The sequence below is a fragment of the Melopsittacus undulatus genome, chromosome 6 (assembly GCF_012275295.1).
Source record: "Melopsittacus undulatus isolate bMelUnd1 chromosome 6, bMelUnd1.mat.Z, whole genome shotgun sequence".
Taxonomy (NCBI): Eukaryota; Metazoa; Chordata; class Aves; order Psittaciformes; family Psittaculidae; genus Melopsittacus; species Melopsittacus undulatus.
The window spans coordinates 12919673-13461256 of NC_047532.1; the positions used below are offsets into that span (position 1 = coordinate 12919673).

Here is a 541584-nt window from a genome sequence, read left to right on the forward strand (position 1 = left end):
CTTTTGATTTGCAGATGCTTGAGTTTTTTCTGCTTTCCAGAGAACCCTCATAAAGGTTCAGGAACCAACAGAACTAAGGGAATAATTCCCAGCAAATAACTTCCTGGCTGAATTTAGCATCTTTATTTGTGTAAAACAGCCCTCCACATTGTGTATGGTTTGCATTAATTTATTGTTAAATTAGTTGTAAGTATGAATTCCCCTCCAGCTGCCATCCTATTTTTATGAAGAGAATATAAACTCCAGTCGGGAAAGAGCTGATTTTTAGAATTAGTTTATGTGTGACTGAAGAAATATGTATTGGTTTTATTCCCTGCTTGGATGACTACAGGATTGCCACTGCTATAACTGTGTCCTAACATAATATTGCCCAATGTAAATGCCAGTTTTTAAGTTTATTTTTCTTAATTCACAGTTAAGCTATGAAAGTTTGATCTTGGAGAGGGGACACGAGGCAGGAAAAGGACATCTTCTGTGTTTTCCTGTAGAGAAATCATATGGAGGAATATGCTGTAAGGGAGAAATAGTGCAATTACTATTAATGGGTTTTACTTGACTTTTGCTTTGGGAAGCAGTATTTTCTGCAGGTGACTACTACATATATCTACTAAATTATCCTTTCAGTGGATGAAGGGGGTGGGCATGTATATTTGCGTATATTATGTCTTTTATGTATATGGTGGATGTAAATCCAGACTAATGCTGGCACCAGAATATTGATGTAAAGATTAGAGTTAAGTGTATGTGGTGGATGCTACAGTGATGCAATGCATTTCATTGGGAAGTATCTCAGAAATCCCTTTTAACTTACTGTATTTGTCAGGAAGTCATAAAGAAAACATTAAGCATTTGTCTCTGATAGAAGTGGAAGGGATGTTGTACCAATGCTCCCTTCTTCCACCCCAGGAGTAAAGGGGAAATAGCTAGAAAGGAGCTGCTTGGCTGCAGGGAGTCTGGGGCACTGGGAGCAGCAGGAACACAGGGCACTGCCATCTACTCACTGTCAGTCCTGATGAAAGAGTCTCCTGCTTTTGATTGCTGGTTATAGGATATTCCTTGTAACCGGGGTCAAAAGGAAACCTCCAGAAAGAAAAGAAAAGACTTCTTTGTAGTCTACCTAAGGATTCAAATCACTCTGCACTTGAAGGATATCAAGTCATGCTACCTGGTTTACTTCCAAACAGTGCCACTAGTCATACAGGAGCTACCTCACTTCAGCCTGCTAAAATGGTGTAATGACACCAGTATGTTCCCATCCATGAGATCCATGGATGAGAAGTGCTGAAGTAAAAGAATTACAGCATAAAATTCAGAACATCTACCTATCGCCATGAGACTCGTGGCATTCCTGGGCATGTGTGTCGGTACTTCTGTGTCACTAAATCAGAGATCAGAGGTTTCTTTTTCAGGTGCCATCAGCAGATACATGTCCTAGCTGAGAAAGCCAGGAGTTTCCTGAAGTCATAAAAAAGAAGGAAAAGTATCCCCAAGCTGGGGGGAAGGATGATGGCAAGACAAATTGAATGTCTCTTTCTGGCAGAGGCGGAAGTCTGCTAGACGTTTGCATTGATCCTCGCCTGGAAGTTTTGAAGGTTCAGGGAGACCTGAAGTACACCAGTGAAGGTGGGTTTTGTTTCCTTATGGGAATCTTGGGTTGAGTAGGCACCACATTCTCAAATATGCCTGACTGCAAAAGGAAGCAGTGCAGCTCAGATGTGAGGGCTATTTAATTGCTGTCTCTAGAGGCTTTCACATTGCATCACAGGTGGTATTTGGTTTCCAAGACCATAAGGATGGGACTTGTGTAAAGAACTGGTAATTTGCTCTGCTTTGGGTACAAAAGCCAAAGTCTCCACATGCAGGGAAGCCTCCATAATCATGATGTGAAGGCAGAAGTAGCTTCTGCTTAGGGTTTCATTACAGTATGGAACTTTTTGGGTAACAATTAAACGAACCTCTGAGATGAGCTGAATAACAGTGAACCTAAACAAAGTTCATGCTGCGTGCTGCCTGCTTCCCTGTTGTCATCAAGCAATGTTTACTGTAACTGCTGGGGAGTGTGGCAGGGAAATCTCCTCATTTCCATTTCAAACTCTGCTTGCTCCAAGACGAGTATAATCAGTCCCTCCCTGCAGTTGTGCACTGCAGCATCTCTGCTCCTGCTCCCTCTCCCGGGGCTTGCTCCTTCGCTTGCTCAGCTGTTCATGGCACTCTGCTCCCCAGCTGATTCAGAGGCACAGGAGCTCAGGTGGCTCTCCAGCCCTCTCTCATTCAGAGGCGCTTACATGGCTTTTTTGCTCAGACATCTGTGTTTAAGGAATGGAAATTCATGTCACTTGCATCTAGATCTTTTCCAGGGATGTTTTGCAAGCTCTTCCTGATTTTGTGTCTCTTTGGATAGGATTGCAGATAAGCAGCTGTATGTTTGATGCTCCTTATTGTAATCATAAATCATGATAGTACAGTTTGTGTTGGAAGAGGACTTAAAGCTCATCCAGTTCCAACCCTCTGCCATGGGCAGGGACACCTTCCACTAGAGCAGCTGCTCCAACCCCTGTGTCCAGCCTGGCCTTGAACACTGCCAGGGATGGGGCAGCCACAGCTTCTCTGGGCACCCTGTGCCAGCGCCTCAGCACCCTTGCAGGGAAGAACTTTCCCCTTGCTCTATCACTACATGCCCTTGTAAAAAGTCCCATTCAACCTGGCCTCTTGGTACAAACACTCTCCTGATGCAAGCTGAGAGCCTTCCCAAAGCTCAGGGAGTTAATCATGCCAACAGCAAACTTTTGAACCCAACTGATCATCCTGTTGGGATGATCTTATCTGTCTTTAGCAAGCGTTTTTGCTAAAAGCAGGAAGGAATCTACACTGGAGTTGGAAGCTGAACCCTTATCTCTCAGATCCTGCTTTGTACCCTACTTAAGAACAAAACTATCATGGAGTCAGAGACACTGTAATTGAACAGCAGAAAAACAGGGCTTGAGATTTGCCATATATTTTGGCCAAGAGTTGTATTCCTCACACAGATGTTGTGAGGTTGGAGCAGGTTGGGCTGACAGACTGAAAGTTCAGTGCTGTTTTGTAGGCATGGTTCTTCTCTCCATCTTCACCCAAACCCCAGAAAAGAAACAGAACGGGAGAAACTCAACATAAGGAGGGCAACTGGGGGACACCTCCATCACATAATCAATAGGATATTTGACAGCTTTATTTGTCTTTTATCACCCATGAGTTAAGGATAACGAAATGTCTGAGACAGCCATTGTCAAAGGGCTCAAGGTTTGCATGCAAGAAGCCTATAAGCAGGAAGAGCTATTGCTCTTGTAATAAATATGTGACATGGGAGAGCTGGTAAGAGATTGGGGCCAGGAAAAATGGTTTAGTCAAATGTGTTGGGTCACAGTGACCAAAGGTTAACACCCTGTCACACGTCCCTGGCCACTGAACTCAGCCACTATTAACACCCCCAGCAAGGCTCCCTCCCTCCCTCCCCTGCGAGGTGCAATATCCACAGATGCTTTAATGATCTTACAGATGAGGGAAAATGCAAAGCAGCTTAAGTCTCATTCTGTAGCTATTACAAGCTTGATCTCCTAGAATTAGACAGAAACTCCAATCACTGTCTCACTGCTATGGTTTTGCAAGTTAACACATGAATTTCTTTCTCACCAGGGATTAATTTTGCTGTTTGGTGACATCCCATTGGAAGAGTGGATCCAAAGAGCAAGCAGATACCTATAACACAGACAGTGATTCTCCTTCCTGAAGGCTGCCCAGCAGGCCAGTTGCCTATCGACAGAGCTGGGTTAGGTCAGAGCTTCCGAGAGAGACACTTAACATCAAACTGTGAACAAAAAGGGAAGTTTGATCTACCGTGGCTATAAGCTGTCACTCAAAAGTATTTCTGCCTTCAAAGTCCGTGTTCAAGCAGCAACAGCAGACATCTATGTTCTTTCTCCCTGCACGGGGGAGGCAGCAGCAAGGAAGGAAACCTCCTGTGGGAGAGCCAGGCAGAACTGGCCAAAGAAAAGAAATCAGCATGGGAAGGAAACGCGGTGCCACATCCCACTGGGCCCAGAACGCCTCTTAGTGTCCACACTTGATCTGGGAGACCCATCTCTGCTGCCCAAAGGCACCGCTGGAGAGGGATGCTGCTGCCCAGGTTGGGCAGCGGTTCGGGTGTCCTATTCCTCCGAGGCAGCTTTCGACTGCAGCCCCCCCGCCAGGAGGCCAGGTGCGATGGGCAGCCCGGCCCCTCTACCTGTGCGCTGCAATGACTTCGGCGACTTCCTCGCAGATTACCTGCCGGCGCTGGGGCAGAAGGAGGAGACAGCAGCCAGGGCAGCAGATGATGGTGAGAGTGGGCATAGGAGAGGTGTCGCTGGGTGTCGGGAGGGTTTACGGGGGGTGCGGGCTGGCAGACAGCGATTTGGAAGCCGCGGCCCCGCACTCACCCCCCAACAACAAGCCCCGAGCCCCGACTGAGGAGGCCGGGCCGATGCTGCTGGGCGAGAGGGGAGGGGGGGTCCTCGCCGTGCGCCGCCTCCTGCCCCCGGGCCTGGCCGGGCTGTGCCGGGCGGGGAGGGGGGCTCCGAGCCGCGCCCCGCTATTAGGGGGAATGCGGTAGCAGCGCGGTGGCTGCAGGGGATCGGCGCTACCGCCGCCGCCGAGGGGCTGCTGCTGCGCGGGGAGCGCCGGGGATCCGCGTCCAGCAGCGGGAGCGAGGGGACGTGAAGGAAGGGAAAGCGAAGGAAGGAAGGAAGGAAGGAGGGGGCTTGCAGCCCTCCGCACCAAGCCAGGAGGATGAGCGGGGCGCTGCGGGGAGCGGCGCCGGCTGCAGGTAGGAGCGAGCCGCGGGGATGCGCGGTTTAGGGGGCTGCGCCCATTCCCTTCCGCCCCTCACTTGCGCAGGTGGCGGGGGTGGGGTGGCCGCTGCCTCCGCGTCCGCGCACCCCAGTGCGGAGGGAAAGGCGAGGACTTGAGCGCAAAGTTTTGTCTGCCGGGAGGGAGGCGCTGGCGGGCGGGCGGCAGCGAGCGAGGCGGGGGGAGACGGGACCCAGCCGGGCTGGTGCCTCCGCGGCTGGCGGCCGGGACGTGCGTGCGAGCGGCGGGATGCGAGCGGCAGCTCCGCTCGGGGAACCCGGAGCTCTGCGGCGTGTGGAATAATTGAACACTTCCAGAGCCAACTTGGAGCGGTGGGGAGCGAACGGGAGGCACCGGCTTCTTCCCCGGGTTTGTGTTTGTGTGTGTGTGACTTGAGCGGGGATTTCTCCATGCACTGTGCGCAGCCGGGAAGGAGCAACTTGAAGCGGCTCTGTCCCCGCTCGGCTTCAGATTTGCAACGCGAGTAAATATTTGGTTGCCTTTCAGGCTTTTTCTCAACGCCTGCTTCTAGTGTAGGTGATGAATGGGTGAGCTTAGTGGGCAATTAGGCATAACCTTGTAGGAGAATAATTAGGCGAGGATAAATGGGGTTTGACTGGTGATGTGGTACAGCACGCACCCAGTAGCCGTTTCCTAGTGTGTGCAAATTCAGTGTGCTTTGGATTGTGAATGAAAATCAAAGTGTGATGACAGATATGTTGTTACTTCTGTTGGAAGAATATCGTTTTCTTTGCTGGTGAAATATATGGCAGCTTTAAAGTGAAATGGTGGGGGTAGGATACAGAGAGGGGCTGCTTTTTCTGGTTCTGGTCAGCCACAGAGTGTTTTTCCTCCCGTTTAAATATGGTCTTTCTAGTGCTGCTGGTTGCTTTGAGCGTTTGGTTTTGCAGAGCAGAATAGCTTTCGGTGCCCTGGGAGCCTCAGGAGAAGAGGTGCACTGCTGTCTGTTGAGGATAGTCCTTTTAACTGATCTGTTTAAATAATGCTATTATTAAATGAGTGCAAATTGAAGCAAATGTATTTTTCATTGCCCACAAGTTGTGTTTCTGAGCTCAATCGCTTTTTATGCCCAGAGAGGCTTTTGCACTGCAGTATTACAATACAGCCATATTAAAAAGGTCCTTGGAGCAAATAACCCTCTATGGCTGCAGCTACGCTTTCAGTAGACTTCAATAGTTCTATGGGAAATAATCATGTTGGATTTAAAGAATCTGAGCTGATTTGTCTGTGCTTTTTAAATTGTGGTGTTAAACTGCCTGTAGGTATGCAGGAGTGGTAAATCTAAACCCAAAATCTAAGTAAAAAGAGCCCCAAACCTAAAGCTTTTATTTGAATAGAATTCTTTTTCTCCTTTTTGCAACAGGTTCTTCTGTTCTTCTTTTTCTTCTTTTTCTTTCCCCTTCTTCTTTCTTGAATTCTCAGTGAGGGCTGCTGCTTGGATATATTTCCTTAACCAGGTAGAGTGCAGTGGTACATGATACCACCATTCTCTTCTATGCTTGGGTTACTCTGCCTGTAATGCTGCAAGGTATGAAGGCAAGGAGAACTAGAGATGAAAGGGAAAAAGATGCCTGAGGTTGGTGGTGTTGGCAAATGGAGTGATGAAGGCTTATTCTGAGGAACCCCAGCACATTTCAGATGGTGGTTTCTATGGGATGGAATGCTGAAGTCACAGTGTAGGTCAGCACGTTTCCTCCTGTGATCTTGCACCAGATTCTCCAGTGGGTACTTGGGAGATGTGAAAAGCAGCAGTGGAACTAAGCTGCTTACCTTCTAATGTCAATATTTAGTGCTAAACTTTCAGCTTTGAGTGGAAGGCAAGCAGGTTGCATACTTCCCTCTAACTGCAGCTCTTCATGACTGGTTTTTGTTTGCTCTAGTAAACAAACACATATCTCTTGAATTAAATGTATAAACTGCTTGAAGCAGAGAGGGGCCAAGAGGATGACTCTGTTTTAAGTAACAAGATATTAATGTATCATGACACTGGCTGAAGTACAGCTTTGATCTGATCGTTCTAGCAGTGCTCTGAGCAAACCCACTGTGTCCAGCACCCTCCTTCTGGATCATAGGAGTGCTTGGGGTGACTTGTGGGGTGACACCTGCTTGACTGACAGATGCTTATTGCAGAGTGTCACCTGGTGCTCTCTCACTTTGCCTCTGTAATGATCTCCTCCAGAAAGCTGCCAGAGAATGAACTTGTTTACAGGCAGGTTTTGGAAGGGTTCCTTGGGTTGCAGAGAGGAGGGCAAGGAAATCCTTCCATTTTTAGTTCTCTCTAATCCCAAGCTTCTGTTCCTGTAGTCATGCTAATTCTGTATTGATTGTAGTAGCAGTGACTACTGCGTTTCAGAGCACACTAATGCCAATGTTTCCACTCCAGATAGAGTAGTCTTGGGATGCAAATGGGAAGGAAGGAGGGGCTGAGATCTTATTCTAGTGAAGCCACTTCACTTGTACACTTTTGAGATTAAATTTCAGTGGAAGGATTTAAGCTTTCAACCCTGTGTTTACTGTAGAAATGCCAAGTAATCTTGAGCACTACTTACCTTAAGGATGCCAACTTCAGTGTTCTGTTCAAGCCTGTTTCTCCACTGAAGTGAAACTATGGGAACAGGTGAGTATATGGTTGAGGATGGGTATCATTTCCAGTGTTGATGTCAGCTACTGTGTGCAAGAGGAGCTGAGCTGGAGTCAAAACTGGTACCCAGAATGGCAGAAAATTGGAGTCAGTCACTTCTGATAAGCTTTCTCCCTACTAAATTTGTATGTGTGCTGCAGATCAGAAACATAGTCTGTGTTTCTTTAACCATCTGAGTCTGACATAAAATTCCTTTGCAGATCCATCTGTGCTCACTGGATGAACCCAAGGCATGCTTGTGCCTGACACAAACCTGCTACAAACCTATAATATCACCATGTACTTTCATCCCTTAGTACTAGGATTTGCCACTGAAAGTAGGATGCTATTGGAGGTCCCACATCACCCCTTCCACACCTGGTACAGAGAAGAAAGCATGAAGTTGCAATGAACCCAGCCTGGAGCTGGCAAATACAATGCTTTCACAGTGACACCTATTCAGTGTCTACAAGGGGGAAGGGAGGAGGGTTGTGATCCTCATGAGGAAATGCCAAAATGAGTATATTCGGTGTTCCCCATTCATCTGACTACAGTTGTGCTCTAGGATTTTTAAGGATGTCCTTCTGCTATCAGAGCTCTAAAGAGTGAAGTAGGTGACACGATTGGGGTTTTACACTTCACCAGGGATGCAGAAGCAGGCTGGAAATGAAAACAAGCAGTTCTCTGCTGCTATGAGCTCTTGGAGGAGGGAATGAAAAGTATTCTTTTGAGTAACCTGGATAGCAGATGGAAATGACCCTATATATGGTGTCTATAAAACAGCTTGTTGGATAAAATGGTCCCATTATGGGAAGTGCAGAGGGCAAAAAACCTCTTGACAATCGTTTTGGGATTGTTCTACAAGAAAATCAAAGGCTTGTCAGTTTTTGCTTTTATGCACATAAATCACCTTTGCTCCTCCTGTTTGTAAAATGCATTGGGTCAGGACTTTTTGGTTTGCCTCCATGGTATTGTGAGTACTTACAGTTGAGTACACATTACAGACATCAGGAGATTCATATTTCACAGCACTTTCCATTTTTCCTCCCTATGCCAGGTTAAAGAACTTCCAACTTTCCTTTAAAATAGCATGAAGATTGTGCAAGCCAGTTAGAAGTGAGGAGAATATGTTCTGATATTCCTCTCTCCTATCCACAGATTGATGATTCAACAGCCAACTTTGATTCTTGCAACATTTAAACATGAGTGACTTAGTGGAAAAATACTGTGTGAATATTTACTCCTGTTTTAATGTAGCAGAGTTCTATTGAAGTCAAAGCAACTGCATCTGGCTCCTTAAACTCAGGACAAGGCCCAACAAAGGATGTTTCTAACTGGCAGAAGTCTGCGTTTGGTACCTCTACCCTTCCTTGCAGGGCTATATTTTAGGAATAAAGAATCTTATAACATCAGTGGGATTTCTCATTTGAGAAGTTAAATGCTCTGCAGTGAGAGGTGAGGGTTTTACTCCAGCTCCCAAAGCATTTTCCTTGATTAATGTATACAGAATGTATGTTGGGATTGCACAACACTGATAATTCACACACCTCTGGAGTGGAATACAGCAGCCATTCTGGGCTGGAAGCATTATGCAGGAGGGGTTTAGGGAAGAGGAATGAAGAAAAACTAATCCAATTGAAACTGTAAGGGGAATTTAGGAAGCAGAATGCAATTATCTGAGTTGGATATTGGCCAGGACATGTTAGTTAACATTTTTACTCTTGCAAGAATTGTCATGGGATCTTTAATGATGATGAATGGTCAGGGCTCTCTTTTACATCTCATTTGAAAGCCTGAGCTTTCACTTCGTCATGAGGATGAAGTGAATGCTTTACCTTCCTTTAGGATATGGTGCTTTGGTCAATGTGCTTTCCTCCCTGCAGGCTCAAGTCTCTTCGGGCACTCCTCCCTTGCAACTCCATGTGCCCAGGGCTTTTCTTCACCTTGAGTTGCTAAGCTGAAAGGAAATCCAGACCCTCAGCATTACTTGATATTTCCTTTCTACTTCCTTTTTGTGGAGTGGTAGCTAAAGATGCTCTTGCACCATTCCTCCTCCCTTCCCTGGAATTTTGTTGTGTTAGTAGTCATGTCTTTGCATGCATGTTATTACTTGCAGGTTCTTCTTAAACTCTGTCAACCTTAGGTAATGTGGCTGAGTATTATATGACATGGTCCACCGTGGTGACTCAAGGTGATCTTTACATCAGGTTGCGTCAATGAATAGAAGACATTGCAATGGCACATTTCAAAGTCTAACAAATCCCAGTTCCAGTTTAGATTAGCTATGGTCTTTGTTTGGAGAAGTCCCCATACAGTCTGAGTTGGCCATTTCTCTCCTCTTCCCTAAGCTGTAGCATGATGGTTCTCTCCCCTGTTTTAGGACTGTGGGTTGAAGAATTGTCTGTCAAGAATAAGCAGATGATACAGAAACTGGTGTTTCAGGAGAAAGGAGCTGATGTGTAAAACATTTTCTCCTCTATAATAATGATTTTAGCTATCTGAACTTGATCTTCTATGTAAGAAGCTGTCCACTTATGCATATGTGTTAATATCAGTGCTTTGTGGTATCTAAGCTATAAAAGCAGTAGGATTGCAATATGCTTCTCAGAGGGAGAAGAGGCTTCATGTTCTTTTGGAGGTTTTGGGATGGTGCGTTTGTGATTCAGTCGAAATACAGTTCTGCGAACTTGAAGGATTGCTCTGCATCTACCGAGGTACCTTTTAGTGTGTTCATCAAAGGGCTTGAAGTCTGTCTGAGAGGTCATGAAGCAGTGGCTGCTGCTGAGAGCTGAGATATGATGCAGGCATATTAACATCCATGCATCCGTGTTATTAGAAGTATATGAAGAGCAGTGTAATAGTAGATAGCTCTTTATTTTTCTTTTCTACTAGAAGTCCTGTCTTGAGATTTTGTTTTCCTGCAAGCTGAAACATAAGCAGGCTAGGCTTCTAGGCTACCCATGTTACTAATATTCATGTGCAACACAGATAATCAAAAGCTAACAGGGTTAATACTCTCCTTATAGCAGAGATTTTTGCTATTTATGTCAAAATTTCCACCAAACCCTCATGGTAACATCAATGTCAATAATTAAAAATGCTGATTTGGAATCACTCAAAATTTACATAATGTATGAAGTGATACATTTTTGCATCCAAGGATTTCCTTTCTACATTTTCCTGTCTTTGTGGATGCTTTAGATTGTTTTGTAGCCCATGGAAGGATGGGTAAAGCAAATATCTACATCTATGTGTCTTGAATTTCTGCTTAAAAGGAAGAGCTGACCACTCCACTCTGTGTTACCCAGGCTTACGGTGCAGCTGGGGAGTCTCATTATTCTGTTCCTGTCTGTTGGAGTTGCCTTAACATACAGGTGGGCCTTAATTATGCGGATCTCCTCTCAGGATGTGAATCAAAATCCCAGCTCTGAGCTTTTTAAGATGTTCAGAGTATGTGGAATGTAATGTTAAGGAGCAAAATGAATCTTCATTGTCATGCAGAAGCATTGGAGGAAACCACTCTTCCTTATCTTGGTAAAATAACAACGTCTTTGGTTCAAAGCTTCTTAGATGACTGTGTAAGCCCAGATTTTGTTCATCATAAATAAAATGTATGGGCCTAGGGACTTCACATGTAAATAAAGTGCCCATTCCATCTGCCTCTGTGTGGCTTGACCCACAAAATAACAACAAATGCTTCCACTGCTTGGAAGGATTTGATGAATATATTATGTTGGCCAGGTGTAAAGCTGTGATCTGTGACATTTCATGCCTCATGTGGGCATTATGCGGTCATGCGGCACAGTGGGCTGCGTTAATAGAGTCTTTGGGGATGAAGCGAGAGAGAATATGGACAGAAGCTGTTGTTAGGCAAAATAAATTACAGAGTAGCTCATCCTGTGTGAGAAGGATTGTGAGTGATGGAGTTGCAAGCATCATCTTCACCGTGATGGTGCTGTTTGGATTGTGACCTACTTTGATAATGTTCTATCACTTTTAATATTTCTTTATTCATTACATTTTGTACACACTCAGGTGGTTTACTGCAAGCTGGGTGGAAATAACAGTGAAGGTCAAGTGCTCTTTGGGCACATAACTTCTTACTGAAAATATTAACTTGTTGTCATTACTGTTTTCCAATGTGAAATCTTATTCATCTGGCAAATGAAGATATGATGTCAGGCTTGTGTTAAAGTGTGTCATTACTGTCACTAGGCCAAAGTCCCTCCAGTCATAAGTCTGAGATGTACATGATCACTGAGTAAGTCTCCCTTTAAACTGATCTTTTTTCCCCTACACTGTTAAGCTGGTAGAGGCCCTTATCAGAAACGTCTTTCAGATTAGGACTGGCTTATATAGATTTAATGTTTAAATGCCTTCAGTTAGCTAAAGCTAAACTGAAAATTGCGACTTCACAATTGAAATAACCGTGCCTCCACATGGGTTTTCAGCCTTTCAAATGAGCTTAAATTCATGCTTCAAATTATATTGGTTCAGTATTTTCCATGGGGAAAAGGCTTTGTGGCTTGGTGCACAGGAGGACTGTTTAGAGTTGGAGTCAAGCCTTAGTTAGGATTGAGAGTCTGTTCTTTGTTGGTAATGGTGGTGTCACTTCAGTTAAATCACAAGTTGTCTATAGCAGTTATCCATACAAATGACTTCCCAACAGTTGTTAGTGGACAAGGAAGTGTAAATTGCATGTGAGTTTGGAAGAACATGTCCTGAGATCAGGATGAGTGGCCTCTCAAGTCATAATCCCACTTTGGTACAGTGTGTGTTTTACTATGAACAGACATACTGTTAATAGTAAAAAAAAAAAGAAAGATTTTCAGCATCCCTGCTGTCTTTACAAATTATAACAGTCGTGTTGGATACTAATGCATCATTTCCTTCACATTATTGAAGTAGAATAGTTTTATGTAAGGGTCAGCTGTGCTTAGTGTCTGAAATGTTCCAGTTTTTATTATGCATAGTTGAGGTTCCTCTTAGAAATCAAGTATAGAAAGAAAGAAGCAGGGTTGCAGTGAGTATTCACTGTTTTGGCTGTTGCAACAGGTTAGGGTTGAAATGTTACCATCTTTCTTGTTGTATGATCAAAATCCTAGTCTTCTGGTTTGATGTGGTGGACCTAAAGGTTTCCCTGATCCAAAGCCAGAGAGATTGCAAAGATATGGGTGTCTGGTTTCCTCCAAGCTATGTAATTTGAATTCTGTATAGTCCAGTATCTGAAGGGGGCCTACAGGGATGCTGGAGAGGGACTGTTCATTAGGGACTGTAGTGATAGGACAAGGGGTAACGGGTTGAAACTTAAACAGCAGAGGTTTAGATTGGATATAAGGAAGAAATTCTTTACTGTTAGGATGGTGAGGGACTGGAATGGGTTGCCCAGGGAGGTAGTGAATGCTCCATCCCTGGCAGTGTTCAAGACCAGGTTGGACGAAGCCTTGGGTGATATGGTTTAGTGTGAGGTGTCCCTGCCCATGGCAGGGGGTTGGAACTGGATGATCTTAAGGTCCTTTTTAACCCTAACTATTCTGTGATTCTATGTCTTGTAAGTATCATATGGAAGAAAACTGGAGTTTTGCCTATTTTCTGAGTGCAGTTGAGCTACCCTGGACAAAGCTTCTGTGTCCTTCCAGTTTAAAAGAGGTGGCAGAACAGGACAAGGTCAGCCCAGAAAAGAGACTTGTAAAAACCATATGGAGAACTGAATAAGGAATTGTCTTTTCTGATATATTAAGTGAAGCATGTTACATGGAATGAGGAAGCAGCAGACACAGAACAAGTCTGCACAAGCTGGTGTTAACCAGGCAAGCTCACTGCCTTGGGATGTTGAGGGGGCTAAAAGCTTGCACAGACCAATCTTCTGTAAAAGTTTGGGGTAGAACTGAGGAGTAATGCATGGAGTGATGCGGCTTCTGGTGTGGAAATGCCAGGTTCCCGAATGTCTGGAGGCTGGGAATGTGTTCTGGTGAATTATTGCAATATGTGTCTGCTCTTGGTGACTGCCAAAGAGTCAAGGTTACTGCATACAGGGCCAGCTGGCTCATTGCTCCCAGCCAGAAGGGCTTTCTTAGGTGAAGAACTTAGCCAAAAGCCAGTGTTGGATAGCAAACCATCTCCTCTCCCTTGCTGTCATCTCTTTCTCTTGATTTAAAGGTGTTTGAGCTGGACTAGAGTATGGAAGATGGAACAAGTTATTTCTAGAAGACAGGCATCAGTGTTGGAGGAAAGGTGTTAAGTTCTGGCAAGGCACTCAGTGTTGCAAAGGTGTAGAAAATAGAAGTAATTCCTTGTGCAGGTGGTATATTTTGCTGTAGTTTGAACCAATGGCTTTGGTTTAAAGTCTGTTATTTCACTTAGAATCACAGAATGGTTTGGGTTGAAAGGGACCTTAAAGCTTATCCAGTTCCAACCCCCTAGAGATGTAATTTGTATATATTCATATCCATCTCTATGTGGCTATGCAGCTGTATGAAGCTTGTACAGGGATCCAGCAGAATTTCAAATGTATATATAGGAGAAAAATAAAAAGAATAAGTAATTGTTGTCCTGGTATAAAGTGTTGAAATGGGAACTTGGAAAGGGAATGTGCTTCCTGAAAGGAGAGCAGGGCCAGATGAGGCTTCCTTGAGGAAGAGGCATGCTGTGTATCAGTGTGAAGGCCAAGAGAACAGCCTCAAGGAGAGGTCAGTCCTACTCTCCCAACCTGTTTTCCTACAGGCCATGGTTGTGTTAGTGGCTGCTTGTCTATTCTGAGCATCAGAAGCTGAAATGAGATGATTCATGAACAGCTTTGTCAGCCAACCATTCCAGCTCCTGACTTAGTGTTTAAAACATCACCTTTTCTGTTTAAAAATCTTGCAAATTTAAACAATCTGTGCTTTTCTTTTTGAGTTTTGAAACCATTCGATTGCATTTAGGTCATGTTTAAAGCTTTGTTCCAAGCTCATGGGGTGGAAACTCCGATTCATTTTTATTGGAAGTGGAAAATCTTGTGTAATTGCTTGACTTTAGGAATTAGGCCTTAAGAATAAATATCATGAGACTTGTGATAAAATCTTAAGCACTGTATAAGCCACTGAAGAGCTGTCAAATTGTAATTAGGTTTGATCATTATCAGCCTGAGCCAGATTTACACAGGTTACCATGAAAAGGCACACGGACCACTACCAATTCCTTGAGCAACTCAGTCCTCAGATAGAACCATTCCCTGCTAATGGGGATATAGATTGACCAGGCATTTCTTTTATTTCCTTTGCATGTTTCTCTTTCCTGTTTACTTTCTACAAGCTCAGGTTATCTAACTCCAAGTCACAGGAGACCAGGCATTCTTCCCATATCTATATGGGATGATTTAGGCTGAATATCATTATTGGTCCTGGAGGTTATGGTTTGCTCAGTTCATTCTGAATCTGAGTAATCTCAATTCTAATGGCTTTCTTACTTTGAAATAAGCTCTGTTGTTCCCCCTGTGGAAATGCTTATCTGTCCCTGTAAAATTCTGTATGCGTGTTTTGAAGAAATAAATTGATAATCATGTAGGAAGAGTGTCACCTTGTGCAGGGTTCTAGGGTCAATGCCTTTGTTAGTGGGAGGACCTGGAGCAGAGTTTGTCTATAATTTAACTTATTACAGACTCTATTGCCTTCAGATTATCACTTCAGGTGCAAAACACGGTGGAGTTTACACAAGGCAACATTTAAAAAGCCAAGTTCAACTACTGTAATTGTGCAGTGGCGTAGCTTGGAATTGTATAGTGAAAGAGCCATACAAAAAGGCTCCTCTTAAATTATTAATGAAATTAAAGTATTTTGCAATTGGCTGGAGGTATTTGGCTGACAACTTTTCTTCCAGTATGTCAAAACTGAGATTTCACCATTGAAATAATGCTGTATGTCACCCCTGCTAAGGAATTTCGTGGTGACAAGGGGATCATATAGCCCCTATTTCAGAGGTACAAATTTGGGGGTGGAATAGTACTTTTTACCTGTCAGCAGACACCAACAGATAGGAACAGAGACTGGAGCAGTTGTGCTTTTTGAAGCAGAGTGGTGTGCCCATTGAAGGTAGATAATTCATTCTTTTGATACGTATCCTGATTTAGTTTTCCCACTTTATGGAAGCAGCTGTAAGAGCACATGCGCACTGACATGCACTCCAGCCTTCCAAAGAGTTTCCCAGGAGCAGTTTATAAAGCAGCCGGTATATTTGCGAGTGAGATTTCTCTTCCTACTTCTACCTATTAGTGGCAAACATCATATTTTACCTTGCAAATGTTAGATTCTGGCTCTCTAGCTCTGTTCACCTTTGCTTCCCCTGCAGCTCCCACATCTGATTGGGCTCTCGGCTCCGCAGTTGCCTGGCTAACTTGCTTTCTGCCTCATTTACTCCCCAATGGCCGCTGAACGACGTTCCCTGAATTCAGGACCAGCTCAGCTTGGTGACTGGCTGCTCAGAATGCTGCAGCAGCAGTGCGTTTAGTGACTTCTCTTTTAAGATGTATAGCCATATATCTTTTGAATTGTAAAGCTAAATTTCATTACCTTCACCAGAAGGAAGGAATGAACACCGGGGAAATAAGACCCTACTGAGGCTACTGTAAGAAAGTCTAGCTAAAGGATTTGGCATAGTGGAGCTTGTGCCAAGTATGGGTGAGGACTGGTACACTCACTGTGTGCTTTACTGAAGCTAAAGGAGAAATTCATGGTTACCTGGTACATCCTGAACATGTGTTACAAATACCAAAGCAAGCCACATGTCAAGCCACTTGTGGTGCTTAGTATGTGAAGTGTATGCCAAAGTTTTGGAGAGGTTTAACATTTCTTTTCACTGAGCTCAAGACCTCCTTAACATAAACCTGAGGCAACATGCAGCCGCCGTCTTTGAGTACTGAGCTTTTGTCGGCATGATGCTTGCAGTGACACTGAACACAAGTAGGGATAGGAGCTCTAAGTGTTCCCCATCAGTTGTTTCTCTCTATGCAATACTGTGTAGTCAGTGCTTGGTGGCTCAGCAGTGAGTATTGGACTGATTCCATTCTCACAGGTACACCTACATCTTTGTGGACCCTCATTAATGACCCCTCATTAATCGGGTTATCGCTGACTTGAAGCCTGTGGGGAGATGAACAAGCCTGTGAGAGTGGGGTTTTTCAGTTTCCTTTATTAAGGTTCTGCTCAGAGTTAGGCCTTTTTCAAGGGAGTCTTGTATGGGCAGGTTGTGGTGGTTATTGTCCATGTTTTTGTTAGTAACATCTTTCTTCCATCATATTTAAAACCCTTTTTAAAACCCTGGATGGGTGTATCCTGACTCCTGAAGTTCAAGGAGAGCACTGTGATTGCCTACCTTGGATACTGTCTTAGCAAACAATCCCTTTCATGTATGTGTCTCACTTATTGATTTTTATCAATTTTCCCACCTAACTAAAAGTTCTGTCTGGTTTCAGAATCCTGGCTTCTGCAGTGTTGCAAATAGCTGGTATTTTTGCCTTAGAGGTCCTATAAATACCATGCTAACAGCAAAGAAACAATACATAAACTCAAGTATGCCCCATCCCTGGCAGTGTTCAAGGCCAGACTGGAGCAAGCTGCTCAAGTGGAAGGTGTCCTTGCCCATGGCAGGGGGGTTGGAACTGGATGAACTTTAAGATCCCTTCCAACCCAAACCATTCTGTGATTCTATGAAGTAATTTTGACTTAATTCCTTGGCTAATCGGGCCAACTAATAAAGGAAAATTGGGACTGCGATATGGCATTCATGTGCTTTGCTGTATTCTGTGGACATCTGCTTTATAATTTTCATGTTGGTAATCTTATAGCTGGTGTATTTTAGAGCTCGGCATTGAAGCCAGATAGTTGCTTGTGCACGTTTTGGAGGAAGGGGGAGACAACAGAAGTGGTCTGAGACCTCAGTTTTTGGTATCTTTCTTTTGGAAGAGGCAGAATTTGAGATGAACTTGGCACTGCTCCGTAGCAGAGAAGCTTGCAGTGATGCTGCAGTTTTGTTGGTGCCACTGCAGGCACAAAAGGCTAAAACAAATCAAAATGAACTGAGAGGAGCAGATGGGGCAAGTGAGAAGTTGGGAAATCATTCAAAGTGTTAGACACAGAACGATTTCAATTTCCCTGAGACACGTGGGTGCTGTGGCACAACACAGCTCCCTTTGACACTCAACACATGTGGGACAGGTTTGGAAGAAAACTGGCATCAGGTGTTCTGTTTCCAAATCTTCCTGCCTGGGGGAAAGTGTTTGCATTTGGCAAGGAGAGCTGTAAGGGGGTGGGGTGGGGAAAACAAGCTTAGCAGGAATCCTTGCAGGTGTTTTGTTGACCACTCTGAGCATCATATGTCTGTACGGGGCATGGGTGAAGTGACTCCTCCTGAGGCAAAAAGGGAGTTTTTTGGGATATCACAAGGCAGTGGGAGTCAAAGTCAGGTAGAGATACCTTATTTCTTCTGAAGACATTGTCTTGATTTTAATGCCCACCCCAAAGGGCACCATTTTATTGTAGGATGGGAGTACCCAAAAGAGAAAATTCCTCACTTTGATATTCATATTGAAAGCTTCTGTGTCTTCATGTGTGCAGCAGCCAAGCAGTGACCCTCAGAGATGGGGCAGAACGTCTCTTTCCTCTGAGTCTTTTCAGCTCCTAGTGATCGTTTTGCCATGTGCTAGCAGTGGATGTTTCTGGGTGTCACCTAACTAGAAGCCCAGGTAAGCCTGTCCCTATGGCCTAAGCTTAATGTTTCCCTTGCTTACACTGTTTAGGAAAGCTGCAGTACTACAATGTGTAGACAGTTGGTAGGCTGGGTTGGAGTGCCTGCTCTGGTGGAAGGTGTCCCTTCCCGTGGTAGGGGGTTGGAACTGGATGAGCTTTAAGGTCCTTTCTGACCCTCAAAATCCTATGAAACTTGTAATTTTGAGGGTGGAAAGGTGTGAACTCACATGCTCTGATAGCATCAGCTAAGCTGTACTTCATCAGTAATGAAGCCACATCAGTTCCTCAGAATGTGTAACCTCTATTCCTCTGTAACACCATTCTTCTGTTTAGGAGTCCCCTTTAAGGGGTTTGGCTTCTCTTAAAAGGAGGGAAATGAGATATAAAGAATTCTGTTGCTGGTAATTGCAGCTTAAACAGGATTTTGCAGTATTTATTGTTTATAACTGCATAAATAGACTGTATATAATTCATGCTTTAAGTGCTGTGGGGCATAGAAAAGTTGGGTGTAGGAAAAACGTGTAAGATAAGGCATAGTTCCAGCAGAACGAAAAGGAACTTAAAAAGCACTTGGATTCTTTCCATCCACTCCACAAAGAAGAAAACTGGTTTGCAGGAAATATAGGTCATGGCTCTGTTCTGGCATCTTGATGTTACAGTTTTGTAAGTACAGTATATTGCTAGCAGCACTATTTGGGACTCCCATTAGAGCTGTTCTTTGCTGTCAGACTTAAAGGCCATTTAATATCCTTTATCTGATCAACTGCACTCACACAGACAAAGACAATTTAGAAGGTGGTGAGAGTTTGGTGTGTGGGGTTTTATTATTGTTTTAATTAAGTTATTGAAAACTACTTTGGAGACTCTTGCATCCAGAAGTCAGTAACTTCAATAAAGACCCAAGGATGCGCCATGAATGGGGCAGTGAAACCAAGTTCTTCTCCCCTCTCTGTGGTAAAACACAGAAGAAAATTAAACTTTGTGTTGCTGTGCCGCAGGGTTTTACAGGAACAAGCTTAAAGCCTTGGCTTTTTGAACATGACATTCACCTTTGATTATGAGGTTGATCTAATTTCTTTGTGTCATAAAGATATTAAAGGCAGCTGTGTTCTGTGAGCCAGGTTGTCTGTATTCTCTGTTTGTGTCCAGCACCAATACAGGGTCAGTGGTGTTTGCAGGAACATGAGAATAAGGCTGATGATATCTGTGTGGGGAAGGAAGGCAACACGGCTCCATCTTTGTTATACCATGGCACTGGAGTGTAGAGAAAGCAAGTGATTTCTCTGTGGAGTTCTATACAGCTGACTACTGTGAACAGCATAGAGGCCAAGATGAAAACAGAAAAGTGGACAGGAAATGGGGGTGAGGAACTGGAGCCACACTGTGATTTCTACTTGTTTGCCTTTGAGGTATGATGCAGCGGCATTAGTACAGTGATGTAGCTCATCTCCTCAGCCCACTGTAACAGTGCTTGCTCTCTTCTCTTTGTCTTCTGGTGAATCAGAAATAATAATAGCTTTCTGCTTTGAAGAAAAATTGAGATCATCATATAATGGTTTGGGTTGGAAGGGACCTTAAAAATCATCTAATTGCAACCCCCCTGCCATATTTCAAATTGGTTTGGGGTGTTCTTTATATTCTCCAGCATCATAATGTTCGGCCCACCTTGCAGGTAGGGATGCAGGCAGCCTTCTTGTACTCATCCCACAGTACAGCTATAGTTCTAGCAATTATGTGCTATGTATAAATGCACCTGACTTGCTAAAGCTGCTTCATAGTCACACGTCAGACGAGACTGGAGGTTAACAAATTCATGAAGTCAAGTGAAATCAAGGTCAGCCTTGCCTTTCGCTCACCTTACCTATGACTCTGTGTGGCTCATGCAGTTTCTTGCAGGTTCAGGACTCTGCACCAAGTAGGGCTGCAGTGAATCGAACCACTTTTCTTTCACGTGAAGTTCTAGCAAGTTACTGCTGCTCAATCTGGACATTTCCAGGTGTGACAAAGATATAAGAATGCAACTAGAGATTTTTATTGCTGCCCCAATGTATTTCCAATGTGTTGTTATTATTTTGGAGTTCATTAGGAACAAACAAAGCCAGTAGAAGGCATACTGCTTGTAATGGAATGCAGCACAGCATGGCTCGCGTTCTGCGGGCTGATGAACTGGCTGAGCTTGGGAATAAGCTGGATCCCAACAGTTTCCTCTGCAGCTTGCCTGAAGTCTTCCTAAACTCCTGAGGACTTTCATTCATTATCTGCTGGCACACTTGGATAAGAAACAGGCTTTTTTTCTGAACAGACAATCAGGAAATCTTCCTGTGGTGATGAGTAGGTTTTTTTCTTTTGGGTTGATCTAAGTATCAAACCAGTGTTATTGTATCTTGATTTCTTGGTTTCTTATCATTTAAAGCAGGATTTGGAGGAATCGTACTTTGCATCCTGAACAAGGTGGTTGTGTGCAAACACATGTGAGGTTTCAGAGTTTTTAATAAAAAAAATACTCTGTGTATTAGTATTGCCTCACTGTCCTTGCTCAAGTGGGAATGTGGGGAACATTGAAGTTCTTGAACATGTTACTGGGTCACCAATGATTTTGATTGGTTGCTGTTTGAGTCATTCTGACTTGGCTGGCATCTAGAAGACCAAGTTAGAAGCCTAAATTCCTTAGAAGGACAGATGTGGAATGACAGAGTTTTCTGGGAAAAACACTGCATAGGATGCATAATGAAGATGTGTTGAAGGTACCTTTTGGTGGTTGCTTCCAAGCAAGTGTGATTAAAATCCCATGTTCTGATAAATACCCCTTCTTTGAAGGTTTTTCAGCTTTACAGGGTTTTAGACTATATTCTTTTTCATATCTTTTAAAAACCCCAAGCTAATCCCTTTTAAAGATGTGCTTGTTTTTATCATGTTTTATATGAACATGTAAAAATGAGCAAGCAGAAAGCCCTGGCAATTGTGTGTCTCTGATTGAAATGCATAGATGCCTATACATAAATTATTATTGCATGCAGTTGTATGAGCAAATAGAAGATCTGAGTTTAGGACCCCTTGAAAATAATCTATTTCTGTTAGACATGCATATCATTTAGATATATGTGTGTCTATGCAGTGTATAATTTTTCACTGGCTCTTTCAGAAGTAATTTTGGGAGGTGAAATGCGCAGTGTGAATATGGTACTTCAAATTGTAGGATGCTTCCAGGAGGAAATATATGATTAGTCTGCAAGTAATCTCTTCAAAGGCCCTATTACAATCCTGAACTCTCAGATGGCTTGGGTAGTCTTTGCTAGTGCTTTAGAGGGACAGAGAATGTTAAAACCATTTACATGTATTGTCACAAAGTGATTTTATGTGGTTGATCCTGCCTGACATGGTGCTTCACAACACGATGGAAAACGCATAAATGTTTTCTGCAATTTGATGCTCAAAAAGCACTTAAAAGCACTCATTTCCTTAAGAATTATTTTCTCTCTTTATATCCAATTCATATATTATGGTCAAGTGCTCATTTTTATGGTATTTACAAGAAATTGGTTGAGCCAGCTTGCTCATAACACCCCTCCCTTTCCCTCCACCTCTGCCCAGCATCAGGGAACAAAGAGAGCTGAGATTCTGAGCCATGCTCACATTTGATTTAATGATGCATTTTCCAGTAGTAAATTTTGGAGAGGCTGGGCTGTTCGTGGTCAGAGATTCCAAGGTTATGTCCATTATATTAACAACAAGACTGATGGTTAATAAGTTTTTCTGCTGTCTAATACTGGCGATGAAGCTCCTAGTGTTGTGTTTGTGAGCTATGTGTGTCCATCTGTCCTCGCCTCTCTGCTCGATCCACAGATCTCTTCATTCCATCTTCTCATTCCCTTAGTGGTAAAGCATCCCATCTCATTTGCATGGACTGGGAGTTTGTCAAAGGCAGTCTGCTCTAGGCACTGAACTCTTGGAAGAAGCTCAGATTAATGGGGAAATCCCCCTAACCAATTCATCAAACTGGATTGTCTGTTTGGGCTAAATCACAGGAGATGGGGTTGTCTCTCAGAGCATTAGGTACAGAGGCTTAAGTCAGCTTTGTGGAGAAGTATGCTGTTGGATCCTGAGGCTTTAGGTTTAATTGCAGCTGTCCTGGGTAGAATGAAACCCGTGCAGGGGTTGTACTGAAATCTGAGGGCTGCTGTTGGAGCAGTTGTGGTGTGGTAGATTCATGTTCCATCTATTTCCCCAAGTCTAGGTGAAGCATGGTGGGAGCAGTTTATACACCTTTGTTAACTCTCCTTTGCAGCTGAGGCCAAAGTCACTGCAGCTTGCTCAGCTTGGACTGCGTCACGAGTGTTCCACAGTGATGCTCAGGTGGCTGTCTTGGGGGAGCTTGTGATCTGGGATTTACCATCTGCGAATGATGCTGGAATGCTGTTCTGCTGGGTACACAGCAAGCAGCTGTTGCAAGCAAACGCATCTTTTGACCAAGGCTTGTGACCACAGCTTTTTGGCTTACCAGGATTCCTGACTTATGTTTTCTTTGCTTCAAGCTCATATTATGATGCTGTAAACATATACTGAGCTACCCTGCCCTGATCACAGAATCATAGAATGGTTAGCATTGGAAGGGACCTTAAAGTCATCAATCCCCATGCTGAGGCTGATGTGGGATGCAGTGACCTTTTCAGGATGCCCTGGTCTCCCCTGGAGATGCCTCTCTGCCACCAGAGATCAGTTGTAGATAGTTCATGGCTGGTGTTTTTGGCAAGGTTATATCTTATTACTTGTCAAATTTACCTCTGGTTAGACTTTCTGTTCCAAGGAGGAATAGCTGCAGTAGCTGCAGTGCTTGTTGGTTTTGGTGTGTTTCTAACATAGAGCAAGATGCCTGCAGCTCAGAGTAGGCAGCTTTAAAATGAGTATTTATGAATTTAAAATGACAAACACTGTTTTGTTTGGGTGTTTTGGGTTTTGTTTGGTTTTGATGTGTTGGTTTTCTTCCCCCCAAATAAGCCCTATAAGGAGTTGATCCTTCAAGTCACCCATGAAAAAGACAGTTGTGGTGAGAGAGGCTGTTTTATGGGATTCATTTTGGAAGCTATTCAGGGAAATTACTGTGGGCTTTTTGAGTAAATTAGTGCGAGCGTGGAAGGACCACAAAAAGGCTTTTTTTCCCTTAAGATTTGTAGGATCTTATGAAGGGAAGGAAAAAAAAACCCAACCCTTGGTAATTAAGGATTTTTTTATAATGAAGTCAAATTCCTCAAGCTCTGGTTTTGAACGTGGGTTTGTAGCTGATTCTGCCACACAAGTTCTATTTTAAGTTGGGGCCTTTAGATGGGAAAGGAAATTACTAAATCACTGCTTTAAGTGTGTGTATATATGTGGGCGTGTGTGTGTATCCCCTTTGCAAGATGTTAAAGAGTTTGGGTTTAAGATGTTGTTAAAGAAAGGAAAATGTGTGAAATGCTCAAGGCAACACATGGGAACCTCAGGAGTTCAGCTCCTGACGAATAGAATGAGCTGAGTTCACCTGAAGTGCTCATCCTGGGGAAGAAACAGGGAATCAAATCTCTGGGTCTTTCCCAAGGACTTTTCAGTCATGTAGAGAGGGACATTTCTTGTTTGAATTAGGTTAATGTTTTACTGCTGAGACAGCTCGGATTCAGGGCATGAGGGACTGTGGAAACTCTCACTGTATCTCTTCTGTTCAGCAGAATTATGTCTTTGACTCTTAATAACATACGTTATGATGGGAAAAAGTCAGATTGTTGGAATAACTCAATCTGATTCTTGTAAATGTATGATGCATGCGAAGGTGAGATGCAGTGAGGGGAGCAGGAGAAGAGCAAGCGCAGCTCTGGAGGATCCCAGGATTATCCTATGAAACTTCACACTAAATGGCAACTTGGAAATATGCCTCATTCTGTACATGGGCCTAATTGATTTATATGCCACTTGGTCTGTATGCTTGCTTGTATTGAAGCTGCTCGTTGGATTCCCTCTGTCTCTTGATTCTAGAATGTCAGAGTAAGTGAAACTTCAAAATGGAAAATGTGGCAGCTTGCTAGTGATGTGGACCGTATTTCCCAGGCAGCAGTATCCCTATGGAAGCTCACAGAAAAGCTTTGATCCATAGTCCCACTCCTGAGTTCAGAAAGTCTCAGGTCTGGCTGTGCTGTTGTCTGGTTTGGTCTTAAAGGCAGGATGCTGAAATGGAAAAGCAACAATTTCATTTACACATGGTTTGAAACCACATCTGGCTAAAGCTGCTGCCCAAATATTCCTTTGAGCATACCAAAAACCTTGAGATCAGCCAACAGTGAACTATTCAAGTAATTTGAATGCTTTCACATCAAAAGATAGATACTGTGCATAGGCATTTTTCATAATCTGAGATATAGTAAACCTGAGACCATCTTATTGTACATACTTTTGAAATCCCTAATTGCTGATTAACTTCATCAGGCTGCATTGACAGCTCAACTGAGATAATATAGGGAGGAAAAAAGCATGTGTGAGCACTGGGAATTTCTGGGGCTGGGAAACCTCTTCTGTTTCCAGTGACATTTCAGAGCTATGTTTGCAGATACTGCTCTGTCTGCCTGTGATGCTCAGTGAATCCTGTGCAGCCTGCCATGGAGGGAGGGCAGCAGCCTCACTGTGTCTTTTATCCTCATATCTCAGATCTCTTCAGCCTTTCTGGTGCATTGGGACACAACAGTGTGCATCAGAAGGGTCCATGTTGGGTGTAAGCAGGTTATGTGGTGGTCTGCACAGGCACTGTCTGGCTTCACCATCTTCATCAGGTGTACTTTATGTGCTCTTAGTGCTGGTATCACCTTGCTATCTGGGTTAGATAATAAGGAAAGTCAGGGGACCAACTCTGGTACTTAGTGCATCTTTCTCTTTGGTGTGACAACACCTGTGTTGTCTTAAGTTTCACAAACTCAGTACTTGAATCCATGCCTATTTCTCAATGACACAAATGTCTACATGTGTGTGGTTTCTTCTCCTCATTTTTATCCCCAAAGTTACTGTTTCTGAGTGAGGATAGCACATAAGCCTATTGAAAATAACAAAAACAAGTCCCAACCCCAAACAAAAAAGCTCCCACCTTGAATCACAGAATTTCTCAAAATAATTAAGTGTGGTAGTTACTGTTTTGGATGCATTTCACCTGCTCAGGGATACCGCAGTCAGCACCATATGGTAGCCTTTTTTTCCCTGTTTAATAGACTTACAGCAGCAATTTGTTTCACCTGTGAGCCAGCACCACGGCGTGCATTGCTTAACAGAAACAAGCTAAGACTGGGAGCTTTCCATTTGAAGTTTTCAAGGAGCATTTAGCTGAGCTCCAGAGCCTGCTCCCTGCCTCTGTCCTATTTGCATTGTTGCTCTTTGCTGTGTAAAAGTGAAGGACAAAAGGGTTTGATTCTTTCTCTGACCAGAGACCCCTCAATACTTCAGTCTTACCATTTGCAAATAACATGTTAATATTTACCTGCCTTCTAGATTTATTGCCAAGCTCTTTTCCATGGCTATATGTCACTCTGGGATCGTGGAAAGAAAATGATTGCAGATCTGGAAAATACTATTTTACTTGATGGGTAGACTGAAACTGCAGGTTGAGTTATGGCTATGTCTGTGCTTTAAAACAGGGCCCAGTGCTGCATCCCTGATCAACTTCTGAAACGCGGATTCGTGTTACAGCAGAACGATGCTGTCCCCGAGGGCCTTGTCCCTAGCAGTGCTGTGATGATGTGTCAGTACTACTTTGAACTAATATATTGATGTGGGTGGTTTGGTTTTGTTTGGTGTTTGTACTCTGATTTTGAATAGCTGGCTGCACAGTGCCCCATAAGCTGATATACTTAATGCAAAACCCACAGTTAGTTCAGGATCCCCTTATCTTAAACCTTTCTTTGTTTGTGACTGTCAGACCAACTATCAATTTTTGTCTATTCTTAAGCTTCCTTAAAACCTGGACAAGGCTACTAGAGTCGTGCAGTACCATAATAGCCTGGAATGACATCTCCAGAGTGGAACGATGACCTGGTAGCATAGCAAGTTAACCTGCAATGCATGAGACTCATGTTTAATTCCCCTTCCATTATTGACTCTATATAACTCCAAGTAGATTGCTTACGTTAGGGAGGCAATGGGATTCCCTGCCTTGAAGGGCTGTAAGAATACACATGCACACCACAGTGGGTCTCAGATGTTGTGATACTGGAGGTTGTATAAGTAGAAAGCCCATTTCAGACCCTGTCACCTCCCCAGGCAAAAGTCGATTAGGGTCATGCTGAGTCCTCATTCAGATGCAAGAGCTGTGGTCCTGGTGTCTTGCATCCTTCCTCCCTGTCCCCTAATTGATCCTGGGATCTTGCAATTTGTGATGGCCATCTAATTCTGGATCAATATCTGGGGTACTTTCGTTATATCAGTGTTGATAACCCCATTCTGCAAATTGTTCACTTGGTGATAACCACTTCCTCTGCTTAATTAGGAATATCTGCTTAAAAATAAGATATGTATCTGGGTGAAATGCAGGTTACAAATGGTTGCAATTAAACCTCATGTAGCAGATTTCCTACACCTTGTTCTGTTGTTTTTCCTTTCTTTAAAGGACAAGAACACAGCATTTCTGGAGGCTACAGGTGTTCTCTTTAGAGCTCAAGATCATCTAAAGAGAGATGAGTGTGAACTGTCACACATCCAGCCTTGCTCCTCTTGCATCCTTTTGTTCTTTAACTGGAATAAAATGTACTTTTAATTTCTTTAGGAAGAATAGGAAGCTCGGGGTGATTTTGTGCTCTTTCTTTTACAAGGAACCAACTTATTTCTAATCAGATGTGACTTTTTCCATGGGTGATTAAAAAGTTATTAAAGCAGTACCCAGTGGTGCTGCAGCTAACACTGTCAGTGTTTCCTTTAGACTTGTTTTAGACAAGGCTGGACTTGGGACTGGAATATAAATTGTCAGCTTTACAGCTCATCAAACTTTCTTGGAACAAATTGAACTCTGACTAGAACAAGGAACCCAATTTGTCATCAGCTGTGATTTTACTCAACTTTGGAAGCCAAGAGATGCAACAGTTGCCTTAATCTTTCCTCACTTGTCGCTAAAGGTAGTTATGTGCACATCAGTGCCTTGGGAGAGGGCAATGCCCCACTGCATCCCTGCGGGTAGACCAGGCAGCAGCAGGAGGGAGCATCCTCCATAACATGGGGTTTCTAATCCCAAATGCAAAGTTCTCTTTCATTATGCACCAAGAGTACATGTGCTGCACAAGAGAGGTTTTAATAGGAGTGGGATAGAATGAAATATGCCTTGGTGGTCTTTAATGTGATGTGGAGAAAGTTGAGCATCGGGAAGGTAGTGCTGTGCCCAAGAGCTTTTTATTCTTCAGTCTTTTAACTTCATGCATCCTTGCTACTTGCTAGTGCTCAGGTAGTGTTCAAATTAGTTTACTTTGCAAATGTAAATGAACTTGCTAATGTTCTCATCTTAGTAATTCTGTACAGAAGTACTGATTAAGAATGTCACCTAGTGATTTTAATCTGTAAGGAGGAAGTAGTTCTAGAAAAAGTAGAGGTATTTCTTCCTCAGCACACCACCGTCACAGCAAAAATGGTCCTGGTCATGTTCCTTGCCTGAAAGGTGTGTGTTTAGCTGGGTTTGGAAATACATGGGAATATGCATTCCCTTTCTGAAGCACTAATGAATTCCCATCTTCTTAACCAATACCAGGCTTGAAGTGGAAATTTCTGGTTTAAGGGCAATCAGGAGAGATGGCTCTGCCCCTACTTGGGAGTAAAACCCTATTAAAGTATTTGCTTTTTAAAATGATAGGTTGCAGTTCCATGTTCTTCCCTATTGGAAAACAAGGATCCTAAATTTGTTGCTGTGGATCTAATGAGTGGCAAGGGTAGAAGCAGGGCCACCCTACAGTTACTGGATGGTTGCCTCATGCCAGCCTTCATTGTGGAGCTTCTCCATGCCTTCTCCATGGCACCTGAAAGCCTTGGCTCCATGGGAAGTGTTGCAGGCTCACTGACCTGGTGTCATTTGTCCAGAACCTCTTGTTAACAGAAATATTCTGCTTAGCTCTTGCTGGAGCTAAGATCATATCACAGAATCCCAGGCTGGTTTGGGTTGGAAGGGACCTTAAAGCTCCTCCAGCTCCAACCCCTGCCACGGGCAGGGACCCCTTCCACTGGAGCAGCTTGCTCCAAGCCCTGTGTCCAACCTGGCCTTGAGCACTGCCAAGGATGGGGCAGCCACAGCTTCTCTGGGCACCCTGTGCCAGCGCCTCAGCACCCTCACAGGGAAGAGCTTCTGCCTAAGGTCTAACCTAAATCTCTGCTGATTTAAATCTAGTGATATTTGCAGTAGAAAGGCTCTTGTGTGTTTCTTCAGCTTGCAGGTCCCAGAGTCAGTATTTGTTTAGCAAATGCTGATATTCTAATTTGTTTTGCATTGCAAAATCCTTCAGTAATCCAAAAATTGCTCCCCAGACTACAAATAAAGGACAGAATTTTATCCAGTGGGAGAACACCATTTTCATGTGTCCTGGTTTTTTAGTATGCAGGAGGAAGTGTCTCCTGCAGTAGGAGATGCTTTAGGAAGTGGTTGTGTGCTTGGGGACTGCCTTACTGCATTGATTTCTGCAACTCAAAGAGATGCCAGTGAGTAGAGAGAACAAGGGACTTGTGGTGCAAGTGGATACTTCTCTTTTGCTTGCTGGATTAAATGGATGCAGTGCATCAATTAGCACACACCTGAGGCACTTTATGTACTTAAAGGAGTGGCAAGGTCAAAATATCACCTTATGATTAAGAAGAAGGATGAGTTGTGTATTGACCTTAGAGTAGAACTATAAAATATTATGTTATTCTTAAAATTCTTTGAGGAGAAACAAACTGAAGGATGCAAACATCCAGAGCATCAAGCTCTTAGACAAGAAAGTGAAACAAAGCTAAAGGGGGTGTGAAAAACCCTCCAAACATTTAATTTCTCACTGAATTTGGTGTCTTCCGTTCAAAAAAGGATGTTTGAGGAAGAGGAACTGGGTAACATGCTAACACTAATATTAGATGTGCTCTTTCATATATGAAACTATCTCATAATTGTGACAAATTACTTGAAGCATTAAGAACATCCCAGAAATAGCGGTGTGTAAAAGACCTGGAGAGGTAACTTAGCATGTTGCCAAGCTCTTAGGTGAGATCAAGTGTACCTGTCTCATGTCCGGAAGCTGACAGACTGTCTAACCTCTTTTTTAAACCTTGGATATTGATTTCTCATCTTCCCCAGACAGCCTGTTCTGGGTCTTCACCACTCTTACTGCTAACAAGACTTTCATTTTTCTAATGCCTTATTCTTTGTACCGCTTGTCCTCCTGTCAGTGGTAAGGAGAAGGGCTGATGAATGTTCTGTTACTGCCTTGTTGGACATTCTTGGATGATGCTTAACACCTCCTTAACTTAATCTCAGCTTGGCTTTGCTTTCAAGAAAAAATGACTTTTCCCTATGTTTTTAAGGAGTGGCACTTGAAATGGGATATCTATTGAGATAACCATTGTGTCTCTATGCAATAGGAAAAGAAGAATAAGCTCCTTCACCTTAGCATCTCGTGCTCCTGTCAAGCTTCTCTGACATGTCTGGTTTTCTAATAACACCATATTTCGTACTTGTGTTCAGTGTAACTTGCTGGAGTACAGATACTTGCCCTTTTAGCACCCACAGTTTCACCACATGCATGTTAGAAGAAAGAAATGAATAGGAAGTGCTGCTCTGGATCAGGCTTTAGCTTTCGGATATTACATCCTAGTCTCCAACTTATTGTTAATGATGTGTTCTTCCCCTGCTGATTTTGCTCACATTTCTTAGCTCAGTGTCACCTTCAGTTGTTTAAATGTTCTTGCTGTTTAGTCCTGTAAGAGCAATGGCATCTTTGAGATTCCTGCTGATGGTGGCTATTTCAGAGATCATTTATCAGACAAGAGTTGGCGACTTCAGGCCTTGAGCCACTCTCTTTGCAGAGCTTTTATGTGAGCCTCTGCGAACATCCAACCCTCATGTAATGAAAATTAGAAACAATTCCTAGATTTAGGGCTACTTGTCATTGCTGTTGCAAAATTTGTATATGTTGAGTTAAAATGTTAGAGCTCAGAGCCTGTTTCCTGAATGCTGAGAGTGATTTAGAGCTTTAGAACCCTCTGAAATGGAAAAAGATTTGACAATGTCATTATTAGAATATTCTATCAGAACTGTATCTTGTTGTCTATATATTGATCACTGTTTGGAACTCGTAATACTCCATAATCCTCCAGGGAAGAGGACCAAACCCAGCTGTTATAAGATCCATTCTTCCTTGATGAAAGCAACCAGGATTGTGAGGCAGCTCTGGTGGTTTCCAGGAAGAACTTATTAGGACATAACAAATAATATAAAGATGAATATATTTGCAATAGGTAGTTTTGTATAGATGTAGTTATATATAGTGTGTGTATATGCAGTTATAAATAGTGTATAATATAGTCATAAAGAGCTGTGAGATTCTTGGGTCTTACAGTATTATTGTTACTAAATGCTTTCAAACTCAAAGTGCCATTAATGCGTTTCACTGAAGCTGTTATTATTTCTGAGTTAATTTTACACCCAAACTGAAATCAGGAGAGCCCTTTAGGAAATATTTGGAGGGATTGCTCTGTTATTTAAAATTACCTCCTCCCCCATGTGCTGAGACGTGAGTAGCTGAAAGGCCTTCATGTGAGAAGAAACTATGGGGGGGGGGAAATCTAAGCATTTTTGCAGGAAATGCTTTCATTCTCTTATATGAGTGCTTACAGGGATGTTTTCATCAATGTACTCTGTGATAATTATTCACATACCACTTTGAAAATACATAGTGGGTACCATATAATGCACATTGCTGTTAGTTACCGCTGTATTTGAGAGAATTGACGTTGTCTGGCATTTAATAATCCTCCTCTGGCCTTTTTGAGTGAGGTCCAGTGCTTCTCCTTAAGTCAGGTCCCTGTCTTGTGGAGGTCCCGGGGATCCCCTGTCTTTTTTTAGTCACTGTTCTATCTGGTCTCTTTTTTCCCTTCATTTTTTTCCCCTCTTGCTTCTTTTGGATGCTGTTTGAACATCCTGATCCCCTTTTTTCTCTTTTCCTGTGCCGCTTTCAGCATTCCCAATCTCCTTTTCACCTTCCCTTTGCTCTGCTCTCACGCAGCAGTGTTTCCTACCCCATGAAGCAAAATTTCTTTCCTTTTGTACTTTACTTTAATTCTTTTCCCTGTGCTGGGCTGTGTCTGACCATTTCCCTTTGTTGTTCACTCTCTTACAGTCTCACCCACATCAGTGTTGTCCCTGGGCTTCCCTGCACCCATGTCAGCCCATTTCCAGCTCCAGTACTTCCAGTTGATATTGCTCTTCCCCCTTCCCTCCTGTTTCCCTTTCAGTGCTCTGCTTGCCTGCTATGTCTGATTAGCTGGCTCCAGGGTGTGCATTAAATGTCAGTATAATTTTTTCTTTCTTCCAGTCTTAAAGGAGCGCCATGAAATGGAATTTGAACACCAAAAAAATTCACTTTTGCTGGGAAGGGTTTAACCTGCGGTGTCCAAATAGGCACAAAATCCCCTCAGGGTTTGCTCCCGTTTCTAATGGCAGTTGCTGGAATCCATCCTGATCAAGTCTTGCATTGTCTTAAAAGACTGGAAATGGTTGCTGTAAGTGAACTAATGTCACTGAGTGTAGTCTCCTTTTGTTCTCACATCTTGAGTCTATTTGCTACTTATAGTGTGTCAGACACTTGCTGGTGGTTGAAGTTTCTCTCCTCTCAGGGTATGATGCTGGCCTCAATAGGAGTGATAATGAGGGAATAGTTGTGGGTGCTACTGCTTAATTTTTATGTGATTAATACGGTATTTTTTAATAAAGAGAGAACAAATCAGAATCAGGTTTTTCTGAGAGCTTCTTGGGGGTTATTAAAGAAAATAGTAAATTGATGGCAGTGGAGAGCAGCCAGTAGGTGTGTCTGACCAACTGTGACCAAGAAAATAGGATGAGCAAGACAGTGAAACAGGCTCTGTGCTACAAATCAATCCACCGATGACAGGCAGGACCAGCCTTGTAGGGGGTCAGGCCGCAGTGGTTTTGTTCTGGACACTTGGAAAAGGGTTGGGAAAGATGAACAACTCGGCAGTCAGAGGGATTTTGTTGGCAGCCAGAGGGATTTTGTTTACATCCAGATGAACTCTTAGCAGTTAAACAGTGGCGGTAGGGGCAGAGATGGGCTGGTTAGGCAGGCTGCCTTCTAGCCAGGGGATGTGCTGAGCATCATGACTTGCAGAAGAGCCCTGCTGTGCCACTGCTATCTTTTTTCTGAGCAAGGGCTGGTATTCAGGACCTACTTTGCAAATCTGGTGGTAGGGATCATAGAATCCTAGAATAGTTAGGGTTGGAAAGGACCTTAAGATCATCCAGTTCCAACCCCCTGCCATGGGCAGGGACACCTTACACTAAACTATGTCACCACACTGCCAGGGATGGAGCATTTACCACTTCTCTGGGCAACCCATTCCAGTTGGGTAAACAGTAAAGAATTTATTCCTTATATCCAACCTAAACTTCCCCTGTTTAAGTTTTAACCCATTACCCCTGGGCTTTTGGCAGCCCCATTGCACAAGGGAATCGTAGAAGAGCTAACTGTGCATGTAAGGGCTTTGCTGGGTGGGGACCAGGAGACACTTCCATGGCCAGGCACGAGTGGTGTGTGCTTCTGCTCAAAACTGGATTTTGATCTGCTTTAAATTTAGGGACAAAGTGCTCTTATGGCATCATTGACCCATCTCTCCCAATTTAAAACTCTTCTGTATTGCTTTCAACTGTTCACAGTTTATATTAAGATAAGGATCATTGTTTGATTTGTAGAGAGATTTAAAGTAGCCTAAGGGTAAGCAGCTGGCTTGACAAGGGCAGTTACTTGTACCATGAAAAAGATGTTGCTGCAATATATATAGCAAACAAAACCCAATTCAGAAGGAAAGAAATGACATTTGGGAGTTCAGTCCTGCCTCACCGTGCTGTCATTCACGGTAGTGTTTTCTGTCAAGTGACATCCACAGTCTGCACAGCCCTATTCCTGTAAATGGGATGCTCTGTCCACGATGCAGGTGGAGCTGCAGTGACCAGAGGTAACCATGCTGTAAGGACTGGCATTTATGTGCTTGACATACATCAGCAGATGGAAATAGAGCTGCCTGATGATAAATTTATACGTGATTAGAACTGGTATTGGGCCACGCAGGGTGTTCTTCCCTGTGGATTTGCTAATAACATGGTGGAGGGAAAGGCAGAGACTTGTGATAATTAATCTGTTTGATTCCCAAAGATTAAAAGGAAATAATAAGTTCATGTTTCACGACCTGCTCCTTTTGCTTTCTCCATCCGTTGAATAGAGACTCTGTCAGAACAGCTAATCCTTGGTGAGTGGAAGGATGAAGAAAAACCCCTTTTTAAGAAGGAAAGAGGGAAGTTATTTTTGCATTGCACGTTTTGCTTGCTTTTAGCCCCATGCTCATGGGAACATATTGATGAAAATGTAATAAAAAATAAATTAGAAATTGATATCAAAGTTAAAATTCCTCTGCTGCTTACTTGAAAAGTAAACATCATTCATAAGCCAAAATGCATCTTTTAAATAGAAAAGCTAAATTGGAGTGAAATTGTGTGAAAGATTTTAGCTACATCTATTAGTGGCTTTTTACTCTGGTGCATCTGGTGAAGATCTTCAGAAATCTCACTTCTCTGCATGTTTTTTAACAGGGTGCTTCTTGTGGGTCATGTTTTTGGCTGATTTCAAGACCTAAACACACTGAGGAGCCATTGAATTGGGATCTCAAGGCCTGTTTACGTATGAGACCTTGAGAAAGACACTTGAGCATAAGTTTCATGTGTTGACATTTTAAACCTATCATAGCTGGAGATCTATGGGGAAATAATTTGAAAAGCAAATATGTTTCCATCAGACCAAATTTGATTCTTCTCCCCTTTTCCCATAGATACCTTCCCTAACATTAGCAATTACCCAGCCTCAGCTGGATAATCCTCTCTCCTTCCTTACTTCCAAACCAAAGGAGAGACTGGAGTGGCTGGCAGGAAACAAGCACATTTGCCTTCAATAAGCAGCTTATGCCTAACAAGAAAAGAAAACTTTTGCTTATTCTAAATGTCAGTGGGCAAAAGAAGTGCCCTGGGAGAACATGGGCTGTGTTTTCTTCATCACCTGAACACCTCCCAGATGACCAGTCTGGTTCTGTAGGACTTGGTGTCTAGCCAGCCAGAAGGTAGTGCTGAATGGCACCAGGACTGTGAACAATGATGATCTGTTAGTAGACGTTACAGTTATTTACAGCTTTAAAAACCATTACTGCACGAAGGCAGGTTTTCAGTCAGACTGTTGAGATAAACTGAGAAGCCAGTGGTGGAGAGGAGCAGGTGGGTGCCTGGGTCAGCAATGCAGGAGATGTTCTCCTATTTTTGTTCATATTGGCTGATAACCTTGAGTTTCGAGTCCCACCCTCCCCCCTTTTCTTTGTTAAGCATTTTACAGCTGCTCTATTCCTCTTGACTTCTGATTTTGCACAGCTACCGCTGCTGATGGTGATGTGCAGGAAACATGCCTTCGTGCTGAGTAGCTCAATTCTGGCATCTTGCCATTTTAGGCTTTCTGCTAAGCTCCCTGCATGAGAAAAGCGAGTCACCGTCAAATCGGAGTACTTGTTGGCCCTCTGGTTTTTGTACCCTCTAAATCCTATAGCCTGTTATTTGTCTTGCTGTCCACCTTTGCTGTGGAACAGGATGTTGCTCTACTTATTCTATATAAATATTGGAAGAGAACAAAGCCTCCCCCCACTGAGAGTCCAGGAACAGGAGGGATGTTTGATGTATTTACATGGACATATGTAAACAAATGGTCAAAATGAATCACTCTGAGGAGGGGTCATCTCAGCATGCTCACCGTTCCAGCGTGCCCCTTCACAAGGGCTTTTGTAAGGCATTGCAGGGAAAGACATGAAAAAGAGAAGGTGATTTTGTAGAAGTGTGTGGAAACTCAGAGTCCGGATCAGGGGTAGATGGAATCTGAAGGTTGCTGTTTGAAGGTGTAATGTGTAAGGAGTATTTATTGACCAAAGATAGGATCAGTTCTCAGTGGAATGATTGAGAAATGAGAGGTAAGGTGGAAAAAAAGATGTAGTAAAACGTTTTTTGCTTGAAGATACATCACATTGACAAGTCAGAGATTGAGGGCTTTGGAAGGGTTTTGGGGGTTCCTCCATTCAGCACTTGCCAATATGTGATGCAGTTTGTAGTACTGACATTTCTCTCACTTCAACTGCTCATTTGTCTGTTCATTTACCTTGGGCTTTATGGATTAGCATGCAAATCATAGCACAGACCGGTATTTATCTTTCTTTACTGTTTGGCTTATCTATTTTCCTGAACACTCACTTCTTTCTGTGTTGTTAAGGTCAGTGGTTCTCAGTTGCACCTATCCATCTCATCGTAACTCTGGGCAGGCCGACATGAAGCTATTTGTTTAACCATTTCGGTATCTCTGTCACCCTCTTGCTGTTGATTGAGTCTGCTGAGGAGACACACATCTCTACGGCCACACTTGATTTGTTGCAGGTCATTTCTCCTCCTGCATTCAATTCTCCCTTGTCATCAGTCAACTGCTTCATCCTAGCACTGCTCTCTTCCTTCAGCTTGTGTGTCGACCTCCACTGTTGCCAGCCACACCAGATGGAAGCAAAGTTGTGTGCCCATTGTGCCACTGATCACATCCAGGCCCAGGATGGTGTGTGCCAGCTGGCTTCAGGGATATCATTTTGTGCGTCCTCCACTTGCCATTGGTTTGGAGGATAATTTGGCATGTTGAGTTTGGTCAGGAAAATGATCTGTGCATCTGTGGCATGCCATCTGCTTTGTGTGCAGTCAATGGTGTGGGGAGTGGAATAGTTGCACCTGACCCTCTTCTACCATGTCCCTGTTGAGACCTTCTCTGCTTTAGGCTTACATACACGTATCTGCCTGGCTGTGTCAGTAAACCACTCTGTCCTAGTGTGTGTTTCCAGGAGAGCATCTAGTTGCCTTTTCAATTACACATTCTCCCCTTTGTTTTTCCAGTATCCTTTGAGGTAATGGCTAGGAGCTTTGCCTTGTGCTCTTCTGGCCTCACACCGTTCTACTGTAATAACTTGCAGTTGGCATGGGTTTATCTGCTCTGGTTTCCAATCGCAGTGTCAGTAGATGCAAATTTCATTAGGGTGTGTTGTGTGTGTGCAGCCTTGGATCCTCCTGTATGTTCTTGCCCACCCTAGTAACAAGTGCTGGCAATGAAGCCTGCTGTTGCTGGTGCCTCTCCTGCACGTGGTGTTACCTGTAGTGGGTGAAGACAGACTGATGCTGTGTTTGAAAATGCATTCCTACACATCTCTCTGTCTTCTTGGCTCAGGCTGTGCTACTTCCTTGGGAACAAAGCCAGAATGTAGCCCTAATGTTGTGATATGCAACCATCAGCTTGAAAATGCTAAATGAATTAAATGTAGTCTCACCCAAAATGGAAGTGTCTGATGCGTGCAGGTGTTGGTGTACACTGAGCGGGAACCTGGAGTGCATCAGTGCGATGGTTATAGCACCTTTTCTCCCATCAGGATCAAGAGGCTATCATTATGAGTGACTGGGTTATCTACTCATAGTGTTTGCAGTACTGTTTGCTGACATGTGGTAAATGCTGATTTTAATTTCTCTGTACCTCACTTCACAAAATGGAGCTGGAAATAATTCATTACTTTGTATTTGCTGCTGCACAGAAATGTACTGATACTTCCAGATTTGAGGTTCCAACTTCTCCAATGCGAAATTTGGTGCTTCTGTCTCAGCAATTTCTTGCCCATCAACGTGTTTAAGTCATCCTGCATTTGAATGGTGAAGTAATGTATAATTAATGTTACTATTGTTTCCAGTTGTTAGGAAAACCAGCCTGAACCAAAATCACCTGACTGTTCTCCAACAACAGGAATTAGATGAGAGATGTTCCTAAACAATCAGACTAAATTACATGTGTACTTCTGCAGACTTCAAATGAATGACATTGAATCCTTAAAACTGGGACCGTTAAGTTAAGCACAGGCTTTGATACCATTAATGAAGAAAATGATGTTTTGACATTCATCCCTTCATAAATTCTGACACTTCCAATTGTCCTCAAGTAACAAAACACCGTTGTCATCTGCAGTGATGTACTCTTTGACAGTTTTGCCTGAGCTATGTAAGGCTGGATGCTTTATGTTGGGAAAGGACAAGCATTTCTTGTTTGTGCTTGTATTTCCCTTTCTGTAGTGGTTGCAGGTTCTGCTGTTTAAGCCCTCAGCTGTGCTTCAAGGTCTTGTGCAGTGACGGTCGTGTGGGTCAATAAAGCTTGAGCTGAGCCTCCAGACCTGAGCGATGCTTTGTGCAGTGACTTAGCATATTGATGTACGACTGCTTCCTTTTCTAGCCTCAAAAAGGGCTTTAATGCTGCTTTTTCTTGTGTTGGTATTGCCTTTTGTTCCCATTACATGGAGAACAATCCAGTCTGAGAAAGATAAATTCCACTATTTGTCTTGTCAGTCTGAGATGGAGTTTTCCGTTCCGCTGGCCAGGCAGAGGAGCAGCAGTGCTCGTTCCAAGTGCATGTGAAGGGCTCTGCACAGGGACCCCTCACATTCTCAATGGGGAATTAACATTCCCACACAGCAACCTGCAAGCCTACCACAGACTTGGCTTACTCTCTTCCTCTCTACTGATGGGGCTTGTTGGTGCTGACTTGGGATGTAAAACCACTCAGCAACCCTTCTTGGTAAGCCATCAATTATTAACATTAAATACTCGTTCTGTGTGCTCACACTGCTGAAGAATTCATTATGTTGCCTTTTGGTTGACCTGGCAAAGCTGCTCAGCACTATTCCTCCCAGTGCAAAGCCCTAGATTCAACTTTGCTCCTGGGACCACGTACTCCAGCTCTGGCCGACTTTCCACAGGAGGGAGAGACCAGAACATAGCTGAGAATTAATTTCTGGAGGTAGTTAGTGAAAGGTTTATAAAATACTTTGCTTTCTGAGAAGGGCAAATAGCAGTGATCACTCTAAACGTAGCAGAAATCTAGTTTGTGTTCCTTGCTGACCTTTACTGCGGCATTTAAATGCATGGTGGAGGCATCCTCTAGCTATACAGCTATGTTGTTGGTGACCCATTTCCCCAGCAGCTAATGGCTAAGACTGAATACATATTACTACCATTATAATTGTTAAATCTTACCTTGCTGCACTGGGAATTCTGTGAATACTGTGAGGGTGCCCCAGAGCACTTTGCTAATCAAACATGAATTAAAACTAACCCGACTGACTGCTGTAAAAATAGTGGTACACTTCCCAGGTAGATTTACAGTCCCATGGACTAAGAGAGCTTTGTGACCCTCTCTTAAAATATGTGGTTGCAATTCCATTATTATAGAGGATTAAAATGAGATGCAATAAGGCCTTTAACATGCAACCATGAAGCAAATGAAAGTTGGCTGCTCCTAGTTTAAGAGTGGGAGCTCTACCTTTGGTAGAGAGGTAGGCATTAGCCAGATTTACATCTAGCTTTCTATGCAGAAGAAGTGATTTGTAATCTTGGTATTGCATTTCCTGCTTCAGTTAATAGCTGGTTTTTGAATGCTGTATACTGCAGGTTTGGTGCCAAAAAAGGCCATTACAGGTTTTACTGAGATACATTCCAGAATAACCAAAGAAACAACATTAAACCTGTATTTTTCTCTTCACCTTTAAGAACATCAGCCAAAACCACACAGTTCTGAGCAAAGACTAAAGGAAGGTACCCCACATTGTACCAAGAAGGCGCATTGCTTGCTGTCGATTGCCATTTCCCTCGCGCTGTACTCAGTGTGGCATCCTATAGCACAATGTAAACAAAATTATAATCTTATCAAGCAGGCTGCTCCTACAGTGATGACAGCTACTTACATTGCCAGAAGCAGGGCCAGGGAAACAGAGACCATTTTAAAGCAGCTGACAAATGTTTGTAGCAGTGTGGGCTGAAAGAAAATGATCATAAGGCTTTCATTACATGCTATTCAGATGGATCAATGCAGGAAGTCTTCAGCAGACTTCAAGGTCTGCAGCTTGGATGGGGTCTGTATCCTGAACATGGTGATGGCTTGTGTGTTCAGATGAGGTTGGGAAGGCTGGGTGAAAGCGCTGTAGGTCTAATTCTTCTTGGGTGTTAAGTTTCGTTTGGAACATTCTGTTAATGGGATGGAGTCACTGTGCTTAATCCAAAGGTGACTGGACTGTTTTGGGCTGACTAAAGACTCAGGAAGACTGTACTCATCTGTTTTGCTAAGTAAGATATGTCCTAGTAAGATATGTCCTTAACTCATGTGCTGAACTGGTTCTCAAAATACTGCTTTAGTATGCAGTCGTGGTGTTACGATTATAGCTTCTGGTTGTGCTCACTGCAGAAAGCTTTGCCTTACCAGGTCTCTGCACAGTGCATGCTTAAAATTTTGCTCATTTAAGAGCTGGTTTTGGAATAATCATAGAATCACAGGATGGTTTGGGTTGGAAAGGACCTTAAAATCATCTGTTTCCAACCACTGCCATGGGCAGGGATGCCCCACATGAGACCATGTCACCCAAAGCTCTGCCCAACCTGGCCTTGAACAGTGCCAGGAATGGAGCGGCCACAGCTTCTCTGGACACCCTGTGCCAGTGCCTCAGCACCCTCATAGTGAATAATTTCTTCCCAGTATCTAATCTAAATCTCCCCTCTCTCAGGTTAAAGCCATCCCCCCCCCTTGTCCTGTCCCTAGATGTCCTTGTTGAACAACTCTCTCTAGATTTCCTGTAGGCCCCTTTATGTATTTTCCTAGGACCTAAGATGTTGAGTATATCCCAAAACTTAGTGTCCCAGTAAAAACTTGCTGCCTTGTTCCATATTCATTATGTTTTCAGTTGACCAGTACATCTTGAAAACCCTGGAGATACGGAGTGAAATACTGCTCTGCAGATGGCAACATCAGTTTTAGCTTGAGCTCAGGAGAACTTCTCCATCACGTGCTTGCTGTTAAATATATTGCATAAAAGGTCATGGTTCCAATGCATTTTGTCCTTAACAGAAAGGAAGTATATTTGAAGTTGGCTATATACCTGTCTCTCTAGCTTGTAAAATGTTGTAGCTCCTATATATTTTCAGTTATTCATGAAATGTATTGCATATATAATTAAAGCATTAATAAAAATAACAGCAGGAAGAGTTCATCAGCAATTCAAATACAAATATTTGTGAAAATCTGTCTTCTCCAACATGTTCCTTTTCCCCTCGGACTGTTTTTTTAGTTTGGGTTAAAAATATCATAAGCAACATTGCTCATCCATCCATTCTCACCACCCACTATCTCTGTAGGAGAGTAAATTCATTTAGCTATTGAATTAATTTACCATAGATTGTGCAAGCTCATTATTGTCATGCACTTTAGGAGACATCACATACATATTCAGCACAGTAAAGGCTCCTGTTTGGCTTTGTATGTCCATTCACACTTCAGCCTGGGGAGTTCACCCAGAGCTTTGGAGGGGATCTGACCCTCCCCACTGCAGCTTGGCACTCTGCAAAGGGCTTGGGCATCTTTGTAATGGTAATGTCCTGCAAGCAGAGGACTAAAGCTTGAAGTGATTGTTTTGTTTCCTGTTTTTCCCTCCTGAAAGGTGCCTTTGACTGTTCTTTGAAGTGTGAAACTGAACCATGGCTGCCTTTAGAATTAGGCAGCACAGGAGGGCTGGATTTGGTTAGGGAAGGAAGCCAGGAGATCCTGCCTGCCATTTACCATGATTTTGGTGGAACTTTAGTACTCACCTTTTACCATCAGCTTCAAAAGTATGTAGATTCATCTCTATGAGAACCTTAAAAACCTTCCAGCATGTGCCTGCTTTCTGAGCTCAAAATATATCTTTCTTTTAAAGAAGTGCTGTCAAATGAGTTAGACTTTCCTAATTCTGGGTTATTAAACTTTCTCAGGGTAGAATCCAAATTGTACTTTGCTTCTTATTACTATGTTCTATTATATCTCTATAGCACATGCTATATTCCTAAGCAGAACATGCAGTGTGCAGCACTGGGATGTTGGTTTGAGTAAGGAGCACAGGATCCAGCCAACAAATATGTCGGCCGCATTGAGGTTCAATGTGTTGGGTGGAAATAGGTTCTATTTCTAATAGATGGATTAAAAAAGGGAAAAGGCAAAAGAAAAGGAGAAAAATGGAGTCTGTTCACTGCCTTAATTAAAAAGTCCCCTGTATTTGAGGTGCTTTTTCAGCTCTGTTTTCTATCGGTAGGTGAGTCCATGGCCCTGCAGAGAAAGGAATCGCTTTCTAAAGAGATTTGTCCATGACCTCACTGCAGTTTCTCTGCATTTCTTGACTGATTTAGCATTTCACTAAGTTGTATCTTTGGAATACTCAGCGGTGAGGAGGATCTTTGTTTTGAGAATAAAGAGGCTTTAAAACCCCTGGCTCCTGCAGGATGCTGAGATCTAGTGCTAGGAAAACCCTCCTTTGGGTTATTTTGTCTCATGTTTGTCATTGTGAAGGAGCATTGGATATACAGCTGGATTCTTCACCCTCTTGTCTTTCAGTCCCAAACAACCCAGATCATATTGAAAGACTTTTCAATGAATCCCATGCTTTTATTTTTGAAAAAGCCACTGTTTACTTCCAGCACAGGCGACCTTGCATCTCCCTGCAGGCTAACCAGCCTGCCTCTGTGGAACCAGCACCGAGAAGCTGATTTAGCGCCTCTGTGAGGAAAGCAGTTCTGCTTGGTGTTATTCTGTCTGTCGATTGACATTAATCCCATAATTGAAGCATCCAGTTTTAGGATTAAGCTGATATTTATCAGCACAAGCCTGCTAAAAAGGCGCAGATTTGTGGTAAATGGTGATTTAGACCAACCCTGCCAACGCACATCAAACTTTGCTGTATCTCTTCCGTCTTCACATCCCTGGAAACTCACGATGTGAGCTGCTTCCCAGGTTGGTTGAAAGCTGCTCCAGTCAGCTCCGTGGCATGGAAACATATTAGGCTGAGCAGGCATAGACCCAAAGCGTGAAAGAAAATAGCCTCTGAAATTTATAATCAAATAAATGCCACCAACCAGAAATTCAATTTGTAATAGCAACAAAATCCATTTTGGGAACAGAGACGACAGAAGCTTTTTCTATCAGAAAATGTTGCTATTGTGTAAAGTCGAAATTCCCTGAGGAGAAGCTTGGTCTGAAGATGCTGATGGTCTGAGTGCTGCAAGAGCAGTGCCTTTACCTTCGGGTTCATGTGTGAGTTCAATCTGTGAATAAGACCTGCCGGCACCAGGCACTTCCTGGGTGGCAGCAGTCCAGCGGGGAGGCAGCTGCTACTCTGAACTGCAGCAAAAGCAAAGTAAGTTGACATCATTTTATCAGAAGCTCCCTGGATTTATATCCTTGAACTCTGCTGTTTCATGTGGCAACAGGGGATGTGAACCTGCTTATCTCCAACAGAGCGTTTTCTCCCATTCCTTACTAATCTCTTTAATTTGGTGCGTTATGCTTCGGTACTTTTCAAATGTGCTGCCTTTATATTTTCATATAACTGATTTTCTCCTTTGTTTTAATTTCATTTTCGTTGTTTTCTGATTCTTCACAGTATTTCCTTCCTGGCTTCAAAAGGGAGCTAAGTAAGTAGAGTGAATTATCTCTCAAAATGGAAAAGAAATGTTAGCCGAGTATGTGTTGCTTCTTTTTAGCTCTTCTGAATATAGGCCATTATTTTGTAGTACTGCAAGAACTTGAATGCTTCAAAAACATATGAAGTGAATGAAGCTATAAAAAAATCCTTTAAAAAATGAAGTCACAAACACGCTTTGCATGAGTTTAATATTGTTATGTTTCTATTAGAGATGGTTTCCAGAACCCCTGTACTGAACAGCAGGATTTGTGCAGCAAAAGGAGTGCCATCCATTAAAAACTGCCTCAAGTTTGGTTTTGGGGGTGTTTTATTTGTGTCCGCATTGTTTTATCTACGTTTTGCAGGCAAAGCCTAGGACTGCTGTAGGTTAAAGAACTGGAAGGGAAGAGAAAGTAAATAACCCTTTTCTTTTTGATTTATTATGCTCATTTCACAGCTGTTTCGGTACAATCTGTTTTGCTGTTTTCTTAGGTAGTCACTTGGAAAAACAAATCTGGAAATTAGGCAAATATGATTATAAAATGACACACAACTGAGAAGCCGAAAGTCTGAGGAGCAGGTGAAGTGCCTGAAACGACTTACTTCCCACTTAATTTTTGGCTAATTGCTTAGTCTGACTCGCTGAGCAAATGTCATGTCTTGTAATTGAATTTTGACTGAGGATGTCTGTCTCTTTTAATTTCATTTTTGTTTTTTTAAATGTATTTAATGTTTCTGTTCAAGTATATGGTTTGATGCATTTGCTCTGAACAGCGCAACCGGCTCTTCCTGCTGATTTCCATGGTGTTCAAAGCACTGGGCTTGTTCAAGGCCCATCATAAAAGTATCTGAGGACAGGTTATAGGGTGGCTGATAATGAACTGCTGACCCTAAGCTGCTGTTTGGGGTAGAGTATGGTCATGTCACAGCCTTGATGTCTCTCTATGTTGGGAGCTGGCTTCATTCTGAGTATATTTCTGCAGCTGTTTGAGTACTTGCTGTTCATCAGACATAATCATAGGAAGAAGTTTTGCAAAAAGGTTCCTGAAATCATCTCTAATTGAATGGAATAGGAATAGATGTCAGAAGAAAGCAATGGAAGGGAAATGCTATCAGGTATATTATCTTACCTATAGGAAACGGCTGTGTTTGCCAGGCTGTTGGACATTAGTTTAGGAAAGCAGGTGCTGTTAAAAAGCCTCATTTCCTTCTGCTCAGCTCTTCTGAATGCACTCCATGGCTTCCCAAACCTGAGCAAGGTGGAGTCCTGACCTCAGAGACAACTTTGTGGAGATAAAAGTAACATTAAAGTCTCAATGCGAAGCAAATATTGACTGATTTTACCAGCGATCCTTACATTTCTGAATCTTCCCTTCAAAACATTTGATGTCAGCAGGAGGTTCTCTGGTAGCAATAGGCAATTTTAACCCCTTTTAGCTTTTCAAAGCTCCAGTAAATCACTTCTGCATTCTGTGTCTCTCCTGAAATACAAGTGAACAGGAAAGTTAGACTCACATATAGCTAATGAGGTGTGTTGTGGTGATTCTCATTGCTTATGCCTTGAAACAAGGAATTAATAGATGAAAGATAACAACCCCAGCTATACCAGAGGCCGTCAGGAGGTGAGGAATAGGTGATTCACATAATTCCTGTCTCAGATTTATGTTTTTACATGAATAATATTTAATGGTGGGGGAGGAGGAGAAATAGAGGCAAAGTTGAACAGAAATCCCCAAAGATGCTTCTACTTCCAGCAATGAATAAGCAAGAAAATATGAAATATAAACTAGAATGTCCATGGTTTTCTAGACAGAAACTTTTCTTGGAAGAAAAGGAAAAATACATATTTTGTCTGGTTTTCATGTCTTGCTTTTTTCCATGTCAGAAACAAATATGGCTTAGAGGTGCAGCAACATGCAGTTTCAAGGCTTTCAGGGATGAGTAGAGGTTGTGCAGGTGTGGACCAAACGTGAGCTGATGGGAGGTGGGTCACCGAAAGGGATGTGTGTTGGTGCAGCTAACCTGCATAATCTGCTGCCCATGTGAGAAACCTCTCCCTTCCCTGACCCCATCATTAAGAAGGAGGTTTCCTCTTGTATCAGAGTGTTGTAAAGATGAGCGTGCTTCGTGCCTGGCTGTTTGTGTCTGTAGTCCCTGTGTAGACAGCATGACATTTCATAGAGTCCCATTGCCTGTTACTCTTGGGCAGCCTCGTAGTTAAGCCTCAAATTCCATGGCAGGCACCACAGAAATCATCAATGCCCTTATCCCCCCTGCATGATGTGCCTCCTTTTCCATAGTTCTGGTGATAGCTGTGTCCTTAGCTACCCACTGAATACAGCCAGCCCATTAGGGACAAGTAGGCATTATTTGTTGGGCAGAGGACTGCTGACCTGAAGCTAGAACTGTGCTTTCAATGGGTCAGATACACAGTCTTGTTTCTGCATAAAGGAATGTGGTGCTCCTAAGCAGTTATGAAGATGCTGTGAGAAACTGGCCATGGACCAAAGGCCTTGCTAGGAGTCTACAGACCAGCAGTACTGCCTGAGCACTGAGCAGTGAAATCCCTGCTCACATGATGATTGGGAAGTTAGGAAACTGGGGTAGCTTCACTGGGCAATTTCCAGAAGGGCCTCCATTCTGAGATAGGAACTGACTTTCTCCCTTTGCCATAGGTATGATATTGCAGCCACTACTGTACTTCATGAAGATTTACTGAGTAATAAAATATTTGAGAAGCTGTGAAATTGAAGTCACCAAGTCATTCTGATAGGCAGTTGCTAGACTTACTGTTTGGGATGTGTTTCATACTTGAGAAATGAAATGCCTGTGTTAGAAAAGGCTAAGTCAAAGCACTGAAATTTGTTAAACTCCAATATATAATTGTTGTTACCTAGTGGTATGGAGTTTGGGTTGGTCTTTTGGGTTTTAAATTAGCTGTCTTCCAAACCCAAATGTATCTAAAGAGGTATAGTAAGTTTCTGGAGTCTCAGAGATTCCCTGTTGCCAACCTGTTGTCTCTGCACTTAGACAGTGGATGTCTGAGGGGATGTGGAGTACAAGCTGCTTATTCTATTTCGTGGCATCTCTCAAAGAGATAAAACCTGTTTTCATTCCAGAATTCAATAAAAACAAAATCATTTTAGTGCAAATTGAATTGTTACCATGTCTGTTGCTGAATCATGTGAAATGGGTGCGACTGGCAGAGGCACTGCTGGATTTCCACTGGAATTTTTCATCCTGTCTCATGTTGACTGATGCTCTGCTATCTCCCAGACCTAAGCCCTCGCCACCAGCCTACAGTTTCTGTTAGAAAACATCTGCTTCATTCTCCTGCACGGAAACACATCTACAGAACTGTTAAAACATTTTGGCTGTCGTGCAATGGGAACTTGGACAGAAATCCATTTAATTGAACGTGCTCTCATCAGCTGCCAGAGCCATTTGGGATCATCTAACCAGGATGCAGACACCTAACCTGGCTGCACAGAGAATAAGCCCAGGTATGGGATGATATGTCTGCCCAAAGCATACGTGTTCCTCCTCATCCCCCTTATCAAAATTGCTATCACCTAGTGAAAATGAAACTTTCCTGAAAAAAATATTGATAGGAACTATTTTAATCCTAAAATCCAGCATTTTTTTCCCTGTTTTCTAAATAAATATTTATTTTTTCTTATTAATTTCCCCCCTTTTTTTTTCATTCTGCCTATTGGCTCTATTTTTTTATTACCTTTATGTTTTTCAAGTCCTACCTCTGAAGAAGCCAGGAGATGATGGTAGAGAGACAGTAGCAAAAGAGCTCAGTAACAGCTGAGAGTGGGGGGAATAAATGTAATCAGCTGTTTGTTTTTTCCAGTTTGGTTGGAAAAGCACAGAAGGAAAAATCCATGAACTTTTCCAAATTAAGAAAGCATATTTTATCCAAAGGGTTTTCATGAAGTATTTTGCTTTGCTTTCCTGCTGTATGTGTCTCTCAGTGTTGATAAACATGATCTAATCAGTCCCTAAGGGCCCAAGGACTGTTGAATTGAACCTGAACTTGTTTCCTGGGGAAGCAGAGGTGGAGAGCTCAGTCTCTGGGCCAGGGCTGCATTTCTGCTCTTAGAGATTTCAGGAGCATGCTAATAGGATTAGGTACTATAAAGCTGATTTGCATTCAGAATTCATATTGGAGGGGGGAGTGTGTTGTAGACCAGTATTTCTTGTAGAGATTCAGCTATTGCATTACCACTTCCTGCTGTGAGGTTCCTATTCCATCCCTTTGCATTATTGCTGTTCCATCTCCCTCTCTTCACATAGCTCCTTGGCTTCATCCAGAAGATCTCCTTGAAATGGGCACTCTTGGCCACACAGATACCCTTATGTCGGGGTGGTTTTACATGTGGCTATGACAGGGCTGCAATGACTGTGGGGGGAAGAACTGGTGTGGTTGTGTAAGCAGCACATGCTTTGGTTTAGTCTTAGCTGATGTTTTTGCACTGTTGGGTAAGTAGGTAGCCAAAGGCTGGGAAGCTTTGTCTGTTGAGTGGTGGGAAGTCGGGCCAGTATGTTTCTTAAAATGAGCAGTGTCTTTGCTCTGCTGCTCTCCCCTCTGCAGTCTTTATTCATACTGCAAAATTCTCCAGCACTGGAACCAGAAATATGAAATTACCAATTCAACATATGTTCGGTTAAAAATAGAGCAAAACCCACATTCCTCCTAAGCTAAATTTCACTTAAGTCTGTTAATTCCTGTTTACAGTGTTCAGCCCTGTGAACCTCCCAGCAGTGCCCATCAGCTGGGGAAGCATGAACAGAGCAGGTGCATGTGGTGTTTCTCCAATGCTTCCCAGGCTCCAGCTGTTTTCAGCTCAGGGACTTTGTGCCAGGAGTGATTTCTATGTAGACAGCAAGCATGAACAGATTTTTCTTCTGTGAACTTAATCTTCTCTACCCTTAAGCCAGTGTAGGCCTGTGCCGTCCACAGCTTCTCTTGTTAGGTACAAAAATCACTTGGGTGTGTTTGTTTTGGGCATGGTTCCAGTTTGGTTTTGAGCGTCCTTGTGTCAGTATTGGAAAAGTCCACGAGTAAGCAGTCCTCATCCCTGCTATCCATGCTGTGTGTTTCCTTTTTCCCTAATGACTCTTAACATTTGCTCTGCCGTCTTTTTTCCTTTGATGGTTGGTAGCACTGGGCTGACATTTCCATGGGGCTGTCCACTGTAAATCCAGGATTTCACTCCTGTGTAGTCAGAGGTTGGCTCAGAGTCCATCATTTCATATGTGAAGTCAGGATTGTTTTTCCCACATGCATATTTGACATTTATCTCTATTGAATTTCATCTGCCATCTCATATGTCATCTCATTTCATAAGGTCCTTCTGTAGTTCCTCAGTCAGCCTTTGTTCTCATTACCCAGAATAAATTGATATCAGCAAACTTCCTCCCCCTGCTTTCCAAGAGGACACTGGGGAGCAGAGAGCCTTAATTTGACCAGCAGAGGTGACAGGCTTTCAGTCCTGCAGGCCTGTGCATCTCCCTTGGTTAACTGGTACTCAGTAGTATGCTGTTGGAGTCGGTATGCTGTGAAATGAATGTATGTGTCCTGTTTGTTCCCCTATTCTTATTTACATGTAACCAGAACAAGCAATGGGGAAAGGCTTCTAATAGTTTTCACCTCACAGGGTGTTTGTGAGCATTGTGTTTGCAAGGGTTAGGAGTTGTGGACATCCAGGGTAATCAGGACAGTTGTAGCGCTTCTCTTTCTCTTGACGAGGAAACCAGCAGCTGATGGGAATCCTCCCAAGTACAAAATCTCTTGCAAGTGCTTTTGACAACCTGCTCTAATGAGCTTGAATATTTCTGCTATCTGATAGAGTAGCATGTGTGAGAGCAGAGCAAACAGGTTGTGGGGGCGTGTTTAGAAGAGTGCTAATGTGAGATCTGTGGTATTTGGGACTTTACCACCTTAGAGATCTCTACCCTGACCCAGTCCCTGTTCCACTACAGGCACAGAATTCTCTGGGACAGATTCCTTGTTAAATCCAAACCTGAAGTTGTGCGTGTTGATGTTTGTCTTCTACATGCGCAAATCCAAGTCCCTGGGTTGGTGAGAAGGAGAGAAAAGGGAGACATGAGGCTGAGAGCAGGGGTCACATAACAATTTTCCTCAACTGGTCACTATTTGATTTCTGTGGATAGCATGAAAGGCACCAGAAAAGGAAAGATTCAGAGGTACCCCCTCTGATGATTACGATGTAGATAACCTAGAAGAAATCTACCATCAGTGTATTTGTGCTGCGCTTCAACGTGGGCTCAGTTGAAGTTGTAGCAGAAAGGTGAAGACCAAATTGGATTTGATCAGGTACATGAATATACAGGCAGGAATGGGAACATGGTCCTGTGAAGCTCCTTTGCATTTCTGTCTTTTGCAACAGTAGCTTTTATTTCAGCTCACATAAAGAGATAGTGGGTTTTGGCAGTATTTCAGGTGCATCTTCAGATAGGAATGAACTGTTCTTGAACCGAATCTCCAAAGGATTTGGCACAAGGGTGCTTTCCCACACTATGAAATGCAGATTTTTGTTCAGTATTTATAATTGAATGGATATTAATGAATGCTTCAAGAAAACCAGGATCTCTGCTTTTTCTTGTTATTTGTCTGCTTAATGCTTATGCAGATTAGTACATATTGTACTAGCAAACCCTACCTGGTGTCTCTCTCACTGTTGAGGTGGGGAGAGGGAAGACTCAGCTCTTATGTAGCCATGGCAAAACATTTACTGATCAAGTGTATCAGTTTCAGTACTTAATGTCTGACAATGATGCAGAAGTGGAGGGAAATAATCCCTTTCTTTTTACTCATAACCTTTTCTGGCAGTCTGCTGCCAATACCACAGTGTGTAAAGGTGCTCTGTAGGTGTCATTAAGTGGAGATAAGTATCATTAAATACTTATTCTTTCTGGTATTGTCTTTCCCACTTAATATAAAAGACCAACTAGTTCCTCTGTGTGCTTGTCAGGAACTGATTTAAATTGCTTCAATTCCAAAGGCAGATTTCAAGTACATGGCCAGCTGAGACTTCTGACTGTTCATGTATCAGATTCTTCCACTAGAGCAGGGTGCTCCAAGCCCTTGTGTCCAACCTGGCCGTGAACACTGCCAGGGAAGGGGCAGCCACAGCTTCTCTGGGCACCCTGTGCCAGCGCCTCAGCACTCTCACAGGGAAGAGCTTCTGCCTAAGAGCTCATCTCAATCCCCCTTCTCTCAGGTTAAAGCCATTCCCCTTGGCCTGTCCCTACAGGCCCTTGCCCAAAGCCCCTCTCCAGATTTCTTGTTGTCCCCTTTAGGCACTGGAGCTGCTCTCAAGTCTCCCCTTCAGGAGCCTTCTCTTCTCCAGGCTGTACAATGAAGTAAGAAAGAAACTAACCATGACCTTTTGGGGATGAAATGTGCAGTGTCTTGTGTAGACAGATGCAGTGCTTGCCTGGATATCAGTGTTGAATTTCACCTGAAATCTGGAGTCATGTCAGTGAAGTAGCTGGCATCACAGGACAGCTGGATGCTTGTGACCTTTTTCAGCTTTGTTGAGTTCATAGATTTATTGCTCTGTTATATTGTGTAAGGGTGATTTTTATACACCACTTGTCAAATTGCACGTCCTTATAACAGATTAGCCCTTCAGAAAGTGTGCCCCAAGTTTTCCCCTCGACTTTCCACATTGCACTGAGTAATGACTCTCTATTAATGAAAAATTGAATTTGTTTCCTTTGCTGTCATGTTTGAAGCACAGGTGTATTTTGTCTTCCCTAAGACTAGTTACATTTTAATGCATATATTCAAAATTCAAGTCCAATCTGAAATGACCTGTATCAGCTATGATACAGTCAGTGAAAAGCATCAAAACATGATGCATTGAGCATATTTTATAGTCCTAGGATAACAGCATCCTCAAATTGATTTTGTGCAATACATATATACAATATCTGATTTTGGTGAGAGGGTCTGTAGAGGCAGATATTCTCTGTGAGTATATTTTGGCAATGGTAATGTAGACATTGCTTTAATTTTGGATACAGAAAGCACATTGGTGGTTATTTAAGCTGTGATTAGGAAAACACATCTGAAAGGTTCTGGGTAATTTAATAGTTAGTTTTTAGAGCTGAATGAAGTGAAGATTTATTGTTACAAACCAGAGTGGCATGGTAGGGTTCAAGGCATTTCACTGAGTCTAGCAGATCTTATCAATGGGCAAGTAAATGTTTTATTAATCTCTTTATGCAGTTAGATTGTCAGACATGTAAAAGCATCTTTCTACAATTACCTGTGTCTGAGTTATGTGCCTCAGAAGGTGGTGCACGTATCCATGTTGGCTGCTATTTAGGTCTGAAGTGAGAGACAAAATCACATGCACAAAGTGGGTAATTAGAAGCTGCCTATTTGCTTCTGAATATCTAATCAGACTCATAACTCCTGCTTCAAATGAATGTAAATGCTTATTCTGGGCAGAAGTAAAGAAATAAATATCCCATCAAAACCATTCCAATATTTCCCTCAGCACCTCAGGATCAGAAGACAGAGCTTTGTAGCTAAAATGAGTCCCTCAATGGCTTCCTGAGTAGAAAGGGGGTATGAAAGGATCTCAAAGTAAAAGTTAGAAAGAAAATGGCATGCATCACACCTTATTGACATGCTGATTTCAGAAGTGATGTTGGAAAATAACTTAAGACACTTGTGAACTTGAGGGTGTATTGTGAACCTTTGGAAACCTCGTAATGTATTTATAATGTATTAACAGAGATTTGATAGAGAATTTTAAAACTTTAGAAAACCAAGAAAATGAGAACTCAAGAATTCAGCTCTTCACTATGAGGCGCTGACACAGGGTGCTCAGAGAAGCTGTGGCTGCCCCATCCCTGGCAGTGTTCAAGGCCAGGTTGGACACAGGGGCTTGGAGCAAGGTGCTCCAGTGGAAGGTGTCCCTGCCCGTGGCAGGGGTTGGAACTGGATGAACTTTAAGGTCCCTTCCAACCCAAACCACTCTAGGATTGTTAAATCTTGAATATGAGGCCCCAATGGATATATCTTCTCTGAGCCATTAATGAGAAATCAACTGGCCAGTAAACAACTGACTTGGATCTTTCTCCCCTGTGTCCATGGCTCATCCTTTATCTGGTTTCTGAGTAGCAGAACCTCTTGCCATTGGAAATCCAATTACACTTAAACAAAGATTCACCTCAGTGCCTCATGGAAAGCTTTGACAAATGTTTTGCTTAAAGACAGTTCTGCCCCCATCTGTCTATGTAAAGAGCTGAAATTTAATGAAGGTTTTAATGCTGTGTCCCACCATCCTGAAACAGGGTATTAGCTAATCTGGACATTAGTGTTGGTCTAGACTAGTCGCCTTTACAGCTACAAGGGAAATGTAGGTCATATTCTTGCTGCCTGTTTCCCCATGAGATTGGCTTAGAAAGTTGACTTCATTAAATTGAAATGTTTTTTCTTTCCCTTTAGTTTTCTAGTGTAGTTTCTCATTGTGTCATTTGAGCCCCTGAGAATTCAGCATTTTGTTTTCATTCTGTGCACCCCTCTTTCAAAACCCAGCAGGGAGAAAATCACTTTGACTAAAGCTGAGATCCTCACATTCAAAGCTGAGATTCTCCATCTTTTCAAAGTATGGGATTGTATAAAGTAACAAATAGTGTGAGAATTGGTTTAAGAAACCACGAGGGCTGATCTGGAGACAAATGATAATGAGCAGTGGGAAAAGACAGTGCGTACAAATTCAGTAATGGATAGCAAATGTCAAGAGTTCAACATTCAATTTTATTTCTCTGTTTCTATGAGCTAGTTTTCTATTATATATGTCATGGGGAGTGTGTGTGTGTGTTGTTAAAGGAATAGATGAAAAGGTGAGTAGAGAAAAGAGGTAAAGGGTCAGGATAGTCAGAGAAATTTGGGATGAAGAGGACTGGGATGAAGCCAGGGAAGTGAATACCAATAACACAGGGGATCAGATTGTCAGACTTCTTGGGATACTTCCCCAGATTCATGTTTGTCAGCTCCCTCAGTAACTGAGAAAGCTGAGACTTGTTTCAGCACCAGGAATATTGCTTCAGCACATAGCAGAGGTAGATCCAAAATGATCTTCCTCACACGAAGGCACTTTCTCAGCACATTCCTTCACAACCAGAAGGGAACTGTAGCTTTATGTCCGTGCAGCTTCTCCTTCTCTCTTTGGGGAGCTGGCTGTGAATTTTTGGGGGTGAGATCTGGTTGTGAAGACTGGGGCTCAAGAACAGTAAAACTTTCACCATATTGCAGCGAAGATAAATGTTGTTTCAGTTGAGAAGAGTGTCAGAAAAGCAAAGATGTTCCCTCTAAGCTGTAGGCTCCACCAGTGAAAAGAATGACGTTTATACCCAGATTCCAACTGGGCCATTTTCTATGGTTGGGTTTAGGAGCTGTCTTTGCAGCTTGCACATTTCCAACTGGATGTGAGACTGTCAAGTACTCCACTTGTGCTGCAGGTACACTGTTTTCTCTACTGACTTTGTGATTCAGTTTTGTGCTTTTTCTGTCCCCCTCTCATCTTTGTTTTCATTAATGACTGTCAACATGCCCATGTATTGCTGTAAAACATGCCCTTGATCAACTTGACTGAAGAGGATGGAGGGGATACAGTCATGATGGGCAGAGCTCCTGCTGTACAGTTTGACCTGTAAAACCCAGGCTGGTGTTTAGGATCAAAACCAGTCTCTGACAAGATTGCTCTTCAACAGCTCCTCTTGGCCACCTCTCTTTAGCCACATGCTCTCTGTTTGGCAACTCTGGAAGTGCTGCTGTGTTGTGCTACATCTAGGATTAAAATTGTGTCATGTAATCATAGAATCCCAGACTGGTTTGGGTGGGAAGAGATCTTAAAGCAGGCCCACGGGCAGGGACACCTTCCAGTGGAGCAGCTTGCTCCCAGCCCCTGTGTCCAACCTGGCCTTGAACACTGCCAGGGATGGGGCAGCCACAGCTTCTCTGGGCACCCTGTGCCGGTGCCCCACACCCTCACAGGGATTTTTTTCTTTTCCCTAATATGTAATCTGAATCTTCCCTTATCCTCTCTCCTGACCTATATGGACCGAAAATGAGCTGCAGCTTGTTTGAGGAGGATGGAAGCAATGTGCCCTGCCAAAGTGAATGCATGCATTTCACAGGGATTATTTAGTCCAGAGTTCATATACAAAGACCTAAAAGAGGAGAGCTCCTTCCTCAGGTGTGCAACTAGTCCGGTTATACATGATGGATTCACTGACTGGCAGGGAGGCACTGCCTCAGGTTAACACCCCTGTACGACTGTACAATGGCTTCGAGACTATTCCCAGGTACATCTGTAAAGAGCATTTATGTTCTGAAATGTAAAGACTCTTCAGTATTACATCTTGGTGCCTCATGTTTATTCTTGCTCCCTCAATGCCTTCCTCATCAAATGCAGTACATTTACAGGTTCAGAATGAGATTTTTCTTAACTGCCAGCATTGCAACAGCAACCTGCTGTCCAAGAAATCAAGCTGTGTGCTGTCTGCTTCATCAATCATTACCAGCCAGCACTGATGGGAAGGATTCAGGATGGTAACTTAGCTGGGAATTAGGCAGCAAACACAAAGGAACGGGTAGAGTGTTACCTTGTGCTGGCAGCAGCCATTCAGCCTCTGCAGGGCAGGGAGAGGAATTTATGCCTGTTTAAGAAGGTCTTTTTAAGAATGGCTTTCTCCAGGGGTTAATTTCCCCCATTTGGGGGCTTTACTGTCTTGAAAATTAGCTCTATCTTTCTGCATGTGATAACAACAGCAACATTTGGTTATGTGTTTATTTTTGGGAGAGTAGCGTTTTGGAATTGGCAGCTTTGGCATCGCTTCCCAGCACTGCTGTTGGGGCAGCATTGCGTCTTCTTCTCACCAACAGCCTCATGGGCAACTTAAACAGACCAGCATGTGCCATCATGTCTGCTTTCCCCTCTGCTGTAGCCATACGTGCAGATAGTCTCTAATTACCACATACATTCCTTCTATATGTTGCAATGTTACACAGCCGTTATGAGACATCCAACAATTTGGAGCCATCCTATATGGACGGCATCTTGGTGTGTTAAAGACTTTTCCAAGCTAACAGTGGTTGTTTTGTAGTCAGTGTGACATGGTGTCGTGCTTTCTCACAGTTGAGACGTGCTCTATGTGTGTCTCTCACACAACACACTTGCAGAAAAGAGCTGCTGTCCCCTTACACATTCTGTTTTCTTTCACACATGACTTGCTGAAAGAGGAAGAGGTGAAAATGCATCATCATCATCTTGGTAGCTCAGAAACATTTCCATAGTCGTAGGTTTTGCAGACTTCATTAAAGTTCCTGTTTTGAGAATCAGGACTGACTACAGCCTTAGAGAGCTGAGAAGTCAGAGCAGCCTTTCAGGATGGAGAACTGGAACCATCACCCAGAATCAGTAGTTGATGCATTAGTATCTGATATCATAGAATCCCACACTGGTTTGGGTTGGAAGGGACTTTAAAGCTTATGCAGTTATAACCCCCTGCCATGTGCAGGGACACCCCTCACCTGAGAAGGTTTGCATTTGGTTAACTTAAAATTGAATAGTCTTTCCATCAGCCTTCTCTCTCTTTCTCAGCAGTTGACAGTGTCACTGACCTGGACACAGGATGAAACCCTTGAGGATAACTGGAGGCCACGAGGCCATTCCAACATTTGCCAGGAGACTTGAGAGTGCAAACCCTCAGCACCAAGACCTCTTTCTGTCTGTGCTGAGCACAAACCCTTGGTCCATGTTGTGCATGCAGACCGAAAGTGAAGAGTATGAGGTGTGGAATGATGGATTACAGCACTTCTGGATATCCTAGAACTAGATGATCTTGAGGTTCTTTCCAACCCTAACTATTCTATGATTCTAAAACTGAGGGTAAACCTCAAAAAGTATTTCAAGGAAAAGCCATCAAAACAGCCAGTTTATTCCCACTTTTTTTTTGTGCAAAAGCAAAACCTGTGGAAATAAAATCTGCAGTAATTTTGCAAGATTGTTTCCTTCTCTTAAGTGGAAATGAATTAAGTCACACTGTGAGCAGTATCGTGGCCACTGCATCATCATGGAGCAGCAGCAAATAGAAATTACTCCTGTAGCAATAATGTGTTTGTGTCTTTTTAGCACCAAATAAATTTTTGATAGTTATCACTGATGTATTTTGTTAATAATTGACTTGGATGCTCAATAATGCAATGTATAATTTAGGAATCCAATTTATTGACAAAACCAGAAGGAAACCACTGTCTTAAATAGACCCAGAAATCAGTGTAATACACTTCATGGGGAGGCATCGTAACTTCACAGCAGGCAAAATACAATAAGCACTAATGGAACCTTTTAAAATAAGAATTAAGCACAAAACCTCCCGGCCTGTCCCAGGTGGAGCATGAGATGGTGTGGAGGTGTTGATTCATCTTTGGTTCTCATCTATCTGTCCACCCAGCAAAGATCTGTTTTCTTGACCGTATTTTCACCCTTCATCTTTCACTCCAGCTGCCTTCATTTTCCTTTCTAAAATGTCTTTCTTTGTATGTACTCCTCACAGTATCTTTGAAACCCCTTCATCATGGCAGGGTTTCCTTCAATTCTGTTCATCTTCTCTTCAGCAACCGAGTCTGTTTAGTGAGTTTATTAATTACCATGTTAGGTTCATTGAAGTGGGCACCTCATTTGAAGAAACCTCCTGGGGACTTCAGCAAATATACACATACTCATTAGACTCAATGTTTTCCACTTCTATATCAGCATTTTGATAATAAGCCCTTTATAATATTAAGGAACATGGTGCAAGTTAGAGTTTAGTTGAGACTAGTTGTTTTGTTTGGGTTTGTTTTCTCCTGGGCATCAATACAGTTATCAGCTTGACAGCTACGAGTCATTAAATAGCCAGAGAAAGTCTTTCTTACATGATTTCTGCACTGAGTGTAAAGAAATCTATATCTTTTGTCTTGCTGGTTCCTGCTGTTCGTTATATGACACTTGGTTTGGATGCTGACAAGTCAAAATATGAAGGGCCATGCAATTAAATGTTGCTCTGAATTTCCTCGCTTTGCAGTAAGGGCATGATAGTGTCTGACTTGGTTTAGCACTGGTGGCTGTGCAGTTTAACCCAACTTCCACAGAAGATTGACAATTCAAATAAAACTATGAATTGGGAACCTATCACTTGCTTTAAAGTTCAAAAGAATGACATGATGATAAGGTATGGTGATGTGTTGGCTCTGGTGTATTCGAGGAGGGCTGAAAGCGAGGTGGATGGATTTTGCATATCCTGATACAATGACAGGTCAGTTAAAACCCTGGAAGCATTGGTAACTCAGGTAAAATGCCACCAATGTGTCTAGGGCTGTGCCCATTTTATAGGCTGCAAAACCAGAGAAGACAGCTTAAAAACCAGCCAGGTAACTGGAGCCTGTTGGTACCCTCCTCTTCTCTGGCAAGAGGAGATGTGACACCTCTATGGAGTTTCTCTGGGGGCACTTAAGGCTTAGTTTATTTCTTGTGTAACATGGTAGTTTAGTGAGATTCCTGCTTGCTGCCTAGTTAGTTCCACTAATTTATTTGGAACAGAACTTCCTCCCTTTCTGTTGAGTAACGTGAGTGTGGTTTCTGTGAGCACTTCTAATCCCTACTTTAGCTGCTGCCTGGCTTGCTGGATGCTGCACTCTCCTCACTCAGGCCTATGTTTTGAATAACTATTAGCTTGATAAGCACTTTACCCTTAGCGATGCCCAAAGGCCCTTTTGGAGCAATTGCAATAGACTTTGTGTAGACAGAAGATGTTAGTTACCTCTATACTTTTAAAAGCAGTGTACTCTTAGGGGGCTTCGTTGGGAGCTGTCAGAGGAGCATAGGGGTGCCCTGGGCTCAATCCCCTTTGAGTTGGCTGTGGCCAGACACATCCATTACCACCACTGCTAGTGGTTGTCACTTGAGCAGAGTTATGGGAAAAGAAGGTCAAGTTTGGGGTGGATGGGAGCACACCACCACACAGGTCCTGTGACAAGGTGATGCCTTCACCTCCTCCTGTTCTTCTGTGCTTTTAGTGACTGCATCAATCACTGAGAGCAGTGTGGTTTAGCCACTGTTGATCTCTTGTTTTTCTTCTTGCAGTGTGACCACTAACTACACATAACAAATACACGTATCTGCATTTCCCTGTGTCCGTATACCCCAGGTGGCTCCAGGTTTCTGATGGGAGCAGTGCCCAGAGCAACCTGAGGATCAGGCAGACCAATTTGCTCTTTGCCTGTGCCTTCAGATAACTTCAGTGTCTTTACCTGCACTGCATTAAGCAATATAGATGAGTCTATAGATACTTCCGACAATTTAATTCAATCACTTTATTTCTCATATGTTGCTAATTAACTTGTGCCTGATATAATTTAATCTATTTATTGGCCTTAATTCAATGAGGCTATTCAGTGAGATAGATCAGAGATTTTTTTGTGTACTTTAACTTTCTTCTGCTTCCCATCCTGCTGCCTGCTGACCTGTTCCCTCTTCCCTACATAGCCCTTTCCAACCTTGCTTACTGTCTGCTTATTTACTACCTTTAAAAATGATGCCATCATTTCAAGAATGTATGCACATTGTAATTAAAACTCTTTGGCTTGAGAGCAATTTGTATAGAAGCAGGCTTGGTACTGAATCTACCTGAGCAAGTGCTGCTTCTTTGTTCTTTTCTGTGGCTGGCTGGCCATAACCTTTGGGATTTTGGTGGAGCAGAACACAAGAGAAGGGATTGCACAGGTACAAGGTATTTGTTGTGCAGTGTGTGCACCAGCACTGCTGCCTGTATCAAGATGCCTGTGTGCTTGTGACTGAAATTAGGGCTCAGCACCAATGGGTCAGGAAGCAGAAGTGCCAGACCTAATCATACGTATGGTGTGGACTTAAGCTTTGTCCAGTATTTCCTTTGCTTGAATATCTTTACTCTGCTCTGGTAAGACCCCTCCTGCAGTCCTGCATTCACCTCAGGGGGAGCTGTTGGAACAAGTGTAGAGGAGGCCATGGAGATGCTGCGAGGGCTGGAGCACCTCTGCTCTGGAGCCAGGCTGAGAGAGCTGGGTTGGGGCAGCCTGGACAAGAGAAGGCTCCTGAAGGGGAGATCTTAGAGCAGCTCCAGTGCCTAAAGTGGCTGCAGGAAACCGGAAGAGGGGCTTGGGACAAGGGCCTGTAGGGACAGGCCAAGGGAAACAGCTTTAACCTGCCAGAACAGGGGATACTGAGATGAGCTCCTAGGCAGAAGCTCTTCCCTGTGAGGGTGCTGAGGCGCTGGCACAGGGTTCCCAGAGAAGCTGTGGCTGCCCCATCCCTGGCAGTGTTCAAGGCCAGGTTGGACACAGGGGCTTGGAGCAACCTGCTCCAGTGGAAGGGGTCCCTGCCCATGGCAGGGGTTGGAACTGGATGAGTTTTAATCTCCCTTCCAACCCAAACCATTCTGTAACACTATGATCTTCCTTTGTTTTGCCATCACTGTGTGTGTGGCTCAGAGCACAGAGAGTCCATAAACACTTTACCAGCTTGCACTTCCACCATTCTACATAAGCATTCACCACCAGTCACCTGCGCTTTGTCAGTATGGATGTATTGGCTCGGATAACCAAGTGGGTTCTATTTAATCATTGCAACTTCTCCTGAAAGTTTCCCAACAGGATATTATGCACATTGAAACTGTTTTCTAGTGAAGATGGTCTTTTTGTTCGGTGTCTTTCCTGTTGGCAGAGGAGATGTTTCCCACTTCCTTTGGCTGGGGTGCTGGAGGGAGCTGCAGGCTGCTCTGCGAGAGCATGGTATGAAAACAGACGTGAGGTAATCAGCCTGGCACAACACCGTGCCATTATTTATGAAGCCAGCCCTTTTCTAACTTTTCCTTTGTTTATGCAGTGTAATTTCAATGTCATAAATACTAAAAGGTTTACTGCTGAGAGATGAGAACTTCCCTCATTAATCTCTGCAATTAAACTTCTTCTTGTGCCCATGGTGGGTTTTCCTTTTAACTGCCTTTTAGGATGGAGTCCAGGATTTTAAGAGTTTTCCCTGAATGAATTTTTTAATGAGGTCGAAGAGGTTTTGAGGGAATTCTGAATTCTGTTTCATTTGCTGTTGTCTTTGCAGGTTTAGGCTTTATTTTGCAGCAAAATCCTTGAGTCCCTGAGTGACTTCAAACAAATCCTTTTGCCTTTCTGTGCGTTACTTTCACCATCTCTCTAACAGGATAAAGCTGGTTACTGCCTTCAAAGTGTCCAGCGCTATATGTGATCTACCCTGGAGCTCACTACTCTCACTGGAACAGCTCAGCTGCTCCCTTTCTTTCTGGCACAATCTCTGCAGCCTTTGGGCTTGTCCAGGAAACCTGTCACGCAATGACAGATCTTTTAAGGAAAAGGAATCCTGACTGAGTTTTTTTCTGCAAAGAACGGGGAAAGCCATTGCCTGATAATCCCGATCCTGTGTGATAGTTCCATCAGCTGCAGGACAGGTGGTGCTTTTGTTCCATTGCCAGAGCTTTATTAATTGGGGTTGTTTCACATTAGAACCAGTGTATGCTGGGGAGAAGTACATACACCAAGGAGTTTCAGGCTTTCCTAGAAAAAGCAGGGTTTTCTGCTGAAGTGCTGACACTTTAATTCCTTATTGAATTGAAATATCTTCACTTTGGTACTTTCTGTGTTTCAGTAGAGTGGATGTGATGTTAGAATCAGAGAATCACAGAGTCATAGAATAGTTAGGGTTGGAAAGGACCTTAAGATCATCTAATTCCAACCCTCCTGCCATGGGCAGGGAGATCTCACAGTAAAGCATGCTACGCAAGGCTTTGTCCAACCTGCCCAACACTGCCAGGGATAGAGCATTCACAGCCTCCCTGGGCAACCCATTCCAGTGTTTCATCACCCATGACTATCAAGCTGTCTGAGCAAGACCAGAGAGGCTGTGGCTGCCCCATCCCTGGCAATGCTCAAGGCCAGGTTGGATGGGGCTTGGAGCAAGCTGCTCTAGTGGAAGGTGCCCCTGCCCATGGCAGGAAGGTTGGAACTGGATGAGCTTTAAGGCTCCTTCCAGCCCAAACCAGTCTGGGATTCTCATGCAGAGGATAATCCCTGGGTGCTCCCGGCTGTAGAGCCCTCCAAGCTTCTGCTTCTCTGGTGGTTCTAATTTGAGGGGAGGGCAGGGTGCAGTCTTGCACCCATAATCACTAATGGCTGTTGCTGTGGGCAGCTCTTAGGCAGGGATGGGCTAACAGAGAAGGGGAAAGAAGGAGATATTTGAGTGACACTTCCAGAGCTCTCTCCAGACCAGACTTCTTTGTTCTTTATCTACAGATGTGCTGACATTAGGATTTTGGGTAGGGAAAAAAAATAGGAAGCTATCTTTGGACGCTTAAATTAACTGAATTTTCTCATTCAATCTCAAGATTTGTGGGTAAATTTTATCAGGAACAGGAATATACAGAAATCTGTGGTCATTGTATTGCTTTAATTGTTTGAAGCTGTAAGTATGATGTTGCAGTAGTGGGAGTAGGTGGCGTGCATCAACCTACTCTCATTTCAAACAGCTGTTTAATGAGAGCTTCTTGTAAGATCCCCTGTTAAGAATAGGCCATAATGAGTATGATGAAACCACCTCATCCTTGAAAACAAATTTCTTTTCATGGCTTAATTAAAAGTGCTCCTAATACTTGTGTGAGCATACATGATAACTTAGGAATGCCTCTGTTTTAATTTATATCAAGCAGTCTCAATTAAGAAGCAAAATAGATAATATGTTGCTTTAATATTATACAGTAAAAACTGTTCTTATTCCTGAACTCCTGTTATCTTTCAGTCAAATACAGTGAACATAACAGTTCAACAGCTTTCCCCAAGAGACAAGAATGACAGCCAGTTCCTTGAATGCTTTCAGTTGTGTCTTAGTATGATGGGAAAAATAGTTGAGACTAGAGCAAGTGACTGAGATGAGCATGATTTGTTGTTGAAATTTTGTGGGGATACATCCTTTAGAGGTAACTGAGCCTTGTGAACTGTTTAAGCCCACGTTTTCTAGGAACAGACAGACTAAAGTTGTCTATGCAACGAGTAACAGTGCAATTTACCCAAATTGCAGCACTGGCTATACAGGCTGCAGGATGGGTTTGTGTTAGTGAACCTTGGTGAGAACAAGGAGCTGTCCCTGCTGTCCCAGGGTGTAGGAGAATGCTTTCGGCTGCTCCACATCACTAGTAATCCCTGTACCCCTTCTTCTTTGTTTGTGTTGTTTGCCACAGTGAAATATCATGCTGTGTTGTTTCTAGGAAAGGTTCTAGGGAAGATGCTAATTAAAGAGAGAAATGTTGATTTGAGAGAAAATTGCCAAAATGAATATTGTAAAAGAACTGTTTCTTTATGTTTGTCTGCAATTGCTCTTCCACTGAGAGAAGCATGGAGTCTCTCGTGCAGGTACTTCCCAGCCTATGTTACATGAGGCGGTGAGTAGTGAAGAGCACATCTTTTCCACAGTGTCCTTTGTAGGGTTCTCTCTTGACATACTGAAAAATGCATGAAGAAGTGCACCAAAATGGGTTAAAGCCATCCTTCTTTATAAAAAAGAGGAGTGAAGACTTGAGGGAGGGTTGCTCTCTCGAGTGAAGAAGTTTATAGGTCTTTGGGAAATGCCCTGTGTCTTTGGCCTGGCTTTGGGCTTTGACTTGTCTTTTGGAGGATCATGGCCAGTGCCCATAGCTGTGGTGAACTAAGGGGAGGAGCTGGTAGAATGTCACGCTCTCTCTGAGTATTCAGTGGTGTTACAGAGCATATGAATGAGGAATGACCTGTAGCTTCCTGTGTGGATGAAGTCCTGCAACAAAGGCATTACCCTGATCCTCTTTCCCTTACGTGCAGCATATTGAATTCCTAACAGCATCCTAGAATGGTTTGGGTTGGAAGGGAACTTAAAGCTCATCCGGTTCCAACCCCTGCCATGGGCAGGGACACCTTCCACTGGAGCAGCTTGCTCCAAGTCCCTGTGTCCAACCTAGCCTTGAACACTGCCAGGGATGGGGCAGCCACAGCTTCTCTGGGCACCCTGTGCCAGCGCCTCAGCACCCTCCCAGGGAAGAGCTTCTGCCTAAGAGCTCAGCTCAGTCTCCCCTCGGGCAGGTTCAAGCCATTCCCCTTGGCCTGTTCCTACAGGCCCTTGTCCCAAGCTCCTCTCCAGGTTTCCTGCAGCCCCTTTAGGCACTGGAGCTGCTCTCAGGTCTCCCCTTCAGGAGACTTCTTTTCTCCAGGCTGAATGAGTGCAGCTCTCAGGCTGTTTAAGACGCATGCTGGAGTTTGGACAATGTATTCTGGTGTATTACTTAGATTGTTTTCACACTGTCAGATTTTCTGTACTTAGGCAATACATACTGTACCTGTGTGCCAATGGAGACTGTGTAGTTCACTGCATGAAGCCATGAGAGATTCAAATCTAGTAGTTAAACAGTGACTTGTTCCATATCACAAACCCCTGACCTCTTGACACTACAACAGGTATTAGTAGCAAATGGATAATTTTATAAAAAGTAATGACTAAGAAGGCTTTGTTTTCAGGTTGATTCCTGGTATGTCTTCCAGGCTCACCCCTTCCTTGCCAATCCTTTGCTCTACACTCAGTTTAGGACCCTGCTAAAACCCGATCTTCTTCTTTCTTTCAGTTCCACCAATACTACAGACTTATTTTCATCTGCTCCTATTTTTCCTTGCAAACCTGTCAATCACACTGAACAGTTTAGGTGGGATTTGTGCTTCTCAAGCTCTCCCTCACACACAGCTGCCTCCCTGACTTTTCTTGGTATGCTGTTGCGGAGAAATCTGTCGAGTTCAGAGTTTTTAGCAGAAGCACTGGTAGCATTGTTTGCAGGTTTTGTGAATTAATCATTGGTGGAGCCTTGGCTTGTTCTTAGTCTGTTGTTTCCTCTAAGAAGAAGTATAGTTGACGTAGTGAGTGATGTTCATAACTCTCTTCCTCCTTTGCCAAAATGCTCCTTGTGAGAGGCTAAGAGAATGCAAATGTCAGGCATGGTACCCAGGAGGACAATCTACCAGTCAATGCTGAAATGATTTGAACTCATGAACTCTTGTTAAAACTGGTAATTGCTTTTTTAAAAACACTTAATGGAAATTGCCACTTTTAAGTAATCCATAAAACTGTGATGACACCAGCTTTAATCAGGTGTCATGAGAACATGAACATTATAAGCTACCCAGCTTGATAACTTTGACAGTGGAAATCCATCATGACAGCCTGGTGTTTACAGTCCTGGATCTCTCTGAAAGAGAAGAATCATTTATTTGTTTTACTTATGAGAAAACCCTTCTCTAAAATGCACCTTTATGTGGAATATAGCTTATTGAAGAAAATGACCCCAGTAAGCTCGGCAGTCTGGAGGGTAAGGTTGTGCTGCCTGGTTTTCAATATGTCCTAGTGGAATATGCTAATTATGACCTTAATGCAGACTCAACATAACCATGAGAGCTGAATGAAAGCCACTGTGCTGTGCTTCTGCGGGTGTGTTTGATTGATTCCATAGTGCAAAAGCAGGCCCTGGTGCTGGGCAGTGAACTGCTGTGTATTAGAGAATTATCAGCTAATAGAAATACTCAGGACCAGATTTTAAAAATGTATCAGATGCTTAAAGGTTATATATTTTTAAAAAAATCAAATGAATTAACTATAAATACCAATGAAAGCTTAGGTCATAGAATCCTAGAATGGTTTGGGTTGGAAGGGAACTTAAAACTCATCCAGTTCCAACGCCTGCCATGGGCAGGGACACCTTCCACTGGAGCAGCTTACTCCAAGCCCCTGTGTCCAACCTGGCCTTGAACACTGCCAGGGATGGGGCAGCCACAGCTTCTCTGGGCACCCTGTGCCAGCGCCTCAGCACCCTCACAGGGAAGAGTTTCTGCCTAAGAGCTCATCTCAGTCTCCCCTGTTCTGGCAGGTTAAAGCCATTCCCCTTGTCCTGTTCCTACAGGTCCTTGTCCAAAGTCCCCCTCCAGGTTTGTTGCTGATCTCTTTAGGCCCTGGAAGCTTCCCTAAGGTCTCCCTGGAATCTTCTCCAGGCTGAGCAATCACAGCTCTCTCATCCTGTCTGTATAGGATCATAGCATTCAATTAGATACTTCTTTATATTTATGAAGATATTTATGAAGATACTGTGTGATGTCTATTTGCCTCTTCAAGCTGTCTACAGGAGTTGGTAGAGAATGATGCAGGTGGAAATAACCGCACTTCTTATTTGGCTTGTTTATCAGTGCATGACCCACCAGGAAAGATCTTTGGAAAGAAGAAAAGATGGGAGCAAGCATTAGATGAAAGTGTTTGCATGGGAGAGCACCATTTAGGTCCTGTGTATCGAAATCAAATTCAGACACTTGACAACTGCATCCTGCAGCCTGCTCAGAGGCTGATGGCAGTGTGTGAGCTGGCCTCACTCCAGTTCCCTGTGCAAGGCTGTTCCTCTCTTCACAGTGTCTAAAAAAGGTGTCATTAATTTATCAGCAGTCTCAGAAGAGGGCCTAAAAACAGAAATGGCCTGATGAAGTGACATACTTTCTAACCCTTTGCAATGGGGCCTTTTAGGTCATAGCAGCTTAGTAGGGCACCTAGTAGAACACTGGAAACCTGTTCTTTTGCTCTTTTTGTTGTTTTGTTCCATCTACTTTCACCTTTCCTACACAAATCTTACTCACATAGTTTATTATGCACTTAAAAGATATGCCTGTAGTCACTATCAACTTGTTTTCTCTCTTGACACAAAGATCAGTTGAATGGAGCTGTGGTAGCAGCAGTATTGCCAGAATAGGATGGTTTAAGTAGGTTTCTGGTGGCAAACATTGATATTAAAATGCTAGAAATAAGCAAACCCAGTGTTCCCACCTTAGTGCCATGCAGAGCTTCTGTAGTACTATGATGTTGTTTCTTTGTTTAATACTTCCTAAAGTTTTATGCTTCCTCTTACCACCAAGTCTTACCTCTGAGTTATCTGAGGAAACTTCAGGATATAACCTTCAATTCCAGTGATCTCCCTGCAGGACTTGACAGAAACTGTTCCACTTCTTTTGGGGTAAAGTTCATTTTTATTAAACCCATTTAGTTTACTGACAGTGCTAATCTTGAGCAGAGCTTTGGAGGCATACGAAGGTGCAGATGGACCATCTTTCTGATGTTTTGCCTTTTACTGAGGAGGTGAAAGAGGGTTTATATTGCTGATGTAGCAGAATATTCCATGGGCTGTCAGAGAGAGGTGAGTGCCAGTGTCCTGGAATGAAGTAGGCTTAGAGATGATGTGAGTTACCAGTTAGTGTTGGTTTGTACCTTTGCTGCCAATACCCTGAACTTCCCCAGAGCTGCTCTGCAGCATCTCCTTGCATCTTTGAAGTTGGGAAAGCACATAAATAAAAGTATATATGAAGTAATAGGTCTTTATTACACATATCAGATATTTTAAAGACTATTTACCAGAGATCCTGATGGTTTCTACCATTATTGTTACTTTTTAAAACAGAAACCCTAAATAGAGCCGACAGATTACCAGAAGAGCTAAGAGTGATTTAAAGCACAGCATTTTCAGTGAAACTTGAAAATCACTTCTTTTTTTGAGGCAGCTGTTTTAAATTATATGTTCTCCAAAGGGAAATTCTGTCTCTTCCAGGCAGGGCAATAAATAAAGGTGAAAGAACCACCACGAAAACATCACTGAATTATTAATTTGCAAGAAAAACTGACTCAGAAGGAAAAAAACCTCTTCAGATAGTATTGGAATGTAAGCCACTCATTATTCACCAAACACACAGAGATCTGCACAAATAAGTAATGCGGCTGGGCCACAAACCTGAGATCAGTGAAAGACTTGGGCCAGATTTTGAAGACTGTATGTTCTTTTAAATGAGTAGTGATTTTTTTAAACTAGACGGTGTCTAGCTCAAGGGATACCTTCATTATAATTCAGATGTGTTATGAATTCAACAGTTATAAGATGTAGTGACGGATATGCTTTAGTTTTGATAGAAGCAGGAAAAAGTTTCTATTGCAATGCTTAGCCTGAGGGTTTAAGATCGCAATCAGGAACAGAACACAAGCCTTATGAGTTCCAGTCCCCGTTTCTACACCCTCATATCCTTCAACTTTGGGTATCTCAAAAAATTAAAAGTACACAGAAAGAAGGTAAAATACTAGCAGTGTATCATTTACTATATCCTAACAGTTCAATCATCAGTGCTGGAAAGTCAATATTATATTAACTTCAAAATAGTTTCTACTTATGTTCTCCAAGATGATGGAAATTCGGCAGTCCTAGTTTTCTAGCTGTGCATTTGGCTGCTTATGAAACGTCATATAAAAATGATGTTTTGGTAAGAAATCATTAGCTCTGCTCTCCCCAAGGCAGCAGTTATATGTTACATCAGGTTTGGTTTCAGAACAGAGTTTACTACAAAGTATGTCATATAAATTAAAATTGTATTGATGTAAGGTAGTCGGATAAGAAACAGTGCTTGATGATTCCTATTGGAAACTGTGCATATTTCTCAAGCTGAATACCAGCAATAACATCTGAATGTCTGTCAACAGATGACTTCCCAGAAGGTGTTTGTTTTGCGTCCTGACTGCAGTGGAGGTTCATTACCTGACATACAGATTATTCCATCTGTATTCTTCCTGTTGCTGTCTCATCAGCAGCTATAGAGGGTTTTAACACCTGCATTAACAAAGGCCTATGTCCACCATTTATAGAAGATAAAAGGGAATGTGAGCTTTTATAAACTAAGCGTATTTTACAGGATGGTAATAGATGAAGCTGCAGTACATATATATACGTGGTGGCTTCGTTTTAACACTGTCTGGTTTAGTGTGTGCTGATGTATGGGATTCCCAATCTGCATTTCTGAAGGCTGCTGTCTTGCTCATACCTGATTCCAGTATTTGTACAGTTCACAGGAATACTTGAAGGGCTTATTTGCTCTATGTTCATCTGGGATGGAGTGAGTGTACCATGTAAAATAATATGTCAGCTCATAAACTGCATGTACAGCAGTGAGATGTGAGCTCGTTTCACTTTTATCACAGAACCTTGAATCAAACTTGTTCTGCTGCCAAGTCCCTGAACACCTCCTTACAATGTGTCTGGAATTCACTTTTCTGGAGTTGTTATGTTTTGGTGTATACTTGTGTGTTTTTTAGACTCATGCAGGAGACCTCAGAGCAGTTCCAGTGCCTGAAGCGGCCGTCAAGAAACCTGGAGGGTGGCTTTGACAAGAGTCTGTAAGGACAGGCCAAGGGGAATGGCTTGAACCTGCCAGAACAGGGGAGACTGAGATGAGCTCTTAGGCAGAAGCTCTTCCCTGTGAGGGTGCTGAGGCGCTGGCTCAGGGTGCCCAGAGAAGCTGTGGCTGCCCCATCCCTGGCAGTGTTCAAGGCCAGGTTGGACACAGGGGCTTGGAGCAAGCTGCTCCAGTGGAAGGTGTCCCTGCCTGTGGCTGGGGTTGGAACTGGGTGAGCTTTAATGTCCCTTCCAACACAAACCATTCTGTGATTCTATGATGACTGATTTCTTCACACGTGAGAGCTGGGAGGGATAAAGCTGGCTCTGCTATGAGGTGTTGGCGTTTTGGTTCATTCCTAGGGAGCTCAGGACAGGACCACCAACATGAGCAAAATCATAGAAACATAGAATGGTGATCTCTGTGTCACGGGAAGTGCTGAACTTTTCTGGCTTCCTCTGCCTAGTCTCCTGGTTGCTGCTGTGTGGCACATTGATCTTTGTGCACTTTCTTGGCAGCGTGGAAGCCTCAGTCTTCCTCTGCACCACATAAAGTGGCATGATGTGTCCTGCTGACCAGACACCGAGCAGCAGCAGGTTGTAGTGGGATGTTGTAGCTCAGGGTGCAGAGGAGGAATGATGCCAACAGCATTCCCTATTTTCCTGCTCAGCTGCTGAGCTTTCAAGGCAAAAGGATGGCTTCTTCCAGCCTCTGTTCCAGGTAACTGGTTTTAAAGAGTGTAATACTCACAGTGCTCCTTTGTGCATGAAGAGGTGGTTTCTCAGGAAGGTATGTTGAAGAGGTTTAGGAAGTTTAGAAACTTGACTTACCCACAGTGGGCTTAGTGGGATATGTAATTCCTTTTACTGTTACTGTTCACAAAATGACTGCTTTAAGTCACAGCATTTTCTTAAGCCTCTGAAAGCTGTCTGTTAATCACGTTATCTTGCTGGTAACAGCCACATTGTTGGACAGCTCTGTTGCTGCAAACTGGGTTTTTTCCCATCTTCTCTCAGCATCTCTTCAATAGCTGGTCTGCTGTGACGAGGAGGAGTTTGGACTCTCCCATGCCTCTTGTTTCCTTGGCAGAGTGATACCTATCTACTCATAGGTTGCTCCTTTGCGAGACGGTATGAATCATGCTTTGAAACGAGCTGCTGTGTTGTCTCATGTGCTCTAGAGCAGCTAACTTGTTATTTTAGTGCTCTTCATGTTCTTATGACAGCTTGTCAGAGAAGTTTTGCCTTATTTTCTATTCCTTTCATAGTTGTTGACTAATTACTAGCCAAACAGACAGCATTTGTTTCTGTTAACAAACTGGTAGTAAATTAAGAGTTGGATGGCAACCGAAAGCTCTGGAACTAAATAATGAACTTTGGGTATGGTCAGATGAAGACGTGACTTGGAGTGCTGGCTGGGTACATCCAAAGTAGGACCTAAGTGGAGCATTTCCCATCACAGTGAAGGGTTTTATATCCTGGACTGTCTCCAAACAACCATGATTAGTTTTGAAATGCCATTTTAACAGTTCATGATGAACAGTTTAAGCTGTCATGCTCTAGAATGAGGGGGAATTGGACTGAGGAGGAATTTTGGACCTGACTCTTGTCTCCTTTATTTGTTTAAATGAGAAGCAACGAGTGAAGCAGACTGTTGCTTGTGTTGAACCAACATCCCTGCAGAAGGGGTTCAGAACTGAAGCCCAGCAGTAGAGGTGGTGCCTGCTGAACATGAATGGTTGTCAAACAGTGCTTTTAAGCTCCATGTAACTTTCTGGGTGACAGATGAGCTGTGTATTTTGTGTGTTTATTTGTACCATGCTATGAACAGGAGGGCTGTACTCAACCAAGGGACCTATTTGTCCCACATTGTTAAACAGTCGTGCTTGTGTGTCATCTGGAGAGCAACTAGTGCCCTATCTTGTTCAGCCAGTGATTAATTGCACAGAGCAATAGGTGAGACATAGCCATTTTTCATACCTAAAGCAGTTTGAGATGGGAAAACACGTGGCACTTTGTGACTCCCCACCAAAGCCACGATGAAGAGCAGACCTTCTTGCTGGCAGGTTTCCTGAACCACCTCACTTCATGCGAGGAGACTCTATCACCTTCCCACAGTGGGACCAGATGTCCCAACACAGACTGTGATATTGCAAAGGGGAAAAGAAATCAGGTAAAAAGCTCTGAGAACTAATCTCTGTTTTGTCGAACAGTTGGAGAGCTCCTGGCTGTGGTGTCTCAAACCTGACATTACCCCAAAGTCACTGATTTTACATTCCATTTGGCGGTGGAAAAGCTTCCAAAGCATTCAAATGCTGCTTTCCTTCATCAGCTCCATTGGGAGGCAGGATATTTCAGAGTAAGGGATTATGGTGTTTTGGTCAGGCCTGGGAATGATTAGAGATTTTTGCTACAAAATGTCCTTTTTTTTATGGGTCTCCTTGTCTTGCTTCCTCCTGGCTGTGTGTGCACAGCGTTGGCATGTGCCTGCTTCTAGTTTGATGGAGCCAAGCCATCTTTGGGAGCCTTATTTAGAGTCAGCCCCTTGCTATATAATTCTCATTAATGTTAAAAAGAAAATTAGTTGGGAATTTCATCTCTATACTTCGAGCTGATTATCCATCCCAGACTGCTGCCTTGGTGACAAGCTTAGGCCCTGCAGCCTTAATGCGTGTGTGTGTATCAAACACAGCTCTCCCACAAGGTAGCAAGGAAAATGTATGTTTCCTATGCATTATTTATGGAATGGAAAATGCATTCTCTTAAAAATTATTGTGGACTGTGCACTTCTTTGCAATGCAGCTGGAAACATGGGGATCGCTGACATTTGGAAGGACCTGGGATGGGCACTTGCATAGCCTTGTGCTTTATGCAGCCTGTTGTAATTCACAGTGAGGGTCTCTGAAGCCCTTTTAGGAGCTTAAGGAAAACAATGAAGAGAATTAATGGGTTTTTTTATTGGAGTTTGAGTTTCAGTGAGGGAAGCTTACTGAAAATATAGACATAAAATATATATAATATTAAAATATAGCTGGGCAGAAATACGGGTATGGCATAGCAATTCTGGGAAAGGGGTTTGTTCTTACAAGGAAAGATGTCATATGTTTTTCTTAGTCTTTTTCATACTTAGATGTACAAATTGCTCTTGCAGATGTGATGGTTTACCATGCACTGTGTATTCTTCACGTTCACTAGCCTTTGTTCAGAGGTGACAGTTTGCCCTTAAAACTGTGTTGTCCCCATGTAGTAGCTGTACAGAGGCGGGATGCTGCGCACACAGGACTTCTCTTGTTTCTTTTTCATAACAGTGTCCACCCTCACCTTTGTACACATCAAAAAGCCCAAATCAGGTGGACCTTTTTTAAATGTAGATGAAATTGTTGCTCATCAGGGCAGCCTGTTATTTTCTGTGGCTGTACACAGCAGTACACATGGGCAGCCATCGGTATCTCCCTCGCCGCTCTCCACTGTGCCAAGTCAGGTGAATTATGATGCCTTATGGTGCTCTCTGCAGTGAGGAGCTATTAGTGCTTTGACTCTGCTGTCTTCTTGATTAGCCTGAATATGTTGAGAGCCAAGCTTTAGACTGCGCAATGTATGATTAAGCTCAACCAAAGACAGATTTATATTTGTACTAGCAAATTTAGGGCTTGTTCCCATGCCTCTTGTAGCTATCAGGAGGAGTTTCAGGTATTGGTCTACAGGCAAATATATTTGCTCATTAATGATATGCATCATCTATAAGGCAGGAGAATGAATTGGATAAATTGCTGGCAGTCTCCAGCCAGCATTTCCATGTGGTTTTAAAACTCTTATTTTACCCTAGGTATTTTATCCCTGCCTCCTAAGATACATGCCTGGAGTGTGCTGTGGATAGCCTACATGCAGGTAATGTACACAGCAGGTTTATTATTTCCAGGTAACAAAGAGGAATGCATCAGCACATTGGAGACATTAAAATGTATGTTTTCTCTGTGGCCTTTATTTGGGTTTGCAGGAGTTCCAGTGCTCTATAAGAAATAGCTGGGTTTTTCTCCTACTTTCTTGCAGGGTCCAAAGAGATAGGAGGAATTCGCTGCATATGTGTTTTGAAGATGCCATATTTGAGTTAATCACAGTTTTTCACTAGTTTCTCACACACACCCAAACACGGAGCTAGGTAAGCTGTTTAGCTACGCTTCATTCCTCCACTGGGGTCTGAAAGAGGTTAATGTCCCTGTGTCCATGCTTAGAAGCTGAAATCAGTCATAGGTGTGCTTTCCAAAGGCAACTGCTCTGTCTGGGTTTGGTTTGGTTGCCAGGACTCTCTAAGCTTGCACAAATGATTTAGATGTGACAGGTTTAGTTGTTTATTTTCTTTTCCCATTTATTATATATAAATGTCCTAGCTGGTAAGTAGCTGGTAGGCTTTCTGGCTGCAGTTAGCACTGAGGTAAGGGGATTGAAAAATGTTTCCAGGAGAAACATTTTGGATGGGTAATGGTGACTGTTCGCCATAGAAATCTGACTCTGAGACTGTCTTTTTGAGTAAAGGAACAGATACACCATGTGACTTTGTCTTACGAAGTCCACTTGAGTATCTTATACAATCAAATACTTGCAAACGTGTCACAGACTGGGAAGTACTTGCAGAAAGTATTTAATGGTTAATATCAGGTAATATTCAGTGTCTGCTGTGGTAAAGCCAAGACATTAATGAAATGTTCACAGGCAATTTCATAGAATCCCAGCCTGGTTTGGGTAGAAGGGACCTTAAAGCTCACCCAGTTCCAACCCCTGCCATGGGCAGGGACCCCTTCCACTAGAGCAGCTTGCTCCAAGCCCCTGTGTCCAACCTGGCCTTGAACACTGCCAGGGATGGGGCAGCCACAGCTTCTCTGGGCACCCTGTGCCAGCACCTCAGCACCCTCCCAGGGAACAGCTTCTGCCTAAGAGCTCATCTCAGTCTCCCCTGTTCTGGCAGGTTAAAGCCATTCCCCTTGGCCTGTCCCAAGCCCCTCTCCAGGTTTCCTGCAGCTCCTTTAGGCACTGGAGCTGCTGTAAGATCTCCCCTTCAGGAGCCTTCTCTTGTCCAGGCTGCCCCAGCCCAGCTCTCTCAGCCTGGCTCCAGAGCAGAGCTGCTCCAGCCCTTGCAGCATCTCCATGGCCTCCTCTACACTTGCTCCAACAGCTCCACGTCCCTCTTGTGCTGCTGCCCCAGAGCTGGATCAGGGCTGCAGGGGGGTCTCTGCAGAGTGAAGCAGAGGGGGAGAATCTCCTCTCTCGATCTGCTGTCCAGTTTTCAACTGATGTACATTAGCTATTCCTTACCCATCACTTGGCTTTAACTACATGTGGAGGCAGGTATGGGATAGTGTTTCCCTTTTATTTTCACATTCCCTAGGTCTAATGGACTCTGGCATGCACACCTTTACAGTTGCATTCTCTCTCATGTAGGGTACCACTATACCTTCCAAAAGTGGTGTGGGGTCAGTCTTTAGTCCCCCGAGCAATGGTAGCTCTGAGCATCTCACCTGGCTCTCACATCCCCCCTCTCGTAGCACCGTTTGTTTCAGGACATCTGCTCCCCTGTGGGAAGGTGACAGCAGGTGACAACAGGAGCTCAGTTAATGATTCTAAGTACATTTGGGCAATCTGCCAGTCGGAGCGCTCAGCCCTTCTTCTTCCTTTAACTTGTCAGAAATTCCAAGTAAAAATATTGCAGTGAAGAAGCTCATCTGGAAGAACAGCATGTTAATTATGAAAGGCAGGTTCTTGGCTATCAGTAGCTGTCCTGCACACAGTAACTTTGAGGTTTCTATTTTTACGTTGAAGTCTGGAGTTAGTTGCTGTAGTTCTGGTGGGTTGTTACCACTACAGCCACCCTGTAATGACGAGCAAAGTATTTGTGGAGGCTGTCGGCTAGAATCACAGTTTTGTCCTTATTCTTTGTCCGTATTAGATAAAGTTTCACCCCATCAGGTCGAAGTTTCCTATGTTATTAGTTTTGTGTCCATGTGTCTAGTAGATTTTATGAGTAATTAAAAGTGCCAGCGGCTAGAAACAAGGCATCCCTGTCGTGAGATTGATGCTTTATAATAGCACAGTTGACAGCATCTTAGAAATAAGGCCAACTTTATATGCTAAGATGCATTAACAATACACAAATTAATTGAAAAGAATTCAGGAGGTTTAAAATTCAAGTTCTTTGTATAAATGATCATGGTAACATTAGATCTGCATTTGCTGAGTGAGAGTCTAGTGTTACCTAGGTCTCAGTGTGTACAGGATGGGCCACAGCACTGCGGCATCATCTCTTTCTGCAGAAGTTTTAATGTTCTGAAATTAAGCTTGCAAATAGAAACTGTGATGGGGGGTGTGGGGGTGTGTAAGGGTGTGTGTGCCTGATGCTGTTTAGTCTTCATTTTTACTTTGATCACTTTACTTACGAAGTTTAGCCATGCCAAGTGCAAGGTCATACACCTGGGTCGGAGCAATCCCAGGCACAGCTACACGTTGGGCAAAGAAGAGATTGAGAGCAGCCCTGAGGAGAAGGACTTGGGGATGTTGGTTGATGAGAAAATGAACATGAGCCAGCTTCAGTGTGTGCTTACAGCCCAGAAAGCAACCATATCCTGGGCTGCATCAAAAGGAGCGTGACCAGCAGGTCGAAGGAGGTGATCCTGCCCCTTTACTCTGCTCTTGTGAGACCTCACTTGGAGCATTGTGTGCAGTTCTGGTGTCCTCAACATAAAAAGGACATGGAACTGTTGGAACAAGTCCAGAGGAGGCCACGAGGATGATCAGGGGACTGGAGCACCTCCTGTATGAAGACAGGCTGAGAAAGTTGGGGCTGTTCAGCTTGGAGAAGAGAAGGCTGCATGGAGACCTCCTAGCAGCCTTCTAGTATCTGAAGGGGGCCTACAGGGATGCTGGGGAGGGACTCTTCATTAGGGACTGTAGTGACAGGACAAGGGGTAACGGGTTGAAACTTAAACGGGGGAAGTTTAGATTGGATATAAGGAAGAAATTCTTTACTGTTAGGGTGGTGAGGCACTGGAATGGGTTGCCCAGGGAGGTTGTGAATGCTCCATCCCTGGCAGTGTTCAAGGCCAGGCTGGATGAAGCCTTGGGTGATATGGTTTAGTGTGAGGTGTCCCTGCCCATGGCAGGGGGGTTGGAGCTTGGTGATCTTAAGGTCCTTTCCAACCCAAACCATTCTGTGGTTCTGTGATTCTGCTGTATCTTTTTAAGCCTCATCCTCAAGTCAATCAGCATAATAAGAAAACCTCTTTCCCCCCAAGCGAACCCTTTCCCAAGTGCTGCATGTGGAGGGGTTTACCCTGAAAGAGGGAGAGAGACCCTGCAACAACCCCCAAAAATATAGTTGTCTACTCTCAATTATACTTGAAAAGAGCTCGGGGATTCCAGTGATGGATGACAGTATACAAATCTCAAGTAGCTTTGTTTGGTGTGTTTTGTGATATGATATAGGAGAGATAATTCTTACCCAGTGTCTTTTAAAGGAAATCCTGAGGGCGAATCAATTACCTTTCTTTTCTGAATCAATAGAGATGGGATGTATTGCAGTTACTTTATGCTTTAGCAAGTGCTCAAGCACAAAGGATGGCTGTTGATGATAACCATTGCGAAGAACGCTGTGCCATTTTCCCCTCTTTCTTCTTTTAAGGACACTACAATCCCCTCAGTTCACACACTTCATCATTCTTTGTCACAATCTTTTCTCAACAAAGATTTAAGAGCAGGAGGGGGAAGCAAGCTCTCAGAATGCACGAAGTGTGCACTGAAACATTGCTTGTAGTCCTAATGACAGCACTTCCATTCCTGAGACTCCAAACCCTCAACACTTGTGAATTTTGCCTCAAGAGCATTCAGATTTAGGAGATGGAGTAAGGGGAAATGGGTTATGAGCTGACGCTGTGGTGCTAGCTAAGGTTAAATCAAGTAGTTGAGGCTCAGCCAAGGAAAAAAAGATGGATTTCCTGTATGTTTATAAAGCAAATACTTTTATGCTTTTTGAAGATGCTTCTATGTATCCCACTGAGTATGCTTCTGTTCAAAGGAAGGTAAAATACTGCTATAGTAACACCTGGTAATTTAAAACCATGTCTGATAACTTAGTGCCTTTATAACCTTCATCATTATACTGAGTATTAATATATGCGTATAATATGATTTAGCAAGAGTCAATTGTAAGAGCTTCCTCAGTGCAACCTGTATGAAGCATGGCCTATGGTTTAAGTTCTCATAAAAGGTATTTTAGGACAATTGAGATAGCACTTTGTTTTTTTCCCATTTGGATCTCTCCAGATCCAAATATATCTGAGAGGTCTGTATAGGTCACTCTAGTTATCTGTATTGTCAGACTGCTACCTACAGAATATGGGGACACGGGAAATTAGATGAAAATGGGAGGCTTCTTAAGGTCCTGCCTTTCTTGCGTGATACTGAGGTCCCGGGAGGACTGAGACGATCTGAGGCAACAGAGAACCACATTTGGCTTTTCAGTCTGGTTCCTTGATCAGGATCTGCTTTTCTTTTCAGAGGCTGATAGGGAACTAGGACACTAAAAAGACACTGAGGGGTCTGTTCACACAGCAGCTCTGTTGGCTGCTGTTTCTCAGGAGGAAGGCTGTGTCTTCATAAAGAAATGAATTTGCTTGTAAGAAAAGGTTCTGCTCTGTTGCAGACATTTCTTTGCATTTCTGGTTTGCATAACAACAAATTGAAAAGGAAGAGAGGTAAAAAAGAACATCTAAAAGCGCCTTTTTCAATGAAAAAGACAGAAAATGACACAGATAGAGAGGGACAGGTTAGAAATACAGACAGGAGACCTTGACATGGCTTCACCTTTGTTTCTGTAGAAGCAGTAGTTAGTATTGTACCACCTAAAAACTCAGCAGAAGCTATTGGTCCACACTATGGAAACAAAGGAGTTACAGAGGACACAGTGCAAAAGAGATCTTAAAATTGCTGAAGTGCTGCTTGGAAGGGAGGTCTGGAGGTTTTGAGTCTAACCTCCTGCTTGAAGTGGGGTAATTGCACACAGTAACCAGGTCATAGAATCATAGAATAGTTAGGATTGGAAAGGACCTCAAGATCATCTAGTTCCAACCCCCCTGCCATGGGCAGGGACACTTCACACTAAGCCATATCTCCCAAGGCTTCATGCAACCTCGTCTTGAACACTGCCAGGGATGGAGCATTCACTACCTCCCTGGGCAACCGATTCCAGTACCTCACCACCCTCACAGTAAAGAATTTCTTCCTTATATCCAGTCTAAACCTCTGCTGTTTAAGTTTCAACCCATTACCCCTTGTCCTATAACTACAGTCCCTAATGAAGAGTACCTCCCCAGCATCCCTGTAGGCCCCCTTCAGATACTGGAAGGCTGCTATGAGGTCTCCATGCAGCCTTCTCTTCTCCAGGCTGAACAGCCCCAACTTTCTCAGCCTGTCTTCATATGGGAGGTGCTCCAGCCCCTGATCATCCTCGTGGCCTCCTCTGCACTTGTTCTAACAGTACCATGTCCTTTTTATGTTGAGGACACCAGAAGTGCACACAATGCTCCAAGTGAGGTCTCACAAGAGCAGAGTAGAGGGGCAGGATCACCTCCTTTGACCTGCTGGTCACGCTCCTTTTGATGCAGCCCAGGATACGGTTGCTTTCTGGGCTGTAAGTGCACACTGAAGCCGGCTCATGTTCATTTTCTCGTTGACTAACACCCCCAAGTCCTTCTCCTCAGGGCTGCTCTGAATCTCTTCCCTGCCCAACGTGTAGCTGTGCCTGGGATTGCTCCAACCTGGGTGTAGGACCTTGCACTTGGCATGGTTAAACTTCATGAGGTTGGCATCAGCCCACCTCACAAGTGTGTCAAGGTCCCTCTGAATGGCATTCCTTCCCTCTAGCGTATCAACAGAACCACACAGCTTGGTGTCATCGGCAAACTTGCTGAGGGCACACTCAATCCCACTGTCCATGTCAGTGACAAAGATATTAAACAAGACCGGTCCCAACACCGATCCCTGAGGGACACCACTCGTTACTGATCTCCAGCTGGACACTGAACCGTTGACCACAACTCTTTGAGTGCGACCATCCAGCCAGTTCTTTATCCACCGAGTGGTCCACCTATCAAATTGATGACACTCCAATTTAGAGACAAGGATGTCATGTGGGACAGTGTTGAACGCTTTGCACAAGTCCAGGTAGATGACGTCAACTGCTCCACCCCTGTCCATCACTTTTGTAGCCCCATCATAGAAGGCCACCAAATTGGTCAGGCAGGATTTTCCCCTAGTGAAGCCATGCTGGCTGTCACCAAGCACCTTGTTGTTTTTCATGTGCCCTAGCATGCCTTCCAAAAGAATCTGCTCCCAGATTTTGCCAGGCACAGAGGTGACACTGACTGGTCTGTAATTCCCTGGGTCATCCGTTTTCCCCTTCTTGAAAATGGGGGTTATATTTCCCTTTTTCCAGTCGTCAGGAACTTCACCTGTCTGCCATGATTTTTCAAATATGATGGCCAGTGGCTTTGCAACTTCATTCGCCAGCTCCTTCAGGACCCACGGATGGATTTCATCAGGTCCCATGGACTTGTGTACATTCAGGTTCTTAAGATGGTCTCGAACCAGATCCTCATGTACAGTGGGCCCAAGGTCTAGGTTTTCACAGTTCCTGCGTCTGCCTTCCAAGACTCAGGTGCTGCGGTCGGAACCTTTGCCAGTCAAGACCGAGGCAAAGAAGCCATTCAGAACCTCAGCCTTCTCCAAGTCCTGTGTAGCCAGTTCTCCCGAAAGCTTCCGGAGGGGGCCTACATTGTCCTTAGTCTGTTTTTTAGCCGCTACATACCTATAAAATCCCTTCCTATTATCTTTAACATCCCTTGCCAAGTTTAGCTCCAATTGGGCCTTAGCTTTCCTAACTTGGTCCCTAACTATCCTGACAACATCCCTGTATTCATCCCAGGCCACCTGTCCTTGCTTCCACCTTTTATAAGCCTCTTTTTCCTGTGAATTTTTCTCAGCAGCTCCTTATCCATCCAAGGAGGTCTCCTAGCCCTCCTGCTGCACTTCCTTCTAGTTGGGATGCAACACTTCTGAGCTTGTAGCAGGTGATACTTGAATGTTAACCAAGAGTCTTGGGCCCCCTTACCCTCTAGGGCTATATCCCATGGAACCTTGCTAAGCAGGTTCCCAAAGAGTCGAAAGTCTGCTCTCTTGAAGTCCAGGGCAGTGAGCTTACTGCACGCTCTTCTCACTGTCTTGAGGACCTCAAATTCAACCATCTTGTGATCACTGCATCCAAGACTTCCCTGGAGAGTCATATTTCCAATGAGCCCTTCCCTGTTGGTGAGCATGAGGTCAAGCAGGGCACCTCTCCTCGTCAGCTCCTTTATTGCTTGCAGAAGGAAGTTGTCTTCCACACAATTGAGAAACCTCCTGGATTGCTTGTGCCGGGCTGTACCGTCGCCCCAACAGATGTCAGGGTGGTTGAAGTCCCCCATGGGAACAAGGGCCTGTGAGCGTGAGGCTTTTCCTATTTGTCTATAGAGTTCTTCATCCACAGGTTCCTCTTGATCAGGCGGTCTGTAACATATCCCCACAGTAATGTGTCCCATCACCGATTTCCCCTTTACCCTGACCCACAAACTTTCTGTTAACTGATCACCTGTCCCCAGACAGAGTTCCATACTCTCCAGCCTATCCCTAACATAAAGGGCAACTCCCCCTCCCCTCCTACCAGGCCTGTCTTTTCTAAAAAGCCTGTAACCTTCCATTCCAACACTCCAGTCAAAGGAGCCATCCCACCATGTTTCGGTGATGCCTATTATATCATAGCCCCGTAGATGTGCCCACATATCTAATTCCTCTTGTTTATTCCCCATGCTACGGGCATTTGTATAGAGGCATCTGATCCGAGCTCCAAATGAAGCCGGCTCATTGGCTGGAGTGGCTAGAATATTACTACATTGCTCAGAGTATTTATTATAGGTGCTGGCAACTGACTGGGTGTGTTGGGATGGATTGATGCTCCCCTCCCCCAGCACAACTAGTTTAAAGCATCCTTGACAAGTCTGGCAAGCCTCCCAGCAAAGCCACTCTTCCCTTTCTTTATCAGAGCAGTTCCACCAGCCCCCAGTAGGCCTGGCCTACAAATGTGGACCCCATGTCCAAGACACCCAAACCCTTGACTATGACACCACCCTTTTAACCATTTATTAACCTGTCCAATCCTCCTTCCCTGGAAGGTCCTCCCCTGTGTCTTGGAGAATTGTCGAAAAGACTATCTGAGCTCCAGAACCCCTGACCACCTCTCCCAGAGCTCTGTAGTCCTTCTTTATACTCCTCAGGCTACTACTATCTATATCCTTAGCACCCACATGTATCATTAGAAGCGGGTAATAGTCCGTGGGACTTACTAGAGCAGGCAGCCTCTCCACAACATCCCTGATCCATGCCCCAGGTAGGCAACACACCTCCCTTGCGACCGGGTCAGGCCGACAGATGAGCACTTCTGTCCCTTTCAAGGCAGAGTCTCCTACTACTACAACCTGCCGCTTTTTCCTGGTGGCACCTGTAGAGATCTTCTGTACCAGTGCACCAGCCGACTGTTTCTGATGCAAGTGTATTTCCTCATCAGCCCCTTGCATCTGTGATGTGGTCAAGGCAAGTATCAAAATCCTCTGAGGACAGAGGGGAGACTGAGATGAGCTCTTAGGCAGAAGCTCTTCCCTGTGAGGGTGCTGAGGCGCTGGCACAGGGTTCCCAGAGAAGCTGTGGCTGCCCCATCCCTGGCAGTGTTCAAGGCCAGGTTGGACACAGGGGCTTGGAGCAAGCTGCTCCAGTGGAAGGTGTCCCTGCTTGTGGCAGGGGTTGGAACTGGGTGAGCTTTAAGGTCCCTTCCAACACAAACCAGTCTGGGATTTTATGACAGAGATTTTACAACCTCTCTTACAGCATGTGTCCATGTTGCTTTCCCAAATAACCACTCTGAACCTTCCCACCAGGGTTTATGGCTGTGGCACCTGTGTTGTATTGTGTGCCAACACCAGTGAGAATTTGTCTGTTTGTGTTAATTTTACAGTAGCTGAACCTCTAGACCCACTCTTGGTTTCCAGATGTACAATTTCAGCTCCCTCCTGCTCTCCAGGCAGATGTGTTTTGTAGCTGGCTGATCCATCTTGATGGCAGTTCCATGGACCTTTGACAGCTTCTAGGTTCATGAGGCTTCTGTTGACTCCATCTTCAAGTTCATTATCCCTCCTCTGAACTGAAGCTCCTTTCTTTTTGTTGACCCCTCCCCTTAGTTTAGTACCATACACATTTGCTGAGGATGCATGTCCAATAATCACTTATATGCTGAGAGATCTTTAATGAGTGAGACATTACAAATGCTCAAGCTTGCAATTTTAAATAGATTCGAGAAATGCCAATGAAGTTTTGTCTGAGAGCCAGAGGGGTAATATTCCCTCTGTGCAGAGACCCTTTTTCTGCCTTGGAATATAGCATTCATCTACAGGTAGTTCGATAACAGAAATAGCTTAACAAATTAGGTGGAATTCAGGGGAGAAAGATGATTGTGTCTGAAATTTTCTGGATGAATAACAAAATAGTTTTGATATATTTCATTTTGATTGAAGACCAATCAGCTTAAAAGGGGTAACTAGGATTAGAAATGTTTCAAGGATATTTAAGGTATAGGAAGAGCTTTTTATACAAGTTACGTGCCTGTTAACTACCAGCAGGTAGTTAAATGAACCCTGTCTCTAAAGCTGGGTCCTAGAACTGCTGGGGTACTCTGGGACTCTGCCTCCATGCCCTTTCAGAGGAGGTGGAAAGAGCTCTGCATCTCTTCCAAGGTATTTCTCCTTTCTCTTTTGCTGGGAGGGACCTCTTTAGAGAGGAGATCCTGCCAGCTTTCTTTTATGTTGCTTTCCACTGAGTTCTTCCCCTTGGGTTCTCCTTGCATTCTTAGAGGAGAGAGAAGCAGCTTTTGTACCTTCAGGGTGTAAAATCTGGCTCTGTTGGAGTGACTTAAATGTGATCCGAATTCCGCTGTTAGAGCCTGCTTAGGAAAACCAGCCGATTTAATCTGAAGCATTGCACGTTCTGATGATCATACATAAAAGCACATTAACCCCGGTGCCACATCCAGAAGTATTTCTGAGTGGAAATGAACAAAATTTTATAGAGGAATATTATTTGCGAGGCCTCCTCAGTGAGAGGAAATATATCAGGTGATGAAGAGAAATAAGAATTACAGCTTGAACCTACCAAAACCCTCTTTTTGACACTGTCTCTTTAATTAGAAAAAATGAGCCTAACCAAGATGTATATCACCATTGATTTTTATAATAAGCTTTTAAAGCAAACATACATGGTGTCACCGTGCTGGTTTATAACATACACTGCTAACCATTTATCCTGTCGTATAACAGTTCACCAGCAGACGTATTTTACTCTTTTTTTCTGTGTAATAAAACAGATAAAATCAATACCTATTATATGGCATACCTTCAAGGTTAAAAAGTGCTAAATCTTGATGCTAACATCTTTCCTTGTATGCATTCATTTAGGAGTAATATTGAATATAAATTCAATACAAATACATTTGCTAGCTCTATGCTTAGAAGTAGATCCTAAGTATCACAAACGATTCGGACATTGGAAACTAGCATCAAACTAGCAGTTTATTTACATAGTTTATTTACATAGATTGATAAACTTTGAAGGAAATCTAACTGTGCGAAACAGAAAGCTGGTAGATGTGGCTGGAAGAAAGGGTACTGTGCTTTCATGTATTTGGATGTAGTTTTTGATCCAACAGAAACTCATCTGGCCTGACAATCGCATGCCAATTAAATGGCTTGATAAGGTCAATACAAAAATGAAGTCATCTTCCTTGGCTCTGTTGCTGGCAGTCATTTTACAACAATTACAGAGTACAGTTAATTTAATGATGGGAAGCATCAAAACCCAGCAAGTGCAAATGGAAGTGTCAAATCCATCAGAAGACTTGTCTTCCCTAGGTTATGGCTAAGTTACTTCAGTGCCTTAGTGGGAAGCAATATGATAATGCTGCAGCCTATTACTGTGCACTTTGCCAGTGCTTCAAGGCAACATCAAGAAAAGAAACTCCACGACTTATCTCTGCTTATTATGAGTTAGTTCAACATCTAATGTGATTGCAGGAGTAGTAAATGGAGAAGGACACATTATGTCTCCTTTTTATTCAGCAACTGAAGCTTTTGGGTTTCTGCTGCAATGAGGAGTTGGTGGCAGGTGTGAAGCCAAGTACACTTGTTGGTGATGCAACACGCACAGCATGTGCTTAATATGTATTTTCTTTTGTGTTAAAGAAGAAATCTTTTCTATTCATTACTGCTTTTTCACCACTCAGCAATTAATTGTGTGTTGAGATACTTATGAATATGCAATTACTGTTTCATGCCTGTGAGGAGTCTTCTCCTGTATGCATGGGAAACAGTTGCATGGAGTTAGCTAAGCAATAGCTGAAACTCCTTGTTTATAATAACATTCTTAACATGCAAAATGCAGATGATGCTAAAAATGCTAATGAATGGATTCATATTTATAGGACAGAACTCTGTCCTTGGGTTATAGCTGCTGGTGGGCAGGAGGTTTACCTGGGTGCCATTCCAGTGAGGAGCATCACCCCTCATGCTGTGATGCTTATGGGGAATGAGATAAACTTTCAGTGCTGAAGACAAAAAGAAGCAGCCAACACTGAATGCCTCTTATCCTAAGACTCCTAAGAGTCTTCCGTTCTTGTTTGCACCTGGATAATATGCAGTATAAAACCATTAATGTGGGGATTTTTTCCACTTGGCTTTAAAGCCTCTCTCAGCAACTTCAAGTAGCAGCTTACGCCTGGAAACATCCTTCAGCCTACATTCAGTAACAGCATGGAAAGTTCTTTAATGGACTCACTTGCATGATTTCTTGTTAAAACTTAACTTTCCTCCCAGCTTGACTTGCAGAATGCCCTAGGGCAGGATACCCGTGTTTTCCAAAGTACTTGTCAGCTGAAACACATCTTCCAAGATGCGTTGGACTTTTGTTGGTTGGCCAAATTTGCCGACGTTGCAGATTTTCCCAATTTCTTGGGCACTGCAGAAGGATTCTCTATTGTGGCAGATGAGAAAATCCCTTTGGGAAGGACTTCCCTGATAAAACCTAAGACATCTCCACTAGCACTGTATAAACCTATATTTTGACCAAGTTTGCAACTTGAACAGATTCTGGTGGGTTTTTGGCAAAAAACTTAAGCCTGAAAACCAAGTGACTCCGGCCCAAATGGCTTTTATATTTCTGCTTCAAAGTAAGTCTAAAGTCAAAAGGAATCAGAATGGAAATGAAACTTAGAGCTCCCTTGAGGAGGTGCTCCTGCTAACAGAAATGTCAGGTTTTCAGTTGGGATGTTTTCTTGGAGACAGTCAAGGCCCTGCTGGATGTGGTTCTAAGCAACCTCATCTGGTTGAAGATGTCCCTGCTCATTGCAGGGGGATTGAACTGGATGACCTTTGAAGGTCCCTTCCAACCCAAACTGTGCTGTAATTCTATCTCCACGCCAGTTATCAAATCATCACTGATTCCTGGTTTTCTTCAAAGTATTCATGTGGCATGGACTGTGCCTTTTTCTAGTAACAGAACTGGAGGGAAGAGTTCTGTGGGCTACTTAACACTTGGACTGTTGGCTTTGCTTCTTGAGGGCAGCAGCTATTTAGCGAACCAAATAACGCATCCCAGGCACCTTCTTCTTTGTATGTTAGACATTTACTGGCCTTTATTTTTAGACAAATATTTGCCAGATAAAACTTAGCTTTACTTGGCCTTGGTTTTAAACATCTTGAGTTAATTCAGCTATTTCAGTTTTCTTCTTGCAAAAATCGCAGTGGTTGCTAATAATTAAATGTAATGTATAAAGAAATACATGGGTTTGGGGCTTTTTTAATAATTGGGTGAGGAAATAAAATGCCAGCAGATAGATTAATGTCTTACACGCTAAGTGTAAGTTGGAGAGACGTTTCCCTGGCAAGCACTAAGCTTCTGGATACAGAGGATTATAAGGGAAATGCTCACACAACCTTAGCAGCATTACAAACAGCATTGCCACAATGAACAGAACAGCCTCATTGCAGCGATCTAAAGCCACTGCTGTTTTCTTTAAGGCAAACATTGTTTTTATGCCCTACAGATAAATCCCATTTTAAGCTTTGATCAAAGCAAATACGCTCACTTTGAGGCTTTGGGCAGATGTAAATTGCTTTGTTATACACATGCATTTGCATACATTTGCAAGGAGACAGGGTCTATGGGTAATGGTGTCTTTTATTTTTGACAGAGCACTGAAATTCAAGTAAGCCGTGGGTTTTTTTGCCATTGAGAAGGCAAAAGTTGCTCAGCAAAGGAAATAAATAGCACAAATGAATCAATGTAGAGGTACACAGAAAGCACTATCATTGCCAGAGCCATGAGAAGAGGCCATGCAGGGCCCCAAACATTGACTTGTTTTGGTTTATTTATTATGGTGAACAAATGTAAATGAAATGGTTCCTAGAGAGAGACCCATTTAGTTGGCATTTCTCCTGTTTGGCCACTTCTGGAATGGCTCTGCCAATGGTGTACTGAATGTGCAGGTTGCCAAAATGTTGGGTATCTGCCTTTGTTACAGACTTGCTTTTGTTTTCTTATATATTTCTCTACTTAGCTTCCTGAATTAAATGGATTAACTTCCTCTCTCTCCCAATAATGCTGTTAACAGTAATAACAACCATAATGTGTGAACATCTGGCATTTTAGTACACAGTAAGCTTTTAGAAATACCAGTTATGAATCTATTGAAATCTCTCTCTATAGTGATTTTCCCAGCTTTCCGTGGCTTAGACAAGGAATTCTTCTTTCCCCTCTGGTTTGTTAATTCTTTAGATGCCAGGGTTAGATAATTAAATACCCCTTTGTAATTACCGTGGTGCCTGTGGGTTTGAGACCTCTAGCTCATTAGGCAGTGTGCTGTCCTCCTAAGATATTTGAGGGGAATACTTTCATACTCATCAAAGATCTCTGTGGTGAATTAAGGTCACAGCTGTCTCTTTGACAGACTGAAGGCTAAGGTTTTATTTGGTTGTATTAGCTACTGCTAGGGCAGCTCATATCAGAAAGAGCTTTCTGAATCCAAATATTGAACAGCCAGTTCTTCAAAACTCCTGTTGCTGACCTTATAAATTAGCAGGGACTTCGAACAGAGAGACTTTGAGGGGCTGCCTGCACATTCATACACACTAAGGTGAAGATTTGCCTTATAGCATCTTTTATTTCTACCCTCTTGCTGCTCTTGACCATTTTCCCAAGCTTTTTGTTACGGCTGAAGACAGAATTGGAGCAAACTTCCAATTATTCCCCCTTGTAATTGTGAGAAGGTGCTAGCTGTCAGCTGCAGGTGAGAAGTAGGAAACTCACTCTGGGGCTTCCCTTCACCCTATAATGTGTGCCAGAGATTTCTACTGACTTTTTGTTATCTCTTTAGATGTCTTTCTGCACCTATCTTCACATTGTTCCAGCAGTTCTTATCCATGTGATGAGGCTGGGCTTGCTAGTGAGGATTTGGACTACAATGTGTGAACTCCTGGTTCAGTAAAACTTTGTATGATTTGGTGTCTCTTCACTAGAATGGGAATGAAAATGCTTCCCTGTTATAGAAGGATCGTAATGAGTCTGGATACTGAAATTGTGATTGATACGGCATTGCTTGCTTGATGGAAAACAAGTAAATGGAGCAAGTGAACTCTAACATGAAAACCTTAGGATACACTGAGAAGGAGAAATGGGAAATGGAAACCAGGAAGTAAACCTGGTTTTAACCTGGACAATAGCTGGAAAGGACAAAAAAAGATGGGGATGAAACAGGTTAATTGCATGTTCTCATCCTTACCTGTGGTTGATTCTTTCCTCTGCAATGCCTGGAAAGAATCCGGAAGGTAGATTGGAAGGTGAGCAGGTCTGGGGCATCGAGAGAGAAACCTGGTTTGAAGCTTGTTTAAAATCCCTGTGGAGGCACCGTTCATGTTTGTGTGAGGCAGAAGCCAGCTTATGAACAGCAGAATGCGCTCAGAAGGGAGCTCCAAGATGTTTTTTTCCCCACTGGAAAATTAATAGGGAGTAGCAGGCTGCTCTTCTTCTGGCTCGAGGCAAGTGATGGGAGGAAGGGCATCACAAAGCCTGCCATCACAAGCCTACCAGCACGTAGGGGGAGAAGGGTGTCACCATGGATCTGCCAGACGGAGCATGTTAAAGGGCAGCCTGCTGAGCGGAGAGGGCAACAAGCTTGAAAAGCCAAGCACATCGATGAGTGCACCATCTCCCCTAGGAAAAAATGAAGCTGCAGACAGTGTTTACAATTGAAACACACTGATTTGTAGAGGCAGAGTTGAGGGTGCAGGTAGAACTTTGATTTATTGGGTTGTATGAGTAAACAACCACACTTTATGGTGGCTTGAACCAAAATGCCAGCTCCCCAGCTGCATGAATCCATGCTTGGAGCCTGGCTGGTTGAGCTGACAGCAAAATTCCCATTGACTAATATGAAGGTGAGATTGGAGTTGTTCTATTGCAGGAGAGATGTCCTACGGGGCAGAGCACTCCAACACCCAGGAAGGAGGGCTACAGGGTTTGAGAAATACCTGAAGAGTAAAGGAAATGCCACTGGGCAAAACTAGATCCAACTATAAATCTCATGAAGAGTGTTATAGTCTCTTCATCTTTCTGTTTCTCCATGGATTGTGTGCTTTACCACCCGTGGCTCCAATAACAGGCATCAAATTTAAAGAAAGGCGGCACTTTGTTACCAATATTTCAAGTGTGTTGTGCCTCACATGGTCATGCCTGATGCTGGGCATGATCTGCATGGGAACCGCTGTTTCCAAGGATTTTAACTACAGGTATGAGGGCTTTTGCTGACATGGAAGTTGAAAGCCATAAATAACACTCTAATTTACAATGTTTTCAGTTCATAGTGCTCTAGTGCATGGAGCTATGAAGCAAGTTTTCATAAATCTTCTCTTTTTTATCTCATCTGATGGTTTCTTTTTAGATCTTTTCCTGCCAGCAATTTTCCACTTTGCCAGCCAAATGAATACCTATAGGCAGAACGTCCACGGCAGCTGAAAGGTTAATGGAAGGCAAATGTAGTGGCATCAAAGTAAGTTTTATGAAGTGAAGCTTTGATTTTCTCCATTATTGGCTCTTTTGTAGGAACAAACTTCAATTCTATATAAAGCACACGAGCACAGACTACTCATGAAAAGCAAGAAAGCATGAGAGTATAACAAAGAATATTAATATGATGTTTTTCTGTAGTTCCTTCCAGCTGAAGGTCACAAGGAATTCATTACATTTCAAACATCTCTACTCTTACATGCGTGTTAAATATTACCAGTTTCTTAGTATAAGTAAATAAGAGACTGAAGCAGAGAGTTGCATATTTAAAGATGAGAATAAATGTCTAAGGCAGACGAAGGAGGGGCTGCTGGATATTTTAGTTCCCAGTTTTGGTCCTTCTCTAAGTGCTAATTTTTCCCTTAGAAGGCTGTTTCTGTGCAGATCGTGGGCATGGCTCTCTGTCAGCATTACACTGATAAATAATAATCATCCAACAGCTTCATGCTTGCACCTGACATACCAAATGTATTTGAGAAAACTTCTACTGCTGGCAAATACCGATCCCACTTCTGCATGCCAATTACGGGATAACTACCTTTGTGAAGAAGAGAAAAGCCTATTGTTTTAAGGGGCGTTCAGCAAATTATGCACCTGAAAGAGGTCACTTCCCATTACACGTGAACATTTTCAGTTCCCTTTAAAAAACCCTCACATAAAAAAGAAGAAAAGATCCTATAATTTTCTAAATTGCAAAAAGAATTCTTCTCTTGCTCACGTTCGTTCCAGCCAGGGTTGCTGCTGTGTTATTAGTGTTGCAGGAACTGAAGGCTGTGAAGTGTAGAGGCAGGTTTCAATTTGGGGTGAAGCTTGAACGGTAATGGCATCGTTTCTTCTTCATGTAGTGGGAGGGTTCGTCTTGGACACCTATATATATTATTATATGGTATAATGTGAAAAGAGAAAATTGTTATTGGCACATATGGTATTAACAAAAATTGCAAGCAATGTTTTCCATGAACTTTTGGAGTTAACAATAGATAATATATCCATTTTCAACTCTGATATAGTATTGGATATTACTTTTACACTGTTTTGGAGGAAAAAAAACCAAGTTTCTTCTATATCCAGTGACAGCCTGTGTTATCTAACTGATGTGGTTCCCTGTAAATGCAGGTTTTGCAATGATATATTGGTCCTTTTTGGGTGAGATTCCTTTCACCCTCTGTGTTATTGCAAATTCCACTGCAGATTGGATATATAACTTGGCATATATGGGATTTATAGTCACAGCTTGTCCTATGTGGAAATACACTGTGTCAATATAGGCATACATATAGCTTATCCCATGCTAGGGATGTTTTTCCACTTTAACTACACCAGCACCATTAAAGAATGGTGATGTAGGCAGGAAAAAAAAAGGGGGAGCAATAAAAACCCCTGGGAGACAGACCCATCAGGATTCCAAATCCCACTGAAAACCAGGAAAGCTTTAGCACAGGAGTTATTTATATCCTTTTGTAAATGTTATCCACTTTTCTTGGGTGCAAAGCACAGATTCCCAGAGGAAGGCTGGCTAAACACAGTGAGTCTGGAGGAGGAGGAAGGGAAGAAGATAATAAGGCCACTGGGGAAGGACGCAAGGCAATGGAAATTGTCACAGACGTAGCAGAGTGGTGGGTAAAGAGGCATGAAAAAGGAGGTGAGGAGGGTAAGCACTGAGGAAGGGGGAGAAGAAATGAGAGGGTTTAGGGGGAAGTAAGAACAGTCCTGTGCTTGGGAATGCTGGCTGGGAAGGAGAAGCCTGGCTGCCCTTTGCCCACAATGAGTAACAACCTCAGTTGTTCTGCTCACACAGTTGTATTTCACATCATCTTAAACTGCGTGATTTTAAGTTGCTAAATGGTCTTCAGTTGCTAAAGATGTCTCGTCCACCAGTTAACAATGTGGCATAGTTTTCATTGCGAATGGAAGCCAGGCTGGGAAGGGCTGGTCTGTTGTACAGTTCAGGTCATGGTACATGCTGGGTTAGGGCACCCCTGATGTGCTGGGCCCTGGGGATCAGAGCTTTATCAGCCAGGGCTGTGCAGGGCTGGCACTGCTCTACCTACATTCCAGTAGTGTTTTCATGTGGAGGAAAGTGGAATATGGGAGAAGACAAAATGAAGGTATATAAAAGGCATTTGTAAGGCTTTTGACAAGATACATATACATTGGCAAAAAATGCCTCTTAGTCTGTTATTTTATTTAAAAATATACTTTATATATATGTTTTATAAATCCTTGGTAGCACAGAATGCAACCAGGGATTTTATTCTTGCATGAAACCCCTCCACCACTGTTGAATTTCATTTTACTGTAACTGATGAATCAGTTGAAGGCTGCACAGAATTCCATGGTCAAAATGGAAATGAGTTGGAGAAAACAGAGTGTAATTAAGAATTCTGCAATTTTACGTATCAGTTCCCTTATGATAATTGGTCTGCAAGATGAAATATTTAAAAACACAATCAAACTCTGTATACATGAGGATATGTTTGTCTATCTGTGTGTTAGCACTGTGCGATGTATTAGTTGCTTGCAACTAATTAGTTGCTAGCTACTCACAGCATCTGTATTTCACATCCCATGGGACTCTAAGGAATGTGACCTTATTTTAATGCTTTTCTGTGCTTTGAGAATCCCTCCTTTGTATCTGCTACCAGGACGTGGTTTGTTGCTTTAATAACAATAATGCTTAGCACTCTTTTTAGATGTAGATCCCAAGGACATCTACAAAACTAGACAAATGTTATCTCTGTTATAAAATCATATCTCTAAAGCTGGCTACTTAAAAACAGATTACAAAAAAAAGGGATTACAATAAGTTGTGCTGGAAGTGCCACAGATGGGACTGTGACCTGGGTCCCATCTCTACAGCTCCAGTGGCTTCCCTCCACTCCTTTTACTCCTCCAGTGGCTTCTCCAGGTGCCACCTATGGGGGTATCTGCCCCATGGTCAACAGGCTGCTTGAATATGGGAGAAAAGACAAGGGGAAAGGAACTACTTGGAATACATCCATTTGCATGCAGTGGTGACTTGAGACACAGATTGGTGTCTGTCCAGGCAAGGAGAAAGAGGAGAAATTGGCTCTACTTCTAAAGGAATGACATGTATTTCTGTATCTATCATTGTATAACAATCAGATATTGGGGTTGTGCTCTACTTTCCCTAAATCACTCCTGTCTACAAGGCTGAGGAGAAGTTTGAGCTCGCTGAAATAGATTTATTTCCACCATAAAGAATCATGGTGATGTTCTTGAAGGCCAGTGAAGTTTGATTAAAGGGATTCATTAGCCTTTGTCTGGAATTTACTGTTATGCTTGGTGCATACTTCTTAAGTAACTCTGAATTTTGCCAGCTCAGTACTTAGCTTGTATTTTTATGAGAATGTTGTTTGTGTTTAGTGGATGATGCAAGACTTTTCTTTTGATACCCAGCGCTAGAGCCACATTAAAATTGGAGCTTGTTCAGTGGCTATTTTCTCTTTAGAAGGCCATATTCTATAGGATGCAACACTCTGGGATCTTGCCATTTGTGTTCATTACAGATGTCATGGCACTTCTGGCAGGAACTAGGTGGCTGGACTTCATGTTCTGGCTTCTCCTCCAGTTTGCACTGGCCAGAATCCAGTATGAGTAATTATATTCTGCATGCCTTATTTCCCCCAGTAATTTCAATTAGAGCTAGTATTGTCCTTCGTGCCTGATCCTAAAACGTTGTGTGGTGTTGCTGTGTGATTAAACTGGTGTGACATTCCATCCCAGAGGTAGGTAAAATGGTCTTGGCTTCGCACTTTGTAAAACATTTCCTTGGGATAAGTGGGCAAAATAAGCATAAAGATCATAACTGCTTATCTAAGAAATATTGATGGCAAGGTTTGCTGCTTGCTTGTTACTCTCTCTTTTTTTATACTAAAGCAAGGAGTGTTTGAACTCAAGACATGATGAAGAAAGGATAATCAGGCTTGTTGCTCAAGGTGTTTTAGAGGGTTTAAACCAAATTAAGATAATGTACCTTAATTGCATTTGCATAATGGACATAGTTGAAATCAGGTCTTTTATTTTAATGCCTGTGACTTCCTCAGGAAGGTAGGCGAGTGCCAACTTTCTACCTGTGCAAAGGGAAAATGGGAGCTAAATCTGGATGGAATTCAGTATGTGAGCAGAGTTCAAATGAAGATGTAGTTGTGCTTAGCGCACAGGGAGGCAGCCATCCTTATTCAAAGTGGTCACATGTTCACATTTGGGATTTACCAAGTCCTTGATCTCTGAGATACTGAATGAGCTCATTCCGTCTGACTGCACACTCAAATCAAGCCTGAATTGCAGAAGATAAGACCTGCTGTGGTGTGCATACATGGGTTTTTTTTCCACCCCACTATTCACCTGGTCCCAAGATGTCACACCTATGCTGGATTAAAAAAAGCTTTGATGACTAAGAAGCATAAATAATATTACAACAGACTCCTGGAGTCAGAGGAGTCACTGAACAAGGGCAAATGACATGTATGTTAGTTCCCGAGCGGGGAGCTAACCCTGGGGAACTGAAAGTACGTACAAGTTACCTTCATGTGCTGTCCCATATCAGCAGAATGAGCATGCTGCTTTTTAAGCCTCCAAACCCAACTCATTCCTGGAAGTAATGTAGATCCTCAGGGAAAAAAAACCAATCTGCCTTGCTCCAGAAATTGTCCTTGGTATCAGATGTCAGTAGCTCTCCCTCAAGCAATCTCAGCAAGGATGAGACAATCGACAGCCATGCATGAGCATAGTAAAATGCCATTTAAAACACTGTTAACTAAATGAAAAATTGTGGATGCTGGGCGATATTTTAGAGGAAAAGGTGGCCTTCCATCAGGCTGATAACACAATGGTTCCCTTGAACCGGTGGCTTTTGGAGTTAGCAAGAACCTTTCAGAGCAGTGTTTTGGGTGAGCTGTTTCTTCTACTGCTTTTATAATTTCCAAACCCTTTTTAAAATGCTCCTGAGCTGCAGTTTCTCAGGTTTAAATAATTCAGGACTGAAACCAGTGGTGCTTACTAGGGGAAGGCTCTTAACTGAAGTAAGATTTTTGCTTGAGCAGGTCTGACTTTGAAATAAAACCTACGATGCCACTTGGTAAGAAACAAGCGTTCTTTAAAATACCACAAACCAGATGAGATCCTAGTAGTAACTAACAAACGTCCTTCCAACAAGGGCAAAGTCACAATAGCTCAGGTAGCACTCGGATGTGTCTGTTCTTCAAACACTGAGCGTGCTTTGAAGATGAGCAGAAGGCACAAATGTGCTTGTTTTCATAGATTGCACTTGCTCGCAGAAAGGTGGTTCCTTGTGCAATAGTATTTAGGGTTTTCTATTCAGAGGGGCAGTAGCTTAGCAGAATTCAGCCAGCTGTCCTTGTAATCTCCTATAGTTCTCCATGGTAAGCAAATTATCTGATGGATGGAGCCTCTTTCCTGTTTGGGGAATATTGTCAGCAGGCTGACTTTATTTTCTGTTGCAGTGATTGCTGTATGAAATGTGTTGGCCATAGTCGATGAGAATCCTTTATCTGGCATCACCTGCTGTGCCCTTGCTCTGTGCTGGGGTGGAGTTAGGGTAACTCCAGACATGGAGACCTCTATTCTTGTCTGTGGGCTGTAACTTCTGGTTTGGTTTCAGATAGAGGGTCTTCTCTTTAGGCATTCCACTACTCACCTGGTGTTCACAGAGGGTCAGTGGTTCTCTAGTGCCATGATACTCTGTCCACCAAGACTTAAGGGGTGAAACCCAGGAGCTCTAAGTTGGAAGCCATATGAATGACTTGTTTTAGTGTTTCAAAATAAGGGCTGATACAAAGAATTCCCTTTTGACAAAATCTCAGCTGCACTCTCAGAATGCAGATGCTGGATGATAGCATGGATAAACTGAACAGAAGTTCATTATCACAGTGATATATTCTTAATTGAGCATAGTTAATATGTGTTCCCCAAATGTGGTATATACTAGGGGCTACTGTTCCTGCAGAAGAGAACTGTGCTTGGGCCAGTGGTGTTGTTTCCAAACATTCATGTGTATATCCATATGAGATTTAAATTCCATTTCACTTAAATTTGCAACTTTTACATCCTGTCTTTATTTATTTGAAGAGGTGCAAAAGCATTTTGGATAAGGGAGGTTTTGGTTTTGGTCCTCCTTTGGGATTTTGGTCTATTTTTGGAGTATAGTCTTTAGCAAATCACACTGAGTTCTGCAGTTGCACTAGATGTGGCCAAAGCTTGTTACCCCATGAAGGATTAACATAAAGCATTATCTGTTCCAATGGACAGTTGTGACAACTCTATTTTCAGAAGTGACTTATGCACAGGGCATGCTGTGATTTGCTGCTTGGTAAATAATCTGCAGTATTGATTCTTAAAATGTCTGCATGTTTCTTAAAGAAAACAACATTGTAGTTGAGACTACAGCTGCAAAATGCAAGTTTTCTTCTTGGGTAATTCTGTAGATGCTGAAGATGCTCAGCAAATGGAAAATAATATATGATAGTGAAACTATTTCAGAAAGCATCTTTAAGCATCTTTAAAAAGACCCACATTGCTGCATTATTCTTTCAGCTGATAACTATTTCTGGTATATATCTCATTTGCCTGGTTTATGCCATCTGTTTCCTTTCCAAGTTTAGTATAATTATATTAGGTACCCATCAGACTTTGAAAGTTTTAAACACTGCCTTGGCAGTGTGTGAAGAAAGTTGAAGTCATTGTTGTCTTTTGGCTTTGAATTCCACAGCTTCGAAGTACAGTTATGTCAAAATAGCTGCTTAAAGAAGAACCACAACTACCACCTTGCGAAGTAAATTGTGTTAATAATGGTATAGATAATAATCTAACTCCTGTATGCTGCAGATGTGAATTGTCAGAGGAAAAAGGAGATAAAGCAGTATAGCATCAATAGGACTAGATCTTAGGTGATTTTATTTTATGCATAATTTGCATAGTAATGAAAGAAAATTATACTCTTAGACTTTGTTGTAAGCTCGTATGAATCACCTTCAAAATAATTTATAGTACATGTATGGAAAGAAAAGCTGTATAATTTAACTGATGTTTCAGCTTGGCCATGTCAGCCTGACCTTCAATCACTGTCAATTGTTCCATTCAAACCAATCAATGAGAGCATTATTAGTAACAGTAAGTGATCGCTTATGACAGATCAGTGTGATATGATTAAATTGTCAGTGCTAAATACACACGACTGCAGCTGTAGGTGCAAGAAAGTGGCCCAAAGGCAGGAATACTTAATCTGTTTTGTAGACTTAGGCCTGTATTTTCAGAAGCAAATGTCTGGAAAGGATAGTAAACTGAACAGCAGAGATAGAAGACGGCTTGTTGAAAACCTGCATGTGAAACTGAATGACAGTGAGAACAGCAATAGCAACCTGTGCTCAGTCACAGTGATGTGTTTAATTAATACTCCAGATTAACTTTGGGTCTGCTTCATGCCATGAATTGCAAGTTCCCACTGCTGTAATGCAGGTACTTTCACAGAGTAACTTGTTTATCTTGAATCTGACTCTTTGGCCAGACTCTTTTTGGTGGTGCCAGGCAATAGGATAAGAGACTACAGGCATAAACTAAACCACAGGAACTTCCACCTGAACACAAGGAAGAACTTCTTTACTTTGAGGCTGACTGAGCACTGGAATAGGTTGCCCAGAGAGGTTGCGGGGTCTCCTTGCCTAGACATACTCAGGAGCTGTTTGAACATAGCCCTGAGCAATGTGCTTCATTCACCTGACCTTGCTTGAGAAGGGAAGTTGGACTAAACGACCTCCAGTGGTCCCTTCCAACCTCATCCATTCTGCGATCCTGTGAATCTGTACTCAAGCTCTGAGCAATCTACAGATAGAAACCTCTCAAAACTGCCTCCTATCCTGGAAGAAGGACAGGGCCGTTGCTGAGCTACAAGGAGGATGTGCTGCTGTGCAATGCAAGCTCTTACTGAAAGCTTTGGCCAGGGTCTGTTTCCCAGATAGCTTCTCTGGATAGTCACCAGCCTGAATCCAGCTGGAAAATGGGACTGGAAACGATCCAGCTTGACAGGTGTGTTTGTGGTGCACAGTGCTAAATGAAGTCTTTGTATTTTTTCTGGCTTCTAGCAGGTGACAGCAGCCATAATTCTGACTTCCTTTCTTTCTCCTAAGTCTTTCATCTCAGGACCAAGGGGCTGCAGCTCTTCCAGTCTGCAGATAGCATGCTGTTTTTTCTGGGCCATGTCTGTTTTGTTCACCATTGTCAGTGTCAAATCCAGTTTCCCTTTGTCTTTTCTGCTTAGCTACTACCAAGAGATTTTGTTATCTCCTCTCCCTGCTGGTCCATCAGGTCTTCTGCTTACTGTGAAAGCCCAAGCCATTTGAATGTTAACAGGCTGCTCCAAGCAACCATCAGAAAAAGGGATATTTTTTAACTGCTCACAAAGGCAGACCACTTTTAGCAAGTGCTGTGTGGTGCTTCCATGCTCCTTAGCTGGGAAAGGGTTGCCAAGAAGAGGAGCCAGTGGATCCAGAGGAGAGGTCAAAGGAGAGGAAAGAGACAGGAGAGCGCTTGGCATCGCTTTACGAGCATATGTACATTACAGAGTGGAAAAGAAGGGAAACAGTTGTATGGAGAAGGGAAAAGGATGAAAATAGATGGAAATTTCATTTTAAACCTTCTCTGGTGTTTTGATTGAGCTGGTGTAGGCAGGTCTGGATACAGTTGAGGATCTATTTTTGTTCACCACTTGTGAACAAATACTATTTCTGGTCTTTGTCTTGATCAGGATGCGTGCCAACCCTCCTGCTGCTCAGCTTCTCACACTCTGCTGAGCTATGGAGTACTGCTGATCTCTGGTAAGGGTTAGGGGTTATACTGATCCCTTTTACACTTGTGGGATGAAGTGCTAGCCACCTCAATTGCTGTTTTGTCTATTAAGAGCTGAAATACCAGTAATCCCCTTCCTAAAGCATAGTAGTATGCAGTGCTGTGATAGCAGAAGCATGTTGTGCAAGGGACATGGTTTAGTGTTGGACTTGGTACTCCTGGGGTAATAGTTTGGCTTAATGATCTTGAAGGTCTTTTCCAACCTAGCTGATTCTATGATTCTATGAAATACAAGAAGTACACCACTGATGATCTGGGATTGTGTTTTGGGGACAACCAGAAGAAACAGTGACAATGAAACCCAAGGGCTATAGTGGAAAAAAGGGCCAAGAGAAAATATTGTGAGTTACATACTGGCTGGCAGAGGAACAGTCAGATGGTGTCTTTTGTTTCACTACTTCTATGCCCATAGAAATAGGGCTTGTAAATAATTAGGATGTGTTAAGGGGACTTTGGAGTCCCTTATGAGAATATCCTTCTTGTTGGAATTACATCTGAGGTGGTTTGATTCAAAAGAGATAACATCACTCTTTGGAGATAGTAAATGACAAATGCAAGCTCCTCACATTACCTAATTTCTCCCAGCAGTGCCTCATTCCTCGTTCTCCAAGGACTGATGTACTTCCATGAATGTGCTTTCCCATAGTGCCATGGATCCATCCTGAGTTCCTGGGCTCTGATTCAAATCTTCTGATTGTGCTTTTCCAGCCTTAGAAAACAGACCCCCCAGTTACACCTCAATCAGCCTTTCTTCCAGTACTGTAGGTACCTAACAGAGATGTCCATCTTTGGACAGTATGAGCTTTCTTTTCATGTTAAACTTGCTATTAAACTCCATCTCACTTGGCTAGCTCCAGGTCTGGTAGAAACTGTTGTCACTCCCACACTTTCTCTGTGTTTACCCAGGGCTTTGAGAGCTGTAAGGAGGAGTTAGAGGGTTCATTGTTATTTGTGATTATTAGGGAAAAGGAAAGCCAACATAAGCATTCGCCGTGTTACAAACTGCAGTTTTTATCAAAGAGATGACCTGCGTATGTTACATACATTCAAGTGAATCTTTGCAGTAAATTTTGCCACAGAGAGGAATACAACTAGATTAGAGATGGTTTTGCACACCAGATCAGATGAAGCCAAGAATTTATATACCAAGGCTCAATATTAACGTGATAGTTAAAGCACTGGTTGCTTTATTGAATATATTCAAACAGTTTAAAATCAGCCCCAAGCTCCCAAATATCGTGCACAGAATGTACATGTGGGTTATACACAGGCCTTTCACTGCAAGCAGGAAGCAGCAGCTTATGTTGAATAAACTCAATAACCAGTGATGAGCTTCTCATGGCTACAGCAAGGAGGGAATGCAATGTATGATACTGGTGTCAAGCCAGAGAGGTGATGCAGTCCAGTGTGTGCAGGGCTGCTCCGGGTGCTCAGGAGATCTGAGATCTGGCCCTGGTGATGCCATTGATTTGCAGTGTTGTTGGATACATCTTGGCTTCTTGCTGACTCTGCTTTCCTGCCTACAAGGAATAACCAGTGTAAAGAGCTTGGAAGTCCTTACTGACTGTAAGGGTTAATTACTGCATAATAGTTTAAGTGACTTAGAATCCCGGACTGGTTTGGGTTGGAAAGCACCTTAAAGCTCGTCCAGTTCCAACCCCTGCCACAGGCAGGGACACCTTCCACTGCAGCAGGTTGCTCCAAGCCCCTGTGTCCAACCTGGCCTTGAACACTGCCAGGGATGGGGCAGCCACAGCTTCTCTGGGCACCCTGTGCCAGCGCCTCAGCACCCTCACAGGGAAGAGCCTCTGCCTAAGAGCTCAGCTCAGTCTCCCCTGTTCTGGCAGGTTCAAGCCATTCTCCTTGTCCTGTCCCTACAGGCCCGTGTCCAAAGCCCCTCTCCAGCTTTCCTGGAGCCTCTTTAGGCACTGGAGCTGCTCTCAGGCCTCCCCTTCAGGAGCCTTCTCTTGTCCAGGCTGCCCCAGCCCATCTCTCCAGCCTGGCTCCAGAGCAGAGCTGCTCCAGCCCTTGGAGCATCTCTGTGGCCTCTGGACTGTCTCAAACAGCTCCACATCCCTCTTGTGTTGTTGGCCCAGAGCTGGATGCAGGACTTGCAGAAGGGGTCTCTCCAGAGCAGAGAGTAGAGGGGGAGAATCCCCTTCCAGCTAATAGATACCCAGGTAAGAATTTGAAACAGTATGGCAGTTCAATTTACTGATAAAAGAAAAAACTTGAGTTTTTCAGTGTCAATAGCAGACCATGGCTTAAACCAGGACTGGCAGCTGCCACATGATTTCTCTGTGTTGTAAAACTACCAAGAGTTCAAAGCCTGAAATATCAGTTTAGGAGACAATTTTTTTTTCCTTTAAAACCCTTTTCAAATGTAGAATATATTAACTAGTAAAATCAAGTTTTAATCTTCGTTTACCTTTCCCTCCTCTACATGTGACTCCCATCCCTATCATGTGTATGTGATTGAGAGTAGTTTGCCTGCAGGTGTTATTTAAGGGTCTCTCCCCAGCACAGTTGTTTTGTCCAAAGCCAGAGCTAACCTTTGCTCTCATGGTTCATGCACTCCCACTGTTATCTCTGCTTTTTTACAAGTGCTGCTTCCTGCCATTACCTTTCCTTTTACAACTTGAAACAAAACAAAACAACCTCCCCTTCCCAAAGCCCCAGGTTTCCTCAGCAGGTATCCTTTTTCTATTCCCTTTTCTTTGCCATGTTTCACTCCAATTACACGGTGAAGGTAGTTTCCCTTTGAAGTTTCCTTGCTGCTTGGCTCTGTATTGACTGTCCCCCATCGTTGTGTATCATCAGCTGATCTGACAAGATCACAGCTGGTTTCTCCACTGTAGTCACTGCTGATTAGAAAATAAAAGGGGTCTTATTGAACCATCCCCCTCCTATTTACCTGCTCCTACAGCCCAATTTCTCAGCATTCCTTTTGGAGGGGGTCTCATCCACAGTTTGTATTTTTAACAGGCTTTGGTTACTTCATCCCAAGAATGAGTGGGGGAAGAAACATCCATTCAGCACACTTTAGTATTGCAGCCCAATGTTACGTGCACACACACATGCACATTCATGTGTCCCAGATTGGGTAGGGCAAGATAATTTCCCCTTAATTTGACAGTTCTTGTAGGACACATACCCCATGTTCATCCTTCACTGTGCTGTTAACATAGACCTGGAGGTCCTGAAGAAGTAGATGATGCGGCTGTCAGGTATGGAGCTAGAGTGAGCAAAGCACTCTGGAGTTAGACAGGTGAATATGCTCCTTAAATTCCCTTTGGGAATAATCACACTAATTACAGCTCTGTAGGATCTTTGAGGAACGTGCTTTGTCGTAGTGGAGGTGCCTGCTTGAACCTTCCTCTGCTTGGCAGATAACCTGTGGCATGGGCAATAGCAGTGCCTTAATTTCTAGAAAGGTTCCCTGAGGGTGAGGGAATTTGTTCATTTTCTGTATTGGTTGAGGTTGAGTTATTTGGCTGAAAGTGTCCATAAGGGGGCCAGTCTACTGCTTACTTGGGATGCAAACACTCATCTGCAGGGAGCTAGAATAAGACCCTCCAAACTCTGGGTGTCCTTATGGTACAGCTCTTAGCAGGAAATGCATCCTCGCCTTGCTTGAGTTACATTGACTGAGACTCACCTGTGTGAAAAGCTCTCTAAGTGATTTTTTAAAGCCACTGGCCTCCTGTAAGATGTAGTCCTTACTGTGTAGCTACTTTGTGGTTTGAATTAATATTATGATTATGCAATGCTTCTATAGTGTCTGTTGCAGTGGCAACCAGGTGCTTTAATTACCGAGATTAAAACACAAATCAAGGACAATACAGAGTCGTTAGGATGATAATTACCAGATTATTATGTATGTAGAGCACTGGACATTCGAGCCACTGAGGTTAATGTACAGGCATGAGCTACTTGGTCTCTTCCAGGTACCTGTGGCTGGTTGGGACAGGAAGGGAGAGCGTGGTGGAGGTTTTCTCACTGTCACTTTCCTGAAGTGTTTGAGCTGTTGGAAGAACTGACACTTTCAGATCATGAGCTGTTTGGTGTGTTGAAGCAGTTTCATGTGTCTAGTGAAAAATTGGGAATATTTTCATCTGTCTCTATACACATTTCTGATTTGGGAATGGGGAGGATTGCTTGAAATAATTAATCTGGCTTTAAAATCACAATATTTATGCTTGCAGATCCAGGCCAGAAAGCTTTCATAAAGCTTAAGAGTATTCGCCAGTGCCAAAACAGTGTGAAAATCACAGAATCATAAAATAGTTGGGGTTGGAAAGAACTTTAAGATCATCCAGTTCTAGCCCCCCTGCCATGGGCAGGGAAACCTCACACTAAACCATATCACCTAAGGTTCTGTCCAACCTGGCCTTGAACACTGCCAGGGGTGGAGCATTCACAGCTTCCTTGGGCAACCCATTCCAGTGCCTCACCACCCTCACAGTAAAGAATTTCTTCCTTATATCCAATCTAAACTTCCCTTGTTTAAGTTTTAACCCATTACCCCTTGTCCTATCACTGCAGTCCCTAATGAAGAGTCCCTCCCCAGCATCCTTATAGCCCCCCTTCAGATACTGGAAGGCTGCTATGAGGTCTCCACGCAGCCTTCTCTTCTCCAGGCTGAACAGCCCCAACTTTCTCAGCCTGTCTTCATAAAAAAAAAAAAATCTTTGTCTTCAGTTATTTTTATTTTACAAAGCAATATCCAGAGGTTAACAATCTCTGTATATTGTTCTTGTCAGCTTGTAAATACCTTTTCCATTGAAACATGAGTGTATGTGTTCTTTCCACTAGTTTTTCTGCCTGCTTGCTTGTGTGTTCACTTATTCTTTAAATAGAAGGAGCAGAATATGATCTCCTCTTAATTCTTGGCCCAGAGGCCTGTAACAAATCTGTCGTTAGCTGGCAGTTCATAGCTGTCAGTATGTTCATGCAGTGGTCACTGGGAAATGTAAATGCTGCTCCTTTGAATGCAAAGGACCCTGATACTTTGGTCACACACTCCCTGGTTTTGCCACCGTGCATCCTCCTGCATCGTTGCCAAATCCCACTTGTCTCGTGCTGTCACTCTGGCAGGGAACTGAGAGTCATAATCATCTTAGAAACATGGCAGGTTAAACTCAGAAAGGGAAACTAAAAAAGGTCTCTCCAGAAGGATTTCTGACTTGAAAAATCTCCAAGTCATCTACTGTCGGCATTGATAGACACGGGGGGATTGTCACCTGTGGTGCAGGAAAGGAAAACATTTCTGTTTTGGAATGATACTCCACCGTATTCTTCCTTAACTAGGCAGAAATAAGGAGCTACCAGCAGGAGCTAACTATAAACCTACAAAGAGTGACAAATAAACCAAAGAGAAGCGATAGAGTATATGTGGTTGTTCACTGCTCAACTCCCTGGAGAGCTGTAGAGATGCTGTGTGTGAAGGTGGGAACAGCATTCCCTTTCCTGTCACCCTCTCTTGATCTAAAGTAATAGTCCCTCCTAAATGCACTCTTGATTCTAAGCTCCAATGAAGCACAGGAAGTGCTTCCCAACCTTATTCCCTACCTCTGCACGTTTGCTGTATGTGGATGAAGGAAGACAGATCTCTAATTGTTGTCTTGATGTTTGTCCCCAGGGATCCTATTAGGGAAACAAGCTGTGTCCCATGTGGAATTTTCCCTGTGTATTTTCAGGAGTGGGATTTTATTGCAAGTGAAGGAAGACTTCAAGGGACACAACTGAGTTTTGACACTGTGGTCTATGCAGGGGAGTGGGTACCTGCCTACTTAGAGCACGTGAAACAAGAGCTCTTCATTTTGTATGGGTTATTTCATTTCTGAGTGGTCTAAATTAGAGCAGGATACGTTCGTGGAGTGGTGCCTGAGTTAAAATAATAAATAACTGAAAGAAGAGCTTGCAAGGGCCAAGGGAAAACCCATGCTTGCATATTATTTTTCATATAAGATGGTATTGCTAAGCCTATGAGGTAAAAGGTAACTTGACTGTATGGCAGAACCTAGAATGGAACATGGTAGAAGCATGGTAGCAAGCATCATTTTCTTCCCTTGTCTCTTCGTTGATGGGGACCTGAAAAAGGTAGAGAAAGAGATAGCTGAGGGTTTTCCAGAATGTTGTGTCCTTCAAGCTTGTGGCTTGGGATCGTGCTAATGATCGAGTTACCTCTTGTCACCCGAGCAGAAATCTCTTTGTGCAAGCTTTTAGCCTGCAGCAAACCCAAAATAATTCAGCCTAGTTTCAATTTGCAGTGAAAAATGTTCGGTGTAACTCTCAGTATCAGTACACGGGCAGTTCCTGGTTTCTGTGTGTGCAGGTGATGCAGGCTTTGCTCATTTTCAGTGATGAGTGAACTACCAGTTTTTCGAGTCTCATAGTCCATGACAATGGGATGAAGAAGGTTGTGTGGTTTCATTTTGAAAGGGAGATGGTCTTGAATCAGACTGTGTTAAGGAAAGAGGGATGTGCTAGAACAGGCTGTTGACTGTGGTGAGGCTTCTTAGTGAATTGATCATCTGCAGGAATGTCCTTGTAACTAGGCTGTGGGAAGGCCCTGGAACAATAAATAGCACTCAAAACAAGGCTGATGTTCAGAGTGAGGATTCAGCAAATGTGCTCTTGAAGTAATTACATACACCGCCTTCCAAAACAATGTCCCAAAATCATAGAATCATCATAGAATCCCAGGCTGGTTTGGGTTGGAAAGGACCTTAAAGCTCATCCAGTTCCAACCCCTGCCATGGGCAGGGACACCTTCCACTGGAGCAGCTTGCTCCAAGCCCCTGTGTCCAACCTGGCCTTGAACACTGCCAGGGATGGGGCAGCCACAGCTTCTCTGGGCACCCTGTGCCAGCGCCTCAGCACCCTCACAGGGAACAGCTTCTTCCTAATACATCATCTCAATCTACCCTCTATTCCTTAGATGATTTTTCAGCACCATACTGCCTTCTGTGTCAGCTGCATTGAACTATTCGCATCCCAGCATCTTTGGCTCTGGGACTTCCGGACTACACCAGTGTTTTCTGTTTGCTGAGGGGACATTCAAAAGCTGGTAATAAACAACTCCCATGGGACTGTTCCTTAGCTTGCCTAGGCAATGTCTTAGTTTCTAAGTGTGATGGATCACTAATCATACTAGAGGCATTAAACCAATTAATGATAGAAAAACCAATAAAATGTTGTGTTCCCCTGAACTTAATAGAGGCTTTGTCAAATACTTCAGTGGCGCTGGGATTTCATCCGTATTATTTAAGCATTTAAAACATCCGAATTGCAGTTTAAAATTGTGTTAGTTAAATGTTTAACTAATGCAGATATTTGAGATCAGCAGGTGTATGAGTGTACATTCACACACAGTGTTCCACTGGCTGTGTATGTTAATGCATATAGTTACACAACATGTTTATTATGTGTGTATCCACATCTGCCTATGATAGGTCATTTGCGTGGTTGGTTGATGCTGGCTGGACACCAGGGTTCCATCAAAGCCGCTCTGTCACTGCCATCCTCAGCTGGACAGGGGAGGGAAGATACAATGAAAGCCTCATGGGTTGAGATAGGCACAGGGAGATGACTCACAATTACCATCATGGGCAAAACAGGCTGAACTTGTGGAAACTGCTTTAGTTATTACCAGTGAAATCAGAGAAGGGTAATGAGAAAATAAAACCAAATCTTAAAACATCTTTCCTCTTACTACTTTTTTCTTCCTGGGTTTAACTTTGCTTCTAGTTTCTCTGCCTTGTCTCCTCCAGTGGTGCAGGGGAATGGGGAATGAGGATTGTGGTAAGTTCATTCTACATTGTCTCTTCAGCTCCTTCCTCCTCAGGGGAAGATTCCTCACAGTCTTTCCCTACTGCATTGTGGGGTCCTTCCCATGGGAGAGTCCTCCACTAACTTCTCCAATGTGAGTCCTTCCCATGCTACCAAAACCTTGCTACCAAACCCACTACACTTTATTACCACTCCAGACATACTTCTCAGACACCATCCTATGATTCTATGATCAGACAGCTTAATTCAGAGCAATAGCAGTAGCTTCTTTTCATTAACAGTCTTGTTAATTTAGGAAGCAGTAGTCATTACAATACAGTATGAAAACAACAGTGATGTATCTCAAGTGTTAGAGAAGTTCTTGGTGCTTTTGGATCCCTGAGTCAGCCTTAACCTGTCCATACCCCTGTGCCACTGGATCATTCTTCTTGGATTACAGCTGGATCATTCTTCCTTTAAAGACAGTATCAAGAAGGAACCCCTCCTGCATTCCCATGAGCTGCTTGAATGCCTCTTCATGCTACCTTTCTCTTATATCGTGGCATACATAAGATCAACCAACCCTGAACCATAACTGCTGTCAAGACTCTTTTTGTGTTGAGAATGCCCAGACTGGCATTTGCTACTAAGGTTTGACTCCAGAAAATCCATTTTGCCACTACTGAAGTTGAGTGCCCACATCCACTGTCTGTGTATAGGGAGAAGAATGGTAGACCTTGTAGTCCAGATGTACATCCTGCTTCAGCTGACATCTGGGATCCAACAGGCATGGCATACACCTCTATTTCATTCAGATCCCCCAGCCCTTTAAGAGTGTGAGTCCTAATTTGGCCAAAAGTATGTCATTTCGTCAGTGTTTTGGGGGTTTGAATCTAGGACAAGAGTATCAGCAGAGAGCAGCAGGTACAGATATTCAGCCTGTATATCTTATCAGATATTCAAGAATGCAGTAAGAAATGTCAGAGAGAGCTTTCTATGAAATATTTAATTAACAGCAACAGCTACAGAAATGAAAAACAACATCCAGGCAATTACAGTGTTCAATAAAGCTGCTCTCAGAGGATGGAGCAGCCATGGATTAGTGACTGACTGGCATTTAAATACGTTATCAACCAGTTAGGGAGACCAGAGTAAATTTGCTCCCCTGGGGATCAAGCTCGTAGAAGTATTATAACTATATTATTGTTTCTCAGGGCAATCAATTGAATTATATGGTGCAGTAGTCTGGGATGTTTGGCTGTTACTCCAGCAGCTGGTTACATGATTTGTTCCACTGGACATTAATGAAATGTCCCAGGTGAGGGGGACTTGTGTCACTTTGCAAATAGCATTTCCTTGTTTAAAATCGACAGTGTATACATTCTACTTCTGGATTTTAAATGCAGAGTGTGCTGGAAACTCTGTAATTTATAAAAGAGATGGAATATGCTACTCTTTGGACGTTGAAATAGAGTGCTATGAAGAATTTATGTTATATGCACCTTCAGGGCCAAATATGTGCTGAGAAGGCATAATTAGTCTACCACTTGTAATGCCTTCTTTTCTTGTGATGATGCAAAAGTATGGATAGTTTCAGTGACTGGGGGTTTTTGCTGTTATGGATTTTACATTAAAAAAAATTGGAAGCCCTAGAATAAATAACTGTGCTTTTAGTATGATGAATGAGATAAAATTACGTGAACTGCAACCATACTTCATTGCAAGCTAATGTATTCCCTTTACACCTACATACAATCTGGATGATGCAGACCCCCCTATTTCCTGATGGAGCTGTAGAGGAAAAGCATGCTTCAATGTACATGTGTAGCTGAACTTCTAATTGCATCTGGTGGTTGAGTCCATTGCTTCTATCTGTCTTTTGGTAGAGAACAGGGATGCCGAAGAACTTGTAAGGAGTTTGCAATTTGTGAAGTTGGGCCTAATAAATAGGGTTTATATTGATTTACATTTGATGCTGACCAATTTGGCAAGCAAATTAAAATGAATCAGCCTCCCTTCAATAAATAACTGGTCCAAACCCCACAGTGTATGAGCAGAATGATTCAGTAAGGGTTCTATGTTCCTTTGATATCATTCATTCTGTCTTTATAGCAGCAAGGTTGCTGAGAACAGCCTGTTGAGCCAAGATTGTAACAGACTCTTCTTCATAAGGAGACTCAGAGCAGCAGGCAACAGCTTGTTAGTTTTTCTTCCATTGCATTTATATGGATTCATTTTCCCCCACAGCCCCTTTCTTCTCAGTTTCTCATCCAAAGATGAGAGTAACCTCTGCTCTGAGGACACTAGGAGCCAATATAATGGTCTAAGACAGAGCAGCTGCCAAAGGGACACTACTGTGAATGATTTCTTTCACTCTAAGTGCATGTTATTGATAGTTGGAAATGAGGAAGAGCCCTTGATAACCCAGCCTGTTGAAAACCCAGGTATCTAGATGTCCCCTGGAATACCTAACAACTTTCCATTAATGGCATGCTTAACTTTAGCAGAAAAGACTGTCATTGAAACACATAGGAGGCTAAATGCCTTCAATACAGTTAAAAACTGTTTCTCTAAAGGCTGTGAACCGCAACACAATATAGTCAACAAAATCAAACGTCAGTATGAACACATTTGTGCTCATGGACAGTCAGAAAGACAATCACAGACAAGCATGTCATGCTTAGTGAAGCCCACCTTGAATGATAATGTATAAATCAACAAGTGTCCCAGATGCAATGCTGGTTACATCCAGAGCAGGTAGAATAAGCGGGATGGACTGATCTATGGAATCACTGAATCACAGACTGGTTTGGGTTGGAAGGGACCTTAAAGCCTTCTAATGTTGGGGGCCCCGGACCTGGATTTAGATTCCATCTGGCAGGAGAGGAAGTAAAACAGGGCCCTGTTTCTCATTGCTGATCAGTATGTTGTAAAGAAGAGAGGGGTACACCACACACCCTGCACAGTCACAATGAAAAGGGGCAGCGTGGACCTACTCTGGTGTCTTACAAAGACAGCCTGGAGAAAATTTGTCAAAGTACAACCAGTTTTCACTGGGGAAATGATGAAGTGCCCCTCTAAAGTTAAATGTTAAGGATCAAGTTGCTTGAAGCTCATGTGGATTTCCCCATTACCCCTGTACCACAGGGAGCTGAGGGAAGCAGAACAAGAAAAAGACATTCTGAGTAACAGAAGCCTGTAGTTAATTAATGCTCAGAAAGTGGTTTGAAGATGAAAAGCATTACTGCTAAGTGTTATTAATAGTGGAGTAACCCTGCTGTTAATTATAAATAACAATAATGCAACAGAGCATACTACATGCAAAGATCTCCAAATCCTTTTGAAATATGAATCTCACTGATTTATTCTGATACTCCAAATGGGAAGAATGATGCATGGAGGCAAATAACAGGTTGAATAAGGCATTAAATACAGACACAGAGGAGACCAAGACTGTAGTCCAGGTCTTAGACTTGCATTTTACAGGTTTAACTCCTGCAGACTATTCCCTGGCTGTGCAAACACTGCAGCTGAGCCCAACCTCTGACTTTTCTTGAGTTACATGTGTTTGGTTGTGCCGAGTATTACAGATGGACTGAGACCATGTGTACCTGTACCTCTGGTTTCTCTTCTCTAATGTTGGGAAGTGCAAAGAATCTTTTCAAGGAGTCTAAAGCTGTATAAAATAGAATCCTACAGTGGTTTGGGTTGGAAGGGACCTTAAAGCTCATCCAGCTTCAAGTCTGCCACAGGCAGGGACACCCTCCACTGGAGCAGGTTGCTTCAAGCCCCTGTGTCCAACCTGGCCTTGAACCCTGCCAGGGATGGGACAGCCACAGCTTCTCTGGGCACCCTGTGCCAGCGCCTCAGCACCCTCACAGGGAACAGCTTCTGCCTAATATCTAATCTGAATTTCCCCTCTTTCATCTTAAAGCCATTTCTCCTTGTCCTGTTACTACATGTCCTTGTAAATGGACAAAACACACAAGTTCTGGTACAGTAATTCCCCTGAAAATGTTCAGTCTTGCTGTACATGTAAGAATAAAACCATTCAGTGTTGCTCCTCCTTGCCACTGCTTTATTTTCAGCATGGAGTGGTGGTGTCTCAAACAGAGCTTTCCTATCCCAAAGCTGGTACTTATTCCTAGAATTCTCAAAACTGAAGTCTGCAGAATAAATTACTCAATCAGGGCTGAGCAAACAGTGACTGAATTTCTATCAGAGATGCTAATCACACCTCAGGACCCTCTTAGTTTCAGGGAGTGACTGTGAAAGTAACATAAAAGAATCAGCTCCTGCTGTAAAAAGACCCTCTCATGCAGGTCTTACACTCTCTCCCTGTTTCTTGTGGCTATTAAGCACTTGCTGCTGTATTAGTTTGGTTCTGAGTTTCATCAGACCCTTTTTAAATGAGGATTTTTAGTTCTTAAGATAATCTTTTTCCTCGGAAGGAGGGTTCATTTGTATGCTGTTATTGTCATTAACAGTGTAATCTTCAGTCTTAATGTTAGTGTGTCTGTTTTGTGCTTCCTTAGGGTAGCTCTGAAGTACTTCTTCACTAACCCATGAGTGCCTCTGTTTTTGCATCTTACTGAGGACTATTGTGTATTGTGATCATCTGCTAATAGAGGAGATTAGCTGAATCACAGCAGTCTCCCAAGCAAGAGATATGACACTTCTTTTTCCCCCCTTTTACTTCTTCAGTTGATGTTATAAGCTTGTCTTTTTATACTGGGAATAATCACTTTGTGTTGTTCTTTTATTATTGCCATTTCTGCTCCAAGACTTCAAACTGCAGAGTCCTAAAGCGCTTCCTTATTTTATCTTCATGGCCATTCAGTGTGTTTAATGGGCTTACAAGCAATCAAGACTTCCATCTTCCCTGAATGGAGCTTTAGTGGGAGTCAATCTGCTCGCACAACTGGGATCACAGGTGGATGCAACCTTTCAAGCGGTGGTTCTTGTACTCCAGACCAAATCTGCCCAGATGTTATTTTGAGAGCAGTCAGAATTATTAACGTGTAGTTCAGCAAAATGTTGACAGAATACAAAGCATAAAACACCTTGTGCTGAAATTCCAAACCCAATTAAATGGGCTAATTCACCTACTGCTTAATTGGCTGGAAGCCATATGAGTAATTACACCGCTGACATCTTCCAAAATGATATTCTAAATTGTTACCTTTATTTGCATCACAATGAAATAACCGCATCTCCATTCAGCACAGCTCAACTCCTCTTTCAGCAACAGCCTCACCAGCAGCTTTACGTTTCACAGGGTTGCCTTCGTGAAAACATCAGTTGGCAAGGTAGCAAAGCAAGGCCGCGGGGACACGGGGCAGGAAAATGCAAAGTTGGTCTGTTTATTCTTGAACATATGTAGCTTGTTACTGTACTACGTGGTGGCTTTTATTGTAGCACGCAGTGGAAGACTCCTTTAGTTTCTTTTCTTTCCTCCCCCCCAACCTGTTATTGTCCACTACAATGTATGAATGTAGCAAGGCGATGCTATATTGGTTGTGCTCACAAACGGCAATATCATATCACGCTCCAGAGATGCAGTGTTTCTATTTGCTGTCATAAATTTATTTCGAGTTTTCTTTCCTTCATAAAATAACCCCCTACTTCTTTATACAAATAATGTCATTCCAAGGAAAATGTATGCAGAACCACTTTACAGAAAACCTCTATAAGCACTGTTTGGTCTTGCAGTGTAGATCTACTCTCTAATTGCTTTGAATTTACTTTATTGCAAGGCTGGGATTGCTTTGAAGTGATTATGAAAGAATAAGCAGGCTTCTGCAAAGGGAATTTAGGAAAGAAAAAGCTTTTAAGAAATCCTATTTTGAAGTTCCAGTTCCAGAGGGTCCCCGCTTACTGAAATGCAATGCCAATGCATTCCCTTCTTGTCGCTCTCTTTAACAGTGCACTCTTCTTCATTAAGAAGTCTTACACTGGCATGAAAATTGTTTCTTGAGATTATTTTCCAGCCATGTCATTTTGTTGTAGGGGGCCGCAATATTCCTGTATTTATTGGCTTTTTGAAAGTCCTTTATATGCATTCAGGAATATTTTCATCCATCTCACAAGAGATTTACCCAATTCTAACCCTGTTCCAAAACACAATAGATGTGCAATGGGTTTGCTGGCTGCATGATATCTTCTTTCTGAAGTACATGAGTTGGGTACAGAGTTCATCCGGGTGTCTATTTGACCAAAATAAATTGAATTCTGAAAATAAGGATTTAGATGGAGCAGGCTAATGTTATTTAAAAGCATAAATGCTGTGTGCTGGGCTGCATCCCCAGAGCGTGAGAACCAGTTCAAGCTACCCCTCTACTCTCTCTGCTCTGGAGAGACAACCCCCTGCAGTCCTGTGTCCAGCTCTGGGGCAGCAGCACAAGAGTGATGTGGAGCTGTTGTAGCAAGTGTAGAGGAGGCCATGGAGATGCTGCGAGGGCTGGAGCAGCTCTGCTCTGGAGCCAGGCTGAGAGAGCTGGGCTGGGGCAGCCTGGACAAGAGAAGGCTCCTGAAGGGGAGACCTGAGAGCAGCTCCAGTGCCTAAAGGGGCTGCAGGAAAGCTGGAGTGGGGCTTGGGACAAGGGCCTGTAGGGACAGGCCAAGGGGAATGTCTTTAACCTGCCAGAACACGGGAGACTGAGATGATCTCTTAGGCAGAAGCTCTTCCCTGTGAGGGTGCTGAGGCGCTGGCACAGGGTGCCCAGAGAAGCTGTGGCTGCCCCATCCCTGGCAGTGTTCAAGGCCAGGTTGGACACAGGGGCTTGGAGCAAGCTGCTCCAGTGGAAGGTGTCCCTGATTGTGGCAGGGGCTGGAACTGGGTGAGCTTTAAAGTCCCGTCCAGCACAAACTATTCTAGGATTCTTTGCTAATAATAAAAACAGGAAGTGAAGGTTTGGACTCAAGTTGTTTGTATTCATGAGCAAACAGGAGACCCAGGTAAATGCTCCTGTGATAACTTTTCACGAAAGAAAAGGGCTGGATTGCATTTTTCAATCTATAATTGAGATTTCTGTAAAAACCCAAAAGCACATCCAGCTGTCTTTCTGTCTGTTAGAGGATGATGAAGGAGGAACAGAAATCAAACCCATCTTGCTTTCTTCAGGAAACAGCGTGACTCCCACATAGCTGTTTGTCTTCATTTATGAATTCTTCATTTATCAACGAACTCAGATTTTTCCATCCATGTGTAGAAGACTTGGGTTTCTGCTGCAAAGCTAACAGCATCTGTGCTTAATTAAACATTAATAGTAACAAATGGCTACCTATCAGGTTTTTATCCCCTTGTCAATCTGTGCGGTATCTGAACAACTTCTGGAAAGCAGATTTCTCTCCCTGCTTCTCTTAGGGTGCTGTTATCAGCATGGTCAGGGTTGTCCCTTTCAGGTGGGGTGTTGGACACTTGAAAAGAAGTCACAGAAGCATAGAATGGCCTGATTTGGAAGGGACCTTAAGGTCATCCAGTTCCAACCCCCTGCCACAGGCAGGGCCACCTTCCACTAGACCAGGTTGCTCCAAGAGCTGACCAGCCTGGCCTTGGACAGTGCCAGGGATGTCACCCACGTTAATTTACAGGAATGTGGCAAAATAGAGGAATAAAGGTGAGCCCATGGTGTCATAATGCCTCATGTGGGGTTCGTGCTGAGGAAGGTGTGCTCAGGGATGCATGTGAATACAGGTGATTTGAAACTGATTTGGTTCTTCTGTGTGGCAGTGGCTCCAAATTATCAATGTTCAGCTTTATATCCTTTATTTTTAATTTAAATTGTCTTTTAGATGGTTGTTTGGGAAACATGTATCAGGAAAAAAATGGGTTTACTAGCGTGAAAATGAGCAGGCATCACTGAGAGTCCCACAGCAGATAAATAAAGAGAATGAAGCTGCTGGCATAGAAGGAAGTGGACATTTTTGTAGTACATTGATTAGGCATTGTATTTATGTTATGTCGTATTTGCTCTTGTAAAGCACGTTCCAATTCGGACAGGCTATGGAGAAGTTTAAATACATTGCATGTGGTTCATAAGCTGCACCACAGTCCCACTTTGGTGGGTGAAATTCAGCTTCTCCATCTCCGTTTGGGCTGTCCCTTCCTGGGAGAGCTCTCCTTGACTGGTTCCCTATTGTTTTTTAGCATCCACAAAGACCAGGCAACTTTTCGCCTTCTCCTTTACAGTCCATCTCCCTAGAAGTCAATCAGATGGTCTCCCCTACAACTCACTTCAAACACTTGCTAACTTCAAAAAGAGCAGTTCAAAGAACTCTAGTTTATTTGCTGGTTTTGCAGCAGTTAGAGCCGAAATAATTAGCTAATACCTTTTAAATATGTGTTTTAAAGATTATGGCTTAAATCCCCAAACTGTGTCATCACTTGGAAACATGTCTCCTTAAAATTGCAGAGGAAGCAGAAATTATAGAAGAGCTCCAGATGGTCCAGCAGTTTGCTGTTTATTTACAGTAAAGCAGATCCTTCCCCTCAGCCTTTTATCTCAGGAGTAAATACAGTTGGTTAGGAAAAGGTGAGGGGCTTTCTGTGAGTTATCTGTGTCCCTTTACTAACCTGAAAGTGATAAAGCCACCATGGCTGATTCTTGTGCCCTAAAACCAGATGGGAAAGTCCAATGAACACTGAGCTCTTGCCTGCACAGGCGGTGTTGTCCAGCACAGTTGGCAACATCTGTGTCACATCACCTCCAGCCAAGGGAAGAGCTGTTGGTAAGAAACCAACAGTGCTGAATCCTTTATTATTATCCTTTTTTTTGCCCTTGACTGTTTATTTGGAGGCTCTTGACAAGTGTTTTATTATTTTGTGATCGGTGGCTTTGAAGGTGGAAGTACAAAAGAGATTTGACTGAAATATTGGGGGTATTTGCCACTCTCACATCTCTAGCACGGCTCAGCTCTGCTTCCTAATCGTTCCCAAATAGTCAGAGTTCTCACTGATCACAGATGTTGCCCTGAATCAGAAGAAAGCCCTGTTGTCCATCTATGCAGAGATCTATAGAGAACATCTTTTTGGGTCTCTCGGTGGCTTTTTTTGTCAACTTTGTTTTTCTTGTATGCTTGTTCATGCTCCAGCTGGGCCTTCTGTGCCTTGTGCAGAGAAGCAAACCCTGCCAGCACATTACATTATTTATAAGGCAGAGATGCTATCAGATCTCACCCAGGTTGGAAGAGACTCTGCTTTCAAATAATTATAGGATTTACATTTATGTAGTGCCTCTCAGGGAGACCTTGAAGTGCTGTGTCGAGTGTCAATATGGAGCCAGGGTTGTTAGTTTGCTGCTGAATAGAAATAAATCAGTTGGGTGGGATAGGAGAACAAATACCTCATCAGTGGCCAGCGGCCAGAGGTTGTGAGAAGAGTATAGGTGGAAGATACAGCTATCTTCCAACAGCAGCAAGCATCTTTCAACAAGTGCAAGGCCCTGCATCTGGTTCAGGGCAATCTCAAGCACCACAGACATGGTGGAGACTGTATTGAGAGCAGCCCTGAGGAGAAGGACTTAGAGGTGTTGGTTGACAAGGGGAGACAGCTTTAAGCTAACAGAGGGGAGACTGAGCTGAGCTCTTAGGCAGAAGCTCTTCCCTGTGAGGGTGCTGAGGTGCTGGCACAGGGTGCCCAGAGGAGCTGTGGCTGCCCCATCCCTGGCAGTGTTCAAGGCCAGGTTGGACACAGGGGCTTGGAGCAAGCTGCTCTAGTGGAAGGGGTCCCTGGTTGGGGCTGGATGAGCTTTAAGGTCCCTTCCAACCCAAACCAGTCTGTGACTCTATGATTCTATGATCTAAATTGGAATTTAAGTAAGAAAGCAGAGCTGAAGCAATCTGTTGAAAGAGCTCTGGGCTCATACATGACCAGTGTGGACATAGTCGTACAGGTTTTTGTCATCCAAAGTAGTTATTCACGGCTGTGTAGTTCTCTATGTGAAGCAAACTGGGACTTTTAAATCCATTCTAAAAGGCAGGGGTGAGCAGTCACCTGGTTTTGACAAAAAGGAGAGTTTGACATAGTGTGGGGTGAATGCAAGGGTGCACCTGCGAATTAATCACAGCTGCTCACATCTGGGCTGTTTCACATTGTGTGTATGTATGTAATATTCCAGTTTTAGCCACAACTTGGCATGTTTCTGGTTTCTCAGCAGGGACAGGCACAGTCTGCAGTTTCCTCCGAAGTTCATTTGATCCGGATGTTTGTAACATATGCCTATCTCTAGGAATGTGTTTGTTGGAAGCAGGATGTTCTGGAAGGCTGCAAAAGATTCATATTTTAAGCATAAAGACCAGCAAAGAGCTTAATTTTAGTACATTTGCAAGTGGAAAAAGAGCTGTGTTTGTTCTTGCCTCGGCATAATGCAGTCCATGAGTTAAGCAGTTTGGAAAAGTGTGTTAGGACAGGTTGGATGGGGCTTGGAGCAGCCTGCTCTAGTGGAATGTGTCTCTGCCTGTGGTAGGGGTTGGAATTGGATGAACTTTAAGGTCCCTTCCAGCACAAACCAGTCTGGGATTCTGGGATTCTATGATTAACTTACATTAACTTTTTCTTTAGGAAATCAATTCTATACAGGAAGCTTTAAAAGAAAAAATGGGGTAAATGCCCGGGAATGCCTGGAGTGGGATGTCAAGGCAAGAGGTGTTACGACCCAAGGTCTGCTTTGGGATAAACTGGATTCCTGCTGTAAAGGCTGTTTCACTACTCTGCTCCTGTTCTGAAGTTCTCATGGGAATACTTGAGCAGGGATGTCTTCATCTGATGGGATCAAAATACATTTGGTTACCACCTTCTGAAGACTTGTGTTACGGCTGATAGAAAAGGTCTCAATTTAAGATCATGCGATCATAAGACTGTTTGTGTTTGATGCAGCACAAACCAATATGAGGGACAAATTGAGGAGGTAGCAGCAGCCGGGAGCTTCAGACTGAGGAGATGCAGTTTTGAAAGCTGGCTAAATGAGCTACGATGGGTTTTTGTTGGTAATTTCTGGTCAGATTTATAACTGGTGGCTTTTGAAAGCATACAGCACTCCCCGACTCTGGAAATTAATATTGTACTGATGGACCTGCTTGAGCAAACATAATAAAACCCGTGCTCTCTGTCACGGCAGGCTGAAAAAGCAGATGGCAGTCGGAAGCTGAGCAGCATACAGAAGTTTGAAATTTGAAATTAAATCAATTTGAAGCTTTGTTTGTGCCTGAGGCAATCTTTCCCCTCAGATGAAGGAGAGTGGCTAGCTGAGCTCTTTTACATGGGCTCTGGTTTTGCAAAGGCTGCTGGAAGAGTTGAAATCCTCAGTGAGCCACACCATTGTATTCCTATGGGCTAACAGTGGAGCAGGAATAGGGAATTCAGGTTAATCCCAAGCAGCAAGCCTTTCCAAAACTGTAAACTCCAGTAATGAGATGGGTACGGAAGAGGGGCTTCTGCTTTTACACAGCGTGCCATAAATATTCCAATTATGTCATATGTTTTCTGTCCTCTGAAGAGATGTAAAAAAATAACTGAAGAAAGAAAGCATCCTGAAGCAGCCGTCCACACCGTGTTGTTGTGCTGCAGGAAATCAACTCGCATCTTGATTTAAACATCATGGACTGTCCTGACTTCCTTGTAAGCTCACAGGAGATCACGGAGTAAAGCAGGGAAGTTGCTCCCTGGGCAAAGTTTTGGTCTGTGTATCTAAGAGTTCATTAGTAAGATGGGATAGGCTGGACCCTGAGGTCTTTATTTCTACTTACTCAAGACTCTCCCAGGTTTTAATGAGAGCTTTACCTGAATAACAACTACTTTTTATCCGGCCGGTGAGATTGCTGTCTCCTGCAGAATCGTGAATCTTTTTCTGCTGTCTCTTCCCTTTTTGATAATTGGGCCTTCTTTGTAGTTACCCAGCTTTGTGTAGGGAACCCTTGGAGCAGGTTCAGGGTTTGTATTTCTTGGCCACTGGTGGCTTACACCAGTTCAGTGGTGAAAAGTTGTGTTATTTGTGCTGGTTTTGGGGTGGTTTTTTGGCCTCTCCTTTTTGGAAATCACCCTTTTACGCCACAGCTGCACTCAGCTGTTACCTTGAGCTCTGTAAATCTGCCACTGATAGTTTGTGTGGTGCCTGCACAGATTATCAGTGCAAAAATCAGTCGCAGAGATTTTGTTAGTCACTGAACTCTCAGACCTCTCAGAGGTGCTGGATGTGCAGCTGCATTTGAGAGGATTCATGCATGCACAGAAGGGAAATGCTCATTTTAGCAAAGCATAAGAGTCAGGAGACATTAAAAGAAAATCAGTTTAATGACTTTTACGCTTGCAGAAAGAACAAAATCCTATCAGGGTTCTCAGAAGATGGCTGAATTCTCAGCCAGCCTTTTAAATAAACGAGTCAGCCTGTTCCTTTCTCCTTCGTTAGGGATGCTGGTTTGCTGCTCATCCATTTGGTCAGGGTGAGTGGTTTGTGCTGCAATAAGCATTCACCTGGAATCCACTGTCAGTATAAACTACAACTTTATCTGGCAAAGTAGGTGCTGGAGTCACTAGAAATGAAACAAACTCAACGATATTGAAATGCCAGCTGTAATTACTGCCATTTTCCTGAAGGGATGTGTAAAGGAGAAGAATGTGATACCCAAACCTACTGCTCTACCACGTCTTGTGTGACAGGCCAGAGTGTAAAATCAGTGTGGCTGTGGGATGAAGAGAAGTAGGGGCTGTGCAAAGGAAGGACCACAAATGGTTCCCCTGTCAAGCACCCAGGTCAAACGAGTTGCTGCTTTGCTTGTTGATGACAGGAGCCTGTGGTATTGGTTCAGCTGCAGGGAGAGGAGTTGTGAGCTTCTGCTCCTGGCACTGTGCTCATGCTTGTGAGTGGGTTATTTTGGAACCCTGGGTGGACTTGGTGGCCTTGTGCTGTGCTGGTTTCTAGGAGGCTGCAGCAGGACCACTGCAGTGACCTTCAGAGCTGTGCACAGTGGGTGATTCCCAGCACTCATACACAGTTGCCTTCTCTGGTGTTGTCTTTAGTGGCATGCTGATTGACACTGGAAGGCTTGTTACAGATGATAGGTCACCACTGCTATTAACATTTTTCTAGGGCTAAACCACTCATTCTTCTTTTTGATATGCAATTTGTTTTGCATCTGTCATGTTTGAGTGCGTGATACTAAGAGCAGTGGACCTATTGCTCAGTGTCACTGGGTTGGAACTAGATGATCTTAAGGTCTTTTCCAGCCGTAATCATTCTATGATTCTGTGTTGGAATCTGGGACCAAAGGATCAGTTCTTTTGGAAAGTTCTTCCATTGCAGCTTTTTGTCCAATTCCAACATATTTCTTTTTCTAGTCCTATATGATATTTAAAAATCTTCTGGCTTGGAAACAGTGAAAGGAAGAGGCTGGACAAGATGGTCCTGATGTTTCTGGTTTGGACATCCAGATTCGGGTTTGGACTAGGAGGCATGTTCTGAGCTATTTGGATTTGCTCTTTTTGCATGGAGTGTTGTAAGTCTAAAGCCTGAAGCAGATTTGTGGGATCTAGAGTTCAAATATTCACTCAAAACTGTGTGTAAAGTAAGACTTCTGGAGCCAGTGCTCAGTGTCTGCTTTCCAGCATGTGCTGAGAAGATTATAAGGAGATACAAGGCGTATCCTCACAGGTACCAATTCCCAATACACAGACATGGAGTTTCTTTGGTTTCTCTTCTCATCTCTCCTTTTCTCAATAGGCAACCACCACCAGGTCCCAGTCCATGTGGGAGGCCAATGGTGTGGTCTAGCAGAGCAGGACATGGGTATCAGTAGTGTGTGCTGAAGATCTGTGCCGTTTAATGGTGGCTCCAACTTCTCCAAAGGCTGTTACACACAGCTTGTGTTTAGGTCTATCTACAGATCTTTGTTTTAAGTATATCTTGAATCTGAAGAATCAGAAATTAGCTCTGACATTCTGGTGTTAGGTTGCTGCTGCTACCGATGATGAATTTTTGGGGCTAATGCAGCATCAGGTGCAGGCCTCTCTGCAATGCTGTCTTACAGGTAGAAACACACTTATAAATGTAGCAACCTAACTGCATAAATCTTCAGATGTGTTTGCATCTGGCTACCCTTGGCTATGCATATTTAATTACCTTCAGATAATTGAAAAGCATACATCAATACACTGTAATATGAATAAATAGGACAAGGGTTTGGGAAGCTTCAAACGCCTCTATTGTGTCTTGATGGCTGCACGTGCTGTGTGCTTTCATGTCTGCGTGTGCCAAGCAAGTTCTGCATGCCCATGTAATGATGTATGAAGATTCCCATGTAACAACTCCCCTGCCCCCCAAAATGGTAGCAATTTCTTCTTTCTTTTGTGTGTCAGGAATATGTGATTTTGTTGTCAGCACGTTTTTTGTAATGAAAAGCAAATGGTATCCAATATGTCTTGGAGAAAACGTGCAGACAACAGCAAAATTATATGTTGTTAAAAAAAAAGATATCTAACTTGTTTGCTGTCAATACAGCTATTAATGACAGAGTAAAAGGAGAATGCACCTAGTGTTCACTGCATGTGTGTAGTGATATGTAGGGATTGGAATATATATGTATGTATTAAAGAAACTATACCATCGGATATGAAGTTGCAAATACTGGATGCACATCTGCAACACTTCACAGAGAGAAGAGTGTGTGTGGACTTTGTGAATAAGGACTTGGTGCTGTAAAATGTGTGCAAATTGAAAATCCCTGGCTGGTCTGTTCAAAGAGAAGACACAGCCATCTCCCTGAAATTACCACCCTGCAATTTGCTGTGATTTTAAGTTCAGACATGGAGAGTAATTTTCTAACTCACAAATCTGAGCAAGCCAAAAGCCAAACAAAAAAACCCGGTGTATTTGTGTGTGTGTGTGTAGAAAGAGCCTTAGAATCATAGAATCATAGAATAGTTAGGGTTGGAAAGGACCTTAAGATCGTCCAGTTCCAACCCCCCTGCCATGGGCAGGGGCACCTCACACTAAACCATGGCACCCAAGGGGCTCTGTCCAACCTGGCCTTGAACACTGCCAGGGATGGAGCATTCACAACCTCCCTGGGCAACCCATTCCAGTGCCTCACCACCCTTACAGTAAAGAACTTCTTCCTTATATCCAATCTAAACTTCCCCTGTCTAAGTTTGAGCCTGTTACTCCTTGTCCTGTCACTATAGTCCGGGATGAAGACTCATTCTCCAGCATCCTTGTAGGCCCCCTTCAGATACTGGAAGGCTGCTATTGCCTTCCTTGTTTTTTTGCAGTCTCCCGTTAACTTCGTCCAAGCAAAGAGCTGCTACACAGAATTCTTCCTCCAACGGGAGCTGATTTTAAGTTCCCAAGTTATTCAGTGTAACTTGGGAAATGGATTTTTATCAAAAGCTCCCTCATTCTAAGACAGATTATGAATGAGTTTCCATTCCTATTGCCAATAGAATTGATTGTTCTTGCTTTGAGATCAGTGAGGAGACATCTGGGCTAAAATCTCACTGTTTCTGAAACACACAGCAGAGCTCCCATTGTCAGATTCTCCCCAAATACAAACCCTTCCTGCTTGCATCCAGTATAAATATACTACACAAAGGTCCAGTCATGCTAAGCCTTGTTCATGAAGTGAGTATTTGCAAGAAGTGAATAAAAAGGGGAATGAATACTTAAAAGAAAGCTCACGGGCCTTGATTTGAGTGAGTGTCCAATAAATATTTGATGCCAATATTTGTCCTGATATTGATGCGATTCTTAAAGAGCTTTTCCTCTGTGATCTTTTCTTGACTAGCCTTTCTTCTTCCCTCTCCCCATCTGTTGGACAGCTTCTCTCTGGTCCAGGTATGAAAATGTGCTTTTCAAAAGTGGAACTTCCCTTAAGAATGATGATAGCTTTCAAAATTAATAATTAAGAATCTGTAGGCTTTTCATATGTTTTTAATAAAAAGCTATTATACATCTGCCCCCCACAACCTTATTTATATGCTAATACTTCTCAGGATAGCCAAACTCTCCGCCTTTCACACACATCTACATGTTCTTTGGGGTTGTATTTTATTCTTTGTTCATAAAAACGTGGGGGTATGAAGATTTCTCTCCTCCTCCCAGCTGGAAGCCCAACGTATCACCCCTATGACAAACTCAGCATAGGTAGGTCCTGTCCAGCTTGGCTGCACGTTCACTTGGATTTGATATCTGGTGCTTTGTAACCTCTGTTTCTGACTGTGCTTACTTAGAGCAAGGCCCTGCAGCCCTTCCAGGATGCTCCAGGCACTTTGAACAACCCCCAGAGTGGGGGGGATGTCTGCAGCAAGCAATTAAAAACTGCCTAAGACTCTATTTGAAAGTAATTTTATGAATCTAATTTTCAAGCATAACATTCAGCCTAGGACAGCCACAGAGTCTGGCTGCTGCTACTGCTGCTTAACACTGTTGTAACCCATTAACTTCAGTAACAGCGCCTTCATTTACACGTTCGTAGTGCGCACCAGACTGCCTGGAAGCTGCAGCCACTGGATGATGCTTGGCTGCTCTTTGCAGCTAGAATAAACCATATAAACAGTGCTGAAAATATGAGCACAAAGAAGGCTACCATCAGTGAGGGACAACCTTCCCCACTTCAGCTTCTATGAACTAACGTTTTGTACCTTTATTTCTGCTGAGATTTTACATGCAGTGTTATGTTTGGTAGCAAAACGCAGGAAGTGAACACTTGTCGTAGTTCTTATTTTTTTGCTGCTGTAGAAAAATAGTGAGGGGGGAACCACTGAGATGTAGCTTTGGCTCTGCTATAGCAAGTATTGGCCTCATAGCTTCCATTCAGCTGACATGAGATGCAGACCCACAGAATCCCAGACTGATTTGGGTTGGAAGGGACCTTAAAGCTCACCCAGTTCCAACCCCTGCCACAGGCAGGGAAACCTTCCCCTAGAGCAGCTTGCTCCAAGCCCCTGTGTCCAACCTGGCCTTGAGCACTGCCAGGGATGGGACAGCCACAGCTTCTCTGGGCACCCTGTGCCAGTGCCTCAGCACCCTCCCAGGGAAGAGCTTGTGCCTAAGAGCTCATCTCAATCTCCCCTCTGGCAAGTTAAAGTTATTCTCTCTCAACCTGTCCCTATAGGCCCTTGTTCAAAGCCCCTCTCCAGCTTTCTTGTACCCACCCCTAGTTAGCAACATGCAAGAGGGAACTTGGATCCAGAGTATTTCTTGAAGTTCTTTTTTATTCTCATTCATTTAAATAATGTTTTGTCATCCAAGGCTGGCTGTGGCACAGATTTCTGGGGAAGTCAAGGCTTTTTGGTGAGAGCAGCTCACATGAAACATTGAAGTGTTTAATGTTTTAGCAAGACGCTGTTACAGTTGGTGGCCTTCCCAGTCAGAAATGACAGTAACGAGGGAACTGGTCTTAAGGATGCGTGCCATTGCCTGGTGAATTGAATGATATCCGTGCACATCCTCATTTGAAATGTACAAATGCAAAAATGTGAAAATTAATTCAGAATATCTTTGTGATCATTTCTGAATAATTAAAAACTCCCTCACAAGGCCCTTTCATTTCTCCATTCAACCACTCTGACCACTTTATTTTTCCATGCTAAATTGTATAGCGACCTTAATCTGTGATACTGAAAGAGTAGACTTTTAAATCAAAATAAGCGTAAGGGGGGGAAAAAAGGGAGCATATTAATTGCTCCTTCTTCCTACACAGTTTTTTTCCCCTTCTCTTTCCTTCAGGCATTCCTTGCATAAAAATATCCATTCACCAACTGTTCACCAACTGTTCCTCTGCTCATTGCCCTACCTTAGATTTCTTTTTAAGACACCAGTGAATATTTGCTCTTCAGCCTCACTCTCTTTGCAGTGTTCTTCAGGTTTTTAAAGGTAGCAGTTTGAGGATGGACCAAACAGCAGCGGTGAGTGAATGGAAGGGGTTTTGGTGTTATTAAGCTTACACTTTTATGAAGCTGTTACTAGAAACATCACATGGATTAACAGAACTGCCGGCAGCATATTCCACACCTCAGCATCTCACAGTGGTTTAATTCCTCTTGTTTCTACCCTTCTACTTTTGGCACTTTCCAGCTGTATCCTTCATCATCCTAAGATCAAGTGGTGCCTTTCCAGTCTTGGGATTTAGTTTTAGGAGGGGAGGCATGGGCAAGACAGGAGGAGAGAGGATGGTACTTCAGCACTACTGTAGTGCCACATTCACCTCTAGGTTTTGAATGGTGCTTCTTTTGTCAATGGTGAATGGACAGAATGGGCTTCCCATGGGGCTTTGAACATAGCAGGGTCTCTGGGCAACACAGGGATATGACTGCAACAGCAGCAGTGGTCACTGCAGGCAGCACATCCTCTTCATCTGCTGGAGGCAGGAGTGGGACAGGACACAGTGACCAGGAGCAGAAGGACCCTCTACAGAGACCTGTAGAGATTTTGGTGAGACCAAACACCAAATCCCATCCCATGAGTCATTCTTTATATCCTGGTTTTTCTGTAGCTATCTTCATTGCTTTCCCCTCTAGAAACAGAGCAGCAGATTGAAAAATTAGACTGTATCTGTAACCATTAAAGGAGATGTTCGGCCTATAACAATGAACTCCTGCAACTACCTATTAAATTATGCACAAACACACCAATTCCTTGAAGACTGTGGGCAAGTGTAATAAATGTCTCCTGTTACCAGCCAGGGGGGTGGACTCTGCATTTCCTTCCCTTGTTTCCAGGTGGCCTTCTCCTGGAAGGCAGCTGAGATGAGCAAGGCATTTGGGAGGCAGCATTAGTTATTTTTTTCCTGAGCTTTCTATTGAATTTCTAGGGAAAAACAGTTACCAAAACTGAAATACACTGTACACAAGCCTGTTTCTTTTTCCTAGGAACAGAGCTGGAGTCCTAGCCTTAGGAATTGTGAAGCCATGTGAGGTGTTAGAGCTGTGCTTGAAAAGGAGGATAGGAGCAGATGCTGAACTGCTTGCTGCAGTCATTCCTTTTTTTCCCTGCCCTTTCATTTTTGGGGGCTCCATTATCATTTAGATACCTGTGACAGCTTGTCTTCTAATAATAATATAGGCACAGGAATTGAGCGAGACCTAAGGTCCATCTATTCCAGTGTCTTGTCTCTGACAATATTCATTACAGTCTTTTGAGGGGGAAAGTGTAAGAGCTGTGCAGGAGGGAGATATGGAATAATGTGATTCCCTGCATGGTCTCCCTTGGATCTATAATACTTAGAGACCGACCTAACCTCTGAGGCACAGGGGTTTATATCCCATCAGGGTTTTTTGCTGTCATTAATTATGACAGCACTGGACATAAGAGGGGACGTGTGTGTTGTTTCTGGGGATTTTCTCATCTTTCCATCACTTCAGACATCTGATCCTGCATCTTTTTGGTCTGAATGAAGCAGGATGTGCTCCTTACAAACAATTGAATTTACAGGGGCAGGAAGAAGCATTGCAAAAGGACTAATGTGGCCTCTCCTCTTTATTCTGTATGTCTGCTTATATTTAATGCAGTTTTTGTGATGAAGCCCAGCACTTGCAGAGCAAATGTTCAACATTTTGTTGTGTCTTTTAGCTCTGTGGATTAGCTTGGCCAGTTGCAATATACTTCCTTATCTTTCTAACATAGGGGCTTTTGTAGAGCCCCTCAAAGGATCATTAATGTGCTCCACACAGATTATTTTTTGTGCAGAATGAAATCCATTGCACCTCGACTTTTTCAGCCATTGTTTTTAAAGCCTCGATAGACTGGTAATTTTGGAAAGCTCTTAAAAGAATAGGTGGGATTTGCTCACGAATCAGCTGCGCTTTGATCTGGCTGTTGGCTTCCTCGGGGTGCTCTAAAAGGTGGTAAGATTTCCCTACATTTTATTTCCCCCAGCATCCCACTTTTACGAGTGACACATAGGTGTGTAAGAACCACCTGGTTTTCTTATGCTTCGATTTCTCTTCTAGTGTTTTCTTCCACCTTTTGTTGTATCTGTGTTGAGGTGTTGGATGCACCCCATTATTGAGCTGTGTTCTCTCATAATGATTTACTACAGTCACTTAAGTTCTTCATGCTTAAAGTGTAAGTGGCAAGTGTAGACTCTGTAATGAAATACAGCAAATGTCTCTGTGGTATTTGAGGTGCTTCAATTTGGAGAACAGAACAGACGGGGTATGGGATTTTGGTTTTATTTATTGTATTGCTCTTTGTGCTTGTTCCACGATTCTGGTAACAATATACTGTATTGTGCCACTTTGATTTAGAAGAAGCTTTACTTCAGGAGTGTAATTACCCTTTCTTTACCATTAGTTCATTCTCAGCACATGGGGAACTGTTCCTGTATTTCTTCCTTTGTCCTTGCTGGTACTTTCTTATGTGACATTCTCTCCACTCGTATGATCTCTGACCCTACTGATACACAAGTTGCTTCTGAGTCAAACTACAGATGAACCCTGTTCAGAGCAGCTGAAAAAAATGCTCTTTGCTCCAGGAACTGTTTGATGCCGTATTCCCTAGGGAAAGATGTTTGTTTCCCAAAGCAAGGAAAAAACCTTGCTGTGAACAAAAGAGATAAAATATTAAGCGTGGGTTTACCACTGACAAAGAATAAAAGGAATTTAAGACTGGACATGAATGACTTCAGCAGAGCAGAGATGATTTTTCAGGTTGAGTGTGCACTCTGCAATTCAAAACACACTTCAGGATTCAGATGGGAGGGGGGGTTATTCATCTTTTCAAAAAGCATCAAATGTTGGGATTTTTTTAACCAAAAAACATGCTTAACTGTAGATTTTCTAAGGCTGTTGTTGGCTTCTAATGGTGACTCAGTTTGTCCTTTATCAGAATAGCAACACATGGCTAAACTAACAGAAACTCCTTCGACTCTTATGCACATGGTTAGCCTGCTAGCGTTTGTGTTGAATTGCAGAGAGGTGATAAGGATGCAGCAGCCGTTTCATCCAGGTTTCCATTATGGAGCTGGATTTCAGCAACATCCCTCCTCGCCTGCACTATTCCCTTGTAACCTAAAATTAAAGCCCCATGTGTTTCAACTCTGGCTGGCTGGATTGAAGCTGGCAAGGAGTATCCTTTCAGATAACCTCAGCAAAACCAAGCATGTTCTTTAGAGATATAAAGCCTCAGCATTGATTCTTAAATTATTACTTTTTGCATCTTATTTAATGCTTCTGTACCCCTTCTGCAGCCCATCCAGTTACTGAGTTATATCACGTACGAATCACAAACCGATGATGGGTCCTGCCATTCCAATGGCATCTTCCAGGTCTAGATGCAGACACAGTGCGAACATCCCCCCAGGGAACGTAAGATGCTCCTGATTCATCAGGAAGCTCCGGGATGCCATCTGCAGTTCCCAACACTCCTTGCCCTTTCAGGGCAGCCACACTTCCAGCGTGGGAAGCTAATTGTATCTGTCTCAAACTTTTCTTTCCAAAGTCAGTAATTCATTACTGTGGCCCACAGTGTTCAGCATTTTGGCTGAGAGCTGTTGTGAGAAGTTAGTGACGGACTTTATTCAGTACTTGTTTGAAAAGTAAGAAAGTTCTGTGCCAAATGGGGAGAGGATTTCAGTGCAGATACGTGACAGGATGCATGAGGGCCTAATGCAAATATGGATTATGCGTTCTTTGGCTGTTGACATTGCCTTGAAATTGTGATTCTTCCTGATTTTTTCCTTGTTTTTAGAGGCTGTTGTTGATGTGAAATTCACTTGATGAAATTTGACTGCAGCTTGCCTGTTTTGAAAGTTTTATTATGAGCCAACACTGCCTGCATGTGCAGAGTGCCTATCGGGTTATCTGCCATCATCTGCATTCTGGCCAGTCTTGAGAGAGAAGTATTAGGTCCCCACATCAACTTATTTACAGTGATAGAACATCATTTTAGCTACTTCATGGGTGTGCTCATAATTCCCTCGCAGTTCTGTTTATATTCACTTTCATTAATACAGCACAAAACCTGATAATCATCTCGGGGTCCTTTTTGTCATCTTAATGAAAAACTATAACAGTGATACACTTCCAGTGCAAGGTGATTTGGCTGCAGTAGGGTAAGCAATTACTATTGCATTAACATATCCACGTTACATTAATGACGGAGTGCCAGGCTTGCTATCAGGAGGCTGTGGTTTACTTTTGTCTTGCTTGCAGAAAGGGATCATTATTGTTCCATGAATAATAGAAATCAGAAAAGAAAAAGAACCTATTAGGGTATTTTATCTATCTTCCTGCCAATATAAAAATCCTTTTTTTCAGTGCATATTCTACAGTTGTGTTCTTTTTCCTGACAAACTGTCTGCATTAAAATTCCTGAATAACCCTCTGTGGGAAATGTGATCTGAGCGCTGTTAGGATCAGTGGCAGGACTCCCACTGATTTCAGCAGCAGTTGAATCAGGGCTGTAAAAACTTGAACACGTCTTGGTAGGCAGCTTCTTCCAAGCAGGGTTTTAATCTATAAATCCGTAGGAGACATCCAGGGTCTTTCTGTTCATGTACTCGGCTACAGAACATTTGCAGGACTGCAGTAGTTGCTTGGAGTTAGGCAGCTAGAAGGCAGATGGAATGCAAGTGATTCCACCCACGTTGCCTATTGATAATTCATTATTCTTTCACCTTCACAAAGTATTTTCATATCTGTTCTGGTAAAAAAGGCACCAGATCTTTCTCTTAAAATGATTTTCTGCATGGTTTACAGCTTTAGTCCACAGCTGCTGGTTTATTTTTTCAGTTTCAAAGACAAGGCATCGTGAGGAGAAGAGGATCTGAAACACAGACAACCTTCTGGTGCTCCTCTGTCGGCAGCATCCAGTGGTTGTGGACAAGTATTGTCATTTCTGAGCCATCTAGGGGAAAATTCTCTGCAAGCAGAATGATTCCTATTGTTCATCCATGTAACCTTTGGGGGAAAATGTGTTTTTTGTCATTAGTTTTGCTCTTTGAACCCACAGATTTCACTTGTTGATGTGGGGCCTGTTTATGCAGCTTTGCCGATGCCCTCATGAAATGCTTCTGTTTTGGTCTCCTCTCTATTTTGCATCCTCTGCTGAGCGAGACCTGGACCACGCTTCAGTTTCCTAATGTGCAAAGTCCAGTGCACACCCATTTTCAGAGCATTTCCTGCTTTTGAGGGTGAGTCTTTTTCACTTTTGAAGGTGAAATCCCACATATAACTTCATTCTGCCCCTGTTTTACATTTTTAGATTACCATAGTCTATGTACTTGTCAAGTCAGGACACAGAAGTTGTACAGAAAGGGGCAATTTTCAGATTGCTCAGTGAAGGCTGAAATGAATAATAGTGTTTTACTCTGTTTACTCTGTTAACTTCAGGAGACAGCACTGGGCTGTCCATCCTGCATGGAACAAGCTACCCATGAATGCTAAAGTATGCAAGAGCTGCAGCAGATGTCTGTGATTTAGAGATTTGAATAACTCTTATACTTGCCAAGAGCTCTTATGTACAGGGATTATCCACCCTCTTGGCAAAAATAAGGTTTATAAAATGTGGAATATAAGGAAGAGCAAGTAACCCTGAGCAGTGCTAAAGCTTCTGAGAGAGGGGACAGACAGTGAATGGTTTCTTTGGTTGACTCTCCAACCTTCTCTTACTAGGTCTGTGCTTGCTTCCAAGACTTCTCCAAGTCAGGCATCACAGCCTGACTGCAAATCAGCCTGGGGGAAGCCTTTACTTTTGTCTTGCATTTGGAAATCATTCCATAGGTTGAGGGATTTCTGGCTTTACCATCCCAGGTGGCAGTTTTACCCCCCACAATGTGAACGGTTGGCATGGGGTGTGCTTATGTGGGTAGTCATTTTTTTGCTAAGGCCATAAATAATTGATGGATGCACAAAGAGAATCTTTACTCTGTCAGATATAAAATATCACAGGCTATAATATTGCTATTAGGCTTTTTGGCTGAGATCAAGTGGAGTGTCAGCTTTGGTTTATGTATCTTCCAAAGCAGCCTTGCAACACATTCCGAGGTTGTGAAAACATGGCCTTGTGTTGGTTTTTTACTTTGCTCTTTTCAGTGATTTTATCAGAAAACGTACTTATTTAAGTGAATAGAGGAGTTTATCCTTCATATGCTAATAGATTGACATTTACAAACAAGAAACATATATGTCAGTAACCAGATCAGTAACTGTAAAATAATTTCTATTTATCTCATCTACTAATATCACTCAAAGAAGGCCTCAGGCTTCCAGACAGCAATAACATAAATACCAATTTAAGAGGTCTAGTCAATAAAGTGCACTGCACACACACTCCAAATGTAATTAGTTACTCTGTTCTGTTCCCACTGCGTTACCTATGGATTATGCCTATGGATTAGACCTTCTAGAAATGTTCCTCTCCTGCTGTTTTCCCCTCACTATAAATCAGGGAGGTCAGGAGATAGCTCCCAGCTTTGGGTGGGAATCATAAAACTGTAGAATCATGGAAGAGTTTCGGTTGGAAAGGACCTTAAGATCATCCAGTTCCAACCCCCCTCCCATGGGCAGGGACACCTCACAATAAACCATGTCACCCAAGGCTTCATCCAACCTGGCCTTGAACACTGCCAGGGATGGAGCATTCGCAGCCTCCCTGGGCAACCCATTCCAGTGCCTCACCACCCTAACAGTAGAGAACTTCTTCCTTATAGCCAATCTAAACCTCCCCTGTTTAAGTTTTAACCTGTTACCCCTTGTCCTTTCACTACAGTCCCTAATGAATAGTCCCTCCCCAGCATCCCTGTAGGCCCCCTTCAGATACTGGAAAGCTGCTATGATGTCTCCATGCAGCCTTCTCTTCTCCAGGCTGAACAGCCCCAACTTTCTCAGCTTGTCTTCATACGGGAGGTGCTCCAGTCCCCTGATCATCCTCGTGGCCTCCTCTGCACTTGTTCCAACAGTTCCGTGTCCCTTTAATGTTGAGGACATCAGAACTACACACAGTGCTCCAAGTGAGGTCTCACAAGAGCCTCATTTGCCTACAGAAGTACCTTTTTCAGGCAGTGCCACCCCACTATAGGGATGTTCCCCTTGGGAAAACTGGTTTTAGTGCATGTTAGTACTTACCTGAGGACTCAGGAGAGGGATCTGGGTATCCTATTAGGATCACAGACAAAAATTGGAGTCATAGCAAGATTAATTTAGAACTCGTTACTCCATTTAAAATATGCAGGAACCAGTTTCTAATTATGTTTCTTGCATGTCAGAGCTCCAGGTTTTCCACTGTCAGACAGAGCATGAGGCAGCGGGAGGCTGCCCATCTCTCTTTGTAGTTTGCTGCTGGGGAATGTTAACCTCCTCCTTCTCCAGCACTTTCAAACTTGAGGCTAATTATCAACAGGGGTCCATGTTGCATTGCTTTCCAAAGCAGATTTCAAGGCCAGGAAATCTTAACATAGGAAGTAGCTGAACCTTAAAGGGAGGGGGGGGAGAGAGAGATGAAAAGAATCTGTAGCAGAAGTTTGATTTAGCAGAAATAGGTCTTTCAAGTTTTGTTTGCTTACCTTAGCAGACACATAGGAGCAAATAATACACAGTGGACTGCAAAAACAATGAGCTGGAAAACAATGTGCCATTGAGGGGAGAGAACAGTTAGAATGGGAATGAAAATGTCTCCCTTTTCTGAGCTTGTGTACTGTGCTACGCTTGTAGTATACTTATATATATATATATATGTTGAATCTCTGGCACCAGAAAACTGTAAACCCTGTGCTGGTGCGCTAGCCCAAATCTATATTAGAACATAAATATATTGTGAAATCGGTTGAATTTGCCACGATTTAACTTCAGAGATATCTAGGGAAAGGTGTTATAATGTCTGGATATCTCGATTCAGAGGTTTTGGAAAAAGTGGTCATGATTTTCGTTTGCAATCATATTTCTATTGAGAATAGTTGGTCACCATCAGGTTGAATTTGAATAGAAGAAAAGGACTTAGAAGGTATGATTTATTTGACCATAGATGAGAAGAATGGGTAGGTAACAGCACATCTGCTTGTCCAGGGTGCTCTGAGCAGCCCAAGCTAAAGCTCTGTACCCAGCATAACAGTGCCCATTACGAAATTAGATATAGAAATTATACATGAAATCATCTGCTGTGCTGCTTGCTCATTCTGCCTGCTATCAAACCCTGAGCTTTGTGCATCCGCTCTTTCAATGCCTGAAGACTTACACTTGATTTCTTTTAGGCTGGTTGTTCAAGCAAGTGGCTGTGTAACTGAGCAATTAATCCTGGCATTACTGCAATGTCTCTGCTTGCTTGCTTCCGTTTTCCCTCCATGGCACCCTAAATATTAGGATAGTTTACAGGCTGCTTTACAAAACAGTGTGAGAGACTAAGATGGTAATTTTTTAATTGGTATGAAGCACCTCATGATTCTGCATAAGGAGAAGATGCTTGGTAGGGGATGGGATAGTTCCAGATGGTGGAAATAGCTTCCAAAGAGTTGTAAAATAATAGGGAAATGTTGGACTTCTACAGGGAACGATTTCTGATCCAGACCAACGCTCCAGCGATAACTCTACAATGGATGATTAATATGTTTCCATCCTCTGCTGTTCTTTACACATTCCTTCTGTGAAGTGTTTGTACCCCCAAATCCAGGAGGCTTGTGCATGGCTGGCTCGCTCTACCTAAAGCTACATGAAGGCTCCACGAGGTCTCTTCTATGTGTAGATATTTTTCCCTTTAAGGGCAGCTTTTCCCCTGTACGACCTTCCCAGAGATCCTTTCATTCCCAGTAGGTTTTAAAAAGTTAATCAGTGCTTTGTACTGCTCTTAGTGGTAGAAAGTGCTACAACGCAGGCTATTTGTTTCTAAATCTACACTTGATGCAAGAAGCAGCAAGCAATATATCTCCTTATATACACAAGCACACACTCTTGCACCTCCTTTGGCTGACCTGGTTATTCCTGTGTTCCCATTAGCCTGCTGGGCTGTTCAGTTTAACCAGCTGCATGCACTAAATAATAGAAACATTTAATGTTTTGCCGCTTGAATGGTCCCCAACAACAGTTTGGAACGATGTCGTCCCAGCGGATTGCGAGGAGGGAGCGACTGGATGACAGCCCTGCTTCCTTCCAGCCATTTGCAGGGCTTTGGCTCTGCCGTGACTGCAGTGAGGTGGAAGTGAGGAACATGTGCTATTTTCTGAACACCCTGGGTGCAAACAGGAGCAGGGGATGTGTGTGTGCCTGCGTGTTTACACTTCATGCAAATTCAGATGTTCCTATAGCAGCACAAAGCTCTTGCTGCTGCTGCTGGAGGAGCTCTCAGAAGTTGTTTTCCTCTGTTGTTAAATTGGATTTCAATGTTTTACTGTGTCACAGAATGTGTTCCCTGCCTTCCTGCTGGGGAAGACCTTCCCGTGCAGGCTTGCTGGCTGCAGGCATCCCAGGGTGAAAGCAGGGCTGCAAATCAGCCCTCTATCTCCTGACAGGTTTTATGGAGAGAGTGCAGGACACAGTCCCTCCATCCCCTCTCCCTCCTTCCCCTCTCCTTGGACAATGCACTTTCTTTGCAAATGGAGATGCTTTCCCTTGATTTATCTCTTGAGCCTCAAGGCCCCCATGGTCAAGTTCTTAAAACCCCGGAAATATCTAACCAGAGCACTTGGCAAAGTGCATACCCTGCTCCTGCCAGCAGGACCAGTGTGGTGGGAGGTTGGCAGTGGGCTGGTGCCTGGGCTGGGTTCTTCCTGTGGTCAGCACAGGGAGCTGAATCCTGAAGATGAATGGAGTTGGTTCAGCCACTATGAATGTGCTCCATTTAATGCATCCATCAGCCCTTCTCTGACAGAGCCAGCCTCTTGGAAGCCAGTTTGGGATAACTTAGGTGTGCTGAAGGGCCCTCTGTAATCTGCTGGCAACCTGCTGAGACCCTGTAACATGGGGAAGTGCCTGGAAAGGGGTTAGCAACCCTGCATAGGGATGGTGGCCTTGACTTGTCCCCAGAAAGGCTTGGAGCTGCCACTGTCAGTGGGATGGGTTGTACAGTGCCACGGATGTGGAGAAGCTGCAGGAGGCAGAACAGTGAAAGAGCACTTCCTGCAGAGAGGCAAGGAGTCAGGATGCTCCCAAATAACTCTTGGTACGGCATGCTGCCACCGAATGAAGCTAACTGCTGAACGGTGTCAGCTGAGACTGACGGATGAAATACCCCACCTCAGCTGGGGCTCCCTCCAAATGAAGTGTTTTCTTCTCTTTGTCCAGACAGGAAATTGGAAAATGTCAGCTTTGTTTTCTGATGAAAATTCATTGTCTGCCAGCTTTCCTGAAAGCCATTCCCATGCAGCCCCAGCCTGCACCAACTGGAGTCCTGAAATACAGCTAGTGGCAAAGAGAAGTGGGAAAAATATAGGTTGCTCTCTTCTTTTAGGTGCTATTACTCTTCCTCCCCCCCTCCCCCCGTGGGTGCCTTATTTGAGTGTGGCAGCTTCTATTGATAAAGAATGCTGTTTCTCCCAAAAGAAAAGGAATTTATTATTTTTGCTACATGGGGAACCTGTCACCTGACAAGTATTTCCCTTTCCCAACCTCTGTACTCCTTTTATGTACATAAATATAGTGCTTGTGCCCTTCCAAATGCCCTGACTTTTCTAAGAAGCCCAATGTCGTATACATCGAATTGGCCCATGCATTTTTAATGCAGCCTTATTGACTGGATTTGGGAAACGTAAGGATAAAACAAATTGCTGTACTATGAAGGAAAAAGCCATTTGGCCAAGTGCATCTGCTCACCTTTGATTTATTCCAGCAACTTTCTCTTATTTTTTCAGCTTATTCCCTCCCCTTAGAAATAATCTATTAGTCTTCTAGTGTTTTGGCATTTGCATCTGCAGTCTCCTCAGCCTATTCCATATTCACATTCCTTTGATATATACATGTGAAATAATGACCCAGAGCTGAAATACTAGCTAAACCTGGTTTCCAATGTAATCCCTGTGGTATTTAGTTTTATTTTCTTAGGCATCTAAAATGATGGCTTGTGTGATTGGTATCTAAATGTAGAATAGTGTATCTTCGAGGAGTTAAACATCTGTGATTCTATGATTGTGCTCGAGCTGGGAGTGTGAATTCTAGCCGAACAAAGCCCCTCCAGATAAATGAGCTGTGTGCTGTTTGCTCAGTGCACTGTGGATAACCTGAGCCTTGCAAATGCTGCCTTGGATAAATACTGCAGAAGGAAAGGAGAAATCCACATTTCAACACTTTGGCTGCCTCCTGAAGCCGTCCAGGGTGTTCCCTGCAGCCACAGCTTTGGGTGTGCAACCTTTTATGTGGGATGTGCTGGGGGACAAGGAAAGCTTGAAAAGGGTTTTGTGTGGGTGTGTGGTTTGGGAAGAGGACTTGCTCTTTCCCCAAATAAGCCTTCAAGCAGGACATTCATTAGGATGTGATACATTCCTGAGAGGAGCAGTGTGAAGGTTCCGTTCAGAGGGGCTTCTGGATGAGCTTAAACTTCTGGGATGTATTTTGAGGTACAGATGGTTGCTTTAGCTTTCCATGCATCACTGTTATGTAGTGCACAGCCAGTTCACATCTTCCAGAAGCAAAAGTATCACAGGACCAGAGGGTCCCAGGTTGGAAGGGACCTCAAGCATCATCTGGTCCAACCTTTCTTGGCAAAGCACGGTTGAACCTGTATGTCCCAACACGCTATTTGGCTGAATCTTTAAAGTGTCTGGATTGGGGGAGTCCGTCACTTGGGGAGGTTATTCCAATGGCTAATTGTTCTCATTGGGAAAAATTTTCCTCTTGTGTCCAGTCAGAATCTCTCCATGAGTAAAGACCCCTGTCTTTTCCATGTGACTCCTTTTAAAAAGGGACTCTCCATCTTCTTTGTAGCCACCCTTTCAATACTGAAACATGTACTGGAACAAAGATGAGATGAGAAGGAAGAGAGAGGGGAATGATGTTATACAGATCAAAGTGCACTGACAGCGGTTGGATCCTGGTCTCTTCAATCCCATCCCAATGCACTGTCCCTGGACCAAACAAAACCTCCTTCGTGTGTTTCCTCTGTAAAATACTGTCTTGTGCTTTTCTGTGTTGTGCCGCTGCTACGAGTGTGAGGCTTGCACTCCATGTACAGATATCAATTAGTATCAGCAGCATCATAAAGAGTGATCTACAGAGCCACGTCAGCCCTCCTCCCGCTGCAAGCTTTTATGCTGGTTGTTAAAATCCACTAACAGCATTGCTGCAACTTCACAAGATATTGGTGCTTTTTAGTCTAATGGCAGTGACATGGCTTGTTTACAGCTGCCTTCAGGAGCAAACATCAGTGCTGGGGGATTTGAAAATCTGAGCATCGTGAGGATGGTGCAGACATGGGGACTTGGAGCAAGGCCTCAACAGGAGCAGTACTGCAGCCCAGGGCATGACTGTCAGGGAAAGCAACTTAAAACTGGTTGTACAGGCAGGGTACATCATGCTTTTGCTGTTTACTAGTGTGGGAAAGGATAGCTTTTGAGGGGAAAAAGATGATAAATTCAGTGGAATGTAAATCTTTGTTCACGAGGATGTGTTTTTCCTAAAGCATCATTTAACCAAATGGGCTGCGAGGTTCTGTCGTGGTTTAAACCAAATCCTCACAGTACTCTCACTCACTCCCCCCCTTGCTCCCCCAACTCCCAGAGAGTTAGGAAGGAGAATCCAAAGAATGTAGCCCCCACGGGTTGAGATAAGAACGGTTTAATTGCTAAGGCACAACACAAATCACTACTGCCATTACTATTACAAATAATAATGATAAAGCCAATAACAAGCAAAAAGAATACAACACGCCACCAGCCACTGACCCATAACTCACTCCACCCTGCCCGACCGAGCACTGCGTGCTCCCTCCTCCATTTCCCTCCAGAGCTCCATCCTTCTTGCTCTCTCCCCCCGTTGCATCCTGTGCATGATGTGCTATGGTATGGAATACCTCTTTGGCTAGCTTGGGTCAGGTGTCCTGTCTCGCCTTCCTCCCGGCCTCCCCTCCTCCCTGGCAGAGCACATGCTCAGAAAAAGCCTTGAACAAAAACACCCTCAAAACATACTTACTATCAGCAACTGTTCCCAGCCCAGAAGTCAAAACACAGCACTGCACCAGCTACAAGAAGGAGAAAAATGACTGCTACGGCTGAACCCATGACAGGTTCCCTTTGTCTCAGGTGATACTTGAGCCATCCTGAGTTTAAGTGATGGATGTATAAATCTGTGACATGTCCTTAAAGAAACATATTGTGCCTGTGTTCAGTGTTGACCCAAAGCCAAAAGAGAGAAAGGTTTTTACAGATTTTTATGTCCAGTAACTTCAGGGAATAATGCTCCTTAAAATATTTCTTTTAATAAGCTTAAGTGGAGAAAATTGAAGAACATCATTCATACTTTGATGTCCTGAAGTATGAAATCTGAGTAGCTTACTAGCAACTAAATTCTATCCCTCGACCATGGAAAGAGGCAAGATTTAGGAACATCTTCAGATCAAATAAAATAGGGTCAGCTTTGTGATGTAGTGGCTCTGCAATTCGTTGGCATATGGGAGTCACGAGTTCAAGCTCTGAGCTCAGTATTTCTGTTACAAGCTGACATCCCACAGAGGGCTATGGGGCCACTATTTTACACACAATCCTTGAGGAAGGCTCCGAAGCAGCTGCATGGGGAGGCCAGTGGTTAGAAAACTTCCCTAGGTGATGAAACGCCTCAGTTTGAACCCGTTAAGCTACAGATTTCTCAATGATTTTGACTAAGTTACCTCTGTAAAACAGAAATAAAAGGCACTTTTATGTCTCAGGAAGGTGTTTTGAGCATTAAAGAGACACCAGAGCAGAGTTTAAAAGGTGTTTTGATGCTTGAAGATTCAGTTAAGCAATTTGCGAAATCACTCAGGTGCTTTGCTGAGTGTTCCCTAAGCTGCTCAGCCACTATTGACTGATACATCCAGATAAATAAACCTGGAGAGATTTTCACTTCATGACGTGATTTTTAGAGGTGGCTTTAAAGACTCTTCCTCTGCCATAGGAAATAATTTGGGAAATAGCTGTAAAATATGGTTAGACCCCTATTGCAGTATACTGACAGGCTGAGAAAACTGGGGCTGTTCAGCCTGGGGAAGAGAAGGCTGCGTGGAGACCTCAGAGCAGCTTCCAGTATCTGAAGGGGGCCTACGGGAGTGCTGGAGAAGGACCCTTCATCAGGGACTGTAGTGATAGGACAAGGGGTGATGGGTTAAAACTTAAACAGGGAAAGTTCAGGTTAGATTTAAGGAAGGAGTTCTTTACTGTAAGGGTGGTGAGGTACTGGAATGGGTTGCCCAAGGAAGTTGTGAATGCTCCATCCCTGGCAGTGTTTGAGACCAGCCTGGACAAGGCTTTGAGCAGCCTGGTCTAGTGTGAGGTGTCCCTGCCCATGGCATGGGGGTTGGAACTGAATGATCTTAAGGTCCTTTCCAACCCAAACCATTCTGTGATTCCATGATTCATTAGTATTCTTTATGCAAATCCATGTGGAAAAGTTGCTCTGAAGATACTTGTTTAGGAATCTTGCTTACCTCCAAGCTTGCTGCAGACTGCAGGAAATTGGACATACAAAATCTCTGGCCTGACCTCTGAATAACCCTAATACTGAAATATTCAGTTTGTTGTACACAGTCTGCTTTAATTCATATTAGAAGCAAAACTGTGTACCCCAGAGCAAAGAACCTGGCCAGGTGTGAAGGGCTGCAGCTGATGTGTGTCAGCACCTCTGTGGCTGAACTCCAGAAGTCTGTGATTCCATGTGAACTTCAGCATCTTCTTTCTGAAATCAGCTCATCAAGGAGTTGGCTGTGAAGCATTTGAGCTTATGTATGTTTGTATGTGTTTAACAGGAAGCGTTTTAAGAGTCAGGCAGAACTGAGATGGTAGCGAGGATGCTCTGAGCCTTATGGATGTGTATGATTTGGCCACAGCTTTATGATGATACTACTAGTAATATATGTACTACCTTATGCTGAGAAAATGTATTCATCGTTTACCAGCGTGAATATGTTAACATTCATGGTGCATTATGTTTGCCTTCAGCTCCTTCAGGAGGGTGTAAAGGAGCCTTGGTTTGGTAACTGTGTTTAGATAGACTTTGAATACCTTGCTGGTTATTAACTCTGGGCAATTATTTAGCCTTTATTTATACCTGAGTTCCACACAGTCTTGCTTCTCCTCCTCCAAAATATGTGGAGGAGGACAGTATAGCTGTTTTCTTAGGGAGGAAGGAGGTGCATTCACCCCTTAACTGAGTGCTTCACCTGCCCAAGACACTACTGTAGGAGTATGGGTGGCCAAATTCCACGTACAAATTATGAAGAGGAATAGATCCCCCCAGGAATTCAGTGTATGGATCATTGCTCTTTCTGCTTCAAATGAGGACAACTGAGCTCACAGCTTTCAGGCCTCATTCGGGTACATAAACCCAGGCCACAGATGGGAAGGAATGATTGTTTTTTGACTTTGGATCAGAAGGTCCTCCTGTGCTTCCTCAATGGACATTACTGGGGAGGCTGTAGCAGTAGCAGCATCATACATCAGACTTTCCTGCAGCCTATAAAGGCATTTCCAGCTTCCCTGCATGCATTTTTATATACTTTAAAAAGCCCATGTACCTGTGTTTTTATTGCTGCAGGGTTTTGCTGTTAGAGCAATGCTTTACTTGTGCTTTTATGCATCATCCATTACATCTGCTTTTGAAGGAGCTCTATGAAGAGACAAACCTACAGAGATGTGAGTAGAACACAGCATTGAATCTCTCCTCCCGAGTGAGAACCTAGGCAGTGGACCATCCCTCTCCTTCCTTGGACATGTATTATGTTAATGTTTGTCTTTAATTATGAAAACAGATGCAGACAAGATAAGTGACTTCTTTGATTCCCATCTGAAGCTGGATAAGGACTTGCTGGCCTGTTCAGTAACCCGTAGCCATCCCTCTGCAGAGGCTATAGACTACAGGAATATTAATGTGTCCTCTTTTCTTTATGGTTTTAATTATTGTGTGCACTGGGTATGATGATAAGTGGATATCTTTGTGTTAAGCAGCTAATTAATGTTTGGAACTTTGTCTTTTGTTTATTGTCGACTTTTGCATGAAGCTGTTCTCAGCTGTAATAGAGTTCATGAAATACGTGCTGTAGATTCAGAACGTTAGAGACAAAAAGATGAGGGGCTACTAAGGGCCATCAGTGTGCATTGACTTCTTCTGGTCCTACATACATCAAAAGAATGCAGTGAAACCCATTGCTGGAGGACTGATTGCAGCTAAAGTACCTGGTTAATCTCCCACATGCAGGATGTCTTGTGAGCCAGGAAGGCTATCAAGATACAGTTTTAATTAACACTCGCTTTTTAGATAATGTGCATCGTTTATTTTGGCAAAAGTTCATTGAATATGAAATTTCCATAATTAAGATACTTAAACCTGCAATGTTTTGTTTTCTGCAGGATTTTTCCAAAATGGCATCAATTATGCAACGTTTATTACCCAGTAAATAACTACTATAAGGAAGAACAGTTCCTCCCCCTGCTTTTATTCATTTGCTTTTAACCTTCTGGTTTTGGTGCCTTGTTAGGCAGCATCTACTTATCACAAATGTTTGAGCAATCATAGAATCATAGAATAGTTGGGGTTGGAAAGGACCTTAAGATCATCCAGTTCCAACCCCCCTGCCATGGGCAGGGACACCTCACACTAAACCATATAACCCAAGGCTCTGTCCAACCTGGCCTTGAACACTGCCAGGGATGGAGCATTCACAGCTTCCCTGGGCAAACCCATTCCAGTGCCTCACCACCTTTACAGTAAAGAATTTCTTCCTTATATCCAATCTAAACCTCTGCTGTTTAAGTTTCAACCCGTTACCCCTTGTCCTATCACTACAGTCCCTAATGAAGAGTCCCTCCCCAGCATCCCTGTAGGCCCCCTTCAGATACTGGAAGGCTGCTATGATGTCTCCATGCAGCCTTCTCTTCTCCAGGCTGAACAGCCCCGACTTTCTCAATCACAGAATAAAAACAGAAGAGAGAAGGTAGAAATGTAAGTACCTATTTGTAAAATAATTCAATATAAAGCTTCTATTAATTTGTTTTAATATGCACATCTGAATGAACTCATCATTGCATCATCTGAACACCCCACGAAACTATGTAATCAGTGAGTCATCACACGTAACATATTTCTCTTCTGTCCTTCAGAAGCAGCCAAGCTCTTAAAATGATGTTTTACATATTTAGAGGTATAAACTGCTCCTTCCAGAGAAATTCTCAGCATCCTGTTGTAAGGAGAATAGGTGTGAGAGACCTTCCTTGGTGTAGATGGTGAGCCGAAAGAATTCCTGATTCTTGGATATTCCTCTTCTATTTTAATTCTGTTAAAAAGGATTTGCTGCAAAAGAACTTGGTTCTGCTTTAATTTTTTTCTGTCATGGATTCTTAGGATGAGGTTGTAAAGCTCTAAAACCAAACAGAAATGGTTGGTGAACAGTGAGATCTCGTATCTTAGCTCTAAAATGTCACCAGATTTTCACAAGAAACAATGCTGTTAAACAATGTCACATTACAAGGGAGAAAGCTGCTTCCAGTTGGTTGTGTTGGGAGGGGTTAGGAGAGAAGGATAAAATCACTCTTCAGAGTGATTGCTGGAAAAAATGAGATTCTTCAATGCACTCAATGTTAATGGTAGAGAAGGAAACATGCAAATCTGCTGTAGCACTGGGAGTTTATTATTTATGGAGGGGCATCTGGATGAGCACAGGAGGAGTGGGAAATTGAAGAACAAATTAAGGGTAAAAGGTTATTTGTGTTCTGGTTAAATCCTCTTTCATTTGGATATTGTCAGGAACTCAGGTTTTAGCTATGAAATAGCCCATGCTGAGAAACCACCAGGAACCCCGTGCAGGAGGTCTGAGGGTCCAGCCTCCTCCCTGTGTGTGTGTTGATGTAAGGGTTTTACAGACCAGGAGGAGAACAACTCGCTCCTAAGAATACAGATTTTCCTAAACTGCCCAAGTTATTTCTCTGTTGGCCAAAGATAACTGTGAGGAGAGTTGAAATCACGGCACATGAACTCTATGGGAGTGATAGCTTAAATCCAAGCCTCTGCTTCCCCTTGGCTGTGAAATAGCTCTAGCTGATGGTCCATGGAAGGAATTTGTTGGCATCCAGTGTCTGCACCCAAAATTTAGTGTGGGTACGACCTTTTATTCCCAGTATAGCCCATACATTTAGCTGTGAGTTGGGTAAATGTGGTCAGTCCAACAGTACCCATCAGAGCTTTAGCTTCTGCCAAAATACCTGGGGGCCATGGACCAGCTAATGGCTTGGGGGAATGTCTGTGTGGGACCTTGGTTCTCACCCCCTGAGCTGGGCTGAGCTGCAGTTGAGAGTAATCCCTGAGTAATCACAAGTTCTCTCAGCAGAGGTGCTGGCTGGAGGAATGATGCAGATTGCACCTGTGGTACCTAAGTGAGCATAAATGCTCATTAGCATCAGCCCTTGTTGAGGGGAGAATGGTGCCTGTTGGATTTGGAGGGGTGTAGCTCGCCCTTTCTAAGCAATAAATGTATGTTGGTTAAACTGCCTGTATTAGAGTGTTTGTACAATCAAAAACTCTCTGCAAATTTGCGTGATGTTAGCATGTCATCACAGCCATGGGCAACTCAGACAGGTATTCTAGATACTGAAGCAATACTGAGAAGCTGAAGTTGCATCCTTTGAGCAAGGAGGGAAGGAGAGGGAGAACAGGCCTTACCAATGGACACAAAGCACTTGAGGGAACAGGCAGAAGAGAAGCTGCAAGTTTATTCAGACAGATGCCAGAGTCTGCATGAGGGTCCATGAATGGAAAACTAAACTGCCCTCCAGAAGCATATGGGAATCGTTTCTCTACTGTCAGGATGACAGCTAACAGTACTGTAACCAGACAGAGAATGCACATGGCTTTAAATGAACATCCTCAGAAAATAATGTAATCTCTTCACAGCTTCCCTATCCCTAAAGTATGTGCTATTCATTAGCTGTTGTGGGTACATAACTGTCCTTTCAGTCTGAGGCCTTTTCTTCATCCATTTTCTTCCTTGTACAATAGAGAAGATGTGAAATTGCAGGCTGGTTTAATCCAAACAAAAATTGCTACTAAGAATAGGTTATATAGGTTTATATGCTGCTTGGGAAAGCTGTCAGGACAAATTCTTGGTGCCTTGCTCAGGTACTTCTGTAATTCTGCTTTACCCATAGATTCAAATTCTCACTATTTCTAATCTGTATTAAACATGTTTATGTTTAATTCCATTTCAGGCTCTTAACTAGTTTGCTGGGGGGTTCCACATTGTATGAAAGGGCTGGGCGTGCTGCACACTGCATCCCATTTATCCATCTAAAAGTAGGTGGACCAGGCATACAAGAATCCGAGGAAGGAGAAGGCGGGTCAGTTATAAGCTAATGGGTTAATAATGACCACGGACTGTGCTGTGTCTCTATCAAGTTCAGTGCCTTTGTAGATGCACCTGGGAATTGTTCAAGACGGGTTTTCTCAACCACAAACACATTCACACAATAGCGACGAAAATGAATACCAGAGATAAAAGCAGAGGTATATTAGCTTCACAAAGAGCTGCAATACAAAGGTTTCGGGAAGCCATATTTTGAAGAATGAAGAAAGTTTTAGGAGGTAAAGTGGGATGGCAGGAAGGGATAGATGGAACAATCGGTGATTACTATGCCTTAAAGAGGGACTTTTCAGAGACTGGGGCTAAAATTGCATTAAAACAGCCAGAGCAGTGAATACAGAGGAATGCAGAGCTGAGTTAAATGTGAAAGGACAAAGATAAGCTGGAGTCAGAGTCAGCAAAAAGAAGAAAAAGAAGCTCCCTTGGAAATAATCTATAAAGGAGAAGGAAGTTCAAGGAGGAGAGCAGGCCTACAATAAATTAAGAGAAGGGTCCATTGAAATAGTAATTCCAATGGCTAAGGCACTGAAATAATTTTGAAGCATTTCTGGAACAAAGAGAAAGATTAGTTTTTGGCTTCAGGGATTTAAGTTATTTGGTTTTGATGAGGCAATGTTTTACGCCATAGTTGTGAAGGGGTATTATGTATGTTCATCCAAGAATAAACTAGGAAGTCTAGAGGCAACAAATGTGGATGGAAGTGAAGGGTGAGGAGGAGCATGGCAAGCAGCTCAAAGATACTGTGGAGTTACAGAGCCCAAGGAGTTAAACTGGTGACTGCAGGGAGCAGCAGTGGAAGAGCTGATGGGCTTGTCCAACATTTAGAGGTGCAATGTTACGAGCTATTATCCAATTAGCACCTTTGAGGCAGTAGGCAGGGCAAGCCAATGGGATGTCTGTTTGTCAGAAGTAATCCAGAGAGTCTAGGGAGGTGCTAAAAGTGTGACAATATGTCTAAATTGGCACTAAGTGAGATTGTCAGCTGAAGGGTAAGAGAAAACACCCTTGGGTTGGGTACTTGGCCAGCAGGACACCAGCTTACAGCAGCCCTATGCCCTGGACTGACTTCTCTTGCTCTTTTTATTCCTTGTTTTCATGAATGTAAAAAGAAATCCTTTCCTCCCATTTGAAACAAACCTTTAAAGACAAACACACTTATATTGGTCTTCTGAAGAGGAATAAACTTCACCTGCAGGGTTTGAATTAGCAGTCCCTCTGCAAAAAAAATGGGCAAATTATAGTAAAGTGGAGCTGATAAAATCAGAGGAATCCTGGGTTACCTGATGAAAAGCTAATAGAGTATCAGTTTGAAAACAGTATGTTAAAGTATCTTCTATCATCAGCAGAATAAAGGGAGCTAAAATCCACTGGTGTTAGAAGGGTAATGAAACTAAGTGCAATAACGAATACAAGTTTAGGAAGTAAATCCAACTAAGAATGTGTACTGTGGCTTAAAGCAGGAACACCGCCTCTTTTAGCAGCAGGCTAATGCAATTAATGTCATAAATGTGGATTTTTCCAAAGCATTTAATATCACATTTCAAGAAATCTATTTGACAAATTAGTTTAGTGAGCCTTGGGATGTGAAGCATGGCCAAGAGACGGTGCAGCCGAAGCGGAATGATGGATAGCCAAGGATTGCAGTCAGGAGAGGTTCCTAATGGGGTTTTCTGGGAAAGGTGTTAGGTCCAGTTTTATTTAACCTCTTCATTAATGAGCTGGGAGAGGGAGTAAGTGTGCAAATTAATGATCTCTATTTGAGGAGATTTTAAGATAAAAAAGAGGAGAGAAATAAGGAATGTGGGCCAAAAGATAACAAAATGCCTTTACCTTGAAAATAGGAATGCAGGTGTGTATATATCTTAGGAGAGCTACTTAGAAACACACAGCTGGCACTGGAATAACAGACTAAGAGGGCAAGAGAAGGAACCAGATTAGACTTAGAGTTTGCAATGAAGTGTGCCAGTATGAAAAACAGATAGACATTTGGGGTGTATTTGGCAGCATTTCACCATACTGCAGAGGATGTGACAGTATGAATCATGTCTCTTAGGACATGGGATAGTCAGATGGGAGAAAGTATTAAAATAGACCCTGTGAAAAATAATCTGATATTGGCAGGTGGATGGTTGAAATGATACACTGTTTTTTTTACCTGTACTCTGTGTTTCTCTAAAGTCATGAAACAACTAGTTTTAGCCTGGATTTGTTATGCCATAAAGCTACATGGAATGGAAACAGGGAGATAAATCACACAGGGATGAAGAGGAAGACGTGCAAAGCCTGATGCTTAGCACAGGCGGTTTCCAGCTCTTATGACTGAATCTTCCTCCTTGCAAAGTTTATTCCTATGTGAGCTGCACTTTTTGTGGTGCTTCCCAGCTGATGAACACTGGGATGTGACATCTGAAGGATTCAGGAATAAGGAAATATAATAAACAGGGAAAAAGAACACTTAAATTGAAGAAAAACTAGTGATCAAAGACAGGCTAACAGTATTTGGGGGTTGTATCAATCGGGTTGCAAAACCTCTTTGTATGATTGCAAAGGGTGCAGGATTTTCTGTGGAACAGGTGCCTCATTAAATTAGGCTTATGTTCGGGAAGGCTTGAGAAGGAATGTTTTTGGAAGGGGCAGAGATAAATGGAAATAACAGTTCTGGGCAATTGTTAGTTCAGAGAGAGCATCAAAGCCCCCCAAATGTTATTTTTAGTTGCAGATGGCTAGTGAGAGAGAACCGAGCAAGCTCCTCTTGTTCTCTGCAGAGGGGCTAGGTACTAATGAACGCACGGGTATTGCAGGATGGAGAAGCAACAGCTCCAGCTCACAGTGCTTTGAACTTCCCCAGCTCTTTTCATCAGCAGGTTGCGAGTATTTATCCAGGTACTTCATTAAGTGGAATGATCTGGTGAGCAGCGGGAGAGCTTGCAGTTCAGGTGTAATCTTTGATAAGAAACATGAACAAGCCAACAAAAGTAAATCCCACTGTAGGTCTTTTAACCACAGGGGTGAAGTCTAACAAATTGAACCTGGCTTTTTCCTGGAATGACATATAATTGTTCATAGAGAGTTGTTGTAATTTAAGGTTACCCATATTTTCCTTCAGGACAAGTTTATCAGATCTATATATAAGCTATGACTGGTTGGACTTGATGATCTTGAAGGTCTTTTCCTGATTCTGTGATTCTGTCCTTACTGGTTTTCATCAGATGCATGAACTTTAGACCTGGCTTTGAGAAAGCATTTATTATTTCCATGAATTTGGTGAGCAAGATGGCAATGCCCCATCACTGGCAGTGTTCAAGGCCAGGTTGGACACAGGGGCTTGGAGCAAGCTGCTCTTGTGGAAGGTGCCCCTGCTCATGGCAGGGGGTTGGAACTGGATGAGCTTTAATGTCCCTTCCAACCCAGCCATTCTGTGTTTCTTTGAATATAGGTCTGCTTTGGTCCATAACTGCTGGTGAATTGTTTGCTCTTCATCATTTTTGATATGCAGATAGCTCCTTAAGACTCCCGGTATCGTTCCTGTTCCCTCCATGGGAGCTCTTCCTGAATTCGAGCAGCTTTTTAGAGGAAGGATGTGTAGCATGCAGTAATTTCCAGGCTATTTGAGGCATTTCTTGCTGACCCAAGCTTGACATGTACAAAGGTTTTATTTGTTTTTCCTCTGTGCAAGCCTCTACCATGTCTTAGGCATTTCCCCATAAAAAGGAAAGCATTGAACTCATGTAGTCATAAGAGAAGTTTGCGCAGGTGGAAGGTAGAGCTGATGATGGTTAGGGCTGGTCCCACACTCTTGTAGGAACTCCTGTCTCCATTCTGCTGCTGCCACTTTTTTCTGGGAGACATCAGCCATGGCACTGCTGCATCTTCAGACACATCTTCACCAAGCTCCTCTGTGACCTGCACCATGGCCTGTCCCTAAGGAAACAGCATCAATAACAGGGTGCATTCTGATAGGACCTTTCTCGTCAGCTGTCTACCATCATGGTTCTATTTTCTCTCTTCTCTTACAGAGCAGAAAAAGTCCTTTCAAAATGTAATGGAAGGGAACTGTGATGGCAGTAGTGAAAGATATCATTTTGGAATACCTCTTTGGAAGAGGACAGTGTAAAGTCATGGGAGGATGTACGATATTTGCTTTGTCTGCATTATTTTTATGGCTGCTATGGGGAAATTTGCAAAAAACATGCTGTTTCCCAGTGTAAGGGAGAGTGCTGAGATGCATTTTCTCTATCTCCTGTTTGATCTTCTTTCTTTTCAAGTCCAACCTGCATTCACTTATCATAATCTAGTATCGTGTACTCATTCACATACGCTGGTTTTGTCCTGCCTTTTATATACTTGCAACCCTCTGTATAGGCATCATTAATGTATGAATGCAGAATCAGCCCTTATATGATGCATCATGATTAGGTTCAAATGCACTGTGTGTGATAAACCTGCTGTATCCAGGAGATGCATTAGAGAATTCTTTCTTGCACATGAATCACCTACCTGATCAACTGATGGAAAATATTTTTCCTGTTAAAGAACAGGAATGAAACAGTGCTTTTTTTCCATAAATAATACTCTGGTTTGTTCATGCATTCTGCTGAGCAGGAAAGCAAAGGAAATATTTATGTGTGATAGTAATAGTTAATTCTTTTAAAGGAGCTATAAACCCATATGCACCAGGTCACATAGCAAGCCTCAAATGACATAAAATCAGAAGAATCAATCTTTTATGGACTGGATATTCCATAAAAGTCAGGGGGTTTGTGCATCCTCCAGAGCATCCCATCTGGTCTGCTGATAGATGGGCGGCTGTCCTGTTGTAGCAGGGCAACTCCTGTCTCCTCAATGTGTCATTGCCTTACTATACACTTGCATTTCTGCTTGGTAAAGGTCATAAAGTGTTTCAGTTTGTATGGTCTAGTGCATCTGCTGTTCAGCTGAGTCCACTCTGTGTGGGGGACAAGACATGGCTCTTTTGTCCAAGCCAGCATCACACAGGCAAGTCCAAACTATCCACTGCTGAGTTACCCAGAGACCTACGTGTGATTTGCCTGTTTGTGATAGGAAATCACAGATACCCTGGCCCAGGGATCTGCACTCCTTTTGCAGTTGGATGCGCTCGCTATTACTAAGCTGGAGATTGTGTGGAATCAATTGGGAGGGAAAAAAAAAATCAATGCCTGTTTTTTTCAGGATGAAAAGGCAAGATAGCCACACAATTAAGCACTGGAACACATTTTCCACCCTCTTCCTGTCATGTTCTCCTGATTCTGTGTCTTGGCTGTTCATCAGAAATAATTAAACTCTCTCCCATGGGCAACAATTACTTGCTTAAAATATTTGAGTAAAAAGAATGCGTTTATAATTACCTACCCTTTTTGAAGGTGAAAATGGAGATTATCTTTTGATGAAATAACTGGATGTGGGGAGACTGCTGGAGCATCACACCCTATGGCCGTGAGTGGTGTTCACCATCAGACGTGGTGCACTCCATGGTGTGTCTCCAGCCCTCTGGGACATGTTAGCTTTAAAGAACCAGTGGAAAGGTTTTGATTTCAGAGGTAGGCCTAAGTCTAAGCCCCTGCTTAGTGAGAGATGCTTATTCTGGCAAATCTGCATAGGGACTCTACATTCTTAAGCAGCAGGAATGAAGCAGGAAACACATCCAATTTGTACCTATCAAATATCACCCTTTATTTAGTCATACCATGTCTTCCCTTTTCATGCTAAGAGTTGTCTTTGTTCCTTTTGACTCTTATTCCTGAGGGATTGTGAGCTTTGAAAGTGTTTCACGTCTCCGAGCAGCCTCTTTTTCCCCCTCAGATTTGTTTACTGATCCATCCTTGGTGATACCTTTTAGTGAATGTGATAGGAAGGTTATTAAAAATAAAATATTCATCAGGAAATCAGCCATAAACATGTGGGCTGGTTAAAATTCAATTCCTAATTCTTTCAACCTTGACATCATTCCACTTTTTGCTTAATATCTCTGTGTACAAGTTTCTGAGCTAATTTATTTTATCAACTTATGCTTATTTCAGTTGTTCCTACGACTCGCTCTTGTCTGCTTAATAGCATCAAATAAGGTGACAATGGTAAAAATGACAATGACAAATGGAGGATTGTGACAGATTGGCTGAATTTGAATGTCTCTTACTGAGAAAAATGTTTCAGGAGTGCCATTAATTGCTTTCACAGCAGTGAGTTATGTTTTGTGCATCTTGTCTGTCACTCGGTGCCTGTTCCTGCTCTTCCCGTGGGGAGCGGGGCTGACTTCTTTCTTTTAATTACCTGGGACAATCATGCAGGGAAGTCAGGGCAGGGAGTGTGGGAGGAAGATACAGAGGGAAAAGATGATCCTGGGCAGAGGTGGAGCGGGGTTTAGCTTGATTATGAAATGCAAGGCGGGATGGCAGATTGGTATAAACCAGCCATCCCTGGGAAGCAGCATGGCAGTGAGAGAGGTGCCAGCCTGGGAGACATTCAAGGCCAGCCCGGATGTGGTTCTGGGTGACCTGATCTAGTTGAAGATGTCCCAGCTCATTACAGCCTGGTTGGACAAGATGAGCTTTGAAGGTCCTTTACAACCCAAACCATTCTATGAGTCTATGATGGTGGTGAGTGGCTGTCACCTGATCACACCATTTCCACTGCACAGTTCCTTTAGAGGCTGTCAGTAATGCTCATGCTAGTGGGTTTGTTCTTAATTTTCTAGAAAGATGGCTCAGTTCTCTTCCTTCATCCCGCTTCTCTCTTCTCAGTTTCCTTCTCTTTTTTCCCATCAGGATTCCTGCTGCGGCTCCAGGTCTTCATGATGATGTGGTTGCTCACTGAGACCTCCAATCTTGTCACAGGGAGAACTACGATTTCCCCCTCCAACACTCTGTTCTCTGTTTCAGCTCTGGGTTCAGGTGTGTTACCTGCCAGGAAGGGTAGACTCTTCTTCCATCTGCTCTCCAAGATGCAGTTGGGCTGAGGATCCATACAAAACTCATGGCTCTCACCCCACACCTGGGAAGCTTGTATGGGGCTGGAAGAACCATCCCTGTTGCCAGTACCAGCAGATGGACTGAATTTCAGCCCAGCTTTAAGGAGTTTATTACAGTTACTTCCACTCCAATTTCAGGTGGTTTATGCATGGATTTTAGATTTTGGTTTCTGTTTTCAGGTTTTGTTTTTTCTTAATTAGAAAAAAATAGGCTTCAATTCTTTTGACATCTTGCTTTGCAAATCAGTGACAGCAGCCAACAGTTGCCTGTCAGCTCACAGTATGTGTGATAATTGTACAGGTCGGGTAGGAACCTGCATCATCAGAGAGCCACCAGCATTCAGCATAGAGTCACAGAATGGTTTGAGTTGGAAGCGACCTTAAAGCTCATCCAGTTCCAATCCCCTTCTATGGGCAGGAACACCTTCACTAGCCCAGGTTGCTCCAAGCCCCTGTCAGTCTGGCCTTGAACACTGCCAGGATGGGGAAGCACGTCCTCAAAGTCTATTTGCTGCTGGCACACCAAGGGCAAGGACATGCAACAGCTCAGGGGGGTAAACCAGGGCTTGAGCAGTACCTGTTGGAGAGTGTCACTGCTGCCATGGACACCCAGCAAAGCTGTGCCTCTGATGGTTGTTCTGGGGAGTCCCCATGGTCTTCACTGCTAGACGTGGGGAGATAAAAAGCCACCACTGAAATCATCAGCCTGACAACACTGAGAGGAATGATCTAGGCATTTAATTTGAAGTTTCATTTTCAGAGCGATTCAGACCACTTCCTCGGGGTGACCAATGCAGTTTGGAGCCTCAGGAACATTTTTAATCTTGGTAATGCTTATTTTATTAAAAAAGAAATAAGAGATGACCCTGGAGGGGCTGGAGTTACACACAGGGTGTTCATTTCGGAGCCTCTCCTGAAGCGCTCTTCTTCAGAAACAGGAATTTACCCATTTGGTTTCTGACCCATGCATGTCCCTTAGCCTCCTGCCAGGGTTTGATGTGCCTAGGAATAAGAAAATAATGATTCCTTTTTATTGCATGCAGGTTTTCTCTGCCTTCTTTTTCCTTCAAATCTCCAGGTTAAATAATCAGGAGGTATCAAAGGGCAGGGTTTGAAATACATGCACTCAATTGCTCAGCCATCTGTCTTAGTTGGAATCATGATTATGCTGTAGAGCAGAGATTGATTTTTCTTCCTTGACCGCATTGTCTTTTGCAAGTGGAGAAGATGCTCACCAAGCCTCCGTAAACTCTTGCTCTCACCTTCAGTAGAGGTGAGCATTTTTAAGTGCCACAGGTACTTGAAAGCTCTGTTGGGTCATAAAAATCCATGCAGAGGCCTAAGGAGGCAAGGCTTGGAGTAAAAAGGTCTTTCTTTGCTAAGTCTACCTCTCCTTCTGTCCTTTCCTCCAAAAGGTCAAAGCTGATGATTTCCCATATGGTTGCCACAATGGGAAATACCATGTGGAGAATCCCAGTTTGTTTACTACTACTTTGTATGTCAATATGAGGGAAAAACATAAATAGTTTTCCTTGCAGGCTGGTGCCTAGGGAATAGAAATCAGGGAGCAATTTGCTAGTCTTAGTGTGTTTGTGCATGTGCATTTCTGCGTGATGGCAAATGTTAAATCAGCCTTGGAGTCAGTCACCCACCATAAATTTTCCCCTATCCTAATATACACAGAAATGTATTTGTATCCCAGTAGAGGATGGATTTGTATTAGCTTTAACCAGGTACTGTCTCTGTTTTGCTCATGATCTGCAAAAGGAAAGAGAACAGCTAGGAAGGGTGTATTATGAAATTTGATAGACAATGAGTGATTGAAATGTGAGGCTAGTAATGTATTTGCTTTTCCACTTACCTGTAATAGAAGCACGGGGAAAGCCAAGATTTTCTTGTTGCTTTTTACTTAAATGGGGGCATTTTTCATTTATCTTTTCTTGCTGTAGAAAATTGGCTTTTCCTCCATTAAAATATAAATGTATATTTCTCCTTCTTGGGTGCTTTCTTCTGAAACGGGTTTAAAACCTAAGTTTAGGGATGTTCAGCTAACATTCTGTTTTCTGATTTGTGTGTACTCTTTTTGCCTATCAAAACTGGTTTTGTTGCCAGTTGGGGGCAGATTCTACATCAGTCACTGGTGAAATCCATAGGAATTAGATGTTTTAACTGATTTGAATGAGGAGAGTTGAATGAGCAGCATCTGGATCTTGCAAAATGTATGGACAGGGGATGTTTGTTAAAAAGTGTGAAACCACTTTTTCTAGCTGAGGACAGAACCAGGGCTTGCCTTCTCATGCAGAAGAAGGTTGTCTTTGTTTCCGAGATCAAAGTGTGATCCTGTAGTTGAGCCTGTAAAATGCCCAGTGCCTCCCCCTCCTTCCCTGGATCCTGTAATGCATTGATTCATCAAAATCAATCGCACTTTCATGAATTAGTCATTCGGTTCCTCGCTGCATCTGGACAAATTATGTACTTCTTCCTGCGTGCCCCTCTCTGGGCTCTGGGCTCTGAAGTAAATGATGGGGACTAGCTTCTTAATAGGCCAGGCTGCTTCTGAGCTGGAGCTGGCTGACAGCAAATAAACAGTTATTTTGTGGGATTTTGTTTGATCACCTGCAAGAATTGCCCCAACCATCTGTGATGAAGGGACTCGTCGCCTTCCAGTAGCCACGGCAGGGAGAGGAGTTTTCAAAGGTATATAAAGCATTGTTGCCATTGAAGGATGGGTTAAACACTGCATTATCTTCAGCAGCTTTATCCCACTGGAAAGCACAAAGATGTGCCTGCCTGTGTGGCAGGTTGGCCAGTCTGGGAGCCACAGCCCTGCAAGGTGAAGCACAAACCCTCCTGCCCCTTGCATGCTTCTGGCTAAAGAGAATATGAAGCACAGTTGATGATAAGCTGTCCCTTAGAGACTGGCTTACCACCTGTGCCCACTGATACTGTTTATGACCTGTGCCCTGTGCTGGGAGAGGGTTCAAAAGCAGCAGCATACATCAGGAGTGCAGGATGTGCTCCATGGAGCATCCCATGGGGGTGACACAGCCTGGTTGGAGTGGGGTGGGAGTTTGAGGCAGGACTTCTGCAACCCCCTCCCCTTTCTTCCTAAAACCCTTGCTTATAGTGCCATGAACCCAAAAAAATCCAACCATTTTCTGGACTGGGAAAATGGGATGTCACTGTGAGGATCCTCCACTGGAGGAGTGGTTCTTGGGCACAAACTGAGTTCTGCTTGTGAAGCCCAGTGCTTGTGTCTGAGCAGGACATACCTGCAGCTACAGCTAACTCATCTCGCCAATGAGCACAGTGTGGGCTGTGGGCTTCCTTCCTGACTCCTGTTGTTTCATGCTTTGAAGCATGAAATGTAATCATCATTACCTTATTGCTCTCTTATCTCCCTTGGGTGCTGTGCCCTCTATCCTGTCTGCTTGGCACTGAAATCATTGCTTACAAAAATCCTCTTTGCTCTTCAAAAACTAGCTGCAGCATTTGACTTGCTGGCCTTCTGTGATGGGAAATGCTTCAGGCCGGCTGTGTGAACAAGTATTTCCTTTTATTCCTTCCAAATTTACTGGCAATTACCCACTGACCCCTTTGCTCTTGTGTTATGGGATGGTCTGAAGAGAGGGATTGATCCACCTTCAGTGTGCTGCCCTGCAGAGTTAACGGTATTTTATTTTCCTGTATTATGGCAGAGAGAGAGATCCTTTTTCATTACAAGTCTGATCAATTCCTAAGTTTTTCAGGGCATTCAAGTTGCTGAACTCTACAGATAGTAAAGAATAAGGTAAAAAGGCATAGAGCTGTTCTTTAAATGAATGGTTGAAGAAGATGAAGAAAAAATCAGTGGTTGTTCATTTATGTGTATTACTTTGTGCCTAAATATATTAGGATCAAAATTGTCCAGCGAAGGAAATGCAGGCCTCTGCTGTCTCTGCTGCATAAGATCTTCAGGCAACATTTATGGAGTTTGAAAATAATGTTTCTGGTATTAAATGGCAGAAATATTCTGTTTTCTGCATCAGCAGATATGAGGATTAAAGGATTTGACCATATTAAACAATTTTGCACAGCTTTGGCTCCCAGGGCTTGCAGGCTGCGTTATCAGAGTTCATCTCACGGCATTTCCAGACCTGATTTAAAAAGAGAATATGTTCCTGCTTTGCAAGTTGTCGCTCCCTAATTTAGGCCATCTTTGACAGAATTAAAAGCCCAAAGATAGAGAGAGATTATATTTCTTCTCTTGCAAATGGGATGGCTTCCTAAGGCTCCCCCCTACCTCAATTAGCCAGTTGAAATGATGGAGATAATTGAATTGTGTTGTTTCTTCCTACTCCCCCGAGCTCTGCTTATGCTGGACTATCACATTGCTATGGAAACTTGAAAGCGATAGTAGCTGATCTTTGTTTGGGTGAACAAGAAGGGTTCCTCTGCCATTTGTCATCATAATCAAACTGGACCTAGAATCTAACACTCTGCCCTGTGGTCTTTCTGAGGCAAGTATCTCCCACTCTATTGTTCTTCAATTTTAACATCTGAATTTAGAACCATGGAAAAGTTTGCTGTTATTTAAACTCTGCAGCCTCGAGAGTACCAGAATAAGTACAGGTACCAGAATAAGTGAGATGCCTTTGAAGTGACTGGGTGCAAAATAAATCCTGAGCATCATCCAGGTTTGTATCAGACCAAGGAAGTGAGTCGCTGCTCTGCTCCAAAGGCAGATGTTCCTGCTTTCATCTGCCAAGAACAGGATGGGGCAGGTATGTGTTTAGCTCAGTTAACCAAGTAGATTTGCTTAAAATTGCACTGAAGACAACTGCAGGAAGCTGGCCTGGTTTGTAACCTTAGTTAAAAGCCATCCCACCTGCCTTAGTGCTATTCCAGCACTGCTTTTTGCAGCGTCCAGTACCCTGCTGTGAAAGCACCCACCTGCGTGTGCTCTTGAACAGTCATTGCTTCAGCATCATCTGTGTGGATGTTTGACTTTCTTTACAGGCTTTCCAGCTCTCTGTGCCGTGTTGGGTTCATGTATCAGGCCCACCACTGTAATACATCATCACCCACTGATATTGCATGTGTGTACTGTTATTCTTATGATCCAAAGAGCAAGTTTTTATGTGTCCCCGTTTTCACTTAATGTTCCGTTTATCTGAGAACTATCTAATAGACTCCTGAAGGCTTTAGAGACTGATTTGATTTTAGAATTATTTGTTTGCATTGAAAAATCATTACATTTTAGGTGATAAAGTATATAGATACCCATTAAGCTACGTTAGGGTAAACCCACCAACTCCATTTTAACTCATCTTTCCTCATCTTCTGGTTTCTTTTTCCCTTTTCTTTTCAGTTTTTAGTGAACTATAGCATCTCCTGCAGCATTAAAATTCTCTGCCAGTGCTGCGTGTCACAAACCATCTTTCACAAAGCTCCTTTACCTTTATCAAAGAAAACTCTTAGAACTTTGAAAGTCCTGCATGCAGATATCTGCAGACATTGACTCTTGCTGCCTGCGCAGGATTAATCAAGGCTGTCACACATCTAGCCGTGAAACCTTTAATATGTTTAAAAGGTTTGAAGCCGCTACCTTTATCACATGCATCAGGGAGAATAAACTGTTAAACTGCTGTATCAGGAGAAAATAGTTTTAATTGTTGCAAAGTAAGGCAGAGATGAGCCCCACATGCTAGGGAAAAAAATGCCTCTAGATATTAGGTTGAGATGCTGCTCTTTGAATCTTTGGCAGGTATTTGATCTTACATACACATGAGCACAAATTGCACTGTATTGGGTGGAATTTGCACACGGAGGCTGCTGAAAACATTAATCAGTTCCTCTAAATAGGCAATAAAAAGAGTAGGGTGCCCTTTCCTCTGCTGGTAAATACCTCATTTCTGAAGAAATCCCATTGTTGACTTTGTCACTACACGACATTCATTTTGACGTGCAGCTCCTGATATTGTGCACGTAACATCAGAACTTGTCTCGTATTTGTAGCAGCCTATGTCCAACACAAGTACAATGCAAAAGGTTGCACTTTTATTTTAATACTTCTCTGGAGCAGCCACCTTTTAAGCCTAATGTTGGAAATTTCCAATGAGATTTCAACCTAGAGGTGGAAAAACCCAGTCAGAATTGTTGTGTTGCATCTGAGTAATCAGAAACCAACAGAGGTGATGGTTTCTCAAACCTAATTTGAAATTCTTGAGTCTGCAGAACCAAATTGGAAATGCCATTGAGACAGATGTTGCTTTTCCCTTAATTCTGCACTTCAGCTTTTAGCTTTGCAGGAAATCTGAACAAAAGAGAAGTGGTGGGGAAGAAAAGAAAGGTAATGGCTCCTTTTCGTCTTTGAAACAGGCTTGAGTATGGAGAAAGTTTGGATAAATTTACTTTTCCTTGTATATATTCCTCACCTAAGCATATATGTGTATGTAGATGCTTAGAAATGTGTAACACATAGTAAGATACAAGTAAAATACTGGTTATACACAACCATTGATTATCTGTCCAGAGGATAACCGAGCTGAAATCACATATGGATCTGAATGGCCCTTATTGTACACACTGATCCCTGCCTAAACATGCAGAATAAGATGGGTTTTGTTCTGTTCAGCTTAAGATATTTGGGAAGGCACAGGCAGCATCTAACTAAGGAAGAGTGAGTGCTGGGGATGTACCTGCTTTTTCCAAATCTCCAGGAGGAATATATTGGTGTAAATGGCAAAGGGTGTGCACTAATACTGAGCAACAGACTGTACTTCGATGTCCTTTTTATGAAACTGCAGTGATTTTCAATGTGTGGTGAGTTGCAAGGGGGCAGATCCTAAGAAGTGTCCAGCATCTGCTGGGAGCTGCTGAGCAGTATAATTCCTTATGGCTATTGTCAGAGCTGAGGATGTTATGCACCGTGTAAGCTGAGCACCTACCCGATTATGCATGGCTGCGATGCTCACTTCTCCATCCTCCCATATGCTGTTCAAACAAAGCACTGTGGTGCAAAAAGGTGTTCAAATAATGATGGCAATTACATGATTAATTAGGCATGGAAATGCAGTTGCTTAAACGTTTTCAACAGTTGGTGCTTAATAGCAAAGAAACCATTGTGCAAGTAAATAACCCCCCAGAAATGATCAGGTGGATCTGGGGGCAGGTATGTCCATTTAAGGATGGAATTGCTGAGTCAGTGTATTTAGTTGCCTAATTGTGTGCCCAAAGTTGTTTGATGCACTTAGAGCCCAAGTATGATTAATGATGATTTATTGTAAAGCACCCTTACTGTAAATGCTTTCCTTATCATTTCCTAAAAATCAAATGGCTGAGGGAAAGGTAAGGATCTGATTTAATATATATGGATAGAATTAGAATTTCTTCTTGCATTTTTACTAGCTTAAAATAGATATTATCAGCATATAAACTCATAGGTGGAGATGGACCTAATTCACTCCAGTTCAGTCAGTCGCACTAATATTGATAGTTCAAACATTTTTCTCAGTTCACACAGGAAAGGAGAGAAAGAAGATGTTTTTTGCAGGTAGCATAGAAGTGTGAACAGTGTGACTTCTTCTGTGCTGTGTCTTCTCCCCCATGGCTCCTTAGCCTGAATGGTGCTGTGTATTTGAGAAGTTAAGCTGAGCACTATCTGCTTTCTAGGTGCATAGATTGATGTTGGGTTCTGGCAACATAAACTGTTACTGAGTTTGCATTTCTTCAGGCATAAGCCTGTGGTGTGATAACAACTTTGCTTCTCCTGGAGCTGCTGTTTTGCTGGTACAAGGAGGAAAATGTGACAGCACAGGGAAGAGGCAGCTAGCAGGGCTGGCACTGCTTTTGGTTGTGTCTTCCTCATGTTTTAAAGCTTCTGTGCATCTGTAGAAGCTCTAGCCAAGTGAGGTTCAAAAGCTCTCAGAAGGCAGCCTTGTAAAGCCTTCTGATCCTCCCATGGTGTTGGTTTTCAAGCCTGTTCTAGGAGATTGGGTTCTAGAAGGCAGGAGAGGAGAAGCAATTGTGATGCGTTTATCCCTGGTCAGCTGGGGCCCTTGCAGTTCACACAAGCTGGCCATTGGACTTGCTTCCATGGAGAATGTCACAGGGATCTCAAAACCAGGTAAGGACCTAAACTGAGCTTGTTAGCGTCTTATTTCACTATCCAAAATTAAAGTTTCAGGTGAGATGAGCTGTGGGAGTCGGGTGTGTGGCAGCCGGGAAAACAAGGGCTGTTGGACGGGGCTTGGAGCAAGCTGCTCTAGTGGAAGGGGTCCCTGCCCGTGGCAGGGGGTTGGAACTGGATGAGCTTTAGGGTTAGGGTTAGGGTCCTTTCCAACCCAAACCAGGCTGGGATTCTGATTCTCCCAAAGCAACAGCACAGCTGTGCTCTTAGTGGTGCTTCCCTGCTCTGAAGCTGGTGCCCAAGCACATCCATGTAGTAACTGCATTACAGACTCCTGCTACTCATGTTCCTTCTTTATAGTGTTTCCTTTTTCTGTGATGGGCAAATCTCATTTCTTGGGCATTTCAGAGAGGTGTGAGAGCCAAATGAGGGAAGAAAATTCATCATTGATTTCTTCAGGTTTCCCAATAATCTTTGCTCTGTTACCTCTTTCCTTCCTATTTTTTTTACTTAACACAGCACAGATCTGTCATTGCTCCTTTTTCATCTTATTATTTTCAGGCTTTGGTTTCCTGCCTTGCTTTTCTTGATGGGCTCAATGCTGCTTCCCCTGATCTTCTGTTCAGCTTTGTTTTCACTGACATGCACAGATCTTATATTCATTCTGGCATTCAGATCTTTCCTCATTTCCTTTCTATCTTTTAACAGTCTTCTCTCATCTCTTCAAATATGACTTCCAAGCTGTCTGGTGGCTTCTTCTCCTTGCTACTGCATAGTACAAGGAAAAATAATATGTACTGCATGGCAGGTCCAGTGGGGAAAAACGGAGCAGATTTATGTACAAGAGATTGCTTTTCTGGTTTTCAGATAGTTTTTTACATTAAGATTGGTTTAATTGCTTGAAAATATACCTAACCAAGGAAGTACTTTGATCATCTGAAAAATACAATTCTATTCCATGAATATAGGTTAAAATATATCATATATAGGTTATTTACTGCCTATTATTCTTATATTCTAATTTAATTTGCTATCTCTTATTCCTACCAATTTTTTCTCAATGTTATGTTTAAAGCACATTCCATGGTAACCTGGAAAATAACCTAGGTCCTAATTTTCCATCCTGTAATATTTGGAGAAGCAGATAGAGAACCTCAATGATTTCAGCATGGCTTCATGTGGAAATATGTGTGTAGCAAGACTTGTGCTTTAATCACCACTAGAATCCAAATCAGTTTGAAACAATGAGAATTAATTGTCTCCCTTAATCTTTGCCTAAGTTCCACGAGGACAAGCTGTGATGACTCTTTCCTTTTGGCACAGTTAGGGTTCTGCTGCAGAGCACTGCACCTAACTATTCTATGATTCTATGTGGACTGTAGGCTGACCATATCAGTAATAATGCTTCCCATCTTTGAAGCACTTTACAGACATTAACTAATGAATTGTCACAGAAATCGTATAACATAGACAGGTGTCTTGGTCCTCATTATAGAGATGGAGAAACGAAGGTAACAAAGATAAATCACTTGTCCTGGGCCCCAGAGCAAGGATATGTAATGGAGGAATTTCTGGCCAAACGTGGGGAAGGCTGAGATTTCCCTTTCCTTGATGGCTGTATCTCATAGAAAAAGTGGCCAAAGGTTGGTAAATGCCATCCCTTCCCCCCCTTCTTTCCCTGCCTTTGGCAAGTTTTATTGCCTCTTGCTCTCACAGATGTTTCTAAAAGGTGTGTGTAAAATAAGTTGAGGGGAGGGTGTAAAGGTCAAAAATGGCATCTTGGAGAATGGTATTTTTTGCATTTCCCAGTCTGATGAGTCATTCATTGCTATGACATATCGTGTCTGCTTTTGTTAGTCACGTCATATTAGACTCAGTGAGCGAGAATGATCCTGCCTATTCCAGGCTGGCTGATTTCCTGAAAAACCTTAAATTGAGAGTGACACTGAAGTGCAAAAGAGTAATCTGAGGGAATGCAGTTAGTTTGCTTCAGATCTTATTTCTCCTCTGCGTTGGACTGACATGAATGTTTTTCTTCATAACCTGCAGTTCACAAGCAGCTGACTTCTCTGAGATTATGCACTTTACAGAAGTGACACTATTTTATTGAATTAGGTAAACAATTTGTCACTGCTGAAACTTGGAGTTGGTAATTTATTACAAATTACATCATTATTTTACAATAGAGGACAAGTGAATCAGATGAAATGCACCTAGCTAATTCTGAATTTCAGGGTAATCGATGAAGCCTTTGTTAGATTAAAATATGATAGATTATCTAAAGCCATTTAGCTGGGCTTTGGCTGATACTTAACTATTTCTGTAACAACCTGATTCTTAATTTCAAAACCAAGCACATGTTCCCATTAGTACTTCCAGTGAGTGTGTGTCATCATTTTGTGATGACCAGGTCTATGGAGAACGTGCTTTATTCTGTGCTATTCATCACAGGGTCATGCTTTGTGCTGTGATATTGAGAGTTTCCAGCAGAACAAGAAGTCGTGACAGTTATGTCTCCAAGGGAAGAACCCAGAACAAAGAAACTCCTGGGGTTTTATACCCTTACATTCTGTGCATCTAACCATCGCACACTGTTCATGTGCTTTGATGTGCCTCTTGGTCCAATGGTGAATTTTGGTCTAGGGTCTCCTCATCCACTATTTGGTTCTTTCGTTGTCTTGAGGTGGCCATAAGTTTCTTCTTATCTCTCTGGTTTCTTGCTCCTTACAAACAGATGCAATTCTTCTCCAGTTTTACTGGTCTCAAAGCCTTCATTGACATAACTAAGCACAGGCTGTAATTTAAGTTCAGCCTTATCTAAGTGGGAGTTAGCTGCTTGCAGCCTAAGGCTCCAGCAATTTCACCTTTTCATGCTAAGCAAATACTCATGCCAAGAAAAAGCATCCGGTCCAAAGAACTCAGTTAAAGGTATTCAGCTGACTAAACTTAATTCACAACATCCAACATTACAAAAGTATTAGCATCAATGTGATTGTAAACTTATACCTGTGACCAAAACCTTGACTTTGCTGTAATCGCCTCTTATTCCTGCTGTTTACCTGCTTTCCACCCATGAGATCTCTTTTGCTAAAACAGTGGAATGTTTTAGAGTCATCGTGTGCTTATACATGCTGATAGTACCTAGGCCTGCTTGAAGTGAAGCCCACTGTGTTGCTTTTCATTTACTGAAAGCTGCATTTTAAAGTTTTAAATTAGAAACTTAAGATGTGAGTGAGATAGGGACTCATTTTTTCCAACCACAGGAAAAAAAGAGGAATTTTGAAGATTTAGCAGGTGATCAAAAACCTGAAGCACGGAATATTTTAATTAACTGAAAAGGAAAATAAAAGTTTAGAGAGAAAGAAGTCAACTGGGTGACAGCTTTCCTTTCAAGCTGTTGTAATAATAATTCCTGTGTATGTCGAAATGAAGAGCACATTGAAATCAGAGATAATGATTTTTTATAAAGTCAGTATTAGGTGATTGTTATTATTTCCAAAACGAGTTGATACGTGAATTGAAAACTATTTTTCCTTCCAAAGTGATGTTTTAACAAATCTCTTATTTTCTAATTTCAAAAGAATTGCAAGGTGAATTTCCCAAGATGCCTTTTTCCCCTGGGGCTTTTGCATTTTTGCCATGTGTATTCCTGAGTCAGTATAGCCTTACCTTCTGTTAGGAGGGAAAGCCATGCTGGCCAGTAGTTGAAGGCAGTTTGTACAATCTAAAGCAAGCTTCTAAGTGTAGGGAAGACAAGCACAACTCTAAATAAGCGTGAAAACGTTCAGTCTGTTTCTGAGGCTGTGGGTTCTGCTGACTTCCTAAAGGGAAGGCCCTCTTTTTCATAGGGAGGTTTTTCCTCCCTCCCTTTAACCTGTTGGCAGTAGGAGTTGCATTTCTTTCTGTCAGAACATTCCCTCTTGGCAGTGGATGTGCTTGGGATACTTATGTGATTAATGACCCTTGTTAAGGGCCTGTTACCAGGGGAGAGTTCAATTCATCTCACTTCACTGGAGCATTATATACCATGTATTGTCATTGGTGAAGATATGGTCTTCTGCAGTTACAGTAGGTAAATTCAGTCTATCAGCATAGGGGTGATGAGTCCTCCTTTGGCTTTGTCCAAATGATAGGGTTGTGAAACCCTCAACTATGTTGTCTGAGAAATAACCCACCTTGACATTGTTCTGCTGATGTACATGGTTTTTGGTGGAGAAGCAGGAATATCGTCACTTTGTGTTTAGGATTTTGAGGTACAAGATGAAGGTTCAGGCAGTTGTTGTGGAAGATTGAGGGAGACAAAGAAGAAAAGGTGTAAGCCAGTCCTTACATCTCAAATTTCCCTTCTGTACCTTGGCATCTTGGTGAGGTTATGGTTTTCCATGTGTGCTGTCTGCCTACAGTGAACAGCAGCATTTCAGCTGCTTTTTTCTGTGGGAGAAACATGGACTTCCCTGACTACTAAAAGTTATTCCCTGAGCACTTTATTTAATATTGCCATGGTCACAACTGTAGGAAATGCACTGAATAGGGAAAGAAAACAAAGTTGACTGTGAAGTCCCCAATGCCTGCTGATGGAAGGGCAGCTCTGTTCTGGGAATGAGGTCCTGCTCCTACCACCTTTAGTGCCAGGCATTGCAGGGCTTTGCAGTGCCTTTTATTTAACCAGCGAGTGTAGAAGGGAAGTGGAAATGTGTAAGCCGTTCATGTCCCATGGATGGATGCAGATCACTTCTCTCTTCCTGACTGGTCCAGGTATCCACAAAATGAGGAAGGAAGTTGCAAAGTCTGGTTGCTTTTGGCAGACACATGGCATGGTGAGCGGCCTGTGGGCTGCTGCTCCTTAGTCCCATGCCCATACATTGCTGCTTCTGCTCACAGGGGAGCAGAGGGAAGCTCCTATGTGTGTTCTAGGATAGGCAGAAGATGGGATGATATCTCTTCCAAGGTAACTTTTCCAGCAGTTGTACAGTTCTGCTGCAGTCCAGGTGCAGAATTCTCAACTTTCTGAACCAGAGCATAGATGTAACAAGAACTCACATGCAGCTCCTCTTTCTGCAGAGCTTACAGCATCACTGGGCTCTTCGAGGGAGTTACTGGCTTAGTGAGTGGTTTGTGCATCAGGTTAGCAAATAATGAGATGCATTTGTCAAGACAGCTAATGGGTTGCCTGGTTTCTTGATGGCATTGCTTGTCACATGATAGACATGAGTGACATCCTTCTGTCACAGTGCATCCCAGCCCTGGTCACTTTCAGGTTTCTGCCCCTTGTAGTTCAGCTAGCATCATGAGCTCCAGCTCAGGAAAAACGATCTGTGAACTGTTCTAGTTGAGATATTGCCTAAAGTTGCTTTGGAAAATGGTTGTTAGTTACCTCTGTCACTTCCATGCTTCTCAAAATGGTGTTTCCTGTCCAATTTCTCACTTTGTCAGACAGCAGTAATTAAGGTTTAGCATGCAGAATTTAAGCCAGAAAGGACTTGCTGTGCAAAAGATGTATTTGGGCACTAGGGAGTAAACTTGGCAGCATTTAGTTGTAAATATTTTATCACTTTATCTGTGAGATTATGACCATGATGCACAATGGGAGTTGGAGATGTAACCGAAGATGAAAATGTGGCTGGCTGCTGAGGGTGTTCATGTGCTGAAATACACTGGTAGCTCTATTGGGGCCTATATTCACCAAACCCCAAAACCTGGAAAAATTAAGGGAAAGTTGTAATCATTCATAAGTTCAGGTAAGAAACTTCTCACCAGAAAGACCCAACACTGGACCTAGCATGGCTTTTGCCTGTCTCTCCCTTTTTCAAGTCCTAGGTCTTCAAGTAAGAAGAGATGCCTTTAGTCTACCAAATGCAGGGAGGAGGAATCACTGGGATTGCAGTGGCTTTGGCACATTGTATTGAAGCCTGAGGATGAGTAGATGGCAGCCAACCCTACATCCCTTGCATGATCTGTGAGCAGTTTATTCTGTGTGTGTGTTGTCAGGAGCAGATCCAAGGGAACAGTGATTAAGAAATAACTCTCTAAAAGTCATTTTTCAAGGAGCAGACGCAGAAATTGTTCTCCAGACCTGGGCTCACACAAGGCATCAGTGCTTTTGGTTGTTTCTATGAAGTGCTTGGTGTGTCTTAGAGCACCAGAGAGGAATCATTGCTTGCCAAAGCCTGTGCTGTGTTTGGGGTGCAAATTCTCTGCTTGGTAACTCCAATGTTATTTAAAGAGCTGTGTAAAAGCGAAGGATTATGTATATGGATTTCAGCATGCTTGTACTGGGAGCTTTAGTTCGGATAAGTCTCTAATTAAAGCCAAAGGATGAAAGCACTCCTTCAGTAAGATATTACACTGTTAATTCTCTTACTTGTTCAGCTGCATGAGAGGAATGATAGATTGGGCTACGAGATAGTTTATACTTATGGCATATGGGTTGTTTGTTTTTTGCAGCCGAGCAGAGTGACAGCTCTGGGCTTGCCACTGTGCTGAGTATTATAGATTGCATTTACATTTCCTCCATCATTCCCTATTTGCATGGACATTTTAGTGCCTCTGGACCTTTGCACAATTATCTCTCAGGGTTATTAATCAAGTCCCAAAACATTAACACATCCAATCAAGTTAATTGAAAGAGATGAGTTTTATTAAAAAGAAAACCTAGCAAGGCCTGTAGCCTATATAATAAAGTTGTTTTGTAGAATCTCTGCATCTGAATGCAGAAGAAAAATGTCTTATGTGTGATACAACCCAACTAGAGCAAACCCAGCTGTTGGGTGCTGTATTTGGCCTAACCTGTGGCTTTACAGGAAACAGCAAGGAACGCCTTGAATAGTTTAATTTCCCCCTCATTTAAAGCGTAAGTTCTGTGTACAGTACAAAGCTATGTGCTACTGTCCACAGGACATGTTTTTAGCAGTTTTCAGGATTGTCACTTTTAATTTGTACAGTTTGTGTAACTTCAACGTGAATGCTTGGTTGCAGTACCTGCATTAATGAGAGATAGCATCTATCTCAGAGAGTCAGGGAAAGCCAGTCAATGTATTCACCATAGATTTGCTAGTTGAAATGTAGGTAATACAACTATATCTCCGTTTCAGTTTTGATTCAGAGCATTAGTGTGGCTCTGAAGCCAGTCCTCTCCTTGTCCCCACTGACTGTGTGCTGATTCAATTGACAGCTCTGTTTTGCTGTGCACAAACTGCCCCAGGCAATGCATCCCAATCTCTAATGGAGATAAAGAATGTGAAACAGTGCTAAGTCCTGAACCACAGGCATGGTGGGCATGTTTGGTTGAGGGGAGCACATTAAATCTACTCCCCAGTGAATGCTTGAAATACAATGTAGATGTAGAAGCCTTAGTACCAGATTGAATCTGATGATTTACTTCTGGTGTGCAAAATTACTTGCTAATGTGGATATAGCAGTGAGACTAGAATGAAGAAACTGTTTGTAATCAGTGGCTGTGGATGTAGCAACTCAACCGTTGTCCCCTGAAGTTTCCCAGCGCATCTACAATTGTATACTGGGCTGAACTGGTGAATCATGTACTCATCATGTGATGCACCTGTGTATGTCATTTCCATTCTTGAAGTCTTACCAAAGATAAAATCAGAGCACCACAGACTGGTTTGGGTTGAAAAGGACCTTAAAGCTCATTTAGTCCTCATGTGTTAATGTCCTGCTGCAGTAATTTGACTATCCAACAGTGTGGAGGAATATTACATCCAGAGGTCTTTTTTCTCATTTTGACCACTTGTTTCTGACCATTCCTTTACCTTTTAAACCACAAAAATCTAAATTTTAGACCCAAATGAGATGGAACTGTACCTTAAAAAGAAAAAGAGAAAGCCCCAAACCTTTATTAACGTTACCTTGATGTTGCTGTGTCAGCATCAGCGTGATTAACCCGCCATACAAATGTGGGTTCTATAAAATGAACTTGCTCCAAGGCGGCTTTGATTTGCATGCTCAACACTTTCCAAGTGTTGCATTCATAAATCAGTAGTTTTTTGTGTGTGTCTGTTCTGGGTAAGTGTTTTTCCTTCACTCCCCCCCTCAGTCCTGCAGCCCAACATGTATATCATGGCCATAGGAGACCTGCCCAGCATGTAGATTTAGAGAGACTGATTTATTTCGTAGGAGTAAGGAAAGACCTATTGCCCAAGCTTCCTCAAATAAATACACAAATTATTAATAGCTTGTGGAAAACATAATAAAGGAAAAAAAAAACCTAAAGGATAAAGTGACCTGCCGATGCATTAGGAGGAAATGCAGTATTACAGAAGGTACATGGTTCTGCCCATTGCAGCGTGCTTTATGAACGTCTGAGTTCTTATATGCAGAGCTACAAGGAGAATACATCTAAATTTCTTCTTATTTGAAACTTTGCATGTGTTGCAGAGAAGCTGAGCTTTCTGAGTTTTCAAACAAACATAGAAACTTAGAATAGTTAGGGTTGGAAAAGACCTTGAGATCATCTAGTTCCAACCCCCTGCAATGGGCAGAAACAACTCAAAGTCTTTCAGTTCCAGATGATAGTGTTTTCTAGGGAGTGGATGCTGTAACTCTTAGCAAACAGTCCTAGCTGTCTATGGTGGGGAGTATGGCTGCATCTGCCCAAACGTTATCAATACCGAGTTCGTTTGAACTGCATAAGGTTAACTGATGTGCTGTGGAATGGGATTTCATTCTTATCACATTGCAGTGTCCTCATTTGATGATACTGATTTATAGATTTTCAATTCCTGCAGATAAGCTTTCCAAGCAGGGTGGTGGCATTTTAAGACATGGAAGAGGTTACTTTTGAAGAGGTGGAGGGCTGATCTGAAGCAACAGTGTGTTTTCCTATATGTTATCTGTAAGAACATAGCACCCATAAGAACAGGCAGTATCTTCTGACTCATTTCTACTTGAAACTTAACATGAGTAAGATCTAAAGACTTAATCCTTATTTTCTTTTACCAAAGAAACTCGGTTTTGTGACTGTTTTATCCCTACCTTCTTTACATTCAGCCATCTAGAGACAACCCACGATAATACAGTCTGCAAATGTAACAACAAGAGTGTGGGAATACTGTAAAACACTGCTGACCTGAAAACCTGTTAAGAACTATAGACTGCTTTTTGACTTGCTTTTATCTTCTGAAGTCACCTCATGAAGGATTTCTCTGTGTGACAGTAACCTGGGCTCAAATTTCTCCTTGAAGATGGTTAGGTGGAGCATAACTATGTTTGATTTGAGCAGGTATGTAGAACGAAGGTGAAAGAACAACAAAGAAGCTAGGAAGGATTTAAGTTGTTCTGAAATTAGCAAAATTAGGCTGGGATACACCAAAGTTACAGCAGTCTTTTTCATTGGGTACTATGGTTTTGTATCATATTAAAAATAATAATAAAACAGGCTTAATGTTATGTTATGAACCCAAACTGGTGCTTAGTTCAAGTACTTTCATCTCAAAGGATCTGGAAAGCAGTATTTTGTGGGGTCCATGTCCTGCACAGACAGACCCAAGACTTCAAAGGTGGCTTTAAATTTGATAAATCTGACTTGGGATCTTCCCTCTAGCACTTGAACTGCCTAAAGGATAGATGGTGAGCTTTGGGAATCGCTTGGCATTTGATTCTGAGCCATGAGTCTAATTTTCTTCTGGCTCTTCTGAATGGGAGGTTACAGGAAATAAATCACGTGATACACAACTGATGGAGTAGTTGATGGTATTTTAATATATGGAATTTGTTTTCAGCTGTAAAAGTGGATTATGTGTAATGCAGAGTTAAACCAGTTCTGTCTGAATTCCCTCTGCAGCTGACAAGGTGTGTAATTAGAAACTGGCTACGGCCAACTAGAACTGGCTGATGCTGTGTGGTTGGCCTGTGAAAATGACATTAAGGGAGGATGGGTATTAGATCTAATGTCAACTGATTAGAGCAAGGGTGGCTAAGTGCAGTGTTTGCCAGAGTAAATCAGGAAAAGGTTAAGGAAGGAAAACAAGGCAAGAGATAAGAGGCTTGAAAGCCATGCTGTTCCTCACTTAGATCCTCAGAGATAATCCCAGGGAGTCCATCAAGATGAACGTGATGCATGGCACAGAGCTGCAGATCCCACGAGGGACCAGGCATGGAAACTGGGAGAAAAATGCCTGCAAATACAACTTTTCAGGCAGCAGATAGGGGAAGGATAATACTAATACTAACTCTAATTTCAAATGACTTCTTATATATTTATTGAATTACTTATTCTTTCATTTATAGCATTGTTTCAGAGCAGAAAGGAGAAATTAGATAAGGGGGCCTAATTGAATAAGCAGAATATGCCTCTTTATTTGTATTTCACAGAAGTTTTTCTTAGCCTTTGCTGCTTTTGCTACCTTAATTTCTCACGATGAATGTTGCACCACAGGATCTGCAACTTTGCATATCACTACAGAGAGGACTACATGGGTAATAGCCAAGTAGTGTCAATGTTTATTATACCAAAGATAGATTTGCTTTGTTTTGTGTTGAGTTTTGTTTCTTCTAATATTACTGTCTTGTCTCCAGGCAAGAAACCAGTTCTCCCTTTGCCTTAGACACATGTGGAATAACCTCATGTCTTGCTGGCAGGGGATTTAAAACAGCCACTATAATTTACATGATAATTGTGTCATATTCTTTACTTCCTGTACAAGTTCCTCCTCGTTTGAGCTTGTTTGGTCTTTTAACAAATAGCACACTTACCTTTGACTCTGCAGGGAGCTCTTGGCAATCTTGAGTCTGGAATATAATGGGAAAATGGCTCACCTGATGATTTCAAGGGGATTACAGATTTAGGGAAAATAATCTGGTGGATGGGAAAGAGAGGAGAATTCCACCAGGAGCAGCAGAAATATTGATCCCTGTCATTATCGGCTTGTCTGTCTTTCAGCACATCTTATTTTTGCAGTACTGCAGCGGGTAAGAGGGAAAGATACACTTGCAACACCAGGTATCTTCTCCGTGCTCAGCAGGCTGCAGGCAGTTCTTACATCCCAAGTCCAGCTTGCTCTGTGGTTTATGGCCCTGAATGATATTTTTTCCAAGTTCAGGCCTGAAAATGTGCTGCAGGAATAACAACTGTTCCATGTTTATACTGTATGTTTGTACCTTACTGTGAGGGTGCTGAAGCGCTGGCACAGGGTGCCCAGAGAAGCGGTGGCTGCCCCATCCCTGGCAGTGTTCAAGGCCAGGTTGGACACAGGGGCTTGGAGCAACCTGCTCTAGTGGAAGGTGTCCCTGTCCGTGGTGGAGGTTGGAACTGGGTGAGCTTTAAAGCCCCCTCCAGCACAAACCATTCTGTGATTCCAAGAGAAACACAGACTTCCTAAGAGCTGCAGTGCTTGTCCCAGTGGCAGAGGAGATAGATCATTCTGGCCTTAGCACAGCTTCACTCTTCACCATTCTGCTTGTCCTGTTTGAAATACAAATGATAGAAATTGGTATATTAGCAGGAGACCTCAGGATGTAATTGTATGTTGACTGAAATGTTTCTGATGGATGGACCTGGGGAGATGACATCTCTTATTTATGGAGAAGGGAGCACAGGTAATTGATAGATTTGACAAGAGCACAGTGGCAAAACAAAATAACACTAAGGCAGAATGAGAATGTATTTCCTAATGGCCTCCCTTGCAGCTGTATACACTGATTTAATCTCTCCAAAGCACTCTGTTGTTTATGAGGCCTGTGGGTACAATTTTATGCCTGACTGAAGAGGTTGCTAATAGCTGCCATATTTGTGTTTAAGGACCTGCAAAGGATTAAACTAAGTATTTTAAAGCAATGAGCCATAATAAAGTAATAATATATTGAAAATAATAAACAGCTTTTTATTCAATAATTGGCTGAGAAACTGGTGAACTTTAAATGACAAAACTACTAATTATAAGAGCAATTGCTAATCATATATTCATTGGGGAATGCAAATTAAAACCATGGCACAAAGGCTCTGTATGTGCCAGAGGCAACAAGTACCGGAGCAGGACGATGGGATCCTTTAAAAAGAAGCACAAAACCCACAGAAAACCCTTAAGGGAAAACAAAATATTCCTGTAGGAGCAAGTTGTGGTGATTACACACACATGGGTTGCTTTGCTGAATAGAAATGTTGTCTGAGGGAAGAAGTGTCTGTTGTTCTCAGTGGCCGTGTGTGATGTCCCATGTCGGGATGTTCTGTGTCTTGATCACAGTGAAATCCTCTCCAACCCACAAGAAGCACTGGAGTACTGGAGGTCTCCTTTCCCTGTTTCTTTAAGAGTGATATTCTTCCATCTCAACTTAGTCTCTTCTCTAAGAACTCCAGTTCATGTGGTTCCCATCCTTCAAAGCACAGCATCATGATCAGGGTTTCCTCTCTTCTTGAATATCCTTTTTAATAGAGCAGGGCTCGTAGAAATTATCTGAATAGAGGATTAGAGGAGGAGATTCCTGACAGCCTCAGTGATGAGTTGTTTTGTGCTTTTCTCACCAAAATATGTTTCATCAGAGTTTACCAGGGTTCTAGACTGCATAGAGTCACTGTCTCCTTTCTGCCTTAGTATGGGGCAAGATTACAGATTAGAAGGCACTGCAGGAAATCACTTTATAGACAGAGAATTTCTGGATAGGAACATCTGTTATTATTACTGAATCAAGTGTAGCTCCGTGCTGATGGAAGTACACACATGGAAAGGTGCAGAAGCTGTAAGAGAAGCAGTCCCAGCAGAGACTGCTAAAGGATACAGAATGTCCCAGAGTTGAGACAACCGAGTCATGGACTACCTGCAGTACAGCTGATAGAATAAATATTTCACACAGCCCATCAATAAAATAAACTTATTCAGAACCTACCCCTCAGTACTGAGGTGTAGTTTGAGTTTTGCAGGTTTGGAAATGACTTTGAAGTCATGAAGATGCTGAGGGCAAGCCATTATCAGCATCTGCATGTTCAAGGGCAGAAGCCTTTCTCAGGCTACTTCTAAGCCAAAACTCGTCACCTCTGTGTCTGTGCCACTTGCCCATCTCCAGCTTGATAATAGATAGTGCCTATTATTGTTTCTAATTCTGTGTTCTGCATGAAATAAGTTTCCTGGACCAAAGTAAACTATGTGGGAAAACTCTGCTGCTTGCTAAAGCTGTGTATGGTCATTTCCATGTAGTCACAGCAATTGCAGTGGTTGCATGGCTTTGATGCAGGAGGTGTTACTATGATTCTGTGTGGTGTTAAAAGGAGACAAAACAAACTCCTGCTGCTATTTCTCATTGATGGCTGTGTTGGTTCTGTTGCACCTGAATTCCTGCTGGATTCTCTGTGGGACTTGCACAGTTGGAGGTGTACGTGTCTGACAGGATGATAAATGTGGAGGCATATCTGGATCTGAGTCTCTGCTAGTAATACTTGTCCCTGGCTTCCAGCAGAAGCTGTATACATGGCTGCACAGGCATATTTCCATTTCTTGATGAATATATAAAATATATATGCCTATTAATTTGCTCTTAGAAGCCTTCAGGTTTCTATTAATGACTTGTGTCCCTCAAGGACCTTGCAATACCAAGTTCATATAGAGATGCCAGTGGAATATCTATGGGGCAAGCAGTACATCACATGGATAATGCCTTCCAGGAAATCATATAGAGGGGTAGTAACAGTCCAAATGTCTTTGCTGGTCACTGGATCAGCAGTGGCTCCTCCTGTGCAACCCCAGGTGCAGCTTCGCTTGGTTCAGCAGCCAAGGAAGACAGATCTACCTTCAGTGACAGGACCAACCAGCTTTCGGCGTTATGAACTGAGTGTTGAGATCCCTTGAAAAACAGGTTAGGTACTTGGATACTTGCGTATAAATTTTAGGTCCTTACCTTAAATATCCACTTTAGAAATCCTTCAGAGGAAAAAACATTTCCAGGCAAGACATAGTTGGAAATGATAACTTTTATTCTGCTTCCTACAGATTCTATGTTGATTTTGGCTTCTTATTTCCTTGGCATCACCAGGCTGGGTTACATATGATGTTGTAGCTAAAAAGGCAGTTACCAGTTGAACAGCATTTGTACAGGTTTGGTGGAAACCCCATCTATTTTAGATGTCACTGCTGAATGTTGGACAACCTTCTAGAAAACAGGGAGTCAGAAGTCAGCCTTGATGCTGGAGTTACCAGATGAGCTCATGGCACCAGTTAATGCAAGAGATTATGAGATGATGATGGAAATCTCTATGGAAGATGCTTCCAGTGTGGCCTCCATGGACAACAGCAGGAGTATGCAGTGTGATGGCTGCTGGATTATCCTGGTCCTTGTTGGAGAGAGGAAGCTGCTGAGTTGCAGAGAGTTAATTTTTCAGTGACCACAGGATAAACCACATTTCTATTTTGGTTTTGAATGCTACAATTTAGCCCTCAGAAAACCTTACAAAGCTCCTTAGTGCAGATCCACTACACTGAATTGCTTGAGCAGAATTTTCAGAGCAAGAAAACCAAGTGAAACAAAAAATCTATGAATGCTGTAACTTGTCACAAGGCAATTTATGGACACAGAAGGGGCTGAAGTTGGTGAATAAATTATTATCACTGAGATTATTCAGCCCTGTTTAAATTATGGAAGATGTTACCGGGTTGTTGTCCCCAGTCATCCTGCATTCTTTATATGCTGTGTTCTTCTGAGCCACTCAGAGATGCCTCACATCAAACTGAGCTGTTGATTGTATCAACATTTTTCAGTCTTTCCACAAAAGCATCCTTTTCCTCCAGCTTGTGAGAAGGGCCTGACACAAAGAGACATATTATGAAGATATCAGCACAGGTTTTAGTGACCTTGGCTAGGCTGGGCCTTCCAAATCTGCTGGAGGAACAGGTCTTCGAGTAGGGGAAAGCTCCTCTGGGTGCTGGGTTGGGGCTGAGGAGCGATTCCCTCTAAGGGTACAACAATTGACACTAATGGGTCTTGCCTCGCATCGCTGTCGAGTGTTGGTGTCAGTCCTTCAAGCTCACCTTCTGGCACAGAACCACCCCACAGCCTGCACATGTGTAAGAACACCATGAGTGCAGTCAGGGAGATGTATCTGAGGTGCCCTTGGTCATAATGTTCAGTTGTGGAAGGAGATGGGTCAGGACAGGATCTATGGATGTGCATCTCTTTCTGCACAGTAACAAGTCTTGCTCTCCAAGAAACAAATGTTGGTTGGTGTATGCAATCAACTGAATAGTGAAGTTTCTTTGGGATCCCAGCTAGTTGAAGATGTTCAAGAGGACTCACCAAGTTCCAAAGAAGGAACAAACCTAACTCCCTGACCACCAAAGGAATTGCAGCTCAGGGCATTATTTGTTGGCTGAAGTGATAGCAGTGAGTGGTTTGGGGTAGGATCAGGTGATACCACTCACACCTCATTTGCAAGCCAAGCTACTGAGCCATGTGTGTGCAATAACCACCCGATGTGCTGACTCATGGTGAGGGCTAGAAACCAGCCTTGTTCTATGGGGTCATGGCTGCTGCAAGACCTCAGTCCCACCTGGGCAGCCTCAGTGCTTCAGGAGGAGCTCAGCTGGGAGCAATGAGCTCCCCTTGCTCTGATTGCGACCAGTTTGCTTTGGGATGATTCAGGTAGAGGGAAAAAACTGAGTTGTGGTTGTGAAATAGTTGGAGTGATAATAGGCTTTTTTTTATCCTTTCTGACTAAATCAGTTAACAGTTTGGATGCTGAGAGTGGGAGCAGCCTCACAATGTGAAGAGGTACTTTTTTGTTTTCTCTTTAATTATGTACTTTCTTGAGGTATGATGATAGAGACGTGCATATGTGCTCTAGAGCAAGGGTAGGTATTGTAATTATGTTGATCTAGGTGAATTGTGGATGTGTTTGCATAGAGACTTGTATGATGACTTGTTTGACAAATGTATTTATGGAAGCAGCAGTTCAGCTACTTTCTGGATTTTAAGAGTTGTATCACTGACATTTAACTGTGTTCCTCACCCCTTTGCTTATAGCCAGGACTGGCAGTGAGTCAGAGATTACTTCTTTGTGCTCTAATGCATAAAAGTGTAGAGATGCACTTAGCTATGGTGGTGGTGAGAGCTGAGAATTGAAGTTCAAAGCCCTAAAAGTAGGGGTTAAAGTTGCTTTATCTCTTTGGAGTCTGTACAGCACTGCTTTCTTTCCATGTTCCAGATCATTCCCCGTGTTTTGTGTGTTTTTGGTCTCACATAATGTGTTTCCTAAGGAGAACATTTGTTCACTGGTTCTTGGGGATTGGTGTGGGGAGTTTCTCTCTGGAGCATTGTTTCTTTGCTGCTGCTTTTGCTTTGCCTTACCTCCCTATGGTGGTTCCCTGTTGTTAAGAAAGCGGGTATGGATGTCACGAAACTGTTTCTCTGCTCCTCCGCTGTGCTGTTAAATTTTGCCATGGTTGTTTTAGTGATACCTTAACAAATTTACAGACAAAGGCAGTGGGAGTGTCACTGTCACAGCAAAGATGTGTTTAATAATCACTTGTAGATGGTACAAAAGCAAATCCAGTGACAGCCCTGGCAATTCCCACCTTCGTTATTGCTGACAGACGGCACAAGGATAAGAACAAGCTGGTTTACATCCACTGACACTAATATACAACCAGTGGTGATGTCCCAAAGGAAATGTCACCAATTAGCATGAAAGCTGCTGCAGTTATCAACTGAGACAAGATTTGGCTATGGAAAGTACAAGGTTTTAAGATGAATCTATGATTCCTTGTCCCAAGTGCTTTCCTGTCCAAGCACATGTGGAGATTTGTAAGACAGCTCAAGTGAACTTCTTGGTAGGCTCCTGTGGTCTGATGAAGCCATTTACTCCATGTCTGTCTTGCTTCCAGTGCTGGTAGCCTCTGGGAATGAGGTATCATGGTGTTATAGTGAAAATAAATAGGCTTGTGTATGTGTATGTATATGTGTGTATATGTAAATATGGCAAAAAATACTGGGATTGCATGGGGAAAGTCTTTAAAAACAAAGATGGAAATGCGTGATGGAGACATGGAGAATAGCAGGGGAAGGATTTGGGTTCCTTCATTTTGCATAAACTGCTCAATCCTCTGTGTTTAATTTGAAACTGGGCAGGAAAAAATGAGAGGAAACTACCACACCATCTGTAACAACTGCCATGACAATTTATGCTGCATTAAAAACCTTTCCCTGAAGCTGTGCTTTAATAAGATTCCTAGTCAGAAGTCAAACTCTGCTTGGTAATTCATTCTAAACTCTCAGAATGCATTTATTAGTGTGGAAACGGCAGAAGTGAAGTGACCACTTTTGAAGTCCATATGCAAAATTAGCCAAATCTAGTGTCATTCTGAGTTAAAACCGAATGAAGGGGAGTGCTGTAACATGCAGTGAGTGCTATCTTCCGCGTTAGCAGGAGGCTGAATGAGCATTGTTTAAAATAACATTTTATGAGGTTTCCTTAAAGTGGATACTCAATGTGATAGATTATGGTTTTTATCTCAGATAAAGTAACTGAAATGAGAAATGTTCCATTATAAAGGAATTTTTTGGAAGAGGGGGATACGCTTTATCATGTTATAGCTTTTGTGTCATATTAAATGCTACTTACGTGCTTTATTGAAATCCAAACCTCTTGCTTGGAGTTTCTTTTCGAACCATACAAAAGCTTATGGTTCCCAGCCTCTTACACAATGAATATATTAATGAGCTTCTGCATATTTTATTGCTCTGTATTATTCTAAAAGCCATTAATCTGTTTTTTCTTGATTATCAGTTATGGAAAAAACATTATAGTTTTCCCCTCAGTTTCACTGCTGCTAAGCAATTTCAGGACTTTAAGAACTAATTTCTTTAGCTGCTTGTTGGAGTCATTAAACTTGATACTTTTCCTTCTCTTTTTCCTGTTGAAGATTGTATCCAGCCAAAGACCCAGTGCGTTTTTATCTGAATACAGGAGGACAAATTCTGCTTTGGGGTACTTGCTTGTTCTTTCATTCAAGTACATTAGACTTGTGTATGAATCTCAGGCCCTAATTATGTTTCTAATAATAGAAGCTTCTTGCTATAAATACATAACTCATTGAAATGATTCCTGTATGTTTAGCAGACGTGACTTCTGCATATTCATTAACCTTCCAGTTCTCCACTTGAGATATGGAAATGTTTGATGATTAGTGGAGGGCCTGCTCAGAGGACACAAGGAGAAGGAGTATTTGTCATCTGTCTCAAGGGAGTAAAGCCAAGCTAACATTATGGGAGCAAGTGGCAGTGGCGTCAAGCTGTTCCTGTGTCCTGTGTCATGGACTGGTATGGGGTGGAGCAGACCCTGCTGTAACTTCATGCTGAAGACTTTTAAAACTGGGGCCACCTCTTAGAGTCCAATGTGGTGCTGTTTTGACTCTACAGTAGTGCTTCTTGATTAATCTTTTGTTTTCCTTTGACCTGGTGTATTTGCTGAAGGGAGGAGGGAAACAGAAAATCAGGTTAGAATAGAAATTTATATCTCTTTGCTGTAAGTCGTAGGAAGTCCTAATGGAAGGTGTCCCTGTCCATGGCAGGGGTCTGGGACTAGGTCATCCTTCAGGTCCCTTCCAACCCAAACCATTCTAGGAGTCTATGAGTCTGTGTTTAAGTTACCTGGTTTCTAATTAGCTTTTGGGAAAACTTCAAGTTACACAGAGATCTGTGTGGTTCATAGGCATGTGGTAAGTAGCTTTGTGCATGTATTGCAGCCTACTCTTAGTCCCAAGAACATGATTTTGATAAGGATCCCTGCTTGCACTAGTCCTTGTGAGTGGTAAAAATACATTATGTACTGTATTTGTAGAATAGAATCATAGAATAGCTAGGGTTGGAAAGGACCTTAAGATCATCCAGTTCCAACCCCCCTGCCATGGGCAGGGACATCTCACACTAAGCTATGTCATCCAAGGCTTCTTCCAACCTAGCCTTGAACACTGCCAGGGATGCAGCATTCACAACCTTCCTGGGCAACCCATTCCAGTGCCTCACCACCCTTGCAGTAAAGAATTTCTTCCTTATATCCAATCTAAACCTCTGCTGTTTAAGTTTTAACCCATTACCCCTTGTCCTATCACTACAGTCCCTAATGAATAGTCCCTCACCTCTGTCCCTGTAGGCCCCCTTCGGATACTGGAAGGCTGCTCTGAGGTCTCCACGCAGCCTTCTCTTCTCCAGGCTGAACAGCCCCAACTTTCTCAGCCTGTCTTCATACGGCAGCTGCTCCAGTCCCCTCATCATCCTTGTAGCCCTTCTTTGGACTTAATATTACTTATCTGTGTTTTCTTAATGGCTTTAGTTACTATCAAAACTAAAACTATTTTAGTTACTACCAAATCAAAGCTATTTACTCTTCACTTATGTATTTTATTTGAAGTCCCAAAGAAGACATGAGTGAGACCTTTCTTACACAGCAAAATGGATGACCAAGCCCATCATTTCCACGCTGCAGAAGGAAATGTGTTGACCACAGACCACTTAGTTCCACAGACCAGGTTAAAACAGGATTTAAGGGATGCACTGATCCTGTGATGTCCCAGCTCCGAGGGGGCCATGTCACCCATGGGGAGCAACCATATTTCCACTGTGATCATAGGGCTTAATGATGGAGGTGTGAACAAATCACATGCATATTATATGGCAAACAAACTCTCATTTTACCTTGGCAATTATTGATTTATATTCCCAGAGTGACAGAAAGCATTTTTATGTGTACATCCAGCAACAAGTTGTTGCCATGGCAACATGAGCGTTGGGTACCTTTCTCATCCCACCCTCATCCCAAAGTGAAACCCAGTAGGTTCTGAGACCCTTTACAGGTTATTGCAGTCATAAATAATGTAAGTGTTACTTCTTGTCTCCTTCCTGGGGCTGGTGGAATAATTCATGTTCCAGGGAAGTAAAGCATGAATCTACTGCACCTTCAGCCATGAGCTGGGCCAAGTCCAACATTCCCTACAAAAAAGAGCTGGAGAAGTTTCATTTTTGCTCTTTGACTCTTTGCCTTCTTCTCTCTTGCTTTAAGGGGGCAAAACAACCTCCACCAAAATCCAACTTGCTCTTAATGCTTCCTTCAATTGCATACTGCTAAATAACTTTTAAAGTCTGCAGCCTGTTTGTACTACACATGAAGCCAGTAGCAGAGTTTGCAACATCAAGCTCTTGTCTGTGAAGGGTACCTGGCCAGGGCACCTGTAACATCTCTTCTGTTTGCTGGGTGCAACTTCAAATGCTTTAGAGCCTTGCCAGGTGATTGTCCTTGCTTCATGGGGAATCTCTCCAAAGCCAGACAGGAGGCTCCTGTCTTTAATGCTGATTTCCAGGTGTTGGTCTCACAGCAGCTGTGGTTTATGCTGTGACTGAGAGCAGGTTGCTTTTTCTGAATATACAGACTACAGCTGCAGAGAACCCATACCCCAGCTCTGGAGCTTGGTGTGCTGCGTGCTGACCTGCTGCCACCTCTGTTGCTGCAAGAATGTATGATTGGACTTCAAAATGATGCTTAAGTGCATAGAGTCACAGAATGGTTTGGGTTGGAAGGGACCTTAAGGCTCATGCAGTTCCAACCCCTGCCAGGGGCAGGGACACCTTCCACTGGAGCAGCTTGCTCCAAGCCCCTGTGTCCAACCTGGCCTTGAACACTGCCAGGGATGGGGCAGCCACAGCTTCTCTGGGCACCCTGTGCCAGTTCCACTTTGTCTTATCACTGGATTCTTCTGATCATGCTAAAATACTCATTTTCCTGGGCAAAGGCAGGGATAGCTAAATGGCATACCTGAAGAACAAGCTCTTGCAGTAGCACCTCTAAACTCAATTATGTGAACTTCTCCAACTGGCACTGGGATGCATGTGGTTTCTCTTTAGATCCTCACAACTAAGGTTTACTACCAGAGATGCTTTCTGCCTAAAAGAAGTGGTGCTGTGTCCCCAGAACCTGTTTTCTCCTGCTGTTCTGCCAGTTGCTGGTTGCTCAGGCAGGTTTGTGGGGTCTCTGTCCTTGGAGTTACTCCAAACCCAGCTAGATCCACCCTAAGCAACCTACTTTGTGGGACCTAGCCCTGAGCAGGGAGGATCTCCAACATCGCTGCCAACCTCAGCAGTGCGAGGAAATAGACCCAAACCACTGGTGCCAGCACTGTGTGGGTTGGCTTAAGGTGAATACTCGCAGCTTACACAGCTGGAGCAGCCTGCTGCCATCCTGGGGTGCCCCATAAAGGCTGCTCTACCCCCTGCCTGCCTTGCTGGAATGGGACAAACAAGAATCATGACTACTCCATCAGTGTGTCAAAGCCCTCAAGAAAATACCCATGTTGCTGCACCTCCTTGTAGTGTTGACTGATTGGAATTACTTACCATTAGTGGATGAACAGGTACTTAAAAAATCTGTTCTTCTTTATTTCCCTCCTCCCCGTCTTGTAAGGTTTAAATATAATTAAAAGGAGATTGACTGAAAATCAAGTTTGGTTTATCTGTGGGTGACCCAGCAAACCACATCTTTTTAATTTCATGCATCAATGAGACGATACGTCATGCTTTGTACAGTGCGACAGCTTGCTACATTGCATAACTCCGCATGCTGATGCAGCCAGGCATGCAAAATTACCCTGATCCTCAGACTCTGGGAACTCATGGCAATGAGCAGCTTCCTCTGCAGCTCGCATTGTTCAACAAGCCCTGTTTTTCCCCATCTTCCCTCTTATTCCATACAAAGGATGAGAATGGAGTGTTTTGACAGATGTGATTGGGTAATGGTTATAAAATGTGAATAACTCCAGAGCGGACTGGGGTTGGACCAACACAGTTGCCCTGTCAGGAGCTGCTCAAAATCATGGGTATCTCTTTAGCTGTTAGCTTAGCTTGGGAATGACATTGCCTTATTGTGCTTCCTGCATGGACTATGCCTTTCTTTTAGCAGTGATATGAGTGTATAGCTCCCACATCTCCTTGCCATTGCATTTACCACCTTGTAGGACTGTTCTTGTAATGCAGAGAGGTTGTGAATTCAACAAACCTCATGAATTTGCCATTCTGCATTTCCCCATCACATAGCCCCATAAGCACCTGCCAGCCATCTGGTTTCTTTTGGAGTGACATGGAGATGAATGTTGCTGCACTTCTCTTCTGCATGGCTCTTGAGTTACCTCATCTGCTTCCATCCCAGGGAAAGGAATAGGAATATTGCTCAGCAGGCACAGGGCTGCTCTGTGGGACCCTCTTCAGTCACCTCTGAAAGCCACCAGCAGCATGTGCTTGGTCTTGCTGTGTCCCAAGGGGTGTATAACTATGAACTGCAGGGAGAATAAAAGGCTGATGCTGGGCATGGATGGATATCTCTGGAGTCAAAGGCCACACATAAGCATCCAGTGCTTTGCTTGGGACAAAATTTTTGTGTCATATCTGACATCTGTCAGAGGCTCCTTGTGTGTAATGGGGCTTCTTCAGGCATCTCTCACATGGCTGCAACAGTGGGAAGCCCTGAGAACTACTCCTGATGACCACACTTGAAAGTATTGTCAATGGGGAGGGTTATCTGTGTGACCTTTCCTGTCTGCTTGTGTTCATGAATTACCACAGCACCTGGGAGTAGCTCAGGGAAGTCCCTGGCCACAGAAGCACGTGCTTATCTGAACAGTGACAATCAAACCAAAATGGTGCTTAGTGGCCTATTAAGAATCAAGCTTGCTGTTAGGATTATTGCAATGACTGGGATAGGTTTTGGTAACAGTGACAATGACATAGCTATTTAGCTGCAGATCAGAGTAGCCAGAATGTGGGTTTGGATGTTTCTGGGTGATGACTAAATATTGCTGTTCTGCTTAGAAGTCCCTTTGGAGCAGGAGCTGCTGTCTGCTTGTGTGGTACCCAGTGTGATGGAGTTGAGCTCTTCCAGCTTTATTTTCATGAATGCTAAAAGAAGGGAAGATGAACTGCCTGAAACCTATTTCTCACCTTAATCCCTGTATCAGCAAATGGGCTTGAGCAAAATAACCGGAATTAGCATATCTCAGAGAGGTAGGAGAGCACCATGACAGTTTGGAGTCCTTAGATATTGTTCTTGCTTGAGTTGCTTTGCATTTCCTCAAAGCGTACAGTGCCCCTCTGGCACAATATACATCCACACTGCATCACGAAGTGCTGAAACTTCACATCTTAATTCTGTGTGAGCGGTTTTCTCTTGAGGCTCTGGTGCCTGTGTGGAGAAGGAGCCCGAGAGCAGCATGGAGAAGGTTACACATTATGCAGAGAGATGTTGATGGTGTATTAAAACATATCCTCACTGATGTCATTTTTGTTTGGTACAATCGTATTTGAAGTACAACCACTTTGAGGTTCAGTGAAGAAAAGCCTGTTTATTTGGAGCTGGTGGAGATACTTGGATGGAGTTTAACTGGGGTATAGGTCTCTGGGATAAATTACTCCACTTGTATTTTCTTTTCCTTTTAATCTGGAATGCACGTAAGCCACACAGCAATATTATCATCACTTTGCACTTTCCTTAGGAAGTATCTTAATATTGTATAATCCTCTTTGCTGCAGAATGGGGACTGAACTAAGATGGAATTATATTTTAATGTAATTCCTCGTGAAACAAAAGGGGACCGTGTTCAGAAGCTGGCTAGATATATGGCACATAGGAACTAGACAAGCTGTGTAACATCATGACCGGTTTCTATGGCAACTAAAATGTCAGCTATCCTTTTGGCTGATTCTATTAATCTGTGGTAGAAGCACTGATACTGACATATTCGGAATTTATTTAAACAAGAAGGTGAAAAGATAACCTCAGCGCAGCTTACAAACAAGGGTGAAGTTAAGCCACTAACATAATGCTATCTGACGTGTATATAACAGTGTAACAGGCAAGTAAGACATATCCAAGGCAGCCACTCGGAATTTTGTCAGGAAACTGATTAAGCCATTTACTGACAGAAGTTACCCATTATTGTTTGGTTTTGGACAAAATTCCATGTTGCCTGCAGCGTTGCCTTGCCCAAAAATGCTGCCCTGTATTCACCTGTGTACAATGGAATCAGTGGCCAGGTTAGCAGTAAAACCACCAAGCAGGGTGTAATATGGGCCCCTGGGACATCCTGAGCTAGCTGTTTTGGGGGTCTTTCCCACCTCCCCCAGAAGCTGTTGGCTTCTCTCTTATTGTGGCTGCCTCATGGAGAAAGCTGTAGTACTCAGTGATTAAAATGCATGGACTGGCCACTGGAAAATGGGAAAAGCAGTTGCAAGGAAACAAACTACATTCTCTGTTTCCTCTATGTGGGTCAAATATTTTCCTAGGGATACTTAGAAATGATTGTGCTATGCTATTTCCCTTTGGTACTTTATCCTTTATTCTCTTGCTATTGAAATAGCTAAATGTTTCCCTACTTCTCAATGTACCATGACAATACAAACTGTACGGTGATGTTGGAGCACAAAATAACTATGGATGCAGATACTTGTCATTATGATAAAACAACATCTTTTCATCTTTATCTTGGAATTACAGGCTCCTCAGGAAGATGCCAGTGTCTTGTTATGGAAAATGAATTTTCAGGAGTAGAAAGATATCTTTTAACTTATTCTTGAATTCTTCCTGTTTGCCAGAGGCATGGAGAAAAATTAGCTTCTTCCCCAATTCTTTTGCTGGTTTTATTAAAATTCATAGTACAAAAAGTGCCATATAAAAGTGCTTAGTGTGTGACTGAGGGAAAGAAGAGCTGGGAAATGCAGAGCTGAATTTATTAGAAGGTTATTAGCTGGCTGCTGTCTGGATTTTGTTTTGTTATTTAAAGAAAAAGAGTAAGCCCTCAATATCTTTGTCCATTTCTTTTGAGGTTTGCAATGTACTGAAGAGGATTCAATGCAGTATTGATGTATTTCTGATGTTAGAAGAAGCCGAATTGTCACAATTGTAACCACACTATAGCTCCTGGAAACAGCCTTCATATGAGCTGTTGCACAGCTGTTTGTTGCTGAACAAAATCGGGTTCCTACAACCTGCAGCACTGCCTCATGCATCCCTGTGACTGCTGGCTTTGTTAGGCAGGTGCTGGCGCAGAATTGCACAAATGCAGTCTATTTTGAGCTTTTCTGAAGCTAAAAGGAGTGGTGAATAATATTTGGTGTACAGCAAAGCTGATTTCTCCTGGTTTCTAATTAGAGCAGCAGTTACATGAAAGACGAGTTTCTTATCAACCTGCATATTTAATATCTTCAGTTCATCAAGTTCTGCCTCTAACTTCCATGGGAGTTTGCCAGTGTTTTAAACGGCTTCTCCTATCTTTGTTACGTAGTACCAGAGAAATGTAGGATGTCACTTGATATTAAAGAAAGTAAGCAGATGTCACCAAGACTGAACTTGAGAGCTTAAAATAGCATTGTTCTGTCCCTGTCTAGGGAAAGTGAGGATGGAGTGCTTCCTGAAAAACTCCAGTCCTTCCTAAATCCCATTGCAGTTTGACCTCATCAAGAGCTTTTTCCAAAGATGATAGTGATGATTTTTCATTTCTTTTCTTTCTGTAGGATACTTAAACTATAGATGGGAAGGTTTCTCTGGTCCTGGTAGTAGTGAGAGTGCCTTGGGTTTCTTTCTGTTTTGGCATGCTTCTGTTGGAGGTGCTTTCTTTTGTACCTCCCCATGAAAGACCCATCTGAACTCAGGGCTCCCACAGGCTTTGCAGTGTCCAACCCCCGGGAACCTCACTAGTCTAGATCGTGGGAATGTTGTGTTTATCCTGAAAAATAAAAACAAGCTTAAAACCTTTTCCTTGACCAAAACAAAGGAAGCCTGTTCTTTATCCTGCATTGTTACAGCAAACCCAGGCTTTCTTCTGCAAAGAAGATGAAATCCCCTAAGAGGGGAGGAGGTGAGGGAGTGGAAGTGCTTCTAATTGTTTTTATTCCTAAGCAGGGCTGACATACCGTATGTAACAAAGATTACCAACTCTTAATTCGGGTGGAAAGTCATGCCAGAGACTATTGTGAGAAGAATGCAGTCTTTCCTTCTGAAGCCACTGACTTGGAAAACTTGCACACACAAGAAGGTTGACCTTTTGAGGAGTCACAGACATTAACTTTTGATTAAGTGCTGTATTTAATTTCACTGAGCTTCTAACCCAAGGGCAGGCTCTAGCTTAGTGTACTTTGAAGTCAAATGCCTGGCTGGTCCTATCATGATCAAAACATGCTTTGAGCCCTAGGTATTAGCAAGGGAAATACTTCCGGTGCAAAAGCAGCTAGATCTTGATTTAAGCCCTTCTTGTATGATTTCGAAGGTGTTATTTGGGATACCTCCTTCAGTGTTTTAAAAATAAGGACCCTCATTTGTTCGATGACCCAAATTCTTAGCTGGCAGAAAAGAGTGAATCTGTTTTAGTTGCCTGAGTTGCCATCCCTGTATGCCAAGTTTGCACTGGCTTTTTGTTAGCGCACTTGGATTTCCTTGTCAGCCTTGCCTTCTGCCCTTCAAAGACACAAACACTGATTTTAGTGATTTTTTTAATGCATATTTATACACATGTAGGGTGTATATATAAAATATTATTTATAATATGTGTATTATGTATATATACTAAAGCATATTTTAGGTGCCGGGCATTGTGTTTAAAGTCCAGGCATTCCTTGTCAATAACATGGCAGCGCTTGCCAGATACGTGTCTAGTGAAGCAGATGTTGCTAGAGAAACTCTGCTATAAAGCCTGCCAAAGGACTAGAAATCATGTTGCTGGGTCTTGGCAGCTTTGATGTGTGTCAGAAGCAGGGCTTCCAGTCTGTGTCTGCCTCTTCATAAGCACAAGGACCAATGTTTTCAGGGTCACATCAGAGCAGGCTAGGCCAGAAGTGAAAGGTGGTCTGAGCTGGTGTGGGCTAGCAGGGTGCTGGCCTGATGTTCGTCAGCAAGCTTCATAGCTGATTAAGTGCCCTATTTGATAGTTCTAAAAATGGATGGACACATGACTTAGTGTGTAATTTCATCTCTAAAGGATACAACTGGGATCACTTAAGTTGAAAGGCCTTCTTATGCTGATAACTAATGTTGGTCCTTCATCTGCTTTAAAATCGTGGCAAAATAGTACAATCTTCTAGAAAGGTGACACGGGACGAACTGCATGTTCTCTATTCTTTGTACCTCACAGCTTTTTCTTCCCTTTCCCAAATCTACCTGCCTTAAAAAATCAACTTGAAGGAAGTTTTTGGTATGTCAGGCTAGAGACCTTTACCCACTGGGACTCTCCTTCGATTGCTGTTGTCCTAAGCTCATGGTGAGAGTGTATACAAGGACTTGGGTTATTGTAGTATAAGAAGCTAATGCTTGTTGGTAGAGTTGCCCTTGTGTAGGCTCTCAGACCAGCTCTGTTCTATAGGGAGAAATGTATTTGCTTGAGGGGTTTGTACAAGTTTTTGGCTTAACCTGGGAGGCACAGCTGTGAAGGGATGGATGTGCATGGTTGCTTCACATGGCTCGGCCAACAAGGAGTTGAATTGCAGTTACATGATGGCTTGCAGCAGTCTGCTGCTTCCTTGGAGGAAGAAAATCTGTTTATTTCTTGTTGCCAGGAAGGTCTGATCAGCCTTTGGGTATAACACAGGGAAACCCATTAGATTCCGAGCTGCTACATGTTTGCTCCAAAATACACTCCCCATCGAATTTCCTTCTGCCAAAGAAAAGCAAGTCAGCCAGGAGCAGGTATGGTTTCACTGGTACATGAGGGGAATCATTTAACAATTGCAAAAGCTACCTTACCTGTCAAAGTCCCCTTTGGCAGTCAGCATATTCCTGGGATGGATAAATGACTGCAGGGTTTTATTCCCTTTGGGCTGTGTCGTGGCAGGAGATTCACCACAGTCAATGTGTGAATTGAAGACTTACTTTTGTGTGATATTTAAAGGAAACAGAGAAGTGAGGGGATACTGCTTTTTGTTGGGCTGGACTTGTGCTGAATTCACACTGGAGATGTCCTGTATTAAGTCTGACAGGATTAGAGCTGTTGGAGATGTGGTGAAGTCAGTGCAGACGTGCTGATTCACTCTTCTCTATGTGTAGCATTAGCGCCGATCCTTGTTACCAGACTCTAACCATCTAAGACAACACAAGCCTGTGATGCTGAACGTTTTTAGGCAATTGCTGTGTTTGTCAAAACTGTCTGTAGCTTTTCTTCTCCAGTGCAATATGGTAAGTAATGAGCTATTGGAGTAATGTCTGTTTGAAGCATCCGTAGCCATATGGTAATGTGGGAGGCGAGGATAAAACAGGGATCAGTCACAAGTGTTTACTTTGAAACACAGATAAAAAGGCAAGTTTTGAGCTGCAGCTCAGTGACGTGTTGGATCAGGTACTGGAAACAGTAGGTTTTAATTACTTTTTGTGTTTAGTGAACTTTCAAATCCCAAGCACTTAAATCCCTTAGGTATTAGTCCTCCTGATTGCTCTTTTCAAATCTGCACCGTGAAACAACAGGATGAACCGATGTTGTCTTTGAGTGAAGCCACAACCAACTAATCCACAGATTTATTAAATCTTATTTTGAGCATCAGTATGAGCTCTGTGTTGTTGAAATTGGGAAAACCTTGCTTAGGGAGGTTGATGAAGCTGCCTGGCTGCACTTGCAAGATAACTTCAGAGGGTTTGGGGTTGTTTTAAAACCTGTTCAAGACCCCTGGCAAGTGCTTGGCTGAATAGTTTAATAGTGAGGAACTTGGGCTCCTTCCTGGGGTGAGCCACAGCTGTAGGAAGCAGAGTCCTCTGGGGAAGTAGATGGGCTGTTTTGGTAACTGAAGTGTGTTTGGAAGTGACAATTCATATAAATATCCCTCTAGAGATGAATCCTCATTTGGGGTCAGGGAAGCTGCACTGATTATTTTTCCTTCGCTGAGCTTTACACCTGTGCTCTTGGCTCCTTTCTTCCTCCTGGAGCAGGAGCCCCAGACCTCAGCTGCCTGCTCCATCCTGGGGTTCCCATGTTGGAAATCTTTGGGGAATGAGGGAAAAGAAGCCTTTGTGCACCCATCAGTGAGGTGTTTGGAATCAAGTGGTATTAAGAAAACTTTTTGGTTCAACAAAAGAAAATGTCCCGTGGCCCACATGCATGTCATGCTTAAAGTATGTCTGCAGATTAATTAGATCAATGATCCTACTGGGGAAGAAGAAGGTGAATATGTAGGTGAAGAGAGAAATTTACTGCATCAATATGTTCCTGCAGTTTCTTCCAGGAATATGTAACTTCCTGCTGATCACCTAAAGGATGCTTATTTGTTGTTAATAGGAAGTTTTGTGAAGTGGTTTGATCAGTCTGGAGAAAAGAATAAGGCTCCAGGAAGATCTTAGAGCAGCTTCCAATGCCTAAAGGGGTCAACAAGAAGTCTGGAAAGGGGCATTTTACAAGGAAATGTAGGCATAGGACAAGGGAGAATGGCTTTAAACTGAGAGAGGGGAGATTGAAATTAGACATGAGGAAGAAGCTCTTCCCTGTGAGGGTGCTGAGGCGCTGGCACAGGGTGCCCAGAGAAGCTGTGGCTGCCCCATCCCTGGCAGTGTTCAAGGACAGGTTGGACACAGGGGCTTGGAGCAAGCTGCTCCAGTGGAAGGTGTCTCTGCCCGTGGCAGGGGTTGGAACTGGATAAGCTTTAAGGTCCCTTCCAACACAAGCCATGCTGGGATTTTCTTTGCAAAGTACAAACAGAACAGGGAAGGGGGAAATCACAAGTCTCAAACTTTTCTAATACCATAGAGATATGTATGTGTTTTCTAATACCATATGGGCTTTTGGCTAAAGAGCGCTCTGTATGCTAATTCAATGTTGTCTTATATTGATATAATCTTGGAGTTATGTCTGGTCAGCATTAATGATAAGTGACAAAGATGCATTTCAGAAACTCTGTTTCATCAGATGGGAATTATATCCTGTAAATGGCAGCCCAGATCATAATATTTCATCCCTGTGTTGATTTATCCCAGTCTCAGACTATTTATATCAGTTTGCAACTGGAAAACTTCATCTAGTCTGTGATCTTCTAATTGAACACATACAATACAGGCATTATACACAGTATAATGTATATGTATATAAAAGATGGAGGCTTCATGAACATATATAAATGGATTCTAAAATTGGTTTTGAGATGAAATTGCTTCATAAAGGAAGCATATTGTATATATGCCTATATGTACAACATGTACATATGTTTTCATAAACCTTATAACCATGTTTAATGTGTGTGCTTTAAACTTCTAGAACCATATTGCCTAGAGAAGTGTGCTCATAATTGTTCGCAAGATAAGTGTTCATAATTGCTGTGATTTTTGAGCACAATTATTGTAAGTAGCTGTGCATCAAAATGAACATTTAGAAGAGAAATGGGCTTTTTCTGTGCAAGAATCATCTTTTACTTACACACACACACATATCTATTTTATTTACACATGCAAATATATGTGTGTGTCTATATATATGTAGATGTGTGTGTATATATACATGTGTGTATATGTATATATGTGTGTATATATATATAATCTCAGGAAAGTGGCTTTTTCAGTACTCAGGTAACGTCCCTAGAATTAAACAGGAGCAAACACAGCATCTACCCATCAGTTTTGGTGCTACACGCAAATCTCTTCACAGCTATTTACACTTGGAATGTTTCATTTGCCAACTCCAATGTGGCATTTGCAAATGCAGATTAGTTACGAGAGCACTGTTGGCTGCTGCTTCCTCCTTTCAGATGTGGCTGGGACTGGACATTTCCTGCCCAGACTTGCAGGCAGCAAACATATGGTGTGGTGGAGAGTTTATGGAATAACTTGCTGGGAGTACTTCAAGTGTTCCAGAAATCTTCCAGGCAAAAATGCACCAGTTTGAACATAACTTTGGCATTTTGGATGAATGCTAAGATATTCTTTTGCTCACTTGTATTGTTATGTTTCACAATGACAGTGCAGACAGATAGATTGCGGGTTAAATTAACAGGTATAAATCTCTGCCTTTATTGGCTGTTTGCTTGAAATGCAAACACTTTCAGGGGTCTGCATTACAAGAAAATTCACTTTACCTTAACAAGTGAATTCCACAGCATCCGTAACTAGCAACAGTGGAGTTGTCTCTCTGAGATTTACAATTTCTCACTTCACACTGTACAGCACTTCTGTTTTACCAAACGTATTCAGTGCCTGCCATCACTTGAGAACTGTCTAATTGTGCCTTGTACTTCTGAACTGTGTCAAGTGTTCTGAGCATCAGTTTTTCATACAGTTTAGCTTTTCATAGCCCATAGCACATGAATGTAGAACAGCGGTTTTTTAGTTTTGTATTTACTCCAAGGGTGTGTTTTTCCATAAACACCCTGGTACACGGGGTCAGAATTAAGCTGATGTAAGTCACTGCAGCAAAAGGAGTTTGATTTCAATTGCCTGGCAGTACGTATTTATTTATACCAGCTAATCTCGATGAGGATCTGCCTGAATGTGATATTTAATACCCTGAAATGTGATGCAGATTAATGCATGATAGAATAACTCACCATTGGAACAGGGTGCCCAGAGAAGCTGTGGCTGCCCCATCCCTGGCAGTGTTTAAGGCCAGGTTGGAAGGGCCTTGGAGCACCCTGCTCTAGTGGAACGTGTCCCTGCCTATGGCAGGGGTTGGAACCGGATGAGTTTTAAGATCCCTTCCAACCCAAGCCGTCACATGATTTTTGTTCTTCATGTGGCTGACACTTGTATGTTTAGGTCCTTCACATGGTTCATCTCAGTGCTGCAGGTTAAGTTCTTGTGGTTAGATGATGTTGCCTTAGGGTGGTTGCTGACATCAGGTTTGTTGGCTCACCTGTGATGAGGCCTGCCTGCAGAACTGATGGCAGGCTGCCTGGCTGAGGAGCTAAGTAACTGTTCCTGGAGGATGGTGAGGCTCAGAAAGTGCCTGGGTGAGCACATATGGATGGAAACACAACCTGAGGTTTCTCTCCCTTCTTCTTTCTCATCTTATTTGATGGTGGTGAAGAATAGGCACCCAGTTCATTTTGGAATTAATCACAGTAAATTGGTGCCTGTGCCTTTCAAACAGTCCAGTTTCCCACTATGACTGTCCAGCCACATGGACTGAGGGGTGGCAGAGTGGTGGAGTTTAGGCTTTGCTATTTGCAGATCAGAAAGGAAAAACATGGTTATAGTTTGAGAAGTGCTTTTGGCACCATGTCCATTGCTCCAGAGGTCCTGGGCACTCCTGCTCTCTTGGCAGCTGCAACACCCAGATGCCAAACTAAACAACAACGTATGTATTTTCTGGTGGCTGCCTCATTCACATGATTTTCATGTGATCTGACTACTTGTCTCATAATGCCGCTGGAGCTGGTCCAGGATCATGCCTCTGGTAGCAGTTCTCTGGCTGACTGTTGGCTTGTTTGATCAGCCCACAGTTGGTTCCTATTAAATAGTTTCAGATAAATACATAGCATGAGGCAAAAATTAACTTCAGGTGGCTTAAAGGTTGTTTCTCAGGTTGAAGTCAAGAGCCACCTTGTCCTTTTCACTGGGTAACTTATGACCATAGCTCAGGTGAGCTGACTGAGAGTGTTGCCTTTATAACTAGAGGATGTTGTGTGGAAGGGGGACTTTTCTCATTTCAGATCAGAAATAGTCTCTGTTGCAGAAGGACTTTCACCTTCCTTTTCCCAAGCGTCCCTTCCTACCAGTTTAAAAAGGGTCGAGCTACTTGCCCGCAGCAAAAGACGTTTTCAGTACCTGTGTTTAGCTACCACAGTAAAAGCCAGTTCTGGGTCACCATTACTTTTTTACCATAGCTTTTCAAAGCTCAAAAGAGTGATGGAGTCCTGAGCATTTTCCCTTGCCAAACTTGGCACCACACTGTTGTTGGGAGTCTTGTTTCTAAGCTCCTCACCCTTTTCTTGTACTGTCAGGGAAATGATGCTGCCCAGCTCCAGGCTGTGGTACCTGCCCAGGTTCTTCCCACCGTGCATCTTGCCATGCTCCAGGTCCCTCTGTGGCCCTAGCTCTAGACCAACTAAAGTATTGATATTTCTAAATTAGGCCCTTCTAGTCCCAAAAGAAAACATCATCAGACTTTGCATTTCTTTTTCAGTGTTTGCATCCCAAGCTAAGCAGGGAGGGAAATCAGGACCTATTCAGTGCTGTAAATACAGCAGATTATTATCCTAATGTGTTATCCAGCAGTAACAAGCTAAATAATTCAGCATGCTTTTAGGCCTCTGTTCAAACTGATGAGCTAAAATAAAAACTGTTGATTAAGGTAAGTGCATACCTTAGTGTAGATGGATATTACTGTTTTGTTTGGTTCAGCTTTTTCCAAATAGAGGAGGTCTCTAAATATACAACTGTTCTCCTAAAGCTTCTCATAGACTTCATTCCTTTGCCTCTTACTGACTGTCTGGTGTGATCACTTTAAACCCACATTGCAAAACCAGGTTTTTCCATCACAAGCTTGCGCATTCATGAGGGGTTTTATTTTAAATCCTACCTCCCTGCTGGAGATCAAGCATCACATAAAGAAAACCTGGCTGCAGGACTATGATAAAGCAGGATCATCAGCTCCCTTTGTTTTCTTTTAAGTATTTAATAATTGAGAATGAAATGTTTTTGTTTTACGTTGCCTCTTCTGTACCCCCTGTGAAAGATCCCAGGGTTTCTAGAAAATTGATTATTATCACACTTGCATATTGCGTCTGTATTTAACAGGCTCATTCTCCCCATGTGGAGAACTTGTCAAAGGGGAGATAGCTTTATGAGGGGGTCATATATATTTGGTCACTTCTTCTGTACTTGTGTGATAAATGTGTGCTTTCCTGGCATGGAGAACCTCCAGAGCCATGAAGGTGGGTGTGCTGCCTTTATGCTGCCCTGCTGTAGAACGTTCGTGGAGCCTTAGTGGAGAAATGGAACCCTTTCCTGTGATTTTGGATAGCTTCAGCATAAATAGCTAACATCCTGGGATGATCCCATTAGAAAACCGATTTGTAGGGATAAAACTGAATTTATTGACCTCTATTTTTACTATTCAGACAAGTTACTCTGTGTAATAGAGGTGTTTGCTTCCTGTGCACCAAGATACTTATTCCAAGAAGTTTTGAGTGGGTAAAATCCAGATGTAGTTGTCATTTCATTTTGTATATGGAAATCCCTGCTTATAGCAAGAGGTAATGATTTGATCTGTGTATGCACCAGCCATACCTTTCCACAGCCAACCCCTTACATTTTCAAAGTAAAGCTTATGTATAGAGGAAAATGAAACCCCGTGATTTTGAATGGTCCTTTAGCCAAGGCAGTGAATCCATGGAGGAGGATGACACATAGGCAAAGGTAGCTGGTGGTCTGCTTAAAGCACTGAGGTGAAGAATGCAATAAATGCTTCTTTAGGAAGCTTATTTTTCCGTAATTTCTGATACGTGGATGGAACAACTTTCTTCCTACTGCAACGAGCTGTCATTGCTTCTATAATTAGCCTAATGTTAACAATGTGATAGGAGTTCACCTTAATTTCAAAGGCAAAGTTGTGTTATAGAGATCCCAGAAAATCGATACAAGAATCTTTAGTCTTGGTATCAAGTATTTAGACATTCCGAATAAACTTTTATGGTGTTTGCCTAAATTAGAAAGCAAGTAATTCAACATATATATTGAAATGTTAGGAAACCCCCACACATGGTCACTTAAATCTTTTTATATAGATATAAATGTTTGAAGTATAAAATGGTCAGATTTTGATCTGAGTTTTCATTGTGGAGGCTCTATCTAGGGAGATATTTCTGACTTGCACCATGTCAATCATGTTCAGAAGCTGACTGACTTTTCCTTCTCTGTCAGCACAGATACAGAGAAGCTGTTACAAAATGATCCCTTTAATCCTGTGCCATTTTTTATGTGCTGATTAGAATCGGGGTAATTTCAACCTGTGTTGAAGGAGTTAATCTTCCTGATGGAGATGTGAAAAGTAGGAGCCACTTTAAATCTCAATACCGCAGGCTGCCTTAGGGATCACACTGTGCTAAAACCCAAGATAAAAAGGCCTGACAAAGATTATTGACGGTTTACCTTTTAATGAGCAGCTTGGATTGATTTTTATTTCCCTCTGGGGCTGCTTGCTTTGCCCTGTTTCCACCCATGATGTCATGATTAACAAAAACAACAACAACAACAAAATTAAGGCTTCATATCTGAATAATTGCAGAAGAAATAAAGAGGAGCTGTGGCATTAAAGGGAAACCTGTGCCAAATCCCACTGAACCTCCTAGGAAAAGCCAGAGCACTTTGTCAATGTGTTGGTGCTTCTCTCATTCGAGGAAATGAGCCTTCTACCAAACACCACCTCGTTTCTTCATTTATGATATATACTATAAATAAGAGATCACTCTTCAAATCAACAGAAAAACAAGTCGAAAGAGAAAATGGCTTCAAATGTATTTAATGCTACTGTGAAGCAATGATTTTAAGTTCTTATGCCGAGCCCCCATCCCTCTAAATCCAATGCTGAACAAACCGCCTCTGGCTCCGTTCCCCTAATTTTGTGCAAATCCTTCAGCTTCAAAAGAGGGCAGCTCTGCTGCCACAAAGCTATCTGCCCAAAAGCTCTTAAGCTCTGACATCACCTATTCTGTTTGTGTCCTTGCGTGTAGACCTTGCCAGAAAATAGAGATTCCTCTTTGACATGGAAGAAAAATTCCCATTCTGCATCAAGATGAAACAGTATTTAATAAGAAAACCCCATGGAAAAACCACACAAAACCCCAACAATAAAACAAATACACAGAAAGGAAAAGGCTGGGTTTTTTTTCCCAGGCATGGCTTTCCAAAACAAAAACCCTGTTTTCGAAGAACAGGATGGAGCAGAGCCTTCCAGGCAGGCAGATGGGAAGCCGGCGGCACAGAATGATGTGCAAAGTGGAAACTTTCCCATGGATATATCCCATTTTTCTGAGGGCAGGAGGGGGACATACCCTCTGTGTTGGGTTAGGAGATGGCTGCAACCTTCCGGGCAGGGTTGGACATCTTGTTTGTGATCCATAAGTGGCTTTTGGAGCCAGATGGATTGAAGTGTGAAGAGTGACAATGCATGCATGTGTGTGGCCACTTGGAGGCTTTAGGAGCTGGGAAAATGCAAATCCAAGCCAGTTGGGGAGAACTGAAGGAGCCCATTGATCCATAGATGTTCCTCGGAGTTATGCTGGGGGGAGGTGTAATTGGAATTGTGGTGCTTAAGAGTACTTGAAGACTGGTACTTGTGTGAGTCTGTACAGACGTAGATGCTGTAGAGCATCATTCCTTTATGCACTTGGGGTACTGCAGGAGAGGTGCTGTTGGGTGGAGGATGGAGAGGGGAAGCAAGTATGGAAAGGAAACTGCCAGTTAAATCACTTGAACTATCACTAAATTCCTCTTCTCAAAGTGTTTGTTTTTTTGTTGTATGTCTGTTTTCTTTCAAAGGAGAGTCTGTTGAATGAGTGTGGGCTATTTTCAGCCGTGTTTAATTTCGGTTCTTTAAAACACATTCTTACCTATCAAATTGGCAGGCTCGAGGAACAGTTATCCTGCTGCAACTTCAAATCACCGCTTCAGAAATTGATCTGGGTTTAGGTATGTCTTTGCGTGTCCGTGCTTATTAGCTTCATGTTGTGATTAACTTAATGGGCTATGGAATTTTACATGGACCCTATGCAAATGCAACTGAAAAACCAATTATTGAAAAGTGAAAAATGAACTCTGGGAGACAGTCATTAGACTATTAGAATCCCCAGTTCCTTTGGAAGCTGTATTTGGGTAATACGTGGTTTTAATGCTGAATTCCAGCCCCGGAAAAAGCAATTGGCAGTTACAGTCTTTCAAACAGCATGAAAACATTTTGACAGGCCTGCTTGCATGGGCTACTGAGACCCACTGGGCTCTACGAGTTGGAAAATTAGTCACAGCTTCAGTAAAACGTTGTAGTCCACTTAGTACCCTATTTTCAAGGTCCTTACATGTACAAGCATCTGTGAATTTAGCTTGAGTGGCTGGTGAGTGTAATCCTTATTAGCTGGGCTGAATCCAGCAGCAGAGATGCTTCCCTGGCTGTTTCCTTGCAGGACTATCTTCCAGTGAATGTTTCATGTGGATAGGTGGTGATGAATAGCCTCTTCTAAAGACCTGAGTAGGTAATTTTTGTGCCAAAGACCACAAGACAGGCTGTGGCAGCATCTATTGAGACAGCAAGTACATTAATATTGTTGTGTTATGGGGTTGTGGCCTGGATGGCATGGTTAATGTTAACTGGAAGATGATGCTGATGATTTTCCCCTGGTTTGTAATAGCTCTGTTCTTAAAAAATATGTTTCTATTAATCTGCTAAAACTGCTGCAGGTGGCTGTTGTTCAGCTTTGTGGCATTTAGAAGCCTGTGGCCCCCAGCTTTGGTTTAAGAACTCTTCAAAATGAAGCTGTTGAGGAGCATGGTTTGCATATTGAGCTTCAGTGGACGCGTTTGATGTCCCAAGCTTACAGCATCTTGCTGCTCTCCCAAAGAGCACAAACACTAGCATTTGGTGAGCTGTGCTCTAAGACTGGAGCTCATGCAGGTGTTTGTAGGGAATGGAGCTCAATGTGAAGTAAAAAAAAAACTGATACAAGCCCTCTGGGGGGTTGGGGGAGAATATTGCCAGTCCTAGAATGTGCATGGACCAGTGCTGTTGTACCGTCTTTCTAAGCAGTGAGCTGTAACTAGTATTGGGCATGCTGAGACACACCTGTGGACCCTTTACTCTCCCTTATCTTTCGTTCCCATCACGAGTTTTGTCTGCTTTTTGCCTCCTGCAATTTCTACCTTCCCTCCACAACAGGTTTTGTGCATGCAGATGCCTCCTCATGGGCAAGCTCCTTGTCCTTGGTGTGATGGAGGTGTGTTGTATCACACCCTGCATCTCATGCTTCGTATCAGCAGGCTCTGGTTGCAGGACTGGGTACTGTCAGTGTATGCCATGGGCCACGAGTATCTGTTTAATGCACACTCATTTGCTGCTTTGTGCTCTGGGGAGCGCAGGGCCTGATTTGGTTCTTTGTTCAGCTCACTTCATCTGCTGTAAAACACTGTCATAACAGGGTGACAGGCTGGAAGACCTTGTGTAGGAATGAGTCACCCCGGGCTCCACGGGGAGTTGTGCAAACAGATTAGGGGCAGCATCTGACCTTTCATTTTCGATAGTGCCTAGACACAATTGGATGAGGAGGTGAGAGGGTATCCAAAGAATAGTGGCTGTAATTTAATCAGTTGGCATTTAGATGCGCGGTGATGAGTGTCCGTAAGTGCTTTGGATGGATGAATATAAGGTACAACTAGAAGGAAAAGAATTAAGGATGTGTAAATTCTATAGACTAAAGTTTGGGAGATCATATTAAAGAGCAGATGAACAGGAGTGGAATATGATGCTTTATGTCCAGTACTTTTTTCTGTTCTGTCTTATGTGTTGATAACACTTTGAACATGTTATGTGTCTATTGGCTTAAAGCCATTTAAAATACCTTCTATCCAAATGCAGAAGGAAGCATAAGAATAATCAAAATACAGAAAAAAACTGTGTGAAGAATAAAACACAATGATAAGAAAGATTATGGAGCAAAAAGAAGGAATAAATATCATGCAGAAAGCAGATGTGGACAGCGATGGGAAGGTGCAAAAGACAGATGTAAATAATGAGGCATTTGTCAAATCCTAAATGTAAAATGTCAGGGCTTCAAGAACCTGTAAAGGTTATTTACTAACTAAGGCTAGAGAGAAATACTGTTTGACTACATTGATGCAGCACAGACATGTGCATGTATTCTTTGCTGAATGGGACTGGTTTGATTACTCAGTGCCTAAATGAAAACTAATAATTCTTTGTCTCTCTGTTGCCAGGGAAATGGGAGATAAATGCCATAAGAAATTGATGTATATTTCTGAGCTTTTAAAACAAAGCAGGAATGAAGGGAGGGGGGAAATCACACCAGAAATTACAGTCCTCAGGTACCTATATATATATTGGAAAACTTGAGAGAGAATTTGAACAGAGAAGACTTGGGATTGAGAAAAAACTGTAGAATTGCGTTGCTTTAGGTGTGGGAAGGCATTGATGAATCTTTCAAAGACCCTTAGGGAATACATTTGTAAACAGGATCTAGAAAAATCTGTGTTTAAATCTGACTTTGGAATGGGAGAGGCAAAGAAACTCTGTAAGAGCCTAAGTAAAATATAACATGGAAAACTCTTTTAAATCAGGAGAACTAGTATTCGTTCAGAATTGCATCATCACATGTAGTTTCTAATGAACTCTTTTCAGGAACTTGTGTCAATAGCTAAAAGAGAGTATAAATATATTAGGAGTTGGGTAAAGCTGTCTTAGCCCACACAGCATTTGAAGGCTCATCTTCTGGTAGCTGAGAAGGGCAGGTGTCTTTAGCTCCTACCTCAGAAGCTAGGATTTCACTAGAAGACCTGAAACAATTTTGGGTTATCAGTATAGAAACAACAGAAGGAATTGGAAGTGCTTCATATGCTAATAACTTGGAAAGGGGAATTTGCAGCAGGATAAGGAAAAATATCTACAGTGATACAGAACTGGGAAACAAAGAGTTAGAGGAGGCAAGCAACCTATAATACTTCTGAATACATCACATAGATTAAGAGCATTGGCAGATAAGCAGGCTGCACAATTTATGGTAAAGCAAGATAAGCCTGTGGACAGACAAAGCATGAAATAGGAAAAGATGCAGCAATAGAACTTCCGTGGCTGTACACCAACAAGATGGGAAAAGGAGAGATGACAAAGGTAGTAGGTGCATGATGTTGCCTTCATCACAAATGTTATCATCGCTGCAGTACAGCAAGCAATATATTAAAGCACATGTAGCAGAATGGCATTTAAATCAGATGAAATAATCTGACACCAAACCAAAGGACCAGTGTCTACCTCTGAATCGCATGGCTGTGGCTTTGCTTTTGTCTCCCTCAGCTCTAGGCTGCAGTGCATGGCAGAGGGTAGCCATGTTTTTAATCTGAACCCTTGATGCATTTATATGTACTGCCCTCACATTTCTGTATACTGTGGTGTTAGATGTTCTATTGAGCACATTCATTAAAATTAACCAATTCATTGTAATGGCTTTTGGTTACATGCACACAATTGCCGTAGTCTTGCAAAGGGAGAGAGTATGAAGAAGAAATGTTGTAATTACACTCAAGACTTCTAGTATGAGATTTCTATACTTGTTAAATGTAAATTCATCCCCCAGATAGTTTCTTTCAACTATTTGTCCTCTGAGAACCTATTGGCTGTTGCTATTTCTGTGTGTGGAGTAGGCTGGCTGTTTATAAAGAGCCGTGTAGATAAATCAATAACATTTGCAAATCCAATGAACTAGGATGCGCTGCAGGTTGCTATGACTGAGCTGCTCTGTAGCATAAGTACAATTCACTTGACTCACAGTCTGTTCCCAGGTGTAAAAGTGTGACTTTTTTTTGCCAGTCTTCACAGTGATATATTCCTTCCTCTTGGATGAAGCAGCTGCACCTTATGGCACAACTCCAAGCTACACTAGGGCAAATTCCCTTCTTCACTCTTCTCACCTCTGTCCTCTGATGACAGATGACAAAGAATGCTGGGCATGCTGTGAAGGTGGTAGGTGGATTGTCCTTTGCCACACAGCTGTGTGGCTTGTGGCTTACTTGCCATGTGCCTTGGATACTGAAAACCCAGTTCCTTTTGTAGATCAGTGATGGGAAGGAGCTGCAATCATCTCTGTATCCTGCCTGCCTGTCTTGCCAGCTTGAAGACAGGTTGCTCTTGGATGTATCTTTCGAGGGGGCTGTCCTAATTTCTCATGTGCTGTTGTGCTTTTCTAGGTATTATGATATAGTTGTGCCGTGAGCAGCTATACATCTTTGGACTAAAATCAGTTCAATTTGAAGCAATTGGACTGAATTATCAGACCTGTAAATCTTTAGTCAGCAGTCCTCTACAATGTCTGACACTGAATTAGTGGGAAAAGGCTGCTGCATCCACACAGATCAGTTGAGCAGAGACCTATCTTGGACAGGCTGCTTTCAAATCTCAATCTGCTAGTTGTGGGATGTTTGAGTCACCGGCTATTATATTATACTGAGCATGAAGAGCAGCTCCTTCCTAAGTACTTTATACATGCAATACAGCACATCTAAAATAACCCAAGAAGAATGTGGTCCGTAGCTTCACTTAGTCACAATGTAAAGACAGCTCCTAATGTTACCACAAGGTAGATGATATCAAGGTTATTAATGTTATTAAGGCATTGGATGTCCAGTACCTTAAGGAGGCTTGCAAGTAATCTGGAGAGGGTCTTATTACAGGGGTGTGTAGGTCAAGGGGGAATGAATTTAAGCTGAGGGAAGATAGATTTAGATTAGGCAGAAGCTCTTCCCTGTGAGGGTGCTGACGCGCTGGCACAGGGTGCCCAGAGAAGCTGTGGCTGCCCCATCCCTGGCAGTGTTCAAGGCCAGGTTGGACAGAGGGGCTTGGAGCAAGCTGCTCCAGTGGAAGGTGTCCCTGCCCATGGCAGGGGGTTGGAGCTGGATGAGCTTTAGGGTCCCTTTCAATCCATTCTGTGATTCTGTGTTTAGCAGGTTAGAGCAGCAGTGGCTGTGTGTGTTGAGCTGGTTGTATTTATAACAGCAAGGGAGATAAGTCTTTATTCACCAGGAGATCAATGAATAATTCCAAGCTGAAGAGTTTGGAGCTGATCCAGCCTAGAATGTCTCCAATGTTTATGGTGTTTAGCTCCAGGATTTTCCAATTTAAGCATTTTTTGTAGTCCAAGTAGGGTTATGAAGTGCTGAAGCAAACTCTCCGAATACTTACCTTGCCCTAAAAGGAATAATCTGTGCAATAACATGAAAAGGTTTTAATCTGTGCACTTTGAATAGTGGTTTGATAGTCTCTGAAGATGTCCCATTTAATTTGGATCTAATTCCACCTTCATTGCTCCATGGATGTACTTGAGGTGCTCTGTGGTGTTTAATTTGGGTTCTTTTGAATGCCAGATGCAGAGAATTAGAGTAATTATAGTATGTAACTCGGCTTTTAAAGGCTGTTTTCTTTTTAGAGAGTATAAAGAGTATATAAATTGTTCTAAGCGTTTTAGTGGGTATTGATGTCCTGGAAGATTATCCAGCTGGAAACAGAATGCAAGTTCTTTGTGTTTCTCTACCCAAAGATCACATCACGGTTTCTGGCTGCTTTCTTAAGGGGAAAAAACAAAACACAACAAACAAATAAAAAACAAAAAACCCCAACCCTCCCTTGGGGGGGGGGGGGGGGATGGGGATGGGGATGTTGGTGGAAAATGACTTATATTTGCACATGTGGTGCTCTTAAAGGGGGGGGGGGGGGAAGCACAGATAAAGGCTGGGCAGAGCCTGAATAGAACAGCCCTGAGGAGAAGCTTAGGGGTCTGTTGGTTAACAAGAAGTTCCCCATGAGCTGGCTTCAGTATGTACTTAGCCCAGAACCACCCCCATGTCCTGGGCTGCATCCCCAGAGCATCAGCAGCAGCTGAGGAGACCCCTCCTGCAGCCCTGATCTAGCTCTGGGGCAGCAGCACAAGAGGGACGTGGAGCTGCTGGAGCGAGGCCAGAGGAGGCCATGGAGATGCTGCGAGGGCTGGAGCAGCTCTGCTCTGGAGCCAGGCTGAGAGAGCTGGGCTGGGGCAGCCTGGACAAGAGAAGGCTCCTGAAGGGGAGACCTGAGAGCAGCTCCAGTGCCTAAAGGGGCTGCAGGAAAGCTGGAGAGGGGCTTGGGACAAGGGCCTGTAGGGACAGGACAAGGGGGAATGGCTTTAAACAGAAAGGGGTAGATTTAGATTAGATATTAGGAAGAAATGGAAGAGGTCGCCCAGAGAAGCACTGTGTGGAGCTCACTAGATGAGCTTTAAGGTCCCTTCAAAGCCAGTCTGTGATTCTGTTAAAAATACACCTTGTTGGAAATAATCCTGTAGTACCACCCTGTACTTCAGGGTCTAGGAAACCTGGTCATGGATTCCCAGCCTGCTGGGATGAACACTTCTTTTCATGCTAACATAACTCATTACCCGTTTTCAAGTCGATATTTTATGCCACCTTGTCAGAGCTGTTACTCATGGGGAGGAGACTGCCATATGCATTTTCCAAGCAACATTTTATTGCTCTTCTGAAAACTAACCTTTGTGCCCTCGAAGTCTCAGTAAATATGGTTTTCCTTTGTGCTAGTGCCTATTGTGGAATCATACCCCACTGTTTCTATGTGCTTGCTCTTAGTCTCTCTTTGTTCTGGACTTTTTTCTGTGTTACTGCAGCACCTGGCACAAATACACAGGAAAACAAAGCTTTTGCTCTTGAATTCATCCAGGAAAAGCTAAGAAAAAGAAACCCAAATTATCCAGGTCTATCAGGGTTAACTCTTCAGCTATTCTGCAAGTCGACTGAGATTCGGAGTCTGGAGCATCAACTACGGTCTTACTTCATTGTTAAGATGTGCTGAAGTTGGGTTTTACTTTAAGTACAATAGTATATGTAAATGTACCCACATATAAAACTAACTGTGCCTTCTCAGTGCAGTCATGACTTTAGTACAAAATGAAGGCTTTAGTACAAAATTACCAGTAATTGCATGCAATCCTGCAGTCATTTCTGGTGCCTGTGTTTTTGGCAGTTGGGTTTTGGGCATGCAGAACATGTTTGCACCCACTTGCCACCCAGCAAGGAGCAGCTGCCATCCAAGTTTTCATACCACCAAAGAACTGACTCTTAGGAGCAGTCCTAAGTTTCCATTACATTTAATCAGCTGTCCCAGCAGGCAACTAACCCATAAGGAATATACTGCTAAACCTAAGTCAAATTTCCTGTGAATATGTGAATCTGACACTCGGGTATGGCCTGTTTCAGTGCACCATCATTCACTTGGGCAAAGCGTTGTCCTGGAGCTGCCTCACACGATGAACAAGCTGGGATGAGATGCACCATCTCTGATGGAGGCTTTTGAGACGGTGGCTGCAGTGGGAATTGGGTCTGACAGCTTAATATTTCAGTTGTGACTGGCCATACTTGCAGTAATTAGGACGTAATTATTTTTTTAACCTGGTTAGAGTCCCCAGCATATGGTACAGTAGCAGAAGAAATTATTTTGGGTAACAGTCCTTAAATGTTTTTTGGTAATCAAATGATTAGGCCTTTCCCAAGGGAAACAGAACTTCCCATAAAAGCACTGTACCAGCAAGTCTTCATTACTGCTCTTCCACCCAAAGACAAGCCATACCTTCTTCCATCTTTCGTTTGGCTGTGAATCTGGACATTATATTCACTGCTGGCAATGCTTGCTGTCACCTGGTGGAGAGGACAGCACAGCAGGATCTCTTCCCTTGCTGGGTGAAGGCCTGATGTGCTGAGAGAATTATTTTAGGCTTGACTTACTTATTCTAATCATTAATAATTATTATTTATTTTATTATTATAATATTATTGTGATCTTAATATTACTATTTCCCCCCTTAGAAAGTGGTTACACTTATGTTCATCATCAGTGCAAGAGGATTTGTGGAGTGTCAGCAAGGTTTTATAAAGTCCAATTGAATAAATAGTGATCAATTTCTCAAATGTGCATATTTATAGTAAAATGTACAATTACTGAACATTAGAGACTTGAAGCATCATATCCATGAAGGTCTATATGTTGTTCTGGTTATCCTTGTGTCCAGGGCTCTGTGCACTGCAATGCGCAGGCCTTGTTTTCTCTTTCTGCAGAATTCCAATTTGGGCATCCCACAAGGAGTCTGTAGTCTCCGTCTGTATGTCCTTAAGGCAGGTTACACATATGCTGCTTCCTCATTAGCATGTGAAACTGTGCCAAGGAGAGTGAGTGCGTGCCTGAGATCTGGAGTTGTGCATGGTGGCTGATTGCTCATTCTCTCTCTTCTGCATGGAATAATTTCTATAGCAGCTCTGATGTGGACAGCAGAGTTTGATGCACAAACTATCCAGCAGGTTTATGTCCTGTTGATAGCTGAAGGGGCTGTTTTGTTCAGAAGCGGAAGGCATCTGATCTCAGGTGAAAGAACAAAGTCCAGTGATGCCAAATAATATCTTTGTCAACATTTACAGATTTATGGGGCTGTGAATGTATTGCCTCAGCCCTGCAAGAGCCTTTGTAGAGGAAAACAAATCTAGCATGAGTGGTCTTCAGACCAACCTTATTTTCCCTCCGTGCTGGAACATGATTCCCAGTGTTTTCAATGTAAAAGGAATGCTTTGAAAGTGAGATCTCTGACCTCACTCTGTAATGCGGTGATTCTGCGAAACAATGTTTTGCTGAAAGCTTTTACTTTTAAAGGAGAAAAAGGGCAAACAGGGATACGCCATGAAGTCAAAGCTAAGAAAGTGCTCCTCTTCAATGTTTGGAAAGGAATTTAGGGCCCAAAATTAGGTGTTGATGTCTTAGTGTAGGGATTGCTGATGCCTTGTTATATGCAAAACCACCTCCGTTCTGGTTCAGGTTCTCCATTGTCCCATCTGGTAGTGTTTGCAGTCCTGACCCCTCTCCTGGCTCTCTATTTACATTTATTGCTTGAAAGGTGGAGTCAGTTTCACTTCTTTCCCTGCTAATGTGTGGCTGGAAGAGGTAGAGATGGAACAGGAGGAGCCCCAGCGGGAGCTGCCATGCTCAATGGGGAATGATGGCATGAATCCTCTTGTGGCTTGAGTTCCCTGCTTTTCCCATTCTTAATGTGGTGGGCACATGGTGAAGGCTGCAGGCTCTTCCACTTGAAGGTGTGCTGGTTATGCCCTTAGCCTGCAGTGTGAATGAGGGGGAAAAACTGCAGACCATGAGGAAGTAAGCTGAGAGCTTTTCCAGGAGTTAGGAAGTCATGGAGACAAGTCAGCTATCCAAGTTGCTTTGATTTTCCTAATGCCTGAAAATGGTAAAGGATTTGTCTCTGCTAATAATTGACCTCGGGTTTGAATTTCATTCAGGCAAGGATCTTTGAGGGTATAGCACTCATAGTAAAACTGCTTGGTTTCTGACAGGCAAAATGGAAGAGCTGGGAGCATCAGGGTGAGAAAACCTCAACATGACTTTCTCCATCTTTTAGTTGATGCTGTTTTTCTTGGAAGCTTTCTCATGAACACACATTCTTGTTTTGAATTCATTCTGTGGAAATACAAAACGATAAATTGGATGTAGCAATAAGAAGTCATCTTTTCCTCTGAACTGATTTGTTTATCATGGGATGTGCTGTTGTTACAGAAAATTACTCTAAGTGCCTATTGATTTCACACAGTTGTATGCAAGGACTTATTCCAGAAGAGCCTGGTTTCCTCTTGGCTTCTGGGCATGGCAGCAGGGACAGAAGGTGTGTGTGGTACCCCACCAATGCAGTGCAGTGCTCCAGGGGAGCTGGATACAAATTCAACTTGCTGCTTGATACCAGTTCAAATCTTGAGCCGAGTGAGTTGGAAGATCAGTTGTTGGAGACTGTTTTAGGGTATATTTTTTTCCTCGTGTTTAGCAATTTCCTGATCATCTCATTCATTAGTTAAGGGGGGGAGGAGAGGACCTTCACTAGGCAATGTAAACTGAAACAGGGTCAGAACATAATTTGCTGGTATTTGTAGCTTATCTACCAGTATATTGATGGATGGGGCATAGCTGGACTGCAGAAAATTTCCTTTAGCCTTTCTCTTGTGTTAAGTAGCTTGGTTATGGGGGGGAGGGGAGGGAAGGGACTTGGTAGTGTCCATGTGGGGGGAAAAAGCCCTGCTGCAGGGCTGCCCAAAGCCTTGGGTGCGGGAGTGATTTTTGACTGCCTGCTGACAATAGTCTGTCAAAGCAGAGGATGCTTCACATGGCAGCAGCAAATGCTGAGTGGCATTTTCTGAAGTAAAGATGTCAAAAAACTTGTACATTCTTTGCTAGGAAAGTGCCTAATAGTGAACTACTTTAACTCCTTCTCCTCTGCTGTGTAATTTGGTTATGTTTCATCCTGCTTTAGCCCATGGGAAGATGAACATTGCGGGTGGGATGGATGTGGAGTTAGAGCTGGCTGTAAGCATGAGCAAGGCCAGCAATTGTGCTGGGTATAGGATTGCCAAGAGCAGTAAAGTAACCATGACCGCTGCCTTGCTGGAGCTTGGGGAGCCAAAGTAAATGGATGAAGGGGAGTAGACGCCCTTTGTCCTTTTGTCAGAGCTGGCCCATCCCTAAGGCTGTTCTCTTTTCAGAGGGCAACGAATCTTGCTCTTGCCAATGGTCCTAAGAAAACGTGAGCCTCTTGCAAACTGGAAGCAAGACCCATTTAAAATGGGGAGGGTAGCTGAAATCATTGCCACAATGTACCACAGTGTGTAGCGTTTTCCATCAGTGACTACTTTCAAGTCCGGTGTCCTGTCTGGTGCAGATCAGGTGAAGTGTTCCAGTAGTTCCTTCAGGCTTCATTGCCTACAAAAATGCAAATGTGACAAAGGAAGTATTTGCTAGAGGTAGTGGGGTTGGTTATTTAAAAACAGGTTACATGACCCATATGAGACTGTGTAAGATGTCCATATGCCACAAGAGGTGCTAATGGGAATGGTACACTTTCCCTTATAAATCAATACCCATACGAGTGGAAGCACAATGGTCCACTGGCACTCTTCACTAGGGCCAGCAGCCACTGCTACCTTTGCAGTGCAGGTAGTTAAGTGTACAGTCACCAAGGCTGCACCTTTCTTTATTTGAATCTGAATGTTTCCTGGTCATCTTTGTTTCTGTCAAGGAAATAAAGCTACAGCTCACCCCTGTGCAGATGGTTGCCACCTCCTGTCTGCCCATCAGGCCCTCAGGGCATTTTGGTGGGCATCAAGTTAGTGCTGTGCAAAGCCATTGCAAGAGCAACCCTGATTCAGATTATTAATATCTCTCAAACAACAACAAGAAAAGAGACTCTTCCATCATTCACAGCTCCCGAAATATCACTAATTAGTGTCTGAGGAATACAGACTGTGTGGGAAGTTAGGCATTCACTAGGCTGTTCATCTGGGAGCCGTCTGAGGAACAGCTCTTCCACGCTGGACATCTGCAGGATTAAAACAAGAGAGAAAGAAAAAGACACAGTTCATTAACCACCAACAACATTGCCTGTAAAGCAACTGGGGAAGTTAATCACTGCCACTAAATCTTACTCTGTTTACCATCAATTAATATTTAGTCTCCCAAATTCGGAACTCTTTTGTTCGCATGCCTCATGTCATGTAGTGTTGCCGTAAATCTGGGAATTGGGACTGGCGGTGGTTTGCATCAGCATGCCCCATGGGCCGTGATGCTCTCTGCAAAAGCCGTCAGGATGCAGGTCTATTAAAGAGATAATAGTACAGATTTGAAAGCTTCAGCTGATTAATTAAATGCAAACACAAGGTTGTACTCGCAGGCCCTTTCAAAGAACTCTGAGTCCTTTTCTTAAGTCAGTTCAACCTTGACCCCAGTAAGCACTTGTAGAAAAGATTAAAGGTGAGCAATAAAGACAGAAAATGGATTTGCATTGTTTTTAAACTTGGTTTTATATATTCTGGAGAGAAGATCTTTTCTACCCCACATGTACACCTCCTTACTCCCTTATGAATACATGGAAACCAGCATTTTTTGTGCCCTGATGATGTGGGGTGTTAGGGCAGCACATCAGAAGAAAGTGGATGGGAGAAACTTTCTGCCTGGCTTGTGCAGCACACAAGCAGGAAGCAAGTGTGACACAAACTGCATTTCTGCTGTGCTGCTCTGAAGGAAGCAAACTGTTGGAGACCCAGCAGTGCAATTACTGACTTTCTGCTTTTGCTATTGGCATGTGCATCACAGCCCATCCAGGCTGGGTTGTCCATGCCAGAAGTCCTGTATGCCTCGTATCACATCTACTGCATGTGTGCACCTGGTCATTTCTTGAGCATCCCATCTGGTGTGTGGGACTGGTGTCTGATGAGCTGTGTGCTGCAGATCTGCTGTATGCTGAACAAAGATTGATGTAGGATGCAGTGGACCTGCTGCATCTCTGCTGTGCGGCTGCTCTACGCATGGTCCCAAGAAATCACTGTCTGGAGAAGTCAGTCACCACTAAAAATAGTAGTCTGCTCTCTGAATGGGTGAGGCTGTGAGGTCTGGGCATCCTTCACCCATGAAAATGGATGGCTGCCTCCCTGAAAGCTGTACATTTTGCAGGAGCATTGAGGATAGTGTGTTCTATGAAATGCTTCTGCTCTGCTGAGCTCCTAGTGGGACAAGGTGCTGGAGCCATGGGCTGTGCCCGAGTCATGGGAAACCAGCAGTGCTGGGACTTCCATCTGTCTGGGAAACCGTTTCCATCCTGTTTAGGTGGAATTGAATTTTGGAAAATGCTTAATTAAAATTGCTTGAATCTCTTTTCAGAGCACCTCTGCTGCAGGAAATGTTAATGTACTTGGGGATTCCTAAGATACAGTTTCAGTGGTTTTGTTGTCCTGTTTAGTTCTGGTTGTGCTTTCTATTTTAAAGGGCTGAGCTTTATGTTTTGCATTCACTGAAAAGCATGACAACTTTTGAAGTATGTGACAACATAGCTTGAGAAAAATAATGTGATGGACATCCCAGATTTACCTCTTCAGTTATGTTTCTGATGCTTTTAAAACAACTGAGCTTTGATCCCTTCTGACTTGGACCTTGTGAATTGCAGATTACTATTATTTTTTGATCAGAACAGAGGTGTTCATTTTCAGGCCATATAGTTGTTTTTCTAGCAGCTATTTCTTGATCTGTAGCTATTGTAACCCCTTAGACTGTTAATTGGGTGTTGCCAGCAAATATACAGAATTATAGTGTTACCAGTCATTGTTCTACATTACAAAGGCGAGTTCATCCAAGTGTCCAATTCTTTTCTCAGTAAGTTTGTCCCTGCAGATTTCTCTTTAAAGTTAATGTTTGTCCTTGACAGTGCGTGTACAACAGAAGTGGAAGAAAGGACCAGATGTAGTGTTATGGAGCTTCTTTGTTCTTCCCTTCATGATAAAGCATAAAAATCCTACGTAGTTTAACAAAACTCTTGTATCTGGTCCTAATTGCTGTAAGTAAAGCACATGTGATCTAAATGTTAATCAGATTTCTGCATTTAATGAGGGAAAAAGCAGCTATTATATGAGAAATGTTCAGGAGCAGGAGCTGTTCGTGTTCCAATCAGGTGATTGTGTATTTGAATAGTATTTCCATTTAAATAGCTTTATCGCCCCGCTGATTCCTAAGCACTGAGTCAAAACAAAAACTAACAGCTAAATTGATATTATTACTAAGGAGGAATGAATAATAGGCAGTAATTCCATACCTGCTGGGAGTCGTCAATGTGTTCATGGTCTGTGTAGGTGTAAGGGTTTGCACCAACTCTGGGAAACTGTTATATTTACAGAGGAGCATCGGGGGGATGTAATTCTGTCCTACTGAGTTCATGTTATGTTTCCATTAAATTCTTCCTCTGCTCATTTTGCTACTGATTCTCATGAAAATGCTTGGTCATGCAGTGGGCTCCCTTCCTAATTCCCAGTGTTTGGAGAAGCCAAGGTTTTCAAGTAGGCACATTGAAATTGGTAGAGGTCCTGCAGGACACATGCTCATTTCCCCAAATCACGTTCATGGTTAGAGCGTTTCCCAGGACATCACTGTGGCTCTATTGCTCTGGCCACCCATATCTCCTAATGCTCCTGAAAGGATTATTTTATAATCTTATCCTCTGAATGCAACAGCTGTAAGCCCAGATAAATTGCATTCCTCTAGGGAAAGTGAGCTGGGACTCATTTTAACTGCATCCCAGTGGAATTACATCATCTATAATGTTAAATGGTATTTGGCTGACGGTGATTGCGGTTGATTCAATGGAAGAGCACCTTAGGATCTACTGGCCTCTCTCGGTTTATATAAACCAGGCTAGTATATACTCCTGCTGAAACCAAGCCACCAGCTCTGATCTATTTGCTGTGGGTCTGCCCTTCAAATAATGGCCTTTGGGAAATTGTTGGGAGAAAACACATTCTATTTTAGATGTGGCTATTCTTCTAGCCCTTACAGCTGTCATACTAGGTTGGATACAGATACAATTAGACCTTATGAATGTTCAGAAACTCTGGTTCTTTCAGGCTATGCTTCACAGCTTCACAGATGGTAAAAGCCAGATGAGGTTATCTTGTGATCATTGAGTCCTGCCTCCTACATAGCCTGGGCCAAAGGATGTCGCTCAGCAGCCCTTTATCAGGCTCACGCTTTGTGCTTGAACTGGAGTGCTTCTTTCAGGAATAAACTCAGGTTTCTGTGCAGTGATGGTAAATCCAGCCTGCCCTGCTTAACAAAAATAGAAATATGAGAGAAAACCTGCTTTTTCTCCCAGATAGGCACCCTACTGTGACAGTGGATCAGGAAAATATTGGAAGAGGACCTATATTGTTGTGATTCAGAGAATATGAACTTTGGTCCCTGTGCAGAGACCAATCATTGCTTGCTTTTAATTGCTGAGGTATTTAATAGGATATTCCATCACAGCTGCTTAAGAATTTACACACACTTTAATACATCTACTCTTCCCACTCCCTTGGGAACTGCTAAATAGAGTACTCGTATTTGTATGTATGTGCAGAGGGCTTGAACTTTTAAGAGGATGGTTATGTAAAAGCAGAGGGTGACTGGAACAGAAACATCAAGAACAGAAAGTACTGCACAAAGATGGTCATTGTACTGTACTTCAGGTAGTTGATTAATAATGGGTAAAAAAAATACCTATTTCTTTAGGCTGTTTCAGTTCTTTAGTGTAAGGTTAACTTCTTTTTTCAACACTTCTGTTTGGCTTCTAGTCAAAAGTCATAAAAAAACCCAAGAAAAAGTGATTGTTATTGATTCTTAATATAACAGTGCTAATATCAAGCTTTGGAGGTGGGGACCACACTGATTTAGAAGGATGCAGCAATTTCTGTAGGAAATATGTGCAATAAGGGAAAGGTGGTATACGTAGGTCTAATAGAATCCCAGTTCACAAATAGGAAGATGATGCTCCAAGAGGCTAAGGGCTTTGTGTGTGGTAAAAAAGGTTCTCAAATACTTTAAGTCCTGACACAGTGTTTTCAACCACAATTTCTGTCTTCCTTCCCACTGTATGTACAATTATAGCAATTGTATGACATATAACAGGCTGCCTGTGAATGTTGGTACCTCACAGAGAAGGCTGTATTCTGGAAGATGTGATTGAAGGATGATGATGAGATCATCAAAGATGAGCAGAGCACAGTCAGGAACTAATCATAAATACATAATTGGTTGAATGAGAAGTGTTGTGATAGTACAAATATGCATGTGTTGAGCTGGCTTTGCTACTGAGTATTGGAATTGTATGCTTGCCTTGGTAGAGAGATGCATTTGGTTTCAGCATTCCAACTTAACACCTAGAAATCAAATCTTGCACACAGCCTCTCTCAACATAGAATCATAGAATAGTTTGGGTTGGAAATGACCTTAAGACCAACCAGTTCCAATTCCCTGCCATGGGTGGCAACACCAACATCTTAGATGGAAAATACTTCCTGGCATCTATGAAAGCCACATTTCTCCAGCAATTAAGATTGAAAACACTTACTAGAAACTAAATCAGTGGTGAAGTCTGGAAGAGATCTCACTGTGGGTTTGCAACCTGGGGTAGATGCTTTATTTTCCCATAGCTAACGATTGCATTAGTAAAGAAAGAAATGGATTGTGTGACCATACTGGGGCAATGGAATAAAATGATTGTCAAAAGGACCTCATCCTGCCAAGATCCTTTGCACCAGATGAGCATCTTCTAGGAAGGAGTAAGTAAAGTAGTTGCATGACAACTCTGCAAAATTCCCCAGCCTAAGGGCTTTTTTGCGGATGTAGCTCAGCTTATCTATGGTCGTACTAGAAGGTTCCCCTTCAGTGTCAGGCTTGGGGGAAGAAAAACAACACAGATTGAGTCAATAGTGCTGAATTGCATTTAGCTTTATGTTGAAATGACACTTTTTGCATAGTTTTAATGAGAGACAGCCCTGGGCCAGATACTTCAGCCTGGGATGCTTCTTGCTTTTCTGCCTTGGTTTGTTTTCTGTCGGTCTGAGGCTGTTTTCATCCCTGTCACAGGAGAGTGCCATCCTGTAGTGCATTAAGCAGCAGGACTAGCATCCATCATGCAGTGTTTATTCTGTCATCTCTCCCCAGGAAGTGTGAGCAATGGAGTGTTTTATTTTAATAGCATTTTTGTTTGGCTGGTTTTGTTATTGTGGAAGTCTTTTCTGAGGCACGAGTTTCTTCGGTTTTAATGCATCAGTTGCTGTGTACTGAAGTTAAAGCAGGGAAAACCAAGGCTTGTATCCTGCATTTGGGGTGGGTGGGTGTGAATTTTCTCCGAAGCTTTGTAGTTGTTTCCACAGCCTTATGCTTGCCTTCAAGAACATCTGCCTTATGCCTGGGTGAGCTTTAGCTCGTCGTACAGAAAGAGTTCCCAAAGGATGGCCCGTGGGGACATGCAATCTGCAGAGCTGTTCTGTGTAGCTCAACAGAAAGACTATTTCAGTAAGATACTGAGTCATAAATAAATTCTGGTAGGCAGACACCAGCCTAGCATTTTGCCTTCGTCCTGGGCTTCAGGGTAGTCTTTTTAATACTTTGGGCCAAGATCATGGACTACAGCGACAGACAGGGACAGAGCTGTCAAAAGATGACAAACCCGTTAATATCTTTAGTCTGGTCATCATTTCAATTTGGTGTCCTAAAAAGTACAGAACTAGAAGAAAGCTTTTCCTACAGATGGTAATGTCAGAGCCCATGGTCACAGGAGACCAAGAACTGCATCTTGCATCAGGAACAGCCATTGGATGCTTTGACCACTGCAGGGGGGAATACTTGAATGCAAGGTGTTTCTCTATGGTGGTGCATGCTCCAAAGCTTGATCTGGATCCAGTCTCCGTATCCTGTTTCTTCATCTACAAAATTGTTTATTTTTGTTTATACCACTATTGAAGCATAAACCTTCCCTTGCTATGAAGCCAGGTCAAAGGAAACGGCTTCACAAATCATCCAAAGTGTTGTGGGACTGAAATGAGACAACTGGAGAAGTATTGGGGCACAAAAAGGAGGGGAAGGGCATAGGACTGAAGGAAAAGAGCAGGAAGAGCTAAGCACATTCTGTTCAGCTCTTCAGAAGGCTGGCAATGGTGGAAAACCTTAGGAATACATCACTTCAAGGTTTATACTCCTCATCCTGAAAATGAATGTGTCTGGGGTTTATCATATTAAGCAGTAAAGTTCATTGCAGATGGGTATGAAGTAGAGAGGAGGAATTCATGGGGGAGAACATGAAAAGTGAATTATTCAATAAACTATCTGTTAGCATGATACGTGATAAGGAAATGACTAGACCCTTTCTTACTATTAATAAAAACAAGCTTCAAGGGTGAAATAAGAAAAACAAATTTGAACATGCGAGAATAAAAGAAATAAGTTGAAGTTTCCTTGCTGTTTGTAGGGTGTCTTGAAGATGATGAACGCAGTAATAATGCTAAGATTACGGTTGGGCAGAGTGAACTCTTAGTGCCACACAAAACCTCTAGCCAACCCAAAGGACTGGGTCAGTAGAAATTAAATCAGCACAGAGCCCCAGATAATATCCGATTGTGGGTTTATGTCTGGATGGATGGTTTCTTTCTTGTTTCCTCATTATGACTGATTGCAGTCACTGCAGAAATCAATAGTCTGGGCATGCCTGGGAACTGAACAGTATTAGACAGAAAGGCAGCATCACACAAGAGCTTTTTGGAGGCTTTACAAATCCTGGTACCAATCCTCTGAGGTGCACAGTACATGAGGTTAAAAGGGACTAAATATGGGAGATACAGAGCTCTCTGGTCAACCAGTCTAGCAAAATATTTCTTTGTATACTCTCACATGTTTTGTCATGGTGCTGGAATTCCTCACTGGAATTCATCCCTATCCCTGGCAGTGTTCAAGGCTAGGCTGGATGGGCACTGGAGCAAGCTGCTCTAGTGGAAGGTGTCCTTACATGTGGCAGGGGATTGGAACTGGATGAGTTTTAAGGTCTCTTCCAAGGCAAACCATTCTGTGTTTCATATGGAGCATGTACCAGTCCAGTGACGGGAAGCACTTCTTGGAGCATCTGCATTAGAGAGAGCAATCCAAAGTTTGCTGAAAAGTTATTTTCGGTGTTGTAGTAAAGAGAAAGAACCAGTTATGATTTCTATTGGGTGAAAAAAAGGCAGCTAAAAGCTTTGAATCTGGTCCTGTAAGAGCAATAACTGAAATTAAATGATAAAATTTTGCTGTAACTTTCCAGTAAACTTTAAAAATAACTGTTTGGGTTTTTTTTTAATTATTTCAAAAGTTGAATTTTGTTTGCTTCATGCTCTGTTTTATTTTACTATCTTGGAATTTTGTGGTGTTTGTGAACAGCAGCAATAATGTCATATTCCTGTGAAATTAGTAAGTAAAATCCACTCTAGATCAGGTGACACCATATGTTAGGGGATCAGTAGCCTATGCCTTAATGGACTTTTAAATCAGGCTTTCAGTTTGTAGTTTGTGGATCTGCATATCCCTGGGTTTTAGAGGCAGGGTTCATGCAGAAGCTAGGCTGGGTTTAGTGGGTTTGATTTCTACAGAATCTTGCCTGATACTAGTGTGTTGTGTTAAAACATATGTGTATACCACTGAAACTCCTACTGATGCTGAATTTTATAGCAAGTACATTAAATGAATGGGAATATAGGGATCTGATGGTGAAAAAACACTCCAAAGTAGTAATTTTTCTGCTGAGGTCCTGAGACCCTGGAGAGGTTTGTGTCCAGCTTCATTACATTTCAATATTCAGCAACTTTTGGGGTATGCTTTGTGTGTGCCTTAGGCTGAGGATAAGCAGAAGCTTAATATGTTCCAAATGATTTTCCACCCTTTTTTGTATTATTTATTATTTCTTGTGCTTTAAGTTATTCATAAGATTAAGTGGGTAAACAACATCCCAACTACTTATTGCTACACAGTCCAGTAAGCATAATGATGCCAGTTTTAAATGCTGAACAATGCTGATTAGAGCTGTTATGCTAATACTCATTTGTTTGCTTTACCACTTTGCTCACATACTTCACAAATTAGGGTATTATCCTTTTTCCCCCCCCCCTCTCTTACTGTTTTTATCATCAAATGAAGGTAATTTACCATTTTTCTATTTGAATTGTAAAGCTAATTGAACTTAATGGCTTTAGAAAAATCAATAATTTCCTACCGTTATTGATAAAATGAAGCACGTGCAAGAGATTATCCAATAAAGACACAAACTACTTCAGTGAGGAATTCAACTCCACATTGAACTATTTAAATTCTCTACATGGACAATTAAGGGAAAATCCTTCTATGCTGGGAAGCACTAATTTCAGTACGTTGAAGTTATGACACAAACGGTGCGAGTCACAGAGGAGCGTGCTACTCTGTTTGAAAGCCATCCAGTTATACCTGGGAAATACATTTCAGCTTCACTCCTGCCTTCCTTTGCAGATCATATCTCCCATGGTTTTCAAGCTGTGTCCCCTCACATGCCACTAACTGAAGTTAATATCTTTCTTGGAGGACAGTCATGAACCTCTGATGGGTTTGTGCTTGTCCTATACAGCTGAAGTATAACCCCATGAGTAAGCCCTCATGTACACTTTATGTGTGGTCTGTAAGAAATACTGCATTGTTTCTTATGTTATGGTTTGAATTGGTAAAGTGGGAAAGGCTCATGTCCCCAACCTGCTGTCCTGGTGTTGTAAGAGAAGCAGCTCAAGTTCTTTAAAGGGGATGCAGTCTAAGAAATGAATACGGATCTTTACCAGCAGCCATGCTTTTGTGATTTAATGGACTTTTTCATGGCTGGCTTCAGAAAGTAATAAAAATTCCCTATTGAAATGAGTTGGGGGGTCAGAAATCCTCCCAGATGGAGCCTCCTGCACTGCTCTGCCATGAAAAGGGAGAGATAGAAGTGGAAAAGGTTGAGCTATCTTTTGATACCTCAAGTTGAGATACCCAAGTTAAAAATACAGATTTATTTGGCAACTGCTGTTACCTTGCACCCTGGTTCTGGCAGAGGTTTAATGGCTCCTAGGGATTAGGTGAGAAACCCCAAACAAAACACTTCTAAACCTTTAAATCTGGATCAAAACCATTAAATCCCTAAATGCCATAGGAGACATTAAGGACCATAATTTGGGGATCAGTGTAGTAAAAAGGGAACGGCAAATATGAAATTAATGACATTTAAATTACTGTTTCATTAGAAAACAATTTTGCTGCAGTATTTTAGGGAATTTAGGATACCCAGAGATCAATAGCAATTCCCTTTATTTAAGGCTTTTGTGATGTTTGCTGTGTGATTTTTTTTTGGGGGGGGGAATGAGTTGTGATTTGTGAAAGCATTTTTTGTGAAATATGAGTGGAATTAAATGAATCTTTAATTGCACTCTAAACCTGCATTAGTTTGGCACTTGAAACTTCTGCATTAATTCGTTTGATGAATGGATGTTGAGAATACAGGATGGACAATTTCTACTGGATTTGCAAAATCAGCCTGGAGTACCGTATGTCAGGGGGTGAAGAAGAGAAGGGGACATAATGGCCTGCTTTAGCTCAAAAAATAAAGGATAAAAAGTAATGTTAAAGGATAAAACTTGAACTTCTCACCCCAAAGTCTGGTAGAGGTGCCTTGGTGATGATTTATGGTTTAGTGTGAGGTGTCCCTGTCCATGGCAGAGGGGTTGGAACTAGATGATCTTGAGGTCCTTTCCAATCCTAGCTATTCTATGATTCTATGATTCCTGAACACCAATCAGGATGTCTGTTACCTTAATTTCATTCCGCATGCCAGGATGGTCCTCCCATGGGGTGCTGGAGTCTGCCATCAGCATCCCAGTATAGTCAGGTCTAGACTGTAGTGGAAATAATCTCCATGAAGTAATCCAATTAAAACCCTCTAGAGGCACTAGGGGATGACAGCCCAGTGTAAACACTTTACTTTAGGAGGCACTGACTCTTGTTGCAAATATCTGGAAGTTTCCAAGGAGAAGGAATACTTTCTGGAAATTGCCAGTCCACAAAGCTGCATTTACAGGAGGAAATGGTTAAATGAGCTGTTGACAGTGGGCAATAACAGCCTGAATGCTGTGTGCAGCCAACCTTTGTTATCTGATATTTTTATCTCCATGGTCTAAAGAGAAGGAGAGTGAGTGCCTGTACTTGGAGGGTTTTCTCAGGTCACAATTGAGATACTTGTCCTCCAGTGCTCCTCATAACATTTTCAGGATGACACTTACAGGCATGAAAACAAAGTGACAAAGAATGGTAGGAACAAACCAGTTCTTTTTTAACACTATAAATATTGTGGCTATTACCTTCCCAGCATCCTCTCAGCTAATGGCCTGAAACAGGACCAATATTTGATTTCTACTTGCTGTATTTACTTTATAAATAGATACTTCATGGGTTTCATTCTTTACCGAGATTGAATTAGTGGGTTAAATAGACAGAAATATTTCTTACCGTGGCATACTGATCTCTTAGCATCTTGCACTGACCTGATAACAGGCTAGCAGGAGAGTAAACTTAATTATTTTTTAAGCTAGAGGCTGACAATAGAGGACACTGAATATTTCTGAAACCCAGATCTTCTTTTCTGCCATTAAAAAGATGGGGAAATCTGAAAGGAGTGTCAATTCCAGGCCTATATCACTGATTATTGGAAGGCTTTCGGAGAGTGGCTTATCACCTCCCTGGCTTATTTACTTGCTAAACCAAAGCCTTATGTTTCAAAAGCTCCAGCTCCGCAGCCCTAGCACGGTAGCCACCTCTTAGCGAGGATGAATCCAGTATGGTGGTGCTGGCAAGCAGGACATCACCAAGGCTTTTTGGTACAATTTGCACTTCAAAACCCACCCAATTCCCCCACCCCCCCCCCCTCTCCCCCACCTTCTCTATTTCATTATAAACAATAACTGCATAAAATGAGCTTGGAAAGGTGTCTGAGGTGGCTTTACCTCCCTTGTTTTCCTCTTTGAACTGGACTTCCTCATGAGTAAAGGTGACGAAGAAGCTGAATGGTGAGGGTCTATTTGAGAGGATGCTCAATGCATCCCTGTGAGCCCAGGCATGATTTCTGCAGCTGCTTAGGCACAAGGTTAATATCTGATTTCAGATGGACTTTAATACTGTTCACACCGAGGTTAGCAGTCTGCAGAAGCAAGGAATACCCTTTCATTTACCCAGCATTCACCAGCTGGCAGGGCACCCAAATCCTTCTGTCCCTGGGGAGCTTTTGTAAAGGATTCCCATTTCCCTGCACATCCTTTGCTGCTGCTCCCCAGCCACAGAGCTGGCTCTTCCTGCCTGTCATCCCACACCCCCCTGCTTCAATGTGCATATTCATCTTGATTCTGATACATCCTACAGATGCCACATGCAAATGTACCAAGTGATTCAAATCGGTTCTCTCTGTTTGTAAATGTACTATTCTGTGACTGCTCAGGGGCACTTCTAACATATGTTCCTTGAGATCTGACATTACTCAGAATTCCAAGCAAGGAGGATATTTGCAGCAGAGGCACGCATGGGCCTGTTGTGCTGCCTTGCCTCTCCCCCTGCCCCACAGCACGCACCCGGGGCCTGCCTTGTGTGAGAACGGGTTCGCATCTTTAACTGAAAGGTTTCTCTTTCTGGATGTGTGTGTAGAGGGGGGGATACAAGGAGCAGAATGCAAATTCTCTGTGAATTGAGCAGAAAAGCCCAATGCTTGTCCCAGAATTTTAGTTACAGTAAAGTCTATTATTCAAGAGGTTTGTGTGAAAATAGCATTACTTATCATCTTGCCTTAAGTTGTCTCTGTAGAGACCTGCTCTCTGTGGGCTGGTGATCCTGGAGGGAGAGCTTGGCTGCTGCTCTCAGCCCCAGGCTGATGGATAAGGGGGCTGGGGAGCAGGGAGGCGTAAGAGAACCTTTTGCTGCCCTTTCCCAAATGTTTTCATAACCTCCACATATTCCTTATGATCATAGTTGAGACTTCTCAGTCCCTTCTCTCTTCTTGGGCAGTGGTACCTGAAGGTCATTTAATAGCTCTAGTTAAAGTTATAGGTCTTTAAGCATGGATGGGTGGAAGTAGTTGAAACTCCTGCTGCTCTCACTTGGCCATCTTACTGGTCTGTGAGAGGTTCCTCCTCTGGGATGAGCCATCCCTGAAATACCTTGAGACTGATGCTGAGCACCGTGGTGTGTTTCCAAATCAGCCTTAATAGGCCTAACTGCAAACTGGGAGAGATGTAGAGCAGGCTGATGTGCTGCTTGGCCACCTCACTGCAGGAATGGCACCCCATGAAGACAGCCATCAGTCTGGGTTGAACCCACTTGCATTTGCAAGCCCATGTGGCTTGGTTTCTTTGGATGAGGAAGCTGAGATTGCTGGAGAGATGCTGCACTGCCCGTTGGGCTCCCTTAAGTGTGAGGTTTGCATGTGGCAGCTTGAAATCACATCCAGCGAGAAGCTGTGGTGGTCATGATGCTGCTGGGTTGGAGTGGCATTCCCTGGGCTCCTGAAACACCCAGCCCTGTTCCACGAGTGCCTGGCTGTGCTGCAAGCCTTGAGGCACATGTTTTAACCCTAGTTCCTTCCACTGAAGGGGGATAAGTACTTTTACAGTTAGTGTGTTACAATAGTTAAAGTTCACATTATCCTTCTTGAAGCTCAGATGATTCTCTGTTGTCAGCACTTCAAAACCCACCCCCCCAATCTTCTCTTAGCTGCTTCTGGTTCATTTAATGATATAACAGTGAGAAAGGGAGATACTCCTTTTAATGCTGATGTGCGAGGTTTAGAATTAGATGTCTCTGCTGGTTGCTGGGTATTTTCTGCTACTGCCAACCCCATGAACTCTTTAAGCATATGCTAATGAGCTCAACTTGCTCCCATTCCTTCTGTATAATCCATGAAGTAAGAAAAGTCAATCTCAATCTCACTGCCTAATGGCTTCTATATGTTGTAGTTAGCACAAAAACTGTGAAGTGATGAAGATCAAGAGTTAACTGCATGAATTAAGCAGAGTCCCTCAGACCACACTCCATTAGAAGAGCAAACCGTCTCTAGGGAGACAAAACAAGATTTCTCTTTTATATATATACATTATGAGAGTTGCCCACTGATCCTCCAGGCATTTTGAAACATTACTGGCACCCCAGTGATGTGGACAGAATATAATTTATCAATATCACTACAACTTCCTACCTGAGATGTTGCTGGAATACAGATGTGCCACATCATAATAAGGCTTGAAGCAGTATGTATGTTACACGTAGCATTGCTTTCTATCATGCACCTGACTTCTCAGCCCTGATAGAAGTCTAAAAGCTTTACTAATAGGAATTGCATTTATTTTAGCAGTCTGAGCCGCTTTTTCTTTTTCACGTTGCTTTTGAATGGCTTTCTGGCTTGGCCAGCACCTGTGTGTGTGGTTTGCTCTGAAAACTGAGGGGCAGTTACTCAGCAAAGCTCCTGTGATGGATTAATGCAACAGAATCACAGTGGTAAAACCTTGTGCAATGGCAGCAGGCTAGTGAGGTTCAGTCACGGGACCCACAGCTCTTCCAAGCAGTTATCTTTTCATCTGCAGCAGTTGAAGGAGAAAGCAGTCACTGTAAAAGGCTGCCTCCACTCCAGCACTGTGATGCTATTCTTAACAGTGTTGTGATTGATTATGGCATCTTATACAGTTAATTGTGGTCAGCTTCTTACCTGAAGTTTCTCATGAGGATATGGGCCAGTCTTCTCTGCCAGGTTGGACGGAATCATCTGATCTCAGCTTTTAAAGCTATTGATAGTTCATTTCTCTGCATTTAGCTCCTGTGATCCTCCTGCTCCTCCTCTTGCTTAAAGCATTTCTTCCATAGCACCTTCCTCCTCAGCACCCCCTGCTAGGACACTTCCTGTAGCTCTTGCCTCCCAGAGCCTCCCTGTCCCTGCTTGGGAATGCAGGAAGTATCTTTTACCATACGTTTTGTATGTTGTTGAACGTAGGCATGCACCTTAACTAGCATCTCTGGATGCTGCTCTAGCCCCAACAGTAACATCTTGAGCAGCAGTGATCACTGTGTAGGGTGCCGGAGCAGTTGGCCTCAGCATTTGTCATCTTCCAGTTTCATGGAAGAGAGGAAACCCTGCTATGAGCATGTAAAGACTGTGCCTTATGGCATGGGGTTGTACAGATCTTATGGGCTCCTTGTTAATGTCCCTCAGTAGATATTGCATGACCTTTCAAGAAAGGGTCTACCAAAACCTGTGCTCTTTAACAGGGTTTGATACCAGTACCAGAAGCTCTGCTGACTACTTTGGAACTCAAAAGAATAAAAGTACAGAGAGTGTTAACACCAGAGAATGTTTATTTTTTCAGTGAAATCAATGTATATGGGATAGTTGTGTCACAGTGATAGGGGCACACACGTTTCTTTCTCTCGCCCTTTCAGTTCCCCAGAAACATTCTCAGGGGGCCTCCAACCTTCCATGAACACGTTAGGACGTTTTCAATCTCCTAATAAATGAGTTAATAGAAATCTCTTACTCTATAGTGAGGATCTCACTTGATGTTGTTTGTCTTCCATTACATACCTGAACGTGAGAGGAGTTCTGCAGGAGTTGGGTATGGATGTTTATGGTGGCATGTGCTGCACTGCTTGTCATTGCTTTCAAAACAGGAAAAACAATGGTCTGTCTTCACGTGCTGTTTTTGTCAGTAATTCCTTTAGCCGCAGGATCTAAATGCAATTATGAAATGGGGATAAAGAAACAGGAAGAGCTAAATCCAGTATGTGTACTTCTTCTGCCAGGTGTAGCAGCCATAAGTCCATAGATTTCAGCGTGAACTTTGTAAAGGTGCTGTCTGTAGTAGGATGAGATGTTGAGGCTTGGAGTACAGCATGAGGCTGTACAGTGTTTACAGCTATTTTCTTCTCTCTCTGGGTGCCAGTAGCTGCCTTTTAGTGAAAACAGCTGGAAGAGCACTCCAGTAATCCTTTTAGAGCTTTTGGGATCTGTGTTTAAGCATTCTTTTTGCTGCTTCTCACTTGAAGACAATTCCTCATGGTAGGATCAGTGTGATCCTCCCGCACTAGCATGCTATGTGTATAAAGCTATCACCCTAGGAGGCAAGTGTCCAGATCCCCATTGCCTTGAAGATGGTCACATAGGAAGGTGATTAGTGGTACTTCACTTCTGATGCTTACTCACACTGTAACACCATGAATGGATTTGTTCTATAAAGATCCAGCCTTTGGTTTAGTTTCGTTATATTGCCACACCTCTGGGTTTTGCTCTGATATTTATTGTTCACGTTCTTCTTTCCCCCATCATGTTTTGGTTTGATGCAAGCATCTTAATGGAAAAGCAATTGCTTAGGGAAATATAATGCCTATCAACTGTCTGATCACGGCTATCTGTTTATGGAATTAAACTGAGACTCTTTCAGTGAAAAGGCTCTACGAAGAAAATTTGCTTCATAAAATTCATCTTGCATATCATGACTCTCTTTGTCCATAGCACTGTTCTTTGCCTGTAATTTTCTGAATAATAACAGTTAGCACTTGCATCTGCAAATCAATACACAGCCTTTAGCTTCCGACTGTAGTGAAAGTTGTGTTATTGTATTAAACAATAACCATTACCTTTCATGCCTCAAACTGATCGTTGTGTTCTGTATTTCTGTCCAATTTGATGGCAGCCACCTCCTGAAGCTTTAACAAAAGGCAGAAATTCCCCTGGTGCTTCTGGCAACAACACGTTAGTCTTCACAGAGGCGGAAGATTACTTGCTGATTCCATTATGTAAACCACAGTATATAATGGTTTGTTAATCCTTTGAAACTGCATAGCTAGAAATACTATTTCAACACTCTATTTTGGTTCAATTAAAAAAAACAACCCCAAAACAACAAATATGATGAATTCCCCAGAGTGTCTTATAACCACTGGGGTTTATAAGATGATCACTCTCAGGAAACCTATCACTGTGGGAGCTGGACTGTGTGCTGAACTACTTCCTTTTGAAGATATTAATTTTCCTTCCGTCGATTTGATGTGATATGCTCGCAGTCAGGCCAGGCAAGAGTAATAGTGGTGATGAAGACAGCTTGTGTTTTATTGTGCTCTAAAATAATTCCATTAAGATCTAGTCTCTTTCCTGAGATGAATTCCTGTTTTCTTTGCAGCATTTGTGATCTCTCAGCTGCCAGCTTCAGCCGCAGCCCTGTCCTGATGGAGAGCTGCAGGCTGTTTTCATGGAATCATAGAAGAAAATCCCAGAATGGTTTGGGTTGGAAGGGACCGTAAAGCTCATCCAGTTCCAACCCCTGCCACAAGCAGGGACACTTTCCACGAGAGCAGGGTGCTCCAAGCCCCTGTGTCCAACCTGGCCTTGAACACTGCCAGGGATGGGGCAGCCACAGCTTCTCTGGGCACCCTGTGCCAGCGCCTCAGCACCCTCACAGGGAAGAGCTTCTGCCTAAGAGCTCATCTCAGTCTCCCCTCTCTCAGTTTAAAGCAATTTCCCCTTGTCCTGTCACTACATGCCCTGTTAAAAAGCCCCTCTCCAGGTTTCTTGTAGCTCCTTTAGGCACTGGAGCTGCTCTAAGGTCTTCCCTTCAGGAGCCTTCTCTTCTTCCTCCAGGCTGCCCCAGCCCAGCTCTCTCAGCCTGGCTCCAGAGCAGAGCTGCTCCAGCCCTCACAGCATCTCTGTAGTCTCCTCTACACTTGCTCCAACAGCTCTACATCCCTTCTTGCTTTGGGCCCCTTTATAGGCACTATTAAAGTCAGGCTTAGCACTCTCCTTTGGTCGCACCTCAGCCTTGCTTGCAAAAAATGCAGTGCTGTGTAACACCATGCTCTGAAGTGGGATTAGGACTTGGAAAACAGAATGTGAGAAAAGGTTTGGCCACATCTTTACTTTGGAGCAAACTTCACCCTGCTAAGCTCAGGGCCGCATAGCTCGTACCCATATTAGTAGGTAGTTGTTTCCCTGCAGAGCTCACAGACTAATAGGCAAGGTGGAGGCTATGAGAGGGAGCGTGATACTCTGTCTTCAGCAAATGGGGAAAAGAGGCACAAAGGGATTAAGCCCAAGGTCATAGAGGAAGTCTGTGGCAGGAACAGGAATTGCATTCAGCTCTCCGGGGTCTTTGTCCAGTGCCTTAATCACAAAACCCGCCTTTGCCTCTGTGCTTTTCTATTATTTAATCAGCTGGGGAAAAAAATGCAAATTGATTTAATTAAAGGAGAGTGCAAATTTCTGATTTCAGCCTGGATTCATTCTATGGTTATGGAAATTTTGAAGGATGGAGAATAAACATCTGTAATTTCTTTTCCCGACAGATGTGTTTTCATTTACACAGCTGTGCAGAAATGGTATTTATGCATTTAGTGACGTGTAATTTTAGCCTAGAAACAGAGCTGATGTTGGACTCCTCAGAGGTGGCATTTTCTAGCTTGAAGGATAACCTCCTTTCTGGCAAAAAATCGGTCATGTTTCTTCCCACAGACATGGTTTCTTCCTTTAAAGTGTCTCTCAAAATCATTTTATACTCGATGAAGCAAATCCTCCAAAGGCTTCATTATTCTGATGGTAGCATCATCTGATTGAATATTTCCATCATAATGTCCTTTGGAGGATTTCAGCAGTTTCCACTCGGGATTTTGGATGCTTGAATTCATGTGTGTTCCCGAGGTTTTGAGGAACTGGTGTAGGAGATTCAGATAATTTCAGATGTGCGGAGTTCATTGGGGAGGTAGATGTTAATGTTTACTCTGGCTGTTGTTTAGAATACATTAGATTGCATCTTTCCAACATGGAAAATACAAATGCAGCTTCCTGAGGTCCTGCTCAGCAAAGCTTTTAAACATGTGCTTATTTTCAAACACATGAGTGTTTGAGCATGTTGTTGCCACACTTAATTAGTAAATCACAGAGGTTAATGCAATTAAGTGTCACTTGTCTGATTCCACTGCTCAGGACATCATCAAGAAAGCCCACTCTTTCTGACCTCAGAGCAGCCTTCCAGTATCTGAAGGGGGGTTATAGGGATGCTGGGGATGGACTATTCCTTAGGGATTATAGTGATAGGACAAGGGGTAATGGGTTAAAACTTAAACAGGGGAAGTTTAGATTGGAACTAAGGAAGAAATTCTTTCCTGTTAGGGTGGTGAGGCACTGATTCGAATGGGTTGCCCAGGGAGGTAGTGAATGCTCCATCCCTGGCAGTGTTCAAGGCCAGGTTGAATGAAGCCTTGGGTGATATGGTTTAGTGTGAGGTGTCCCTGCCCATGGCAGGGGGTTGGAAGTGGATGATCTTAAGGTCCTTTCCGACCCCAACTATTCTATGATGCCAGGAAAGCAGTTACTATTTGTGGTGCATGCTGCCTGAGATGCTCCTCATGGGTGATCTACACCACACTCCTCGTATTTTGGTTTCATTTCCCTTGTATTGCCATGTCATTCAGAAGCTGTGGTCCCGCAGTGATGCAGGCGCTTGGGCTAGGCTTCATTTCTATGCACAGCAGCTGCCTTGTGAGGCTGAATAGGGCTGTGCGGGTGCTTTATGGTTGGTGTTTTGCAAGTGTTGGTGAGATCAGGGGGGCTAAACAGCTTTTCTGCCTTCATCCTTGATGTTTCTTCCTCATTCAGTGAATGAATGGCTTTAGATGATTCTACAGAAATTCTCTGTGTGTGTTTGGATAGTCTGGTTCCTATAAAGATGCCAGTTTTAGGGCTTTTTAAAGGGCTATGACAGCTTTTAGTATCTCACTGCCTCCTTTTCCCCCTTGTATTCCCTGGAGAACGTCTGACAGATTTTGGCATCTGCCTTTGAAGGAGGAGCTCCTCAGGCTTACGTTGCCACCTCTGAATTACCGTGTGGCTAAGGACTACTTGTTAAGATTGTTCTGCTTATTTCAGGCTCACATTAGGTTTTATGAACTTTAATGAACAGTAAGTAATAAATTTGCTGAAGAAATTGGGTTAGCCTGTGATTAACATTCAGAGTGATGCAGATGAGTGTACCAATGATGGGAACATGTGCTCACATCACGATGAAATGCAGATGAGAGGCCCTGGAGCAAGCCCAAGGATGTGGGCCAGCGCAGTTTCATCTCTGTCAGCTTTAATCTGATCTAAAGTGCGAATGCTACCGGCCTGCAGAAAGGATCTCAAACCCTGGGAAAGACCTAAATGCAACTTTTTGTTTTCTGTTAGGGGCTATTAAAACGTTTCTTTACAATCAAAGCTCCACAATGTAAAAGCTCAAGACACTATCTTAAAAACAATATTTCCAGCAGTAGGGAAGAGAGGGGGAGGGATGGTTGGAAGATGCTTCTTGATTTGGTTTAGCTTTTGTAACACGCTGCTTTACTGAGCAGTCATTTTAGTCAATTGAAACCCAGCTGAGCCTCGTCTTATGACAGTGCATTTGTACGGAACAGAGGAAAAAAAAGCCGCCACAACCACCACCACCCCCCTTTTAAATGAAGTGCAAAGTAATGCTGGAAAAGGAAAGAATAAATCAATTTTAAGTGGTAATCTATGAAGTTGGACAGAAAATGATGAGAAATGAAGCAACTGGTCATAGGAAATTGACCTTGAAAATGGTGTTTATCTTGCGGACACAGTGGCAGAGCCCTGCTGCTGCTGCTCCAGGCCGGTGGTTGAGGGGGGAATTTAAATCAGAGTTTCTTTGCTTCGAGTCTCAGTTGGGTTTTGGGGGAGTTTCTTTAAAGACTGTGTTCTTTGGCAGTTATGCCAGTGGTGCTGCTTGACAGCATCTGGCAGACAGGATTCATTCCTTCATGGCACTCTCTTACTTTAGTCTGTTGTATGAAAGGCTGTGTGTGTTTGAGAGTGGTAATAGCCCAGGGTCCGAAGAATAGCCATGGCAGTGTCATAGATACAAGTGCTAGGAGAAGAGATGCTGTTTTTACCTGACTTCTAATTTCCATACAAATAAACACATTAAAGCGAGTAAAAGGACAAATGAGTAATACATGTCACCTCTGCTATTTTAAACTGTAACACCTACTTACACCAGAAGGATGGTTATTGCTGTATTACATATATATCTTCATTTGCAATAAAGGTACAGAAGGCAGTGGGAGGTGGGGTATATTCACTGAAATTCCTGTAGCAGAAAACAGTTGTGTCTTCCCAGGGCAGATGGTCAGATTAACTTCATATTAACTAAATGCTTTTTGGTTCAATTGATGATGCTCTTGTTCTGCCTTTTTAGCATCAGCTGTGTCCGTAAGTTCACCTTACTGAAACATTAGAAATCTTTGTGTCAATTCTAAACTGAACCATGTAAGTGAGCTATCTGGTTTGCTCAGCTGGTTAATACAATCACTGACTTCCTTTGCCAGTGCAGATTCTCTTTTAGCATAAGTCAGATAGCAAACACAGGCAGGATGGTCACTGGGGCTGCCCAGGTCTAAGTGAGAGCCTGTCGAAGCCCTCGAGTGCCTGATGTTGTGGCTGGTGACTTGTCATGTGCTTTGACTTATACCTGAGTTTCTAAGAAGCCTGTGGAATTGCTGATGTTGGCCATTAAAAGATGTGGTCTGGGCAATATCTACAAGTAGCAGTTGTTTCTGCTTGCATGGCCAGCATTCCCCTAGCTCTGTGTATATAAGGGCTTATTTTCCCACATAGAACTTATGCGGGGTTTGGAGATGCTCCAGCTCAGAGCTGACAGCACTTATGTTGGCTGCAAGCATCTCCTGATCCATTTTGGTACACATGTGTCTAACAAGATAGTATCTGGGATGAGCATCTAAAGGAGGTGAAGGGAAACAAAGGGAGAGAAGTGAGAAGCGGGGATGTGATGGTGCTCACCAGCCAGGGTGCCCCACTTGCAGCAGATCTCCATGGAAAACTCATACTGATCAAACACCGGTGACATTTGTGTTGGTTGTGTTATTACAGAGCCGGTGCTCTGATGGAAAACTAACAAATAATAAATCTAAGCAATGTTTTCAGACTGTGCAAAAATTGGGAATTTTGAAGCAAACCTTCTCCAGATACTTAAAATTCAGCAAGGTTTTTTTTGTCCTGGGTCTTGAGATGTTAATAACTTTGACTAATTGTCAACACCACCAATTACTATGACTGATACCTTATCATTTCCCACAATGAGCAATGCTAATTAAAATTGATTGTGCTGCTGTTCTGGCACAGCAGCAAGTTTCCTTTTCGTTTTTTGTTTAAACATGAGCTTATTGTGCCGATTTGGTGAATTAAATAAGGAAAGCTCATTATTCTGCTGTTTATTTTTGAGCGGGGGTTTTTCCGCCACATTGGAAGCCTGTCCAAGTGTCAAAGAAATAGAAGAGCTTGAATTGAGTTTTATTTCTGGAGTACCAAAACACACACCTAATAATAATACTTAGAACTTTCATAGTACAGTGCTTTTTTACATGATCACATTTCTGTACGAACATAACTACTCCTATTATCCCTGTAAGGTGGGTAAACACTATTACTTCTGTTTCCCAGATATTGAAGCTGACACACAGGAGCTTTGATTCTCTTAATAGCAGTGCACTTCAAGCTATTCACTTCGATTAGATCAGAGATCTCTGGCTTGCAGCAGTGTGAGCTGGTTGAGTTACGATTTGCAGCATTGGCTTGCTTCAATTCTATACAAACTTGGCTTTTTATTTCTCATTTTCTTTGAAAGCATGATCAATTATTTCTCCCAAAGGTAGGATCCAGATTTCCCTGCTGCTGGCTTGCCCTGTGCTGGCTCCTGCCAGGAAATGTTGATTCCACACATCAGGGCACAGCCATGCAGGAGGGCTGGAGCTGTGCAGCCTCATGTCCTCCTTTTTTGCAGTCTTTGCTTCATCAGCAGAAGCTTCTCCTGTCAGGAAGAGCTGTTCTTTATCAGGAAGAAGCTGCTTGTGGGGAGGAGAGGCTGCTAGATTATAGTGTGGGACAGTGCTCTGAAACTCACTAGTTTGTGTGTATACATATATATATGTATATATGTATGTATGTGTATATATATACGTGCTGTGCAGTACTGCAATCTGAACTCGACTGTGGTTTTATGTGAACATTTACATGGGAAATGTTTATGGGATAGGTTATCAATGGAAGATGTACCTGTTTTCTTAGCTATTCTGTGGTTATCCTCTTCTTAAGTGGCTGATTGCAGTTAATAGCACGAGTCTATGACTTTACCCTGTTGGAGATTGATTTCATCTGAACAACAGATTCCTTCCATGATCAATGTGAGTTAATATGTAATGGATATAAATGCATTGAATTGCCTGAGATACTCCTTACTTCCTCCTGCTTAGTCTATAAAATAAGCCTACTACTTCATGGTAGTGATTATAAGTAAAAGTCTTATATGTTGCACTTTGTCATAAACAAGATGTGCCTTAGGTCTTGAGAGAAAGGGAACACATGTTTGCCTGTGTGGTATCTTGGATGAGCAGTTATAGAGGAGTATGTCAATCAGAAAATGGGTTTACATTTATTAGGAAAAACCTTTTAAATGTCTGCCACTTGAAAGCAAGATAGAAATATTTATAATACAGAAACACTCACAGCAAAAATCATATCTGAAAAGTAAATATTTCACTCCTGAGCACCACTTCTCAATTATTTACAACTACATGAGTTTCCTTTGAGCATTGATTTCTTCTGATCCTGATAGGAGCTAGGAGCAACCTTATGAATCTGTAGAGTTCTTTGTGCCATAGTGTAAATGGTTCTTGCTGCTAAAAAGAGGATGTCCTGCCCTCTTGGGTTGGCTGTGCTGCTCCCCCAGCAGTGTTCACAGGGGCCTAGTTTGAGTAAAAATGTAGCTGAAAAGTAACATAACAAGCAATGATAAAAAGAAATGGCTTTGGCAGTCACCAGCTGCTGGCTGTGGAGTTTCTGTATGGTTTTGTGAAAGCCAAGGTGGCACAAGGCAGCAGGTTCTTGGAGCAAGCCCACTTTCCCCACAGCAGCATTGGGTGATGCTCAGTTGAGCTGACCCCACAAGCAAGCCTTTGTGCTGTCTCTCTAATGGTGCTCTCCTGAGCATTTCACCTAGGTTAATTTGTTGGGAAAGTGCTGGAGATGGTGCTGGGGAAGTGCAAAGTGTTCTGACTGGACGTCAGCGCTCTTCTTTTACAGTAAAAGAGCTCTGGTACATGTTCAGCAGACACGCACTAATGGCACCATTATCAAGGAGTTAGCGTGTTGCCATTAGCACATGAAGCTGTGAAATAACATGCCAAGTGTGTCTTCTTGAAGCACATTGGACCTAATTCTCCTCTCATCTGTACTGATGCCTCTCCATGGAATACACTGAAGTAGCTCATGATTTACACTGTAGAAAATCAGAGAGGAATCATGGATGACTGACTTGCTCAGTGTAACAAGCTGTACATGGAGGCAGAAGTTTTTGCCTTCTCCTCTATTTCCCAATGTCCCCTGGAGTTTTGTCGTGAAAAGTCAGTTATGAAAATCAAGGAGGGGGGGTGTGGGAGGAAATGTCATTTGGGTTGTGATTTGCTGTTAATTAAACTTTAGCGTGACACATCCTATATGTCAGGGGATTCCTGATTCTCATCTCAGTGGCCTGGTAGAACAGAGGAGCATCTCCATCGAGATCAATGCTCATTATTATTTTCCTCATTATCATCATGATTCTCATCAGTGTTTGTTCTACAACACTGGCTGTGGAACAGAAGTGTAGGCAGAGATGACCCTTGCCTGTTCTTTCATTTTTAACAGGTGAGAGACACAAAAAGGCTGAGGAGGGGAAAATGACAGTGAACTCATGGCAGAGAATTAGATCCAACTACTTGAAAGTCAAAATCAGCCTTTCTTTCCACTGCAAATGACATGATGAGATAATCAGTTTTCATTATTTTCATCAGAGTAGTAGCAGTTGCACACAGGTTGAAACCCACAGTGCACAAGATGGTGATGGATGTTATCAGACAGGTTTTAGCTGCATGAAGCTCACGCATCTGTGCAGGAGAGGGACTCAGTAGTAGATGGGAATGAAGTCTGCCCAAATAACAGACAAGGCAGATGGGGAAAGTGGTCGAATTTGGTAAATGTTCCCTAGAGAGAGATGCCCTGGCCTGGAAGGTAAGGTCCGCAGCCTCGACCTGGTCACTTCTGGTACACTAAATAGGATTTGAGAACTGTTCTTTCTCCTCAGTTGCAAGAGTATGACTGGAGGGAAAATGCTCATTTTACAGTCTTAGGCCTGAACCATGGCTTTAGAATGGCACTATAGGTGACAGGGAGCCCAGTCTTCCCTAGCAGTAGCAGTGGGTTGACATCAGGATGGGGTGGCTTGGCCTTGGAGAAGAGCCAGTAGAAGGAAGGTTTAACTCTTGCTCAGTGCCTTCATGTACGCTGACATGTACTGGTGGGAGATGTCAAACACAGCAAACATTTGAAGGTCTGACCACCTTGTTTTGCTTATTGACTTCTTGCAAAACCATTGAAAAGGACCACAGGAAAAAGAGGTGTCCTTTGACTTAGGGACCTGGACCTTTCTGCTTGAAATGTTTAATGTCCTTTGGATGATCTGGAACAGAGAGGACTCTTGCCAACTTGACAGCTTATTTCAACTGATCCGAGATGTAGGAGGAGGTGTGTGATTTCTGTGACTCATGTTCTGGCAAGCTACTGATGATCCCACCACCATCCCGTCAGTGCTGGTAGTTTCTCTTTCTGCTGATAGAAACTCATCTGAGGTCAGGAAGTGGATGGAGGTGTTAAGGCTTTCACATGGAACTGGTAGGATACAAACAATTTGAAGTTGTAGACTGCACCACAGGAAAGGTGCAGCTCTCCCTTTGGGGAAAAGCACAGCTCAGAATATAACAACTATTGAAAGCTTTGGGGTTCAGGAGCAGATCAAAACCAGTCAGAATCTGCCTTGCTCCCAGCCTGATGAAAGGGGTGTTAATCCTGCTGCTCATAAAGAATTTAAGATTATAAATGTGTGAGCCACAGCCTGGAAGATTAGAAGAGCACTTAAATAAATGATAGAGGCTGGATTGACAGAAAGGCTGTCATGCTGGAGTCAACTTTTCTCTCTTCCACACTAGCCATAACTTAAAGTTATGGAGAAGCACTGTTCTGATAGAGCTTATCGGGATGCTGCCTATGGCCGATGTCAAGTGGTCCCTGTCATGCTGTCTGCAGGTCCTGTACAATGCACTTATCACTCTGTGGGATGCTGGTTTAACAGCAAGCTCCTCTGAATAAACTCTTGGAAAGAAAGGCATTCCTGCCAGGGAATGGACAAGTGTGGTGGGTTGACCTTAGCTAGCTGCTCAAAGGTCCATCCAGCTGCTCTCGCTCCTCCTCCTTAACAGGATGGAGGGAGAAAATGTGATGGAGGAGCTCATAGGTTGATAAAGACATCACTTACCAGTTACTCTTATGGGGGAAAACTAATTCATGGCCACTTAAAAATCAAGTAGGATGGTGAGAAACAAAGACAAAAACTTAAAACATCTCCTCCCCACTTCTTCCCAGGCGGAACTCCACCCTTCATTCCCAACTCCTTTACCTCCTCCTACCCCAGCAGCATAGGGTGGGTGGAAATGGGGGGTTGTGGTTATTCTGTAACAGCCTCTCTCTGACACTTCTTCCTCCTTACACATTTTCCCTGTGCTAATGTGCACCCATCCATCAGGATAAACCTTCTCCAGTGTGGGGCCTTCAGTATGGGTATCTGTTCTGGACTGATCCTCTCCTTGAGCTGCAGGGAAATACCTGCTCCAGTATGTTGCAGGAAATTTGTCCCCATGGCTGGAGGCACCAGAGTTCCCCTGTCCAGCAGGAAGCAGCTTCTGCTTGCAGTGCACTTGTGGCTGGCAGTGTTGGGGACCCATGCATGGAGACCCCAAATCGGTTGTTTATGCATCCACAGGGTAAAGAGGTGATTTGATGTGTTTTCCTGGCCATTCCAACAGACCAGCTGTGCCTTCTGCCTGTTGTAGCTTTGGCCTTCCCTTCTGGGAGCAGCATTAAGTTGCAAGTGTTTCATTAGGTAATCTCTTATTTTGGTTTAAATGCTCACACAAAGGTTTAGCTGTATTTCAGAATATTATGAAATCATATCATAGAATCACAGAATGGTTTGGATGGGAAGGGGGCTTCTAACATCTTAGATAAAAGCCTTGGTTTATAAAGCAAAGGACAATGCTGATTTATTGCAGGAAACAAACAGAATACTGGGGTTTTATCTTCTGAAAAAGATTTCATTGCAAGGTATAGAATTAATGTATCACTCAGAAAACCAAACTAAACCCACCAAATTTATTCCTCCCCTTCCTCTCCAAGTGTTGAGGATCTGCTCAGGTTCACCCTCATGCTCATTTTTGCTGTGTTAGTGGCACTCACCACTTTGAACCCTGCACATGCTTTCAAGGTTCCTCCAGGAACCTGGTTTGAGGAGATGCTCTGGTTGAACCAAAGTGTTTTGTGGGTCAGACTCTGGAGGTGAACTCATGTCAGAATCAATGTTCGCTGTGGGTAAGAAGGGGTTTGGGACTGTTATGGACCCACAAAGGGTGGCAAGCTGCTCCCTCTCATGTGAGCATTATAACTTGGTGTGTTTGCGTAGCACATGGGTTAATGGGCTGTGGCTCAACCTTGCTGGAAATTGCTTGTGACCATAGCACTGCAGTGATGTTTGACCTCTCCTGGCCCTGAACCAGAGCAGTGTCCCCTTTGGGCAAGATCCCTGCTGCTCTTTGCAGCAAGCTACAACTCTAAACCTTTTTATGCACTTCAAATGGCTGCTGGGGAGAGGAGCACAGAATAATTCCCTCTTATGAAAACCCTTTTTACAGGGAGAGGTATATTTTAGCATTATGGATTTTCCTGACGTATTCTGTTGAAAGGCAGCGTGGTTGCCAGTGTGCATCTGTGTGTGCTAAGCAGCTGCTGGCGCACAGAGCTGGGTGTTGGGTTTGTGTATGGTAATTTGCCCCTCCAGAGCACGGCACAGCTAATGAGCACAGTCCCTCCAGTCATAGGAAGCACACAGACACTCAGCAGAACAGATCGCAAACATCCTCTGCTGATCAGACTCATGGAAAAGCTGTATTTGATGCATGTTGCGTGGTTTTCATTATTAATTCTGAATCCATACAATTAGGGATCAAAAATTAATATGTTTTCATCCATTAAGTCTAATGAGAAAGTAATACCCAAGGAAAATATTGATTCCTACCTCAATTTCCCACTGTTATAAAATAGGGATTTTCATTGTTTCATTGGTTTGTCAATGCACTGCATGTCCTGGAGTTGGCAGTACATCTTGTATGAACATCAGCGCTGCTATCCTGTTCCCTTCCCTTCCTTCCACCAAGACTTAGGGCTTTTTTTCTTTCCCTTCCTGTGGGTGTTGTGGGATGCGTCTGCTCCATGGATAGAAAGGATAAAATGCCTTCTTGTGACACCAGAAAGAAAATGATCCAGGGAGTTACAGACCACTGAGTCTTTCATTTGTACCTGGTAAACTGGTTCTAATGATAAGCAAAAAAGAGAACATTTGGAGATGCTGATAAAATCAGGCTTATCCAGTAGAAAGGTACTGAGGTGTATGGCTGGAAGTGATAGGAAAAGCCTAGGTTTGATGACCCAGCAGGTCACTTACAGTCTTTCACTCTTAATCTCTCAGAAGTCTTTGAACTTGTCAATAAGAAATGAAGAGAGAGGAACTGGCTTATCTCATTTATTTATGATATTGAAAGCTCTTTAGCAAGGTATCTCATAGAAAGCAGTCAGACAAGGTAGGTGTGTGACAGGGAGAAATATAGTCATGACTCAAAACCTGAAGCTGAAGATTAGGTATAACCAGGCAGCTTTCACTGTTGCAGAGGGTTAAACCAGGGGTTCCTTCAGTGTTCCTAAGTCCTCCAGGAGGTCTTTGATCTGGGATGGAGATGGGGTGGAAGAGTAGCTAGTTTTGTGGATAGCAAAAAGCTGCTGAGGTCATTCAAGTCCAGGGAAAGCAGTGAGGAAATTGGACAAACCTAAATGAGCCAGTAAACACAATGACATAACACATTCAGTGTTAACCCATGGCTTTACCCCACCCTGTATTTGCTATGGTCAAACCACAAATAAACCAGTGTTCAGTTCTGCAGGCCATGCAGGAGAACATCCTCGTGGGGCTGCTGATGGGGGACCTTTCTATGGTAACCTCCCCAGGAGGGTCTGCATTTCAGGAGGATCTGTGCCAGTGACTCCAGACTCTGATTAATGATGCTTTTTCAGAAGTACAGAAGGCTCAGAGAAACACATACACAGTATTATCGAAAACCCCAGCAATGGTACTCAGCATCAGAGTACTCCTGTTAGTGAAAGAACCCAAATTAAGAGGCTTCACATACCAGTATGAACAATTTCCCAAATCACTACTGGTATTTCAGTTAGATTTTCTCCCTTCTTTAGACCTTGCATCTTGTTTCTTTTAAATAACTGTGTCTCTTTGCCCTAAACAGAAATCTTGAATCAGAGTTAGAAACAGATGATTCCTTTGCTTTGCCTGCTGCTCTGTTATACCTGGGTGTGTTCCTTGCACCACTGATTTAGATCGCTGTACCTTTGAATTGATGGAGCCTCCTGCTTTCCCTTCCTTCTCTTCCCTTCTCATCTGCCTGCCTTTCCCCACTGCTGTTCAAGCTGGAGAAGAGCCACTACATGTCCCTTTTAAAGCCAGGGACTGAAGTCCTGAATGTTGCTAATTAGCAGCAAGAGACTTTTAATGAATTGCAACGTTGCGTTGTTATGATTCGGGAAACAAAAGCTGAATAAGAACTGTAACGCTTAACTATGGAATTGCACTTTTTTTCTCTCTAATACAGGCTAAGCTGCCTCACAGCAATCTTTTTAAATGTAATGATTGAGACTATTATAGGAAATACTATACAAAGCAACATATTTTTTTTGCAGCCTAAATAATAAGTAGGGCAAGGTTTTAAATGAGGCTAGAGTAATGAATGCTGTACAATCATTTTGATGATAAATTTCCCCGGAGGATAAAGTGGAAGAACAGAAGCAGGCTGTATTTAATCATGCAAAGTTAAAGGAATGCAGACCAACAAATATTTATAGAGATGTACAGCATTTCTAACCTTTTCTGAGCTTATTCTTGCCCCTTTTCACCTGAGAAACATGGCAGAAATTGGTGTGTAATAATTATGAGGAGGAACTGATCACATAGGGTCAAGTGTTTCTTTTGATGCAGTGCACAGAAATTCCTGCTTCCTTGCAGGCTAGAGGACTCGAACAATAAGACATTTGTTTTTCACAGCTATTTCATTCATCAGTGAGTCTGAAAAGCTTGCTTTGAGCAGATAGATGACATACTCTGCAGCTGCTCTTCACCTGGTAATGACCCAAGGAGATGTGTCCCTGCCATAAGAGCAGAGCACTGTGCAGAGATACTAATTCTGCTCCCAAAAGCAACATCTTAGAATCCCAGATTGGTTTGTGTTGGAAGAGACCTTAAAGTTCACCCAGTTCCAACCCCTGCCATGGGCAGGGACACTTTCCGCTAGAGCAGGTTGCTCCAAGCCCCTGTGTCCAACCTGGCCTTGAACACTGCTGGGTTCACGTACTGAGCAGGCTCACAGTCTTTGCCCTGTGCTCCATCACCAGGTGTAGACCTGCTCTTCTGATGCCTGTACCAAAGGCCATCATCCTCAAAGGTGATGCTTCTCAGCTCTGGTTTAATCCAGTCTTTGCTGTTTGTCTTGACGAGGCAAGCACAACTTCAGAAACTAACAGACAGTAAAAAAGTCACTTCTAACATTTGGCTTAGCATGTTCCTGGTGGTTTTGCACAGATGCACATGTTTGTGATTGCATTAGGCAATCATTCCATACAGCATAGGGTTTGGCTGCTTTGTGGTTTTTGGTTTTTAATAACTGTTCAAAGTAGGGTATTTCAGCACACTTTAGCTCAAGTTATACCAGTATTCACTCCACAGAGGCAAAACCTTGAAGATTTCTGTTCTGCTCATCAATACTTAAAGTGTATATTGATTTCCAATTTAGGTGTTAACTTTTTAGCTCTTAGAAATGCTCTTGATATCAATTTTCACCTTGCGTGATGTTCATTATGAACGCTACGATTGCGAGCGAGCAAGAATCTCATCTGGCGAGACGATTAGTTCGAGTGACTTCAAGATTGCAACGTGCAAAGATTTACTTGTCTTGTATAAGCATCATGGTAGCATGAAATATCAGCTTTTAAGGCAATGACCTGAGAAATGCTTTTATTCTAGCCTGGCACAGACTTCCTCTACTGTTTCTCAGTCTGTGTAGCCCGTCCCTGAAATGATATAATGAAGTAATTAATAGCACTGTTTATTACATTCATGTTGTTTTCGCATAATAACTCATAGAAAATGAGCCTGAGGTCCACAGCTCACGTTGCTGGGTGGCTGGACTTTATTTAAGCAATAAGACACACATGACAAGCAGTGCATTCCCATGCCATTATGCCTCCTGTAGTGTTAGGAGGCACAAGGTCAAAAGGCTCAGTGGCTTTAACTACCTGAGAAGTGCCATGTAATCCCCTGCAAATGGGCTGTCTACAATGGGTTATTGCTGTATCAGAATAATTTCTTCTTAAAGGCAGCCCCATGAATTACCTCTGTAATTGGCACAGGTGTGACATCATTGTCTGCCAATCAGAAATCCCCTTTGTCTTGGATTTTAACACCTTTGTTTCAAGTTCAGGTCATCTGAACAAATGCATTTTGTTAATGGTGTTCTATCCTTTTTGTGCTCTGAGCCCCATCTGCTTGGTTTTAGTAAGGAAAGCCCTGTTTGTGCTTTCCTTGCCCTGCAGTAGCTTTTGTATCGTCATCAGGCACTGAATAGTGACCACAAAGTCTTGGTAGAGCTGGTGACACACAGGCCATGGCCTGACTTGTAGTGCCTAGAATGTTATTTAGACTCAGGAACTCAAGGAAGTAAGGGGAGGGTGGACAGCAAGGTAAGCACTTCAGGATGCAGGAGCCATGGCTGGGATTTCAAAATCGATGTGTAGCCATCAAATGCTTTCAGCTTAGCTGTGTCTCTTCCTTTTTATTGGCAAACATAACCCCCAAATGATAAAATCATCCTGATTTACAGTTATTGTTGATAAAATCAGTACACATAGGTCACAGCTTTACTAGCCTGAGCAAATGAGGAACAGGCCACAAGAAGTGTACTATTTATTTAGTGATAATGAAAGGACTGTAGACAGTTGGTGTGATTTTGGAAGGGGTATATGAGGGGCCCCAGATGGGGGGATTCCCTGTTTTTTCTCCCCACTTTTAAGCCCCAGCAGAAGACAAGTTAAAGGCACGGCGCCTGGGAAGCTCCCTGAAGTTCCTTGGCTTGTTTCACTGTCTTCCAGCCAGCAGTGATTCCTTTGGCAGGGGAGAAAAAAGCCTGCACTGAATCCTGTGGTCAGTTCCAGAGATTGTTGTTCCTTTGGGAAAATGGGAACAGATGCCAGAGGCCATAAATCACCTGCATCTCCTGTCTGGCAGCAGGTGGGATGAGAGCATCTGGGCAGGGGAAGGTGTGAAAACCACTGGTTGAGGGATGCTCTGAAAGTTGCTCCTTAGGTTTTGGGGACAAAGTGAGAGGAATCATCATCCTGTTAGAGGGCAAAAACTTAACAAATAGTTTTAAAGGCTTACAATAAATCTGTCTTCATAACCTTCCTGCAGTGCTTTTTTTCCTTAGATATGTTATAGAGGTAATGATACCTCCACCGTGAACTCAATTAACCTTACGCAGCCTTCCGTATGACAGGGAATCCTAAATCTTCTTCTTTATGAGTATGTGCAAGATTTGAAGCTGCTCTGAACTTTGCATTCATAAATGACATTTCCTAATTAGTGCCCATTTGTTTGTTTTTTTACAGTGAGAAAGATATGGTGGCTGTGAGTGGGATCTAGCGCTCATGGTTGAGAAGAGCTTTTCACAAAGGAGTGAGGTACCTTTATAACTTTATTATTATTACTGTTGTTATTATCATTATTATTGTTGTTGTTGCAAATCTGTTGCTGTGTGTGCCTTTCGGGGTTTCCATTGTCCAGTGATGTTATAAGCTGGTATTAAGGAATTTCTTTGTTTCTCTGTGTTGTTTTGTATGAATGGGCATCCATTGCCTGTAAGAACTGTGTCTCTCCTCTGTGTGAGACCTGCTGTGTTTTGAGTTTCCTATGGAAGTGCTATGGCAAAAAGGACAGGAAGAAAAACCTGTGTACTACAACTCAGTTTCCTTACTTATCCTCCCTCTGCTCTGTGATACATCCTAGTAGGTGCATATTGACTCAGTAGTGTTCAATCCTGCCTTGCTTCTGAGACCTTTGCATGAATACAGGCTGTACAGAGCAAAATGTTTCATCTGGGAGGGAGGATGTCAGCAATAAATGAGAAAACAAGAGAAATGGATGATCTGCTATAATGCATACCCTATAATGTAATCATTGTTGTTTGATAAGAGACACTCTTGCAACTCTCAGTGCCCTGCTAGGTATGTCTGGATTTATTATTCAGAAAGGCACAATCAAATCTCTTCATTCAGTTGACAAATGGGAGCTATTCAATTCAGTATCTGCCTCTTATTTATAGCGTAGAGTGAGGTGATTTATATGCTAGCTCCACATCTTCCAAAACAGTTTTAATTAGCAGCACTGGCTATTAGAATGAGAGTTCTGCAGCTTCCCTGTCATACACATCCCCTTCAAACTGAATAGAAATCTTGCTCTTTGCCAGGCAATGCTTCTCTATTTATCTCTTTTGGTAATGGTAGCAAGCACCTAAGCTACTAAAGCAAGTGCTTTATTAGCTCAGAGGATGCATTTATGTTTCCAGCTCCAAGGGGGAAAACGGGGGAGGTTGAAGAAGGTAATGCCATTTATTGCTGTGCCTTGGGGAAACAGGGCAATCCTTGGGGCATTAGCACTAACATCACACAGGAGTTTGCCGATGTCTTAAGTGGCTTTGGTTTTGAGACCAAAGTAAGTGTCAAATATACCAAGTCCAGCTGCTCAGGCTGCATGTATGGATGTTCCTGGATCCTGCTCTGCTTAGAGAAGGATGGGTTGGAATGCTCATCTCAGCATGTCCTGTGGTCAGAGCACTCACATGATTTTTCCTTTGTGCATTGTCTGATGGTGTAAGTAAGCATTTCCCCCAGCTGTTCCCTGATCAGGAGAGCTGCTCTGGCTTGTGGTCTAATTGGTACCCCTGAGGTACAGACCAGCGCACGGCACGGCACAGAGGCGAATTCAGTAAAGGCACTAGTTTGAGTCCCTATTATTTAAACGCATCTGGTAGGAATGTGATTCCTTTGAGACCTCTGCCTATCTGTCAAACCTGAGATCAGCCAACAGGTTCAAAAGTTATTTGGGGAAGCAGTGACTGACAGTACAATTGCATGTCTCTTGTTTTTTTCCTGAGAAACCAGGCACAAAAAGCGCAGGAAACATAAAGAGTTATTTTTGCGCTTTATGCAGCGTGTGTAGCATGCAGAATGGTCTGTTGTTATGCTTCCACTGATCATTTTTTGACATGAGCAATGCAGTCATTCTGTCTTCACATCAAGGAAGCCTTTGTACTACTTGTCACCAGCGCGCAGTGTCTCTGTATATGTGTAAACTCGATGTTTGCTGCATCCCCTCATCAATGCTGCTGCTGCCTGTGGGTGCTGCTAAATCTTTGGGTGTTTTACAGCAGTGTGCTGTCAGTGGCATTTATTGCGGAGAGCAAGAAAACCTTAGAAAATCTTAAATTTGGGGTGGATAATAACGTGAAAATGAGCACTGGACCTGGTCGCAGATGCTCAGTGTCTCTATGTGTCCTTCCCCTAGAGGAAGGATGGAAGCCACAACTGAGAGAGAGGAGGCTGAGTGAAGTTCATTGCTATACTTTTGTAGTTCAACACTGTACATTTGTAGTGCTTAGGAGGGCTGATGGGAAAATGAAGCAATAGGAGATGAGGACACAAGAAATCCTGCTACAAGCAAGCCTGCAATGAATGTGGTCAGAAGGAAGGGTAAGTGGGGTGGAAAATAGTAGGGAATGGAAATGTTTCCTGCAATTTGCAGCTGGGTTCAGCCTGGAGGAGATAAGGTTCTGGGGAGACCTTAGAGCAGCTTCCAGTGCCTAAAGGGGCTACAGAAAACCTGGAGAGGGGCTTTGGACAAGGGCCTGTAGGAACAGGCCAAGGGGAATGGCTTTAACCTGCCCGAGGGGAGACTGAGATGAGTTCTTAGGCAGAAGCTCTTCCCTGTGAGGGTGCTGAGGCGCTGGCACAGGGTGCCCAGAGAAGCTGTGGCTGCCCCATCCCTGGCAGTGTTCAAGGCCAGGTTGGACACAGGGTCTTGGAGCAAGCTGCTCCAGTGGAAGATGTCCCTGCCTGTGGCAGGGGTTGGAACTGGATGAGCTTTAAGATCCCTTCCAACCCAAACCATTCTAGGTTTCTGTGGTAGTCTGATGGGTTCTGCAGCCAGGACAGCCACACAGCCACATGTAATTCACAAATTAATTCACTGAGAAGTCACAGTTCTCCCTGGCTGAACACAAGTTAGATTTTGATTTTTTTTTTCATCTACAGATGTTCTGGTTGGGTATTTTTATTTCCTTTTCTGAGCATATTGATAAAGCACATTGCTTAAAGATGCTTACAAATTATTAACATACTTGGTCTTGTCTTCGATCCAAGTGAACAGTATTCGATAAGCTGTCTTTGGATATTACACTAAGTGCTTTTCTGCTGCAATTCTAATAGAGTGTAGAGCTGAATTTGATAATGTTACGTATTAGTGATTAGAGAGCGTAGGGCTGAATTTGATAATGTTACCTATTAGTGATTAGAGAGCGTAGGGCTGAATTTGATAGTGTTACCTATTAGTGATTAGAGAGTGTAGGGCTGAATTTGATAGTGTTACCTATTAGTGATTAGAGAGTGTAGGGCTGAATTTGATAGTGTTATCTATTAGTGATTAGAGAGTGTAGGGCTGAATTTGATAGTGTTACCTATTAGTGATTAGAAAGTGAAGGGCTTTCAGTGTGTCTGTACAGCACAGTTGGCTTTGATTGATAGATTAGGCTTTGTGCATCTCATAATTTTTAAATTTGCCTTAAAGGAATGAGATTTCCTATTAGAATTCCTCTTTTCCCCCACATTTTGAAAACATTTTGAAAGCATGAATTGGGAAGGAAAAGAAAGAAGAGAGAGAGCACTTTTGTTCATAAACACTTAAATTGCGCATTAGTCAGTGGTACAGGCTGAACTCTGCCAGAGGAAGGTACTTTTAAATGAACAAAATATTAACATTGTAATTATTGAGCATGGATAATAGTTATGAATTATGGATCAGGCAGGTTAGCAAAGTCACAGCTGCCTAATAGAGAAAGGTATGATGGGAACGTGGGGGAATATGATTGAGGATTCCCTCTTAATGTTTGCATGTACTCCTCTTAATAAGGAACGGTGCTGCTTCTTCTGCCTGTACCAGAGAGCTGTGAAAGCCCACCGAGGACTAGAGCATCCCTGCCTGAGGAGCACCATCTCTATGGGAGGATTATGGAGCTTTTTGGTGTGCTGGCTCAGCTGGGAAGCCTGAGGTGCTGAGCTGTATTTGGCACTGTCACCATTTGTCACCATTGAAAAGTCCTGGTGTGCTCCAAGACACAGCACTTCCAATGGGAATCACTGCTGCTTTTAAACCTTGTCTTCCCTGAGGCAGCTATGGAGGGTGGCAGTGAAGCTGGGCTGGTTTCAGGCGCATGGCTCTAACTTTGCTGATGACCCCCTATCCCATCTTGAGAAAATAGCTTCCCATCACTGCCTCTGAGTTCCCCTGTCTGTAAGGTGAAGGTAGCATCATGTCATACATACCTCTGCAAAGGGTTTTGACATCTCTGAAGGAAAAGCGCAACTTCGAAGCATGTGGAGAATATCCTACTGCCAAGTGAATCCAACAGGCAAAGGATCCCACAGTGATCCAACATCCAGGCAGTGCTCTCTACTAGGATATGTATTTTTTACTCTATGACTGGGAGTTGCTGTGGCAAGAAGTCCTGCCCTGTCCCTTTCCATTTTATCCTGCCCTGTCCCTCTCCATTTTATAAGGGCAACTTGCTGGTGGTGTTAACCCGCATCTACTCTTCCATCAGTTATTCAGTTTGTATGTGGGCAGTTTCTTGCCTTTTCCTCAGCCACATCTATTCTCTGCAGGCAAAACCTGGTTTGCTTTTACTTCATTTTTCAGAGGTGGGCTGTAATGTGTTCGAAATGTTTGCAATCAACTGTTGAGATTCAGTGACCTTTGTTAATCAGGAAGGGTTTGGTTTGTGTTTGAGGTCTGCAGGCAGAATTAATCATATGTAAACTGTTTGCTTTAAAAAGTCTCTTACTGAATTTGGGATTTCCCAGGTAGCCATCAAAAGGTCAGAGGCTGGAGGCAGGAGCTGTGAGCAGCTGGGAACAGGGGAGCTGGAGTGCACCATAGGAGGACAGACTGTCTCAGAGCAGTTTTTACACGAGTAGAGAGGGACCTGTGGTAGCACATGGCTTTGGGGAGAGCCCAATGTGCTTGAGAGACTGGCCTCAAGCCAGAAATTTAGAGTACCTAAAGGAGCAATATACAAACAAGCAGCATGCTGTGGTACCGTGCTCATATTTGCTTGCATATTGTGCTGTTTCAAAAGCAGGGTTTTGTGCTTTCAACAGGGTCTTCCTTGGCCCTACAAGACCCTAAAGTCTTGACCCTGTTGACTCCGTTAGTGTCATCTGTCTGTGAAAGCAGTGTGTCCCTCCAAGTGTCCACCTAAACCTTCCTAGCACTGTGGTGCTGTAGCAAGGACCATCCAGACCCCTGTCTGGGTGAGAGCACAGGAGCTGTGCTGAAGAGGGAACTCCTGAGTCTCTGCAGGGAGCAGAAAAGGCACTGCTGGCCTGTACGTGTTACTTGATGTACTGGGGAAGAGGAGCTTAGAGGCTGTTTGTCTTTGCAATTGTAAAACCGGGTGAACTGTGTCAAGTTGCCATCAGCATCCTGTAGTATTAAAGGTGTAGAAGCAGAGGAAAGGTAGGGACTTTCTTGGTTATCCAGGTGTATGTTCTATATCTTTGTGTCACACTTTGGAAGTGGGTTTCCCAAGGAATCTCTTCCCAAGAAGCTCCCTGGGATGAAGCAGAGCTCTTGATCATGTTGAGTAGTTCATGGTCAGAGCGGTGGAAGGTGGCTCCAAAGCTTCCAGTGCAGAGCCCCAGAGAGGAGAGAGGTTTTCCCCTGCAGTTGTGCTTTATGTCATTGCTAAATACATTCAGTGAGGTTTAGCTTGGGGGATTTCACAGTATAGCAAACCCCTGTGGGATTCTTCTCTACCAGCCTCTATAGCAACGATTATGGGGACTTTCTAGCTCTGGGTTAAACCCATGGAGGAAAAGGGGTTAATGAAGGAAAGAGCAGTTGTCAAAAGAGAGGAACAGTAAACATCATTGATATTCTAAAGGTTGCAGTGTCTTGGTGTATAGGGTCAGTACTAAGGAAGACTTTTCTCTAAATTTTGCAGAACTCTGCATGTTTAAACCCAACTCTTAATGTTGTTTTAATGTGTTTTGCTGTATTCAGTAGTGAGTTTTCACCTGCGAGCCTTTGGCATGCTGCTTCTCAGTGAAGACGATATTTGGGAGATGTCTCACAAATCAGTTGCAGTGCAGTGATGTCTGATTTCCTATGGTGCAGCTCTGTTGTTTACCCTATTGAGCCTCTTCAGATGATGCAGAAGACCCTGTTCTCAAGCTTGTTTTCATCAAGGGATGCATTCAGGGCCTGATTTGTCCTAGGCTTCAGAGGGACTTGCTCCAAGATGGCTCAGAGCCCTAGGGTTTCTTGGGACTCATCCTGTGTCAGTGAAACATGGGAATTGCTCTTTCTCCTGATGATTAAGGAACAGAACTTTCTCTCTAAAGAGTTCATTCCTTGAGAGCATTAATAGAAAAGTTATGGGGCTAGGAATATTTCCATCCAATCCAGAACACACAGAAAGCCGGGATATGAATGATTTAAAGACTGTGGGAAAGCATAAAGATGTTGAGGTGAATTTACTACTTTGTTCAGTGCCACAGATTGTGTGAGAGCTCTTCAGCATGAATTAAAGAAGGGTTCCAGTCATGAGATATTACAGTTTAATTCAGACATTAGCACAGTCAGGGAGAAGACAGTAATGTAATTGCACAACCAAATAGGATTTCCCATACTGGATCGCACCTATGATGTATTTGGTCCTGTTTCTATATGGACAGTGCTATGCATGTCAGAACAAATGATGTGATATGGAATAATAGGCAGCTGTGGAAGGATTTACCTGGAGCCAAGCTCTGGTACTGATGGTTGGCTCATATCCCAAGCCTAACCATGAGAGCTCATTGTCATTGTTAAAAAGCCTTGTTGGCTGTGAGTGAGGATGTTCTCCTGACCTTCAACAGCCTCAATGCGTTAATGAACCACCTACATCTGCACCGTGTTCATATGAAATAGCAGGGAGCTCTGCCAGGACAGCATGTTTAAAACCCATGTTTTTTAAAGGCAGTTTTAAATGTGATGTTTGTCAGAGTCATCCCTTGCCAGGTTTTTGTACTGAGAAGCTGGTATATTAGGCAGCCTGTTTTATCTTCATTAAACCACTCACCCCTTGGGTATACCAAGTATACCACCCCCCTGTCACTTCTTATTCATCCCTTCCCCAAACTGAAGAAGGTACCAGTTTTCCTTGCCTCCAAACACATTTGCAGATGGTACCGAAGCTATTTATCTGTGTTTTCTTTTTGAGGTCAGGTGTGCCAGTGTTTCAGTTCAGGTTGGATACACTTCCTGGCTTGATATTTTAAGTGTCATTCCTAGTTCTAGTCTCCCATGATCTTTGCTTTGACATTCTGACCACTTCTGTTTACAGACCTGTGACTTCCCTGGAACTTTTGTTCCTCCTAGGAAACATGGAGGAAATAAGAGGTTGTTGAGGAGCATCACTGTGCCTGTGCCACTTCCGTGCCAGATTTGTTTTAGCCTTCTGGAGGCTTTCCCCCCTCCTGATTTTTCTTTTCCAGTTTAAGGATTTCCAGCAATGGCTCTGAAGTGATCCCAGTGCTCTGTCTCTTCCCATTTTTCGGCTGAGAAAGCTCTGCACTGTGTGTTACAGAGGCCATCAAAACGGGGTCTACTGCACATCAGTGGTCCACCGGGTATTTGCTGCTCTCTTCAGAAGCAGCATTCCCGGAGCCATGCCGTGAGGAGCTCAGTGAACAGATGGGCCAGGAAAGTACCTTGCTCTCAGTGGGTCTGGAGAATGAACTCATTATCCAGCCAGTGGTCTGTCACACGAGGCTCATTTACCAGTGGCTGGTGTAAAAAACAGCCCCTAGAAAGTGGTGCCTTGCAGGGTGTGAGTGCTGCCGTGCCAGCCATGTCGGTGTCATTCAGTGAGCAAGCTTGTTTTGGTATGAGGAATAGGGGGAAGCCTGCAGAGGCAGAGAGTTTACAAATAGGCATCAAAAAGCTCTATAAAAGATGTCAGAAAGTCCAGTTTTGGGGAATCAAAAAATGTCGCATGCAGAGGAGCCACATTTCAAGGCTATTTCTGCAACTCGGACACACACAAAGGTCCCATTTCCTTAGGTGGTATGTCCTGCTAAGTAATCCCTAAAAAAGCCATAAACTGTTAACAAGACATGCTAAAACAGCACTGTGCGCAAAGAAGCAAAAAGGACCAAAAGGTCTCAGGTTATGCTAGGCTGGATAGGTAACTGGAGAGCTTTCCATCTTCCTGCCAACTGGGAGACACCTCAGTGTCCCACACACTTCGTCCTCTGGCTTTAGCAGCCAAGGAGCATCCATGGGGGTGCTGAGCCCAAATCACCTAAGGAATTAACATCTTCCTCCTCATTTCTTGCCTGATCATCAGTGGGGAGCACTCCTTGCTAGAAGCACACTGCAGGTTTGAAAAGCCAGGAGAGATGAAGCTCTGGGATTTAGCCAAAGGAATTGAAAGTTTGGGGCTTTGGCTCAATTGTTGTAATGGGTTGAGCATTGCAGGAGTCCCCAGTAGCTCCTGCTTCAGTTGCTGTTAAAGATAGGGAAATGTTTAGCACTGGTTTACTCAGAGGAATATATAAAATGTCAGAGTTGGCAGTGGTCTTACAAAGGGAAAGTGCAGGGTGGGAATGCTTTTGTTTATTCATAGTAAAATCCATTAGGAATATGGGGAAATTGTTGTCTCAGGGCTCCTCTGTGGGTTTTTAAGTGCATGGTTGTTAGCATATTAATAGTTTTAAGCTCCCTCCTTTGATAGTATGTTTGGGAAATCTGGCTGCAAATCATTTGGCTGCCTGTATAATCCCAGGTTTTATAGAATCATGGAATAGTTTGGGTTGGAAGGGACTTTAAGATCATCCAGTTCCAGCCCCCTGCCACAGGCAGGGATGCCTTCTACTAGAGCAGGTTGCTCCCAGCCCCATCCAACCTGGCCTTGAACACTGCCAGGGATGGAGCATTCACAACTTCCTTGGGCAACCTGTGCCAGTGCCTTAGTAAAGAATTCCTTGTTATAGCCAACATAATCTCCCCCTTACATGCCTATGCAGGCAAAGTATACAGTATCCACTACCGTCATGTGGAGTGGGGTCCTGCACCCGCATGGGAGAGTCTCAGCAAGTAAGCACGTATCTGATTAATGGTAAGTTCTGCAGTGCAGGGAGGATACTTTAGCTTTGAATTAAGCAAAATTTGATATTTTAAAATGCATAAAGATGCAAACCAATATGTCCCCACAGGCTATTGCTGGGTTTTTAAATTATCCTTTAAAAACCCTAGTACCTGACACAGCTGGCACCGTAATGGTGCATAACCTTTACCATAGGTGAAGAGGCTGGAGGCAGACAGATGTTCCAGCATTGCTGGCTGCGGATTCTGCCTTCCGTGCCCGCACGTCGTGCCCAGATGGTCCTTTGTAGTAACACGGCAGCCGCTACCTCTGAATGCCCCATCCCACCTGTTGACACTCGCAGTATGTCTCAAAAGAATAGCCGAGCTGCTGGGGAGGGGAAGACAAAAAGATAGAGCAGCACTTCTGGCTGTGAAACAAGGCAAGTGGTGTTGTAGCACGAAGCAAAGGAGCCAACAATTACAGATCTCTTGAAAGCAGGAAGCTCTATATAAATAATAGGTTCTGGTAATTCAGCAGATTGTGGCATGTATGGAAATACAGGGCATTTTTTTTAATGAAAGGGAGCTTCTGTCCTGAGAAAAATCAGTTGATGCTGAACTGGATTTCATTTTCCCTCCTGCATTCTTAGCTTTATACAGAGAATAAATAAGGGCAGAGAAGAACAAATTGACTCTGAAAACCCCTCTTACCAGCCTGGTTTCAGTCCTGCCAATGCCTCCTATAGAAATGACCCCCCTATCCACACAGAGTAGTTGAAGCCCCTTTGCAGAGGCAGCCATGGAGTTTTATTAAAGCAGTTTCACAGTGGTTTTCAGCAGACTGCACCCGCACTGCCTCCCAAGGGGCCATCCAACACCTTGCTGGCTGCGACAGGATATTTCTCTTCTGTGCTCCATCTCTCCCCCTTGTTGTCACAGACTGCTGCCCGATCCCTTCCAGCACTGGCACAGGTCAGGTTGGCCTCAGCCGTTCATCTGGGAGGTGGAAATAAACCCAGAATGAGCTCAGAACTCAGTGTCATTCACATCACCCTGTTCTGCAGCTGAGAGTCATGCCTTCAAAAGTAAGTTGTAATAGAATCCTAGAACGGTTTGTGTTGGAAGGAAGCTTAAAGCTCATCCAGTTCCAAGCCCTGCCACAGGCAGGGATACCTTCCACTAGAGCAGGTTTCTCTAAGCCCTGTCCAGCCTGGCTTTGAACACTTCTAGGGATGGGGCACCCACAGCTTCTCTGCTTTCCTTATAGTCTGTGGGGAACCTGCCATGCTGGACATGAGTTGGTGCAAGTTGGCTTGGTGTTGCTAACCCCACAAGTACAATGACTCCCAGCAGTAAGGAAATAATAGTTATTGTTTTCTAACAAACTATAACAGGCAGTTATGAAATTGAGTCCTGCCTCAAGCTGACGTTTGAGGTGGTTTGTTTTGTGCTGTTTCAGAGCAGAAGAGCAGTACAGCAGGGAGTTTGTTAGCTGATGCACCACGCAGGCCTTTGCAGCTGTTTAAGGAATAGGACTGTATCATGCAAAATATTTTGCAGGCAGGCACTTTGCAAACCCCAGAAAGTGTTTTACAGACTCTTCTGCAGAGGAAGTTGCCATTCAGCAGCATGGTTTATTTATTTTGTTTGGTTTACTTGGGTTATTAAACATGTTTTATTTATAGGGTGTGCTTTCTAGACAACCATCTGCATACATGTTCTTATATAAAACACAGGGGACTCTGCATTTGCACATGGTGGGTTGCCATTTGTGTTGGGTACCCACAGCTGGCTCTGGGATTTGTAGGAATGGGTGGAACCTGGGTGTGGAAGTATTCAGCAGTCACCTGAAGAGAAGAGCCAATGTCTGTGTGTGTGTGTTTGTGTGTCTCACTCCATACTCCATCCATGGCTGCAAGGTCTCTGCTGGTCCCTTGTTCCACCACGCAGCTCCTCACGTGATGAAGTCCTTTCACAGCTCCAAGTGTGAATTTGTGTGTGTGTGAATTTTTACACCATCTGTTCCCTTTCCTGCAGCACGGAGTGAGATTTTTGTCTCCTTCGCTTGCTTCCAAACAGGTATGTGTGATACTGATGTCTGCGACGACATAGTACAGATTGCACAGATTTCTTTTCCACTAGAACATATCAACACATGGGCACAGGTGTATCAGTGTTATGCAGGTAGAAATGTATTATGGTATTAAACACCATTCTGCCTTTATCACCTCCTGTCATCCTCTTAATTAAATCGAAATTCCTAAGATGTATTCAATTTAGGTCTTGATTTTTCCCCTACTGCGAAACCCAAGTAGAAGGAATTACGTGCATAATGGTGTGGCCAGCTGGCAGAGCTGTACAGAAATCCAGTTTCTGTGTTTCTGGGTAGGTTTTTTTCCTAATCTACGGAGCAGTCGGTGGGCAAGGAAACCCTGCTTGTAAGAGCAATTTCACATGATTATTAATGCTCTGAAAGCTGAAATCAGATATTGCTAATCTCTGCCGCTTACCGGGCTTTGACACTGAGCCATCGCAAGGAAGGAGAAATAGTTTAAGTTATACTGATTGGAATGGGTTTTGAGAAAACTATGATTATCCACTAGAACAAAAGTCTCCAATTGGTGTCAGAATGAATTTAAAACTCCAGCTCTCCATCTAAACCCTTGGCCATGCAGGACTGCTCATTTTGTACACCAGTTGATTTCTGTGTGGCTTCTGCTGAAAGCTGCCTCTGGGGCAAAGGGTTTCATCTCTTTGGCCCTGTGTGATATTCCAGGGAAGAAAGGCTTACATCTGGACTGTGGTCTTTGTGAAAATGTCACGAAATGCTGCTCTTATCACCCACAGGGTGAAGTACTGATGTGCTTTCAAGGATAGTCGGCTCTTTGGCAAAGCCACTCTTTCTCAGGTAATGTTGGCATTGGAGGCTGCTGTTCCTCTTGGCTAAACTGGGAAAGCCTTAAGGACTTGGGAGTTAAATGCATCAACACCTTGCAAGCTGTGTTTTAAATTTCATGTCTTCCAGTTTTCGTTGCCTTCTCAGTCATTGCAGCTCAAGAACAGAAGACCAAGTAATATTTTGTACAATCATTGATCAAATCGGGATGAGATCCTGAAAGTAATGTATAAAGGGGGAAAAAGTTCACATGCATGGATAGAAACCTTTCAAATGACAAAAGTTTTGTAGCTGAGGCTATTGGAAGTTATTAAGATGAGCTTTAGATTTTGTATGGCAGCATAATGCAGTTTCCACATCTTGGCATTTCAAATAATTTTAATTAAGCGATGGATTTACAATTGGTTCCACAAGTAATACAGTTTGCTCAGATTGCGCACAGTTTCTGTAGTTTTGATTTTGCTGCTGTATTCATTTAGCTCAGCAAATTTATAGAACTAATTAAAACAGAAGTACTTTTTTGACTCAGATTGTAAAGGAAAACCAAGGATCTTGTGTAAAATGATTCTTGCAGGGAAAAGAAGACCAATTGCAACTCTATAGGTATTTTGCAAGTAAGTTTTTCTAACTAAAAGCAATTATTTTTATAGCAGATTCTTGGCACGGTTTTACTTGTTTTCATGTTTTGAGATGCCAAAAGAGTGAGAGATTAGGATCTGATTCAGCAACGTGCTCGAACATGTCTAATGTTATCCATGTAATTAGTCTTTATTGAATTCCTTGGGTTTCTTGTTGGCTGGATAACCACTTCAGGTACCAGTGCATATCATGCTGCTCCCTAGTTGTTGTTATGTCTCATGTCACTGAGAGTGAAAAGAAGCTGCAGCTTATTGGGCTATCAGCATCCCAAGGTAGCATCCACCAGGATTTTTCCTTACCTTTGTAGTCTTCCTGTCCCCACGTTAGTGCTGACAGCTGAGCTTCGTTGTGATACGGAGAGTAGAGAACATGTAACGTTGTTTGAACTCGTTTGATGGCATGCCATTGCAGGTTTAAACACCAATTACCACATTTCAAGTGACAAATCTGGAGGGGAAAAAAAGATGATCATTTAATAAATTTATTATGAAGGCAAATGACTTGTACATAAATCAAACTGCTTCATTAAGGGAGAAAGTCAGCTAAATAGAGAGGTGACAAAGGTTAACTCTGCAGTCGTGACACCAACTCTGGTGTCATTTCTCCTGAGCTCTTGCAATGAGCCAGCACTGCAGCAGTGCCTGGCGCTGTCATCCCTGAATCCTCTGCCAGCAGTGGTATTTCTGGTGCCACCTTTTGCAATGTTAAAAGCAGTCTACATGCTAGGAGATACTAATAATCCTAATTTTGATGGATGTGGAATTAAAGCCTTTGGTACTCTTTTTGCCAACAGTATGCTGGGCTCTATCAAAAGGAGTGTGGCCACAAGGTCACTGATTCTGCCCATCTGCTGTCCTGATCCAGCTCTGGGGCAACAACACAAGAAGAATGTGGAGCTGTTGGAGACAGTCCAGAGGAGGCCATGGAGCTGCTGCGAGGGCTGGAGCAGCCCTGCTCTGGAGCCAGGCTGAGAGAGCTGGGCTAAGGCAGCCTGGACAAGAAAAGGCTCCTGAAGGGGAGACCTGAAAGCAGCTCCAGTGCCTAAAGGGGCTGCAAGAAAGCTGGAGAGGGGCTTGGGACAAGGGCCTGTAGGGACAGGACAAGGGGAATGGCTTTAACCTGCCCGAGGGGAGACTGAGCTGAGCTCTTGGGCAGAAGCTTTTCCCTGTGAGGGTGCTGAGGCGCTGGCACAGGGTGTCCAGAGAAGCTGTGGCTGCCCCATCCCTGGCAGTGTTCAAGGGCAGGTTGGACACAGGGGCTTGGAGCAAGCTGCTCCAGTGGAAGGTGTCCCTGCCTGTGGCAGGGGTTGGAACTGGGTGAGCTTTAAGATCCTTTCCAACCCAAACCAGTCTGCGTTTCTGTGGGGTTTTATTCCTGTGTGGGTCTCATGCAAGCTACAACATTCCCAGCACCTCCATAGTGTGTATTGCTGCATGCTTTGCAAGAACCCTCCTGGGGCAGGATCCTGGTCTCTTTTTCATATCTCTTGTATTAATAATGTATCTCAGCTGATGTCCTTGCAGTACTGCAGGCTTGTGCCCTTATCTGAACTGCTCTGCCATGCCACTCCTGTGTTTTTTCCTGCTCCTAGAGTGATCTTTGCTCACTGTACCCATGAGCCAGCTGTGTCTGTTGCAGAGCAGTTGATGCAAAAGGCATTTTGCAGCATCCCATCTCCTGTGTCTAGACACCTGTGGGTCAACCCACACATACCAGGGTGACACTGCAGGGCTGTTCCCAAGGAGAACAATGCATCTTCTGGCCAATTTCACAATATCTGAAACCTCTTTGTGTCATACACAAAGTTAACATACACAAAGAGGTTGTGGGGTGCTCTTGGAGACGGCTGAGCCATCTCAATTATTGTCACCTTGTTTGCAAATGCCGTGTTAATCTTTCATGTTCTGTGCTTTGGGAGTTTGTGAGCAGTGATTGCAATGATGGGGTGTATCAGCTGTAATAACAGAAAAATGTGAGGGAAGGTTTTGGCCACACAACAACAAAATGGGATAATTTTTCAGTGCCTTTTGGAGCTTTTAGAATGGTTGAAGACATGAGGAAGGTTTTAAATAACCCTGATAAAGAATTTATGCATCCTGTTGACCCCATATAGTTTTCTCCTCAATGCTCTGCTCACATGAGCAGCCTGACTCTCTCTTAATTTACTTATACCTTGAGCAGAAACAGGGCAGGCAGAGAAAGGCAGCATGAACACCAACCCACCATATGTTGTTTTTAATGATTGAGTATAGTGTTTGTGCACTCCCAACATATTCCTTAGGCCAGGGGACTGTGGTACTGCAGCTGCTGTGCTTTTATTTCTCTATGTATTCTCCCCTCCCCTGCTAAAATCTGCATCCGGGAAGCTGGGGATGCTGTTGCTGTGATACGCCTTTGGAAGATGGCTCTTCCACAAGGATGCAGTTGCTGCCACCAAATCCCCCCGGAGTTACACAGCCCAGTATCAATGCCAAGCATGAGGAGCACAGTGACAGTCTGGGAATTTCAGGTTTTTCCAAGCCTCTGGTATTAAACACTTCTGTTCTCATTTGTATGTTAGATTCCATTGCATTTTCTAGGTTTGGGGTTAGTCCCAGTGCACTGCTGCTTTTGCACATGGTTATATTGCAAGATAGCATGTAAGATAAAACAGGAAGAGACAGTGGAGCCGTGTCATCGCACTATTAGTTCATATTTCTATAAAGCAGCAGGAATTCAGAATATAGCTCTTTTAATGTCTCATTCAAGCAGGCAGTAACACTGAAATGTATTTTATTTGATGCCCAAGAGACACACTAGCGTTTATAGTGACAATAGAAATCTACTTGTATTCCAAACTCTTCAGGAGAAACACTGATAGCTTTATTCAAAATAATGGCATTCAGAATTGCTGGTTCACATTCCCAGAGCATCTATCCTGGAGGAAAGTCAGCGCCATCATTCTAGTTGTATTCCAATAATTAAATAATGTAGAAGTGAGGCATATGAGTCTTCTGGTCCGTACTGCAGGGAGGGGATAATCCATGAATACAGGGAGAGGAAATGTGTCAGGATGGCCCCAGTTCTGCTGTGTCCCTCTGCTTCCTTCTCTTCTTCTTCCATTTTTTTGGGGAAAAGCTGTCACCCACTACAAGTCCCTGAATTTTGTGAGTTATGCTGGCAGGGATGCTTAATAACAAGCAATAAGGAGAAGTGCACATTGAGTACATGTTATTAATCTGCCAGACAGTGTTTATTTGGGGGGTTTGGGTTGGTTTTCATTGATGCAGTGGCAGATTACCCAGCTGTAGTGAAGCCTTAGGTGTAGGTAACCTTGTGGTGAGTCTTGGCCTTTTCATATTGCTAAGGGTTAAAGGGAGGCTCGTTTCATTTTTATGGAAGAGCTCTGAGGTCTCTGTATAAACTCCATGAGAGGGAGCAAGATTCTGCTATTACATTAAATACAAGTTTATTTTAATACCTTGAAATAAACTGGAAGTCTGTGTTACACTGGCACAAGGCCGAAATTACCCTCATATTCTGAAAGCGGCACTGGTACCACGCAGGAAATAGTCTATTTGGAGATCATTGTGCTGATATGTTTCTCTGCTGTATCTTTTGGGGGCAGGGGAAAACAAGCTCTCAGTGGCTGAGCTCATTTTCTCCTGCTGCTGCTTTCTTCATTGAAGTCCTCATCATCCTCCATTTGTGACATCAGAGTGGCTGGCTAGCGCGATAATGATGATTTCACAAGCTTGAAGATTATGACCTTCAAATGAGGAAGGCACAGCAGGGGAGGCCCCATTCCCAAGCAACAGCCATCAGATATTTGTGAAATATTTGCTAAAATGTCCTTGCAGTTATAAAAAAAATGAGGGAAAAAGAGGGCAGGAGGGAAACATCCAAAAAATATTATCAGCAGAATGAGTTGCCAGCCAGGGTTTTTTATTCCCTGAGTTTTCCATTTGGTGCCCGTGATTCTCTAACCTGTCTCATTTAGCCTTAATGAACACGAGACTCTTTTTTAGCATGCCATATGTGCTGTGGTCCTTAGGAAAGGCAAAAAAAAAATGCATCCAAATAACTTATTTCTGTTATGTTCTGACTCTACCCAATCATGATTTACATTTTGCACAGTTTGATGCCCATCTGCAATGTCTTTACTATCAGAAAAGGTAATAAGAAAGGGAGGAAAAAAGACACAGGAACATGTTGAATGACTGACACAAGAAAACCTGGTTCGATGAAAATAAATTGTCCCTGTGTCAATAAGCAACTCAGAAAATGGGTTGAAATCCTCTCTTCTGTGGTGGGGCCAGCTCCTGTATCAGCAATCAGAAGAGCCCCAATGCTCTGTGTATCTCTAGGGAGTCTCTTGCTCTGTAAAGGGTGGGCAAATGGTCCCCCTATTGATAGGGAGGCTGAGGGGCAGCCATGAGTTTTGAAAATGAGCATCATCTTGGCATGGAGTTGAGAAGGAAGTTCTCTATACAGAGGAGTTCAGTTGGATCTTTATTTGCAGTTATGGGACAAACTATATGAAGACAGGCTGAGAAAGCTGGGGCTGTTCAGCCTGGAAACGAGAAGGCTGTGTGGAGACCTCAGAGCAGCCTTCCAGTATCTGAAGGGGGGCTGTAGGGATGCTGGGGAGGGACTATTCATTAGGGACTGTAGTGATAGGACAAGGGGTAATGGGTTAAAACTTAAACAGGGAAGTTTAGATTGGATATAAGGAGGAAGCTCTTTACTGTAAGAGTAATGAGGCACTGGAATGGACTGCCCAGGAAAGCTGGGAATGCTCTATCCCTGGCAGTGTTCAAGGCCAGGTTGGACAGAGCCTTGGGTGATATGATTTAGTGTGAGGTGTCCCTGCTCATGGCAGGGGGGTTGGAACTGGATGATTTTAAGGTCCTTTCCAACCCGAACTATTCTAGGATTCAGTGATTTAACAACCACAGCCTCTCCCCTGTCCATAGCTCCTTGCAGACGTGTTGTTCTGAAGAGGTTAAAGGCCTTGAAAGTACATCTCTTCCTCTTTCAATCTTCCTTAAAAACACTGGAATCATATATTTTTACTTTGGAGCTTGGCAGGAGGAGGAGAAGGAAAAGAAGGAAACACCAAAGCAAGGTCCCAGGAGCCCATTTCCACCGTGTGAGTTTCTGCCTGATGGAGTTTAAGGCAGCACTGATAGACTGTGGACTTCTCTGCACCATCAGGTTCTGCAGAGCCCTACATGGGATCTTGTTCTAAATGACTGCAACAAATGATGACAATTAATTACATTTAGAAAACAATCAACGTTTTCCAAACAAAGCTCCAACCGTAACAATCCACATTAGTCACATCAAGCCATTAGAGAGCCCTGATACAGCCAGGCCAGAGGTCTGGCATCTCTGCCGCCCCAGCTTGGCTTCCCTGTGACCTGTATGCTATGCAGGGTGTTGCACACAGGAGCAGGGGCTCTGGTAGTGTCACATATTTCTTCCTAATCACCTCAAAGGTCTATTTTGTCCTTTGTAGCCTGAGTCAGGAAATGTCATGTATCCCCTTGCCTGAAATGGGACCGCTTCAGAAATGTTTCATTTAGATAACAGGAGCTGACGGGAGCTATTACAGCCTGATGTGACCTGCAGTTACTTCATCCTGGATTTCGCAAACCCTGAGTTGAAAAATCGGTTGTGCTATTGGCTGCAGAGGCGCATTTTCCATCTTTTGTGGAAAGCCAGCCATGGCTTTATGACTTACAAACTGCTTAAATTTAGCAGGTGATTTAAATGACCAAAAATGCAGCATTTCTTACCTATATAAGGACAGAAAGGAAATTTCTGGTCTTAATATTAACTCCCAGGGTTCTGTTTGGATGTGAGGAGTGTTGGGAGGCAAAGGAATGTGCTGAAGGGGAGCCTGAGGGACAATGCAGTGGGTGATGCATAGTTTGGCACATCATAGGATCCCACACTGGTTTGGGTTGGAAGGGATCTTAAAGCTCATCCAGTTCCAACCCCCACCACAGGCAGGGACCCCTTCCACTGGAGCAGCTTGCTCCAAGCCCCTGTGTCCAACCTGCCCTTGAACAGTGCCAGGGATGGGGCAGCCACAGCTTCTCTGGGCACCCTGTGCCAGCGCCTCAACACCCTCCCAGGGAAGAGCTTCCGCCTAAGGGCTCATCTCAGTCTCCCCTTGGGCAGGTTAAAGCCATTCCCCTTGTCGTGTCCATACAGGCCCTTGTCCCAAGCCCCTCTCCAGCTTTCCTGCAGCCCCTTTAGGCACTGGAGCTGCTCTCAGGTCTCCCCTTCAGGAGCCTTCTCTTGTCCAGGCTGCCCCAGCCCAGCTCTCTCAGCCTGGCTCCAGAGCAGAGCTGCTCCAGCCCTCACAGCCTCTCCGTGGCCCTCCTATGACATGATGTGAGCTCAGCTCTTCTATCAGGGTAAAGAGCAAAGGTTTCTTCTCAGTACTGGGTATAAAAGTCAGGATTTCTCTATAGGTCAAAATCCCCTCCATGCAGCCAAAATCATGTTTAATTCTGCTTTTGCTCCCCTCATGCTCAAAGAGGGATGTTGGTACGTAACTCTTCAACTTAGGAGATACTCGCGATATAGATGATTTACTGAGGATATTTGGGAGCAATGATGGCTGATGTAACTGCAGACTTGGCCATCTGAATGCTGAAATACCTCCACCATTGTCCTGAGGCTGCTTAGAGAAGCAGGGAAAGCAAGCTGTCTCCATGACCTAGCTGTGGCCAATTTACAGAGTACAAACCCAATCCAATTCCTCCCATCCCATTTGAATCCACAGCAAACTGCTTGTGATCAAGAAACAGACTAATAACTATTCGTATAAAATATTTAGTGACTAATTTCACATTACAGATGCTTTGGGGAACGCTCTGAGCTGCTTGCAGACAATTGAAAAATTAAAAAGCAAGAAGGGAAATTATTGTATATATTATTCACTGCACATGATCTGACCTGCTTTAGGAACCACAGTGTTAAACCACAAGACAGGACCCTGCGGAGCATCTGGAGTGGCTTTACCCACTAGTAGAGAATAAAGGAGCAGCCTTACCATGCCAGATACCACAGGAATGAGTACATATGAATAGTAAAACAGAATTCATTGCAAGTTATAGCTTGAGAACATTGTGGTTTGAGTGAGAAGCAAGTGTAGAACTGAACCATTGACCTCCCTGAGCGTTCCTCCTGTGGTTGGCACTACTTAGAGCAATAGAGTATAATTTTTATTCTAGTTAATAAAACCCTTCAGTTCACTTTTTCCATTTCACTTTTGCTAAACCTACATCTGTGGCAATGAACTGGATAAACCCAGCAGCATAAATAAGTACAGACAAATACATGGAGGAGTTCAATTATCATTTTCCCCTACTGGAACTGCCTTTTAACAGCTACATCTCCTGACTGACAGCTTATTAATACTAATTACATTAGATATATGCAACATAACTAATGCACTGGTACTTTCAATTATCTTCCCTTGTCTTCATTCCTACCCTTGCTCTCCCATCTTCCTTTTTCATGCCCTGTAACTGCTACCTTGGGCTGCAGCTCAGAGCAGATGGATCTGTCCGCCCATGAACAAAAGCTTTTAATTTCTAACATGGGTAGGAAATGTCTCAAAGTTGGGTGTGTGTTTGCAGGCTGTGTCAGTTCTCACTGCAGTGGGCTCGCAACTAGCTCTTGGAAGTGGTAGGAAATGCTTTGGATGTAGGGGGAACTTCCTATGAAAATCTTGTGAATGTCCTGTGAAGGTCTTAAGAATTTCCTGTGGAGGTTCTATGAAGTTCCTGTGCATTTCCTGTGCAGATCCCACTCTGTCAAAGCTTCCAGCATGGTTTAGATGAGTTTTCCCAGAGTGTGATGTGAACCCTGTGCTAAGCCTGGTGAATCTGCATGGTGGGTTAACTCTGGCTGGACACCAAGTGCCCATCAAAGGTGTTCTGACACTGCCATTCTCAGCTGGACAGGGAAGAGAAAGTACAATGAAAGGCTCATGGGTCAAGATAAGGACAGGGAGATCACTCTGGGCAAAAGAGATTCAACTTGGGGAAATTAGTTTAATTTATGACTAACAAAATCAGGGTAAGATAACGAGAAATAAACCCAAATCTTAAAACTACTTTCTCTTTGCCCCTTCCTTTTTCCCAGGCTTAACTTTACTCCCAAATTCTCTGTCTCCTTCCCCTCAGTGGCACAAGAGATAGGGAAATGGGGGTTACGGTCAGTTCATCCCACATTGTTTCTGCTGTTCCTTGCTCCTCAAGGGAGGACTCCTCACACTCTTCCCTGCTCCAGCATGAGTCCTTCCCATAGGCTGCAGCTCTTCACAAGCTGCTCCAGCCTGGTTCCATTCCATGGTGTGCAGCCTTCAGGAGCAGGCTGCTCCAGCTGAAGATCCCCATGGGGTCGCAGCTGCTGCCAACAAACCGGCTCCAGGCATTGGCTCTATTGGATGCAGGAAAAGCTTCTAGCAGCTTCTCATAGAGGCCACTGCTGTACCTCCCGCCCTGGATACCAAAACCTTGCCATGCAAACCCAGTATGTTCTGCAGTAGATGTTTTGGTGAGCTGAGATGGGGGCAGCACTGATTGGCCCCCTCCTGATGATGAACCCTGTAGAAAGACGGCACCCTGACCTGTTTCTGATAGAAAGACACAGTCCCTCCCCCTGGTCTTTGTTTGGGCTAGTGTCCTCAGTATTGCCTTGGCCTTGGTTTTGTCTTGGCTCTTTTCCCCCCTCCCCATATCTAATGAACTGTCAATCACTTATGCAAATCAAAGCAGAAGAGACATTCAAAAGTTATTTATGGCTCCTGAAAGCATTAGGATATCAATCATAACCAGCTTTTACAGCTCCCCCTATTCAAGTGTCATTTAGACCTCTAACTTTTTCCATTCTATTGCTGTAATAGTTTAAGTAAGAAGACAAATATGTTTTGATTTTTTCATATAACCTTGCTGATTGCTAAAACATCTCTGGCAGCTGACATGGAAATCAGGGAGGTTTTGATTAGGCTTTTCTGATATGTAAATGTTTGTAAATGAAATGTATTATTATGTTTTTAAAGTTCTATTTAAAAAGCAGGCAATAGTATCCCATAGCAATTACACTTTAAAGAAAGAGCCTGGGATGAATGTTTGTGGGAGTAACGTGTATTTAAAGGAACTCTATGGGTAAACACTGATTGCTCTATGCAGAAAATCAGTGGAGAGATCCTTTGGTATTCACTAAGGGGTTGCTGGGCTCTTACACAATCAGTGTGGCTTGGCTATAACATTTCATAATTGCTAAAGGTTACACTGGAGCCGTGGTCTGACACAAAGTGGGATGGTTGTCCAGTAAAGGAATTGATAAAAGTGGACTACCACCATGAACTGCAAGTGATTTCCTATACCAGGTCCTAACACAGCGATGTTTGGGCTTCCTCCTTGCACCATTGATGACAAGTGGTGAGGATGTCTCTGTACAGCAGGTTTTGTGCCTGGTGTCTTTGAGATGTCCTGAATGATGCTGGAAGGCAACCTAGGGATAAATCAGATCACCACATCCATTGAGATTTATTTTAGTAGTATTTTTCTATGGAGCATAGTAGTAATTTTGTGTCTGGTGCCCATAAGAAAGAAACCCTGGGGTTATGGGGAGCTTGAGATGATGCAGGTGGTGGGACTCACCTGTGTGTGGTCCCACTACAGCACCTTAGGGCTTTGAGCAGTCCCATGGGGAGTGCTGCTCAGGTGCTTCATGTTTGCAGGATTTCTCAGCAGGAACAAGTTTAGCTCATGACAAATCCAACTTCTCTGCAGAAAAGGCAAATCGTTTGTGCTCACTGGTGTTTAAATCAAGCATTTGGATCCTTAGGCACAGAGAGAGTGGCAGTGTTTTCTTGTGGGACTGCTCCATCTCTCTTAAGCTTTTAAACTGAACTTGATGTATAGGCACAGGTTTCTCCAGGAGGTGAGGTGCTGTTAAACTCAACAGGAGTTGTGCCACAAAGAAGATGGGTTTTGAACTGGATGCTAATTAAAGCTGGATCTTTTCTAGTCACTGTGGTTTGAGCCCATTAAGGTTTTTGAGTGGTTTCCAGAGTGTGAACACCAGACTAAAAAGAGGAATATAGTTCAGTATTGGGGTCCTTGTTAGCTCTCTCTTCAGTTTCAGCCTCAAAGAGCCAACCTAATGTTTTCAAACAGCAAGTTTGCTCTTGTGGAGCATCTGCCATCTTCTGCAAATCACACAGCTTTGGATGAAAGGACAAACGAAAAGGCAGGATGGAGGAGGTTGAATCCAAACCTCCCATGAGATGGGGATGTGGGGCAGGAGGTTCTTGCTGCTGCTCCATCTGCAGCCTCGGATCTCTCATTTGTATCCTGCCCTGCTGGCATTTCTGTTCAGTCTGATGGAGTTCAAGGCTCTGTTAATTCACCTGTTTTCTTTCATCTTCCCAAGGAAATTAACAGCTATTTTAGCAGTATCATGCTAAATCTGTAACATTGATTCTGAAAAGGAAAAAGAGCTCAAAAGATTACCTAGGTGTCCAGCTGTGATAATATTACCTGCCTTGTAAAATGCCGTAGGTGACTTTGAAGATGTAAAGCAAATTGAGGATTACATTAACTTCCTTCTGATTTACTAAAATCATTAATTCAGTATCACCAACCATCAAATAGTGCAGGGCTGTTATTTTTCTGAGTGTAAATGCATAACTGTTTTTGATACACATGCAAAGTACTGCCTTCAAATGAATAAACCTGTTTTGATTATATCTGTAGTAGAGGTTGGTGCGTCTTTCTTGGTTTTTACTGGTGTTTTCTTTGTAATACAAGATTATAGTAGCCTGCCTAAATGCATTCAGCCTAAATAGTCAGAAGAATGAGTATTGCATAGCAATATGATCTTGTAATATAATCTTGCCTTGGAGATTTCCACTTATTTTTTCAATCTCTGCTTCACTGTATGGCAGAGCTGTGTTGCATGTATGAGGACAGGCTGAGAAAGTTGGGGCTGTTCAGCCTGGAGAAGAGAAGGCTGCGTGGAGACCTCATAGCAGCTTCCAGTATCTGAAGGGGGCATATGAGGATGCTGGTGAGGGACTATTCATCAGGGACTGTAGTGATGGGACAAGGGGTAACGGGTTCAAACTTAAACAGGAGAAGTTTAGATTGGCTATAAGGAAGAAGTTCTTTACTGTGAGGGTGGTGAGGCACTGGAATGGGTTGCCCAGGGAAGCTGTGACTGCTCTATCCCTGGCAGTGTTCAAGGCCAGGTTGGATACAGGGGCTTGGAGCAAGCTTCTCTAGTGGAAGGTGTCCCTGCCTGTGGCAGGGGGTTGGAACTGGATGAGCTTTAAGGTCCCTTCCAACCCAAACCAGTCTGGGGTTCTGAGGTTCTATGAAACCTAATTCTCCCTTTTCCCACATAGGTATTTCTAGTGGTTTATCTGTTCTGGCAGGAAGGGACTCACTGATTCAATCTGCACTATTTTAAGGGATATTATTACAGAATCAAAGAGTCCCAAGGGTTGGAAGGGACCTCAAAACATCATCTAGTCCAAACCCCTGCAAGAGCAGGGAAACTTAGAGTACATCACACAGGAACTTGTCCAGGCGGGCCTTGAATATCTCCAATGTAGGAGACTCCACAACCCCCATGGGCAACCAGTTCCAGTGCTCTGTCACTCTCACAGTAAAGAAGTTCTTCCTGATGTTAACGTGGAACCTCCTATGCTCCAGCCTACACCCATTGCCCCTTGTCCTCACACTGGATATCACTGAAAAAAACCTAGCTCCATCATCCTGACACCCACCCTTTACATATTTGTAAACACTGATGAGGTCACCCCTCAGTCTCCTCTTCTCCAAGCTAAAGAGACCCAGCTCCCTCAGCCTCTCCTCATAAGGGAGGTGTTCCACTCCCTTAATCATCTTTGTGGCTCTACGCTGGACTCTTTTGTGCTTGAGTGGTTTCAGGAGTTTTGTTTGTGCTGCTTCAGGGCTGTCTGGCTGACTCTTCCCAGAAGGCTGTGTTCACAGGGGCTGTGGGAAGAGTCGCAGCACTTGTTATCAGGAGACATTGCAATTGCAGTGATTTAGAAGAGTTGACTCACAGCTCCGATTCACAAAGCTGGAATGGATGACACAAAACTGTATTTAAATCATTTTCAGGTCTCGTGTTCAGGCTGGAGCATGTCATTTCACTGGTGGAGATGTGGGCTTACTATTTATTTGTTGCTCCTTAATCTCCATGCACTACAGCAGGGAATAGAAAGGAAAGGTAGGAATGGCTGGTAGCAGCTATTATCCACAACAGTGTAATGATGGTTTCGGAGATGGTGAGCCTTACCAGTTAGGGAGGCTCACACCACAAACTTGACATCTCTACTAACAGTGAGGCAGAAAGGGGAATGAAATATTTCCCAGCAGGTTCAAGAAATACTATTATCTGTTGGGACAGAACCCTAAAGTGTCTTAGCCCCAGGATTAATACAGAGCCTTACTTTCAAGTTCAGGTTCCCTGTTTAGCCAGGCTTGGCTAATCCATGTTTCTAGGGCAAGATATAGGACGCCATGGCGAATGATATAGTTACCTCCCTGCCCTACTCTCCTGGGTTCAGCAGTAGCAGTCATTTTTCTCCTTCTTGGTAGCTGGTGCAGTGCTGTGTTTTTGACTTTCAGTCTGGGAACAGAGCTGATAACACCGATGTTTTTAGTTGTTGCTAAGTAATGTATTACTCTGACCAAGGACTTCGTGAGCCTCATGTTCTGCCAGGGAGGAGGGGAGGCCAGGAGAGAGACAGGACACCCAACCCAAGCTAGCTAAAGAGGTATTCCATACCACAACACGTCATGCCCAGTATGTATCAGAGAGTTACCTGGAAGGGCTAGTGCTCTGGGGGGTTGGACGAGGTATTGGTCAGTGCTCGGGCAGGTGGGGTGGGATGAGTTATCAGTTGGTGAGTGGTGAGGTGTCGTATTCTCTTCATTCGTTATTTCCCTTATTATTATTGGTGGTAGCATTAGTGATTTGTGTTATACCTTAGTTATTAAACTGTTCTTATCTCAGCCCATGGGAGCTACATTCTTTTTATTCTCCTCCCCAGCTCTCTGGGAGTTGGAGGAGGAAGGGGGGGGGAGTGAGTGAACGAGCTGCGTGGCTGGGTTTAAACCACCATACCTGCTCTCCTGCCTGTGCTCTGTTGGTGATGCTTCCAGCAGAATGAGATCATTGTTCAAATTTCATTGCTTCTTCCATTGATCAGGAACAGTTTGAAATTGTGAGAGCGCTGTCGCATTTCTGTTCATCACTAACTACCTGAGCTATTAATTTCCTAAGAATACATTGCTCTTTAGTGTGCAGAGAGTAAAAACTTGTCGATTACATCTACTGGTCCTACCCAGTGCCCATGATGATCAATGGAGAGATTTTCCTGGATTTCAGTGAGTTTCTAGGGATTCCCTGAGATGCCTGTTTGGAGGTGCTAAGGGTTGCAAGGAAAGGAGGAACATTAAAGCCTCTCATACCACTGTGATTTTAAAAACAACCCTAACCTCAGCTAATATTGCCAGGCCTGGCTTAGGTCTTCAGCTGTCTTGAAGGTATCTTCTGACTTTGTTTTCCTTAAAAGGTATTTATTGGTAAATTTAATTCAAAACTACCTTTTCAACTAGGAAAGGAAATAAACCTGTCACCAAAATGCTTTAAACTGAGGTATGATGATCTTGAGGTACTTCCCAACCCTAACTATTCTGATTCTGTGATGTGTATAGGGAGTTTGGACCCTTGTTGAGACCAGCAATGTACATTCTTCCTCTGACAGTGACTATCATTCCTATAGCAGGAGGAAGAGGGAGGAAGCATCCACATTTTTATGCTCCTTGCAGTTTGTTGTAACACGTTAGGATGTGCCCACCTTCAACATCTGCAGTCTCACAGAAAACCTCTGCTAACAGTCCCTACTAAGTGTCCTGCAGCAGGATGTCAGCTGGAAAACTCACGAGCTATAAGCTTTTGCAGTAGCAGAGCTCTGATAATGAACTTAACAAATAATTAACTGCAGTACCTCTTTGTTTAATAGAAGTACAGTGGTTTGTGAACTTGCTATGCACGATTAGGAGCTCATTAGCAAACAGAATTCAAGGGTAACAAACACCTGAAGGAGTTATTTTTAGGAGTATTTAATGAAATCCCAAAATTAGAGGAAGAAGAGTGAAGAAATGTAAATTTCCTTCCCAGAGATGCTACAAACCTCCTGCGGGACTTGGACAAGGCCTGATCTGGATGTCAGGTCTGAAGGTCACCCTATTTGCCAGGGCTTGCATTCTCTTCCAAAGTTTAGGCCTTTCCATGTCATTAGCAATGGACTGTATTCACATTTTATTTTGGCCAGCTGGTAAGATCTGTATTGGTTTTCTATAGTGTTTAATTTGATGGTTGTAGAAGAAAGAGTTCATTCCTTTTGCCATTGTAAGGGACTGTGTCTTAGGAACGGGTCTCTTTACTTTGTTTTTGATCTTTATTTTCTGGTCTCATTGAGGAAATAGTCATACTAACAAAGGTGGCAAGAAGCATTGGCTGGGCTGCTCCCAAACCAACAGGAGATAGATGCCATGAATCCATGTATTCCATCAAAAAGTTTCTAGGAAATATTTGCTATTATTTAAATGCTTCTGTGGAGATGCCATTTTCCGTGGTTAACTCTGCCTTGTCTCCAGAAATCCATCTCTCCATAATGGATAAAGCAATAAGATAAAGAGAGACAGTTTTACCCTTGTCCTGAGGAAAACCTTTTAGAAAATTATAATGGGCTTCTAACAAATAAAAAAGGTGATTATCATTGGGGAGAATTAATCTTTGACTTGATTGAGGATACCTATGCCAAATTACAAGCTATGATATCCATCTGCTTTCTGTTACCCAGCAATATATATTTATTGTGACAGTTTGGAAAAGGAGTAAGAAAACGTATGAGCAACTGTTTTGGTTCATTAGCCCTTTATTGGTGATGTTAGAGGTGTGCAAAAATAGACAATCCTTTGGCTAAAATGGGTGCAATCATCGCTTTTACAAGGCAGTGTAATGCATTCCCAAGGACAAGCTACAAATAAGCTGCTTTATGTTACTTGATCATGAGATCATTCTTTTGGTTGATACTGCTGTGATTGAGCCAATAGCTTCAGGAAGTAGAAGATGTTGGGGTACATCCAGAGCCCTCTGGATAGCAGCTGCTTAGGACACCAGACACTCATCCCATTGTCAGGTGGATAAACCAGCCCCATCTGTCCTACAGCTCCTTTGCCACCACAGCTCCAGAGGGCTGCTGGCAGGCCCAATGTGGGTAGCCAGAGTCTCAGAGCCAACCTGTGAGACCCAGGGCAGGCAAGGGAAGCGCTTCCCTGCTTGTATCCCCAGATACTTGCAGTTTAGTCCCTTGGCTCTGTTGTCACCATCACAAACCCTTCGCTTGTGGCAGGTTTCTATGGAGGAAAATCCATCTGGGTTGTCGCTTTCTTTTCTCACAAGTATTTATCTTTAATCCACTCTAGGGGGCTATTCCATGGGTACAACCACAAATGCTGTGGATTTATTTGCAGTTAAGGATCTCTGAGCCAGGATGTTAAAGCCTTCTCAACCAGCTCCCTTGTCATATGGGAGAACCTTTGGAAATGCACTTTAGGTTTATGACACTGGCTTGGCTTAATTCAATTTATGGTTCACTTAACTGATTATTCAAAATACCAGATGTGACAGATAATGGATTGAGCTGAAATATTACCTCACAGGCATGTTCCACATAGAAAATAAGCTCTCCATATGTGAAGGTACTGAATGTCCTCCATTTCTATCCAAGAGCAATCAGTTTGGTTTGGAAAGGGTGGTAAGGATGAGTGGGAGACAGTCTCTCATTTCTTCTGTAGTCTTTGTAGGAGGTGTTGTGGGAGCCTGACCAAAGCTCTGTTGCATGAGATAAAATGTGAACATCTGAGCAGGCCAGCAGCAAAGGATTTATCATGTGTAAATCATTTGTTGTTAAGTATTTACTGATGTCAGGCTAAGTAATTCTGCAAGCAACTGTAATAAGTACAGTGAAGGCAGATGATAAAACAGTGGCAGAAGTGGGGACATCCCACATTTTTAGGAGTGCTTCTCTTCTGGTGGCTGGATGATCTTTCTGAAGTGAGGGTTGGGACACAACGTGTTGGTAAAAGCATGTGTAGGTCACTAATATTTTCTGACTTTGTGTTCATCGGTGCACTGAAACCTGGAGCTGGCGTAAGGCACAGATGCTTCATGAGCTAGTTCTTGGAGGTGGCTTTAGCCTTCAGGTAGGAATGAGAGAGCTGCAGTAGCCTCCTGTGGCCTCCCTACTGCACTTATTCTTTGGAGCAAAGTGATATGTTTTGGTCAAAATGTAGGTTATATCATCCCACATGATTAATTCTAGAAGTGCATCTAGTTCAGCAGGCAAGAGACCTTACTTCTTTTGGAGAAGCAAGCATTGGAGACTGATAGAATCCCAGACTGGTTTGGGTCAGAAGGGACCTTAAAGCTCATCCAGTTCCAGCACCTTCCACTAGAGCAGCTTGCTCCAAACCCCTGTGTCCAACCTGGCCTTGAACACTGCCAGGGATGGGGCAGCCACAGCTTCTCTGGGCACCCTGTGCCAGTGCCTCAGCACCCTCATAGATTTTTTCCATCATCAATGATTTTTCCACAATCAATGCTTTTGAAGTTTATAGTCTAAGGTTCCTTCATGTCAGGGCAGGACCTATCTATGGTGCTCTTCTAGACCTTTACTATTAAAGAAAGATTAAAAATTAAACTTTCAGTAATGCAGAAACCTGAACTTCGAACTCCCCTGTGCCAGTGGAATGTTAATCTCATCTCAGCACTGCCCGATAAAGTCAATCTGTCTTCCTTTCCTAGTTAATTTTTAATCATTTCTATGGATTGAAGAGCTGTAGTAAGTGAGACTAAGAGAAAACTGCGCTACCACAGCCCTTAGATCCCAATATGGAATGGGGAACAACATGAATTAAGCTTCTATTGTTTATATTCTGTATTATCCCCCTGTGTTTATTTATCCAAGCCTTGGTATGTAGGCTTGCTCTCTGAACTGATGTTCAAGGGCAATAGCACACACAAAGAGCTGCTTGTGTGTACAAGTTCACAGTACGCTGTCAAGCTGTTAATGGGAACAGTATTTCCTAAGTCAACAGCAAATGTGTTTAGCAATGCTTGTTGAGGAAGAAGATTAATGTGATCAAACCCCAACCCCACGTAGTGCTTATGTGGGGGTGATTCAGGAGGCTTCCTGGGGTACTTCTCTCAAACTTTAGAAAAATACTTTAAATTACCATTTAAAACATTCTTAAGATAGTTTGATTTGTCTGTTGTTGGTTTTTGCAAGATTTCTGTCATTCAGCATCAACACCTACAAAGCATGTGAGGATGTAAAGATTAATGCCCTGTGTCAGGGCACTTAGCATACTGAATTTTACCATCATTGTAAAGGGAAGGAACTTAGTGATTTTAAAGCATGTCTTCGTTACATGGACAAATCACAGTGCTGAAGTAATGGCAAGCCCAGGTCAGGGCCATCTGAGCCAAAACCACTCTAGAGCTTCCTGCATTTGCTCTGCCACTGTCTTACTGCTAGTAGAGAATAGGGCAACTCTTTTGGTGCCATTAATTCTTTCTGTGGGTCCAGGCAGCTCCCATGAAGAGATCAGCCAAGACTGGCAACACCTAAAGGTTTGCGTGGCTGCTAGTGGAAGGGTGTTGATATGGCCACAGGACTTTAGTGGAGAAAAGTGGGAGTTTGAGGGTCCCCAAGTGGCTGCAGAAGGGAAATTGTCTTCCCTGTTCCCTTAAACATAGACTTTGCAGAAGCATTTGTGTGCTACCTTGCACTGAAGTCTCAGGGGTCAGACAACTAAAGAGCGTTCGAACCCTAACCCCAATGAATTAACTGTAGAACAAAGCTGGATCAGAAGTATATAGGAAAGATGATGCAAGATGCTGCAGATGTAGTATAGAGAATGGATGTGTGCACTCATTTAGGCAAATGTAACCTGGAATAACTTTGAATTCCCATTTTTATTTTCCCAAGATGAGGCATATGGAACAAATTTGTTTGCACCTCCTGTATGAAGACAGGCTGAGAAAGTTGGGGCTGTTCAGCCTGGAGAAGAGAAGGCTGCATGGAGACCTCATAGCAGCCTTCCAGTATCTGAAGGGGGCCTATAAAGATGCTGGGGAGGGACTATTCATAAGGGACAGTAGTGACAGGACAAGGGGTAATGGGTTAAGACTTAAACAGGGGAAGTTCAGCTTGGCTATAAGGAAGAAGTTCTTTACCATGAGGGTGGTGAGGCACTGGAATGGATTGCCCAGGGAAGTTGTGAATGCTCCATCCCTGGCTGTGTTCATGGCATGGGGGTTGGAACTGAATGATCTTAAGCTCCTTTCCAACCCTAACTGTTCTGTGTTGGCTCAGATCTGACCCCCCCATGCCTGTCTGCCCAGTGCCCTTGAAGGAAACAAATTCTTTCTGCCAGTGTTGGAGATGACAGCTCTGTGTAAATAATAAGCAGAAATGCAAATCAACATAAGTACATTTTTTTAGTACTCCATGCCTGGAGCTGTGCTAAACTTAGCAGCTATGAATAAAAAGCATCAGCATTCCCTCCTTGAAAGGACAGAGAGCCTCCTGGCATCGAGGATGTCTCTGGTACATTTGTTATCTCAGTGTAGCCAACCCCAAACATTTACTAATGTGAACAGGCCCTCAAAAGTTATTGATATTAATAAATGTGGAATGTTTTCATTTGTGAGCCTTGAAGGTGTACTTTAGCTGAACATCTTTAAGCTTTGCTTTGCAACTGAAAGCCTGGGAAATTACTCCTGGTTAATGACAGCGCGGTTCTCATGTAATCACCTTATTTCAGGAGCAAGACTTTTAAATACACTCAAAGAGAGTCATGATAAAAGAGCAGGAACTGGCAGTGTTGAAATATGATCCTCTAGCATTAAGCCATTCGTTCTTCATTAGGTTTTATTTGCAATATCGACAGCTAATCTCCCTCTGTTATATGTGTGTGACTTCCAATGATTGGCATAGCAGAGTGCATCTATGTAGCAGAAGACATCATTTGGTCCTCCCCATGGAAGATTTACAAACCACCCATGATTTTTTATCAGCATTAAGGTGTAGAAGACATGGGCAAAAGTCAGTAATTCCAGACTTGACCTCAGTTTCCCTTGGTTTAAAGGTAATGAGAGATTTATGGGATCAGTCTCTGGATGCAGTCCGGTGGCCTGGGAATCAAAGTGGTGGATGGTGGAACAACTGGGTCTGTCTTTCAGCACCATCCAGTTCTTAAAAATAAATAAATAAATAGAGAGATAAATAGGTTTTAGTTTCAGCAAGGTGACATTTGATGATGTTCACTAATTTAAGGGAGACTGATTTATGCATGTTTAATCTTCACTAATGATGACTCGAGGGCAAGAAATGAAAACAAGTTCAGTTAATAATATGTGTATATATTATTAACACCTTTACTGATGAAGATGCTTCTCTTCCTGGTAGACAAATGTACAAGCAATTTGTGGAAGATCCAAAGGACTCGAAGCTGTCAGATCTTCTTTACCTTACCAAACTACAGAGAGCAGGAATATTTGGGTAGTAAAAACTCTCAGCTGATCAAGTGTCATTCAAAACTTGTGTGAAAACTCTAAGTAGGTACAATAATCAGCCCAATCCCATATGTTTTGGGATGATGTATAAGGATGAAATGATGGTGTTGCTGTGATAATTATACCCTGATTGTGACTGACTTCTCTTCCTGCCATACAGATACTAAGAAGGATGCAATCCTTGAATTCAGTCTGTGTGCTGACACACAAAACTTATTGCGAATATTAATGTGCTTGGTCTAATCATTCTGCTATGTTCTGTGTAATTTACTTGGTCAGGGAGTTGGAATTCCCTCCTAGCTGTTACAGATTCAAGCATTTATGCAAAATCCTCCAGTCTTGAGATTTACATTGGATTATCTACAAATATTTGAATACATTAGTGAAGTCCTTTAAATGCATTCCCTTTATTTACATACAGAACAAATAACAAGCAACTTGAATGACAGCACTGTAATTCCATCAAGGAGCTCTGTGTCCTGAGAAACCACAGAAATAAAGCACTGGGAGGCCTGTGTGTTTGGTGGGGTTTTGCCATGGAAATGCAGCTCTATAACCTGGCTTTCATTAATTTTTCATAGTTAAAGAGAAATCCACAATTTCATATGTTATGGAGCTGATGTGTTTGAAAGAGGGAAGAGCCAGAGAAGGGTGGGGGTAGCACCCTCTCTCATTTGCTTCTACCACAATCCAGGAAAAAAATCCCAGTTATTTCCTTGGCATCACCATGTCCATCAGTGTAACAGCAGATCAGAGTGAACACTGAATTCATGTTGTCAATGGGGCAAGGAAGGGTTTTACTGCAATTGATGGTGGGGGTTTGAAGAGCTCCTTTCACCTGGGCTAAGAACAGGTTATCCTGTATCCATGGCTGTTATAGAAACTTATGCTGTTTGCATTGATTTATGAGGCTGCTGCACTTGTGCTCAATTGCAGATTATCGCAGTACATCGGCGCGGGTGGATTGATGTGAAAAGACCAAGCCTGGGCTTGGTTTCTGTTCCTAATCTTCCTCTTGGAAGGAAGGAAGAATGAAATCAAATCCAAAGACTTGCAGGCTTACCTCTGTAGTAAGAGAGATGGGTTCCTGCTGATCCCAGAGGTAAAGCCTGAACAGTTTCCATGGAATAGTCAATTATCTGTTTCATTGCACAAGCCAATATCTTTTCTCAAAAAGATGTATTAGAGTGTTTAACCATTCAAGTGATCCATCTGGCTGAGCATTCTGAGATGCTCTTTAACTTGATTTAGCAGGCCCAGAAGCCGTGTCCTTGATAGCTCTGGGACTGGATGGGGACTGTCCATGCATCTGCTTTGTAGTCGCAGGAGCTCATGACCTTCAGCTCCTAGCAGGAACAGGGCTCATGCCATCGCACTTGGCAATCCGGACAGGTTTATTGCACATTAGCATGAGGCTGCAGTGTAATGGTGGGATTTAAAAATTGCCATTGCAGATGAGGGCCGAGAGGCCACCAGATGCTTCCAAGGAAAAGGCAAGAAAGCCCCCAGGCAGCAGATCCCTGATAAGACACCGTCTTTTCCTCAGCGGAGTCTGCACCTAAATCCTGATGGAGTCTGGCTAAAGCCCTGAGGCATGAGATTGCATATCCCTTTTAAATCTCCTCTATTTCTAAAATACACATTACAGCTCCAGTAGTCCCATTACCTCCATTTCCATCAGGTATCACCTTCACTGCAGATAAAGTGTGGCTCGGTTCAGTTACTGGGTAAGTCACTTTCTGTGTTCTTGTCCCATTGTGTCAATCTGCATCCATGGAGGGCTGGGCACAGCTACAGGATACCCCTGGGAGAAGGTGACTGAGATCCCCTTAAAACAGGGAATTGGGATTGCAGCTTATCTGGGTCAGGTATTGTTGGCAATTGCTGCTGAGCACATGACGAAATGCAGTCCCAGTACTTTGGATTACAAAGAGGAGAGCAAAACACATCCCAAGAAGGTGCTGACACTGTATGTAGGGCCAGAGGGATGCTCCAGGTTGAGGGTGGGCCCCCAGCTCAGTGCTGACTGCAGGGTACTGGGAACTACTGTAGCATTGGAGCAGCTAGGAAGAGGTTAGATGTAATGTTTACATCCTCAAAGTGCCTTTCAAGGCAGAAGCATTTACTGTAACACAAGTAAATTAAATCAATGGTGTAATGTTTTAATTACTAAAAACTTCAGGCGAAATCCTACATCTTTTCTTCTGGGCTATCATCCAGCTGCACAGCATATATTCTTTAAAGATAAATTATTAAATGAATTAAGCTTTGCTTCCCACTTGCTGCTTTTTGAAACTGAAAATTGCCACTTGGCAGTGATTTAATCTCCTTCCCCCCCTTTATTTTTAAGCATGGATTGCAACAAATTTCACTAGGATTCTATGAATGCATTTTGGAGCAAGTGGAGTTATATATTTACTAGAATCCAAACCAGATTGTCTACTCAAAAACTGTTCATTAAATGAACTGTCTGCAAGTGTGATTTACAGTGCAACGTGGTCATGCGAATGTCTGTGTGTATTTAATAACTGCACAGTAATAGCTTATTGGCAGGAGTGGTAATTCGATTTTGGAGTTTTATCTTATTTTGGAATTTCTGGACACTGAGATCCTGCTGTCTGATGCACTTTTCCATTGCTTAATCTCCTGAGATTTGTGTATAGAACAACAGCTTTGCTCCTTACTGAAGACCCGGTGCCCTGCTGTATGGTTCTTATTGCTAACCCCGAAGCGCAGCTATTCGCATACACCCAGTCAAATTTATGGGCTGAGTATCAAAATACAAACTGGAGTAATAGACCAAAACATTGACATTTAATAAGAGCTCTAGTCTTGGAGAAGAGAAAATCTTCCAGTATTGCAGAAGTACAAAAATTGTCAAGGCTCATTTTCTGCATAATCTGGTGTGTTCTGTAGTTAACTTTCTGAGCTTTTCTATCGATCGAAAGACAAAAGTCTCCTTTTTAATGCACTTAAGGAACTAAATCAGTAATTCTGATTCCATGCAGACACTTGTAAGTGCTCTCTCCTTCTTATGGCTTGCAAGTTTGGCAGGTTAGCACCTGAATCAACCCAAATTATACTTTACTTGTATTTACACTGATAAGTAGTTTTAGAACCAAGTGTTGACATTTTTTCCTTTGGAGAAATATCCAGTGTCTGTACATTGCAGCTGCACTTCCCAGGGAGCTTATGAGTCTGAAGGGCTTTCCCATGCCTAAAGAGAGCAGCCTTGAGGCCGCTCTGCAGAGCACAATGAGGGCACAACACTTGGGATGGCCAGGAGGACACCAGGCTTGTGGTGGCAGGGCTCCTTAAGGAGAAGGAGATGTTTTCCGTGGCCCCAGGGATGCTGTGCCCACGTTGTCTGACATAGTACAGGGTAGGGAGGCTGTATGAAGTAAGCCATTACTGTCTGATAGGGAATTGTTATTAGTTTGCCTTTTCTTTAATCATCTGCCTTTGCCATAGCTGTGGGGAATGACATCTCCCATCCTGCCTTCCCTGCCTTTCTTTCCTTTCTTGGAAGAAATGCACTGCACAAGTGAACAAAATATTTTGAGTACCCATAATCAAATATAATTCCACCTTCTGAAGCAGTCAGCAATGTAAAGCCTTCATAAAGGGTTCCAGGGGCCCAAATAATAGCAAACCCACCCTTTACATGACAACACAGACATCAGCTGTCATTTCATCACATCCATAATGCTGGTTCTTTAATTCACTCGTCATTATTTCAGTGCCTACTGGAACACTATTGTCCCCATAAATGCAAGTCTGAATCAGCTAATTATTCATCTAGGACTGGAATGGAAATCCTTGTGTTAAGGCTAGCTTTGCCCCTGAAATCACATTATTAAAGATTCGAATTGTTATAAATCATATATGACTTGGTTTTTTTAAGTGTTGGAGCCATTTCGTTGTCAAATATGGGTGGGCAGTGCAGGTCTGATGCAAAAAAATAGGTAATTCCTGAACTTATAACTAGCTTGATCGTCCAGAGGGAGGGTCAAAAAGCAGCTACTAATGGGAAAGCAAGATGATGCAGGAAGTTAACATAGAGAAGGCTCATTTATGGGGAATTATGGGTGGGAAAGAAGATTTTACAGTGTAGAGGTTTCCTCTACCCTACAACAGTGACAACAAAACCTAAAGGCCCATTTTAAGCCCAGAAATGTTTGTTAGAAGAGGCAAGGTGTTTTTCAGAGTCAATATAATTCATAATCATCACTTAGATGCATGGTTTTCTTTCTGCCTCTCAAAAGGAGCTTTATTAACCCTTGTATGTAGTTTCAGAGACAGTGATGTTTACCTTCCATTCTCTTGATAGAGTGTTTAGGTTCAATGTGAGGTACCATATACCATTAATGTGAATGTGATGTTGATTGCTTCCTGTGTTTTCTTTTGGTAACTGAGAAATAAGGCAAGAAAGGGAAGAAAATACAACTGGTGAGATGGGAGCAAAATCAGCTTGTGTGTAGGACTGCAAGAAGGGCAGGAGGCACTGATGGCTTGGGTGGAATTTGGTGACCTTGCTGTAACTGTTCAAAGATTTAAAAGGTCTCCTTTGAATTTTGTGTGGGTTTTTAGTTAAAAGAGCTGGTAACGAGAGCCAAAAAGGTTGGTGAGTCTTAAGCTGCTCTCTGTGCTCCCAGAGTTTTATCAGTCTTAGCTTCTTTCCTTTATGTGTGTGTAGGTTTGTATCTTATCTCCGTATAATAATGGTATCTAGCAGGCTAGATAACTATTGGGCGCCTATAAAGGTGTTATCTGTATGCTCACGAGTTTTCTATCAGGTAAAGAGAATGCAAACAGCAGAAGCTTTGCAGAATCATGTGCGTTAGGGGAAGGAGCACCCAAGACAGTGGTCAAAATCCTCCAGTGCCCCCACAGTGGCAGTGAACCCTGATGCACAGAGTGTGCAATCCTAGCAATGCATGCAATGTTCTGTTGATGCCTTCTGCCATCAAATCAGAATGCTTCTGTTACCCAGCTCCTGAGAGGACAGAGCCGTGTTTCAGAGTTCAAAATGGGAAGTACAAGTAAAAATCCAGAAATCTTGTTTCCTAAGTACCAGGAGAAGCACTGAGTTGCTTTGCATTTGTAGGCTGTGGGTTAATGCAGGCATGGCATAGCAGACGATATCAGTATTGCAAGTAGCAAACACTGGCAATAAGTACTGTCCTGGTACCACTTCCCCTTTCCTCCTTCTTCCTTCCCCCTTTCTCTTTTCCCCTTATTTCCCTTTCCCCTTCCTTCTCTTTTCAAAGCCACATGCATCAGAAAACATCTGGTAAAAGCAGCACCAGCTGCTCTTTGGGCTTAGAGAGGACCAGCTGCCTGCAGGAAAAGGTGTGCTGTGGAGGGGACCGGGTGGCACCGAGAGCTCCACTCTGCCTTGTCAACATGAGTTTTGGCATGCAAGGAGGAGGGGAAGGCCATCTGCAGGAGGCTTAATCATACTAGTGTATGCTCAGCCATGTTGGCTGTTTTATCTTGCCATTGCACTCCGTTCTGTGTCATCCAGTCCTTCAGGAATTGCTGAAATCATTCATTTGGTCCTCATCTTTGGGCTTTGTACTGACTTTGCTAACACTGCTGCAAAGCCTGGACCTGCTTCTGCATACATTGAGCATACTAGGTACCGATCCCAGTTAATATTCAATATTTGAGAGAGTGCCTCTGAATCTCTCCTGCAGCCATCCATCCTGCGGTTGTTCACCATTGATCATCATGAACAGCACTTCCGTGTTCTTGTGGGATACAGGCACAGACTGATCACAAAATGAAACAAACAAACAAACCAACCCCAACAAAAATACGAAGAAAGAAAAGCAGAGCAAAATAAACACAAACCTGACTTTTTTTTTTGCTCTTGTGCTACTGATAAATGTGCTCTCTACTCATCCCTAAAAGGCTGTTGTACATACTGATGCTGTTGGTGCTGTGCCATAACAAAACCCAAATCACTCCTCCCCACTTCTCCATATCTCATCTGTTTAGGCCTCTCAAATGTTCTTATCTTAATGGAATTTTGCCTTACAATTCAGAAATAGTACCAGGGGCTCTTGCATATCCCAGGCAGTGCTTTAGTATGCATATTATACCACTGCATTGTCATATGTTACTATAAATAGCTCCCACAAAGAGTCCATATTTCTGCAGAGATTTGCCTGTCAGCTCTTAACAATGGTAGTCATTCACAATGGGAAAATACAATACCAGCTCCATCAACCTTTGACAGACTAATAGGGGTTATTTGACTTTCAATTTTTCATTATCGGGTTTGGCAGCCACCATCGTTATGTTGAGAAATACAAACTGATCTACACTCCAACACGAGGAGAATGCTCTGGATTCTCTTTCACTGGGTACATGAGTGCCTGCGATACCGTGGTATGTGGCCACTGATCATATCGGATGTAAAACCAGCTTGTCATGTACCAGAAGTTCAGAGATCCCAGTATTGGCCTTTTTGATCAATGGAGTAGAGAGGAATGATCTTTTTTGCAGCAAACCCCCCAAACCTGAGTCTGACAGAAGGATGATGTGAGTTATATCCCTCTGTCCTGAGGCATATAACCCACCCATTCAGGACCATAGCACTGAATGGGGCTTTTCACTGTCCTTTTAGCTATTGCAGCACCTTGGTACGTTCCCTATACTCACACTGTCACCATGTGCTGCATGCTTGTGTAGAAATAGCTTTTTTGGGAAGTGACATTGTCACAAGGCAGCTGTTCGGGGCTGTGCAAAAGGTGAATCACTCGATAAACGTTTCAAATATAGCTCAGCTTTGCCACTGGCAAAAAATTACACATGAGAATTGGAAGCGCAAAGGCTTTGACTGTGTGATGTGAAAAGGAGCCTTTATACACTAGGATAACTGTCCTGGTATCAAAACTGGCAGTAATAAAGGACAATGATCTACTTGAGGTCACTGCTTTTACCACAAAGTAATTAGTCAAGACCAGTTTTATAGGCCCTTTACAGGACCCAAACTGGCTATTTAGAAGGAGAAATAAAACATTAACCTTTTTCCTGGAGAAGATGTAGTCTGTGTGGCACACATTTCAGTAAGGACCCCTGCGAGCACAGGTCAGCATCGCGGGTTCCCAGGCCCTGTCTAACAGTTGCTTCTCAAAACTGAGTCAGAGTTTGGAAGAGGAAATGTATCATAAATATGAGGTGTTTTGCAGGTTTCTGTCATACAGAGGAAAGGGGTTAAACTGGAAGCAAACAACACACATAGCTGCCCCTGCAGCAGTCATGTAGTCTGATGTGCTTTGGTGATACCCAGGGAATGGGTGCTTAGCGGCTTTTGAATCTTCAACTTGGAAACTTGCCTGCAAGGGTTCCCCAACCTTCTGCTGAGTATTCACTGTTGAGAAAGATCTAGAAATGGATTTTCAAGTAGTCAGTGTTTCTCTAATTACTTAAGAATAAGTACCAGTAATGAACCTCCCTGTAACTCAGCAATGCTGAGACGGGGCTGCCCCAAGGACCTCGATCCATTATCCAAACCTAAATCCTAGTGGCTTTATATTTAAGGGCCGTCCAATATGTTTAAATATAAATGACTGCATGACTCTCTTAGTTCAGAACATAGTCTAGCACTAGCTTACCTTATAAATTACTAAGGTTTCCAATAAACATCACAAATTGCAGGAAAACATGTTTTAATGAAAACCACAGTCTAAGGTATTCAAGAACCATCCTCCTCTACAGACAACAGTGGGGAAGCTTAGTCCCAAAGCTTAGAAATGGATAATTTCTTTGTTTCCTCCTGACTCTGGCACAGCAGCTGTGGGGATTAATTGAACTCATGAAATCTATTGATTTTCTGTAGCTGTTATTAAAAAGGAAAAAAAAGCACTTTTGCACCCCATGAAAGGTATGACTATCACTAAATCGCATGCAATAAACCAACAAGGCTCCAGTCTGTTGAGAAACCCAGAGTCACATTAGTCTCGTAATGTTATTTCAGAGCACTGAGACTTTTATTATGTTCCTGAGACTTTTGAGATAGTCCTGCTGTGCCATCAGCATCATCTCAAGGAAGAAATCTTCATGATCCCCACATCTCTTTTGTGGATCAGCAAAGGAGAATGCTGATTTGCTGGAGAAGCCGCACAGGCTTGCCAAAAGGAGATTCTCACTTCTGTGACTAAAACCTGTTCAGCATCAAGGCTTGTACATTCTGCATGATCAGGTGTTTGAGGAATAAATGTGACACTCACGTTCTTTATCTCCATGTAAACTCCCATGAGTACATCAGGAAAATGAATTTCATTTTAGATGTGAAGTATTCCACTTGAAATAAGACATTAAGAGTTTTATTGCTGACCTCCTTGCTGATGGCTCAGTAAAAGGAAGGCTGCTCTCACCAAAGCAGCTCAGCAAAGTCCTCTCCACTGAGGCCTCAGATGGTTTCCAAGAGCTGCGTGTGCCTACAGCATTGAATCACAGAATCACAGAGTCCCAAGGGTTGGAAGGGACCTCGAAAGATCATCTAGTCCAACCCCCCTGCAAGAGCAGGGTAACCTAGAGTACACCACACAGGAACTTGTCCAGGCAGGCCTTGAATATCTCCAACGTAGGAGACTCCACAACCCCCCGGGCAACCTGTGCCAGTGCTCTGTCACTCTCACAGTAAAGAAGTTCTTCCTGATGTTAACGTGGAACCTCCTATGCTCCAGTTTACACCCATTGCCCCTTGTCCTCTCACTGGATATCACTGAAAAAGCCTAGCTCCATCATCCTGACATCCACCCTTTACATATTTGTAAACACTGATGAGGTCACCCCTCAGTCTCCTCTTCTCCAAGCTAAAGAGACCCAGCTCCCTCAGCCTCTCCTCATAAGGGAGATGTTCCACTCCCTTAATCATCTTTGTGGCTCTGCACTGGACTCTTTCAAGCAATTCCCTGTCCTTCTTGAACTGGGGGGCCCAGAACTGGACGCAATATTCCAGATGTGGCCTCACCAAGGCAGAGTAGAGGGGGAGGAGAACCTCTCTTGCCCTACTAACCACACCCTTTCTAATGTATCCTAGGATGCCATTGGCCTTCTTGGCCACAAGGGCTGGCTCATGGTCATCCTCCCATCCACCAGGACCCCCAGGTCCCTTTCCCCTTCACTCCTTTCCAGCAGGTCAACCCCCAACCTGTACTGGTACATGGGGTTGTTCTTCCCCAGATTCAAGACTCTACACTTGCCCTTGTTGAGTTTCATCAAGTTTCTCTCTGCTCAACTCATCAGCCTGTCCAGGGCTCATCCTCTACTAAAGAATGAAATCAAATCTTGGGGCAAGTTCTTCCTTATCCCTTCAGCTGGTAGATCTATAGCACTGCAAATAGACTGGTACACAAGAGTTAGTTTGTATTTGTATATAGTTACATTCATATAAAAACTAGGTTATATTTTAAGACTAGACCAAAATCCAAAGACAGCAATGTATTTTTTATCTCAGGTTATCTATCTTATTATATTTTGCTTATCTATATAGTCATCTTAAGCACTATGTGATGGTGGCGATGGCAGCAGTCACTATGTTGCTTTAAGGCTCTCTTAGTTATTTCAGTGATGAGGTTATGGATTGTGTCATCTCCATTAAACAAATGTAGTTAAATAATTTCCATACCCTGTTCTCTATAAACTGGCAATTTATGGAGTCCCTTATTAGTTATGTGCATGATGATATGTTAGGAGCAAATTCCTTTCTGTCTTCTGTATTCACTGAAGGGATTTTAGAGCATAACTGTTAGATTTGATTTCCCAGATCACCACATGCCTGCTATTTCTTGTTGTCTCTCTTTTGGGAGAGTTGTTTGCTAAGTCATTGTTAAATAACTAACCAATGAATGGAAAGTGCTTTGCAAAGGAAAATGTACAAAATACTTCAGTGGTGGTCGCAACATGATTAACACTTTAAAAGCTAATTGTACAACACATAGAATCATAGAATAGTTAGGGCTGGAAAGGACCTTAAGATCATCTAGTTCCAATCCCTCTGCCATGGGCAGGGACACCTCACACTAAACCATGCCACCCAAGGCTCTGTCCAACCTGGTCTTGAACACTGCCAGGGATGGAGCATTCACAACTTCCCTGGGCAACCCATTCCAGTTCTGTTTCTAGTATTCTTAAGATCTAAGTACAGGCATGTAACTCATGATACATAGTGAGAAGCATGTGTGTATGCAAAGAAGAACAAATAAACTTTGCTTATGTTTTAGTACTCCTGATGGAACTTCTTTCTCCTTCAAAGGAAACACCAGTCTTTTATGACCAGAGTAACTGGAGTCTAGTTTTAAATATTCCATCTTCAAGCTATTTAAGCATATGGAGCCTTTCCTATGTTTCACTCCACTGTTGGCAGCGGTGCCTTTGGTTTCAGAAATTGCCCCTTTTCAAGCCTGGTAGGTCATGTCATAGTTGAGAAACATGACAATGATGTGCAATTGTCTTGATTAGATGGATACCAGAGAGTCAAAGGCTTAATGAGGTGCTCTGGTGCATAATCATCATCAGTAATGGTACTTGCTTAGACTGCATTATTCAGCTAGGATATATCATGTCCTGCACTCCCAAGCTTCCAGTGAAAATATTTAAAAACCATCCTTATTTTACATAAGAATCTTTCTTCCACACAGTACCAATGAGAGCTGCTTTTGGAAGCTGTGGGCTGAATGTTGGAGCTGGTTTATTTTGCTGCAGCAAAATGGTGCTTAACTGAGCCTGCATGAAGCTTGAATAGGCTCAGACTTGGGGCCGAGGGACAGCAGGGAGGAGGGCCAGGAAAAGCTTTTCCAGGAAAAGGAATGTTGTCCATATCATGTCACTGATGAGGAAAAATGGATGTAGACAAGGGGAAGTCCTGCATTGCCATGGCATGGGGACTGAGAGAAGCTTATGTCAACAACAGAATTGTCTTTTGATGTCAGGACTTGATGAACCCTTTGTGCTGGCTCCTTGTAGCTTTGCTCCTTTGAGGTCCTGTATTCTAAAAATGGTTTCTAATGACACAGCCCTTTAATTAGATTCCTTGCTGTGACTGTCCTGTGGGGGAGAATCAGTCATGCTGTTGTCCCTGTCCCTTTATAGCAGTCTGGTCAGATGGTGGCTCCAGAAGACAGTGTCCAACTTTTCCTTTGCAATAGTGAGTTGGTTACAGAAAACACTGGGGCCAGCTCAGGTTTAATTACCATTAAATTAAGGCAGCAGTTGTAGCTTTAATTGCATATTCTAAAGGAAAGGAGAGTGGATGTTAAACTTAATGACCTGAAGGAAACACTTAAGGCCTTAAGTATAGGACAGGGACTGATCTAGAGACTGGTGGTTCATAAAGCCAGAAAGGACCAGTGTAATAGTCTCTTCTGACCTCCTGAAGGCTACCTAGAATTAATCCAGCAGAGCTTGGGTGTATCTGTCAGAAAACATCCACTTGTGAAATACAGGGTTACAATGTTGATGAATGCAGCTTAACTCTCAATAAATCATTTCCAGTTGATATTTATTTCACTATTAAAAGCCAGCATCTCATTTCAAGTCAGAACTTGCCTTGCTTAATTTCCAGCCACTGGATTGTATTATAGCTCTGTTTATTTCATAGAGGCTTCAATTACTGAACTTCAGTGTCCCGTGTAGGTATTCATAAGCTGTGATCAACTTGTGCCCTCTCTTTTCTTCTGATAAACTAAATAGATCAAGTTTCTTACTTTTTGCTCTTACTTTCTGGTCCTTTAATCATTCTTGTGGCTGTTTCATGCAAGACCCATCATGGGAACAGCACCGCTACATTACTGTTGTGGTTGTACCAATTGACATTAACAGTGTGATACAATCTTTCTATTCCTGTGTGGCTTTATTCTGCTAACATGATCACAGAACGCTTTACCTCCTTGTTACAACAGCAATGCCTGGTCATGATTTCCAAGTTTTTTCTGCTTTTTAGCCCCTGGCTTCCCAAAATAGACTTCTTCATCCTATAAAAGTGCTCTATGTTCTTTGTTTATCCTAGTTCCTAATTGGGCTTTAGGACTCATTCAGTAGCTGTACTGCGGAGCACATAATGTTTGCTTGTGTTGATCTTATCAGGTTGCTTTGAATCGATACCTTCTCCACTTCATTATTTACTATTCTCCTAATCTTTGTCAGTCATTTGACATTTTTATCAAATCACGTTTTCGTATTTTCTTCCAGCTTGTTGATAAAAGTGTTGTATAGCTGAGGGTCAATTACTCAGGGTCCTCGCAGGATCTCATTAGAAACACCCACCACTCTGTGATTCCTGTGTGGAGTGACTGAAACACAGTGAAATCAAATGAATTGATTAGTGAAGTAGTGCAGGAAACAGTAACAATTAGGAAACTGCTACAATAGAAAGTGCCGTGGTGGTAGAATTCAATGATAAACCATTTGGTGGCATCATTTAAAAGAGTTTTCACTATCTCAATAGAGTAAATATTTTGTTATACAGTTGTTCTGGAGTGGGACTTTTCAGGGCAAAATTTATATTGGAAGAAGCTTCTGTATCTATATGGCTGTGCTGTTTAAAAGGTCATGCTTCTTTCCAGTTCCGTTTCTTTTTGTCCTGTTTTTTCCTTCAGGAGCCAACATAGCACCATACTAGCAATATCAGGGTTACATAAATAGCCAGTGCATTCCAATGCACCCTCTTTTTCTGTAGTAGTTTGCATTGTTATCTAAGTGTAGTGGGCAAGGGCAGTGAGTTGCCTTGCTAAAAAGTGAGGTTTATGAGTGTTACTTTGAACAGCAGCAGGATAGGAATTGCAGGGGAAGGTCAGCACATGCTGTTGGATGGTTATTGAGTTTGGGATGGCATTTAGGGTAACATTAAGGCACTCTGTCTTCAAGCATTAATGTAGAAATAAGAGACTTCCCTTTTATCTTTTGAGGAACCGAAGAAACAGGGTCAAAGCAGAGAGTCTTCCTTCCTTCATCCTTGCATCCCTGGCCAATGCCACCATATTCCTTCTTCCATAGCCTGTCTATGCTCCCACCCTTGTTCAGCAGTCAGCACAGCTGATGAGCAGGGTCTTGTCAACCTTATTGCATTTGCATCAGAAACGTTGCCTATTTTAGTCATGTAGATGATGGGATGTGATTTTTCACGCTCTGTAATATCAAGCCAAACCTTACGAAGAAAGCTTTGTTGCCTCAAGACTAATGAGGTTGTAAAACTCTATCCATAAAATCAGAATAATGGTATTCCCTAGCATCACAAGACTGCTGTGAGTACGTATATATATTCTGCACTCACGGCCTGATGTTGAGTGCTACACAGAGAACAAAACTGTATCTGTAGTGTTACAAGGTTACTGTTAAAATCCCAAGGTTTCCCATCTGCATCTTTCTATGCAAATGGAGAGGAATATTGATATGGTTCATTTTATACAGTGAGTAATATAACATTAATTATTGCTGAAATCTTTATTTGTTTTTCCATTGGTTATCTGCTATGGTTTCTTTTGTATGTGCTCATTTGTTTAATTAAATTACATTTGGTCTTTTCAGAGTCCTTTCTGTCCCTACTTGTTGTGGACATTTATTAATAGTGTCATTTGGTTGATAATCTGTTAATTTTCATCTCATTTGAATTTGATTATCTTTATCTATTTACACTTCAGAGCCTTTCTCCTGAATTCAGAAGGATCTGCTTGCTCTTCCCTCTGTTAACACAAGGCAAGTAGTCATGTGTACTCTGTGTAGGTGCTTTAATGGCACTAATTAATCAAACAGCAGTGTGACAGAGGAAAGAAAACATTACATATGAATGCAGCCAATTCATATACACAGGACCATGACTGACCTGTACCGGTAGTCTGAAGGGGCAGTCTGTGCTCTGGCATTACCCAGCAAGGAAAATCAGAGTACTGCAGGAGAAAGGCATGTAAGATTGCTGACAAGCAATGAGCAGCTCTTCCTTGGAACCCATCCTTTTTGCTTTAGGTCAGGTTAGGTTTTAAAGCACTAATCTCTAGTGCTTTAGGTTTCTGAAATCCTGTGATAGCACAGTGTAAGTACTTAGAAAACCCAGTCACTTTTGGACATGTTCGGTGTACCATGTCAATGTTTAGATGAGTTTTGTCAGCTCTCAGGTGTCTTGTCTCTTTCTCAGGGCATCAGGTCTCGATCTCTCACCTTGCTCTGCTTTCAAGCTTCTGGTGCTTGTAGTTCATAGAGAAAAACTTTCAAAATGTGAACTTGAAATACTGAAAAACCCCTCTGCAGAACAGGAATTAAGTACAAGTATAACCACTTCAATGCACTGAGTTTTAATGCTGTGATCTTACATCACTCTAAGGGAAGGTTGGAGGGAGCCAACCAGATGGGAGGTAAGCAAGATGCCCACTTGCAGGCTTACAAGGCTCACTTGTGAGGACACTTGGCTTTTGAGCTGGACTGTGAGTAGGAGAGGAGGCTTCTCATGGGCTCTTTCTGCAACTGGTGCATGCTTCCAGGAGTAACTATACATTTGTGAGGCTGTGGAAATGGAGCAGAAGATGTTGGTGTGTAGTTTATCTGGAGTTTGCTTGAGGGTAGGCTATGGTAGGCAGGATCTCCTGCACAAGATGGAGAAGATCCTCTAGGCAGAATCTGGGGTTTTGATACCCTGAGTGCTTCAGCCACCAAGGGACCCAGAGGGGAGCAAGGAACACTTTTTTAGGTGGTTTTGAACAAGTGCAGTCACCTCTTCTTGCTTATCTGTTTTCAATAGAAATGGCCTGGGCAGTAGACTCAGGGCAGGGCACGTTGAATGGGCAGAGCCTTTTGTACAGGAGAGAGACTGGACACAAGGCACACGCTTCTCTGCTGGTTGCATTGTGTGTTTTTTTGCCCTAGTGATTTCAGTTATGTTAACATTCACTGTTAGTTCCCCTTGATCTGTATTGGAAAGTGACATATCTCATTCTTAGCTCTGGATTCATCTGTAGGGTTTAGCAGTTTAAGTACCTTAAAGCCCAATGTATTGTCCAATTAATAAAAGTGTCTCTTTACACTGCACCTGCAAAAAGAGCGAGGAGAAATCACATCTTTCCTGTCTATTCAAGAGATAACATGTAATTAATAAGAAATGCTGTTGCCAATTGTCTCCTTTCACAATGGAAGCACGGGGCAAGGATCACACATAGTCACCTTTCCTCATTTTATCTAACAAGGGTGAAATTCTACTGTCAGGCATATTTTCCAGTTTAAGTCGTGATGCACAGCAGATTGTTATGCATGACTATAAAGGTTAATACATTTCTCACCGCTTCATTTTTTTGTGGCTGGTAGAAGTCAGGGATTAAATGCAGTCCTGGTGGGTGGTGAGGTGCAAGGCTGCATGGGGCTGCATCTCACCCTGAATCTCTGTGTTGGGGGTATGTCACTTGTGTCAGCTAAATGGTAGAGGGAGTATCTGTGGCACAACTTCTCTACCAGTTTAGGAGCTCAGAACCCATGAGTCTGTGGGTTAAAACACTGAGCCTGGCTCATGGGCCTGAGCCAGAGAGACTGGGGCTTGCTGCTGCCACAGAAGCGGGAGATTAAGAGCTCATGTAAAAGTCATTCAAGTGAATTTGGTTTGCTAAATGTAGGACGAGGCTATTTGGTCACTTTGTTCCACCATTAATTCGGATTTCACATAGACAGTAGATGTGTTGAATAATACAATGTCTGTTTGGGTTATCTTGAGCACATTGTAGTGCCTTAGGCAAGGCCATGTTAGTCTTCTAAAATTAGTATGAAATGAAATCTGATAGCAAAATGGATGAATTAAGATTTGCGAGTGCTCTATTAGCTGGCTTCTCCTTGAGTGGTGTAATCCATATCGATGTTGGCTTTCATCACACAGATCAAAAGCTTTTAGAGTTTTCATGTTTGCTTTTATTCAACAGTCTATCTGCATTCAGTGCTTTGCAGGCCCTGGGACTACCTTTTTGCTCAAGAGGAGACAGTGTGTGGTAGGAAATGCTTAACATAGTGATGATCAGAGGCTGAGACTGGAAATATCGTTGATGTTAACTGGTGAGGCTGGGAAAGGAAAACAGTAAGAAAAAATATTGTGGTCTTTGTATACTGTTACCTATTTCAGAGACACTCGAGAGCTTTGGGCTCCTTTTAACTTCCTGGAGTTGTGATAATGTTAATTGAGCATCTCAGAGGGTGATTGATAAGTTTCTGGACTATAACATGTTAAATTGCTTATCTTTGCTAAACACAGAGATCCATAATGCTAATAAGGGATAGACTACGCCTGGTATTCTTTTTCCACAAAGTTCCCAGTGTGGACAAGTGGCTTTTGAAGTACTGATGAGAAGACTGGCTCAGCTCAGTGCTGTTAGATTGTTTATCTCAAGGGAACTGTCAATGAGACAGGCATTTTCCATTATTGCTTTCCTAGTGTTAGATTTGATTTGTTCTCTTACTTGGTTCTTGCTACAGAGAGTAATCATGCCCTCATTTACTTCCCATTTTTTTGGGGTTTCATGACCATTTGGAAAGAATCATAGAATCATAGAATAGTTAGGATTGGAAAGGATCTCAAGATCGTCTAGTTCCAACCCCCCTGCCATGGGCAGGGACACCTCACACTAAACCATGCCACCCAAGGCTTCATGCAACCTGGTCTTGAACACCGCCAGGGATGGAGCATTCACTACCTCCCTGGGCAGCCCATTCCAGTACCTCACCACCCTAACAGTAAAGAACTTCTTCCTTATATCCAGTCTAAACCCCTGTTGTTTAAGTTTCAACCCATTACCCTTGTTCTATCACTACAGTCCCTAAAGAATAGTCCCTTCCCAGCATCCCTGTAGGCCCCCTTCAGATACTGAGGTCTCCACGCAGCCTTCTCTTCTCCAGGCTGAACAGCCCCAACTTTCTCAGCCTGTCTTCATATGGGAGGTTCTCCAGCCCCTGATCATCCTTGTGGCCTCCTCTGGACTTGTTCTAACAGTACCATGTCCTTTCTATGTTGAGGACACCAGAACTGCACACAATACTCCAAGTGAGGTCTCACAAGAGCAGAGTAGAGGGGCAGGATCACCTCTTTCGACCTGCTGGTCATGCTCCTCTTGATGCAGCCCAGGATACGGTTGGCTTTCTGTGCTGTGAGTGCACACTGCTGGCTCATGTTCATTTTCTCATTGACTAATACCCCCAAGTCCTTCTCCGCAAGACTACAATGAATTTCCTTTTTGCCCAACACTCCGAATGATGTATTCAGCTTCAGACTGGCACAACGCTGCTAAAAGGTTGGAGTCATTTAAACTGCTTTTTTATCTGTGTCTTCTTTCTGTCTCCCTTTTTCTCTTCAGGTTACTTAAAACATCAGCAAGAAAAATAGTACTGCACCAGTAATTACTGGAAATGAAAGTTCTATTTGAATAATTATATGCATCGTACTAAGCATTAATTTTCAAGGCCTGTGTAAAACAAATCCATTGTAGGTGGAAAAATGAGGGGACAAAGAGAGACAGTGGCAGAAGTTGGGGTACAGCTGGGTCCAAAGACTGGCTTCTCTGGTTCAACAACTGAGCTGGAAATGCACTTGGAGGGAAAATTGTGGGAATGAAATGGAATCTGTGTTGGAATAAAATGTACTACTCAGTATATCAGGAAAAAACCATACCACTAACAAGTCAAACCACCCGTATTTATGGTTAATACTGACAAGCAGGAAGCTGCTATTAGAATAATTTGAATGACCTCAGTGGAATAAGGTCACTCTTCCCTTGACACTTGATTCTTTGTAATTGTGTGTTACATTTGATTTCTGGATTATAATTCCTTATCCCTACATTCTTAAAATTATCCTCCCTTATCATTTTATGTCTTCATTAGTTCAAATCAATTGCTGTCGCTTTAATTCTGTTCTGTACTGACATAGCATTTTCTTGCTGAGACATATTTTCACCTGAACCATGGGTTCTTGAAAGATCTGCGTGTCTGAGATTCCACCTAATTAGGACCGTGAGTGCTGCTGAAATTGCTAAAATACAAATTCACAAGCATGGATGTCCTAAATGCATTTCACACAGCCTTTAGGATGGGACTTACTGGTTCTGAAGGGCACCGGATGGAAAGAGTAAGGTTGAAGGCAAATCATGAAATGATAACATCATTAACAAAGGAAGCCTGTTAACTGATAGGTTGGAGAAGGAGTAGCTATTTTGGTTCATTTATCCTTATAGATTTATTGGCAAATGCAATCTAATCATTGCTTGCAGTGCAGTTCCAAAGGGGGGGAGAAAAAAAAAAGGCAGCTTTTTTCAACTTCATTTTAGTGGGTTAGACTGGTGCAAACCTGTGTGATAGCGTTTTACGTGAGAGGACTTAGATGTAACAAGTCTCCCTTCTATCGAACTAGAAAGGACATGCACTGTTATTTTTGACACAGAGGGGAAGTAATCAAAGATTTAGGTCTTTTGTTTTCATTAACAAGACCTGGAAGATAAAAAATAGCTACCAGCATATTCATTTTGATTTGCTTCAAGAGTAAGTGAGGCATAGCTATTCATTCTTCTTCATTTTCTTTAAAAGATGAAATCAAGAATAGTGCTGTCCTCCCAGAGTGTGCTCCAGTTTGTTGCGGTGCGAGCATTTTCTCTGTCAGCTTAAAGTGTCCATACAGAGCACTTCGTCTCTCTCTGTCTTCCTTTTATTTATATGAATGGTTTTGCAGCAGAAATAAGTGCTTAAGTGCTAACTTTTCCCCAGCCCCCTGAAAATAAGATGAACTGCATGTCAGTGTATACAGACAATGGATGGAAAACAAACAGAATTTGTTTCAGAGGTGTTTTCATTTACACATTGCAGAGCTTGTGAGAAAGGAAGTGCCTTTGAAAATGCTGTAGACACACTGGCTTTTGTACTTTAAATGAAGACTGAAATTCTTTGCTTTCCAGAAGCGCCATTTGAAAGGGTGAAACTTAACAATTATACATTGAACCCTCTACAGGAGAGTGTTTTATAAAGAGATCCTGATTTTCATCTTAGAGGTGGAGAAACAGAGAGACAGGCAGAGATATTTGCAGGGCAACATACCAGAGGGCAGCAGCAAATCCAGGAGCATAACCTGAGTCACAGGCAGAGAGCATAACTCTCCTGAGTCACAAATGAGAGATGGTTGAATTCTTTATACAGCAGAGCCTGGACTATAATGTAGGAATTTATTCAGGGACTGCTGGGACACATATTGCAATATGATAATCATTTGAATGGACAATTGCCTTGCAGGCTGTCATTGAACGATCTGGAAGTAGAGTTTGTCTGCTCAGCAAAGAAACTGTAAATGAACTCTTCTTTTTTAATTCCTTCTGTTTTGAAGACCTTTTTAACAGGAGAAATCATCCTTATGATGTCAGCAGGGAAAGATTAACCCAGTACACTCTTTCTGAAGGTGAAAAACATTGAAAATTGCCTTAAGAAAATGACATATTATGTCCTGCTAAAAAGCCATTAATGCCTAAGGCGTCGGGCATTGAAATTTCAGATATATTGGACAGGTTTTTTTCCCTGACATTTCAAGGAATGCGTGCATGCTAATTATTTTCTTACTCAGACTGGCTTTTGTAGGTTAGGTCCAGTATGACTTCATTGTGGGAGAATTAAGCATTGCAGAAACATACCACTTTTTTCTTTCTGCAGGATATCCTGGCCAAATTGTCCTGAACGGAGAATTCAGTAGCTTACAAGTCATGTAATTAGAGGATTAAAATCTAAGTGTTAAAGGAATTCAGAGACTCGGGTAACAGCTGGAATGAGCAGGTTTTCTTTGCAGTGTTTGTAGGAGGTTGTCAGAATTAGGACCCATCTTACTAAAGCAAGGTGTAAATCCTGGAGCCAAGGATTTTCCTTTCTGCATGTTAATGGAGAGGACTTCTTTGATTTAAATCTTGGGCATGTGACTGTTGCAGGGGAAGAAAGTTTCTAATAGATCCAAGGTATATTTTATATACTGCTTTGTGATTCATATCAGCAGTATAGCTTGCACTCAGAAGCAAATCGGATTCACTCTATTAAAAGACTAACCAGAATAGACCATTTTGGGTTTGGAAAAGCTAGGCTGCCTAGTAGCAGTTTTAAATCTAGTATCCATGGGAAAGAGTGGGAGACACCTTGGAATAAATGTATTTCAAATATCTGCCACTGATGCTATTTTCTGATAAGCTGTCCTTCATGCTAGGAAATGGTAGAAGATTGGCAGCCCTTTGCTTTCTCTCAGACTGAAACAAATAGCACCAAGATGGGGGTTGCTGCATTTGAAACATATTTGACAACAGAGTTGATGAAGAATGTTTTTAGTTCTGTGCCCTGGCACTATGAAAAACATGCTTTCCTGTGAGAGGAGAAAAAGCTTTTTGATAACTAGTAGCATGTAGGAATGAAGGATCAAATCTGCTGTTCTTTGGACTGGATTTACCAGGTCACATCTTCACTGACCCTATTGACTCTAGAGCAAGAAAATATAACCAGCTGCTAGTGGTTCACTTCCACTGCTTTAAAATCTCCTGCTTTCAGCTGAGATGCATTGACTGATTGTGTGTGTCCTAGTCCTCCGCAAAGCCAAAGGAAACCATACAACTTAACCCGCCACTGGACCAAAGTCTGTTTTACTACATGTTGTGGTAGACGAGGAGCAGGGGTACCGCCGCCTCTGACTGCTTCTTCTGGAGGAGGAAGTAACTTAAACTGCTCTAACTGTAGCTCCTGCCTTCTGGCACTTCTCTGTCTAGACCCATAATTGTTGTGGACATGTTTCTAGTCTTCAAACCCTTCTGTGCATGATGTACTGTAAAAGAAGACGTGCAAGGATAACAATCTACATGCGTACATAGCCAGATTCTTCCCCTAATTGTGTTAGTACAACCCATCTACTAAGTGCAATAACTGCAGGGAGAGCTCTGCCACAGCACATTTTGATATTGACTGCTGATTAGCCCACAATACATATTTCACTTTCCCACCAATAGCACCTTAACCTCACTTAAAACGAATAATGACAAAACAGCCCAATTATCTGTTCCCAGAGAAAAACTGCATTACCGAGGGGGAACCAAAATTACCTTTTCTGTTCAAACAGCCTGGCTCTCGATTACATTTGCATTAAAAAGGGGTCTCAGATTAGGTTGTCCTTGTGTTAGGCACTGTATGAACACGTAACAAGAAATAGGTCCTGGCCCAAAGAGGTTACAGTGTAAATTAGACAGAAATGGAGAGAAAGGCAGTGTTTTTTTTTTTACTTTTCCTAAGGGGAAATGAGGCACAGAATGTGTTACGTAGCAGAAGTGCGTAGAGTTAACTGTGAGCGAGCTAGAAAAGTCCACACACACGTATTATACTGCCAAAAGGTGAGGCACATGGTGAGCTGCTTACTTTACTCTGGAATTGGGACTCTGGGGCACTCAAGTGATGTGCAGGTATAAGGACTCATTTGAAGCTTGCTTGAGTGTTATGTGGAGGCATTAAGAACATTAAAGCAGGCTGTGGAACTTGTAGTGTTCTGTCTCTGCCTTCCTTACTGGGAATCGCAGAGCCCCAGAACCTTGGTTGGGAGTATCCCTGTAGCACTGTCCCTGCTGCCAGGTAGGGCTACCCAAGGAGTGCTGATTCCTGAGGAAACCAGCAAATGAGCTGTTGGGAAACAAGAGCATTGAAGGTTAAAACATCTTAGTGTCAATAAATCAATATTCTGCCCTGAAAATCTGTTTTGTCAGAAATTTGCTGATGAACACTGCTAAAAGCCAAGCTCTGTCTTTGTTCATCAAGGGAAGTTCCTAAAGGGGAAGGAAGTGAGATGAAGGTAGGAAGAAGCCAAGGGTGGCTTTGGCCTCCCAGCTGTGTCCTGCTCCCCCTGCTAGGGGTTCTCTGAGTGCCTCTGTGTCACACAGTGGGCCCCAGTGCAAAGCAGAGCTGCCTTCATCTCCTGTTCCTCCCCTCTGCACCCCTGGTTTGGCTTTCACTGAACAGCCCCAGCTTTCTCAGCCTGTCTTCATATGGGAGGTGCTCCAGCCCCTGATCATCCTCATGGCCTCCTCTGGACTTGTTCCAACAGTTCCATGTCCTTTTTATGTTGAGGACACCAGAACTGCACATAATGCTCCAAGTGAGGTCTCACGAGAGCAGAGTAGAGAGGCAGGATCACCTCCTTCGACCTGCTGGTCACGCTCCTTTTGATGCAGCCCAGGATACGGTTGGCTTTCTGTGCTGTGAGTGCACACTGAAGCCGGCTCATGTTCATTTTCTCATTGACCAACACCCCCAAGTCCTTCTCCGCAGGACTACCATGAATTTCCTTTTTGCCCAACCTGTAGCTGTGCCTGGGATTGCTCCCACCCAGGTGTAGGACCTTGCACTTGTCATGGTTAAACTTCATGAAGTTGGCATCAGCCCACCTCACAAGTGTGTCAAGGTCCCTCTGAATGGCATTCCTTCCCCCCAGCGTATCAACTGAACCACACAGCTTGGTGTCATCAGCAAACTTGCTAAGGCACCCTCAATCCCACTGTCCATGTCACAAAGATGTTGAACAAGACCAGTCCCAACACCGATCCCTGAGGGACACCACTCGTTACTGATCTCCAACCAGACATTGAACCGTTGACCACAACTCTTTGCATGTGGCCATCCAGCCAGTTCTTTATCCACCGAGTGGTCCACCTATCAAATTGATGCCACTCCAATTTAGAGACAAGGATGTCATGTGGGACAGTGTTGAACGCTTTGCACAAGTCCAGGTAGATGACGTCAACTGCTCCACCCCTGTCCATCACTTCTGTAGCCCCGTCATAGAAGGCCACCAAATTGGTCAGGCAGGATTTTCCCCTAGTAAAGCCATGCTGGCTGTCACCAAGCACCTTGTTGTTTTTCATGTGCCCTAGCGTGCCTTCCAAGAGAATCTGCTCGAAATTTTGCCAGGCACAGAGATGAGACTGACTGGTCTGTAATTCCCCAATTCTTTCTTTTCTCTCCCTCCTCCCCACCCCCCCACCCCCCCCACCCCCCCCCCTTCTTTTTTCTCCGCTTTTCTCCCTTTTCTAGGTTCTGGCTGAATTTCCATGCCTCACATTGCCTTTGTATTGCTGGGAGGATAATACAGCCCTGAAGTAATCATTCATTTCAACACCTCCATATCTTTGCCTGTAGTTCGAGGTCATTTTTCTGACCTGCAAGAATGAATTCAGTCTTCAATGAATCTCACTCTTTTTTACTTAAAATATAGTTGTTGGCACTGTTTTTGCTTTTTGACCATCTTCTTTCCCTTGGAAAATCCACTGGTAGAATCCTGACTTCTCTTAATTTATTGCAAACAGGCCAACAGCTCATCTGACATGTCTGGTAAAAGACCTTTTACAACTGCTACAGGAAGAACTGCCCTTAAACAAGAGTTCTGTAGAGTCTGGAGCACAGCCAAATGGGGAAACAAGGTTGTTATTGGCATGATTTTAATCACGATAGACAATTAGCAAAGCTTAATTGTATTGAGAAGGAAAATCAGAGCAAGTGGCAGTAATGAATTTTCCTAGTAAATCTCTTGTGCTTCAAAATAAAACTAGCTGACCTACAAATACAATGAAATTAGAAGGGGGGTTGCCCATACAGCTTAGCTCTGTGAGTGTGGCTTCTTCTACAAGTCCCTTCTTAAATATCTTTCCCTGATGCAGTAATAATCCTAGGAGCAGTATTGCATTTTAGCCATTTAGATGACATCCAGTGTCAATAAGCGGTGAGAGGAGGCTTTTTTCTACTCGTGTAGCTGAACTTAGTAGGTTAATAGGCTTAGAGAAGCAAGGTTTTTAAAATACTGCCTTTAGCTAAAATGATATAATTTAGAACTTTGGAATTGGGTTATTCTTTTAATATTATGAAAGTCGTGAATATTTTCAGAGGAATTTGTAGCTAAAATAAAACTACTGGATGGAGTGATATCAGCTTTAGAAGGCTTCAGAGACGATTCCTCATGTTGTGTTAGTCCCCTATAGGTGTGGTATTCGGTGAAGAGTGAAAGCATCTCTTAAATCAAGAGTGCTGTTTAAATTGTTAAGCTTTTTAGTAATATTGGAGCTTATAAAACACAAAAGCTTCTAGTGAAAGCAAAGCAGCTCCTGTGAGCAGTTTTATGTTCAAGGTCTTTAAATGAAAGCTGTACCCTATGGAGGTGAGAGCAGTTCTTTCTCTTACTTGTTTTAAAGCCCAGGAGACCCAAATGCACCTCACTGGCCAAAAAGCAGCCAGGTATGTCCTGTCAGTGGTGCTATGAGCATGAATTGACCTTAAGAAAGTCCTGCCTGCTCACCTAGATTTGCATGATGGCAGATGATTGAGCACAGAGTTTGTCTCTGCTTGTTGTGCTGTGGTGTGAATGCTGGAGACTTCTGGTCCAGGGGTTTATTTGAGCCCTGGGTAGCCTGAATGCATCTCATGTAAGAACCCATCTGTTCCATGGGTGGCAGTGCTGGCTTGAAGTTGTAAGCTGTGTTAATGTGCTCCACTTGCACAAGCAAGGATTGCTAGTTTGCAAATATATACATATGTGCAGAGCTGCGATTCCTGTGGTATTAATGGAACAAGGGAAATTTGCATGTATGCCCCAACCTCCCTCTTCTGCTCTCTCATTTGAGACTCGCATTTCTCCTGAATGAAAGATGTCTGTCACTGCCATGCTCCTTTGCACTGCTCTGCATGCTCCTCTGCTCTTTGCAACACAGCCAGATGGATAGGAGAGGGGTGTGCTGTTCCCTGCTGACCTCCAGCATGAATATGCCTGTGTCAGGATCACACTTCCCTGTGTTTTGGGAATTGTCTTTGTGTTAATGTCCCCATGGAGGGTACCAAGTGCTTGACTTGGTTGAAACCAGAGAAGAAGCAGGAGAAATATGTTTGCATTTTTCTGGCAGTCATGAGGATGTGTTGGGTCGCTTTATGGCTTCATATCGGCTTTTCTGCTAAACTCAGATATGGGTCTCCATGGCAAGTCACCTGCAATAAGATCAGCACAAATTCAGACTGAACTCAGACATTCAAATCCAAGAAATGGAGCTTCAGTGTGGAACTCTTCTCAATTTGGCGTAGTCTCACCTCCAGACTACGTAAGCAGATGGGAGTGAAGGTCTGCTCATGCTGCCCTTCCTAACAGAGATCCTAATTTTGACTGGTAACTCATATTTCCTCAAACAGAGGAGAAAAATCTGAGGGAGTGTCTTTTTCCAAACCATTTCCAAGAGCCAGTTAACTCACTGGAATAATTTCTACCTATTCTTGTTAGATACTCCAGTGCCTAAACACAAGGATACAGAGCAGGATTCTTGGTTTTTGTAGAAAGGCTGCCGTGTGAATAGTGACAAACAAGTTCTTGCCTGTGGAAAAATCTTTTACAACTGAAAGAAAAATGGTTTAGCATTTCAAATAGCTAATGCTCTGAGATCAAGTGAAGTTCTTTGCTTTAGGAAGTGGAATGAATCTGTTTGACGGGATATTTTATTAATCGGGTTTAAGTTTCAGCAGTTTAGTTTTACATTTCCATTAATATTGTAGTATCATAGGAATTTGAGATAATATTATTGGGATTATCACATGCAAGTCACTAATAGCAGAGAAGATGTAAAAATTCATTGCCCTCATTGAATTTTAGAGTGGAGTTAAGTCAACCTAGTTATGTGTGATTTGTGTGTAGTACTACAGGAAGCTTCAATAGCTCAAAGCCTTTCATCTGCATTTTGTTGTGTTACTGAGCCAGCAGGATTTCAGTTGTGACAGCAGTCGGACTGCCTCTGCTTAGTTTTGTACCACAGTAAATCCAGTGGGGATCCAAAATGGACTGGGAGCTAATTTGTCATACACAGGGTGTTAGAGATATTTTCCTTCTGTAGTTAAGAACATAGAGAAAATGAACAAAGTCTCATTTTTATTATTTGCTCAAGGCAAAACCATGCAATTAGAAGAGGGATAGGTTGAAATGCAGAAAGGGACAGCTTGAGTTGCTGGTTTTTTGCAGTTCTGCTTTAAGGTTGGAAGTTCCAGAACCAGAATTAATGTCGGAATGAAAGGAAAGGGAAATAGGTATACAGGTTTGTACATCATCCTTAACTGGACTCTTAGAGCTTCACCGACTCCTGTGAAGCTATGCCAGTATTTCACCAGCTAAACAATTACACATCGGGGTGTTCTAAAAGCACACAGATATCTGGGGTAGCACCTAATAAAGTCATCGTCTGCTCTGGTTGCTCAATTTTGTCCCTCTGAATTAAGTTATTATATAGCACCAATTGTCCTTCTTTCTATTACATTTCCCTACTTAAAAAAGCTGGATTATCTATTTGCAGAGAAAACATTCAGTCCCTGGGGCAGTGTGTGCCCTCGTCCTGCCATGGTGCAGTTGATGAAGTGGATTTTTCATCTATAGCTCCAATGATACAAGCAATTGAAAGCAAGAACTTGATATATCCTGTCTTTCAGCTGAAAATGGTTAAAGGGGAAGAAAATATTTGTTTTTTTTGTAGTAAGAAGTACCTTACTTCTTTGTGAAGTAAAGAACGTGAAGAAAAATACTTATGACCTTTTCTTTGTAGATTCTAACCCTTTGTGCTTTGGACTACACATTTAAGAGCTAGTCGCTGATTTTGAATGCCTAAATCAACCTTTTTACTAGCTTCTGCTCTGCAAAACAGGATAACACATTCTCTTCTACAGAGGATAATAAACACTTGTAGAAAGCTTGTATTTCATAATGCTGAGTGCCTGGAACAGTCTATAAAGAAATGAGCAATCTCGCTCTTCAGAGACAGTCTTGAATGGTGTGTAGTAAATACAGGGTGGGATTAGAGTGGCCAGGCAGATGAAGTACTCTTATATAGCTGCTTGCTGCATGAACAGCCCTCATAGACTCCCATCTATAACCAGCCTGCAACTAAGAAATGAAAAGCTGAATGAAGCAGTGGGATAGAACAGGGCTGAATTGGAATTGTGTGGGAGAGACATTCCCAAAGGTCTCAGTTCTAATGCAGAGTGAGAGCTGCAGCTCTGAGTCTGGCTTGAACCTGTATTTCCTTCCGTCTTCTGGCTTCTCTCTTGTCAAGATGCTAGTTTAGGTGTTTGTGTGAGTTTTCTCTTCTTAGTTGCTGTGTGGAAGACCAAAGGGCAAGGGAATGCATGCAGAATTGTTTGCTAACCTGGTTGTGTGGAAATGCACATTGGAGGGGAAAAAAACTCTACTACTTACATATGTTTAAATTAGCCCTGGTTCCTGTAATAGAACCAAATGGAAGAATGAAGTGATCAAATGTGGAGCCGTGCCAGTGGACCGTCACAGATATCACCTCTGATGATGGGGAAGAGATTGACATTTGTGCAGCAACATAGCTTCTGCCAGAATTGCATAGTTAAAGCAAAGACGGCATAAGTGTTTCTAAAATTTATAATAGTAAATTCTGTGCATAGCATTACTCCATTCTACATTGAGATGTCTTTCAATAAACTTTTCATCTGGGGGCAGAAGGCAGACTTTGCCTCATATCTATAGTAGTTAAGGAAATTAATGCAAAAGCATCCTTGCACTTAAAGGACGATCAATGGTGGGTGAAAGCAATGGAACATGTGTTCTTTTATTCTATTTTTTGTCAGTGGCTAGTAACTCTAATAGAGATAGAAGAACCTTACTGTGAAATACTGTACCTGGAAGTGCCAGACTCCTGTCAGCTCATGTTTAACACCTCAGGTTTTAAGAAACAAAAGAACCATAGCGAACCTAAAAACAGTAGCAAACCCGTATTATCTTACTATGCTTTAATGTTTAACAAGGGCTGGGGAAAAGGGGTCCATGGGTTAATTATGCATTGCACAAAAATGGGATTTCCCTTTAACAGTTTTTTTTTTCCTTTTCCTGAATTCCACAGCCTTTATTAAAGAAATGGCTATATGCCTGCATTGTGCCATTCATTTCCTGCCCTCTCGTTTCCCTTCTGAACTAAACAGGCTCAGTAATACAAGCTCAGCATTTTGAGCGTGCTCTTTGTGCCACTAACTACATAAAACAAGTGCATGTTGTCCCAGCAGTCACAGGGCAGAGTTGCCACTAAGTATTCTCATCCTCTGCAGGCCATTTTGGTCAGACCTCATGGGTTGTGTCAGTGCCTGCCTGGGTGTCCAGCCATGGTGTCCTCTGCATGGTATAAATGTGCCTTATGGATGCGTTTCCCCATTGGGCTGCCAAAATAAACGTGAGTTAAGGGAGTGTAACGGTGGATGGTGTGGGCATCACTCGCATGGGTCACAGCTTCTGGCATGATGTGACTGCCAGGTCAGTCTTGCAAGCTTTAAAACAGGACAACTTATTTTTAGCATATCCCCAGCCTGACTTATCAGTGAAGCACTTTGAGGTAACGACTTCAGCACATTTGATGTTTGTTCCTTTTGAAAGATGTCATTTTAAGATATTCTGGAAGTTTCAGAACTGCCCCGCGGGAGGTCTGTTCCATGCCAAAATGTCATTTCAGATTCTAAACTACACGTTCCCTCATACTTTCACTTTATAAATGTTTCACAGCACCTGCATTTTTTATCATTGCACTTTTATGTGACCTACGAGTTACTTGTAGCCAACCTACAAGTCCTGTTGAAGGGAAGTAATATATTTCTTTAAATTGGCTTTAAAAAGTTAAAGCCACCACGCAATTCTTTCTTCCTTGCGCATAGATATCTGTATTAATATTTCAGCCAACGCAACGTTTATAGTGTCACTCATGATGGCTTGGCTTCGCGGGCATAGATTTTGGGAAAGTCTTTAACCACGCTTACATCAATCAGGATGAACAAGAGCGAGTGGGGTAAGCAAATCTGGTTTGAAAAGGGTGGTTTAGGCAGTCAGGGAGTGTTCAACCAGGACTGTCATCTGCTAAGTAATCTCGAGGTACCCATGCGCTGGTCTGCCCGCATGTAAGGTTGGATCTGCTGCTACCCATGCACCTTGTCACCAGCAGATTTGACCCTCACCCGTCCATACCGACAAGTGAGAGCAAGCCTGTGCAGTGGATGTTTTAGATGAGGTGCAGCTTGTGCAGAGCTGCCCCCACCGTTTACACCTGAGGTTTAACTGCCAGGCCTAGTGAGCTAGGATGATGACAGCAAAGTCCACAGGTCGTAGGTTTTATACGAGTGTCCTTCTCTTAGATGGGAGACATACAAGGCTGGACGAGCTCCATCAGCCCAGGTTTGAAGAGAGGAGTTTTCCTTCTCCTACGTTCTGAGCAAGACCATCATTTCCTGAGTCAATCTCCAATGACCGCTATCGCGAGCCCACCAAGGCGCCGGCAGTGCTGCAGTATCACTATGTCTAGGCAGGATTCTGACTTAGAGACGTTGGTCATAAGCCCGCAGATGGGAGCCTCGCACCAGTGGCTCCTCAGCCACACGTATGCACCAGGGGTCTGAAGCTGCATTCCTCTTGTGCTGAGCAGGATTACTATTGCACCAACACATCATCAGGAGGGTAAAACTAACCTGTCTCATGGCGGTCTAAACCCAGCTCTCTGATTGCTTTGTCACTTACCCGGTGAGGGGGGAAGCGAGCCCTGAGGGGGGCTCTCGCTTCTGGCACCAAGCACCCGGTGCACCCTGGGCATGACCCGCTGCAGGGACAGCGGCAGGTGGGCAGTTTGACTGGGGTGGTGCCACCTTTTCATGCATAACAGAGCGGTCCTGATGTGAGCTCAGGGAGGACGCAAACCTCCCGCAGAGCAGAAGGGAGAAAGCTCTCTTGATCCTGGTTTTCAGTATGAATACAGACCGTGAAAGCGGGGCCTCACGATCCTTCTGGCTTTTTGGGTTGTAAGCAGGAGGTGTCAGAAGAGTTACCACAGGAATAACTGGCTTGTGGTGGCCAAGTGTTCATAGCAACGTCGCTTTTTGATCCTTCGATGTCGGCTCTTCCTATTGTTGTGAAGCAGAATTCACCAAGCGTTGGATTGTTCACCCACTAATAGGGAACGTGAGTGTAACTCATAGGTTTGTGTTAAAATGAAAACAAACGTGTCCCAGAAAGTATGTGCTTAGCTTCATTTCTAATGGTTGTTAGAATCAGGCCTTATTTCTTCAGTTGCAGATCAATCTCGTGATGTTTTCTGCAAGTCATCAGGCTTCATTCTCAGGCTGTAATTCTGTGTGAAATCTTGCCTGATCACTTTGCTGGCAATGCTGCTACTCCGTGAGCACAGCTAACAGAAAGAGTAACCTGAGATAATACTTGCATTGTTATCCAGAGTACAGTGAGCACCACTGACGCATTAATGGTGTTTTCCTTCAACAGGCCATCATTAAATAGATGATCTTAAGGTCCTTTCCAAGCCTAACCATTCTATGGTTCTGTGATTAAGAGGAAGGGCAGCAAATACTTGAACCATTCCTACAAATGCTGGTAGGGAGGTAAGCATCAAGTGCAGGTATACAGCTCTAAAAATGGAAATGTTTATTAATAATAACACAAGAAAAGATTCATAGCATGTGGAATGACCAAGAATCGGAATCTCTTTTCCATTTGCATCCCTCCAAAGGCCCATAAAATGGTAAAAGCATCCTGATAGAAGCTGGATGGACATGGAACTGGGAGCAGGGGTTTTAACCTGTTCTCTGAAGGGGGACTCAGCCATGGGGTTTGTTCTGATGCTTTTGATCTCTTCTGTTTAAAGCCCTTCCACTTTGTAAGAATAAATATTCATTACGCCAAAGGGGAGGGGAATGAGAGACTGAATATTAGGACTTGAATTAGAGAGGGCATGAACCTAAACCTGGGTTTCTTTTCTCTCAGTCTCTTTCATGGATTTTGATCAGAAAATTCATCCTGGATCTATGAAATCCTTGCAGGAACTGTTTCAGGCAAACATATTTCTCCACAGCCTCCCATGTGTTTTTAATGCACCAAGTTGTGCTGGTGCACAGTTAAAAACTAGTAGGGAGAGCAGGCTTGAGGGAAATTTGCTCCTTTGTGTGTCAGTCACATGAAGATCATAAGGATATAAAACTGCTCAGTTTTCAGTGGGGGTATCTGTACACTGCAGCTGGAAAGTTAAACCTGCTCCTTCTGCCTGTTTGGGCTTTGCATTTTGGAGGGTTTTTTTTCCTCCAGGAGTCACTTTTCTAGGATTTCATGATCCCCAGAGCCCTGTATTGTATTCTCCCTTTGTACCGCGTTGTGCATAAGGTGGTGTAATAAGATCTGATAGTTATATCTTTTTTTATAGCTACAAAGTCATGAACTCCAGGGTAGTATTTCCACCTCACAGCAAGCTTCAATAGAGCAGCGGTAATTCTGCTGGCAGCCTTGGGCTGCTGTGTTAGGAGGAACACCAGATGCCCCCGACAGTGCTGATATACGCTCTACAGTTGATGTTATTTTAAAGGACACAAGACAGAGAAAACCTCTGAGAATAAGCGGTTGCTTCTGTGTTCTCCTCACAGAGCCAATACCAAGTATCAGATGTCACAGCAAACCTTTTCAGGCTAAAATTGCTCAGAGGTGTCCTAAGCAGTAGACAACTTAAACCATAGAACCATAGGATGGGTTTGGGCTGGGAGAGATCTTAAAACCTCAACCCTCTGCCACGGGCAGGGATGCCTTCCACTAGAGCAGGTTGCTCCAAGCCCCTGTGTCCAACCTGGCCTTGAGCACTGCCAGGAATGGGGCAGCCACAGCTTCTCTGGGCACCCTGTGCCAGCACCTCAGCACCATCACAGGGAAGAGCTTCTGCCTAAGAGCTCATCTCAATCTCCCTGCTGGCAGGTTAAAGCCATTCCCCCTTGTCCTGTCGCTACTTGCCCTTGTAAAAATCAAATCTAAATCCTGGGAGATATTTCTTTCACATTTACCTGTGAGTAGGAAGAGACTCTGGTCTCAGAGTTAAATAGGTCTTGTGGAAAGCATGTTATTTTTATGCTGAATAGTTTATTTTTGTAATGCTAATGGAAGCTGAAATCCTACAATGCCACCCCTCCTTCCATTTCCTTTAGTTGCTGGCTGATGAAGATGTGTGACCCTTCCCACCACACCCTGCACTTCCATTTCCCTGCCTCTGCTCTCATAAAGATGTTTCAATAGCCAGGCATACCAGTGGATTTCCAGCAGTGGAGAAGGTTAATGAGCAATTGGCACTGATGGCCCTTTCCCAGGCCTGTGAAGTACAGATTCCCATGGAGATCAGGGACACCTCCTCAGTCATCCTCCCTGGGGATGTGAGGAGTCACTGGTTAAATTGATATGGCTTTGTCTGCAGGTATTGCTCCTTCCCTAATCCTCTGGTTTCTGGACCAAGCTGACAAGTGCTGTAGGATGAGAAGGGATTAATTGCAAAACCTGGTCACCCTAGAGCTCTGGTTAGAGCAAACTTTTTAACTAAATCAAGGAAATCAAGAGATATGTTTGTCAATACCTTGAATTAGGCTCCCAGACAGTAATGACAGTGGTACACCAGAAAGGTATAATACTAACAGCTAGCAAGACCCTATGTAAGCTTGTAGCAAGAACACTGCCTGGGAAATGATAAAACTGTCTTGATGATGTTTCTTCACCAAGGACAGGTCTGGAATACACAAGGGCTTGTTCCAAAGTCAATAACCAATTTTGTTCAAGTTTAAAAAATGGCTTTTTAGACAGTGAACAAATTTTGCGTTAAACAAGCACTGGGGTAAATAACAAGTTCCTGTTTCTGTTGCAAGGTTCATTTAAGTTTGCATTCAGTTTGAAATTAAAACATTGAGTTAATATCCAGTCACAATGTACCGTTACCAGAAACTGCCTTTATTGGTTTTACTTTCAGATTGTGTTTGTAGGGAACCTGTGAAAGGGGAGGTTTGGGAAACCTCAGGGGGAATTTCCCATTCCTACAGATCCACTTCTGGCCGTATTTGTTCCAACCTCCTATGGTAATTTTGTTTGGGATTTTTTTGCACTCTTCATAATGAAGTCTGTGTAAATCTAAAGCAAACCCCAAACAACTTAGAAGCCCATTAATGGTGTAAATCAAGAACATGGCCAGAATAAATCAAAAGCTGGTTTTGGTGTGCTTGGTTTTTAAAACAGTGATAAATTTGCTGTGCACAGACCTGCCTGTTCAGGAGCTGTGGTTAGAAGAGTTTGTGTTGTTTGCTCTCCTCCCAAGCTGTGGAGAGACCTGTGTTGCAGCCTTGCTCGACTCCATCTGTCCCTTCGGCACTCTATCCCCTTTTCAGCTTTCACACATATGTGCCCTCCTCATCATGCTTTTCTCTGCCAGACTTCCATACCCCATCTCCTTTTGTTCTCATCTCATTAGGTTACCTAATAACACTCTTCTTCATTCAGAAATCACAAATTAGAATAATAAACTTGTTGCTATCTAAATAAGCATTCCAGGCTCCCTTCCAGCCAAATACTGCATCAGCTATTTAGAGAATAGGCTCCTCAGGGCATAAGTCATAGAATCGCAGACAGGTTTGGGTTGAAGAAACCTTAAAGCTCATCCAGCTCCAACCCCTGCCAGGGGCAGGGACCCCTTCCACTGGAGCAGCTTGCTCCAAGCCCCTGTGTCCAACCTGGCCTTGAACACTGCCAGGGACGGGGCAGCCACAGCTTCTCTGGGCACCCTGTGCCAGCACCTCAGCACCCTCACAGGGAAGAGCTTCTGCCTAAGAGCTCATCTCAGTCTCCCCTGTTCTGGCAGGTTAAAGCCATTCACCTTTGTCGGTCACTACAGGCCCTTGTCAAAAGCTCCTCTCCGGTTTTCTTCCAGGCCTCTTTAGGTACCGGTGCTTTTGGTAGGTTAGGTCCTCCTAACCTGTTTTTATTCAATATTTAATAGGACAAGCTCATAGCATGCCTTTAGCTCTTGAAGCCACAACCTCTGTACTTTTTCATAGCATGTGGGTTGTATGTTCAAGAATCCTGAATGCAAGCATTTAGAAAGTGCATGCTGAGGTGAAACCTCTGCCTTGGATTTTATGGCCATTTTTGAATATGTAAATTATGTGAAGACTTTCTTTCTAAATATTTATGCCTTTAAGGAGATACAGGGCATCTAAAATGATGATTAATAATGATGATTAATATGTACAAAATTACTTAACTCCAGCACTATAGATCAGGTTTGACATAGAGTCTGCATTCATTAAAAGAAAGTAAATAATGATTGTAAATGTCCTATAAAGAAATCCTTTTTCCCTCGACCTTTTAATGGAGACATAAGTTAGTAATCCCAGTTAAAATGTAAATGTATTTAGCGAGCTGTTATTCAGAAATCTTGATAGCTCTTAACATTTTTGGAAGTCTTTTAAATGCATTCCATTCTTTGTGAACCATAACATCTCTTGTCCTGAGGAGAAACCTTAAAAGACAATGGCGATCGCATGCTCTGTAAAGATTCAGAGGGAAAGGCTGAGCAAAGAATGGCGTGAATGTCCTTCCTTGCCACTGCAGCAAGTAATACACATTGTATTTTCTAAACAGGGCAAAAAAGTCTGACAGGCTTTGCTAAAATAAGTAAATTAAAAGGTAGCACAAAAGTATCTAAGAAGTCTGGTTTTAATTATGTTGCTGGGATAAAGGAATATGAACAAGAAAACAGTTTGATCAGATTGGGCAAATTCTTGCACAGTTGATTTTGTCGTCAGGTGATCCAATGGGAACTCATTTTCCTGCAGTGTAAGTTATGTTTATTGTACATTATCCCCATGCTCTATCATGTACCTCATATATTCTGCTTTATGGGACAAAACAGATAACAGTTTAAGGCTGAGTGGTAGCTGACTGTATATATTCCTAGCTAGTTAAAGTGCTGGTTGTCGTTGGGCATCTTTCATGTGAAAGGCAATTTCAAGGGGATGAGATTCTATCTAACAGAAGTACCTCAAGTACATTTTTATACTTGCTTACACGCAGTATTTATTTCATAGCTATCTATGCAGAAGATAGATGGGAAAGATACAATTACTGAAAATCCCTCAACCTGCTATTGTCATGTGATTCTTTTTGGCTCAAAGAAAGGTTTGAAATGATCACTTCTTCTACAAAAATGATAAAAATTATCTTTTTTTTAAAATAAAAGCAGTTTTTTCCTATTATTCAATTTCATGTTGCTGGAGAGGATTTCACAGTGGGTGTGTAAATGCTTATATTTGATACCCCAGAAGCAGTGAGTCAATTACCAATTTTTGCTAAATCAATTCCAGCACAGAGATAATAGTAGATTTTGGTTACTTTATGGCTTCTAAGTTAAAAAGAATTCATCAAAAGTCAAAAACATAAAGGGGAAACCTTTGTGACTTTTCTGTACATATTTAATTGGATGTTGAGAAACCAACAGAATAAAAAGAGAATAAAATACAGAATAAAAAGAGAAAATTGGCTGAAAGAAATAATCCTTAACCCATGTCTACAGTGACGTAGAAGATGGGACGTTGTGATGTTATGAGAATTATGCTATTTACTCTGTTATACTGATAGAAAATTGATCGTATTTAGTTCTCTGTTTAAAATTATCTCCCTCCTGGCAGTTGATATATGTAATATCCTTCCTTTTCTAATTTTTTATTCTTTATATAAAGGGATGAAAATGGGGCAATGTCTATTCCAGTTCAACTGTCTTGAGACACTTCTGTATGGATTTTGTGTGCCTTCCAGAATAATAATTGTTTAAAACTGTCAACCAAATCTGGAAGGGCAAGATACGTTATAATTATTAACTGCATGGTCCTTTTAAGTTTCTCAGTGTGCTTTACCAGCACTAACTCATCAAAGCTTATAGTGTGTATAGTATAGATTGGAAATACTGCGATTCACAGCAGAATGATAAGAGAGAGAAGACAGTACAAGAGAGAGCTATAAGGATTTTTAGGTACTTAATGCATACTGATTTAGATAACATTAAACACTATTTAAAGTTAGGCTTTACTGTATTTTCCCAGGGTCCTTTGTAGAGTGAGGAATACAGCCTACATTTCCTGTAGGGACTTTGGTTATAATTTCCTATGGTCCCTTTGTGCAATGGAAGGAAAAATTACTGCAGCAAGAACACAACTAGGATGCTCTGGCCTGCAAGCTGGTTTTCAAAACCAAGGCTGCTTGAACAATAACCAAATATATATATAAAAGAGTCAATTAACTGAAAACATGAAATTCTCCTCTGTCTCAATGCTGCAGATATGCTTTCCTCCTAAGCTTATTCTACAACCCAGTGCTACTCTGCATTCTGTAATTGTACTGATCCATAGCAGACTGGGTTTTTTTCCAGCTGACCTTTGCTTTTCAGTGACATTTGCAAAATGTGACTAAATTAAACCAGACTAAATAGATGTTAACAGCAAACCCCTTTTTTGCTTCTATTAAAAAATAGATCTATTTTTCTGAAACTGCAGAATGTGAGAGAAATACAGAAGTTCAGATATTTTCTACTACTACACCACATCCAACTGCAATGAAAGGCATTGACCACTTGTTTATTTTTATGTGCTGATTTACACAAATCTATCTGAAGTAATGAGAAGCCCAGCTGGTGCAAATCGTTACCAAATGCCTTTCATAGCCACCTTTAGCTGGAGAACATTTGTTCTGTGGTAACTGAGAACAAACTGTTTTAAATCGCACTGGAGTCTCTCAGAAGTATTAGACACAAGTTTATCAACTGTTTTGAAAGGGAAAAAAATCAGTTTACATGCTTCTTTGCTGCCAGATGTGTGTTCTGACAGGTTGTGGTACAACAAATCCCAGTGTCTCAGCACAGTGCCTCAGCTTTTGGGTGGAAGGGACATTTCCTTGCTGGGTAAAGCAACCTTGGCAGCAGAAGCTGCTCAACAACTTATTTATTAGTATCTGTACTCCTCCCCTGCTGTTATATTAATATAATGAATTGTTCACAGGTGCTTCAAATGAGGTTTAGATGATCGCTGGGAGCTTTGTTACTCAAACAAGCCAAATTGAAAGGAGCAGATGCAACAGTCCCCTAGCAAAAGTACAAAGTATGACTTAATGAAGGTCATTCTGCACATTTTGGCCTTGGTGACCCTAAGAACAATCAGACTGTCATTATTTTACTGTTTCTAGACAGAAAGGCGATTGCTTCTTGCCCACTTCCCTTGATTTTTTTTTAGTTGTCTTTATTACATCATTGGGAGCTTTTAATTGCATTTAATCCTACTCCTTTTTAACTAAAATGAGATATCTCCCACATGATTGTAGTTAAACTGTGCTCCAAGTCATGTTTGAATTTTAGTGCTCTTTTGTATGGCGATGGTTAAATTACAATGAGCATTCAAACACTAGGCCAGGTAAATAGATATTAAAATGGACACTCTCAGCTGGATACACAGACTAGACACAGTAAAGGAGTTAGAGGTCATGCCAGATGTATGGCCTGAACATATCCTACAGCTTGTGTTTTGATGCTCTTTGCTTGTTTTGTGGCAAATCCAGGGAAACTAACACATTGCCATTATCCCAGACAGTCCTGTGTACAAAGGGAGCTTTCTAAATGTTGGTTTACCAGTGTACAAGGTCTTCAAAGGCCATGCGTGATGTGGAAGAGCTGCAGTCCCTGGAAGATGAAGTCTGTGTCATAGATGCATTGTTCTGAAGTGAAGGTGTCAGACTAGCAATTGGCAGACACCCGGGTACTCCCTCCTGGCTTTGCCATGGATTTCACTGGGATTTTGGAGAAAAGCTCACATGTGCCCTATGTCTCCTTTTCTTATTATGGAAACAGGGATGAGGATGTTTTCTTCCTAGCCTTTTAGCTGTGTTTTAGTATATGAATTTTTGAGATAAGGCTTTTCTCTTACTTTAGGTCTTACACTGTTCATCATAAAGGGATTCTGGTCTCAGCTGAAGCCTCTAGGGGCTATAATAATTGCAATAATAATTACAATAAATGTGAAGGCTATTGTACCCAAAGAGACACTTAATCCCCTCCTCCCCCCAAGTAGAAGAGAGAAGAGGCTCTTTTCCTTCCCATTTTTTAGATGTTTAAAGGGAATGCACTAAGGTCACAATGTGCATCAAAAGCCTATCTTTGCATCGCTCGGCTGTCCACTTGGCAAGCTCTCTAACATGTGTATTTTGGTAGTTCAGTGACAGATATCACCAAGGAGAAGGACAGCATTTTAACCTTGAGTACACATTGCAGGGGAAAATTACACAGGGACAGAAAACCCTTGTACAACTCCTGTGCAATGAGCTGAAAAAAAAGGATTTTCATTGGGCTTTTCATCTAGAGGGGGTTTTGGAAGGAGCTGCCAAATGCTGCTGTTTAGTAGGATGGGGGTTGCAGCATGTTCATACTGGCTGCAAATGGTCAGTGATGGAATTACCAACAGGATAACTTTCCTGCCAGCAAATAATACCAATGAGAGTGAAATTATGCTGTAAATGTGAGCACAATATTCTTTGTTCGTCCCAGAAGAGGCATCAGTTTTGTTCTTTCTCCAGTAGTGTACATCCTTCTTTGCTCCAAGAGATAGTGTATTCAAGATTAGATATGAACTGACTCTTGGGTGGCTTTTAGTGTAAAAGATGTGTATTTGGATGTTTTTCTGGTTTGTGCCTTCCTAGATTTTGTTTATGGAAGTTTACACTAGGCTCCTGGGGTAGGTGTCTCTTTCATGCTTATTGGGCTCTATGGCAGAGTCCACAGAGTGGAGCACAGAGGTAATTGTTGAATTCAACCATGAAAACTGCTATTACTTGGTTTCTCTGTGACATCTGTTATATCCTGTTGTGCATGTGATGAGAGGTAGATTTTGTTTCATTTTGAAATCTGTTGGTGAGCTTGAATAGTATCTAAAATAGTTGATGGCTCATCAAAACGCATACAAAATCCATGCTTCCTGAGCTCAATGGAAAATCATCTTCTGAAGGTGTAGCAAATTAGTGTTCTATAGAGAAAGGGATTCAGTTTCAAGACGGTGTTAGAGGCAAAGCAGAGAGTAGGTGTGTCAAACACTGAAACCCCCCATGGGTTAGAAAAAGCTGTTAGTAGCTGTTAGTAGGAAAACTGGGAAGGTGGATTTATGGCTACCTGGATACAAATGTTAGCAACTTCTAGTTTCATTTCCTGGTACTGTTTAATTTCAGTAGATTTTCCCATGAACTCTGCTTTCTGTAGTCCAAGTCATGGTCAGTGCCTTCACAGATTAGGTACCAGGCACAAATATGACAGTGATATGTAGGACTGGAGCATATGTTAATAGAGATCTGAAGTTAACATAAGGGCATGAGGCTGAGGAAGTTGCATTTTTCCGTTTTCTCATCCAGCATGAGTCCTTGCGTGTTCCTGGTCATACTCTTATAGCATGACTTTTACAGCGCTCTTTCTTCCTCAACAGGCCAGATGGATCTAGTCTTGCTTATCACCCACTCCTGAGCTGTATCATTTGTTGACATTTGTCAGCCCCAATTTATGTTTCAACAGAAGGTAACTATTCAGCTATAGATGTTTTGTAAACCATTGTCTATTTAATCAAATTTGGATTTTATTCCTTGCTGAAGACCATGTCTGTGATGTATTTGAAATCCAGAGTGAGCATGCTTTCATGTTCAAACAGCATGGATTTTTCCCTACTCTGAAAGCAGACAAACATCTTGGTGTTCTCGTTTTTGTTATGTTTATGTTGAGAAAACAAACTTCATTTTAAATGGAGATACGCAGATGTTGATGAGAAATGAAGGAATCAGAAAGGAATGGGTTATTCAGCTTATCAATCACTTGGATTTCTTTTTGTTCTGTATGTAACCCTGATTCCATGCAACTTCCTCTCTGAATACTGATGCTTCTGGGTTTGTCAGGTTTGATAGAGGTTTGTGTACAAGTTCAGTCTTCAATTCACAATACATGTGAAAATAAGCCTTCCAAAAGTTGCAATAGCGCATGCTTAGCATCCAGAACTGGAACTTGGTCCTCCTATAGGATTGAAGGGGTGCCACTGTATTCTCTGATTCGTTGAGTGTTGTCCTGATTTGGAGAAATACCACCTTAGCCAGAGGAACCACATATCTGAAAACCTGTCATCTCTTCTACATGTATGCTGCAGAGTCTCAGACTGAGGGGGGTTGGAACTGGATGATCTTAAGGTCCTTTCCAACCCTAACTATTCTATGATTCTATGACAACCTTCAGTCTTTCAAATATCCTTTTTGCTAACAAGCTTTGAAATTATCCTGTTTTTTTGGCAGTGGATGAGGATCCCAAAACCGGTTCTGTTTGTCTTGATTCTGTCTTAATTTGTTGTGAAATGTGAATAAGAAAGCCAGGAATGAAAAGTGACATAGACATTTAGGAACCTAAACTGTAGCACTGAGTAGTTTTCTCATATAGATAAATAGTATGTATTTGAGATGTTTTGTTAAATCTCTGTGTTTTGTCTCAGGCTAATGTTATAATCTCTTCCAATTGAAGGTTTGTCTTTTTAGATAATCAGCAAAACCCCTTAAGAAACAAAGCCCTGATCTAGCTGACATCTATAAATTTATTTCAAAATAAGAATACTTCAAACATCCTTCATTTAAATTGTAATTTGAAGATTTATATTGTTGCATTGAGTTGCTATGGTGGCACTTGCAATTTAAATTTCTGCCTGGAAAGCTTAAAAAGAAAAAAAATATGAATACCAAACGTCCTAAAGTAATGATTTGTCATGTTTTGAAATGTACTCCAGAAATACCAGCTTAGGCAAATATGTTTGAATGAACTCTGGTATGCTGCCTAGAGCTGAGGTTTCTAGGCTTGTGTGTCTAAACCTTCACTGTGCAGAGTGTGGGGGGATTGGGAGCCTCAGGGTACTGCCTTCTTGCTGGACAAAGAGAAAACTGACATCCCAAGAGCTGGTCTTACCTGTATGTTAACTTCATGGTGTTTTGAAGAGGTCCTGGAAGTACAGCGATCTTGGATTTGAACTGCAAGTGTTTGTCCTGTCAGTTTTTTAGTGTTGAGCCATATACATGAGGTCTTGAGTTCATAAGCATGTGAAACAACCTTAAATAATGCATCAGTCCTTAGACACAGTGTACTCCACAGCCTGAAGGGTGGATGAGCTTTGGGGTTGGTCCCGTCATTGTCCGTTCCACTTCCATCGTGAAAAAGCAGTGGTAAAACAGTCAGTAATCAGCAGCTTTTGAAGCAGGATTACATCTAGGTTTGGAAATGCTGATGTGGGTTCTGAAATGGCAGAAAGAAACATCTATGCTTTGGTACACATGATTTAGACTGAGAGGCTGACCACTCAGAAACATAGCAAGAGGATGAAAGGAGAGGTCAGGAATGTAGGCAGTGAAGGCAAAGACACGTACGAGTTACTGTTTAAACACTAGCTTTAAAAATGTATTATTATTAAAAGGAAAATTATTAACCCCTACACCTGGGTCAGAGCAGTCCCAAGCACAGCTACAGGTTGGGCAAAGATGAGATTCAGAACAGCCCTGTGGTGAAGGACTTGGGGGTGTTGGTTGATAGCAAAATGAACATGAGCCGGCTTCAGTGTGCGCTTACAGCCCAGAAAGCAAACCATACCCTGGGCTGCATCAAAAGGAGCGTGACCAGCAGGTCGAAGGAGGTGATCCTGCCCCTCTACTCTGCTCTTGTGAGACCTCACTTGGAGTATTGTGTGCAGTTCTGCTGTCCTCAACATAAAAAGGACATGGAACTGTTGGAACAAGTCCAGAGGAGGCCACGAGGATGATCAGGGGCTGGAGCACCTCCCATATGAAGACAGGCTGAGAAAGTTGGAGCTGTTCAGCCTGGAGAAGAGAAGGCTGCGTGGAGACCTCATAGCAGCCTTCCAGTATCTGAAGGGGGCCTACAGGGATGCTGGTGAGGGACTCTTCATTAGGGACTGTAGTGACAGGACAAGGGGTAAAGAGTTCAAACTTAAACGGGGAAAGTTTAGATTGTATATAAGGAAGAAATTCTTTACTGTGAGGGTGGTAAGGCACTGGAATGGGTTGCCCAGGGAAGCTGTGAATGCTCCATCCCTGGCAGTGTTCAAGGCCAGGCTGGATGGAGCCTTGGGTGACATGGTGTAGTGTGAGGTGTCCCTGCCCATGGCAGTGGGGTTGGAACTGGATGATTTTAAGGTCCTTTCCAACCCCAACCATTCTATGATTCTATGAAAAATTGATTTCATACTATAAAGGAAAGTTTTAGGAAGCAGTGGGCTCAACTAACTTGAAAATGGTCTGAGTTTCAGAGGCAAATGTTCAGAATCTTTCTTAGTGCCTAACAGAAATAACACATTATATGTTACTTGAAAATGCCTTGTTCAGCTAGTGCTCGTAATACCATGCTGAGGGCATTTTTCAGGATGAGTCTGAGGTTAAGAAAAACACCTACTGAGTAACTAGTGCCACTTACTTCAACACTTGAGTTTTCCTCAGAGGCCTTCCATCCAATTACTGACCAGATCCACTGATATTTAACTTATCAGATCTGACAAGAGCTGAACCCAAGGTAGAATGACTGCTTAAAGATTTATTTCTGTCAATGACACATTTAAAACTCTCTGGTCTGTCTAAATATTTAAAGGAAAATATAAAGAGGAAAATGTAATGTGACATAAGAGGAAATGAAAAACAACCTTACTTGTTGAGGATGTTCACTCCACACAATTGCTGTCTTCTGAATACCTGTTATTTGGGTAGAAATTGAGGAGAATGCAGTCCTAACTATCATGTTTGTCTATCTGTTTTTATCAAAAATGACTTTTACAATGGCAAGTGGATCTTTTGCTGTCAGAATTGCAGAATACGGCAACAGGCAAGGTCTTTAGAAACCCCTGAGTATGAAGTTTTGGATTGTAAAGCTAACATCTGAAAACAAAGAAATAATGGTGATAAATATATGCTTAGAAAAAAGAAGTTGCACTCTTGTCCAGGTCAGTGTTGACTGCTTGTTAAAGCAAACTACATCTTGCGAACAAGCTGCAGTGAGCTTTCTTCTTCAGAAGTAGAGAGTTTAAAATTTCCAAACCCCCTTTTACTCTCTAACTCATAATAAAGCCAAATTTCAGAATTGTCTATAAAGCAGATTTTCTGTATTTTCCATAGTAAATACACATTTTCCATAGCAGATAGCCTTTGCTGTCAATTTACGTGTGTTTAAGCTTTCCAAAGTCATACAGAACATGTGGGCTTTCAGGATGTAAGGGACATTGACAATTTTCTTCATCCATGAACTTTTCCTAGAAAGCAGCCTATCCAATTAGGTGTCTGTGTGGATCATCAGTGATGTCTGGGAGGCTGTGAGAGAGCAACAGAACTTGGAATGTGTGCATATATATATACATCATGCTTTTAGCAACAGTTCTCTGTTGGAACCTGACGCTTATGTTTGCCAAAGCAAACCCACTCTAAATTAGTTTGCAGTTAATTGGCTGTGAAGGGAAATGCACCTTGCCAAAAAGGATTTGAACTATGAAGTTGGGATTTGTGAGGAAGTTGGTTGCTGCACTTAAGGATCACAGACTTTCATGGGAAATAATGTGGTTCATAATCTCCAGTGCTTTGGCAAATTTCACTATTTGGCAAGATCGGCACCTATTTGCTACAATCTACTTGAGGAGATTGATTTTAGAGGAATAGTCTTAGAGTGTATGTTGGTGCTGTTCATTTGCAGTTGAGGAAAGGGTTTGCATCAGGGTTAGTTCAGTAATGTTTTGAATACGTGATGGAGAATTACAGGAGCTAGCAGATACCACAATAAGATCTTGTTTCTGTTTTTTCTCCTGGAACTCAATATAGAATGAATGGTCACATGGTCCTTTCCAACCCTAACTATTCTATGATTCTATGACAAGGGGTAACGGGTTGAAACTTAAACAGCAGAGGTTTAGATTGGATATAAGGAAGAAATTCTTTACTGTTAGGGTGGTGAGGTACTGGAATGGGTTGGCCATGGAGGTTGTGAATGCTCCATCCCTGGCAATGTTCAAGGCCAGGCTGGAGAGAGCCTTTGGTGACATGGTTCAGTGTGAGGTGTCCCTGCCCATGGCAGAGGGATTGGAACTGGATGATCTTAAGGTCCTTTCCAGCTCTAACTATTCTATGATTCTATGTTTAACAGTGGTCAGTGTTTATGTACATCCTTGCTTGTGTCTGTGGTCTTTCCAAATATTAGTGGAGAAAGCCTTTTGTAGGCTTATGAAATAGGTGTGGTAAATATGGACATAAAAAAGTACAGATTGACTTATCCAGGGTCACACAACTAGTCAGTGATGGATTTGAACCAAGCTTCTGAATCCTTTTTGCATGTGTAATCATGCAATCTTTGTTGAGATGCATGGAAGGAAGAGTTCCTTTGGAGACCAAGCCATAATACAGTGGAAACTCCATCATTAGAAACCAGTGATGAGTCTCTGGAACTTTCTAAGACTTAATTTCATGTTTAGTATTTCCATGTGTTGGCTTTTAATAGACATCAGTGACTTTGCAGGGTAACACGTTTCACCAGATCGCACTGTGCGGTCAAGAATCATCATTACCTCTTCCTGACGTGTCACTGGCAGCAGATAGAGTGGCCTCTCATTTTCCATGAAGGATCACCACAATTTTTCTACACAGATCTTTTTGACGGTTAAAAGTAGCGTTCAGCAACGTACTTTATTCAGTCACCTATTAGCTGAGTAGGTATCTTTAAGAAAATATCCCTAATATCTTTAGTGGAATGAGAGAGCTAGCTTTCTTTCCATTTGAGAAAACCGAAGATGAATACTAAATCATGATTAATTCTTCTGCTGAATGGCCAGGGAGCTAACAGTGTGGCTACAATGGTAAGAGAGGGGCTACCATAGCTACTGACAATGCAGCAGGTATTATTTTCAGTCAGTGCCTAATTGCCTTAGAGGAACTTATTAAACTGAAATCACTATTGTGTGAGGAACTATTCCCACAGAGTATCTCCAGAGTGATCAAGACGATCCTGCTGTGGGCTACAATATAGATCAGTAAATGTGAAGAGTGGTTCTGTGAGGAAGCTGTCATTTTTAGAGCTCACTTGGCAAGGGATGGGTCTGCACATTGTTCTGTATTTTAGTAAGCCGTTAATAGCAGAAATAACGGCTGATTCTCTTTTCAAATATTTGAATGCTCTTGATCACACTTGAATCAAGTAAAGTCTAACAAACATCTTTCACTTCTAGATTCTTTGAAAGCACCACCTAAAGCTCCTTCTCAAACATCTTTCAGAATTTCTCTGTAATATTGTTTGTTAGCTCCATATAATCAGCACAGCTTGTGATACATGAATTAGTTTAATGAAAATAAGACCTGTTTTCCATCCCAGAGAACGTCCTGTTCTCATTAATACTAATGGATGTTACACGCGTGCACTGACAATAACCTTACAGGGTTTATGGCCTAGTGATTTACCACTGACACAGAGTGGTACCAGCTCTGCAGCATACATGCTGTCTTAGCATTTCACGTGAGAAACACATAGGCTTTTAGCTGGAAAAAAACAAGGGGATTAAATAAAACTTTCTTCTCCTTGGGTAATAGAACACTAAAATTTTGCACCACCAGAGCAGATTTTAGGAAGGGAAGCTCAGGAGATCCAACTTTCATCAAATAGCATTCATTTGGGTCTGCTCTGAAAGGAAATTAGCTCCATTCTTAGGTTGTATGCCTAACTTGGGTTAGCTGGTGCTGATTAACTGAGAAGCTTGTTGAGTATCCTTTTCCTAGGGAGACAGAAAACTTGACAGTGAATTATCAGTGAATTCACTGTCAATAATTATTCTGCAAATTATCTATTTCCAGATAAACGTTTTTGCTCGGTGGGATACTTATTACAGTGGTTTATTACCCACTGCAGTTCCTATTGTAAATCGGGTAGTATAACAAATTACTTGAAATCCACATGTGCAGGTATTAGTAGTCGATAATTTAATGTTATTTTGAGGCAATTCTTTAAACAATTTATGCAGCACTCTTGGTTGTAACATTGAATTCACCCCTATCTCAGCTAATGTGTACTGGAACACTTAAATAGCTGATGATCTTTATTAGCCCAAATCTAAACAAGAACTAAAAAGATGATACTACTTCCCCTTGATTTATTTTCAGAGGTGACTGTTCAACACATTGGTAAAACAGTTGAGAGAACTACTTTTTGGGGTTCCTATCCTCAGCTCCTCCAGCTGGTCACTGTTAGTGGAAATGACATCTTTGGGCTACAGTTCTTAATGTATAATTCTAAGGATTATCACTTAATCTGTAATGCTGTAGTACCATCAAAGAGGAGAATATAGCAATGATGAATTTAAGTAAGCTTTACAGATAAAGACAAAAGAAGTCTATGCCAGCCATCCAACCAAATATCTTGCTCCTTTGCTTCTTGGTCACAGTTTTCACTAAAGAGGACGAACTGTGACCATGTATATGTTCTCATGTGAGAATTCGTGTTGCAGTTATGACCTAAAAACAGATTACATTAAACCAGAGCAGATTGCTTATGGCAACTCCTGCATAATGAAGGAACACAATGAAGAGCTGCAGTTCATATTTCTCTTCAGGTCTGTTCTGTTTTCATAGTTTTGTTTAAAAAAGTAGAAAATTGCATAGTATAACTACAAAGTTCATTTGCATTCATATTACAGGCTGTGAGCTAGAACAGTCTTTTATATTTAACAAATATTGTTGGCAAATAAGTGTGGCTTGCACCAATAAATTTTGGAGATGGAATGGAGTTTACACTTAAAGTTCCTTTTCTCTTAGTCAACACTAGCACCCTTCAGGTAAACTGCAGGACATCAGTTGTGGCCACCATCATGGCAAATGCAACTTCATTTTCAAGGGTAATCAGCAAGGGAGTAGAGCAGTTCACTTACTGTTTCCCCAGCAAAACATGCCTGTGGGGAACTGAGGATCACCAACATCTTACTGGATGTAATATTTCTAGACAAGCATAGCCACATGTCATCTTGAGGATGCTGTGTGTTATTTCCTAGTAGAAAGGTGACTTCCGTTACTATAATTTTTCCTTAAGTTCTTTGTCTTCCTGAGATAGTGCAATTTTCACCAGTAGCAATTAAATTTATTACTAGAACTTATTTTTCACCTTCATTAAAATAAGTGGGTTCAATTGATAATCCTCCCTTTCATTTCTCTAATAACGGGACTGAAGAAAACAGGTCTATAGTAAAAGTCTCCATTCCAGCAACTACTTATATAAATGCGGTATGACTTTCAGAGCGCATTTTTGTTACATCGTAAACGTTATTAGATGACTTTATCTTTTGTGCTTAATACATAATGTGCTATGGAAAGAATAATTGAGGTAGATGAAACTGAAAATATTTGAGAATGTTATCAGATCTCTGAACATGCTTCCAATCAATCTGTTTGCTCAGCCTTTCTCTCTGCTCTTGGATGGGCGCTCCCTGCCCTGTTAAGACTGTTGCCACTTTGGTTCAGATCTCCTGCCTGTCAGTTGGAGGTAAAATAACCTGTCTTTCTACCTTGTGAACGTCTTGGTGATCACTCCTCGTCTATCATCCCGAAGGGGGCACATCAGCAGTTAGATATTTGCATGCCCAGCATAACATCTCACTCATCATTTATGATCAGATTGGATACTCTGCACTGGTCTGAGCCCTTTTCCCTGTCAGCTGAAGGAGATGCTGCCACTCAGACCCAGGAGGCGAATCAGATCTGTCTGGAAGCTGCAAAAAGCTTTTCTTTAGTAATTTACCTCAGTTAGCCAGAGCAGAGCTGCTTTTATGCCTTGATTGGAGATAATACTAGTGAAATAGCAGTAACCTCGCCAGTGTACTTTTCTTCTGTATGTAAATCCCTTCAGGAAGTGCATGACAGCCTCTGTTTTCTATGGGTCTCCGTTTGTAAAGAAGCTGTTATCACAGAATAAGTTTAATGGGTCGTGAATTTTGTGTTGAAAGGAGAGTCTCTCCATGACTTCTGATCTGCTTGCAGTAGACCTATTGGCTCGGCAGCAAGTGCATTAGGCTAAATATGCTTCCTCCATTGACTCTGGAGGTAACAGCCCTAAATGCCTCATTAAATTTTCATGGGTGACTGAGAGAAGCCATGAGAAAAACACCGCGCCGGTAGCGCTGTGACGGCGGGGGGGCTCGAACCGGGGCCGTGTGGGGAAGGGCCGGGCAGGGGTGAGGGAGACCAGCGTTGGCGGCACCATGGCCGGGTTTCACGGGTGGGCAGGGGCCGGCGGCCGCCCTCCCTCACTGACCGACCGCCCGCTCTTCGCCCCTCGCCGCAGGGAAACCCCTTCCACCGGCACCGCCACACTGCCGCTGCCTCGGGGCACCGGAGGCGGGTGCCAGGCAGGAGGGGAGCGGGCGAGTCGTGTGTCCCCCTCCGCCCCGCCCGGAGCGGGGAGAGCCCAGCCAGCCCCCCCTTTCTCATCCCCTTCTTCCTGCCCACCCGCACCAACGGCACCCAGACCCCCAGCCCTGGGAGAGGAGGAGGAGGAGGAGGACGAGGAGGAGGAGACCGACCCCTCATCAGCAGCTTTCCTCCTCCACACACCTCCCTTTTTCCCCTCCCTCTGGCCTCAGCGCCGCACTGGCGGGGGCCGGAGAGGGCAGGCGACGCGGGAAGGCGGCTCTCCCAGCATGGATGAGCCATGTGTATCCTAAGGAATAACAGCAGCTGCTGCGCGCACGATGGGGAGCAGAGGAATGCGAGAAGGAGAGGGCTCGCTGGGGCAGGTGAGGGCGCAGGCTTCATTCTCCCGTCGGTGGCCGGGGTCGGGGGGGTGTTGCAGGGCGGGCGGCTGCGCCCCGGGGTGCTCCTTTCAGTGCGAGGGAACCCGCAGCAGGCATGGGAAGGCATCTGTTCTCCGGAGGAAGTTTGGGTTGCCCGTCCTCCCCCCGTTACCTCCGCTTCTCACCCGTCACCCGGAGGGGGAGAACGGGCTGAATTCAGCGAGTCGCCAGAACTTGCCGGTGTGGAGGGGAGCGGGGTGCGCGGCTTTCCGCGGGGCACCGGCGGCTTCTCGCAGCCCCTCTCAGCCCGAGCGCTCCATCCCCTGGAGTCAAAAGAGCTGAGAGGGACCCACAGCCGCGATGGGCAGCGGGATTCCCACCGCTGGGACCCCCTGGCTGTGAGAGCCGAGCAGTGCCGGGGGTCCGGGGCTGCTCCGCGGGCTGGGCGTGCAGCCGCTCCGCTTTCAGAGAGGTTCCAGCCGCTGCCCAAGCGCCGCTTGCACCTTCGGCCGCGGTGCGGGGGAAGGCGGCCCCGCCGCCGTGCAGGGAGGCAGCCCGGCCCCCGGGGCAGGGACGGGGCCCGCCGGCTGCTCGGCTGCGCCGTCGCTGCCTTCCCCGGGAAGGTGCAGCAGGAACGGGAGACGCCGCGCAGAGGAGCGGCGGGGAAATGGCGCCTGGAGCGGAGGGGCCGCGGGGCGAGGGGGAGGTCTGGGGGCCGAGCCTGCCCTCCCGAGCCGGGAGCTCCTCGGTGATCGGCCCCAGCCCCTCCGCGGGAACCCCCAGGGCTTTCCCTTCGCAGCAGTGTGCGTTGGAGGGACTGGGTGTAAAGCGAAGAGTTGTGTTCCGGGGTGCTGTGCGTTCGCATAGCTCGCCTTTACTTCGGGAAAGAACCCCACAAACAAAACCCAATGTTGAGCTGAATGGTTTGGGTGCTTTTTGTGTTTGTGCACGGCCACCGCGTCACTAGGAGCAGCTTAACAGAGACCCTTGCATTGGTTAAAGTTGAAAATGCATCGCTCCTCGGCTGCCGGCCGTGGGAAGATGCGCACGGGACCGCTGCCAGCCTGGAACAGGGCAGTGTGACAGATTCCACCGGGATGGAAACTCTCCAGGAGCCAAGGCTACCTCTGCCTTCTGGATTTTGCAGGGTGTTTCACACCGTGGCAGTTCATATTCCTGACCGGCACATTTGAAATGCCTCTATGAATGGTAAAGTAGCAAGGTGGGAACTTGGTCCGCTGTTCATCTGAACAGTAAATAACAAAGCTTGTTTCTGGTTTTGACAGTCGTGGAGATTGCAGATGAATGAAAACTTTTTAATTTCCCTCTGGACTTCTGTTTTATTGTACATTTCAAACCGGATAAGTTGATTTTTAGGTCTTTCCCCAAAGTACTTTTAAAAGCAAACTCCTTGGAACTCTCTGCCATTTGTCTAAATTCTGAATGCATGTCTGAAGCATTTAATCATGTTTATTGTTTTCAACCACTCAAACGGAATAAAAATTACTTATCGTTGATGAAGCTTATCTCGCAAGCTGTTTCACAGTATGTTTCCGTTGCAAGACACAGGGCTGTGTTAAGCTACTGATGACTGTATTGTTTATTGTTCTTTCATTCTCCACCCTAATCCCCCCATAACGCCAGAATCAATCTGTTCCTTAATACTGTACTCAGAAATAATGGAAGAACAAGTTTTCACTGGTTAGTTTGGTATTTCCACTCATATCTGAGATTTATATCCTTTATATTTGCTCTTAAGCTGTTTTTCATTGAGTGTGCTGAAGGCAGCTGATGTATTAAAAAAAGAATTAAGGCACAGAGCTAAAAGGCACTTTTCAAACTCTTGAAATGAAACTATAGATGGAATTAGTGCTGGATTCATGGCTGTTGTTTATTTATTTAGCCAGATATGTAACACCTTCCTAAAATGTAATATTCCTGTTCCTTTGTTATTACCACTTTGTTTCATTACACATTTAAAACACACTATTTACATCTGTCTGAAAGTTCAGATTTATTGTTTGGTGTGTTTTTATACAGATGCTGATCTCAGACCGTGCTTCATAGATGGTTTTGCTGTACTTTTAACAGTGTCTTGGCACAGTGATGGAGGACACCATCATGTTTTCTTGTAGTATTACCTTTGGGACTTCAGTGACTGCACACATCAGTGGTTTCATCTTAGGAGGATTGAAATTGATTTTCTTTTTTCTTGGGTTGGTTGGGTTTTTTTTTAGCTCAGCTGGGGAATGACCCTGTGTATGTCCTTTGACCTATGGCCTCCTGTGATGAAGTGACACCAATAGCGGAGGATGTAGACTTGAAGTAGGTGCTACTAAGGCTTCAGAAGTAGAGGTACCAGAACAAACATGTTGACCTAGTGGTCAGCCTGCTTGGTTCTTTGGGCAAGGCACAGTTTGCCAAATACACTTTGGAAGACCCCTGCATAGATGTATAAACAGCCCAAGCTGCCCAGTTAAACATTGGCTAGATGGGAGAACCTCTATTTTTGCAGTTGTGTTTACATTTAAAATTGATAGCAAATACTCGTAAAGAGGACCAAGATTTTCTAGACTTTATAGTTCAAATTAACTTTCCCAGTCAATATTTAGTCAATGTCTCGATGGTGAAAGTTAACTGTCCAAGTCAATGTTTAGTCAAGGTAATGACTTGGGTTTTATAAACACTGCCCAAGAATTCTTGCAAAATTCATCAGAGTTGCTGGATCACAATATGTTTACTCAGCCAATTACTTAGGAATAAAAGTACCTTATTACTTGGTCTCTCATATGCCCAGTACTATTTGGTACTATTTCAGCAGTGCTTGCCTTCAACCCTACTTTGATTTTATCCTAACAGTCCTGTATTTAAAGCATATATCTACCTGGTGGATTTGTGATATAAAATAAGTCAGAATAAGTGCTATCCTGTTCCTGTGGATAGGAAGGTGAGGTGCAAAGATACCAGGTGCTGGCTTCCAATAGGAAGTGTAAAACCTTGCAACATGTAGTGCAGCAGGAGTGTTTATGTATGTAGTCCCAAGGAAGTCTTTGGGGGGTATGTGCTGGGCACCCAGCTCCTCCTACAGTGTGCAGGAAGAGGAGGACACTTCTGATAAAGTAATCATTAGATAAAGTATGAAAACAGTTTTGATGTCTGGGGCAAAAAAAAAATGATGAAATTGAGTGTTTTGATATTGGTACTTAGAGTGCAAGATTGAAGCATCTGGGAAAGAGTTGGAAATATTTATTGCACTTCTTCCTTTCTTGGGATTGAACCAGGATCTTCATTCTTCCAGGTTGTCACTTAAGTCTGTTAGATGCTAAAATCACAGTCTGGACTTCAATTGTGCCAGCATTTTGGGGTTTTTTTCTTACTTTCTTTTTTTCATTTTAATTATAATTGTACCACTTGTAAATGCATTCCTTGGCATTACATGGGTATTAGAGTAGATACTCATTAGGATTTTACTAATCTGAACCTCAAGTGCTGTTCTGCAAATTTGCCAGCCTTTGTAAGGGGGTGCTTGACTTTATCTGCTGCACTGTTTTATTAGGAGTATTTTGATACAGTAGAATGAAAAGCGTATATTCTCAACCAAGTAATTAATCAGATTTAAACATTTTAATTTTCATACTTTGACGTGTCGCATAAAGAGCCTGCGACTGTATTTTGCCTTCAACGCTGGTTTTTGCCCAGTCTAGCTACAGTAAAATTGCATTTTATGGTTGTGGTTTAAGAATTTAGGCCATGAATCAGTGTTGCATTTCTGTTTAAAGACAGCAGAATTGTCACAACTTAGAAGTGAGCCAACCCAACACTGTGAGTTACAGAAAGCTACCATGTTACTGTGCGGAACCTCATCTGGGTATCTAATGTTACACAGCCCTCTAACAGATGTTCAGGTGTTACAGTGATGAGCAGTGTTCACTGGCTTTAACTGTGCGATCTTTCCGTTCTTCTTTTTGTTGCTAAAGCAATTGAAAGCTCCTTTCAAACACTGTAAGAACTTGTGTGAAAGAGGTTTCAGTGAAAAGCCCTTCACAGTTATCTTTATTTTCGGTGTTTAAGTCACACACGCACTTCCTCTGTCACAACCTGCCAGCATGAGCCTTGCTGGTTACAGTGGGGTCTGCACAACCTATTTTCAGTGGTGGATCTTTTTCAAGATGTGTGCCACTTTGCAGAATGAGATCAGAGAGAGCCATCAGCTTCTGTTTCTTAATCAGTATATTGCTTCTTGAGGAGTTAGAGTGAATCTCATACCCTGGAATGACCAGTTGTCCATCTGTGGACAGCCATAGGCTGTCATGTCCCCAGATGTGGGGAAGCATCTATCCAAGACCTCAGCTGTGTGTCCTAACCGAATCCATCCACAGTCGAGCAACAGGACTGCTGAAGGGCTAACTTGTCACATCTTGCTCTGACTCAGTCCTCCTCTTAGATACATGAAGCACTTGATACGGTCTTACAGCCCTTGGAGGTGTGATGCTTGACTTTAGCTGCTTATAGAATCAGAACAGATGATAACTGTGTGCAAGCTTTTAAAAATACAGTGTTCCTGAGCAGGAGAGGCCTGCCAGCGAGCAGACTCAGGTCAGTTTCTAGCCTGTAATCCTTTGCACTCTCTATGGATAGTGCTTCTCCTGTCATTCCATTACTGTTGGTTTAATGAGAGTGAACAAATTGTTATTTTTCTTAAAGATATAGACAATGTAAAAATAAATAAATAATAAAAATAGGTAGTTTAATATCTAAGTACACAAACCACTGTTTTTTCTGTATTGAATTTTCTCTATATCTATGTATATGTTATATATATGCAAAGATTTATTAGCTGCTGCTCTTATCATAAAAATTTCTCAGGTCTACATATATTGTGAAGCAGTTACACTGAGAGGTTTCCCCCCCCCCCCCAAATAGTGATTACTCTTGTGGGTAAAAGAACATCAGTTTCTTGAGAGTCTTTGCAATTCCCCAAGCCTGAAGGCAAATGAATGGAAATTTAGTGGACCACCTAGTTCTTGACACAGAATTCTCTGAAGAGGAGTCTGACCTAATTTATATTGTATTGAATCAAATAATCCTATCATGCATGTGTGCTTGCCATTTTGTTTCCTTTTAGCAGGCATATTGCTGTCTTGCGAAAACTTCGGATTTAGATGTCCCTGTGGTTTTAGGAGGTGCTTTTCCTCAGTGAGTCGTTACTGGAAAATTACATTTAGGGGACATTTGTGAAAAGGCAGCTAATCAAGACATAATACTAAGGCTGATAGAATTATTCATACCTGAATGTGAGTGTATCATTGTTTGATACTGAGGGTAATCAAGAGTCCTCTAGTACAAAGTCCTGCCATTATTACTAAAGATGGAGCTGGAATCTCTCCAAAATGTTATTTGTAGCAGAAAGCAGTATAAATATCTTCATCAGCAGCGTGATAGGGATATTGGTGGGTGTGCCTTGCTGTGGATGATTGCTGCATTTCATCTTCACAGGGCTGATGATGATAAGTGGTACTGAATGTATTTGTTGGGGTCGGCATGCCTTGAAGCTAATTGGGAGTTGATTAATATCCAGGCTTCTTAAAGCAATTTGTGGTGTGCAAATCCCCTTTTTTGGTGCTATTCTCTACATATCAGGACTCATCAGTCTATCCGTGTTAGTTCCCAAGATACACTCTGAAGCCTGTCAGTTGGTTCATGTTTTGGAAAAGAACTTTTTAAACCTGCACAGTTTTCTTCTTGGAAAGTTTAGGACAGTTGTGGTGCTGCAGAAATTGAAGATCATAGCAATTGCAACCTGACAATACTTTGCTTTTAGAGTGAATAGGTACCCTAGCTCTTACACTTATTCAGTGTCAGGGAGGTTTTGCTTAATCTCTTTTGACAAGACTTGCTTTTTCACTTAAAAGTGTATCTTTTTTAAAATGCAGTGTCTAAAACCTTTTGGCTTGCCAGTTCCAGATTGTTTTCCCCTCCAGTTTCATTTTAGGAGAGCTGAGCTTAAACACCTCTTTAGACCTGGTGAGTGATCAGCGAGTTAATAGGTTTGACAGTCACTGGGTACCAGGTGACTCTTCTTGTTTTAGCTCTGTGCAAATAAGGAAGGTTTTACTCCTTTTCTAGCTCTGGAACAAATTGTATGAGTTTGCACTTTCCTTGGACTGCGCGTGGTCAGCACGAGAGGTGGAACAGAATAATGCACTTTAGAGTCTTCTTAGCCCATGTAAACGATACTCGAAACCAAAAGAGGTTCTTTAATGGATGCTTTCCTAATTCCCACAGTGCCACACTGGTACAGGTTTTTTCTTCTGGCTGGCTAAGATTCACAATATACTTAACTGGGAAGAAAATCCACAACCTAGTGATGATCAATTATGAAAATGTTAAAGCAATTTTTAATAAATAGAAAACTACTCATCCTGAACAATAATGTGTATTAAGAATATAGGTTGGTGTAACTGCTGTTGGTTAAAAGTTGACTCACTAATGCACAGCATTCTTAAACATATGGCTGCCTTAGTTGTATGTACCAAAAATAATTTCATCAATCGATTGAAATATTTAAATGAGATTATTGACATTTGTAGCTTCACATTTAGAATTTGGAAATGCAAAGGTTTTAAGTATGCCCATTTGAAAATGAAGAACTTTAATTACTTGGTAATCCAATTAATGTCATACACACTTCTTGGTTTTTCTTTCACATAACTCTTTTCTAACCTACTGACAGATTGGTTACTTAAAGAATAGTACGCATCAGATTGGTTGTTTCTCACCCTTTTTAATGTTTCTCACTTCTTTTTAATGCTTGAAGTAATGGAGGGGGAATATGTGGATGATCTCTGTACATCATAGAAGAAAGTTGCATTTCTGTTCTAGTTACTGGAGATGCAGCTTTTAATAGACTATGTTAAAATGGCAAAGAAAGAAAGCACTTATTTGAGACACCTGAATAAATCAAGTAGTTCCTGAGACCAAGCCAGAATCATAGAACCACAGAGTACTTAGGGTTGGAAAGGACCTTAAGATCATCCAGTTCCAACCCCCCTGCCATGGGCAGGGACATCTCACACTAAACCATTTCACCCAAGGCTTCATCCAACCTGGCCTCGAACACTGCCAGGGGTGGAGAATTCACCACCTCCCTGGGCAACCCATTCCAGTACCTCAGCACCCTAACAGGAAACAATTTCTTCCTTATATCCAGTCTAAACCTCTGCTGTTAAAGTTTGAACCCGTTACACCTTGTCCTATCACTACAGTCCCTAATGAAGAGTCCCTCACGAGCATCTCTACAGCCCTCCTTCAGATACTGGAAGGCTGCTATGAGGACTCCACACAACCTTGCTTCTCCAGGCTGAATGAAGAGATCCAAGCCAGAAGGATTCAGTGCTCATGCAGAAGCAAGACAGTGTGTTAGTAATCTGACAGCATTTCTAGGACCTGTCAGTCTCTGCCTGGTGAGTGGCCATAACAGTTCAGTTGGCATGTACTTTTTTCCAGATTAACATGTAGTAGGTCACGTGGGTTGTGTCCTTTTCAGGTTCATACCTTTCCTTTAATTCTCTCTCACAGTAATCTGTCAGGATTGATGGGAGGAAAGAAAAGCTTTCTCTGTGTTTAGGATGGTGAGTATTGTAACAGGTAGTCAGCATCTATGAAGAATTTCAGTTTTACCCTCTTTGTTTCATTGTATAGCCTTTACTAATCATATAAGTTTTAACATATATTCTGCTTGTGGCTGTGGTGGTGTAGGAGATTCTGCTTCCTTGATCTTTACTAGTTCTTTAAGTTAATGGTAATGGGCTGCTAGTGCACTGATAGCTTGGACTTCAGCATATTGCTGCAACAGAGAATTCAAGGCTGGAATTTCCAGCCACCTACATGATTAAACCAAGCATAAAGGTAATTAAGTAAAAAGCAAAATACTTTTAAACTTTAATGCAGTCCAGCAGATAATCAGGCAATTGCAGTGCTATTTAGTTCATCAACAGTGAGTGTGGTGAATATTTTATTAATCTTTAAATTTTCCTTTTCATTCCTTTATGTAGCAAAATACCCAGCTAGTTTTATTGTTACTGCCTTTTATGTCAGTCTTCTTCAAGCTCTGAGGCATATTAGCAAATTCAAACCTTTTAATGGCAAGATTAGATGACCTCTTAGGTGTTCATGTCTTGACTGTAGCAGCTGTACCACTAATATCAAGGGCCTTCCCAGTAGATGGATATTTTTTCCCCTCCTTTTTCAACATAATAAAGAATTTTCTTCCTAAAATGTGCATACATTTTTAAATTTGGCCAATGTACCACAGTAGCATCATCTGAAAATGTTAATGCCCCTGTTCATTGTTTTAGAACACCTGGTATTTGACTGCGACAATGACACCCTCCCCCCCCCCCCCTTTTTAATTACACTATAATTAATACAAAACAAATCAACAGGAAGTGCTGCTTTGCACAGCATGTTGGCAGTTTGCTCAAGTTTAAAACCAGTAAAAAAACATCAGTGAGTTTAATAAAGATTATTTTATGGTGGGTTTCTTTTGTTCTGAAGTAATTAAATCTCACGTTATGGCTTCAGGACAGTTTTCCACCCACCATCCCCGTGTGATGGTTTTCATGTATTCAGACCCATTTTTCGTCCTTTTGTAAACAAGAGAAATAAAATCTTTGAGAAGTCCTAAAGAGGATAACAAATTGAATTGACCACTTACTGTTCCTGGCACTCAGATTGTATGATCCTTCGCTCCCTAGTGCTGGAGCGAGCTATTCAAAAGCACTGTGTGAGAGTTACAGCTGATGAAATTTGGGAAAGTTCTTTCCAATGGGAAGAACTACCCTGATTTACATCAAATGAGGGCTTGTCCGCTGTTGCTATGTTACGTTTGTAGGAAATGCTAATTGATTTTGGTGCATACAGATCCTCAGAGAAAAGTAAGAATTGTTATTGAGTGAATCCCACTGTGCCAAGCTTTGGTTTCTGGATCTTAGTGCAGGATGATCCTGGAGAGGACATTAAATCCTCTTTATGCTGTGAAAAAACACTGGAAAAATAACTCTGCCACAGCTCCAAAACAGGTCTGAGACTTCAGCACTCCCAGTTTTGGGCTTGACAAAGAACAGTGAGTGGTTTTCATAATGGAGCTCTGTTCGCAGCTTCAGTTTTTGTGGCAGGACTGTTGATCCAACAGGTTACTCGCTTGTGTTTATTCCTTTTGAATGAAGCCTTTCTCATGTTTCCTTCTTGCATAATTTATTCTGTTGGGTTCTTGGATAAGGTGAAGAGATGGCAGAGAGAGGACTCTCTATGGGATGATTCTATCACTCAGTGTTCTTTGTAGAAGAAGCCTAGTTCATTAACTTCTACAAGATGTCCAGTCCTGACAGCTGAAATTTAGCCGAGAAGAATCCTATTCTCAGTCACTGAACTCTAGTTGCCTTGCTTTTTCCAGACAGCAGAAATCCAGGGGAGTGGATTATGTGTATCAAATGTCAAAATACTACTCAAGCCTGTGTAGGGAACTAACTCTTCCTTATTGCAAAGAGCATCTTTAGTTCAAAGAACAGATTGTGGATGACCTGAAACATTGTGGGTGGCTGATTCTATTAATCAGTATTTTTAGATGGAACTTTTTGGTGGAGATGGGAAGAAGTGTACAGTTCAGAGAAGGAAAATAGTACAGGTAAATGTCATTTGTTTTGTGGATCTGGTAACACAAGAATAAATCATCTTGAGGAACATGGTATTGATTTTCTTCTTTGTGTCTGGGAGTGTGTACATAATTTGCACATTTACAATAAGTAAAGAAGCTATAATATTGTCCTGATTTTGGCTGAATAGAGTTAATTTCTTTCTAGTAGCTGGTTCAGTGCTGTGGTTTGGGTTTAGTCTGAGAACAATGCTGATAACACACCAATGTTTCAGTTGTTGCTCAGTAATGCTTACCCTAAGTCAGGGGGTTTTCAGCGTCTCATGCTCTGCTAGTGAGGGGGGACACAGGAGCAGAAACAGGACATATGGCCCCAACTAGCCAAAGGGATATTCCATCCCATAGAACGTCATGCCCAGTATATAAACTGGGGGGAGCTGGCTGGGAGCAGCAGATCACTGCTTGGGGTCAGGCTTGGCATCGGTTTGTGTGTGGTGAACAATTACATTGGACATCACTTGTCTGCCTTGTGTTTTATTCCTCTTTCACTCTCTTTCCTATTATTATTGTTATTGATGGGGGGGGCAGGAAGAGGAGTGAGTGAGTGATTGAGTGGCTGTGTGGTACTTAGTTGCTGCCTGGAGTTAAACCATGACAAGTATCAATTTGAGTGTCTGTAATGGAATGACTCTGAGTTTTGTTTTTCTCATTGTGATAGACTATGTTGTATTATCATTGCTTCACAGTGACTTTTAAGTTTACTTATTTATTAAAGAGGAGTACTCTTATGTTGAATAATAGTGTCTGTATTTAATTTTCATATGTGGACATATATTGTCATGAGAGAGACTAACTCTGGATTTTTCCAAGACTGTCTAGGGTCTGATTTGTTAGGAGAAAGAGGCATCAAGGAACCACCAGGAATTGTGCTGGTTTCTAAGCAATTGGGGTATGTATGGTTACTTCTCCAAAAATCAGTCTGGAGATCAGTGTAAGGTTACTGTTCTGTATGCGGACAATCTGGAACCAGGAATTCTGAGAATTCCTTCACATTTTGGATATGATTATTGCAGGTGTAAGGTAAAAAGAGCAGCTTAAAGTTATAATCATCAAGAAGAGAAGTAGTTCGTAATAGCTCTCATGTTTTCACATTAATAAAATGGGAAGAAACTTCAGCCTAGAGTTACAGAAGAGTGTTAACAGAGGTTTCGGTCATTGCTGATATGCTTCTGTTGGACTGCATCCTTAACCTTGTAGTATCACTGCATGAGTTAAGATGCAGACGTGATGATATAGTATATATTAATCTTGTTAAGTCCTTATGGGAGTCCTAATTGTTCCAGCAATTGCTTCCTGTAAGAAGTTGGCTACATTGGATGCATTAAGGAGAGCACAGTGCTAAATAGAATGAATTGTCTGTTCAGATGTACTTTAGCTTGTCCTTGCAGAAAGTGGAGAAAATCTTGTCTGCCTGTATAGGGGATGATGTCTGGAGGAACAGCTCCAATGCTTGACAGTTAATAATAGCACTTTCAGGAGAAGCTTTTAGCAGAAGACAAGCAGATAGGTTACAGAGCAGTATGGAGAACAATGTATTTTTTGTTCCATTTCCAGTATATTGAGATCAAATAGCTAATTATAATAGGAGACCAATTTATAAGGATGATGCAAGTAGAAGAATAAAGTTCTTCTAAGTATTAATCTGTTGCGTATATTCTTTATTGTTGTAATAGCAGCTTGAGAACTAGACATGGGAGACTGAAATACCTTGCAACTCGTAGTAGAATTCACAAAGTGCTTTTTTAAATACCAAATTCCTTTTAGATTAAAAATTCTAGTATAACATTTTGATGAGATGCTTGTAATAACTTGTAATGATTCTTAATGCATCTCTGCAGTGATATGAAAGCAAAACGGATAAATCACAGTGCAGCACCTCAGTATGTCAGCATTGCTGGGGAAAGAGCTTGGAGCTAAAGGAGTTATGGTCATTCATTCTGGGGAGCAAATACTGTGTAAATCACTGCTTCAGAAGGGAGAGGGTCTAACTTACCTGTGGAGCATTGAATTAAGCACAGGAGAGCTGAGTGCTTGTGAGCATAGGAGCCTGGTTGGGGTATGTGCCTGTTTTGCCTGGATGAGTCAAGGATGTTTGTTCTCTCCTCTTCTTTAAAGACTATTTTAAAGCTTCAGAAAGTGATCTTAATGTATGTTACATGTGTAATATATACAATACATAAAAGCTTTTCTATTAAAGTAGGAATCACAGAATATGTTTTACAGGTTCATAACAATATACTGTATTTATGAAGAGGAATGCTTGACTTTTGGCCCCCAGAAATCAGTCTTATTGACCCTTGCCCCTTCAGTCTCGCATGCCAAAGGTTACCATTTTAAACTTAAAGCAGCCTGTTACATTTGGCTGTTACAGCCTTAGAAGCTGTGTTACAGTGTACCAAATAATACTTCAAAAATGCAGTGTAAAAAACGGCTTAGGAAGGAGTCACTTTACAGAAAACAAACAGTTGCTGCTGTAGGTATAATGTGTTATTACCTAAATCCTCCCTTTCTAGTTGCTGAAACAGTGTAATGGTCTGTTAATAAGCTGTAGTGGGATACCTTTCAGTTTTGTGTTTTCAAAGGTTTTATCTGCTGGCCCAGTTCTTCAGGAGCATGTGTATGTGTAGATGAATATGTTATGTATTCTTTTTCTGAAGAGCCCAGTCTTTCTGTAGTTTGTAGGCTTATATATTTCTAGCATTCACATACCTGACATAAGCATGAATCCCTTCTTGTGCTGATTTTGATTGCTCACCGATGCTTTTAAGACACTAATATGTTGCTGCCCTGTGTTAATAATTCTTCTACAGGTTGTATCTTGCTTATTTTGAAGAAGTGGATTTCACATGCTCATAAAGATTTGTAAAATAGTCCACTGTAAACCTTTGCAATGATTGTAGGTCAGGCATATGACATTGCAATATGCATTAATAAACATATGCATTGTCAAGGAGACTTCAGCCTCTTTCATATTTGTGGAAGTGTTTCTGTGTGTTTCTTCTTTTCGTTTTGTTCTTGCATGATTTTCTGGCACCTGTTGATGTTTGAAAGATTTGTCACATTTCCGTACAAAGATTTGGGTAGAAAACAGCTTTTCTGACATTAACTCATGTCAGCGGTTAACTTTTCTGGTGTTGATCAGAGATGCTCTTCCTGCCAGTAGGTATTTTCATATATTATTGTTAATTCCGTTGTGTATAGGAATGTGTTATGGTTAACATAAAAAATGTCACTTGCCCTTGGTTTTATGCAATAGTAAAACAGACATTCTCATGCTCTAGTTTAATGCTGTTGTTGTGTAGCTGTAAATCTTACAGACAGGGATTCGGTTTTTCCTTGTACCCAAGTGGGCAGTGAAGAAGCTTCTGCATTTCCTTCTGACTTCATTGCTTTCATGTGTCTTGCATGTAGGTAGAAAATGTAACACTACTTTCTGAAATGGCCATCATAGCTCTCTAATAGACATTTAGATCTTTTTTTTCCTCTTGTGGCAGAGTTCAAATGTTACATATTAGCAATAATGCTTAAATTGATGAAGTGTAAAACCAGTGAAATGGGTTACAGGGAAAGGAAATGAAAATATTATGAACCATATGCCCTAATTTATGTCATCATAGGAAATTTGTCTAATGAAATTAAGTATTTGAAATAATTCAGCTTGCAATATTCAACAGGAGACACAGCAGTAATGGTTGGGTGAACTTGCTTTTAATACAGTAAGTAAAATACAAGTCCTGTTTCGATCTGGGGGGAAAATAGAATCACACTGTGTTGAGATCCATGATCCAAGATCAGATTTTTTTGTCCTGCCTATGGACAGGGTTACACCGCTGGGTTTAATGGAATAGCTGTGGCAGCAGCTTGTGCTGTGATTTTTGTGACCCTAAATAGAGGCAAATGAGATGCATTTTCTTCATGTTAGTTCTTAAACCCAGTTTCCTGGAGTTAGCTCTCCTTTCATCCTTGCTCCTTATCTGAATGCAGCACCTCTCTTACAGACCTCCATCCACTCTAATCTTTCTACTCAGTGAAGCTGAGTTTACCTCTTGACTCCCAGACTAAAATCCCAAGTCCTCCATTATTAAACAGCAGTTACAAATTCTTCTTTTGTGATGCTGGTAATACAAGACTTCACATCAAAATCTATTCCTCTGTTCTCTGGTCTGATATTTGTACCTTCTGCATTCAAATTCCGCAGCTTGCTGGGTGCTATAGTGGAAAGAGAAACCTCTTGCTCTCAGTTCCACTGTTTTGTGTAATTTCAGTTCAGAGCAGTAACTACAGGGAGAAGCCCATTTTCCAGGGATGTTTATAGGAATGTGCATGCACATTTTAGTTCCTTCCAGAGGCTGCAGGAGGTGTGATAGTGTAAAGGAAAGTGTACTCCTTTCATGTAAAGGAGTTATCCCTGGACAAGTGTAAAATCTGATGTTTTTTATTTTAGGCAATTTTGGTTTTGGGGGTTGTGATTTTGTATTGGTTTAGTTTATTTGTTTTGGGTTTTTTTTGTTGGTTCTGTTGGGGTTTGGGGGGGGGTTCTTTTAGGATTAGCAAGAAAAACAGATCAATAAAGACTGAATCTTATTCCCAGTTTTCAAACTCAGAATGCCTTTCAAATATAAGTTCATAATAATTATTTAACATGATCAAAACACAAGGCTTTCCTACAGTCTAAATCTTGGAAGTGATTCAACTCATTCCTCTTCTCTCATGTCCTGGAAATCACCCTGAAGCAGGTGTAGGAGTGTAAAATGGTAGCCTGAAGAGATAAAGATCTGGCAAAGTTGCAAGCAATTGAGACTCTTAACAGTGGGAAATGCCAGGCAACTTTAATCATAGGTTCCTGCTTTAGCTCAGAGTAGGGAAAATGTAAATAGGTAACTTATTTTAAGGGATTATTTAGCAAAGTTACTGTTCATAGCAGCATCATACATAAATCATTCATCCTTTTCAGTGAAACATGTGACCTGGAGAGCAAAGATTTAAGAGACCATTGGAAGAGTGTATTGTGTACACTGTGTGTCTGCTCATCTGACTGAAACAACCATGGGAACACCTCCTGCCTTCTCTCAGCACATGTGATACTGAGTACTTTGAGAGCAAGCCTTACAGCTGATGACTCCTGTGAGGTGTAGAGTGCAGAAGTCCTCGATACCAAGAGTCCTATTGACTCCTGTTAACTGCAGAGAGCAGAACTTAAACTGCACTGATGTTTGGGCTTGTTGAGATTTCAGGTGTAAGGAAATGAAACCAGCTTGATGAATTCTTACACTTGGGAAGTGATTGAGAGCTTCTGCAGGAGGAGCGATGCAGTACATGCAGTCACAGCATTGGGGCAGATTCAGATGCCTTGCTGCTTTTATTTGTTTCAGTTGTGATGCTACCAAACTAGCTTGTGGTGATTCAGCGGTGACTTATTTCACAGCAATTGGTATGTCATTAACAAGACTATGGCAGATGTATCTTCTACCACATAATACCAGTATTGACTTTTGACTTCAGTTTTCAGGAGCATATAAAAGTATCTCCAACTCTCTCATCTGTATTCAGGGAAAATCATGATGGCTATACATTTCTGCATGTATAATGGCTATACATTTTTGAAGCATTTTGCTTAGGTGAATGAGTTTAGGATGGGGTGTTGGAATTTGGGGATAGGGAAGATATGTGTATAAGATATAGTCCTCTTGGAGAGGAGTAATATTATCCAAGAGAATTCAAGATAGGCAAATGCTAAGCCAGTAAGTGGAAATGGCATCCTTCAAAAACATATGAAATGCAAGGACTGTGATAGAAGTGGTGTTCACTTTAAGGTATCTGAGTTACAAAGAAAGCTTGTAGTTAATGGAATTATATCCGCTTCTTTTAATATCTCAGGTTATTCTTTATCTCCTACAGAACATTGCAGAATTTGTTTCCCTGGAGGTGCCTGAAGTAAGGCTAGAAAAATCCTACCTCATCTTTAATAATCCCTCACATGCATGGTAATACTCCAGAATTGTCCTATTATTGTATAGTTTACACTTAAATCGTTTCATCTTTTTGCTCCCACCTTCAAAAAATCCTTTAGAATTATTGGGAGCCAATGACTGCATACTTGAAATACCTTTGCCTTGTTTCCTTTAGACTCACCTGCTTAGGCTGATTTCTTGTGGTGTTGGCTTCTTTCAGAGAGTAAGGCTGTGAAAAATACATTTCTTCCATTATAGTTAATAGAGTCAGGAAGTAATTTGCAGATCGGGAAACAATGGATCTCTCATAATAAAAGCACTGCCTAGGTAACTTAGAAGGAAGGTAACTTGTATTGTTAAGCTTGCACATTTTACTCTTCTTTGTAGGCCATATATTGCTCTCCTGTGCTTTCCACCATTAAACAGTAATGTTATTGCATTAGTGTAAAAGCACTGCTACTTTGACTGGCTTTCCAAAACACACACAGACTCAAATAATGTGTTTCACTGAATTATGAAGGACTGTGTTATTTGTTTATAACTGCTCACTTAGTTATTGCTCTCAGTGCTCTGTGTTACAATTTAATCACTGCTCTGCATCTCTTGAGCTCATGCAGGCTGGTGCGAGGCACTGCAGGGACAAAGCAGAATGACTGGCAGCTAAGTGTTTCAATCAGTCAAGATACTGATTTATTTCTTTGAGGAGGAGTGTAAAGGAAATGAGAATGGCTGTTTTTCGTAACTGATGCACTGAATAGTCATCAGTTAAACTGTGGAGGTCATACATATGAGTTGAAATCTTGAGGAAGGAAAAAACCCCACTAGAATCTGTCTTGTCATCCACACTGCATAGTGACTCTGTGAAGCCTGGGATGTTGGGGCTGTTCAGCCTGGAGAAGAGAAGGCTGCGTGGAGACCTCATAGCAGCCTTCCAGTATCTGAAGGGGGGCTGTAGAGATGCTCATGAGGGACTCTTTATTAGGGACTGTAGTGACAGGACAAGGGGTAATGGGTTCAAACTTTAAGAGAAGAGGTTTAGACTGGATATAAGGAAGAAATTGTTTACTGTTAGGGTGCTGAGGCACTGGAATGGGTTGCCCAGGGAGGTGGTGAATTCTCCACCCCTGGCAGTGTTCAAGACCAGGTTGGATGAAGCCTTGGGTGACATGGCTTAGTGTGAGGTGTCCCTGCCCATGGCAGGGGGGTTGGAACTGGATGATCTTAAGGTCCTTTCCAACCCTAACTATTCTATGATTCTATGTTCAGCATGTCCTGAAAAGGTAGCATGAAGGATGAGTCTGAAATCCTTTCGCTTGCAGGGTTTTCATTGCAAAAGAAGCCAGATGAAGAATTACAATGCTGGATGTTAGAAATTCTTTGTTGTCTGCCTAGTTAGTTACATGTATAACTGTGAAGTTTTTAACTGTATTCAGGATGTTGATATTGCAGATTGCTGAAAATAGAACAGCAGTCAGCTAACAAATTAATTGGAATAGGGCAGGTGATATGAATATCTATGAAAATGGATCCTTTTTGGAGTAAAAATTATAACTTGACAAGAGAAAAAATAGGAGTAAAAACATTGGTGGAATATTATATCTCTGCTTTTAAAGTATTCACAGCTGTAGCTGAGATTGGAACAGATACATTGAAGTTTTCATTGCCCAATTTGATGCCGTAAAAATCATGTAATTTTACATTTCTTCCCCACAAAGCTGAGCTTTGTCCATTCAGTAATATTTTTTCTTACCTTGAAGTGCTGCTTTATAATCTAAACAACAAGAAAGAAAAAATCCTTTTTAGATTGCCAAAACAATAAATATTCTATAGAAGATTTGACAGCATTTCTAAGATACAGAAAAGCTGTTTGTACAATGTAGAAAGTTCAACCAAAGTTCTTTTGCGAATGTTTTATCATCACTTCTTTTGCCCAATTCTGTCTTCCATCTGAACTTGTACAGATACAAAATCCAGAGGAAGCAAGCAGATAATTTTGCATGAAATTAGGTCTTTTAAGACTTTAAACCTCCAGAGCCCACTGAAAATCCATGCTCAACAATCATTGCTTTTATAGCAAGAAAGATACCTTACCTATCAAGAAATTGCTTTAATGGAGTATTCCCTAGAAAGCCCTCTATAACCTACCCTACATTTCATGTTCTGTTTCTGACCTAAATCCTGAGGTTTTCAAGTGGTTTCATAAAATGTATGCACAGAAATTTGATGAAAATGTGGCTCTACATAAAAAAACAGAGCTACTTGAAGGGAAGCTTTCAGTGCTGATAACAGAGAAATGCTTTGCTGTCTCATTGAAAACTGCATGGCTGAAGGTGCAGCTACAGAAGTAGAAAATATGACTTGTCTCTTGATCAGAGCAGAAATTTCAGGCTTTCTGCTAAATGCACTCTGGGGAAGTGAAGGTATCTGTGGTATGAAATGATAAAACCAGCCCTTACTATTGCAGTGGCTGGATGGCAAAGGAGAAGCCCCACTTTTTAATGGCACTGATTTCTCCTTTCTGTGTGTTACATGTGCTACATTCAGATGAATTGGTATTTCTTTTGATGACACCCATAAGACACACATTTTGAGAGCTATTTTGTCTCTTTCATAGGGAATGTGCAAGATACTGTGATAGATGTACGATCATGGTAGTTTTGGAAGATGGAGAAAGTGTGCTGTGGGCAGGAAACAGCTACCTCAGCTTTTCTTTTCCCTCCTGCCTCTTTTCTGAGCTAACAGTCCATTCCATCTGAATACAGATCTATTCTTAATGTGTTGGACTACATTATTTAGCCCACTACTGCAAGCTAAATTGTTACCCCTGGAGATAAAATTGCTAAGTTGATTTAACAGGGCTTTGTTAATCTAGAATTTCATTTGTACCTTCTCTTGGATCTGTCTATTGTAGGTTCTTTGTGTTTAGTAAGTATGATTTTGACAAAAAGACACAAATATACGCTAATAGCATCTATTTAGCTAGCTCCTCAGTGCCTGGGAGAAAGCTGTCAAGGAGACTTGTCTTATAAGAATCAGTTAAAACTTGCTATTAAGTCCTGTAGTGCTTCTGTTTGCACCACATCGATCCTTTAGAAGTGAGACAGTGAAGAAGCAGATGCCTATTATGCTCCTTGGCTGTGAGTAATTACTGAGAAATACAGAAAAGAATACCTAAGTGTTCTAGTCCTAATCTCTTTAGTGGCTGCAATTCTTACTCCTGTATGTTTTGAATACAATTTGCTAGAACTGCCAGTTAAATACACAACTGGCTAAAAAGATCTGCAGTGGTTACAAATACTGTGAGGTCTGCTTGCTGAGAGAGAGATCAAATAGGCCCCTGGAAAAATATGGATAAGGATTACATGAAAGAGTGAATATTCAAGTCTGGAATGTGTTTTTCCTACAGTATCTATTTCCATTTTCTGTGAAATGACTCGCAATACTTAGGTTATTTCACATTTTGTTATAATCTCTTGGATGGAGGTCAGATTTGAGATTTACAGTCTGAAAACATGTTGAAATGATTCTCGATGATGTCTGGAATATTTGCAAGGTTTTAGCAGCTGATATAGTGCAGATGAGTGTGTAACACAAATAATGGCATTTATTATCTATATTGCCATCCAATTCCTCAGAGCTGTGGAGGTGCACTGGGACCCTCCTTCCCTTTGGTTTTCCCCAGTGGTATTACGCACTGTATAAAACAGGAAAAAAAAGAAATCTCAAATTACATTTTACAATGCTTGATAGTAGAGACAGTAGCAATTTTCTGAAACACCAGAATGATGGGTGTCTGTTTATCAACTTGTCAGTAGTGTCAGTACTTTGATATCGACATCTTCTATCCCTTTCTTTCTCTTTCATTAAATCACACCATAAAAAGATGTATTCAAGGTGATATTTTAACAACAAAGAATTGGCTTTGGAGCACTGTGTGGCACTGCTTTAAGAGGGCAGCCTGGAACCACCCTCCCTGAAGATGCTTGTTTGGCAGGAAAGTATGGTGATGTAGGTAGAGAGGGTCAGAAATGGGATGAGTATGAGTTATTAGTGGTTTAAAAGTATTACATGTGCTAAAAATGATAATCCTGGTATTCATTCTCCTACATCAAGGAGACATGATGAAAGAGGCCACTAAAATGGTTTTTGCAGTGACGTTTTGGATAGAATATGAATGGAGCAAAACTGAGATTTACAGACAAGAATCTGTAGTGATTGACTTGTGAGACAATAACTCACAAGCAGTCTGTGCAGCTTTTAAACTAGCTTGTGGAGCAAGATGTTCATTATACTGTTCTGAACCTGGTCACTCAGTACTGTCTTTAAAGGGAGGAAAGGGGGGGCAGTTTTCACAAATGCTATAACCTCATAGCTTTCCTACCTGCTTCAAGCACCACATACAGCAGACTTTGCCAGGTTGAATTTTGCGTAATGCCTGATCTGCTTGCATGTAAGCTCTGGCTGATGAGCAAAATAACCATCCCACTTGACTTGAGTAAGACTTGCCACAGGCCCTAAGTTTTTCTGTGGCAGGTTTTCATAGGATCAGGCTTCTGTTTGTTGCATTTATTTGTGTTTTTCTTAACGGAAAAAGAACAAGTTCTGTATTACCTGTAACGTGTTGAGTGTCAAAGGCTTTTTGTTTGCAAACAGTTTCCTAGTTCGTACTCATTTCCGCATAAACATCTATTCTTCCCCAAATTATTATGTCTCCTCAGAGTAGTCTTCAGCTAAAGAGAGGACAGATTTACATCATTAGCAGTATAGTGTCTCAAAGCTGTGATTTATGATAAGGAAAATATGATTGTTGTGTTGTAAACCCAAAGGTGTTCTTGCTCATATTGCCACATTTGGCCATGATTTACGTATTTCTATCCTCTTAATTTCAAAGGATTTTTTTCTAGTCAGGAGTTAAATGAACCCATTCAGTGTTTATATTTATGCAAACGATCATTGTGTCATTAGGATTGCAACATAAAAATAGAAGTGACAGATATTTTACATACCTTTGAGCATTAAAAGTGATTACAATTGCTTACATAAAAGGAGTTGCTTTATTAATTAATTAACTCGGAGAAAAAATGCTAGTGACCCTCTGAAGGAATATCAATAACTGAAACATTAATTATGCAAATAAGAACTGTCTTTACTGTTCATTATTCATCATTTAACATGAAAATTGCCTTTTGAAATAATGCTTCATTCATATATTTCAATAAATGTCTAATCTGCCTGGGCCGTCGCTTGGGTCTACATTGTGAGACAAAGACTCTGCAATGACATTGACACGCACAGACCCCTTGCTCCCTTGCGGCACTTGGTTCAAGTCTCCATACCCAGTTCCTAATGCTGGGCAGGTATTTTTTGGAAGGATTGCTTTCTGAGGCAGCATTTCTTCGTGAATGAGTTCTTGTGCAATCAGTGTTCAGAGAGATAGGGTTGGTGTATTTCATAGGTGGGGAGGAAGGGGAGGAAAGAAGCAGCCAAATGTTTGAAGAGCTTTTGTGGCTTTCTCATGGTTTCAGAGGGAGGCTATAGCAAGCAGAGCTATAGAACCAGCCCAGCCCCAAGGCCTGTTTGAGGCTGCTGAGTTGTGGGATTGACTTTTTCTTTGGTGAGTCAGTAGAGATAGTAGCAAGGCAAACAGTGTAAGGAAAACCAAGTTAGACTGCGTGTTTGATTACTCTGAGCTTATGCACTCAATCATCTTGCCTGGTCCCTTTTACATTTTGAAAGCGTGACTCTATGCAGCCTGTCAAGTGCTGCAGGTGATTTCATAAGGGTTAGGAGAATACTTCCCTTGTGAAGAGCTCTGCCTTTTTATTTTCTGAAGTGTCAGAGTGTGTTATCAAATTCTGATGAAGGATTCCTGGTGGGTTTTATTCCTTTTCATATCCCTAAAGACAACAGTCGAAGGCTTCCCGGTTACTTGCTCAGGTGTCCATATTGTATATATAAGTATACCTGCAAGGTATATAAGTATACCTGCAAGAGGAGAGAGAGGAGAAGCAGAAAGAAAGGCTGTGCTGCAAATAATCTTGCTTCAGCTTTGAATATGCAGGCAAAAAGTAGTAGCCACGCAGTACCAGAAAATGTTTTACTCTCCACTCTCTGAAGACTACCTGCTTGTAAGCGTAAGATTTCCTTCTTTAATACCCTAGAACTTGCTATGCCAATAGTGAAAGGGCTGATGAAGAAATATGTTCCCCCCCTTCCCTTGTAGTGTGATGAATTGTGGAAGTCCTGATTGAAAATTCTAATCACAGCCTTGCAGTCCTTCAGATCACAACCCTTGACAGTTGATTCACTCCTTTTCATGCCTGCTGCCTCTGACTGCTTCTGGTGCCTCTTATGCATGAGTCTATCATTAGCACACAAAGCATGATGGATTGGTTGGGGTACCTCTATCCTTAGAACCTGGGAAATGCTTCTTTTTCAGAATCAAAGAACCTGTGTGTGACATCGTCATGAATGAGAGAAGAAAGTAATACAGTATTGGATGTGCCTGTTTGCTGCCACTGTTTAGAGAGAAAATGATGCATTATGGGGAATGTAAGTATATGGTCTGTTTGTTTGGGGTTTTCACTTCTTGTGAGCGAACGATGCAGAAAATCCTGGGTCTTAAATAATACATAAGCTGACTCTGAGTTGCAGTAGTTTTTGGAAATCAGAACTGCAAGCACTTATGAAATCCTGCTTAAAGACCAGTCTGTTCATGAAATCTGTGAATTCTCAGTGTGATCTGGTGACCAAAATGATTAGGAATAATTGGGTTTGCTGCTGACTGTGGATTATCTCCTATAGACCCTTTCAACAGGAAACTTTTGCAAATGTTTGCATCTTGCAAATGCTTTTATTCATCTGTGTGACTTGGCATTTAATGTTTCAGTGAACAAGGCAGTTAAGTTTTGGCTCCAGTGAAAGATTGATAGGAGCAATTTTCGAATGTGGTATCAAAACAAAGTGAAAATATGTCATGTTCAAATACAGAGCTCCGATGCGTCATGCGGTCTTGTAATAAATGAAACAGCGCTGCAGACCTGACAGATTTGCAAGAAAATGTTTTTAAATTTATGATGATTAATTTTCAAGATAAACTGCAATAAAAAAAGGGGTTAGTAGATGCTTAAAGGAGGTGAGGGGAAGCAGCTTTCTGAAATGAAAACAAGCAGGTAATGATAAGGCTGCCTTCGCTTTTATATCATGCTCTCTAAAATTTGTGCAGTGAGTAAATTGATATTCTGGCTGCTGCACCTGGCAATAATAGCCACTCATGCAAGCGTAACATCTTGGGGAAACTCCACTTCTTGGATTTGTACTGTTGCTTTGTACAGGTCGTCTCAGAAATAGGAGCAACACAAAGAAGAGCTGAGTACTTGCTACCAGGCCTGGTGATTGTGCTTGAACCATCAAAATAAACCAGCACTGAACGTAGTGGGAAAACAGAAATAGCACTGTAGTTCCTTGAGAGAAAACCAAACTTTTTCTGAAACTCAGTATATTCATTCATCTTCAGCATTTACCTCTTAAAGATTGACTTTGTTTTGCATTAAAGCAATTAAATAGGCTCTAATTAGGCTGATAGACTGACAAAGTTGGGGCTGTTCAGCCTGGAGAAGAGAAGGCTGCATGGAGACCTCAGAGCAGCCTTCCAGTATCTGAAGGGGGGCTATATTGATGCTGGGGAGGGACTATTCATTAGGGACTGTAGTGACAGGACAAGGGGTAACGGGTTCAAACTTTAACAGCAGAGGTTTAGACTGGATATAAGGAAGAAGTTCTCTACTATTAGGGTGGTGAGGCACTGGAATGGGTTGCCCAGGGAGGTTGTGAATGCTCTATCCCTGACAGTGTTTAAGGCCAGGTTGGATGAAGCCTTGGGTGAAATGGTTTAGTGTGAGGTGCCCCTGCCCATGGCAGGGGCATTGGAACGGGATGATTTTAAGGTCCTTTCCAACCCTAATGATTCTATAATCCTATAATCAATGCAAAGAATACAGTTTGGTAAGAGAGAAACTGATTTATTTAAGCATTGCTAGGTAGTATTGGGCTAAAAGCTTGCTTTGATGCCATTCATAATTTGTAAGAATTTAGCCATATGTGCCAAGTGCTTAAGTCTTCTTTGTATTGATTCAGGTTTGTTTCTAATGGTAGGGTGTCTTGCTTCACTTCTGCCCATTTCATTGTGGTTGCACAGCTGCCTTGGTAATCAACAGGTGCAGAATAGCTTTATACAGCCATTAGTACTTCGTAGCTGCTGGCAAACATGACTTAATAAAGGGAATGAAGAAACTGCACACTGGGACAGATCCTGGATCCAGTATAAACTGGTACAGCTCCGCTGCCCTGGGGTAGCTGTTTTGAAGTTTGTTCCATGTGGTTATATATAAGAAACTACATTAAACTGAGTGATGATTTGCACTGTAGCTCTTTCTTTAGTAGCATTTAGCTTAACCAATACTTGCTTTTTGACTTTAAGATTGTCTTAATTAGATACAGGCTTTTATATATACACATACAGACCATCTAGTCTATATATAAAGTGACATATTGAAGCAGTGACATTATTTTGCTTGTTATTTAAGCATGTGTTCAGTAGTTTTCCCCCCCTGTAAGGTCTCTGTGCTGCATCTAATGTCCCTCATGTAGTATCAGTTCCTGCCAAATGCAAAAAGGTTAAATAGTGTCATTCCCTATCAGTTATCCTTCACTTCTCCTTTACTTCAAGTAACTGTGTTGTGTTATGGCGAAAACTGATGTAACTTTTGTTCATGTCAGTTTCTTTGCTCTTTTCTTTCTTAGGTCTATATGCACTGAATTGATACTGATTCAGATGTTCATTTTAAAAGTAGGCTCTTAGATATATACTTATGCATCTAATTAATTGAAACTACTACTGGTGGTTCAAGCTGTGGTAGGACCTGATTATGCTCAGTGTTTCTTTATGTTGGGTGTCTTTTTAACAGCTGAGGCTGCATTCCATGAGCAGCTCAGTGCTGTTCAAAGGGCAAGGCTTACTCATCTCCTGCATATACACTGTTGCTTGTTGGGTCTCTCTTGTTTAACAGCTGAGAAGACATTTCTGTTCAAAGATATGAGGAACTTTTGGAGAGGGGGTATTAGGAAGGAAGTGGGATGCGTTGTGACAGAAGTGTGACAAAGAAAGGAATAAGCCTTTGCAGTGTGTTTGGACAGGGCCCTAGCTTTGTCTCAGAGAGGTTGAAAGTGAGCTTTCATGTTGGAGATGGAGGAAATAAAAGAGTTTCAGAAAGGATATGAGCTGCACTTTTTTTTTTTCAGAACAGGAATTGAACAGGAAAAACATAAATTGGAAACATCAATGTAATGTTATTGTGAAACAGCCAGAATGCATTTAAAAGGGGATGCTATGGTTTTTGTCAGCACTGTAGATATTTACACGGGAATGTTTTATGTTGCTAAGAAGTTATGTAGGAGACCCCAATAGTTGTTTGCCAGCTGTTAATTTCAGCATCTCATATCCTACCTTCCTCATCTTCAGCAGTGCTTCTTCTCTGTTAAAGAAAGACACCTGGTGGTCCTAGAGTTTTCCTTGACATCCTTGGGGCGGTGAGTGTGTAGCTCAAAGGCAGTCTTCATCTGTAGACTATAAATCCACTTGGCAGGTAGTAGAAAAGAAAAATTCTAGAAGCCATTTTGGCTGTAAATAATTTTGAGCTGGGGTTACTGTCTGAAGATAGTTCTGAATGCGCTTGTCCATTATATTGTATACTGTATATCACAGAATCACAGAGTCCCAAGGGTTGGAAGGGACCTCAAAAGATCTTCTAGTCCAACACCCCTGCAAGAGCAGGGTAACCTAGAGTACATCACACAGGAACTTGTCCAGGTGGGCCTTGAATATCTCCAACGTAGGATATCCATTATATTGTATATATTGTATATCTCTGCAGAGTCACGTTACCAACAAGGTCCCTATCTTACTGTGTACAGATAGAAGAAAAAACCCAAGGATTCAAATATAAAAGTAGTATCATCAGCAGGTGAAAAAAAAGAAAATACCAAACCAGAGTGCAAGTATATAGCACATGGTGCTTGCTGCCTTTAGTGCACTTCAGAATGGCTTTCAGATGCAAGCAAGTTGCTTTGATCCTCAGTCCTTGATATCAAGGATTGTTTTTTTCTTCACCTCCAGCTAATGCAACTATCTGTGATGGAGGAAAAAAAAACCAACCCTGGTCTTAGCAGATGTTTGCAGCTCTGTGTTTTATCAGTAATCATAGAAGGGAAATGCATGTGTTTGTGCTTGTCTAGACTGCATGCCACTTCAGATGGAATCAATATTTTTAGGGGGAGTATGTTTGATCTGCATGGAGGTATTTTCATGTGTTCAGTAGAGATCAGCATTAATTAGTTTCTCAGAATTAGAATCCAAATGTACTTCAAAAGTTGAAATATACTAGGTGAGGCTTTCAAAGGGCCACAGGAAATTTAGCCATGCTGCTTCTATCATTTACATACTTTGAATGTGAGAATCTTGATATATAAAATGTGTCAGATTGTGTTCTGTGCAGCACTTAACTGGATATTAGCCCATACCTTTACTGCTTACTGTTTGTAAAGTGTTCTACAGTCATCCTACATGGGCTTGTCTGCACTGAAGCTGTTTTTCCATTCCCAGTGAATGCTTTGTTCCTGCTCTGGAATTGCCAGTAATCCATTGACAATTCACATTCACTATAACATGAATTTTTCACAATCTTAGTTTGTTTTAGAAATGAGAGCACTCTGGAAGACTGATTGCTTACACTGTGGCATTTACACTGGGACAGAATGCAAAGTTTCTGAAGCATAAATATTCACAAACATATGATGTCTCATGTGAATGTGTTGTTTAGTGATTCTGATGTCTGTTAGTGCCTGACAGGAAGTGACCAGAAAAGTGTGTTGTTTACTTGCAGTAACAATTGGATTGTATCTCTTTTGCAGTTTCTGACAAGTTTAGTCTCAAATAACCTGTAGTTGTTTACTATCTGAGCTGATAAAGGTTTTGGAAGTTAATTCAGGGAACGTCCGAATTGTACTTACCACCGAAGGAGAAGGTACACGCGTTGTGAGCTGGATTATATTTAATGGTGTAAAACATCATGATTGTTTATCTTAAGGATTTGAACTGTTTGTAGTTACATACAAAATCTAATGGTCTAAAGGCATTAACAAGCTCATCAAATTTGAATATCACTAGTTTGTAGGTCTTGTGTGTGGTCTTCTAGAGATCCTGTGTGTGAAGGTTATCCTCTTGCCTCTGACTGCCTGCTGAAAGGCAGAGATGCATTTGTGTTGGGTCTCATGGACTTGTCTGGAGGTTTGCATAATACTGGAATTGGCTTGAAGAAAGTTGCAAGAATTTCTTAAAATATCCCATAAATGTGTTTAACTAAATAGTGTGGATTCTGTTTTAAAACGTTAACAAATGCAGATTTTGTGATGTCATTTGCTTCCACAGCAAATCTACTGTGAAAGAGGCTTTTTATTTACAAAATAAGGTGATATTTAACAGCACTGTTGTGCAAGTATGTAACTTCTTAACACAAACCAGAAAACACTTGTAAAGCTAGGCTGATATTTGAGATTGGTATTCTGAATCCTATCAAGAAGTACCTAAGTTATATCCATCCACCTCAGTGACTAACACGATGACATTTACAGATAGGCCTTTGACTTTATAGTTTGTCAAATGTGACCTGTGTATCTCAGGCTGTATCAAATCAAATATGAATTCTAAAGCTGGAATCCATCTGTGCATGCAGAGTTATTTTCTTAGGTTTCACTATAAATGATTTTTATACATTAAGGCAGTTCCATTCCCATCTGTGATGTGAGTTACCACTACTATACTGCTGTAACTATCAGTAGTTAGTGTTGTAACTACTGTTACGATACAGTTCTTACATTATTAGGATTATCAGAGTATAAGAAATAATTTGAATTATAATGGTTATGAGTTTTGAACCTCATGAGAAACTTCTAAAGATGATGGAAGGACACCCATTGAAGCTAGTTGACTTTGATCTCACTGTATGTTATTTCTTCTGATGCTTAAGGCTGTAGTTATGCAATCTGGTATGCATGAACCACATTGTAAAAATAGGGATTTGTCAGTATTCTGATATACCCTTTGACAGGATGAGCTAAATTCTTAGTGGAGACTTCAGTTTCCCTCTTAAATTGGTGAAATATTTTTCTACTGAAGACTGAGTGCGGAGTGTTTCATGAGGTTTTGTATGTATTGAACTCTGCTATTTGTCAATGGAGCAGCTCATGCACACCCTTTGTATTTGCTCAAAGGGAAATATGGGTACTTCAAAGGTCTGCTGAAGAGACTTGGAGATGTTCAGGAAGTTGAGCATGTGGATTCAGTCTTTGTCCCTAGTGGTAATTGCTGGCAAAATGAAAAGTGCCAGGAAAGCTGAATTTCCATCCTGCTCTGCCATTGTTTGGTAGGGGTTACTGAATCATTTTTGCAACAGGCAATGCAATATTTTAGCTTCCTTTTCAACTTGTATCTTGGCAATGAAAGCAGATCAGTCAAAAGAGATATTGTTGGATTACATGTGAAGTCAAGATTTATACTTCCCCAAGGAAAATACAGATTTCTGTATAGCCCATGTTACAGTCCAACAGCAGACTTAATTAAAGATTAAAAATGTGATCTGTAATAAGAGAAAAATGTATTGATATGTTAATCTTTTAAGCAATAACCAGTGTGGCTTGTCTTAAACGGTCTAGACTTCCATTTTAACATCTAGTGACAAAGTGAAAAGGCTGTACAAACGTATGGTACTTTAATTAATGGGGGCAATATTAAGCTTTGAAAGTTCTCTGGAGCTTTTGTCTCTGTTGGAGCATTGTGTGTGCTGTGAATCTTCCCTAATAGTTAAAGCAAATGAACTAAAATAGCCTTTGGGCTATTTTGTTGCACCGTGGTGTTAGAGAAAAAATTAATCCTGTGCCATTTTGCATTTGCTGTCTGGGAATCAAAGTGTGAAAGCTAATTTAAAAACTTTCACACTTGGCTTGAATGAGGACTGCCCGTGCTTGGAGAATGGTAAATTGAACACAATTAGCTCAAAGTGGGCTAGCTTAGATGCACCCATCAGCCTCAAAGTGCCCAGGCTTAATGACTGCTCTGATAAACTAACCTAGAGGTTGCAGAAAAGAATTTAAAGGCACTAAAACCTTACCCTGAATAGAATAGATCTTTGAAACTGATGTAGCTTGTACAAGGAAGGGTGAGGAGCTCTGTTGACAGGGAGGTGGTTAGGCAGAGCACAGTGCTGCAGCTGGGAGAAGGGAAAGGAACAACTGCTGAACCTGGTTGTAAATGTTAAAGACATAATTATAATCAAATTTTGTAATTATTGTAAGTATAATACGTTGTAATAGCAATAAATTACTATTTGTGGTTTCTGAAGCAGTTGGGTGTCATAGGTATTTACAGAAGAGGCAGCTGGTACAGCTGTGGAAGAATGAAGTCCTGGAATGTGTCAGGGAATGATGGCTGAATGAGTGCTAGTGTTTTAATTTGGAGACATAATGTGGTTTCGAACTTAGTCTCTCAATGGTATCTGTTTATCAAGTGTTGCATCAACATATAATGGGGACACGAGGTCCAAACTTAATTGATAAAGTGAAATTCCATGCTTGGTGTGAGAGTTCAGAGGAGCTGTCAGACTGGATGTGAGCAGATCTGTCAGACTGCAGATGCTCTAGAGCTAAGGATTTTAGGAAGACGACTGAAGAAGCGAAGGATGATGAGCAGCTGAAGTTGTGCGAAGAGTTATCTGCAGTGACATAAGCTGCTACTCTTTAAGTATAAAGCTGCTTCTCTTTGAAGATGGGATGCTGTTAATGGCAGTAGGCAGTGGCTTTTGGGGTAGCATTTTTCTATGACAACATATCAGAAGATGTGTTTGGAACTCATCCAAAACCTTCCCCTTCTTTCCCCCCTTACTCTCCCTTTTTGGAGAAGAGTTTTATCTTCAGGTGCTGAGTGAGGTCTCAGCTCAAGGAGGACTGTACTAAGCAACCACTGATTTTCCTAGTGGAGAGAGACCCTGATGGTAAATTGAATAGAAGTGAGTCTGCAAATTAGCATTTTACATGTCATCCAGTCTTATGTGAGCAACACAAATCGTGCAGACAACAGTGTTTTCAGTTAATGAACCCAGCCATAAGCACTATTCACATTTAACATATTTACTGGGGGTAGCATCCAGTCAAAACTTTTTGCATGAATTAATTCTTTTTGCATGAATACTGTGTGCATGAGTGCATCCATTTGTGTGTGGATTTGTATATGTGTGTACACTATTAGCGTATGCAGTGTTAAAGCATATATAGTAATACAGAAAGAACCTCTGAAGAAGTTTCATTATGCATGTAAATATATTCAGCAGAAGACTTAAAATAACTCTTTAATGGGGAAAAAAAAGGGGGGAAATTATGCCATTTGACATGAGGAATCTATTTTGAACTATAGTTTATGCACAGTCTGTTTTCTGCCTTTCCTTTCTGGAAATTGTTGCCTGAAATATTCTGGTAGTGTGCAAAGGCTTTGCTTTCAGTTTAATTTTAAATGTAATTTGCCTGAATGCTGTCAGGATAGACAGTAAAATTGGAACTTCGTAATATTTGGTGCTCAATTTCTATGGAAATAGAGTTCAGGATACAACTTTGGATTCTTAAGTAAAATAAGATGGAATCAGACATGTTAATGATTATTTTAAAATGTTTTCAAGCCTATGTAAATGTATTTTCTGCCATGATTTGGTTGGTTATATGGGCAGCTTGGGGGAGGGTTTGTAAAAGTCATAGATCATAGAATCATAGAATGGTTTGTTTTGGAAGGGACCTTAAATATTGATCTAAAGACATGAATGAGCTTTCTCTATCTGTTAATCCAACTGTTCTTTAATGGATAAAAATAGAGTCGAATTACTTCACATAAAAAACCCCAGGGCATTATTTACAGAGTTTCAAGCAGAATGACTCAATATTCTGAACATTCTCATGTTTAGGTCTTGAGTAGAGTGACAGAGGGTTACTTTGCAGCTAAAAGGCTAAGCATTCTCCCCTGTGTTTGCTTATAGACTAGTGATATCGTTTGTTCTTCAGTTAGACTTCAGTCCTGATAGGAATACTAAGTCTTGCTTAAAACTAAAGTAAAGGTTTTTATTAATATGAAGTGTTTTCTTTGAGAAGGTTTTCAACCTGTTAATGTGTTTGTGACCAATATAACTTCAAGTGCAGCCAACTTGGAGAATATATTTGTGAAGGTTGCTGTGGATCTGTCTCAGTTACTCTCCTTATGATGTTCCAGTCTGTTCAGCTCTGATGAGGAGCTGTTTCTGGTCATGTGGTGTGGACTCCAGTGCAGTTCCTGCAGGTGGACCCAGCCAGCAGAACTGATAAGACTGCTTCTGCTCTTACCAGAGCTATAGCATTACAGTAAAGCATAAATCACAATGAGACATCTGTACTGTGAGTCTCAAGGCATGTGTTCCTTTCAGATTCATCAATCTGGAGAAAACAAAACCCGATGCAGAACACAGACGCATATCCTTGTCTTTTTGAACCATAAGCTGGATTGCAGGTATTCTGAACTTACTCTCATGACCACTCTGTCTTCATCTTGGGCAGTTACAAGACTTTGACTAACATCCTTATGGAAAACTAAGCTGGCAAACAGTCATGCCTTCTTCAACAGGGCTGCTTCTCAATAGATCCTGGTGTTGAATGTGCAAAGCAATAGAACTTTATTCCCACTTGATGGGTTTGGTCAGGTCAGCCCTATTGATTGACTTACCAGAGCAGGACCCTGCTGTCCTGCTTTCTCATCTGTTCTGTGCACGAAACCATCTAGTGCAGGAGTAACCGTGGTGCTTTGTTGTGCTTTTGAGGTGGTGGTAGGTAAAGTACCATCAGTCTTTAGTGATGTATAACTTGTGGAGACAAACTGAGAAGATGGGAGAGAAGCCTTCTCTTGGCTGATGTCATGTTTTCTAAGGAAAGTCTTTGGCTCAAAGATGGGCTACTCTGTGTGGTTGGTTGGTTTGGTTTATTTAATAAAGCAGTGCATTGCTTATGATAATAGAAGCCTTTTTTGAGCTTCCGGGTCTCAAGACTGTATTTCGTCTTTCCAAGCAGTTTTGCTTACTGCTTTGACACAAAAAGACATGAAAATCACAACTGGACCTCCTGGTTTGCCTTCCTATCCTGCTGTGCTGAAGTCTTGTTTGAAAGATAGTCCCTTCTGCAACATATTGCTAAAGTAACTTTTGCAGAAGTGGGTGCTGAAAGAGTGCAGCTTGCAAGCTGAATTCAAGAAGGCACCACAATATGGTTGTGGTACACCTGTGTTGCCTCTTTTTCCTGGATGCTATTACACACATGCATAAAAATGTAAATCACTGTTACAGAGCCAAGCACATCAGTAAAGAAATGCTAAATTTAACATCCTCCAGATGGAAGAGAACTGAATGTGGAGTTGTGGATGCAGTCACGTAGTAGCTTTCCTTTCCACACAAAGTCTTAGTACAAAAGAATGGATCTGTGCTGGAGGATCAAAATCAGGGTTGCATGAAGTCAGTGTTGGTAGGAAACTTTGCTGCTTAGTGAGCAAAGGAGGAGGAGGAAGGGGCGATCGCATACCTCAGGGCAGCAGGACTTAAGCCTTGGAGATTGAACTGTATTTATCATTGCTTTTGTGATGTGGCATGCAAGACATCAGCTCCAGTAGACACACATTGCTTTGGTAAAGTTATAAGAAGCTAAAAAGAGAATTAATACTGGAAAATATCAAGCAACTTTAACCACATCATATTGCCAAACGTCATTATAATTAAGCCAAAATATGTTGTGAGTATCCAAAATAGCAAAATCTCTATACAAATGACCTAAAAGACTAAAAAAATTATTAATTTTCACTCAGAATTTATTATCATGTTTTGGGCTACTGTAATATGCATTTCTTTGAATGGATTACCTGAGTTAATGAATTAAATAGCATTCCTTGCAGCTACCATCTAGCCACATGTAGCTCCTGTGTACTTATGAACTGGAAGTGTGAAGTGTTGTCTGTGCCTATGGTTGGAAGGAGATCCAGAAAATGCTTTTAAGTGTGGTTTTAGACAATGAACCAAAGTTTTCTTCACTGATCTAATACCATGTCAATAGTCTTACAGGGTTTTTTCCTTTTTATTTTTAATTGACTTTATTGCTAGGCCCTGTTCTGTGATTATTATTGATGGAATAATCAGGAATCTGCCCTTCTTGCTGTGTGTTTGGAAAATGAATACTGAAGAGATCCATGTTTTTCAAACACCCCCCCTCACACACCTCTTTGCTCTTATTAAAGTAAAGAATATGATGTATATTGGGCTGTTTAAAAATCTAAGTAGGAGGAAGAATTCACTGCAGATGATGCTGTGGAAAGGCTTTGCAAGAGAAGGGCAATCAAGTAGGGATAATTAGAGTTACTATTTAAATATGCAGAAAATGAAAAGCTTATCTGGAAAAGCAGAGTGAAGTTATAACAGCGTAAGACTAATGTAAGAATGATTTGCAAGCAATAAAATCACATCTCCCTGACTTTGTAAGTACAAAATAATAAGCAGTATTTAATAATGGAGACTGTAATAGTCTGGGTTATAAACCCAGTGGTATGTGATTTTAGCATTAGATCTTACCTGAAGGAGATAGATTGGTTTAACACTGATAGAGCTGAGCTATGTGAGGATTACAGGTATTTGGAATGTATGTGCAGTGAGGGACGAGAGTAATTGCTCAAGATAATCTCCTTGCAGTTAACTCAGAATAATGATATGAAGTTGGCAGAATGGCAATTCTTGGATTTTACTTCTTCCTCCAAATCAGTCTGAGTGTATGAACGCCTCTGAAGGAAGCAGATGTGACTCTTACTGCTGGCGTCATTTAAGAAGGCTTGATGAAGAACAGAAGAATGTGCTGTTCAGAACAAATCCTCCTTGGCAGAGAAGTGGATAGGATGGTCTTCAAGTTCTTAATAATGTCTGGTATTTGTAACTCTGTCATTATTTTCATTAATTAACTGGAGTGGGTAATGCAAACATCACACTTGTTCCACAACTAATATTATTGCTGCTTGCTATTTAGTCTGTGGAACTGAAAAAACCCCAAATAATCCAGAATGTTCAAGTGACACATAGGCAATAACATCACTGAACACATATTTACCCAAATGGCTTTAATTGGGTATCATCTACTGTCTCACCATATTGTATGGAGAGCCTGTATGATTTCACAATCTGGGCAGAGCCAAACTCTGCCTAATGGTGGGCATCGAGAGGAAGCTTATGGGGAGCTGCTAGAAATGCTGTCATTCAGGAGCTGGTGTCTTCCCTGGGGCTTAGCTACAGAGCATGTGGCTGCCAGAGGTACCCTGCTCAAAGGAGAAGCAGAGCCAAGGGTCTGACTACTTGCAGTCCTTCGAGTTCCTATTGCACTTTCACAAGGATGCTTAACCCAAGGGTCCTGGCTACCTTCCAAGTAGAATAATTAAGTTCTGCATTCCTAAATTCCCTCTTGCTTTAATTGGATTAGGAATTCTTCACCTAGTGGCTTTAAACTCGGCTGGCTGAACAACTACTTTAAATTGATAGCAGAGTCTTTATTCCAGATTAGGTTATGTTATCCCTGATTATACTGTACATTGTTTTAAGTGTACTGGGTGTTTCAGGAGTGTGCAAAGTAGATCAACATTTTACTTATATTGTTAATTGATTTTCTTTGCTGAAGCACACTCATTTGATGGTTATTCCTGATTACTCTTAACTTACAGGCCTTGTTAAGACTGTCAAATCATAGAACAGTTTAGGTTGGAAGGAACCTTAAAGCTCATCCAATTCATGGGCAGGGACCCCTTCCACTGGAGCAGCTTGCTCCAAGCCCCTGTGTCCAACCTGGCCTTGAGCACTGCCAGGGATGGGGCAGCCACAGCTTCTCTGGGCACCCTGTGCCAGCGCCTCAGCACCCTCACAGGGAAGAATTTTTCCTAATATCTCATCTAAATCTACCTTCTAATCAAAGAGAGCTTATAAAAATATTTTAGATCTTCTCTGCATCTAGGAAGCCTTCTGTCTGCTTGTGTGTGTGGCTTTAATCTCGTTTGTGTAGTCAGTGAAATCTAGGGCACCACTGAAGTTTAGTCTTCACCATGCATTCAAATGTTCACCTGATCATTGAGATTGCTTTGTACTTTGCAAAAACAAGCTTGTAAACAAGGGAATCTGTGCTACATCCCTACTGAAATATGGCTTCCTTTCTAGTGTGCCAGTAACTTCTGTTTGGGTACTGGAGCCTAAATAATTGATTTTTCAGCGTGTGTTGCACGGCATTTTAAAACCCAGGCTTCATTGTCAGTGAGTTCTGGGATTCTGCAGACATTTTAATTGATGAATGGGGTTATCCAAAAGACATATAAAGTAATGAGAGTGAGTACATGGTTTACATCTTAGAAGTTCATTTTTTGGACAGCACAAATCTGTGCTATGGGTAAAATTCAGATTAGCTCACTTAACGGTTCACCTGGCTCTAATGACACCTAAATTTGGAACTTGCAAGCATCACTGGCCTATAATCGGAATATGTTTTGCCCTGCATAAAATGGAATTATATTAGTCAATTCGCATTAGCCAAGTCTGAATTCTGTGTCTGGTTGGATTTAGTTGCACTGTGCTGATGACAGCTCTGTTTGGCTTTTTGTTTGACCTGGATATGTGCATCTTTCTTAGTGCTGTCAATCTTCTCTTATGTTGCTCAGTGTACTCCTGTTACTGAAAATCCAAGATCTGTAGCCCTTTATTAAATTATAGTGTACATTTCGTGTACCTGTAACATTTACCTTTGGGCATTAGGTCTTTTTTCCCTCAAAAATAACTTAGTACAGGATTTTGTGGGAGTTTCTTACTCTAACATCTCTGAAAGCTCTTGAAATAAAAAGGAGGGGGGACACACGATGCCACCTTTGTGGGAAAGTCTTGAAAAAGAAAGAAAAGTAGTAATTTAGAACACATCTGCTTTTTCAGTTATTTAAATAAGGAACATATTTCTTGTAAGTAATTACACAGAAGTCCTAAAAAGCAGGATTTCACCTGTGTTATGGGCTATAAATGCACTTTCTATACCATTCTATCCCCTTTCTCTGCACTGATTGTAAAGGACTGCTCTAAACGGACATAAAGCCTTTTTACTGTGGACTTGATGTTGTTGGTATGCAAAGAGGGAGGGTAAAAGCAGCATCCTGTCTTTCATCCTTCTGGATGAGGATTAATCATGATCACAGCTGCAGAATAATGCAGATCTTAGCTGCTAGGCTTGGAGAGGGGGAAGGGCCAGGGCATCGGGAGAGGGGAGGACATGGGCTGTCTTCCACATGCCCCCTTTACCCTCGGGGGCAGCACGTTTAACAGAGGAGTTGCAAGAAGCGGACTCTCAGAGATTGTTTTCCTTCCATTGACTTAGCAGACCCCCTTGTATTTCAGTTTATGCCTGCTGTCTGCCAGAAGCATTCCTTGACTCCATGTGCACTGTCTCTTATGATGGGATACAGCATAGCACTGTCTCCACTATGTGACAGCAGTTCATCTTAAATAAAAGCACAGATTTGCTGCTGCCCCAGATTACCTTTTTTTTCCTCCCACTAATTAATTTGTCATGCATCATATGCTTTTTCCTTTAATCATAAGGAATGCATTCAATTTACCGGTAAGACACACAGAGTTTTTTGCATGGCATACTTGTTTCCTTGATGATGCATTAAGCAATGGATGCTGAAATGCTGCTGGCTCAAAGGTATACAGATTTAGACCAGTGACTTTTACTCTGTCTCTGCAGACAGCCCTTAAATGCCTTGCAGGTCAGCTGTTTTTTGAAATGGATAAAAGTGTGCTCATTCCTTCAAGGTAAATCAGAAGGATTATGACATCTAGGAAGAAGAAACCGCCGGACAGCTCATGAGCAATATAACTAGGACTGACCCAGTAGCATCTCTAAAGCTTCCAATAAAATTGCCTGAGGAGTCTGCCAAGAAGCCAGATGCTGCTGCTGGAAAAATACCTTCTGTAGCTTGGCATTTGTCCTGTAATTGCTTCCAAGAGAGAATAAGCCGTAGCATGACAGTGGAAGGTGAATGGGTCCTCACTGCATGCTACTTGGGTGATTTTAAGAAATGTTTAGAGAATAAGCATGGTTTTGGGATGCAATACCACTCGTGCAGGTCTGTATACTTGTGTAACTACTTCAGAGCTCTCTATCTGAATGCTCAAGAGCACCTTTAGGCATCTTTCCTGACATTTTAACCCTGCAGTGTCTTGATATTTGCTATAAGTAATTCCTTTTACAGGGTCCCTAACCTGTTCAGTTAGACTTTGATTTTGTATGTGCGTGATATGGTCATGTAGATGTCTCCAGCTGCATGATTATAGCGGAGTGGAGACTGGTGTGTTTCCGTGTATGGGTGTTTCTCTGTATGGAATTATGATACAGAAAATAACACCTGGCCCACGTAGTTTCAAGGGTTGGATTTTTCCCCTTTTGTGTATTTTCCAGCTGTGGGAAAAGTGCCATCTTTTATTATTTAGAAACACTGCTGAACCTTAACACACCAACAGAAGATGCACAGAGCCTGACTTCTTGTGGGAGGTGCTTCTTCTGTTATAAAGTGGTTAACATTCTTACTGATACAAAGCAGAGGCAGTCTGTAGCATAATCAGATACAAGGCACTGCATTCACAAATAAGATGAGAACAGATAAGTGAATTCAAGAAAATTATGTATGGTTTGAAATCTCTCCAATAAAATCTAGCAGCCATTCCCAAATACTTCTGTTTGGTACTGTTCAGAAGTCTGCCTGCTGTTCCTCTTCGCAGTCATGTGGAATTACCTTCATGACTGGCATTGCTGGTCTGAAGACTGGAGAGTTAAAATGAAACTGTCAAAAGTATTTCTGTAGCTAAAAGTCATTTATTAGTTTAAAATAGTGATATTTGTCAGCTGCAGAACAACAGTGTAAAAATCACTTTTGCTTGAGTGTGTAAATTCATCCTTACAGTCTCAGAAAGCTTTTTGCTTTTTCCCCTTTGCTCTGCTAGACCAGGAACTTTGGTAAAAGTCTGGTGGTTGGGTTTAATGCAATAAATCAAAAGTCCGTTTACAGCAAGGTGAAGTCCTCTGATTAGTTTTCCTAATGGTTAACTGTCAAGGCACAAGGGCTGAGTGTTGAAAAATAGCAGTGAATCAAGATCCTGGCAGAGGGGGTTGTTGTTGACATTAGGAAAGTTTGCTTTGCTTTGCCAGAATGTCAGGAAGCATTGGGAAAATTGAAGGGCAGGATGTACAGGTGAGCTCCTGTGGCTGAGCAAATCTCAAAGAGACCTGGAAAAGTTGGTGCAAAATTCACATCCATTAAGAAGGCCAGTGTAAAGCATCACCTCAAGCTTGACTTCAGATTAGGAAGTACAGCTTAAGGTGGGTCTTGTGTAGATTTTCTTCTGTATTGTATTTAAATTGAATGAGAGGGTAACTCCCAGTTCAGTCTCACTTGCAGTATTAAGGAAGTCATCTTGAATTAAAAGGAGAAAAGAGCTGAACTGAGATATTTCTATAGAGGACAGGAAATGAGTCAGTTGCCTTCAACTTATGTGCCACTTAAAAACATGCTGAGCTGTCCGGGATGCGAGATATTTATTTCTGTAACCTTTTCTTCCAATTAGAAGGCACAAATCCTGGTTGTGAGGAATTTGCATTTAAATATAAAACGTGGTGTCACTGACATTGCATTTACCTTCTCCCTGGTGATGCTCCTGACTGCATACTTCTCCCTTTCCTTCAGTGTGATGATTGCACCACTGCGCTTTAGTAATCATTTAACAGCTCTAATTACAGAATACTGTGATCCCAACTGTGTACTTTGTCCTTTTTCCCTTCTTAGTCTTCACTCTGTTTCTTTGGTGGCAAGAGGATCACAAAAGAGCTCTTCTGCTTTGCAGATATAAATTCCAAAGACCCCGCTTTGGTAACGTACAGATTTGCATTTTCTTGTTGCTTTACAGTTAATGACATTGAATTTCAGACGTATAGGGGTTGGTTGGTCTGGTGTTGTTTACATCAGTCACGCCGGCATAACTTCACTGACACTAATGCAGATACACCAGCATAAAATTGGTGTAACTCCAACTCCATTAAAATCAATGGAGTTACGCCAATATAAGTCAAATGTAGTGCTATTGATTTTGTGCTGGTGTGGCTTTATTGACTTTAATGGAGGTAAGGCACTTTTCTACCAGTGGGGCTTAGATCACAGGCAGGCTGTGCCTGGGCAGTATTTGTAGCACTTTGTGAGTTTTGTTTCTTGTTTGTTCTTGCAAAGCATTATCAGAAATTCTTTTTCTGCTTCAGGGTTGGCAGCATAGTAATCTGGGTATAGTAAAGTCTTGGTGTAACACAATTCATATAGGAAAAGCATTTAGGTAATTCAGTTTCACTGTGAGCACTGGGAATTTCTAGTCCAATCTGAACAACTTACTATGTTATCTGGTAACATAGCAGCCTCTCAGTATTGGAGGAATGATGTGAAGTTCCATTCAGTGGCAGTGCTGTTTTTTTAATACAGTGCCCTGCAGAAGCTTACAAATATCACTTTCATTTGAGTTTTGCATGTTGGAGCAGACAAATACGCTTAAAGGAACAATGTGTGTTGTATTTATTCCCCCAGCACACAGGGGGTTTGTTCTCGTTTTCAGCTCCTTGGGCTGGAGTTGCATCCCTGCTGCACAGGGATGTTGCATGATGATGCTCCAACATACATACCTGGCTGAAAGAAGAGGTAGGTGTTGACAAAACCAGTGGAAGGGATATTGAATGTTATTTCATAGAGTTGAAGTAGGAAATGGTCCAGTAGGAAATCAGACTAACTGGAGGGACGACAGCAGCACTGGAATTCTGCAGCACTGGCTCTAGTCAGCAACAGAGCAGAGCAGTGAGTTCTGGGTTCTCAGGACTGGGGGGGTGTTGTGTTTTTGGGGTTTTTTGTGGGTTTTTGGTTTTTTTTTACTTTTATTTATATTTTTTTATGCTGAGATAGTATGAAGTTTTTAAGGAGATGAATTTCAGGGTAAAGGCATTGAAAGAAAGCCCTTGGTCTTTAGTGACTGGCTCTAATCTAGGAGTTCTTCTTAAAGGCGTTTGAATACCCTCCCTCAGAGAAATTATGAACTGACATAATTTTTTTACCTTTCCTTTTACAAGGGTATGTAGTGATAGGACAAGGGGGAGTGGCTTTAAACCAAACAGGGAGAGATTTAGTTTAGATACTAGGAAGTGCTTCCCTGTGAGGGTGCTGAGGCGCTGGCACAGGGTGCCCAGAGAAGCTGTGGCTGCCCCATCCCTGGCAGTGTTCAAGGCCAGGTTGGACACAGGGGCTTGGAGCAAGCTGCTCCAGTGGAAGGTGTCCCTGCCTGTGGCAGGGGTTGGAGCTGGAGGAGCTTTAAGGTCCCTTCCAACCCAACCTATCCTGTGATTCTATGTCCATCTAGTTTTTCCTGAATGCAAAATGCCATACTTCTGAATATTTCAAAAAGTCTGTTAAAGCAAGGTCGATGTCTGCTGTTTTGCCTTTGTTCCCAAAGTTCTGTCCTTTAGAATGTAAAATAGGAACTGTAACATTAATACAAAATATAGCAATTCCCCATTAAAAATATTGATGAAATCAATTAATTCCTGTGAAAAGCATCTTTTTAATCCAGTCAGCATTTTTGACGAGTAGGAAATTCAAAGCGCTTCTGGTGAATAATTGGTGAGGTGGAGTGTGTAGTATTCACAACTGTATGGAGTGATGTCCAGGAGGAATTGTAGTAATTATTCCTCCTGTCATTGTAATACTAATAAACATCTTACTTTGGAAATATTTTATAGGTCAATTTTTTGCCAAGATGCTCTTGTAGTGGTAAATCAGCTTCAGTGATGCTATTTACGCCATGTGAGGAACTGAGTAGAATGCCTGTAACATGCCCTAGAGATAGAATAATGAAGCATATTGTAAACCACAATAAATTTAATAAAACATGTTGTTTGCCTTAGTTACTTGTAGGGTTTTTTTTTTTTAAAGAGCTTATTATTTTCAGGAGATATGGAAAGTATTTTATAAATATTGTACAGAAAAAGAAATTCAATGTTATGGTGTAAGTGCAAAGTAGTTTTCTGGTGTCAGAAGAATTAAAAAGGGTTAATTGGGAAGTACCATTCTCCTGTCTCATTACAGACTTAGCACAAACAGCATAATAAAGCACATAAATCTCCTTCCTTAATATATAGAAAATCAGGGGTGGAAGGGAGGACTTGTTCATTTTAGCCCAAACAAAACAGAGTATGGAATATGGAGGCAGTCGCAAGTCTTTGTAAGCTGCTTAGCTGAGGGAGGGGGCAGAAGTAGGGTGTTGGATCTCAGAGGGGTGTTTGTTATTTGCAGAGGGGAATTTCAGGAGTTTTCCAGGCCACTTGGCTGCTGAGGGAATGAATTGTTGTGTGGGATCTCAGTCTGTGCACATGAACAGTAAGCTTCCTTTCACCATTACAGGCTACAGAGACACCAGTGAAGAAATCGTAGGAAAAAGCAATGATTGAGATGTGGTGCTCTAAGAGAGATTCTCTTGACTTTGTCACTAGAAGCAGTTTATTATGCTGTTCTGTGGGCAAATGACAAAACTAGAGAAGAGGGACTGGGCACATGCAGCAGGCTTAACAGAGGTTATTTTCTTTTGCAGGCCAGACAGAGTTTGAATGCATGAGTTGGCTTAGATTTTGCTGCTAACCACATTGTTACAGAATTTGCTTTAATGAAGTATATACACAGACAGCTTCCCCTGTTTGCTTTTCTTTTCATCCTCCTTTTCCCTTCTGTGTCAATATCTTAAGTGCTCTTTTTTTACCTCATTTTCCTTGTTTTCTGGTTCTTACTTACAGGCTTTATTAACTGAAATACATAAGTGGCTTTTGGAGCAGTCCCTTGGGTTTGGGTTTGGAATTAGTGTAGTTCCTTATGTAAAAGATGAATACTCTGATACCAAGTAGGATGTGCACAAGAGCTGACCCTTAGGGAAATGAGCTGATGAGTACAAAATAGGGTGCGCAGTTTTAGAGGGTTTCATGGCCTTCTCTCTCTGAAGGGTATAAGGGCACTGGTGGCAGTGTGCACTGAGTTTGCACTGTCTGTCTTTGTGCGGTCCCATCAAAGTTCTCTGGGTTAGATGAGAAGTTGATGAGTAACGTTTTTCTCCCTGGCTAGAAGTCCTTCATGCTTCAACTGTTTTCCATTCTTCAGGATCACAGCCCTTTTAAAATAGTTTTGTCACATTTTGCCCTTTTAATATACTTGGATTTTAACACTTGCAAAATCACAGGCATCAGCTTTCCCTTACAGATTATACTGGGGTTTTTTATATTTATAATTACCATTATACTGGGTGCTTTGGAGGAAATGAATTGCAAGACGTGGGAGGTATAAAAGCAAGAGCTAAGGATAACAGCATAGGTTTTGTTTTGTCAAGCCAGCATTTGGGAGGTACCATCCTCTTGTCAAATCCCACTTTGGGACTGTGGAGAACTTAAATTCCTAGGGAATGCCAGGGTTTAGTTACAAATCCTTTCTAAGACTGCTTTTCCTTTAGAGAAGCAGATGGAAATTGGTTTCAGGGGGAGGGAACTTCTTAAGTTTTGAAACCCTGAAGAAAATTAATAAATTCATGTATTTTAAACCCAGAGGGGAATTATTACAATTGGGTCTGACCTCCTTCATAACCTGGTCCAAGGGAAGTCGCCTGATAACCCCTTCATGAGCTTGCTCAAGTGTGATTGAAAAGACAAATGATTTGACAGAAGTTGTTGTTTTATAGATGCAGGGGGGGAGGCGGATGGAGCATGTGAGTAATTTCCCTGCACATCAAAGGTCCAACCTGTGTTAATCCCAGCTGTAAAGTGAATTTACAGAAATACTTCTTCACCAAGGCTTTAGGTTTTCTGGCAGTGTAGGAGTAATGCAGAATGCAGGCTTAAGGCTTCTCTTGGAATTAAAAGCTGGTTAATTCCCAAATGCGCTGATTGTGTGTTCCTGCTGTAGTCATTTAATAAGGGGGCAGAAGATGTCAGTATTTTGTTAAAACGAAGAGCTCTGAATCCTCTTTAGGAAAAGCTGAGGCATGCACATAACATTGTGGCTGGAACAGTAATAAGGCACACAAGAAGATCTTTCAAAAGGATATGTGTAAGATGATGGATTCTTTTTTAAATGCAGCTAGCAAAATTCTGCCTTTAGAGCTGGGAGAGAAACGTGGCAGAGCTGATCAAAGAAAACAGCATCTCATTGATAAAACACATGCTGCAGTACTTCCCACAGTTGGAAGGCGATAGTAGTTAACAACGGTGACCTAGATTGGAGGAGACAATAAAAGCTGTTGCGGTGATGAGCAGATTGACTGCCATCCTCATCTGGGTAATAAACGGCTGAAATATGGATGGCATAGGAAAGTTTACTAATGTAGCTTGCAGAAAGACCTGTGCTTTTGGAGGAATCGTCTCTGTAACAGATTCAATTTGAACTATAGCTTGCATCTGACAGATGTTTATGTGCTCCTTTACAAAGCTACCTATTACTTTATTCAAGGAGCTGTGAGCCTTCGGAAGTATGACCTGATTAAGTTTTAAAGTAAATCAATATGTGAACCTGTCCAAAACCAGACATGCATTTCGTTGATAAATATTACTCAGTGGGATAGCCTCGAGGGGATACAGCTTTTCTGGAGAGTTTTAAGTGAGATAGTGGTCATATGTTGTTGTTTAAAGTACTCAGCGCCATTCAGATGCTACTGTTTCAGCTACCCTGTTGAAAGTAGCTGTCAATAGGAGATTACATTCTTGATGCTTTGTATGTACAATTCTGAGACATTAAGACTTGCTTAACTCTTGACCCTGTGGGTATTTTGTGTTTAGTTTTTCTTTGTTTTGGTTTTAAAAATGGACATATTATAAACGTATTCCTTTTGTTAGGTGGTTCATGTTAGTGCTTCCTGTAAAGTTCTGCAGTTTAGCTTTAGGTTAATATAAATCCAAATTCTAGAAGAATACACTGTCAATCCAGCTGTGACTCGAGGATGCTTTAAGTAAGTTCCACTGAGCTGTAAAGACCAATGCATCCCTACTGTGCTGTGAAACTAAATATTATTAAATCGGGTTGTGTGCAGGGGGAGGGTAAGGGAATGGGGGTTGCAGGGGACATCTGTTCTCTGCAGCGCTTTCCTCCTGCTTGATGGGGGGATTTCAAGCATAAGTGAAGAGCAGCTCCATCAGCAGTGGGGTGAGGTGGTTCCCTCACAGCACAGTGAGCATGTGGATCCTTGCCTAGGCGTGATGGTCACTGCGTATCATGTTCCACCCTGACCATGCTTGGGGGAGAGACATCTCCCCGTCTGTGGACCTGGCCTAAGAGTGCTTCAGATCCTGAAAGCTTGTCTTGGGGCTGTTACCTTATTTTTTTATCTCTTTGATCAACCTTCATTTGCTTTCTCCTTTTCTACTGTTTTCTTGACTAATAATGATAATGAAAATGCTTTGAGTTCATTCATGTGTTCCAAAAACGTGTATTTAGAAAGCACTGTTCAGTTTGTAAATTGCCTTATTTTCCCCACTTTTTTCCATCATGGCACTTACTCAGATACCGTATAGGAGGAACAGGGAATTCTGTATCTTAAATTCAGTTCAGCAGAGTTAGAAAAGCTATCTTTGAATATTCTATAATACACATACAAATTGGAAAAGCTTATTAAAGAAAGCCCCTGACACACTTCAGCAATATTAAATCACTTCTGACGCTGCATGGCAGTGTAATGTTACTGAAGCATTTTAAAGTGTTAAAAGAGCCTGAATTGGAAAAGTAGTAGTGGCTTCACAGTGATTTAAATTGTCAGAATTATTTCAATGTTTTCAGTTTATTACTTTCTTAAATGACAAAGAAGGGGCATTAGTAAATAACTATAACTGTAGTTAATCTCTGCCAGCTAACCAGCTGATAGGCTGGGTAAATATCAATATCAAGTAGTTATTTAATAACTGGGCAGCTGTTCAGACAGGCCAGATGGACTTCACTGTAATTGTGCTAATAATGAGAGCTTTTTCACAAAGAGAAAGGACAATAAGAAGATGCATTTAGTTGAGGGAACATCATGACAAATGGCTTTGGGACAGTGTGGTCCTCTGCCCTCAACAGACTGGCTGAAGTAGGTGGCTCATCCTTCAAAGCAAGAAGGACCAGCAGTAAGAATGGGAGTCATGATTTATTCTTTGGTTGGTTGGTTGTTCTTTGTGTATTCTTTGCCTCCGCAGCCCATGTATCCCTAGTCCTCACACTGCTCCAGCACATTTATACGGTGACTATTTTGGGTTCACAGTATATTATCTATCCCCCAACAAAAACACCTCACATAAAGCTGTAGTTTGCTCCCTAAATGTTATCTCTTTTTTGCCTCCTATCCTATTCGTGTTATGTAGGCTTAATTAACTGTATTTTCAGAGTCCTTTGCAAGAAAAATTACTAGATGGGTGTTAAGAATTACAGCTTTGTTTATATGGAGGCAGATTTCTTTATCCTGAAATCATTATCATAAGCAAGAGGAGTAGCAAAGTGCGATGCTCTCATTATGAGTAATGCATACATTTTTTATTTGTCTTTGTTCAAGTAAGACAGTGAAAGCATTAAAAGAGCATTCGAGGAGTAAAAATCTGAACTTAGCATCTGGCAATATGTTTTTTTTTCCTTGGAAATGTTGCGTTTAAGAGTTGAGTCTTTGCAGAGTTGTTTGCTTTTGATGACATTTCCAGCCACTTCCTGGATTGTAGTCTTTGTCCTCCAGCTGCTGGTCCAGAAATACAGGACTTCTCTATGCCATGCTGTGTCTGTAGCCTGTGAAGACAGCTTGAATATGCCAAAACATCTCAAGCAGGGCTAGATGACTGTGTTTAAGCATCTAAAATTGTTGGCCGTTGACTCTGTAGTCAGAAGACTTCATAGGTTTCTTCCTCAGTAAGCTTGCAATGGTTTGCTTTGGTTTTTGTTATGTTTGAATCTCAGAAAATGATTGTTACTTTTTGTTTCCTTCTTTAACAGCACTTGAAAGGAGTGAATGAGATGAACTGTTTGGGTTATAGTATCTGAAAGGCTAAATCATTCTCTTGGAGAGACTTTCTAAATGAGCCTGACCGAGATCCTGGATCTGTGTGAAGAGGACTAAGGATATAGGATGTCAACTGAGACAGAACTTCAAGTGGCTGTTAAAACCAGCACAAAGAAAGACTCCAAAAAGAAAGGTAGTGACTTATTTCTCTTTATTGGTATTTATTTTGTACTTTATTTGAGCTCCTGTATCAGTCACCTTTTATGCATCTGTGATTCTTCTGTTATCTGAGTGCTCAGTGAAAGCAAACTTTGTTAAGCCCAGTGGAAGTCTGGTATGGGAACACGAGATTTGATTCTCTTGACATTAAAAATACATCATATTGAAATACATTTAAAATGTAAGAAAAAACTTGTTACAATTCATTATCTTTTTACTTTTTTGTTTATAATTCTTTCACAAATGGAAAATACCATTTTAAAAATTACTTTTGGTGGAAGAGAGCATATTTTTTCTCTGTTGGTTTGTTTCTACTTTGTTTTGAGTTAACCGGAGCTTAAATGCACTTTGTGTTACTGGAGGTTGAATCTTACTGACGCTTTGTGTAGTTACAGAGAACTAGTGGCAATCTATAGAGAATAATTGTAATCTGGTAAAGGAAATGGGGAGAAAAACTAAAGGAGAAGCTGTGAATAAATGCATGGTTGGATACATTCATATTTCTGTTTACAGTTCTGTAACCCTAACCCTAACCCAATTCTTTGGACTGATCAGCATGAGAAATGAGATGCTATGAATTTGGCACTTATAAATAGGAGTACTGAGAGAGATTTTAGTAAGGAATTTTGTCCTGAGATTTTTATTCATATCTTTGTTGCTTATGGTTTTAATTACTGACAAACCTAGGGGCAAAATCCTTGACTTCCAGGGGTAATCCATGTTATTCTGTGTAGCCCTCTTTGATTTTTGTTTTTAAACCTATACAGATAATGAAATTGAGGTTGAAAGCAATTTTAATATGAATTGCTCAAGGAAATAAACCAAAAGAGAAAGTCATACTTAATAGCTTTAATACATGAGGTGTCAACATCTGAACTTCCATGTTTCAGCTTTTCAGTTTGTCATCCTGTTTCTTTTTATGGATGTATAATTTAGCCAATTACTTCTGAGTATTTGTCATGTTTTCTTAAGAGAAAAAAAGAACCCCAATTCATCTTTGCTAATGTATGTTTGTGTTACAAATTTTACTCATCTTAGATAACTTGTTCTACTTCTGGACAGCTATACCTTTTACAGCAGCGATCCAACCAACCAGTAATGAAGGGCCTTTTGTTGGCTATAGCTTCTGTATCAGGAATATATATATATTTGAGTTTTTAAAGGGAGACACAGCAATTAAAGAAATTTAAGTGTTTGTTGGGGAAGATGGTTTAGAATCATGCCTACTCTAGGCCTGGACTATCTTAAATGATTCATCTAAGATAAAAAAGCTGTAGTTTGTAAGGGCACAAATAGGGGCACTTTGATGTAAATGAGCATGTGATCTGAGAGAGATGTTCAAGGCAAATAAGGAAGGTGAAGATGGTTTGGTTGTATGATCATTCAGTATTTAGGGGCAGGCAGGAAATTGGAAAATGCCAGTTCTTTGCTATACAGATAACATCTTTTTGATGTGTGTCTCCTATGTTATTTCTTCTGCTGGAGGGTGAAACTTTTGAAGACAGCAAACAACTGTTTTAGGAACTCGGTGTTTATGTTAATAAAATATTCAGCATCCAACTTGTGAAAGCATTTTCATAAATCATAAGAACTGAAGGCTTCTCTGCACAAAATCTGATCCCCCAAATGGAAATTCTGAGAATTACCTTGACTGCTGAGCAGGAGTATAAAATATGTTCTATGGCAACAATCATTGCTCCCTGCAGCATGTACAAGTATCTGAAGAACTGGAAGGGACAGTCTATAGCAGTAGCACATCTACAGGATTAATCTTCTTCTGTACTGTATGTGCAATTCAGCGTGCATCTTATTGCCATCTGAGGGCCTTGGGGTACCGTGAATGCTTCATACAGACAAGGTATACAATTCAGACAGTGTTTGCTATTCAAACCCCACATAATGGAAGTCAAAAGGAGCTTGGTGTTCTCATTTACTTGTCATTGATTGTATGTATTTGCCTCTATTTCCACAAATGAGCCCTCCTCTGTGTAGTGTGAGTGATGGACATGTGAAAAACAGGGAATTCTTTCTCTTCCTTTTTTGCCCAAGTTCATTAACTGTGAGCAGTGACAGGAAACAAGCACTAACATGAGGTTTCTAATGTTATTAATCAATGAGTTTGATTATGCAATGGATCTGAGTATTCCCAAGAAATTAGTCTTTGCTTTATAAACAGAAAGTTCAGCTCCAGTGTATTTCCAGTGAATCAGGATTTGCTATACTTCTGCAAAAGCCATGCAGTGCCATGCAGCCATTTCTATCCAGAGCAGAGAGGGGCCTTTTCTGCTGTATTATCTACCTACCATCCTGGTAGTTCTAGGGCAGCAACACAAGAGGGATATAGAGCTGTTAGAGCAAGTCTAGAGGAGGCCACGAAGATGCTCCAAGGGCTGGAGCAACTCTTATCTGGAGCCAGGCTGAGAGAGCTGGGCTGGGTCAGCCTGGACAAGAGAAGGCTCCTGAAGGGGAGACCTGAGAGCAGCTCCAATGCCTAAAGAGGCTCCAGGAAAGCTGGAGAGGAGCTTGGGACAAGGGCCTGTAGGGACAGGACAAGGGGAATGGCTTTAACCTTCCAGTGGGGAGTCTGAGATTGGATATTAGGAAAAAATTCTTCCCTGGGAGGGTGCTGAGGCGCTGGCACAGGGTGCCCAGAGAAGCTGTGGCTGCCCCATCCCTGGCAGTGTTCAAGGCCAGGTTGGACACAGGGGCTTGGAGTAAGGTGCTCCAGTGGAAGAGGTCCCTGCCTGTGGCAAGGAGGTTGGAACTGGATGAGCTTTAAAGTCGCTTCCAACACAAACTGTCCTGTGATTCTATGATTCTCCTGCCATCCACAGTTCACAGCACTGTGCTGAGAAAGAGCATCAAGTTTGATAGTAACTTCTCAATGGGATGTTTGACTCACAGATGTATCCCACGCTGAAGATCTGGGGTGGCTGAAAGGGGACAAGGATTATTGTGGAGTTAAAGCATAGAGGAAAGCGTTCTTTCATGGTCTCAGCCTATGTCTTCTGTATAGTGTCAGCTGACTTTTAAGTGCACTTTCTACATAAGGTTATAGTAAGGTAGTGTGTTTTATTTGAAGTGTTGAAGTAATACAAAGCTCGATTCCTAAGGTTAGGATATGTGTTTAAAGTTCTTTTACTGTTTCTTATAACAGCTTTTAGGCTCTGTTGCATAGATTATGGATTTTAGGCCGACAGGGAAATAGTTTGGTAGCTGCTGCAGAGGGGACAAATGACATTATGATCCCACAGTTACCGCTTTTAGTGCATATTTCTTTTATGTGTTGGGAACACTTAACCCCTTTCTGTAGTCATATGAAAAGCAATTCTCTTACAGGGGATTATTAAAGCATTTCTCTCATTAGTCAGGGTGTTTTTATATCCATAAGCTTTCTAGTTATCATCAACTCTTCAGTCTCTCTCCATTGTTATCCCAGTTGGTTTGTAAGACAGTATTCTGTTCCAACATTCGTCGATTATTACTATAGTTAGGACAAGAACTTGCAAAATCGTCTCAGAATCTGCAATTTAAGTAGAATCCCAACTGTGAATCCCTAATGTGCTATAGGTAAGTTCAATATGAATATGATAATGCCAAATTGCAACTTTGTACGTTAACATTATCACCCTGGATAATCTTAAAAATAGGCCATTAAAAAATAAGGTACTAATTTTGCCTTTTAGTCAGTCAGGATTGATTTGATGGATCCAGAATTTGATGGTCTCTAGAAGTACTGCTTGGACATGCTCCCAGGAGAGGGTACAAGTTGCAAACAAAGATGAGACCCTCGCTTCCTCTCCAGATTCTCACTTTTTGCTCCATGTACTATGAAGATACCAACTGAGCACCCATGTTTCACCCTGACCACCACAGCCCTTTTCTGCAATTTATTGTATTTTATGAGCTTACAGTGCACTAGATGCTATTTAGAGGAGATTATATTTCTACCATCCAGCTCCAGCCTTAATCTTCTTGCCACTCTTGGCTGATACCTGTTAGTAACAGGCTTGTAATTACCTTATTCGAAAACTTGCTGAAACTTTAAAAGACATCCTGAAGAGGTTTCATGTTGCTGTCTGAAAGGAAATGATGCATAAACCTCAGGAGATTCAGAAAGCTCTATTCTAGGACATTTTTAGGTCATTTTTTTGGTGAGTTTGCAAAAAATCATGAGTTCTTTAAGAAGCATATAGAGAATTAATGATTCAAATAATGCTCTTAAATGCTGATTTTATTTCATTTATGTCAGCCAGTTCATTGAGTGGTGAATTAAAATTATGTGTTTGTACCTTTCAGGATGGGAAGTTGAGTTTTTTATTGGCCAAAGTTGTTAGCAGCTTAACCCATGTTTGTCTTGTAATACGTGGGGGGAAAAGCCACTTTATAGATCTGTACGGATTATTGAATCAAATTGAAAACATTTACTTGAGCCTATTGGAATTAAAATTGATTTAGAAACTTCTTTAGGGGTAAATACGTTGCATTGATGCCAGATCCACATCTATAACTGCCTTGGAAAATCCCTTCTTGCAAAATTAACTAAACCAAGTAACCAGCAATGGGAGGTCAGTAGAGGGCTGGGTACCAAACCTGGATGCAGATCTACATCACCTTAGAGGAAGCCGGGAGACTTGGTAGGGATTTGATTTCTTCCTCTTGCACTTAAATTCTGTAATTATTCTGTTTGAAGCTTTCAGTGTTTTTGGTCCATCCTCTCTCATTATACCCCCTATAGTCAGACTTTTGAGTCAATTTCCCAAATGACAGGGACTTTTAAAAAATGGAACTGAGATACAAAGAGGAGCTCAGGCATGTTGACAATCAGCATAAACAATCTTTGATGCTAAGGATCCCCAGGGGTGAAATTCCCTTACTTGATAGTTTTCCACTGCATTGCCTGAAAACAGATATCACAGTAGGCAGGCCGCCAAGCCCAGGATTGCTGTAACTAGCTGGTAGGAGTGTGAAATTTAGAGAGGGTTTGATGTGCTGTGTCTCTACCTGTGCTGTTGTCTTCTCATAGCCATGAGTTGAGCCCTTTGTTTTGACCGAATGAACATACAAGTTCTGAAGCTGTGCTTGAGGATGGAAAGTGAGGGCAGACACTGCTCAGGAGGCTGTTTAATACCAGGAGGAATCATACTGCTTGCACCAGCAGAGCATGGTAGTGCTTTCTTGGTGGTACAAGATTGAGTTTGATCCTCTCGGGATAAGAACGGCCAAAAGCTTAAGTGTCCCATTTTAACTGTCTTCACTACTAATTAAAAGAAGTGCAGTGGCTTCAGGGACTATTCACATATATCAGATCAGGCCTCTGGCAGAGTCACATCTATTTCCTGGGTCTTTTAAACTCTAATGAGAGACTGGAGTCTGTCTAACTATCTAAAGAAAAACCTTTGCGTCCCCAGAAGCAAAACTCTAGTTATACTAAGATCAAACAGGAGGTACCTAGTTAGTTTAAAAGCCTTTGGGGATAAGTAGCCTTTAAACAAGGTTCTTTTGTGTCATTTTCAGTTTTCATCATAGGTGCCTAATGCTACCTGAGTCTTGGTTTGGGCTTCTCAGACCTCATTTGAATCTGATCTTTGGGCTAATCATTGCTAAATTTGAGAGTGGCACGGAGGTTTCTGCTTGATGTGAAAGTTACAGTTCTGCTGATACGTGGAAATTTTGATGCAGTTTTTGTAGGTTCATTTCCAGATTGGAATTTCAGCTGAAATTAGTAAATGCTGTGCACAACGGCAGTAGATTTTGTTCATTATTAGTAGTATTATGTACCTTTTTTAACATTACCATCAGCTAACAACAATTAAAGCATCATCACTGTAATGAGGCATTTCAAGTTCTCAGCTTGGTAGAGGTTCATTTATTTTCCTGATTCCATAGCAAAGACTCATGGAATCCAGCACATTTCAAACATGACCTGAAGAGTAATGAATGAGGGACACAATCGGGAGCTTATTTCATTGACGGGGAGTGGATTTGCTTTGTTTCCTTGTAGTGGTTATGAGCTTTTCAATAATTTATAGATCAAGTAACAGCAACATTAATTGATACACTAATTGTGTCCACACGCCTGCCTTTAACAAATCTCTTTTGTGAAGTGGTTGCTGACAATATTAATTGCACTTCTTTAGAGTCTTGGTGTAAGTTATGAATTCATTCGCAAGTTGAAAGAGGGTGGGAAAATCATTAATTTTGACGTTGTATGGCTATAATTAACAAGAGTTATCCAATAACCTATCATAAATTAGAGAGCTCATGAATTCTACTTTACTGCATTCAACCAAGGCAGCGGGAAGGAGGGGGCATGGTTGTGTTAATTGAAGGATTCTTTGGGGGTGATGGATTTTGTCTCTTCTTGCAGTTGAAACATTAACTGTTGTTTTTAATTGAGGGGTCTGCCTAAGTTACGATTGGAGCTCTTGTTACTTTGCTGCTCCTCAGTAGAGGAATCACTAATCTGTTGGGTGGGAAGAATAACATTTCCTGAGAGTTTCTGTTATGTTATAATTTCTCAATATTTTAACAGTCGTCAAAGCATTTCAGGTGAAACTAGTAATTACAAGCTAAATGCAATGCATGTTCCACAGAGGATTTGACTCGTGTAACAGTCATTAAGTACAGGTGGGTGTTACTGTGCTCCAAGGCTGGCTGTACGCTAGGAAATGTGTTGGTTAATGGTGGGTGAGGATCACCTGTGCATCCAGTTCAGCACTTGCTGGCTTCATCAGCTTACACTATTAAACTGTATCTGATTCAATATGGAGAAAGTGAGGGGCTGGAGCCGGTAAGGAGGGAGAGCTTCCAAACAGGCAAATAGATTAATTTTCAGAGAAATTTCAATCTCCACTTGCAGTCATTGAAAAGACTCCCAGCAAAATTTGTATTAGAACCTTTGTGAATGAAAAAGTTTGTTTAGAGAGTTCAGGGAAAAAGACTCTGTCATGTAATGAGTGTAACTGAGCAAGAGTGAGTGACCCCATTCATCCAGATTAGTAGCTAAAATGCCCCTAGAGGCTTGGATTAGTAGAAGTTTCCTAACGTGGCTCACATAGAAATGTTCTACAGGGACAAGTATGTTGAGGATAATGGGTTTATATCATTCTTCATCCAAAGGTATTTGCTTGCCTAAAAATATCAATGAATGAAATTTCTGCCAGTGCATTGCATTCCACGTGCTTGAACGTTTATACTTTTATGAAACATTCTGCCTTTTCCATTGACATTACTATTCTGTGATTCTATGATTATGGTAAATTCTGAAGTAATAATAAAATACATCTGTGTTACTCACTGTAACTTACACATTAGAGGTATCAGCTGCATTGATAAATGCTAACATTTTGCTGAAGAGAAATCAGAGACAAGTAGATCTGGGATATTCCGGCAATCTTGGAAGCACTAAACGGTTCACCAATTTTCCCTGGAATAAACAGGTGACAGTGAGCATTAATGTCCACATTATTGCAGTGTATACTTTTTCATATTACTAGGGAAAATTCCTCAAAGCTTGTATAGTCTTTACATAACTTATGGAAAGCAGTGAGCTTTCATGACCTGTGTACATAAGGGGTGAATGTAAATTGATTTCAAAGGCGGCTAAATCTTTGCATCAAAAGCTAGTGCTGATCTCTCAGTTACCTTCTGGAGGTTACACCACAAAGCAGAGCAGAGCTTGATATGTAATCTGAAGGTTCTGTTTCTCATTTTATCTTCTAACCAGTATGTCTTTCCCTTTCAATGATGCTATCACAGTAATTTCATTAGTCAGCTTGTGCGTTGCTCCACATTCTTTCCTTCACACCTTAAAAGAAACATAGAATCATAGAATACTTAGGGTTGGAAAGGACCTTAAGATCATCCAGTTCCAACCCCCCTGCCATGGGCAGGGACACCTCACACTAAACCCTATCACCCAAGGCTTCATCCAACCTGGCCTTAAACACTGCCAGGGATGGAGCATTCACAACCTCCCTGGGCAACCCATTCCAGTACCTCACCACCATAACAGGAAAGAACTTCTTCCCTGTATCTAACCTGAACTTCAACTGTTTAAGTTTGAACCCGTTACCCCTTGTCCTATCACTAGTCTCTAACGTGCAGGGTTTGGTTTGATATATAAGCAGCCAAACCCAGAAGTGTTTAGCTAAACACCATGGTAAATTAGTGATAAAAACTTTAGTTGAAAAGTAACTGTGTCCTTGATCTTTAACATCATTGACCTTTTGAACACTGATCACTTACTATTAAGAAAAACTTGCCCACAAAATTGATAGCCTTTTGGAATATACTGTGGCTGAATTTGTAAGCCCTTCATGCCTTATGGCATCTTCCCCATGCCGTGGCAACTTCCTCTTTAAGAGCTCAAAGAATATATGGTGAATTTGGCCAAGTAATAGGCTCAGTTTCCCTGTGATAAATATGTCAGCCAAACAATCACTGTGCTCCTTGGGATTAAAGAAGAGATGTGGCTCTGATCTTTGTAGGTGATTTGCTTTAGCTAATGAATCAATATTGATATAATTTGCCATCCAGAATAAAGGTAATATAGTATGTAATACATTTTGGTTGTCTGATGACACAGTGGATGAGTGTGTTTAACAGTTTAACATTCCTCTTGAAAATTAATTCCTCTTAGAGATAAACATGTCCTCAGAAATAATTACATGTTATTTGTATTTTTAACTAAACATTGTTTTATATAATAGCTGGTGTTGGTGTAAAGACAGGAAAAATGCATTTCTCTGCTTTTACAGTTGGTTGGTTTTGCAGATGTGACAATATATTTAGTTTAACTAAAGAATGTGTTTGTGTGGGCCTTTTGTATGAAAACAAAGGGCTGAATAAAAAGCAAAATAACTTTTTCAGGTTTTTAAGCTATTCATAATGAAATCATGATGTGTAACATGCACTTAACTGATTTATTTTCATCTCTGCAATTCTTTCAGTGTGTATTTTCAATGCAAGTACCAGATGACCAGATCTTGATGTATATCTGTACATTCTGAGCGGGCATAGTGAATATGAAAAAGAATCATGGTCCCTTGCAATGTGAGCAGCTTTTGATTTTGCAGAAAAGGAGAAATTAGAGAACCTTTTGGTACCTTTGCTCTCCCATGAATATGCCCCAAAAGATGTGTGTGAAGTCCTGCATGAAGTAGGTTTTGGGTACAAAGGAAGTTGTGTATCTCAGGAGGGTGACAGTGGAGGAAGCTGTGACAGAGCTGGGCAGTGAATGTGGAGACATTGCCAAGGGTCTGACTGGCTTCTGTAAGTGGGTTCTGGCCCCTGTGAAACTGTGGGAAGCCTGCAAGTGTAGCCTCTCTGAATAGAAACTGTACATGAATCCAAGCTGTGAGGAACAAAAACCTTACTGCTGCTTAGTGTCTTTCCTTCTGCGAGTAACAATAGTGAGGCCAAAGCTAACATTCTAGCATTGAACTAACCTGAGATTTGGAGAAAGCCATCTTTCAGCCTGTTGCTGTCTGTATACCCATGTATGGAGGCACTCCTGACATCTTACAAGCCACACACTTCTACTTTGCCCTTCCCTAACAGCTCATGCTTCTCCCCCACAACCTCCTTCCATAGGGGAGGATCAGTGGAGTTGACATACTTCTGATTTAAGTGTTGTGTTTACCCTGCTCTTGTTGCCCTGCTGAAACAACAAACAATAGAGGTTATCGCTTATTTGCAAGCAGGTGAGTTTACACACTTTATTTACTATAGAACTGTTGGCTTTTCCCACTTCCTTTTATTCATGCCGTTGTGCAGCACAGGAGGGCAGTTGCCAACACAATATCCATTATTATTCTGACAAGAACAGAGTAGCTTTCACTTCCATTTCCTGGAGACAGCATTATTCATTGCTGCAAAACAGCGATAAAACCAGGAGAAATAAGGCAAATTATCATTTGGTTGCCAAGCTGTGAAACCAACCTTCCTTGCTCCAAGTAGATCAAGTTTGAAGTGGAGGTGCAAGCAACGTATGGTCTCTATGGGCTTTGTGTCTGCTTTCTGATGCTTGCATTAGGGAATAAACCAAGCTGTTACTCCATCAACATGTGTGGAACCAAAGATGTTAACATGATCATGTTTCCAGGACCTTCCCTTAGAGGTAGTTAATTCTGGTGGGCTACAAGACCCAGGGGATTAATTTTCTCCCAGCCTGACAGAAGGCTGTTGTGGTTTGGTGTATCCAGATCCAGGCAGGAGCAATGCTGAGCATGTATTCCCCATAGGTTTGTGTGCACACACTTCAAACACTGATACATGTCACCTCACACAGAGGAGAGTATTTATCAGCACCCAGATAATCAGAAACAGCATCTACACACACATGAACAACAGAGATGGTGCAGTCTTCCTCTGGCTGATCAAGTATGGAATTTGCTAGTGAACACACACACACACTCACAGACATCCAGTTTGCCCTTGGGCGTCCCTTCCACCATCATTCTCCTCTGTTTTTTGGCACCTGAACCTATGGCCCCTCAGGATTTCACCTTGTTGCTTCAGTGCCTGGCACTCAGAGCTCTCCTCCAACGTGTCAGCCAGTCTGACTTGGAAGTTCCCTAGTGCTCCTATGCAGGCTCAGAATGGAGAGCTTGCCTACAGTGAAGTCCTGACCTAGGAACACAGAGTGAGATCAAGGGGAAAGGACACTTCAGGTCACCTGCATACTCCTGGGTTGTGTGGCAGTGTTCTGGGAGACTGCTATGTGGCGGTGTAGCATAGGTGAGCCTCTGCACTTCCCTGCTTTGTCCTGCCTGTGAAGGAGATGATTCCTAGGGAGGGATTCCTGGGACAGCATTATGTTCTCCCACCTTACCCATAGCTGACTTCGGTGAACACAGCTGGGGAAGGTGAGACATCCTCCTGGCAGTGGTTTCAATGGTGGTAGCATGTCTTGCTCTGGGAGAGCCCTGCAAAGGGTTCCAGGGGCACAGAAAGCCCCAGCCTTGATTTCATAATATTAACATTTCATAGCAGTCTCTTCTACAAATGATGGGAGGAGCAGCTTTCTCTGGAGTCAACTTGCTTTTAGTATCTGCCCCATTTTAGCTACTAGCAAATGTTGAACAGCTAATCTGTGATCTATAATTACACCTCTGATTGTTTTAGATTAACTGTATAGTGAAAAGGATGATTGAGGGAGTGAAATGAAATTAAGCCTAGTAAGTCTTTTGAGGTTAGCCATTAATTTCATTTTCAAATGTAAAATTGCCATCAAAGTAATAAGAGGGTAATATTTGCACATCACAATAATGTGGATTAGCATGCTGATAACTGGGTGGAAGGCAGAAACATCAGTAATAGTTGACCAAATTAATATTTTGCTTTATACCTTGTGTTGCCTGCCTGAGTTATACATTGAACTGAGATGTACAAAGTTACATAAAGGGAAGTAAATGTGTCATGGAAATTGGGTGTGCTCTGTACCTGGTAATGGATTAAGTTTAATATTGATAGCGTTAGCTATGTGTCTAGTGTTCGCTGTATATACTAGTGTAGGGATGTTTATGGATTGCAGGCCTAAACAAAATGGACAGACTCTGAAGTCTCTCTGTAAGAATAAGGTGTTATTAGCCCTTCTGATTAAAACTGGCTGTGGAAAAGCACAGCCTCTACTGTCATGACCATGTCAAAAAGATGGCGATGCTGGGGAGACACTGGAGATCAGAATGAAAGCTACCTACAGAATTCTTTATCTCTCTCTCCTATTTTCTTTCTTTCTTGCTGCTAGACTGTAACTAAGGCAGTATTTTATATCTGTACCTCTATATTTAATTGCACTAAAAAAATGCTGGGGCTAAAAGGTTAAGCACTAAAATTCTAAGGAAGCACAGACTCAAAGTTGCCTCTATAAGCCTAATTTAACATCCCTTCAGGATATACATTTTCATACAGTTTTTAATGAGCTGAGCTCATGCTGCTATTTCCCAGAGACCTTTGTCCTGTTCAGTGAATGGAAGGACAGTGGTCAGGTAATGTGCTCCGTCTGGTGCTGCTTTCTATACTTGACAGTCAGGAAGGAGCTGCCTGCTTTGTCTGAATGGTACCCCAATCCAAACCTGAATGCATGGATACTGATGGAAGCACCAGAAGATAGAAATTCTTTACATCTTAGACAAATTCTTCTTATATATACTACTTTTCAAAAAAGCAGGTTTTGGTTTTCTTGTGGTTTTGTTTTAAGAAAGGATTTGACTGATTTGAACAAAGCAGACTAATAAATAGCTTTTGCAAAGGCCACATCATAGAGACACAAAAGGAACTGGAAGAGGAAAATAATCTCAAAATCCAAAGTGGTAATGGTGCTTCGGTAAAGTACTCATGTAGATATAAAAAAGTAGATAGAGAATTAAGTAAGGACATAGAAACTGCAGGTGTTCAGGAATTACTCCTGGATATTTTTGAACAAAACGAGCAGGTATGTTAACAGAAGAAATTTTTCATAGAGAAATACTGTTTTCAACTAAGGCTTTATGCCCATTCCTGGAAGTGCTCAAGGCCAGGTTGGATGAGGATAGAAGCAACCTGCTCTAGTAGAAGGTGTCCCTGCCTGTGGCAGGGGTTGGAACTGGATGAGCTTTACGGTCCCTTCCAACCCAAACCATTCTAGAATTCCATAATTCATTAAGGAAACTTCCGCAGATGCAAGATAATGTTTCAGGAGGAAAAGCTTTGTGCGAGAGGATTTGGGGAACTCTCCCATTCACAGGGATGGGAGAAGAGCTTGACCCTGTTGTTGATGGTGGGGCATGATTTTGGGGGTTATGGCTCTGATGATTACCGTGGGCCACTTTGGCATACAAATGCATCTCAGCCATTTTCTTCATCTTTTCAAGAGGAAAATATTTCACAGTGAGATCAGCCATAGGAATAATCTCCCCAGGGTAGTGGTGACTTCCCCAGTGATAAACACTCTTAAGATTCAGCTGGACAGGGAGCTGGGCCATCTTGGCTAGACTGTGCTTTTGCCAAGAAAGGTGGGACCAGGTGATCCTTGAGGTCCCCTCCAGCCTGGTATGCTATGATTCTTCCTTCTTTGTTTGCTTTTGCAGCTCCCTTTTCCTTTTGGAGAATATCAGAACAGGGAAAATCTGAATATTTTTAATATGGATCCTACTCTTGAGCAAGCTTTAGCTGGAAGAAGGGAACAGTAAGTTCAAAATGAATAGTCTGAAAGACTGGAGATCAGTGCATTGTTTCAGAGGGGTACAGGCAGAGCAGTACTCAGGAGAGATTGTTTTGGCAGCACTTTCTGAGCTAAGAGGAACAAGTGGGGAGAAGAGGCTGAGACTGCAGCTGTTCAAGTTGCTGCTTCAAGTTGGTTAAGATAAGAATGCTTAACGTGGCCACAGGGCTATTAAAAAGAGGAATGAATAGTCTTTAGTGATAGGTTTGTTAGAGGGTATCTAACTCTATTTAAAATGACAGAAAAGCCCATACTTTGCAGCTCATCTGTATGTGCATATGTTGATGAGGTCCAGGATACTACATGTTTATCTTCTTTCGCTTTAGGTGAAGTCCTTCCCTACAAGGCAAGTGTAAGCAGTACCACTAACTGCTAAGCCACTTACTTCAGTGAAAGAAACACAATTTGGGTGTTCAAAAATAGCTTGAAAGAAGTTCTGCCAACATGAAAGCCTACTTTAATGCTAATTTGTAGGTTCCTGGGTGGGTTATTATGATGTAGAGATATTTCAGGGAGCAATAAGGATTCTGGGGCTGGATCTTGTGAAAGCAGTGAACCTCCATTGTGTTTAAAAACATTTAGGATGTTAATAGTCATCTCATTACTCATTCATTTTAAATTATCTCATAACCATTTTCAGGGACATGGTCATTTCAGCAACTAAAGTAAATATATCCCATGTATTGGAAAAGCTAGTAAATTCTCTGCAGTAATTCCTTAATTCAGTAATTCCTCATATTCTATTCAGTGCATAAACTGCCAATATACTGAAAAGATTATGAAGATCACAGAGGCTTGTTTTATTTTGGTTTTAATCTTAAGGTGGAACCAATCATTTGGGACTAAATGTCCTTAGAGCAGTTGGATACAGGAGTTTTAAGTAGATGAAGTTACTGAAATATTAATTGTTTCATGTCTTTGTATTAAACTCCTCAGTTCTTAAAAGGTAATGAAAAAAAGGTATTTGGGGGGAAGAATTGGATCCATTTCATAATGAAGCAATTGCTGTAAATTTGAAGATGCAGTAAGAACTTCTATAAACATACTATTGAAAACATATTTCCTGTTGCCTGATGACCATCTGTTAAGATAGACAAATATGAAGTTGTCACTACTAACAAGTAACTTGAAGACTTTTTGTTACTGGAGTCTAATTTTATAGTAAAACTTCCTTAACAGAGGAAATTTGAAGCTTTGTAATGTTGAAAAGCAGCTGTAGGGCTTGTTCCTCACCTTCTACTCACAGTTCAGCTTCCAGGAAAGTAATCTTTAACATTTAATCTATTTTTGAGCCTTTCATAATGAGAAAGCTCGTTTGTGTACCAACAAACACAACTGGCTTCTGTAGCGAAGTGTCAGGCTCCTGGCAACACATCTGTATTAGGTGGAAGTTGATGGTGGCAGCCTTTCTAGTCTTCTGTAGTGGCACCCAAAGTCTCTTTCAGCTTGTGGGGCCTGAAACTGACTGCAGGGCCTGCTGGTAACACAAGGCAGAATGCAGCAGCTGATCTTCAGCAGTTAACTCTGCAGGTCTAACAAAGTGTGGACTAACCTTGTGAACGAGTTTTCATAGAATCATAGAATAGTTAGGATTGGAAAGGACCTCAAGATCATCTAGTTCCACTCCCCCTGTCAGGGGCAGGGACACCTCACACTAAACCATATCACCCAAGGCTTCATCCAACCTGGTCTTGAACACTGCCAGGGATTTTGTGTGACTGGTGTTCAAAAGGCAGGAAGAATACATGAAACAAGTGTGGTGGGCTTTCTTCTTCCCAAGAAACTCTCTCGTTTAGAGGGTTGCTGCCAAACAATGAAAAGTAAGAAAAACAAAGTGTAGCTTTGTGTGGAATAATCCAAGAGGACTTTTACAGATTCATGGAATATGTTGTATTAGATTGTATGCTGCATCTTCGACATTGTTTTCCACTGCTGAATTGCAGAGAAATGTGCTAGTTGAGATGGGGAAATGCCAAAGGTGCATCTTTTAGTGTGCTTTTACAGAAATGTGGAGGTATCTTGAGAAATATAACTTGAAACACATGTGAATTTACTGACCACCAGATGAACTCAGAGAGGTTGTATTACCTATTCTGCCCTTTGTTCATGCTCCATACAGTGTATCTCCAGCAGATAAGTCTAAACCATTACAACATCATCGTTTGTTAATGCCCAATAACCTCTCCAGGCCAGATTTTCTCATTTCTGTTACTGCACTAATTATATCCAAAGAGAAGTTGATTTTCTTTTTCCAAAGCAGATGATGTTTGGAGGAGACTGAATTCTCTAAGGTTGGTAATGAAATATCCATTTGAAATAACCTAGTTCAAAGGGAAAATTTTCTCCTTTAGGTTTAGACCAAGGGTTCTAAAAGCCAGAGATGTGAAAATAAAGAGGGACTAGTTATAAATACCTTTCAAATTACATCTCTTTAGACTTGCTGGAATGTGTGGTTAAGCTTCTTTGTTGCTGCTTTAAAATAGTCAAGGTTATTGGCCTGCATTAAACTCAAAACCCTTTAAACACTGTTTTTGTTGACCAAGTTATTCAGAACTGAAAAACTGAAAGATTTAGAAATGAAGTTATTTAAAGGGGGAAAAGCCCCAGATTTTAAAAAAGAAACTGGGTATTTTCTCCTAAAAACATAGTTTTACTGTTTTTTACACACAAGTGAATTATTTTAGTTGCCAGTCGTAGGTGTTTAATGCAGCCAATTCCCTATTGCCAGTGCTGCTATGTAAGCTACCCGTATCCCTGTAATGTGGATATTCAGATAATCAGACTTCTGTGTCTAGGCAACATTAATATGTTTATGTTGGTATGACCAAGGCAAACTATTCAGAGAACATCACCTTTCAAAGTAACTTTGCCAGCATTTAGAGTAGGTCTTTGATTTGACCTGTTGTGTACTATGGACTTTGGGATCTGAAATTTCATAGTTAATATGTTTCTATTCATCCAAATGTCATTTACCAAGTTATGTTAACTTTCCTGGTTTACGTACCTCAAACCTAACAGTAGTATTAATGCAAAGCCACAACTGTTGAGGGAAACACTTCTGTTTCATGAACATTTCAGCTTTCAATCTGGGATTCAGCCATGAGAGAGTTTGGAGTCCAGCTAAGAGCAGCCTTGTCCCAGTGTAAGCACAACTGGGTCAGTTCTCGCCAGTGGTAGTGATGGTATGATGATGTTTCACGTAACCACTAAGAAAAGGAATGAGATCACAGCCTGGAGTGAAGGCTGGCAGTGAATCCCAACAGTCTTTATGTTAAGCTGATGCACTAGATTACTTGCATTATCAGAGGTGCTCTTTATGCTCTGCTTTTAAAAAACCATATAACACATAAGCAGTGTTAAAGATGGCAAGATTATGTCAAAAGCATTGAATAACTCTGCATATATTAAATATATTCAGTTATATACAATGATGGATCAAGTGTATCATTGTATCTTGCAGATCTCTATTTCATATGTCAGATGGAGGTGTGGCTAAAGCTTCATACAACTCCTTTTTAATGTACTTCACCTTTGTGTTGAAAGCATTTTTAGTCATTTAGTTGCTAAGTGTGAAAAGAGGAGCAAGATGCCGTAGCAAAACTCTGCAAATGCTGTAATAATGGTATTAACCTATTTGAAAGCCTTAGGAGCATGCTCACTTTGTGAGGGTAGTAAAGATGTTTTCATCACTCTGAGTTCACTGACAGATTTGGAAACCAAATCATGTTCCTTTTATTTGTGTCTTGATGCCTGCATGAGAAGGTTTGTATTTATTGCTGCTGTGTGTAGATGCAGACATTTTCTTAGCACCAGGAATGTTTTAGGAAAATGAATGAATGATTTGATAGATCCCAAAGTAATTTTCCAGTCAGCTTTGGATTCCAGCTTACAACAGCTTATAGTTATTACAAGCATAGCCCATTCAGCATTTAGGCACAAGAAATCGGTGTAAAAGGCAGTGCCCATGTGCACCATGTACAGTTTTCATGGCTACAATACCAAAAGACTCCATGCATTTAAAACTATCCCGAGTATTTAGTTAGAGACCCATGTACAGAAATGTAAGCATGGTCGGGTTTGCAGCCAGCTGCATATAACCTGATGCTTCTTTCCAGTTCTTATCTGCTGCAACTGCAGTTCTGCTCTCCGGATTTGCTATCATGATTTGGGTAGGTATATGAGCCCTGTTAACATGTGAGTAGCTTCAGAGAAAGTCAGATGGAGCAACTGTTTCATTTGAGGCTGAGTTGACCCCAAAACGAAGCTTTCAAGGAAAGAATACTAAGGGGGAAGGAGTAGAGGAACAGGATTGCTCTAAATAGTGGAAATTATTTAGAAATGCAGCTTTTTCAGAGGGTATTGAACAAAGCAGTAACCTCTAGAAATGTTTTCATGTCTTACTTAACATTTGACGATCAACTTTTGTATTCTCTTTACTCTATTTTCCACATTAGCAAAGATAGTTAGTGCAGTTTCATATGGACATGATTACTGGAACTCGAGGGAATCAGGATATGGTGAGGAGAGGATCAACTGTGAAAGGGCAGGGAGAGCATCGCTGGCTGGAACACAGGGAATGTGTTGGTTGAAATCACTTCTGTGACAGCAAAGCCATCAGCTGCTGTCTGGAAGAGCAGACAACCATCAGTACTGAGGAAATGAAGAAATGCAGACATTGAATACTATTAGAGGGCCATCCAAACCCCATAATTAAGGCATTTTCTGATATTAATCCAGTGTCACAGCTTATTGCAGGTATCTCGTTATTCCTCCTGTACTCTTGCTCTCCCATGAGTTTTCTCCAGCATTGCCCCTCAGAAGTGTCAAGAATAAAACATGTGGCTGACGTCAATCCCATACTACCTCTCAAACCTTACATGATTGCAGTTTACAGCTGCTTTCTTGCTCCCTCTCTCTTCATATGGTAGGTGCTACTAGCTGGGTTCACCTATTATCTGTGGAAGGGCTGCTCCTAGGGCTCATACTGCAGAATGGAACACAGACCAGGCTCTTGTCTCACCCTGGTGAAGCTCTTGGCTGCAAGAAGCCCTGCAGAAGGCATAGCCCACTTGTAGCCCGGCTGCAGGGCTCAGCAGTTGACACAGAAAAGGTGCATAGCCTGTTCTTGGCTGTTGCTATTAATCTGGTTTATTAATTTTCACTAGCCAGCGTGCCTGAACCAGCCCCACAGAACTCAGTACATGGTCATGGCACTGCATCTGTGGCCTGCCTTGTCCCCTTAAAAAGAGAAAAAGGTGAGAGCCATTTCTAGGCAAATGATCTCAGTTTTCCTTTCAGCTGATTTTCAGTGGAAAAGAAGCAACTGCCAGTTTTGCAGCTTTAATCTCCCTCATAATAATAGCAACTTGGCAGCAGCAGTGAAGAAGGGGAAATTCATGCCTTTGCAGCTAAACATTTTGTTCTGAACTGTATTTTAATTACCGAATGTCACTTTGTGATAAATGAAACTTCCTTCTTCTAGCTGGTTTCAATTAAGTTTTGTTTTAAAAGGAATAATAGGTTTTAATAAGGCTCAACATACATAAAAATATTTCATGTTGACTTTAGTGGAACAAAGTGGATTTTAATACTGAATCAATATCGAATAACTTGAAGTTATCTTGGCTGTGTGCCTTGGTTTCTTGCTGTCCAGATTGCTCCTTTTACTGGCTGGGGTCACCAATGGCTCCAGTGGGTTGTCATACCAGCCTTGTGCTTATTGCTTCTCCGTGCTTACAGATTTTATGGAATTAGGCACACAGACCTTAATCACTTTGGGAATAAGGATTTTGTGTTGAAGAACTCCTGAAATTCCAGCAAAAAAAAGATTACTATTTTGTCTTTAAAATGAAGTTCGAGCCTTTATCCTCTAATATGTGCAGGTCTGTGTCACAGCTGTGTTCCAGAGTGCCTGGTCCTGATTCAGTAATTAGGCTGGCAATACTGCATGGCCGCAGAGATTCATCCATAACCAAGACAGCTACTTAAAGCCACATAGGTGATACCTGTAGATGCATGGGAAAGCGAAGCAAATCCCATCTTTCTTGCTTAGGTTTCTGTGTGAGCAGCAGCACCCAGATTGAATCACCAGGAGATCACTGTTGTAAGGCCAGTAGAAGAGTGGGTTGAACTTTCTTCTCAGTGGCATGAATGTGTTTGCTGAAAACACCTGCAGCTTCCTCTGGGAATGAGAGTTACTTATCAATACAGCAGCATAAGTCAGCTTGGGCACGGAGACACCAACATATTGTTCAGGGAATATTCTTGACAGCTTCCATTTGTTTTTCCAGTTAAGTGGAAAATCTAACCTGCAAATTGGAAACATTTAGTGCAATAGAGATGCATTTTAAATAACTACAAACCTGCCTGAAAAGAGCAGGAATCCTTAATCTTCACCTCTGTCAAATAAGTTTGGACTGGAAAGATGAAGATCTCTGCTGATGGTTGGATTTTGCTGTGGTAGATAAACATGGTGCTATAAAATCACAGCTTTAAATTGACTTTTGGAGGAGTAGATTCATCAGAAGACAGTTTACTAAACATATTCTGTCTGGATCCTATCTGAAGTGTGTGTTGTTCATTTAGCTCCAGGCTGACTCATCTTTGGTAAGATTTCATGTAAGCAAGAAAAGTACCACAAAATGATTACCCTTTTGTGGGAAACTAATAAGAGAAAAGGCAAATTCTCTGGGGACTCTGGAATTAAAGGTTTTGCACATTGAGTGTGGTGGGCTGAGCAATCAGTTGTTCCAAAATAGATCTGCTGCAATCAGTGCAGGCAATTTTCTCTGAAGTTACCAAACCACGATAATACCATAAATTATATCCCCTTTTAGCTGGCTTCTTCAGTACAGAAATGTGTTTCCTAGAAAAGACATTTTGCAATTGGTTTAATTTTGTAATTTTTTTTAGATTTTAGGATAAAATGGTGTTTGTTTTTCAAGATTGGCCATTCCTTCCTAATTAGAACTAGCTGAAATACCAATGTTAGCATTGCAGAAAACCAGAGGTCAGAACCATTTCTTGTTAGCGCCGATATGCCTGGTTGGTTTATTCTTGTTGGTTTTGTCTATGATATCTTTCTTTCCAAGTGTGACAACTAAATTGAGATTCATAAAGTATTGCTTGAGTAGAAAAGTGGATAATTACAGAAAACAAACAGTAATGTTTGGGGTTTAACTGTTTATCAAAACATAAACATCATAGGAAACTAAGGTGTGCCCATGATAAAACAGGCTGTGCACAGCAAGAAATACTGGGATTTTCAAGGGTTTATTAGTTTCCTCATGAAACGTTGTTTTTGTGTTTGGAGAAGTAAAATATGTTTCTTGAAACTATTACACAGCCTGGAAAAGAGAAGGTTCGAGGGAGACCTTAGAGCAGCTTCCAGTGCCTAAAGGGACTGGCAGGAAATCTGGAGAGGGACTTTATACAAAGGCAGGTAGACATAAAACAAGCAGGAGTGGCTTTAACTTGGCAAAGGGGAGATTTGGCTTAGACATCAGGAAGAAGCTCTTCCCTGTGAGGGTGCTGAGGCACTGGCACAGGGTGCCCAGAGAAGCTGTGGCTGCCCCATCCCTGGCAGTGTTCAAGGCCAGGTTGGACACAGGGGCTTGGAGCAACTTGGTCTAGTGGAAAGTGTCCCTGCCCATGGCAGGGGATTGGAACTGGATGAGCTTTAAGGTCTCTTTCAACCCAAACCATTCTGTGATTCTATGGCAAGATGTGCTTGTTGGTGTTGCTGCCATGTAGGGATTTACAATTCAAATTTACAATTCAAAAGCACTTAAACATTACTAAGAAATTCAGAGGCAACCAATTTTCATGACAATCAGGAATGAATTAATTTAAAAACAGTTATGAGCAGACACTGTTCCTTGGCATGAGTAGCCTTGTGTAGATGCTGAAGGCAAAGGATGTGGCAGTAGTTTCAGGAATCAGTGGCCCAGGTGTCCATCCATGGCACAACGTTTAGATAAAAGGTAATTTGACAAAACAGCTCTATTTTCAAGAAGAAGGCTTTGTGGGTTTTTCCCCCATTCAGGTAGACAGCAAACCCACAAAATATTTCAGTCTAGCCAAAGCCTTAGTAGACTAAAAGCCTTAAATTCAATTTACTCCTGCCTGCTGGGCAGTGCATCAGCCCCATCCTGGCTCTTAATGGAGCGCTCTGTTAAACAAAGGTGATTTTCTCTCTGAGATACCTAAAGTAAAACTGGCTCTCTAAGGAGAGATTTTAAGTATCTTGTTGCTGTGAAGGGATTTTGGTCCCCAGCAGTAAGAATAAATATGCGGGACTCCAGGTCTGCTGCTTAGAGTCATGCAAAATACTTGGAGGAAAAGAATTGAATATCTGTGATTTTCCTAGTTAATATTTTAGTGGAAAAAATAAACCTTCCAATGCAAGCTCTGTCTAGTTTTTAGAATGGTCAGTATAGTATGGTTTGTATATGTGACAATTCAATGCTATGAAAAACCTTTTGGCAGTAAGACAGATGTGGCAAACCCCACACTGAAAGTGCATAGGAAAAGGAGCAGGGCCATATGTAACACCGAGAAGCACAGACACTTTTTCTTTGTAAGGGAAAGAGGCAGAGGTTATGGAATGTGATGAAATTGAAATTTCTCTAATTTTTTAATTTTCCTAAAAATAGAAGGAGATCACTAGGGAAAAGAATGCAAAAGCTGCTTCAGGAATCAGATTGTTATGAGATTCTGTGCCTTGTAAATACTTCTTGCTCTGTGTTGGTGCAAGTTCTCCACTGGTATGGAACATGACCATATTCACTGAAAGAAACCTTTATTCCTCCTTTTTTAGACCCATTTTTCCCCCTCAGTCTCTGCTAAAGGTATATATCCTACAGTAAACATGTAAAAAGCTGTAAATATTTTCATCTCCTGCAGGTAAAATATGCAGTGTGACATAATTAAAACATAAAAGTATTCACTATATTTCTAAACCATTTTTCCCCCCTTCATTTGCCAGCACATTGTGAGGATGATCCTAATGAATCCAGTCTGCAGCACAGCAACAGAGGCCGATCTCTTCCCAGCTTCCCTTGATGAGTTAACAAAGAGAGAAAAGTAGGAAAAGTACATTGATGGCATTAGGGAAAATGACAGGCAGCTTCAGGGGTGCTGCATCTGCACAGCTCTGGAGGTGTCACTGTGCCTTAAAAGACACTTTGGACTTTGCTCGTAGGAAATGGAGAATTCAGCCCAAGGCAGATAAAAATGAAATTTGGGATCGAACTACTTCTGTAAAAAGAACTTTGGCAGAAAATCCTCATTCTTTCTTTTTCCAAAAGGCCCCTGGAAATCACTCCAGCCTTGTTCTCCCAGACTCCCTTTTTTGTTTTATTTCCACTTTCCTTCAGCCCTGTGGCAGATTTAGGCTATCTCGTACTTGAATTTGAAGGAAGTTCCGACAGTTTTCATATTTATGGCTTGTCGTCCCTTGAGGAAAGCTGTCATGCTGAATTAGAATTAGACATCCTGGCTGGGCTGTAATTTCAGGTATTTCCTTAAACTGTTTACAGATATTATTGGAGCATATCAAGCACTTGTACTAGTGCATTTTTCCTCAACTGAGTGATTGCTTTGGAAACACCTTCGTAAATTTACTACTTTATACTTAACCTCCCCTGTATGCCAAGATATCATTAATAGTCCAAATATACCCAAACAGGCATTTTTTTTCACTGGCATTGGAGGCCTAATCCCAGTGAGGAGTGCAGAGTTGCACTCCTGCACTGAGATGTGCTACAGCCCACTGGAGCAAAGGAGCTGGGGGCTGCAGTGGAGGAAAGCAGCTCCTGTCCCTCACAGCCCTGGCTTAAATCTGGGATGGTTTGCCTGGAGGACCATAAGTGTAATTTAAAAGAAACCTGGAGAGGGGCTTTGGACAAGGGCCTGCAGGGACAGGCCAAGGGGAATGGCTTTAACCTGCCAGAACAGGGGAGGCTGAGCTGAGCTCTTAGGCAGAAGCTCTTCCCTGTGAGGGTGCTGAGGCACTGGCACAGGGTGCCCAGAGAAGCTGTGGCTGCCCCATCCCTGGCAATGCTCAAGGCCAGGTTGGACACAGGGGCTTGAAGCAACCTGCTCCAGTGGAAGGGGTCCCTGCCTGTGGCAGGTGTTGGAGCTGGATGAGCTCTAAGGTCCCTTCCAACCCAAATCAGTCTGTGATCCTATGGTTGATAAGCTCTTGCACACAGTTATGTTGTGCTTTATAATTTGGCTGTTCATAGGCAGGAGTCTGTGTTCACAAAATGGGACTGTAAGGCTAATTGTGTATTTATTCTTGATGGAATGAGAAGCCTGCTGAATAGAAGTGGCCATACCAGCTTTTAACCTTGGTCAGGATATCCACTTTGCATCATGGCTACTTGCTGGCTGGGACAGCATCTTTATTACAAGTCCAAAGAATAAGTCAATACATGTGACTGACTGGTCAGTGTTTGTAATACCTTGGTTTTCTTTAACTCATTTTCTAGTCAGAATCTAAATCAGTTTTTTTCTTTTCAAGTTTGATGTAGTGGGATATTCCTGAAAAAGCTCCTTTCTTTTTCTGCTCTCCATCAAAATTGGCAGTGCGCTTTGGGAGCGTGGGAGTTGCAGCATTTACAAATAGATGGGCAGAAGATTGCTCTAGTACAGGTGTTAGTCTTTATGGGTTTATCTTAGTAATTAATTAACCATAAATCTAAATGAGAACTGTTTAGGGTTTGTTTTGTCTTTTTCTTTTCCTTAGGTAGCCAGAACTAAAGTGTTTCAAGTAAATTGTCTTTCAGTGTCTTCCCAATTTAATTTGTTTCATTTTAATTACTCCTCTCTCACATCATTACAGCCTTGTTTCCGTTTCTAAATATAATGTTCCTGCAATGCTTTTCCAGAGGTTGTAGGTGAAGAGCAGTACCAGTGATGCGGAACAGAAAATGATAATGCATACACAGTCTCACAAGGATGACAGACAGTGCTTAGTGTAGTTCATAGAAAAGAGCCAAAGCCAAACTTTTATGAATTACTAAAAGCAGCATTTTGTAATTGTTAAACAAAGCATCATATGGTTATTGACTTCAGAACTGAAACACTGGTCAGTCATCCATCCTGTCAGTGAACTGCAACATCTGTTTTGATTTGCCCTGTCCTTATTTATTTTGGACCTTCTATTCCTGGGGTTTTCTCACTAAAACTGGTTTACAGCAGTGTCCTGGGAGACATTGCTAGCCAAGTGCAAGTATTGGTTCTCTGACTACATCCTAGAGGCCTTCTGCTTGCTCGCAATCTCTTCTGTTATTTCTTCCTTTATTATACCCATATATCCTGACACCGAGAGCTCCCTCACATTCTTGCTCATGCTTTCATCCTTGCTAACAGTAGTCTGAGATTTGCTTGAAAAGAGTCACTCTATGCACATTCTTCCATAGTACGCTTTCCATGAAGGCTTCCAGAATGAACCAGTTATTTAAAACAAGCATCCTTTTGCTGCTGTGAAATTGAAAATAACCTGATGAAAAGATTCTGATAATGGTTTATTTTTACAGAACTCACACTGAGGATAACTTTTGGGCATGGCTTAACAACAGTTGTGATTTATAGCAGCTTAAAGAGTGGTTTTATATAATTTTCCCTTACTTTTGCACATTGTCTCGGAAACCAAAGGAGGGTTTGGAGGCATATAATAACTGCTTTGTCAGCTGTTATGTAGTTGTGCAGTTACGGAGTTCCAGTGCATCCACAATTGGAATATTTGGGAGTGATAGAGGAAGGAGAACTAGAAACTGGAAAGGTCTGATTAGGATTGAAGACTGTTTTCACCAGGTGATTATGTTACTTATGCTATTGTGTGTATTGACACTGAATAGAAAACTGTTTTTCGTGTTTCCCTTTGCAGTTAGAGAAACAAAACATAGAGCAATGAGATCGCAGATGTGGAAGAATAAAGATTTGGAGTAATAGCAAGTATCTAAAACCCAGGTGATTGCTTATATGTGGGCTCTCACTGGCCTTTTTAAATTAGTTCCAAGGCGTTTGATCTCTGTTAAAGTCACAATTTAAAACCCATGAGTTGAGATGTTGATGTTTTTCCTTTTGGTGTGGATAAGTTAGAGTTTCCAGAGCTGTTTTCTGGTTTAGTTCTCACTCTTGCCGTAGAGAACGTTAGGGGGTGCATAAAAATGGGACATTTTTACAGAAGGCTCTGCTCTAAGCAAAGAGGTTAAGGAAGTTTCAAGCTAACCTTCAGCGTACAAAGAGGACAACACCATGACCATCTGACACAAAGACACAGGATGTCACTGTGAAAAACAACACACTGATAATGTGTTGGTAAGCCAAGAACGTTCCAGGAGATGGTAATGAAGGGTATTCCAACGACTTTTCATCCTTGCATGCTTCACTTACAGGATATAGGCAAGTGGTTTTGCATTAATTTAATTTACTGGAAACTTAAAATACTGCTTTTTTCCTCCTCTTTCTCCGTAATGGAAAGGCTGGATAAGTAGGCTGCTGGATGTTGAGTCTAACCTGATATATTTAAGCAGTATTTTTGAGAACCCACTGTCCAAGTACCTAGTAATGCTAATGTATGTATTGAGTTTACCATTGCTGGAGTCATTTAGGGTATGTTTGAACACAAAAATAGTAGAGATGCTGTGCACATATATAAATATATAATTATCCATCTGTGTTCAGTAGAAATGCAGATCCGTTGGTAGTTGCTTTGGAAATCACTCAGTCATTGACCTGTTGTGGATTAAGGGCAAAAATGGCAAACTGATGATTTGCCTTATCTAAGTTTTCAACTAGATTTAGAAAAGATTGAACTGGGGACAGGAGCATAGGGATGGCTAGAGTAATGGGAACACATAGGAGCAGTTTGGCAGTCCTGGAGTAATGGTTGGACTTGATGATCTGAAAGGACTTTTCCAACCTAACTGATTCTATGAAATACTGTCTATGTAGATAGTCTACTGTCTCCTTTTTATCCTACATCCCCATTTGTACAAACTTTAGAACTAAATAAAGACAAGATGCACAGAACACTGTGTAGAAACCACGGGTACACTCTGCCTATGGTGAACAGTGCTTTTTAAGCTTTTATTTTAGAGCTACTTTTCAAAAATGAAAACGAACCTGCATACATCAGTGATGGGCATGAATGCAAAAATAATAAAGCAATCAGCCACCACTGAAACGCTGCCACCTCTCAAGAAATGACAGCAATTTACTGTATGCCACAGCGCATTACAATATCATCCTTCATTTTAATATTTGATTTCAAAGATTCATGTTTCTGATATTTATGACAGATGTAAATCTTAGGAATCCAGAGATGTGAAATTATGCACTTCGTGCTCAGAGTTGAGCTTTTGTGCTTCTTTGCTACTAAATAACATCAGAGTTAAAGGGAAAAAAAAGTTTCTTCTGCCTGAATCTGAGTTTTCACAGATGTGAATGTCTTTAGGTGATTTCTCTGATGATATGTTACCAAGTTCTGTGTTTTATCCTATGTATCAGTGGAAGATGGATACACTACATTGATTTTACCAAAGGAAATGCTGGTTTTCTGTATTAAACGATACCAACAAAACTACAAACAAAACTACCTGCTTGTAAAGCATTTTATCCTCTGCAGAGGCATCACTTTCAGGTGGTTGTATGTTGCTGGCTTGAAGCGTTTTGGGACTACAGAAGTTGTATCTGTGTCTGTGGAAGGACTCACTGCTAATGAGTCTGAAAGAAACAAGGTTTTCGTTGACTTTCCAATCTCCAACATGACTTAAAAGCTGAATTTTACCTTACTGTCACTGCGCTTTGCTTTTGTGAAAACTTCAAAGCTGGATGTAAGCCCCTTAGGTGACAGTTTTGGAACGATGCTGCTGCTCTGAGCAGTGCCGTGTTGGTTCTATCACTGAACAGGTACAGAATGAAATGCTCTGGGGTGTCAGTTCCATGTCTCATTAGTACTACTTCTTTATCAACACTGTATTAATTGTAATTGATATAAGTGGACTGCAAAACCATTTTTAGGTGAACCATCACACAGTGATGATGGTAATGCTCCACCTAGTTAGTAATGTTCTAGCAGTGCTACCTGCAAGGTTGTGAACACTTTACTTGGAGCTGATTAAAACAAGACAAACATTTGCTTCTCAAAACTGATATTAAACTGTTCAAACTTAAAAGTATCTGCCCTTTCATTCACTGGGTGACTTTCCCCTGGGTTTCAGTGTGCTTTGGTTGGCAAGAGCTGAATGCTTAATGTCTATATTCAAATTGTTTCTCCACGCTATGTTTTGCCTTGGCTCTTGTTTTTTCTTTACTAAAAATAGGCTTTTTCTATAGCAAGTGAGCAATTAATATGGCAGATTAGACATGAAAAAAATTCACTTGGGCCGAGTTGGTTGCTGCTGAAACTCAAAAGTGCAGGAAAGGATTAAGATCAGACAAAGCTGAGTGAAGCTGGCTGTCAGCTACATGCAGACTTTTGATGGGGAATATAAATTACACCCTGCTGCAGCTCTCTCAGTTAGTTGATCTGTGGAGTGAAATTGAACCTGACTACCTGGGTGGCTGTTCATCTTCCTTGCTGATTGAGAAAAAGGTGATGGTGGTACTGAACAGCAAGTACTGGTTTAGAGGAAAAAGGCTCAGATGGGAAGAGATGCGGGATACCCCTAAGAGCATTTAGGAGATATGCTGAGTGAAGGAAGCACCAGCCATCCCTCACCTCTGCTGCTCTGCAAGGGGAATGTTGGAAGTTTAAAAAAGAGTAAGAAGAAAAATAATAGAATGGCAAATAGAATTAAAAGAGCTTTGATTAATGATAACAAAACAACCCTCCAGAACCAGAGCCGAGTTGTAACCTTCTTATAATGTGATTGCAATTAATGAATAAAAATACACACTTGAAGTACTTGGAAGAGAAAGTGTATGAAGTGTATATGAAGTCAGGAGCATAATGAAGGTCTTAGGTTAGAAGACAAACCACAGTGACATTATTGAAAGCTACTCTAGGGAGCTTCCCTATACGTAGAGCAAAGCAAAATCCTGCCCAGTCACATTCAGAGACTTTCTGAGACTGGATTTTGCATAAGCTATTGATTGACTGAACTGAAAGACGAAAGACTTGTGTGTTAGCCAGTAATGCATGGAGTCAGAGATAGGGCAGCTATAAATGTTTACCTACTGTGCCTCATTTAAATGTTAAATATTACTCTTGGAATCATTAGGCATGTGGGAAAAGGTCATTTCTGCCTTTTCATGTTGTGGGTAGGCTGTGCAGGAACAGGGGTAAGCGCAGGCAGCAGAGATTGTGGTCAAAGGGTAAAAGTTCATAATGAGAACAGCCTGCAGTTAAGCAGGATCCTTTGGCCATGAGTGAGAAGCTCAGCTGGTGGGTAGGTCCTTCTCCTTGCTCCTCCTTTTTGCAAGGATAGGAGGCAGCCAGCAGCAGTACAGGGCTCATGTTTTTCCAAGTGCTACTTCCATGTTACCAGTTGTTGTAAATCAGAAGGTGCCAGTACCTGGGTAGGAGCTTCTGCAGTTGTACAGAAGTCATTAGACTTCCACCTATTTGAAAAACAAGTATCTACCTTACAGCATAGCACGTGTCATTTCCCAGCTGTCTCATTACCGTTCTCTTCTCCTCCACCATCATTTTCATTAGCCAGCATTGTTGGAGTGAAGCGTTCAAATGCTGAGGTCTGATTTCAGCACACCGAGCTGCTGCTGCTGCTCGCTTTGCACCTAATGACAGGAGGCTGTGGGAGAGCATCCAAAGGAGCCTTGGAATTCTCATGGAGTCTAACAGCAAGACCGGAGACACGTTTGTGTCTTTCACTACTTCTCCTCATTATTCAATAGCTGCACACAAAATCATTATTAATAAGCTGGCCTGAAAATCCTATTTGTCAACAGAGATGTGCCAAACAGGTAAACTAGCACTTTAAACTGCCTGTGTGTGCAGATATCCTCATGCACTTGTGTGGCTGCTGGACAAATATATACTTTAGTGTGCACAAGAAAGCATTTCAGTGTAAGAAACAGTACAAGTCAGTTGTCCATCTGTAGCATTTCTTCTCCGATTTTGCTGTATTATTCAAAAGATGAGCTTATAGAGGATAATAAATGGTATGTCTGGCCTTGCTGTGAGCAGATGCCCTTCTCTAAATGTGTGCATATTTCTGCTGCTCTTTAAAGTCTGAAGGATTTTGAAATGACAGCACTAACACAGTGTTAAAGTCTTCTTTGTTCTTCTGCTGTGGTGGTGCAGTTGTTTAAGGTCCAGTGTTCATGCTTTTAATTACAGGTAAGCTGAAGAGGCAGTGATTAGGAAAAGGTTATATAAAGGTTTCGGCTGTGGCTTCAGACTTGGTTTCAAGGTAAAAGAGCTTAATTCCTGCAAGCTATTATAGCAAAAGCTTCCATGTGAGTAATTCTTATGTAGCCTGGAGAGGCTGTCTCTGGGCCATACCTAGAAAAAGCTAGGCTAATGCTGTCTGGTAGACTGAGCTAGAACAACACACATAGTGCTGAGCTGGGGGCTGTTATAGCTCCCTAAGCCTCTGTAAGCTTGAAGAGCATGGCTTTAGTGATTTATACTTGACTGTGCGGAGACATCAGTATCTACTGCTCTTCCTAAATGAAGCTCATTTGTCTTCTTTCATGAAGAACTTCCTACTTCATGAGATCAGTGGATTGGGAGGAACTTTGAGTCCAGCCCATCACACAGATAATTATGTGAAATATAGGTAGGAGTTTGTTGTAGTCTTCATCTTCAGTGGCATGTTGCTCTTTCCAGATACCTTCTGCATATGCTAGCCTAAGCTGTGAGCAACCAGCGTGGCTGAATAGCAGGCAGATGTCATTCCAGCTGCAATGTAGTTGCTGTTTTGTTTGGGTACTTTCTCTTGAGCTTCTTTCTTTGGTCTCTTTATCTCCATTGTATGTCACTGCTGTAGATGTAGTCAGCCTATGGCTGATTTCTCAGATTTGTCTCAAACATCTAATCTTTCAGAGCTCTTTTCCCTTATTTCCCCTATAAATCTTATAAGGTGGGGGATGTAATCACAGAATGAATCATAGAATGGTTTGTGTTGGAAGGGACCTTAAAGCTCCCCCAGTTCCAACCCCCTGCCATTGGCAGGGACACCTTCCCCTGGACCAGGTTGCTCAAAGCCCTGTCCAACCTGGCCTTGAATATGACTTGCTATGGCTTAAATGCTCCAATCTCAAAGTGCCTATTTGTCCTATGATAAAAATTTTGGAAGGCTGATGTGAAATATTCATGTCTGAGCTCTGAGAAGTTCCCATTACAGATTATTTACTCAAGCAGATTTGCAATGGAAGCAGGTAACTTTGGGGTACTCATGGATGAGAAGGTGACTGGTTCTTAGGAGTAGGAGCCTGGAAAGCCGCAACTGTTTGCAGCAGCTGAAACTCCTGCACTAATGTGAGCTGCAACGGGTGCTCTCCTCCTTCCCTGCCCTCAGGCAGGACCTGCTGTGCAGAGAAAGCGGCAGGCTGCCAGCACATAGGCAACAGGGGAGGCAATTTGAAGAAGGCTTAAATTAAACTCAATCAGGCACGGCAGCCCTGAGCTGAAGGGCTGGATTCTGTGCTCGGATACATGCCCTGAACTTCCGTTTCCATCTATAGGGTTTGAGAAAACAATGTTGGCATCAGAAATGGGAATAGAAAACCTTTTCATCCCTCCTGAGTTTAATTTTTGACAGTCTTCTTCTTTATATTCACTGTTTCTTTTCTCTTTGAAGTTGTTTTCACTGAATTTAAAATCTCAAGACTTAAACCATGTGTAGACATAATTATGTCTCTTTGTATTTGCTTTATCTCACTATTTGTTATCCATACAATGTTAGTAATGACACATTTTCCTGGGCAGAGTTGTAAGTGATACATTTTCATGAAGGAAGGGGATAAAAAAGGGCAATATTTTGAATAGAATAAGTTGACTTATTTCAATAAAACCAGGCAGGGGCTGTGCTTAATGTATTAAACCCCAGTCTATGAATTTGTTCTGTCTTGAGACGGTAAAAGACTGCAAGGGAATTAAGGAGACCAAGGAAAGTCCCTTGACATTTTGATATGCTGAAGTAATGGGCGGGCAATCTCACTTTAGACAATGCTGTCTTTCTGTGTAGAACAATTAGTGTTAATGTGGTAATGATAATTCTTTCTGTAAATTATTCTTAATTAACTATTTATGTAATAAGACACTTAAGGTTCTGTATTTAACAGTTCTGAAGGGTTTCTTTTCCCCTGCTAATTGCCTTCCCTCTCTATTTCTTTCCTGTTCTAGTGACTGTCTTCTGTTCACTATTAACTGTGTGCCATCCAGGCTTAAAATTTGGTGTAAATGATGCTTAATTAACACAAAATGGTGCATAAATGATCTAGTAACAGGTGGGTTCCTTCCTCTAGCTATGCTATAACTGCTGATTGCTGGCTTTTCAGTGAAATAATCAAGCTGTAATATGGATCCCAGCTTGCAGGGCTGCCAATCCTACCTGGTAACATCATCCTGCAGTTTTCAGCAGGTGACAATATGCCCCTCTGCCTTTCAGATGTTAAACTTTATTCTGTGCCAGATGTGGAAGTGCCTCTCTGGGGAGGCTTCTGCATCCAACTGGCACTGTGGAGCCAAACTGAGAAGGAGAAAGTGTTGAAAACAAAAGCTTCTAGGCAGTCAGCTTACTCTGGTATTCATAAGCAAGGGAAGAGAGTAACAACTGTATGATCTCCTGCCTCATTTGATGTTGCTTAATATATTTCAAAGAGGTATTGGAACAAGGGAGAGGGAAGAGCCTGCTATGTTAGGTGCTCTTTAATTAGCTCCCGTCGTTCTGGTTTGGACTTTTTTCATCTTGAAAATGTCGCCTGCTGCCCTGCTTCTTCCTCATTGTTGGTTTTACTTGCGTATAAAGGAAGCATGTACCAATATTTTATGTACATAATTGGTCTGGGTTGCTGTATACTACCTAATATAAAGTGCACATTCTCCTTCTTTACTATGGTTTATGTTTATTGCACTCCCTACATTGTTTTATGTGTGCAGTGTGCTTATTGAATGCGTGGTGTAGTCAGAGATGTTATATTCCACTCTTAGCATCATTAGTGCTGTTTTCCTCACCGATTTTCATCAAGCTATAGTTTAATTTAATTCACTTCATTATTTTGCAAAGCAGTTCAGATCTGTTGGATTTCCCTTCTGTTGCTTTTAAACCCACCAGTGTCTCCAAAACAGTGAGAATCGAAGTATTTTTAGCTTTGTTTTTTCATTCTTTCTTTTTGACGTCTTCTGAGCATCCTCAGATTTCTGTAATAGAGCCAATCAGATAAAGCCAAATGCTGATAGCTTTACAAGTTAATTAGCACCTCAGCTCATCAGCTCACTGAAATTAATACCGGAGTAAGCATATCAGAATCTCATCTTCCATTTGCATTTAGTGAAGGTGATTTTGCAATATGTTAATTTGTATTGTGCGCAGAGCATATTTCATTTTCAGTGCTCTTATTTTTTGACCTATTTAAACTCAGGATCTAAAATCTTACAGGAATTGGCTTGTTTCAGCTTCTGGACAGAATATGGAGAATTCAGTGAATTGCTAAGATTTATTCCGATTAAACAACATTGACTACTAAATTTCTCTACTCATTCACTTGGAAAATAGGTATTTCTTTGTCAATTTTGGTTTATTTTTAAGCATATGCAGCTTAGGGGTCTTGTAAATGAAAGTAGCTGCATGCCTAAAGTAGGAAAAGTAACTTCAGCCTAATCAAGCCATAATTGTCTGAATTAGTAAGACCTACAACAATTAAGATACTTTGCAGAAGTAAGAAGCTATTCATATTCAATCCATTGCATCCTTAGATTTTTTGCTACATAGGCTTTTCTTTCAGAGACTGAAAGAAAGGATGGCAAGAAATATTTACACTGATGGTGAGCTCTGGTATATATTAGAACAAATAACTGGGATTTGAGAGACTCGGTATTTTGGGAAGAGTACAGATAATTACTATTTATTGTTGTCTCCTCAGCTACAGCGTGTCAAGGAAAAGTAGCTGATATAAATTACTCTTCCTTTAGAGATGATTACTGTGGGACACTTCAAGAGTAGCCTGCACTGCTCCAGTAGACCCTATCCTAATGCTGTCAGTGTTCCTTTCTCTGCAAACTCAGAGAAGTCCTTTGAGTCGCAGATCTAATATCACACCACTGGAGTGGTGCTTGGAGCTGAATGCAGTGGAAATGCATCAGTACCACTCTGCTAGCAGAATAACCCTGATCTAAGCAAGCAGTTGTTCCCAATACTGATACATGGATTTGGAGTATATTAGAAGTGGAAATCGGGACCATGTCTCTCAAGAATACAGTTCATGTCTACATTTTAAAGAGTATTCCTCAGGGTTTTTAGCCTATATTCTGCCTATATACTTTACCATCCCATCATCCTTTGGTGTTCTTGGGATAGAGCAGAAGAAATCTGAGTTTAGTCTGTTTGCAATAAGCTTGCTAGGTAGAATGGATTATATGCCTGCTGGAATATAGACTTTTATCAAAATTTATTGAACAAGGTGCAGGTAAATCTTTCTTTCTTTTAATCAAGGTTAATCAGATTACAATCAGAAAGATGCCCCTGCTCCCTTAGGCACATCCCAACCTTGTTATCTCAAATTCATCCAGCCTTTCAAGAGAGGGTTTTATTAGCTCTTCCTAATCCCCAAATAATTACTCTAGACAAAGAGCTATTTGTAGAGGACATCCTGTCTAAGGAAAAGGGATTCACAAGAAATCACGGGCCCAAATAAATTCTCTGGTGCTCTGTGACACGAGTTTCCCTGGTTGTCCTTGATCTTAAATCACAGCTGGGTCATGCTGCTGAACTGCTGCTGGGGGGCTGGTACCTCAGTTGACAGAGATGCCTCCTCCTTGACGTGATGGGGTTGAAATTTTGCTCTCAATGCTTAAGCCTTCTGTTCAAAAAGGACCAAGAACTTTGTGAGGAGACTTCTTGCAAGACTTCACATTTACTCTTAAGTAAACTGCTACTCGTGGCTGCACAGCATCCATGCATCCTGCATGTAACAAAATGCATGAACAGTTCTTGTACTGTGAATGTAGGGACTGAACATTTGCGCTGTATTACTGGAGTCTAGACCAGCTTCTGGGCCCCTTCTGTATCACGTGGGGAGAGCCAAATCTCTCAGGCTGAGATTCAAGAGCCTTAGATAGACCAGGACGGGAGTCTGTCATCCTGCCCTGCTCTACATCTTGGGTACCTGGCACCAGGCTGTGCATCTGCATTCATCTCTTGGACAAGACACCTGAATCCTCCTGAGATTTGCACCTTTTCATTGAGCATAGATCAAGGGTTTCTTGTTTCCTTGGAATACTATTGCTGCAGGAAAAGTGGGGTGATTTTGATGATTGGTGCTGCTGCTCTTTTATGAAATAGCTTCACAATTACAGAAGTAGGAAGTAAGAAGCCCAGCAGGATCATTAACTCTTTAAAGTTTCCACTTCTTTTCATTACAGGTACCTCTAAAAAAGGTCACTAGTTCCTGTGCTTACTGTATTTCAGAAATCAGCAAATTATGGGGGGAGCTGTACCCCACACATGGTGCACTAAAGAAACCCAAGCCAAACAAACCTGGACTATTTTATATACTTTGGAGTCCTCTATTTACATATTAATACAATGAGCACTAACACCCAGACTGTCTACTCACACCTATTCCTGTTTTAAGGGAAAATGTCTTTACTACTGCAAACAGAGAAATTAATCATAACAGGCTTGATCTACAAAACACACTCCCAGCGATGGTGAAGGTCTGATCTTTTTTTTTCCTCCCCTCAAATAAGGAAACTTAAATTACTTAAGGGACTACTTAGCCTCCACTGGTGCAATTAGATTAATGTAGGAGGAATTTTGATTTATTTCCAGAGATGAATATATGTTTCTAGGTCAGTAACTGTATTTAGAACAAAAGATCTTAAGGTTTTTCCAAAATAAATCCAAATGTAGTGTTACATGTTCTGCTCTCCATCTTCATCTGAGTTTCTTCTTGCCATTTTCTTCAGATGTGTCACAAGTCCGTAAGTGTTAAAGTTCAGAAGTAATAAATGAACTGGAAAAGAGGGGAAGTGGTAATGAAATGGTGATTTTCATTCATATTGCCAGAAGACTGGTATCATTCACCCCGAACTGGTAGCATAAGCCAGGAAGGGGGCGGATGGAGAGGCAGGGACATTTGTTAGCAGTAAAATACTATCCAGAAGAGTAGCACTAAAGATAACAATGAAGCATTGAAAGACATGATGGAGCTTGTCCCTTCTAGTATAGGAGTCATTGGGGTCTGGGTAGGAGGGTATTTCAGGGTGGTACCACTCTCCGCTTTTTCATCCTACCAAACTTAGGGAACTTTACTGACATGTTCAACACAGGATGCTGATTGCTTCAGCATCCATCTCTAGTCAGTGTCTCTCCAAACGGTAATTTATAATGTGGTTCATACTTAGCAGTGGGTTCTCTGATATGGAGATTGTGCTGGAGACAAGGCCATTTCCAGGATGTGTGGACTGGATCAGTGGACTATGATAATTGATAAAGAGGTGTGAAATGTGTTCCAAAAAATACTGTTTACTTTATACCACTAGAAGGGTGGATGTGATGAAGCTAGAGTTGCTGCTTGCCCTTTCTGTGAACCAAAAATAGACTTCTGGATTTGGCCCCTTGTATGTAATTAGAGAATATATAGTAATAGGATGGGTATTTATATAATAATAGGATGGGTAAATATAGAATATATAGTAAAGGATGGGTATTTCATCAACTGAAACAAATGTGCAGTCTCTTGCAGTGTGTATGTCTAGTTTGGTAACATGTCTGTTGACAAACCTAGTAACAGAATTATTAAAACTTGACCTTTGGAGAAATGAAGAATCCAAGAATTAATTGAGCCTCTCTTTGAATATTCAGGATACCATGTGAGACTGAAAATTAACTCATGTTTCTTGTGGAAAAAACATCCTCTGGCAAACTGTTAAATGTAAATTTTGTGGGAGTCGTCTGTATCTTACCCATTAGATATTCAGTATAATATAGCTAAGCTAACCAAGGGAATGTATGGTGGGTGTTGGCTTAAAATATAACCTCATGCTCTAATAAAGCCTCAACTCTTCTTTCTTCCCCAAGAACCCCTTGCTCAGTTCTTTCACACCAACCCAGGGCTCAGTTTGTGGCCCAGGATCTGCTGCCATTTACAACTGCTTTTGAGTGTTGTTGCAAAGATCTGTGACTGAGCTAATTACCTGACAGCATCTGAATTTACAGCCTGATAGTTAATTATTCCTTATCTGCCATTGACTGGAGTTTACATGTAAACAGCTACTGGAAAGCAAAATAATCCTCCAGGGTAGAATTGAAGTGTGTTCCGAGAAGTGTTCCCTGTTTGCCTCTCAGGAGTAGGATGCTCTTCTGTCATGTTTCAGCTCCTTGGCAGGTTTTATAAGGTGACCTGTTACGTCTAAACATTGTTTATCCCCATTGCCAGTAACGCTTATGCAATTGTAGTCTGAATACTAATCCTGAAATATAGTTTAGGCTCCTTTTGTATTCATGATAGATTTTTATGAGCCTGTTCCATTGCTGGTGATGTCAGCAGAATCTCTCTATTGAATTATGGATTAGATATTTAATCAAGGTCTGTGCATTATTACACAAGTCACTCCTTTCCATTTTCTCTGGAAAAATGAAATAACAAAGATTTGATTTGCAAGCGAATTGAGTGAACACTTGATAAATAAAAATTCCATTGTGCATCTTGTACCTCTAACGACATGCAAATATGGAACATGACATGTATGTCCAGCAGGCTGTTCCACTGGAAGCCAAAGAGATTTTTCTGCATCAGTAAGAAAGAAACACAAAATTCAGAATAATTTCCACCAACTCTGCACTTTTCTGTAGTTGTTCCTGCAGGTGAGAGTTTCAAAACATCTGTTTGTCCTGGTGTTTGTGTTCTCAACATCTTGAATTGTAGTTGAGATGTGGCCGCAAGACTGGTTGGGGACCACCAGATTCGCTGCTTTAGCAGTTACATCTGGTTTTATTCCAAATTATGGTTTTGTCCAGCTGTCTTTTGAAACCATTTCTGTGAGTTGCTAGGATACATTTCTAAAAGTGGAAACTGTTTACACAGCCTCAATATGAAAAATCTTTGTATTTCACTTATTTCTTGCCAAGGCTTCATTGCAAGGCTCTGCTGAAGTTTACCAAGCTCTCCAAATTGTCATACAATCCTGTTTCTTTGTTTGTTGTAATCAGAGAAATACACAGCTGATTAAATGAATCTTGTTTTGTCTACTATTATTAACTCCTTTTGCTGAGTTTCCATTCAGATGGATGTTCAGCAAGCTCAATCCTGACCAAAGCCAGTCCTGCAAGCACTAAGGATGAGGCAGTTCTAATCAAAGTCAAGCTGAATTGTGCCTCTACGCTCTTGGCTTTACATATGCCTGATATTGAGATGGTGAAAAGGTGAAATTAGATCATTGGAAATAAAGACAAACCACACATTTTCCAAAGAAAGGTATTGAGATTTTAGGTAAAGAACTTGAAATTTGTCTTGTCTTATGCTGTTAGGGTTTCTAAAATGTAAGGAGTTTTTTTATACAACAGTAGTCACAGAATCACATCTGCCAGACGGAGCATGTTAAAGGGCAGCCTGCTGAGCAGAGAAGGCAACAAGCTTGAAAAGCCAAGCACATCGATGAGTGCACCATCTCCCCTAGGAAAAAATGAAGCTGCAGACAGTGTTTACAATGGAAATGCACTGATTTGTAGAGACAGAGTTGAGGGTGCAGGTAGAACTTTGATATATTGGGTTGTATGAGTAAACAACCACATTTGATGGTGGCTTGAACCAAAATGCCAGCTCCCCAGCTGCATGAATCCATGCTTGGAGCCTGGCTGGTTGAGCTGACAACAAAATTCCCATTGACTAATATGAAGGTGAGATTGGAGTTGTTCTGTTGCAGGAGAGATGTCCTACGGGGCAGAGCATTCCAGCAGCCAAGATGGAGGGCTACAGAGATTAAGAAGTACTTGAAGAGTAAAGGAAATGCCACTGAGCAAAGCCAGATCCAGCTATAAATAGAATCATAGAATAGTTAGGGTTGGAAAGGACCTTAAGATCATCCAGTTCCAACTCCTCTGCCATGAGCAGGGACACCTCACACTAGACCATGTTGCCCAAGGCTCTGTCCAACCTGGCCTTGAACACTGCCAGGGATGGAGCATTTCCCACTTCTCTGGGCAACCCATTCCCGTGCCTCACCACCCTCAGTAAAGAACTTCTTCCTTATATCTAACCTGAACTTCCCCTATTTAATTTTAAACCCACCACCCCTTCTCCTATCACTACAGTCCCTGATGAAGAGAATCGTAGGATCGTAGAATGATTTCGCTTGGAAAGGAAGTTAAGATCATCTAATTCCAATCCCCCTGCAATGGGCAGGGACGCTTTCCACTGGAGCAGGTTGCACAAAGCCCCATCCAACCTGGCCTGGTTGGCTATATAAAAGACTATAGTATTTTAATATAAAAATCTATCCAGTAGGAATGCTTTTTCACCATCTAAATTTATGTTTTGATTTGCTGCTTCGGGCTCACTGTGGATGTTTTTAATATGAAATGGATTTTATCTTTGTGGTATCCTATAGGAGGGTGGCTGAAGATTTAAATCTTACAAGAATTCTTCTTAAATGGTTGTTCTGAGATTAGTCTTGTCAGCCACCGTTGTGATTCATTCAAACCAGACCAATAGCCAGTTAAATAGCTGCTACAGACATAATCAAGGATCAGATTATATTGAATGCCCACAGACTCTACTGGAATGGTCTAAGGGAAAACTATTACAGATGAAACAAAACATAGTATTTAAATGCTAGCGTAAGAAGCAGCCAAAGGGAGCACACATCATGGTTTAATTACCTCTGTGGAAGAACATTTAGGAAATTAATATTAGGCCATTGGTAACCCAAAGCATTTAAAAGTGTTGATGCCCTCCTTTTATTTTCTTTGATTAAAAAGGTTGTTGACGGACCATAGTTGTGTGTGTACATGCTACCTGGAGCAAATACAGGAGCAATGGCTGTAATGTGTCTTTGTCTGGCTTCTGCAAGTGTCCAAGAACTGAACTCTCAAGGATGGTACACACCTTAAAATGTTGGCCAGACACATGCAATTGCATTTAAAAGCTTATAAAAGTAGCTGCGTGGTCGATGACTTTAAAGTGTCATCCTCTAATGATGATGTTCAGGCAAAACATCTTAACCGATGAGAGGTAAAGCTATTCCTTCCCTTCTGTTCTGCAAGCACAGAATCCTGTAGGTTATAGGCATGTATACACTATTCCACATGACCTAGGAGGAGAACCTGAACATGGCCTTTGTATCTTTTGCTTCTTGCCGTGGGCATTGCTTTGAGGAATGTCTCTTCAGTTTACTTGCCAGTACAGTGATAAAACGCCATAAAAGAAGAATGGCATCTTCTAACTGAAGAATTAGGCTCATCGTGTTTTTGCCTTAAGAATGAAAGTACTATACATCTTCCAATTGCACTTCCTGGTAGTATATTGAAGATGAAGTATAGGTTTAGGCAGCACTTACCTGGTGAGGAAAGTGGAAAGATTTTACTTCACCAAGTTTTTAGGGTATTTAATAGGGCTGAAAAGTGGGATCTATCATATGTGTGCTGATAAAAGGAAGTATTGGTAACAGCAACAGGAGATCCACGGTTAATCTGAATGCTGCAGCAAGATACAGTGGAAAATTGTGATCTTGGAGACCTTTTCTTTGCATGCAGTAGCACTGAAAACTGCAGAGTTGCTGTTTGTTCTGGTCATAGATGTCCTTGTTTGAGTAATGAATTCATGTTATTGCATGAGTATTACCTGCAGCTAAGAGTCATTCCTAACTCAGAGGTGAGGTCTTGTTGAGCATGTGGATGATGTTAGGCATTGTATACCCCCTTTCCCGTTGTTAATGTTTGAATTTGATGGAAAGACTTTGTTGAGTTGAAGAAGTGGGGAAGCTTTGTTTCTTGGGCCTTGGTTTTGGACCAAGTTGTAAGGAAAGACAAGCACACAGCACAGCCTTTCCTCAGCATATCCATTAACAGGTTTCTTTCCTCTGTTCAGCTGCCTGCTTTCCCCTGACTGGTAAAGTGAAAAATTCATAATATAGATGAGACTTGACTGAAATTGGCCAGATGGTTCAAGTGTTATGCAGGGAAGAACATGCATGAGAAGGGAGGATGAGGGTTTCTGTTGCTTTACATATTCCCTAATATACCCATGAAGTGTGTGCAGTGTTACGCTTGTTTCCTTGGGAAACCAGACTAAAAATAATGACAAATAGGAAATAAAACCAATTCTGTTACTGTGTAGTGTGTTATAAGGGAAAAGCATTATGCACATATTTGGATTACCAAGGTGTTTGAAGCTGTGATAACCCAGTTGTTAGTAACCATCATTTAGATGTGTTTTTTTAACGTAAATAGGACTTATTTGAAGTATGTTGAATTAGGAAACTCATGAATAAATATTTTGACATAATCAGAATTATATGGCTAGAAATTGACCTACTTTGCATGACAGATGCTTGAGAATCCCCCCGCTAATAGCATGCTAACCTGGCATAGCAATGCCCTATCTTACAATACACTAAGCTGCATACAGACATTAAATTATTAGATTGTTGAGGGTTTTTTATGGAGATTAGACATAGTTAATTTTGTTTGTAAATTAATAAGTTATAGGCAAGTTAGTGAGAAGGCATTGGGGTGCAGTCCAGAAGGATTTGTGTATCAGTTGATCGATGTTTTCAGCATGGTCTCGTTAGAGATAGAAATAACCAGAAAAGCTTGGTGGTACCGGCAACTAAATGAGTATTACACCAAGTGGATAGGTCTTATGCTCTTTAGAAGAGAAGCACAACTGCTTTTACATATTAAAATATAACATATTTTAATGTTATAAATAGAATCTGTGTTTTCCTCCCTTGAGGCTGTTCTTTATGTCCGTGTTGATTTCAGGAGGCTGGTTTTTATCTTCATGTCCTTAAAGTTAATATGATGAGATTTTTGGACAAATAAAGTTAATGGAGAACTCTGCCCTTAGAATAAAAGCATTTTCCTTATAAGTTTATATGGGTTTTTCTTTGGAAATCATCTACCTTTATTATTTTAAGAAACACAGATGATAAAACAGTTCAGGTGCATGTTGCACAGAGTATAATTTTCAGGCTTCATAAATTTTTGTTGTTTGGTTCTAGAAATAGCAGTGCTCTTATTCAGGAAGTACCATTGCTTTTCATTTTTAACATGAGAAAGGTTTCAGCGGAGAAAACCCTCCTCTCTTTTATTTAATTCCCACAATGAGAAATAGCATCATATTCAGTTTCATTAGCTCCTTTATTCGCTCCCCTGTTTTCTCTGGTTTTGAAGAATTTCTGCAGATGAAGTCAGCTTTGTTCACACTTTTTTACCCAAGGTCTGCAGAGGAATATGATTTTGCTCTCTTATAATGGACTCTTGTTGCCAAGAAGGTAGTAAAAAGACATGTATAATCTTGGCAAGTAATGTGTTCTTTTTCAAGCCTTTAGCAGGGACAGACTGAGGCACCACTCCTACCCTCTATCTTGATTTACTCCAGCTGCTTAAAACTACCTAGAGCTAGATTAAACCATCCTTCTAAGACTGGTATTTCTTCCCAAAAGGATAGGATTTCGTAATACTTGCAGCACCCAACTGCTAGGCATAGACCTGGGGGCTGTAAGCAGAAATACTTTCAGGTACTGCTCATTTGGGGACAGAACTCATCATTTCAGGTAATGAAGGCATCATTTTTTAAAGAAGTCATATTTAGAGGGCACATATTTGCAGTTGGGTAACTTGGGTTCTTTGGAATCATCACCAAAGGGCAAGGGCATTGGTGATTATTTGACTGGATTAGCTATAGTCACCCTTTTCAAGAGCTGCTCTCTGGCTTGCGGGGTATTTGGAAGGAGGGTTGTTAGTGATTTCTTTCTGGTTGCTCTATACCTTCCTGCTGTTCTTTAGGTGAATAGCTCTAAAATACTGGACTGGTATACAGATGGCTCAGCAAATTTGTTAAAATCTGTAAAGCTTTAGTAACATTAAGCTCCCTGCTTTAATCTTTCGTCCTGTTTCCCCTCACGTACCAACTGGCCCTTTAGATTCAAACATTCTAACATAGAACATGGTATAGTGTGAGGCATCCCTGCCCATGGCAGGGGGCTTGGAACTAGATTATCTTAGGGTCCTTTCCAACCCAAGCCATTCTGTGATTCTATGATTCTAGGTTAGCTTTGGGATTACTTATGTCTTTGTGCCCTTACAGCTCAACCCATTTATACTCAATGTCTTGGAAAACTGTCCCAGCTTTTCCCAGTTGCTTAATTTCCTTTCCTCATACTTGAAGTAATCTGATGATCTCAAGGTCCTTTCCAACCCTAACTATTCTATGATTCTGTGATGGGGTTTGTTGGAGGGGGTTGTTGTATTCTATTACTTTCCTACTAGTACTCTATTTCATTCTGTTTCCTGGGTACCAGCCCAAACTCCTTGATGTCGGATCAATGTGGTCCCAGAAACAGAAGAGTACCCTGATGCGCAAGGGATGTGCAAGCCCCAATTTCTTACCTCTGGAATTCGTTATGGCACAGGGGTGTTTCACTTCTTATTAATGCTTTGCCCAAGGGTGATTGCTGGCAGTAGTCTTTTCATTTTTGCCTCCTGCTGCCACTTTGACAATAGGAACGGCAGCAGGAGGCAAAAATGAAAGGACCAGATTGAAAGAAGCACTTTGCCACTGTTGTAATTTTGAAATTGATGGCGTTTTTTAGCCCAAAGTCTCAGGAAAAAAGCTGCTTTCCTCTTTGCTTCCTATTGTTTCTCCAACAGAGAGAGACATTCTCTGATGTTGCAGAGGCAGTGGGAGGCCAAAATGAAAATAATTTCCTTCCTGAAACATTGGATAACAAAACGTGAACAATTTCAGCAGGGAAATAGTGGTTTGGGGCTTTTTTTTGTTGACTGCCATGTGGTGAATACTGGTATTTCCATTTGACCGTGGAAAATAAATAGCAGCTGCTTTTCTGATTGAATAATGTGATTGTAGGATAATTTCTACAAATCTATTTATTGTGCATTTTTAACACGTCTTTTGGGGGGGTTTTCCTCTTCCTATGTGAGAATAAGGTGGGTACATAACTCCCTTCTGAGGCCACATGGTTCCTCTAATGTCATGGCCCTGGCGCAGGCTCTTTTAAGCCAGAAACTTATGGGTCTGTACATTCCAGAACTGCATTTTTTTAACAGCATCATCGAAATGACTAAGAAATCCAGGTGTAATGGTCAGTGACACTAATTCCATAGGAAGAAAGGTGCAGGGTGGTTCTAAAGCTGTACTATCACATTGGTGATGTATATGCTGTCACAGCACGTTACATGATGCAGCATTTCTGGAGTCTTCGCTTAGTGGTATTGGGCCTTAAGTGTTACTGGGGTTAAGTGAAGTGGGAGATGAGTTGGGGTTGAGCTTCAGAGGATGCCAAGTGGGAGAGCTTTTATGCTTCGAGACTGATGTTCACCTTCTCTGGCCCATGGTTTGGTGTGACTTTATTTGCAGCAGTGAAACAAACTGTCCAAGGAACAGAAGCACAACCACCAGACTCTTCAAGTGTTTACAACCTCTTGTGATCTACTGCACCATTTTCTAACTGTTCTAATGAGTACTGGCATGAGTCTTCAACAGAATCAAGTTCTACGTTGACAAAGAGGAGAAGGGCTGCCCTGGCACATAGCAGTGATTTCATTCAGTGTGGTGCACTGCATGCTCACGGTATGGATGCAGGAGACCACAGTATCGATAGGGAGGGTAAAGAGTGGCGATGTCCTCCTCTTTTAACTGTTATGGGCTACTGCTCTTTTCTCTGAGGACTTTAGTGTCTGTAATTAATTGTCTTGAATGGAAAGATTTTTCTCTTCTTGAACATTTGAGAAATTTGGGAATATTAATCAGCAGAGCATAACCTTTTCTTAACTTCTCTTTTTATAGTCCTGGAGAATTAACATTTCTCTTAAGACAGCACAAGAATTTGGCATTTGTATGAAGTGAACTGATTCTCCACCCTTTTTCTTTCTTGATACATAACAAAAACTAAACTCTTTGACAGACTCATCAACAGAATGTATTTGTAGGCTTTGAATTGTAAATGGTGTATTTGTGTGTCTCAACATGACTTTGAGGCACCGTATGTAAGTGTACGCATGTCTGTGTCCTGGATTAGTTTAAATCCAATTAAAATTGTTCTTGAAAACTGCATAGTTGAAGCAGATACAGGTAGACATGTAAAAGCAGCTTTTCCTAAGTTCTGAGCACTTTTAATTCTTGTAGGATTAAAGAGAGTTGGAGATGTCAGCACCTGCAAATCTCGATGTGTGTTCATATAGGAAATAATTATGTAGATGTTCGTCTTTAGATGACCAGTTTTCCTAGTGTTGGCTAATTTTTCAGCTGCTTTATGGTGTTTCTCAGTACTATAATTGAGCTTGGAAGGAAAGGCAGTTCTGATTTGCTTTCTTCTTCCCCAGCAACTTTTGGTTGGGAAATGACACATTCTGAGCTAATTTAGCAGCACCATTTGAACTGACGTCTTCTTGCTGCTCTTTATAGAGATGCTTGGCAAGGGATAGTGTCTACTGGCTAACCTATTCGGGCTGTTTTGCTTGGTCATGTTAGTGCAGCTGTAACAGGTCCCTCGGTTTTCAAAGTGCCTGGGCTTTTACCATGCTCCATCCAAATGCACTGCACGTATTAATGCCAATTAAAGATCGTCATAAAATCAGTTGCCTTTTCTTAGTTGATTTTGCCTCAGGAGCAACCGATTTCATACTCACATATAGGCACGTGGGTAAGGAATGAACTGTTTGATGATCCTGTTTTCCCAAGGGCTTTATTTACTTGATATTTTGATGTCTGCTTGATTTAAACATTTACCCCAACGTGAGGTTGTTGTGGTTTAAGCCCAGCCCGTAAATCAGAACTATGCAGTCTACTCCCCACCCCCTCCCTTTCTTCCTCCTGTTCCCAGAGGGATGGGAAGGAGAAGCGAAAAGAGTGTAACTCCCATGGGCTGAGATAAGAGCAGTCCAGTAGCTAAGGTATAACACAAATCACTGCTGCTGCCACCAATAATAATAATGATAAGGGGAATAACAAGGGAAGAGAATACAACCACTCACCACCCACAGACCGATACTTCACACCACCCAGCACTGAACTAGCCCTTCCATGTAACTGTTCCCAGTTTATATACTGGGCATGACGTGCTGTGGTATGGAATACCTCTTTGGTTATTTTGGGTCAGGTGCCCTGTCTCTGCTTCCTCCGGTCCCCCGTCCCCCTGTCCCCCCCGGCAGAGCATGAGACTCACAAACTCCTTGGTCAGACTAAACATTACTGAGCGGCAACTAAAAACATCAGTGTTATCAGCACTGTTCCCAGGCTGAAAGTCAAAACACAGCACTGCACCAGCTACTAAGAAGGAGAAAAATTACTGTTACTGCTGAACCCAGGACAGAGGTGAACAGAGTTTGCTAAACTATCTTGTGTCTTTTAAAGAGTAGAACCCACAGATACCTGTCCTCTGCCTTCCTCTCTAGTTGTCCAGAAAACATCATTTTTAGTCTTTAACAGCAGAACATGCACCACCAAGTTTTCCTTGTTTCGCTTTTGGTTGTTCTATGGGGTTCACTGAACAAGGCTAGTACCCCAAGACAAAGTTTTATTATAGTGTCTCATTTCAATTCAAATCAGTGTAGAATTTGGGATTTTAGCCATTTCTGCATCCAGCTTGTAAAAAAGGCACATTACGAAATGGCTTTCAAAGATTTATGATGACTTGTATGGTACAGAGGCTGAAAGGAAGCTTAATTACATTCAGCTTTTGGTCATTTTTGTGTGTGAGGATGTGCCTGTATACTGTCATCTCAAAGACCATCTAAGAAGATAAAATTGATCAGTGAGCCTTCTGGCTAAAACTAAAATGAGTACTTTGTCATCTGCCTGTGGAGCGTGTGCTCAATCACTGCCATCTCCTGTGTGCTCCCCTAGAGTCTCCATCATTGAGATTTGTCCAAAATTCTAATCAAACATTATTTTATACTGAGTCATTCTCTGTAAATAATAGAATTCTCCTCTTGACGTACTCACACAGACTTCTTTGTATTATAAAGAAATAATTTAATCTAGTCCATGCAACTGTTTGCTTCGGAGACAGTAAAATGTACATCTTGTTTTTATTAGCTTGTATAGAGTACAAAGCGTTAAGATAAAAACTTGGCAACTGCTGTCACCTTGTGAATGACATCTCTGCTCATAAAGCTCCCATCAAAGATGGCAAATAATATGGGAACTTCTTATTTACTTAAATAGGAAACTCGGTTCTAAGAGTGGGGATGTGTAGGTGTCTTTGAGTACAGTAATTCACAGGCTAATAATGCCAGAAGCCATAAAATCTCTCAGCTGGAGGTTACTGTGAATAGCAGTGCTGAACAATTGGGAAGTACTGCTGAGATGATAGTCTGAATGATGATTGAGTTTTCCTGGAGAGCCCTTATCTGTGCTTAAAATTGTAGGTAATGTGTTTAAATTTAACCATAATAGAAGTTCATTGAGCCTTCAGAGTCGTTTCTGTGTCCCCTCTTTAAATGATTTATCATTTTCCTTAGAAATATTCTTGGTCTTTACGTTGAAGAAAAACGCTTGTGTTGCTGCCAAAAGGAGCATTTTCTCTGCAGAAGGAGAGAGAGGACTGAAGGAACAGTGCAAAGGAGGGAGGTTCTCCCTCTAGTTCTTCATGCTAGGAGGCTTGCATGCTGCCTGACAGCACTCTTGGGCAAGGGCAGCTCATAGAAAGACGTAGGGTTCTTGGCAGGAAGAGGCTTAAAAGGTAGTTTACTGAGGTGTTATGTACTTGTTCTGTGGCAGCATCACTTTGTCAATACATTAGAGCCCAGTAGGGTTCACCTGTTGACAGCAAGCTATCCATAGCTGGGTAAGCTAAAAGCATTCCAAAGCATCTTGCTTTTTAAGAGTATCCCTATCAGTTGGTGGAAAAAGTTTGCATTCCAGTTGTATTCACACATTGCAACCAAGATTTTGTATAGAGTCCTGTATAGAAAAGAGGTATTTACTCCCTGTAAGATTTTAGCATGCTTTTTAAGGGTGTAATCTACCTCTGTAAACAGATTGCATTTCACTACACCAGTAGGTTTTTCAGTTGCTAGGAACTAGCCTTTACCAATCAAGTAAAGCGTGAAATCCAAAGTACATCTTCATTTAAAAGACAGCAGTGATTGTGAATGTACTCTGCTCACTTCCTGAAATTAAACCCCTAAGTAACTGTTGTTAAAAATAGCTAAAATGGCTAATAGTGAGAAACTTGAGAACTATTGTTAGAGAAAGAGAATGCTGGTAATAACACCAGAAGCTAAACTGTACTCACATACACTGCTAGATACTGCTAGGCCAGGTTGGACGGTCCTTGAGCAAACTGCACTAGTGGAAGGTGTCCCTGCCCATGGCATGGAGGTTGGAACTAGATGAACTTAAGGTCTTTCCAACCTAAATCCATGATCCAACCCTTTGTGTGATGGATACTTTCCATCCCTCTGTATTGGACTTGCAGTTTTGTGAAGCCATTGAGAAAAATATTCCATCAAGGAGAATAAGCCATTTGAGCTTTTCATGATTCCTTCCTGAATCGCTGTTTAGTTGCTGCTGTATGAAAGGTACATATAATTATGTGTGAATATTTTCTCTTTTACACCTGCTTATGTACTTTTTCTTTTTCCTGAAGGAAATCTGTAGTTGATTAAAATTACTGTGAATTTTCTTCAGATAATTGAGACCAAATGAAGCTGCGCACCATGTGTGTACGCATATGTGCAAATATATAAAATTAAGGATGCATATATATGGGCATAGGGGTGGATAAATGCACAGCTAATGGGAAATATCTTCCACTTAGCAATAAATTTAGTAATCTTCAGTGTGTGCAGCATCTTAGAGGTCATTGTGCACCACAGTGTGTGTGCTATAAAAATGCTAATTGTCCCCATGAAGACCTGGGCTGTTTATAAGTGCCTATGTGATTGTTTTTCAGCCTGGTGAGATAGAAGGAGGTGTTATTTCAGGTTTATAATTTGAATGTGTGATGGATACAACTTTGACAGTTTATTAGTTAGGGAAGGAACAAAAAACACAGTGATGTGTTGTTCTTCAGTGAATTGATTGCCCAGAGCATGTTATTGACTTTGGTGATAATATCATTATATATTTTACAGTCATAAAATCAAGGGATTCAGATTATGCCCTGAGGGCTTCCCACATTTAAATAAAGGATATAACCATTTCCAGGGCTATTGGTTTAGATTAGCTTCTATGAAGAATGCTTAGTGTGTTATAAGAACATACAGTAAAAGCAACAGTGTGCTTATTGCTGTGGTGCTTTGGTTTGTTTTCTTTTCCTATTTATGAAATACACTCACTTACAGATCCCCTGGGAGAAGGAACAACATTTGCTCTACATGTTACCATATTAATACAACATTAGCTTGGTGGCCTTTTGGGCTAAGAGCCAAAATCAAGTGCAATCCTTGGCTAGCACCAAGAGCAAGGATAAGACATCTTGAAACACCAGCATACCCAGTGCCTAGGAAGAAAACCTTGTGTTGAGCTGCAGTCTGCAAAACTAAGAGCATTACATAGAACCAGGTAACTTAATGCAAGCACGGTACTCCCTCTTGATGTCAAAGTCAGAGATAAATGGCAGCTGGGGTGCTGCTGTGACAGTGATACCCTGGGAGCAACTCCCTAAGCAGCTGCAGTGACTCCTGCTGCTGGGTAAGGCCTGGGAGCATCCACCTCCAGCAGCAACTGGAGTGGCTCTGACCTGGATCTTCCACAGTAGATTATGCTCCTCTTGGACTGTTTACCCGTCACATCTTGGGATTGAATGTACTTGAAATACTTGGGTTGAGTACTTGGGCATTTGTTTCCAGGTCTGTTTCTAGATTGCTTGAGGGAATCTTCATCAAATTAAGCTATATTGCCTAAATAAAGATTATTAACTTGAACTAAAAACCTTGTTTATGACTTCTACAGTAGCTGTAGCACAATGGATAACCTTAAGGCTGATTATGATAAGCGTGTCTCTCTACTTTAGATGCAAGCTCAGAAACGCATTGCATCACCCAGCTCTGGGGATTTATTGTTCCCTTAAAAGACTGTAGAAGTCCAAGTGCAATGTCAGAACTTGGCAGCAAAGGTCATGCTTTCCTACTTGTGCAGGAGCAGTGGGTCCAGCTGGAGCACGTATGGCTTAAAGGTGCACAGTTACATCTACAGAATACACTTACATGTATAGTTTAAGGGCCTCTGAGGGTTATAAATCTATGTGCTAAAACAAAACATTTCTTTGCCTGTGTCATCAGCAACACACTTTATTATTAAAAGTGATCACCTTTGTAAACTGGATTTGTGTGATGTTGTCCATGGGGTTTTAACTTTAGCATTTTTCCTCAGTTTGGGGCATGAGAAACATACAGCGTTTTGTTTTGTTGATAATCTTGTTCCATTTTGGACTGCACTGTGTTTTGAACAAGTGCTTATGATATTTCTTTGCTTATGAAAAGCAATTTATGGAAGCATTTTAGCAAACCATCCGAAATGACCCTTTGGTCTTGAAGTTAAAAATGGTTTAAACACAAAAAAATGAGTTTAGGATCGTCCCTTCCAATCTGGTGTTCTATGATTTTAGAATGGTCCTCTGAAGAAAAGCACTGGGCAGATCCCCGTCTGTGCAGGGGATAGTGGACAACTGGGATGGGCATCAGTTACTCACCCAGCAGTGACTTTGGCAACTGTGGTGTTCTCTAGTCAAGACAGCCTAAAATGAGATCTCGGGGAAAGCACTGTGGAAAGAAGTGGTTGTTGTTAAACACATGCTTCTAACTTTGTTGTAGAGTATGGTCTAGTAATGATTTGAGACCTCAAGCTTCTGTTTTCCATAAAATCTTCTTAGTTGTTTTGTAATGTCCCCCTTCCTACCTGTGAGATGTTATCTGTAGGGTGAGGAAGGCAAGCTGAGAGTGAAAGCCCCAAGATATGGCTTATTCAAATAAATCTGAGCTCTGGCAGTGAGTGCCACCCCACATCCAGGATAATCCTCCTTCCCATAGACTGGGACTGAGCAAGTGTAGTGGCAGGGGGTGGCTGGAGATCTGGGTCGCTACTGACAAAGGCAGGAGCTGTAAAGAAGAGATTGACTCCACTTATATGGAAGGAAAGAGGCAGAACTTTCCTGGGTGAGTTTCTGGCACAGGGACAGCATTTACGTTTAGTGTTATCATTCACCCTTCTCTGAAGCTTAAGAATTACAGCCTCATAATTCAGACATCTCTTATTTATGCAGTTTCAAACACAGAAAGAACCTTGTTCAAGAACTGCCATTAAAACTACAACTTTTTGTTTCAATGATGAGATGTTTATGAGAGTCCGGACTTGGAAGTGCCCAGTGTACAAATGAAGTATTGCCCCCCATAAATTGCCCATCTCAGAGTGTTGTAAAGTCAATCCTACTGACAGTGTTTGGCATTGGGTACTTTTCCAAGCAGGTAGAAAGTTGAATACAGCACCAAAATTTGGAAATACGGTATGAGCATAGATCAGGGGGGATCCAGATATACGCTGAGAAATGGTAACTCTTGCAGATGGCTGATATATAGTATAGGGCAGTGTGCGTGTGTGTGTGTGTGTGCATCCTCTCTGCTTTTTCATAGGGCATATGCTTCAGGGTTTTATGGATGAATTTGTAGTCTCTAATAATGTGCAGTTTCCACTGCAGTTTAAAATATCTACATCATTTTCATGTTGATGATTTTCCTATCCCAAAAGCACTTCATCTTACTTAATCTGGGTCATAATTGACATGGGACTTGTGCGTTAGGAAACACAGCCATAAGTTGTGTTGGAATGGGCTATTAATGTCAGGGATTTAGTTACTGTGTAGCAAAATAGATCAGAGGTTGGGATAAGTATAAATATTCAAGTAATTGATGAATGCAAGGTCGCTGTCATGTCTTGGACCCAGGAAGCACTCCTGAACACTTACATGCTTATGCTATTAGCTAACAGCTGCCTGTGGCTGTAACAGAGACGTAAGGTTGAACATCGCTGTCAAGAAAGCTGTTGGAATTGGATTTTATTTACTAAAAATCAACAGGGTATCTTCGCAAGCATATAAGACATATGGAAAAGTCCACTGTTATTGTTGTACTTTGTTACATCTCCAGATGTTTTCCCTCCTGCCCTACTCTGGAGGCTGAAAGTGGAAAATGGGTTTTCATTGGATTAGTAGGTGATGCCAGCATCTGCCTTAGTATTGCCCTGGGAAGTGATATTAGCACTACTTCAAGTTTCTGATTTATCATCTGTGTCTCATTAGGTTTGGGGGATTTTTAATAAAACACAATGTAAAAGCGTAAAATTTCAATCCCGTTTCATTATTTTGAGGAAGCAGGAGTGAAAACAAATCAAGGAGACAGTTGGATGGCTGCTGAACTATCACAGCAACGCTTACCAGTTCCCTTCTTTTTAGGGGCTATAAATGAAGCATTAAAGCATTGCTTTGAACTGACATTTTTCATTGAAATAAATAGTACTTCTATGCTCAAACACACTCAAAGATCTCAAAATAGCTATATTCTTCAGCATGCACTTAGTCCATCATCAGTTCACAGCATATGCTGTACTTGGGGGAAGGAGAACCAAATGAGTATCATCATTTGGAAGTAATCTTCCTTGGGCATATACACTTCTAGTTTTCCTCATCATGGTGTTATGAAATCACAGTTCCATACTTGTGAACCCAGTTTATTCATCCATTTGATGTGTGTGTAATACCAGCAAAGTTGACCCAAGTGCTGGGTGGTGAAAAAGGTGCTTTTAATAGAAATATAGACCAGGATGGCTTTTTCCCCCTAAAGCTTCTGTAATTCTGCTTGTCAAAACCAGCTCCTTAGCTCTTTGTGCCTTGGATATTGTTTGGTTGATTACATGTTGGCTTGCAATAATGTACAGTTCACTGCTGGTTTTTTGAGGTCCTAGCAAGAAATTCCACAGACAGCTGCAAAATATATCTTTAATCAATTCTAGGAAGACTGATTCCCTTATTAACATACTTCCATCTAAGACACAGTATGAACTTTTCTGCAGGTACTCGGTGGGGAAAATGTCTTCCTGGCAAAAATGTCCTGTTTATGGGTTGCTGTGGTGTTATCATTGTGTGGTTCAGGCTAGTCTGACCGTTGTAATTTATGTACACTGGTGTGGTTTAGCTCCAGCCAGCAACTAAGCATCACACAGCTGCTCACACACTCTTCCCCGCACATCCCCCAGCAGGATGGGGGTAAGAGAACTGGAAAACTCATGGGTTAAGATAAGAACAGTTTAATAATGGAAATAAATTAATAACAATCCTAAAACTATAGGATGGTTTGGGTTGGAAGGGACCTTAAAGCTCATCCAGTTCCAACCCATGCCATGGGCAGGGACACCTTCCACTGGAGCAGCTTGCTCCAAGCCCCTGTGTCCAACCTGGCCTTGAACACTGCCAGGGATGGGACAGCCACAGCTTCTCTGGGCACCCTGGTGCCAGCACCTCAGCACCCTCCTAGGGAAGAATTTCTTCCTAATGTCTAATCTAAATCTACCTGCTTTCAGTTTAAAACTATTCCCCCTTGCTCTGTCTACTAAATATCCTTGTCCCAAGCCCCTCTCCAGGTTTCCTGGAGCCCCTTTAGGCACTGGAGCTGCTCTAAGGTCTCCCCTTCAGGAGCCTTCTCTTGTCCAGGCTGCCCCAGCCCAGCTCTCTCAGCCTGGCTCCAGAGCAGAGCTGCTCCAGCCCCCACAGCATCTTCGTGGCCTCCTCTGGACTTGCTCCAACAGCTCCATGTCCCTCTTGTGTTGTTGCCCCAGAGCTGGATGCAGGACTGCAGGAGGGGGGGGAGTCTCCCCACAGTAGAATAGAGGGGAAGAATCCCCTCCCTCAACCTTCTGGTCACATTTCTTCTGATGCAGCTTCTTTTGATTATTGTAATAAAGCAGCACACTCAGGATAATGATGATGATAATAATATAACAATTGTAATTAAAAGGACAATAACAACAACAATAAAAAGATAAAAATAAAACCCAAGAGCAAGTGATGTAAATGAAGAACAATTGCTCACCACCAACTGATGCCCAGGTGCTCCCCAAGCAATGGCCGCTAGCCAACTTTTCCTGTAGTTTATATGCTGAGCATGAGATTGCATGGAATGGAATATACCTGGGGCCAGCTGGGGACAGCTGTCCCAGCTTTGTCCCATCCCAGCTTCTTGTGCACCCCCAGCCTATGCATTAATGGGAGGTGTGAATAGCAGAAGAGACCTTGACTCTGTATTAGTACTGCTCAGCAACAGCTAAAACATTCATGTGTTGCCAGTGCCATTACCAGCACAGATCCAAAATACAGCCCTGTAACAGCTACCGTGAGGAAAATTAACTCTATTCCAGACAAAATCAGCACAAATGGCCTTATCACTACAATGCTATCTTTTACCCCCGATTGCTTATTTATTAAGAAACATCTTGTGCCTTTTTTTAAGCTTCTCAGGGTGAGGTGAGCCTGTGCGAGCTGACTTTGTTAGTTATGGTGTTCCTATGTATGTCTGTAAGCAGAATGAGTAAAACAAGAATACAGTATTACTTGTGGGGGTTGAGAACAGCAATATTCTATAGACAAGTATAATTCGGTTTGCCGTCTTTCAAATGTTAATAGTGTAAATATTGCTGATACTGTTAGATAAATTGGCATGCAAGGAAATAGCATGTTTCTATTAGTCCTGTCTGCAAAATTAAGAATCCCCAAGTGGATTGGGATTAAAACAACCTACCCACATCAGAAGTTTTCAGATCCATGAGGTCTGATTCAGATTTATCTCTTCTCTCTGTAAACCTAATCTGTGTGCAAATTTCGTGCAAGAGATTTTGTATGGCACCAATTCCACTGTGAATTCATTCGAGGCAGTAAGGCCAAGGGGTTGCATTGAACTAATTCTCTTCTAATTTTATTGCAATGTTTGCATGTTCAGGTGTTGACGTAGGGGCTAAATCTAATTTGCCACTTAATTGTGAGTATTTATTCATTTATTTTCCTTTGCACTCAAGTAAATTTCCTTGTTTCCCTCATGTCTTTTCAGGTCAGGATCGCAGTGAAGCCACTTTAATAAAGAGGTTTAAAGGGGACGGTGTTCGATACAAAGCAAAACTGATTGGGATAGATGAGGTTTCTGCCGCACGAGGAGACAAGTTATGCCAAGACTCCATGATGAAGCTCAAGGTGCAGTGAAACGTTTAATGTTTAACATTATGGAGTTAAGGAGAACAAGTTTCAGCTTGAACTTTTACTCATTCTCCTTTCATGACACTGGGTTTCATTCTGGTTAATTATGTATTGAAATCAACCAGTTGTACTTGAATCCCTGGCTGGTGTTGCTTATCCCAGTTTAATTTTAGTACATTATCTCTGAGTTCAGTAGTTATTCATGATTGACACCACTGCAATTTGTCCACAAATTATAAACAACACATCTATAAATTGAATAATTTTATTATGCAGAAATGGAGGTTAATCACTAGGAAGGAAAATGGTGTATCAAAACATTTTATATGACAGTGCTAATCAGCTACAGCCCTGCTTTGATCATTATCTCCTGTTGGAACAAGCAGGAAGGGGTGGATATGGGGTGTGGGTAGCCAGGTGTAGAGGGGAATTGGTGTCCTCACTGGGAGGAGAATGTCTTGCATCTGTAATGACAGGGTTGCTGGGTTACAAAATCAGGAGCAGTGCACCGAGAGCACGGAGCATGAGAAGATAAAGAGGAGTCCCCAGAGTTTGGGGAAGAAACACAGCAGTGACAAAGACAGCTTTTGAGCAGACTGCGAACTCGGGAGAGAAGACAAGAGCCTGAAAGCACTAGTGATGTAGGAGGGTGGACTTTCTGGAGCCTGACAGACATCTCTCTCTGAGTCTTTTCTTACAACGCTCAAAAAGCATAAGAGCTCTCCATAGGAAGCATCCTTTACATCGTCCTGGGCCATGTGGAAGAGCTGGGGTCACTGAGAAGGATAGGTTATGTTTTCCTGGAGCGCAGTGTTGCTTTCCCATCTGCATTGCAGGGTTACAAGCTAGGTCTAGGAGTAAACCCTCTGCATTTTTCTTCCTTCCAGTTCTCCCCCCAGCCCTCTGGCAGGAGAGCTGATGGATTTTCCATTGCTGATCTTTTCAGGAGGAGAAATCACTAAATGATATCTTTTACACTCCCAACCAGCAGGGTTCCAGTCCCAGGGAGCTGGGAGGAATAAATTATTCATGAAGAAACAGCAAAGGGTGACATACATCTTATGGTTCAACAATCTAAAAGCAAGATCTGGTAGATAATTTACAAATCAGTTACAAACATTTTATGGCAAGCAGAAGCTAATCTGCGCTAAAAGGTGCACTGTTGGTGTGTCACATCTGCCACAATATTCCTATCTGTTAATTGTATCCTGGCTATTTCTCATCATTTCATAGTTCCTAGAAGCAATCTGGGAGAGTTGTCACTGTTCTGCACAAGCCTTTTTGTCTCTCTCCTCCCGGGATTACCATTTCCATATCTCCCAGCTGCCTGATACCTGTCTGCACAGTGGCGAGATTGATCTAAACAGTACTGGGAGATGACTAAAACTATTAAGGGAGGGCAGCATTAGGAATTCATGTTTGTATATAAGGCAATGTAGCGTGAAGTTATGGGCTCTGGAAACATAGTGGTTTAAGCCAGCCATAATAAACTCAACATAAAAGACATGCTGAAATTGCAGGGTACCAGATAAAGGCTAATTATCTTTGTTTATTTATTAATGCAATTAATTATATTTCATCTTAGGATAGTATTATTGGGCAGGGCAGGCTCTTGAGAAGGTGGAAACAAGTTACTATTGTATGGGAGAATAGTGCATGAGAAGCATATCAACTTGCAAAGCAAAAGCCTGAGATCATGAAAACTAGTAACCCTCATACCATTTCTTTTTTTACAGTAGAGTTGTAGTTTGATTTTGAGAATAACATTTCTCTTCTATGAAAGCTCACTTTGCTTATTCCAGATGAATGTGCCCATGGAGCAAGCTAAAGTTGTTGGCGTTTTTTACTTCCACTGCTTGTTGGTTTGTATTCTTTAAGAGAAGAAAGAAAACCAAACAGCTTGTAGCTGGGAAGAGTGTGCTAGGAATGACCTTCAGCTTCCTTTCATGAAAACAAATTTCATGGAGGATTAGCTAGTAGGGGTTGGAAGCGGGAGCACATGAAATGCTCTCTGGGTAGCATAAAGCAATGTGGTATCTTGAAAAAAGAGAGTAAGCCAGAAGTAAGAGGCGGGGGGACTGTTCCTGGAAAGCCCTGAAGGTTTCCTAGGAAAGTGGTGAATCATTCACGAGCAAATCTTTGTGCTGTGCTGTGGCATCTGGAAGAGTAATGAAACCAACCAAACTGTTCTTTGTTTCAACAGGGAATTGTTGCTGCGGCTCGTTCGAAAGGAGAACATAAACAAAAAGTCTTCTTAACAGTCTCCTTTGGAGGAATCAAAATCTTCGATGAAAAGACAGGGGTAAGTAAAATAACCGGATGACAGAACAGCGCTGAATCTTTTCAGGGGTGTTTCTTTAAAAGCATTTCCTCTCTGGGCAGTAATATCCCACCGGTGTAAAGCACACCTGAAGCATCTGAGCAGCTTTATAAAGGGTTATCATGTATCACAGTGAGCTGTTAGATGGCCAAGGTGTGAAGTGTAGCGTGGGGACACGGTTTATTGTAAAGCCTTGTTCTGGATATCTCTGCAGAACCACTTGAGTACACAAAGGATGCTCCTTAGGTACATAAACACTCCCAGCTCTGAGTCCAGAAGGTGGCAAGAGGAGTTTTGTTTTTCTTCTGCCAGATAAGTAATTGCTTCTTGGAAATACCATCCCACTGTTTGTAGGGGACTTTAGCAGTCCATGGTGCAGACTGGCATCAGTGTCCATATGGGTTTTCTTATCCAGCCTGGGCCCAACCATGGCCATCCTCTGGATGCTACTTAAGCCTCCTTGGTAATACAAGTCAAGTGGTTTTTGAGAATCTGATGACAAGAGATTAGGATTAGAGGCTAGAATTGCCTTGCATTGGGCTCCTTGTGTCATAGAAGTGAGGGCAAGAGAACAAGTTAGAACAGGGAGTTGCAGACAACTTCAGGACAGTGGAGTTTGTTTTCCCCACTGATGTCTGAGTCAGAGAGAGACGGGAAGGTCAATGTGAGCTCTGGGGCTGCTGGGAGCAGCACACACTTTGATTGACCTGAAGATGTACCAGGGAAATCATGTATTTATTTCAGGTCTGTAATTCTACATGAATGCAGTTGTAGTCAACATAATGCAATATACTCATATGAACAGCAATGGCAGTCTCCTGTGAGGTACTTGGTGACCATAAGAATCAGTCCTTTTGTATTGTCAGTGGTAGAAAAAGTATATCTTTCATGGAGTTGGAGGTAAAAAATAGTGGAAAGTTTGAAGTGGTTGTTTGAGGGTGTCAAGCAGCAACCCATCCAGTAGCATCTTGTCGAGGAAGTTGCAGGAGGCATTTATGCCTTATGCGGCTTTTGCCACAGCAATAGCATGTTTGCTTTTTCAAATTGCTCTGCAAGAAAAAACCTAAGCAAAATATTATACTACTTAGATCTAAAGCAACAACACATAAACTGCTTTAATCTTAATTAAAAAGATCTTTACAGCAGTTTCAGCTCTGCCTTGAATTTTAAGAAGCTCTTGATTTAATCTTTTGAAAGAATAACTGTTTAAGATGATGTCAGAAATAAGACCCTACTGATGGTAGATGAAATTATCTTTGCCAGTTAATTTATATTATTAGAAAATCAATGTCATTGAGCTCACTGATACATAATACGAGTACTTAGTAATGAAAAGCTCATTTGGAATGTGTTGTGTACGGCGTGTGTAAAGTGTTCATACAAAAGCAGTGTTTAAGAGAGCATTGCCGAGGTTACAGCCTGTGCTCAGAAATGTGAGATTGCACTGAGGCCACAGTTGCTTTCCTAAGACTAAAGCCTTTTCTTGGACAAATAAAACAGAAGAAAAACAAATCCTTTTGTGCTTGTCTCTGAATGTTTCACAAATATTGGTTGTCTTTTCCATGAATTAAAGAGGGAAAAGGGTACTTGTTTTAGAAACAAGGGTATAATTTAGCCAAATTGCCTTTCCTGCAGCATCCTGCACACAGTCCTATCTTCAACTGGTGAGGTGGGAACATGAGAACAAGTCTTTTTCATTTCATAACTTTGACACTTTATACGCTAAATCTGACATGACTATATCAGCCTTATAGTAGCTCTGTCACTCACTCACTGAGGCTTAGATTGAAGCCTTTAAATCCACCTTCCAAATGCCTGCTCCTGAGCTGCCAGACTGATGGACAGGAATATTGAGTTGTCCTTCTTGAAGAGGAGCTGTGACAGAGGGATGTGGGGATCTTTCAACATCAGTTTTTACACATTGTTTTGAAAGCAGGAGAATCGTGCTTTCCATGCCAAGGTCTTGAAGCGCAGAGTGCATGAATTCTTCTGCCAGTTCATCACAACCACCATCCCTTCCGCTTTTTTCCTCTGCTTGGGTCTCTCCATGTCCCAAAGTATCACATCCTGGTCCTATTCTTCTCATAGTCTATCATCTAGCCTCTCTCTGCTTTGCTAACCTACAGTTGTCATCTCATTCCTGTTCCTGATGGTAGTCATGTACAGTCTTAATATACAAAATACAGTGGTTAACATCAACAACAGGTCATGGACAGACTCCAACAGTGTCTCTATGCTCCCTGAACCCACAGGAGCACTAGTGAGGCAAGGAGCTTTCCAAAGCACAAGAGACAAATGTTTAGGGGTGATGCACTGTGTCTCAGCCATATGTCTTTGACTCATCCTGGTATAAAGCTGGGAGATGACAGCTGTTATAGCAGTAAGTGATAGTGCCTGTGTAGTCTCACATTCACGTCTATGTGCTTAAGTGACCTCCAAAAGAAAGTTGCAATCCTGTTACAATGTGGAGCCTCCTATCCTCCTATAAGGCAAAATAAGGATGATGTAATTAGGTGACGTAGGAGAATGATAACCCCATCTGGAAGAAGCAGCAAGGAAAACCCCACAGACTGGCAAACCTAGGGATGTACAATTGCTTAGCCTGGCTTTTTGGATGGGAAGGAGTCAAAAGGGGTTGCAAAAAGGTTGTTTTGCTCACACACATTTTCTGATATCTGAGTTAAACTTAAGTGGTTATAAAGTCTGAAGACTGATATTCACATTCATGCAACAGGGGAAAAAATATATGCCCTTATTAGGCAATAGCCTGGATAATCTTGGATTTGCTTTCTCCTTTTACAGCTCTCCTTGCCCCCCACAATGCTTTCTCCCTTAGTTGTGTTGCCATGGTTTTGGAATTCCCAAAAGGATATTTTAGACCAGAGCAGCCATTTGCTGTTTACTTGGGAAGATTATTTATCTTTCTAGAGTGTCCTTTCTTAATTTTTATCACTGGCTATTGCACCCCTGTCTGCCACAATGTCAGTCTGATGTGATAGAGAAAAAATACTCAGGGAAACCATGTAGGCTTCTGTATATTTAGTAACTTAGGCTATTGTTGGATTTTAATTTATCACAATAAAAACTCGATTTGTAGCTCAAAACTAGCAAATTGTTTAAAACTGGCAGTGTCATAACTGACTTCATACAGATGATTTAAGGAAATTGCTCCATAATTCATTGCAGATGAAAGGCTGTAGGTGGGTTACTACTAAAAATGATAAGGAAGGGTTTTCCCCTGGTGTTTTATAGCTCCCTTTAATATGTTCCAGACCTAATATTCATCAAAAAATATTGATTTTAATAATGCTGTTATTCCAGCTGTTGGGAATTCTGCCCTTTGAGTACATTTGTCCATGAAGGAGATTAAGTTGAATGTGGAATATCATTTGGGAAGAATTTATCTCACCTAGAAAAATATAAGAAGGGTTTGCTGTGAGTTTGCTCTGTAGATGCAATACCATTTAGTTCATCTGTAGCACTGCAACAGGAATAATAACTCCTCTCGTCTATTTCCCCATTCTGCGCCATGGATCCATCTAAATAGATCCCTTCATGCCACTTTTCAAATACTTGCAACGTATTTAGAATGGGATGGGAGGGCCCTGCTTAGCAGAATTCACCTTACAAGTCTGTAGGTTATGTATATTGTCCTATAGCCTCACTCAGTAGCCTGCTTGCATAGGCAGGACCATATCACCTCTTGAGAGTTAGAGTTGTTGAGCTGTTAAGAGTCCCGAAATTGTCTTTAATTTGACTAACAGAATGTTTCCGTATTGTATGTCAAAAATTGTCATTGCACATGGATTTCAACCCTATTTTGTCTTATAAATATACCTTTTTTGTCTGCTCTCATATGTTGGCCAGTCATCCCGCTGTTTCACCTGAAGGAATACGTATTATTTTTAACTTAAAAAGTCTATTACAATTATCACTAAACCAATACTTTTTCTACTCAGGGCCACTTCAGGGATGCCATGGCTACATATTATATGAAAATACTTTCCCTCTATTTATTCTGTCCTATTCACCTTGGTTAGATCTCAAGCTGAAGTACATTCTTTATTAGTAGACTTCCATGAGTGTTCACTGATGCTTTCAAAAGCATGGTCTGTAGAAGGCAAAAAGGCAAATAGTTGCATTATTCTATTTAATATTCTCCTTTTCAGGGTGGAACTTAGTGGTTAAACCCCCCCATAACTCTGAATATAAAAGGATGTGCACAATTTTTAAAGGACCATCATTGTTCTTAGCTATTTATGAGTATTATTTTGTTAATCACACACATCAGGCTATCTCCCTGCGATAGCTTAGTAATGCTTCATTAGACATGCGTGACTAATAGGGTCTCCACAAAGAGGCTGTAATTGTCTCATTGTTTATTTATGTACCAATAAATCTTTGTTTGCTGGAAGTTACTTTCCAAAAATATATTTAAAAGTAACAATTAAATTCTATAAAATGCTTGGAAAAAATCCATTTTCTTCTACATTCATATAATAAGGTAGACTTTTAAACTCGTGTTCTTTCTAATTGCAAAGTCCTGTTGGCTAATGGAAAACTCAGACACTATGAAAGAGAAAGAAGATGAAAGCAAAAACCTGCTATTTGGCTTGAAGTAAAGAATTATTTCTGTTAAAGTAAACTCTTGCATCAGCTCATGGATATGCAAATTGCCAGGATATACTGCAATATATAGCTTTCTATGAGCTATTGTGAGAGATTCATTATTATTAATTATTAATCTATATTCCATGTTTCTTAAAAAGTGTGGTAGAGATATATCAGTATCTTATTTGTGAGAAATACACTAAACAGATGGATTGTAACCCAGTTTATGAAGATAATGGCCATGTCCCCTGTTTTTCCTATTTTGTCCTATGCAACACCCTAAAACTGAGTTTCATTTGTGTTGTCTGTTATATACTTTGGAGGGATTGGCTAGTTTTTCAGAGATGTTGACCCATATATTTATCAAAATATAGGGCTTGGGCACAGCCGGTGGGATTATGAAATGTCTAGGAATACTGTAAGTGTCTGGTTGGGTTACAGTCTTACACAGCAGTGTTGCAGTGTTTTATTCATGTTTTATTAATTTTATCTGTAGCCATTTTCTTCAGGCTGTCAGTATGAAGTCCACAAATAAAAACATATGTATAAATACATACATTTCATGTTGACTGTATATTCTCATTCTATCCCTTACTCTAACCTTTTGAGGAGGATTATGTGACTTTCATGGAGAATATTGTTTACCTACTTAAGAACGTATTACTCAATGAATAATAGTTCCTTGTTCCATGGAAGGGGGACCAGACCTTACCTGTAGTGTTTTGTACAAAAGCAGATCGATTTGCCTTTTCATGCTGGCCACAGAACTAGTGCTTGATCTTCTGCTGTATCTGTTCATAATGTCCAAATAAATAAAACAGGTAGTGGCTAGTTATAATCCTGCTTACTTCAGATTATTCTCTTGTAGCCAGATAAAGTTACGGCTCACATATAGTCCCACCAGTGGTTTAGATGCCTACATCCTGCCCATCTTCCTGACCTTTGAAGCTCTCTTGACCTTATAATGCACAGATTTTTCTAAGGTTGTTGCTAACACTTCTGTAAAGCATTTTGTAGCTTGTTCTGAGACGATATCAGGTTTGTGCCGATAACCCCAGGATTTGCTGCTCTTCTCCATTTGATGTGAATGATAGTGTTAGTTATGCTGATAGATTGCTAACAGGACAGCTAAACTTGGCTGAAAGGAAATTTTAGCGAGATGAAAATTCTCACTGTTGGCAGAAGATATGTCATGTAAAATGTACCAAAGGTACTCCTTGACTTTACTGGAAATCTGTTGGTTCTGGCATCTCTGACCAGAAATCGAGGTACGATTGTGGATCTGTAGTTATTCCTTGAAGCACATGTGCTGGAGCAGATGAAATGTCAAACTGTCAAGTCTCTATCATCAAGTGTCTCTGAATATTTAAAAATAGAAATAAAAGAAGGAATTAATTTTATCCATTCTCTACCCTCTCTGCAGTGAACAAGAGAGATGATGTGATTAGTTCACTGTGTTTCTGTGTTTGCCAGAGCATAGTATTGGCCAGGAGATTGTTGATGGTCCCTGCTGGGGGCTTCTTCCAGCTCCAGGCCCAGAGGTGGGGTCTGTCCCTTCATTTCTTTGAAACTGATCTTCCTAAAATTCCTCCTTGACTCTCCATGGTTGATCGGAGGCACAGAACTTTGTCAGCATCAGTAACTTCTCTGAATAAAATCCTTCCCCCTGGTCTCCATTGCTCTTGTCTCTGGATTTTGCCCCTGTGTGTCTAATTTCTCGTTCTCGCTCCCACAGCTTCCATCTGGGATTTCCTGGTTGCTTGCTGGTTTTGATCTCTTTTTCTTCCTGCTATACTTTTCATGAGAGTTCCTTCATCCACACATTTAAATTTGGTTCTTGTGTCAAACTAAATGATACCAGCCTTGATATCTTCTCTTCAAATCTTGACCTGTCTCTCCAGCCCTCTCCATACACATTTTGCCAGCAGTTCAACCTTAACATGGCTAAACCAGGCCTTCTAATCCTGAATCCCAAAGGTCTTTCTCTGACCTCATTTCGGAACACTGAGGATAATACCAGCATCATCCATTATTCAGCCCTGTAAATTCAGCAGCCTTTTTGCCTCAATGTTGGTTTCGATTGTCACATGCAGGGTAACTTCAGATATTGCAGATTCTTCTTAACTGCTGTGAAATACAGCATTTATTGTCATGCTTACGGTTTAAAACCCAGTCCTGCCTCTCTTCATCTTATGTCTCAATTGTTATCCTTTCCTTTGTCCTTGACAAATATGACTTTCAGTTTTGAAATCCATCGTGACTGCCAAGATTGCTGTCTCAGCTTATTCTTTTGATCATGTCACACTTCCCTTTGCATTCCTATGCTGAATCTGCCTTCTGTATTTTATCAGCCTATTGCCCTACTCCCTTTTGCTTTTCCTAGACTCTTCATGGCTGCCTTTACTCTTCATCAACTTATAAGGAGTCATTCCACAGTACCAGCCATCATCATTCATTTATTCAGTTTTCAAACAAACGACTCCAAGCCTCTTCCTATCCTGCCCATCACACTTTGGAGGAATTCTTTGTCCATTTTCATGCAGATCCCTTCAGATCCCTCCATGATGGAGGGCATCTACCAGGGCAGTGAGTGAAGGACTTCTCCATGCCTGAGGGTTCATGAGGATGAGCTACTGCAGTCATGCACCTCAGCGATATCCCAAGGGACATTGAGCCTTTAACTTTCAAAGATTGGAATTAAAATATAAAGTCTCTGGGATTACCTTTTAATTTAAGGTTTTTAATCAAAATTATATATTTATAGGAACTTTTTGTAAGAAGTGTTGGGTCTTGGCCCATGCTGAGGACTTCAAAGGGCCGCAATGATAAAAATATTAGTGAAATCTTAGTAACAACAATAAAGAACATACTGAGAAAGTCAAATTGTGCATGTTCCTTTAAAAATGGTGACATCTGGGGCCATTCTTATGCGTTATATGAATTGGATTGCGTTGTCCACAGCTTCTGCCTGCAAAAGATCCCTCTGGCCCACTGGGCATCTTGCTCTGTTGCTTGACACTTTCCCATTTTTCTACTCGTAAATATGAATAGGAAGACATGGCATTTACTGTTCTGTATGCAATAAATATGTTTAATTAGAATATAGCAGAGCAGGGGACTTAAAAACCTGACTTATTACTCTTACATGGTATTTATAGTCATCTGACACTTCAAAAGGGAGACAATAACATTTTATAAACAGCATTTGAGAGTTAGCAAAACGTAAATGTCAGAAGAACCTACTTCTGTAATTACATCCCTTATTGACTATTGTAATTCATATCTTATTGGCCTTCCAAACTGTGCCCTAGACAGTTTGGGCATTTCAGCGTGCTCCACAGGGATTTTTAATAGCCACAGGCTCATAGAGATACATTTTATAGACGTCCAGTTTGCTGTATGAAGATTGTAAAAATCTTAAGTTTTGTAGAGGGCTTTTTTTTGTCACTGTGGAAAGAACCCAAAAGGCAAAACTCAGATGTGATTTTGCACGTTGTGAAGTCTGAAGATTTTAAGATCTAGCACTGTGGTTTGATCCTTCTGTCTTTCCTCCTAACGCTTGGCATACAGAGGAAGGCTGATACTTCTCTCCTTCCTCTCAGCTGGAAATGCTCTGATCTAGAGCTGTGTTCAGCTTTCTTGTGGTCAGTATTGTGATATTTCTGACACTTAAGATAAAATGAAGCTACTCCAGACATTTTATCCAAACTGGAATTATTTGTGAGGATTTGTTGTAGTTGTATTTTTCAGTGTGAAAAGGGTAAAAAGTTGATTTCCTTTAAAGAGGCAGAAAATTAGATTTTATTGTTTTAGTGATGGTCTCATTTGGCTGGATCTGGCCTCCTGTTGTTTAATCCAAGCACCCCAGGATGGATTTAAGTACTACTGCATGCATTCTGTGTTACTGTATGGGGAATCTCACTAGGCACATATTCCTAGTTGCCATTTTGCCTCTGTTGAGTATGGGGGTGGGTATCTGTCTTTAGAGCCGTTGTAGTGAAAATTACTATGTGATTTTTGTCTATTTATAATGTTTGGTGTGCTTAAACAGAATTTGGAGTGAATTGCACTAAGAAGTTGATAGTCAGCTTTTGGTTATAAAAATACTTGTTGTCCTGGATCCTGTTATATAGTAGAGCTGCACTGTATCCCTCCGATGAATTATTGTCCCATGGTAGAAAACTCAAAATATAGAGTTATATTGGGTTATTTTGCCTAAAATCACTACCTTTTGTGATTCAGATTTATAAATTAGGATGTGAAAGCCACACTGTAGTCCTGCCAACTCCAGTGGAGCCATATTCCTTTTCTCCAGCTGCAGTTTTGTCTTGGATAAGAGCACCTAAAATACCAGGTTGCTTGGGATGGGGGAGTTGCTTGCAAGCACTGGTATTTTTAAGCCAAGTTAATGCATTACACACTAGAAGCAAATTTCAGGTATGTTTTCAGGACACACAGAATAGTAATGGCTGGATTTCAAACTGCTTGGGAAAGGTTTTATCAAGAAAAATGCTGACATAATAATAGTGCAGGCAGCTGAGATGTGCTGAAACCTCCCTGTAGAGCAGTGGGGGACCTTCAGCGGGTGCTGTAACAGAAGGTTACATCCCCCATTGAAATGTGTTCTTCCTTGCGCTTGGAGATGGCTGGGAAGCATTCCACCCCAGGTGTGCTGGTGATTTTCCTTCCTATTCAGTGCATTTTAGCTGGTAGGCTGCTCTGCAATTTGCCATTTGCCCTGGTAATAGCAATACTACTGATGATGTTTCTGAATTCCTGTGCTAACTTGTAGGCTGTTAAACCTCCTCTGTTGCTGGGGTCACATGCAAGGAAGGTGGATGACCTTCACTGTCAGTGTAATGGGAGGGGGAAGCTACAGAATGTTTACTGTTAAAGTTACCTGGAGTTTGCAGGATGATGGTGATAGGTCTCTTGGCAGTAAAATCAGTTTTGATTTGGATGATGTTCTGCCCTCAGGAGCGCATTTATATTCACAGGGTAGTTGGCAAGACCTTTGCTCAATCTGATAGTCCAGGGGGACAAGTAGATGTCTTCCATTTAGTTTATGTAGTTCGTGGCCCTGTGGAAGGAGAAGAGGAAGGACAGTGGTTGCCACTTGGTGCTCTTATTTGTCAACAGTTATGAAGCACAAATCCCTGTTTTTATCCCTTTTTTTCAGTTGAATAAGTAATAAATTTCAGATGCCAATAGATCTTTGCTTAATATAGAAATAACTGTGCATCAAAGTTGTCTTTCTAAATGAGGTAATTGTATTCGTAACCTTTCTGGTTTATGCATTGTATGCTCAGCATGCAGGCAACCATGTGTCATAGGGCCTAAGGGCTGGAACAGCATCTCCTGTTGTGCTACCCAGCACCTGGTAGTAATCGTGGAGTTACAGCAGTGCCTACTGTGTCCCTAAATTATAGCACTTCTCTAGCAAATAAGCAGCATTTAATGGACTCTACCTATCTCTGCTGTTAGCATTTCTTAATTCTTTGTGGTTCCTATCCTAACTGCATCATTGTGCTCGTAGTGAAGCAGCAGCAATGTTCCTGCAGACTTTAAAGGGAGCATTGTGAAATAGGTGAGGCAGAGCACTAATTATTTTGAGTGCCTTGACATTTAAGGTGAATGAGAAAACTGGGTATCTGAAAATCCTGCATATGGCCCTGAGTATGTTTTTTCTTCTTTTTCCTTTTTGGTAGTCAAAACACGGATCTGAATCCAGTTTTTTTGATAGTGTCCTTGCTTTTATAAAGGCTGAGTTGGTTTGTTGAAGGTTTTATAGCCTTCTGGTGTATCTTTAATTAGCCAAATGCTACAGGAATATGGAAGTATTGTGAAGAGTACAGCATGTGAGTGTAACCTGTGCATGCATAAAGCTTAGTGCTGAGCAGTGCTGCAAGTGAAGCAATGAGGAAGTTCAGTTTTGATTAAGAGAAGTAGAATACATGCTGTGCACAAAAGTTGCAAAAGGTGGGGGCAAACTAAAGGAATGAGTAGTAGAAAACAAGCCAGCATCCATGCATCAGACCTAGGAAAGGCTCTTCTCTGCATTTAGGCATAAGGTGAGGGCAGCACTTCTTGACAGATTTTCTGAAAGGCAGACCCTGTGTGACACCGACCTAGGATGAGTGTGTAATTGCATTATATCCTAGGTTAAGTGTCTGTTGTGGGATGTGAGCCAATGAAGGTATAGCTCATCTATGGGATTATCTGAAGTTTGTTTTTGCATGCAGCTGTAACTCAAAGGAGAAGGTTTTCTATCTTTTTCTGGAGGAAGACTGAAAATAAGATGGTGTGGTCTTTATGACCAGGATAGGTAGGTAGTGATACTATTCCAAGTGTTTCTCATAAGCAAACAGATGTCTGTGGTAGGAAACATTTTAGGATGTCTCCTTTATCTGGACCTGTATATTTTTATGTTGGCTACTAAACATTAAGCCATTAGACATGAAGAGTTGGGCTGAGTCAGTTTTGTCCAATTCTTTACTGTGCCATCTGAAACCAATCTGTCCTTGCAGAACACAGGATTTCTTGGCTGCATGCTTCGGTTTATTTCTGCTCATGAAATTCTTTTTGTATCTGAAAGATATAAAACGTTGTGTCATGTGAACTTCTCAACCTCTTTGCTTTCATTTTCAGTTGGCTCATGAACATGACATACTGGTTCTACGCAGTTTGTGAATTCAGAGTCCTTTTCTTATTCTTCTTTGTATATGTGCTTTCTCTCAGCCCCCTTTAAAGTCTTATTAAAATTGGCATGAGAATCAGGGAAACAGATAAGCATCAAATAAATCCCTCTTGTCCTTTTTCCCCCTTTCCAGCAAAGCTTGGAATGTTATGGAAGTAGATCTAAGGTTAAAGAAAGTTGCTGTTTGATGACTTTCCAGGGCAACATAAATTTGCATATTGCCGGTATGACTGGGATTTTTGTGATCTTTGCAAGCTCTGCTTTATAGGGTTTGCATCAGGAGAATCAGAGGCTGGTTTTCATGATGAGCTATAAGAGGAAGGTGGCTCATAATGCTTTCTGCATCTGAAGCAGTTAAGATCTGAGATAGTTAAAGCCCCAAATTATCTCCAAAGCTCCTAGGAGTTTCATGATGGTATTTCTCATGCCATTCATTTAAATCAAAAGCCTTTCAGGAGGTGAAGAATATTGGTGTGAAGATAAAAAGAACCTTGTAAAAGTAAAGGCTTCTCAAAAGGCATTCACAGTCTGTATATATGAATGCAATAAAATATGGAGAGGTTTGGTGATCCTGTAAAATTGACTGTTTCATCACTGAATGTTGTGCTCCTTCAAATTCAGGATTTAATCAATAAGAGTCTTGCAAACTTCAGAGTATATCAGGAAAAAATACAAGGTATGGTCAGAGGTGCTATACTGAGGCTGTATGCAAGCTCTGGCTTGAGAGTAGAGGGCAATATTGGCATATTTATGGCTATTTTGATCTAATGACCTTTTTGCAGAAGTTGATAAGGTGGGTGCTAACGGGGAATACACTCAGATGTGTGTATTCTATGGGCCACTGGGGAGCTGCCATCCCAAAGAATGAAATAATATCCTTATAGGCAAGAACTGTTACTTGTGCACCATGTTGAAATAGTGAAATGGTAAATCAGTGTATTTATAATCAGGTAAATAGTAATAGTAAATCAGTGTATTGTAGTCTACAGGTAGTCCCATACAGTTGCATTGTAGGGCCACATTAAGTACTGAGCTGATTGTGGCCTACTGGGGCTATTGACTTCGGTATCGAGGCTCAGGTTGGATGCTTCTTGGTGCTGCTGTGCAAATCCTTCTTTGTTTTAACCATCCTGATAAAACAATGACTGTGTCTGTTGCAGAAACAATAAGAAAATAGTACAAGACTCATGGGAGGTCCAACATCATGTCTTTAGTGTAGCACATCTGTTTTTCCAAAGCTCTGTGAAAATATTTCCTTGCCCTTTAGAATATTCTTTGTCCTGGAACAATATTTGCAAGTGCATGTTTAAAATATAACTTGGGATTAATAGTAATTGGACAAGGGGTTTAGATTTAGCTGGCTATTTTCATTCCTGGTGCAATAAAAACTCGAAAAGCCTTTAAAGTGAAGATACAAAATTGACCATGTGTGCGTTCCAATTTTGGTTTGCTCCTTTCCAAGTTCATATATCTAAGAAATGGATCTTCTGCATGATCAACTTAGCATTTGCTTCCTAAGACAATGAACAATAACTAAATTCATATCTGGTCTTTGTCAGACATTATTACAAATTATGAGAGCCAGACAGAAGTTTATTACCTTAGTGTTGTTCTCATAGCACAAATTAGGTTCTTGGAACATCCAGCTAGCTCAGTATCCTAGATCCATCCATCACAATTACACTGCTGTGCTGGCAAAGTTAAGTCCCTCTACCTTAATTGACTGCTGGTGTATACCAGAGGTCTCAAGTGACGACAAGTCCAGGCCAGTTGAGAGCACCACTGTATGTGCCCATCGCATGAGGCACAAACAAGGACACTCATGTTTCTTCTCTTAGCAGTTTGCTGCTCTTGTTCCCTGGGTAAGATACAGGCAGTAGCAGGATACTTTTTCATCAAGCAAAGGAAATGGTAGAGATTAATTCAGATTTTAGCTGAGGCTGAAGTACCCTTTTAAGTTATCTTCCTGAGTCCAACCAAGCAGGTGTCTACCTGGGTTACTTCTGCTAAGTGCCTGCCTTGATGTAGGATGAATTGGAGCATAGAGACTGAGCTTAGTCAAGCTCACTTGAAGATGTTCTTATTCTTACACATGTGATTGCACTCACTGACTTTTGTCCTTCCTAACTCACTGCCCATTGTCTTGTAAGCTTGGGAAGTCACATAATCTGGTTTTTGCTCCAGTCTCCTTGGTTGCAGGAAGAGAATGGCTCTTTAGAGTGTATTATTAGTATTGTTATTAAGAGGAAATTAAATTTACACATCTTTTGGGTGCTTTGTTGTGTCACAGCCAGACTGCTGACCCCCTGGAGGGACAGAGTCTGTGATAACTGGGGCTAAATCTGTTTTGATTCTTTTCTTTATCAGCACCATATTTTATGTGCCCCTTTGTGATACATAGGCCAAGCTTTGATCTGCATGTAATCTGAAAGAGTGCTTTTTGTGCCAAGTGTTTTTATTGCAAAGCTTGCGAGCTGAAACGCCTTTTGGAAGTTGGCACTTGGAAAAGTCTTTCTTTAGGTTATTGTTTGCAAAATCAGTGTGCATGGAGGAAGCATGGGGATTAGAGGGATTTATTTTCTTCTCATTGTGAAGACATGCTTAAAGGCTGCCATCTGAGAAGTCCCTTCAGGCTTGGAGGACACTCCAGAGGTTAAATATTCCTTTTCTGCTCCTAATGTTGGGGGCTTTTTGCAGATGGAAAGTCCATAACCTACTGCTTAGGCCAAACTCCATGAGTGGCTTTGGGTCAAAAGGGTTGAGGACTGGACCATTCATTTTGGCTGTGTAGGATGTAGCACCTTTTCAGTCTCCTTCAGTGGAAGGGTTCATTTCTCCCTGCATGGTAGTGTGTTCATTTTATATTCTTCTATGATCAAAACTGCTCATCTTGTCCAGTGCCTCAAAAATGGCCAGTGCCTCTTGGAAATGCCTCTGTCGTGGTTTAAACCAAGTCCACACACAGCTCGTTCATTCACTCCCCCCTTCGCTCCCCCAACTCCCAGAGAGTTAGGAGGAGAATCCAAAGAATGTATCCCCCACGGATTGAGATAAGCACAGTTTAATAGCTAAGGCATAACACAAATCACTACTGCTACTACTACTACAAATAATAATGATAAAGCCAATAACAAGTGAAGAGAATACAACACCTCACCAGCCACAGACCCATAACTCACCCCACCCTACCCGATTGAGCACCGACTGATACCTCCTCCAACCCCCAGTCTCCAGCCCTTCTGGGTCTCTCCCCGTTACCTCCTGGGCATGATGTGCTATGGTATGGAATACCTCTTTGGCTAGCCTGGGTCGGGTGTCCTGTCTCTCCTTCCTCCCGGCCTCCCCTCCTCCCTGCAGAGCATGAGCTCAGAAAAGGCCTTGGACAAACCAAACATTTGAGCAGTAATTCAAAACACGCATGCTATTAGCAAACGTTCTCAGCCCGAAAGTCAAAACACAGCACTGCACCAGCTACCAAGGAGAAAAATGACTGCTACTGCTCAAACCAGGACAGCCTCAAAAGACTGGAGTCGTCAGAACAGCAAGAGGTTTCTAGTGGGTTTTGTTTTTCAGGTATTCATATATGACCTTAGTTTTTGAAAGCTCAATGCAATAATACTTTGTTCCAAGACTTCTTGCTGGTAGGAATTCAGTATTTTGAAAATTTGCTAAGCTTAAATTGTACTGCTGCCTTCCTTTTCTAGACCAAACTAGATGTAATTTTCCATGTGTTATATTATATGTTTATATGACAGATTTTACGGTCTATCAAGTGTTTCCCCACACCAACCACTACCACATTTAAACCAAATTACTGTGATCTGTCACATATTGTTTGTTCTGCTTCTCTTCTCATAGACATGCAACTAGAGTTCTCATCATGGTAGGAAAGGACTGTCAGATTTGAAATAAGTTGTTTTCTATTTACCTTTTGTTTAGACATACAGTTTTTAACACTGTTTTTCTTGAGTGCTATTCTATCTCCTTTCCTCAGATGTCCCATTTTATGTCCTATGGCCTGGGTGACCTATTTCCCTCTTGCTTTTCTGACCAGTTGGAGAAAAATCCCAACAGATTTCTGTATTCATCTTTGGAAAATGGGCCAAAATAATAGGAGAGAAAAAGGATCCTGAAGAGCATCCGCTAAGGGGAGGCAGAGGATGCTGCAGCAGTAACACCAGGATTGTCACTGATTGAGAAATCAGCAGCAGTGATAAAATCCCTAGATGTGTTTCCAAGCCCTATCAGGTTGGATTCAGCTGCCTCTGACAGCAGCCTGCAACTTCTGTCTCTTCATTTACACTTTAGCAACACCCACAACACCAGTGAAATGTTTTTATACTGCATCAAGTGCTCAAGAACCACCCAGGAGGCAGGGAAAGGCTGTGGGTGAATGCACTGCCAGAACTGGGGGAGCAATTGGCTTTTTGGGTGGGTGAGCTCTGCCATTACCCCTGCTCTCAGTTGCTCTGTGCTGTGACCAGAAGTCATTTGCAGGGAGTTTGGAGCTTGTTGGTAACTGTAGCTCTGAAATACACCAAGCTGTGTCCTCTGCTATTTCACATTAAACTGGAGATGTTTGCAGTGGTAAGGGAAGGCTTGTTGCTTTTCCCCCATCACCTGCTCACCCTATGCATCTCAGGAGGCTGATGCCTTGCCACCCAAATTCTAAATTCTAGAAAACAACATGGGATGTTTTTGGTGCAGATACAACTTACTGATTCATTTTCCATTTCACTGACATTTGAAATGGTTGAGTTTTTCCCCAGAGTGTCTGTACACAGTCCCATTGGAACACACTTGTCTCTAGGGGGAAAGGAAGTTGAAAGGTTTGCGACTGCTTTTAACAGGTATCCATGCAGCATTAATGGTACCAGGAAAAAATCCATGCCAGCCATGGGGGGGGGGGGGGGGGGGGGGTAGGGGGGTTAGTACCTACATACAGGGAACTGCTCTCTATCCTTGCCTTAAAGTTATAAAATATGGCAGGGCTGGGGTTTGAATCTGCAGATGGAAAGAATTGAGGTGTTTCGTGTCTGTCCCTCAAGTGTCTATTTGGATTTTGGGGTTTATGATGGAGATGAGCAGCTCCGGACTACCTCTACAAAGGGCATTTAGCGAAACAGAGGAGATGCATTGCAGCACAAACATAAGCAATTAGAAAATGCTTGTGACCAGTTGTTGTCCTCATGATCCCTGCAAATCTCAGCTAAAACAAACAGGAACTGTAAGGAAATGGCCATGAAGAACAGTTCACATCTTGAAGTACCATTGAGATACGCAGCTGCCTCTTAGGTGCAGTAGAGGAGCTGGCTGCACATCTGCCCCACTCCAGCAATTCTTGCAGCAAAGAGGTAAATTAATCTCAGAACCACTCATGTGTTTTACAATTCATTGTTTTCACTTAATGCATCCTAGTAAATAATGCTCAGTGTATTTCTGGCTTGTTAAGCTTGTTCTTAAGGCATTGATGTAATTTTCGACTTTGGATTTAGTTTCTGTGCTTTCTTCAGTGGTCTTCCTAAACATACAGGGTCTGATTTCCTAACCTGCTGCTGAGCAATCACAACATCAGTTGGAATGCATTAGACTTGCAGGTAGGGAGCAGCATGACTGAAACTATAATCCATACAGTTATTTTATTGTGAATCCATTAAGGATTTTGCTGTTTGCCAAGTGACTTTGTTGTGTGGGGAGCTTTATGTGGCACAGAAAATGTATTATTGCTAATTCAAATGTGATAAAAGTGAATAGAAAGGAAGAGAAATGCAGAGGATGCTTGGACACCAGGTATGTCTCCCATATCCCAGTATCAATAGCATGGAAATAGTAACAGCAGAGCTATCAGCTGATACCACCTATCTGAAAACCAGCTGACCATTTAGTTATGCAAGGTGAAAGGCTGTGCAACTTAAATCCCTGTGAAACTTGTTTGTATGGATATAACATTGTATGGTACATGCCTTCCGCATTCAGTGGGGCAGCTTTTACAGGAGGCTTTGCAGCTTGCAGGATATTTTGTGCTGTGGCTCTTAACACTGTGCCCCAGGCTCCACTAAATAGACAACCTCATTAAAAGGGAAATGGCAATAGTAAAACAGTGACTTTCTCATGCCATCTAACTCACACATGTGAAATGGTTGCGGGACCTTCCAAGTACTTTAATTGATTGACTTAATTGATTTAGTGGCACTGGAGGCTACAGCATGGAAATAAAGGGACAAGATGAGGATAAGGGGTGGGAAAATTTATGATAGGTGCCAAGCGGCCCAAGGGAAATTGGAAATGCCACAGATCTCAGTCAGCTAAATCAATTCAGTGCGATGTACAGGGAGCAACCGGGGGGAAAGGAGAAGCAGGGGATAGAATGGAGAAAAGGAAAGAAAATAATGACTAGTGGGAGAGATTGGAGTAGCTTAAGGGGAAGAGGGAAAGTGTCTTGGTGGAGGTGGGTATTTTGGACATCTTTAACACCACAAAAAAAAAGCTTTATAGTGTGTGAATAAAAGAGAATAATTACATCATGTTTATGTCAAGCGGTGGTCTTAGTTACCCTTTTCTGAGACCTCATCTTTCATCTAAAATCCTTGATTAAACCGGGGAAGTTTAGATTGGATATAAAGAAGAAGTTCTTTACTGTTAGGGTTGTGAGGTACTGGAATGGGTTGCCCAGGGAGGTTGTGAATGCTCCATCCCTGGCTGTGTTTAAGGCCAGGTTGGACAGAGCCTTGGATGCCATGGTTTAGTGTGAGGTGTCCCTGCCCATGACGGGGGGGTTGGAACTGGATGATCTTAAGGTCCTTTCCAACCCTAACTATTCTATGATTCTATGCCTGCAACAGTGAATAAAGTCACAGGAGACTTAAAATAATTTTGAGGCTGTGTACAGTGTATTTTTTTTAACTGAAGCTTAAATGTTAAATTACATCCCAATCTGTGCAATATTTAATTGACTATATTGAACCATCGTACAAATTGAGTCTTCTCTATAATTTGTTCTGTTGTGCTGCAGCCCTCCAAAATAATTTGATACCTCACTTATGAAATGGTGATTTGCTTGTAGCAGTGCTCAGCAAAGACACAGTAAAAACATCAACTAGTGTGTGATGCAGTCCATCAGCATGGGCTTATGGGGGTGTCATAAACATATAAACATCCCCAAGTTATGAAGTAATTCCTTTATGTGCTTCTGGCTCACTGGAGACAGGATTAAGTCATGGTAAAACCTTGAACATCCTAAGAAAAGAATAAATAAAAGAGGCTGGGGAGAAAGCAAGACAGGCCAGCTTGTGAGTAGTAACTGTGTAACTGACCAGCAGTTCTGCTACCCATAGAATCATCATGGAATCACAGAATGGTTTAGGTTGGAAGGGAGCTTAAAGCTCACCCAGTTCCAAACCCCTGCCACAGGCAGGGAAACCTTCCACTGGAGCAGCTTGCTCCAAGCCCCTGTGTCCAACCTGGCCTTGAACACTGCCGGGGATGGGGCAGCCACAGCTTCTCTGGGCACCCTGTGCCAGCGCCTCAGCACCCTCACAGCGAAGAGCTTCTGCCTAAGAGCTCATCTCAGTTTCCCCTCTGGCAGGTTAAAGCCATTCCCCTTGGTCTGTTCCTACAGGCCCTTGTAAAAAGTCCTTCTCCAGCATTCTTGTAAGCAATTTTATGTAGCTTTTGTTCCATTTCCTTTCCAGACTGTTCATACCAAGTATCAAGTTGGTGGCTACATGTGAGCAGTTACAAACTGAGAGATAAAAATGACATTTCTATTGGTTGGCCTCATTTTACAAGACAGATTAATATAGGTAATGAGCCATAAATCTAATCAAAACATGCAAAAAGCATGTGTTTGTAGATGGCCTCAGTTGTAAGTCTGTGCTGGGTGGCTGGATGACATGGTGTTTCTCCTTGTGTTGTCCTCCACCCTGGTGCACATCTCACTGCTATGAAGGGCTATGCAGGGTACTGGGCAGGCTGCATCCTCAAAACAAAGATGTACAGAAAAGATGCAGTGTTGCTCTTGCATTGTACAGTGGTAAACCTCTACTGACTGCAGCAGGAGTCTTATTTCCGCTTTACAAAGAATTAAGCACTCGTGGAATAATAAATACTGGAATATGTAGAAAACAGGCATTAGATGACTTGAGGGCTGTGAAAACGCAGGTTTGAAGGTGTGTTTATATCTATTTTGGAGTAGAGATGTGTGTATGCAACATTGCATTTCATGTGTATGTTCCAAGTCAGTGTCCCTCAAACAAATGAAAAGCTCTTGCTAAACACTCCATACTGTAAAAGATGTGAAAGGATAATGTTGCAGTCACCTTTACTTAATTTGTACTTCCATTGGTACAGTATGTAAAATATCACAACCATTAAAAATGTAATGATTTTCGAATGGTTAATGATGGTTCCCGAATAAATTGGTGTGTCTCCATCTGCTGTCTTACATTGTGGGTGATACTGCTCCATGGTAGAACGATCTTCAAATCTAATTCCATGAGGAAGGAATGTGATCACAGTTTAATTTCAGTGCAAACCGCTGCCTAGCAATCAATAAAGCAATGTCAAAGAACTTTGATTTAATAGGAGCCAGAGATAACATTCCTTGTCATATGCAGAATAGAGAGATGGGAACATTTCATTTCATTGTAACAGATAGCATGCAACTTGGTTTTCAGAAAAACCTAATAAATCAATATCCCTGTGTTATCTAAGTAAGATCCCATCATTAATTTTAAACGCCTAACACGTTAGGAGAGTCTGAAGTGCACCTTCAGCTTTAGCCACGTTCAGCTTGAAGTCTATGGCAACACTTCCATTTTCCTTCAAGCAAGCAATCTTGATCTTGGGATGTTAGGAGCCGTTTAGTGCAAAATGAAAATGAAATATGCCCAGCCTTTTGTTTTATACATAGTCATTTGTCTCTTGCTTGCTGCCTCTCCTGTTAGATTTCGGTCCCTGTTCTACAGAAACCTCATCACTTGTCAATTGCCCTGCACGCGTTCAGCCTTTTTGCTTCTACACACACACATCCTCTGTGGGTTTGAATATTAAAATGCTTTCTTTTAAGCCCTAAAAATACCAGGTTGTTTAGAGATTGCCTCGATACCATGCTGATTTTCAAAATGTGCTTTTCTCAGAGCCAGCAGGAAGCTGGACCTCAAAAGAATCCTTTGTGAGGCTTCGCCTCCTCTCAGAAATAGCGTTATCCCTAGATGATATATGAACAAGTCAATATAGCAGAAAGTAGAAACTGAAGCTAATAGATTGGTTTAGATAAACTTTTCAAGGACATTATTCTAAGTAGAAATACTTAAGTATTACTTTGGTAATAAAATACTATTTAAGCCAAAGTGATAAAGATTCTGGCACTCCAAGGCATGCTTGTAGGAGCCTCAGATTCATGTCCTGGCTCTGGAGAGAGCTTTACTCATACATTTTAAGCAAAATTGAGTCTTTTTATTGTGACAATTAACCAAAGTGGAATTTTTAAATAAAATGTGAACTTTTGCATTCAGCATTGATTTCAAGTTGAATAATTGCATTTCCACTCGTTTTCTGGGAAAAGTACATTTTTGGAGTTCTGTTATTGCTTTAAATGAAATATCACTTTCTGGCTGATGCTGAGGGTTGTAGAGACAAAGCAAGTCTGGTGCCGATCCTTAGACAGATTGGGTAGCTCTAGCTCTGCAGCCCCTAAAGATCAGCCTGTCCTGAGTCACCCTGTATGAAGCTACAGGTAGCTGCTGCTGCTTCTTATATATACCTACAGATACTGATTCTCTACCTAGGATGCTGTGTAGGTAGCAACTAAGTAACATAATATTTTCTATCACCAAAAGATACCAAAAAATCCTCAGCTGAGGCTTTAATCAAGTTATTAAAGCAAATAAAGTTTGACTAGATCTTGTAAAGAGAATAGGTTTAAGGAATTCAGGTATTAATTGATTTTGATACCAGGATACGTTTGCTTGCTGTAATCCCATAGATGTATTGAGATCTGGGTGAAGCACTGATGAAAGAGAAATTATATTGCTTTTAATGGGATATTTTGATGGATGTCTCTTACTGTGTTTTTTTTAATAGCTATTACAGCACCACCATGCAGTTCATGAAATTTCATACATTGCAAAGGATATCACAGACCATCGAGCGTTTGGATATGTATGTGGAAAGGAGGGAAATCATAGATTTGTGGCAATAAAAACAGCCCAGGCAGTAAGTATCAAATCACTGTCATTTTCTACCGTGTAACCCAAGAGAAAGGCTTTGTTCATAAGAAGGTGTTCAAGAGGCCAACCTGGGGTTGTTTCTGAGTGTGCTATACTTATCACAAGTGACTGCTTAGATGTTAAATGCCAACTTGGGGAAAAGGGAATGTGTTTCTCTGTTTCTGATTTTTGATGATGTACTATTTATAGTTAGTTATCTTTTTCCTTTCTAACTAATACAGCTAAGCTTGGTTATATTCTTACACTCATTTAAACAAAAAGTGATAGATTCCAAAGAGCTACTTTGCATATAGTCTACATTCTTTCCATTGCATGAGAAATCACTAATAAATACTCCATTATATTCATATATATGCCTTTTGTATTCATAATGCTTTTATATTTAATTATAAATGCATCCATTTCATATATTATCACCAATAATATTAATGATATTGAAATATTATAATTAATTGTTAAATATAGTTAGTTTGATAGAAATTGACCCGAGCCTTATTGCTAAGGGAGAAATTGCTTCTGTATGAAGTTCAGTCTGATTGTGGAGATGCTATAACTGGTCTATCAGCAGGGTGGGTTAAAAAGTGTATATTTTCCCATACAGAAACTTTCCTTCCTGTTTTTGCTTCTGTAGGCTGAACCTGTAATTCTGGACTTGCGAGACCTGTTTCAGCTCATCTATGAACTGAAACAAAGGGAAGAAATGGAAAAAAAGGCACAAAAGGACAAACAGTGTGAGCAAGCGGTATACCAGGTACACGCATAAGCTTAGACTACTGCCAAGAAAAATATGGTGTGAAATGCCCCCCAAAGTTGCTTCAGAGAGGCACTGAGCATCCTCAGCATTTCTTAACAGCAATGGGTTTGAACGGTGCTAGCTTCAAATGGACAAGTAAGAACCTAACAGCCATCGTGAGCTCAGGAGTAGGATGAAACAGTGCTGAAAGCTAACACTTGGGGTATGATGAACATGTTTAGCAACTGGAAATGATCTGTTAATTTCCTGCATAGTGTTTCCTCTCACTCAGAAGGAAAACCGTAATGAAAATAAGTGTGTTGTAAGTCAGGTTTTTACAGTGTCTAATACTTTAGGGAAGATTCGATATACTTCTGAATATGTGTATTTGAATCAAATCAAATAAGGTGTATTTGAATCAAATCAAATAAGGTGCAGATTGTTAAACTTTGATGAAACTGGAATAAAACTACTTTGTACAAGAATGTGACTTTATCTGTATACTGGAGAAAGAAAACTATATGCTTACCTGCCCATTTTGCTTATTTCTTTGCTGTCCTTTAGTTTCTGAATACAGTTCTTTTATCTCTGCTGTTTATGTTCTTTGCTTTTACTGCCTGTCCTCTTACTTTGCTGTAGACAATATTGGAAGAAGATGTAGAAGATCCTGTATACCAGGTAATTTCTGAAGCTGTACGGCCTTGGAGTTTCAGAAATGATTAGATATATGTTATCTTCAAACACAGCCAAAACCTTTAACAAGATGTTCTGAGATAGGTCTTCTGAGAAACTTGTGAGATTTTGACAGAAAGTAGTATATTTAGAGATAAGCTATAAGTAATGGCACAATGGGTCTGTATAGGGTAGAATATTCCTACAATGTGGCTTGCAAGTCCCGATTTTAAAATTCCCAACTGAGATTTGTCATCATTATTGAATACAAACCCTAACTGAAAGGGGAGTTACTTTGAGAATAAGGAAGGTGACATCTTGTTCTGAGAGTAATGAATTGACATTTTGTCTTCTGTGTGGCCAGAACTTAATTCAGAGGGGGAATATTTGGATAAAAACAACAGTGGAATTGATGTTATAACATGCTCCCTTGTTGGCGCTTGGGCTATGATTTAATAATAGATCTGCAATTTAAGCCTTGTTTCATCCAAGCAGAATGTCTGGGAGCAAAGATGATTATCAGATATGTGTCAATATATTCATGTCCAATACCCTACTGAGTGTGAAGAAGAAAAAGCTGTAATTTCATTCTCATGTTTTTGTACTGAAACAAAATAGATGATAGTTTACAGGGTTTTTTTCCTGGAGGTTTTGTGTTCTTCCACTTAGGTATGTCAGTGGGAGGTATGCTGAAAGAAACCGATCCAGCCATTAGTGAATATTGAAGAGCGCCTAAGGTGCAGCGAGAAAGATGATAAGAATTAGGATGCCCTAAATTACTATTCAGCTTTTATAATGTCAGGAGTTTTACTTTGTGCTCTTCACAACAAAGCAAGAACCTGAAAGTGAAAATTTTGCTATGTGGCCTGTTACATGAGCACCGGCCTAGTCCCCCAGTTTGGATTTAGCTTTTTTATTCACAGATAATAAATAGATGTAGAAATAATTGCTATTATGTAAAAGAGGCAAAACTCATGTTGACTTCGGAAAATGAATATTGGGCCACAGGCGGTCTCCCTAGTGAGAAAGAATTAGGAAGTTGATCTAATGATCATTAGGGGAGATTTAGGTCTATTTATTGCCGGTTTATGAAATATGAAACAACCTTACTCTGCTCTCCAACACACCGGTTGTCCTGCTGCCAGCCTGTGCTTTGAATTTGTTTCTTTAATGCCTGCCTATGTTTTGATGTGGAATTCCAAATCGCCTTTTTCCCTTCTGTTTCATCTTTGACTTTTCCTCTCTGGCGGCTGGTGTCATAGTACATTGTGTTTGAGGCTGGACACGAGCCAATCCGTGAGCCTGAAACGGAAGAAAACATTTATCAGGTATAAAATTACTAACCTTGGTGTTTTCATTGCAATGATTGCAAGCATTTAGTGAAGTACATTTCATATATAGTTCACTTTTATTAGTTTTCATCCATCACAGAAACGTCTGGCATTTCATTCTGGTGACATGACATGAATAACCTGCCCAGTCTCAGTGTGATTCTCCTGTTTGTCATTTCAGCTTCTGCAAATTGTATTCTTTTTGTCCACTTCTAAAAGGTCTTACCCTTTTGCGTGCACCAGATTAAGTGATAAATAATGGATTCTCTTTCTTTTCCTGATAATTTTGGCAACATTTTACACCTTTACAGATCCTGAAATCTCATGGATTGCTCATCCAAGCAATTCTTAGAAAGGCATTTTGTTGGTATTGTTCTTCTTTCTGCCTAATCAAGGAAATCACTGACAAAACCTAAGAGCTCTCAATAGATACCCCCCAGGCTGGGGAAAATATTTTCCGAGTGCAAATGTTATGTTAGAGCCCAAGCTTCCATTCTTCACACTGACAAAAATTGCATTTAAAGCAATCTAAAATAATCTTTTGTCGTTCAATTTATCCTCACGGGATCAGTCCAGGGTTTATTAAAATATAATGTAATTCATTTTGTGTCACATACTAGAGGCAAATCTGAAAATAGACAGAAATCTCTGTGTGCTGTAAGAAAATAGTGATTTGAGGAAATCGTTTAGTGTGGAGGGGAAGAAGTTCAAGCAGTGATTAAGCATTTCATCTGGCTGTACTAGAGGTTGATCTGCTAATAGGGAAAGCATTTCTAAAGTCAGCAGGAGCAAGGATAGAACAAAAACAAAGAGAAAGGTATTTTTTGAAGTAGGAAGATGACAGGGAAAAAACTGAAAGGTTAGAGTAGCTGTAAGCCAAAATAGAAAGAAGCTAAGTGGGAAATGGAAATGCAAGCTAAACATTAGAAAATAACCATTTTATTAGCCCCATCACAGGGTCATTGAGTTGAGATTAATTTACTCTGTCTGTGCTGATTTCCTGGCACCCCTGCCGCATACACTAGAATATGCATCCTTCTGCATCTCTAGACCAAGACACAAAAAGCTCTCTAGGTGAGAGTATGTCTAAGGTTGAAATTTTGCTACCACATAGTGTTGAAAGTTTGACTATGGTCAGGGAAGCAATCAGTTAAATAATTACCACTCTAGTTCATACAGTCATAGAATCATAGAACCATAGAATAGTTTGGGTTGGAAAGGACCTTAAGATCATCCAGTTCCAATACCCCTGCCATGGGCAAGAACACTTCACACTAAACCATGTCACCCAAAAAGCCCATGACAGCTATGGTCAGGTGAAAAAAATCTGATGGTTGTTCATCAAAGTGCAGAGCTTTTAGTGGCATTTTAGAGATGTACCAGTGGTAGCAAGCAAAATGGGATCGTTGCTCCTGATGTTTGGAGATCCTAGATCAACTTTGGTGGATAGGGAAGAAGTAGGAACTGTGTCCTGAGGAATGGCCTAAAGAACAGGAAGACTCTGGACAGTTTCTTTTTCTTAAAATGGAGATTAAAGACAATGAGCAGATACTGAGGTCACTGTCACCTCCTCTCAAGACACTGATGTTACTGCCCTGTAGGCCACCAGAGAAGTGCTTGGGGCTTCACTTGACTGTATCTGGATGTGAAGAAGTGTTTCCTACGACGGAAAATTCCTGTGATTAATATACCACATTCTCAGTATGTGCAGGTCTAGCATTGTCCTTCTCTGAATTTACTACAGGCAATACCTGGAATACTGCAAATGCTGAGTTTAAGGAGCAAGGTGTCTTCTTCCGTTATCTATGTAATTGACATGCTGTAGTATCACTAGTGTAGACTTGCCCAGGACCACAAGCTTCTTAGTTCCCATGGACTTTGTGAGCTTTTGGCTTACTATAAATCTGGGTTCCCACCATGCAGATCTTGCACTCTGATCACTAGGAAATTGTTTCTCTTACAAGATCTTGATGATCTCAGAACCGTCCAGGCTACTATTAAAAATTGAATTAGAAAAGGTCCTGTTTTCCTGTTTTCTTTTTTTTTCTACTTAGTAGCTTTATTTTAGTTTGATGCAAATTGGTGCCTGTTTCTATTATTTACTACAGAGCCTTCCCCATACTATACTGTAGTAAATATGCATCTGTTCAGAAACCACCTACATCCTAACTTCAGCCTCCTCAAATCTTTCTTCTGGTGCTGCTCTGGGTTTTCAACCAAGAGCTGGTATGTGAAGAATTCACTTCTCCCTTGGTGGGAAAAAGTCCTACCGAGCAGGAAGAAAAAGATTCCACCTGGATGTGGAAGATAAAGTGCCAAAAGTGACAATTTCTATTTCTTTTTAGCATAGCAGAGGTCACAGTTTTCTTTTTAAGCATTCATTCTCTGTCTGTCACCTTTTTTTGATACATTACCCCAAAGACTGTCTGTGTCTGTCTGTTCTTTTAATATTGTCTGTCTATGTAAATTACACTAATATGTGTTAGGCAAAGACTTGATCACTGAGCATGTACAATCCTCTTACCTAGTGTCAGATTTCTTAATAGCATCTCTTTTCCTGCCAGTTGTTTCAGTGAGGTGGGGATGAGATTTTGTTGAGTGGTTTTGTGTTGAGTATGTAGCAGCACTGGTCTCTATGGAGAAGCAAGTTCAGCTCGATGAGGAGTTGTCAATCTGAGATGGGGGTTTCTGCGTTGTGGTGCTTGTTTTGCTGGTAAAATGCGAGTACATCAAAGTGGTTCACAGCCTGTCACAGAGACAGCTGTCAGCAGCAGCAGTGCTGGTACCTCTTTGCTGATATTTCTAATCAAAGAAAACAAAAACCAAGAGAAAGCCCTTGCAGACCCCTGGTGTAAGTAGCGATGCAAGAAAGCGTGATGCTACATGGCAGTAAAGACAACAAGAAGACGACAGGTATCGAGCTGGGAGAGAAGAATGTCTGTCAGAAAACTTTCTCTGTCTTGATATTAGAAGTCAGGAGCTTTTCTCTAGTGAAAGTGTAAGATGGAGTTAAAAAGAGGGGATTGATACTGTGGGGAAATGCTCATTTCCACAGTAAGCTGTGGATAGAAGCATGCAAACTAGAATGACTTCATGGAAAAGTTGGAAAGATGAAGGGGAGAATGACTTGAAGAGAAAACTTAGAAAAGAGAAACTGATGGTAGTTTATAAACAGTTCATCTTAGCACATTTCTCTCCTCTTTTTATGAAGACTAAGCTTTCCAGTGACTTATTAAACAGATCAGTCTTGGTTTCTGCTCTGACGCTGTCACTTAAAGTTTTCTCTTGTTACAGACTATTATTTCCATTAAATTGAACTGTTCCATCGTTACCCGTTTCACATATCTAATGGGATAGGTGTTTTCAGTGGAAAGGACCAGTACTTTGAGAAAAGCAAGTCAAGCACGCTATTCTCAGGATAGGAATAGAAGAGATCTTTTAACAGCTCATGCAGTTCCCGTGAGGGTTCTGTGCTTGTGCTTTTGACTTCTGCAATTTGCACCAAGTTAAGGATGTGTACTTTGTCTTGAGCACTTTAACGAAGATGGACAAGAGAATGTTTGAACAGTAGAGAGAGCTTTTTATATATTATGCAAAATAAGAAATTACAACATCTCAATGAATAAGTTACATTCCTTCAGCTTCCCCTAGATCTTCCCCCTTCCTACTCTAGTATCACAACTCTAAGATAGTTACTGTCTTAGGAAACAAAAATGTAATAATTTTGTAATATCTGCAATATTATTTCTCCTATTGACCTGTGAGGTTTCATTACTGTCTGAAATGTAACCTGCTTATGCTGAATGTCCTTGTTCAGTGAAAAACTGGCACTGATTTACTTAGAGCATCTGCACCAGTTTAGAGCATGTTCTCTTTGCTTGTGTCATTTACAATAGACGTTCAGTGCTTCTAGGAAGGAAAAGGAATACAATCACAAATAATAAATAGATAAACCAGCAGTCCTGAGGCAAGCAAAGCTCATTATTACAAAGCAACTCAATTCACATGAGCAGGTCATAAATGCCTAAGGTGTAAATGATGACTCTTGACTCCACTAGAGACTCACCCCAGTTTTAAGTGTGCTGTCCCTTGTCCATGTGAGGCTGTTGACTTAGCTCCCTGGCTGTGTCAGACTCTCACAGGCCAGTAATTCCTTAGTAAAACTGCAGTATCATAACCAAAAATCACTTACAGCAGCTGCAGGGCGCCAGCACTGCAGGGGTACATGTTATGACTTTATTTGACTTAGGTTATTAAGTGAATTGGAAGGGGAAAAATGTAACACTATAGGCCAAGCATCTCTTTCCCTTACTTCAGTAGCTGTACCCTGGATCTCTACCATGGAGGAAGATGACATACTGACCTGATCATGACTTCATCATACATCATCTAACACCCAAGTAAAATGAATAAAAGCCATTTCATTAGAAAGGAGATCCAAGTGCACCTGGACTTGATGCAACCAAAATTAACTGAGAATGAAAATTTCATTTCTGAACACTACTGGGCTTTAGCACTTTCAAATTCAGACAAATGTTTTATTTCTTTAGTATCTTCTTGAGTGGTGGTACTTGCTTACATAAAGAGGGAACCATCCTTGATTTTGTTAGTGTTAAATGGCTAACCTATACATATATGTCAGTTGCTGATACCAGTTTTCATCAAACCTGCTTTGGTAATGATCTTTGTTTTTTGCAGGTTCCTACCAGCCAAAAGAAGGAAGGTGTTTATGATGTGCCAAAAAGTCAACCTGTAAGTGTAAGTATCTTCCTTATTTATATGCAGTCAAGGTGTGTTTCTTAGCTTCTGTGACTGTCATTATTGTGTGCAACATCTGTTACATTCCTTGTGATGTGAATTTTATCAGTGACGTGTTATGGGTCGATCGGGTTAGTTCAGAGTAACCAGGATTGTTATATCACTTATATCCATCTCATTCATTACTTAAATCTCCTTTCTGGCTTTTCCAACTCATTATTATGGAAGTCACCTTTTATAAATGTGCTATTTGTGGTTAAGAGTCGACAGTAAGCCTTCTGCATGTTAGTACATGAACTCTTGGAGCCCGGATTAGGAGGGCTCCTCTATTACCCATTGTTATACAAGGTTTATCACTCTGAGTGAGCATGGGCTGCATTTTCTCCCCTGTGTGCTCCGTCAGAGCCGTGCTTTATAAATTGTGCTCCTTTCAGCTTGGTTTAGTAGGACAACAGGGGAGACGAAATCTGAATAGAGTGGAGCTTAAGAAAGGTAGCATTAGGAAAAGGTATGTCAGAACACTGTGACCTCTACGGTGTTTTCCTGCAACTAAAATGTCTATACCTCTCAAAAGACTTCCTGGTGAATACAGTGTGCTGATAGGTAAAGATTTCATAAGGAGATGTGAATCAAATGTTACCCAAAACCTGGGAATTTGCATTAGAATTACTTTCATTTGGAAAAAAAAAAATCCAAACACATTAAACAAAAATCCAACCTAACATACACCATAGAAAACCAATTATTTTTCCAATAAAACCAGCTTCTATGGTAGGTTAGTAAGAGGTGTACAGTTGTAGGGCAGAGATATGGGCAGACGGCTTTGTAAAACTCTGACAGGAGCTGCATCAAGATGAAGTGTGCAAAAAGACCTCAGTCAACAAATTCCTGAGTGGCAGAGCTTTTTTGTCTATGTATTGCAATGCTTTCCTGGTTATTGTGGGCTTTAATCGGCACAAGTTTTCCTCCCTGTATTGCTACGTATTGTTTCTGTAGTGCTCTAAGTACACAGGGGACTAAAGTTCAATACAGACTATCAGTTCTTTCTGTCCTGTGCCCTGCGTGAACAGTAGACTATTAAAAAATGGGGTTAATATGTTGTTGTATCCAAATGGCACCATTCCCTTTCTGTGTACTAGCATTTTGAAGTAGTACAGCAGTTATTCCCATCTATAAGGAATGGTAGCAAGTGGCTGAGAGCAGAAGTGGAGTGACAGATGCCTTAGCACCAAGTCATGCATTTGCGAAGGGTGGATTGTACTGTTTAATATAAATTTGTGCTATAAATACCTCGAGAAATTATTTGATTGCATTTGGTTACACAGAAAATTAATATTTCTGAGGATTTATGTGGGAATGGAGGAAAACAAAGGAAAAGGTCAGGAATTCCAATCTGCCATAAGCAATGGGGAAAATGTATTCAAGAGAGAGGAAGAGCTTCCTTTCACATGAGGATGTGGTAACTGGCACAGCTGGGGTTGAGCACAGAGATGTTGACTATGAAAGATAAGTGCTAGGGAGGGGCTGAATGGGGGCCTGAATTGTGACATTTCTGTGGTTTGCACAAACAAACAAAACTTGACATAAATATTTCATGATAAGGCTCTAGGAGGAGGGAAGCATCATCGTGTTGCCTGGGAAAATCTAGTGAAATAACTCATGTTGCATATCTAATGAAGGTGTTTGTGGGCACGGAAGAGCTGTAGGTTTTTGACTCATTTCTCTCATAGTTCAGTGTTACAGTTCTTCTGTTGTACGTTTCCTGTGACTTTTTTATTATTCCTTCAGGGATGCTTCAAATTTACTCCGGGTATAGTCTGTAATTTAGGTCGTTGCAATATGACTGGGTGTAGAGTACATTTACAGTCATGTCTGCAGACACTTTGGTATTAGGCTGTCCTGGTAAAGAGCATGACTGTGAGATATAGGGCATTATGGAACCCACTCTGTAATCATCAAATATATTTCATCTGTCATCTTCATGAAGTTGGTTGCTTGACTTAATTCAAGGTTTTTTTGCTGTTTCATGCTTAAATTTAAAAGGATTAGAGCCTTCTTGCCAAACAAGCTACTTACTGTAATTTATGAAGACAAAGAGAAGAGGAAGAAACCAGTAGCTCAGATTTCGTTTCACCTTTTTATATTAATATGCATTAAAAAGAAAAAAGAAAAGCAGAAATAGCTCTTAAAATTAGCAATTTAATATTCCACTGCCCATCTGATTTATTGCTCACCCTTCCACACTCTGTCACTGAGACACTTGCCATAATTTTTTCTTTCCAATTTATAGCTGTCATTTTTATATAAACCTCTAAAATTCAATCTGAGGGCAAATAATCAAGCTCATCTACCTGGTTTCAACATGTAAGGACACTTGCCCTATTAGGAGATCTTGCTTTCAGTAATTTCATAATGGATGAGTAAAGTGAGAAACTTTTTGTAGCTCCTGATAGGTTTCAAGCACCATGAATTCTCTCTCCTGACAATAAATACAACACTTAATAAAAATGCAGCAAGTTTTGCTTGAGTTCAGACTGAATTGCCCACATTCCCTGGACAGAAATCAATTTTCTGTCTTGGGATTGTTTTCCTCTGGTGTGTTCCCAGACAAGTTACCTCTAGTCTTTGCACATAAAAGTGAGGGATGCCAAAGCAGTTATATGGGTGCCCTCCACCCTTGACTTCTGTAGCCAATGGAGAGAAATAGCTGCTTCATGGGGAAATTCCTTCTGCCTTCATGAGGTGTCCCTGTGTAAATGTACATCTGGACATTGTTCCTTCATGGCTACATAGGATCTGTAAATGCCTTGAAGGTTTGATAACTACTAAATAGCTAGGCTTAGATGGGGTGAGATCTACTGTAGTGGAAAAACTAAAAGCCTGAAACCCTTTCTCAGAGGTAGCTTTGAAACTGGGAAATGTCAATTCATACTGAGTTTCAGTGAGCTAATAGCATCCTAAGAAACCAGTACTAGTGGGGCAGATATTTCTTCTGTGCTTATGGGGTCCAGCTGTGGCTGAAGGTGTGAAGCTTCTTCCTGGTAGTGCCTTGAGGCAGAATTATTCAACATTGTAGATGCATTGAGACAGCTGATGTACTTGTACAACACTGTGCCATCCTGTGAGGCCATTTATCAGAAGATGTCAAAGTACTTTATAGTGTGACTCCTCATGATCTCTGAAATCAAGTAATGTAAATATGGTGCAAATGAGGTGGAAAAGAATGAGTCTTGGATCTCGGGATTTCAGTGTACCTGCTGAACTCAATTAGGAGTGGTGGCTGGTTGCCAAGTCCCTTCTCTGACATTGGGATGAAAAGATTGCTTACTCACTAGAATTCTTGTATTTCCCCATCTCTTTGCTGCATCCCTTCCTAGCAAATCCCACTCTCCTGTAGATTTCCTCTGGGGGGCATGCTTCAGACCCGCACCATTCACGGTATCCTATTTCCTCCCTTCCTCTGTATCAACTCACTCTTCATGTACTCATTCCTACTTTCTCTCTGCTCCTTCCTTAGACCAGTTCTCTTGTTCTCCATTCAGTCAGAGTAGACATCAAGTCAGACAAAGAAAGCAAGCTCACCCAAAAAGCTTGTGTTAAGTGCTACCGATTCCACTGAGAAATTGTAGTTCTGTATGTGAAATTAACTGTTATAAAAAGGTGAAATATTTAATGAGCTCTTTTTGTCATAATTTCCCATCGTCTCCCCATTATACATCCACATCAAGTTCTACCTGTCATGGTGTTTTTAGTAATAAGAATCAGACTGTAAATACCCTTCACAGAGACTGTCAGTCACATCATAATAAAACCTTCTCTTCTCATCAGAATGTCTAAACTATCTGCTTACAGTTTTATGAAGGCTTTCAAACAAGTCATCTTACTGCTCTATAAAGATTCAAGGCATTATAACTGATGCTTTACAATTCAGGCAGTGATTCAGCTAGTTACAACTATGTGGAAAGTATTAAACTGGGGTGGAATGAACAGGGAGTAATTTGGCTGCCATAGAGCAAGGCATGGGAGGAGCAAATGAAGCTTTGCTGGACCTGAGAATAATGGGTCTAGAAGCCATGAGGGTTGCCTGATCCTTCTGCCTGAACCAAGAAGCTGTGTTTGAGAAAGCTCAGTTTTAATTCTGGCTGGGATTACAGTGTCATTTGCAGGTCTGATTTGTTCAGGTCTCGTGTCAGAGGAAGCCTGCCTGGGGTTATCTGGAAGGCAAGGACAGCCTTGCATCAGCAGCTTTACAGAAACAGCTTCCAAACAGGTGACATTGGCTTCAGCCTCCGCAATCAGGCTTTGTAGATCAGCTCTTCAAACATGAGAAGAAAGAGTGTGCACACACCCAGCCTGAATATCTGTGCTGGGAAAGCTGCCCACTGTGTTTACCTGTGCTCAAATGCCCTGACTTAGTTACACCCAATTAAACCTTGTGTGCAAGGTTTAACATTGCAGTGTGGGATGGGCATTTTTAACAGGCACAGCTACTTGTTGCACAGTTTGAAAGTATATGTGTTAGGATAGTGTCTTGTGTTGTGAGTTTATTTGGTGTTTTGCTGGGCCTTTGCTATTTCCATAGACAGAAGTGGATACACATATCAGTATCTGCAGTCTAGTCCTTGCATTAACTGTTCTGAGATTCTGTGCAGCACTGAAAACACCTCTGCTCCATGTGTCCCTCCTCTCAGCTTGCCTTTTGATTTAATACCAATATTAACTCTGATACCACTGCTGGCTTATAATGGAAACGTTTAGCACCATAACAAAGGTAACATCTGAGCCCTGAAGGTGAGATGTTGTCATGTTCATGTCTTCAATAGTGAGACTTGTGCTGTAGCAGGAGACCCTTATTATAACAGCCTCTCTACACATCAGCTGTTTGTTTCCATCTGCTGTGTGGGTACCATCTTCTTTGTGACCTGCATCAACCTGCCCTGTGTTATCCTCTGGGCAACTGTCGTGGATATTACTAAGTGATATCCAGTGATGTTGCTCACATTGCACTGTCATGTCTTAAGATACTTGTATTTGTGGGTTTGGGTTTTTTTTTCCATTATTGGGGTTAGAAAGAAGCTGTTGACACTTCAGAAGGGTCCTGCATTCAGTCGAGTCAGGGTGATGCAGAAGAGGCAGATCCCTTAATGCTGTGGGGCAGGTTTGGTATGTTAGGCAGGTAGCTGACATAACTGTTTTGTTTGGACTTGTGTTAGGTATGTGTGTTGCCAGTCAAGGTCTGTCATTAACTGTGATTTAATTACTTCTACATTATAAAAGGTCACTGAGATTTGTCAAGGTGCTTTTTCCTTCCTTTTAGCAAGACCCATGGGTACTATCATCTGCTGTTTTATACTTTTTGCTTCTGCTTCTACCTGTACAAAATGCAAGTAAAAACTGATTAAAAGCCTTTAACCTTCACTCAGCACTGACATAAACAGCTATGCAGCTGAGAGCTTGGAGTGGATCCACAGCAAAAAAACACTTTAAAACCTGAATTTTCACTAGAGGTCTGAGACCTTGCTCACCCCCCGTGTTTCTCCTTTCCAAGGAGAGGAACTAGCCATCGTCAGGGATGTTTCACAGAGGCCATCACCATCAACTGGTACCTGCTGTACTTAGCGGGATGTTAGCTCTCTCATCAAGCACTGTAATGACTGAATTTATATTTCTGTATTTGATTTTTTATCAGGTTTTCCTTTTAGTTTTTCTTTTAAGCTATTTTTTTTCTGGGGATATTTTGTGGTTTACATCTTAATAAGAAATTTAATGGTGCAGGAAGCAGAAACCAGGTATTCCTTTCAGTATTCCCAAATTATAACATCTATAATATAAAGTGATGAAGTTTCTTCATGTGTTTTATATACATGAAGCCTTATGTAGGTTTTAGCACCTTAGCTCGAAGTTCAGGATATTTCAACTTGAAAAGTTGTTCTTGCAATGCCAGGTAGAGAAGAATACTCAAGAAGCTGTTAACCTGAATTCAGAGTCTGATTTCCAACTATCTGGAGGGTTAGATGTTAGAATTAATCCATTGTTAACGTATAGACTCTTTAAGACTTTGAATCTTAATCTCTGTAGTTTGTGAATGTTGAAAGGAAGTGCTTGCATACTTCTGGTTTCAATCCATCCATAATTTTGCATCTAGCATGTCAAATAGCATGTTTTACTAGTGTAGGAATACTGTTTCATAGATGGGAATAAAATGTAATGATTTAATTTTTCCTATGTCATCTTGATTTAGGCCGCATATGTGGGCCACATATTGAGCTCTTTTTAACCCATAGGACTACTCTTGCTAGCAGGCTTTCAGTTCCTGCATTTGTAATACTGGTCCCCCAGTGTGATCCTAAACCCTGTACCACAAACGGAATGATCACATGCTATCAAAGCATTGAACTTACTTTACTTCCCAGTGCAATCCTTTAGGATTCTGGGACATAAACACATAATGGGGAAGGCTGTAATCCAGCAACACTGCCCTTGATCAGTTTTCCATCCTTTGCTCTCTGTACTGCAGAAAAAGCAAGAAACAAGGAAGCAAACCAAAGCTGCAGGTTTTGCCCTGTGACAGGGTTATCTTGTTGGATATGGGTGACATGGGTGTTAGTATGGTGGTAAGACTTGTACTTAAGATACAGACCATGGGCAATATAAATAAGTGATAAACATTTCAGTGGCCCCTTGCAGTCATGCAGCCTGTTAGGTCTCATTTCTTATGTCTTCATGTTTATTTGCATTCCTGACCTTACCTGGTTTCCTATGCATTTTCCAGGGTAATATTCTATCCCTTCTGATATTCTCCAAAGTGGAGAAAACAGAGTGTGGCTGAACCATGGGTCAGGTTCATTGATTGTGGGGTAAAGTTCTTGTACACACAGTGAATTTTTGTCCTTTATACAATATGACTGATGCAGATTTTATCTGATGGTTGCTGATATATTAAGTTCACAGCTGCACGTTGTATTGATTCACTACATTTTGATTTGCTCAGAGCCCTGCAGCTCATACTGATTTGCTAAAACATTTATTTCCACACAATCTGCTTTCTAAGTAGCAAAGTTTGTAGCTTTAGCTAGTCTTTATTGCTGTGTGCCTTAAATAGCATCAGTTGCACAACTAAAGGGAATACTGTTCTGGGGAAAATGCTGTATGCATTTTGCATCAGTTTGGGGAGAACCTGTTGTGATTTTTTCCTGCTTAATTCAGTGTTATCCTATGTTACTAAGTACAGAAGTACACAGGACTTGGCATTTTTGCTTGCTGATATTTAGGAAATTTCAAGGCCTGGAAAATAGCATGTTGAGGCAGCATTCAGTAATGAAGGTAGAAGTAACTTGTTTCTCAAGCTTCGTTATAGCTCCAGACACCTGTCATTTTGAAAGGCATTAAATAGACCTGTATAACTGCAAGTGTTTTAAAATCGTAGAGTCATTAAATGGTTTGGGTTGAAAGGGACCTTAAAGCTCATCCAGTTCCAACCCCTGCCATGGGCAGGGACACCTTTATTTGTAAAGGTACCTAAATCTAGAGACAGGCTTATGTGTCTGAAAGACAGATGTTAGGGCCTATTAGAACATCACAAATGTAAATGATAACAGCTTTTGCAGCTTGTGTCAACATTTTGAAAGCCTCAGTGTTTAGTTCAACAACACAGGGATATTGCTGGACTTGATTTCTTTTGAATGTGTGTGATGTGACTGGTGTATACCATGGTGTATACTGTGCTCTCTGAACCCACCACATGGGGTCTGGAGGAGATACAGATGAGGTGACCTTTCAGCTGGGACCTTTGCACCAGCATCCTCTGTGCTCTGGGAAGTTTAATTATCTTGAGTGTCATGTTGCCTGGAAGCAGCATGGGTCTGGCTCTAAGCTAGAGTTACTCTTTTGGACTCTTGATTTATTAGAGGCTGTCAGAGAAAAGTGCCAATTGAAACGTTTTAAATACCATTTCCTATAAAAGTAAATACCCAAAGTACACAGGGAATTCAGAAATAAATTCCCTGCAAATGAATAGAAAATAAACAAATGGGTGAATATATGTTTTGATCATATGAAGAGATCCTTAATTTAAAGGAAGCTATCGAGCACCAATGAAGCAATTCACTCAAACACTCCTCAATACTCCATTATGTCAATTATCCTTAGCCATCCTACCTCTTTAGCTGTGAAGCCTTGACTAAGAGCATTTTTAACCAGCACATATACTGTTTGCCTGTGAACAGGAAAAGGGAACTGGCCAGTTGGTGAATGCGGTGAAGCGCAAGACTACCCTGTAGTTGGGTACATCATACCAAAGCCAGGACTTGATTTTGTTACTTCCAGTAAAAATACAGGGGATTGCTTGAACAAGAGTGCTTCTGGCAAGTAAGAGTTACCTATGAAACTGGTAAGAGAAACTTTAAACAGGAGGGTTCCTATATCCCACTTGATTCTGAGCACTGGATTTGAACCCTGTATAAGTAATGGATACCCAAATGCATGTATCTTGGATAAAGATCAGTCAGTGTCGTTCTATGGCAGCCCATGCTGCTAATGTGACCTGTACCATTTGGGAATCACCCTAAATGTTCACAGCAGCCTTACAACGAAAAGATTGTGCTCAGCCATACCTGTATAAATCAGGGTTGATGGTAACACTGCCACTACCTCTGTAACTGGGAAAGTTTATGGCATTTGAGGATCTTTAGGATCTGTAGGAAGCTGAAGATAGCAAAGGCATTGACAATGTTTTTTCACACACATATTCTTCAGTGTATTCCCTTTAATTAGGAAGCAATTGAGCAGTTCTTTGTTGAGTTATCATGCTACTTCATTAATCCAACAGTGGTTTCACAGCAAAACAATATGTCTTGTTGGTTGTTTTCAGTATGTCTCAACCTACTAGACGTGGTTTGACTAATGATCACTTCAGTCATGATTGTGACATGCTCCTTCGTTATAGTTCTAATTGTTTTTCAGAATGAATTGTAGTTAATTAGCAAGCTGCTTGCAGCACATAGAGCTCGTAGTAATATAAACACTTGTGGTATAAGGTTGTGTAAATAACTGGAGCTTTGCTGAGCTAAAATAATGATTCAAACCACCAGAAACAAATACATGACATAGCCAAAATATTTATCGTTTCAAGTGAAATAAGAACACAAGTGTTTAGTTTGACTAACCATTTGACTTGTCATTAGACTGCCAGTGTAAAATACATGTTGGGAAAAGGGAATTTGAAATGCAGAGAGGCAGCACAGTTGGATGATCACTCTTTTGTCTACTGGGCCAACTGGTGCAGCACTTACCCTGAATGCAGGAAACCAAGTTTAAATCCCTCTGCTGGTGTAATAGATCTGAATAGCTGATACCCAGCTCAAAGGTTAATTACTAGTTGCTGGTTATTTGCTATATTTAGTATCCTTTGTACTCTTTTTTACTGTCTGAGCTCTGTAATAGAGTACAATTTATTTACTGAATACATTTTCATGCTTTTTAAGCACCACTTTTGCTTCATTCTCTGACATTTCAGAACTGCATTCTGTTAGACACTCTTTTATCATCCTGTTTGCAGAAGTAGAGCAATATTAAACAGGTTTTCTCATTCTGCAAGTCTGTGTAGATCCCTAGCCATTGGTAAAACAAGATTGAGTAGCAGATGTTGAATATTCTGGCTGTTTATGTATTTAGAAGTGAAAGAAATAAGGTGTTTCACACTCCTATGAGTGCAAGAGGCCCATCTTAGAGTTCTCTTTTAAAAGCTGAACTTTCACATTGCTTAGAACAGATGGTTTTCTGAGTACATGGTAATCAGAGTGAGTACTGTAGTGGAGGTGAATTGGTCTAGGTTCAGTTTTATGGAGGCTGCAGTTTACTTATCTCTGTACTCTTGGATTTTCTCCAGCTCTTGCATACTATGTTTTTCTTTACTGAATAGCAGGAAGTGTCATGAGGAATTCCATTACTGGCTGGAGTGCTTTAAAAAGCTTGCTGCTGCTTTAAGAAGCCAGATTTACATATTTCATGTTTAGAAGATTTACAGCATGTCTCACATGCCTTCATAGAAAGATGGAGACTTCATTATAGGTTTAATGTCACTGTGATACAAGGATTAATACTGTTCCCTCCGCCTCGGTCTGCGTGGCGGGTCGCAAGTGACTGGCGTGTTCCTGGTTGACTAAGCTGTAGGGGTGTTTTCATATTCAAGGGGAAGTGTTTTTGAATAGTTAAAGCAAGCTTTTACATTGCCCTGAGGAGAAACCCAAGGACAGCAATCCTAGAGAAGGATGAAGGACTGGAGCATCTTTCCAGGCTTCTTGTTATTTTCTATCATGCACTGGGGAAGGAGGAAGAGGACTTCACTTGTGAAGGTTAAGCACTTAGTATCAAAACCACAAACTGGAGGAAGACTCAAAGGGCCAAATTCTGCCCTCTGTAACCATGTTGCAGCACTGGCACAGTCACCGTTGCCGGTTGTTCTGTGCTTTAACAGACAGGGATATTTCACCCTGAGGAAGTGTCTCCTCACCAGTGTGTGATGCAGAACAGGAGCTAATGGAAGATGCAGCTCAAGTGCTACATGATAATTGGGCACTTGGGGATGCACCATGACATGTTGGGCAAATGTTTTCTGCAAGGTCCCGCTGTAGCACAGGTGGGAATTTCTAATGGTCCATTGAACACCGCTCACATGTTTCCTCTGTGCTGAGACATGGTTATTTCTCAGCTGGTTTCACAGAGTGATCGGTGTGGAGCTACAGAGTGGCACGAGCCACATCCCTGGGTGCTGGAGGATGGGGAGGTTAAACAGGAGGGCTGTCAGAATAAAAAGTGATTAACTAGCAGCCAAAATTAGTCCCTCCTGAAGGTGTAAACCCTTCTGGGTTCATTTTAGGAATATTCTCAAGGTCTGTGGAGTTCTTTGAATAAATGAACAAAGCTTTGTTCGCACTTTCATTACCTGGGGCTGGGTGAAGATGCTGTCAGCCCCCAGAACTGAGGCCTCTCCTGGTTGTGGATGGTGTCATTTTCTTCCTTTAGTTTTGCCTTTTGCCAGTCCCTTCCAGTTTGTGATGAGATGAAGGAGGGAAATAAAGCATTCTAGGCTGTTTCTGAGGTTTTGAAATGCCTTTGGTTTAAGATGGGATTACTGGCTGAGAGCTGGTATGAAGCTTCTCAGTCATCTAAGATTTGATTTTCGATAACTTGCTGTTATGTTTGTTTCTCAAGAAATAAAATCACCAACACTACAGTAAATATAGTAAGCACTCTGAGGGCATTGAAGTGGTAATTTGTATTAAACACGTAGATGGATATAGATATGGATGCATGCGTGAGCAACATACTCCCAACATGTAATTGCACACACACAAACTATGGATTTAAATATAACTTGGATTGATTTCTATAAGTGAGTTTCAAAATTACTATAGAAGGGAAATACCTTCACTAGGTCTACATTGATGTTGTAATTCTTTAGTTATGAGAAAGCTGTGGTTTTTTGCACACACTTGCTTTTACAGCTTTTTTCCCATTTGGGATGTTAAGTCCTCTCTTTCACCAAGACAGTGAAAAGTTCCACTAACGTACGTAGGATCAGAGCTCACAGGGTGTGCTTATTGCTGAATTAATAAATATATGGGAAAATAGATAATTATGATACAAGTGGTAAAATTGCCTTATACACCAGAAGATGAGATTTAGCACAAATAACATGTATGTTTGCTCCATATCCCAGAAGCAAACTCACTGTTTTTACTACGTGATTTTATATCTGTGCTCTCTGCAAGATGGAAAGGGTTTTCATTTCAATACTGAAGGCGATAATTATGGAGGTTATCATTTTCATGCTCAGAAATTCATGTCATTTTCATAAATCATTCATTTCATTTCATAAATCATGCTTTACAGCTGCAGAATGGAAACTTATTGCTGGACATTGATGAAAATCTTGTTTCAGTCACTCAGGTAAGGTTGTGACACTAAAATGTTTTAAGGAAATAGAGACTAAATCATCTATAGGAAACGTGCAATTTGAAAATGTTCTGTTTGGGATTAACTTCACTAATATTGGGTGTGAATAATTTAGAAAGGCCTAATGGGTGAAATCAGTTCTGTGGAGACAGTGAAATCACAAAAAATAAAAGATAACTATTTGGTACCCAGAATCTCATATGCTGCAAGTGGATAAAGCTACGTCTATGTCAGAGAAGATGCATTCATTTCTTCAGCTGAGAATAGGGTTGTATCAAAAAACTAGATCCAGAATCCAGATCTGAACCACTTGGGACTTTAAAATCCCACCTCCAAGTGTTGCTGTTTAAAGCTATCTCTAGTAAGTAAATGAGGAAGTTGTGTTCCCACTAAATTTGTATTTTCATTCTCTGACATAGTTCTGTAGCTCCTCTTGCACATATTCTGTTAACAAGTTACTCCCCTCTGCATATATTCCTTTTTCTTGGGGAATATTGTGAATTATGTGTATTACAGCAGTGAAGACAGCTTTCCTATCACTCTCCAGCTGCCTGTGTAGAAATCCATCCATAGAGTTTCTTTTAAGAACTTTAATACAATTATAACTGTGCAGAGTTTCCAAAGCTCCATCACCTTGAAACACTCTGAAAAGTATTATTATTCCCCTTTTACAGGGGTATCGAGGCATGGAGATCTGAGTTACCACTTTTCAAACATGCACCAAAGGATCATAGCATCATGGCATGCTTTGGGATTGGAAGAGACCTTAAAGCTCATCCAGTTCCAACACATTGCCACAGGCAGGGACACCTTCCACTAGACCAGGTTGCTCAAAGCCCCATTCAACCTGGCCTTCTGTATGAAATGGTTAATACTAAACCATATCACCCAAGGCTTCATCCAACCTGGCCTTGAACACTGCCAGGGATGGAGCATTCACAACCTATTGATTTATAATTGGGGTATCCTGAATTGGTGTATAGTTGGTGTATCCTGAAGAAAACATGGTTTTCCTTCTTTCTTCCTTCTTCCATCTCCATGCAGATACTTAGAGGGATATATATAAACCCATAAGAAGCAAATATATTGCCATAGCACTAAAGTAATGTGATCTATTTAATACAAGACATGATGTGAAGAAATGTGAAGTAATTCATCCTTAGGTACATCATTAGACAGAAATCTGGGAATCATCCAAGCTGCTAGACAAAGTACAGGTCTAAGTGATTATAGCATTGCTTTTGTATATGGGAATAAAGATTGGATTGCAGAAACCTATAAATCTTTGCAATTATTATATTTTAAATGATTGTCTTATTTCTTAAAGGATCATTTCTAATAGAAGGTTTAGGGCAGGAAAACATTCTTTGGGTGATCTTGTTCATTTGGTAGGTTGTAAAGAACAAGCAGCTCATGTGGTCTATGTCCAGAGCCTTTGTGAGGACTCAACTGAATTTCAAACCTGTGTATGTGATAGGTTGCAAGGTTTATGTCCGCAAGCTAGGGAGGAAGTTCAACAAACTGAATGAGGATTTGCATTAATCTCATTCACCATGACATTTATAGCTTCTCAGGTGTGTGGATGCGATGCAGTATGATACAGGGAAGAAGGAAAGGTAGTAAGCAGAAGAAAGGTGGTGGAGAAAGAGTAGTTCCTGAGTTCACATCAAAGCTTTCCAGAATAACCACCCTGATAAGGATGGTAGATGTGGATTAGGTTTCCTGTAGAGCTATAAGGGATCCATGCTTTACCATTCCTGGACTTCATCTTAACTGATTGGTAAAGTTAAACAGGGGGAAGAAAGTAATTTTACTCCATAATATGTGAAGGTGCTTTGATTATGCAGCCACCCAAGGTGCTCTTTATTATGAAAGTGTTTTTTCTCTTCTGGTCCAATTGAGTGAGACCTGTATGGGTGACCTATTTTGACTGAAGGACGCCCTCAGAAAACATTTTAGCATGATTTAAATGTAGAGCTACAAACTCACAATAACCCAGTTGTGCATCCTCCTTGAAATCCACTTATCCAGGTCAAACCTGTCCCATGGGCCAGGGGAAATCAGGCAGCACTTTAAAAGCCCTTTCCTTCTGTAGCCTTCTGTCACTTCCATAGTCTGCTGCCTTGTTTTGAAATGGGAATTTAGAAAAGGAGCTGGCCATAAATCATGCTTGGTGCTCTCTGATGATGTGGGCAGAGCAGTAATGCATCCAGTCCTGTTCTGGTTGGTTTTTTATGCTTTATTCATTTTTTGATAGTGGAGAATTCCCTATGGAATCATTTTACAGGGTCAGCTGCTGTATGTTTAGGTCCATCAGCAATACCAAAATCCCACAGCTTGAACCCATGTGCTTCCTCCATATGGGACTTGACCTTTGAAGCCTACATCTCTTTAGGGGGATTTCTCTTCCTAGCCATTACTAGTTGACTTTACACATTGTAAGTAGTTAACTCGCAGCTGCTTCTCCTCAAAAAATAAAGGGGTTGTTTCTCTTTTTTCTCTCTTCGCAGGCTGTTACCCAACTAGAGCTTTTTGGGGACATGTCCACTCCTCCTGATGTAACCTCTCCCCCAGTGAGTACCCAAGGAAACTGAACTGTGCATGTTTCTACGCGCTATTTCCAGCACATTTATGGAGCACATTTACAGTTTAGGTCATCAGCCATTCCAGCAGGAAGGATTTCAAAGTACTTTTTATGTCACAAGAAAATAAAGGGGAAGAAATTGAATGTGGAGTCAGTGCAAAAAATCTCTTCAATTTTTATTTTTCTGATATAGGGCTAGGTGTCACATAAGATATAACCTGAGCTACAGATCTCCTTCCCTGGTGTTTATCAGGGGTACATGCTTCACTGCATTCTGTCTCGCCACTGCACTGCAGGAAGATTCTAAGATCCAGTTACAGCCTTATATATCATGTCTCTTTTGTTCCATCAAGCACATATCCCAGAACCGCTGTTAAAGGAAGGAAGATAAAGCAGTGAAGAGAGAACAGGCTGAATGTGTTTTGAGGGCAGAGGAAATTTTCTCAATGTGCTTTTTTGCATTATAAAATGAAACCTCAGTCATTTTTCTATAGAGTTTCTGAACCTTACATTAGGCTGTAAGGGAATATGGATATACTGAATATATTGAGTGACTGTGAAGTCAGGAGCCTCAGACATCCAAGGTACTCTGGAGCATGTCTGGGACTAGATGTTCAGCATGCTGTCTCCTCATCCTTAGCCTGCTTGGGTAGGGTTTCTCCTTTAATACAGAACTATAGTTCTAGTCCTGTTGTTTAATAGGAAGCAACATTTATTCACTTTTCCATCAATCCTGCAGATACTTCATTTACCTTTACTGTTTCTTACATTAATGTGTTGGTCACTGCCTCTGCTGGTTGTCACCTAACACCTAAAATCACAAGTCTCTATCTTCTGGAGAAAGAAATATTGTCCATATTTGTATGAGAGGTTTCCAGTTAGTTTTATTTTTTCCTCAGGTACAGTCTCTCATTTTCTTTTTTTCTCCTGTTTCCAGAAAATTCTAATACTCTTATTTCTATCACTTTGCAACTTCTACATCTTTCCATTCTGTTTTCTTTCCCTTTCTTCCCTCCAAATCTGTGTTTTTAGAATCATGGATGATGCAACAGCAAAGTTGTGCTGCAGAAGCTGCAGCTGATATGCCATCATTGTATTTTATTCCTGTCTTCTTGCAGACTCCTGCTACTCCAGGTGATGCCTTTATCCCATCTTCATCCCAGTCACTTCCTGCTAGTACAGACATGTTTGGTTCTGTACCTTTCAGCACTGCTGCCGTACCCTCAGGTAAGAAATCTACCAGAAATAGAGGCTCGACTCAGGTTTGGTGTCAGTTCTCAGCTCTGGTTTGCATTTTGGTGCTCAGGGCATTAATTAAGTACAGTGGAAACAGGGAAGAATTTTGAGGACAGTGCTGCAGGGCAAGGCAAAACAAGTCTTTAAGAGGCAAGGAGTCCATTATTTTGAATATTCCTATATTTTTTTAAAGCAAAAGCCAAAAAAGTCACTGGGAGTTCAGGCACAGTTCAGCATCTGGATAACATACCTTCTAGGTACAGTATCAAGAGAGAACAAAGCATTTAGGTTAGCTTTGCTCTTTTTGTGGTAGCAGTGAATGTTCTCTGCTGTGTCCCTTAAACAGAGAATAAGACATGGAGAATGGGATTGCATTTCAAAGGTATTCCACTTAGTCAAATCCTGGTATTTCCTTTAGACTTTTCTGTGTTCCTCAAAGTGCTCCAAATTCAAAAGCTGTGTAACATTCTGCACAGACACACAAGGCATGTGGTTTTGACTGCTGATCTCTCCCTGGGATACAAGGAGCACTGCAAGAGCAGCTTCACTTAGCAAAAGGAGGAGGAGGAGTGCCTTGAATCATTCAACAGTGACTTCCTAATTGGTTAACTCCTCTGGTGGGCTGCGTTGCAGCATCAGCTTAGCCACTGCATCTCAGAAAGGTTACCCTGATGGTGAAGTGCTTATGCATAATGTCAGATGGAAACCTTCGCTGTTTGAATGAGCTTAGTGTAGCAGCAAGATAAAAGGATACCTGGAGAATCCATCAGAGCCATCTATTGAAGCAGATATGTATCTGAGTTACTGTTCCTTTATCAATCATTAATTTAGTCTTTAACAATTCAGTTTCTATATTTTATTTTGGGCTTTGCCTGTTAAGATTTTGCAACCACCCTTACATTTAGCATTACAAAGCAGCCTGGTAATAAAGCAAGGAGGAAAAGGTACAGGAGGACTTGGAAAATTACTCAAGTAAAAGAGAGGTTGCATATTGTAAATTAATAGCAGTAAATAATAAATGTAAATGTGAAACAGCATCTGTGTAAAGCATAATACTTGTATCAGTGGAACAGAATTGTATTACATGGTTTAAATTGTAATGTTTTTACAGTCGTTTTAGTTTGGGGTTTTTTTTTTCAGCATAAATAACAATGCATTTGATCATGTAATACCTACAGAGTCAAACCCTAAGAGAAGGCTTCAGGTCTGATAGGAAGCCATTATAATTTTACTCTTAATCCTTAGATTAGAAGGGGTAGAAGTGGTTTATGCTACAAGAATACCTAAAGCGGTGTGTTATTACTAGGTATGTAGTACAGCAGAAGTTCAAGATCTTTTTCATGCTCTCAAGTAACCAAGTAATAACAAAATGTGATTTTTTTTTAATCTGAATTCATCTGGGCTCTGACTTTTTAATATGCAATTTGAGACACTTCTTTGCTATTCTGAGTCCCAGTGGTTTGGGCTGTAACTGTGTCAGAAGAGATGGCACAGACTTCCTCTTGCAAGAAAGTCGCACTGTCATTAGAGGGCCCTTCAGCTGTCATCTAACATATCTAAAGGTTCTTCCCTGTAACTTAGATCCAGTTTTGTATCTGTGCCATTGGCAGGAGCTAGCTGGTGTTGGTGGGTCACTCTCCCCAGTGAATAATAAAAGCAAAACAGGAGGAGGAACACTGGCAGAGCTCCAGAGAGGAGGGAATCCTGGGCATCTTCTTCCTTCCCTCTGGTTCCTTTGCCTGCCTGTTTTTTAGCAGCATATGGGCACCTCTGAAAAGATGAACTCCTTCCCAGCATGAGCCAGTACAGAGCGGAGATTTAGGTTAGATATAAGGTTCTTTCCTATGAGGGTGCTGAGGCACTGGCACAGGGTGCCCAGAGAAGCTGTGGCTGCCCCATCCCTGGCAGTGCTCAAGGCCAGGTTGGACACAGGGACTTGGAGCAAGCTGCTCCAGTGGAAGGTGTCCCTGCCTGTGGCAGGGGTTGGAGCTGGATGAGCTTTAAGGTCCCTTCCAACCCAAACCACTCTAGGATTCTATGACTGTGTTCAGTCCCAGCAAGATCCATGCACACAGATCTTAACTGATCCATGGGGGTACCCATTGAAGAAGAAAAGAGCATTTCAGATAAGGGGAATGATTATTGTCAGTATCCACCAGCCTATGTTTCTGTATGCAAGTATTTGTTCAGTGATGAGAATTTGACCATGTCTTTAAGTTTTCAAGTGTGCTGAAGCATTGGGATCACTAATGTGGCCTGCATGTTTCTGATTTATTGTGTAGCTTTTTCTGTATCCATTTGACAGCAGTGTTAAAATCTTTCATCTTTCTTCTCCCCCCCCCCCATCTTTATTCTTTGAAGGTTATGTTGCCATGGGAGCTGTTCTGCCCTCATTCTGGGGACAGCAACCACTTGTTCAACAGCAGTTGGCCATGGGTGCTCAGCCTCCAGTTGCTCAGGTGATGCAGGGAGGACAGCCGATAGCTTGGGGCCAACCCGGTATTTTTCCTCCTACTCAGCAACCGTGGCCATCTGTAGCTGGTCAGTTCCAACCAACTGCCTTCATGCCAACACAAACTGTTTTGCCTTTACAAGCAGCCATGTTTCAAGGTACCATTGCTCCTATTGCTACTGTTCCACCCACAAGTGATTCCAACAGATCGAGCCCACAGACAGACAGGCCCAGACAGAAAATGGGAAAAGAAATGTTTAAAGATTTCCAGATGGCTCAGCCTCCACCAGTGCCATCAAGAAAACCAGATCAGCCTTCCCTCAGTTGTACCTCAGAGGCCTTCTCCAGTTACTTTAACAAAGTTGGGATGGCACAGGAAGCAGATGATTGTGATGACTTTGACATCTCTCAGTTAAATTTGACTCCTGTGACTTCCACGACACCATCTACAAATTCACGTGAGTATTCACATGCTGTCAGCCGTACCTCTCCTCATACTGCTCCTCAAAGTGTTTCTATCTTTTTATATAGTAAATAGCAACACAGATATAGACTGAGAACCTTCATGCATGGTCTAGCTTATTAAATGTGTTTCAGCTGTAAAGAAGAGTTTCAGAGAGGAATTTCAGAGATCATTGAAATCAACAGCCCTGATATCTGCAGTCTGAAATCTAATTTCTAAGAAGACAGTAATATGTGTTCTGTGCTAGGGACATGCAAGCTCATTGCAAAATACCCATGGCATTCAGTCTTACCAGTGGTTTCACTTAGGTCGTATTCAAGTCATACTTGAATTTGAGGGATGGGTATTTATTTTAATAGCTTGATATTGGACATGGGGGGAAGAGCTGTAAAATAAGCTTATCACATTCATAGCATGGAGATGGGGCATTTTGAAAATTACTGAAAAGAGGAATTCATGAAGCACAGATTTACCAGGGGCCAGACAGAGACCTTCTGTTTCACTTACCAGCCACGGGGCTGGCGACTGCGGCATTGTTCATGTGATGTAGTGGCGTCTCCCTGGTTCCTACAGACATATGCAGATGCAGCCAAACTTAATTTGGAAACTGCTGAATGAAATCAAATCTTTGGAATTGGTAATGACTCCTGGATTCATATTTACCTCTTACAGCTCCTTGTCAGAAATTTCCAGGGGTAATAAAAGTTGAGGGCTCTTAAGCATGAGCAAACTTTGTGCTGCTGAGTCTTTCTTAACAAATTAACAGATGTATATTTTGTTGCTGTTACCTTAATTTTGGTTTAGCTCCAACCCCTGCACCCAGACAGAGTTCTCCATCGAAATCATCAGCATCTCATACCAGTGATCCTGCAGCAGACGACCTCTTTGAAGAGGGGTTTGAAAGCCCAAGCAAAAGTGAGGAGCAAGAGGCTGTGAGTAGCAACAAGGTTCCTACATACTGATTAGACGGTTTTAGCTAGGAAAGACAGAAGTTACTTAAATGTTGTTTAGTAGTGTCAGAAATAACTGCTCTGATAGGGCTGGGTGGTAATTAAGGGGGATACAAGGATACAAGGAGCCAAACTCAAAATTCGTATGTAAGTTTATATATTTTAGTTGTATCCAATGTCCTTTTTAGTATGCCAGCATTCACTTCTGGATGATAAGGAAGTCCAAGGTAAAACAACATACATGCTGAGGCTGCAGAAAGAGATGTAAGAGTTTGTCTGTTAAAAGATTATGGTTTTATGTTGTTTTGCACGTTCTTGCATCTCAGTTGCTCTCCTAGTTACATTCCTCAATGTTCTGGCCTTCAGTATGTGAATTCTTTGCCTTAGACTCAGTGGACCAGAGAAAGAAACGTTATCCAAGCAATGACTTTCAATCACAGTATCTTAAAGTAGATCAGAGCCCAAGTGAGCCAAAGGCAAGAGGGAGTCTGTACAAAAGAAAGAACCCTAAAGTACAAAGTAATGCAAGCTTGGACTCTTTCTGATTCACATAGTTTCACTGGCTTTCAGTGCCTTTTGCAGTTCTGGTTTGTCTGATCCTGTACCTTCTGAAGCCTGTGGCAGCTCCTGCATGGGCTCCAGCAGGTACTGGTGAGGTTCATCCTGCCTGCATCAGCTATAGAAAACCATTATGGCTTTTGAGAATGTATCAGCGGTGAGGTCTCACTGGTTTTCATGAGATAGGATGTACTTGCTATGCCCACAGCATGAAAATAACCTCCTGTTGACTTTTCACTTTCTATTGTTGAGAAAAAAAGGTGTTATGTTCTTGTATTCTAGCCTGATGGGTCTCAGGCCTCATCCAACAGTGATCCATTTGGTGAGCCAACTGGTGATACTATAAGTCCACAGGTCGGTAGCTAGATAGCACAGGTTGGGGTAGGTATCTGTCCTTTTTTTCTCTACACCATGAGGTGCTCACTTACTCTTCCACCAGTGCCTACCATTGCTTTCATGGTGCATGGTTTATTTTTCCTTGCCATTTATACCGTTTTCCTTCTCCATTATCCACAGTGTATTCTTCATGCTCGGTGGTTTGCATGGCTTTTGCCATTCACTGTGTTGCAGCTTATGCAGATATGTGTGTTTCAGCTGCCTGCATGCTTTAAAGAAATGTAAACTTGTTTTACTTTGTGTTCGAATATTAAGGGCAAATAGAGAAACTGAGCCATTACTAACAATGTATTAGGCAGAACATTTTTTTATCAAATCCACTCTGGCCTTTAGTCAGATGTAACATATTAAATGGAATAAGACATCTTACCCACAGACATAACATTAAATAAACTTATGTAATGATACATGAGCACCTCTACCCTAATTCAAAATGATAATCAGTAGAAGCAGCACGTTTGTTACCTGCATGTAAAAATATTGAAGTGTGTGTGTGTAGTTTTATCTCCAACTGCAAATTAAAACATCTGGAAATGAGGAGCATTCATATTACCATTGGCATACTGATGTTTTAAAAATTATTGATAAGTCATTTAAATCCAGACAGACGGGAAAGATGATCTTTGCATCTTTTGTGTTACAGAACACATTAGAGAATGTGGCTGCCAGTGAATGTTCTGTGATTTGTTCAGTACAGTTTATATGACAGTAAAGCTACAGAGTTTTATAAGTGCTGGGCATTGTTATTCCATCCAAACACTCTCTAGTGTTACTGTTTGAAGGATATGTTTCATTATCTTCTCCGTGTCTGCCATTCATGTTTTGTATTACCCAAGTACGTGATCTGATGCAGCTTCTGTGCTTTAGCAGAGAGCTCCTGGAGCAAATCCATAAAAATGGTAGAAGCCTTTTGATTTTTGTACAGAAATTGCACTGTGTTTACCGGTGATTTATCCGTCCTGAGCCAAAGTAATTTGGTTTCTCTTCAAAATTAATAGTTTCATTAGGAGTCAGTTTACTTTGTACATTGAATATGGTTAAAGAAATCTTACAGTAGCTTAGCTTTGATCCACTGGGAGTAATGAGATTATCTTTTAATATGTGGCGCTATGAGAAGGCATCTCCCTCTTCTTTAGTAACATCAACATAATGCTAGCTCTTGGGAGCTGAAGCAAAAGTACCGTTAAGCTTTGTGTCTCACTGAGTCACAGAGAGTTTTAGACTCTCATTGACTGTAAAAATGATAGTGTAAGGATAAAGTTGAGCTGGGATGAGCTGCTCTAGTGAGAGCATCCATTGGTCGTTGTATTCCAGCAAGAACTGCTTCTGCAGATGAATGGTGCCACACAACAATGTGGCTTTGCCTTTGCCTGACCTCAGCCAGCTATCCCAACTTCAGACCATTTTGAGTGTTCTTTCCTCTATCAAGAAAGGGAATTTGACCTTTAACTGGGTCAAACACGCTGGAAACACACATACATTTGTTCATGATGGTTTATCATAGTCAGTATGAGTCTGAAATTCATTCTGGGGAGAATAATGATAAAATCTCTCTCTAGTTTTCTGGCTGTCACTAAGATAGTTAGCATCATTTATAAACATCACACACATTTACCTACCTGGAGTTCTGTATGTAACTTGAAACAGGAGTTTAAGTCTGTTAATGCACATTACCATGCAAGGCAGTCAAGTGAGGGACTCCTTTTGTTCTGCTTTTATATAACACTTAGGAAAATACATTCTTTGAATACATTCAGGGTCTCTGGGAGCTACAAGAACGGAGTATTACTCGTGATCGCATATGTTTCTTCTATTTTTTGTTAATCCTCATAGAGTCTTGCATAGCATATGTATAATTCTCAGAAATATATTCTGGGAAATGGTAAATAATGTTACTGGTTATTGTATTATAGTAATTCCTAAAAAGCTGTGGGCAGGACAAGAAGCTGAACAAAAAGAAAGCCTCTATCCAGGGAGTTTACACTAATATCATTGTGCTTCTGTGTGGTGCCATTCAGCAGCAGTCTGTAGGAAATCCACTTGCTAAAACCAGCCCATCTCATTCTGAAGCCTGCTATCGTCAGAGCAACAAAAAGTCTAATCTCCATGGCAAATCATCAATTCAGGACTTACTACTGTGTTGTGTATTGAGCTCCACATTCAGAGAGAAACTTAATGGGGAGAAACATGTAGTACAAAAGAATCACAGTCTTCATCAAAGTCACGTTTGTGTGGTAGATGGGAGATTACTTTGCTTTTTAGAGCATAGTTCCTCACACCAAGAACAGCATAGTACACAATTCAGATGAATGGACCTCTCAGGAGCATGACACAGTGTTGTCTTCAGAAATTTCAACTGTATCTGGTCCCAGCATCTCTGTGAAATCAACTATACCCATACAGTGTCTTTACTTCTCTTGACATATTCAGAATGCTCACCCTCCTGGTACTTTGTACCCTGATCTTTCAAGGTTTCCTGATTTCTTTTGATATGACACATTTTCATTTAGAAATAATTCAGCATCTTTCAGTTACTTTCTTCATTTTTCCTTTCCTCCTTTTGCAGTTTGCAACTTAAGGTCTCAAAATCTTTATCCTACCAATAGCTGTTCTTATAAGTCACTCTTCTGCCAATAGCTGTAATTTCTTAGTAGGTAAATATGACATTATATGGACACGTTACTTTTTGTCCCTTGGTGGTTGGAGATAAGCATATAGTTCTAGCTTTCGCAGGTGAAATAAAGTCAACTCTTTGCAGAGCTGCTCATAGCAAGATTTGTATTCAGTTGTTTTCCCTTTGTTTATGAGCGGCGTTCAGGATAAATAGTGATTTTCCAGAAGAGGCAAGGAGAACACTGAATAATAAGACTGCCATCTTCAGCTGACTTGCATTTAATCCCTACTGCTGTCTTTAGACTGTGTGTGGGATAACTGTGGTGAAAGAAGGGAGAGAGAAAGAACAGTATTTAGCTATGATCCTGTGTTAAAGGTTTTTTATTATTGACATTTCAGATTAAAGCAAGAAGTTTGAACAGAGGAGTTTTAATCTCCTCATCCTCTTTGCATCAGTGCACTCAATCAGCCTGAATTACAGGGTGGTAGGTGCAGACCATGCTAGTGTGGATATTTTTGTTCTTGGGGGTATTTCAGCCTCAGCAATGGATCTGGCGTACCATGGCACTAGGCAGCCCTGAGGCTATACAGTTGAATGCATAGCAAAGGCTATAGAAGCCTTCAAGCACAATGAGAAAAGGGAACATGAGGAGTAAACTTTGACTCTCTGATGCCAGGTTCATCTGGTTATCTGTAGTTATGTTGGCCAGCACCTCCTAACAAAGCATCCTGACTATAGAAAGAATGTATTCATCGTGAATGCTGGGATCAGATATGACGAATGTGGTCAAACTCCATATGGACCACACAAGCTGGTTCTTGAAGGCAAATTAGCTACAGGATGAAAATTCTGAGAGAAGGGAATATTTGATACCACAATTACTGAAATAAAAGTCATTTTTAGTGCTGGAACAAACGCAGCTCTGTTGATGAGCTGCCCAGTTCAAGACTTGCACTGGCAGTCGTTCATGAGAGATTCTCAGGAAGCCTTCAAAACATTTGTGGCTGGAGCATATCTTCCTGAAAAAGTTGTTTAGTTGCCCTGTGAAATGTGTGCAGACAATTCTAAGCCCTCCAAATATGTCACACCCTTCATGATGCAGTCAGCGCTGTCAGGAGAGCAACAGTTCATTAGAATATTTGTCTATCAGCTTTTGATGGTACTTCGGTGGCCTGCTGCCATCATCCATCTTTGAGCAAGTGCCATTCTTAGTGATAAATGTTCCTAATAATCTTAGTCAGCTCCAGGATGGACTACTGTAACTGTTATTAGAAAGCTGCAAAAGAAATAGTGACTTATGGACAAAGCATTATTGGCTTTATCTGGGAACTTAGTGAGCCTCAAGAGGACACATTAAGCTGATTCTGCATCCTACTCTTCTTCCTGCTCCTTTTCTATTGCACTAGGACTCTGAATAGGCTCAAACTACCAAAGGCTGTGTTTGTAGGATCTGTTACTATCATTCACCTGGCTCAATAGGAAGTTAAGACAATCCAAAGGGAAACTCATAATGATTATAGGTGACCTATTTTCAAGAGTATCATTCTCAAACCAAGGACAAAGTACCGCACAGGGCTGCGAATCTGAGAGAAAAATAGTAGTATTGTGTGTTTGGAAGGGGATCACAGATTGGGAAATACTTCTTCATTCCAGAGAAATCCTAAAACTGTCATTTCAGCCTCCTGCTTGTTTGTTCATCATCATATTTCCCAGGGTATCTGAAGGGATAAGATCAGATTACTCTATGAACAAAGGCATCCCACAGATTTGCCTTCATCTCCACTGGTACAGTCCCCTTCAAGCTATCAGTTTTAATGTGACCAGCTCACACATGGGTTTCTCACCTCTTCCAGTGTCTTCAAGCCCACCTGAAGTAGCCAGGTACCCTGCCATTTCTGCAACTTCTTCCCCTAAACAAGAAACAACTTACTGTGCTGCTTGCCTCAAGCCGTGTACTTGCTGATTGGCAATCCAGCAATTCAATCAGGGGACGAGCTTTCCTATCTTGCTCTGTAACAAGATCATTTAAAAGTTCCCTGTCTTCTGCACAACTGATTTAAAAAAGGTACTGCAATAATTTAGTATCTTCGAGACTTCTGAACAATTTCCTTCAAATTGGCCATTGGGTTTAGAAGTTAGGAAGGAGAATTGACAGGTACATAGACAAAAAGTATCATTGTATGGCTGCAGTCCATTATTATACTGGGACCAAGATGGAACAAGGTTCATCTTTCTGAGTAGCTCTCATTGCTTATCATCTTAGGGATACAGATCATCTGTCTGGATACTAAAATGACAAAGACTTTTAAAATGCTGTAATCAAGCTTCATATTGAGACACGGAAATATTCCTAGGTAGGTTTATAGTAGGAATAGAGGCACTCTCATGTCATAAGACCGAACTAGAAGGTTGCTGTATTTATGCTGCTAATAGAGGCTAACTGTGATAAAAGTAACCAAAGATAAGCCACTGTCTGTTAATGGACCAACAGGAGTTACCTGTCTTATCACCAAAGATGTTTAATTTGAATCCTGCTTGTCAAATTTACTATCTCCTATATTACTGAGTCAGCATGCAATAAGTGGAGTACACGCATTGCACTCCTACTCCTTTCACCTGCATCCCCAGCACAAGATTCTCATTTTGGCTGGCACTCCAGCACACTTATTTCATGAAACTATCATTTGAGCCTGCCCTTTCTGATCAGTCAGCCAGGAGTAAAACTGGTGCTGAGAATCTATTGTAAAGGGCAAAGAAATCTATGCGGGCCTCACCTCTACAATTCAGTACATCTTGCCTGAAGCTTTGCACATAGCAGGGTGCCTCACAATGATGAAAGGTCTGCCAGTGGAAAAGTAATTTCTTCCTAACCAAGTCCTGTGTTATGTTGTGAGTGAGCTCCCCTACACAAGCCCAAGTAGATGCTGAATCGTTCAGGAGATGTTCTCCACTGATTAGTTCTGCTGGGGAGCAGATGTTAATGTCTTTAAATTGGATGCAAATTTACTTCAAGTATTTACATGATGGTATTCAAAACCGTTAGCGACCTTGTTACCTTGTGCAGTAGTGTACTGTAGCAGAAATACTTACTGTTTGCTACAGTCTGGTTTATTGGGCAAAGTGTTCCTTAAAATGGAAAGAATAAGCTGATTTTAGGCATGAAGTATTTCTGGAATATGTAAATGTAGCATACACAGGGAAACTTTCCTCTTTGGCAATTTTTGCAGTGAATTCCGAGAGACTTCATACCCCAACATTTGTAAAACATCTTTGTAGCTTCGTGAATATTTAGATGTCTAACTTAAAGCATGCATATTTAGACATTTCTGGTTCCTTACTGCAGTCTGTCACTTCAGTCAGATGCCTGACCTGTGGATCCATATCCTCTTCCTGCAGAATATTGTTATTTAAAGGCTACTGTTCAACATAAGAAGCCCATTAGTATGTGAGAATATAGCTACACTCTACATTGATAGCAGCTTCCAAACATAAAGGAAAACATTTACTTCTCAAACGTCTGCCAGAAACTGCATATCCCTAAAGCTGATAGAAACCTTTAAATAGGATTTAGCAGCAAAAAAAAGGGACTATCAGTTGCCACCGTGTTTTTTTGCTGTGGGTTGATGAAACCACATCAGAAGTGCTTCTAGGCCAACACTATAGAAAGGAAAACACTAAGATTCAAGGTGATTACGTGAATTGGAAGCTTTGTATGCTATTTTATTTCTTCCTCTCTTTCTTTCTGATCCATTCTTTCATTTCTTTCTCTTTGGGTGTGTTCCTAACACAGTGATAGAATTAGAAAGCAGAAGACATAGGTGAGACGATTCCAATGCTGTGAGAAGAGTTGGGCTTGTCTGCCTTTTAGTGACATGGCCTGTGACTTCTGTGTGGAGTATGTAAATAAAGGGGGTTTATTTCTGCTTCCATGAGCCTCCAAACTAATACTTGTGAAATCCCCCCTGCCTGGCATTGTAAGAAAAGCTGTTCATGAAGTCACCACATTCGACTTTTTTCGCCTCTCTTCTGTCCCTTTCTGCTCTCTCTTGCTCTCTTGTGTATCATTATCAATACTTTACAGTGTTGGGCTACAGGCAAGATGCACTGCTTGAATTACCTCAAGATAATATTAGCAAACAAATCTCAGTCATTGACATAATCTTTGGCTGAGAAGATCACGCACAATTACTGCAATTAATTTCTTGTTTAGGCATCTGAAGGAGGGAATCCGCTAAAAGGAAGCTCTGAGAGCACACTTTTCACTCAAAATGTTCTGGTCTCCTGGAAGAAAAATGATTCAAATCAGTGAGAAATGCAAGCCTTTGCCCCATGGAGTGTATGTTTGATAAGTGTTGGGTATGAATAGAAGAAATTCCTTATTCTAAAGGCTGCCTCGTGTGATGCTCAAAGTGCTGATGACCAATGATGAACTCCTCCTCCTCTTCCAAGGGTGTCAAGTTCTGTGACACCGTAGGACACCTGTTACTTACGTGCATCTGCATATCTTGAAGATACTTGAGGACAGCTCTAACAAGCGTGCTTGACATTTTGAAAAGCTCTTTTTCCCTGAAGGCATTTGAAAAACTGACATCTTTTGTTCCAAAGGGATGTTCTCCCTCCCCTTTTCTTCTCCTCCTTCATTTTCCCTTCCCTTTGCAATCACCTTAGGTTCAGCAAATGCCTGAAGAATGGGCTGGTTTGTGTCAGGTTCCCACATTAATTAGTACAGATTTCCTCTGAACTAGCTGTGATGGATCATTCTGCCAGCTTCATGTCTGCCGTACATGAAAATTGGCATAGGTAGACTTAACACACAGTGTGTGAAATGCAGTTATTTACTCTCAGTCATCTCTTCCGATTACCTTTGGTTTTTCAAGGTCACAAAATATATTTGCTTTTTGCTGGGGAGGGTTTCAGCAGCCTTTATTTAATCATTCCAAAGGATTTCTCTCATCCTCTTATAATGCTGGTAGTGTACTCAGGGCTTCAGGTACAGTAGGAGATGGGGGAGCAGAGCCTCTGCAAGCTCCACAGACATAGTCATTTCAAGGTATAAAAGACAACTTCTCTTGGCATGGAGGAAACAGGACATAGTTTGGCTTTGTTGTATTGCTCCTCATTCAACACAGAGTGCACAGTGAGGTGAGATGGGGCACAGCCTGGAGCACTAGCCAGGCAGCCTGGGCACAGATTAAATATAGCCCTATAGATCCACCTTTGGGCTGGTTTTCTCTAATAAGAAAAGCATCATTTTCATAATCAGTGATTAAAATCCTGTGCTATCCCCTGCCAGATCTTTCTGTGCTTCAGAGTGCCCAGTGATTTGCCAGCCTTTGGAGGCTTTTTATGGCTTAAAGTCAACTTCTGCTGACGTTGCTGTAGCATGAGTTGATACTAACTTGGTTAAGTTCAACGTTGTAGCATGGTATTTGAATATTTATCAAGCTGTGGAGAATTAATGCAGTATGGCATTAATTAGCCTTTTTGCCTGTCTTGTTCCTTTTTTAGATGTCATTCTTAGTTTAATAAATGAGTTTCTGGAAATAAAGTAGGATGGATTCCAAGGTCCGTGGATGGTTTGCTTCCCACTGCAGCCGAGTCGAACATAGTATTAAGAAATCCCAGGTTGTCAGCTAGGAGGCAACGCTGAAAAACATGGCAGCTTTCCCCCCTCCACATCCAGGCAATTCCCAAGAAAGTATCTGTTAGCAAATTTGACATGCTTTCCTCCCAGCTTTAATGATTGTACTAATGGTTATACAGACTCCTAATCAAACTGCACAGAGCTTGCTTTCCTCGTTCTTCATAGGCAACTCATCCTGTTATTTTAAATCCCATCACAGCTTCATTAGCTCCACTTTCAGTGATGGTTTCTGTTTGCAAGCCTCTTTCTCCATGAATTGTGTAAAACCCACAGCTATGTTCTGCTATTGTGCTGCTGGGGAGGGGGGTCTCAGCCTGGTATGAGTAACAGCATTTATTCTAGCTGCATTTCTGGCCTGTAAACTTCCAGTCATCTAGTCATATAAATACCATTTCATTTCTTCATATGTCTGTGCCCAGCAATACCTCCTGAGGATCGGTGCATGGCCAAAACTGGAAGAGAAAATTGATAGTAAGCATTCATTTCCTGCAATAATGTTATGTTTTCTCCACAATTCAACCGGGGTGCTGTGATCACTCAAGGCAGCACAGAAAGCAAACACTTCCTTTGGGTTTTGCCTCATAAGGTATTGCTGTTCGCAAGCAGATGTTTAAAAATGTGCTAAAAAGTGTGTGGAGACGTCTCTGCTGATTTTGTTTTTGTTATCCCCAGGAAGCAGAACCTCTCTACGCCCAGATTAACAGACCTAAGAAATAGCATTGTTACAGGCTTGTGGTGCTCCAAGACTCAAAACGAAACCCAACAACCTGGCAGGCCTTTGGCTTTCGTGCTTTTTTCTGATTGATTCTGACTGACAAGGAGAGATGATTGCCCTCCTGGACTGGCTCTACGAGTGTTCCTGATGGTTCTTTTTGGCAACCAATGGCAGATTCCTGTGGCAGCACAAAGTAAAACTCTCCCTGCTTCTCATACCACGAGTCCCTGTCCCCACAAGTTGTGGGTATCCAGACTAAGAAATCTTACTCCTCCGTCTTCTTTTAAGCATTTGTTGTCGTCTGTATGCCACATATAAATAATGAGCATCTGGAATTTATTAAGTGTGAGACATTCTTTTTCTTTTGAGCAAAAAGCAGAGTCTGTATGTAGCAGTGGCATTATCATTCAACAGCCTTTTGGGCACACGTCGGCACTTTTTATGTCATGGTGACATGTTTTTCATTGTCATTTACATCAGGCTGATCCTGGCTTTTTTATTTGTCCCCTGTGTAGACATATTTAAACAACAACAACAAAATACTGGCACTGTCATTTTTTCTTTTGTCTTTCTTACTCTGTAGTTTTGTATGAGTGACAGATCTAACAGCAAAACACCTCCTGCGGAAAGGCTTCCTAACTTGAAACCACAGCATCAAACTCGGTCGTTCATCCATCCTGACTGAAAACGTTGCCAAATGGACCTTGAAGTTCTATTCTAGCGCAGCATGAGGACGAAATGCTGCTTTCTGTTGGAATGCTCATGTTGTGGGTAGAGAATGGATATTGAGTCCCACTGAGGAAAGACGAAAGAGTCAGTATTTCCTAGGAAACTCTAAACAAAGTGCAGAAAAGGAATATTTTTATTTCTTCAATATCTTGCTGCTGTAATGCTATGCAGACAAGTGTTTTCTTCTCTGTGTGCCATTTTTGATGAAAAACAAAAATCATTTGCCAAATAATGCTGGTATGATTCTGGTATAGGGATTTGGATGAAGCGGACTTTACAAATGGAACATGGATGGCATGGATTTTGGAATAACAAACTGATTCTGTGATCAAATTGTTCATCTTTATCACTTTTTGTACATCAGAAAAATCAAATGGGATTTTTATTTTATAACTTGAAAAAAAAAAGAAAAAACTTACTGTTAAACTCTTTAAATGTTTAAGGGGAAATGGCTTTAAGGAGTTCGAATGAAAATTGCCAGTCTTTTTGTAAATATAAATGTTATGGAAATTCTTTTACTAATGCCATTACACAGTAGAGAAGGTAGCAAGGTGCAGTGCTTGGGAGGTGTGGCAAACCCAGTTTGTGGTTCTCACATCACATACATTTTTTCACATGCTTACAGTAATGGGGCTGAAGCTCAAGTGCAGTCAGCTTGTCAGCAACTAGTGAAATTAATGGGAACACATGGTTTTATGATCTAGAATTATCACATGGACACATTCCGCTTACAAGAAATCACATTTCATTGACATTCCTTTGAACCTCTGCATAGAAGTCATCCAACTGTTTACACACAGAGCAAAAGAATTTAAAAGTTCCTTTTCTTACATTTACGAAGCAGAAGTGCAGTGTTTGGGTTCATATGTTTAGCACATGATTTTCATAAAGAAGCTATATATTTTTGCCCTACAGAGAATTGTTATACAGGTCAAATGTGTTTTCCTGATATTCCTATGCAGTTACAGTATATTGAATTTAGTGGTTTAACACTAAAATGAAAAAAGATAAAGGAAAAATTAAAAAAGAAGAAAAAAAAAAGAAAAAAATAGAAAAAGTTAAAGAAATCAAATGATGAATCAGTTTTTAGGGTTATTGTGCAGATTTTGTTTTTAAATTGATGCATTAGGATTTACATTTTTGTCATGATCAAAATAGGCCTGGAGTTACAAATATTTTACTTTCTTTCGTCTCTGTTATAAGCTAAAAATGGTTTAGAAGACAGAATATCCAGGGTGGCAGTTGTCGATACAACCAAATCTCCCAACATGATTCCAGTCTTTTATTTTGAATGAGAGGAATTAGAGAAACGTGCATTATAGAGCGGATGTGAATGCAAAATTAGCTGTGACTAGACCTAACAAACCTGCAGAGAAGAGAACTTTTAATCCCCATTCACTGTCATTTGATGCTTATTCCTTAGTCATGTGCAGACAGCTTTGCAGTGTTTCTTTTCACATCAGAAGGAAGATCATGTTTTCTAACCAGAGAAGATAAATTAAAACTTGATGGATTGAGTGTTTCAGGATTAAAAGCAGAGGTAAAAGCATTTCTGAAGGACATTTCTTTAAGAGTATTTTCCTAGTTTGCACAGTGGTGCTACTTTCTTCCTCAGTGGCTCTTTTGGGTTTTGTCCTACATATGGAACCACAAAGACACGTTTAGTTCATCATAGACATTTGGGGTTTAGTGTCATCAGTTGTGGGGGAAAACGTTGAAAGAAATAGAAGAGATTTATGTCTCAGAGGATCCATTGCCATCATATTTGTAGGACACAAATCACGAATAGGTGCCGAGGGAATGAGGCTGGAATTTTAGTGTCTCATAAGAGACGGCTGGACCATCACTGTGGACCTTTGTCTTAGCTTTACAAATGGTCATCAATAAAAACCAATTCAAAATTGTCTTGTTGTACAATTAGATCCTCCTTGCCATAGTTAAGATGCTGACTTGAGAGGACTGGAAAGCCTCTGCACTTGACCAGTGTTGTAGATAACTAAAATATCCAGCTTGTGCAATTGTTTAATCCCTCATCCTTCACTAGCACTAAATTTGTCACTTTAAATTTCAAAACCAGGGAATCCCACCAGCCATCCTGTTATCATCCCCCTGTAGCTTCTTGATCTTTCCCTGTCATGAAAAGATATTTTGATAGATCGTAGTCATCCAAGTGTCTGATGAAACCTTTCATCTAATAACGTACTGGGCACCTTCTTTGCAAAGATGTTTACTCCGTGGTTTTCATTCCTTTTTATTTCTGCATTCTGACACATATTTTTTTAATAAAGATGAGAAAGAGAAAACGACTGTTGCAGTACATTTCTAAACCTACTTTAACTTTACCTCAGATACCCACCAGTTATTAACATCGACGGACACGTTCTTTTTAACTTTATGTGTAATGCATCCAGCAACAATGACAGCAACAAAACCCAACCAATTTTTAGCAGTTTTCCATTAATTTCTGTAACACACCATGTAATACTGTTATGAATAAAAACATTTCAAAAAGGTGTCATTTCAGCAAGTCTGTTTCATAGCTGTTGCTCTTCTGTGGTAATCCTGCTGTTCTTACAGTGCAGTGTTGGTGTCTGTCAGGGCCAATTGTTTTGACAGTGGAAATACCTGAGAAAGGAGAAAAGTGCCTCAATTTGGGGAATAACTAATCTTAAACACGTAAGTGTTGCTTATCTTGCAGATACTCACTGGTTTTAATTGCTGTCTCCCTGGTTTTAGCCTCTTTTATGGTGTTTTTAGGCATCCCAAACCAGTAGATATTTTAGTCACCTCCTGTAAAATCACACGTTCCTAGGGCAGACCACAGTGTGCAATGCTACCAAAGCAGGAGTACCTTTTTGGCATAAGAAGCTGTAATCAGTTGTGCTCACATTTTCCTCTTCAATTAGATATAAAATTAAAAACGTACATTTAAATACGACAATTTTGGAAGTAAAAAAACCCACAACTTTCCAATAATATGCACAGAATTGAGAGCAAAGCCTTGATACAGTAAAATATTTAATGATACCACCTTCTACTTGAGTGGAACTTCTTTAATGGTTAGGGTAATGCATAGGATAGGCTGAAGTGTTGTGCTGGTGTGAAACTTGATGCAAAACAATATTGCTTGTTATTCGGAGGTGCTGAGAACTACATCTCTTAAGGAATAGCACCATTCTTTGGCAAGTGAGTAATAGAAATATGTGAGAGATCATGTTGAAGTTTAAGGGTAAGAAGAGCTTGTTTATATGCAGCAAGAGATAGAGGGGTGGGTGTGTACACCTATGTTTTATTGTATTTCTTTTTGATCTCTGTTTCTCACCCACCACCATCCAATAAGTCACATTGAAGCATGCATTGCCTTTGTCAGTGAACATTGTTGAAATACTTGAATCCGATCTAAGAACTAAGGTCATTCTGTTGTGAAAACAAGCTAACGGTTAATGTCATTTTGACTTTTTACATAGCTTAACAGTATTCAGATGTCCTTGGAAGGAGGAACAAGATCTCTTTGGTTTTCAGCAAGCTAGAAAACACCAGCTTAAGGTGAAATAAGACATGGTTTTAAACTAAAATGCGTTTTTATAACATAGGTCAAATCTGATCATGTTGATATTCACTTTGTACACCCCAAATGAAATGGTTTATGTTGAAAAATCAGAAAAAAATGGCTCATGTTGCACAGTTGCTGTGCAGAGTCTGTTTCAGAATGAACAGGTTCAAGATTTGGTCAGGTGGTGGTGAGGAGCATCAAGGTGGGAGGGACCTGGTTATGTGTTGGCACTTTTCAGAAGGGGACAAAGAAACCCTAATTCTTACTGTGCTCTGTCAAGGTACGATATTACATTGACATTACTGTGATTTAAATGCACTAGGAGTTTCCAGATTGCATATGAGAGCATCCAACTCAAACGTGACTAGTTCAAAAAATGGTCCTGATTTAGCTAATGTTAATTAAAGCCATGATGTCCTGCAGTAATGAGGATTTATTTAGCAAACAGTTTGCAGGATCAAAGTGCAAACTGAGGTTTCACAGAAGTCAGATTTTACAGAAGTGAAGACTCGGATGATCTCTCTTTTCCATGTCAGTGACTTCAGGGAAAGCAATTGATTGTATAGACTGGGAACCTGCAATTTTAACTAGCTTATGTAGGATTAAAGGCAATGTTTTATGTGCTTTAATCACTACACAGTGACAGTTGCTGCAACAGATAAGCTAACCTCTTTCTTTTTCTAGGTTGTGATATATATTTCCATGCACCGTTTCCTTTTTTCTTACCTTGCCTTCTAAAGAAATCTTGTCCTGTCAGGTTCATATTTATTAGTTTTCTGCCAAATACTGTTCCCAATCAGAAGAATATCATTTCAAGGAAATGAAAGTGGGTATCTGTTTGCAGTTTTCTACAGAGGTTTGAATCCATAGTCTACAACTGTTTCTCTGAGCCAACATGGAAAATGGTGAATGAACAAAGTGAAAGTCCACATGGCAACTGGGAAACAAAGGGTTTGGGTGAATGTGTGAGACTGGATCATCTATACTAATACTATTGCTATCACTGTCCTTACTGCTGCATACACTATTCCTGCTGGTTCTGCTCCTGTATGTGAACTCAGTGAGTCTAACCCCCTGTTCCTGGTTATTGTGTGATATTATTACAGCAGAAGTCATGACTTGTATGAATACTTCTGTCAGGTATCTTGCGATGAGGTCTTCCGCAAGTTGGTTTTCTCATATCGATTTGCTTTTTAGGATCAACCCCATTAACAGCCTTCATTTGTTTGTCTCTTTTCCGTTTAATTCCTGATTAGAGACCTAACACAGGGAAAGAAAAAGTGTATTTAACAGAATTGTGTATTAAAGCACTTTTTGGCATTACTTGCTGTCTGAAAGTGTGGGGAAACTGATTTATATATTTCAGGATGACAGTGAGGAATATGGGGAGATATCCTGGTATGATTTCCTGAGTACCTGCACCATTGCCTGTCTCTTTCTAAAATGATCCTACTGGAGACAGGAAATATCAGGTCTATTAATGAAATGACTCTCCAGCTATTAGTTTTAGAGCTTTAAATGGTCTTATCTCAATGGACGTGTTTGCCCTGTGGCTCATCTGTCACCCCTAAAATGTTTTATCTGCACCTGAAAAATCTCAATGAGATGAATAGCTTCAGATGCTTCCCATTCAAGGGGCTTTAAGATACAGAATGAATTTTCTTTTTAGGAAAGGTCTCTTAAGATCTGATATTATTTGCTGGCTTTTCAACCCCATTTCATAGCTCCCACAGCACCACTTCTATAAATACTGTTCACCAGCAAAGAAAGGAAATCACAATAGATTAAAAGGAAGCCAGGTTAATGGGCAGCAAATCAATGCCCATTCAGCCTCAGACGTTTGTGAAAATAACGAATTATGAAGAATTATTGCCGGGTACTGGCTCTGTGAAGATCTTTTGTGGCATCTTTGTCTTCTTCAACAGATAGTTATTAGAGGTCTAAGAAAAGCTCTCAGTGTCAGGAGTCACTTGTATTAGAAATAAGCAGAAGTTACAGCACGGTAAGATGTTGCATTGTAGATTTTGTACCATTTACACATTGAGATTATAAATGTCTTGGGTTTTCTTTAAAAGGAAATGCTATTTCTAGTTTGAAAATAGTGTGTGTCAGTGTTATATTGATGTCTAATGGGGAAAAGGGATGGGGCATGGTGGGTTTTTCTTTCTTTGTCTGCTTATTACTGCAGCCTTTGTCTTATCATCTTCACAGGACCTTAGAATCAGAGTTTTCAGAGTAGGTGAACGTGTGCCCAATATGAACTGAGTCACTATAAGACATTATTTTTAGTGAATCAAGGTCCAGGAAAGGAGGCTTAAGCTCAACCAAGTGAGTTTTTCATGTCCAGGACCTTTGAGAGGCCAGCCTCACCACCAGAAAATAACTGCCTGGGTAACAGACGTGATGATGCAACAGAGTCAGTTGTAGTGAACATCTGAAAACATTCTATAGGGTTTTTACTTGTAAATCTTCCTTTGTATTCGCCACTTTATGTTTTTCACCATTAAAATCAATGGGCAAACCTCCTCTTAACCTATCAATGAGCCAGCTGTGTTCTTCTGCGGAAGGAAATGCATTATGAGTCATAAAGCAGGGAATGAAAAGATAAAGAAAAAGCAACTGGTTTTGATAAGTGCTCTAACAATACCATGAAGAGGTGCTTGCTGGCTTCAATCTAACCTTTCCCAGGGAGGGCCTTTCATCTCTGATGTGTTTCACAGTTTTGCTTTGGACAGGAAACTACCGTTTAAAACAAAATCCATGTTTGATGAAACTGTATAGGTTTTATTTACAGGGAGCAAGGGGTCACAAACTTACATTGGTGTTACGAACTCTGCAAAGGATGTGTTGCACTTGAAAGCTCAGTGTTCATGGTGGACACTACCTAGGCTTCATTTTCAACTGTGATGAAACCCACACTCAGTGACTTACAGCATTGTTAGCACTAAGTGCTTTGGGACTTAAAAACAGCTCAGCAGACAGCAACAGCTATTACTGTCAGCGATGGAGAAGGAACAGGACAAGGGAAAGAGAACATAGGAGGTGTTACAAAGCAGCTTTCCCACTGATCCATGGACACACTCTGCCTGAAACTACAAGGAAGCAAAAAATGAGCTTTGGCTGTTGCCATTAGTTTTATGTGCTAGACTTACCTTAAATTAAACCAGGTTATAAATTATGTGGTAAATCTGATTTTGCTTTTCAAGTCTCTCTGAAAAACTATGTTAACCTGTAGGAAATGCTGTCTCTTGGGTCCCTGCTCCTGTTTTAACCTAATTTCTTCCTGCTAATTCAAAACCAGGCATGTTCACCACCAAGATGTTCATGGTGAGAGGCAACAAAACGGAGACAAGCACAAAACACAAGCAGATTGCCTTAAGATGTTCATATACTGGGATCAATGTCATGGTTTGCAGTTAAATCTAGAGGGTGCTCTGTGCTTATAATCTTGGCTTCTCTTTTGCTGCTGTTGAAATATTGGATGTGTACTGCATTTCCCAGCCAGCAAAGGTCCCGTGTATGGAGAGGTCTTTTCTGTAAGTGGTTTTTCGGTTTTGGTCATAGACAAATGATTAACAGCAAAATCAATTGTGTCAAAGGTTGAGCAAGCTATATCACATAACCGCATCTTGGGTTCAGTGTGGGGCAAAGTCATTTGAAACAAAAACTAAGGCAAAAAAGGCAAACAAAAGACTTTGCACAGCCTAAGCCATCTTTCCTAACAGTTTGTCCTCCATGTCTAGAGGGCAGTTATTCACTGGCTGTGTGTTCAGTAACTTTGAGTGAAAAAGCTGGCTGCCTGGAACACAGTCTTTTTACTGGGAGCAGATGCCTACAAGGATTCGGTTAATGTGCTTCTCTCTGTTAAATTATTATCATCAAGCTGCCAACCTAGAAAGATGCAGTAGCCAATTGCTTATTTTGCAGAGACATAGCTCCACAGTCAGAATAATGTCATTTGTAAGGTAACTATGGCACATTAAGAAGTGCAGTACTGGGCCAAGTAATGCTGTGGTTGTCAGGTTTGTTTTGTATTAGTGAATAAGACTGATTTTATATATAGCATCCATCATTCACATAGTGAGCAAATTAAAATGTATTTATTCTTTGTATTGCTAAAGCACTCAAAGACTTACTCCAGTGTGAGAGACTGTGCTGCTAAAAGCCATAGTTGCACACAGAGTGAGACTGTGTCTCTGCAAAGAACTGCTTGTCCAGCAGAGGAAAGGTAGGAAAAGGCAATTATAGTCATCATCATGCTCAGGGAAACACAGATTCAGAAAACTTCTGCCCCTCTAAGCTGCTTATTTTAGGTTAAGACTGATAGGAAAATGAAGGGAAAGACTGTTGTGTCTCTGGAGTAAAGAAGCTGTACCTGAAGTGAGAGAAGGCACAACAAGCAACTGAACCCAGCAAGGCTTTGAAGACCCTGAGCTTCCTTTGAAAACCCAACTGAACTGATGGGAATCAGCCCTTGGTAAGTCCTCTGCCCCAGTTAGGATCATTTAAGAGAGCAAATGACTCATTATAGCTAGAAAACACCAAGACAGTTAATTTGATACCCTGACAGGTCTTGCTTCCAAGGGCTCAAGACTTCGGGTGCATGGAGCAGTGAATCTCTATGGAAGGGCCCAGCCAAGGGTGGGGCTCTTGTCCCCCCCGTGCAGCTGTAGCCCAAGTGAGGGACAACAAAGCCATTTGGGGATGAAGGCTTTCCCTGAGCTATAAGAATGGCTGCTTATGCCTCATGCCTGGCCTTCCTCTGTAAGACAGACATGAAAAGCAGCAATAAATGATTTTGCACTCCATTCCTAGAAAGCTTTTAGTTTACTTATCACTTCCCTCTTGCCAAGACTCGAGTGTATTTCATTTGTTGAAATATTCATTCTTCCCCATCCCTTGAAAGGAGCATTACACATGAAAGCGTGAATTGCTTCTAGGCAGATCTTTGCTTCCTTCCCACTTGCCTGCAGAAAGCTGTGCAGCAACAATTGCAACATCTACCTTGTGAATGTGCCAGGTGGTGGGTCATCTGCTGTTTACAGTGTGCAGAAACAACCTGGTGATCAACCTTTTTCTACCTGAACCATTTTCAAACCACTCCTTGGCAGACAGAACAGGAACAGGGATGGTTCCGAATTGCCGATGGTACCTTGCAGCGACACGCACAGCACGCACCATGTTTGTTCCATACCCTATCATGCTGTTGCTGCTTTACACCCTATTCTGCATCCTAACTGTTCATTGCTTTGGGTAAGTGAATGTTCCTGAAGAGATGTCTGTGAGGTAATGTGATACAGAGTGAAAATCAGTGCAGACTCTGCTCTCACATTGTGTGGCACATAATTGATGTCGATTTGTGTAGCAGTAATGTAGCGTAATGTGTCTGCCTTTAGAGGAGTAATCCTGTTTGGTAAACCTGAGATGACAAATTGTTGTAATGTGGAATTCTGCTTGCGACTTGCAACCTCTTCCTGTGCTAGCTGCCTGCCAGTGTGCTGGAGAGACAGGGCTTTGTTTCCTTTCAGTACATAAATGGCAAGAATGTGGCTGATAGTTGTTTCCTTCCCTGCTAGCTTAATTCATTTTGCTCTTCTAGAGGAATGTGGTCAATCAGTGACTGTAATCTTTCCAATCTAACTGTTTTTCCACTGTTCTCTGCACTTTGAGCTCTGGTTTCATGCCTCAGTGAGCTGATGAGGTTTTGTATTTCCTATATTCCATGTGATTTTTAATACGCAGTAATGGGAGAGCCCCTTGCCAGGCACTAAATCGTACTTGAAGCTTCAGATGATGCTATTTCTTGTCTTGGTGGATGGATTGGGAACAGCACTGGGGTAGTTTACTTGTCAAAGTAGGTATGAAAAGAAACTAATTGTCAGCGTTTTACTAAAGCTTCCCACTTAGATTAGGTGCTACAAGGAAGCGTTTGTCTGGGATGAGGATTTAGTCAGAAGTACTGAATCTGTTGAAAGAGTAGGCAGCATTTTAGCCATGGCATCATGGAAACCTGGGAGACAGCTGTCATGTGAGAGAGCAAGAGGGAGCTGGGGTTCAGGTTCATTACTGGGATGAATGGGGTTAATGAGTTAATGATTATTGTGAACTGAGAATAGAGTCTAAGACTAAAGGGTCTGGCCAGCTAGAGAAAAACTAGGCTGCTCACCAAAGGAAGGTGTTTATGCTGTTTATGTGCTGAATGCACACCAACCCTTAGCATCAGGCCTGGTGTTTGTCGTGGCCATGTCTGACCTTGGAGCTGTTTATCATGTACAGCAGCAAAATACCAAAGTCCTGCACATATAACAAGCAACAGGGAGCGATGGCACAAGGGCAGCAACTGATCATGCAGATTTTGCTGCTGGCCACTTGGTAGGGCTTACACAGGTTGAGATAAATCCCTGTGTTGGTGGGGACATGGATTGAGTTTCCATGCTAGATCAAACGTGTGTTCTGGAGTCACCCCTCCTGAGTGCTCTGCAGACTTACTCTTGTGCAGTGGGTCTCCTCATGGGTATTAAAGAGTGGATTGGGTTCATATAGAATCTATACCAGCACAAAATCAATGCCAGTACTGAATACCAGTATGAATCAATACCAGTACTGAAATCTAGAAGCTGCATAGAAGATCTGATGAGGTCTAACAAGCGTTAGTTCTCTTTGGTGAGTAGTTTTGCCTATGGGTAGGCCATGTTGCTCTGTCCTCACAACTCGGTGATTTCACACCCTGAAGCTCTTGTGTCATTGAATCCAGTGGTGAAAAAGAGTCCCTTAACCTCAGCGGTATCAATGAGAGCATGACCAACAGCAGACATATCCGGTCTGTGAGCAACCTGCCGCAGCCCCGTGACTGCACGCTGTCTGCATGGTCCTCATGGAGCCAGTGTGACCCCTGCCAAAAGAAAAGGGTGAGTGTTTGTGGTTTAGGCACGAAGCCTGAGAAACCAGGAGGCAAATCCTTGTCTCTTTTGTCCATGGGGTGGGCAAACAGCATGGAGCTGCCAAGGAAAGCCCTGTGAGGTGAGACTGCAGGTTTTTGCTTTCAGGTGGCTTTTAGCTCTTCAGCTCACCACCCCCAAAAACTTCAGACTGTCTCACTGTCCTGTTAAGGTGTAAGCCCAGGCTTTGCAGTACCTTTCTGTCTAATGCAGTCCTCTTCCAGCTTCAGTGCAAAGCACCATCCCCACTAATGGTCCCCCATGGGACCTGGAGATGCTGCCTCTCAGGATTAAGATGCTTTTTCTTGTCTGCAGTGAGCATTTTCTACCTAAGAAGCCCCATCAAATGAAAGTAATGATCTCAGAAGCATGAAGAGCAAAATCCCCATTGCTAAAAAGACCTCTGCTAACAAGTCGGAGAAGCCGTTCCCAGGCTTAAGCAGGAATAACCAGTGATGGGAGTTGGGAAGAGTGAAGCTTCATATCAAAGAGTTAATCTGAAAAGCTGGGGAAAAAAGGAGGGCTAACATATTGGACGGAGTAATTGACTGCTTCACAGCAGTGTTGTGGGCGGAAAAAATCCCTAATGATGCAGAGGGCCAAGTAAATACACTGACAGAAAATAACAAGGGATGTCGTTACTAGTGCTAATTGAAAGAGAAGAGATGTAACCGAATCCTTCCTTCCTCTTGCAAATGCCTGCACTACTCTGTCAGCCTCATTTAAACAAACTGTCAAAGAAAAGCAAACTTTCCTTCATCCCTTGCAGTCCTCAATCCTTCCTTAGTAGAATTGAAACTGTGGCAGATCAGAAACCTTTGAGATGAGGCACGTTGCGAGCATCGCACTTCTTTGCCGACACTTCTTTTTCTAACATGACAGCACTCTTAGATCATATCTCCCAACACGAAGTTTGTTTTTTTAACTAGGGAAGCGTAAAATTCCCAATTTCTGTGCACTTTGAGTCAATATTTTTTATTTCATCACAGTACAGATTTGCTCGCCTGGAACAACCTTCTCAGTTCAATGGAGATCCCTGTGATTACCCTGATAAAGAAACTGAAGACTGTGTTACAAATAATCCTTGCAGGAATAAAGTCAGATGTGATGGTTTTGTGTGTGCAGTTACAGGTAAGGACTTAGGGGGTGAGGAGTGGTGGTGCTCAGGTGGCTTCTCTGAAACCACTACACTGAACATTATGCTTCTACAAGAGTTTGCAGGGCCAAAGAGATGTCAGGAGTTGACCTTGGTCCAGCCATGTTTACACTGTGATTTATACCATGTTTATATTAGTGATTTGAGTGAACCATCAGCCAACATCTGTCAGTCTAAAGCATGTCTTTAACATCTCCAAATAGGAAATTAAAGCCCAGTTATATCAGTAAAACTTGTAGCACAAGTGGATCCAACAGCAATAGGAGAACATGCATTCTTGACACGTGCCCAAGGGCATCTTTGACACCACGCCCAAGAACACAGTGGGATATGGTGGCGGGCCTCATGCCATTTCCCTCCATCCCTATTAACAATTAATTACTCAGGGACACTGTACCAGCATGGGAAAGCAAGACAGCAGTTAGCTGTATCCAAAGGACCACTCAGTAATTATGTACTTGGGAAAGGGGGAGGGAAATAATACCATATACAAGGTATCTGAAGAAGGTGAACCATCTCCAGCATGTGTTCTCAAAACTAGAAGATTTTAGCTACAAAAAAAAGTCTTTTTATATACCTTTAATGAGGGTGTTGATGTTTTTGTAGGTTGAATAAGGAATTATAAGACTAGGACAGTTTTTAGCCAAACAGAGCAGATGGAGTTTGGCAAGTCAGTGCAGATAGAGAAGAAATATATTCCATACCTTATATGACCATTCATTACAGGAGTTTTTAGTTTCAAGGCTCTGAGTCAGTGTGCGATAATAGATTGGTTTATGAGCAATTTACACCTTGCATCCTAGAGAGATGCATTCCACGGAGACTGCTTTGCAATGGGGATGATGACTGTGGGGACCAGTCAGATGAAAAGAACTGCAAAAAAGTGTTTAAGAAATGTGACCGGAAGATGGAGCAATACTGGGGAATAGAGAATCTGGCAAAAGGGTAAGTTAGTGACCTTCATGAGGTTCTTAGGGATAAGAATAATCTCATGTGGCTGCAGGCACAAATGTTGAACAGAGGAAAGACACCGCAACTGTTCTATCCAGGAGTTAGGATGTGACAGCCTTTGGGGTCCTGATCCAAAGCCCAGTGGGAAAATACTTATTGACTCTATGAGCCTTTTGGAGAAAAATGAGGTGAGTAAAAGTCCCAGATATACCCAAGGGCACTTGTGCACCCCCTGGAGACCATCAGCTCAGTTTACAAATGTTGTGCAAGGGCCTGTGTGAGCTCTTTGTGGTGCCAAAACTTGGTGAGTAAAGAGGGAGGTGTCAGCACCGAAGGTTTCTCTGATGTCTGTGGGTACTTGCACTTAAATGAATCATTGGGAGAGTTTCTATAATCCAGTTATTTTGCACAGATGAAAATACAGTTAGACTTTGGCCTAATCCAGCCTGTGGGAAGCAGGAATGTCCCATCCTTTAGGAACTGAGAGACTACATCAAACTGTGATTCTGAAAAAAAGCAAAGGAAAGTTTGTTAAAGTCTGAGGATAGCGTTATATCATTTGTTACAGAGTGACTTAAATCAGCATCTTTGAGCAACCTGGTCTAGTGGAAGGTGATCCTGCCCGTGGTTTTTAAGGTCCCTTCCAACCCAAAACATTCCATGATTCTATGATCTTGGATTGCCTAACATTGAAACCTGATTTGTACTCTTGCGTTGGTATTTTTGTATTGGTTTGGGGGAAGGTTATAATTCCTTGGATTTCTTCCATGGCAGTGAGAGGCTGTGGAATTTATGTCCTTTGCGGGAGTGGGGTGGGGTTAAACCTCCGTGCTAGCAAACTCCAGTTTTGTGGGGATTAAACTCCCAAGTCTGAATTGATCCAGCTTTTTGCAGGCTAAAACTGGCAACTTTCTGTAAGATCAGACTGGGTGAAAAGAATTTTTTCTCATTCTGCAGGGGAAAAAAAATGCTTTTTACATAAAAAAAAACCCAGAAAAATCGTATTGCAAGGAAAAAAAATTATAATTTCCTTCTTGTTCTCTGGAGATGCGGCTGCTGCACATGTCACTGCTAATGCTTTGTACTTCTGGGTTTAATCAAAATTAAAACTAATGTTGGACTATTATAGGAACATGCTTCTCATCTCTTTGAAGCTACAGTTGCTCAGTAATTTGCTTTCAGTGGCCTTGCCTTCTTTCCAGCTGATTCTAAAATTAGAGTTAATATTTTACAGCTTTGGAGTCATTATCACACAAATCCCTCTCCCCAAAATAAGGAGAGGCAGATCTAACAGAGAACTGGAGCGCTACTAGGGACACAACATGGACTATTAGCAATTCATCTTCTTTTTGGTGTGTTCTCATCTAATGACTCTTGTTACTATTAGGGGGTGAGTTTGTGGAGGTGAGTGCCATGTCCTCAGCTGTGTGCTGTGAGGGTGATGCAACGGGGTCCTGACAGTGAGCAACAGGAGCAATAGGAAAAGCACATGATAGGGTTTAATCGCCTCAGCTAAAAAGGTTGCACTGCTGCATACTTTCTTAGGTTAAGATTACTGTCCATCATCCACTAAAATCAAATGGAAGCCTCCCAGTGTTTTCAAGGACAATTGCTTGAGTACTTTTATTCGTGTTCCCTCTCCTGACCTCTGGTTGATCTGTGACCAACCTGGCAAAGACTAGGACTGATAAACCAGAGCAAAGAAAGGTGAATTGAAAAATAGCATGGATTAATGACATGGGTTGGCAAATCTGTCTTTGAAGAGCCTGCTGGATGCTGCTGTACTAGTGTGGGCGTTTGGGGAGGCTCAGGGTGGGCAGCCTGGGGGAACAAGGGGTTGGCTGGTCCAGTTTGTTCTGCTCTTCCCATATTGGTCTAGTACAGGCTACAAAAGTTGCCGGTGCTGGTGGCAGGAATCTCTGGTGTCGCTTGTAGCTGGGTGTGTAAATTACTTTTCATATTGATCAAAGTGTCCAAATTTGACTCTCTTTTGCTTTCTTGTTAGTCAGTTTTTCTGGAACAACTGGGTTGGTCAGGCAGGGAAAGAGGCAAAACTGTCTTTTGGGGTTTCAAAATAAAGAATCATAGAATACTCAGGGTTGGAAAGGACCTTAAGATCATCCAGTTCCAACCCCACTGCCATGGGCAGGGACACCTCACACTAGACCATGTCACCCAAGGCTCTGTCCAAGTATGAAACAAGGAGCCTTCAGCCAAACAGAACAGTCTTTTGCTGTTCTTAGCCAAAGCATTTGATCTTTACATCAAAATAGATAATAATCTTAGCATTTTGCTGTTATGCTTTATGTACAGGTTAAATATCTTCACAAACAACTTGGAAGGATTAGTTCTTGATCACAGGTACTATGCTGGGGGATGTTCTCCCCATTATATCATGGACACTAGATTCAGAAAGCCGTACAATGTAGAAAGCTACACACCAGAGGTATGTGAGATTTGCCTGCAAATATACATGTGTATGTTCCAATAGATTTAGTGTGCAATACTGATAAAGCTGCATTATTAATCATTTTATAAAGCATCACAAAATTCATGATACCAAATGGAATGAGACTGAATTTAGCCCTGCTTCTAGAACATCATCATACCTATATCTATGAAGCTGGACACATCCCCTTACAATATCCATGTGCACTTGAACAGATGCAAGTGCATCTTTCATGTAAGATGCATATTCCCTTGGACCTTGTCATTGTGAAAACTGAGCCTGACCATCCCGACACCATCTGTCCAAGAGGGCCCAAAAGCCACCCAGCATTGTAGAGTACCTCAGGAGCCAGGCTGGGAAAGCTGTCCTAGTGCAACAGCCTAGGATATAGCCGCACACCACATGCTTTGTGTGAAAGCTTCAAAGCTGTACTTCAAATGTTATATATTTGACCTTAATGCTTTTGATGACATAACAAGATATTTTTGAGTGTTGCCCACTAGGAAACCTTTTCCTTTTAGAATTCATACTTTAATTGATGCCTCTGTTTGAGATTCACCTTCTTTGCATGAGATTGACATACTAAGTAAAAGCCTAAGGTCATCGCAGTACAGGGGAGATAGTAGCTTTCCTGCTGCTGTAAATCAAGTATTCTTGAAGTACCAGTGTTAATAATAATAGTGCTTTGCAATTATACAAGGCTTTTCATCTTCAAAGTGCAAGCATTAATTCACAAGTATATTTGTATCTGTATTCCTTCCCTGTGCTTCAGGTATACAACTGCTATGCAGGAAATTAGATGTGTTTTTGCTTTCTTTTTAGACCAAAGGCAAATATGAATTTACAATGACTGAATACGACTCCTACTCAGATTATGAAAGCAGTGTCCTGAAGGCAAAAGCTTCGCAGTCTAGCTTCAGCTTTGGTATAAAAATACCACGAGTGTTTGAACTTGGTTACAATTCAAATGACAACAGGTTCAAGAAGTTCATTCAAAGGATGAAAAGGTTTTCTTCAACTGTAAGCACTGCTCCACTTAATCCTCTGCTAACATGTTGTTTGTATCTGTGTGTATATCGGTCTGATCCTCATCCTTAGGCCAGCAGCTCTGTCTAGGATACATGAAATATTTCCTCTTGATGGGACTTTACAGTTTGTGTTGGTCAAGTGTTTACTAAGGCCACAACAACTTCATCTGTGCTTACAGCATCCAGGAGCTTTTCTATTCACCTGTCGGCCAGGAACCAGCCTGCCTGACCTCCAAAGTCAGCCACAATCTATTGCAATCGTCCAGTGTCCTGCTGGGCATCCACATTTGGATGTTTGTAGTGAAGTCGTTTAGAAAGAAAAGAAACTAAGAATCCACTTTGAATTACCTTTCCTCCATACAGTGGACTTGCTACTAGATGTACAAGCGTCATTGCTAACAGAGTCTTGGTGCTGTGTCCTGGCCATGGGATGCAGTGCACCTTGCCCTGCCAGCCATTAAGAGGTTCTTACCACTGATGCCAAAGCAGTCTGGAAGGTCAGTGTGTATAAGCAACACAGTGACTCCTCCAAGGGAATCTGCACAGGTAGAACTGGGGTTCAGATAGAGAACACTGGAGCCCAAGGTTCTCTCTGCCCTATGGGTGGGTTACAGTACGAGTAGAGAAATATGGGGTGAAAGAAGGGCAAATAGGATTTATGCAGTTCTAGAAATTCCTGCACCTGTACACACAGTCCAGAAAGCAGATTGTGACGTGGATGGCTATTGTTATCCACACAATATGCATCTATGTATGAATGGTATTCGGCAGTGTCTGTGCCATCATTGCTGAATATCATCTCCCACATGAAGAGCCATCCCTCTTTTAGGGGCATCAGCAAGGCAGAAGCTATCGCTTTGCATTTGGTAATGCAAACAGCGAAGCCAAGGTGTTGAATTGTGGGGCAGCATTGACAATAAAGTAAAACAAAGGCTTCTAGCAGGCCTTCCATGGGTTTAATTTTACACAGACACGTGCCATTTTACTTTGGCTGATGTGGTCTGTCTGCTGAGTACATCATTGACCACATCATTCACGCACAACACAAAATAAGGATGGCACAATCATTTCCAGTCTCGTCTGCAGAGATTTGGTTGTTGCTGTGATCTGAGGCACACTTTAAGCTGGCTGGAGATGCTTTAATCTATAACTCCTAGGACTGGTTTATGAGATTTAGTCTGAAGTAGTGTGCAGCATCATTTGATTTCTCTTTTTTTTTATCTGTTATTGCAGTAAACAAACCTAGCTCTTGTCAATTCTTTAATAGTAGCACTGATCTATGTCTCTCCCTACAATATAAAGTGCACTCAGGAATGGCAGAGTGTTCCATGTTGCTATTAAACTCACATTTGCTTCCTGCAAAGAGGTATTTCCCATGACAAGATCAGGGGTGTGTGAGAAGCATTTGCATATATATCCATAAAGAAACCCAATACTAAGTCTTGATTTTATTATTTAACCTACAGAGTTCTACATTGAACCCCCCATGTGCTTGTCCTGCTGGCCCCCCAAAAACGGACATTAAATCCTTTGAACATAACAAAATACTTCTTCTGTTCTTGACCTTTATGCCCAAATGGGGAGACATAAAGTTTATCCCTGTACACGTATCTACACGGAGACATTTAAATACGTGTGTGTGTTTGTGCTTCCTTTTTTCCTTTGAGTTTCATTAATGGCATATGCTGTGGAATATAAATATTAATGTGGATCAGAATTCCCATTTCACATATAAATCACCAGGATTTTAGATTTCATAATCTTTCAGGATAGCTTGTGAGAGGCAAAGGCTGGTCAACATTATTAGGGGTAGAGCAGTCTCAAGGGATGCTGCTTGTGTCCTTGCACCCTGCATCTGTCAGAGCAGAGCTTGGAGCCTCTGGAGCCCATGTCGCAGTCATGCTCTAAGGCACCACCTTACATATAATGGGTGTCTCTCCCTCTTCCCTCTTCCTTCTACCCTCTCTAACACCAGTCAGAATCCTGATTTTCAGAAACTTTGCTACTAAAAGGTTTGGTTTTGCTAAATTTAAAGCTTTCCAGTTGCAAGCTTAAGTTGATAAATCCTGACCAGCATGAATTATTTAATAGCAAATAACTACATGCTGTCACAAGAATATCATCCCTCAGTTCTGGATTCTCTTGTGCCTCTGTGTTTCTTGTAGTCCAGCAAATTCATTCATGCCCGTTCTGAGCTGGCTGTTGCTGCTTATAAGCTGAAGCCCCGAGCCCTGATGCTGCATTATGAGTTCCTGCAGAGACTCCATCAGCTCCCATCGGAGTACAGCTATGGGGAGTACCGAGAGCTTTACAGAGATTATGGCACCCATTACATCACGGAGGCTACTGTTGGTGGCATCTATGAATATACTTTAGTCATGAACAGCAGTGAGCTCCAAAAGGCAGGTATGTGGTTGTGAAGAAGCTTTGGAGACAGCTTTTTGGTGGGAAAACCCCTCTGCAGGCACCCAGCGATGGTTCAGGTCTGAGGTCAGAAAACAGACATAGTGGAAAAAGGAGTCAACAACATCTCAAAGAAAGCCTGCAGGAAATATGGGAGTATAAGTGCTTCATGACAGTGAATAAAGAGCCTGGTTTTCAAAGCATGCTCAGCATCATGGGCTTCATCTAGCTCTCCAGCTGTGGGTGCTGCCAGTTCACAGAAAAAGGGCCCTGTAGCAAGTATTTTAGATGACACGTTTTGGAGGCTGACAAGATGTTGAGATGAATGAGAATTGTGTAGCTGAATGCTTTTGTTAGCTTTGAAAACCTTCACCCAAGTTCTTTTTCCATTGCTTTTCAAATGACAGTTTTGAAACACCTTTCGCCTCGAGAGCTTTTCCAGCATGTAGGAAACAGTAAATAATTTGCTGGGTGACTCTTGTGCCTGACATTGCTCCTGCTCTTTGACTCTGGCTTCCTTTTCTGCGAGAAATGATGATTGTTGTGTAGGACAGAGCAGTCCGTGTGACATTAATCAATAGCTGCACTCTCTTATTTATTCATTGGCATGGGAGTGAGTAACTGCCTTTGCTGTTTGCAAAAGCATTTTGTGGACTCTGCTGTGTGTGACTCAGTTTGCTCTCTGCTGTCTAGGAAGTCGCTTATGCTGTAGTTAGATACAGCCCAGAGGGACAGAATTTAGATTCAGATTTCAGATATTCAAATCATTAGCACTGACCAACTTCTCAGCTGTTGGTGTGGGCCCATCACAAGCTGTGTTTCTTTGAACTAATGCAAATTACTGTTTGCATCAAAATACTACTTGTCAGCATGTGCTGTCCTAGATGAGAATCCTGCAGTAGTACCAACTACTGAGCTGAGCTGAGCTGAGCTGTAAGTTCTCACTGGGAATTGGTAGGTCTAGTCTGAGAACCCGGGTTTTTCCCTTCAAATCCATTATGTTTGTGCTGTTTGTGCTGGAAATCAGGTCTTCTTTTGCAGGTGGGAAGAAATTCTTCCCTTGTGAGGGTGCTGAGGGGCTGGCACAGGGTGTCCAGAGAAGCTGTGGCTGCCCCATCCCTGGCAGTGCTCAAGGCCAGGTTGGACACAGAGGTTTGGAGCAAGCTGCTCTAGTGGAAGGTGTCCCTGCCTGTGGCAGGGAATTAGAACTGAATGAGATTTAAAGTCCTTTCCAACCTAAACTGTTTTATGATTCTGTATAGTATCAAATGTTACATCATATAGTGAGTACTTGCACTTCTCTTACATATAATCCAATGCATCAGATGTGGCTGTGGTTCCTACTTTAATACTTTCAGTGGGAAAGGCAGCAGGAGAGATGTCTGGATTGTGCTGTACAAGGATGTCATAAAATAGTGGTTCTTGCCCTCAGGTGTACATGACTATGAGCATTAATAGGGGCCATCCTATGTCAACCCTAAACTCAGTGCATCTTCTCTTCTGATCTTGACACTGGCCAGTATCAGATGTATGAGAAGAGCATAAGAACACGACAGACATACAGCAATACTTGTGTTGTGAGCTACGTAACTCTTGTACAAGCTCATTTGCATCATCAGGACACGAGTTTAACTAAAAAAAAGTAAAGAATTCAGGGAGAGATGGGGGATTACAACAAAAAAGCAGAGAAAGAAACAGGACACTTGAATGTAATATCTGGTGTTTCACCATGATAACTGCTTAAAGATTCTTGAGTGTCAGGACAGCGAGGGCTTTGGAGAAGAACATACCAAGGATTTGCAGATTTTTAGCACAAATTCTTATATGTCAGGAAAAAACACTGTAGTAGAGCTTTATGGAGAAATTTCCATGAAACACTTACTGTTCTTCTGGCAGCAAAGGACTGGAGATGTGAGGTAACAAAGGGAGGAAAAGCTGCTTCATCTGGTACTCTGAGTAAGTCTGGCTCCTGATGATGGGAGTGAGTGGTGGGTAGTCCTTTGTCAAAGACATTTGGAGTCACAGCCCAGGCTCCCACCCATTGCAGCTCTGCACAACCCAGTACAGCTGGGTTAGCAATTAAAAGCCTCCTCTTCCAGCATTTACCTTGCATTTCCCCTTGATTTCAGAGTTCTATAAAAGATAGAAATTTAATTTCATTGTGTATAGATCTGTTCAATATCCAAAAAAGGCTTCTTCATCGCATCTTTTTTCCCCAGAGGAAAAATACTTATCAGCTCTCATTTTCTGTGTAGATGGACATAAAACATCAAACATTTCTATTAAAACACTCCAAATTTTTGGTGTCTACTTAAGGTTTTTCTCTGAGTGACGTCCAGAAATGTGCACAGCGTGGCTTTAATATTGGTGCAAATATTTACAGCATCTATCTGAGTCTTGGAATAACTGATGCCGGCTGTAAATCCCTTCTGAAAGAGATTGGAGGTAAGCATGAAGCACTTCTCCCATTTAATTTCTAGCATTTGTCATAGTGAAAACAAGATTTTGTCATCTTGCCTGCTTAGCAGAGGTGTAGATATCTCAAAGCTTGGTTATTTGCTAGGTTATCTGCTCAATGTCCCAGAGAAAAGCAGGGACAGATCAATCATTGCCAACCTGGTTGGTGCTGTGTTACCAATCAACCCAGCTCTCAGCAGAGCAGCCCAACATGCTCTTTTTTGCACCCAAAAAAGCCCGAATGAGGAAAGCAGGGAGGTAATGGTGTTGTGGAAGCCTCAGGGGACATATGGGAAGCTGAGGGTGTTGCAGTGGGAGGAGGATGCACCTGAAGATATGCAGAGGAGAACAGGCAGTATTCATGGTGGTGAGGAGCATCGGGCTGTGGAATGACCTGCAAGCTTTTAACCACAGGGAGGAAATTTAGGGTCAAGATACAGGGTGCAGGAAAGGAGGATGGAAGTATTGCTGCAAGGAGGGCACAGGATATGCAGCATAGGAAACCAGGCTTCAGGTGTGGCCTTTTTCTCTTCAAGAGGCCCATTTTCGCCCTCTCGGTGGGATAGGTCATATACAGGGCTGTTTACCTGTTAGCTTTTATCTCAATATCTTGTATTTGGAATATCAGTATCTTGTACTAGGAAGATGTTGTTCCCTGTGAGGGTGCTGAGGCACTGGCACAGGGTGCCCAGAGAAGCTGTGGCTGCCCCATCCCTGGCAGTGCTCAAGGCCAGGTTGGACACAGGGGCTTGGAGCTGCTGCTCCAGTGGAAGGTGTCCCTGCCATGGCATTGGGTTGGAACTGAATGAGCCTTAAGGTCCTTTCCAACCCAAACCCGTTTGGGATTCAGCTGCAATCCACAAAGACATACCTGAGCAGAGCTGGCCACTTCCTGAATGTGTTTTTGCAGACAGCACCTCCAAAAAACTGTATGTGGAAGACTTCATCGTCCTTGTTCGTGGTGGAGCAAGTGAACACATTACCACATTGGCTTACAAAGACCTGCCGACAGCTGCGCTCATGCAGGAGTGGGGAGATGCTGTACAGTACAACCCTGAAATCATAAAGCTAAAGGTACTGTGCCCATCACTTCATTCAGCCTTATTTGGCAGAGCAGCTTGGAGAACTCTGTGCTTGACTAAACAGGATTTAAAGAAAACAGGAAGATTTATGGGGTAAATAATAGATGTATGTAATGCAAATTAGTTTCTCTAAGACTGGGTGTTCAGAAAATCAAAGGTGTGATGTGTTGGACATATCTGAAGTAAAGACCTCTAACACTTCTAACTTGGCAATGCAGATGTGGTCACCTAATGCCTACCAAGCAGGTCAGATGATCCAATGTACCACTTATCAAATATGTATCTGGCAGCATATGTTTTATGAGGATATTTTTTGTTCTTGAAATTTCTCCTGCCTTCTGTGAACACCAGTGACTATTCATCCACAATTCTCTCTAGTTCAGAGGGTCAGGTAGTTCACCACCTATGCCTGAGTGTTCGTGCAGCTTAGCTAAACCTTACAAATACAAGTTAGGTTTTGAAATGTGAAGGGGTTTTGATCCTGAAGAGGTTTAGAACTGCAAGGCCGTGTAAGAGTAAAAAGTGAGCAGAAGTATGTAGCTATTCTGGCTCATCATTTTTAATGTCAAAATACCCTTTTAAACAGGAGTTTGGACTGGTAGTGTTGGAAGTTAATTCTATTATTGTATTTGATTGTATTGTATTTGATTTAATAGTGAAATTCCATTTTAGGCAGCAAATCTATTTGTAAAAGGTGCTTGTTCCTCATTGAAAATCCTGACATTACACTAAAAAAAAGAGATGAATTCCAAAAAACTATGAAACAAAGCAAAAACCCCTATTTTGGAAACACAGCCAATGCCTGCCTAGCACTTGCTGCAGCAGAGGTGGCTTTCCCAAACCCCTGGTGTGCTGTGGATTGACCTTTCAGAAGTGTCCTGGGAGGTCTCTGGGCAGGATACAGCAGAACTGCAACCCTCTGTGCTAGATCCCACGTGCAGAAAATGCTCCCACAAGAAATGGTGATGTTCTTTGTCCTGCCTGGCATCAGTGACCAGGCTGCCCAGTGGACTGATGTAATTTGGATTTGGTTATCTATAATCCTTCATTTCCATACCAATACCCCTGTGGGGCTTGAAGATCAAAAGTACCAGCAGAGTGTGACTAAATGTCAGCCCAAGAATGCTTAGTTAGGGAAAACTAAAGCAAATCAGTTCATAAATCATCTGCTGAAGGGACTTGGCAGGTCACTCTTAGTGTATTTCCTCATTTGTATGATCTGAATTCAAAAGGCAAAGTATGGATCACATAATTGATGGAGAGAGGATGTACAGCAGGAGGAAATGAGCATTATTTTATTGAAGCATTCTTCTGTTTCTTGTAGATTGAGGATGCCTCTGGCATCAGTGAATGACTGGCAATATTGAGACCATTCTTTAACTTTCCCTTGTTTTCAGGAGAAAAACAGATGAGCAGGCCGAAGTTGTATTGGTCCCTACTGCATGTTCACTGTTTTTTGCACCCCCATATCTTCTCCCACTGACCCCATCTGCAGATGAAGATCACTATCCTCTCCCTTCTGAAGACAGTGGAAACCCTTATCTTGGCTTCATAGAGAGAAATCAGCCTTGAAATGTGAAGTGGTTATAGTGAAAGTGCCAGTTTGAATGCCTTTGACCATGCGCCTCTGGCTGTGCTGTGTGGCTGTAGGAGGAATGAAGGAGAGTCCTGTGAGTGGGTTTGGGGGGACCTTCTTTAAATCAGAGTGCAAGAGCCCTCAGGAAACATAAGTTTGAGCAAAACTGATTGGAAACTGTCAATATCAAAAGAATGGATGAGAAAGGAGTCAATGAAACTTCTTTGCCAGTTTGTTAACTAACTGTTGTATTTTGTTATGTGTTTGCAACTCCTTTGGTGTTATAAACCAAGGGAAGGATTGCTGTGAGTATTCCTGATACTGCTGCCTTGTTGTTTGCAAGGTTTAAGGGAATACTAATGGGAAACCTGGAGCCTTTATTTCCCTCTCCAGCTGTGCTGCCACTGAGCCCAGCGATGCTCACACCAATCTTAAATCTGGATTTCCATGCAGTTTCTTCCCTCCCTGTAGGCAGAGCCACTGTATCAGCTGGTGACTCCAACTGACTTGGCCAATGCAATCACAATAAAAGAAAACCTGCAACGGGCTCTTGATGAGTTTCAGATGGAGACAAGTTCTTGTCGCTGTGCTCCCTGCCACAGCAATGGCATCGCCTTTCTGCAAGGTGGGTGGATTTTGCACCTCTTCTCTATGAATGAAATGAACTGGGAATATGTGGGGAGTGAGTAAGGTTGGTAAGTGATCTGCTCTTTCGTTTCTCCTGTCATTTCTTTTCCAGGCAATTAATTTTTGGTATCTAACTTGGTCTGTTTCTTCAGTGCCTCCAGTAAGTAAAGCTGGTAAAGTCAAGGGATGTGTCTTTGTAAATGGGGGTGACCATCTGTATCAGTTTTGTGGAAGAATTTGTTCCTTCTCAATTATACATTTAATAAAAGCCTTGACATCTTTAAGTCTCCTCCTTTGCTTTTAAGACTGCATCCATCCTCCTAGAGAAGTGACTACTGTCTCAGCATTAATTAGTGTTTGCAAAAGCATTTTGAAGATGAAAAGCACCATGCAAGTGCCAAGCGCAGTTAGCACCATCACCTCCCCCCACTTTTAATAGAAGCTGTCCTCCTTTGTAAGCAGGTTGTGATTTAAAAATGAAGGGGAAAAATAATCAAATTGAATGAAAACTGCACTGCTTAAACAGAGAGATATGATGTGATGAGAGCTTCTAACAAAAGGACCATTTTGTCAAGTGCCTAATTCCAATCTGCATCTGCAAAAGTCCTGATGAGAATCGTTATCATCTAAATGTATCATCTAATGCAGAAACCATCCTTTCACATACCAGCTAGTTGATTGTAGCACTTAAAGGATTTGTCTCTTGATTACCCTTGTTTAAATAACTTTTTAGGAGCTGAGTCAAGTTAGAGTTTCTTTTAGGATCTTCTCAACAAGAGGTTTTAAATGACCATTTATTTTCCTAAGTGGGAGTTCCTCTGCTGTGGGATGCACATCCCAGCCCTGGGCAGCGAGAGCAGGGTTACATGGACTTTTCCTCTGCCACAAAGCCAAGCTGGAATGCTCCTGTTCTGGGTGCTCATTCTTGATCCTGCAGTTTGCTCCCTCTCAGCTCTACCAAGATAATCTCTTTTGGAGATGAGCAGGGGAACTCTGTGGTACCCTGGCTTGCTGAATTGCTGCACCGGTGTAGTTGAGGTTGAGCTGCAATAGCAGCCACAGACATAAATGACCAGGAAGGTGAGAGGGATGGCAGGGTAGTCACAGCTCCCTGCTTTATTGCTGTTTTATACTCTCACCATTAGAGAAAGATGCTGATAATTCACCTGCTGTCTCTTCCTCACAGAAGATGAAACTCTGAAAACAAATGGGTGTCTGGAGTGAGCTGTGACCTGAAGTCTCTAATCCCACCATCTCTGCTTACTTTCAGGAACCAAGTGTGAATGCTTGTGTCCCCTTGGCTACAGTGGCACTGCCTGTGAGATCAATGAGAGGAAAGGTAAAATGGACCCCAGATCCATGGAGACAGTCCCAGATATACCTAAGAGTGTCCAGGGATGGCAGCTGATGGATGGGGAGTAATGTGCTGTCTGGCCCTGCTATATCCAGCACAACTGACAAGGTGTTAGGGTGCTGCAAAGGTGACAGATATCCTTTGCCTGTCCTCTTCTATATTTCTTTGCCACTCACAGGGGGGTGGCTTTATTTTGCAGTGCTAACATGCATAAATGTCCCTGGCATTTGTACCAGAATACAAACTCCTACCTAATTTACAATCCAAGACAAGCCTCAGGTTTCCAACAGTTCGTTTCTTAAGTTTTTCCCTTTGATGCAGCCAGTATGTTGCAAACTGTTTTCCCTCAGATATGCTACCACACATTTTAATCTTTAAATCTTATTATGTTGTTTTGAAGCATTTACTAATGCTTCTTGGTCACTTTTCTGTCACTGCTGTCTTCCAACTGATGCTCTTGATTCCGAGTTTGAGATGATCGGTGGATTTAATCATTTTGTTTACTTCTTCCAGCTCGTTAATTTAGGTGCTAAATAATACCAGATCTCAGGCACTCAGAGCTCTGGCACCATCCCACAATTTGATGTATTGCATCTATCATTGAGCTTTGTTTACAGTCTGTGATCCAGTATTCATTCTGTGCGACTGTGTCCCAACTAAGCCAGGCTGAAAAGCGTTTTAAGCCAAGATTTCACCAAGCAGAGGGTCAATTCTGTGGGTGTTTCTAAGGGATTCTATGGAACTTTAAACTGTGGAGTCTCTTACACCTTGTTCCAGCCTGCTTACCACATGCATAATCGCATCCAACCCTCCAAAAGACTCACATCCATCCACTTGTCAACATGTAACTTCCTTCCTCATGCCCCTTTCCTCCTTTTATGTATTGCCTCCAAGTGCAGGTCCGTGATTCTCAGGATTTTGGATTTATGTCACTCACATGCTCAGGGTCCAGAAGAAACAGTGTAATAGGAAAAGCAATGGATATAAAACTGAATATTCAAGCTGTTGTTCATTGAAGAGGAACGTGCTAACGTTTCCCCTAGCACCTCAGAATGTGGCTGACACGAGTTTAGTTGCTATTTTCCTTACCTAGCATTGACTAAGTCTGAGACAGAAACATCCTACAAACAAATATAAAGCTAATTAGGTTTTTTCCCTTGTCCTTGCTGTATAAAGTATAGTTTGAATGAACGCCAGAAATATTGAGCAGAGAATTAACATCTTTAAAACAATCACTCTTCGTTGCTGACTATTCTTCGTGGTGTGGACAGGGGCAGAGCTGTTTGTATTAAATGTGATTCATGGAAGCTGACAGCTATTCCCATGGAAAGAGCTGCTCTATTCTGACAATTCTTTCTGGCTTTGGGTCCTTTTTTGCAGATGCAGCCATTAATGGAAACTGGGGTTGCTGGGCCAGCTGGTCTCCATGTTCAGGAGGTCAACGAACAAGGAAACGACAGTGCAACAACCCTGCCCCACAGAATGGTGGTTCATCATGCTCAGGGCCTGATGCTGAGACAGTTACTTGCTAGAGGGAATCATTAGGAACTTACATAGAACTGATGAGCAGTTTGCAAATGGAGTGGGAGAATGTCATCTGACTGGCTTATTAAGTTGGCCTCAATCTGCTTATGAGTCTCACCCAAGTACATTGAAGCTGGAAACACTTCAGAAGACGTTGGGAACTGGATGTGTGTTATAAATCACACCTTCAGACATGCTTTGCTGTTGTCTCATGCGACTGATGAATATGCTTGAGCATGAATATGCTCTTCTTAATAGTTTTACTTTTCTCTGGTTTTATTGCAATGGGCTGAGACAAGCTTTGTCTCCTGCCTTCTTTGGTAGCTGCATGATTTTAAATTTCACTCGTCTTGTTTGTGAAGGTTCCTTTGAGATAAGGAAAGACTGTTTGATCTTACGTGCACCAGGATGTGCACTAATATGCAGCTTTTGTGAAGGCAGCTGTGTGATGTGGAGCAAAATACAGCATATTAAAGTCTAACTCTCAACCAATGCTATAGTATCTAATGTGACATTTAAAGCTGCTGTGCCTCATACCCCAGTTTCCCAATTTATTGTATTTAATTTAAAATATCCGTTGTATTAGAGATTGTCTTGAAGAAGTGAAAACTGAATTGGGAAGAACAGTCTGGGGACACCAGTGTTGTTAGACTATATAGCAGTTGTATTCCTCCTGCAGCAATGAGCTTCCTCCTGTGCATTGCTTGAAGTAGAACAGATACACTGAGAGTATTGGATATGCCCTGGTATGCTTAGATACACCTAGGCTCTGTTTCTCTTGGAAGGGAGGGAAAAATAGGGGGATGCTGCTTGGGTGGGAACTGGAAAGCAGCTACTGCTGCTTCTGCTTCTTGGGGATATTGGAAGGAAGGAGAGATGGCTACATGTGCAGGGTGAGGAGCCAGCTTTTCTGCCATAGGCAGAATAAATGGAACATCTTGGAACAAACATCTTCACACATCCCCGAAGGTCTTCTGCCTTTAGTAGCTGCCTCTGCCCCAAGCAGGCTCTGGTGCCTTGGTTTGATCCCATGAAAGCCTGTATTTCAGCATCTGCACTGTTAATCCAATCAGGCTAGGACATCTGAGATGGAAAGAGTTTGCTATGAAAAGACTCAAAGCCAAGTAAATGGTTTACCCTTTGTTACCGTCCCTGGAGCTGTGCATTGCAATCCAAGCCAAGCAAAAGAGCAATTTGTAATGTAATACTGTGCACTGTTTCATGACTGACCTGAGCCTGGATCATTCCAGGGACTTTTCTTATGGCCCTGTTGGTGGTTAATGATTTTTTGCAAAGACATTTGATGGGGCATCATGTAAAGTAACCACCAATAGCTCTGCTCCAGGGTTCCACCAGTGCAAAGTTGTTCCTAAGTGTTGTGAGTCGTCTAACATCTGCAAGGTCAAACTCTATTCTAAAGGTTTCTAGCAATGCTGGTGATGATGGGTTGGTATCATCTGTTCCTCTCCTTTCAAGCTGACGTTGTCTAAATGTAACAACTCAGGCTCTCTGACATCTGAACAATGGAACATGCATTTAGTTGTAGCCCTCATGCCGCCTCCACACTTATTGACAGGGTTTCTGTGACAGCTTTAAGAAAGGAAGAGCACATTGCATATGTAAAAGAAGAGTGCTCTGTACTCATTATGGGCTTTGTAATTGAGCTGCCAACCTGAAACATTTCCGTTATCCACTGTGTAGCTGTGATATCTTTTGTCTGATAAAGATTTATCAAAGCGGTTCATTTTGAGTCATGGTCAATGAGGTCACTTATGTGAAGTATGTTATTCTTCAGACTCCTAAAGGGGCACTTTAGAAGCTCTGCAGCAGAGAACCCTGGTCATGGTTCATGGGTGCCTGTGAGGACAGGTACTGCAGTGTGGTTGCCTGCCATTCTTGAGAAGCATCAATGTAATCTGGTTAAGGAAATTTCCTAGATGAGTCAAGCTTTGGTAAATGTGACCACCTTTCCGGATCATCAAGCTGGAGTAAGCACTCTGACACATAGCCATGGCACATCTCTCTGCTGCTGGGGGAAGCAGAGCCAAATGTATCAACCTCAATTTGGACTGTTGCTTCCACATCAGAAAAGCCCAGGGTTTTTTTAAATGGAAGTGCCTGGATTTGGATATTTGGCTGGGGTTTTGGAGGAAAAGAGGAGAGATTTGACAGTCATAGAATCATAGGATGTTTTGTGTTGGAAGGGACCTTAAAGCTCATCCAGTTCCAACCCCTGCCCCAGGCAGGGATACCTTCCACTAGACCAGGTTGCTCAAAACCCCATCCGATCTTCGGTATCAGCAGGACAGTCTAAATGATTTCAGTAGTGGTTGAATATTGAGCCTAAAGGCTCAGAAGCCTCCCGTAAAGGATGTAACTTTATCGTGTCCTTGTGATTTTGTGCTTTGATTCAACTAACTAATGATTTATTATGACCTGGAGGGTAATAAAAAATACTGTGCTGAAGCTTTTATTGTTTCATTTTGGTATGCATTAAATTTTGGTACTATCTTTTACTGGTATTTCTAACTTCCCCCTTCTGTGTAAGCTTAGATTAATAACCCACACATGAAAACAGGAAGGAAGCAGGCTGGTTGCGTGCATGTTCTGTGCTGGGTGTGCTGCTCTAGCCCATTTCTTTGGTTAAGCCACTCTCACAATGGGCTTTACTACATCCCATATCATGTTCTCACATAATGAAAAGATATCTAGTAATTTCTCAGAAGAGAAATACAGGAAACATGGAGAAGCTGTATTTTCTTCACCTCCCTGCTTGAAAACATTGCTGCTGTGATTTATGTTGGATCTGGTCAACGTGGCTCAGGAAACTCCCGAAAGAGTATTTTAGGTAAGTTGTAATTGTCACATCGAGTTCTCCCAGGACAAAACCAGCTTGTCTCTTGCAGTGTCTAACATCTCCATCAGCAGTCGGTAAATCAGACTGGTTTCCAGCCTGGATTCACATGCTCCTTTTCATATCACGGAGACACTTTACATTTACCTGTGAGGATGGAATATGATCTAGGCTGCAGCTGGGGACTCGCAAACCCTATGGCAGCTGTAGTATTGTTAATTACTCTATCATGCTCCTGTTTCTCCCACTATCAGATGGATATGATTGTTCCTCCCCAGGTTCTCACCCAGAAGGAGAGATCTTCTTGAAAGACCCAGCGAGTCCATGCAGAGGTGTTAACAGTCCCCAGAGAAAGTTGGGGCTGTTCAGCCTGGAGAAGAGAAGGCTGCGTGGAGACCTCAGAGCAGCCTTCCAGTATCTGAAGGGGGGCTGTAGGGATACTGGTTAGGGACTCTTCATTAGGGGCTGTAGTGATAGGACAAGGGGTAATGGGTTAAAACTTAAACAGGGAAAGTTTAGATTGTATATAAGGAAGAAGTTCTTTACTGTAAGGGTGCTGAGGCACTGGAATGGGTTGCCCAGGGAGGTTGTGACTGCTCCATCCCTGGCAGTGCTCAAGGCCAGGTTGGACAGAGCCTCGGGTGACATGGTTTAGTGTGAGGTGTCTCTGCCTATTGCAGGGGGGTTGGAACTAGATGATCTTGAGGTCCTTTCCAATCCTAACTATTCTATGAAATTCTATGAAATAAAGATTTCCAACTCCTAGTTCTTTTACTTTGATGGCTAAAGAGCCCAGTGAGCACCCAAGATAGCTGCCAGATTTCAGGTCAAATTATGCCTGTAGATTTGCCTTCTATATCCTGTTTTACTACCCCCCTGCTTTTCTAAATGATCAAAACTAGAGAGGAAGACAGTAATTATTACCATTATAAACCTCTATTTTTACTTATTTGTAATGCAGGACCAAGAGTCTCGCTGTTGATGGAGCAACACAGCAAATGCCAGTCCCTCCCCAAACTCTTCAGAATGATGCGTTTCTTTTGTTTCAGGTTTTTGAGGTAGGATTAAATCTTTTCTATCTTCCTGTGCCTCTGCATTTCAGAGTATAAAAAGGAAGGCAATAATTTTTGAGCTGCTCCTGCTGAGGAATTTTCGCCTGCTCTGAAATCACAAGCTCAAAGGGATGCAGGCATTTGGGCAGTCAGCGTGACATTGACCCCGAGGTAGAAAACAGCTCTGTCTCAAGCACTGCCCTTATCTACTCTTCTGTTAGCTGGTTATCTGGAGACTGCACCTTGCCACCTCAGGTGTATTGTCATCAATCATTTGCTATTTTCTTTTGCGTACTGGTTCCTCTCTGCCCTTCCTTTGTTAATAACCCAGTTTGCCTATATCCATAAAAATATCTGATTGTGATACCATTTATCCAAAGCACCATACATCCATCATGTACTTATGAGCGAGATAAACAAGGTCTCCTGGGAAATATGCCGCAAGAAACATATAGGATAAATAACTATATCAAATGTATGTCAGTGTGCAAGAGGGGAAAATCCATTCATTAAAACCAGGGTGGAACTGTGGTGTTTTATTGTACCCTCCAAGCTTTTAGTTTAAGTAAGAAATGCACGTTTTTGCTGCTTATCTCATCTAGCACAACTCTCATGCTGGCCACTTCAGCATGAGATATATTAGCTGCTTTGACTGGCATTGTAAATGTGTAATTGCTCATAATCTGTTTTTCTTTCCCCTCACACCTTACAGGCAGCTTCTTCCTTTCTTTTGACTTCAGCTTCACTGCTCCTGAGTTTCAGCTCTGTGGATGCCTGAGCCTGGGTGCAGCAGGGGACTGGAGTGGGAGGACAGGGACTGCTTCCAAGCTGCCTTTGGCATTTGAAGGAAACCCTTGGGTTTGTATTTCATTGCCTGCGTGGTGAGGTGAACAGTGAGAATGCACAACTGCATGTAAATCCCAGCTTATTTGTTCTTATTTTTATATGCTTCATGGTGGTATTTCACATTTCTTTATCACTTGGATTTGTTGTTTGTTTTTTTTTTGGTACTGCAGCCTATGATCTGTCCTTCTAGAAATGGCTCTAAAAGCAGAGGATGCAGGTTGCCTTCCTGCAGGCTCCATCCTTCCCCAACTTCCAAAGCATCAGATCTTTCTGTTCATTAATTTCTTCCCTCTAGTCCCAAAAGGAGCATACTCAGCTTTCTAATGAGGTGACTTTATACTCATATACTTTCAATCACTGCCCTGAGTCCTAAGCAGTCAGTGTAAAGGTAAGAATTGCCTAAGAGCCAAAGTGGTCATTGGTGCAAGAGCACTGTGTCATGTTTCTACATAACCTGCCAGCCCAGTGTCAAACAGTGTTGATAAAACCACCGATGGGAAAACTTTTGATCCTTCATTTCACATTTGGGATGTCTAAATCATATGAATATATGAGTGCTTTGTGCTTTTGCATTTTCCCAACATAGAAGGCATCAGATTCAAGCCCTTGGGAGCAAGTTCATCTGTGGGTGACTTAACACGTTTACCTGGAAAAGCAAAGTTGACAAAAAGGCCACAGCTTTGCCACTCATTGTAGGGATTTTTCACAGAACAATTCCATCTCAGTGTTCAAGGCAACCTGGTTTTGCTGTTTTCTTAAAAAAACCAGCCCATAGTTTCATTTTCAAGCAAAAGTGGTGAAAAAGTCATCCTTTGGCAGACATGCAAACTAAAGAAAACGTGGGAGCAGATCTTCAGGTAGCATATATCAGCTCTGGTGAAGGAGCATCACTGATTTACATCAGCTAAGTGTCAGACTTTAAATCACCACAGACACACTGTTGAAAAACAAGCATTTCCAAGAAGCAGAGCTATAGCGGAGCAATTTCTTTCACTAAACCATCATTCCTTTCTACTCCCTCTTCCCATTCACATGTATATAGAAGTGCCCCTTTGTGTCTGAGGTTTTGTTGCTGTTGTTGTTTTTCATAATGCCTGATTCCTTCTCAGGGCTTTTTTTCCCTGCTGTCCTTGTAATGAAAAGCACACTAAAATGAAGTGCCATTCGCCTTCCGTCCACCCCAGCTTTTTGTTGCAGTTCATTAATAAGAGGAAGCTGTGGGCTCTCACTGCAGTCTCTGGACACAGTTCAATCCTGTGTGTATTCTTGTGCTGAGATTTACATCTTACGCCCAAAAAAGCCCCTTAAATCAGGCACCCTGTTAGCATCTTATCCTGCTCTGGGTGCCCGGGAGATAAAATACATGTGTCCTAATAGTCAATTCATCACTGATTTTAAAGAGGACTAGCCTTCGCTTCTGTGTGAGCATCCTCTGCCAAATGGTTGTGTTCAAGCCTCTCTTTTTTGATCTGTTTAAGATTCTTCATCAGTTTGGGTTCACATTTTGCAGTGATGCTCAGCATCTTTAGGCTTAAGCCTCCTCCCATGCAGATCAGCATATGGCTTTGCTGCAGACACAGCCCTGGACAATATGCTGGGCTTAAAAATGTGACAGTGTCGACTTACAAAAGTTTCTTGGCACATATGTCAATACCAACTGCATGGAAATGCAAGGATCATGAGCTTTTAATGTGTTTTCCAAAGACAAATATAAATATTCCTGCGAGTCAAGCATACTTATGCAAACACTTCCAGTAAATTTATTTCATGACAGGGTCACACAGCAGCAAAACCACCCTTGTGGGTTCAACATCTCCTGTATTGCAGCCACTGTGAACTGGTGGGACTCCCATCACTTCTTATGGTTTGGGAGCATCTGCATTCAGGCAGCTGGAGCACTTAGTCTGTTTTTACACACTGAATCCAGCATGTCTCCATACATATAGAAATGCAATACTGAGCAATTCTTTTTCCCCAGGGTAAATCCATTGCGGGATCGTGCCTGGAGTCCTTCTAGCCCAGCACAGACTCCAAACTGGCCTCGACGTGTATAGAGCAATGTGGTTTTCAACAGCCTTTGCTCTGCAGGTTGCCTCCCATACAGGGCTTCCCACCATGCTGCGGGGCCGGATTGTTGCAGTGCCTGCTGCGCCGTGCTGTGCCCGACTGACAGGGACTCCAGTCTGACCAGCAGCTCCAGTGCCCGTCCGTCTTGCTGCCTGTAAACACATTAAAAAAGGAGGAAAACCCAAGTATTCAGGTCTGAAGTGCAGTGACATACTTTGGGTGGGAGCAGGGGAGGAGAGGTGAGGTGATTGTCACTGGCAGACTGTGATTTGAGCAGGATTTCCTTGTCCGTAACACCCGTGTCCAGCATATGGGTGGCTGTTGAGATCAAGGAACTTTGAAGCCAGGAAAGAGGAAGCAGCATCACCTTCCTCAGACACCAATGTCTGTTTCTTCTCTGCTTGTCTGAAAGGTTGTGGCTTGGTTTTTCTTTCCCAAAGGGAAGCTGACAGCCCTATGTACACTTTCTCACCCCTGACCAAGGCAGACAAAAGTCTCCTAACACCATAGAATCACAGAATGGTTTGGGTTGGAAGGGACGTTAAAGCTCATCTCTTCCCAACCCCCTGCCATGGACATTCACACCATTCACTAGACCAGGCTGTGTTGTGAAAAGTGCCCATCCTTTTGGAGATGGGTCATTTCAAGGCTTTTTCATTACAGTACAGACTGAGTTGTCAGGAGCATTCAATACTATGGATTATAGCAGTGCTCTTGAATGATGAGAATGCTTGATAGCTGTCATTTACTGTCATTTTTCATTTACTCAACTGGCCTTCATGCCTGGCTAGGACACTTTATTACTCCAGACAGTGCAAATGGATGTGTGTGCTCTTACTTTGTGCTGGGTGGAAAGCTGGGTTTCACATCTGCTGTAATATCGTGCTTTAAAAACAACTAGGTTTGGTCTTAAATGAGTTTTGGAACTAAAGATTTGAAGCTAAAAGTTGCCCATGCGAGTGTGTCTGTCCCTGCTGTTGATGAAAACAGGGAGCACGGGGGCTGGCCACCTTGGGAGGCTGCTCTGGGGTCAGATCCCAAGCTTTCCAAGCTCCTCATATAAGGCAGATTCCTTGGAGATCGAAACAACTCGAAGAACCTGGTATTTTTAAAGAAGCCCACTTTGCAGTCACTGAAGCAATGCTATTGAGTTCAGCTCCATAAACCATCTCCCCCTCTGCTCAAACTCCTTATTTCATCACAGCTTTGATTTTCCAGTGGTAAGACCCCAGTTTTGAGCACATGGTTGAAGGCCTGGAGCTCTGCCTGCTGGAACTGCTCTGAAGATGGATTTTTTCTGCCAGCTTCCTGTGCTGAGATTTGGAATTGGTTTTGTCACCACAAATCAGGACAAAAATACCCAGGAAGAACTGTGCCATTTTTAAAAATAAAAGAGCATGATTCAGGGTTGGCTTTTTTGCCACCCATTTGATTTTTTTAGAGTACTATATAAAGTGATAAAAAAACCCATCTATAAACGCCTGTCATTTTTCTGCCTAAAATAGGTGCTTCCCTTTAGTTAAAATGTTTCCTGGGAGGGGAGGTGGGAAATCTGGCAATGTGGCATTTTTTTTAGTAAAAGAGCATTTTTTGGTGGCACATTGCTTGAACACCAAGTCCCACTTGCTTAGGCTGACCCACTCAGTCTCCCTTCCCTTCCTACCCATCAAGGTCTGTGGGTAATGTGGGCAGCTGGGCTTGACTAGGGTGCTGCTCCTACACCCCACCTCAGCTCTTTGCAACATATTGGTAAGTCTCCAGCTATTAAATACATCCTTATTTCCACTGATTTATTTATAATAATCACCTGAGCTGCTAATTTCAGTCTCTTGTAGGGCCACTTAGGATAGGGCCACAAAAATGATCAAAGGCATGAAATAGCTCTCCTATGGAGACAGGCTGAGGCAGCTGGGGTTGTTCAGCCTGGAGAAGAGAAGGCTCTGAGGAGACCTTATTGCAGCCTTTTAGTACTTAAAAATACTGAAAGAATGGCCTATAAGAAAGATGGGGAGAGACTTCTTAGCTTGGCCTATTGCAACAGGATGAGGGGTGATGGTTTTAAAAAGAGGGGAGATTCAGGCTGGACATGAGGAAGATGGTTGCAATGAGGATGGTGGAACACTGGCACAGGTTGGCCAGAGAGGTGGTGGATGTGCCATCCCTGGAGACATTCCAGGGCAGGCTGGATGTGTTTCTGGACAACCTGATCTAGTTCAAGATGTCCCTAATCATTGCAGGGGGTTGGACTAAATGAGTTGTGAAGGTCCCTTCCAACCCAATTCATTCTGTTGTGCAGCAGCAAAAGCAATACAGAAGTGAAGGCTTGATTGATGCATGGATGCAAAGAACAATTGGTTAACCACAGAGGGGAAAATCCTGTCCCTTTGCTGCCTTTTGCCCTCCCCTGCTGTGGGTACATGCATCTTACCTTGGCGCTTCGTCTGCTCACAGGCAGGGCCTCTGTAACCTGGTTGACACTGGCAGAAACACGTGTTTCCCACCAAAACAGGTTCACCGTTGTTCTGGCATGGCCCACAGCGGCAGGCATTGAACTCCAACAGGTAATCATCCAAAGCCCGTTTCAGGTGTTGATGCTTGGTTTCCATGTTGCCGAGGTTGCTTCTACGGAGAATTTCATGGATGGGCTGCAGCTGTATAAGATAGAGATAAATGACATGGAGACAGTTTCAGCTGAGCATTAACTGTGATGCTACCACACCATTGGCAGAGAGCTGTGACACTGCTGGATAAACTCATGGCTCAGAAAAACCCCATTTGTCTTCCTTGACAGCTCCATGTACATCATGCAAATGTGTTGCTACGACTGATGAGCATCAGAAGGAAATCACCGTTCCAAAACCTCCCTCATCCTAGAGGTTTGTGCAGGATTGGCTTTTCTGGACATGCTTTGGAGTTTCAGTGTGGATTCAAATGATAAGTCAAAATACCCCTGTAAGCCAAATTTTTGCCTGTTTGCTTAGAGCTGTCATGATCTCAGGGATTCTTGCATGCTTTTGCCTTTTTGAACCAAAGTGTTTTGCTAAGAGCTTTTTGGATATCATCAAAACCTAATGCCAGCTTACCACTCAGGGTGACCAGATTGTGAATGCTGAACGTGGAGAATTTTGCCTACATACTTTTTGTCCTTCAATGCAGTGAAATAATATTGTGCCATCTACAGCTTTAAGCATATATGCTCATAACAGTTCCAGTAGCAAAGTCTAATTTTTATATACCATTCAGCAAAAATAGTCCAATTTGGTCAACTGTCATTATAGCTCACCCAACTGAATATAAATATTAAAGTGAATATTAAATCTAAAAGCTCAGGGCTGGTCTCAAGTCCCATAGTTACATATGCCCATCTGTGCAAATGCTGTGTGTCATGGTTAGGAATTGCTGGAAACTGGTCCCAGAGAGAAGCTGGGCATTGTCTCATTGTATAAGATGCAGTGAGAGTGATTTGTGGGGCTTTGGGAAGAGCTCTTAGACAAATTTGCACAAGCCTGTTTTAACAAATGAGAGGGAGCTGCTGATAAGAGCTGCTGAAGTGGACATGAGCGCTTATCGGCAGCTCTGGTTGCAGAGTGACGGCTGAGCTCCAGAGCAGCCAACAGAGAGGTCAGCACTTGGTTTACTGGAAAACTGCAGTAAGTTTTGCCCAGAATTGATGGGAACTTGTGCAGAAAGGTGAATAACCTGCATCTGAAATAACCTACCTATCAGGGCTTTCTGCCTGTGAGGTGCTGCCCAGGAAAGTTTGCAGAGTCCTTCTTGCCCTGCCAATAACACAGATAATTTATGATTCCATTGTTTTTTCTCCACCCTTTGTCAGAGCCAGGAGCAGGTGTGCTCTCAAATGAAGATGAGAGGGATGGAAGTGGTAGTATGTTTCTTTGATCGAGGTCCTCCCCTTCAACCCTCACTGCAGACTAGCAGTTGTAGCATCTCGGGGTAGATGTGGTACTCCTGACCACAGCCAAGGAGTTGTGCCCAGCTCCTCACATCTCTGCAGTCTCTACTCCTGGATTATTTGTTTGCTCTTCTGCCTCCCTTTCCACCCCCTCTGCTTGCACCCATCTCCTCTCCATCTATAGCATGCTTCAGAGATCTTTGCCCTTTGGGAAGGCAGAACTCCTTCCCCAGCCTGCTGTAAGTCCTCTTCTTATAAAGGAGGGCAGACAGCATCAGGGGGAATAATAAGAATGAATACAACCTCAGAGAGCCATTCACTGGGAAGCTGTTTGGGAACACATCAAAAACTTAACTCGGCACTAATCCAGCCTTAAGCTCCTTGTCAGTCTCCCTGTGCATGCAGTCAGTGGGAGATGTACTCCCCATTGTGAAATGAATAAGAGGTTACCAGATCAGTGGCCCATTACATTTAATCTTGTTCTGTGATGGGATCACAATAAAAATACGAAATGATCTGCTCGACTACACTTTCATTCCTTATGGTGGCAGAGTTTCTTCAACTGCAGAAAAGCCTTACCTCAAAATCAATAACAGCAGGATTATATTTTAATGACCTTCCCCAGTGACGATACATATTGCCATCCCAACTGTTTAAGAGTCCTCCGCTGTAACTGCTATCTCCACCTCTAATCCTGGGAATAATATCTTCTACAACTGCACTGTTGCTCTCAGCATCTGAAAAGTTGAATTACAGCCATATTATTTAGTTATCATTTCCACACATAGACTAGAAACTGTTTAATGGAGGGGAGATCAATTGTGCAAGGAGCTGTCAGAGAATGGCACTGATGCTGCCTCTTGGAATCAATGGGAGCTCTGGGGCTGTCTGTAGCTAGTTAAGGGATTTAAAAATCTAAGGCTTCATAGCCTCTTTGAGTACTTTTTCTTTTCAGTTTTGACTTCTTCAATAGTTGCCATGTTGCCCTTATCATCTATGCCCAGTCTGTTGTGGGTATAGGGACTGCGGCCTTCCAGCCACCCCACTGCCTCTATTTACATGCATTTTTAATCCAGGTATTGCTATCTTAATTCTTCCTCTTTCAAGAGCAATGAGGACTCCTGGAGACTTGAACCCAAAGTTGCTTTGGTCCCATGACTGGGCCTGAGCCATGGCTGGGGATGGCACCAGAGCTCCCTTCTTTGAACCCTTGTGTTACCCTACTGGAATGTCCATGCCCAAGTGGTCAAAAGAAGTGATGCAAGATGCCTTGGCAGACATCTGCCCTGATATCCTACCTGTTTCCAGAAATCTTTTCTTTGCACAGTCAGAGGATGATATGGATGCTCCCAAATGCACTTTATTCATGCTCTCTGTAAGGCCAATTGACCAGCCCATGCAGGCACTTATCTCTTCAGCGCTGATGCCTGCAAAACAGAAAGGAAACCAGTAAAATCAGTGACTCATTCTGAGTGGAAGCATAGGAATTTTCTCATTTGTGGGGCTTTTTGTTTGTTTTTTTCCTATTAACAAAGAAGATATTTAGTTATCTGCATGGCCTGCTTTTTTAAGTCAAGAGCTATTCTGGGCAGAGGACAGCCTTGCAATGGAAAAGTCAGTGTTTAATTGGGGTATATTGGGTCCATCACATAATAGGTGAGTAGCTAAGTGTCCTTACTGTAAGAACTGTGTCCTTAGAAAGTATTAGAAAAAAGTAAAGACATTAACACAAGGCTTCAGGCATGTATTTCCTTATTTGGTCTATTTATTTAAAAATACAACTTTTGTTTTAATTCTTATTTTAAAGCCTAACTCATAATTAGGATAAAGCTGGGAACAGCAGCTGAACTTGATAAATCCTCAATGATCTTCCTAAACTCAGGATCTGACCCATGTATTAGTGGCTTAAGTAGCTTCTCGACTAGCAACTTGCAATAGGTTGCTGTGTGTTGAGAGCTGCCAAAGCCTTCCTGCCTGCTGCTGGGATGCTGCTGCCAGCACTGCCACATGCATCATGAAAATATGTGACTGGAGACCCATGAAGCAACTGCAGAGGGGAGAAAGGAAGTAATGAGGTGGTTTCACCAAGGTAAGCAATGTGCATATTTCATACAGCCCGGGCTTATGTACACACTTCAGTGTGCTGCAAATATAAGGCTGTCTTCTTTAATAGTTAAAAAATACATTGATTTCAATAAATACAGGTATTGTAAGTAATAGGTAACTTTTATATTGCACTTCTTGTCAGAGGACTTTAAAGTGTTTTACAAAGCAGCCCTGTGATCAATACCGGAGTATTGAATGGGAGGCAACAGAGGTCATTGGATTTGTGCATCATGGCTTAATGGTCTAAAGACTGAACCTCCAGACAAGCCTCACTGTAGAGTGTTGTCTGCTGAATTTCCTTACCCCAGCACTGGGGAGCAGTGGCTTGCATTACCTATGTCTAAGATACTTGTAGAACACCCATAGATCTGTTTCTGCACACCCTGCAGAAGAGGCTGGCTGGAGCCATGTGGGGCATGGATCTGCCCATTGGCTTTGTGGATCCCAAAGGGTGGAGGTGCTCCTATAGTCCCTGAGAAAGGGGCTACAAGTCCTGGAGTCAAACCTGTGAGAGCTGAAACATGCTCAAGACTTCAGGGGGAATTACATCCCATTGCAAAACTGGGCTCTTGAGAAAGATTAAATGTGTAGCACTCAATTACTGCTACTAAACTGTTCAACAGTTGTAAACACAGTGGGTAAAGTTCATTCACCCACAGCAACATGAGGGATTGCTTATCTTGGTGGTGGAGTAGCATAAAATTAAACTTGAGGAACACCCTGATTAATTGATTTGCCATGGTTCCCGTTGAGTAATTATGTTCAGCGAGGGTCTGTCAATACAATTTGCTATTGGTTGCAGCAAGATCGTGTCTTGATAAATGAAAAGTGGTTATCACTGCAAAAGGGTGGCCATAGGAAATATTGGCACTTGAGAGGAGAGCCCTGGTAGAGTTTTTTATATGATATAATTTGCGATAGTTAAATGTGCTCGGCTGATAAGATTTACTGCTGCATTTTGAATTAATCAGAATATATGAAGACTCTCTCTAATTTGCTCTGTGCGTAATGTTTCTCCCATAAATGTTCTTGTAATGTGTGAGCACATTATACTGTTTTCTGCTAAATAATAGAACCATAACAATCTATTTTAAAAACAAGTAATGAAAAATATTGATGGCAGAGCAACGAGGGACCTCAACCTGACATATGTATTTATGTGACTCATGACCACATCCATGCAAGCCCTTGCAGTCTGAAAGCTAGAAATGGGTCTTGCAGGAAAACAGCAGTCCTAAGCTATGCACCAGTGAGTTGTGGTCTGTTCTTGGGTATCTAAACCCAGAAGGTGACTTCATTTTCATGCTTAAAGTCCAGTTTATGCCTATGCTTAGCTATATACTCAGCAACAGCCCAAGCTGTCTTTTGTTTAGGGAGGGATCAGCCTAGGAATCTTTTTCCTGGTCATGTGCTTTAATCACTGGTCTATAAGAAAGGAATGTTTTCTCTTACAGAGCATTTAACACATAGACTTATGGGCTAGGTGGGCTCTAAGGAAGCAGTGGTTGATCCAAAGCATGTGCCATGCTTCTTAGCCCTGGTACATCTCCAGCTATCTCCAGAGCTTCAAACTCATCTTACAAAGCTCTGATTTTAAGACCTGAGCCTATATTTTAATATCCTGATCCTGACTATTCCTCAGAGAAGGCAGATAATCCTCTTGCACACACAGCCTTCAAGCATAGCTGTGATTGCCATTAGAGAAATCAGGGGGTTTTATTAAATGCTTTTAGACAGGGGCATATCAGCCACTGCAGGTGGGAGTCCTGGGTCTATGCTGTGTGTCATAGAATGCTGCTGACTTGGTACATGTGGGCGTTCTAGCAGGGTCTGTGTTAGATGAATGTTACGGAAGCGTGCTTCATTAGAACGAAAATTACATCATCTCCACTGGGGCACATTTTTGTCTTTTGCTGAACTTCAACATCCTTCTTTCCTAAGGTATCTCATAGCACTAAATCTCCTCCTTATATACACAGCAAGCACAAGACAAAGTAAAATAATAGCCTCCCTCCACATGCTCTGGATTCATTCTTCCTCTGAAATTGGCAGTCTGCTTCCTGAAGACTTGCTTGCCAAGATCTTGTTCACTTCTACATCACTCACTCTTCAAAGTGAATAAATGGTGTGAAGAGGCATCATATTTCCAAATATTAGTTCAGGGACTTGATGAAAATTCTCTCAATCGGTAATTTCTTGTGGAAAATTGGCCTGGTTAATACTCAGTATGGAGTGCACAGTTATCCGAAGTGCTGCTGGTACCAAACTGTTTCAGACCGGGGCAGAATTTGGGGCAGAACCATGGAAATTAGTGGAATTACAGCAGTTCATACCAACTGCAGTAATTTTCACCTCTTGTCCAAGATCATGATTTTCTTTTGCATACATGTCCAGCCTAGAGTTACCAAGGAGCCTTACGCTCCACAGAATGGAAGGATGTTCCATAGGGGAAGTGGGATCTATTGCGTTGTCAACACCTTTGCAAAAGTTGACAATCTGGTTCATGTACTAAAGTATGATGTTATTGTTCTGCATCTTATTTTTTGGATTATGAAAAACGTTATGGTTTGGCTCACCACTAATGCCTGTTCTTATTCTGTAAAAAACTGTGGTGGATATTTTATGTAAATAAGATTTAGAGGTATGGCTTTTCAGCCTCATACACTCCAATATGTTGAGAACTGGAGCTAGCAGAGGTCTGTTAGTCTTCAGGTATGACAGTAACCAGAGCAAAGTGGTAGAGGTGTTGATAACAGTAGTGTTTTCTTTCCATTTACAGGAAATTGAAACCCTCACTATCAAGATGCTGAAACAAGAGTGGGCTAATTTGTTTTAGTCTGCATGATTTGGAGTCCTTGAGCAGTCATGGAAATGGCCAGAACAATGACTGTAAGAACCAAGAGAAGTTTAGAGAAGTGACACCGAAAGAAAGGGAGAAAATGCTAAGGTTCCTTCCTAAACTACCAAAATCCCACCCAGATTCTGCTGAAATTTGATCAGGAAGCACATTTTATGACACTCAAGCTTATCCCCTGCGTTCTGGCCAGTAGTGCATCCATCTTGTGAACAGCATGCAGATACCTCTGCCTCACTCCCACTGTGCATTTTTTGGGCTTGCAATGCTTATGTGTCTATCTTGTGATGGGACATGCCAGCCAGCTCAGCAAAGAGGTGCCAATGAGCACCCACTCTCCCAGGGCTCACGGAGAGAATGGCAGGTGGGACCAATCAGAACCAGATGGGCATGGGTCTGCTCTGGTGGAGTGGAACCATGCCTTGGTCACCAGGTTGGAAATGCCTGGCATTGAGAAGAATGTTGTGAATAGAGAGTATCTTGTAATTTTCTAACCTTTTCTTCTCATTTCCTCCTTGTTAATAACAAGGATGTACTCAAAGACGCCTCCCATTGTGCCAGATGTTATGAAATGGGTACCATAGTCATTGATGAATCTGGCATACATGCCATAGTTATAGGTGTCTGGAAGCTCCTGCAGGGAGAGCAACACATCTTCATCCAAAACAATGTTGTCCCTTCTCATCTTGAAACGGGCTGTCTGCACCTTTGTCACACCTCTAATGAAAACAACCTCCTGCAGGTAAAGAAAAGAGGAGCTGCCATTCAACATACATTTTAAAATAAAATAAAATAAAGTAGAAGTAATTTCTGATCTATAGATTTGCAGAGGAAAGCCTGAATCTCTGCCTGTCAGTGTATGTTGAAGGCAGGGGGAAAAGCCCAGGTTTAAATTATATTGGTGGTAACTCTTTTAGAGTGAATCTTTCTTGCGTGCTGTGTGAGGTGAGGGCAAGGCCATGGATTTGGGTTTTTTATGTGTGCATATGATGAGAATCAGGCTCCACATGATTCCCCTCCATCCTCCATTTCTGCTGTTCCTTTTTCCTGTTTTCCTTTCCATAGTATTAATTCCTTTTTGCCTTTCTCACAGCCTCAATCAGTGATGCAGGACAAAGGCTCAAGGCAAGCCAAGCCCAGCCCCGGGGAGAGGAAGATACTGATTGTGGAAGGATTTCCTGTATATGCCACCAGCTCCAGGACTCCTCTTCTGGATGAGCCATTGACTCCACAAGGCTCCAGTGCAACTAGAACAGCCCTTTAAATGATTCCTCCAATAATTGATCATTGTTTTGCTGTAAACATCATGTGAGTCTAGACAAGGGCACAGTAAATGCTATAATGGTGCCCATTTCAAGCAGCTTTTAAGGGCGTTTTAACTCAGAACACTATCAAAGTAATTCTTCTTTATTGTTTTCTGTCAGTGGCCACAAAAGAAATAGAGACAGGGCATGGTAAATGTGGGAAATGCCGGCACTCATGTTATTAGATTGAAAAGAGATCACCACAGCTAGTCTGTGATGTAAACCCACTATGAGAAATATACCCTATTACTGGGTATCCTTTTTTCAGTGTGCTATTTTAACCGCCCATAAGAAGTAGCATATTTCAGCATCATAAGGCAGCTTGTATTAATTTGAGCAAAATATATGTGCTACCAGAGATCATTCCCTGAGGACAACTGTTTTGATCAGCATCTTGATATTTCCTCCTCCCTCATCGTCACTTTAAGCATTTTTTTATTTATGTGCTTAATGTAGCCATGAAACAGGATGGGGGGGAGATAACATGTGTTGTGGTACTTCGTAATTCAATTTTATTCCCGCTCCCTGTTTGCTAAACCATAATAAGAACAACAAACAGGATTACTAACGATGATACATTTGCAATTACATGAACAAATTAAGGTACAATTACTATGTGTTAAAAAATGCAATTGAGAAAATCAACTGACATAAGTTACAGCCAGCCCATGCGATGCACAGATGACACAACTGGAGCATTATGCATCACTGATTTGTTTTCTTTTACCTTTGTAGCGTATTGTGTGAAATTCTTCAGGGATCCTTTGCCACCTGATAAAGTGAAGCCCAGGTCTAACTGAAACGTTGATGCTGTAGACCCGATTCCAATGGTAAAGCCTTTTGTTTTGGATTTATCACTTTTAAGGGCATCAAGCAGATCCTTTGAATCATCATAAAACTCAAAAGTGAATCCAGAATCAGCATGAGCCTAAAGTGAAAGGAGCAGAGATGAATTTTTAGGTACTTCTCCATTTTTAATCTCTATTTTTTTAAGGAGCTAATGGTGCCTCTGTTGGAGCCTGGGATGGTCCTGACAGCACCAACACTGACTGCAGTGAATGTGGAATAAAGAATTAAGCTACATGCGATTTCATTTGGAAGTATGTGAGAAATGTGGATAAAGTTTCATCAGTTTCTAGGCAGGGGAAAAGCTTGTGTTTAGCCAACTCAAAACAGTGCCATCACAGCCAGAGCTGGTAATGGTACTTATTAAGCTAGCTTGACACTTCCCATTATAAAACTCTCCTTCCAGTTCTTTACAGCTTTGCCAGATCCTAACGATTTGGAGTGATTTTTTTGTCTCCAGCTTGCTTCTGGATGAATTTATTTAGGAAAAGAAATCCAACAGCAGAGATCCAGCTGCTTGCAATGGCAGTGCTAGAAAACATTGTTTTGTCTGTGTTTTAGAGCACTGACCTTTTCTTTGACAGCTCTACTTTGCTGGCATGTGGAATTGAGCAAGCTTGCTGAATTCAGGCAGTGCCATTTGCCATCTCTTTAAAAAGCCAGTTAAATAATTACCAACACTGAAGAAAGCATCTCACATTAACATGACTTCCTAGATCCAGCAGGTAGATACTTCTAAGTCAAGATGCATATGGAGCATGCTCATGGTGTCTGACAATGGTGCAGAAGTATTTCCACCACTAGCAGCAGGTAAAAGGGAAAAGAAAATATGGTTCATGTGGTGGGTCTGTCTGGATTCAAACTGGGGAATAAGAGGCACAGGGAACTGTCTGCTGGGAAGGGAAAGGCACTTGCATTAAAGCTGTGGCTGTAATATTCCCTTGGAATAATGTGTTTTATTAATTCATGTCAAAAAGTGTGATAAATGTTTAACAGTGTGGCAAAGGCACCCACTTAAGACATGGGAGTCCCAGGTTGAATTCTTGCTCTGCTTAGTTCAGTCTCCAACACCAGATATGATCCCACAGAGTATAGGCATTGTGAAACATGGTGATGGCTTTCAGGATCTGTCTCACTCAGAATTTGGATTTATGTCCCTTGTAGCCATGCCAAAGACTTAAAATGCTTTCAAAGACTGAACCAGTAGCATTGTTCCCATTTTACACATGGCCAAATTCATCCCTAGGGAGGCAAGTGGCTCGTGCAAGCTCTACAGCTCATTAATAGCAGAATTTAGAGAAAACACATTTCTCTTGGCTCTTACTAGGCCAGAGTAAACAGTGGTGATACCTGAATGATAAAGCATGTTAGTTCCTTGATGTGCCATAAAATAGCATTTATATCATCGATTGATTGCCTGTTGCCTTGGGGACAGCTTGGGTACCTGGAAAGGCAGCCTATAGTGAATGACAAAATGTACCTAATGTCTTTATGGGAAGTTTAGCTGGGAAAACATTGCTAAATTTGATCACCCAAAGGACTTACTAGGAACTGGTATATGTGGAAGTTGTAAGGTTTGCGGAAATACTTCTCATCATCTCCGTAGTACAGACGTTCACATGCAGCATCATACTTCAGCTCCCGCCACTCTCCGTTGTAGACATACTCACAGTGGCCTCCAAAAAAATTAGGGTCATATATGTACTGTCTCCCTTCCTGTGTTAGGATATTGTATCTGGGAAAGAATTAACATTCAGGAGGTTACCCATAGCTCCAGTTTTATTTCCTCAACACCCTCTGTCACTGTTTCTGTTCTCCTCGCACTTCAAGTTACCTATCCTCAGGTCTCTGCCTTTGGATAGCACCTAAAATCTTTGGGTTTGTTATCTCCTTGCTATCTGCTTCCCAAAGCTAACAGGACACAAAGAGCCATTTTGTTTCCAAACATTGGTTTGGACTCATATACTAGAAATGGGAGAAATCCGTAAAGGTGTCCAGTCTATCCCAGCAAGAGCAGTTATGAAAGTTCCAAGGTCCTGGAATTCCTCCAGGTTCCCCGTGGGCCTAATGCATCTCACTGTCAGAAATTGTTTCCTGGCATTCCCTGTAATTGTTTTCTATCTTAATTTCATCTTCTTCCCTTTAATAATGGCCCTGTTTCTCAGGGGAGTTAGCACCCTCCCCAGACTTGCAGTCTGCTTGTGCTTTGCCAAGTCTCTCACTTATTTCCTTATGCCTCTTTCTTCCTGCTCCTCAGCCATCACAGCTGCTGCCCTCTGAAATCTGCCTATTACTTAATATTCCCTGTAATTCCATGGCTCCAAACGAAAGCATTATTCAAACCAGACAGCAGCATTGCTCCTCACAACAGGAACTTTTTAATGGACAGAAGTACTTACCCTGCATATATTCATGTGGAGCTCAGGCTCTCTTCCTTGAATTGTGCTCTGAAGTCCTAATTCCTGTAGTTAAACCTTCTCCTTAAGAATTAATGCCACCAGGATGCTGCATCTCCAAAGTCTACTGTTTGCTTTAATAGATTGATTTTATCCACTGGAAAAAGCTGTGAGATAACTGGGATATATGTTTGCAGGAGTATAAAGGGGGCATCACAAGTACGGAGTGACTGGGAGATGCCAAGATCAATAGTAAATCCAAGACAGAATTTGAAAGATAAGCTGGGATGAGCCCTCCTGCTTCCCTCATTGCTACCCATGGTTGTGTGGGACAGTACCTCTCCTCTGGGCTTTGTACAACACCTTATCAGTTCATGGAGCACTGCAATTACTAAGGAAATGCAATATGGAACACTTAATCCTGTTTTGATTGTGAGAATAGCAGCTATTGATTAATTACCTACCCTTGGACTGCTTTTTCTGACCCTGGGATTGAGAACAGATGTTCACAAGGGCTTTCAATATCTTCATCCTCACAGTTATCCTCATCAGACCCATCTCTGCAGTCTGGCTCCCCATTGCACACAAGATGTCGTTTAATACAGCGACCTAAAGGCACAGATACAGGTGATCTCACTTATCTGCCCTTCAGAAAACCTTTTCTGCAGCTTGCACTGTTTGTGCTGTTCTCCACCCATATCCTGGGGCCACAAGAAGTCCCTCTGGGTGTTAAACACAGGGCTTTTACATTGGGAGCTTGATTTTCCCATCTCCTTCAGGGCAGGTTTTCCTTTGCAAACTGCAGTGAGCACATCTCGGAGTCCAAGCTGACAGCTCCCATGGGATTCCGTGGAGTGGGAGTCAAATCAAGGTCACATCTCTGGCCTGATTTTATTATCTAACATCATGCTCCTGGAAAGGAGCTACAGGAAGCAATAGCTTCTCCGCTTGGCTCAGGGAAGTCAGCTCCATCTGATTAAAGTGCAGTTTTGCCTCTTCCCTTTGCTGGAGGTATTCGGGAAGTTTATTACAATAATTATAACTCAAGAATGGATGTTTGCAGGAAGGAAAACTCGGAGGTGCTTTCCCTTCTGGGAGTGAGGAGAAAGCCTTGGCATGACATTTATGGGCAGAGGGAACTGATCCTTTACACTTGCTACCATGGGACAAAGAAATCTGGAGAGGGACTTCTTACAGGGTAGTGACAGGACAAAGGAGAATGGCTTTAACCTGAGACAGGGGAGATTTACATTTGATATTAGACAGAAGCTCTTCCCTGTGAGGGTGCTGAGGCGCTGGCACAGGGTGCCCAGAGAAGCTGTGGCTGCCCCATCCCTGGCAGTGTTCAAGGCCAGGCTGGACACAGGGGCTTGGAACAAGCTGCTCCAGTGGAAGGTGTCCCTGCCCATGGCAGGGGTTGGAACTGGGTGAGCTTTAAGGTTCCTTCCGGCACAAACTATTCTGTGATCTTATGGTTCTATGATGATCTTCTCTAGCTGATGAGCTGGTCACAGAGCTGGCACATAGTTGTAAATGTCAGTAGAATTCTCATTAAATACTCAAGATGGGAGTTTGAGCCATTTGTGTAAAAAGAGAAATCTGTCAAGGCTAGTGAAACTTTCAGAGAACAGCCGTATTATATCCCAATCCTCAGAGCTGGGGATGGCTAAAAATAAATAAATCACCCCAACAGATTGCTTGTTGGATTTATGACTGAACTATGTCTTTTGTAAGGAGAGAAAGTGGTGTGTTGTGGGCGCGTTGGTGCCCATGGAAGGGAGTGCGAGCATGTCGCACAGCAGTTGGAGCAGAATATTTCTACTCTCTTTGTTCCACTGAAAAAATTAACCTTTTCCATGTTGTACAGCCTTCTTTCCTAGATAGATCTGAGTAGAGCATGGGTGGATTTCTATGAAAGTGGGGGGAAAAAAAACAAATAAGGGGAAATTTGCTGCTTTCTCTTGCATCAGTTCACCATCCTGCTGGCTGGTTGGCAAAGCTCTGCCCATGGTAATACCATGGACAGTTATTACCCCAGGTCTGTCCACCCAAGACCAAAACCTCTTTGGCAGGAGTTTGTGCTTGGTTCACTCACCTGTTTCCTCACACTGAAAGTCCTTCCCACAGCTGGGGGGTCCAGTGCATGTCTTCTCGGTACGGCAAGCTTGCTCATCCCAAAGATGCCCTGTGCATTGCCGCCCTGCAAACCGCGCTGGCTGCACCAGCGTCCGGTACCGGTGCTAAACCCCACAAGAGAGAAAAACATCACCAACACCTAACTTAGATCCCACCAAGACATCACCTCCTCAGGCTATAAAGCAATTAAAGCTATTGCTTTTATCTGTATTATTATTCTTTTTGTGGCCCAAAGACTTTGTACATGATAAATAGAGGAGAGGCGGCAGAGAGGTAGAAATGCAGGAGGTTTGCTTGAAGTTCACACAAATGAATTTTGAAGGGGCTGGAATAATTGGTTTTAAAAATCTTTTCCCTATTTTATACCTTGGAAATAATAAATATATTTTCCAGTTACACATGCTTTGTCCTGGAATGTAACAGGCTCAGATGGACACAGACACTAATTACAGCACTGATCCCACACTATTTCTGATGGATTATTAATGAGAATTTGCTGATCTTGAAACTAGGAAATAAAAAGGAAAGAGAGAAAAGCCAAATCATTTACTGATTATAAGCACAGGAGAAAAAACTTCAGGGATATAAACTCAGTAGAAAGCAAAATTATATCAGGTATTTGAAAAGAAATTCTTGAATTATGAAGATGTGAATGATATAAAAAATTAAGAACCAGAGCTGATGAATGAAGGCTGTTTCTAATATCTTTTTATTGGAATATTTGCATTAAGAATCAGCAGATACTTAATTAAATCTGAGATAGAAAAGGAAGAAAGTCTTGGGCAAATATTCTGGCTGGATTCTTCCACCATTTGCCTTGATTTTGTATCTTGATGTTCTGCTGCCTTAAAGGAATTTATTCCCCAGTTTATACCAGGGTAAGAGTCTTTTTAGTAGAGGAGCATCTCCATCATATTTGGATGAGTTTACTAGATGCTTCAGAATGATTAATATGTATAATATATATAATTAATGTGTGTACATCCTCATCACAGACACATCTGAAGATAAATGAATACATTACAGTGGAGTCTTACTTTTTTCTCTTGGCAAGGAAAGCAATCAGTCCATTCTGACCACTGGCTCAGCTGACAGTCAACAGGAGCTGGAGAATTAACATCTCTGCTGCTTCTTCTAAGGAGTGGAAGAGATAGCAGGAGGGTCTTTGAAGTTGTGTCTCAAGGAGGGGTGAAGAGTAGCAGGGAGAAAATGATCAGTGTGTGGTTTTCCACTGGGAATCTATTTTATGGGAAATGGGAAGTATCGCTTAGCAGGGATGGCTGTACCACTCGAGATGCTCCATCTGAGTATTCAGCATCAGAAGTGGTCAGGGGCAGCAAGTGGAGGACCTGAGGATTTTAGGTTGGGTTTCTGGCTCTCCCAAGAGATCCTTGCCCTTCCCAATAAGTGGATTGCAATAGAACCTATATATGTCTTATATATAAGACCAAACACACTGAGTAAATAGAAGGAATATCAGGAAGAGGCAGGTTTTAAGGAAAGGCTTCTTCTTTTGCTTTCTTCTCAGGAGCACATCACAAACTCCAGAAATGATGTTTTGTTACCTTCAGCCTGTTCTGAAACCTACTGAATCAGATTCCCAGAGGCTTTGTGGAGTGGTGGGAATGGCTGCACCAACAGTGCTGAGAAGGGAAGGTTAAAAAGCCATGTTAACTATGAGAATTTGTTTGTTGACTGCTTCTAAAAGGAAACAAATTCTGACAAGAGGAAAATAACTAAAAGAAGATTATAAAGCAGAAAATGGCAAGGGTTCTGTATCCAGAAGCCCTTGGATCAGACTCTCTTCACATACACTGAATATCACTATACAACAGCAACAAAATACTTCTCTTGCCTTCCAGCCCAGAGTTTATGATCTCTATTTCTGTCGCTACTCCTACAGTCTTTATTTGTATGCTGCCTTTCTTTGTCTTGAGGAGCAGTCTGTGGCTTGCTAAAACAACTCTGCATTTGCCACAGCCTTTGAAGCATTTTGAGGGGTTATTCTGAGCCAGATGCTGTTATTAGTAGTATTATTACTATTATTTTGGTGATTAACTAATGAGCAATCTGTTTTACTTACAAGCCTGCAGTCCAAAGAGAAATATTGATAATTGCTAGAGGTATAGGGCACAATGGGGCTGTAGAAGAGACACTTACTAAATGAAAGCCCCAACAGCTCAGCAAGGGAGCCCACAGATGCAGATAAGTGTGTGAGATAAAACCCCACCGTGGCTCCAGGAAAACAACAGGAGCCTGCAGACAAACACGAAGCTGGAGGACACGCAGGTATTGATGCCTTTTTGCTCTGACAGGAGGATTTGTGGGCTGTATCCTTCAGCACTTCACAAAGGGCTTAATTGGCTCACCTTCGATCGGATTTTACATTTACCTCTTCATTATTCTGCCTTGTTTGATAAGTTCATCAAACATCAAAAATCTCGTCTTTGTTCATTTTCAAAAGGGATTATCGGAATAAGCCTTCATAATTAAGTGTATCGCTACCCTTTTTTTTTCCCTTTCCGACTTCTCCTTGTCTCCATGTTCCAATTATCACTGATACCCTTTTTGATCCTTCTAAATCATATTTGCCTTTAGAACAAGGCTGAAATTAACAACTGTAGGAAAAAAAACCCAACTGTTTTCCTAGCATAACACTATCGCTTTAGAAAAGAAGTAACTTGTTTATTCCCTTCCTTCAAAGCCAAAGTGACACTCCTATAGGTTAATAATATTGTTTGGGAAAAAAAAATGAGGCATGAGGATCCGGCTTGGGTTGCAGATTGAGTTATTCCCATGCACTTGTTAACTTCCCATTGGCAAATGCAGCATAATTATAATGAAAAGGAATATAAACCGTATTCACTCGTAAATCATCCTGTACAGGGAATTAATTTCAAGTGCCCAAACCCAGTATGGTAATTTTGGTAAGGGAGTTTAAGAAGGCTTAATAGTCATCTGTGAAAGAGAAACCATTGTGCAAACAATTCCTATAAGAAGGAATTACGATGCCTAGCTTATGCTTTGGACAACTGCCAATATGTTTTTTCCCTGGTAGCTGTTTACAGAGAGCACAGTGTGCACATGCCTCATGTCAGGGCAAAATTGATGGCCTGACTGACTTGTCTGTAATTTCTATATGTAAAGTTGGGGGGGAAATGGACTTACCTCTGGGAAGGCAATGCCTCAAGCTCTCTGTGCGCTGTAGCTGTGGCCTGACGTGCTGTTAAAGCTAGTGAGCATATAGACAGAATCAAAGGAGAAAGCTGACACAGGCCCCACCACATGGTTTCTCCATATGTAAATGTTTGCTATAGATTAGCTGCAGATCTTTAGGCTCCAGGATGCTGCAGGGCAAGCATTGCTAGAAGCAGCGTGGAGGCCACTGGACTCCAAAACACTGAGGTAAATCATTGACACAGATCAAATCACAAAGAATCAGGACATATCCTAGAGGTCTTTGCCCTTTCAGAGAGAAATTCCCAGTTTTCTGGCAGGGGAATTTATTAAACTGTGTAAATGTTTCCACATTAAAGTCAATCAAGTCCTATTGCAGCAGTGTGTTCCTTGTCCAGCCTGCACCCTCCTTTTAATCTGAAGGAGGAGGAAACTCATTTTCTTTCCCACAGTGACTTAGCTGTAATCTTGGTGTGTCTGGTTGCTGACCAGGGAAAAGCTTCCCAGGACAGCAAATTGAAGTTTATCATAAAATTGTGTTATGAGCAACACGCACCTTCCAGATACATCAAGGTAATGTCAGTTCAGCTTCTTCCCACTTGCCATCCCCCAAAGATAGCATCCCATCTCCAAAGCTGATGTGAGTTATCACTTGGCTTTTGGATGGTCCTATACAGTCAGGAATCTCTTTGTTTTCTAAAGTGATTTGGGGTGAGGAAGATGCCCCCTAAATCTGAAACTGTGCCTAACCCATATGCTGTGCAAACCCATCTGTTAGTGGTGGCTCTAATGCTTTTAGGTGGTTGGAATCTTAACACGGAAGTAGTGGATGTGCAGAAGTGTAAGACAACAATACCAGAAAACCAAGAACACCGTGGGTTGTTTACTATTAAGATGAAAATATTTAGTTTTCATGTGCTGGAAGAAAGGAAAAATGGCCATTGGAAAGACACTTGGGCATTCTATAGCCAAGTTGCCGCATACCTGTTTCCTCAAGCATGCACATAGCCTGCAGAATTCCCCTGAAGACTTGTGGGCAGGCACAAAACCACAAAAGAAATCTGTAACTTCATCAGATATTAGTTTTAAATAAAGAGTAAGAGATCTATGGAGACTTGTGTTCAAACAGGGGTCTGTATTTCCCTGCTTTTTCTTCTGCAGTAAGTGGGCTGAGATGCTTCACACATAAATGAAGTGTTCCCAGTAGACAACTGGAAGCTTGAACTTCAATAAATTCAAGAGAAAGCATAATTATTATAGGAAGAAGCTGATCTTACACCTATTAAACAGACAGTGAATTGTCCTCTGTCCACAAAAGACTAGGAGAGAAGTGTCGCTTTGTGCATTTCCCAAATTAATTGCAAAGCTCATTTCAATAGCTGGTATTGTGTATTATCAAATAAAAGGATCTCTTACCATGTTATTTTAATGTAATTAAAGTTCAGAATGACCCTTGGGCTTGTCTTTGCAAAACATGTAGAAATATAGCACATGGGTAAACTGTAGTGAAATGAAATGAGACCTGCCTTTCTGTGACCTTCGAGAGTATGTTAAGGTAATCCCTTACCTACTTCAGATGGGTTCAGAAAGTTCTTCTTTCTTCTACACAATAAGAACTCAAATAAGGGTTTTAATATATTTTTTAATATACTATTAAACCTAAATTGCTTTTTCCTGGGATAAAAGCAAGAGATTGGAACTGGCCTGAGGCAGTCACCACCATTACCTCCCTGTTACGCATTCCAGCCTCTCTGCTTATCACTGTTAAGACAGAACGACATTAAAAGGTTTTAGAATATGTATAGAGGTCTGGTAGGGATGGATGTCACTGTCCCCATGGTTAGAACCTCCCTGGCCATCTCCCAAACCTATCTTTGGTTCAGACTCGGGCCATGCTGTGATATAAATGTCTGCTTGCACAGTCAAGTGCCTCCTCAGCATCTAAGCAGGACTGCCGAAGCATTGTATCTTTTCATCTCTGACAGCAGCGTCAGAAACACCACATATATATAATGAAAGTTATTTGTGCCACATCTCCCAGGTAAAAGGCTGGGCTGGTTTGTGCAATCAGGCACAACAACAATTTCTCACTGATAGGTGAGCTTGCTTGGGGGGAGGCAGGCGAGAGAGATTTAATCAGCAAGCAAGGCACACTGCGTTAGAGGTGAAATTAAAGAACCTTTCTTAAAGGAGTTATGTTCCAAAAGTGAGTTATATAAAAGTTATGGTTCCATTTATAACGTTATGAATTGGAATTGTCTAGAATGTCTATTGGATCCTTGCCTCTAAACCTCTGAATTAACTCTGAATCTCGGGCATGCAAAGCCAGATAGCAACACAGTCACCTTCAGGAGGATGAGGAACTGGGGCTTTTCAGGAGCATGGACATAGGGGCTATGAGCAGGCTGGGCTGAGCATCATCACCTTGTGACTATTCCCCTCACAAAGCAATTTTCCCTGACACCGAAGAGCTCTTCCCTGCCAACCTCTAATTAGAAGACACGTAACTTGTCATTTACAACTCTTCTGTGTCTAAAATCAGGGGCAGTTGAACTCAGTGTAAACAAACCTGATCACCCTCTTTTCCTCACTCACAGCAATACAGGATTTTGTTCCACTACAAAAGGTCTCTGCTTCAGATATACTTGGCCCAACAAGAGGAATTAATTTCTGTGTGCAGAATGCATTGATCTTTTAAATAGCACCTGAACAGCACATTTGGTAATGTGTCTGTCTACAAGAACCTAGCTTTAGGGTGAAGTTATATTACAAGAGCTAACATAATGTTGTTGTTGTCCAGCAATTTGCATTTGTACTTTCTTTATACATGGGGTTTTATTTTTAGTATAGTCATATAGTTTTTGCTGCAGGGAATATAGTTATTTAAAAGAATAATCTTTTTAATGCCAATATTCTATTTATAATTTTTTGTCATACATTATCCATGCACTACTGTAAATCTGAATTTCGTTCCTGACTTGAGGACCACAAACATCTAAAGGCAGAGCCCTGTTCCTTTTTATTCTCTTCAATACCTCATACCCACAAAGTTGTATCTGAGCTTCTTGCTGTCATGCATTAAGCAATGTGACTGACACCTGTCATGTGCTGTTTGTTCCCTTGTGGTTCCCCAGGGAAAAGCGCAGAGCAGACAGCCTTTCATTCAGAGGTAGGGTGGTGTTTTTTAAAACACAGAGTTTGCTGCAGTGCTCAGGGGTTATAGAGATGTTAGACATGGCAAGATCAAGAAATGATGCCTAGCAATTGGAGCGCTGCCCTTGGAAAGTTTGCCATTTCACACGTGCTTTCGCAGCACACATGGGCTTTCTCAGCTCGTCCTCTCTGCAAGCGCTGGAAAGCTTGCTCTGCAAAGCAGCTTGGTAAAATAACATCTGTTTTGCCAAAGAAGCAAAGCTGGTTATCAAAGTCTTCATCTCCGAACTTCAAAATCCCAGCAGAGGATACCTGCAAGAGCAGGGTTTAGATTTGGAAGATGGCTATATATTGTATAGAAAACCGAAGACTCAAGTAGAAGCATTAAGAAATGTAAGACAGATGTAATGTGTTTGCTATAGTTTATGCTGTTGAGCAGATGCTCTGTTAGATGATGTTTCTGTGGTCCTGAAGGCTTCATGCCCATGTGCATTTCATTATTGCAGGGCAGAGAAAGGCTGTACCTGACCCTGGTCAACATCTCTGTGTCAGTGGGATGAAAGCAAACACTGCCTTCAGATGCTGGCAGGAGTGGTCACTCTCACAGTGATGGTCCCACTCCATAGCTGTGTCCTGACCACCTCTGCAACCAGCAACATGCTTTTTCTCTGTGCATTAGCTGTGCATCTTGTTTATCCATAGAATCATTAAATTACTTGGGTTGGAAGGGTCCTTAAAGCTCATCTAGTTCTAATCCCCTGCCATGGGGACACCTTCCACTAGAGCAGCTTGCTCCAAGCCCCTGTGTCCAACCTGGCTTTGAACACTGCCAGGGATGGGGCAGCCACAACTTCCTGAGGTTTATCTGGTTTTCGTCCACAGCTTAATTCTCTGGCTAATGTGTGCTCACAGTGAGGTCATGCCTTGTAAGGACCAACAAAGCTATGTGTCATTTATGTGTGTTGGGCATGTGTCTGTTACTGAACCCAGTGAGTGAAGAGAGATGTGAAAAAGGTCCACCTAAGGACCAGAAGAAGTTGTGACTGCTCCATCCCTGGCAGTGTTCAAGGCCAGGTTGAACAGAGCCTTGGGTAATATGGTTTAGTGGGAGGTGTTCCTGCCCATGGCAGGGGTTGGAATTAGATGATCTTAGGGTCCTTTCCAACCCTAACTATTCTATGATTCTATAAGCACAGCTTTAGTGCTGGACATGTCAGTTCTCATCTGATGTCACTGAACACTGAGCTGGTCAGGTAACATGCCTTCTACAGTATAAGCAGCCTTGAACACACAAGCAACTATAGGGACTATATTGCTAAGAAAGAAGTATGCCCTTAAGTGTGTGACCAAGGCCATATTGCAGAAACAGCCTGGTAGTTTAGACAGGTAAAAAACCTGACACATTACAAGGCTTTTAAATTCATTTTCTTAACTGTTACAGTGCTTCAATTGAGCTGATCTTAAAGCTTCTGAAGGAACCAAATGGGTACCTACATTGGCTCCTCCTAAAAATCACTTTGTCCCGGCCAGTGAAAGGGAGTGTTAGCTTTTTGAATGCAGGGATCAATAGTATTGCATTTTGTTATATTTCTTATTAATGCAAGTGATGCAAGACCAAGCAAGCGGCTCGATGGTGGAACAAGTGATCCTATCTCCCCCTCTGCTGGAAAACCACGATATAACCTCCTGGCAGAAAAAGGATGAGATGTGTGGGGAACCCGGCTGGAGTGACTGCTCTGGCCCTCCTGGGGACAGAATACAGCATACAATCTGAGCTATAATCCCCCCTAACACAAGGTTGTGCTCTTCCCTCTGCTCTTGTCCATTTTCATGGGTTCTGAGGTGTTTTCTCAGATATACAAACCCCACTGTATTGGGTCCAGCAGCAGTCATTTCCCTCACGCTGCGTCACATCCCCTTCCCACAGTGCTGACCGACATGCAGGGCCAGTACTCTCACAAGGAGATATCACTCCTCAGATCATCCCCAATCCATATTATGACACTGGGCTAACATCATCACCTATTATGTGATGGGCAATACCTGAATTCAGTTGTCATCCAAAGAAGACTGGATTGCCCCAGAATTTCCCTGGTCTACACCAGTCACACTGCCCCGCCTTCCTAAAAGCCTGAAATATTAGGGATAAATCATATTCCTAAATAAATCATGTTCATAAATAAGCCATATGGCAGGGGGGGTTGGAACTAGACGATCTTTAAGGTCCCTTTGAATCAAACCATTCTTTGATTCTATGGTTCTGTTCCTAAGATCTACTGTTGCTTCTGGTCTCTAGTAGCAGAAATAAAATCAAATCAAACTATCCCAAATCTATGGAATGTACCTATAACATATAACAAATACCACTGGTCACTAAGTAACTAAAGTGAATAATGCAGGGACAAGAAATCTGCTGAATGCCATGCTTGCAGCCCTCGGACTGCTGTATCTATATAAGATACTAACTGCACCACTGCAAAAAAACCCAATCTAAATCATAAAGTTTTACATTTTTAAACAGGCTGAAATTGTTTGTTCTGGGAGATTTTACATGCTTAGGAAGTGTTTTGTGCTGTTGCTCTCAGCAGTGGTGTTTGGTTTTATCCCAGTTAGGGTTGTGCCTGGGAATGCCGGTTCTGGGTCAGTGCCTTTGATACACAAACCTAGCCCAAACGCTGAGCTCCCGCTCCACACTGCTGCCTGTAAGAGGCGGTGAACAAGGTGGTCATTGTGTTTTACAGGGACATCATCATTCATGGCAATTTGCATCTTGGTGGGGACCGATGGGAGGCACCAGCACTGCGGGCAGAGGTGGGGCAGGAGGGGAAGGGCTATCCAAGTCATTACCTGCCCTCCCTCTGGATGTCGGAAAGGGCATTAGGTCCTGTTTTGTCATCTCCTGACGTATCCGTCTAGGTTCTCTAAGGAAATTGTGCCATATGGCCTGTTAAAAGGTGACTTACATAGAGCAGCGCCAGCTCTTTTACCGTCAGGCATTCCCCAGGAAGGTCCAGAGCCAGAGAAAAAAGCCGGTTTCCACTTCTGTGGTGTTTGATCTACACAACACCACGGCTACGCTGTGCTCCCCCTGCAGTTATTAGAGCCTGGTGCGATTTATGGCAGCCCTGGGGCTGCTGGCAAAGGGAGGTGAGGCAAGCGGGCTCCCACCAGGGCTAACACTCACAAAATGTGTGTCTTAAAGAAACCTTTGGCATTTTTCTGTTTATTTTTAGAGCCTGCACAGAGAAATCTGCCCCGTCCTTTTCCCCAGGACACGGCTCTGAAGTCACAACCTCCTGATTCTCCAACAGTGCTTTAATTCACGGCCTGTGTTCTTACCACTGGGCGGGTCATAAATCCTCCCCAGCTACCTGTACACAAAGCTGGCATTCATTTTTCCATCATGCCGCAACTCCAGCCCTGACTTTGGGGACTTCCCTGCCAACTCTCAGCTCGGCAGGACCCTCCTTTCTTCTCCAAGGCCCCCACATAGCAGTGGGGCTTTTCATGTGGTGAGGAATGAGACTGGTGCCTCGAGTCATGTCTGCAACAAATTAATTGGGTTCCCCCCACACACCCCTATTTCTTTTCCCTTTTTTCCAGCTCTCCTCAAGCTTGGTACTGGAAAGCAGGGTCAGGTTAGGCTGTGAGGGCATTGGTCCCACTCTTGAAAGCATTAGGGATGCTTGAGGCAAGGCTTTCCTCCATGCCCATGGGCAAGAGAGGGAATGTCTGTCCATGACTCATGTATCACAACCATTACCTTCAAATCAGTCGAGAGAAATCACCTTCAGACAATCATGTGTACACGGGTCCTACGTATGCACATCAGATCCTACACACGATCATAAACACATCAGATCCTACATGTCACAGACATGATTTACAAGTCCCTTTTTCCCCTAACCTTAAGGCCTGCTATTGCTGCACAGTTTCTTTTCCAGGCAGCTCTTTGGGAAACAGATATAGGTATAGATATAGATACAGAATCATAGAATAGTTAGGGTTGGAAGGGACCTTAAGATCATCCAGTTCCAACCCCCCTGCCATGGGCAGGGACACCTCACACTAAACCATGGCACCCAAGGCTATGTCCATCCTGGCCTTGAACAACGCCAAGGATGGAGCATCCACAACTTTCCTGGGAAACCCATTCCAGTGCCTCACCACCCTTACAGTAAAGAACTTCTTCCTTATATCCAGTCTAAACTTCCCCTGCTTAAGTTTTAACCCATTACCCCTTGTCTTGTCACTACAGTCCCTAATGAATAGTCCCTCCCCAGCATCCTTATAGGCCCCCTTCAGATACTGGAAGGTTGCTATATATCTATATAGATATATATGTAAATATAGATATAGACATATGAGAGTTGCCATGTCCCGGTATGTGGGATTAGGGTCTGCTGGTGATGGGTTGCTACTGCACAGGAAGCCAATGGCTCCCTGCCCACCCAAGCCCTATCGACATCCACCTCTGAACACTACCCAGCACTGGGGCTCCAAGCAGCAGTTGTCTGTGCTGGAAGGAAAACATCCAGCTCTTCTGCAGAGAAAGATGGGATAATATTTGATCAGTTGTGGAGGCAAAAAACAAGTCTTGGGGCTCTCAGTTCCCTTCTTGCCAAGCAAACCTGGCTTGCTTTAGCTGGGAGACACGCTCTGTACAAACATGGGCTCAGTGTTTGGACAGTGTTCTCCAGGGCAGAAATATCCAGTGATGGGAAAAGTCTT

At 42.0% G+C, this 541584-nt stretch overlaps 3 protein-coding genes across 4 annotated transcripts; 2 read left to right on the forward strand and 1 right to left on the reverse strand.

Annotated features, from left to right (window-relative positions):
* The first annotated feature begins 4796 nt into the window (after positions 1-4796).
* On the forward strand, positions 4797-482097 carry DAB1 (DAB adaptor protein 1). The gene is made up of 17 exons (XM_031050757.2): positions 4797-4840; positions 237809-237880; positions 364412-364611; positions 419262-419401; positions 421608-421706; positions 443116-443247; positions 443893-444012; positions 444634-444672; positions 445929-445994; positions 450696-450755; positions 462648-462704; positions 465221-465283; positions 466413-466521; positions 468892-469440; positions 470250-470377; positions 471236-471334; positions 480280-482097. The coding sequence occupies exons 3-16, from the start codon at positions 364545-364547 to the stop codon at positions 471317-471319; spliced, it is 1713 nt and encodes a 570-aa protein (XP_030906617.1). The 5' UTR covers positions 4797-4840; positions 237809-237880; positions 364412-364544; the 3' UTR covers positions 471320-471334; positions 480280-482097.
* A 7635-nt stretch (positions 482098-489732) lies between these two features.
* On the forward strand, positions 489733-508157 carry C8B (complement C8 beta chain). The gene is made up of 12 exons (XM_031050691.2): positions 489733-489857; positions 491338-491512; positions 492532-492673; positions 493502-493643; positions 495963-496095; positions 496921-497118; positions 499292-499532; positions 501846-501974; positions 502897-503060; positions 505116-505269; positions 506542-506610; positions 508006-508157. Exons 1-12 carry the CDS (start codon positions 489733-489735, stop codon positions 508155-508157), a joined length of 1824 nt encoding a protein of 607 aa, XP_030906551.2.
* A 6811-nt stretch (positions 508158-514968) lies between these two features.
* Positions 514969-533810, reverse strand: C8A (complement C8 alpha chain). 2 transcript variants are annotated; one of them, XM_005151157.2, is made up of 11 exons: positions 533692-533810; positions 531561-531657; positions 530483-530627; positions 528852-528996; positions 527537-527726; positions 525873-526073; positions 524337-524577; positions 520180-520308; positions 519461-519618; positions 517397-517619; positions 514969-515120 (listed from the first exon to the last, which is right to left on the reverse strand). In XM_005151157.2, exons 1-11 carry the CDS (start codon positions 533808-533810, stop codon positions 514969-514971), a joined length of 1800 nt encoding a protein of 599 aa, XP_005151214.2. The 2 variants fall into 2 exon arrangements, with proteins under 2 accessions (XP_005151214.2, XP_012985017.2); XM_013129563.2 differs by having other exon boundaries at positions 519461-519630.
* Positions 533811-541584: the final 7774 nt, after the last annotated feature.

Bases quoted from the DNA above. Each gene is read 5' to 3' on its own strand.
- DAB1 (XM_031050757.2), top strand. From the start codon at position 364,545: ATGTCAACTGAGACAGAACTTCAAGTGGCTGTTAAAACCAGCACAAAG. The intron at 444,673-445,928 runs GTAATTTCTGAA...CTGGTGTCATAG, and splicing joins TAGAAGATCCTGTATACCAG to TACATTGTGTTTGAGGCTGG. The intron at 469,441-470,249 runs GTGAGTATTCAC...ATTTTGGTTTAG, and splicing joins GACACCATCTACAAATTCAC to CTCCAACCCCTGCACCCAGA.
- C8B (XM_031050691.2), top strand. From the start codon at position 489,733: ATGGTTCCGAATTGCCGATGGTACCTTGCAGCGACACGCACAGCACGC. The intron at 492,674-493,501 runs GTAAGGACTTAG...CTTGCATCCTAG, and splicing joins TTTTGTGTGTGCAGTTACAG to AGAGATGCATTCCACGGAGA. The intron at 506,611-508,005 runs GTAAAATGGACC...CCTTTTTTGCAG, and splicing joins TGAGATCAATGAGAGGAAAG to ATGCAGCCATTAATGGAAAC.
- C8A (XM_013129563.2), bottom strand. From the start codon at position 533,810: ATGTGGTGGGGCCTGTGTCAGCTTTCTCCTTTGATTCTGTCTATATGC. The intron at 528,997-530,482 runs GTGAGTGAACCA...CTGTGCCTTTAG, and splicing joins CTTTCAGTGTGAGGAAACAG to GTCGCTGTATTAAACGACAT. The intron at 515,121-517,396 runs GTAAGATGCATG...ATGTGTTTACAG, and splicing joins TGAGCAGACGAAGCGCCAAG to GCAGCAAGACGGACGGGCAC.